This window comes from Myotis myotis, unplaced genomic scaffold, assembly GCF_014108235.1.
Source record: "Myotis myotis isolate mMyoMyo1 unplaced genomic scaffold, mMyoMyo1.p scaffold_m19_p_9, whole genome shotgun sequence".
Lineage (NCBI taxonomy): Eukaryota > Metazoa > Chordata > Mammalia > Chiroptera > Vespertilionidae > Myotis > Myotis myotis.
In genome coordinates, this window is record NW_023416401.1 from 13,277,638 (window position 1) to 13,854,353 (window position 576,716).

The 576,716-nt window shown below is 42.8% G+C and overlaps 1 protein-coding gene across 3 annotated transcripts; it reads right to left on the reverse strand.

Annotated features, from left to right (window-relative positions):
- Positions 1-16,102: 16,102 nt before the first annotated feature.
- On the reverse strand, positions 16,103-364,091 carry SETBP1 (SET binding protein 1). Of its 3 annotated transcripts, none has more exons than XM_036320948.1 (6): positions 363,439-364,091; positions 341,876-342,526; positions 186,843-186,896; positions 115,553-119,012; positions 45,100-45,270; positions 16,103-21,407 (listed from the first exon to the last, which is right to left on the reverse strand). In XM_036320948.1, exons 2-6 carry the CDS (start codon positions 342,356-342,358, stop codon positions 20,791-20,793), a joined length of 4,785 nt encoding a protein of 1,594 aa, XP_036176841.1. In that variant the 5' UTR covers positions 342,359-342,526; positions 363,439-364,091; the 3' UTR covers positions 16,103-20,790. The 3 variants fall into 3 exon arrangements, with proteins under 3 accessions (XP_036176841.1, XP_036176842.1, XP_036176843.1); XM_036320949.1 differs by lacking the exon at positions 363,439-364,091 and adding an exon at positions 347,376-347,494; XM_036320950.1 differs by lacking the exons at positions 341,876-342,526; positions 363,439-364,091 and adding an exon at positions 265,391-266,092.
- Positions 364,092-576,716: the final 212,625 nt, after the last annotated feature.

Here is a 576,716-nt window from a genome sequence, read left to right on the forward strand (position 1 = left end):
GGTGAGGTGTAGAGGGGGTATTAAGAGGATAAGAAGAGTTGTTGGGAGACTAGTTAGAAAAACTTTTCAGGAGTCTGTATGAAGATGCTAAGAGCCCAAATAGTAAATTGCAACAACGCACTTGAAAAAGCATTGATTTAGGAACTAGATGGACCTAGAATGCTATTTAGAAACAATACAACACATGTCAGGTCATTTAGCTAAACCATGCCTAAGTTTCCTCAGTTATAAAATATAAATAATGTTGTCTGTTTCCCAAGATTATTTCCCGAGATTATTATGAAGATAATGTAAAATAATTTTCCAAAAGACTTCAACACCATGACTCACATACAAAGGGATTCAATAAAGAAGATCTAGTATAAAGGCATAGCAATGGGGAAGGGGAAGAATGTGACAGATGCTAAAGAAGTAGAATTAACTGAATAGGACTTGGTCGCTGATTTCATGTTGAGAGTTAAAGAAAGGGAAATCAAGGATAACACCTCTCTTTTTACAAAAATGGATAGGTAGATAATTAAGGGAGGGGAAGGTTTAGGTTTTGGGGTAGGGAGGAAGGTATGACTTCAAGAGGAAATATCCAGTAGGTGGTTTGATAAAAAGCATCTGAAATTCATTTAGAAGCTTGTGTTTATAATAAAAGAAAAAGCATACTGATGACCATTGAGATTTCAGAACTAGCTGAGGTTGCCTAAGGAGAGAATATGAGGTGAAAAGAGAAGATGACCTCAAAAAGATCTCTGAAGAACTCTAGCATTTAAAGAATTGTGTGGATGAGAGAAGCCCAGGAGTGGCCAGAGGAATGGGAGAAATCTGAAAACAAGGTGGGGAAATGAGAACATTTTAAGAAGAGGGTGTCATGGATAACATTGTATTTATATATAAAGACATTACATAAGGTAATCATGAATTTGCATTCATTTGGGTTAGAAAGTTAGGAAGTCACTGATGACTTTGCTGAAGAAATTTCCTTGGCTTGCTGGGGACCAAAAGCCTTGTTATGGTAAACAGATGAACAATAGTAGAGATGAGTAAAAATGCTATTTGGAGAAGGATATGAAAAAAATGCAGAAGTCAAAGACTGAAAGGGGGTTTTAAAGATTGGGGAGACCAAGAAATACTTACAGAGTTTGAACTGTGGAAAAAAATTTATTTAAAACACACACAAAAGAATAAATACCTAATGGGGGACAGCAGGAAGGAAGAATCCAGATCACAACAGAGATGAGGGGATTAACTTCGAGCAGGTGATGAAATAGCTCTTCATGTTGAAAAATATGCCTATATGCGTGCCATCTATGGTAGGCAGAATGATCTCCCCAAAGATACCCATGTTCTAATCCCTGGAACATGTAAATATGTCATGTTACATGGCAAAGGGGATTTTTCAGATGCAATTAAGATTGCAGACCTTCAGATAGGGAGACTACCCTGGATTATCCAGGTGAGCACCACCTAATCACATGAGCCTTTAAAGGCAGAGAACTTTCTTTGGCTGAAGTGAGAGCAATGTGGCAGAAAAGGAAATTAGAGAAATTCAAAGCATGAGCAGGACTCAACCCGTTATTGTTGGAAGGGGCCACAGGAAAGCATAAGAAGAAATGCAGACAGGCTCTAATAGCAGAGACCAGCCTCTGGATGACAGCCAGCAAGGAAACAGACACCTCAGTGCCAAAACTGCAAGAAACTGAATTTGGCCAGGGCCTCAGAAAGGAGCACAGCCTCACTGACATTTTAATTTTAGTCTAGTGAAACTAAACAGAGGCCCTGAATGAGCCATACGGTACCCGGACTCTAACACACAGAATGACTGCTACGTCTGTGGCAATTTGTTATGGCAGCAATAGAAAACTAACACATCAGCTGATAGCCTGCAGGGGAGATGGCAAAGGTGGCAATGAATGTCCGAGGACAACCAGCAGACCCTTGTACCTGTTTTTCAGTTTCTCGCCCAGCAAGGCTTTGGACTGGCCCTGGTGGTCTAGGCTCTTGCTACAGATTTATGGCATGAAGGTGCAGGCAATGATTGTCCCAAAGTTATGCTAATGCTGGGAGAGGCAAGAGCAGAATGTAACCTTCCTTCCAAGTTTACCTCTCTGGGTAGTCAAACACCTCCCAATACACCAATCTCTCAAGGATTCCTCCCTTGTAGTTGTTTCTAGTTTCTGGAAACCATGTTAGCTTCTTGGTTCTACAGTTTTTCAAGAGTAGATCTCCGGGAGTCAGTCAAGGATTGCCATATTTCTCCATCTGGGCAGGATGAAGTCCTTGAATCTATTCTATGTGCTTGGACTTTGTGGTCTCATTTAATCAGTCATTACCTCCATATGATAGGTATTGTACTATTGTTTAACAAATAAGCAAACTAGATCAAAATATAAATAATTGCCCGAGGGCACACAGCTAGTAGGCGACATAGCCTGTTTTCCTGGGTGTTCCTAAATACAAAACCTGTTCCTTTAATCAGGGTAGCATACTGTCACACAAAATTTATATTCTTAGTCTTCTTACTTAATGAAGAAAGAGAGATGTTGACCTTGGGTGAAGATATGTCAAGTGTTGAAAGGTCCTGGAGGCCTGAGAAGGTACTCATATCCTGTACAGCTTCCTATTCTGTCAATTCATGGGGCTGGCTCAATGTGTGAAGAGAAAACACCAACAGTTATAACAGAAAAGCTAAGGGTGAATGAAATTTCTAGATCTTTCTCAAGCCCAAGTAAAAGAGTATTTCATTGTTCCACATAACAGTAGTCCTGAATGATCATGGATAAAAGTTAGAGACAACACTGTTCTTAGCGTGAAGCCTTGGGGTTGAACGTGTTGGCTACCATCTATCAGCTGTGTGATTGTACCTAACTTACTCACATTTCTGTGCCTTACTTGCCTCATCAGGAACTTGGGGATGATAATGTTTTTCCAGTGGCAGATGTCTGAAAAAAATCATTCCTTAGAGTCCCTCTAGCTCTAAAACATAGAATTCTGATTCTGAATTGAGCTTTGCCAAAGCTCTGTAGACAACAGAGTCTGGAATGATGATGCCACAAAAGATCTTCCCAACTAAAAAGTAAGCTAATATTTTTGCATTTGATATTTGAGTAAAATCTGACTTCAACATTTCCCCTTACTACAACTTGACAAGCATCAGTGAACTTCCATGTTACCTCCTTATGATTAATGTGCTATTGCATATCTGCATTGTTGCTGTATGTCACAGAGGAGCTCCATAAAGCTAACATATGACCCAGGTGTCAAAATACCATTTCAGGAAACAGCTCAGAAATGAATTTTGATCACCAGGACACAGTCCATCCATTCAGCCCAGGGAGCCTTAGTGCTTCCTGTGGCTTTCAGCTCTAAAAATAGCATCCTAAAGCAAATGTGGAGGAAGTAATTAAGTGTGTAAAATAACATAGAGATTTACCCCAAATTGCAGAATCACATTTATCCAAATCCTGTCGAGACTTTTATAAGAGCTATCTTATCCCATATTGAGGAAGTCTAAGCCAGTCATGAAACTGACCACTGGCCAAACTGCTCCTGGTCTAGAGAAGTGGAGGAGTGAGGCCCTAAGAAGATATTAAACACAGTGTTTCTTTCTTGCCCTGCCGCCTTCAATGAATTTCTAAGTCTGGGAGAATTCTCTTGTGCTCTTTCTTGGCCCCTCTATTTCTTTCATTTTCATCTTTTTCTTCTCTAGGTTTAGAATCCATGTTCTAGTGCATCTACCATTGGGTTTATGACTGATCATTTCTTAAGAGCAGGTTTGGATGGGGGAAACATAGAAGAGAATAGAAAGACATTAGTTATGCTTTGATGAATGCCCAGGGAAAACAGAATGGAAGAAGCATATAAAATAGTAATTATGATAATGAAGTTAATAGTTAATACAGTATTATAGAAATTGGTCCTCCCTGCCACCAAGACTCCAGGGTTCTATAAATGCTACTACTGCTGCTGCTACCAATACAAGTACAAATACTCATACCAATAATTGTAATGACGTCAACCCATCTAAACTGCAATAACCTTCCATTTGTCAAAGTGCCTTTTAAAATTTCATTTGACCCTCGCAAGTGTATAAGGCAAGGAGGGAAGCTTTGGTATGATTCTCTATCACTGTTGGCACTGGAAGCAGCTGGACCTCGGGGAAGGTATTGATGCCACTCAAATGCACAGTGGAAGACTCACGAGGGAACCTACACCTCTTCATTTATTGTTTCGGCTCATTTCATTATCCATCACTCCAAGGCTTAATTAACGAGAAGATACTCTTATGAAAACAAATTTTGAGGCCCCAAAAGGAGAGAGAACAATGGTTGAAGAGGTAGAAGAGACAAAAGGCATGGAAGGGCAAATCTGCAAGCAGTTGCGTTTGCCCCTCAAGAGGCTGTTTTTGCTGGGAGATGCTTATGCATCTGGGTGTGGGGAAGACCACAGGCCAAATTTTGCAAACATTTCTCCTGGCTCAGCAGTCCTTCTGTGTTCTGTCAAGAAATAAGGGAACAGACAGAGGTGATGTTTCAATTTGCCCAAAGCACATGGGATTGCTGCACCGTGGCACCTAATTGTGTTAATTCCCTCTGATTGTCTGCAGAATTACCCTCCACTTGCCTTCACAGTCAACTAAGCTTATCTCTTAGAAAAGACAGTCTGGGGTGGCTGGGTTGTCTGATGACAACTCTAAAATTTCCTAAGGTTCTGACAGCTTGCAAGACAAGAGGGAGACGCCCTGTGCCCCAGACTCAGAACAGCTGAAGTCTAGTGCCAGGCAGTGAAGAGGATGAGCATGCCAGGCTTGGATCAGGCCGACCATCAGTTTCCCAGGAGGAAGTTAAGACTTTGAGGAGAAAAGTAAAGCAAAACAGGCCCAAAACAACAAAATTCAGTTCTTCCTTAGAAAAAAAAGTATATAGTTTTAGGATGGTGCTGGCCCTGCGTCATATTCTGAAAACATAGATGCCCTGCTGTTGAGTTAAGATGGCGAACTTTGATGTCTGAATGGAGCTTTAAAGTCTATAAGGAACTTGTACCTACAGGATCTCATTTGGGCTCCACAGTAACCCTAGGAGCCAGTTCTAAGACCCTTTATCCCCAGCTTCTTGGTGAGTAAACTAAAAGATCAAGAGTCTAGGTGGTTTGGCCAAGGCCACACATGGATTGACTATGAAGTTAAGCCTTTACCCAGGCCTCTTGACAACTGTCCAGTGGCTTCTCCTTCCTGTTCATGCCCTATTTTGTGTCATGGGAACGAATTTTTTCTCAGTTGCTGAGAAAAGTTCTGGTAATATATGCAAGTCAGTGGTTTCTCAAAGGGCACTGAAAAGGCACTGGCAGGAAGCCACAGTTCAAGAAGTCACGGGTACTCATGGCCAGATTATAGTACGGGGGACATGGCACTGTTTTAAGAACATGTCCCGGCAGGAGTAGGGCCTATGACGTAGGAGACCAAACCATGGAGAGACAACTCAGTCGTCCACATTCACAGGCTCGTGTCCACCTCTCTCTGCTCCATTCTCAGGCCGAATGTCCTTCTGGTTTTCAGACTTAGGCACATTTCCGAATTCTGGAATCTTGAACTTGTGCTCTCTAAGACACAGAACAACCTCCTCTCAACTGAGAACTCAAACCAGTCTGATATTTCAATCTCCTTGTCACTACTTTTAAAATTTTACTGTTACTCCTATGAGTTCTGACTTTTTGACTTTGTCTAGGTGGCTTCCCTAGATCAATATTTTTTGGCCATACCCTAAATCTACCACACAGTTTCTCTACTCCTATTCTTTCTGGCTCTTAGCAAATGCCTGACATTTTTAACTGGCTAGACCCAGGGACTCTAATGCATTAAACAAATATCCCTGGGACACCTACAAGCCAGCTATCCTGTGGGGACCAGTCGTTATTCTTGGTGTAGTGTCAAAGCCACTGAGGCATTATAGCTTAACATCTTGTCCTATTTCAGCAGTTCTGAGGCAGAATAGATGGAGTTGGGTAGTGTTCCCCATTTGAAGGATGGTGGTATGACTGCTCAATAGATTTGGAAGGAACACTCTGCTGCAATTCTTCATTTTCTTTGTCTATTGTTGCAGGTTTTCATTAACCTTTGAGGTTGTTTTCATATTGTGGTTTGCATTTTAAGCATTTTCTGGTTTTCAAATTGCCTAGCAAATAATTTATTTTGATCCAACTGCTTCCCTCAATTATTATTATATTTAACTCTTTCATAAAATAGCAAACTCCATATCCCCTGGATATCTCAAAACCCATCCCACCCACCTGTGGCCCTTATGACTCAGGGTTTCATTTCAGAACTGAGCTCCATGCACTTGAAGAGATGATCCGCAAATGCTAAACTTTTGCTTCTCTCATCACTGAGCAGCCCTCTTGCTTCTTCTAGCCCTAACCGAAAGGAAGAAAACACAAAGAAAGTAAAAGGAAGATGGGAGGAAGGGAGGGAGGAAGGGAAGGACAGAGGAAGGGGTGGGGGCAGTGAGAGAGGGATGGAAAGAGGGAGGGAGGAAGGGAGGACAGATGAATGGGTAGATATTGTGGACATTTGCCATGTTGTATAAATTAATGGCATACATCTCAGCAGCATACGTACTTCTTCATCAATCCTGCCTCACATGCAAATTTTTGCATTGACTGTTCAGTTCAGGATGTTCTTTGATTCACCCAGTCATTCAAATACTAGTACTTTGTAAATTTTGCTCAAAGACAACGGACAAAAATATAAAGTAGGCAATTTTGTATTATAGTAATGATAAAATAGCTAACATATATGTAATACTAACTACATCTTAGTATTATTAGGAATTATTTTAAAACATTATCTCATTTAATTTTTACTGCAAGAGAATGAGGTAAATCTGTTATACCTAATTACAGAAGAGGAGTCTGTGATTTTGAGAGAGAACATGAAAGGCCTTCCCAAGGTAGCACCACTAGGAAATGGCAGAACAAGACTGAATCCAGGTTCTACTCGTTCCTGAGTCTTTCTTTTCTCTTAAATATTAAACCACTTCTACGCCTTGCCTCCATCTCACTTATTTTCTCCCCCTGCCATTCCCTCCAGCTGCCAGGACAGCCACTGCCTGAAACTCTCTAGGGGAGAGCAGGCCACTCTCAGCCAAGGAAAGTCACTCACTTATGGGAAGGGATTCCCAATTGAATTGGAGGCTCTTTCCATGACTCTCTCTACTGCCAGGTCCATTCCTGCCAGGCTGGAGGGAGATTCCCCAGGCAGGGCAAAAACAGGTTAATCATCCCCTTCTCCCCAATTAATTGCTTATCTGTGAAATCATAGTATTATAAGAGTCAGAATGAGAGAAGTAACAGGAAAAGGCTGGCGTGACAGCATTCAACCTCCCCACAATGCTCTAACCTAATGTAAGGTCCAGGAGAGCAGACGTTGGTCTGGTTCACTGTGGTAGTCCCTGTACCTAAAGCATAGCCTGGCAACAGACACCGAGGCATGAAGAATGATGGGTGTATAGATGCTCAACTCTCTCCATGTCAACATTTCCATGGAGACAATGTCTTCACTATGTTCCAAAATGACACTTTGCATTGTTTGATGATTATATTAGGAGTGTGTTCTTGTCCTGTAATAAAATACTTCTCCTTGTATTGGGACTCAGAACCAGCCTACCTCCTTTTCCACATGGCAAACTTTCAGATCTTTGAAGACAATGATTTTCCCATTGAGATTTCTGCTGGGCTGACTCCAGCTGGTTTATTTAATCTTCCCTCTCAGGTCTAATGTGGTTTCCAGATTTTTCACCTGGTCATATAGCCCTTTGATTGATATGAATGGTAGTATTAGCAGGCCCTATGGTTGTCATAGTAGTAAGTGTAACAGTAGCAGTTCACATAGTATTGGCAGGCATACTAATAATGTTTTCCACTCATATAGCGGTTAATAAAGTGCTTTCACAGCCACTGTCTCATGTCATTCTCACCGTAACCCTGGCAGGTAGATATCACAGTCTCTCATTTTACAGAACAGGGAAGTGAAGGTATTGCCTGCCCAAGTTCTCACATCCAGCGCTCTGCCTTCCAGCCAGTTTGTAATCCTCAGTCTGCTACATGTCTTTTTTAATGTGCTGCCAAACACTCAGTACTCCAGATGTGGCCAGAAACACTACATACAAGTCTTGATGGGAAAGGAAGCAGAAGAGAAGGCACAGAGCTGCCTGGGAGTGGGAGAGGGGGGCTGTGTCAAGGGCTACTGGTAAGCCATGGTTTACATACACACAAAACTGGGTGATTTTTCACTTCTCTCCCTCCTCCCTCCACCTCCAGGCTGGATACCAGACTTTCTTCCCCTTGGCAGGTAGGGAAGATCTCCCACAGAAGGGAGACGCTTGGCTGTGGCCAGCTACGGACTGCTCTCCGGGCACAGGTTTGCCTTGCTTCCCCTCTGCAACCATCACTTTGTATTAGCCCCTGGGGAACACTTTTCTGGGTCACATCCCGGAAAATTTAATTTAATAAATGCATAACAATACCTTTGCTCCCTCAAGCATATCACCGATCAGTGTCAGGCAATTGTGTTTTCCTGCACATTTCCGAAAGGCTGGAGCTTAGGAAGCAGAAAGCACGTCTGCTATCTGGGGGCCCAGCCTACCTGCACTGGGAGAAAGCAGGCCACAGCGGGGCTGGATGTGCAGAAACACAATGTTCTCTTTTGATGGGGGTTTCAAAGCGTCCGTCCATTTCCTGGAAGGGCGGCTGTCACGGCTGGAAAGGCCCTCAGGATTTATGAGCCTGCAGCAACTCGGCGCTGCTCATGGAACAAGAGGAAGACAGGACATTCTGTGACCGCGTCGGGTTCTCAGGCGCAGGGCTGGAAATGTTTTCCATTTGAGAATTGAAGGCAGATGGAGTTGAGTAGCCTTGGTTCACTTGCACCATCTTCTCTCCTTCTCACATGCTCTTCAAAACCAGCGAACCCACAAGAGAAAGAGTACAAAGAAAACAAACTCTGCCGGAGGCACTGCCCTCATATGAAGGCCTTTCTGAGCTGCCCCACGCTTCTACCTCATTGGCTCCGCTGCTCAGTCAATTAGTCAATCAACAAACTGATTATCTACATAGGGGCTGGACTGGCCTTGGGTAGGAGGGACAGAACAAAATGCTAAACAGAGGCTCTGCCACTAAGGTGCTTACCTTAGACTGGAGCAGACACTCAACCAACTGATAACAGTGGGAGATGGCTCATTATGAATTGGAAATAGATTATCTGGCTTCAGGGCCAAAATGCAGAGGGGCAAGCAAGTGCTTTCACCTGGTAGAGCTCAGGATGGAATTCCAGAGGCCAGGAGGGTTTAGCTGGGCCAAAAACCTGGACACAATGGAAACACTGAGGGGTTAGTAAAAAGAGTCCAAATAAGTACAGCTTAAGCTAGGAGCTTGAAGGCCCAAGTGACTGAGGGACACAGGATGGGATCAAAGTGACTGAGGTGAGAAGTTAGAAAAATGAGGTGCAGGAGCTGATTAAATGCTACAAGGCAAATATCCTGATGAACTGAATCATGTGCAAACAATCTGTGCTTTAACTTCCTGACAGTAACAGTTGAGTTGGTGTATTGTGGGGGCCAACAGGCTTCTTAAAGGGTCAGATAGCAAACATTGCAGGCTGTGCGGGCTGCATGTCCTCTGCTGTCACCACTCAACTCTGTGGTGGTGGGACTGCAGCCACAGACAGCATGCGTACGAATGAGTGAGCTGAGTTCAAATAAAACCAAATAGATGGACATTGATGTTTGCATTTCATATAACTTTCATGGGATGTGGAACATTAATTCTTTTACTTTCTTCTTTTCTTTTTTATTTTATCTTGAAAATATAAAACGATTCTTAGCTCATGGGCCATATCAATACAGGCAGCATAGCGTGTTTTGTGGCCACTTCTGGTCTAGTAGGAATGTATCCCACTTCTGGTGGGAAAGGAGAGAAGGAGAGAAAGACAGAGAAAAGAGCATTTATTAAGTACTGACATCTCCCTCTGAGTTTAAACTCAGTAGTTCTTGGAAATAACATATCTCAAACATATTAAAAAGTGGTGTGCCTTTTTTTTTCTTGAGCCACACTGATGGTCACTCATAGCCACCCTGGTTTGTGGATTTTTTATATCAACTGTGTTAGCCATCAATGGATGCTTTCCTGGAGTGCCAGCACCTGTTTTATGGCCACTGTATTTATATTGGCTCACATAGACTTTTTTTTTTTTTGGAGTAGGCTTACCATAATTTATTATTGTGTTGAATCAGCAAATTTGAGAGGGTTCTATGTGAATGGTACTAAGTATTAAAGGGAACCATATAATCAAAATACATGACTTGGCCCACAAACCATAAACCAATCTCTCAGGAATTTTGAATCCTGGTTTATTGTTTTTAAAATGCATCATAAATGCTCAGCAATTTCAGTCTCGATTTTCTGTCTTTTTTATATCATCATCCTGTCCTATTTATTCACTTCTATTCCCCACTGATTCTTTTTCCTTTTCTGTGATATGTCACCCCACCTTCCAGGTTGACCTCCTCTCTGTTCCATAATCACACCGTGTGCAGAACTCTTATAGCAGGTCTGCTTATATTTTCTTCCCTCCATTTGTGACCCACACCAGGGGAGGCTAATTCTTTGCCTTCTCAGGCTTTCTCCATCCATTCTTCTGGGTCAGGCTCAGGGCCTATGAGATCAGTGATTTTTCAACCTTTTTCACCTCAGAGCACAGATAAACTAATTACTAAAATTCTGTAGCACACCAAAAAATATATTTTGCTGATCTGACAAAATAAATAGGGATAATTTTGAGCCATCCAAACCAGATGGCTATTGTTGTGTTGGCTGTTGTCATTTTTTTAGTTAGCAATCTAAGGGGAAAGAGGTCCGTGCCCCTGACTAAGTAGTCAGGTAGTGCATGTTTTAAAAATTCTTGCTGTATACCAGTGAAAATCACTGATTAGATACATTCTTTCTCTCCTCAAATCCTGGTGGAAGCTGTGTTTTATATCCAACAGAATTTCAAGTTTAAGACACCAATTCCTAGTTACCTGCGAGAACTTGGGATATTGTATTCCCATGAGCCTTTGCATAAGAATTTACTTGATAGTGAGCTTCAGACACCAAAATGACTGAGGAGGCATTGACATAATAATGGTGGCAAGCATTCAATAGTCAATTATTTTTAAAACTAAGAGGATCTGTGTGTGAAAAGGGAGTAAGCACACACGCTATGTTTGTTCTGAAGATGTAGACATAGATCCACTATGGGAGCAGGAAAACACATATTATTTTCCCCATATTTTCAGAAATAATCCTGGTGATAATATTAAAGTTGTTTCACTGAGACTTAGACATACGATGTGGAGTAAAAAAAAATGAATAATTATGGATTCCTATTTCTTTTGTCCTTATGTTCTTAAGATTCTTGATATGAGAGAAGGAATTTACAAAGCATGTTTCAATCAATATTCTTCCAATTTAAATCCAGGAATTTGAAATACATTGAATTAAAAGTATCTATAGGAACACACATACCTAAAACAAGTTCATATTGATATTTTCAATTCAAATTTATTTGAGATTATCTATTTCTAGCTATCTATTATCTATCCATCCATCTATCAATCATCTGTCTATTCCTAGTGCCAAGATTGTGCTCTTGAAATAGTTTTCTACTTAAAAATAAAACTAGAGTGCTTAGAAAAATGGCTCCTTTAAGACCTGAACAGAATAATTGCAAGATGAGCTTAGAACAACTTGTCACACCAGATAGCCAAGAAGCTATTGAAGTCTACTAGGTTATGTAAAACTGCTAGGGTTATATAAAAAGAATTCAGGAGCCAGCTGGAAGAGATTCCAACTGGCCACAAATGGACCTATTTGAACTTCAGTAATGATACTAATTGCAATGGAGTGAAAGCCTTCAAATATGTTTCAGTTCATGAGTTCAGAATAATATGTATATTTTTTAAAAAAAGACAAATTGGTCACTTTTGGAGGGTGGTTGGGAACTAATTTATTATTCTTAACATAAAATAAAGAACCACAATTTTGTCTTGCTTTTCTTATATAAACTGTTCCATGAGAGGTAACCAAAGAAGGGATAAGGAAAAGCATCTCCATAAAAGCATGCCAACTAATCAGCAAAAAGTAATGCTAGTATAAAAACATCAACCACTTTTCAATCCTACTAAGTGAGTAGATCTAGGCATTAAGCATCAAGAGCTATTAACATTACAGAGAAACAACCAGGCATTATGTAACTCTTTGATGAATGAATACAATTCCACCCCCAAACTTTCCAAAGGGATCAAAGCTGAATCCAGCTACCTCAGCCTCCAGCTCTGACTCTAGCTGCCAATGTGCAGGGAATTCCTAGGACAGAGGAACACACTGAACTACACCAGGGATGAGTCTTCAGCAACATCCACATAGTGGGCAACTTTGCAGGTCAAACAGTCAAGGTTTTCCACCAGGTCCATGTACAGGAAAGTAAGGGAGGGAGGGGAGACAAGTAGATTCAAAGAGACCCATAAGCCATATCAAGTTTAAAAAGTGGATAAGACTTTGTTCATGTCTAGGGAAGTATACTTGACTGATAGATAAAACCATGAAGAAGTTCTCTGACGTGATCACTGTAAAAGTCGGGAGACTTTTGGAGGAAAGTTGGGCTGGGTTGGGATGAAAAACATGGAGCCAAGTCTAGGGTAGCTGGATAGGTTCTATTTTTTGACCTGGCTGGTGCTTATAGGTGATTTACCTTATAACAATGCACAAAGCCATATTTTGTGTGGTTTCTATATTGGTTTTTATTTTATATTATAAGGTTTTAAAAATAAAGTGAAATGTCCCCGGAGGTCCAGAGAGTTTAGAGAGCTTTTCTGGAACCTCATGGTTATTTATAAATATGGAGTACTACTCAGCAATAAAATGAAACCCACTACTGATACACAAACTGTTGGATGAGGTTCAAAGGAATTATGCTAAGTGAAAAAAAAGCCAATTTGAAAAGGATAGGTATAAGTCAACTACTCTGACGCCAGTATACCAAAATTAAGCAACTGAGAAAATGAATGGCAGATGGTGAGAACCAGTTTTCTCACTATTGGAGTGGAAGGTTACAGTTAGGAAGGAAGGTAAGTCCTCTTTGTTAAAGATGGCCCAGCAAACATTTGTTTACCAAACATTTGCTTCTCCATCTCCCTGTGAATTGCCTTCTTCCCCTTTGAAGTCCCAAATCATTATCTCCCCACCCCCCCTTGCTCCTTAACTCAAGGTTGCATATAAACCTCAACTGTCTAATTTGTCCTAGGGTCCCATATTCTTACTGAATTCCTGTATGTACGTATATAATTGAGTTTGGTTATTTTATCCTGTTAAAATGCATTAAAAGATTATTTATTTTGAAAAAAATAAGAGAGAAGGCTAGAATGACTCATGTGGTGATGTATTAGAGTTAGATATATCAAGATATCAGTTTAGACTCATGTTTAGCTTAATACAGATTCAGATGATTACATATCACAATATATATGTATATATAGTGTACATATAGAGATTGTGATACACACATACATTTCCTTGTTTTGCCAGCTGATAGGGCCAAGAAGTAATGATCCCCTAGCAATGAGCACACCTAGTGGAGAAACTGTACAAATGCTTCTTGAGCCAGGTGGTCAAGGTCAATATCAACAGCCGAAAGCAATGTTGATAGTGTGTACGCTTTACCTCTGTGATCATCTTCTTAAGAACTTGTGAAAAAAAGTTCTTAAACCCAACTGAGGGATATTCTACAGAATACCTGAGCAGTCCTCCTCAAAATCATCAAGGTTGTCACAAACAAGGAAAGTCTGAGAGACCATCCCACCGAGAGGAGCTTGCGGGGGCATGCTGACTAAATGTACTCTGTCCACTAAAAAGAGGATAATTACGTTTTAAAATATCTAGCTTAACCATGAGAGACTGTGCATGGTTTTAACTCTTCTCACTTGTATTTAACATTTCCACTTGTTACCTCCCGATTGTAGCCTATGTGAATACCAATAGCACTTTGGAGCCAAGTTTTTCTTTAATTAATCCTAGAAACAGGCCTGAGTGACACTTGAGGGAAGTTTATTGCCAAAGCCTTATAACAATTAACAACTAAAAACGTGGATATTGGCATATCTCACAAGAGTGAAAAGCACTACTAATCACAAATGATAGAACTGCACACTGTTCGGCTCCTTCCCAATGCCTTCCACACCCACTCATTATCTCATTTGACCTATAAAGAGGCTTCAGGACCTTGGGCACATCCTTTAGCTTTTCACGTTCCATTGTCCTCACTCCCTATCACGTGTGACAGTTTAAAATTTTTAAGAGGTAACTGATTTCCGTTTTGCCCACTCTTCTGTTAGTCTCCTCCCCACCATACAGGCAGCCAGGCTGGTTTGTGCTCATCCCCTCGGGGCATGTTCCTGACAGCACAAAGCACAGGGGAGAAATAAAAAAGGTTTTTTTTTCTTCTGGCTTTTCAGTTTCAAAAACCTAGAAACTAAGGAAATAGAACGGACTTGGGCACAGAGAGGCAATTTGGAAGTTGGAGCAAGGCTATATAAATGACCCCTCCTCCTGTCCCCTCCAAGTTAGAAAAATATTCCCCAGGCCTGAAACTAAGATTCTGCCATGCTGGTAAAATAGGCTCTTAAAAATTAATAAAAGTGAGCTGCAGAGAAATTGCAAAATATATATGCCTTTCACCTGTTTATTGGTAGGTTCATGCATGCCAGCCACACGTGCGAACACATCAGGCTGTCCTGAGAATCTTTATCTGCACCTTGCGACTCTCTGGACCAATTTAAAAACCCTAAAAGTTGAGCCAATCCATTTTAAGGTAACAGCTTTGTCCCCGAGTGAGAAGCTGGTAGAAAGAGATTAAAGGCACTCTCTGAAGTCATTGCTGATTTCAGAAATACCAGTGGTCTAATGAACCCGAGTTAGAAAGAGGATGCTCTAATGCTTTAAATTTGCCTGGTTCAATGCAATATAGTAAGCAGAGGAGAAGAAAAAGAGGGCAAATTCTACTTTCTAAGAGATTGCTGACTAAAGTCTCAATCTCAGAAGGCAACCTAAAGCACCAGTGCTCCGACCATCCTGAGGCTGCCCTCATAATCTACTAATCATCTACTCGGGAAGACTTGCATTCATTCCACCAGGCTCCCCTTATTCCGCTGCGGGTGCTGCAAATACCCGAAGTCCTAATAAATGTCATGGTGGGTCAGACTGATGGTTAGGGTGGGAAGCTGCTCAGAACATTTCCTACTGACCTTGCTGGCTTTTGGAAGAGGCACAGAAGATACGCTAAAGAAAGGAAATGAAGAATACATAAATGATTGTATGTTTACAGACACTTAAAAAAAAAGGGGCTTTTGAAATCCACTTATGAATATACAGTAAAACCTAGAACAAAAAGAGTAGAGAATAGTCCAGTCTGGGGGTTGGAGCCTTCTTCTGAGACCCCAGCACTCTTACCCCATGCCTCATTCTGCTTAGAAGTGCTGGTTCACTTTCCACAGGCCTACCTTGTATGTTCCTGCCTATTCCCTGCATTGCCCTTAGGGGATTGCAGATACTGGTCCACAATGGAGGGGCCCTCAGGAACTTCCTGTGGTTGATTAAATAGCCTTTCCTCTCACTCCAGTCAAACCTGAAGTCTAGCCAGGGATCCAACCTTCAGAAATTTGACATCGTGGGATATTAGTAAAAAGCTTAATCTTCATCCACAATGCTCTTCTAAAAGCTTAGGACAGGATGGGTCTCCAACACCTTACAAATATATTTTTAATGCTTTTAGCAGAAGACTCGCTGGTTCTTTGAATCAGTGTTGGCTTTATGTCCAGGTGTGATAGATTCTGAACAGTAACCCAGCAAATCAGACTCAAATCTTGCCCACAATGGACTTCACAGACTCATACAAAAAGGCAGAAGTTGGGTTAGAATTTTCTCAATGATTCTATATCCAGTTGGTGTGAGCAAAGACCCTCCAATGCTCTTAAACTGCTTAGTGATGTGAACCAGATGGAAAAGAAAACAAAAGAATTCACAACTCATGTTAGACTGAATTGAATGTCTTTAATTTCACACAATGAATAACATATGAATAGGATTAACTTTTTTTTTAATAGTTAAGTGCTCTATACTGTGCTAACCTGATCTGGTAGCGAAAAAGACTGAGCTTTCTTTTAGAAAAAATGTTTAAAACCCAACATCTAAGACCATGGAGGAGCATGACAGTAAAGCATGCCAGATGTATCTACGCCTCAAATAACAGCAAGTCCATGTTCATTTTAAATGTACAAAAATGCTTTATGAATAAAAACTGTTACAAAAAGAACATTTCAAACAATGTACAATTTTTCTTGCCTCTATATTCAATAAAATACAAATACATTTTTTTGTTCTAAAATATGTTTACATACAATCAAAGTAGAACATGCAAATTACACTTTAAAAAAGGCTTTTAAAAACCACTTATGAATACAAACTAAAAATTAGCCAGCACGACTTGTAAGACAATCTTGTGCCCCATTTTTTTCTTTTGAAATATATATATACATATTTAACACATCATGTGCATTTATTATTATTTAAGAAATAGATTTTTTTTAAAAAGGAAGAAAAAGAAAGATGCCAACCTAGGTTGGAACTGCCCTTTTGTGTTGACCAGTGGCAGCTTTTTTCAACGCCCCCCCTCCCCCCCCCCATTTAGTGTTTATTATACCTGGGCAAGTGGGCAATAGATTTCCAGGAAGTTTCTTCCTTGGTTGATATGTGCTTCTAAGACTGTTCCCCAAATGACTGAGCCCAACAAGGAAGGCAGACTCATCGTGGGGCAAACTCTCCAAGAAACAAGAAGCAGGGGGGAGCCTTGCATTGTGGAAAGAAACTTTAAAAAACACCAAGAAAATGCTACGATATATTACAGTTCGAGTTTCTAGGCACTGTGATGACATTATCTGTAAGCTCTGGCATTTGGACCATTGTGATACTACGGGGTAGTGTTGAGAGTAATGTCTATATTTATCTACTTTTACATAACGAGGACTGAAAATCCTGCAATGTAACACTTAAATGGCTTTTGAGGCATTTCGGCTTCTGCCACCCCCTCTCTCTCCATGCTACAGTTGGCATTTAAAGGCTTTGGAAATATATGTAGACTTTACACAGTTCCCAGGTAAATCTTCCTAGTGGTAGGGAAAAATATTCTCCAAAAGCTCCTTATCTGAATATTGTAAGAGTGGGATTTCTACTTAAGTCCTAAAACCAAATCCTTTATGATCTGCACGTACATCACCTTATACTATAATTGTCACCACTTGTTTATCATGTTTATAGACCCAGCAATGTGTAGAACACAAATCCTGATTGCCATCGAAGATGGCCCCCCACTCCAGACAGCAGCCAAGTTAACATGGGGACCCTCTGTCAGCCTTTAGTCACCTACTCTGGCCTGTTAGTGGCTGTTGAGTTCAGGTCCTGCCAAGTCACAAACCAGCCCATGACATTATCTCCTTTCCTTAGATCTATCTCCCGTGGGTGGGTTTTAGCCAGAGCCACGCCTTAGAGGAAGTTAAACTTCTGTTCCTTTCATTTGAGATGAGGGGTTGAAAACCACATGGCTCCCAGTCATCCAGAAAGGTGGATCAGAGACCCATAATCACCTCCGGGGAGCTTTGCTCACCCCTAGTTAAACTCCCTACATTGTAAGTAGGCTTACTCCTCCTGATTGATGAAGGCAAGTTTTCCAGAAAAGACAGAAAACTAAGTGATTTCTTTTATTATGAAATACTTTTTGGAGCTGTTTAAGGAGTCTGGGGCATTCCAAATGACATCTTTGCTACATAAAAATGTGGCCACAGAAGGCAGTGTTGGCTGGCTAGACACAGGCTAGAACCAGGTCAGGAGATCTGGTTCTCCAACCAACCAACCAACCAACAAGAAAATGAATCCAGACTGGGCCAGTGGTGAGCCAGGACAGGAAAGGGAGGCAAATGGAAAGGAGGTGGTTAGAACATAAGGAAATGTTGGTACAGGTGAGATATGTTCATGGAAAGCAAAGAAAAAAAAGTGATGTGCGACAGTGAGGGAGAATCTGTGTGGTGAAGGGTCAGCTGTGCAGGTGACTGGACCTCCAGTAGGTCTTAGTTTGGGTCCTCTGCAGTTTCCTAGTCTATTCTTTGGGCTGTAAAAGAGGATTTGCATTTAACTCACATGAAAACTGAAGAATTGAATTTATGTCTACATTGCAACTCTGTTGTATTTCTCCTGGAATACTTTTCATTGGCTTGAAAATTTCAAGCTTATTTAAAATTTCTCACCTTTCTAGAGGTTAATGCCAATTAAGCTTTGGGTCCTTCTTTAATCAGCTTAGTGTGTCAGCTCATTCTCTTCTGCAGGAAGGTTTAATCTGCTCCCAGACTATGGGGACAATACAACACCCGAAGGAGAAGGGCAAAAGAAAGAATGAAGGGAATGATTTTCAAAATCCAACAGGAGAGAACCCTCTTTGTGGCTTAATTGGAATGAAAATGGTTGCTCTTTCCCAGCAATGGTGGGGTGAGTGGGGCTAATTTAAAACTTCCTCTCTGGTGACTTTGGAACTACTCAGACATGGCTTGGGAATGACAAATTGAAAGTGGCTGGTTTGATTTTGCTGTTCAACTTGTGTGAAATGCCAAAGGTCAAGCAGGGTCACAAACGGAGTCTCTATGATACAAGCTTTAAAGTCCAGGAGAATGCATTCCTTTAAACTTACATATTGCTGGGATTAAATGCGACTGACCTACTGGGCAGCAAATGATGGGAAGCCCATGGCAACAGTGCAGAACAGATGGCTCCTTGGGTAATTTCAACCAACTGTTGGTACCATGACAGAGCAGTGATGCTTGTCAGCATATTAACTTGGAATTTTAAAATTCACTCCCGTAGATATCCTCTCTCTTATACTCTTATGTTTCCAACAAAAATCCATCTCTAAGGAAATAATGTTGTGTTCTGCAGTAATAATACAATTTCCAGCCAGTTCTACTTCCTGTAAAGAAGCTGAACGTAGAGGCAAATGAGATATTCTAATTCCCATTAGAAAACTTAACTCTGTCTCTCTTTTTATACTCTACCATGCCAGGTGTTCAATGTCTTGGGGACGGGAAGGGGAGGAGGGAAGAGGAAATTGAAAATACTCATTTGAAATTTCCACATCCGACTTTTAGAAAACATCTATTGCAATGGGATGACTTCATACTCATTCTGAGTCTTCTTAACATGTTTTACTTGGGCTGTGGAAATGGGTAATAAGAGATGGAATGTCTGTCCACGCTAAACCAATGACTAGAGTACAACTTGGATGAGAAATGTACAGTTGAAATTGACCATTTAAAAGACGATTTGTCACACACAGTTTGCATCCATGCAGACTGATAGATTTATAATTACATTATGTACAAAATTGTTTTAGTTTATTAAGGCAACCACAATTTGGATATTTTGTCCAAGGTGGCTCAATACAATTGGAGTGGTGATACCCTTGGCGCTTTTCCTTTTTTAAGATAAGAACACTTACTCCCCTTTGCTTTTAAGAAATAATTATCAAGAGATAATGGACTTCTCCTATTGTCTTCTTGTTTCCTTTTTTCCATGACCTATGATAGTTATTCGTATGGAAAAAAAAAATCACATACCAAGGCTAAACACTTGTCTTTCTGGTGTCTGGGGTTTCAGTTTTTGGTGATTTGTCAGTTATTCCATTTGCTGTGGGGTACTTAAAACCATCTTATTCTGCCTATTCTCTGATGATATGTTTTAAGTATAAAAATAACCTGGCGGACGCCTGGGTCAACAGATCCTCAGGTACTCTAAATCACTTATTCAAAAGGCTCTAGCAATACTATCTGTTTCACAAGGATTGGGATTCAAAGCCGGGTTCCCTGGGACAGCATGCCAAGGTGAACAGTACAACACAGCTAAGCTTTACATTATTCAGGTGTGTACCAAAGAAAAGAAGGCAGCAGGTAAGTTAATGAAAAGGCATATGGAAGTACCTAATGGGCAAAGGGAAAGGAGGAACAGACGATGCTAAATATCAGCGTATGTGCGACAGAGAGGCTCACAGAAGAATACGAATGCAAGTCTAAGGTTGCCTATCACTAGAATCCCACCTTCTGATGACATGAGTCCATCTGAGAAACTATCGTTACGGAAAGATTCAGGTCACTGAAGACCATGTTGGTGCCCAAAGCCTAGCCCAGCTTGAAAAACCCAAAGAAATTAAAAAAAAACAAAAAAAAAAAAACACAATTAAATGGAAGTGGGTTACAACAAAGCCAGTTGAGACATTTGCAGCTTTTCTGCCCTTGGAATGTTCCCTAATCGAGGGTGTTTCCCTTTCCATTTTCCTGGTCAGCAAATGCAGTGGCATCAAGGGCACATCTTGGACGTGGGAGGTCCGGTGGCCGTGGGCACCACCAGCTCTCTCCTCCTCCGTGGGTCTTCTGCTCGCTGGCCTGTCCAGGATCTAGCCATAGCCAAGTGCCGCTGGGGCGAGGACTGCTGTAAAGCACAAGCTTCTTTTGAAGGCGTCCCCCCTGCTTTGCTTTCCCAAGAGCTCCTGATGGCTCAACCCGGTCATCTGGCCCGGATTCTGCCCGCCCCGCTTCTGGGGAGAAGAGCAAGGATGTCCCTGCAGCGGGGGGCCTTCCCAGGCGTCCTTTCCTGGAGCCCCAGGTTCAGATGCCCAGCCCCGCCCTAGGGAAGGACATCACTCTCACTCCCTCGGGACTTCCTCTGCCTTTTGGCCTTGACCTCCTCTTCCTGGGGAAGGGGCTGCTGCGGGGGCGGCTGCGGTGGCTGAGCTGGAGGCTGCGGTTTGTGTTTCCTCTTCCCACCTCCTCTGGGGGTCTTGGGCAGAGGTGGGGGCGGCGGTGGGGGCGGGGGCGGGGGCGGGAGGGGAGGAGGCGGCGGTGGGGGCAGGGGCGGCGCCTCCCGGGCCATGTGGATGACCGCTTCGATGGTGGCCATGATGGTATCTTGGCTGGCGGCAGGCTCCAGCACCAGCGGGCTCAGGCTGGGCTTCTGACCCCTTTTGCTGGGCAGGTCGATGCATTTTTCCAGCACCGGCATTTGGTCTCTGGAGTCCTCATCGAATTGGGTGGGCTGCTTTCGGGGACGCCCCCTCCTCTTCTTGACGAAGTTGTTGCCTGTCTTTGATTGTCTCTGCAGCCGCTTGGCCTTCAGGATCTTGTTCACGTGGTCCAGGTTCTTCTTGGTGGACAGGATCTTGGTGTAGCTGCACATCTTCCGCACCTCGCACTGGATGGCCTCGATCTCCCGCCTCTTGAAGCGTTTCTTCAGGGAGGAGCTGGCTGCAGGAGGGGAGAGAGAAGAAATTGAGCACAGGATGCCAGCTGTCCTAAGGCTGCCTTTTCAGTGACACCTGGCATCATATTTGCCTGTGGAGTTCGGGGGCCATTAATGCCATGGACATGACTTAGTACCCAATATTTATTCTTCCCTTTTCCTTATTAAAATTAAAGACAATAAAAATAAGCATTGATTAAATATCTTACATCTACAAAGCATTTCTGTTTCTATTATTTCAATCTTCACAACAATCCACGAAGTAGTCCTGTTCCCATTTTTAAGATTTGGAAACTGAGGCTCATGCCACTAGGGAGATCCACTCAGAAGTCTAAGGTCAGAGTCACAATATGAATTTCCTAACACAGCTTTTATTATTTATGACCCTTTGACATTTGATCTGATTCAATCAGCCGTGGGCAAACTATGGCCCGCGGGCCGGATCTGGCCCGTTTGAAATGAATAAAACTAAAAAAAAAAAGACCGTACCCTTTTATGTAATGATGTTTACTTTGAATTTATATTAGTTCACACAAACACTCCATCCATGGTTTTGTTCCGGCCCTCCGGTCCAGTGTAAGAACCCATTGTGGCCCTCGAGTCAAAAAGTTTGCCCACCCCTGGATTCAATTTAGCATTAGGTTATACTTTCTCTTTTTGTAGAAAATGTTGAATGAATAGAATGACAAGCTGCCTTCCCTATCAAGCCATCTTGATAGGTACTTGAATGTGGGGATGATTCACATGTACTGTCAACCTCCAAAAAGAGATGTCTTGACCTAAACTGGAATATTTTACTCCTAACCTTCCTCCACTGTCCGAGGGAGGATTACTTTCTGGGACACTCTATTTAGGATAACACCATCTCTCTAATTCTCTTCCCCTAGCCCCCGCCCCAAATTTCTGGACTTGTTCAGTTGCCTGATGATGTCCACTTGAGCAGTTCACCCTCCGGGAACCTGAAGGGAAACATCAGCCAGGTGTTCCTGAATCCTTTACGCTCCCACTACTAGGCTATTGTCTGCAAAGAGCTATTTTCACGTCCTGTTGGCCAGATGCTCCTCTAGTTTATGAGCCAAACTTCTGGTCTCAGGAAGTCCTGTACTGCCGCCACTAAATAGCCTTCAGAACTGCTTCGTTTTGAAGTTCAGGCACAATAAAGTGTGAATAGCTTCAAGACGTAGCAGATCTTTCCTCCTTTAGTTGTTCTTTCTCTTGTGTTGTTCATGAGACACGTGTGTACATTCATATGCACACACACATACACATACACACACACAGGCACTCACACATACTCTGCTGCCCATCTCCACATGGGCCACTTATAAATTTAAGAAGTGTGTCTTCAATTAGTTCCTTACCTCTATAATTTACCCTACATGCTCAACCCCAAAGAAGCCCAGATGTAGAGTGGAAGATGCTGACCCTACTAAACGTTGCAGGCCTAAAAGGAAATGTTTCATTTTAGCATCATGGTCTGCTGTGTTAGCCCCAATTTTTTCAACTACTAGTGGAGAAGTAGGATAAATATCTTAAGGAAAATGAGGGGAAGAATATTAAAACATGGATACCACTCTCAGTTACTCCTGAGCACTCCCACTTTATTCTTTCCCCTGCTTTACCCCATTCCTCTCTCATGCTGTGCCCAACACAGATTTCCCGGAGGGGTTTCATTTGAAGTTTTTACAACACTGGCTTTGTGGAGTGGGAAGCTCTGAGTTCCACAGGACAGGTCAAAATGGTACTGCTTTAGGCTAAAGGTCATTTCAAGACTTACTGAGCAATGAATAACGACTGAACAATCTTAAATAAAGTAAGTTATAAAGATCAAAATAGAAAAAGGCAGAGTGAGCTTCTGACTACAAAAATAGCATTTTTTGTAGTTAGTGTTGTAAAAGGAAAAGGAGACCAACTGTAGGCCAGACACTGGGTGGATGAGATTTCAGTGTCTCTTCCCTCCAAAGCTACCACATGGGACTTTATTAAGCCTCTAGAGTAGTGTCGCCCAATAGAATCTTCTACACTGGTGGAAATGTTCCATATCTGTGCTTTCCCATAGGGTAGCCACTAGTCACATGTGGCTACTAATCACGGGAAATGTGGTCAGTGTGACTGAGAAACATAATTTTTCATTTAAGTTAAATAGCTACCTGTGGCCAGTAACAGCCATGTTGGGCAGCTCAGTTCTAGACCTAAGCACTGTGAATCTCAGAACACACATGGGATTCATTTAGTAAAACACAGACGGTGGGAATCTCCAGGCAAACAACTTGGTGCCTTTAATAAATAAGATGCAAAGAGAGACAGGTAGGGGAGAGGGTGGAGGTGTAAATTAATAGAGACTTAAGAGGTAAAATGATCATATTTGGATGCCAGTTTAAACAAACTGTCAAAAGAGATCTTATTTCATGCATTTGTGGATACTTGAATACTATATGGACATTGCATGGTATTATAGACTTACTAGAGGCCCGATGCATGAAATGCGTGCAAGAGTAGGCCTTCCTTCTCCTGCCTGCCAGCACTGGTTTCCCTCCAGCACCCGGGACCCAGGCTTCCCTCGCAGCCCCGGTTTCATCTGGAAGGATGTCCTGTCTTATTAGCATATTACCCTTTTATTATTATAGATAGTTAATTTTCTTAGGTGTCATAATTGCATTGGGATCATGCTCTTTTAAAGTGCATATCTTTAAGAAATACATACTAAAATATTTATAGATGAAATCATATGATACAATCTGGATTGCCTTCAAAAAAATGGAGAAGGGAGGAGGTAAGTAGAAGTATTGATGAAACAAGATTAACCACTGCCCCTGTGTGTGACCAGAAGCAGAGTGCAGTGTAGCAAGAAGGACTTCATGCAGGTGTGGCTGGACAACAAGCTGGACTAGGATGGGCCTCTTAGCCTCTCTGAATTTCTTTATCTTTATCTACTATATTGGATGGTTAGACTACATACTCTCAAAATTCTCTTCTAGATTTAAAGATTGCTATAGTTCTTTCCTATACTCATTATCAATTGCCTTGAGAAATGTGAGGTGGCTCTCTATAACATTTATTTCATCTAATAACTTCGAAATCCTAGTTGGGGGAAGGACTTTGGACTTGGCATGGTTTGATATTAACAAATTTTTCTCCTTATTGCTTATGATTGCACTGTCCCTCTAAATGTTTTCAGATTTTTCTCTCTTCAAATTGTTTCATTATTAGACAGTAATTTCTGGGCTTTTGCAGCAAGATTGATTCCATATTTGCCCTCCATCTTCTAATTGCCCTATATCTTGCCTGTTCTTTGTCAGTTCTAAAAAATAATTACGAGTGGCCAAGGCAAGATGCAAATTCATTTCTTAACTCTGCAATGCAAATCATTCTGGACCTTTCTCTGTATTTAAAATTGCCATGCAAATAAGTGGTTGAGGTGGTTTGGGTCTAAGTTTTCCTTCTCTTCGCCTCCATTATCAGAGGATCAGCTCATCGGCCTTCATTTATTTTGCCATGTCTTTTATGATAATCAAAGACAACTGAGCACTGTTCGTTGTGCACTGACTACAGATGTAGCACAGGTACTGTGAACAAGATAAGGGCTCACAAGTCTTAGTTTTATAGAAGGTTTTAAGAAATAGGGGCTAATAGTTTGAAGACTGTACCTTTCCCATGTGGAACTTACATCCTAGTTTTACAAGAACTTTATGGGTAGATGAGAGAGGGAGGCAAATTTATCTAGACTCATTAGAATTTTTCTTACTGCTTGAATTCCCTAAGGGCAGGTGGGGTCCTACTGGGGATTGTTGAACTGTCTTGAGTTGAACTGCCTTCCACGTTGACCAGGGCTGGAACACCATCTGCCTCAATCAAGGGCCAGTGGTGCAGTATGAATTGCACTGTATGCTGATCCAGGTTAGAAGGTTCTTAGATAGCAAGGGCCCGTCTTTTCTCCCTGGCAAAGGTCATTCACAAAGCCATACATGACCTGTTAAGTAGAACATAGTCAGCAAATACAAGCTCGGGGGGATTTAATTGTTTAATGTTCTCCCATGCACGTTGTGCATTTTTTTGTACTTTGTAATTATATTTAAATCAGTAGTGATCCTGTGTTTTCCTTGCTGCTTTTAATTTTTTAATAGGCTCTATGAAGCAACTTGCCTTGGCATGCAAACACTCTCCCTTCTTTCTTAGAATTTAAATTAACCTTCTAACATTCCTGGCCTTAAAAGCACTTCTGAAAGAGATGGCAAGTTGCCTCTGCTGGTGAGGTCTCTGCAAGGCAGGGCTGGTTGTCAGCCGAGTACTATAGATCTGCTTTCCAGTTCGGAAGCCATTGTTTAGAATTAGGGTTTGCAGGTGCGGGGGATTTGTCACAATATAAAGGTGCTTCCATTCTGTTCTTAAAGTCATCTTACTACAGGTTGGGGTTTCTCTGAAAATGTGACTAGCTCAGCGGTTCTCAACCTGTGGGTCGTGACCCCGTTGGCGGTCGAACGACCTTTTCACAGGGGTCGCCTAAGACCATCCTGCATATCAGATATTTACATTACGATTCATAACAGTAGCAACATTACAGTTAGGAAGAAGCAACGAAAATAATTTTATGGTTGGGTCACAACATGAGGAACTGTATTTAAAGGGCCAGAAGGTTGAGAACCACTGGACTAGCTTATTTAAAGCACAGTAACTACTGAAATGAAGTGACATATTCCTCTTAGGTTTATTGATGAAGAGCATCTTCTCTCTGATGCAATGGCTTGTAGGACCCTGGTCTTTGTTTTGCTCCCATCTCCCATTTCTTCCTGGGACAAGTGAAGCTAGGAAGTGAGGTAGGAAGCAGTGAGGTGTACCGGTGCACGTGTAGGTGTGCAAATGCTGACATGGCAAAGGCCACCAATAGTAAGCGCCCCAGAGAATCTGTCTCCCCCAGATCTTCTGGGATAGGGGTTCAGTAACTTGCCCTGCACTCTCCTGCCTCTGCAATCTTGTCCATACTGTTCACCTCTTCTCTGCCTCTCCAATCTGGTCCAGTTTTAAGTCAGTAGCCTCCTGTATGGGGTGCACACACCTCAAGAAAAACATATTAAGGTTTTTTATTTTATTATTTGTATTTTATTTAAAGAATAAAAAGTAAGTTAAATATTCTAATGCTTAATATATAGAGCAGCCGTGAGGCCCTTTGTTGGGGTGCATATCAGATGGTGTCACCTCTCAAGGGTGGGCAAGAGGTTCTGGGAAAGAAGAGGCATGTGATTGGAAGGGCTGACAGGCAATCCGTTGGGTTGTTATTTTCAGGGTGTTGTCAGGTCCTACACTCTAAATACTACAGCAGGTCAGCCTCCATGGTTCATTTTAGAAAATTAAGATCTTTAAGAAGAAAAAAAATTCAAAATATTTTGTAATAGGAGGAGGAATATCCATGAAATATGTCATATACCACACAGAGTTTTATTGGTTATCTCAGCAAACTGCATAAGAGTTGTCATTTTCAAAGATGAATTTGGCAATTTTCTTGTACAAAAAGACAGGGTTCTAAAAGTTCTCACCTTTTCTGTGCTGTCAAGGAGCTATCAGTAATGTTACCTAGCAGCTGTTAAAAAACAAACAGAAACTTAATGTCCTTTTGGGGTAAAATGGGCAAGAAAGTAATTGCTTTTAGAAAGAAACACACAAGGGAGGTAGCATTTTTGAAATGGATTGAAAATGTTTTCATTGTTTGTCAATTTTGCTGCCAAAAATGATATATTATAACCTGTAAAATCCTTTAAATCTGCAAATTAAAAAATCTTGTAAACAGAGTTAACTTCAAAATGATGTGTTTCAGAGAATTGAACTTACTAAAAAATATAATGCCTTTTGATATGCAAGAGCATTTGTTTATTGATAAGGAAATTAGTTAGGCAAATTTCATCAAAAATCTTTGCTTAATTGAGGGGAAGTATTAAAAATATAGTATTAAGCAAAATGATGCACTTTCTCCTTTTGTATCTATCTATAACTAAAATATCCTTTTAACTTACAATATCTGTATTGAAATAAACTAAATTCAGAATCAGATCTTCAAACTGCTTTATCAAAGCAGTCTGTGTCAAAGAAACGAGTTTTATAAAAAGAAGTATTCAAACTAAATCACTTGGCCCTCCCTAAAACATTATTAAAGTTAGTGCAACATGTGGATGACAGTAAAAATGTTTTTTGTTTTGTTAATAATAAAAAGTTCCATGAAATTAAAAATTATTTTAAAATATTATTTATTTCAGATTTATCTCAACCGTTTAAAGTTCATATTTTAAAAAATGAGTGCATATATTCTGAATATGTATTTACATGGGGTAAAGCTTCAAGATTATGTTACTGATATCACCACATGATCAAACTTTTTGACTACTTTAAAGTTTTCCTTTCTTTTTCTAAAGTCCTGAAGAGTTTATTCACTCAATATTTATCCCTAGATCTTCTTGAAGAGATAGTAGTGTTCCTCTTCATTCCCCTATAACAGAGAACACAGTTCCTTTCTCATAGTAGATACTGAATTAATATTTCCTGCTGCACTGCTTCAGGTTGTAAGCTCCTAAAGACCAAAGCCTACATATCATTAATCTTTATATTCCCCAGAGCACCTTTATTTGAATTGCATGCAATTCCAAGGCAGTCAAAGGAGTGTCCTATCCACCAAGAGCTTCTGGAGAGGGATTTAATTCTGACCTCCGCTACTTGGTTAGGCTGCTCTGAGGACCTGGTCCTTGTCCTTAGGTTTTTAGAATTCCTGACTTCTCTGACCATGAGAGAATAATACTAGTTATTTCATGAACTGGGTTTTGTACAAACCACTGGTGGCTTTGGACAGAGGAAGGTAGTGGTAACGTGTCTCCAGAGAGAACCTAAGCTGAGTAAGGACACTGTTAATTTGCTCGAGAAACCCCTAAGAAAGGTAACCTGGACTTTGGCAGGCTTGAGAAAGCTGGGTGAAAGGGAGAGTTCAGAGATCTGAGAACTAGCAACAGAGGTGATTACAGATGCCTATAAGGCACACTGTACACCTTCATTAATAGGAATTATGCAGGGTGCGTCCTCAGAAGAGTCTTTTAAGTCTGTGAGTTTTCAGGGGGGTGGGTGGGTGGGTGGGTGGGTGATATTTATTAGGATCAGAGTGTTGTTTTCCTAGGCTTTGGGTAAGGAGTGAATTCTGAGTGGCAGCACTCATAAACGAAGGAATACTAGGGCCATTTAGTCCTCGTCTGGTTCAAGCAACTTTGACTTCTGTAAGTTGCACGTGGCTCAAGCCCTGTAGACTGACTAGACAATGTGAAAGGCTGGATAGAAATGTAGTTGATGCCAGAAAGTTGAAAGCTCCATCTGTTGAGTCTCACAGTATGCCAGGTGGTCACATGGTGGGAAGGGGGGGTCTCACCCTGTCAATGGGCTCTTTGTATTTTTCTCTCTCTCAAATATGGCATAGCTATATCCTTAACCATAAATATAATCCCCTATATAATACTCCAAATATTATAGATGCATATTCCTACTTGATTGTGAGAGTATTTTCATTCTTTTTTGAATTTTGAAAACAAACAAACAAACAAGTAAACAAACACCCCCCAGAAAAACAGGGAAGAACAAAGAATAATGTAGCAAACAGGATCTTATAAATTTTTTTCACATTTTAAATATTTAGGCTCAGAAGAAACAAATCCTTGTTGGCCATCCTAGAACTCAAGAATTATATCAAATGGTAGCTATCCATGTTTTGTTTTCTTCCTAGTCTTAATAATTGTATTTGTTTACTTAAAAACTTAGTCTAGCTGTTTATGATCTGATAGAAAACATATCCACCAACACATTAGAAGAATGTTGTCTTGACTTTTCATTCTTTAGTTCTGTGCCTCCAAACAAATCTCTTAATTTCTTGACAGGGAAATTACCTCGAGATAAATATAATCCTATAAAAATAGCCAGATACCTTCAAGTATTCTTTGTTCTAGGTAAGACATCCTTTATTCCTTCATCTGTGTTTTATGAGATGAATTCTAGACTATATTCCATTTTGATCACTCTTCTCTAGAGGGTGTTTATCTGCCAAATCTCATCTTAAACTTTGGTGCCCAGAATTGAACTGATCTCTCAAGTATGAAGTAGTTAGTGCAGAAAAATTGGGTTGATTAATTTCTATGATCAAGGAACTATGCATCTATCAATAAGGGCTATATTAAAAAAAACAAAACTAAACTAAACTCAGGTGTTTTTTTGTAGCATCAACACACTGTTGGCTTGTATTAAATGGAAGCTCAATTAACTCCCTTAAATGTTTTCATATAAACTGCCACGAAACTGGACATTGCTATGTGAAATTGTTTTTTGAGTTTAACTACAAACCTTCTTTTTAAATCAGCAAAGTTTAATTTTACTGGTTTCAGTGCAGTGTTCTAGTCTGTTGTGAAAGTTTGGAATCTTAATTTTGCTTTGTCAAAGGGTGCCCAAATTTGTAGGGATTTCTATGGGGTTTAATACCCTCCAAGTTAACGACTGTCTCTTTAACTATTTCTGGGTATGATTCAAGTGTCTCAAATGAATGCCTTTGTTTCCCTCTTTATTAAACTTACTAGAGGCCCAGTGCACAAAATTCGTGCACTCATGGGGTGGGGGGATCCCTCAGCCCAGCCTGTGGACTCTCGCAGTCCGGGAGCCCTTGGGGGGATGTCCAACTGACGGCTTAGGCCCACTCCCTTAGCGCTGCTGCGGAGGTGGGAGAAGCTCCCGCCCTGCCACTGTGCTTGCCAGCCATGAGCCCAGCTCAGGGCTTCTGGCTGAGCAGTGCTCCCTCTATGGGAGCGCACTGACAACCAGGGGGCAGCTCCTGCATTAAGCGTCTGCACCCTGGTGGTCAATGCGCATCATAGCAACTGGTATTCTGCCGTTTGGTCAATTTGCATATTAGCCTTTTATTATATAGGATTGAAGAAAATATTTCAATTTATACCTCAAAATATTCCTGTATTCTTCATAAAAACAATAAGCAATTTATACCCATTGCTTTAGACGTTCACATATTTTTGTGTCTATCTAGTTAATAGATGATGGATGTACCACAGAAACAATAACTTTGCATAGCCTACAGGTGTCTGCCCAACTCTATTGTTTCAGTCAAAGAGGATATTGCATCTGATGTTGAACTGGGGAAAATATCTTGCATTTATCTTTCATCCAGAGGCAATTCTCCAGCTTTAGTGAGAAAGAACAAGACAAAAACAAAATGCAACAAAACAAAACAAAACTAGGTGTGGTTCCAGTGCTTTCCAATTTCCAGTGGAATTTAGTTTATGATTCAGATTTAAAGGTTCTCACTGATATTTTCATCTTGATACATTCTACCCATTCTTTAAAACTCCAATTAAGTCATCTTCCTAAAAGCCATCCGAGGACTCTCATTTCAACATTAATCTTTCTGGTCCCTTCTATCTTGCTTGCATCTCTCTGACATCACTTGACAGTCTGTCCTGTATTAAGGAGATGGGATTAATCTAGCTTTATCTCTCCACTTAAATTGTGTTTTCTTAAGGGACAGGACAATGTCTTAACCATTCTTACTCATCCTTGGAACAAATATATCTTGAGCCCCACTTTGTACCAGGCACTGTGCTGGGCACTCTATTCCAAGTCCTGCCCATAATGACCAGCACAGTGCTCAGCTGGCTTACTTGAAATCAATCTACGTAATATGACCTAAACTGAGGCTTAACATCTACTTTTGTAAGGTCTGTGTATAAAATATGAAAGGATTCACTGAAGGGAATCCAAGTCACTGTAAATTAAATCACATCCTCACCTATTTCAGTAGTTCCCTACTTTCCTTGGGGCCCCATTAACAATTTGGAGTATCTAAGCTAGGACCAAAAGCATGGAAGTACTGAGAAATAGATTCTGATATCCAAACCACTCCATAGGAGAAATGGTCTTTCAATGATAAAAACAAATTTGGAACTTACTGAGTTCCATTAAGCAAACCAGCTTGAGTATTTAAGGCCACAGATTGATTAAAACCATGGGTTCCCTTGAAAATGGAGACGAGTATATATACCTAAGTGACTGAATGACCGAACGACCAGTTGACCAGTCGCTATGATGCACACTGATCACCAGGGGGGCAGATACTCAATGCAGGAGCTGCCCCTGGTGGTCAGTGCGCTCCCATAGTGGGAGCGCTGCTCAACTGACCAATGTGCGCCAGATGCAGGGCTCACAGAAGGGGCTCTCCCAATCAGTACTGACTGGGCACGAGCCCATGGCAGGTGCAGCAGGGCCAGGATGAGTTGGGAGCGGCGGCAGGAATGGCAGGCAGTGTTGGACTGCTGGTTTCAGCCTGATCCCCACAGGCCGCCTGTGGGAATTGGGCCGAAAGCAGCAATCCAACATCCCCCAAGGGGTCCTGGATTGCGAGAGGGCACAGGCCAGCTGAGGGACCCCACTAGTGCACGAATCTGCGCACTGGGCCTCTAATCCTATTTAATAAAGAGGGAATATGCTAATTGACCCTCGCACCATTGCAAAGATGGCGGGGCCCACAGCCAATAAGGAGGGAATATGCTAATTGACTGCCACACCCTCAAAGATGGTGGTGCCCACAGCCACTAGATGGTGGCACCCAGTCCCCTCAGCCCCACCAAGGAGGCAGGTGGGCCCAGCCTTGCCACACTCCTGCCTCCGGAGTCCCCCAGCTACCCAGGGCCTGCCTGTGGCACAGGCAAGCCTCGGATGGCGGCTGCCCAGGCACCCAGGGCTGGCCCGAGGTGCAGGTAAGCCTCGGATGGCGGCTGCCAAGCCACCCAGGGCTGCCCGAGGCTTGCGCTGCTGGCAGTGCAGCAGCAGAGGTGTGATGGGGTGTCACCTTCCCCTGATTGACAGGTTGCCTCCAGCCCCTTTGGGCTCCTGGACTGTGAGAGGGGGCAGGCTGGGCTGAGGGACCCCCCCTCCCCCAGTGTATGAATTTTCATGCACCGGGCCTCTAGTATATATATAAAAGCCTAAGTGACCGAACGACCAGTCGACTGGTCACTATGATACACACTGACCACCAGGGGTCAGATGCTCAATGCAAGAGCTGCCTCTTGGTGGTCAGTGCGCTCCCACAGCAGGAGCATCGCTTAGCTGACCGATGGGCACCAGACACAGGGCTCATGGCTGACAAGCACTGCTGTGGTGGCATGAGCCTCTCCTGATAGGGACTGACTGGGCGCAAGCCCATGGCAGACACAGCAGGCCCAGGATAAGCAGGAGTGGCAGGCAGGAGTGGCAGGCAGCATTGGACTTCCGGTTTCAGCTCAATCTCTGCAGGCCACGCTGAGGGACCCCACTGGTGCACAAATCCGTGCACCAGGCCTCTAGTATATTACATATTAATTATCTAACACCAAAATGAAAGAGAGAGAGAGAGAGAGAGAGAGAGAGAGAGAGAGAGAGAGAGAGAAAGAGAGAGAAAGAGAGGGGAAGGGTAGAAAATATGAATGGTTTTTTCATTGCTGAACATTTGGATCAGAATTATAATGGTTTATTGTGGGGGAGTGTCCACATGCTCTCTTGGCAAATACGTATACATTCAAGTTCTGAGCAATATACCAGTACTTTTTTTGTGTTTTTTTAAGTTACTGCTTTTCTTTCCTTTTTTTTTCTTCTTCCTAATATAAGCTTGGACAGACTCAAGGCAGCAAATACTCCTTCCTCAATTTAAGACTTGACAATTTATGAGGAAAAAGCTCATTCATCATATTTCCCTTTTAGAGACCATAAATTATTGGCTCATATACCATGTGGCTTGGATTCTAGGAAAAGTTAGCATAAACAAACCCAAGTTACAATTCGTGGAGTAAGAGAGTGAGTCATAAACAAAACACAGACATATGCTCTCATATAAATAAGGGCCTGGATCATCAGCTTCCCAAAGTCTGCTTCCCATTAATTACACAACAGAATGAACTTTCCATATGTAAGCCCAAATCACTTAACTCTGGCAACTTGTGGGAGACAAAGACCAGGATTGTGGCTTTCATTTAGGCACCAACTAAACTGGATTTCAAAATAAGAAAAATCCTCAAAATACCTTCAGCTTTTGGAGGGCATGAAAGTGCCTTGGAGGAGGGTTTTGGAGCATTGAAACTCCAGCAACCCAGGGATTCTGCTCGAGGCTGGTCTAGATCCCCTGCTGAATTTAAAGCTAATATCGGGCTTACTCTTTTTTGTTCTGAGCTCTGTCATCTTTATGGGAAAGCCCTGGGTCCAGGCCACACAGGGTGTTCAGACATTGCTGGGATCATGGAACAGCTACAATTCCCTCTGTTAGGAGGTTTGCTCTGTCTTTTGAACCTGTCTATTGATAGCACAAACTCAAGTTTCTTCATGTTACATGAAAACTCTCTGGTCTCTCTTAAAGAGGAATCAAGGAAACATATAAGGACTCCTAGGGAAGAGGTAGGCGAGACGCTCTGAGAGTAGTGGGAGCAGTGGAGCTCTCTTCTTGTGTCCCTTTCAAAAGTGACCTCATAAAACAAACTAGCAGAGTTAGTTACAAACAACTGAAATAACAGATGTCACATTTCAGGAGTCCTGGGTTCAGGAGAGGAGAGAAAAAGGAAATTTATTCTTTGCTTGGGGAGGTACACATGGGTTTCCACCATTCATTTACTCAATGATTATGTAATGTCCACTTTCTGTATCACACTATCGACCATACAAGGTAAGTGCAATACATCATTCCTGCTTTCATATGAAATTAAGGGAAAGAAGACACGAACATTTTTGGAGAATCTACAGTGCAGTCTACAATATTTCACATATTTCCTCATTTAATTAGCAACCACATGAGGATATTATTGGTGTTATAGTACAGATAGGAAAACTGAGATCTCAGAGATTAAATAATTTTCCCAAGGGCACATATTTTATTTTATTTATTTATTTTTTAATCCTTATTCAAGGCTATTTTTTCCATTGTTTTTGAGAGAGTGGGAGGGAGGGGGAGAGACAGAGAGAGAGGGAAACATCAATGTGAGAGAGATACATCAATTGGTTGCCTCCTGCATGTGTCCTGGGGTGGGAATTGAGCCTGCAACTGAGGTATATGCCCTTGACTAGAATCAAACCCAGGACCAACACTCTATCCACTGAGACAAACCAGTTAGGCAAGGGCACACATTTTAGAGGTTATGGACTCAAGAATTCAAGCAAGGGCTGCCCCATTTCAAAGCCAGTTTCATACAATAGATATACCCTTACGGATGCAAAAATAAGACAGAGTTAGGTAGGAATGAGGCTGGGATTTCCCTGTTAATTTCCCACTGTTGACTGCACTGGAGTGCCAAATTTCTCAATCTCAAAGAACTCTTCCAATCCCCAAATTCCATAATTTAATAATACAAGAGATTACTACAGATTCCCCTGGTTGCTTCTGCTAGATTATGTGTTCCTACATAGTGCTTGGATTTTGTTACTCACTTCGGTTCCTTTGTTTCCTATAGGGAGGCAGACAGCTAATACAATGAGTGAAGTTGGACTGGATTATAAAGGAAGGTAGGGGGACTGGAGGGAGGACCTGGGAAACTAAAGAGAATGGGCCTGATGCCCAAACGTTACTCTGTGTCAATCAATTGCTGGCAGGTAGAAATCTGAACCCACAGTTATTAGATAGTCCGAGTTTCAAAAAGCCAGAAATCTTGATTATTATGTAAATTTGCTAACATTTCCCAGCTGCTAATTAATTTTTAAAGAAAGGTATAACCCTCTGGAGGCCAGTCAAAATACAATTGCAGGTGGCTACTGGCCCATGGCTACCATTTTGCTAATGGTGCCCTTCAGAATGGTCACCTGACCTCATTCGAGAATTTCAGGAACTCCAGTTCTGACCCCAAACCTCTTTTCCAGCTTCCTCCGTTATTTCCACATGCACCCCAATCTCAGAGATATAAACGACTCTCTCCTATTCTTTCTGCATATGAATTCCATTCATCCTTAGAAGGCCACCTCAACTCTTCTTTTTCCAGATCATCTCACTGTCTTCCGAACTCCCTTAGTACCACTCAGTTGGCAATCAATGATCTGTCAGTTGCTAAATGATAGCTCCATTACTGTCTGAGGTTATTCAATCTATTCATTTTTAAAATATTATTTGGTCATCTCATGTTTTGGAGTCAGGCCTTCCCAAACAGTATGAAAGTTCCTCTAGGGCAGGTCTAATCTTATCCTTACATGTATCAAAGTGACTGGTGCTTAAAAACTCTTGACGATTCATACCAAAGACTTATAGAAGTTTCAGTAAGATGAGCTACATATGGCAGTTAATACCCTCACTGGTGGTGGTGGTGTTGCGGGGGTGGAGGGGGGGGTTGTGCCCTAAGATAAGGGTATTTGGAGGGTGGAGTGAGGATAAAACTTCTAATGATAATTAATGGATGTTATGATCTGAGTCATAAAATGACTAAATTATGACTTAACATGATTAAATCATAACATGACATGACTTCATTTCTGACATGAGAGGGGTCATAAAAGTGATATATGGTTTTGACTATGTGATTGGTGTTTTGATCTGTCATTTCATTTCTTCCTCACCACTGCCTAAAAGGCATTGTTTTTCCCATTTCACTGATGAGGAAACTGAGACTTAGAAGTCTCAATTAGACTCAGTGACTTACCCGAGGGAACTAGTTAATCATTACTGCAGGCCACAAAATCCCTGACCCTTGAATTCCAAATCCAGCTTCCACTATGCATTTGTGTGGTAGCCAGAAGGATTCCAGGTTTCCTAATTCCTACTCAGGTAATATTTTGTAATTAATTTCTTCTTTCTGGGCTCAATTTTCTCATTTGCAACATGAAGGGGTTGGCAGCTGTGCCTTCTAGTCTATTCTAATGAGGTCTAGTCAATTCCAGTTTGAGTATCAGGAGGCCCAGACCCCCTGGGAGAATATCCTGGTATTACTCCGGTGGGTCTCAGAGCTAGAATGGAGAGGGCTTATGGGAGGGTGCTATGTCTGTCTGTCTGTCTGTCTCTTTGCCACGTCTGTCTACAATCCTTACTCTATTCTTTCTCACTGCCCCCTTTCTCCATGACTCTCTTTCTCTGTCTTTCCTTTCTCTGAGACTGACTCCTGCCTGCCCAGACCACTAAGGATCATTCTTAATGACAGTCATTACACAGTTCTTCCACATTGCCTGAGGCCATTTCCGCAGCAATGAGCAGGAAAGACCTTGCCCCCCTTCCCAACAGCTGAGCTCAGTATGCCAACTTCACTGGAACCAAGTTTTTCAAAAACTCTCCGTTAATTACAGGAAACGCACAGCACTGTCCCCACCCCCTCTCATTAACACAGTTGCTTTCAGTCGCCACTAAATTATCTCACCGCCATTAAAACAACAATCTAATTAGACTTGTGGAAATGGAAAGTGCCAGTGAACAAGGCAGGCACAGCACTATCTCAAAACTGATCATAAAATATTCCTGCCCTTGCCTTCTTGGCTGCATAAAATCTACCCCTGGATGAGCCTCCTTTCATTTTTTTTCCATTTATAAAGAAAATTTGATATAAAATGAGTATCTTAATAGAAATCGCTTCACGTATGGAGGGGTTTCTTTCTTGCATTTCTCTGAGAGCATGGAGTCCTCATTACAATAATCGCACCTGACTCCCCCTGAGCTGGGGCCTCACAGCCAAACCTCCCACTGGGCTTCAATGGAGGTGTGAATGATACTATCACTGGGAAGAAGATAAAATGTATTATTATCATTACTTTATTTTTAACAGGGTCTGACTGTGGCAAGAGGAGGTTGGGAGCGAAATCTGTAGGAAGCATTTCAAGAAGATAAATTGAGTTAAATTTCTCAGACAGACTTTCAAACCTGTCATTAAGCCTTTTGTCTTCTCTAAAATCTCAGCTCTGGAGAGAAAAAAAAATTAGTTCAATAAAGTCCAGACCTGTTCACTGAGTATCTACTATGCACCCGACACTGTGCGAGGGTATTCACGCCCAAATATGATTATGTTGTTTAAAAGCAATACTCCCAGCTTTTGCTTCTCTTATTTCATCCCATATAAATCAAGGGATTTATGGGATACGTAGTCCTTATTGAATGAGACAAAAACCTAAATAGGAAATGGTTGCTCCCCCTGGGAAAGCAATACTCCAGCCACAAGACTATCATATGTAAAATAAAGTACAACCTAGGCCAATGTCCAGCTTTCCATGGAGTGGCTCATCCTGAAAATCCCACAGAACTTTCAATTGAAGGGAGACATAGGATCCTCCTTCTCGGAATAAACCCATAGCCATGTACTGCACAGATCATGCCACATAGGCCGACTCTTGAACTTGACAATAACCTTCCCTCAGGATATCCTGGTGGATTTGCCAGGAGCTGGTCTGCCATAACTGAACAAAGGACTCTAGAGGCCCCAGAGGTCCCTCTCGGGTTGCTCTCTATGCTGAACATTCTTAGGATGGTTTGCTATTTCTGGTGCTGAAATGGAAAATAAAGGCACATCATTGCCTTTCAACTCTAAAGAATGTAATGCAAGAGTATGCTTTTTCATGCACCAGATGGTTCTGTACAGAAAACACTTGTTCAACACATTTTGACTAGTATTCAATGATTATCTATTATTTGTCCACTTCAGCGCTAGTTACTAAAAATAAGGGAGTGGATAGTCCAGCCTGGGACACAGGCATGAGAACACAGACACTGTTAAATATAGAGACCAATGATCAATGGGCTTAAAGGGAGCACTGGGGCACAGAAGATGTGGTATGCAAATTGGCCATGGGGTGGTTCTCAAACTGGGTGTAAGGGAAGTTCATCGTAGAGTTGAAGGCACTACGCTGAGTCTTAAAGAATAACCACAAATTAGTCATCTGGATGGCTTGAGGAGTGGGTGAGGGAATAGTCCAGAATGGAAAGCCCAAACATCAATAACCATAACAGCAACAGTAATAATAGCAACAATAGCGCTGGTTTGCTGAACTCTTCCTATGGGGCAGGCATGCGGCCAAGATTTTCACCAGCTCTATCTCATTTAGTCCTCCCCACAACCCTCTACGCTAGGTGGTATGCTTTCCATGTCCATTGAGGTCTGAGATCACCCGGCTGGTAAGTGCAGCCCTGAGATTCAGGGCAGGCCACTGTAAATAAGAACAAGTCTAGTCAACGAGAACACTGCATGGCCTGTGAGTGGTGATAAGAAAAAATGAGCCAAAACTTAGAAACAAGGCAAACAGAAGGGTGTTTGTTCTTTTGGAGTCCTAGAGTATTCTATAATTTTATGGGCCTGCCCAGGGATTATTAACTATCTAGGCTAGGGGAATGTACCTTTTTTTGGATTTGCTATCCACTACTGATAGCAAATGCCCAGGCTGTGCCTTGTAATATGATAACTTGCAGGTTTTTGCCTGGATGCAAATGATTTCTGTGAAGTAGAAAAGATAACTTTAGAGGTTATGGTTTTATTCCCCATTAGAACATTAACTGAGCAATCTTGCTTGATGTTCTTTCTCTGATGGCCACATTCCCATAATGCCCTGTTCCTCTAATTCTTCCTTGGACCAGTCCGGTCACCATGTTGGTTTCCTCAGCAAAGAGTTGCATGAATGTTTGACATGAGTTTATAGTTTTTGAAAACTATAGAGAGAAGACTCCAGAGAAGTTTGGTGCTGATGGCATCTCCAAGGAGATTCAGATTGGAGCAGAAGGCAGAAAGCCAGATTCCGGAGTTTTGATGCCTCTCTGAATGCTTACAGCCTCGGGCACAGGATCAGCTAAACTGCTTTAGGATGTCCAGATTAAATCAGACAAGAACTTATTTCATCCTTTTTGGGCAAAATTAAAACAAGTTTTTGGAGTTTTTTTTGTGTGATGGGGTCTTCAGGGAAGCACAGAGGCTTCCAATCCTTCAGGGCCCAGAGAAGAGGAGAGGGGGTGCTTTCCAGGAGCCGCACATTCTGCAGAGCTCTAGGCAAAGAGTCATTCTGTGCTGCTTCAAAATGGGTTCATGAGTAGCACTTTACAGACAACTTGAATGATTGGTTTCTAAAATAAAGCTTTATTTTTCTCTAGATCTTTTTGTTTTGGGGGTTTTCTACTGTATATTTTAAATGATTAGTCTGGACTTGCAGGAATTTATTTCATAATTTGAAGACTTCTTCAATGAATGTACTTATGGGCCTTGAATGTTCCAAAACCTGTTAACTCGAAGAATTATTTGCTCTATTTTGGTTCTTTTGGAAGACCAGACTTTTGGCTGCAGTGGCCTATTACTTTGGTTAGGAGTTCCAGATCATGATCCCACATAGGACAAAAAAACAAGTAGTATAAATAATTTTCTAATTCTCAAATTCCTGGGCATTGCTTTATACACCTGGATATTATTTCACTATTCTGGGCCTCTCTCCATAAACGGCAACTGGTCAAGAGAAAAATTAGGTATCACAAATTTGGGAGTTGGAAGCAATTTTCATGATCATTTTGCTCCAGCTACTAGACCACGGGATTTCACTCTGATGCCTCAGGATGAAGAATCATTCTTTTACTCTAAAGGTAATTTTTCAAGCTTAAAGTTTGCATCTTGATTATAGGCACCAGTCAGTTCTGGTTGGATTGATAGTTTGGTTAACAACTAAATGGTTTATCTAATGTATATAGTCTCTCCCTTCAGAAGCAAAATGTCTAAAAATTTAATAGACTTTGAAATTTAAATAGTTTCACTTACTCATAGGCTCTGGTAGTTTTAAATAAGGCAGATCCTTTAGTTTGAGAGAATAATGGCTTAGCCTTGATGCAAAACAGATATGAACTAAGCATCATCTTCACTCTGCTCCCCTCTGGTATCTTGAACTGGGCTACCCCTTGAACAGTTGAGATTTGATGAGAGCAACTCTGATGCATGTCTGGTTATCTCCTTGGATTTAAGATGTGAGACCATCAGTGTGTGTGTGTGTGTGTGTGTGTGTGTGTGTGTGTGTGTGTGAGAGAGAGAGAGAGAGAGAGAGAGAGAGAGAATGAGGAAGAGGAAGAGGAGAAACAGGGAAGAAGAAGGATATGTCTGCTTATTTTCCTATCATCCCTACACTAGACTTTCAGGCATAGAACCACAGAGATTATGTTTCTTTGGCATTTTACTTAGTTCCTGCAGAATTTGTAATCTACTTAATAATAGTCTTATCTTAAATACAAAGGTGGGGCAAGTTTCAGTAGGAAGATAATGAACTTCTACTCATTGCATGACCTCCCTGAAAAGTTAGCTCAATATGTAGAACAGAAAAATTAGCCTGACCCATTCAGGTTTGTGTTATCTGATATGGTTAGTAAATTATGATTGGGATTGTGCAATAGAAGTTATTTCAAATTATGCAGCCCTTTGAGCAAACTTTATTGAAGCTTTTACTGCATTGGCCCTAATTACTCACAGTAATGATGCACTGCTCCCTGGAATGAGACCTTCCTTGTGCCAGGGGACTGTGGCTGATCAATGGCTATCGAGCAGTTTGATCAGGAAGGCTGAGCTGCCTGAGAGCAGTTTGATCATGAAGGCAGCCACTGCCATCCCTTCCTCCCAGTAGCTCACAAACTCACATCTTCTCAGTCTGGCCACCCACTCCTGGAACCCCTCTTCTACACCCCACCGCCCCCACTTCCAAATCAATAACTTCATAATCAGCATGCCTCCCAGACTCTGAGAAGTGGAAAAATTGCCTTAATGCATGAACGCACACACACATACACACACTTGAGCTAGAAGATATATTTAAACCTCTGAACTGCCTTCATTTCTCCTATATTATAATGTTGATAAAACAAAGTGGAAAATGTTCCTTTTTTTCTTTATAAAATAAAATGGGAAATGTTCCTTCTTCTTTTTCCAAAGATCACCTGTTTGAAAAATTACTGGTGGAACCATAGACTAACTAATTACTTGGCAAGTATTTACCCAATAGCCCCTCTCATGTCTGCCACATGTTTTCCATGTGATTGTTTAGCAGTTCCAAGGCTGACCATCCTTTTCTCAGATGTCTCCCACCACACCAGGTGCTGGGTCAGCACGCAGCTGCTGACTCGCAACCATTCATTTCGGTCAGTGATTTACTGAGCAGCTACTATGTGCCAGGCACTGTACCAGAAATTTTAGCATCCATTAATGTTAAATGACAGACATTTCTAATTAATGCAATTATTTCGGTATTTTTTATCTCAATAAACTCAAGTTAATTTTGCTGAATAAGCCCCTGTTTTACTGTTCTTTTTTTTTATTTTTTATTATTTTTAAAATATATTTTATTGATTTTTTACAGAGAGGAAGGGAGAGGGATAGAGAGTTAGAAACATCGATGAGAGAGAAACATCGATCAGCTGCCTCCTGCACACTCCCTACTGGGGCTATGCCCGCCACCAAGGTACATGCCCTTAACCGGAATCGAACCTGGGACCCTTGAGTCTGCAGGCTGACACTCTATCCACTGAGCCAAACTGGTTAGGGCTACTGTTCTTTCTTTTATTGCCCTTTGCACTTGTCTGGATCTTCAAAACCATTCTCTAAAAAGGAAGACCTAGTGGAAAATAAGTGGATTTCTCTATACAGCCACAGGTAATTCTAAATGACCTTGCTTATAGTGAGAGATGAGTAAGGGGATTCTAAAGAAAATAAAAAAATAAGCGAGTTGTCTTATCAGAAATGTAGATGACCAATGCACAAACACCCAATCGAATGAAGTCAAACCCAGAAAAGATTTATCTCCTGCTGTGTGCCTGACACTGTTAGGCTCTCCACCCGATCAAATTATGAGTTTTGCTCACTGTTCTCTAAAAAAAGTAGGAGTCCACAGTTAGGGAGAAAGCAACCTGCCTTGGCTAATGTTGAGCCTACGACAGAAGTAGGATTCCATTGGAAACCAGGTGGTCAATCAAGAAGTTGGGTCCAGTCCCTTTGCATGACCTCATGCAATTGCAAACTGCAGAGATTCCGAGGTTTCTCTGAATCACACTGGACACGAGCCCCGCCTGTGGGACCTAACTGTCTCTGGTTTGTAGGAAGCGGCAAATCTGTGGAGAGCAGAATCTCAGGAAGGCCTGGCCACCAGCACCGGGTTGGATCTCTGGCTTCTTTCCCCTCAGAAGTTCTGCTCAGCCACCTGAGACCCAGAAGTGGACCAGATCTGTGAAATTCTCATGAGGGTCTCAGTTTAGCACTGCCTACAAATAAACAACAGCACATTCTTGCATCCTGAAACAGGAGAGCTGTGGCTCAGCTCTGATTACCAGACAGGCAGGTTGAAAAGTTCAAGACCCACCTGTTTCTATGCCCCTTTGGCATATTTGTAAACTACTGGATGCAAATAGAGTCCACAGGAGGCTGGGATCCCAAGAATGTGCTCTCGCACACTGACTGGAACAACTTCAGGGGGAAGAAAATAGGGGACCACCTGTCTGTCTTTTGCCCCTGGGAAATATCTGTGCTTGGCAAGCAAAGGCGGAAACATGCAGGCTAATTTCTAAATCCATAAAGGGAGGTCTCTGGAGCTTAACCGACAAGGGCGAGGAAGCAATTTTCTTGGTGGGCAGTGCAGACTGCGGCCTCAATCTTTTGCTTCAGCTGAATGATAGCTTCCCGGATTTCCAGGCAGGACATCAGCTCCCACTTCCGGGACTGTTACATTGCCCCCCACCCCCACCCCTTGCCTGCACTCCCCCCTTCCCCATCCCCCGCCCAAGGAGCTGCTGATCCATCAAGGCTCAGGATAGCTTCCTCCCATTCCACCCTGTGTTCCCTCCTCTGACCTCTTCCTGTACTCCTCGCTGACATTGTTTACCTGACATTTCCACCAAAAACTTTTCATTTCACATCTAGCATGTGAAAGATGTGAAGATTCATGATCATATTTGAGAGATGATCCCATGCTTTCAGAGCAAGATTTCCCAAATGGCTGGTGAGAACACCATTTCCAAAGAGATGCTGAGAGCTATTTAAGAGCTATTTCATGAAAAATAGGATTTTAAGAGGTATTTCATGAAAAATAGGTTTTGTGGTCAGATGAGACTGTGAAATTCTGAAATTCTGTGTCTCTCCGTCCAGGAGCCTCACAATGAGCTGGTCAATTAAAGGCTCTGAACAGCTCTGCAGGAAGAAATCAGATGTAATAATACAGCATTCCCCACATTCATTTAACTATGGAAACATCTTTTATCACAAAACACCTACTAATATTTTGCTGAACTCACTTTAGGAAGTGACTTCCAAATACCTTTTCCTATTATATCGGTTAGACTCATTTTCTAATTACCAATAATTTCCATGAAGGAGGCAGGTATGTAGACAAGTTGAGTTCTCAGCTAAAAAGAAAAAAAAAGCAACCTGCTGACTTAGAATAAGTTTGGTGTGAATATGAATAACCAGTCTCGCCCAGCTGGTCATGACCAGGAAGTCATGGTTCATTTCCAGATCAGGGCACATGCCCGGATTGCGGGCTCGATTCCCAATGGAGGCAGCTAATCAATGATTCTCTATCATCATTGATGTTTCTATCTCTCTCTCCATTTCCCTCTCTGAAGTCAATAAAAATATATTCAAAAAATAATAATCAGTCTCTTCTTGGGCTTCCAATCATAATAGTCATTTCTAAATACTGCTATATGCTTAACATTGACCAATGCATTAATTCAACAAACATTTATGAAATGGGCCATCATTTCATAAATGATGTGCTGTGAGATAGCAAGAACCTAAATCATGGATTCCACCTCAGAGTTATGTACAAGTCTTTTGAAGAAGAAGAGGTTAAATAGAAGACATTTTTCATGTGGAAGGTGAATGCATAGTACAGACACTGGATGCTGCAGGCATTTGAACGTGGTGTGGCCTCAAAAGTCTGTGGGGTGCATGTAGGAATTGAGTAAACCTGTCCTCAAAGAAAGGAGTTAAGCCAAGTCCTCAAAGAAAGGAGTTAAGCCAAGTCCAAGGCCTACCTTCCTCGCAAAGAAAGGAGGTAAGCCAAGTGTGGCAAAGTGGGGGCGGGTGCAGGGATTGGTGAGAGGGAGTAGAGGAAGGCAAAGCTTCACGGGTATTTGAATAAGGAATTTATATTTTATCACCTGCCTGTGAGGAGTCTGGTGACTATTGAGGGATCCATGACATCATGAGGGTAGAATGAATCAAGGCCTCAGGGAACTCTGATTACTGTCTCCTAATCCTGGAGAACAAGATTGGGAAATGCAGTGGTTGGGAGCATGGGACTAGGACCTGGGTTGGGATCCTGACTGTGCACAGGTTCTTGGGGCAAGTTCCTTTACTCTTAGCTTCCTCATCTGAAATGAAGACACAAGCATTTATTTTACAGAGTTTTTTACGAGTTACATGAGGTAGCATATATAAGGATGCTGAGATTTGTAATTACTAAAGCTTGACAAAGAGTAATTGCTATCATTATTTGCTGCTTATTAGATGGGCATGTGTTAGGATAAACTGGAAAGCTTCTTCAAGAGGACTTTGCCACTAGTTTCAAGGTGACCTCCATCCTTGTTAAACCTCCTCCCACTTGAAAAATCCAGGGCTGCAACAGCTCACCTGCTCAGTGGGGCAGGTTGGCTAAGCAACGGACTCTTACCTGTACTCCATAGCACACTCCCAGGAGGTCTTCTCCATGCCCACCTTCTCTGGGGTGAACCCAAAGCATCTGAAAAGTGCTCACCTGCATCTGAGGTTGCTGCAGACGCAGCGAGGAGAGATAACACTGGGGTGGGTGGAATTGCAACACTGTCAACCGCAGCTGGCTTCTTCCTGGTCATCATGGTGGACACGGAGCCCTCGTTCTTACTATGCGTTGCCGTCTGGTCCACTTTTAAGTGGGGACTTGGCATCCCTGAAAAACAAGAACCCCAAAGCCTGCAGTTATTTTGAAGAAACAGGAAGACAGACAACATAAAAGCTGAAAGTGATCTGAGAAAATTCTTAAATGATCTGACCTCCTTCTGGTATAAGAATAACATTTTAGAATGTTCAAAGAAAAAAAAATTAGCAGCATGACTGGTTTTGGTTTTGTGGCTAAAGTTAGTGGTGAGGACATTCCAGGTTGCTGCCTGGAAGTGGTGTCAGGGCACAGGCCTAAAGAAGCAGTATACTCCTCCACCAGGCATGCTGTTGCTTGCTGAGGATCACAAAGGCCATCTCTAACAGGAAGTTGTGCTGTGTGCAGCATGGCGAGGAGAAGTGGGACCCACCCTTGTGAGGCTGCTCCTCTCAGGCAGCAGGGGAGACAAGACTAAATGAGAAGAAGTTGTTGGGCAGCAAGTATGGGCAGGCTTGCGTCTCCTTCATCCTAGGTGCTTGGGGAGTTCTACGCAGGTAGGGACTCATGTGAAAAAAAGTAAGAAAAGGCTTTCCAGAGGTCGCTCTAGAACAGCCAGAATGAGGGATAGTCATATGATGCCATAGATGGAGAAAGGAAGAGGATCTAGATGAGGACCAGCCTGCTGGAGGCGGAAGACGCACTGTGGGGACTGCTGTGTAGCAACAGTCACTGGGCTAAGCAAGAGCAGACATGGGACTTTGGAGTGTCTGGCCACGACAACCATCATAAGTCATGCTTTTATGGTGCCGAGAAGCCTGGGAAAGCTCTCGCGAGGTGCCTCTGGAAGGGCCTGGATATTCACTATATGACAAATCTTGGAGCTATTCTGGAACCAGTTTCCTGGGCTGGAATCCAGGCTCTTGTACTTTCCAGCTGTGTGATCACGAGCAAGTTACTTAACCTCTCCAAGCTTTGAGCTTCCTTAACTGTACAAATGAGATGGAACGCTCTCCTAGGGGTGGTTGGGAGCATCCAGCAGTCAGTCTCCATAAAGTGCTTAGACCAGTGTCTGGCACACAGTCGATGCTATGTAACTGTTTCCCATTATTATTATTCCTATTATTGCAACTATCGCTAATATAACCCACTGCTTCCTCAGGCCCAGCTGAAACAAGGCAGCAAGGTGTCCTTTCTCTTCCCTGACAGGACCAAGAATCTCTGAGTACCTTCCACATCCCAGCTGCATAATAGTGACTCTCCGACTCACCCGAGCATAAGTGCAGAGGCATGGAAGTTCTGTATCCATGTCAAACAGTCTATAGCAACGGCTCTCAACCTGTGGGTTGCGACCCCTTTGGCGGTCGAACGACCCTTTCACAGGGGTCGCCTAAGACCATCCTGCATATCAGATATTTACATTACGATTCATAACAGTAGCAACATTACACTTATGAAGTAGCAACGAAAATAATTTTATGGTGGGGTCACAACATGAGGAACTGTATTTAAAGGGCCAGAAGGTTGAGAACCACTGGTCTATAGACTAGAAAATTGACTCAGAGTTTCTTCATTTGCAGGCTCTATGCCACTGGCAGCAACAAACAACAACACGTGGGGCTTTATCCTGTGATCCTTTTTGTCCCATCCCAAGTAACCTGAGTGATACAGTCCTCTCCCGGAGTAACATCTTCCACCACAGGGATCAGCTTCCTCAGGCCTAATGACAGTGGTGATCCATGTAGTGAGGAGGTTATATTTTCTTCATTTTACAGATGAGAGCAACAGATTTCTGAGGGGTTAAGAGAGAACTGACCAAACTCAGACAGCTCCTAATGTCAGAGCTGGAAGTTTCCAAGTAGCCAGATCATCCTGCTCCACCTGTCCACCTTCTAACACCTGTCCATGACCCCAATCTTCCAATGGCCTGCTTCTTGCCAGGATGCAGAGGTCCTTGTACTACACCTGGAAAAGGCACTCTTCCAGGAACCTAAGTTAGAACCATGTGTCCATGCTGACATTTTCATTTCCCTTCCACTCCCGTCCCCCAACTCTCCATCCCAGTCTCTGAACCTCCCGCATTAGATGCTGAAAATAATAGGTTCTTTTGGATTTTATATTTCACAGCATTTTGACAGTGAATGTGGACAAACATGAAATTCTATGATAGAAAGACTGCAAAGTGCTACCATCTCAGAGTCAAGAAAAGTGTGTAGAGTGTCCATGTTTCACATATGCAGGTGTGCCAGGGGAGTGCACATGTATAAACATGTAACATGACACAGAATCATCCACAAGGACACACACCCAAACAGTTCACACACACAAAACTGTTTATTCTAAGGACAGAAAGCACAGGGCAGATTGGTGGGGAAGGGGGAGTTTTTATTTTTACTCCTTAGCCTGTGTTATTGTTAATATATTTAGAATCACAAACATGTATTAAATTCTTGTTCCAATGAGAAATAAACATACTTTGAGAAAAATCTACAAGTCTATACCAGGGCATGGGTATTGGGCAGATGGATGCATCTGAACAATTGGCTGCTAACGGATTTGAAGTGGAAACAATAGCTCTGGGTCTGATACAAATTCCCCACTTTGATACAGGGCAGGTCCACAGCCATGTGTGTTCCCATCAGATGGACACAGGCGTACTGTCCACAGCTCACCTCTAAGCTCTCAGAAGGCTACTGGACAACAGCTCCTGTGGAAAACTCACTAATACGTCAAGTTTGTACCTGTGGACCCAGGTTGGGCAAGTCATTCTTTGCTCGCATTATGACATGCTCAGAGAATGAGCCATAAACAGGATTAGCAGGTGGATATTTAACTCTCACGTGGGAACAAACTGATTTCAAGTCATTTTGGTTGTACCCATTTTCATGCAAATGTTCCCAATCCAAATTAGTCTCAGTCCACATCATTTCATTAAAGTTGATCTGATCATATCTCTATTGGGCATACTTTGCTACTCCAGTGTTTATGTTAGAGAATATGTTAGGAGTAATAAAATGACACTTAAAAACACTCTATAATTCAGATTGTCACTATTTAGCTGTCTTGAAAACTCTAGATAATTTAGGGTTTTCTATTATAGTGCTGTTTGCTAGCTGCCATCCAATGAATTTGAAAACAAATTGGAAAAAAAAGGGGGGGGGGCACAGCAAAGCCCTGATGTTTTTTCAGACATTATTGGGTTTTGAAAGGATTATGGAAACATTCCAAGAAATACAGTAAGAATAAGAGGTAAGAATACTGGGTAAGTTTTAAACAAAGGCTAACCTAACAGCACTTGCAATCCACAAATTTTGCCTGAGAGTAGAGGTCTCAGGAGACCAGAATGAATGACTTCTTGGGAGAGAGCATGGGGCAGGCTGGCCCCTGCAAATCTTTGTTCCCCTTCATTCCAGGTGGCCGCTGACGCTCCATGGAGACATCCCCAAATGGCCAGGTGAATGTGAAACAGTCCAGAACCAAGTTCTCAAGACGAAAAGGCTTTCATCTGGGAAGGGACCACTATGACAAATTCAGGCCCCGACTGCATGGACCGCACACTCGGTAGATGTGTTCAGAGCATCCCCAAGCCCCAGTGCAGGACAAATTGTACTGCGGCTTTTGTTTGGAGGCCAGCGCGTTTGTAAAGGAGGAAATAACAATGCTAATAACTCTGTGGATCCAACATCTGTTCATAATTAAAGACAGAGCCAAGAGGAAATAAAAAAAAGCTAAGCCTATATGAAAACATTCTGTTATGACCTGTTGACCTCTATTGATACATTTTGTTCAAAGTCTTTGAAACTGTGCCGCAGCCTGCCAAGGGACAGGCACTCATTTTCAAAGGTAATTTCTCATAGACCACTTATCCCCTCAAACCTCTACCTGCACACCGTGTTTGCATTAGGGACTTGATTTATGGATTCCTACTCCTCCAACGCAGGAGCTGACTTCCTGTTGCCTTGGTTACCTGGAGCTCAGTTCAAGGTTAAAGTACTCCCAAATCAGAATCAGAGGCAGGCGCTGCATAGAGCGGCCAGGTTATTGACTGCCCCAGGATGCGAAAAGGTCAGAAACCAAAGCACTGCTTACTGCCTTCAGGGTGAGTCAATAGCTTCGATATTTTTATTCTGTTTCCTCCAAAGTAGTAGTTGCTGTTCAATTACCTCTTCCCCAGGTTGCTCAAGGTCACAGGGGTCACAGAGAAAAAGCAGGCTCTATGGGGGCTACCTTTCCCAGGATCCCTTTAATAACCTCTGTGACCTTGGCTAATAAAAACCAGCCTCACCCTAGAGTAATTATAAAGCTAGTTATCTTCTTTATCTCATTTTCTTTATGGGAAAAACAAACAGAAAACGTTTGTGGGATGGCTACTATTTACTCCCCTTTTCTAGATGAAAAAAAAAAAAAATGGAGGTTCAGAGAGGCTACTCAACTTATCTAAAATTACATAGCTCTTAAGAAGTGGTAAAAACTAGTTGGGTCCTCATCTCTTAAGTTTTTTTTAAATGAAGGGACTGATGGGACCATCATCCAGGGATCATCTGTAATTCATTTTGTAGCATCCACTGCAGATAGCGTATATCTGGAAAACAGCATGTGATTAATATTGGCTGTTGAACACCTTAAGTTTTTTAATTGTAAGATATGCAAGTGCAGATGTTTCCTGGTGACAAAGGCCAGGCAGGCACAGTGGGAGAGGCTGACACCTGCAGTCAACTCCCTGGCCACCTTTAGGTGGCAGAATGCAGGGCTGGGCATGGACTGGGAGGTATGCTATATTGAGCAGTCAGTGGCTTTTAATCTTGCAAAGAACTTGGACATGCATTGTGCAATTTGCCCCTTGCAACATCCTTGTGGGTAACAAGAGGCAGATGGTGAAAGTCCAAATTCACAAATGAGGAAACTGAGGCACAGAGGACTAGGTGGTTTGCCCAAGCTCACATGTCATGTGTGCGGAAGAAGTGTTAAAATCCATGCCTCTTGATTCAACGCAATGCTCTTTTCCTTTCCTAGAACACATTGACTTTTGGGTAAAGCAGTAAATAACCTTTTTCACAAGAGGAAACTGCTCTTAAAAACTTGATAATAATCCCCTTTCTCATATACTGGTTGTCTTTTCAGATTTTTTACATTGCACTTTTTTCTTTTGCAAATGAGTATCACTTATGGCAATAAGAGGGATATATGTTACAGAAGAAAGTGAATCAAGCCAATAGATACCCTTAGGATTTGGGAAATAATATTTTTCTGTGTCAAGGTCAATAAAAGTGTTATTTTTGTTGCATCGTCTTATTCCTTAATTCAACAAATACCATCCCAGGGACATGGCACCAGTTAAAACAGTTGAAGTCCCTGTTTCATAAGAATTACATTCTAATAATTTCTGTGTAGCATAAAGTGTCTATACCAGAAAGATCATAAAGTGCTTTTCTAATCATCAAAAGGCAGAGCCTCTGCTATTCATATAGTATCTGTCAGTGAATTAGAAAAAGGCATGTAGGTGGATAGAAACTAAGGACACAGATAGAAACCAAGGCAAAGAGAGGGCACCTATGTGACAATAGACTTGGCTTCCCATGTGCAAATGCATCCCCATTGCTCATGGTTTGGAGCGAGGAGAGACTGAATTTCAGCCCCACCATCCCCTTGAGCCAGGTACCTGTGGGCAGTGAACAACCTGCTGGATCATAGGTGGTGGCCCTATCAACATGTATTTTGTGGCCAATGACTTTTACTGCATTCTAGGACCTTGAAAGATGAAATTCAGGCAGGGTCACTCTTAAGTAAAATACTATTCAGTGAGCTTAGAATCAATCACTTAAAAATCAACCATTATTGCCCTAACCGGTTTGGCTTAGTGGATAGAGCGTCGGTCTGTGGACTGAAGAGTCCCAGGTTCGATTCCGGTCGAGGGCATGTGCCTTGGTTGCGGGCACATCCCCAGTCGGGGGCGTGTGGGAGGCAGCTGATCGATGTTTCTCTCTCATCATCGATGTTTCTGATGCTCTATCCCTCTCCCTTCCTCTCTGTAAAAAATCAATAAAATATTTTTTAAAAAAATCAACCATTATTTGAGTGCTGACTAGCAAAATTTGGAAGATGTTGATCTCTGTCTTTCCAGAGGAGGTATAGCAGTGGAAAGTGGGATAGGATAAATACGTACAAAGCTGTTAAACTAAATGAGACAGGAGGCCAAATGAGTCCTCCATGAATTTGGAGGAGAATGAGATCTCAGTGGGATCTGAGGTAGCCTTGTGGTCTTCCATTTATTAACTCAACATTCATTAATAGCCTGTAAGTGCCAGGCACCATTAGTCATGGGAAGGAAATATGAATGGGACCAACCAGACACTCAGAAAGACAGAGAGAGGTACAAAAATCCCAGTCTTGAACAATGGGTAGAATTCAATGGCTAGAAGTGGAGGGGACGACCTGCTAGGGCGGTGGTCTTCATTGTGTAAATGAGACAACAGTGCTTGGGATGGGTCCTACAAACCAAATACTGGGGGATCCGCTTGAAAAGACAGTTGGGAAAAATAAAAGCATATCTATTTGTTAAGTAGAGTTGACACATGTCAACTCCCTCCCACATGTCTTATCACCTTAAACAGACTACAGCAATATGAGTTAATGTTGTGTAATTACCTGTGCACTTCCCTGCCAGTTTTTGTAGGCAACTGCAAGATTCTAGAGGTTATGAACCATGTCTTGATTTCCCAATACTTAACTTGATAGATACCAGATTTTCTAAAGAGGATGGATGAATGGATACATGGAACACACCTATTGTTCTAGGCCCAAAACCTTTGGGGAAGATGCCCTAACTACTTCAGTCTGCACATGGTCTTCTATTCTAAAACTCCTTTTCCAGCATAGTATAAAGTAGAAGTGAAGAATATATTCTCTGGAGTAAGACTACCTGCTTTACTAGCTTTGTGATTGGGCCAAGCTATGTCAATTTTCCATGCCTCCGTTTATTTATCTGTTAAATGAGGTTTTTGTGAGGATTAGAATAATTTACATATTATGGTAGACAGAAAATAATGCCCCCTGCCCTTCACACCCCCTTTCCCACCAAAGATGTCTACATTCTAATGCCTACAACCTGTGAATATATTATGTGACATGTTAAGGGAGAATTAAGGTTGAAAATAGAATGAATGTTGCCAATAAGCTGAGCTAAACATAAGGAGAGTATCCATAATTCAATGTAATCAAAAGGGTCTGTTCAAGTAGAAGGAAGCAGAGTGAAGAATCAGAGAGATGTGGTGATGGAGTGGGGTCAGAAAGATGCTTTGCTGCTGGCTTTGAAGATGAAGCAGGGGATGGGAGTTAGGGAATGCAGATGACTTCTAGAAGATGGAAAAGGCTGGACATGAATTCCTTCCTGTAGTTCCCAGGAAGGAATGCTGATACTCTAATTTCAGCTCCCTGAGAGCCAGTCTGAACTTCTGACCTCTAATACTATAAAGTAATACATCTGTGTTGTTTAGGCCACCACAATTGTGGCAATTTGTTATAGCAGCAATACACAACTAATATGAAAGCACTAATTATGGAGCCTAGATATAGTCAGAACTCAATTGTGTTAACTATTATTATTTCTTCGCACTATATGGTCTTAGTACTAAGTGTCTGTAAGACTGAAATTCCTCAGGAAGCAGAGACTTTATATTCTCTTCTTGTATCTTCCTAGCATAAAGCTGACACCAACTATTCAGTGAGTACTAATAGTTCATAAATTGTATCAAAGACATATAATATGTTAATACGAAAGTTAAAAGACTGGAGTCCTGAGACACTAAGTTACTGCAGGTTCTGCCCCACACTTACTGGATGAACTTGAACAAGACTTGGAATCTCACCGAACTTTGGTTTCCTGCTGGTCAGAATCTATTCTAGCTCTACCATTCTGTTTTTAAGCTTTTACATTCAGAAAGGCCACTAAAACACCTGATTAAGTCTTGCCTCTTTTAATTTAGAACTTCAGAAATGGGCTGAGAAGATAATATTCCTGTCTATTGGAACGCCATTGAGATTTATATTAAAAAAATGCAGTAAATTCTAATGATGCAGGAAAAAGTCTCTCCTGATCATGCCAGGGTGAAGGGCGTTTTCTAGAGGTTCCCGAATGATATAATCCAAAATGGGAAGATATCAGATATCAAGACCACAAAGAGGAGACATACTGAGTAAGACGTTTTTAATATTTCTGCATCTCAGACATCAGAACCTTGTCTTAGGAAAAAAAAAAGCGCATCATACAGGGTGTCCAAAAACATGTATATACACTTTTAACCCATGATTAATTCCAATGGGTTAAATCTGAAAAGAAAGAATCATTAATTGAGCTATCAGTGTTAAAGTGTGCATAAATTTTTGGAACATCCTATATACATATATATGATGAAAACAGTTTCTATACAGTTTAAGATTCATAGATACTTGTAAGCTCATGTTAGAACCCTTACCTGCCCAAGTTAATTCCTATATACAAACACATGTGCTCACAGGACAAAGGGCAGACAGACAGAACCAAACAGAATGCTGATGTAACTGCTCTTGTACTTGAAAAAAAAGTTCACACAATAGAGTGGTACCTGTTCTCGGAGAAATATAACAAAGGGATTTTCAAGAGGTATTAAGGGAAGAAACAATGCATACATGTAATTAAAACCAATTTAATAGTACAATGCACCAAGTATGCTCTTGTTCCATCCTGGGCTCACAAGTAATTTAAGAATTTGCTACTGTAATGGACCTCAAGCCTATTACAGGCTTCATCACCAGATGAATACAAAGGAGCTTCAGTAAAGTCATATCAAGGCAGTTCAGAGTTAGGCCATTTCTTCCCGGGCAACCGAGCCCCAGAAAGAAGGTGTAACTTGTATCACATGAGGAGGATGGCAGAACCATGAGTCTGACCCTGGCCTTATTCTGGGACTATCTTAGGCCAGCATGTAAGCGTTGTGCTCTAAGGGTTACAATTTCAGACTTCACAGAAGCAGTCTTCCTGCTCTCCTGGTGCAGAGTTGTCATTCTACACTCACAGAGCAGCTCAGAAACAAACCAAGCCCAAACTCAGAGATCTGACCCAAGCTCTCAGACCACTGACTCTGGAACAGTCTTTTCTGGATTCTCCCCAACAAGAAGGGCTTGGTCAACGCTGGTTAATATGAGCATCTTTTGTAGTGTCTTCCTTGTTACCTTTGGAGCACAGAGTCGCAGAGCACATCTGCATGGTAATACAGATCTGGATGCTAACTGGGTCACCTTATTTGCATTTTGATTACTGCTTATTTAGAAGCCACATTGAGAAAAGAGCTTGCTATCTGGAGCTTTAGTGTATGTGTATCTATAAATATATGTAGAAATAGATAAATGCGTATTTACTAGTTTGTGACAGATCAGCCCAATATATACTCATCTCTCACGGACACATCTGTGGGAATCTGGCCATGCATGGGTGTTGGGATTATAAATGGTTATGAAATCTACTTATTCTTCTCAGCGCAACATCACCCACGGTATAGGCATATTGTGCCAACTAGAGAAGTCAACTCAGCATACACCCCCTGTTCACTCGTCATTTCTCCACGTATGGACAAGTTGCATTATTTTAAGAGCTTTACTGTGTCCTTTCTTCAAACCCATTACTTTGTCTCACTGTTTGAACTGGGAATGCATGCACATTGTAATTGTGTGAGGGCATCCACATACAGATACAGAATGTGTGCTAGGAAAGCTCTCTCCTTTGCAATAGAAGAAAAAAAAATCACAGAAACTCAGACCCATCATTAGATAGATCTCCTAATCTTTATCTCCAGTAGTTCAGTCAGACGAGCTAATACCATGATGATGGCTTTGAAATCTCTTAGGAATTGGACGAGGAGTAGTGAGAGTGATGAACTCCCAGCTAATAAACACAAAGTGCTTATTTCGGCAGAATGATCAATTTCTAGATGTCCTGAGGCTTGTCTGATACAGTTGATTTACTCATCCTCGCTTACCTCACTAATAAAGCCAAAGTCCACCATCAGATTACCGAGGTCCTTAGGATTTCTTAAAGAGGCAGAAGAAAGCCATGGTAGCATTCATCTCATCCCTCTGAGCTTCCCTCTCCGCCCACAGTCCTTGAAACCCCAGCTGCCTTCCTCACTGATACTCTCCACTCAAAAGACTGTGGGCTAGTACAGTAACACAGACAATTAATTTGTTATCTTGTTAGTGGAAATTTAATGCAATGATCTAAAAGAACTCTTACATATTGTGATAAACTTTAGTGCCTCCGGGCGGCTCCCCTTACATTGGGCTCATTTCACATCTCATCCATTATGTAAATGAGATTTGGAAATAGTTGAGTTTCACTAATGTAGCTCAACTCTGATGGATTGGGGAGAGCCAGTCCTACTGAAACTAATGAGGTTAAATGCATCTCAACATCTCTTTCTACTTGGTTGATTATGCAAGCCTCTGTTCAAGAAACAGGATGCCATACTTTTCTTTCTTTCTTTTCTTTTTTTTTTTTTTTTTTTATCAACCATCCTCGAAGGAAATTTCACTGATGCCAAACCCCAAAGTGGTCCCAAATAAGTCTGGTTTGGATGCCTGTGCTGGTTTCAAACATTTCATGGTACACAAACATAGCTAATGAACAATATGCCATTCAGGCAACAAGACTGATGATATGATTTAAGATAAAGGGGGAGTATTTTAATAGTTAAGCCCTATCTGTTAGGGCATCTGAAGAGGTCTCTCAGTCACTCAGAGGGGAGTGAGGATAAATGTTCAGAAATAGATAATAAAGAGTCCCTAGTGGGGCTTGAGATCAGAGAGGGAAACTTGGTGTTTGGGGAGGTTTGGAACTGGGAAAGAGATTATTGCATTTGATTCAAAGATTCATAGAGAGTCAATCCAGTTCACTAATGGCCTACTCTTGAGACAGACATAAAGAATAAGGACTTCTGTATTCTGGATTTCATTTGGAAAACCAAGAAATGGGAGTTCCAAAGAGGGGAGGCAGACTGCTATTTAACAAATGGGATAAGCATTTCAGGAGATGCAGCCTCAAACTATCAAGGGTCATGAGGATAGGATGCTAGTTCAGAATTATCCTATATAATAAAGAGCTAATATGCAAATGGTCATCACACCCTCACACTATCACGCAGTAACAGCTCAGACACTCAACACTGGGGAGAGAGGAATGGGGACCAGAGCCAGGCACAAATGAGTTTGCGAGAGAGGAATGGGGACCAGCCAGGCTGCGGCCTGGGAGAGGAACAAGCCGCCCGCCCTGTGGTCCCAGACGCCAGTGCCTGCAGCCTGGGAGAGGGACAAGCTGCCTGCCCCGTGGTCCCGGGCACCTGTAGCTGTGGCCAGCCCAGGCGAAGCCGGCCTGAGTCCTGGGTGCCTGTGGCCAGCCACAGGGAGGGAAGCCCGGGTCCCGGGTGCCTGCAACCAGTCCGAGGAGGGAATCCTGGGTCCTGGGTGCTGGGTGAGGCAGAGGTGGTTAGGGATGATCAGGCCAGCAGGGGAGCAGTTAGGGGCTATCAGGCAGGCAGGCAGGCAGAGGGGTTGGAGCAATCAGGCAGGCAGGCAGGTGAGTGGTTAGGAGCCAGCAGTCCCAGATTACGAAAAGCAGTTGGACATCCCCTGAGGGGTCCCAGATTGGAGAGGGAGCAGGCCGGGCTGAGGGGACCCCCCGACCCCCCTTCCCCCTTGCCCCCCACCATGCACAATTTTCATGCACTGGGCCTCTAGTAATTAATAAAACCCTGTAACATTTTTTAGTCCTTATTTTAAAAGAGTGGGGGTTAAAAAGAGGAAAGTAAAACAAAGATATGGAAACAGAAACATTCTGTGTAAAAGAGAATCAGAATTCAAAAGTATTAGCCAATAATTGAGACTACACTACTGAAAAGAAAAGGAGTTTTAAGTCTATGACTCTGGAACCAGAAGGTCCTATTTAAATCCAAGCTCTGTCGCTTTACCAGGTATTTGACCTTGTTCTAGTTATTTAACCTCTCAAAGCTTCAGTTTCCTTATGTTTAAAAAAGGGGTTTTATAAATCACCTATTTCAGAAGGCTATATAAGGATTAAGTGAGATAACACTTGTAAAATTATTAGCACAGGGGTTGGCCCAGAGAATGTGCTCCAAACTAGCCAGGCACAGGAATGAATACAGGAAACACTGGATATTTACAAGGTGATTGGGATGGAGGCTCCCAGATGCCTGATGAGGGCTAGAGGCTTAGAAGAGAGGCTGCCAACTGAGTGATCGCTCCCCAACCAACTCCTAACTCTCTGCGAGCTGGAAATTCAGTAAGAAAGTTTGTCAACTCTTAAATATTCAATTTGATGCTACATTCTCAATACACTGTTGGTGGTTGGCAATAAGGAAGCAGTTTTGCTCCTGTGTTAATTTACCCAGCAAAAGTTTCAGTGCCTACAGTGAACACAGCAACTCCAAGTCCTTTGGGGGACCCTTAAGGTATAAGAAATAGTCCAGTCTTCGGGTACTCAAATATTTAGTTGAAGAAGCAAGATGCAGGAACAAGACATTTAAATAAAAATAACAATCTCCCTTGAGCCGAAACCACCACACACATTCCCTTCCATTGCACTGGGGGCCATGCTAATGATTTTGGGGGTAGATTTTAAACTAGTAAATATTCTAGAACAATAGTTTAAAATGGAATTTATTAACTGTATAACTCACATACAAACATAATTGATCTGATTGGTAAAGAATAAGACTTATGTTACTATAGATACCATAGTAAAAGTAACAAGGTCACCAATATGATCATTTTTAAGGAAGAGTGACATGTCAAAGTGGTTAAAAAGGTGACCTCTGAGCCTACATTCCCTGTGTTCACGTTATAGTTCTACAAGGCTCTGGTTGTCTGAACCTGGGAAACTTTTTGGTTTGGTTTTCTCATCAATAATAAAATTAATATTAGTCCCTATCCCTCCCCCCCCCCCCCCCCGGCTTAAATGTGAGGATATAAAGATAAATCTCTATCCTTAGAGTGCTGTGGGCAAACATGTAAAAACTAGCTTTTAATACTGTGTGATAAGGACAACAGAGTCAAGCACAAGAGCCCTTACTCTGGGGAATGAGTGACTTCCCTGCTGGGTCAGGAAGGACTTCCCTGGGGAGGTGACCCTTGATTTGGGTCTCTAACAATGGGGAAGTGTTGGCGGAAAGGAGAGGAAAGGAATTCCAGGAAGAGAGAGCAGCAGGTGCAAAGGCAGGGAGCATAAAATAGAACTGAGTGTTTGGGGAAAGGCAAGAATTCCGTGTGCTGCAAAAGAGTTTCTAGGGTGGGTGGGTAAAGTGTCACAGAAGACAGTGCCCTAGGTCAGGCTGGGAGTGATGCCAGCAGTTTAGATTTTACACGTGAGTAACGGGGTCATAAAGGACTTCTATGTAGACACACAAATACCCAGCCATGGAGATGAGGTGGTTTGTTCTCAATGTGTGCAACTTTGTTAGAGGGGACAAAAGCTGCTCCTAAGGAGTTTCTGAGAAAATGGCCAAGAGAAGATAAGATGCTTTTAAGTCAAGGGTAGATGTTAACCCTCTGATCCCGAATGGTTAACTAGTGTGCCCTACTTGCACTCCCTCTTTCCATTTCCCTTCCTCAACCTTCATTGGGCAACTTTCACACTAGACATTCCCTCTGAAGCACTATGAGGAAGCTGATGAGTAAGTTAGGGCTGTTGACATGAAGACACCTAAAGCCATGTTCACATCATATTCTTGTAAATCCAATCTTGCTTGGTAACCCTGCACAGTTCACTGTTTAAAGGAAGTGGTAGACCTAGCTGGTCTGGCTCAGTGGATAAAGTGTTGGCCTGTGGACTGAGGGGTCCCAGGTTTGATTTCAGTCAAGAGCACATGCCCAGGTTGCAGGCTCGATCCCCAGTAGGGGGCATGCAGGAGGCAGCCGATCAATGATTCTCTCTCATCGTGGATGTTTCTATCTCTCTCTCCTTCTTCCTTCCTCTCTGAAAGCAATACAATTTAAAAACAAAAAAAGGAAATGGTAGGTGAGGGCTTTCAAAAAGGTATGTTTTCAAGAAGAGAAATCCCTACCTAATATGTATCCTACAAGTGTGGGTTTGTACACACCTCCATTGAGGTTTTCCCTTTTTGTTCCTGTCTTCATGGGCTGGGTGTTTGATATCATTTTGGGAGGACTTCATGCTCCATCTATAGGAGATTTTTCTCCTACTGATGCTCAATCTCAGATTATTAAACAAGCTTTGAACACAAAAATAGGAGGTATGGAGAAAGAAGAGGAAATAACTGAACAACAATGATGAGAGTGAACATTTTACCAGTACAAGAGGACAGATACGCAGACAGAAACCATGCATGTAGTTAACCAGAGGAGCAGAGATGGCCAGGCAAAGGCATGGGACCACCTTCCTAAAGAAGCAGGTGTATTACAGCTTTAAATACCAACATTGTAGCAACTAAAAAAATAGTCCAGATAGTTATTAGTTGGCATACAGGCCCCAAACTAAATTCTTTTACCAAATTGAAATTTCAAGGCTTGTTTAATTTATAAACTGAAGTCAGTCCAGCAAGTTATAGATACTACTGAATTGATATGTGCTGGGATTATTCATGTATTTATTCATTTATCAACTTGTTCATTCAATAAGCATCTATTGAGCATCTACAATGAAGAGAAACTTGGGCAGACACTGGTAACAAAGCCATTGGTACACCACATAAATGGCAAGAATGAGCATAATAACTGAGAAACGGCCATGGTGATTCTCACCCTAACTAAAACAAGCCATACAAATGGAATCTCTGACCACTGAAGAAGTAGGGACAGTGAACACTGGGATGAGTGACACAGAAACACCCCACATCAGTGGATGAATATGTAATAAGAAATGAACCATGTTGCACTTAAGTCATCTTGAATATTTTCCACTGGTCCAGTGATTCATTTAGGATCACGCTGGGCAGAAGCACCTCCACACAGAGATGACTTCATGGGTTCACTCAAGGTTTAAGATCCTGAAGGAGGGCGGGGGCACAGAGGCTCAGGAGATGGCATTCTCAGGCTCACTCATCTTTAGCTCTGTGACTTTGAGCATATCACTTCTTTTTGTCCTGAGATTCTTTATGGTCTCTAATTCTGTCTGATTCTACATCTTAACCAGGAGGGAAATCACCTGGCCATCATAAAGAAAGATCTGAGAGCCAAATGTGGGAGCACTTCTATGTTTGAGAAGACAGCAGAGATCTCATTTCTATTAGGCAGAACAAATAAGATGCAATAGTCACTGGACATGCAAAAGCCTGGGAAACTCAGGTCCACGCTTGCCTGGGTGTCTCTATCATGTGTCCAGGGTTATGGGAACCTCACAGTAACGGTGACTCAGGAGGGTACGTCTTACAGGGGAAGCCACTTTAAAAATAATTTTTAAAAATATGTGTTTATTGATATTGGAGAGAGCTAGAGACGGGGAGAGGGAGAGGGAGAGGGAGAGGGAGAGGGAGGGGGAGGGGGAGGGGGAGGGGGAGAGAAATATTGATGAGAGAGAAACATCTATTGGTTGCCTCCTGCATGCCCCCTACTGATGATCGAGCCTGCAACCCAGGCATGTGCCCTTGGCCTGAAATTGAACCAGCAACCTCTCACTGCACAGGATAACACCCAACCAACTGAGCCACACCATCCAGGGTGGGAAGCCACTTTTTAATGAAATCCCTTTGGTTAATTCAGGACTACTAGCTGTCTTTGGTTGAAGATCACATAATTACACAAACCACTTTTAATCCAAAGCTCCCCACAACCCAGGAGGAAGATAATATTAAGCACATTGTGTATGTGAAGAAAATGAGGCTCAGGGATGTTATGAAACATAGTCAGGTTCTCACAAATAAATCTGAGCAGGATTTTGAACCCAAGTCTTTTTTGGTTCAGGTGCCCCAGTCTTACATTCCAAGGACTATTAGAGATACAGATGAACACCGTGTCTGGACGCCAAAAAGTAACACAAAGTGTGAGAGGTTTGCTTTAGGCAAAGGCTTAAGAAAGAACTCTTGTCAGAAGATGGCTTGTTTCTTAATTTTATCTACTTGGCCCTGGAGACAAGCAGATAATGACCTGATGTGGGATTAAAAAGTTGCCGAACACGTTGAAAAAAAAAATTCTGACTGAATGTACAATTAGGCTGCAACACTGGAGAATCACATGAACTGAGAGCTAGAAATAACTTCCATGTTTGACGTGAACTTGAGAATTCACTTCCCTAAGAAAGGAGAGGAAGCTGGGACCAGGGTTCACGGAGCACAGGGAATGGCGGAGAAGTGCCATTAAAGCCAATGCAAGACTTTAAAAAAGGTGTGAAAAAAATCCCCCAACGGTAATTCTCAAAATTGGAAATTATTGCATTTCCTAATAAAAGTGATAGTAAAACATTGTTTTTCCAGCCTTGATTATGTAATGAGTGGAATGTGTTTGTTTCCATAAGCACCATTCTAAAAATAATCAAAATTACCTGAGGGCAGCCCTTTGTCACGCCAGGAGTTAGCTTGAAGGCCATCCGGTGTAAGGAGCTAACAGGGTCTAGGTTTGGTCAAATGGAAGCTCTCCCTTCCCATCGAAGGTTTCCCTTTCGTTAAAGAAGATGGGGGAGGCAACACAAAGTTCCTCTGGTGTTCCTTTATAAAAATTGAATTTATTGGGTTGACACTGGTTAATAAAATTATACAGGTTTCAGGTATATAAATTGTGTTTATAACCCCAAATCGAGTCTCCTTCCATCACTATTTACCCCCTTTCTCTTCTTCTACCTCCCCCACCTCCCTCCTCTCCTATCAGGAGTCCCTATGCTCCTTTTCACGTCTGAACAGGTGCCTCATCTCCATCCCCCAGGGTTAGCTCCTTCATATTCCTCTCAGTATAAACTCAAGCACCCTTACTCAGAACGTCCACATCCCTGACCTTGCAGAGCACTCCCACCTACACCACAGCTCTGTAGACCTTGCTTACACTCACTTTAACACATGGTTATATGACATTTCACACTCACGGAATCAGTCAGATGCATTTTCTTTTTTTTTTTTTAAATATATTTTATTGATTTTCTACAGAGAGGAAGGGAGAGAGATAGAGAGTTAGAAACATCGATGAGAGAGAAACATCGATCAGCTGCCTCCTGCACATCTACTACTGGGGATATGCCCGCAACCCAGGTACATGCCCTTGACCGGAATCGAACCTGGGACCTTTCAGTCCGCAGGCCGACGCTCTATCCACTGAGCCAAACCGGTTTCAGCCAGTCAGATGCATTTTCAATCACTGCTCAGCGTTGGGTAGATAAATTCATTTAAGACTGAACTTCCTTGTCGGTAAAATGGAAATAAAAAGAGATACTTTATGGAATCTGCCGAGGCTTAAGTGAAGTAAAGATCTATCAAGTATCTAACACAATGCCTGGTTCCTAATAGACACACTCTTATTAAGTACTAGAGGCCCGATGCAGGAATTCATGCACCAGTGGGGTCCCTAGGCCTGGCCTATGCCCTTTCGAAATCCGGCACCCCTCGGGGGATGTCGGATAGTCAGTTTCTGCCCAATCCAGACAGGAGAGAGCCTGATCCCTGCAGACCCGATCCAGACAGGAGGGAGCCCAATCGTGTGCATTGAGCATCTGTCCCCTGGTGGTCAGTGCACATCATAGAAACTAGTCAACTGGTCATTCGGTCGCTTAGGCTTTTATATATATAGATTACTGTTATGCAATTATTGTTATTGTATATTTCTCATATGTTATTGTATACTATTATTGTTATTGTATGTTTCTCATATGTTGAAAACATATCTTGACTTCCCAATAAGGAAGTTAAAAAGTTGAGAACAGAGTTTGTGTCCTCTATTTCTCATATGTTTTCAAGTGTCCACCTGGCAAAGGGCTAGCAAGAGATCATGTGATCATGCAACACGTGTTTAATGGATTTGTGTCAGTGTCTGTGAGGGCATGGAGAGACCCACTCCAACACACATCACTGACACTGCTACCTGACATGGAAAGAAGATGGTATTTTTAGACAGTCTCCATAAAAATCACTACAATTCTATGAATACTGTAAGTAAGAGGATGCAATTTTTATGATTTGAGCAATCATGGCAGAAATCAGAGCTATTTATTATTCCATTTCAAGAAAGTGAAACACAGAGAAGGAGATGTTTAACTGTAAAAGTGTCTTTAATTCTAAAATACTACGAGGGTAAAAGATGTTAAGGGAAAACTACCAGAGTCTGCAGCCCGGATGTCAGAATTACAGAACAATGGGGCTGGAAAGATCACTTGATGGGCCCCACTGATGAGAAGTGAAGGCTCCCGGGAGTCACACCAGGGGTTTTGGTGATGCCATCCCCACCTGAGCCTCTGGACTCTGGTCCTATTGCCCAGCATCAAGGGCAGCCAGGCCTTCATGTTATTTCCTTGCCCAGGTGGCTGACTTCCAAATTTCTTTGCTTATTTGTCCAATGATTGTGAAGGTGCCTTCAGAGGATGAGATGACATGAGATGGGGAAGGAGAGAGGTGGATAGACCCCTGAGGAATAATCCATAATTTGCTTCTATTAGTAACTCCCAGAAAAAAAAGGAAACAGGGGCATCTGACATCACCAAAAGGAATAATAAAAGAGATCAGACTATTATTTGTAAGAAGAGAAATAGATGGTAGTATCTGATACCAACAAGGCAGCATTTGGCCACCATCCCGATAGATGGGTTTTCTTTGTCACCAGTGGGAAGTCATGCCCCAGGCTCTATATTCACCCTCCCTGCTGCAATGATCTCTTCCTTTTAGAGAAGTTCCTAGATGCCAACCCATAATGGCCATAAGTGTTCCTTATGGGCTCCCAACTTTGGAGTTTCAGGTTCTTGAAGCTGGAGGGTGTCCTGATGACCATATTCCTGCAGAAAAAGGATGCTGGGGTCAAGAAGAGGGACCCCTCTTGCAGATTCCCCAGTTTTACCTTCTGTTGGCAGTATTTACTGGAGGGTGGGGCCTGGGAAATGGTGCCTCAGGTCTGCTGTCCGCATCTCTCATTCTCCTCCTCCCCTTTCTGAGAAAGGGTGTCGGGCTCAGGAGTACCTCTGTGTGTGTCTCTTCCTGCCTTCTCCCACCTCTCAGGAGCATGGGGTGCTGATTGTGGTGAAAGTCCATTCAGAGTCTTTTTATGCCCATATTATGCCCCCATGTCCAGTAGTTTCAATGTGGAAGTCCCCATACATTGGGCCTGGTCTAGTGACCCTTTGCGATAAAACAAAAGAAGAGAAAACGGCTGATGGCAGCTTTCGAAGGTGGGGATGGCAATTCCAACAGCGGGGGAAAATGAAAAGATGACATTTTCACGCAGCCGTGAAAGGAGACGGAGGAATCCTCTTCCCCTTGAACAATAAGGGCTCCTGCTAATTTTAACCAGAGTCGGCTCTGAAAAACCTGCCGTTGACTGTGATTCACTGGCCCTCCAGGGAATAGGAGGTGGGAGGTGCGCGTACGTGTACTTGTGTGTGTGTGTGTGTGTGTGTGTGTGTGTGTGTGTGTGTGCGCGCGCGCACCAGTGTGTATAATCTCACCGTGCCCAGAGCCCTGAGATCCTGGAACACTTCAGTAGCACTGGCCAGATTCATTAAAAACCCTGGCTACCGGCCAGCGGTTAAAATTGAAGCAGCATATTTATTGCATTTTGTTCAAATAAATCTGAAAACGTGTGAATCATATTCCTTGGAGAGATTGGGAAAAGAAGTAAACAACATCAGGCTAATACTTACAAGCCGTGGCAGAGAGAGAACAAAGATACAGGAGGTTCTGCTGCTGTGGGAACTGCATGCCCACCCTCCCTAGGTGGGGGCTGCGGGGCCACGCTCTCCCGCCACTGTCCCCACTGGCTGGATCCTGGCCTTGGCATCACTTTAGAGTGGGGGTTTGTCCTGTGCCCTGGGTTTCTCAGTGGCATCCCGCATACTCCACCCTGCTGCATTGGCCTCTGTTGTCCCCCAGATGCTGTGCTACCATCCTGCTTTCTCATGGCAGCTGCAGAAATTAGATCCAATTATGGGCTTTCCTATAATAGTGTATATAAGGGAAAATCTTCGCACCCCGCCAGCCCCGTGCATATGAAACTCGGCAAGAGCTCCAACTAATTATTTGCCTCTGCAAGGCAAAATAAGGAGCTGGTCAGCGTTATCACGTCTGGGCTGTATTTTCTTTTGTTGTTTGATAGCTTTCAGGGGGAACGGGGAGGGGCTGTCTGTTTCAGGAAGTAACCTCTAGTGAGTAGAGACTGCAGGTTGGACGTTGGGCCTCATTTTCCTTAAGTGTAAAATGGTAAGAATTTCTCTTATAAGGTCATTATGAGGACTGGATGAGTAACATGTCTTATAAAAAACATCTAACTCAAGAACAAAATATCCCCATGACCAAATGTCAAATCTCTTTTCTTTCTCTCTGGTATGGGCATAAGTATGTGTAGACAGGGATCTATTCTTCTCTGTTCAACCCAAGATTGTTTCAATAGCGAAATTTTGCCACTGACTCCCTCCTTCATTGCCTTTCATTATACAAGAGCTTGTCGGTGTGGAACAATGAGAAAGGTAGATTAACAGGTAGGAAGTGTGGACCAACACTTCACACAAACATAGCTGTTTGTGTATCTTCAGAAGCTTTCTGAATCTTCTGACAATTACAACAGGTCCAGGGCATGAGTGGGGAGGAGGGGAGTGGTGGTCAGAGGCCTGTCGATGGTCACCCCCAAAATACCAAGTGTATGACTGTTATATTTTAAGCCCTTGGGAAAGACGAGAGTGCTTCTAAGCCCTGTGTATGCATTGACTAAGGTTAGCTCTTAGGTAAAAGTTTCATGCTAATGGTGGTGAAGGGAGGTCAAACCCAGGCATTGGCTGATAATATATAGTGCTGGCTGAGGGGGCAGGTTTCTGAATTGGGGCAAAAATGTGAGATGATCTGATATACCCACTTGAATACCCTATCTCTCTCAGACCTTCAAGAAAGTAGAAATGACTCTTGAGAAGTTGGACTCATTCTAGCGCCTTAATAGCTTCTCCATCTGGATGTTGGAGCTCATCCAGCTCCTCCTCCTCAGGTCTGGCCAGGTTCAGAGCCATTCCTTTCTACTCTTTGTACCCCAAACCCTGAAAACCTATGGGGAGGGGAGCTGGCTTCAAGGATCTTCCTCCCCACATCCCAGAATGCTGGACACTGATCAGAGAACCCCTGATGGCAAGGTGGTGGGGCCGGAGAAGGCTCACCTGCTGGTTGTTTGAGGCACGAATTCCAGTTCCTGAAACTCTTTACCTCACAACCATGCTAGTCATAGTAACAACAAATAGTTAAATTGCACATAGATTATACTAGGACACACTCCAAACCCTTCACATGTATTAACTCATTTTATATTTACAACAGGGAGGGTTATGATATGTATTCCCATTTATAGAGGAGAAAACTGAGGCACGGTGAGGATAAGCAATTCACCCCTTGTTACCACAACTAGCAGGTGGTAGAGTCAGAATGTGAATGCATGCAAGTTGGCTTCAAAGCCTGAACCACTAAACAAGACCAGGCTTCTTGGCTTTTTGGCTCTCTCAAGAACTAGACACTGGGCTCTATTTATGTTTTGGCTTCCTGAGTATTGCCAGGAGAAAATTCAGTAAGTAACCACTAGACCAGAAGGTAACAGGAAGCTGGACCAAAACATATTAACGTATTCCCAATCCATATGAGCCATGTCTCTGACTGCATGGGCTCACATTGAAATGTGCTACCCTGGTCCAACAGCAGGAGGTCACACCCTGCATCATGTGTCCCATGATGGGGTGGGCAAGCCATGATGGGGTGGACGAGCACATCCCCTTCCTTTGTCCTCTCAGTGTAGGGTGGCAGGTCAGGGCCAGGGGAAGACTCTGTGGCCAGTGAAGCCAACCAGAGCTAACTGGGTGACATGGGAATGAAACCAATCCCTTGGAGCCCTTGAAATCTCCACTTCCTTGCCAAGGACTGCAGGAAGTCCAGTTGTTGCTAAATGGATAGCTGTAGCCTGCCTTCTCAAACTCCCTCAGCCCACATTCTGGCTGCTCATTTGTGCAGCAGATGCTGGCTTTCCCCCTGTCCCTCCCACTTTGGAGAACTGGAGTCCCAAAGCTCAATGATTCATTTTGCTGTGCTGCCTGGAATTCAGAAAAGAAAAAAAAAATCTGCCAAACATCATTTGCTTATTGAATGAAAGAATGAATGGATGATTGAATTTAGGCAGAACCTGAGAAGAAACCAAGTTGTTTAAACACATCTGTGTATTCCCAAGGGTCCTGGACACCACATGCCTTTCCCTGAAAGCAAATTGAAAAACAGAGCAGGGAGAAACCTTGCGGGTGAGTTTTGTCTGTGAAACATGACCACTACAGCTTCAGACTTCACAGCATGACTGGGGTTGCCTGGTGACAACACAAGGGCAAGGTCATTATGTGGCTGCTGCTCAAAAACCATCAGACACCGTTCTAACTAGTCTGTAACTAAGTGGATCCAGCTCTAGACAGAGGTTTTGCAAAATTCCCTTTGGGCTGAGGCAACCAGATTGTCATAGCACCGCTTATGAAATGTGTTATCAAAAGGAAAGCAGGTAGGTGGGGTTGAAGGCAAAGGAGTGAGCTGGTGGGTCTTCCTAAATCATCCTTCCCATTGGGAATGGTAGTACAGTGGGGGCATTGTAGCTGAACCAACCCAGCACACCATTCTCTCTACTATGGAGATCCCCATTGGACTCCTTCCCTAGAAGATGTCTGACTGAGTTGGCTGGGAGCGGGCTAGAAGCTCTCAGTGTTCCTTTCATCACCAACCCTACTCCTGCCACCCAGGATTGCAGTGCATGGGTATTAATTGTGGTTTTCATATTTTGTGATTTTCTGACATTTGAGGCCTTATTGTTCCTGGACAGACTGTCTCTCCCCAGGCTAGCTAATGCCTTGACTCCCCCAAGAGCATGCTTTACACGTGCAAGCCCATCAACCGAGGGCCCATGTCCACCAACTACCTCCTTTATGGAGCTCTCTCAGGTTGAGCCACTATCCTGCTTCCTTAACATCACCCCAGGGCCAGGTACCAGGCAATGGGGGGCAATCGCTACACTCTGGAGTCTGTCAAATGCTTCAGAGCAGCCAATCCCAAACCTGCCTGCCCTGCCTCACCTGTTTCCTCCCGCAAAAGCCGCAACAAGGCACTTTGCCTGGTGCTTCCTCACGTGGCCCTGCACACAACAGGCACACAGAGGTGTACGCCCTATTTCTAGGGACCTGTGAGTATAAACTTCTTCCTTCATGACCATTTTCTGCCTGCCAGTCTTACATACTCAATGAAAGCAAACCCTGAGTACATTTTAATACATCAAGATTCATGCCTGTCCTTAACCCCCCCGCCCCCCCTGGATTAGGCTAGAGAATGAAAAAGAGGTCACTCTCCTACCATTTCTCAATATCTTCATAGAAGCCAGGTTCTTTATTTTACTTTATTTTTTAATATATATTTTTATTAATTTCAGAGAGGAAGGGAGAGGGAGAGAGAAATAGAAATATCAATGATGAGAGAGAATCATTGATCGGCTGCCTCCTTCATGCCCCATACTGGGGATCGAGCCCGCAACTTGGGCATGTGCCCCGATGGGGGAATTGAATCTTGACCTCCTGGCTCATAGGTCGATGCTCAACCACTGATCCATGCTGGCTGGGTGGGATATTTATTTTTTATTTTATCCTAGAAGATTTATTTTACTGGGATCTTTATTTTTAAAAAGGACTTTACAAGGGTTTCTAACAACAACATTCTTAATAACCACAGCAACAAGGGCTAACAGGTAAAAAGCCTTACTATGTTAGACATTTTCCATATATTAGTTTTTTTAATTCATTCAATCCCCACCTGTGGTCTCCAGAAAAGGACCGAGTGCCAAGATTACACAGCTGGACAAAGGTGGCAGTCAGACCTTGGCCACTTGACTCTGAGGCAGCACAAGGGGCTGGTGCACACTGAGGGCACACATGCCTGGGAAGCAGAATTTTAGAAGAGTGCTGAGACCTACTGTGTGCAGCACTAGGGTATGGCTGCACAAGAATGGCCTGCAAACTGGCTACTGGCCAGCAGCCTGTTCCCTGGCCCCTGAGAGATAAAGGTTTCACCTGTGTGTAAATCAAGTATGACTGTTTAGTTCAGCTATTTTATTTATTTTATTTATTTATTTTATTTTATTTTATTATTTTATTTTATTTATTTTATTTTATTTTATTTTATTTTATTTATTTTATTTTTAGTAAGACTTTGTGGATGAAGGAAGCAGTATAGTGATTTCCACTCAGGCATCATTTCCTTGTCTTGCTCTCATGGGCCAGCACTTCGAATGCAATCCCTGGTATAGGCTATTATTTGCTGCCCCACACTCTCTGAGGCACTGGCTGCAGCCTGGAGAATTCCTGCACTACACCAGGAATAAGAAGGTCTTGCTGGCTTCTTTGTTCAATCATTGATCATAACTTTATTAGGTACCCGACGCTCTGGTGCCTGCTAGTGTCGCAACCTGTGTTCCTTCCTACCCGAAGTGCAAGTCTCTTCCACACCAGAAGTCTGTTACTTCTAGCAACACAGTCCTGCTTCAGTCAGCATCAGCATTTGTGATGGACTTTTTCATGTACATGTATCCTACCCCTAACGCACTGTGGGATCTCCCATCCTAGAGCTGGTGCACATTTCTGTGGGATCCCCACAGTGTCCACGTCGGGAGATTGATCAATTTGACCTGATCGCATGAATTATGATTTCTTACTGAATATCCTATGCAATTCTGTCAGCATCTAGTTATAAAAGTAACACTCACCTTTTAAAATTAGAGTTTTGTGGACAATTCTTTATTGTATAATTAAAATGTTCTAAAAGGCCCTGGTTGGTGTGGGTCAGTGGTTGGAACATCAGCTCCAAAGGGTCACAGGTTCGATTCCCAGTCAAGAGCATGTACCTGGGTTGCGGTTTCAATCCCCAGCCCTGGTTGGGGCGAATGCAGTAGGCAGCCAATGTATGTGTCTCTCTCATATCGATGTTTCCCTCTCTCTCCCTTTTCCCTCCCTCCCTCCCACCCTCTCTGCAATTAAATGGAAAAAATATTCTTGGATGAGGATTTAAAAAATTTTTTTTTTCTAAGAAGGTAGAGCTTAAGTTAAGTGTTCTTACAACAATAAAAAATAATAACAGAGGAGATGGGGGAAACTTTGGGAAGTGATGGGCAAATCCATGGCCTTGATGCTGGTGGTGATTTCATTGGTGTAAAGTCATTCTCAAACACAGAGTTGTATACATTAAATATGCACTACTCCCTACATATAAATTATGCCTGAATAAAGTGGCTAAAAAACAAATAAACAACTTGCTGTAAAGCTAAAATAAAATTAGAGTTTTGCCTTCCTTCAGATTCTAGCCTAAGTCCACATTAGTTGTTACCCATGACCTTGAGAAATGACTTAACCCCCTTAAGCCAGAATTTTCTCATCCGTCAATATCAGCAGTACCCAACTCCACGGGGTTGTGGTGAGGAATAAATCAGTAGTACACGCACCGTATTTAGCATAATGTCTGACACATGGTAAATGCTCCTTTGTTGCTTTTGTTGTTATTATTTTCAGGTAATTGTTAATTAAGTGAGGGGGCAGGAGTCCTGGAAACTGTTTTCTTGGTAAGGCCCGTGAGAACCATCAATGATACATGCCTTCTCAGCACTGTTTCCATAAACGTCTGGGCTGCCTTCTTGTGTACTTCGTTATTTGTTTTAGGAATGCAAACACATGATAAGATCTGCCTAAGCCAAAAAATGACATGCCACCTATCACCATATCACTGCCAAGTTCCTAAAAAGGTAGAGAGAAAAGTTATAGGAAGCGCGTGTGTGTGAGCCATCCACTAGGGTGTGAATTTACCCATATGCTGGGGTGAAAGCACCAGGTGATCTTTAACCAAAGTGCTTTGGGGCCCTGGTCAGGCCTCCCTTGGGGCCCCACTGAGCCCGACTCTCCAGGAGATACAGCTGTTTCTGACCAACAACCACCTTGGGGTGGACTAGGAGAAGGTAGAGATGGGCCGGAGTGCCGGGGTGCACAGGAGAAGGCAGGCTGGTGACAGGGATGAGATGCTGTTATGACTGAGGATGTTTCCTTTCCTGTTCCTCCCCCCGTGCTCAGTAACAGCCTCCGAGGCGGGTGCCTGTGGTTACAGGCATTGATCTGTGTACCAAAGGGAAGACCATCGCCGATTGGAAGAAAAGACAAGTGATTAAACAGTTCACTGGCAGCGGGAAACAACGACGCAGGGGCTCACACGAGGCGTGAGAGAGTGGCGGACGAGAGGATAAGGCGCTGGGACTCAGGAGACCTGAACTGTGGCCTTGCTCCACTGCACCCCGCCATGCACAACCATGCAAGTCACTGCCTTAGCCTTGGTTTACACACCAGACGGGCCAGGTTAGCAATTCCTAATCTGTCTCACTCATGATTTTACAGAGTGCCCCCAATAAGACTCTAGATGTGAACATTTCCTCAAAACATACAAATTCAAACTTGAATTATCATTCTATGCTCTCCTGGAGTCATAAACATATTAACCAAGGGCCTGAGCAAACCTGTGAATGATAATGAATTGGGCTGAAGGATCATTTTTAAAAAAAATTAAAAATCCCGCCAACAAGAGAGAACAAGTGTGTTATCATCTCCCATGCCCCCCAAAAGCCATAGCTATACTGAACCACCCACCGAGGTGAGATTATGTCCCATAATATAAAACCTGGCACAACCACTATCTTTCCCACCGTGGGGGAGACACAGCACCCCTCCATGCTCCAGGCCACACGCATCCGAGATGGAGGCCACTTCTCCAAGGCAGAGCTGCTAACCTGGCACGCACCTGGTTGCCACGGGGAACCTGGCAGAGGCACCTGCTGCTGCAGCTGCAGCTGAGCTTCCCCTTGGCAAACACCAGAAAGCATTTGCGAGGTTGGCTGCGGGGCCCGGTGCTGAGCGTGAAACTCCTCCTGGTGCCCTGCAGGCATGGTTGGCAGCGGGGAGGAAACACAGTTCTCCTCGCATCCTCCCTTCTGAGAACACGACTTCTGAGGGGCCCTCATTAAGAGGAGTGTTGCCACCGCAGCGCAAGGTGGCAATCGTCTCCCCAGTCCCCTTCATTCTTCATCCGTGCAAGCGGGCTCTGGGGAAGGCGCCACTCTGCCCCAGAGCCAACGAGACACACGCTCTTTCTGCTCTGTTGTCAGAGCCGCTGTGAACAAACTGGAGCCCCAAGCCAACCCAATCGGATGGCAAAGAGTGGAGGTGGGCCCGGCCCTCCTCCCCACCTGGCTGCTGCAGTGCTGACCCCCAGCACACGCCACGAGCTGGGTCTGCTCTTCTAGCTTGTAGAGCGGTCAGACCTTGGCATTAGTTGGAAGAAAGAGAGCCAGGGAGTTCGGGGACTTATTTTTGCTTCCCTTTTATACCTCAAGGTATTATTCCCATTTCTCTGAGGGGGAAATGGAGGCTTATAATCTCAAATATTTTACCTGAGGTCAGACCTGTTGGGCAGTTGGAGTCAGAAGGGGCAGCTGCTCTAGCAAATGGCATAGTCTCTGCTCTCTGAACCTTCTCAGGCTGCTCTTTTGGGAGAGGAACTGGATGTGATCTTCCGTATCATCACTTCCCTAGAAGCGGGTCCTGAGCTGTCCTTCTAATGTAAATGACAAGTGTCCTTAAGAAAAGGGAATCTTGGCTACGGTCACACACCCAGGGCACATGTCGTGCTAACATGAAGGCAGAGATTAGGGTGATGTGGGTACAAACTGCTCACTTGCCCTTTAACTGTTCTTTGTAAGTTTGTTCAGAGTCTCCACAGCTGCCTCGGTTTCCCAGGGCTGCCATGACAGGTCCCACAGACTGGGAGCTGAAGCCACAGAAATGCACTGTCTCCCAGTTCTGAAGGGCAGAAGTCCAAGGTTAAGGTGTGCAAGGATTGGATCCTTCTGAGAGCTGCCAGGGAGGAGCTGTCCCGTGCTCTCCTTGCTCCTGGTGGCTCCCTGGCAAACGCTGACATTATATATTCACTAGAGTGCTGAGTAAAGGGAGAAATGTGCTGGTTAAGAGATTACAACTTCATGAAGTGGGGGAGGGCTGGAGTCAGGACTCAAATAGGTGTTAGAGCTTATTCCTTGACTTGGTGAGTGTGCACGTGGCTTTGCGTTCTATCCCCTCCAACCACTGCTAGGACGTCAACATCTCTTTCCCTGAGTTTTATTTCACGCCTCCTCTTTATATCAAGTCCTGAGCCCTGATCCAGACTGCATTTTTCTGTAAGCTGGTCTGGGTAGCCAGGAAGTTCTTTCTCAATTTTAAAACTATGATCCAATCTCTATTAGAGGCCACATCTTAAACTAGGCCTACCTCCTGGTCCAAGGGCTGAATATTCTTCTCAGTCTTCCCGTTAGAAATACTGCCATTATACCTCCTTTCACTTAACTTAGGGTACGACTAAGATTGTTTTGAAAAGCACCTAAATTTTGAGAATTTTTAGAGGGTTGACCCTTAAGACTCTTAGTAAATTCCAAGGAAAACAAAATGTGACCATTTAGTACACTGAAGTGGGACATTCTCCCTGTAGAATTCTTCTTCGTGGAGTGATGATGGCTGGTGTCCATCTTCACTAAGATACTGTGGCAAAATGCTTACAGTACTTTGTAGATCACTGAGCTTCTCCTACTTATTTACTGTGAAAAATAGCAGTTGCAAACCATGAAATTCCTCTGTCCCGTGTCAGCTGTCTTTCTGGTGCATTCCCTGACTATGATGATGGAAAAGCTTATCAGGATGGCTCCCAATGTCAATTAATGTTTTAAGAATGACACGGGGCGTGAATTGGAGAAAGAGCACCATTCTCTAATCTCAGCAGGAAAGTCGGGGAATTGAGCTTCACAGCTCAGAGGCTCTGCAGGGCCCAGCCACAGAGAGAAATACGCTCTCACCCTTGAGTGGAGCCGGTTTCACTGCCTGGGCATGGAAGGAAGTCTGTTACAAGTGGGATACAATCAACCTGGGGCTGCTGCCTTCATACGGACAAGAAGAAAGTGTTGTACAAATAAGGTGGCAAGACCTGGCTCTCATCCTTGGCTCTGTTTTTATCTATCCGAAGAGTTATGTAAATTCTCGAAATGTCTGTTTCCTTATAGGTGAGAAAACCTAAATATCCTTTTCAGTTCTAATACTCTCTGATTCTATAGCAGGCAACTGGTTACAAAATAAAAACTGAAGATGACAAAAGCATGAGTAGTGGGGATGTTGGGTGTCTTCTGTGCAGTGTGTGTGACAGGAGGAGCCACGCCCAGGATAAAAGGAGGGCAGTGCTCACACCACACACTGGGGCAGGATGGGTGAATTCGGGATGCCAAGGGCAGCAGCAGGTTGGAGCATTCCTATATTCAAAGCATGACTGGAACCACAGGAAGTGGCCCCCACGCCAACTCTTGCTCAAAGGAGACAGGAGTGTACATGGTATTTGCCAGGATCATGCCACATGCTGCCCAGGTGAGACTTCTATAGGGTTCATCAAGTTCAGCACTCTAGACATTTGGGTGAGATCATCCTTTCTTTCTTTCTTTCTTTTTTTTTTTGGTGGGGGGAACATGAGCAGTTTTGTTCCTTGTAGGATGTGTAACAGTGTCCCTCACCTTTACTCACTAGATGTCAGTAGGACACCCCCACACCTGCACATGCGCGCGCGCACACACACACACACACACACACACACACAGTGTGAAAATGACAAATTGTCTCCAGACAGTGCCATTGTCTCCCGGGAGACCAATGGCCCCCAGGTGGGAATGACTGCCCCAGTGGGATATGATCTTACCAAAAGACTATGCACACCTAAGTCAAGTGCACAACTTTCTGAAAGGTTACTCTTCCTGAATTTGAAAAGAAAGCCACCACGTTAGACTCCTAGCATCAACAGACATTTGGGTCCTTGTGCAACTGAATGTCTTCTAAAGAGGTGAGAAATGTGACTTTCAGATTCCTGCTGTCCCTCTTCTTCATGACAACGCTGTTCCTTGTGCATCTAAGGGGGAAGGGGACGTAGGGTCTTCCATTGTGCTCACAGGAGGATGGTTTGATGGTGAGGATGTAGGTGGTCTTCATGTGTTTGCAGTAGGAAGCGCTTGCTCTGAAGCTGGGGCCAGAGAAGATCCTTTGTGCACACTGGGGTCATACTGGCGGTCGGATGCATAGACTACCAGTGTGATCCTGCTTCTTGAACAGGACGATGTCCACTGAGTAGGCCTGGACTCACATACATAAATGAGTCATAATAGAAGGGAGTCATCATGGAACACACATCATGAATCCCAGTGATGTTGCCATTGTCCAAATGTTGCTCCAAATTGGGAACCATTAGGACCAGACTGGGAGCCAACCCACAAAGTTAATCTTGGGATCCTGTAATGACCATGGGTTAGGAACGAAAAATACACAGATTGACTAGTGTGTGGACAGAGGAGGAAGATTTTCCCTGATTGAGACTATGTGACAGAAAATGCACCAAAGTCTCTGGGGCAATTCCAGAAATATTCCCCAAATTATTTGAGCTATGGCAGCTTTGTGGAATGTGACGTGTCCTTTGGAGATATTCATTTGGCTTGGTACCTATCAGTACATTTCTTAAATGGATATGAAATTCACATTTTCAAAGGACCCCTTAATACTGTCCCGAGAAGGTGAAAAGAACCAACTCCTTTGATGAAAAGGAAAGAAGCGCAATAATATCACTTCAGTGAGGTCATTGCTGAGGTCTGAGTGCTTTGGAGGAGGAACCATATCATCCAGTAAAAACTGGAGGCTACAGGTGCTAGGGAGAAGCCACCCACATGAGGTAACGACAAGCAGCACTTAAAACCTGGCACTGCCCTGGGGAACTCAGCAAGCTTAACAACATAATTATAAAAGACAGAGGGTACAGAGGGAGAGATGAAGGGAAGGGACGATGAATAGAAGGACTGTTCCATTCTTGGCCACCATTAATAACACTGAAGTATAGCAAATCCTAAGTGCACAGGGAGAACAGTACTGAGACAAACACTGAATTCCAGGGGCGACCAGACCTGTGTTTTAAAAACAGACTCATGTGCTTCCGAAGGAATGCTGTGTGCTTAGTCTTGTTTATAACATGGCAAAGGATTCGAGAATGTAATATGCTCCTCTTAACAAAAAAAGAAAACCCAAACACAACAACAAAAAAACCACCAAAAACCAAAACACAAAGATCTTCCTCAACCCTCACCCGCCACCACCCTTTGCCCCATTCTGATCCCAGATCTGAATGATGAGATTCTAGAGTGAATTTCTGGAATGCTCAGGTAGAGCCGGTCTTTCATCAGTGCAGCTAGGTGATGGGGTGCCTTTGTTTTTGTATAAAGAGATCAAGGTGCGGAAGGGGAGATTTTCTGAAGGGGCTTTTCAAATCGGAGGTATTTTTAGGCAGGTCTTTTTTCTTTTTCTTTTTTTGGCAGGGGCTTTGCCAAAAAAATGCATGAGATCTGGAGATGGGAAGAGGAGCATCTCGCTCTAACTCTGCAGGGACGGAATTCCGCCTGACTTCATTCTGTCTTGGACAACTTTCCCGAGGATCCTCGGAACGCATTCACACAAGTGAGAGAGAATGGGTTGAGGAGCCTCATGTCTCTTCTACCTTTTCCTGGTGGTGCCATCTTGGGGATGTTAGTTGGCCCTGCTAAACCTCACTTCCCTCACTGCAAAGGAGAAGAGCAATACCTTCATGGCAGGGATTTGCAAAGCTCAAATGAGAATGCATCTCTGAAAAGCAGCAGGGGCAGGCCCGCTGGGCGCAGTCAAAACATTGCTCCTTTGCTGCTGGAGTTCCCTTGGAGAACGACAGGACTGCAGTCTGGCAAAGCCCTGGATACACATCTGTCCCAGTCGCCTCCTCGAGGAGGAGTCCCTGCTACCCAACCCGATAGACGGAGCATCTGAGGTCTACGTGCTAAGGCAGCAGAGATGAGAGGAGCTGCCACCACCATCCTGTGTGGACGGCTCTCACTGTGAGCCAACATGTGTCTCCCTCTACTTTTACATTTAAAAGCAACAATAAAAACAACTAACACTTTTGGGCACTTACTTCGGACCATGCACTGGTCTAGGACTTCTTAGATTTAATCCTCATGACACTCAATGAGGTAGGAATTAATACTGTCCTCAATTTACAGATGGAAGATCAGACAAATTGAATCAACTAGTATAAAAGGGATTCACCGGGTAAGCTAATTTTCGCAATGGAAACTAATAACTATAGGTAAGAGGGATTATCGTCAGCTAGGCTGTTCTAACTTTCTATCACATTGTGCGTATGTGTAGACAAAGCCCCAAGTTCATGATCCATCAGTATAAGATAAAATGATGCAGGTGACATGGATGTACAATGCACATTGCAGAAGTCCCAGGGTTCTTTTCAGGTGTCATTTAGTGGGTAACATCAAGACTGCAGACTTTTCACCTTCCTACTCACTCATAGTACACATAACATTCAAAATACTAAGAGTACTAAAAAATAATTAATATTATATTTTTGTACTTGCAAAGTGTCATTCCTATGCTGAGTTCTGGATGCTCTGAAATGCTTAATTCATCAGAACTCATTGGAAATGTTTGGTTCTCAGCCACCATAGGGCTCAGAAGGAGTATGGCCCATGAGGACGCCCACTCCTGCATAACTGATCATCTGGTCCAGGAGACCAGACTTGCCTGTAAGATTCTCATCAAACAACTCAGAACTATGCATAAGAAAATCTCATTTTGATCACCAAAGCTATAGGAGAGAAAAAACAGAGAAAAGGAATGATTTTTAAGAGCTGGAATAAATAGTAAGAGCTGCTTTACTTACTGGTAAGAGTGAGGCCTTAGTTGCAGTTAGAAGGACGTTCAGAATTTCAGAATTATTAACTGCTTATTACATAGGAATCAGAAGATTCTATTCCCCAATATATAAGGTTAACATCAACAGCTTAAGACATCATTAGCTCTGATTCGGCTGGGTGCCTGGAAATCTCTTCTCATGCCTTTTTTCTCATCAAGCCATAGTGGTAGAGTAGCAAGTGTTTTCTGTTAGGGCTATTTTAGAACTACTTCTCATAAAACAGCAGTAAATAATACTGTTATGGAGTTCTAGGACTGCAGGTAGGTACACCATAAACACACATCCCCGTGGATTTACCTCCCTCTATCCGACCTTTCCCAGCATCAACCCCAGTGTTTGACCAGATTGCTCCATGGCGGGGAGAGGTGAGCGAAAGGCACATTGGAACGTGCCTGTATTTCTATGCATCTTCCAATCGAGGACCAGAGAGCTGTCTCCAGATCGAGCTGTCTATGGAGAAGGAGTGGCAGTCGTTTAGATCAGCGCTGGAAGCTGTGAATACAGTCAATATGTCTACTGAATGGTGCATATGTTTGGCTAGAAACAGACACATGGGTTTATGTGTATACAATTTTAGTCTGTGCAGGGCAAGGCTAGGGTCCTTCACGTTTACCACTCAACCTCGATGAGAAAAGCTCTATGACTGGTCCAAAGGGAGAGCAGCCATGGAGGAGTCAGGTATGGGGCGAGATACTGCAGTAACATGAGACTGTAATTGGGCCACTACCCCACTTCTGCATTTTCCACCCACAACTGGGACCGCTGGAAATGCCCTGGTCACGGCGTAGCTCAGCCCCAGGCCCCAAGTCCCCTCTCTGCCTCTGAAATGCCGCACAGGCTTTCTCATCACAAGTGCCCACCTACCACTGGCCTGGCATCTGAAAAGCCCTGAAGAACCATAAAGATTCCAATCTCCCCTTCCTTTAACTGGAGCCGGGGCTGCTAAACGGCCTCTCGCTGCCTTTTGCGTGTGGTGCTAATTAACATGATCCAAGTTACAATATGTGTTAAAGATTCCAGTTTTGTTACTTATTTAATGAGCTTCGTGGGATTTGAACACGAGGCTCAACGTAGCAGGGGAAACCTCATAATTAGTTTCAATTACAAGAAGTTCCTACACATTAAGACTATTTGATGAACTGCAGAGGGAAGGAACTACCGACCAGATACAAATCACTAATTTTGTTGCATTTATTATTACACTTATTTTCTTCCTAATTAGTACTGATTGGATTATGATCCTAATGAATGCAAAGGCATTTGGAATGGTATACAATGGTATGGCTTAGAAGATGCCAGCATGTACAACTGCTAAATTATTGCTAATTGTTATTTACACGAGGCCTGGAAGACTAAGTAATGCAATGCCTAATTAGCATTAAAGATATGGTATCCATTTCCAATTTACGCTAAAGCAACGGAGATCAAATCATTGGCTTAAAAAACTCAATCTTCAGATTCCAAGAATTGCACCATTGTGTAGTGACATCCACCTAACAGGGGATTGTTTTTTCTTGTCTTTGACTGCATCTTGCCAGGGTTTGGCCAGAACTTTGCAAAGGAATGCCACAGGAATACCCAGCATCCCACTGATAATGGGCTGCAGTACCTAACGATTAGAGCTGGGAGCCAACTGGCAAAGAGGCCAAGCATAAGGCCTGGGTGTGTTCCAGTAGTGGAAGGTGTATGTGCTTGCTGGGGAACAGGGTTCTGAGGTGGCAGGCTTCTGGGAAGACCTAAGCCCATCTTGATGTCATGGTGGCTATGAGTGAGGCCTGTCTGGAGAGCTGGATGATTGGCCGATGATACTTGCCCATGAGGGGTTGCAGTGAAGAAGATCACAAAGAGAAGGTTTCAGAATGGAGAGGCCTCAATTCTAACTCCAGGCCCAGCACGCTCAAGCAGGCCTTCTCATTCCTGATGGCACCACTTTCCTTACGGCAAATGGTACCCCTCCTTCTCACCTGCTCTCCTGGAGTAGTAAGGAGACAGCCTGGGATACACCCGTGGGTGGAGACCTGCCTCTGCTCAGTCTCCCGCTTCTGCATGGGAGAGCCTACCATCTTGCCTCTTTTTCTCCACCCTATTTCTACAACTAGCCCCTTATCTTTCCCCCTCTGTCTTCTTTGCTTCTGCCTTAGTGCAATGCTCCATGAGAGAGTATGGAGTAGAAGCCAGAAGACCTGAGCGACTTGACTTTCCACGAGTTGTTTCACCTCTCACAACTTGAGATTCTCCTTGTTATGAAGTGAATTTTTTCACCTGCTGGTCTCTCCATTCCTCCCAGCGATGCTTGGAAGCTCAACTGGGATACCACGTGCAGAAGCTCTTTGCAAATTAAAGTTGTATATAAATGGGAAGGATTCTTAGGTTCAGTTCAATTATTTTATCTTAATGGGTAGAAGCATCAGTGCCCAACAGAGTGAAGGTAGAGGCAATGGTGCTTCCTTCCTCAGTATGCTGCTGACACTGGCTCAGAGGCGCCCCCTAGAGTGGTCTGTAGAGCTAAATTCCACACAAGAAGGTTCTCTTCTCCACAAGTTCTGAGTAATTTGTATTCCAGAGCCCTGCTTCACCGGGAATCCGGACCACGGCGAGCAGACTCTAGTTTCTGCAACTCTCTGAGATTGTTATGAGAAGGCTTTTCATATTCCAGGCAAACATTCCTGGCCATCAGGCTTCATTTAGAGCTGCCATTCTCTGCATCTTATACATGCTTTATATATGTGTGTGTGTGTGTGTGTGTGTGTGTGTGTGTGTGTGTGTGTATGTGAGAGAGAGAGAGAGAGAGAGAGAGAGAGAGAGAGAGAGAGAGAGAGAGAGAGAGAGACTGAGAGACTAAAAAGGATAGTAGCTACCGGATGGTTAAAGTAACATAAGCTCTGTATTGGGTTTTTCAGGTAGCCTCATTCAAACTTGACTGTTGAGTTTTGAATTCTCAAAGTTGGGAAAAGACATTTTAACTGACAAAGATCAGTTAAAATTAATTGGAAAGTTTATATGTGTGATATAAATATATAACAAATATATACTAGTCCCTAAGAGAAATAGTGATTGGCCATAGGAAACTTCCTGATTTAATTTTAAATGATAAGATATATCACACTTCATATATACAAAGCATATAAACATATACAGTGCAGATATTCCATATATGTATTACAAATTCTCCAGCCCTTGGTATTATTAGATTTTAATTGTTGCCAGTCTTTTAGATGTGGCTTTAATTCGCCTTTTCCTGATTAAAAGGAGGTTAACAATTTTTCTTGTGTTCGCCAGCTTATGTGAAATGCCCTTTCAAGTCTTTTATCCAGGATTTCTCCTCCCCCTCCCCCTCCCCCTCCCCCTCCTCCTTCTTCTTTAATCTGGTTGCTTGTCTTTTTCTTATTAAATTGTAGTCCTTTCTTCAGAATCCTCCTCCATATTTGGTTATATAAAATGCACATATTTTCCCAGTTGATAGGTTATCGCTACCTTTATAATTTCTTTTGATAATCATCTTTTATTAAGACAGATTTATAAAATCTTTATCATTTGCACTTTTTGTCTTAAGAAGTACTCTCCTATATTGAGGTCAAAAAAGGTTTCCTAAATGCTTGAAGTTTCACCTCTCACACTGAATTATATAATCTATCTGAAATTGGGTTTTGTGTATCTTACTATCTGGTAGGGCAAGTCTCTCCATCTTTTCTCCTGGAGTGCTTGAGCTACTCCTGTGCCTGCCATACAGGCTTTCCTTGCAGTTTTAGGATTATTTTATAATGTTCAGAAAATCTGCTTCTGGAAACTTTTATTGGAATTTCATTAAATATATTGATACATTTGGAGAAAACTTCATACCTTTATGATAACAAGTCTTTTTACCCATCAATATGTACCTTTCCAAATTTTATTTTTAATACTAGTGGCCTGGTGCACAAAATTTGTGCACATTAAAAGGGAATTATTTAGAGGAAATATTTTAATATTGCTATTTGCACTTCCTCTGTAATAGAAGTGTCAGAGATGAAAGAAAATTAGTAAAATGTATATGAAAATCTCCTTTCTGTCAGAGTCTGGGGTGTTCCACAGGACCCAGAGTCAAGTCCCCACCCACCCACGCACACGCGTCTCAAATTCACGCGAGACCCAGTCCCAGTTAGCCCCACCATTGTCAAGCCCCACAGGGTGGGAGGCACAGCCTCAGGTCCCCCATCAAGCCCCGCTGGGTAAGGGCCGCGGCCTCAGGTCCCCCAGCACAGCCTCAGGTTCACCGGCACCGAGGTGGGGGGGGCATGGCTTCAGGTCCCCCAGCGTGGCCTCAGGTCCCCTGGTCCTGGTGCGAGGGCGCAAGGGCGTGACAACCATTGCATATTAGCTCTTTATTATATAGGATACTTCAATAAGTCTCATTTTTTAAAATATCGTACATATATTTTGTTGGATTTCTTTCTAGGTACCATATTATTTTTGTTATTGTAAATCTGCATTTCTATATGTCAGTGACAAATAGACATACATATCAGGAAGGTTTTCCCATATGCATCTCATAACTTTCATGTTTTATACTTTTATTAATTTGGATAACTTGTTCTCTCTGGATTTCAGTATAATTATATAATAAGAAAATAATGTCAGTTGTATGACTACTTGTCCAAACCTTATACATTTTATTTCTTTGACTTTCCTTATCTTGTTGGCTGAGGCCTTCAATGCAACTTTGAATAGCAGTGGTGAGCGGGAACATCCTTGCCTTATTCCTGATATTAAAGGAGAGGTTTGTACTGTTTCACTGTTGGATATGCTGCCTCCTGGAGGGTTTTTTCTTGATATCCTTTATCAGAATGAGGAGGTTTCTTTCTATTCTTAGTTTGCCCAGAAAGCTTTCATCATAAATGATTGACTTATCGAATTACTTCTGCATCAATTGAGATAATCATCTGACTTTTCTCCTTTGTTCTGTTAATATGGGGAATTACATTAATACATTTTCTAATGTCAAATCAAAACTGTATTCCTGAGTTACATCAAACATGGGCAGAAAGTATTCTTTTAAATACATTGCTAGATTAGGCTGGCTACTATTTTGTTTGGAATTTTAATATCTATGTTTATAGGTCAAATTGGCCTGTTATTGATGTACTGATTTATTTTTCATGCCCTGTGTTGGTCTCATAGTGAGCTGGGCTGCAACCAGGAGAGAGTGCCTCTTCTATGCTATCACCTAGTTTTTGTAAAGATGGACTTCTTGGTAGAACTAAGTGAAGATCTTTTGGACTGGGTTCTATTGCAAAGATTTTAAACTTGATAACGTGTTCTCTCTGGATTCTATTTAATTTATTCAATGATTAAAAAGAAATTTGGGTTTTGTATTTCTTCTTGAATTGATTTTTCTAAAACTGTGCTAGTTTCATCTAAGTTTTCAAATATATTGGCATCTAGTTGATCATAAGATATTATTAATCTTTTCATTTTCAAATGCATTTACAGTGTATGCCCTCCATAATACTGTTTTTTCATCTTTCCTTCTTCCTCTAATATCTTTCTTTGCCTTCTAGCCTTCCCTTCCCCCTTGATTATTCTTGCCATAAATTCATTCACTTCATCAGTCTTTTCAAATGCATGTCTGGCTTTGTTGACACTCTCTCTTGTATCTGTATATATGTTTTATGATTTAATTACTTTTTGCTTTATCTTTATGATTACAATTTTTTCTACTTTCTTTAGGTTTATTCATTTAAAAATAACTTCTAATTTTTTAAGTTGCACAGTAAAACTTTCATCTTTTAGCCTTTCTTCTTTTTAAATATAAATCTTTAAATTTAAAAATTTCTTGTCTGCAACCAACTTAGCCGCATCCTATAACTTTTGGTATGCAGTATTTTCACTAATACTTGATTCTAAATTTTTTGACCCATGAGTTCATTAGAAGTATACTTCCTAATTTTCAATAATTTGACGTTTTTAACATGCTTTTTGTTATTGAGTTTTAATTTAATAGTCATGTGTTAAAAAATATGAACTCTATAGCACTGATGCTTTGAAACTTTTAAAAAATATATTTTTATATTGATTTCAGAGAGGAAAGGAGAGGAAGAGAGAGCTAGAAACATTAATGATGAGAGAAAATCACTGATAGGCTGCCTCCTGCACACCCACTACTGGGGTTTGGGCCCACAACCAGGTCATGTGCCCTGACCTGGAATCCAACTGTGACCTAATGGTTCATAGATCTATGCTCAACCACTGAGCCATGTCCGCAGGCCCCGATGCTTTGAAATTTGTTAGACGTGCTCCGTGGTCCAATATGTCATCACTTTTCATTATTGTGGTAGGTGCACTTTGTTGTATTATCTATTAGTTGAATGTGGCATTTGAGTATGTTTATTAATATGAGATTTTCAAGTTGTTTTTCTTCAATTTTCTGTATCTTTATTCAATCTGTTTTTGTTTGCTTGATTAATCAGTGAGAAAGATTGGTGGAAGTGTTCCATTCTGAGATGGTGTCAGTTTCTCCTGTCCTCAGGGTTGCTTTAATATGTACTCTTCACTTATGTTACTATGAAAACACACGTGTGAGTTTTCTTGAATCTTCTTGGTTTTAACTGAACAATGTATCATTAAGGTTATGTTATGACCCTCTGACTGCTGATAACTTTTTTAAGGCAAAGTTAGTCAATAAGACTATTTTGGCTGGTGTTAATATATCAGTGACACTGGCTGACTATTTGTCTGGTATATTTATCTCATACCTTTCTTTTCGGTTATATGTTTTCATAGATTTTAGACATATGTTTCATAACCAGCATATTTCTAGATTATAAATTTGAATATTCAATGTGATCTTTTATGTTTTTATATTTGCTGTGATTACTGATTTATTTGGATTACTTTGAGCTTTATATTGTAAAGTTTTAAGTTTCTTCCTTTTTTGATTTTTTTCTCTTTTTCCCTCCCACCCTTCTACTTGTTTTAAGTTATACCTTTAACTCTTTTTATGCTACCCTAGACATTCTCAAATCCATGTTTAATGAAATAATATTGGAAGTTATTGTGATTAGCCTTTTCCAAAACAATAAAGTAAACTTTGAGTATTATAACCTTATTACTGCTAACCATTTTTACTATAACTAGAGGCCCAATGCATGAAAATTTGTGCACTAGGGGTGAGTTTAATTATAGTGTGTCTACATTGAGAGTTTTTCTTTAACAAATATCATGTTGGAATTTCTTGGGTTTTCTGATTTTGGGAATCCATACCTTTATCTATCCCAGAAATTCTTAAAGATGATTCTTTTCCCTATTACTTCTACTACGGCAGCTGTTTTCTGGATCTGTATGAGAAGCCTGTTCTTTATTCTATGATTCGCTTAACCTTTGTTTATTATTATCCTCTATTATCTGTTTACCTTATATATGATTTCTTTTGACCTATCTCCAGCTCAACCATTCTCTCTTTAGTTATGACTAATTTTTAAAAAAATATATTTTATTGATTTTTTTTACAGAGAGGAAGGGAGAGGGATAGAGAACTAGAAACATCGATGAGAGAGAAACATTGATCAGCTGCCTCCCGCACGCCCCCCACTAGGGATGTGCCCGCAACCAAGGTACATGCCCTTGACCGGAATTGAACCAGGGACCCTTCCATCCGCAGGCCAACGCTCCATCCACTGAGCCAAACCGGTCAGGGCGTTATGTCTAATTTGATATAGCACCTACCATTGTGTTTCTAATTAAAATTATGTTTTATTTTTAGAATTTCTATCTGTATAGTTTTCATATGTACTTCCTTGTCATATTTCATATTGTACTTATTCTTTTTATAACTGCCTTTATGTTATGTTTTCAAACATACTAAGCTTACTTAGTTCATATTTGAGAGTGATTCATATTTCTTCAGACTCAGTGGGTCTAATTCTAATCTTTGTTGTGTCTGCTGACTCTTATAAAAGCTTGTTCCTTCATGCATTTTGCATTATGATCTTTTATTATGATTCATGTTTTTGGTATTTTATCTGTGAGAATTTTTTGAGTCATGGTTTCAAAATGCATTCCACCAACCCAGTAGCACTTTAAACTTCAGGTCACAAAAAGCATCTATTTGGTCCTCATTCATGTGAGAATTGTCTTAGGATTAAGATTTCTCAGAGGTGACTGGTCCCCCCAAGCAGATCACAGACAGGCGAGATTCCTTTCTCTCTTTGGGGGATGAGTTAGACTCCAGCTATTCTTTCACTGATGGTTTTGCCTTATAAAACCCAGTGTTTATGAAGGGATTTTGGATCATACCTCCTGCATTGCATGGATATTACATTTATCTCCTATAAAATTATAAGTAGCCCAACAAACCAAAAAGTCTGGACATCCAGGGATAGGCAGATGCCCCAAAAAATTCATCAACTTTAAGATGACCTACATCAGTATATTAATGTTTTCTGATCATGGTTTAGCTTCTAAGAACCTCCCTTCACATCCACATATATACCTGGATATGCATTTCAAAATATGTATTTTATACTTTATTCAGCTTTCAAAGATTTTGTATAAAAGAGTTTTAAAGTATACCTTGTCTACTGTATCTTGAAAATAGAAATCTTTTTTTTTGTGTGTGTGATTTTAATTGCAAATGCCGCATAAAAAATAAACTGCAGATTCCTTTTGAAAAGTAATGTTTACCTTCTTTGTATAACTATATCTTATGAAGTGAAATTTTGAGCCACTTTGCTTTCTAAATCCTAAAACAAAACTTTTCAGTGTAACATCCATGTCCCCTCCTTTCCAAACCGGTCTACAATTTTTAGCAGATTCTAAAATAAGAACATAATCTTAAAAATAAGGTTAAGAATTGCTTATCTTAGAAGAATATCAACAATGAAAAAGGTTCACATTTATAGGAGAATTCTGGAAATTATGTCTGGGAAAAGGGAGCCATAAATATCCCACGAGAAGCAGTATATATAGCTATCTCTGTGTATACATGCCTGTTTATCTAAGTATAAATCGATTTGCCTGTTCACACAGCATACGCCCACAAATGCCAGTCTGCTGAAAGACACTAGTAAATGGGAACAGAAACAGGGGTTATCAATAATAAATTTGTTTTAATTATGTGTATTTTTCTACTCCAAGGATAACAAACTGTTTGATCTTCACTGAGAGAACCAAACCAGTCATTGCCAAGGAAACCCAGACAGCAAGCAGACCTCTCTAAATGGGTGATTATGAACTAACTTCACCCATCTTGACCTCCCCGCCAGACTTGGCTCCAAGCGATTCAACTCCTTCCATAAATCACATCTTCCTTCCAGTGACAAAGATATTTCAGATATTCAAAAGAATGTGGCAGGGCTTTGAAACAAATGCCGAGAGAACTCCAAAACATGCTGCACCAAGGCAGCTGCATGGGAAGCAGTGTTCTCTAGTCATGGGCAGGCAACAAGCCTCTTTGCGGGATTTGGGTACCAGTAGCTTCATGAGTCTCCATGTCTTACAGCCACCTTTCCTCCTGTGTGTCTTAAATATCATGCATGACTTCAGAGGGGTCAACAAAGTCACTCTGGGGGCTGCTCTTCAGGAGGACCTCTGAACATGTGTGTCTATGAACGTGTCTTTGGCACGAGGTGACGCAGTGACATCTTGAGGGGCAATGTCCACGGGGAAAAGATGTTTGGTTATGAGCAATAGAAGAAGCACTATCACTTTACAGTTGTTCCTTGGATACTCTGTAGCATAATGTATATTTTCTTCCTTGCTTTAAAACCTAACGCCTAGAAATCGCTTGTTCTTTTCCTCTGGCAAATGCAGAGGCTCTAATGGAGTGGTTTTTTTTTTTGGTGTGTTTTTTTACTCTAGTTCTTTGCTACAAGTATTGTTTTTAAAACAGAAAGTCTTATGTTAGTTTTCCCTGCAGGATCTCTCTGGCCACCGCTGTAATTCTGGGGGGAAATCATGGTACTTATGGCAGTAGCTGGTTCAAGGCTGAGCACTGAAAATGAACAATGGAGAATCAAAAGTCCTAAAAGCTGATTAAAAGTAACCCTGCAGATACTAAATGGTGGATTACCGAGTGATTACTGACAAATTGGTAGCCTGGCACCTCGACACTGTGAAAACAGAACTTTGTGCTGCAGATTTAAATTAATACCATTCATGAGAAGAAGAAGAAACATCACGTGAGTAACTATGGCCTTGTGTGAGATTCATACAAAATAAATACCACAGTGCTCCCTGATAGATTCCACAGCTTAAAACAGTCAACATTAACAAGGGCATTAAGCCAGATTATTATTGTTGCTGTTATATCATTACATGCAAGGTTGTGTGGGCCACATAAAAGAGAGACAGCAGAATAGCATAGCTCCAGAGAAGTAAAATATGGACCACCTAGGACTCTAAAAAAGTTACAAGGTATCTGAAAATAACAACACTAGTACCTACTACTTATCTCAGAGGCATTGAGCATTTTCTGAAAACTGAGCATGGACTGAGCCTCATATGTAAACTCTGTATCACTGCAGCATCTATTAGTAATGTGAATAATAATAATTAGCAATGTAATGGCCAGCATGTGCCTACTCTGTGTTAGGCACTATTAGAGCAAAGGACTTTGAATGTATGACCTCATTTAATTCACACCACATCTTTATGATGTATAATCCTAATCCCAACAACACCACCACCTCATCATTGTATGTCACTTTGTGGTTTTATCATATACTAGTGGCCCAGGGCACGAAATTCGTGCATGGGGGTGGGGGGTCCTCAGCCTGGTCTGCACCCTCTCCAATCTGGGACCCCTCGGGGGATGTCGGACAGTCAGACATCCCTCTCGCAATCTGGGACCGCTGGCTCCTAACTGCTCACCTGCCTGCCTGCCTGATTGCCCCTAACCACTCTGCCTGCCAGCCTGTTCGTCCCCAACTGCCCCCCCTTCTGGTCTAATCACCCCCAACTGTCCCCCCTGCCACCCTGTTTGCCCCCACTGACCCCCCACTAACCTGCTTGCCCCCAACTGCCCCCCTGCCAGCCTGCTTGCCCCCAACTTTCTCCCCCACAGCCTGACTGCCCCCAACTTCCTCCTCCACAGCCTGACTGCCCCCAACTGACCCCCTGCTGGCCTGATTGCCCCCCAACTGTCCTCCTGCCACCCTGTTTGCCCCCACTGCCCCCCGCCAACCTGCTTGCCCCCAACTGCCCCCCCGCCAGCCTGCTTGCCTGATCACCACCAACTGTTCCCCCCGCCACCCTGTTTGCCCCCACTGCCCCCCCTGCCAACCTACTCACCCCCAACTTCCCCTCCCCCGCCAGCCTGATCGCCCCCAACTGTCCCCCCCTGCTGCCCTGTTTGCCCCTACTGGCACCCCCGCCAACCTGCTCGCCCCCAACTGTCCCCCCTGTGGGCCTGCCTGCCCCCAACTTCTCCCCCCCACCAGCCTGATTGCCCCCAACTGCCTCCCCCTGCCTGCTTGCTTGCCCCCAACTGCCCTCCCTTGCTGGCCTGCTCATCCCCAACTGTACCCCTCCCCCCACCGGCCTGCTCACCCCTAACCACCTCTGCCTCAGCCCCGCAACCATGGCTTTGTCCTGAAGGGCATCCAGTCTCCCTGGAAGGTCTCCCGGTCTAATTAGCATATTATCCTTTTATTAGTATAGATGGTTTTTTGATTCTGTCCTTTTTTATAAGATAGGCAGGGCAGTAACAACCATCTTTTTTGAGGAATGACAAAACTGAAATTCCGAACAGACGGGTCACTTGTGCAAAGCCAGACAGTAAACAGGGATTTACTGTTGTGGTTCTTCTGTAACTCCATGCCACCATAATCCTTTGGAAAAGGTTACAAAACAGTGGGTCATTTAATCAGGCTGAGGGCTTAGAGTTGTCACCAAGCCCGGAAGAAGCCACTCAAGTTGGCATAGGCTAATGGCCATTTCTGATGTTACTTGGCAGGAGAAAGAAGGACTTCTGCTACAGTATGAGGGATTAAAATTAGACACACAGCCCTGCTCGGACCAGAAAGCCAGGGTAGAGTGGTGAAGAGCCCGGACTCTGAAATCAGGCTGGCTCAGGCCAATCCTGGTCTGCTCCCTGGAAGCTCCATGTCCTTGGAATTCTTTGTAACTTCTCTGGGCCTCATTCCCCTCATCTGTATAATGGGGATAACACTAGTACCTATTTCTTAGGGACTGTCTGCAGAAAAAAGGATTATGCACATAAAACACTTAGACTAGCCCTTAACACTTATTAAGTCCTTAACTATTACTCACTATTTAAAAAATGATTTCATACCTTTTCCCCCCAATGTTATTTTGATATGCATAAAAACATCCAACCCTATGATTTTATAAACTATAAAGGCTCCCTCCATGTTTTCCACTCTTCAGTGTTTCTAGGATTTACTCAAAAGGCCTGGATCCCACCCAGTAAGTTCCCTACAAGGCTGAGGGTCCACAGGAAATATCAGACAGGGGTTTTCAATAACTGTGCAAAAGGCTCACATACTCTAATTATAAGTACAATCATGGCTGAAATTAAACCATCCTGTGACCTTGGTCAAGTCCTTAAATTGTTTGACCTTGGAGTTCATCTATCAAATTAGGTACAGAAACACAGGTGACTTCAGGCCATGGACTTGGTTTGCACAGGCAACTGGCACTAGAGCCCCTGACTCCTCACTAAAGGTTGGAGTGCCCCCCACTATGCCATATTCACTTCTAAAGCCTTTAAAAGTAGAGGTCAACACGGCTGGCGCGGCTCAGTGGTTGAGCTTCAAACTATGAACCAGGAGGTCAGGGTTCAATGCTCGGTCAGGGCACATGCCCACGTTGTGGGCTGGATCCCCAGTGGGGGCCATGCAAGAGACAGCCTATCAATGATTCTCACTCATCATTGAAGGTTCTATCTCTCTACCCCTCTTCCTTCCTCTCTGAAATCAATTAAAATATATATATTTTAAAAGTAGAGGTCAAATAAGGTTTTCAAAATATAGCCTTCACAAGCCCGCAGGGAATTCTATGACCTTCTGAGAACAAGGATTAAATAAGAGGAAGAGCCCAATATTCAGCTATAGGGGAAATACATAAAACAGCACGTTCAGTCTCTAAAGTTAGCTGCATGGATAGTGATTTATCTTTTTTTTAATATATTTTATTGATTTTACAGAGAAGAAGGGAGAGGGATAGAGAGTTAGAAACATCGATGAGAGAGAAACATTGATCAGCTGCCTCTTGCACACCCCCTACTGGGGATGTGCCCGCAACCAAGGTACATGCCCTTGACCGGGATTCGAACCTGGGACCCTTTAGTCTGCAGGCTGACGCTCTATCCACTCAGCCAAACCGGTCAGGGCGATAATGATTTATCTTATGGCTCACCAAATTTATAGGACTGATATGGATCCAATCAAAAGTTGCACTGTTGCTTGGTTTAATAATCTTTTTAGCAATCCATGGCAAATTCAGAAGAGTTGAGAAAAAGAAAAAGAACAAGGCAAATCAGAGGCACGATAGATAAAATAAAAAAAGACTGTAGGCAGGGAATACCCTAAGTGATATAATAATCACAGAATTATCCAGATTAGATGTGAAAGGACAAAGTGTGTGCTCCAGCTCCCTGAGGCGACTGCTCTAGAAAGCCAAGGTGTGGGGATCCCCTAGCCAGCATTCCCTGCCTCCCCTGGCCAGGTCCTTGCCATATGCTTGCTTCCTCTGCATTTTGCTTTTGTGCATTTCACGATGCTACCCTTTTCCTTACCCAATCTGTATACTTTACATCTGTATAGAAGAATGTTATTGGGAGTGCCATTTATTCCAGAGTTTTTGTGTGTGTGTGTGTTTTTTTAATATATTTTATTGATTTTCCACAGAGAGGAAGGGAGAGGGATAGAGAGTTAGAAACATCGATGAGAAACATCGATCAGCTGCCTCCTGCATGCCCCCCCCCCCCGCCCCCACTGGGAATGTGCCCGCAACCATGGTACATGCCCTTGACCAGAATCGAACCTGGGACCTTTCAGTCCGCAGACCGACACTCTATCCACTGAGCTAAACCAGTCAGGGCTATTCCAGAGTTTTGAAACCACAAATGGCATCTCCTCCACCAGGAACTTCGAGGGGCTATTAATACCTTCAACTCTACCCCACCTTCTCCAAACTTTCACTTTGTGGGCAGCCTTTTTATGCTTCCTACAAGAGCCCACTCTAAATACAAATGCACAATTCCAATGTATACAGCACTTTTGAACAGTGTAAGCTGAAAATTTTGGAAAGATGCTATAGCGAAGCAACTACAGACTAATACCCAGTTGTTTTTATTGCTAATTAGAAACAAAACACAAGTTCGGGACCTTCTAGCAGGCTAGTTAGCTATTAAAACGAAGTGCTTCTTTAGAAAAATCAAATGAAATCTGGCTGCCTCCTTTAGATGTAGGAAAAGAAATAAAGCAGCCACGAGAGAGCCTGTGCATTTTCATTCTTTCCTTACTCTTCTCTGTGCTGGTGCAGTCACTGAGTGGTAGCTATGTGAGGTAAAATGTAAACACAGGCGAGGCAGGCGGAAGCCGCAGGGCAAAGGTATGGCTGCCAGAATAACCCCTGGATGCTCTTCCCTTGGAAAGGACTGTTATCGTCAGGAAGATGAATTCTAAAACAACTGTATATTGTGCAATCTGCAGATTTTATTGACAAAGGTGTCAAGTCCTGCAGAACTGAAAGTTGTTTCCCTTGTCATGAGATAAATAAGCAGGTTTGCTCGAGCTCCCAGCTTTATTGAATTTGCTTAGATACAAGGTGACTGTAAGCATTGATTCCATGTAAGACCGGATATGGATTTTTTAAGGGAGGTGCATGTCCTGGGAGTTGGAGTCAACTTTTGAAGCCGATGACTTTACAGCTTGCACCGAGCCTCCGGGGAGACGAGAGAGAGAGAGAGAGAGAGAGAGAGAGAGAGAGAGAGAGAGAGAGAGAGAGAGAGAGAGAGAGAAAGGGAAGCTACTGGGACCCGAGAGATTGTGGGGATCCTGGGGGCAGTGGGCTGGCCAGTTTTCATTGCTCTGCCTTGGAAATTCACAGCATGTAGCAGCTGGAATGGAGATACTTAAAAGCATCCAGAATAGTGGTTCTCAAACTTCGAGTAGGTTTGGAATGAGGCCTGAGAATTTGCATTGCAAACACATTCTTAATGAGGCCCACACTATGGGTCTGGGGACTGCAGTTTGAACCATTGGTCTAACACAATCCTCTTATTTTACAGGTGACTAAAAAAGGCACAGGGAGAAATACTGATTTGTGGAGGCATAGAAAAGCCGTGTTTCCCACTTTCATATCCAAGGTTCTTGCTGTTTCCCTAGAACCATGCTTTGTAGTGTTCCTGCCTTCTCCACATAAACATAACCTTAGTCTAGAGATGAAGAAGTTGTTCCTTAAGTAGGAGTAGACTGCTTGTCATCCTGCTGGAAGCTTCTAGCCATTCATTCCAGGTAAACAGGCAACAGCCCTGTGTAGGGAGGTTTCTCCCTGGACTCCTGGCTCCTCAGAGAAGATGAGAGAGCAGGGAGAGGCTTGGGCTGTTTCAAAGTGGACTTGGTTGTCTTATATAGTAGAATTTCTGGAGACAGCACTTTTTCTCCTTAGCAGGGAATGTGGCAGAAGGTATCTTCAAATCAGAAAATCCATTTGGGGTTGGGTGACTGCTCAGGCCCCCTAAATTTGAGATGCTGTGATCTATGAAATCGGCTTTTTAAATACATACTGTAGTGGAATCTCCTCATGTCAGCCTTACTACACCACTGTTTGTAACGGGATGTAAGTTGTAATCGAATATTGCTGAGCCCTGAAAACAGTTCACGGTGCAAACTACTATTTCCTGAGTCTTATTTTAGCAATCAGGTTACGAAACATGTGTCCAGATTGAGATCTGTGTTAAAATACACCCAGTCTACTTTCTATATCCTAGAGTCTACACTACATCCTCTGAACCTGCTTCATTCTCTTCTGAGAATTTATTGGTATCTGAGATTATCTTACAGACTCACTGCCTTGCTTGTTGTCTGGGCCCATGGAGACCGGGATATACACTCTGTGGGAAAACAACACAACGACCCCTCTCCTGGCTACTGCCCTAACCACAGCGTTTGTGCCAAGCACCCAGTGGCAGAGGATCTGCATCTCCTAGTGGATGAACTTGGAAGGTTCATTACTTCGAACTTTATACCTACAGAGGTTTTCAGAAAATATGAATTTAATAACCAGAAAAAACTCCTGTATTTTTAAAGTTATCAAATAAAGAACATGAACAAGAAAGAAGATTGTCACATACTTCCCTCCCTACTGGCCAAGATAGGTACAGGAGACAGTGTCAAGAAAAAAGAAGGAATATTAAATTGCGTCAAGAGAGTTTATTGAACCTAACCCACGTTTGTGTCTCAGAGCTCTATATAGCCATTTGTGAATTTCATATGAACATGGATCCTTTGCTAGCACTTAGACTTTGGAACACTTAGGTACCAACTTCTTAGAGGAAAAACAGCAGCTCTATTACTATGGCTCAAAATATCAGAGTCCTTCAACTCAGGCAAATATCACCACTACATGTAGTGGCATCCTATAGCTTTGTGATCATCTTCATAGACCAAACTTGACTGTATTGTCATCGAAACTATGGACAATAATTCTATTCAAAATGTTCACTGACTACCATTTCATTTCAAGATTGTGGACTGAACCACAAGCTGAGTCAGACTTCTAATGGACACCACCAAGAGCACAATGAATTTATGAAAGGAAGACAGCTCCTTTGAAGTCATCCTAGAACAAAGGGCCAAACAAATATGAAAGGCTTAGGGATAAAGTTAAAAATAGGCAGTTTCCAGGAATACAGTTCCAAGCAAAAAAAAAAAAAAAAAAAAAAAAAGCAGACTGGAGTTGATCTCTTGGATTACAATGGGAAGCAAATTCAGATTTGCATTGGTTTTGTTAAGGGCAGGAATGTCTATGTGAGATGTCTCACGGAATTGTTAAGGTAGCATCCACTAGATGGGAGCCCAACCCTGCTCTGTGGTCAACTTCCAGACCAGGACACCCGAGATGAGAGGAAGTGTATACCTGGGGGGAGCCTCACAAGCACTCCAATCAAAGACTGAGGAACAAATGAGTAGTTCAAATCAGCACCTTACTAAAGAGAAGAAAAAGCACCAACTCGGAAGTCAAATTTGGGTTCAAGTTCAGGTTCAGACACTTACATACATAATCTTATACAAATTATTCATTTCTTGAGGCTCAATATTCTTAAAATTGGACTAGTCCTGGGGTATGGGATGCACAGCACGGTGACAATTTTGTAGTGAATCTCTGAAAATTGCTAGGATCTTAAAAATTCTCATCATAAGAAAAAAAGCTGTAACTGTGAGATGACAGATGTTATCTAAACTTGTGGTAATCATTTTATAATATATACAGATATAAAATCATTGTGTGTATACCTTAAACATATACAAAGTTACAGGTCAATTGTATCTTGATAAAACTAGAAAATTGGGATAATAGTGCCTATTATCAAGAGATCTGGGATAATTAAATATATTTTATGAATAATGTCAAATAGCATCGCACCCTGGAGTTTTACACAAGTGTAGCTGACAACTCCGATTCACTGGGTGCCACCAGGGGCAGGGCCATCAGGCAAGCGCTGCTCACACATACCTCTCCACACCCACTGACAAAGGTTCACTATGCTTGGTGGTGTCCACTTTGCTAAGAATGACAGCTTTCTACTTGGACATTCAGTAATAGTCCTCCTGCGAAATTCTGCCTCCTCATCTGTTAAATGGGACTATTTCTATTCAGCCCTGCCCACCACATTGTAAAGATGGCAGCACAAGAGTGTAAATAAAGAGTGCCATTATGCTCTTATTAGATTCCTAATGCTCACCCTTTGGGGATTTGGCACTTTAGGGCTTCCTGATTGTTATCACTACAAGATGTAAGATAAACTGACATTGTTTACTCTGCCTAGGCAGACACCTTATTACAAATTCCAGCTTCTGGCTTCTCTTGGTCCCCCCTGCAGTGGGAACAGAAAAGAAGCTGGTTTGCAATAAAAGTGATGCGATGCCTCGAAATGAGGACCTTCGCAGGGTGAAGTTTGTATTGACACTCTTAAAATATGAGCCTGTCTCAGTGTTTGATGTCTTCAATTGTGACTGTCAGTTTTCTTTGCAAGTAGAGGAATAATGAAGCTCTTTTTCCCCTTGCTTTTTCCAAAGGAATGTTGGCCGGAGGGCTGGGAGTGGCCCTAGCTGTGGTGGGACTAAGGATCTTTTTTGGGCAGTTGCATGTTTTTACGATGGATGATGTGTACTTAATCCCAGAATCACAAATAGGAAGAGCACCTGGCCCTCCAGCTGAAAGGCGGACCAGGTCACGGGACCCTTTGGTACTCGAAGACTGTCCCCTAGGAAGCTGGGGAAGATTTTACTATCCACCAGCACTTTTTGTTTGCGGTGCCAATGAGTGGCTTTCTGGAACAGTCTACTTTTTTCTGGGCAGGCACTGGGCTAAAGCTTCAGGGACATGTGTTTACAGGCCTGATTGGCCTCTGTGCATTGAGCTTGGTTGTCCTGAGATCTGCCCCAGGTTACAGGATCTTTCTGGGAAGCAAGATTTAAACTTGTACCAGTGACACAGCCACCTTCTAATAAATCAGAAGACAATTAAGGTTAAAAAGTCAATGTTCAGGAAAACACCAAAGATCTGAATTAAATCAACATATCAGAGTAATTCAAAGGCTAGTGCCTGGAAGGCAGCGTTTTACTCACAATCCAATCCATCTATCAAGCAGCACCTCCCCACTTGTGGCCCCTTGATCTACAGAATGAGCAGGGACACTGGCCAGCAATGCCCGCTTTCCTGGCTGGTGCTAATTCTTAATTGAAAAACAGCCAAGGTTTATAACCCAACTTAGATTAAGCTTATCTGTCCTCCCCCCCTCCCCCCTTTGCTCCTTTTTCTTCTTCTTCTTTTCTTTCCACAGAATATCAGTGGTGCACACACACTTCCTCTATTTCTTTTACTATATTTGTCCAAAATAGACCAGAACATGTCTAAAACATTTCCGCGGGCTCTATCTACCTGGGATCAGAAAGAACACGTAAACAGTACGCCTTCTTTTCCCTTCTTGCTCATTCCTCTGGGAACAGTTTTAGAACTAGTTCTCTTGATCATTATGAGGAGCCTGTCAAGGCCATGGGGGTTGTCCTCACAGTAAAGGTAAAGGAATCTCTGAGATAGCAGAAACCTCAGAGATGATAAGAGCTTCCTGTATTAGTGATTTACCCCAGATTAGAAACTCTCATTCTTTATACACATCAGCTTTTTTAATCCTTATGGTAAGACCCAGAATAGACACCTCCCCCCGCCCCACCCCGCCATTTTACAGATAAGGAAACAGAGGCTCAGAGAAGTTATAAGGTCTCAGAGTTAGTAAGCTACAGAGTTGGGATTCAACTCTATAAACTGATACTGCAGGCATGTCTGATTCCCAAGGCCATATTGGGACCTTCTTCAAGGTCTGTGGCCTCAGAATAACAGCAACAAAATAAATACAGAAATGCTTTTACGCACTTCCAATATGTCAGGCTCTCTCTTTTAGCATCTTACATAAAGTCACTCCTCCCTTCATCATCACAGCACATCTCTGGTGTCATATGTGTTATTTAGGTATTATGCTGGGGTCCAGCCCCAGCAGGTCCAGGGGTTCCCAAAGGTGTGGACGGAGTCGGTGAAGAAGGAATGACACGGAGACAGCGTTCAGTTGATCAGCAGCCTAGCCAGGATCTCTAGCCAAGTTCTGGTCAGGATCTTCAGCGAAGTTCTGGTTAGGTTCTCCAGCCAGGGTCTGTAGCCATGTTCCCTCACTAGGTTCTCCAGCCAGGTTCTGTCCAGGTTCTCCAGCCAGGGTCAGTAGCCATGTTCCCTCGCTAGGTTCTTCAGCCAGGTTCTGTCCAGGTTCTCCAGCCAGGTTCTCCAGCCAGTTTCAGTCACCAGGTTCTAGTCAGGTTCTCTTGCCATGTTCTATAGTCAGGTTCAGTCCAGGATCTTTTGCCATGTTCTCTCGCTAGGTTCTGTCTCTAGGTTCTGTTGCCAGTTTCTGTCCAGGATCTTTTGCCATGTTCTCTCCAGTGAAGTTCTTCTGTCTCTAGGTTCTGTGTAGGTTCTGTCTTCTCAGTTCTGTCTTGTTACATCTGTATTTATACCAGTTGATTCCAATCCTATCAATCTCTATTCCAAATGTTAGGGCGTTTCTTATCTCCATTCCAGGGAGTAAAGATTATGTAGCTTAAGCATGATTGTTCATAGTTAAAGTGATTAATTACCCGCCTGGCACTTAGTTAAGAGGTTTTATTCCCTCCCTAACTTCAGGGGAAAATCCCTACCTGGGGAAACAACCTTTCTCAGAGACCTTGGTTAAAACACATAGTGCCAAGAAGGTGAGCAAACATATTAAGAACAGTATGCCATATATGCCAGGTCCCTTGAAACAGCAAGCATGGACCGGCTCCCGGCAGTATTACAGATGCAATAGACAGGAGATGGGTCACAGAGAAGCAACTGACTCACCCAGATCACCCCACTAGTGAGTAACAAAGCTGGGGTTCAAGTGTAAGCAGTTTGAAGCTCGTGCCCCTACCATCCACTAATCATATCCCCGATTGATGGATTATTCCTCTACTTGTCCTGGATTCTCACAGCCCTATGTATTTGTACCCGTCTCATCATTCTAAGGCCACAGGCCCAGGATGGCTCACTGGTATCTCCTGGACATGTTCTGGTGCCCAGATGTGGCACAGGGTGCAGGTAAAGGCCAGATGATTTCCCAGCCACCTGGCCGGCTGGAGTTAACACCAGAAGGCTAACACTTTTTTCAATACTGGCGTTTTCTTTGTGGTTTAATTATTTACTCACTCGGGTTCATTTGCTTTGGAGCTTCTTGAATGTCAGAGCTTCATATCTCTAATGCAAGCCAAGCTGTGGCCTTTGCAGCAGCCCCAGGTTAATGCGCAGTGCAAACAAGGGCCTCCGAATCCACTGCGATTGCAGGTCCGTTGTTCCCGCACCTGCTTTCTGCTCCACAGCATTCCTGGGTCTTGTGTGAAACTGGCCTTTGATGCCCTGTGGGACTCTGGTGTATATGTAAGTGTGAGTACACACACATACACACACACATTCACACATGCAGACTTGCTCCTACCCCAAAGCTTGTCTTAAGGCTGACTGAATACATACACCCCATTTGGCTGGGGGGATTCAAAAGAATAAACCCTCAAGGCAGAGGGAAAGTGGAAGGAGCCTGGCATGGTATTGGAGACCTAAGTTCTAGTCCTAGCTTGGCCACTACTGCTTGATCTCAGCCCGAACACTTAACTCTCTGAGCTTTGATGCTGTCCTTTCTAATTTCAGGGGATTAAACCAGATGAGTATGTCCCTAACCAACTTCTGCAGAATGCTAGAATTCCTTGATATGTTAATGGGTGGATGTGGAAAAGTAAGAGTGTGCAACCAGAGAAGTTGGGAAAAGTGACTTTTTCCAGTAGGGTTAGATTCGCACGGTGTTAAAGGCGATGAGATGTTTTGCTGTAGACAATTGCATATTTTTGTTTATTTCAATAGTTAATAAACTTCTTCAGTAACCCAACCCTTTTTTCACAGAACACCTATAGACAATGCTGAGAATTAGTTTTAGGATATCAACCATTCTCAACTCAGCATCTTCCACACTCAAACTTGATAACTTAAAATAGTTTACACATCCATTAAATGACTGGATTGCTAACACAAGAACAACTGTAAATGGTATTTAAAAGTGAAATTATTTTTGTGTAAGGCAACCAATAGTCGGGAACATAGAGCTGAAGTCCAAACTCCATTTCTATGGTAAATGGCCAATGAATGGCCCCACCAGTGAGGTGCTGACAGCGTCTAGCATCCAGCAGAAGCGAAGATGCAGACAGTGCCTATCATGCCATAGTCCAGGCTTCTTAGTGATGACTTTCTTTTTAAGTGCAGAGGGGCTCTTAAGGTCAGAGAAGTTCAAATATTTGAATGGGTAAGGGCTTCTTTCCGTGGATCAGAAGATTTCCAACACCGTCTTTGTACCCCTTATTGATCTTTATGTTTGTGGCATTGATAACAGGGCCACACACAGAGAAATTAATAAACAGGTACTGGTCAAAACCAGATTTCAAACAGTACCTTTGTAAAGTATACATGTTCACAAAGGGCAAAAAGATAGTTAACTCAATTTTTAAAGATAGCCGCTCACAGGTTAATTTAGTATTTCTAATTAGGTATCTCTGTTTCATTGCTTTTCTTTTTCTCTATGTAGCATATTTTATATTTGAATGGAAAATTAACTTTATAAAAGGTCTGCATTATTTAGGTGAATCTGGTCTGCTCTTGGAACAATTTTGCTCTTAATTGTGACGGTTTGGGATATTCTTATTTTAATTTTTAAAGTTCAGGTCCTACCCTTCTCCTCTTCCATGCATTTGCTGCTTGGTTGGGTTCTGTTTTCCAGGCTTTGGCAGAGCTGATTCCCTCACCTGTGCTGTGCTCAGGAGGCCTCATCAGTCACCAAGGGAGGTGAATGAATCAGCAGAGAACCCCTCTGGGCCTTAGTGTCAAACCTCAAAGCCTTTGATGAAGTGGAAGCACCATGGTCTGCAAAGCAAATTGTCCTCGACACCTCCCTCTCTCTACCCTGCTGCAGCCCCATAGTTCTAGACCACAGAGAGTCAGAAAAGCCTGCTCTAAGGCACAACTCAGAATATCAATCACCCACTCTCCACCCCTGCCAGCTTAGCATCTTTGAATGGTAGTCCAAGTGCAGGGTCAACAGTCCAAACCTCTCTGCCTGGTGGAGCAGGCCCTCCTCTTTGTCTCTCTCTCACCATCCCCTGCATCTCAAACCATGGGCTGACTCCTCTTCATCCTCCCATCCCTAACAGGGCAGGCTGTGTCATGGCTCCAGTCTTTATGCTAATGGCTGCCAATACTCACACCTGCTTTTTCACTCTCTACAGTCACCAGGCCCCCAGAGCTTCATTCAGATGCTGCCTTTCCTGGTCCTCTAGTAGCACTGAACTACTCACTCTCTGGACCTGAACACACACTGTCTCATTGATAACAGGGCCACACACACAGAAATTAATGCACAGGTATTGGTCAAAATCAGATTTCAAAAAGACATCCAATGTCTTGGCTCCATGTGCATCTCTGTCTTTCTTGGCATGGCAATCCCTGGAGAGCAGCGACTGGGTCTTGTGGGTCTTTGAGAACTTGACACAACATAGGTAGATGCTTAATACCTATTGGTTTAAAAACAATCTTATGCTTTTGAAACCATACATATTCCATGATTGAAAACCCACTGGAATTTTTGAGTATTAAATATGAAATAAAGGTTATCATACCACAGGTATACAATATGTTTAGTAATAACAATAATTATAACCATCAATATTTACTGCATGTTTCCAATGAGTCAGATATTATGCTACAACTTTATAAGCACACATACCCTATGAGGTGGAAACTATTATCCCTCTTTTGACCTGAGAAATCAGAGATGGATGTTGCTTACATCACCTGCCTGAGGCTGCCGGGTGTGATCTCTGTGGTTGGCCTCTACTCTCTCCCAGTTCCCTGCAGTGACAGCTCACTGCTCTAAACCAGAGGGTGCCCCGGACATTTTGGCTTGTTCCTAAGCAAATCCCCCGAGGCTGCTCCCTGAGGAAGTGATGGGTTCTCAGCTTATGGGGCTGTGATGATCAAAGGGAAGAATGCATGAATGTACTTTTCAAAATAGAAGTCACCATCCCACAGTGTGCTAAATAACCAGGTGGTGAATTTGGATTCTTTGCCTCAAAGACAGTAGCAGTATTAGGGCATCTGCTTGTCTACTTGACCCTGAGTGGACATTATTTGAGATTTGTCCATGTGCAGCGACACCTGAGGCCACACTGATGTGCCTGTTGCAAGAAAACCCACCAGATGCAGACCTAGGCGGCCAGGTACACACAGAACAGGGAGAAGTGCCAGGTGGCAGTGCAGTTCCCTTCAGAGTAACTTCATTTTTCCATCAGGAAGATGTTGTAAGGGGTTGGGTAAAACTTCCTCCTGTGGGCACAGAGCTATTCAATCACAGCTCAGAGTGGGCACTGGGTGGAGGAGGAAGAGCCGGATTTCACAAATGCAGCAAGCACAGGCCGGGCCAGCTAAGTGATGCCTGCTTGTCTTGGGACCAGCTCTCCAGCCCGAAGCCAGCAGAAGCGAGGCCAAGAGACCCAACCTCAACTCTAAAACTCTCTAAATGCTGAGATTTATAACTTCACAGGAAAGGTCTGGGAGGGGGAAATAGCTTAAAAGAACATTCTGTGTCGTGTTATGATGTTGCCAACCGTTTGTGGGTTGGACAGGGCACAGCGTTCCTAAAGATTAGACATAACTGAGGGTTTCTTCTTTGCGTTTATTAGCAAGGGAATACAAATCCTCCTCTCAGGTCACAGTCTCAAGTCTTTGGGTTTTTGGTACAATTTGCTCCATTCAGGAGTAACATTTAAGTGAAATCAGAAAAAAACTGTAGCTTTTTCTTTTAAACCAAAAGAATGTAAAGATATCAAGTTTAGCTTTCTGATTTAATTTCTGAACATTTTTTTTGTGTGTGTGAGAGTAAGGATTTTCATGGATAGAAGAAGAAAAGACATGTTTTTGTGATTACTAGAATTTTGGTGGTTGGTATTTTATGAAAATGCCACAGAGCTGTGCAAGGTACAGGAAGCCTTTAGTGTGAACCCCCCTCCTCCTGACCCCCACAAAAGAGAAATGTCAGCAAAAAATCCAAGCAAGGGTGTTATTTTCTTTTTCACATGGAATAAAACACAGAGTATGAACTGTGAAAAGAAAGTATGAGTGAGAAATATTTTGACTTAATACAGGTTCTGAGCCACCTCCTCCTAGCTTGCAAGCTACACCTGGGTTACAAACAGAGGTTTGGGGCTGGCCAGCTCAAAGGACACTCTGAAGGAGCAAGTCTCTATAATGCAATCACTCAGGCAGGGAGCAGAGGGAAAGGCCACTGCTGCCCACTTCCAAAGAAAGAGTTTGTCAAGCCATCTGGACATCTAACTGAATTGCAAGATGGTCTGGAACTGCTTTTAGTGGTTCTCAACCTTCTGGCCCTTTAAATACAGTTCCTCATGTTGTGACCCAACCATACAATTATTTTCGTTGCTACTTCATAACTGTAATGTTGCTACTGTTATGAATCGTAATGTAAATATCTGATATGCAGGATGGTCTTAGGTGACCCCTGTGAAAGGGTCGTTCGACCGCCAAAGGGGTCGCGACCCACAGGTTGAGAACTGCTGGCTTAAGTGATCAAGGTGAGTCATACCGTGGCCACAATAGTCTGCAGTGACCACCATCCCATTTCTTTGATCTTGACAGTCGCCTCTTGCTGGGAACACGAATCAAAACCCACCACTTGACAGTCAAAATGATCTGATAAGGACGTGCCTCACCGTGGCTGACTTCCTCCCTAGTCCTCCATGTGGACTTGCCATTGAAGTCAAGCAGACCATGCCCTACCAGAAATCTTATTTCTCCTCAAATTTGTTACATGTTATTAATTACTTTACTTGCATTTTTTTGCATCAACTAGTAGATTGTAAACACTCCACAAACACAGATTTCTTATTTATTCTTGTCTTCCCAGAAATTATATATATATACATATATACATATACATATAACTATATATAAATTTGTAATTCATATATAAATTCATATAAGTCTATATATGCATATGAATAAATAAATGCAGTATTTTTTTCAAAGAACACTTCATTTATAGACACATTTTTCCTATTTAACCAATTCAAGGCCCAGGATAGTACCATCTCCTTCAAGAAGCGTTCCCTATGCTACTTCAGTCTAAAAATGAACTGTCCTTCTTCTGAGTTCTTTATCTTCTGGTTTAACAAATCGTGGTTCCATGACTGACTTTTTTTTACTGCATCAAAAATCTCCATAAGGTAGACCTTTACCTATTAGAATGGAAGGAGGAACTTACAAAGAACACCGGTAAGACAGTCATGAGGAGAATGTCCCTCCGAAGGCTGCTCTGGGAGAAGAAAGAGCAGGTGAACAAGTTAGCAGGTATGGATGCAGGTGGGAAATAGGAAGAAGTCCAGGTGCAGGAATGCCAGGGTAGGGTGGGGAGAGGAGTGTCTAGGAGTTGGAGAGATGCAGGACAAGGGAAAGTCAGAGAGATTTGACCTCTGCTGCTGGAAAGCGTGAGAAGGACAGACAACCTCTAGAAGCAAAGAGCAGCCCCTGGCTAGCAGCCAGCAGGGGCCTCAGTCTTAACAGTGCGAGGCACTGAATGGGTCAGCCACAGGCATGAGCTTGGAAGCGGATCCTCCTCCTCCAGAAGCTCCAGCCAGGAACAGAGCCCTGCTGCACTCTGACATCAGCTTTCTGAGATCCCAAACAGAGGACCCAGTTGAGCCCCTGATCCTCTGACCTACAGAAACTAGGAGATAATATATTTGTGTTCTTTCAAGTTGTAAAATTTGTGATACATTTGTACAGCAGCAATAGAAAGTACATATAAATGTGGTGACTGCTCTTATCACTGCGTTTTAATGTCTGGGGTCAGTAGACAGGTTAGTCTACAACAGGTGCTACTGGACAGTGCCAACAAACTCCCCCTGTGACAGGCCAGGTGACAGGCGCCTGAAATTGCCACCCCTTCCAGGAGACCTCCACCCCTTGCAGATGATGCTTCCACAGTCAACTGTCAGTTATCTTTCGGTGCAATGTGTATGTCTGGTTACTTATCTATCACTGTACAATCCTGATACCTTATCTTTGCCATCAAATACAATTGTGGTCCAGCCGATGCCTGCCCCTGCGTGTGTGTTATGTGTGTTCACAGAAGGATTTAGCTTCACCCCAGTCAGAGAGTAATTAGGAAGGAAAGCCTGCTGCTATAGCAGGCTGCTGTTTTGTATTTTCTGCGCTTGAATATATTATCCAAGGTGGAAGTGAAAGGAAATGAACATTATTAACGACTATGTGTTAAGCAGCGTGCTGGATGCTCTCCTGTATATTCCACTTTTATTTGGCTCTCATAAAACTCTGCCAGGTAAGTATTAAAAGCCTCATTTTTCAGATGAGGAAAAGGAGGATCAAAGAGGCTAAGTTGCCCAAGGTCACACAAGTAGTAAGTGGGTATTTAGCATCTACATCTGAGAAACTTCAACTCCAGAGCTTTTTTTGCCTACTGGGCTGCCTTAGAAGTTGCTGAATTTATCCTTAAGCTAGTGTTTCTCAAAGCATGTGGCAGGAACCCCTGGTGGTCCAGGAGGATCAGCCTGATCCATCAGTCCCTCTGTAAGATCTGTGCTCAGCACCACCTTAATGCCGCAGAAGCTAGGGAAAGAGGATGATATGATTCTGACACCCCTCCCCCCAACTCAAATTTTATTTTATCTGAGTGAGTCAAGAATCATTACCTAAAATAAAGGTAAACAATACAAGGCCATGTATAAATACGCACTGAAATGAAAGTGACGCTATCCGAGTTCCATCAGAGAAGCAGGAGATGCCAGAATGGCTAAGAAAGAAAGCAGGTAAGACTGGAAAGCCAGTGGGAAGAAGAGGATGTTCCAGGTGAAGGAGGCAGTGTGGTTACTGGAGGGTCAGATGAGGGGCTAATTGTGCTATTTTCTGCAGGACAAGGAGGAGATTTAGCAGAACTCTCAGATGAAATGATCAGGAAACACGGTGAGACTGTGAGGGTAGATAAAGGAGGGCCTTCAAAGCCAGATAGAGCATTTTGGACTTGATGCAACAGGAATTGATATTTCTACCTCCGGCATCATTTATTCATTTACCTGTGGCTGTCTTTCTAGGTGTTCCATGAAAAATTATTCTATTCTTTTTCCATTTCAATAATTAATATACTTGTTTAGTTAGAGCTGTAAGGGGGTGGTGGATGCAATAGAGTTTTGCTCTGGGTTGATTATTGCCGAAAGGACCACTAGTTTTAGTGATGAAACAGAGAAGCACTACTCTGGACCAAGAAGGTCAGCCATGTGACTGGAGCATTTCTAGGGTTTGAGCGACATTGCAGGGGGAGCTGACATGCTGTGTCGGGGGCGGGATTCCTAGAGGCATTACTCAGAACCCTCACCAGTATTAGGAGAAGACACCCATAACAGACTCTTCTCTCTAAGACAGACCACTCAGACAGACTTTTCTAACAGAATTAATATCAATCGGAATGATAAAATGAATGGAGAAAAAAGTCGATGAGAAAAGCTACTTAAGTTTCATTTGCAGCATCCATGAAGACTTAAATCTCCTGAAAGATCTCATCTTTTCCTTCCCCTGATGCCCTGTGCAAATGCCCATCTTGAAGCATACAAACTTTCTGGTTGAGGAGGAATGGGGTAAAAACACAAACAGGAAAGCTATTTTTTGAAATAGGAACTGTTGGCTTCATAACCTCACCTTAGAACTATCTGTAGGTATGTCAGGAAGCAAGCAAGCAAGTACAAGGCAATCCACTGTGTCACAAACCTGAAGTCAATAGCTGGCTCCTTCCCTTTAAATGCTTTTAGTATGAGGGACAGCAACACTGATCAATTAGAGCAGCCATAACTTGACTTGTTCTGGGTGAGTATGTGCCATGTGTGCAAAATGGGAGTGGCATTTGTGACAGAGACTGGCTGGTTGCATGTTCCATTGTAGGGTGGAGCTGTGGATATCAAGCTTTGAAAAACTTATTGCATCCTCTCTTGTCAGACTCTGATCTGAGAAGAAACACTCAGCAATTCTTGGGGGAAATTTTTGGCAATCGTCTTTGGCCGTGACTAATTTGTCCCCTGGTTGCTGTCCTGGCTATTGAATTCTTGTGGAGATCTTAAAAAGGACAGTCTGGGAATCTGGATGGTTTTCGTCCCCAAACACTGCTGCATTTATTTTAAAAATATATTCCCTTGTCTGAGCAATGACACAAAATGCAGAAGGAAAGGTTATGGTGGTCAATTCTGGGAAGGTACTTGAGAGAAAATTGAAAAGATCAGGCAACCAAAGTGGTGATGGGGAGAAAGGGGAACGAGAGGGAGGGGAGTGTGGTTGGTGTTCTCTAGCTTTTCCCGAAAAGGGGGTGGAGGGAAGGCAGGAAAGAGAAAAAAAAAAAAGGTTAGCAGTCACCATCAGCTGAGGACCTGTGCATTTACATTCTCATAATGGTTATTTAGTAGGATTGTGAGGTGACTTTATTTTTTTCACACATTTTTCTAAATTTTCCAAACTTTCTTCACTTAAAGGCATCTTTTAAAATTTAGATGATAAAAAACAACACAGTAAGTATTTTTTGCTTTTTCAAATAATACTTTGCACTGTGATGTGCTTGGGGAAATCCATTTTTACTGTTGTTGGAACCTCAAAGAGAAAAATAGTATCTAGTGTGAAAGGGTTTGCTATTTTGCAGGAGCCAAACTGACACAGATTTCTAGGACCATGACAATTTTAGTAAAGGGTGACAAGGTGTTGCTTACATACTCATAGCTGTAATGTTGCCCAGGACTGTCTTACACATATTCAGCACTTGCTATTTTTTTTAACTGTATGATTAGAATAAATAAATTAAGTACAAACATGTCACTAACAGCACGGAGAAGCACATCCTATAAGAGAAACCTCTTTGTCCTACTGGTCTTACTTGAAATATAAGACATGAAAAACTGCTTCCGAACCACAGTCCCTTCAGCCCGCATCCCAATTCCTGGTAGATGTTCCAAAGATGAGGAAGTCTCCTCTTTCAATATACCAAACTTTTGGGAGAGAGCCCCAACCCAGTAGCTTCTTTAATGCCCCACACCATTTTTATTTTGAGCTACATCACTCTCAAGAGGCAAGTTTTTTGTGTGTTTACTAGTATATGTGTAAAGTGCCTCCAATTGTGTAAAATTTTCATTAAAAAATTACAAAGTTTTAAATATTAGCTGTAGTGTTTTGTGACTGAGTAAGAAATTTCTTGTTCTCCCTTTGTATCTCCTCTGTGGTTTTCAGGGAAGGCCAAATTCCCCATTAGCTAGTGCCTTATTCTGGGCTCCACTATTTAACCCACTGGCGGTTCTTTGGGGAGAATTCAGAAGCTGAGTCATCCTATTGAGCTTATCAAAGACTTCAAAAATCTAGTAGGAAAAAAAAAAGGTGCTCAGAAAAATCACCATACCTGGGACTCAGCACATTCTCTGTGCAAAACTGGGTCAGTGACTTTGGACACAGATGCTCACCCTCTGGGTTTTGATTCCCTTGCCTGTGACATGGGAGAGCAACACCTACCTGTAGAACTCAGTGGATTCTGAAGATCAAATAAAAATCAGGATATGTGCTTTGAAAACACAGTGCTCTGTTCAGATGTAAGGGATGCCTGGGAGATAGCCCTCGGGAAAGCTTTTTACCTCTGTCCTCAGACCCTCCATCACCCAGGGAGCCCACCTTCCTACAGTCCTCCCAGCCCCTTCCCTGGAGGGCACAAAACCACAGCACAGGCAGCTCTTAGGGCTTCCCTGCTCGCTTTACTCTGCCCAGCGCCCCCCTCTGAATGCCTCCTTTTTATTCAACTTGTTCTGAATCCTTATGTAATTAGACAAACACCAATGCTACCAACTTATTTTTACAACATGCAATTTATTACTCGGAAATTTATATTATGGGTCCTTTTTTTCATGTAGAATGAGTTTTTATTTCTAATCATTAGTGTGTAGACTCTCATCATTCTCTCTAATTGCTTTTTACATATGTATATATCCATTTCTTGTCTCCTAATAGCTTAACAAGTCTTGGAGGACAGGAACATTTTCTGATACTTCATCATTTCAGCCAGCACCTAACACCAGGCTCAACACCCTCCACCCCCTGCACTCTTTAGAATCAATGTGTCCTCCTTTCCTCTGGAGTGTAGTCCACATCCCCTGCATGGCAGCTACACCTCTTAAAAATTCATCTCCACTCACCTGCTACCTTCCATCTAGCCAGGTGCCTTCCTGTACCCCCGCATATGCCCATCTTCACTGCTCTTCTGCCACACTCATTCACTATGCATTCACTATCCAAGGTTCAGCTTCAGGATTTTCCCTTTTGAACATTAGTATCTTTTCTGATCCTGGATCCCTCTGGCTTCCATTGCTGGCCACTGAGTTCACATGGATTAAACTTGGTCTGTATGTTAACTTAGACTTTTTCCAGTATTTTATAAGGAACTTGAGGTCAGGAGTCCTTCCTTGCTTTTTCTTTTCTTCTAGTCTCTAGTTGGCCCTGGCATCGTGTTATATGTTAAGTAACTAAAGAGCTCTCAACCATTCTTGAAAATGGTAAGGTCTTTATGAACCACCATATTTATTTTATTCCACAGAACAGGACAGACCTCAGGAAGACCAACCACTGGGTTTTAGTCTATATTACCTTGAGCCTAGTAAACATTCAATAAATGATCCACTGACTAGAACTTGTGATAACCTGGACTGTTCCTCTAAACACTCACATGAGCACAGCTAACACCCGTGGTACCATAGACAGACAGGGGTTTTCAGAAGTTTTCAAAAAGCCATTGTCAGGATCAAAATCTAAGTGCCTATAGGTCTCTGAGACACAAAATGGGGAGCTGGCCTGGAATCTCTTATCTCTTTTCAAATACTGTAACCTTTATTTTTTTCAATACAAGGCCTTCAAGAGGAGACAGAATTCTGGCACTGTTCTTGCACTCCCAGAATTGGGGGTTTTTAGACTTTGGACCTGCTGAGAAGCGCGTGCCAGCTCCTACCAAAAGCTGACTACAGAAGAAGTCTCCTTAGAAGCTGGAGCAGGGCTAGAACCACAACGAAGTTTCGCTTTCTGTACCTGCAGCCCCCATTTTCTCAACATCCACTTATCCACTGACTCTTTGCCATCTGGATTGGGCATACACCCTGTCACACCTTAATCTTACGAGGCGCTAAACACATAATCTTTAATTTTTCGGTTGTCTTCAGAACCACCAATATGTTCATACATATTCTCATCTATTCTGAGCATCCATGCCTGCAGCTTCCAGCCCTACCGGCCACCGCATTCTTCTTAAATTTGTTCTTCCTTGACTCCTTCCCTCTCCTCCAGCATTTCTGTCATTCCTTCTCTGCTTCTTTCCTGATCCTCCTTTATTATGACTCTCTCTTTAAGACAGGCCACAGGGTCCTTCCTGGTGCCCTCGTGACTTCATTCCCTGTAACTCTCCCCTTTGATAAGTTTCTAGTTCTAAGCTCTGTACAGCACTGCCAACTGCTGCCTTAACAACTCATCTCCTCACACACCGAGCAGATTCTCTCTTTGATTCCTGTAATTCTGTTCACGTGCTCCCCACCCCTTCAGTTACCTGGGGCAAACATACTGGCACCATCTCTGACTTTAATTAGAGAGGAAAACAGATGAACCAATGGTTCCTTACTATTATTTTTTGCTTGAGCACCTGAGTAGACAATGATGCCTTTATGATGTTTATAATCTAGGGGGTGGAGTGGGGGAGGAATGGCAGGGTAGTGGGTACAATCCAAACAAGAAATGGATAATTATAATATCGTATGAAGAATGCAAAGATGGAGTAAGTTTGCCGAACCCATACTAGGGGATAGAAGTGGTCAGGGGAAAAAAGATAAAATATAATTTGGTCATTTTATGGCTTTTGCCAGCTTAAGAAATGGTTTCCCATTGCTTACTTAAGCACAAGCCCCAGAGTGCAGGAGGAAAACCCTCAAAATCACAATCACAATATTCTTTCACAAGCTTATCTGTCACGACCCCCCAACTTTGGATCCTAACCTCAATAGGACTAGAATAAACACCATTTCCCAAATGTTTCTTGGATATTTCCACTTAGATACATTTGTCTACATGGCTTCCTTTCTATGTTGTGTTTGGCCCGACCCCTCCCCACCATCTCGGCTCTCCCAAAGCTTCTTCCATCCTTCGAGACCCATCTCGAATGGTAACTACTCTAAATAAGCATTTCTTGGTCCCACCTGTTCACCCCCATGGAAACATGGAGGTGGCTCACCCTCATAGGGACAGCCTAGCACTCTCTCTCTGACTTTCTGGTGGGTCTTTTAGTCTGCCGTATACCATACTTTCAGTTGCACCTCATTATCTCCTCTTTATTATAGAGGAGACATTTCTGGATTATAACATTTTGAGGGCAAAAACACTGAGTTACTCATCCTTTATTTTCTACGCCAAGCTATGCATACACTAGATACTACTTTTACAGTTTTCTCTTGTCTTTATCACTTCCTCCTGAATTCAGCCCATTTGCATTAAGTGCTACATGGGCCCAAGCTTAGGCCACAAACCTAGCAAGTATTCAGCCCCATCACTTTTTTGTTTATAGAGTGAAGAGATGGTTTTCTGAAGAGTCCTTCCAAAGGTACCATCCTTATCTCTTCCCAGAGACAGGCCAGCCCTTGGAAGGCATGCTTTCCTGATTTCTCTAGCCAAGAAAGGCTCCATGTTGTATCAGAGCCAAGCCTGTCAAAACAGTGACTTCTCTGCATCCACACCTGAATCTGCCTAATTCTCCAAAGCCACAGAGGTATAAATAAAACTTCCACCGGGACAGGGGGAGGTTTGCCAACTGTGGGAAGATAAATGGCCTGGGGACTTCATGCTCCAAAGGCAGAAAGGCTGGATTTCTTATTTCAATGTAGCAAAAGGGATGCTGTGAGCCTAAGGTTTTTTTTCCCCCCATTGCCAGAAAGTTATGGGTCACAACATTTAATTTGATTAATTCCTGGTTTCCAAAAGGAAACCTTAGGAGGAACCTTGGGAGGCTCAATAAAATAAGTATGTGCAATTGTTAAGACAGGAAAGGAGAAAAAATGACTTCCATCAGAGCCCACAAAGATTGTTTCCAGTCCCAAACATGGATCCCCAGAGATAGCCTGGAAACCAAATTATTGTCAAAGAGATGCTTACCTTTTACAATAGCTCACAGCAAAAGAAAACATATAGCTTAACATCTCTCCCATGACTCACCCTTTTTTTTTCTTACATTTTATCTCTTTCTGCCTTTCCCTTTCCCTCTCCCAGATTCTACGCTCCCTGTCTTCTAAGTCTGAGCTCTTCTACCAAGTAGACGTATACCCCTCAATGAATCACTTAGCCTTCTTAAGCTTCAGTATGCTTAACAGCAAAATAAGGTATTTATACTACGTTATTAAGATTCTTTTACTTCTGAGTCTCAATGTAAATGCAAGCTTGTTCTAACTGCTCCCATACCGTTGGTCATTTTCGTGCTCTAATATGTTTGTTTTTAAGATGAAGACTACTTTCAACCCACACACGGAGCAAGCTAATTTGTTGGTGGGAGTCAGTTATGAGAAGGTCTACCTTTGGATAGCTGAGATCAAACAGCTAAGTGAAGTGGCTGGAGCCAAAAATAAATGGGTTGAGTCACGCAGATTAATACAGGGACCAGAGGGATGTGTTTAGATACTTCATTGAACAGCTAATTAATTGGCCAACATGGTCAATAACTTGGGCACTCTTCCTACCTGCCCAATCGGGCTGTGTATGTTTGTTCATATTCAAATTCCTTTGTAAAAATTCACAGAGATGTTTAGACTCCTACACTATCAGGTCTGGTCAGAACCTTTATTGTCATAGTTTCACTCGGGAAAAGAGAGAGTCAAAAAGATGAGGTCTTTCAGCTGGTTAGTGCAGGAGAGAAGACTGGGCAGGTACTTATAATCCTGCTAAAGCACATGGCAGCCATTGGCTAATTAATCTTTCATTTCCTCCCACAGGATGACCTAGAATTCCACTTGGATTAACAAACAGTCTACACTTCATTAGCTTTCCATTTTTTACCCTTTCTTTTTGCCTGGTCCTAACTTTCTCCTCCCATGAGACCTTTTATTCCTTCTATTTCATTTTTAGAAAAGTCTCCTCACACATGTTTCCTCTGTAGAGTTTTCATAGCATTTTATCTATGTGGTTAATTCCCTCATTTGAATGACTGCTTGGAAGAGGTTTTGTATTATTTTTGGCTTGGGCATCCACTTCCTACCGGTGAGTGACACCGAAGCTGCCTCCCAAAATGCCCCACAGTGCTGATAAGAGGAACTGGCAAAGGGCAAGACAGAAGCCACAAGAAGAAGTGGAGTCAGCCAGACTCAGGGGAATCCAACTACCTTCATGGCAGGACTCTGATATACAGGAGGTGAGCTAAAGATTAGTTCTCAGCATCCATTCATCATGAGTAGAGTACTTGACATTAGGGGATGCAGAATGGCCACCTGGCTAATAATGACATTGGCCTAAGACATAACACATCTAACTCAACTCTTCTCACTGTCTGTGGGAGCCTGGACAGCAGTGGTCAAGATGTTTGAAGTTCCTGGCATGAACTGAGGTCAAAGTATGCAAAGATTGTTTCCATGTGGTCTGAACAGAAAGAACATCACTCACACTAGTGACCTCTTTGACCACCTTATGATAACATGGCTTTGAGAGCACATTCTGACTACGCATTGTCAACCTTGGACAGGTTTGCTCTCTGGGAATCTGCTGCATATCAGCATGCCTAAGACAGTGATGCCTGGTGGAGAGAGGTGCGAATAAGGGCTGATAAAGTTTCTTTCAACTCTGAGAATCTGTGGGTTGCATCTTCCCACTATTGATCCATTATTTGGCCCCAGGCAAGCATTTTTATAAATGGAGATTCAGCAGATGGTATGCTTTTAGAAATTAGGTATAATTTCTCATGTGAAAGTTTGATCTAGCAACTCCTGCCCTACTGGGCTTAACTTGGGCTTTGCACAAAGAACACCAAGCACTGTCAACAGAGCCTGATGATGAGAAACGGGAATCCCAGATGAGCATATCCACTTTGGGCAGACACAAAGTTTAGGCCATTTATCACCTGAGCAAATTCAGGGGACCTGACTGCTAATTAGTCTCTTCATTAACCAAGGAGAACATCTACCACGGCAACTCACAAGCTAGGGGCAATTTGGGGTGACCTTTAAGTAGCTTCTAACTCATCTATTTCTTCCTGAAATCTGTTGGCCTAGAAAATGTCTAATTCTTTATGAATAGTCTGCTCTCACCTCCACCAATTATAGACTCCCCGGAAGGAAAAGGACAAGCAAGGGGTACACATAAACAGAGGTGAAACACTACACCCAAATCTTAAACAGGGATAATTAGTCTTTTAAAACAAACCTTTGGCCAGGGGTTATGTGCTATTTTGGGGTGAGGGGAACATGAAAAATCCTCTTAGCTTCTGCAACTCCTAGAGGAGTGCCTATGCTTTTCCTAGTAAATTACTACTCTGTTTTACAGCAGTCTTATCTATGTGATGTGTGAACAGGGATAAAGAGATACTTATGCAGAAGTGTGACTCTTCCATGGCAAGGAAAGTCTGTATGGGTGGGCAGTTTAGCAAGGAAATTCTGCCAGCAACTGCCACGGAATGAGCTTTTTGTAGTACCAACCAACACTTTAGAGATTAGTGGGCAAATCCCACCCCAGTGAACATGCCAAGAGATGCAGCAGTAAGGTTCCTTTGGGGGCACAAGGCTTGCAGCACCTCTCAGCCAAGTTCTCTCCCTTTTGTGCAGCAAAATGACAGTCAGGGTTCTATTTTGGGCAGCTTATCAAACACCTATAAACAAAGGGAGGACAGTATAGCCTGGGCCCATGGATCCCCTATCAGGAAGACTTCAGGATTTACTGGTCATCAGCTTCCAATGGCTCAGTAGACTTCTCAACCTAGGATGTGTGACCTCTGGAGAAAGCACATCAGAGAAACGAGTTGTTCATGCACATCCAACTTTGACAATCTTGGGATCCTGTTGGCATTCCTACTAAGTGTTAGAGTCTTTATCCAACTAGCAAACTGTACCATCTGATCAGATGAGAATGTCAGAAGAGTACCTTTAGTAAAAAGCATAAAGATGGTTGTAGTCTAGGAAGCTACTGGGGCTGCCTTCAGGCCCACAGTTCTCAGGCAATGGCCCAGAGAGAGTAAAGATAGTAACTACCGAGTAAACAATGTATAAAATGTACAGCAGACTCCAATGGACAAGATGTTCATGTGGTTCTTACCTCTTTGCAAACTAGTGAATACAACGTGCCAAAGGTGGCGGACCTCTAAAGAGCAAATCCCACCATTAAATAACAGGACAGTCCCAGTTTGAAGAAAAACTTGGCCTTACCTGGAGATATGGAGGAGTCGTAAGAACTTCTGTCCTTGCGGTTCATCTTGAAGGCTTGGATGTCCTTTTCCCTGTACGTCCCAAAGCCTTCGTAGCTCCTCCTTTTACTCCCGCTCATGTCACTGTCCCACTTGTCATTCGAAGGGTTCATTTCACTGAACACGTCCAGGCTCTCTGGTCTTGTGCTGCCACTGTCCCCGACACTGCCTGAGTACCTTTTTGTGCATGAGTCCACAGGCTCACTGCTCAAGTCACCTTTGTCCTTGGCCTGCGTCCAATGCTGGGCATCAGAAAGTGACAGCGTCGACAGGGTGTCCACCTCAAAGTTGTTCTTCGAAGCTTTGTGGCTGACTTCACTGTGCTGGTGCTTCTGCTTCTCCTTATGCTTGTTCTTCTCACTCAACAATGGGAGCTCTTTGTCTGCGCTACTCAGCCGCTCGCTCAGGATGTGGCTGGAGAAGCCCGTGGCTTTGCCTGCAAAGAGACCACTCAGGTTGTCGTGGGTCCCCAGGATCCGGTCTTCCTTGTGCTTATGCTTGTGTTTGTGTTTCCTCTTGTGGAGCCGACCACTGGACAGACTGGCACCGCCGACCTTGGGAGGATTCAGGGATGGTTGCATGTCACCAAGGCCCATGCCAACAGGTCCCTGCAGGTGTACTCCATGCTTTGCTTTATGCTTCACCGTACCGGACATCTTCATGTGGGAGCTTGTGTGGAACTGAGGTGGTGGCACTGTTGGCCTCATGAATGGGGAAGCTGCTCCGAGCGTGTGCGATAGGTATAAAGGAGCTGGGTACTGACTGTAATAACCAAGGTTCATCATAGGCATTGATGTGTAAGGCATTCCATAGGGTGCATAGTAACTTCCACTGGGAATAGGGTAGCTGAACCCTTGTAAAAAAGGCACCTTTGTCATGGTGTCATTGGTTTTTGCAGGCCTACCACGCTTCTTCTTTGACTTCAAGTCTGAAGTCCTACGAAGATAGAGCAACGGGTCATACTGGATATATGGCACCGGGTAATAGTGATCAAAATTTATCCGAAAAATGCTGGGATACGGATTCTCGTGGTAAAAGGTGTAACTCCGGTGGGAGATCCTGAACACCTGGAACTTGGTGATGAGCTCTTCTAGGTCTGCCAGAAACTGGAGATCATCACGGTTTTGCAGGCTTTTCCGTTTCCTCTTGTGCTTTGGCTTCTTGAGGCTTTCATGGGCCAGAAAGTTGTCCACAATGAGATGCTTCTGCCGGTGGCCATGCCGGTTCTTTGTGCTGGTGTCAGACGGAATGGCCTCCGGGTTGTCCAGGGAGCAGAAATCAAAAGAGTACCTCCGTCGGGATTCTGAACTCTTCTCTGCTTGGTCAGACGTGCTATTGTTGTCTGTCCCAATGCCACTGTCGCTTGGGATCGTCTCCTCACTGTGCGACTCACTCACAGGGGACAGTGTGATTTCCTTGAGTGACCCAATCTCGCAAAGATGTGAAGGTGAGTTGGCCATCAGCCTGGGTGGAGACAGCTTCCAGGTTCCACTATGTATTCCCTTTTGGGTTTTGGTTGGAAGAGCACTGATGGGCTGGAGATTTGGCATAGTTTTCAACTCTGAAAAATTGGTTTCAGTGCTGGCGGGGCTCAGGTTGCCATTTAACCCACCTAATTGTGTTGAAAGTGGGTGCATAGTTGCTGGTGAAGACGCCACAAGTGACTGAAAGTTGGAAGGCACGGCTGGAACATCCGGCTGGCTAGAAACAGGCCTTGGGTGCTTGATGGCTGTTTTGGGTTCTTCGGATGGGGGTGGCAGCTCTGCTCTTGGCTTCCTGCCCCTCTTCTTGCCAATGTAGATGGTTCCCCTTTTGCTGACATTAATCTGCTTGCCCAGTTTGCTCTCAATTGCTGTTGCCCCAGGGCTGGTCTCCGGGGGAGCTTTAGCCTTTAGAGCAATGTTGCTGGAGCAAGACAAGATCTGGTTCAAGATATTTTTCCTCTTGAGTGTTTTCATCTTATTGATCGTTTTGATGGTCTTCTTATCCAACACCCCAAGCTTTCCAACTTTTTTATGAAATTTCATCTCGCTCATGGGTTTGTCCTCTCCTGGCACTAGTTGAGCCAACTTAGCTAAACTGCGTCGTCTCTTTCTCTTCTTGGTGCCAGAAAACTCCCGGCTGATGGGACTGACCGGACTGGTGGAAGTCCCCTCATGAATTGTCTCAACCGTGAGTAAAGGCTGCTTCTTTGGTCGTCCCCGCTTCTTTTTGACTGGTGTGATCACAGTAAGACTGTCTGTGTTGGTGTAGAGAGGGCTGGATGGGGTGATGGGATAAGCAGATGGTGGTTCCACCATCAGTTTATCGGAGGTGGCCATGACTGCCTCCCGAAGCATACTGGTGGGTTTGGGTTTGCTGCACGTCCACCTCCGTTTGGCAGCAAATTTTGGATGTTGGATTTCTGGCAGCTTTCTTGATGGAGAGTGATCTTTGCATGTTGGAGGCGTCATGACCACGGTTGGCTTCCTTTGCTTAGACACAACTCCTGGGGCAACTTTCTCGACGTTTCCACCCGTTTCAAGGCCAATGGAGGGGGACTCGTTCTCTATAATTTTACCCAATTTAGGGACACGGGGATCTTTCTTATTTCCCTCAGAGTTGGAAAGTATCCTGTTAACTACTTCACTGCTCATAGTGATTCCAGAAGCCAGAGCTTTCTCTGGCATGATCTTTTCCACCACGGCCTTGATGGACTGTCTCTTTTTCCTTTTATGGCTGGTTGGGTCTAGACAGGGTGCCTTAATAGGGATGGTAATCCGGACATGACTCGAGTCATTCTCAGGATTACTGATGGAACTCCCATTCTGCCTGGCTGGTGATGCCTCCTGGGCATGATCTGCAGAGTAGCCTTCCCTTTTCCCTTCTGTATTGTCAAATGCTTTCTGGGCATTCTTGACCCAGTCCAGGTCTGGGTTTGGTATGGTTTGACTTATCACATCTTTTTTACTGGACTTTTTCTTGCTGCTTATAGTAGGTGGCTCTGGGGGGTCCTTTGCTCCTCCCCCATCTTGATCCACCAAGGGCTGAAGCCCATTGCACTCGGCAGAGCTGCTGGGTGGGGCTGGTGAGCTGTGGTTGCATGGGGATGGAACCACACCTCCCAAGAGCAGATCTTTGCTGCTGTTGGACAACTGACTCCATGTGTTCCCTGCACTGCCTTTCTTACCCTGGGCCTTTGCAAAGGAAGCCACGGGCTCAAGAGCTGGGATCTTGCTGGTGCTTGCAGTTTCTCGGCCAGATTCTGGACTGATGAAGCAATTCTGAGTGGCAGGTCCACTGTCAGAGTTGGTGGACCAGTCCATGTGATTCTGGCTGATGCTTTTTTGCTGGTGCTTTGGTTTTAAGGTGTCACTGGTGAAGTCTTGTGGGAGGCTTGGGTCATAATGGAGAGCTGAGTGTTTCTGTGGCCGCTCGTAAGCCTAAAGATGGACAGAGTGGAGGGGGAGAGAGAGAGAAACAAAGATGAGTATATTGGAGCTATTTAAAATTTAATGTCAAAAGGCTTAATGATATGAAAGTTGGAAACCGCCACCTTTAATTCCAGAATGCTTTATGGAGGTTTTTTTTCAGTTGAAGTAGTAAAAACATGACGCACTATTTTGAACATGAATAAGGATGCTTTAATCATGTCTGCCCCTCCCCGCCCCGCCTCCTAAAATACAGCAGGAATTGTAACCTATCTTGGTCAAATGCAATCTGAGAACATAAACTGTTTAGAGCGGCAGTCGCCAATCTTTTGGATCTCATGGACCATCAGTGGTCCGCGGACCACCTGTTGGCGACCGCTGGTTTAGAGAGGGGAGAGGACCTAAAGGTCATTAGTTCAATGCCTGTATTTTACAAATGAAGAAGCTGATATTTCAACAACAGAGAGTCCTGGCCAAGATGTCAGCGTCCAGGACAGAATCTGAGTTTCCTCACACCCTACGTTTTTTTGCCCAACTCGAGTTGCCTCTTACATCTACCCCGGCTTCTCCTCAAATGCACAGCTCCCTTGCTGCCTCCAATTGCGGTCCCTTTCTGTGTGTCCCTTTCTGTGTGTACTTTATACTGGACTTCAACAGCTCTGCAGTAGGAACTACTGTGAGGAGGCAGAGCAGCACACGCTGAGGAGTTCAGGGGGAAGTTTGATGACTATGGGGGAAGTGGGCCAGTCAAAGGCATGGAGAGAAAATGAAAGAGCCGTCCAACCTGGGCTGGTTCCAGCAGTGGTGCTGTGTTGGGGCGTCAGGCCTCTAAGGCATCCTTACGCCACATTAGGCAGTGACTGCTCTCCTGAGGAAACTCCTGGACTCTCTCAAAAGGAACCTTGAGTCTCCTGGACAAAGGTGCCAGGAAAAAATCATTATCATTCACGATCACACCTCTGAACCTGTCAGCTGTGGTTTCCCCTGCACCGATTCTAAATGAATGTCTTCAGACTCTGGAACCTTCCTCAGGGAAGGCAAACCCTGTGCTGGGGCCAACCATAACCAGCCTCTATAACATCATAAAGGGAATGGACAGTGAACACATCGTTCTGAGGTATTAAGCCTATTTTTAGTACAGAGATGCTTGCATGGTTCCAGGTAGATTTCAAGCCACGCTACCAATACAAAGAAGCATTCCTCAAAGCTTATTATTAGTCCCATTTTACACATGAAGTAGTAAACTTACAGCATATTACCTGAACATTTGTTTAGGAAGGGAAAATGCTAGTAAATTAAAGGAAACTTTGGACAATATCCTCACTGAGAAGTATATGATGATTGGCTTAGTGAAGTTTTAACCTATAATATCTATCTATCTATCTATCTATCATCTATCATCTACCTATATCTGCTTGCCATGGATGCTTTAGGATTTATGCTCTATTTGAAAACACTTCTTACAGTCCCTGTTAAGAGTCAAAGCACAAGGCATCAGGAAGCATCACAGGTAAAATGCAATGGAGTAAAATAACCAGAGTTTCCTCCATCCTAGTTCCTGGAAGACCTAGACTTATTTCCTGCCTCCTAGAATTTATGAAATCCTCTTTATATTTCCAATATTGGATTATATTTCTTAAGTAACATGAGAGTCTCCCCAAGCTAAGCCTGTAAGTACCCAGAAGAAAATTAAGAAAAAAATTACTGAACTATTTCTTCATCACGTGGTTCATAGTAGATACATCAAAACACCATCAACATCTAGAGAACTGAGCCTATCCTGAGTTCCTTCACTGGGTATCACTGCTGTGAACGGAGGCTGCTAACCCAGTTTTTGGAAATAAGTATAGAAATCCATGGTGATTGTGGGGTTAGAGAGCGATGGGTGGAGGTGGAAGAGGCATAGAGGGGGTAAATGGGAAAAATAAAATAAACATTTAAAAAAAGGAAATCTTATTTATGGCATAAAATATTAATTGGCACTTTATTATGTATTATGAATCCGGGCTTTGCTAACTCCTCACTTATGCTTTGCATTTTAGTTGCACTATATGTATACTATATGTTGGCAGGTCTACAGGAGGACTTAACAGTAAGTTTCTTACCCATAAGGGTAACAATACAGCTGATTCCTTATCCTACCACACTTTTGAGTTAGTGGTGGCACTTATTAAAAAATCATATTGGTATAAAAGGTGTAAGTTACTGTATTTGACTTGGGTAAAACAGGACTTAGAGTCACGCCCCTTCCCTTTCCTCTACCTCAGTGGATCTCAACCTTCCTAATGCCGTGACCCTTTAATACAGTTCCTCATGTTGTGGTGACCCCCAATTTCACTGTTACAAATTGAACATAATTAAAGCATACTGATGAATCACAAAAACAATATGTAATTATATATGTGTTTTCCGATGGTCTTAGGCGACCCCTGTGAAAGGGTCGTTCGACCCCCAAAGGGGTCGTGACCCACAGGTTGAGAACCATTGCTCTACCTCCTGCCACCAACCCCTCTCTGCTCTCATAGATCAGGACACTGAAGTCACAGAGGGGCTTCCTGGTGATGCTGGAATCTGGTCACCAATTCCTACCACCTTTTCTCTACTGCCTCACCTTCTTGGTTTCTAGTGGAGTCTTCAATTAACTCTTTCTTTATGTTTTAATCGCAGTCGAATCCCACGAGGCCCCCTACCTTATAGAAATACTCCTATTATAAGTTTTTATAATAAAATCATGGATCTCATCTTTGTTATACTTATCACAGTTTTCACTTTACAGTCGTTTTGTGGACTAATTGAATGAATGCCCGTCTCCCTTTCTATCCTATGTATACACCATCTCAGAGGTCCCAAGCACAGTGCCTGGCAAGTAGCAGGCACTCAATAAACATGCATTGAATAAATAATGGAGCATACATTTTAGTATGGGTATTTCATTTTGCAGACAGTGAGATTAATGACCTGTGCATTACGACATACTGTCTGCAAACATAATCACCCCCTCCAGCCTAATTTCTTAAGCCATTCCTTCTGCATGAACCATTGTCTCTCCTAAAAATTGTGACATCTGTCATAGTCCCTATATGTGCCATTTATTTGTGTACTTTTCCCTTTCCCTGTCCTAGACTGTAAGTACCTTGAGGTCAGAGACTCTCATTCATCTTTTTATCCCCAGTGCCTTCTACAAAGCAAACCACCCAGAAAGTTCCCAATACATGTTTGTTGAATGAATGAACAAAATAATATTTGAGCTGCCTACCATCATCACAAAATATATAGCTGCACACAAAAGACAATAAATCACCCATCAATTGTTTGGTCATGGCTCGCCATGAAACTTGGGGCTGCTCAAATATATTAGGTGTTGAACAACAAAAAAAAAATCTTTCTAAAATACTAAGCACTAAAGGAACTTGCAAGGTAGCTTCCCTTCAGTGCAATTTTTACTGTGAGTCCTCCTCCAACTCCTGTTAATTGTTTCGCTTTCCAATTAATTCTGCCTTTGGGGAAGGCCATGTGGCTGTCGGGAGGGGGGACTTCGCTCTGGCAGTTGAAAGGTGGGGCCTGCTCACTTACACCCAGGGCGGGCCAGCTGCAAGTAATGCAGTTAAGTGTGCCTGGTTCCTGGGCTTCCATCTGGAAGCTGCCTGATCCCATTGTTCCTGCAGATCAGCTGCAATCTGCCTGCTGGGAGAGTCAGGCAATCAAAGGGCAGGATGGACAAATGGGAAGCCCAACAAAGGATCAGGGGTAATGGGGGAAATGGTGCTTAAACCCTGCACTTGGATGGGCTGCAGTGACAAGGTAAAGAGGACCGAGGAGGGTGCTGTCCGAGGGGTCTGGCAGAACAAGGCTTTATTCTAGCGGTGGCTGATGGCTATATCTGTGCATTTCAAGAAATCCCATTTCTTCATCTGTCAGCCATGACATATTATACACACCATGGTGAGGCTGTCAGTTTCAATATGTCCTTCACTGAGAATTAAGCACTTACTCCATTGAGACTGAGACGGACGTGGCAAACCTGGCCCCAAGCACAATGCTGAGGTGAGTGAGAGAAGTACCAGCTCTGCCTCCCACCCTTCTCTACAGGTTTGGGGATGAGATTCCCTATGGGGGGGGGGGGGGCGGGTATGGGTCTTATATCCTTGACTGGGGACTTAGTAATTCATGCAACAAGGTTTCCATTTCCCCCTCAGATGATGAATTTTTCTGGGGGGGAAAAACCTGAATCTTTTAAGGCCTTTTGTACCACCCTCAGCAGGGCCATCTCCTAAAATGGTTCACAAATAAGGGAAGAAATGATGCTACTCTACATTGGGCCAGTTATTTGTGTGGAAAAATCTTTTTTAAAAAAATATTTTTTTTTATTGATTTCAGAGAGGAAGGGAGGGGAGAGAGAGATAGAAACATCAATGATGAGAGAGAGTCATTAATTGTCTGCCACCTGCATGTCCCACATTGGGGATGCAGCCTGCAACCGGGCATGTGCCCTGACCAGGAATTGAACCTTGACCTCCTAGTTCATAGGTCAATGCTCAACCACTGAGCCACCTGGCTGGGCTGGAAAACTCTTAGCACGTCTCTTTGGTTGCTCCTCCACCCCCATGAATTGACTGCTTGTGGAACTCACAGGCACTTTGAAGATGTGGGTCAGTTTTATAAGAACAGTGCTTTCTGCATATTGAGCCCAGACCAAATATTTGTTCACAGTAAAACACCATTTAGAACACATTGGACAGATTTCTCTCCTAACGGATGTGTCTATATGGAAGCAACAATCCCCTCCCCCATGACCAATGTATAAATCATATACATTTAAATTTTGTACAAGTCAGAATTCTTTTTTAAAAAGCACCTTATTTTCATTTACTTTTTAAAATGAGCATTAGCTCACTGCATAACAACTTCAAGATCCATAAAAGCGGGAAGAAAATCAATCTCTCGGCCTTCTCTCGGGCTTCTCTACAAAGCACGGGTTGTCTCAATGAGAGGGAAGATAGTAATTTGGGTCTGAGAAAAATCATATAACTCATCAGAAATTAAGCATGACTTTATGGGAGATGAACCACTCTTCTGGGTTAGCTGTCTTCACGCTGCTTTCTGCTGACTTCGATACTTTAAATTTACTATTTGTGAGATATTTTGCTTTGCATGAGCAGGAAAATATGTCTGGGTATGAAGAAAGGAGGGAGCTTTAGTTCCTCATTTGGCACTTGGTGCTTCTCAGGATGTGGGGCTGGATCACTGTACCAGAGCCACCTAAGGCACTGGTCATAAATACAGATTCCTGGGCCCCACTTCCTCTCCCCCCCCCCCCCCCCGCCCATACACACACCAATTTGCCATATTCCAGGGTTGGGCCAAGAATGTGCATTTTATATGCTCCCCCAGATAATTCTGATGCACAATAAAGTTTTAAAGCCACTGATCTAATGTTTTAACCCCCAAATTCCTCTGGGTGGGGCTCTTCTGTGGTTGCTATGACATTTGGGCACTTTTGGGTGGTAAATATGCAGAGCAAACACCCATAGACCTGTTAGGATATGCAGTTTGGCACCATGGAGCATTCCTGCTTTGCTCTTTGAACTTTGTAATTTAAATAGTGAGAAACTCTAACATGACCCCCTGTTTTGGTATTCTAAGTGCACTGCAAGGTAAGGTGGACAGAAGGGTCATAATATGGATGGATGAGGATACTGCTATCCCAGAAAGGACTAGGCACAGGTGTTCATGACCTCCAACTCTGGGGTCTCTATTTCCCCAACTCATCCTGGCCGATCCCTGGACCTCCAGGGAATCTTGACATTCCATCCCTGAGGCTTAAAGCAGATACTCGAGCAAGAGCTGAGAGTAGGGGACAAGGAAGGCAACCACACATGTCTGATTAAAGGCTCTCAACTCAGGCTGTACATTAGAATCATCCAGGAAACTTCATAAATAACACCATACCTGGGATCTGGCCCAGAGCGATTAAATCGACTTTCTAGAGGTGGGGCCCGAACAGTAGTACTTTGTTCCAACGTAGACAGAGTTGAGAACCACTGGATTATGTCAAAGACAGGGGTCTGGGTTAGGGACTAAAGAGGCTCTGATGTTATCAGGAGATGTTCCAGCTCAGTGGTTTTCAAACGTGTTCCACAGAGTCCTAGGATTTGGTAAAGGCATTTCTGAGCTGTAGCCAGTGGGTTGGGCAAGAGGGATGCTCCAGACCATTCTTTTAACCCCCATGTGAACAGAGTGGCCTTACACAGGATTCCATTTAACAGAAGGGAGGAGAGGAGAGATGCTTCTGTCACTCAAGAAAATATTTTGAAAATTACCATTTAGGCCAGGGGTGGGGAACCTTTTTTCTGCCAAGGGCCACTGGATATTTATAACATCAATCACAGGCCATCCAGAATTATCAGCTTAAAAGTTAGCCTGCTATATTTGGTCAAACATTTAATTAACTAACGCCTAATGCCTTGGCAGGGCCAGACCAAATGACTTCTCTGGCCTTATAAGGCCCACCCCTGATTTAGGCTCATGAATAGGAGGGATGTACACGCCGGCTTTCACTGAACTTCCCCCCAACATCTTTCAACCCAGTTCATTCCTGCATTTGCTAGTGGTATGTATAGAGGAATGCCAACAAGTGCCCTCTTTGAACCAAGGCTTTATGATGCTGAGTCCATAGAATCCTATGAATGTTTGTGTCCCTCCAAAACCCACATGTTGAAATCCTAAACACCAAAGGGATGGTCTTAGGAAGTGGGGTCTTTGGGAGCACAATGTGGTTAAGTCACGAGGGTAGAACCTTCATGAATGGCATCTCTGCTCATATAATAAGAGAGACCCTAGTGTTCTGTTCCTCACCATGTGAAGACACAGAGGAGATGGCCATCTATGAACCAGGATCTTCTGACACCTTGACCTTAGACTCCTCAGACTCCTGAACTGTAAGAAATAAATTGTTGTTTACTTAAGTCACACAGTCTATGGTATTTTGTCATAGTAGCCCAAATAGACTGAGGTGATGGGATACAGAAAAGCTACCCGGCTCCTAAATGGGCATGAAGTTTCCAATTACATATATACAGTGAATGTGTCCTCATTTCCTGTGACATGAATTGCCCTGGGAAGTCACCTTGATGTGGTTCCCACAGGAAACATTCCTTATTTTCTATTTGGGGCATGTGAGTATACTAAAGCACTCTTTTCACTGGAGGTAATAACAGGTCCTGCGAAGACAAAGGTCATTATCATATGCTTCCCTAAGTATACAGTGATTCTGCATAATAAAAATAATCACTAACTTGGGTCCAGTCATAATGGATTAATAGGCCTTAGACTTAACCTTTCTATGGAAATATAAAACTGGAAAGAAAATATATGGAGCAACTGTTTTCAGGCATTAGACAATAAAGACTGCATTTTAGAGAGAAGGGAAACTCATAAGGACTCACAGTATCCCTAGTTTTCTGCCTGGGAGAATGTTTTAAACTTGGGCAGAGGGAAGTGGAACCCAGAGAGCTGTGCTTTCACTGAATGAAAAACAAACAAAAACCGACATCAGAGTTGGGGGATCCTGAGGGGACTAGAATTTGGGGGAGAATGTACCTGAGAAGATGGAGCTATATAGAAAAGAAACCCTAGAAGTTTTAATAGGGATCCCCTATGTCTTTGGCCAAATTTCATTCTGTACTTGAGGGTAAGACTTCATGAAGTCTAGCATAAACTTGCTACTGAGGGGGACTTTAAGCTGAGCGAAGATGCTGAGGCCACATAATATCAGGCAACATTGGATTTCTGACTAACCAGAGTGGGGTGGCCTTAATGACTATCTCAGATATTACATTGATCTCCCATGAATAGTACTCATTAAGAGTAGAATGACTCTAGCTCTAGAATAAAGGCTACTCTAGTCCCTCCCTAACAAAGACTAAAAAGACTCCACCATAAGATAAAGCTAATCTGTCAGTAAATTAACTACTGACTAATTATTTCCTTTAACTAGCCAAACTATTTAAAGGAAAACAACAAAATCCAGAATGTCTACATTGTAGTATCCACAATGTCTGGGACACAATGAAAAATATATTTGATAAGCAGAAAAGAAGGCAAATATGACCTACAACCAGGAGAGTAGATACAGATTCAACAGCCATATGACGATGTTCAGGTATTTAAAGGAAAAGATGGGTGTAACTGAAGAACATATGGGGAATCTCAGCAGAGAGATAGCAACTACACCAAAATAGCAAAATGAAAATTTTAAATCGGAAAAATGCAATGTCTGAAATGAAACATCATTTGATATTATATATCACTCAATAATATTCCTGGATGTACTTTTAGGACACTGCAGAAGGGAAGTTCTGTGAACACAGAAGAAAATAGCATTATCCAAACTGAGAGAGGAGGAAGAAAGATTTAAAAAGCCCAGCGCTTCAGTGACTTATGGAAGAGTATCAAGCGTTCTAACATACATATAATTTGAATGCAAGAAGTAGAGGAGAGAGAAGAGTGCACACATAGATTCACATAGCTAAGCAGCTCAACAAATCCCAAGCAGAACAAACACTCTAAAACCCACATCTGGGCATACTGCAAACAAATTGATGAAAACCAAAGATAAATAAACAATTTTAAAAGCACCCAGAGAGATAGATACATTATTATGGAGCAATTGTTTTCAGGCAAAAGTAATGTCTAACTTTTCATAAGTCAAGCCAGAAGACAATGCAATAATACATTCAAAGTTCTAAAATAAAAATGTCAACTTAAATTTCTAAACCTATGAAAACATCCTTCAAAAATGAAGGCAAAATAAAGTTACTTTTAGATAAACAAAAACTTAGAGAACTCATTGCTGGCAGACCTGAATTACTAGAAATGTAAAATAAACTTCTTTAAACTAAAGGGAAATAATGCCAGATGGAAATTCAGTTCTACATGAACAAATGAAGAATGTAGAAATTGCAAATATGTGGGCATCTATACTACAACTTAATTCTTGGCCTTAAGATCTTCAGAAAAGCAGCTACTTAAAGCAGAAATAATAACAATGTTTCATGTAGCTTATGACATTTGTAGAAATAAAATATCCTCTATAATAAAGAGAGAATATGCAAATTGACTGTTACTCCACTGCGAAGATGGCAGCGCTCACAGTGGAGGCGGGGGGTGAGGGGTGGTGGTTTTCGTAGCACAAGATGGCTGCACCCACAGCAGAGGTTGAGTTCCGTAATGAGCCTTAACGAGCAATCAGCAGGGACCTGAGGCTGAGTCCCCTCAACCACCCCCCCATGGTGCTTGACAGGAGACCTCAGGCCACTCCCCTGGCCCTGGTGCCAGGACAGGGGACCTCAGACCATGCCCCCCACCTGGCAGGGCTTGACGGGGGACCTCAGGCCACACCCCACCGCCTGGCACGGCTTGATGGGGGACCTCAGGCTGCGCCCCCCCCACCCGATGCTGGGCCAGGGGACCTGAGGCTGCGACCACCCCCCCATCCCCAAGCGGGGCTTGACAAGGGTGGGACCGGCTGGGTCTGGATCTAGCCCAATGGGGGTGGGGCCAGCTGGGTTTGGGTCTCACACGATTTTCAGGCACACGTGGGTGGGCGGGGACTTGACTCTGGGTCCCGTGGTGCGCCCCAGACTCTGACAGAAGGAAGATTTTCATATACATTTTATTAATTTTCTTTCATCTGTGACACTTCTATTATAGAGAAAGGGCAAAGAGCAATATTAAAATATTTCCTCTAATTAATCCCCTTTTAATGTGCATGAATTTCGTGCACCAGGCCACTAGTATAATAATAAAAATGGTGCTTACACCTGAAAGGATGTAATATCAGTTCAAAGTAGGCTGTGATACTTTAAAGGTGGATATTGTAATTTCTAGTGCTGCCACTATAAGTAATAGTGGTAGCCCAGATGGTGTGGCTCAGTGGTTGAGCATCAACCTATGAACTAGGAGATCAGAATTTGATTCCCAGTAAGGGCATATGCCCAGATTGTGGGCTTGATTCCTAGTAGATGGCATGCAGGAGGTAGCTGATCAATGATTCTCTCTCATTGTTGATGTTTCTATCTCTCCCTTTCTCTCTGAAATCAATAAAAATATATTAAAAAATAAAAGTAATAGTAGTATATCTAAAATGTAAACAGAAGGAAACAAGGATACTATTTTTTTAAAAAATAAATCCAAAAGGAGGCAGAACATGAGAAAAATGAATGAAGATAGATGAGATAAATAGAAAATACATTGTATGATTATAGACTTAAACTCAACATCACTAATTACATTAAATACTATATATTAAACACTTTAATACAAAACAGCAGCCCCCAAAACAGAGAGTAGACTGTCTGACTGAATTAAGAACTAAGATCCACCTATATGCTGTTTATAAGAGATATACTTAAATATAAAGACACAGATGGATTAAAAGTAAAAGGATGGGACAAGGTATACCACACGAACACTAAGGGTAAGAACTCTGGGCTAAATCAGCATAATGCAAAACAGGCTTCAAAACAAACAGGCCTACCAGAGATAATTTAGTGACATTTAGAAATGATAAGAGTTAATTCAAGAAGAGACAATAATCCTAAATTTGCACCTCATAACAGAACTTCAAATATACGAAACAAAAATTAAGAGAATTAAAGGGAAAAAAACCCACAATTCCACATTGAAGGGATTTTAACACTCCTCTCCCAGCAACTGCTAGAACAAATCGACTAACAACAACAACAACAAATATTAGAAAAAATATACAAAAGATTTGAACAATACTCTCAACCAAATTAACTTCATCCAATTGAAAAATACCTTCACCAAAATACGTTGGGCCACAAAACAAGTAGAAATGGCCAGTGAGCACACATGCAGGTCCTCAAACATTATTTGTCATCAGGGAAATGCTGACTAAAACCACAATGAGGTACCACTCCATATCTAGTAGGATGGCTAATATTAAAAAGATTCAAAAACAAACAAGTGTTGACAAGGACATGGAGCAACTGATTCCCTTATCCATTGCTTGAGGGAATGCAAAATGGTACCACTTTGGCAAATGTTTTGGCCATGCCTTTTAAAGCTAAATATGCCCTCTAACCCGTCAATTCCATTCCTATGTGTTTATCCAAGACAGATGAAAACATGTATCCACAAATAGACTTTCCTAGAAACTTCATAGCAGCTTATTTTCAAGGAGATATCACCAGGAAACAGCCCAAATGTTCACCAGGGGTGGAATACACAAACACTTGACTAAAAAGAACAAAGTATGAATATATTCCACCACAGGGATATATCACACACAAAATTATGCTGCTTGAAAGAAACCAGACCTCTCAGAAGTACAGACCGTATGATTCAATTTAAATAAAGTTCTAGGACAGGAAAAACTAATCTATTAAGAGATAAATCAGAACAGTGGTGGCTTATAGGGGAAGGTGGGGGTGGGAAGGGTCCGAAAGGAAGTTTCTAGAGGTAATAAACACGTTTTTATCATGAGAGGAATCTGAGTTACATAGCTGTGTCCAGTTGTCAAAACTCTCTGAGCTGTAAACTTAAGATCTATACATTTCAGTATATGTAAATTTCACCTCAATTATGTAAAAAAGGAGAAAGTGCATCAAACAAGCATTACTAAAAACTCCCTAGACTCCCTCCCCCGCCCCCCGCCCCCACACACACACCCATCAAAGCCACTCTGTGAAACTTAGGGAGGTTTTCTTCCCAATGAACACCAAGGGCGGCCAGAGATCATTGTTTACCCTCCCCCAGTCTTCACTCAGCTCTCTGCACAGGAACAGCTGACTGAGCTGATCCCAAAACAATGGAGCCCAAATCAGGGAGGCAGGTGCTTGTGGCTTCGCAGGGCCCACCTCGCCTTTCCTGGTTCCTGGCGGCATCCCTGAGCTGGGACACCAGGTAGAAAGGTAAAGCTCACCTCCACGCCAGCCACACATCCACCTTATTGGAGGTAAGGAAGGAAGCTTGACAAGAACCTGCTCACAAATCAAAGCTAATGCTGCCCCGCCTCCTCTGTAAATCATGTGAGATCCATCTGGGTAATGACTCCTCCAGTGTAATTCCCTATTAAGAGGCTTTATCTGGAGAGATAAGCAGCTGGTTTCTGTGTCACTAATTGCTGTCTGCTGTGATTTTAAAACATCTGCACCATTGTGCTCTTCATTTTCATATTCTAATCACCCTGAAACTTGAAAAAGGTACATCATTGATTGTTTCTATGGGTTAATTAGTACACAGTCTCCTTGTAGAGACAATTTAGAGGCAGCCCGAACCTCAATCAGGAAGTTTGTTTTAAAAATTAATAACATCGGTAGTGGCTGGAGGGACTGTTATGCTCAGGAACATAGCAGGACTCTCCTGGTGGGAATGCCACCCTTTGTTATGCTGCACAGAAGAGGGACCCTAACAGCGCATGGGGCAGGAGCGTGGGGAGTGGTGGCAAGCTGGATGCAGGGATACAGGACCTGGCTCGGTACTGTGAACTTGACTGCTGTCTCTGCTGCCTTCCTCCCTTGCTGTCCCACTCCCCCTCTTCTAACTAGCCAGAGCCCCTTACCCAGTTAGCACAAATCAGGATTTGATGTGGATTATCCAAAATATCTGGAGGTGAGTGGAATTTGTCAAAGCTCTAAGAGCACGGGAGATCACTTCATACCTTTAAGTCCATTTGTTTGTGCTTGTCCTCACCTCAACTATGGGCGGGCGGGTGGGGGGGGGAGGAGTGAAGGGAGGGTGCTAGAGTATAAATGAAAGAGCTGGACCACATAGGACAGCAACACTGGAACCCAGATCTTCTCAAACTTAAATTGCATGTGCTTCACCTGAGGATCCTGTGAAAATGCAGATTCTGGTAAGGAGGTCTGGGGCAGGGCTGGCATTCTGCCTTTCTAACAATCTCCCCAGGGTGGTTCAAGGTCAATCATTGGAGATGTGTTGATCAGGGCCTCTTTTTCAAGCCCTTGACCCATGTCATTATTCCTCAGATCCAGGGGTTTGGAGGGAAGCTTGGGTTCTGTGTGGGGGTTTGAATCCCAGCTCCATAATTAAGGAGACAAGTCACATAGCCTCTCCTTTCTTTCTTTCTTTTTTTTAAAAAAATATATTTTATTGATTTTTTACAGAGAGGAAGGGAGAGGGATGGAGAGTTAGAAACATCAATGAGAGAGAAACATCCATCAGCTGCCTCCTGCACACCCCCTGCTGGGGATGTGCCCGCAACCAAGGTACATGCCCTTGACAGGAATCAAACCTGGGACCCTTCAGTCTGCAGGCTGACGCTCTATCCACTGAGCCAAACCAGTTAGGGCGCCTCTCCTTTCTTAGCTTCCTCATTGGGAATGTAACCGCAGTGCCCATGTCAAAGGGAAGTTGGAAGGATTAGAAGTTGATGAGTGTGAAGCATTTAACACAGTATCTGGCCCACATAGTCACTGTGTAAATATAGCTATTAAGCCTATGTATTCTTCAGTAAACTGCTTTTCTGAAAAACAACATCCACCAGAAATGGGGGGTGGGGTAGACTCATTAACCAGAGAGAGTCTCTAAGCTCAGATGGTGGTTTCTTGCCCATCAACCATTCCAGAGGGCCTGGTGGCCACAGTCTGTGGCCGCCCCCACCTTCAACCTAGCCCAACGTTCAGAGCTCAAGGTCTTTCTTCACAGCCTCCTGGGAGCTACTTGAGGATAGACAGTCCCAGGAGCTCACTTCTGCCCAAAATGCATTGTTCTTTCTATCAGAGAGCTTTCCTATTTTGCGCTGAAGTCTGTCTGTCCTTGGAGAGTTTTGGCAAGCAGAAAGACAAGCATCCTTGCATGTGTTGGCCTCGATCCGAGGACCAGGCTCTGCAAGAGAGGGAACGCACCCCAGGAAAGGGGCCCCCAGTCCCCGCCCACCCCCCACCCAGCAGTCTTTTGCCAACTCCAAGGTGCTTTTTCCAGGGGTCTGGAAATGTGCTATTGTGAGGGGAAAACATGACAAAAATGGGCTTTCAATTGTGTGACATAGAAATAAAAAAATTGCCTCTCAGCAGATCTGGAAGCCGACTAAAGGAAATGCAGAGTAAGAGAGAAAACGGTGTGGAGCTGCAGGACGGCCACTCCAGCAGCCGTGGGCAGGCTCACAGGGGCTAATTGGAGAGCAGCGATGTCACCGAATCCTTCCAGAGGGGACCAGGAAGGCTCCGATGGAGCTATTCAGGTGCTGGCACCTGCTAACTCAGAATCTCACCAACAGCACCACACCGCCTCATCCCAGCAGCAACTCTGCCCTCCCTGCCCAGGTTTCTCTAGGCCCCAACTGGGTGTTGAGAGCCCTGGGGGACAGAGCAGAAATGAGCACACAGCCCTGGCCTCCAACACATTCTGCAGGCAAGGCACTGAGCAACTCATCCTGACATGAAGAGCCATACGGAGCCATAGTCAGGATTCAAAACTTTGTTAGCTCTTCTCTGTGGATTGGTTCTTCATACCACACCCTCAAAAGGGGAAGAAGCAGAACATGCTCTTGCCTCTTTGAGAATCAATAGCCTAGAGGAAGTTGCAAAGGACTGGGGCCTGGGGTGGACCATACATTTACATCTGCATCTATAAGAGGTGTAACACCTTTAGCACATTGAGAGGCAGAGCAGACTGGCAGGGGATCTGGTGAGGCAAAACAAAGTAAGGGGAGCATGTAGTTTATCTGGCCAAGCACAGGGCATTTTCCAAACCTGCCTGAGAACAAGGATCAGCAGTGGCCTCCATAAACACAGCTCACCAGGCCTCTCCTGCAAGTTCAGAGTCATGGTTCTGGGCTGGGGTCCAGAGATCCCTACTTCAGTCGAGTCTGGTAAACACTTGGTAATGTAGGGGTTTCTCCACTGAAAGGGGCTTAGAATTGTTCAGCTCTGTTCCCACGTGTGTGTGTGTGTGTGTGGGGGGGAGTAGGGAGGTATGGGGGTGGCAGAGAGACCAGTGTGAGGTCAGTCAAGGTAGCATGAGCAGGAAAGGACTCAACAATCAAGCCCAAAGATTCCATCTAGCTTTTGCTTGTTAGAGGAAGGGGGGGGGGGGGGGGGGAGGGAGGAGATGGGAGAGGGTAGAGGAAAAAGTATTTTTTTCTTCTTTACCTCATGTTTCCTTTTTATAAATGATTTTTACTGCAAAACTGGTGCTTTTTGCCATTAGAGCTAAAATAACCGTTGATTATAAATGGAGTCTAAAATGTCATGAAGATGCTGAATTCGCCTGAAAATCCAGCTTGTAAAGCTTCCCATGAACACTGCAAACTGCAGGCATTTGGGGCTTCATTCATTTGGCATGAGTCTCATCTGGAAGGTGACGCCGACTCCCAAAGGTCTAGCAGACAGAGCGAGGACGGGGTTGCTGGCCATGTGGGTAGGGGCTAACCCTCGGATTCATAGCCGCCTCTATGGTGCTGCAGAACCAGTTCATGTCCTGGGTAGGTGTGAGTGGACACAATGATGTTCCAGGTGTGCAGTCCTGTGCCCCCATGTCAAGCTGTGCTGACTACCCCCAGAATCTCCTACTTAATCTGTGCTCCTTAACTTTCTCCAGGAGGCTCCCTGCTGAAGGCAGCATGGTGCCTGACACTTGTGGGCTGTCCTCTATCTTTTTCTGAGAGTCAGTGGAGCAGAAATGTGCAGCAGCTAGGATGACTGGAACCAGATCTTACTAGCTGTGTGACCTTAGGCAAGTTGCTTAACCTCTTAGTGCCCCAGGTTTCTTTCTTATAATACAAGGATAATAACATACTTACCTCCTAAGGTCAATGGGCAAACTGAGTATGTCAATCTATGTTAAAGCACTTGGACCAGTGTCTGATGCACAGTCAGAGCTATCCCAGTGCTCACTATGTAATGGGGAGCCTTGTTGGCATGCTCAGGCTCAGGAACTGGAAGGACCTAAGTTCAAATCCCAGCTTTGCCTCTTACTACCTATGTGACCTGGGACCTCTTCCTTATCTTCTTCACCCCAAAAATGGAATAAGTAACGCAGCCTGTCTAATAGCATTGTTTTAAGAATTAAACAAGACAACATGCGTAAACTGTATTCACAGAACACATCATAAGTGTTCAACAAATCTGTTATTACTAACATTAGAATTGTATGGCTATTCACTGTTGGTATCACCACCCAACAGAAACCCAGTTCCTTAATAAGTGGGACCAGGGAACATTGTACCTTCACCCTTAGTTATCCCACATGTATCTGCATCCCCTTGACACTCATTCTAGCTCAAATTCCTAGGTGTGATGCCAGGTCTGGAGAAGGTCTCTGATGACCAGAATCATACTAACTAATTTGTAGGAGAATCCAGCCCAAGCAAACTCACTGGCCATGATTCTGGGAAGTTATGCTGAGCCAAATGGCTTGGACTTAGTCTTCCCAGCTATACCTGGGGCCTTCCTGGAACACAAATATCTTACAGTGTTAATCGATTGTCTACAAGTTGTAAATTGGACACAGATTCTCCCCTTTGTCTTTGACTGTCATGAGTTAGCTTATTAGGGGTTTTAAGCTCTTTCTGCATCAAAGCAGCAAAAGCTGGACATTGTACAGAGTTCCTGTTGGGGTGCCTTGTGGTGGGGTGCTGCCATGCTATACAGTCATGGGAACAAGATGTACTGCAGATTACCTATAATGAATGCTGGCACCAGTCTGTGGGCGTCCTTGAATGGTGACAGGAAGTTTGGATGTGGGCTGAAATTCTATATCCACATTAGGTCGGAACCTGGCACATCTGATTCCATTCATCCTGGAATCATTCATTAAGCAAACATATATTTGGGCACACTACAGGAGAGGCACGGTGCTCTTACAAAGTTACAGAATCTTAGAGTTGGAGGGCTATTGGAGACTCTTCTCCCTTTGCTGATGAAGACACAGAGTCTTAGAAGACTAATGCTTATACCCATGCAGATAATCGGGGCTAGAGTTGGTCCACCGTCTCCCGACTCCACCTCCAGCTGGTCCTTCTACTTCCCTTGGGAGAGCCTCCTCTGTAAGGATTCAAGGTGTAAGGAAATGTAATGAAACCCTCTGACCTGACGATACTGTCTGGGTACCTGCAAGCCCATGCACTTTGCTGAGCCTTTGTGTACCTGCTGGACCTCGCCCATAGCTTTGATTTCTTGAACCCTCCTCCAAGGTGAAGCTGACCTGACGTCTCTGACTCAGGTTGGTTGCTGGACTATCTCATTCAGAACTTGCACCTGCTTTTCTCTTGGCTCCTTGTCAACTTTGGTTAGAGAGCATGGCCTTGATCATTCCACTTTCTCCTTAAGCAGGTCCCTTCTTGGACGCCTGCCTCACCAATTACTGCTGTGACAGCAGTAACCCCTACCTTGGCCCACTAGCTTAACCATGTTTCAGGCTGGGTAATTGTGAAATAGTTTTCAGCAATTCCCTGCATCCAACAGATAGGGACTGAGGGAGCCAGGAGAGCCCTTAGGGACCACCTTGTCATTCACTGAGGGCATTGCATCCCAGAAAGCAGAAATACCTCACTCTGAAATTTCCTGATGACATGGCATTAACCATCAGGTCAAAATCATACAGTGAAAAGCTTTCTTCATTGGCCTTGTGGATGCTTAGCTGTGTTGGGTCTTTTCTTCCTTCCTTTGCTTATTATGCACCAAGGCATAAGGTCATCACAAACAAAGACATCCCATTTGCAGCTCCAGGTAAACAGAAATCCACCGTCTATAACATCCACATCCAGAATGATGTCTTAGCCTTACCTCTTCCTCATTCTAATGCTCCAGCAACTCCCTACTTCCCAGGCCAGGATATTAATTTTATTTCGCCTTTATTTAATTAATCTAGGTTTCAGTTTTCACTCAACCCTTAAGTAGCTGTGTGACCTTGGGCAAGTAACTTAACCCTCTGGGCATCCACCTTTCTTTCTGTAACAAAGCAATGATCACCTCAGGCCTGCCTGCTTCTCCAGGTCACTTGGAGCATCTAATGGATGTGGAAACGTTTTGGAAACCATAAAGCACTATATAAATGCAGGTTATAGCAGTTGGTTGTTATTGCTTGGTTGAGAACTCTTCTAACGATTTCAAAAAGCCAAGAATGCTGAACACACTCCCTATAAAATCAGCATGAGATGCAGGCGTAAGTTGTGATAAGTTTTAAAATAATTTTTAAAAATCACATTATTTCTATACACTTTCTAAGGACTCCTAAAACCCTATCACCCCTCTTTCTCTATCTCAGCTGAAGGGGAGGGTAGAAAGAAGGGGAAGGGAAAGGAAGACAAAAACAACAGCCTTCCCCACTCTGGCAATAAACTCCTAGCTCTAAAGCAGGTTTTATTTAGTGTGCCATAAAAACAGCCATTTCTCCTATCATAAAAGGAGCCTGACTACCCAGCCTCGTTTTTCTGCAGTGAGTCTGCAGGTCGAGTGGGTCCCACTTCTGGAGCAATACTGCCCTATCCTGCTCAATCCTACTCACCCTCCCTCGCCGCCTGTATGTACCGGGAAATGAAAGGCAATTTTTAAGTATTTTATTATGTGTGAATTTACAGGGGGGAAAAAGTGTACATTTTTGGAGATGGAACTAAGATTTAATTGTCCCTCTGTTTTAAGGTTACTGCCTCATGGGAATGTACCAGACAGCTTGGGCACTTTGGTTAAAAAAAAAAAAAAAAAAAAAAAAAATCCAGGCAGGATTGTAGCAACTTTACTAACCATTAAAAAGGCCCTGGAAAATTTAGGTCATTTTGGTGAAATAAAAAACCCCTACAGAGGCTCAAGAAGGAAAAGAAGAATAGTGGGTTCCCTAAGCTGAGCCTACCTATCTGTCAAATTGAGTCGCGCTCTTCTCTTCTGGGCCTTGAGAGTGACCAAGTTCGTCTGAATTACCTGGAAAAACATTTGGTGCCATAACAAGGTAATTTACTAAAGGGGGACCTAGATGAGTCAATCCTCCTCAGGAGAAGTATTTGGAGAGTCTATTTCTCACTAAATAAATAGAGGAGTTGGCATTGAGGCATCCCTAGAGCTATGGCGTATTTCCAGGTTTCTTTTGAATGAACCAATGTCCAGGCATGCTGGCAAAGTTAGTTCTTGGAATGCAAGGCCAGTTCGAGACACAGTGGGCAGAAAGCATTAAGATGACCATTAGGAACCCTGAACACACTCCTCCTCTGAATCACAGTTTCCCCATCCATAATACAAAATTACTAGTGTGCTAGAGGATTGTCCCAGGCTCTTCTGAGCTCCAACACTGTAAACTGTAAAGTGCAAGTATTCTTAATTTGGGATTAAAGTTATAGAAGGAACCTCATTCTTGAAAGCCCTAAATACAGCTAAGGTAATTTTCTCTCTCTGGCCTTTTTTTTTTTTTTTTTTTCCTTACAGGGTTAGCTTAAGCTGATTCTGAAAACAACAACAACAACAACAGCAACAACACACACACACACACAAATGAACAAACAAACAAAAAATCATCCATAGGCTGTGGATGGCATTTGACTCCTCCATCCCAAAGCCTGTTTATCAGGGGGAAGAACGAAGTGAAAGTAGCCTGGGGAAATGGAAACTCAGAGGCGCCTAACCTACAACCTGGCATCATTTGTTAACTAGATGGCAGTTGTTCTCTTAGTACAAGTTGAAAGGAGGCCATAGTCTCAAGGGCTCCACATATACAACTAGGTCATCCTGAAGTTTTCCTGTCTGTGTCTATCTCCAAGCAAATAAAACGTAGGCTTGCAAGGATTTCCTGAAAAGCAGAAAGCTTGACAGAAGGATTTAAAGAGGTCTGGAAAAACATTTGGAGCCATACACAAGGTAATTTACTAAAGGGGGACCTAGATGAGTCAATCCTCCTCCAGAGAACTATTTGGAGAGTCTATTTCTCACTAAATAAACAGAGGAGTTGGCATTGAGGCATCCCTAGAACTATGGTGTATTTATACACTTAGTTTCTTAATCTTCAAACCACCACCATGCTGGCTTGTTTCCTTAAGGACATCAAAGATCCATCCTTGGAATAGTTCTTCCAGACAGCCACTAGAGCATGGTGAAGAGGCATATGGGTTTTAACTTATTAGATAACTCATCTTCAATAACAACACACGCTTAAAACTCTATGCAATCATAAGGGGAGCCTAAGGATTCCACCACGTCCATAGATGGAAGAAAAGCAAAGTGCATCAAGATAACGATGTAGTGTTCAATGCTAAGGCTCCAAGCTCAATTGTATAACAACCAGTTAACTTTACTAACTTCTGCCTCCAAATGTAGCAACTCTAACTTGTTAGCTGGCTCACAAATGCATACTTTTGGCCATAAGGATGATCAATTTAAAGGGCATGGCTGGCTCAGGATAAACTTATCCCAAGTAAATGGCCTAAAGGATTGTGAGTCAATGCTGTACAAAGACTCCACAGCAGCAGGAGGCCTGCCCGCTGCTACGGAGTGCAATGCTAGATCTCTGGTCTCCTGGGCACACATCTAAATAATCTGCGCTCAGTTTGTTCACCAGTTAATCGGAATACTGTCTCTGCCTGTCCAGTGCTCAGCCATATTGTGCAGAAGGAAAGGTGTTAATGCCACACAATGGCACTGAGCTGAAATCTACACTTTCTGTGCAGGGGAAGTCACATATCCTTCAGATGCCCAGAGGGTCTTACTCTTTGACCTTCAGTGACTCACTTCACTTCCTTGTGTGTTTTCTCCAACACAAAACCATGGGGTCAGATGAGATTATTTCTAAAGTTCTTCCCAGGACTGCCATCCTGGAAAACGATAAGATTGGGACACCATAGTTCCTTGCAATATATACTAACCAACATGGCAGCTGGCCTATGGTAATAAGGCAAGTGGTTGTTTTTTAAGATTGGGTTAATCTATGGATTGAAGATCAACCTGTGGAATCTCTGAACTTTGTGTTAATTACTTTCAAGAGGGATCCCTGACACTCTTCTCATCTTGTAGAGGATACTGTCTTCTCTGGAAAGTGCCTATCCTAATGTTTCTGCTTCACCAATATTTTATAACTGCCAGCATCTTAAGTTAGAACATGTGCCATATAATTAGATTTCCTTGCCTTACAGATGCTGTGCCCCTTCAGCTTGAAAGAAGAGAGACACTTCACCCAGGGATGAGAGCCGAACAGTGCTGTGTCTGCTCACTGGGGTTCACTTCAATGAGGCAGGGAAAACACTATCATTAAAGCAGAGCCTTTTTCCTTTGGACAGCTACTCAAAGAAATGTAGAAAAGAGATTTTTAACTGGGCCACACAAAGCTAAGATTTTTAACCCTAGTGACTTAGAGGAGGGTGAGAGGAGATAATTACTCTAGCTCTTTATAAAGGTAATCTGAAACATCAACAATTTACATTCCAACAATGACTGTAGCTCACATGGTAACACTCGATGGAGCAGGAAACATGTCTTTTCCTGGGATCTCAGTAAGGTCCAAGGGCACGCCTACTATACACTTTATTAGAAGGGCCATATGTAATTTGGGGCAAGTCAACTATCAGAAACTCTATTCTTTATTTGCCCATATATAAAATGGGGCATGAGAATGCCTTACACATGACTATAGTGAGAGGAAGAAATGAGATACTGAGAAAGAAAGCTTGTATTTCTTTTTTCACCTCTTCATGTGCATGTGCTCCTTACTGGAGTAATCTATGAGCACGTGGAGAACAGTGAGACACTGAAAGCCTCTTTATTTTATTTTTACAAAGCAAAGCCACTGAAATAAAATGGTTACATCTCTCAGGCTCATAAGTCTTTCTGGTTGCTCTTGGATGAATAGAGTTCAAATTCCTCCGTCTGGCCAATCAATCCCTCCTGCGACACATGTGCATTGGTAGACTGCTGAGCATCACAAAGGGCCCTCGAAGTGTGACACTGGTCACACACTCTAGCCTGGAAAGCCATTCTCTGTTACCCTTGCACGCCTTGTTCCCATCTAGCAAAAACCAACTGTAATGCCACATCCTTCCTAAAGCTTCACACTGCCATTTAGCCTTCCATCTGCAGGGCTCCCATGTTATTTGTTCAGTGTACCACATTTGACCATATTATATAGTATAGATATGTGTTATTGTTCTTCTTTCTGGACTGTAAATCTTTTGAGGGGATCCCTTACAACATTTAGCACCTGTATGGACCATGATGATAAAAATAATGCAGAGGCATTTCAGACGTTGCCAAGCACTACTGAAAGCACAGTATTTTTGTTCCTTTGTCGGCGGGCCTCACTCAGTGCACCAACCTTAGTTGGGAATGTGATATGTGTCCCTTCTTCTCTGCCTTTAGCCCCTCTGACATGGCTGCTCCAAGACCTGCTGCTCCCGGAACCCCCACCCAGTCCCATCAGACAGTGACTGGCCCCTGCTCAAAGCTCACAAAGCTTGGCATTGGAGGAGTTTAGCCCTTGGCGACCATCAACCAGTGATGCTGGAGACCCCTGGACTAGCAGTGGGACTGCAACTAGCTTCCCCTTCAAATAGCACGTGCAATTTTTGCTAGCTATGCCCTCAACCATTTATTACACTGTAGGTAAGTCCTTCACAACTGGCCTGCCAGTAGACTTTAGTAATTGCTTCTGTTTATAAATAGAGGATTGACTTTATTATGAGATAAAGAAAACTATAGATTTTGAGGATTAATTGGAGAATTAAAGTATCTTAAAATTCATGTAGGCCAATTACCTCCTTTTATGAATAAGGAAACTAAAAAACACAGAGGTCACCTAGCTAGTTAATGATGGAGTGAGGACTGAAACCCAGGTCTCAGACTGGTCAGTTTAGCTTAATTTCCTCTATACCATAGCCCTGTTATTATTAGTAATATTTTAGTAGACATATTTGACATATTTTAGCATGAGAACAAAGGGAAAAACTGAACACATATGGCTGGGTAAGCACATCATTTGCAAAAAGTTAAGATGACTATCGCAATGGTGGGCATTGTTTCTAGCTAATCCATTATATTCTCAAGGCATACTTTCTGGAGAAGCCTGAGCAGAGGATCCCTTCAGATTCCCAGTAAGTGACTGTTGCCTTTGAGGGCTCTAACACATGTGACAGGTACCTTCACGGTTGATCCTGGCAGAAGCTACAAACCATAGTGGGCAACACTGACGGCCACCAGCCACCCCTGTGATAAATCAGCCCAGAGATAATTATGAAACCACTGGGCTCTTGCTATGAGACTCTTTACCAATCTGCTTTAGATGCTGCCCCTCACCCACAGGACTCTTCCTCTCCTGTTGAGCTTAACCAAATTGTAATCAGTCTTCAAGACCCAACTCAAGTCCATTTACTCTCATAAACCTATATTCATTCATTCATTCATTCATTCAAGAGATATTTTTTGAGCAATTACTAGATTCCAGGCCCCATTCTAGAATCTAGTGGGGCGAAGGGATGTAGGAAAACAAACAACAAATTATATTTATACCTACATATATGCTTACACATACACACATACATGTACCTGATATATACATACATATATTTACATATAAGTACATGTAGTATATACTTATAGATGTATATTAATTAATCAAATAACATGGATTATTCAGAAGAAAATAAAACATGATATAAAGGAAGTGTATAAGGATGAGGGATTTGGCTGAGACAGGCTGGTCAGGGATGCTCTTTCTGAGAAGGTAACATGTAAGCAGAGATGTAACTGAAACAAACACTTCTCCAAACAACTAGTACATATAGAGTCAGAACCTGGAGTTAATCCCTCCATTTCCTTAGTGTGCCATTATTTTGATTCAATGAATATTTTCCAAGCACTAGCTCTATGTGAGATCCCATGGCTAGATGATGAGAACACAGAAATGAATGAAAAGGGCATGGCGCTGCCCTCATAGGCCTCATGGTCTAATCCAGGAGCAGGCGTCAAGGGCGTTGGACACTGTGCTGCCTATGCTACTTCTTTATCTAAATCCAAAATGGGGCTGGCCGGTATTAGGCTTTAGGAGGAGGGTTGGCCGAAAGATGCCATAACTTCAGCTAATTCCTCCAGGAAAAGTGAAGCTTCCCCTAAGATTGTGCTGAGCCCCTGTGTGAGGTCTAGTTCAGGTATCAAAGATATAAAGCTGATAGCTAGAATACAAATTCTTACATTTACATGCCATATTATAGTAGTCAACTATTTTTATATACATCCTTTGGTTCATTCTATAAATTCTGTAGAGTTGAGCAAAATGGTCAGAATTGGAAATGTTCAGTTGGATAGAATGTGGAGGCTATTACATCCATCCAACATTACCCACTGTGGGCTCTGATCGGCAGCATTTCTCTGCAATGGCCAACCCTCCCTGCTTCACTATTTCTAATGACAAGGCAGCCAGGACTTTCAAAGCAATGGCTTCCATATCTTGGCAGCCCAATGGCTTGCTAGTGGTCAGATGGGATAAATTCTGTGTCTCCTGACTCCCAGGTTAACTGTCCTTTACACCAGGGCCCTCTCCCTGAGGACTGGCCTCGAGGGGGGCCCATTCCTCAGGGGGAGGCTGCCACTCCACCCTGGCAGACCCGCTCACAAATGCACAAGCAGAGCAGGATGACTAGATCCAAATGCAAACACACATTATGCAGAGGTACAGGCTGTCCCGTTGATGATTACTTAGATATAGATCGGTGGCAGGGTTCATTGAATCAAAGTGTCTGGCAGCTGTTTATTGAGAGGAAAGTATGGATGGCTCAGCACTATTGGAAGGATTTGAGCTTTCAAATGTCTAATCTACTTTACTAAGCCCTCCAAAAATACAAACCAAAGGCACAGTGCTCCAGGCAGGCCTGGCAAACAAGTCCATGGAAGGGCCCGTGAGCACAATGGGGCCATCTAGGTGAGACAAGCCTGCCGCGGCAAAGGGCAAGGGTGGACATGCTCAGGGCTGCCTTTCCTCTCCTGCTTCTTTCTCTAGACCTGGCTCCTGGGAGTCCCAGAAGTCATGATGAAGGCTGCAGTCAGTCCTTGACATACAGCGCCCCAGAGCCCTCATGTGCAATGGCGTTGAAACCCACAGTACCCACAATCTCCACAGCAGGAGGCAAACATTGGCCACCTTGAGGGCAAGCTGGAGAGGGTGCGGAAGAGTGCTGGGCAACTCAGAAACCCCTGAAACTAGGAGGGGTGGAGGGAGTGAGAAGTCAGAGCACTGAACCCCTTGTCCCTACACATGAGTGGGCAAAGGGGATCGAAGATAACTCACGCATTAACTGGATTATAGAACCAGAAAGTCAAGCATTTAAATAGTACCTGGCCCTCTGCTTAAAGACATGTTTTAAAGCTTTGTAATCCCTGGTTTAAGTGAAATCTCAGCTGGAACATAAACAAATAAAGATGGTAAGAGCTGAGCCACCCTGGGATCAAAGGCTGGAAAGACTAAGTATAAGGCACCAAGCCACCCCTTCCCAGCCAGGCACCCAGTGTGGGCCCCACACAGCCCTTGGGCAAAATCATTCCAAATGCACTAGGTCAAGCACCCTTCCTTTTACCAATAAGAAAACTGAGGCCTAGGAGAAAAGAGCTGGTGCGAGGCCACTGTGCTGGCTCACAGGGCTTACAGCTACTCACACAGCATCCGGAGGTGAGGGGCTGTCTCCTGACATCCACTCAGAAGGACATTCGGTAGGTTCCCTGGGGAGTGGGGCTACCTCCAAGCCATTCTGTCTACTGATTTCTTCCTTTGATGGTATTCCCAGAGTCAATTGATAGAGTACAGTATAGTCAATGAATTGGCACATTGGCCAGTAGCCACGTGTTGGTGAGGATGGGCAACCAGGAGAGCATGGCATCTGGCAAGAACGTGTCACCAGACCCGGGTGAGTGACACTTTCTGGAGCAGTTTTCTCCCAATACCCTTGTATAGTTCATAAGGGAAGGAATTATCAGTCCCATTTTACACTTGAAGAAAGTACAGCAGAAAGGGGTTCAAATGATTCTTGGATGAGAGAAGTAATTTTTCTGAGCTTGAGTGCAAAGTTGAGAGTTCAATATAGACTATTTCTGGACAGAGTTTAGGAATCATTCAACCTCCTCATGCTGACTGCTCTGAAAGTATGCTCTTCATGCCGGGGCTGCCTCTTGGACACTTAGTCCCATATCCACCATACAGGGCAACGCCAACTCCTGCTTCCTCTGCAGGTATGGGGTGGTGTCTCAGTGTCAAAGTCTGCTGTGACCTGGACTGAAACAGTGTCTACACAAATTATGTCCAAGAAATTTGAATGCTTCAGAAGAACTTCATGAATATTTATGGAATGGAAGAAAGAAAGACAGAAGGAAGAAACGTTCTGGAGCAGCAATCTTCTTTATGAGAAAAATGTGAGGAACGTTTCATCATGGAGTCAGGATTCCTGGTCACACAAATTCCAGTCAGGCTGGAAACTGGGAATCATTGAAGTGTGCAACAGACTGAGGTATTTCAGAGGGAAAGGGGCGGGGGAGGCGGGCGGGCAGAAAGAGGTTAACCAGAGAACTTATATGCATAGATGCATAGCCCATGGACAGATAACAGTTTGGGGAAGGCCTGGGGAGGGAGCCGGAACTGGGTGGAGAGGATCAAGGGGTGGGGAACGAGACATCTGTCATACTTTCAACAATAAAGATGTTTTTTTAAAAGAAAAAGAACATGTGTTTGTTAGGCCTGAGAACAATATCAATAAGTGGGATGATTGGAAAAGAAGAGTGGTTGGGAGGAAACTTCTTGGAGCTGTCTAGTTGTAGATTTGGATCTTAACTCATGCTTACTAGCTGGGTAGTACAGACAAGTGTCTAGTCCAGGGGTGGGCAAACTTTTTGACTCGAGGGCCACAATGGGTTCTTAAACTGGACCGGAGGGCCGGAACAAAAGCATGGATGGAGTGTTTGTGTGAACTAATACATGTTAACACTGCTGCTGGTGAAGGAGCGGAAGGGAGAGCAAGAGAACCCTCCGCTCTTTCGGCTCCGCGGGCCGGATAGAACAGCCGAACGGGCCGGATACGGCCCGTGGGCCATAGTTTGCCCACGGCTGGTCTAGTCTCTGCCTCATTTCCTCATCGATAAAATGAGGATCATAACAGCTAGCGAGTAGATTTATCACAAGGATAGAGTGAGGTAAAAGGAGTGCAGTGTCTTGCCCAGGGCACTGGGTAAGTGACCTTTCCCAAGTTTCCCCTTTCCCTGCTTTAACCACATTCTGTTCAAGGAAAGCCCAGCTCTGGTGTTGGCCCAACTCCAGCTCGGGATTCTTTACTGTTCAACCACCTCTTATCTCATGTGTCTAACATGTGATTGCTACTAATAGTTAATACTGAGCACGTGAGCCCTGGGATGGCTAATTTGAACTGGACTAAGGGATGCCCAGAGCACCGGCAACACATATCCCTGGGTGTGTCTGTGAGAGAATCTCTGGAATGGTGAGCATTTGAAAGTGTGGGCTGAGTAAAGAAGACCACCCTCGCCAATGGGGGTAGGCATCATCCAATCTGTTGAGGCCCTGAGAAGAGTAGTCCCCTTCTTCCCCCAACCCTATCCCATTATCTGCAGTCTTGTTTTCCAGAGTTTCAGTTACCCACAGTCAACCATGGTCCAAAAATATTAAATGGAAAATTCCAGAAATAAACACTTCAAAAGTTTTAAACTGTGTGCCTTTCTGAGTGGTGTGATGAAATTCTACCCCGTTCCAGGCAGGACATGAGTCATCCCTTTGTCCAGCGCATCCACTTTGTATGCACCACCTACCCATTAGTCACCGAGTAGCCGTCTCGGTTATCAGATAGACTGTCATAGTATTGCAGAGCTTATGTTCAAGTCGCCCTTACTGTACTTCACAATGGCCCCAAAGCACAGGAGTAAGCGATGCTGGCAATTCAGATATGCCAAAGGAAGCCATAAAGTGCTTCCTTCAAGTGAAACGGTGAAAGTTCTCTCTTAATAAGGAAAGAAAAAAAATGTAAGCGGAGGTTGCTAAGATCTACGGTTAAGAACAAACTCCCATCTGTGAAATTGTGAAGAAAGAAAAAGAAATGCATGCTAGTTTTGCTATTGTACCTCGAACTGTGGAAGTTATGACCACAGTGTATGATAAGAGCTTAGTTAAAATGGAAAAGACATTTAATTCCTGGGCAGAAGACATAACAGAAAACATTCAGATTCATGGCAAAGGGCTGTGCCAGAAAGCATGTGCCAACACGAAGACTTCAGCAAGGGATCCATGGAAACGAGTGACCACATTCACATAACTTTTATTACAGTATGTTGTTATAATTGTTCTATTTTATTGGTAGTGATTATTGTTGATCTCTTACTGTGCCTAATTTAAAAATTAGCCTTTATCATAGGTAAGTATGCATAGGAAAAAATACAGTATAGATAAGAGTTTGGTACCATCCACAGTTACAGGCATCCGCTGGGGATGTTAAAATGTATCCCCCACAGCCGAAACCGGTTTGGCTCAGTGGATAGAGCGTCGGCCTGCGGACTGAGGGGTACCAGGTTCGATTCCGGTCAAGGGCATGTACCTGGGTTGCGGGCACATCCCCAGTGGGACATGTGCAGGAGGCGGCTGATCAATGTCTCTCTCCCATCAGTGTTTCTAAGTCTCTATCTCTCTCCCTTCCTCTCTGTAAAAAATCAATAAAATATATTTTAAAAAAAATGTATCCCCCACAGATAAGGGATGACTACTGTACAGGCTTCCCTTAGAGATACTGTGTGTTTGGTTCCAGACCACCACTATAAAGCGAGTATTGCAATAAAGAGAGACGTAATTCTTTTGCTGGTGGAAAGTCTTGCCTTCAATATTTTGGAACCAACGAAACCAAGGGAAACACAACCTCTGTGAAGCGCAATAAAGTGGGGCACAATAAAATGAGGTCTGCCTGTACAAGAAAAAGGCAGAGGAAGGGTGGATTTGCTCTCTGCTGGGCCTGGTTCTTGGGCCTTTAGATTCAAGCTGAAACTTACTACAGAGGCTCCCCTGGTTCCCAAGCCTTTGGGCTGAACTAGGACGCCACCACTGGCTTTCTTGGGCCTCCAGCTTGCAGATGGCAGATCATGGGACTTCTCAGCCTCCTCAACTACCATGTGAACAAACTGCTCATGAAAAATGTCTTTCTGAATACTGATCTATATCCTATTGGTTCTCCTCCTCTGGAGAGCCCTGATTAATACAAGCCCCTAATTACTTACTATTATGATTCTGTGTTTATGCGCTTTTTTTCTTCTAAACGATGCTCTAAGCCCCTTGGGAATGTGGGGCTCATGTTTCTCTTAGCATAGGGCTGGGTACACTAGTAAGTATCGTGTGTATACATTTTAACTCACTGGTTAACTGAATGACTTATACCCTCCACTTGATCGAAAAAAAAAAAAATGTGCAGTGCTTCCCTGAGTCACTAACTGAAACCCATACATCTTCGGGGGATTGATCCTTGAATATATTTCTGCAGTTCGGATAACTGCTTGGAGGCTCATTCTGGAGCACAGTGAAGTGAAGGGAAATACAGTGGACACATATCTCCCATGCTTTTCCCTGAGGACGCCCCATTACACCAGGGATCTCTGATCGCCATGTTGGGAATGAAGTGGACAATATTTCATCATCATGAATTTCCACAATTACATTCAAATGAATTTTAAGCACATATTTACAACGAAGTAATGACCTCAGCCACAACCTGAGCCATTTACTAAGTAAATTTCAGCATTTTTTAAGTGGACCATTTGCTTTCTATGATCTGAGAAGGAATTAAAATAGCCCTCAATTCAGGAAACCCAAGCTTACCCCAGAAGCCCCGGTGCTCGGCACCTGCTCTCAGAACCTGTGCCTGGGTCTCAGCATAAAAGCATTCAGAGAAAGCTTACTGCCAAGGGCACTGGTCTGGGAACTGAGTCCTGGGTTCAAGTCCCATTTCTGTTACTAAATTACTTTGTAACCTAAGAGGGTTGGTCATGATGAACTTAGGCTTCTTCCAGATCTTAATGTTTTTTAAAAAAACAACTCAAACTCACCCCAGTCCCAAGCCTGTCCTAATCAAAAACATCTGGTGGCATCCATCTTTAGGTCTCCTTATCACTTCCTGCCATCATTTGATTAGATCAGCCCCTGGACGAAATGTCTCTCCTTCTATTTGAATCTAGAAGGTGATGATCATTCAAAGAGCCAAGACAATACCAAATCCATGCATTTACCACCAGCTTTTGGCTGCCATGTAGAGAAACGGTGACCTTGATCCTGCCCAGCAAAAACAAACTAAACTGAACTAAAAACCAAACTGCAAACCTTGGTGTTGAAATGGCAAAGCAATATATGATGCATGATTTCTGCAATGACTCAAGAGTACTCTCCGTTGCCTAAGAGCAGAATATTTCCTAGAGGGCTGGGCCTCCCCTCATCAGTCAAATTCTGTCCTGGGCCAGTGTGCTCATAATCAACGGCTAATGGTGATCCTCAGGGTGTGATGACAAATAATCTCATCCCGGGTAATTCATGATACTGCAATCTACTTGGAGTTGACATCCCTGCAAAGCCTGTGCAGGCAGCTAAAGGAAACCACACACAGGGACCATGGCAGAAAGGCATGCCTGAGGCTGGGGTAGGGGAGATGAGGGTGGCTTCTGCAGCTCCAGACACTCTGTACTGACCTAGGGGTTTGTCCGCCATCTAAGGACAAAGGCAATAGACACTGAAAGGCCAGGTGTGGGCACTTGTCCTGAGTCCTGTACTATTTTGTTAAGCTTACCAGAATGGCATGCAAGTCCTGTATTGCAAAAGGCTGAGAAAGGAGTGGAGGGAGGGTGGAAACAGAAAAGAAACCAACAAAACCAAGCCCACTGAGTATCTAAAAATGGAATGGGCCCAGCCATAGTATGGTGTCACCCTGACCTTTTACACAGCCAGCTGTGGTCACCATGGGCCATTCAAAGACGTCAGAGACAGCTCGCTGAGAAGCCAACACACACAGAGATCGGAGCTGACAATGGCAGAGAAGCTCACTCTGCTTCCTGTTCTGGCAGCACTGAGGGGCTCTCGTTTGGACAGGTAGGGGCAGGTGTTGCAGCACTCTGCTTTCCAGGCTCTTCCTTCTCTGCATGTTCCAGTCTTCCCACCTCTGTGCTTGGTCTCTGTGAAGCTGTCCACACACTCTCCCTATTCCTCAGATTGCCCACAGCATGCAACAGTTTGAATGAGAGAATTCACACTTGAATCTAGCCATGAGGCAGCCTGAGGGCAAGACCCCTGCTCTAAGGATGGCAGAGCATAAAGACAGAAGACAATCCCGGGTATTATGGTGAAGCAGCATCGCAGGTCCTGGCCCTCTTATTTCTTGACTTTCTGAGACAAGAGAAAACTCAATTTCTGTCCTGTTTGGGACTTGTCCTGTGGGTTTTATAGGAAACTGAACTTAACCTTTATTGGTACAGGGGCCCATCGATTTGTATTTATGGAGGAATATGCCCCCGGTGACCTGGATTCAGACAAACCATTTCTTAGAGCTGAGCCAAAGTGGTTAAAGTCCAAGGAGCTTCTTGTTTTATGGCTGCTAAGGGTGAGGTGGAGGGCCAGAACCAGAACTACAAGGCACTGAGAAGGCAGGGTAGTGTACCTCCAGTCCTCCCTACACCCTTGGATATGCTGCAGTAACCAGAAGGGAAAAAGGAGGAAGGGAGGGAGGAAGGAAGTGGAAATGAGAGTGAGTGACCAAGGTCAGTGTCAATAATTATGTGTAGAGGAAGGGGGTGAGAATCCTCTGAACACAGAAGATATTATCTATAAAGAAAAGATGCTTAGAAATCTTTATCCAGATGTGCTCAGTGAGCATCAAGAAATAAATTAGGCTTCTGGAAGGAAGTAGCATCATTTCACAATATATATGCTCCCTAAAGATGCATCCAATTAAATTTCATCCTTAGTTGGATAACAGTACGACAGTTCTAGGGAAAGCAGGTAAAACTCAACACTTCCACAAACATTTATTAAGGTGTCACCGTGTGTCATTGATGTGGTCCCTGTCCTTGAAAACCTCCAATTTAGCAGGGAGTCAAGACTGATATTTATCAAACAATAAGGGTCTCATATAGGAAAGCAAAGATTTAATGAGCAAACCTGACATCTAATTCAAAGAGAAGTTAACACCCCTCCTTCAGACACAGATCCCCCTCTTTTCCACCCTGAGGGGATCACCTCCCCTCCCAAACCCCCAGCACATTTTTAATAATCTGTCATGTATCAATTGTCACCTATTATCTTTAAGTGTTTGTGTGTGTGTATGTCTTCTCTCCTCCATTATTGTTCAAGTTCCTTAGTGATAAGTATTAAATCTTACACACTGTGCCCCCTCCATGACATGTGTGAATATTCATAGAAGCATTATTTACAATAACCAAAAAGTAAAAACAACATAAACACCCATCAACTGATGAGTGGATGAATAAAATGTGGTACATCCATGCAATGGAATTTTATTCAGCCATAAAAAAGAATGAATACTGACACAAACTACAGTATGGATAAGACTTGAAAACATCATGCTAAGTGAAAGAAGCCAGACACAAAAGACCACATATTAGATGATTCCACTCATACAAATTGTCCAGAATAGGCAAATCTACAGAGGCAGAAAGTAGGCTAGTGGTTGCTAGGAACTGGAGAGAGTGGAGAATGGAGAGTGATTGCTTATGGACACAAGATGTACTAACTTGGCGAGGTGATAAAAGTGTTCTAAAATTAAATGGTGTTATTTACTACTCAAGTTTGCAAATATACTAAAATCACTGAGTTGTACACTTTGAAAGGGTGAATTTTATGGTGTGTAATTATACCTCAGTAAAGCTGTTATTAAAATCTAAAAAGGAGCCTAAAGTGTTACTAAGGTCACACAATCATCTGACAACTCAAATAGGATTAGTTAGACTGGTCTAGTCACTTTCCTAAATTTATTCATATCACACTTACTGTCTTCTTTTGTGCCTTTTTATTTTCCCCATCTTGTTGAGTTTTGTCTATCTTTAAAGCCATTTAAAATCAATTCTAGAATTAGGATTGCTATATATAAATAAACACATAAAATTAATCTACCAAAATCTTAGTACCTGACTCAATTTTAGTACCTGACAATTTCTATTATATTACATTTCTTCCCTCGTATAACAGAGAAGGACACTCCTTTCTGTGCCCTGGCAGTTTCTCTCTTGGTAAAAGTGAGATATAAAGAATGGTTGCCTAAAATTTTCTCTCTGTATATTCTCTGTATATTCTCTCTGAGTATATTCTCCCTCCAGGTCTCACCTGGTGATCTCGCTAGATGAAAATGTCCCTATGAATGTGAAGCACACTAACAAAGATGGCCGGGATGCTGGTTACTTAAGTTGTTACTACGGCCATTCTTAGAAAAGGGAGAGGTGGCCCCTGGTCACTTCCCCGGGACCTTCTCAGAAATGGTATGTGATACTATAATTCTGGTGCTTTCAGATCTCACATGAACTTTATCACTTAATGTCCGAGAATCACCACCAGTTTCCAAGCTCAGCAGGAAAGGCAAAGACTTCCAGTGCTCCCTGGAGTCTTGGTGCTAGTGACCCCACCCACACAAAGCCTGGCTCTATTAAGTAGGATTCAGAGGCTTCATCACCCAGCGACTGGCCTTTCTGGTCAGCGGGATTGCTGCTGGGGCACGTGCAAAGGAAATGTCCTATAGGGGATTCTAACCATTTACTGTGAAGCTCCTATAGTCAGGGGTGTGTAGATAAAACGCTGTAGAAATAAAATCCTAAACCATAGCCCATGGGAGACAAGGGGCCATGGGAACAGTTTTCCAAAAGTATCTTCCAATTCTGAGGAAACAACTCCTCCGAGAGATCACAGGTCAATTCATTTTTTGTGTGACTCCTGACAATGGTGGCTGGGATGCTGAAACCGGCTGTAACAGCCACCCCTTCAAAGCTTAATGCAGGATGATGAATTCTTGACTGAGAGGGAAGGGACCTTGGTGTAGAAGATACTGAATGGTCGGCTTGTTGCAACATTCTGTTGTATCACGGCTGCAACACTCCTAATGTGTTGAGCCAATTCCTCGGTGCCTTTGGCAGAGGAGCCCTTTACTTGTCAGGGGACTCTCCTAGGATCCAGCAATAAAACCTGGGTCCTGGTAATTAATTAATTAACAAATTAATTCCATTTGTACATATTTATTGAATGTCTAAGATGGATTAGGCCATATGCTAGGAGCTAGGAAATATATTTTTTTACCCTCTTAAATTCTACAGGAGACAAAATTCAGGCTTCTGGAATCCCCCAAAGTATGCCAACTTCTTCGAATAGCCCTTTAGCAACCACTGACACAGTCTCATACTTCTCCTGCCCAGGACAAGTCTCTCTCGTTTTGCTCATCCTTTTTTCCTAGACACATTTGGCCCTGAACTGTCACATATTTTATCACATACCTGTTAAGTCAGCCCAGCCTACTCTAACTAACACAGGTAACCAAGTCTTCCTTCAGATTAACTGCTATCAAGTCAGATCCATTACAACATGGGCTTGTGCGCTTGGTTAATTTCAAATAATTAAAGGATTTTGCTTTGCTAAATCTTTGCAAATGGGTTTAAATCTTGGTAGAACTAAAAAAATATATCAACCTCATTTATAATTTGTTTTGGCATCTCTGAACATGAGAAAAACATTATGAGGAGGGCAAAATCAGCAGTCGTAGGCCTGCAAGAGCAGAATATTGCAGGCACAATGGACAGAAGCTACATCCCCAGGCATGCAGAGACAGACATCTTTGTGTTTGTGTTGTGTTCTATGTATATGTGTTGTCAGAAGCCCAGAAATCTTATAGAAAAGAAAAAAAGTAGTCACAGAGGAGCCATTGATTTCACCCTTATCTTTTAAAAAATAGTGTCAAAGATTTTATAGCTTGAATCCACACTAAACCTAGTCTCCAAAGCAATTACATTTCCTGTTCGTAAAATTAGATTCTGCCTAATTCATTCATTTATTCATCTATCCGTTCATCCATTTAGCAAATATGTATGGATAGCCTGCCATAGCCTCAGTACTGTAGCAGGTTTTATGTAGGATAATAAGAATTAAAAGATACAGCTCCTGGCCCAACAGACCTTATAATTTAATGTGGAGACAAGCAATATATAAAGAAAAATAAATGAAATGTCAAGGATTAAATAACAACTTCAGATCATAAAATGAGCACTACAGATATTAAGTGTCAAAGAGTTTCCAGAGAGGAGATTGAGAAATCAATTCCATTTAAGTAATATGGTACTTATTGAGCACCTACTATGCGACATTAAATGAGTTTGTTCTGATAATTGTTCTGGGACTTTTTATCTTAACAAATAATAAGTTTAACCTAGTCTGTGCTAAGACTGTGGATAAAGATGCTGCAGGAAGCTGACTATAGAGAAAAAGAGACTACATGATATGTGTTAAAATCATAATGACGACGGCATTGTCCAATTCAAAAGCACCGACTGTTTTATGAAGTCTTTGAGGGCGAGGGATGCTCCTACTTCTTTGTTTCTCCTTATCATCATCAGAGTCGCCTTCATAAAGAATCCCTTGGGCTCCCTGTAGCTTGGTTTACAAGCTCTCACAGAATGGCTGGTAAGTGAAGGGGATCTTCAGTTGACAATGTCACATAATGAATTATTTCTACACTTTCTCCCTGATATCTCAGGGCAACCAAGGGAAGGTAAAATCCCCCAGGCTCCTTGCATTGGACAGCAGGTGTATACTGAGAGATAGGCACTGCCCAGAGTAGAAGGGAACCAAAATCCTCACTGTGTGCCTAAAATCCAATGTTCACAATGGAAGTGTTTGGTGTGAATGAGTGCTTAACTGATGTGTAATCAGTGTTCCTTTGGTGGTGGCAATGGCAATGTGGTATGTAAGGGAATGCCTCTGGTATTAGGAGATGCATGCAGAAGTAGGTAGCTGTAAATGGTCATGCTGCCTACAATCTACTTTTCAAATGGGTCCTCAAATTTGATAAATTTGACAAATGTCATCGATATTTGAATCTAAGAAGAGGATATATGGATTTTCATTATATTATTCTTTCAAATTTTTTGTATTTTCAACATTTTCATAGTGAAAAGTTGGTTAGAAAGTGCCTATTTAATTCATGTAGTTGGGGCAACTCAAAGGCCTGCTCCCACTCCCTCTGTCCCCTGCCCATTCTAGTTCAGCCTCCCTTTCTCTTTCACTAATTAATACTATCAAGAGCTTCAACCCAATTCAACTAAAGGGTTTTATTCATATTAAAATGTACATATACCAAATAGTGTTAGCAATTAGTCAGACTATATTATGTACAAATGAATATATGATACAGGAGCTGGTTAGAGATGAAGGGAGGGAAAAACATGAGAATTTACATGGGACTCCTGAGAGAAACAAACATAGATCGAGAGAGAGAGAGAGAGAGAGAGAGAGAGAGAGAGAGAGAGAACTTTCTGCAATGACAGAAATATGCATCCACATGATCCAATATGATAGCCGCTAGACAAATCTAACTATTGGTACTTTAAATGTCTAGTGTGACTACAGAACTAAACTAATTTTATTTAATGTTAATTCAGACTTAAATAGCCACGTGTGACTAGTGGCTCCTATGTTGAAGCATATAGCTCCAGGAAGACATGAGCCTAGAAAGGCAGAATAACTACTTTCTACAAGTGAGTGTTAAACTGGAGAGCTGACATTTCTTAAGGAGATTAAAAATATGTTAAAATATATAATTGGTGGGGAATGAATGAAAGGGGAGAAGTGGTGGTTCTCAATGGTACATAGTACTAAAAATGCTTGTCCTTGGGTAATATTTCTAGCTGATCAAGTTACAATTATTGCCGAGTAGATGTGCCCAGTGCCGATCTCTCCACAGAGCTTATCCTGCGCCATATGTACACCCGGAGGGGATAACAATGGGTTCTCATGACAAGAAAGTGGATTCTAGGAGGTGAAACACATCAAATCACCGGACCTTCCCAGACCCATGGAGCGCAGCAAATGCCACAGGAAGGGGTCATGTCACCTACTTCTCACTTTCCCTACTCCCATCTGACCCAAAGCAGCAGCCAAAAGGAAAAGGATGCCACCCTAGTGACCATGGCGAAAGTGCTGCCCTCCAGGGGACAGCAGTCACTCACTCGCAGACAAAGATAATGCTAGGGACACAAAGAATAAGAAAAATACTCAATTTATTAGGTGGCCTTCGAAGCTAGAATTTCAAAAGTCTGTTTTTTGCTGACTTTAATTTTTTTTTAACTTTTCAATGCATCGCTCCTGCCTGAACAAAGGACAGAAAGTCCAGTCTCATCACAGAATAGACAGAATAGCGCCAAATAGTGCTCCACACAACACAGAGGTAGAAACGAATCCTCATGCTGGCAGAGGGGGGTGGGGGGGAAGAAGGTAAGGTAAGAAGGAGGGGATCTATGAAAGTGAGAGGCTGCTAATCTCTCAAAATAAAGAGAATAGAACTAAAACAGAATTATTAGCTCAAGTGAGAAAGCTGAATCTTCTCAGAGTATTACATTGAGTAGTTTTCGCTCTGTTTTATGTATTAAAGACCCATGTGCAGTTTATTGTTTTAGTGAAGTGGATTCCTACGTTAAAATAAAATGGTGGGGGAAGAGGAGGTTGTTTCTAGTTTTACTTGGCAGAGTAGAAGCAGCCCTGGACTCAGAAGTGGAAGGCTTGGGCCCAAATCCACACCCTTCCTGGTACCTGCCAAGTGCCCTGGGCAGTCACTTTAATACCCACCCATCTCCTTCACTGGGTGTTTGTGGCAGCCCTTTGCAAGCACGAGCGAGAATTAAACCCTAATACCCTAACCCAGTGGTTCTCCAACTTGCGTGCGGTCAGAATCAGCTGGAGCGGCTGGTTAACCACCCCTTCCCTCAAGAGGCCTGGAGTGAAGCCTGGGAACTTGCATTCCTAACAAGTTCCCAAGTACTGCTGCTGGCCTGGGGACCGCTCCTGGACAATAAATGTCCCATGGAGTTGACTGTATGTAATGCATCTTTCTCTGCCACCTCTAGAATGGTACTAGCTAGGTATCATCTTTGGTAGTGTGGAAAAAAATTAGTCACTGAAATCATTTTCTGTAAGAGCCCAGGCTGACTGGGCGGGTCAATGGGAAGGAAAGATCGGAGGTGTGTTCACAAGTATGAAGCAGCATAAAGGTATAAGCCTTTGTAACGATCAACAATCTGTTGGTGGATCTTCTGAAGTTTGCTCTTTTGTTTTTTTTTTACTCTCCTGAATTTCTATGTTTTGGAAGAAGTGGCTTTGGAACATGAGCCATGAATCAGAATTACCTGCAAAGCTCCTTAAACAGATTACGGATGGCTGGGCCCCACTCCCAGGCGCAGCCTCTGGGTAAGGCCCAAGAACCAGCATTTCTACAGGTGGTATTGATGCTGCTTGTGCTGGAACCATATTTTCAAACAACGGGTCTACTTCTCTCAACTTCCTTTGTCTTCTCCTTCTGTAGCCTCTAGTCCAGAGGTCAGCAAGCTACGACCACCTGTTTTCTAAATGAGGTCTTATTGCATCACACTGTACCCACTCACTGATGTATTGTCTGTGGCTGCTTTCAAAGTACAATGTAGAGTTGAGTGGTTGCAACAGACACTAAATAGCCTGCAAAATCTGAAATATTTAGTCTGGTCCTTGTAGAAAAGGTTGGTCAACTCCAGCTCTAGTCTTCTTTCTCTCCATAAACAACATTTATTAGCCATTTTCTCTGAATAAGGCATAATATATATATTTTACCTTTACAATCATATGCATGGATTCTGGGTCCCTCTTAAATCATAGGGTCAAATAATTTGCCCAAAGGCACACAAAATCTAGATCAGGACTGGCTACATAGGTGGAGCCCAGAGCATCATGAAATTGTGAGGTCTCTTATTCAAAGATTATGAAGAACTGCAAGACGATGAGAGCAGAGCATTCAACCAGGTGTGGGGCCCTGTGTGGCTGCACAGGTCACATGCCCATGACCCAGGTGGAGCGCCCAGGCCTGACCCCGCTGGCTCCGAGACTTGGAACGTTCTCTGCCATGGCTGAACCACCAGTCTCATCCCCCATGGTTAACATGCATTGATGGTGACCTACTTCCATTTACCTTTGCAGATGGAATCTTCTTTCTTGGGAAACCACCCCAAGTCTATTTCCAGCATCACTGTACTATAACCGCCCCCCCCCCAACCCCAAATATAATCTCTTTGGAGAATAAATGCATCTCTGTATTCCTGAAAGAGCTTGGCATATGGAAGTCACTCAATAAATGTGATTATTTAAAGAAAAAAAATTGTTCCCCTTATACTAGAGAGGATTTAAAATAGCTTTTCCATAAATTATTGCTGGAACAGTAGATATCAATAAAGGCTCAAGTGAAGAAAGACATTGTAGGGATTACTGTTATAATGTTACAAAAAAGAAAACTGGGCAATAAAGACATTATGCCTTACTTTGCCACCATGAAGAATTTCATAGACATCCCAGAATAGGACCCAGTGTCTCCCAACATGAAACCCAGGGCTATTTTCCCAAAATCCCAGCAGAGAGCATTCCTGTTTGGGTATCCCCTCAGTACTGAGGTGTAAATGACAGCAGTTCAACAGCATGTGCAAAGCTGAGCCAGTAATCATTTTAAAGAATGCAGCATCTCATGTTACTTGATCACCATACCCTCTGAGCATTTAATCCTATCAAATATTTTGCAATCACTTCCTCTAATTACAGAGAAAACACATTGGAGTAATGTGCATGCTTGGGAGCACTCCTTTCTGTTTCCTTCTTTCTGTTTAATCGAAAATTTGAATCACCTTTTAGCCTCCTGATCCTAAGAGGAATTAACTCTGTTCTGAACTCCGCATGGTAAGACTCCTTGCGGTAGAACCTGGAGCACTTTCACGGAGACTGTGAGGCAGGCTTCCTTCCAGCAACTCAGGAAACTGGGCCCCTGGAGACAACCCTCTTCTAGCTAATATTCTGAAGACATGGACCTGAGAGCCCTGCATTAAGTTTACATGGAGGGCTGGTTAAAATTCTAACTTCCTGGGTCTCATTCTAGCCATACTAAATTGCAATTTGGAGACAGGAAATCCTTCTATCTGTTGGCCTATATCTCTCTTATCTTTCTATTATCTGTGCGCCTGTCTATCTATCTATCTATCTATCTATCTATCTATCTATCTACCTACATCTATCTATCTATCTATCTATCTATCTATCTATCTATCTATCTATCTATCTATCTATCTATCTTTAAGTTTTCCCAAGTGATCATCACGTGTACCAAGTGAGAACCAAGGGGCTAGCCATCCACATCCTCAATGTATCTTTATTATATTTCTGTGTTACCTCCAGGAAACTCACTAGGGGTTAACACAATACCTGAGTATAAAGATGATAACATAAATATATAGGACCCATTAATGGAGTAACTAAAAAGGCCCTTGATCACTATGGCTCATTGCTGTGGGATCCACAAAGAATGTGAAGGGCAATGAGGTAGGCATCTCTACACCTGTAGTCATTCCAGGTCACAGCCAAAGGTGCCCTGAATGAGTGGCTCATCTGAGTTTCCAGTTGGATATCTGCTCCTCAGTAGTCTCAGCTCTAGGACTACGCTGCACCCACCAGCTTTCTGCGACAGCCGTACTTCCAATATTCTGACTTACTGTGCTCCTGTAACACTGGTCTATATTACAAATCTCCATATTTTAATATCCAAATTACACTAATTCAATACACCCAGAAGTGTATTAAGATCCATTCTCAGGTCATGGGTCTATTTGTTGTTCAGTGAATATGGTCAGGATAACTCAGAGAAAAAGCCCTCAGCACAGGACAGACTTCTTCCCACATTCATCGAAAAAGGTGACCTCATTCTACTGCCTGCACGTGCTCTTGCTCATATGCTGCCGGTTACACGTCTGCTCGCTCTTTCCCTTTTACCTTGTCTCTGAGCGCCGGGACAGCGGTTCCTAGTCCTCCCTCCTCTCACAGACCCACCTGCAGTGTTTCTCACACGACTCAATTAATGCTAGAAACTGTAAGAGATGATGGCCCTGACTTGATTCAAGGAACTCATCAGTAAAATGAGCCCTGTGTCCCAGGCCACCTGCTGGGAGGAATGCGGATTTGTAACATACCTTCCATCAGTCCTGGGTCGCTAAATAGGGCAGACTCTTTTCTCAGAGCCTCCATATGTTCAACTTACAGGGCTCAATCGAAGCACCACATTGTCCTCACAGAAGCTTTAGATTCTCACCCTTTCTCATACACACAAAGTCCCAGACTGTTCTTTCTCAAACACAGTGATGCCCCAAGGCACCAGCTTACAGTTGTGATAGGGAGACAGCCCGAGGTGAGTTTCATGGCGACAGACTGGGACCGAACTCAACAGTTTGGGTTTTAAATGGCCCCAAATGGACCTTCTACAACTTGAAAGCAGAGGAATGCAGTGATTCTGCAGCTCACACACTATCGCAACCTCCACAGTGCTTTTCTGCAGCAAGGCAGGAAATCCCAAATTAGGAGTGCACAGCTGCCCAGCCAGAAGCGAAGGCCCAACAGGAGTGAGCCGCACGCTCTGGGCGACAGCTGGGTAAACATGTCTGATAAAGCCTCACAGTTTTGATAGAAGCTTCTATGCCTGTGATGGGACAGTGTGGTGGATTGATGGCTGCTTGAAATCTGTAACCACAGAGTGTTGAGTAAGGACATTGACAAACTGAAGCAGAAGAAGAGAAACACAAACAAGGACGGTACTGAAAGCAGTGTGATGTAACAGGAGGAAGAACATGGATACTTAGACTGGAGAATCAAAACTTGGATGTAGCCCTAACCGGTTTGGCTCAGTGGATAGAGCATCGGCCTGTGGACTCAAGGGTCCCAGGTTCGATTCCAGTCAAGGGCATGTACCTTGGTTGCGGGCACATCCCCAGTGGGGGGTGTGCAGGAGGCAGCTGATCAATGTTTCTCACTCTCTATTCCTCTCCCTTCCTCTCTGTAAAAAATCAATAAAATATATTTTTTGAAAAAAACAAAAAACTTGGATGCAGAATGGGAAGAAGCAGGGATGCCCATTTTCGTCATATACATCAAGGACCAAGCCCGATAAAGGATTAGACTCACACTGCACATGCAGTTCTAGCAGCAGAAATAGGCTAATGGGGGAAAGGTTCTAGGAGACAGGTTTCAGCTAAACAGAGTGGTTTTCTAAACATCAGATCTGTTCAGAAATGGAAGAAGCTACTGGAAATTTTAGAAGGGGTAGAATTTTGTCACACACCATTCTTCATTAGATGGAAAGTCAGGACAGTGGACTTCCCAGATATCTTTCAAGTCCAATTCCAAGATTTTCTGTGCTGAGAGCCTGCTCCCCACCATCTTCCCCGTTCTACCCTCCTTATCTCATCTGCCAGAAGCAAGGAGTAAAAATCTGCTACAGTAAGAGGATCAAATGTTACCGCTACGGAATACCCACAAAGCCCTGCTGTGGGGGTACGTTCCTTTCAAACCCTTTCACATATCATGGACTATGTGCAGGGAGGGTCGAGGGATAGAGAGGAATAGGAAATTGATTTTTACCTTGCCAATATATTAAATATTATACCAATACTCCTTAAAATAGATCTTTGGATTTGCCACTTGATATTATTAATAGCTTATAATGTATCTAAAGTGTTTTTTTCTCTTTGGCTGAAATAAATAAAACTAAATATTTTTCATTCCCATGGAGAGAAGTCATTTAGTTCCCAAATTATATGCCAAACCCTATGCTGTTAAGTTTATAAGCCATCCTAAAATTCTCAGCCACTTGTCCGGTTGGAAGAAAAGATAGTAATTTATGAAGAGATTACAACCTAATACCACTGCTACCTTCCCACTTGGAGGCAGCATGTGGTTGTGGAAAGAGCACGCATGTGAGTCCACCTACCTTTCCCAAAGACTTGCTGTGGCACCCTGGACAGCCATTTCACTTCCTCCACTGAAAGTTATTGCCATTTTATGACTCAACCATAAGTATCAAACAGAGAAGACTGGACACCATTTGAATTATATTTGAGGACCTAATTATAGCTATATGGTTAATCCTCACCCAATGATATTTTTACATTGATTTTTGGAGAGAGTGAGGGGAAGAGAGAGGAAAATCAAACCCATGGATGGCCCTTCGGTGTGTGAGCCAACACTCTAACGTCTAACCTCTGAATTTACTGAGGTGTCACTGGTTAACAAAATACAGGTTTCAGGTGGACAATTATACAACACATCATTGATACACTGTATTGTGTGTTCCACCACCCCAAGTGAAGTCTCTGTCCATCATCATTTATCTCCCGGAGAACCACACTCAGAGAAGAATAGATTCAAAATTCATGGTACTTTCTGCTGGTCTTAACGTTTTAAAAAATATTTTTATTGATTTCAGAGAGGAAGGGAGAGGGAGAGGTAGAAACATCAATGATGAGAGAGAATCATTGATTGGCTGCCTCCTGCACACTCTACATTGGGGATCCAGTCTGCAACCCGGGCATGTGCCCTGACTGGAAATTAAACTGTGAACTCCTGGTTCATAGGTCTAAGCTCAACCACCGAGCAACACTGGCTGAGCTGCTGGTCTTAATTTTTCAAAATTCTTAATAACTTTGTTAAAGACTTTTACCTAAAGCAACTGGTGTGAAATAATAGATTTTTAGTTATGTTTACAACAGTGAGCTGGGCCTCAATTGTCTTTGGTTCTCAATAGCTGAAATCTATTTAGATTCTCTTGATGGTCCTTTGCTGATTCCTGGAGATTTTTAGAGTGTACATGCCTCATTCTTAGACATAATTTAATTGAATAAAATGGGAGAATACATTTTTTTCAAAAGCCTAAGATGATTATGGAAATAACCATGGAAAGTTACTATTTTTTTCAGTCTACACATCATATGGACATAACTGACAGAAATTCTATATGCCTATAATTAATCAACATAATAATTTTCTTTCCCTCTTTATATAATGATTTTTAACTGAGCACCAAGGGGGCCTTTTCAGCATGCAAATGAAACTCCATGACAATTCAGCAAGCCCAATATTACTCCCTCAATTAAGGGCATTGCAACGTGGAGGGGTAAAAAGAAAAAACATGATCCTGGCAAGATCACCAGGAACACAAGTCTAGACATTCCCTGTTTCCTAGGAAGGCAAACTGTAAGTCTCCTCTGGGAGGAATATGTAAAACAAATTTCTATTTACAATTGCTTCCTGCATGGATGGCTAAATTGAAGTCATTTTGCCAAGCTTCACAAGAAAAAGAGAGCAGCATTTCCTGATTCCTCTGGCTGGTTCTGGCAAACAGCTGGGGAGAGAGGAAGTGACTTGCTTGAGGTGATACCTTAAGAATCTATGAGCCTGCTGAATGGAACCTCAATTGTAATTGGAACAGCTTTTTATTTTTTATGCTAACCCTCAATTACCTCTTTTTTTCTCTAAGGTTCTTTGCTTAAAATTTCTGCTTAGTTGCAAGTATGTTCTCACTGGCTGCAGATCAAGGGGGGGTTCTAAAACTTCAGTGTGCCCTACAAGCTCTTTAAAGAAAAGAACAAAGTCTGGCATACACAATACATAAGGCAGCGACTCTCAAACTGCTTTGATCATAAGGAATGGTAAGAATTTAAATTTTCATTGTAACTCTATACACACAAACAAGGGTGTATTTGTGTATTTCACATGCAATAAAATGAGTTTTATGAAACAAAATACTAAGTAGGATGAATTTTGACCTCCCTCTTTTTCCCCTTCTTTCTCCCTTTTCTCCTTCTCCCTCCCTCCCTTTTTCCTTTCCCCCTTATTCCATTCTTTCCTTCTTCCCTTCTTCCTTCCTTGCTTTAATAGTAACCTACTAAATTAAATTCATGCCCTAGCAGGTTTGGCTCAGTGGATAGATCATCGGCCTGTGGACTGAAGGGTCCTTGGTTTGATTCTGGCCAAGGGCACATGTACAGGTTGTGGGCTCAATCCCCGGGGGTGGGGGTGGGGGGGCAGGAGGCAGCCAATCAATGATTTTCTCACATCATTAATGTTTCTATCTCTTTCTCTCCCTTCCTCTCGGAAATAAAAATAAAATAAAATAAAAATTCACAATCTGCTAATGGATCATTAGTCTTAATTTGGGGGAAAACAAAACAAAACTAAACATCTTATATAAGGAACAAAAGAGAACAATTTTTTACCACTACAGGAAAGACAGTGGGTAAGGAGAGAACACTGATCTAGCAGCCAGGAGACTGACTGGGGGTCATTCCTATTGACCACGGATTGTGCACACTTAGAAAGCAGGATGAAGGCTCTGGGCCAGAGGGTCTGTTTGAATCTCACCTCTCCCAGTTATAGTTGTGTGAACTTGAACAAATTACTGAACCTCTCCATGCTTGAGTTTCCACATCTTTCAAATGGAACACTCATAGAACCTCCCCTTGAGGGTCATTATGAGAATTTGGTGAGTTAGTATAGGAAGAGTGCTTAGAACAGCGCCAACGCCTGGCCTCCAGGAAGTAGTCAGTAAATGTTATCTGATATATTTTTTAATTGAGGTAATTACCCAAACTTTTCACTTAGGTATTTTGTTTGTTTTTAAGGATATGAGAAGAAATGACTCAAAGTTGTTCTGGGAAAAGGACTGGTGATGTCCTTTGACCACAAGCTCTTGTTGAGCTAGCAATGGCTTCTAAAGTAGTCATCGCAATCCTAGATGGCAGAAGTTGAAGTAGAAAATGTCAGTGGATACTGCTAACACACCATACTGGTCAGTGCACAACTAGAATACTATGTCAAATTCTGAGGACCTTGCTTAGACTCATGGAGGTACCAGGAGTGTCTATTGTAAGAAAAGGTGAACAGAGCTGGGGAGGGGGTGGAGACTGTAACATTTAAGCCTTGACTGAGAAAACAAGAGGTATTTAGCTTGGAGGTAGGAAGACTTAGGGGAGCCTTGACGACTGCTTTCAAATGGCTGAATACTTATTGTGGATGGGGAAGAAAATTTGCGTAGGAGTTACCATAGAACCAGTAGATAGAGGTTTCAATGGAATCTATTTGAACTCCATATAAAGACTAATTTCCAAACAATAAAAGCTGTCTAGCCACAAAATCAGTTGTTTGGCCCCTTGGAAGTTCTCCATCATTGGAAACATTAAAGCAGAGATTAGATGAGCCAGTAGGTAAGCCTAAATGAATTCTTGAATTGGTAGCAGGATCAAGTCAGACACACAATACAATATACAGATGATGTATTATAGAATTGTACCCTTGCAACCTATATAATTTTATTAATCAATTTAGCCTCTTTTAGAGCTAAAATTCCCACATATAAATGGGCTTTAAAGGCCTAAAACTATGTACGTATGCAGTAACATTACTTCAATGCTGGCTGCACCTGTCTGACACCCTAGAACAGTGATGGCGAACCTTTTGAACTCGGCGTGTCAGCATTTTGGAAAAAACCTAACTTAACTCTGGTGCCATGTCACATATAGAAATTTTTTGATCTTTGCAACCATAGTAAAACAAAGATTTATATTTTTGATATTTATTTTATTTTTTAAATGCCATTTAACAAAGAAATATCAACCAAAAAAATGTCATAGGTTTGCCATCACTGCCCTAGAAGGTCTGTGTACATCCTCCAGGAACATTTTGCTTGCCATCCCTAACTCCTGAACATGACCAGTCCTAAAGTTCTTGATTGAAACCAAACGTGGGCAGGCAGCTAACTCCTACAGACAACACAGTACATCTTTGTGCAATACAACTTCTTGTCTAGAGTGAAAAGCCAGTGGGATTTTGCTTTTTTTTTTTTTATTATAGCCCTTTAAGAGCACACAAACAATTTAGAGATAATTTGGGCTCTGTGTAAACTCCTCACTCCCTCTCATGCCTAAAAACTGTCAAAATGTTTAAATGTAAAAGGATTACCCAGGATTCATTTTATGAGAGATTTGAGCTTAATTTCTGCTATTTCTTCTCACACTAGAGTACCCAGGGTTCCCTCTCCCCTCAGCTTTGAGTCTGGGATTTTCATCTCGTAGGTGGGTTTGATTAATATGTGTGTCGATCATGTGCAAACTCCTTTGAGAAAATGAAAAGCAATGTTCAAATGTTCAAAATAATGTCTTTTACAGTTCCCAACTCAAGACGTCCAGGATAAAAATCTCTGTGAAAAAACATGTGACCTAAAGAAAAAGAAAAAAAAGCCTCCATTATATAGAACCAACATGTGTTGGTATTTCTGAAGGAGGACTCTGAAACAGTCAGAAAAACAAGGAAGGAAAAAAGGAAAGAGATGTGACTTGGGGTGGTGAACACACAATACAATATACAGATGATGTATTATGGAACTGTACCCCTGCAACCTATATAATTTTATTAATCAATGTAACCCAATAAATTCAAAAAAGAAAAAAAGATGGAAGCCTAAGCTATAGTCCAAAAAATCTGATAAGCATTTATAGCCAATTGGGATTACTAAGGCCTCAAACACATCTTTTTTTCCCTCAGGAATAGGGCATTTGTAGCTGGCATTAACCGCACGATTACAATAACCTTGGCTCACTCCGGTGAACAGACCCACTCATGATTGTTTCAGAACCTTGGTGGAGCAAAGCCTCATTATAGGACTTCCCCTCAAGGCAAGGCTGGATTATAATGAGGCCTCATCTATTTCACTCTGGTTTTATGCTCACAGGTAGCTGGATGGGGAGGACGAAGACAGGTAGAGAAAGAGGATTAAGAGGAAAAAAGATAATGACGTGATGGCAAAAAGTAGCAAAATTAAGACTATATGCATGCTTACTTACTTAATGTCTTCCTCTGGCTTTGGTATTACTGCCTATCTCTGCTCCAGGGGACCAGGGGATATGTTTTAATATAAAAAGTCTACTATACTGTCTGGTCCAGAGTAGAAAATACATGTGTGTTTTAAATTCTCTCTTCCTCAGCTCACTTTGCCTTCTCCATCAAAATCCTCCTCCATCTTCAAGATCCAACTCATGCTACTCTGCTTCTGAACACCTGTGATCTGACAGGTCTCTGGGGATTCCCTATTATATAAAATTTTGTTCACATCTGTAAAGAAAATGCAAGGGTATTGAACTTTTCTACCCAATAACTAAATTCAAGGAAAGAAAAATAAATCAAGACTACATTCAACTGCAGGTCTGTTTCTCAAACTAGTTTCCTTGGTTGCCTGACAAACAGTAGGTACTTAATACAATTTTCTGACTGAATATTTGTAGTTAAAATGTAGATTAAACATAGATCATGAAATATATGACTGTGTACAGTGCTTTCGTTTTATTTCATTTGTGGTGATGTGCCTCTCTTTCTTGACAAATGTTTGGCATTTTGTATTTGCCACGAATCCTATACTTGAAATCAGAAGATCATGCAAATCCAAAATGTAAGATAAATTGGGTAAGTTATAGTTTGTAGGTCACCTTTTCACCTTCCTTCTGCCAACTGTATGCTTAACTACTTTGAGGACCCCTAAATAAATGAACTATAAAAATAAAGTCTATTCATTAAAAGAGAAGAATTGGCATATTATGCCCAATAATAATTTGATGATATATTATTTTAATAGGATCCACACAGATATCTCAGAATGCTCCATTTTTGACCTCTAAGAAGATTCCTATGGAAGTGGCTTCCCCATCTTAGATGAAGAAAACCCCAAATGCAGAAGAATCTAGGAACATATGGAATTAATAGCCCCTCTATGTTTTACGAAGGTCTTCCCATCCTACTTTTTACATAAAGACTTATTACAACTAAAATAAGAACACATAAAATGATGAATCCTCCATTAAATTTTGGGGAAAAGTAAACTATTCAATTAAAAGCGGGAATAATTTCAGAGAAATCAGAATTTCAGAAGAATTTCTAATGGCCAATTATTTGCCAAAGCTGTGGAATGGGGCTTCTCCACATAGATGGCAACGAATTATCAACATCTAAATTTACAAGGCCTTGCCTGTCCCTTCTATGCGTACAAAGACATGTAGATATGAAGTCTGTCCTGGGTTAACTGTATATCAAAAGGCCCCATCTCAACAGTTTAATTTAGCAATCTGATAGGATCCTCACTGCAGAATGTAACTCCTGAGAATCTCAGTGTCAGCTCTTTTAAGAGGGTGGTCAGTGCATTCACACGTGGGAGACACTGTAACTCCCCCTTAATGATGCTCAGAGATGGGTCTCTACAGCAGACAATGACGTAAGCAGCTACAAACAGTATTCCTAAGACTCCAATGTATACTCATCAAATGACTGGGGCCAAAATAGGCTCCACAGAAAACGAAAACAATCTAACTGATCCAGTGTTTTTGTGTGCAGTTGTTTTGGGGCAGGGGTGGTTGTTTATTGGTTTTAGGACAGGCTTGAATAGGGATGTAAGACTTTAGTGATAGCTCTTAATCTTTTAGACCGTGGTCGGCAAACCGCAGCTCGCGAGCCACATTCGGCTCTTTGGCCCTTCAGCGTGGCTCTTCCACAAAATACCACGTGCGGGCGCACACGTACAATGCGATTGAAACTTCGTGGCCCATGTGCAGAAGTTGGTATTCTGTGGAAGAGCCAGTATTTTGTGGAAGAGCCCACTGAAGGGGCCAAAGAGCCACATGTGGCTCGCGAGCCGCGGTTTGCCGAGCCGCAGTTTGCCGACCACTGTTTTAGAGGAAGAATGAACCTCTAAGTACAAAGTTAATCTTTTGATTCTTCTCCTTCTAGTTTGGCAAGAAAATGAAACTTTTTGTTGTTGTTGTTATAATCCTTACCGGAGGTTATTTTTTCCATTGATTTTTAGAGAGCGTGAAGGTGGGGGGGGGGGGGGGAAGAGATTTTGAGAGAGAGAGAGAGAGAGAGAGAGAGAGAGAGAGAGAAAGAGACATCGATGTGACAGAGAAACGTCTATCTATTGGCTGCCTCCTGCACATGCCCTGACCAGAGATGGAACCTGCAACCTGAATATGTGCCCTGACTGAGAATCGAACCTGCCACCTGCGCTGTACCAACTGAGCAACACTGGCCAGGGCAAAGAAAAAGAAAACAAAAACATTTTTAAAGCCACAGAGACTTACTGTTGTCCCTGAAGATTAATGAAAGAATTAATCTTTCATTTTATTTTGAAATGGTGAAGGGAAAAATGGTGGGAGGAGTGTGGTTTTAAAATAATGGAGAAATACAAAATTTGTTAGGGAACATAATCAACTTTCAGATCAATGAAGGCCTATTGGTAAATGAAATCAGTTCGCTGTTTTTCTTCCAAAATTAAAAAGTATGAGAGATAGAAGCTGCTGCTTGCTGGTGAGGGGTCAGGTGTGTTGACAGTACATCTCACACCTCTGGGAAGGAAGCAGTAGGCACTAATTGGGACACAGAACAAGTTATCTCTCTAGTCCTCAAGAAGAAGGTCTTAGAATGAAAGCAATTAGCTGACTTGACTCCCAGGAAGGATTGTTTGCCAACTATTTCTAGACCCTCTTTCTCTGCACCTTACTCTTGAACATCCAATTCACTCTCCATTAGTATCTATGCTGCAAACCTCTGGACAAGCCGTCAGTGGCATCAATGTTATTAATCTTCAGTGGCCATGTCAATGACAGTCACTGCTCATAAAAGTTCACACAAGGGATACACATAATAGAGGGGCATTAGGCCTTGAGTAGACAACGTAAGTCTGAGGAAATGAACAGGCTGACTGTCACTGCTTTAATAAAAGCACAAAGCTCCTTTATCTGCTATATAACTTTTTATTTTGCACCAATGGGAAGTCTATTGCTTTTGGTACCAATTACATTCATAAGACTTCAGGAAAGAGAAATCTTTAGCTAAAGAATAGAGAGAACAGAATCAACTTTGAAGTACTACTTCTTGAGGTCCTATAAAAAGGTTCCCTCAAGCACTGACCAGAACAAAGGGACCCATATGTGACATCTGATGAGCTGTTCAGACTGTACCTTCACACAGGTGGAGCTGACTGGCTCACAGGGGGGTGAAACCCTGGGTCAGAGTTGTATTCACTCTACTTCTCACCAACTAAAGTGCATGACTATAGGCTGGACCTGTACAACTTGACCCAGTGGCAGCTTGGTGTAGAAATTGATCCTCTTTCCTATCAAAATAGGACCAGTATCCTGAACTAGTCCAAGGAGGATTGGGTGGTTGGCCTGCCTTTCATCTGGAATGAAGACTAGATGCTCCTCTAATGTGTAGGTTCCTAATATGAGCCCAGAACATGATATTCCTTCCATGTTAGTCCACATCTCTTCTAGTTTGGCTCTATTGTCTTGCAACCTAGTACCTTTATCTTCCTCCTACTGAGCCCTTGTGTATTGGAGCCTGAGTTCCTGGTATTCATGTTTGGATGTCCTCTGCCACTCCTCTATGTGATCTTTGCTTGACCACTTCTGTTTAGACCTTTGACATCCTCCTGTTCTGCACCTGCCTGGGTAAGCTCTGGGCTTCCTGGATACTGTTGGCCCCGGGCTCATTGTATTTTCTGCCTGTGCTTTGTCCTGTTGTCAGTGGTCAGAAAATGTTACCCATTCTGGTTGCTCACCCTTAAATAACTGATCCTAGCCATTCCTTGTTCCTGTCTTCTTATCCTGAAGACCTGCCTCAGCCTTTGCACATTCCTCTCTGCTTTTGCACCACTTGAACACAGCTGAGAACAGGGAAAAGCCCTCTGCTCTGTCATCTCATTATCAGAGCAGCTTTTTCTGCCCTAAGGGTAGGCATGTCTAGTCAAGAAAAGAATTTCCAGGTAATCTTATTCACACTCAGAATAGCTAGAGAGAGCTGTACACACCTGGTAGGCTGGATGGGTTTGCCAACCAGGAGACTGGGGACTTCCCCAGCTGAGAACAGCAGCCCATTGGATGAAGGAGGTGTAATTTCTGTGTGTGAATGACTCAGATGAATGGTGCTGGGCTCTCTTCAGTCATCAAACACTTTCTAAAGGCCCACTGGGTGCCAGGCACTGCATGAGGTAAGAGACTTAAAAAGCCTTCTTTTAATGGGCACCTACCTTGTATCAGGCACTTTACATTGATCGTTTCTAACCCTTCCAGTAACACTCTAAGGGAATTTATTTCAGGTCCCCCCTTGACAAAGAAGAAAACTGGAGTTAAGTAATTTTCTCAAGATTGTACACCTACTAAAATAAAGAACAAAATTCACACTCAAATCTATCTCCCCACCAACTGCCCCCCGCCTCAAACTCCACATTCTTCCCAAATACCCCATGGTAACACTACTCACACATTCACCAATTTATTCATTCACTGGGCAAGCATTTCTGAGAGCACACTGCAAGTCTGGGTTTCTGCTAAGTTCAGAGTGAGCACATCCCTCACCAGAAATTAGAAGATCACTTTCGAGGAGCTCAGTGAGAAGCGCTTTGGGGCTTTAGAAACTGTCATTTATGTGAGACAGCTTTTAATTAATAATAAAAATAATAGTAAAAGGTTCAGTCCAGTCATCTTTCGAATGGAGAAGTGGTTGCCAAGTTTATGAAACTCTCAAAGATGAGTTTTTTTTCCATATTTCTCTTGGGCACTGAAGTGTATGGGGAACTGGATACACTTGAAAGGTGACAGGGCTCTTCCTGCAGAGGCACCTGTAGAGACCAGAGGACTACAAATTCTAACTATCCTCTTTTTATTTTAAATTAAAACCACTTCTACATGGAAGTATAAAAGTTCACTATCCAACTAGGAAAAATATGTAAGCATCAAAACAAGAAATGCAAAGGCTTTGATCCAAGTGGGTTGAGGAACATCCTAGACAGAGAAAAAAAATATATATATAAGTAGTCAATGCCCCAAGCAATGAGCTATGGAAGAGTTATGCCTATTCTTAAAAATCTTCATTTTTGTTCTTTACAGCCTCTGAGAGTCTGATCTCTACAGGAATGGGAAGGAATGGAATGGAAAAGGATACAACATCAGAGCTGGAAAGCTCCTTAGGCATTATGCAAGCACACCCCTCCATTTGGTACATAAAGGAGCTGAGACTCGACATGACTGGCACTGTATCTGTGGCTGCCGGAGGTTCAGATGAAAGGCTAATGGCTGATTTGATTGCACTTGCGCTGAACAGTCATCTGAGCCCATAAAGAAACTGAGACACACACCTAGGCACTGAACTCAGGCCCGGAGAGACTCAGATTCCCCAGGTCAGTTATTTTGGGAAAGACCTCTTCCAGATGCCAGCAGGGCCTAGTGTAAAGGGCTGGAAAAAGTTTTATATGAACAAGAGTATGTATCATCTTTTGGTAAACATAAACACTATTTCCTTAATGGCATACTTGTGAATTACTCAGAGTTGCTGAGGAGATTCCAGCTCCATTTTCCAATGACCTTTTTCTTTTCTTTTCTTTTTTAAATTGAATTTACTGGGGTGAGATTGGTTCGCAAAACCATACAGGTTTCAAGTGTACGACTCAATAAAACATAATCTGCCCACTGCATTGCCTCAAGCTAAGCCTATTTCCATCCCCATTTACCCCCCCTTTGCCCGCTTTTTCTGGTTTCTGAATCTACAGTGGGTTTTAAAGTTTCTTCACTGGGACCCACTGCTACCATTAGAAGGACCTGCTGGGTCCTTCACCTGCACAGAGAGTGTATGCTTACAAGAGGTCGCAGGGAAAGAGGAGACACATGGGGTGCAGTGACTTGGAGAAATGCCAAGCTGAAGAGTGTTTATAATTACATTTATTGAGAAACTACATGGTTCCAGGTAAAGCGCGAGGTCCCTTACATTTGTCCTTAATCATTCTTACACCCGGTAAGGTGAATATTGCTCCCTCCATGAGAAAACTGAGGCTCAGAGAGGTTATCTAACTTGAACAAGGTCACAGAGCCAGCAAGTACAGAAGCTGAGATTCATTTTCAGGTCTGGTACCTGCCTTCCTATCAGATGCCACTCAAAAGCACCCAGAGACTGGGTGCTAACAAAGCACCTGGGAACAGGTTTCCATTGCTGGGAGGCACTTCCCAAAGAAACTGGAGTGGCCTCCTCAACCAACTCCCATTGCTTCTAGGTTTCCTTCGGGAATAATTGGTTTAGGAGAAATTCTGAATCTCTTCTACAGGTAAAACCAAAATGCACAGCGATGCCACTGGTACACAGTACCACTACTCTGTGTCTTTCAATCTGCGGCCAAGAGAGCAAAGAACAAAGGGGAAAGGGGCTTTAGAGTCTGAAGGTCTCAGTGAATCCCTGTGGTCACTTTACCACTAAGCTGCTGGGGTCACTGAGCAAATCACTTAATCTGCTTCAGTCTCTACTTTTTCTTCTGTAAATGCAGGTAATTATCCTCCAGTACTTCACATGTTTCTGGTGCCATGAAGTATAAGAAGGTACACAAAACTGTTACATAAATATAAGCTGCTTTATTGCTTTGTATCCTGTCTATGGGTTTAGAGAAGGACCCTATTCATTCCACAAGTGCAAGGAATGAAACGCCTTCTTAAAAAGTCTCTGTGGCCATAACTTTTGGCAGATGGTCCTATAGCTTGTAGAGAGGCATTTAACGCACAGCATCCTGATTAGCTAATGTAAACTGATGCATATTCAAGGAAAGTGAAGTCACTAGGATTGGCACAAGGGCCAAGTATCTTAAAACCCTGAATTGTTTATGGCATAATAAAAAAAAAGGTATTATAGAGGAAGATGGGGAGGAGTATTTGCTGCAAGAGGAGAGTTTGTTCTCATGGCTGAGCTATGGTAGTGATTCTGAGCCCAGACTCCAGGGGCAGGCGCACAATCACAGCCACTGAGGCTGCTTTTGACCTTGGAACAGCTCCCCTGCTCATGGTGGAGCTGTATCACCAAGCCAGCACTGTTCTGTGGGTTCACATGTGAACACATGAATCACCTGCAATCAAGGAGGTCCCTGAATCCCTTCCAAGGCATGCTGAAGAGGAGGCCAGATGTGGCAGCTCCCTTTGCCACTGAGGGTGGAGTAACTGATGCTCAGTACACATGGCAGGATTTAACGCCTTCACCTCCACTGAATGCTTCCTAGTTATCTTGTGATTTCTGAGGGCCGTTTCTGTCCCTGGGGGTTTGCAGGAGACAAGCTCTGCCTCTTATCTGAGAGCCAGGAGTGTTATCTGAACAGCTGTCATCTGCAGAATGGCTGGTGTCAAACCAAATGCACTGGTTGAAGTACATCTTTTAGGGGAAACAAACACAGGTACAGGCATATCCACACACACACACACACACACACACACACACACACACACACACACTATGATCTTTACTGAAATGATTAGGTGCAAGGCTGCTTGAAGCCCAGAGCATGAGCCTGCCACACTAACCTGCTACTCTACAGACCTATCCCTTGTCCCTGCCTGATCTCACGTCTAACTTCTTGTCTGAAACAGGACCTGCCCCGATGCATAGTCTTGTGGACAGGGAGTCAGCAGCGGCTGGAAAACGGAGGGCATGTGAGTGATGAGCACTCACTTGGAGGCACTGGCAGCTGCCTTTGAATTGGGAAGAATTCTTTCTTCCTCAGGCAAAGGGGCTTTATCCTGGGCTTCAAGGAGGAAGAGGCAGGTTAAAAAAGGAAAGAAAAAAAGATGACACAAAGGTTGCTTGTCACAAAGCAGAGGGAAGAGAATAGCTTCCTATTGTCCTCCAGGCTCTGGCCTCAGATGACAGCTGAGCACAAGTGTAATCAAATCAGCTTTAACTCTTCTTCTGCATCCCCAGCAGCTTCCACCCCAGCTGTCAGTCAGGCCAGGCTCTCAGTAACGCCCATGATTAGCGCCTTCCTCAATTGAGAGAATCACAAACTGCTCAATGTAGCTGGAGCCACACACCCATTAATTTCCACAGGGCCAAATGCAAACAGAAAATGAATGTTCCTGTACACTCTCAAAATTTTCTATGCCCTGCTCAAATGTTAGGGGGAGGAGGGATCTCCTTGTCTCTTATGATCTCTTCCCATATTTGAACTGATATGTATGCTTGACTTACAACCAAATGGTTTGAAAAGGGAGACAATGAAAGCCCCTGCATGACACCCCCCCCCCCCCCGCCTTACCCCATTTGTCAGTATTTAAGGCTTAATGAACTCTTGGCGAGTTCTCTCCTCCCGGCTTCATGTTTGTTATTACTGTTTAATGGTGATCTGTCCAAGGCTCCAACATGCCAAGAAGACCTGCTCATAATCAGAAATATATATTTATTTACCAGTTGGATAATCTACGGAGAGTACATCTTTTACAGGAAGCAAGCACGGGTACTTTCTATAAGTTGCTAAATCACTAAGAACTACCACACCCAGCTGCGCCCTTTGTATTTACATCCTGGGCATTCTCCAGTGAGAGGGGACACGGCCCAGCCTGCCCAGCCTGCTCCTGCTCCAGGGTAATCTCCCTCAGCTGTGTATGAATCTGGACTGAGGGGAGGAGGCTCAGAGCTCTAAGCCTGTGGGTGCAGAAGATTCTCTACAAATGCACATGCGGAGTAAACAAAACCCATCAGGCCCCTGCAAGAGTTCGCTGCCTGATTGCACTAAACATCTCGATGGAATCTACAATTGGCAGAGTAATTGGCGTTATTACAGCTGATGGGGAATTTCTGATGCTGCCCAAGCTCTCCTTTGAAATAATACTCAGCCATTTAATTTGTCCAGCTCCCATGTAGCTGATTGCTCTTTTCTGCTGGCATTTATCAGGAATAAAACGCACTGTCTCTCCAGACGCCTGCTGGCTGAGATTTCACAGGCGTTTCTTTTTCGACACTCTCCCCACTTCTCTTAGGATCCCATACCTCAGTCACCTTTTCCAGGATGCCAATGAGTTAATAGGCTCGAGGCGGGTGAACCAAACTCCGGTTTAATTCTTAGCTGTGTATTTCTAGTGCCAGCTCCAGAGCTACTTGAATACTCCTGCTATAAGTACCATAAAGTATTAGTGAAAGATACGTAACCCTACAAAGATTTGGTTGCCCTAAAAAAGACTCACAAAACTTGATAGCTCCAAAAATAAGACAAGTAATAAAGACATCTTCATTATAACCACAAGACCAGAAAGCACCAGGGAAATAGTTTGGATACTTGCATTTTGGTTTGGGGGATCCATTTTCACCCCTGGTATACACACATCCCTGGAGTGGGCTCTACAAGTATTTATGGAGCATCTACTTTTTGCTAGAAGCACACAGATGCTTTTTTTACACAATGCTCAATCCCCATTCCTCCCTTTGCCATTCTGTTCCTACCCAGATGAAGGGTGAGAAAGCCCAAGTTCGCCAGCTGTGTTTTCTCATAGTAGAGTCAAGGCAGGCTTTTGAGCACAGACCTTTCATTCCCATCAGCAAGCTATCTGCCCTCTCCACACGTGGGGATGGACTGCTTGCCAGAGACAAGAGTCCTATGGCCAGGATGGGTCCTACCTATAGGTGCCATCTCAGTGCAAAATCCAGAACCCACACCCTCCTGAATCACCTCTTGTCTCATTTTTTTTTTTTAATACAGAAACAACTGAATTTATGAGTGTGAATGTCATTATGTAAAGTTGCTAAAGTCCCCAAGCCTGCACACAGTCTCCTGAACAGCACCCATACATATGCCCTTAGTTCATTCCTCACTAATTTCCCTGGGCAGTACATCACTGTGCCTATGCCTCTTCAACAGCTGGAGCCAAAGTGATGTACAGAATTAGGCTGAGATCAGTGAATCCAAGACAGTTGGTTCAATACTCTGGTGGCTGAGAAGCTCTTGATACATTTGTTTAAAATAATTTTAATACTTTCGAGCTAGTCCTCCTCCATGGGAAAGAGATAAAATGTTAATCCAGAAAGGGCCACAGATGGTAAGGGAAGGAAGCAATCAATGAAGGCAGTGGTGGGTGTTCTTATCTCCTGGTCAAACAGTCCCTCTCCATCCTTCATCCACTCTCGTCCATCTCTGTCCTCCTCATCCTCTTCAAGGGACACTCTCACAGGGTTGCAGTGTCTGCCATTGCTCACTTCGACTGGCAAATGTCATCAACAAACTGATGGAAAGATCAGGCAGGATCTAGATTTTTGTTTGTTTGTGGTTTGTTTCTTTTTCCTTCTTTGCTAATCCCCAATCTATTATACTATCTTGGGAAGCTGCCATTTGTGTTGTAACCCTGACTTCAGTGGTCCAGATTGAATTTCAATTACATACCTTTTAAGAACAACAAGAATTATAGTGTGTATTCATGAAGTGCTTACCATATGCCAGACACTGTCCTTTGAATCCTCCTCAAACCCCATCAGGTATGTATCCTTTCACTAATGAGCAACAAGGTCAATAACTTATGAAGGTCACATAGTACACAGCAGACCTGTGATTTGAACTTATCAGTTTAAGCCAAGAATCACTGCTCTTAACTCTTACATGATAAAGTAATGGGATATGGTCCCTGTGATAGTTAGTGGACACAGCAGAGTGGGAGAAATCTGTGTTATGTTACTAAATGAGCATCAATTTTTACTATATATAGTGATCTACGACATCATAGAGTTTTCTTGTCTTGTGTGTCATTGGCTTAGGACACCTGTTGGAAGCACAGTTCTGCCAGAGGATCTGACACACATTTTTAGGAAGGTGGGAGATGTAGAAGGAACATTATGTGCAGAGCTGGAGAGGGAGACAGGGGGCGGTCATTATCAGGGAAATAACAGAAAACCATGGTGGAGGCTGTTGGCAGACTTGCTACAGCCTCCAAACACAAGCAAGCAGATGGCTGGAAGGTGCCGTTGAGAGCTGCAAGCTGTTCCACCAGGAGGGGCCCCTCTCTTGTGAGGGTCTCCTGACACCTCTCAATCAATCCTTTTGTTTGGTAGGAAAGGGGTTGGGTAGATAGATGGGTGGGAGGACAAGAGGGCTGAAGTGTGAGCCAGGCAATGGAGTTGGAAAGAACTTAAAAGGCAAGCTTGCGTATTTGTTGGAGAGGTGGACCTTGTTTCTCAAGAGGTAAATTTGAAACTACCTTGCTAAAGCAATTATGAAAAAGGTACCTTCTTTCAAGTCCTAAAGGTGGTCTGTGAATTTGCATTTTCTGTATGTGAGTCATTCCTAGACCTAAAACGTATAGAACAAAGTTATATATCATATTAAAATGTAGACACGGGGAGAGCTGACACTATAACTCAATCTGCTAATAAACACTTATCTGAGATTCATCACAAAACATCAATGGCCTCAGGTCTAAAGGAGCAGAATTACAGGGTGGTTTTTAAGAAGCAAAGATTGATACCTCTTTACCGGAAGGATCGAAGGGAAAAACAAGAATAGAAACTAGAAACATGAAGATGGTGGAAGAAGTCACAGATTAATTAAACTTTGTGAATCTCGGGGGATCACAGAAATCATCTAATTCTGCACCCTTGAGGCTAAGTTTTTTGTTTTGTTTTTGTTTTAGATGAGAAAACTATAGTTGAAAATGAAGAGGATGATATTCAAAGTGAATCCCCACTGGTTGTCCTTGCTTCTATTCTGAAGAATTGAGCTTAAATCAGATTTTAAAAGGCTAAGTCATTTTTGAATACCCTAGGACAGATAACTTATGTTGATTCCTTTGATAAAGTAGAAAAATCTCTGCGCATGAATAACTCTCCCAACACCCGCCTATTAAGTTCTCAGGCATGAACTTCTACACATTCCTTTGTTTTTTTGTTGGGTCCACCTGCACTCAGCCCTCAGAGGGTCAGAACATCCTGGGAGGAACAAAATATTCACTAAATTCTAAAGAGACTTCATATCCCAAGAGAGCTTATTAAAACTTCAGAATATTCCATTGAAAGGCCAGACACTCTGGAAACACCTGGGGAACTTCTCTCTCTGGGACCATATACCAATGCTGGTTTTTAAGGAAAAAAAAAATCCACTAAAAACACTGTCAAAGCAGGCAGTGCAAAGAACATATACCTGCCGTATGAAGCTGTGGATTTTCTGTAAGAAGAATTAATAGAGTCAGTTTGGGTTTTAGTGCTGGCTATGTGTAGACATGTGAGCAAATTATTTTGTTAAAAATGGTCTACTATTGTCACAGATGTCCAAGTTCGGGAAAAAAAATAATTAAGTGGGTTGCCTTAGGAATTACGGGAAAAGATCCATGTTTTGTATAGGTTTCCTCCAAGTAGCCAGAAAGACACCTTTACAGGCGGAGCCATTTTTATTTTTATTTTTTGCAGGGGGAACACTATTCATAATGCAAATATATTGCCATGGACTCACAGAAGGCAGCAGAGAAAAACAAGAGTCCAGATCCTACCCTTTTAATAAAAATAGGAAATTGCATAATTAGAACAGAACATCTCAAATAGTTTTTGGTGAATGGCCAGATGTTATTTTTATCTTCAATTTACTTGGGTAAAATACTATAAGGATAAGTAAGTAGGAAAATGATCACATGCTTGGATATCATGGAAACAGCAAGTTGCTAGAAACGTTTCCAAACTCTGGTTCTAGATGTATCTCACTGTGAGCCAGTAACACACACTTGACAGGCTGCCACTGGTCTGAAATCCATGCTCTGAACAGTAGTGAATCAAAGAGCAAAGATGCGTGGCAGCAGATGGAAGGCAAGTCGAAATAAGGCCTTGAGAAAAAGGCATGGATTTACTACACAAGAAACTGAGCTGAGCAAGAAGGACTGTGGAGATCAATCCCTCTCCTGATGTCAAGGGAATTAGGTGCATAAAGCTGGATCTTTTTGGATATCTCTTAGAGTCCAGAAAGAATGCCCAGGTGTCCAACAGAGGAGGCCATGACCCCAAACACCAACACTAGCTTGTTTAAGATCCTGGGCAAATCTCAACAGTTGAGTGGGAATAGCAGGGAATGAGCCTGTAGGCTTTACTGCATCCATGCATGGCCACACTTGCTCAGCTTGGACCATGGTTTCCTCCTCTGTGCAAGGGGAGGAGTCAGATGTCTGAAAAGGGGGTTGGTGTGGGTTTTAGATGCTGGGGGCAGGTGAAGCACATACATATTCCTGACACAGGGGAGACACTATTTGAATGTGAGGCCCTTTACCTTCTCTCCCTTCAAGATTTCCTCTGTATTGCAGGGTGTTTGTTTGTTTGGTTGTTTTCTGTGTTGTTGTTTTTTGGTGTTTTGCTTTTTTTTAAAAAAAAAAAAAAGAAAGAAAGAAAATTATGAGGTTGATTTGGATCCTGGGGGCGGAGGGGGAGGGGACTTCTGAAAACACCAATATCTGGACTCCACCCGGACTCATTCAATGGGGTTAGGCTTGGACTCCTGTAATTTTCATAAGCTCCCCCAATAGTTCCCATCTGCAGTCCAGGTTGTGAACCACAGCTCTGGGTGCTCTCTCTCCTCTTCCAGTTTTGGAATGGAGGGAGGAGGTAAGCAAGCATCATCGGTAGTTAGCAGGACTTCCTTATACACTGTCTTGCTCTGGAATGGTTCTTCCCCAAATGGCAAAGTAGATATTATGTGATGAGTTCAAAATAAGCCAACCTGTTTTTTCACTGCTGTGTGTCTTAGATGAAAAACTACACGGCCGACCTCTGCCTCAACTCAGTTTCCTCCTGTGTAGAAGGGGCAACTGCCACCACGACTCTTCCATTGGGAGTTTGGGGAAGGAGGGAATGAGAGCAACAAAAATTCCTCACCAAGATGGAAGGATTCAAAATGCTCTGCATTAATCTCATCTATTACTCTGAAATGTATTAAATGCTTTTTTCTAGAACCAGACAAAGGTTAAGAAAATTTAGGATAATGTACACAAGTGAAGGTGAGGTTGTTTTCCTGGTCATATAAGTGGTAAGTCAGGGTTTAAATTATCATAACCATGGGGATACGCTCTAGTTCAAGGTGGTATTACTGAAGTGGTTAAGAACAAAGAGGTTGGAACCAGATTGCCTGGGTTCCAATCCCAATTCTGCCACTTAGGGGCCTTGTAACCGTAAGTTCCCTGTGCTTGCCTGTGATAGGGAGATAGTAGTATTGTTGATTTCACAAAGGCCTTGTAACAATTAGATGATGCATATAAAGTTCAAAGAATACTTTCTTGCATAAGCACAGTTTCCCTAAGTCCTCAGCATATGTACTCAGTCCAAGGCACTGTGAGCAAGTACTAACACCAACCCCTGAGCTCAGCAGGGCTGAGTGCTCTGGGAAATTCAGAGCTGCCATCTCAATCTTTACAACTGTTGGTGCTGAACTTGTAGGCAGCGGGTGCCCATGTGGAGTAGAGTCAGATAGTGGTGGTTCTGTTGAAAAGACATGATCAACCCTAGATGAACAAGCAACCTGGGAACTCAAGGGTTTCACACTAAAAAGACTCGAGCTGTCAGAAGCCCCAAACTATCCAACCTGCTTTGCTACTTCCCGGTGTAGGAGCACCCGTCTGTAGCAAGCCAAACCACACAACACCATCCAGCCCTAGGCTCTGTCATGGACCCTTCTCCGTTTCCCCCTGCCTTTTCTGTTGGGAGATGCGCACAGCTAGGATTTCTTTCTACTCAAATTCCACAGCCATATCTTCCTAAAAAGTAGCTTCTCTTCATGAAATGTTTGGGATTCTTGCATTAAAAACTTCTGGGTTAAGACCATGGAGCTCAAGATATTTTGCAGATAATTATATCCCCTGATGACCTATGAGTAGAACTGATTTCGAGGCTGAGGGGAAAAAAAAGTAAGGGTTTGTTGAGGGAGAAGAAAGCTCTCCTCCTTTGAACATGGTGCTGTTATCATACTTAACCCGGGGATGAACACAGCATCTACTCAGTCTGCGCGTCCTCTGGTCATCCACTGTGGCGGACAGCTATCCCTATTTCTCCAACCAGCCAAGCAGCTGCTGAGCCCAATGCTTCTGTCCTCATGTACTTTCTCTGGCATTTCTCCCCTCAGCAGCATCTCCACTGATTCTACCCCAGCATCATTCCCTGCTAATGCCCATAGGGACCCATGTTCAGAACTATTGCTGGATCCTCTCTTCATTTTATCACCCTACTACCTATGGCATAAGCTTCTTGCCTCACAATTCTGGCTCTTTCCCACCCTCAAATCTTCAATGGCTCCTACTGTCTTCTATTATGCCTACTTTTGTATAAGTTTGAAAACTTCAGTAAGAGTTATTTTTTAAAAGTATGACTCTTTTTCCAGAGTTTTAAAACCTCTGCAATTGACCCCAACATAATTTTCAAACTAAAATCCCATCATAGTTACACCTGAACCAGATTAATTAAACCACTGCAAGTCTCCAGAATACATTCAAGCATCTCACCCCTGTTTTGGCCTTCATTCAGGCTGCCCCTGCCCCAGTATAAATTCATTCATTACCTCACTTCCTTATCATCTGTCTTGGCCCAGGTACAATGACACCTCCATCTGGAAGTCTTCCCTGCTTGGTCTATAATATATTCATTTTCTCCTTGAATAATTCAACCTGCACATCTCTAACAGAAAGAAGAAATTAAATTCACTGCGTGTGGTGGGCCCCGTGGTAAGCTGTTTTCACACACATTATCTTATTTGATCCCTTGCAATAATCTGTGAGATAAGCTGCACAACTTTTTTCCTTAATAAGGAAATTGAGGATAAAGACATTAAGTAATGTTCCCAGAGTTACAAAGCTGACATTAGTGGCAGGACATGCCAGAACTGTCAACTTCTGGGGAAGAGTGTGCACAGCAGGACGCCCCACAGAAATGTCTCTCCGGAAGCCTCTGAATGAAATGGTAACTCTGACCAAAGCCCTGTTTTCTTCACTCTGGAAAATGTTTCCCTGTGCATTCTCAATTATTCCCTCCACTTTTACTGCAATGTCCCCTTGGCCATCATAGCCATGGACATTATAAAAATTTCTCATAAACTGCTACTCTTTATAGGATAACTATTACACTCACCCTCTAAGATCCTATCATGAGTCACACTTGAAGTACAACATAATGTTTTCCTGAAAGAAGTATTGGTTTGGAAAGTAGGAGAAGACCAAGTGCTTCAGCCAGTGGGGGATAGGTTTTTGCAAGGTAGCTTTCCCAGCATGGTGGCTGGGCATGTGAAACTTGCATCTGAGATTGGGCCCCACATGGTTATTTATTCACCACATTCCAACTGGGACCCTTGTAAACATGTGTACACATGCCCATGGGCACACCCACATGGACACCCTACTACAAAGTTTAAGCAACCATCGCATTCCTGTAGGAACTAAGAAACAAAGAAGAACTAAATGCCAAGAAGCTGGGATGCTATTTGTGTCCTAGTTGTGAGCCCCGATCTAGCATTTGCCTTGGATCACTCCTGCAGAGCTCAGCCTGCAAAAGGAATGGAATGTCTAACAAGAGGGGAGTGGTAAATAAATGACGGTACTAGCAAGCGGACAAAAATAGCCCGCTGCTAGAAGATTTTCCAGTGACATGGGAAGCACGCAAACAAACAAGAAAGAAGGTAACATAATAAAGTATATAAAAAATGATACCAATTTTCAACAACCCATCCATGTGTATGCCTATGTACATTAAAGACTGCAAGATCACACCCCTAAATGTCATTATCTACACTTGCATAAACAAGATATTTTTTCTTTCTTTTTTTTGTATTTCCCAAATTTCTTTAAAAATTCTTATAATTAACATCCATTACCACACAGTTACAAATCTTTTTTCTTGGGATGAGACTTTTAAGATTTATTTTCATAACAACTGTCAAATATATAATACAGTATTATTAACTCTATATATGACAATAGTCACCATGATGTACATGCCCAAGGCTTATTTATTTTGTAACTGGAACTTTGTACATTTGACCACCCTCACCCATTCCGAATTTCTCCAGGAAACATGGATAGCTTTTTTAAGGAGGGGAAAACAGGATAAAAAGAAACATGGAGAGGAAAGCATATGATTGTTAAGCTTCTATGAAATGGAAGGAGATGCCTTCTTTTACTCCTTTTGGGACTGGAGAGGGGTAGTCTGGCAAAGGGAGATGAGGGTAATCATTTCCAGTCATCCAAAGCCCTGTAAGGGGGGATTCAGGGGTGTCTGTTCCCTCAAAAGGCAAGAAGAACAGGGTCTTGATAAATGGAAGATGTGTTTGGGGGTGGGAACCATAAGGAAGAGAAGAGTCTGGGTGGTTTTGGTGTGAATTTCAGAAGCTCTTTCATCTGTGTCTTTAAACCTTGTTGAAATAGTAGCCACCTGTCAGTCCTAGGCCTGACTCTAAGACAGCCGTGGGCAAACTACTGCCCGCAGGCCGGATCCGCCCGTTTGAAATGAATAAAACTAAAAAAAAAAAAAGACCGTACCCTTTTATGTAATGATGTTTACTTTGAATTTATATTAGTTCACACAAACACTCCATGCTTTTGTTCCGGCCCTCCGGTCCAGTTTAAGAACCCATTGTGGCCCTCGAGTCAAAAAGTTTGCCCACCCCTGCTCTAAGAGATAGTCCTACCCTCTGTGGTCGAGAGGCCAAGCTCACCGAACTCCCACAGCAAACTACAACCTCAGGATCTTAGCATAAGCCATTAGCCTACCTGCAGAGCAATGGGTTTACTCCGCCAATGAGCAAGGTATCCTTGCAAACCAGCCATCCTGGGAAGAATGGCAGATAGTCTCTTCCTTACTTCCTCCTTTCTCTCTGGAAGCAGAAAGGAGGACAGAGACAAAGAGACAAGCGGGTCTAGCCTAATTGAGTTGCCCTTGTCCACATTTTCCAAGCTGAGAGTCATCCAAGATTAGCAAGGAAATCATGACAATTTTCCCTAAGAGGTCGCAGCAGGATCAGGCATCAAGGAAAAAAAAAAATAAGCCCTTTACAGGCAAGTGATTAGTGTGGACGGTGTGAAAGCTTACAAGCCTGATTACAGTTCCCCCAGAGAGGGGTCCTCAGTGGATTCCTCTCCCAAAAGCTACTGATGGTTCCTGGAAGGGAACAGACCCATGAATTATTGTGGACATCAGGATGCGTGGGACTCAGCATCATCTGAAACCCAAAGAGAGAAGGAAAAAATAACATCAGAAGCCAACAATTTGGTGCAGTGAGGCTGGGAGGTGGGGTTGGCCCAAGCACATGGGCAGTATGGTTTCTGTTTGGAAAAGCGCCCAAAGGGTGGGAGTGACTTGAGACACATCCGGGCCTTTCTGACGCAGGAATAACACTTTAGAATTAACTCTGATCTGGGCATTACGCACTGGCCACAACATTCCCAGGGCTTCCTGGCCTCAGGAACACACATCCTGAGGAGTGAAAAATGTGGATGTATGCTCCTAGCTTTGGGGGGCTGACACACAAATGGGATAATGTGGAAAGGTCAGACAGAACCAGGGGAGTGAGCCATCTGTACCAGCAACTGTGGGCTGGTGGGGGGAGCAGGGAAGCTGCCTTTCTTGGATCATGGCCTCGCATGTTATCGATGCACCCAATATATCTGACTTTCGCTTCTCTTAATAATTCAGTTTAAATAATCTAGAAATGTGGCATGACAAACATGGAGAGAATGTGATCATTTCAGAAAGCAACGATGCCTCCCCCTCCCCCCAACACACACACATATGCCTTCCATAAACTCAGTCTCCACTGGATACCCTTTTTAAGCCTCAACACAACATCACACAAAGCATTTCCCCTTTTGTAAATCTTCAGACAAAAATAAATCATTAGCTGGGATGCTACTGTGTGCGAGGTAGGTGTGGAGGTGGATGGGATGTGGGTAAATGTTGATTTTCTTTTGTTTTTGTTTGGCATTCCCTGAGCTCCCCTGGAAGTTTATGTGAATATGTGAATAAAGACTTTAATTAATGAGCAGTTTTCCATAGTTGACAATCAGGCTTCCTGATTACTTATTCCTAAGCCTCATCACATTCCTGACAGAAGGATCAACAAGCTATAATGGGAATACCCCAAAGGGTGCAAAAACTTACCTTTGATGCACCAATGGTGCTCGCTATTCTGTTCATTCTCTCTTTGCAGCCTCTCACTTCCCACTTGCTGATCCTGTATCTACAGAGCACACAGCTCTCACTACAGGATCTACTTCTCTTTACCTCCATGCTCTGTCTGCGCCGGGTCCATGGGGAACACACAGGCTGTGTGTCTGGTATGAATGAGTGTTGATGCTTATCTGTTTGTGTGTGGGCAGTAAGTCCCCTTCTAGAGACAGGGAGGGTGACTACCCATCTTCCATGCTGTTCAGGAGGTCCCCAGGGAGCCCTTGTCTGGGCCCTCTTGTGGTTTACTCATGGTGACTTCCAAACAGCATTCTGGCCAGAGAGGATTGTGACCCATTTTCTAACCAAGATCAGCAACACTAACCAAGATGGGCTGGAGTCGGAGATGAACTGAGTTGCCAGACCAATGACTGCAAGGCATGTGCACACAAAGATTAAACAAATGTGACTATTCTGTCCCCCCCAAAAAAGAGAAATACAGGGGAATACAGCAGCCCACCCCACCCTCTACCTCCTTGGATTAATCATTTTCTAAGTGAAGTCACCCACCACCATACATTCCAAGCATATTGGTCTATATTTTCCCCCAGTATAAAATATTAAGAGAGAGAGAAGAAAAAGATGTTTTGGTCACGATGAGATGAGAGAGGAGCTGGAGGGAGAAGGCAAGCTACCAGGTCACTGTCAAGGTTAGCACCTTGAGTCAGAGAAGCTGGAAATACAAGGGGGGCGGGGAGGGGTTTTGCCCCAGTGCCAAGTTTTTAAACTCATGAACAAACTGGAACATTTCACTCTCCCAAACGTCATGAAAGGATCAGTGGATCTTACCTGTGGCTGAAATCCTTTGAGGTCGCTGGCTGCAAGGTCACTGGCTGTGAGGAGCTGGAAAAGAACAAAGGAATTTTCCTTAGTAAGACTTCTCAAAGTTTGCATAGACTATCCTAAAGAGGACTGATCAGCAATGGACTTGCCACAGACTATCAGGGGTGGGCAAACTTTTTGACTCGAGGGCCACAATGGGTTCTTAAACTGGACCGGAGGGCCGGAACAAAAGCAGGGATGGAGTGTATGTGTGAACTAATACATGTTAACACTGCTGCTGGTGAAGGAGCGGAGGGGAGAGCAAGAGAACCCTCCGCTGTTTCGGCTCCGCGGGCCAGATAGAACAGCCAAATGGGCCGGATCCGGCCCGCAGGCCGTAGTTTGCCCACGCTGGACTAGATCCAGAGCTAAAGAAGCAGAATTGCTAAAGTAAGAGAGTTAGGGGCCAGGAACATCAACTCAAAGACCTTCTCACCTTGTGGCCACCATATCTCTGACTGCATTGTCCCTCTCTACTGCCTCCTACCTTTCTCACAAGTGTCCCCAATGCTTGAATTGGGGATCATGGTCTATGGAAGGACTTCAGCAGATCCAGCCTCCCTGAAATTGTCAGTTCAATTACAGGAGTCTAAAGATGTATACACTTCTTAGGAAGAGGGTACCTGACTTCCTTCTTACTATCAAAGTAGCCTGTGATACCACTAGCTAAAGGCCTCCTTCTCCTTCCCCTCCCCTGTTCCCTTCTCTTCCTTCTCTTCCTCCTTCCTCTTTTTTGTTAATCAGCCCAGTAAAAATGACCCTTTTCTCTTCCCAGCTACGTGTGACTCCGTGTCCCTTTATCATGTGTTTTTTTATCCTATCTACTGTTTACATATTCATAGCTCATGCCTCAAATTATCATGCACAATCTTTTGAGTCAAGAGTCAAGTTCATCTATTTTTCTGTATCTTTGTGTATAATCAATAGTACAGGATAGCCCAGACAACTTGGCTTAGTGATTGAACCAGGAGGTCACGGTTCAGTTCCTGGTCAGGGCACATGCCCGGTTGCAGGCTCCCCAATGTGGGGCAGCCAATCAATAATTTTCTCTCATGAATGATGTTTCTGTCTCTCTCACACTCTCCTTTCCTCTCTGAAATCAATAAAAAAAATTGTTTTTTTTAAATAGTAAAGGGTAAAGGTGAGTAAAGAGTAAAGGGTAATATTTTTGCATCCTCTCCAAAAAGCACCTAGTTGACTCATATGATTAAATAATAAAATAATAACATTCTGTATTTTTGTGCAAAAATGCTAAAAAAGTGTGGGGTAAAGAAAAAGGGCAGATGATTATTTTGATTCAAGAAATGTGACTGCTAGCTTTGTTAGGCCTGGCGAGCATTTGCGAAAAATAGGAAAGATTTCATGTTTGCTGTAACAATATTATGTTTGGTTTGAGAATGAGAGGGAGTTATGCTGGACTCCAGGTCTCCAGCCTTCAGAAAAGCTCAACTGGGCTTTTCTGGCTTCTCTAAATGACTTTGCCAAAAATAACAAGGAGAGGGGTGTTAACGCTGGGACAGAGCAGAGAGGAGGTGGAGAATGTCAAAGTTGTACCTTTCTCCCCACACCCAGGCTTGAGGATCAGCTCTCTCCAGGCACAAGGACCCATGAGAAGATAGCACCATCTGACAGAGAGCCAGTTTGGCCCCTCTCTTGGTAATGCAACAGCCCAACAACAAGACATGGGATGTCTGATTAGACACTAAGGGCCAAACATTATGGGACTTAGTCCCTGCCTTTAAGGAACCTACAAGTTGGCCAAAGGATAAGGCATGCATATCAGTGTGAGCAGAACATACGTAGTAGGGTGTAAGCATAAACATGTGGAGGTAAATTAAGAAAGGTCAGGGTGGGGTTGCTTAAATAAGACAGAGCTTGAACTGAGCCTTGAAAATGGAAAGGTGGCAGATCGAGGAACCTGAGGTGGGGCAGCTGCAAGAACAGAAACATGAAAAAGGGACTCCCCAGTCCCAGTATAGCACCCATTGCATTTGCATCTCCCTATGGCCAGCCATAGCACACATTAAGGGCACAGGGAGGAGGGCATTATAGTGCATTGAAGATCCACCCCCTGGGTGCCCAGCACAGTGACTGCTACTCTATACAATTTTTCTTTTTTAATCTCCACAACTCCATCAGGACATAGAAATTAGCTCCACTTTATGGGAGAAATTGAGACTTATGGAATTTAAATAACATTTTCAAGGTCACACGGGTAGTATAGGTATTGGGAATTTAAATCCAAAATTATATTGCCCCAAAGCTCATCCTCTTTCTTTTATTATGTGATGCCTCTGATTTATAGAGCATTGGAGATAACTCGCTGATGAGACATGGCATAGGGAAAAAAGATGAGTGCCAGACTATTAGTCAAGTGAGCTACAGGCAGTACCTAAAACATGTGTCCCCATGAATGACTTTTAACTGATCCTTCCTTCCAGACATTATTTTATTTAATTGGTAATGACCATCTACTCTTCAGATCTCATCAGTACAACCTAGGGTTCTAAATTGAGCAGAGCACAGGTTAGGATGGAGATGGGAAGGAGGAACAGAAAGGGTGGGGTGAGGTCTGGGTATGAGAGTGACCTTGTTAAGGACAAGACCACCAATATGTGTTAGCATATCGGAATCAAATCTCAAATTCTCCAGGCCCTTGCAATCCAGGGGGAAGGGACTCTTCTACCTCCTTTTAATGGGGCTCAGCAGGTAGACAGCAGGCATGAAATCAAAAGGTCTAGATCCTCCCAGTTCTGATGCTGCAACTGCAAATCAACCACAAGTGTGTTCAAAGCATCTTATCAGATGCACTATTTCCTCATGCCAGTGGTTTTGGACTTGAGAAATAACCAGATCCATTTGTTTGATTGGAAATAGAGATATGGCATTTTGGTTATTATTCATAGTGTCCCTAGCTCAACAAAGTCAGGATCTATCCCTGGGACTATTAGACCCTCTTTTCCTTCTCTTCAGAAGGACCCAGTTGCACGCAATTTAGTTCTTAGTTGTTTGAAGTTCTGTTTTGTGCTGTTATATGTATTTTTTATTTTCTTTTTCTTACCTAACAAGACTGTACCCAACAAGACCATGGTTACTATCTCATGTAATCTCTACATTTCTCAACGTACTGAGGAGTCTGGACATAAAATTAGTCAATAAATACCTATTGGTCAAATGACTTTAAGGGAAAGTGGTGAATACTGTCAATAGCAGGGACTAGAATGACTAAACTGCTGAGCCTGCAGAAGACACTTGTGAGAGACGGCTGGTGACACCCTTCAAGTCGACAAGAGGAAGTGGCACTCAGCATCTAGAGTATTTCCTGCCTGAAGTAGGCACTCAAACATGTGAATGAATTAATCAGCAGTGGGAACACACTCTTCTCTATCCGCTGTAGGTTTTATGAGAGAATATTGGCTTATACATCAGTGCAGGAGTCAAAGGTTCAACTGAAGAAAAGACAGCATGAAGTCGAAAGGGGATGGAGAAAGAGAGGGAGAGAGAGAGAGAGAGAGAGAGAGAGAGAGAGAGAGAGAGAGAGAGAGAGAGAGCTCCTCTTCCTGTGGATGAAACAATAAAATGTTCAATGGGCCCATTGCAGTTCTGATGTGTTAGGACCAATTTAATTGGTGGGTTGGGGGAGGCAGGGAGGTGGTATCAAGGATGGTTATCCAGTAACTTCTAAAACTTCTGAATTCCTTACCTTGTAGATCCTGAACTATTGATTCACAATCTAGAGTGCATCTCAGGTGTTATCTGACCTGGGAAATAACCAAAGGCAAGCCTGTGACCTCCTCTCTTAATAGTCCCCTAAAGAATAGCCTTTCCTCACCATCAGCCCCAAATCCCTGCCTCCTGGCTCCAGGATTTAACCATGCTCCACCCAAACACGAGCTCTTGAGTAAAACACAGTCTGCACCCAGGAAAGGAAGGGGCCGTCCTCTGCACTGAAGTCGGTGCCCAGATGTGCATTAGAAATATAGCTCAGGAAGTTCTCCTATATTCAAAACTGCAGACCACCTAGATCTATCTGGTCCTCAAAATAGACTTCCACTCTTACAGTGTCAGAACCTGAGGGAGACAGTGGAAGGTCCCAGGGTGGATGAGGAATTCACTGTGTCCCCAGAGGGCTCAGGAGCCCCCTCTGCTGGGGGACTGGACAGAGGGAAGGTGGTGTAGACAGAGATTTCCATGTGTTCTCCTCTCCCTCCCTCCCTTCAACCAGAGTGGCTCTGTTTTACCCTCTTTCATGTAAACAATTTCATTTTAGAATGAATGATCTGCCACTAAAACAAACTTTAAAGCTGCAGACTAAATTCTTCTGTTGTAGAAGTTGATAGTGAATTCAGGATCACACTGATAATTCACAACAGGCCGGGCCCCCTTACCCCCAGCCCCTCAGCAACCATCTCAGTCTATTCCCACCCTATCACCCTGACATAGCTGACTGCTGGCCTCCATCCTGGAGGTGGAACAAATGTGCTCAAAAATCCAGGGGAAACTGAGGCATTGGCAAGCAGAGATGAGCCTGTCCCTCCACAAAGCCACGGACCTAAAAAGCACAGGTCCAGACCTTCTGGGCCCCCAACCAGACCCCATTCTCATTCTTCCCATTGGAAAATAGCTCACTGCCTGGCTGTGTGGGGAGTGACCCAAGGCAGGGAGGCAGAGAGGGAGGGGAATGCAATCTGCTAGGCTCTGGGACTTCAATCAGGCTGAAGTTAATGAAAGGATCCTGCCTTTTCCCAGGATGGCTAAGTGTCTGCGAGGCTCCAGGGAGAGGCTTGAGCGGGTGTAGGAGAGAAGGGCAGACAGAATTACATCTCCTAGTAAATGGCAAAGGAAGGAGAAGATTCTTTCATCTCCCTGGTGGAGCCAGATTTGTTCCTTGGGCCCTGTCTCGGGCCATTCTCATTCCTGACACGATTTGCCGGTCTCTGAAACATCCCAAGTTCAAAATATTAGGAGGATGGCTCTGCTTTCCATCTTTGAGGAGCTGCAGTTTTCTCTCTTGGGAAGTGATTTTTGTGTGTGTGTGTGTGTGTTTTGGTCTCTCCTAGCCTGAGGGGCGGGCTGGGGAGCAGGGAGGATTGGAGGAAGAAAAAGAAAGTGGTGAGGTCCTAAGCAGGTGAGAGGAGGAATATCCTCAGCTCCCCAGGCAGAGGTTCTCTGCCCTCTCACTACTCACCAAGTCACCCCCACACAGCTGCAGCCAGTACGCCCTGGTGACTTCCCTGGGTCTAGGACTGCTCCCCCAATAGCTTCCCCTCTACCTGTGAACTTCTACAGCTTCCAGAACTTCCCTCACAGGAGGGAAGAAGGCTGCTCCATTTTCCTCCCTATGTCTTCCTCCCCTCTCCCAGAAACATCATTTTCCCTATGCTGGTCTCTTTCCAAAGGTGCACAGCACATCTGGGTAGGCTGTGGTCTCATATAACTCCATCTAACTCCCCAGGCTGACACGTGTGCCTGGAAGTGTATCACTGACACAAAAGGGGAGATGTGGGTCACACTGGACATCTGGCCAGAAGGATCTAGGCTTCACAGACATGCAGCTGGATGAACTGAACCTGGTTTCACTGGGGATCCTCTAGGACAGTGGCTGCCAACCTTTTGGACCTCACGGACCACCAGTGGTCCACGGACCACTGATTAGAGACCGCTGTTCTAGGTCATGTGCTTTCCCTGCTCTTTCCTCCCTTGTGGGTCAGAGAAATAGATGACAGCAGGTGAGAGGATGGATGGATAGATAGATGGATGGATGCATAGGTAGATGAAGGGTCAGAGCAAAGATGGTTTTGGGGAGCCAAAATGACCCATTTTCAAATTGCCTTAAAGACAACTTTTATTAAGTAAGGCTTCTACTTAATATGCACCCTCTTCCCTATTTTCAATCTGTTTTCATTTCTCTTTTTTATTTAGTAAGAATTAGATCTTTTTCTCCCTCTTTATTTTGTGAAGCATCATCTACTGCCCTCTTTGGCTATAAGATGGATCCTGAACCCCATCCCACCCCAATCCCTCAACCCACCAAAGAGTCCAGAACAGCCTATGTGGAAGGCAGTGTCCCAGAAAGCCAAGACAGGTTTTCAGAAAACAACTAGCCCCACCTTCTCTTTTGGCAAAAAGGAAACTGAGGCCCAGAAAGAGTAAGTGACTTATCCAATGGAAAATCAGGAACCACAAACCAATGATATGTATATAAACCAAAGGAAGTTTTAGGGGCCCTAACATCTGAGGACTGGGAGATTCTGAAAGGGGAGGGGAGTGTTACAAGGTAAGTCAGGGATAAGATAGGGAAAAGGAAAGAAGTTTAAGGTGATTTCCACCAAGCAACAGCCTCTGGTGCCACCATCAATGAAAAGCCACAAAATTACCAGGACCACAGGGGTAAATGTGGAAATTGTAATAAGGGACATAAAATGAAACCAACAGGGAACGTCTCCTTCACAGCGATGATAAATGGAACATTGCAGCACAAAGGGGAATTCATTGGGCTGGGAGTGGGAAAATGCATGTCCTATCCCTGGGTCTGCCTCCACTCACTAATTATGAGCTTACTTCATCTAGTCAGGTCTTATTTTAGCACCTATAAAAAATGATTCCCATATCCCCTCTGGCCCCATACCTCCAGCATCTGAAAGTGGCCTTCTCACTTCGGGGATGAAAAAGTTGAAACAGACTCTCTAGTTTCCTCTATTTCCTCTTTTCCAGCAACTCACCCTTCCCCAAAACACACCCCTCTAAGAGGCTGTCTATACTTTCTGGGAGATTCCCAATCAAAAGGACAGGAGGGAAGACGAGTCTTGTTCTGAGCCCCATTATTGGTGTGCAAGTAGGAGTTGAGATAGAAGGTCACCTGGACTGCTACACAGGTTCACTGTCTTAGTGAGGCTGCAGTCACATCCATATTGAAGCAAAGGGCAAGCAACCTTACAATTCCAAAGGCCTTGGTTCTGACTGCCCAGGCATTTGGGGTGGGTGGTGAGGAGGCCACACAGTCAGCTTCCCACCAACCTAAGGGGCAAGGTGCACACTTGAAGCTGCCATCCTAGCTGGACTGAGTCCTTTTGCTAAGTCTCCTCAGACTCATGGACTTTTAAAGGTTAAACCTGAAAGCACTGACAGTGGAGGCAGACTTAGCTTTGGGCTCCTTCCCAAAGAGTAACAAGCATGACTAATAATAATTGCGTATAACTCCTGGCAAGCCTGGTCTTGATGGCTTATATTTTTCTTTTGTTATTTGTTAAATGATGGGGTTCTAATGTGTACAGGTGAGAGCTGTAACAAATTCCCCTAGATATGCAGCCAAGAGAGCTTTTACCTTTTTTTTAATGTTTTTTAGTTCCATGAGTAACCTTGTACCTATAACCCATGCTCTTATGGTGGGGTGGGTATTTGGTGGTTGTCCAAGCTATTTCAACTTCTGGGTGGGAATGCCTTTCATCTTTCTTGCAGATTAGAGCTGCAACTATGAGAGCTGATGAAAGAAGAGGCCTCTGATTGCCCTAATCTAGAACTCACCGGGACAATGAGTCTTATTTTATGTTATTTGAACCTGGTGAACCTACAGAAATTTGCCCCGCCCTTCTGAAACTTCTCAGTAGAATTCTTTTTAAATGCCTTGTTCCCCAGACCAAGAAAACTGGATTTCATGGAGGGCACCTGGTATAGTGTTGAGTGGAACATTTACAAAGATAAACCTGATATAAGCTGATGACATGGGAGCTCATATCCCCATTTATTAAGTATTTTGGTAGAAAAGAGCTCAAAAGGGTTAAGTTGTTTCTGAGGCTACACAATTAGTAGGTGTTAGAATGGCACTGGAGCCTGGTGTGGCTGACTCATCACAGTCTATGAGCCGCCTGCTATTTTTGGAATGTGCATTATTAGAGCTTTTATCAGGTCCTCTATGATGCGCTGACCCTTCAAAATGAATCACGCGTAGTAAATTTATAGAACAGTGGTGTTCAAATTGTACACTATGGAGTCCTGCATTCCACGAAAGAGTCTTGGGAACTGTAAGGTGGGTGAGAGGGGCGAAGGTGGAGAGTTCCAGCCCAATCCCACTTAATCCAAAACAACTCAACTTTTATTGATGCTTTATATTGGATTTCCGGGTTGAGATCTATTTGATTTAAAGCTTTATAATAAAGAAATGTTGAAAACTCCTATCTAAAAAGAGAAGGCCCCTACAAAGGTGAGCAAGCCATTCGAAGTACTAACAGAATAAACCTGGGAAACAGAATTATCCAGCTCACTTCTTTAAAGATGCCAAGATGGGCCTTCTTACTAGTTAGCAGAATAGATACATAGGCAGGCCTCATTTTAAGAAAACTCCCTTTAAGACTTACCACATGTGAGTCCTCATCAAAAAAATGCTCTCTTCATCTGAAGTTCACCAAGCTACACGCTGAAGAAAGCATCACTAATTTACCAGGAAAGGACAGAGCTAAAGATATGTCACCGCTCAGGAGCCCAGTCTGGGCTATAGGTTCTTTCCTTCGAACAAAATGAAGAAATCACATGCAAGCATCTGCGGGCTGTTTTCAAAGTCTGGAAGAGGCCATTAAAGCAGGTTCCCTCATTGTACATATGCCAAGCAAAGCTGGGTGCTGGGGGGAAATCCAACGGCGTCTCTCTTCTCATCATTTACTGAATTTCCGCTTAGACTGCCCAGATGATCTGAGCAGTTGGCCCCAGCGCTAGTATTGAAGCTTTTCTGGGATCCTTGGCGAAACCCAGGAAACTGACTTAGACCCTTAGGCTCATAGGGCAGCAGAGAATGGAAAAGGCAGAAGGTGCTTGCTTCAGAGAGTGTCTGAGCGCGGAGTCAAGAGCTCTGCTCCTTAGCTCAGTATCGCCAATTTGGCTGAGAATCTGGGCCCCCTTGGCCAAATCTAGAGCAATTAATCCAAATTACAGGTGAATATCTAAAAGGGATAATGTCAAGCTGGACCTTGTGGTGGCTGAACCCTACACTGTAGGCAGCCACAGCATTTGTAGGCCTCAGGTGAAATGGAAGGGCCTCCTCCAGAAAGCGCATTGCTAATTATAAGATAAAAAATAATTGATTTTTCAGGGCCTACTTTTGCCTGTTATTATAGCAGGTAGATGCTTTTACTCCATTATCTCTCTTCATCTTTGCATTACCTATGTAGGATAGTATTATTTTTACCAGCTTATAATTGAGCAAACTGAGAGGCAAATTGATTAAATAATTCACCCAGGGTTACAGAGGCAGAAAGTGACAGAATCTGAACTCGAACCCAGCTTTGAATCATAACAAGTCCAGTCCTCTGTCTAAGGTGCCTGTGACCCCCTCAGGAATCCCTAAATTGTGTCTTGCTTCCTTCCTCCCTACTCTGCCAGGGAGTCAGCCCTAAGCCCAGGGACATTGTCACTGCCAGCTGTGCCCAGCTAACCTACCATGAAGGTGGGAGCCAGACTTCCCATTAGCCCCATGCAGCCTCACAGTGTAGGCATCTAAGGTAACATTCTATTACCTTGATCTTCCCTTCATATTTCTCTGAACTCAAATTGACTTTTTTCAAAGGATCTTTGTTCTTGAATCCTGGCTGACTAGGACTCACTAGAGTCTGTACTGTACACCGTACACTGCTTCCAACATTGCTAATTATTATGAGTATCTTCCCTTCCTAACCAAGTTTACCTCCTCTCCCTCCAGTCCTTCTTTCCTTCCAGCATTGAGAACATGCCAAGTTCAGGGCATCATCACAGGTGCTAGGAATCCCCACAAACTCCTAAATGTTTCCCAGAGAACAGCTCGTGCCATTCAATCATCTTAAGACTCTCATAATGCAGTACTATGATTACACCCATTTTATGAGTGAGAAAGCAGAAACTTAGCTCCATTAAGTGACATAGTCAAAGTGATAGGGTAGTAATTGACAGATCCAGAGAACATGCTCAATTCTATTTGAGTCCAAAGCCTTTGTTCACTCTTAACTACGCTGTATGGTGGCACTGCCAGTAACTTCATGCCACCTAGAGAAGATCTCTGCCTTCTAGAGACACAAGCTAAGACACGAGACAGGTATTTATTAAAAAGGGGGAACCAATGATGGGGAAGGCATAGCTGCATCCCAAGGAAGAGTAGTATCATTATGATCATATAAGTGGGCAGTTTTAATAATACCCAGAAATGGGAAATCTCCATTAATCCATATCTGTTACTACATGCATGAGACATGCTATGACATCCTCTTTGAATCCAACAGAGAATGAGAAGGAGAAGGAGCAAGCAGGAAGGGCAGTTTGCACCCACGATCAAGGAGCTGGACAGCAAGGCATGACCTTCAGGAAAGACAGACAACCATCTTCAGCAGAGATAAGGGAAGTGAAACCTGGAGTTCTTCCTCTCGTTTACAAGAAACCGCCTTCACAAAACTAAAATTTAAAAGGCAATCTTTGTTTATCAAATACCTCTGCTTATGGTTACCATCAGAAAGATGACCAGGTTTTTTAAAGATCAGGTCATTTGCTTATTCATTTTAATTAAGCAAGTGGAACTTGCTTGTTTCTATACTTTGCTATTGATTGAAATAAACATGTCTTTGAATTGCTATTTGAAAGCTGTTTGCACAACCAATGTGCAATCACTTTCATGAGTAGCCGTGCTCTGCCAATAGTGCTACTGGCATCGAAAGTGCTGAGTCCCTACTGGGTCCTGCTGCTCCCTAGGATGGGAGCTCTTTGAGGGCCAAGACATTTGATGTTTCCAGAATGATTCTTTACCATTCAAGATATTCTACAGCTTGTAACAATGTTCCAAAGAAAATACCCTCAGATAAACAAGATTAGCTTCCTTTCAAGATTTCTAGGGAATTTTGAAGGAGGCATAACTCTTTGAAATATATACATTCTGGTACTTTGCTTAAAATCTGCCACTCTGGAGAGCTTGTTTGGAGTTTGCAGCTACTCCTATAGCCTTGACCCAAGAATGGTCTTATCCTTTCAGGTAAGGCTGTCCTCTTTGACCAAGCACACAGCTTCAGGGGAATGCACATGGCCACTGCAGCATTATTTACAACAGCCAAAATATGGAAGCAACCCAAGTGCCCATCAATAGACAAGTGGAGCCTGGCCGATGTCAGTCAGTGGTTGAGCACCGACCCATGGACCAGAAGGTCATGGTTCGATTCCCTGTCAGGGCACATGCTGAGTTTCAGGCTCAATCCCTAGTAGGGGGCATGCAGGATGCAGTTGATCAATGATTCTCTCTCATCATTGATGTTTCTATCTCTCTCTCCCTCTCCCTTCCTCTCTCTGAAATCAACAGAAACATATTTTTTAAAATGAAGCTTAATATATGAGTGGTTAAAACAGTTTTGGTACATATATACAATGGAATATTACTTGGCCACAAAAAGAAATGAAATCTTACCATTTGTAACAGCATAGAGAGACTTAGAGAGTATTATGTTAAGTGAATTAAGCTATACGAGAGAGATAAATATCATATGATTTCACTCATATGTGGAACCTAAGGGACAAAATAAACAAATAAAACAAAAACAGACTCAGAGATACAGAGAGCAGACTGATAGTTGCCAAGGGGGTGGGGGGAGGAGGGTTGAGGGGTTTGTTGAAAAAGGTAAAGAGATTGAGAAGTACAAACTGGTAGTTAAAAAATAGTCAAGGGGATGTAAAGTACAGAATAGGAGTACAATTAATAAACCTATCTAATAAAAGAGAAACATGGTAATTAGCCGTACGTCCGCTACCCTTCCCATTGGCTAATCAGGGCGATATGCAAATTAACTGCCAGCCAAGATGGCGGCCAGCAGCCAGGCAGCTTGAAGCGAACATGAGGCTTGCTTGCTTCAGTGACGGAGGACTCCAACGTTCCCCGCCTGCCGCTGCCAGCCTCTGAGCTTGCAGTTTGAAACATTGTTACAAATATAGAAGCTAAACAAAACCCCAGAAACCTGCTTTCAGCCAGCTGGGATCTCAGAGCTGGAGTTGAAACAGTGTTTCGATTATAGAACCCAAACAAACCAGATACCTGCGATCAGCAGCAGAGGTCTCATAGCTGGAGCCAAGCCTCAGAGCTAAAGCTGGCCCAGAATAAAAAAAGAAAAAAAAAGAAAAAAAGGAGCGGTTGGGAGCTTCAGTTACCCGCAAGCCTGAAAACAGCCCTCAGCCCCTCACCCAGACTGGCCAGGCACCCCAGTGGGGACCCCCACCCTGAAGGGTGTGTGACCAACTGCAAACAGCCATCAGCCCCTCACCCAGGCTGGCCAGGCACCCCAGTGGGGACCCCCCACCTTGATCCAGGACACCCTTCAGGGCAAACCAGCTGGCCCCCACCAGTGCACCAGGCCTCTATCCTATACAGTAAAAGGGTAATATGCCTCCCAGCACCGGGATCAGCGGAGCCTCGTGGCCTCTCGGCACCGAGATCAGCATGACAGTGGGCAGCGCCCAAACCCCCGATCGCCCTGCGGCTCTGTGTGTGACAGGGGGCGGGGCCACAACCTCCCTATCCGCCCTGCTCTGTTCGTGACAGGGGAAGGCACCCCAACCCCCTGATCAGCCCTGCTCTGTGCCTGATAGGGGGGATCTCCCCAACCCCCTGATCGTCCTGCGGCTCTGTGTGTGACAGGCTGTGGTGCCCCAACCCCCTGATCGGCCCTGCTCTGTATGTGACAGGGTGCAGCGCCCCAACCCCTGATCAGACCTGCTCTGTGTGTGACAGAGTGCGGCACCCCCCACCCCATGGGCCCTGCTCTGTGTGTGACGGGGTAGAGCCATAACCTCCCCATCGGCCCTGCCCTGAGTGTGACAGTAGCGGCGCCCCAACACCCTGATCTGCCCTGCTGTGTGGGTGATAGAGGGCGATGCCCCAACCGCCCCCCACAGGCCCTGCTCTGTGTGTGATGGGGTAGAGCCATAACCTCCCCATCGGCCCTGCCCTGAGTGTGACAGGGTGCAGCACCCCAACCCCCTGATCGGCCCTGCTCTGTGTGTGACAGGGGGCGGTGCCCCAACTCCCCTATCGGCCCTACTCTGTGAGTGACAGGTGGGAGCTCCTCAACCCCCTGATAGGCCCTGCTCTGTGCATGACAGGGGGTGGCACCGCAACTTCCCCATCAACCCTGCCTTGAGTGTGACAGAGGGCGGTGCCCCAACCCCCCAATCGGCCCTACCCTGAGCATGACTGAGGGTGGCATCGCAACCTCCCGATCCGCCCTGCTCTGTGCATGACAGGGGGCGGCGTCCCAACTCCCCAATCGGCCCTGCTCTGAGCCTGACCAGGGGCGGCACCTAGGGATTGGGCCTGCCCTCGCCACCAGGGAGCAGGCCTAAGCCAGCAGGTCGTTATCTCCCAAGGGGTCCCAGACTGCAAGAGGGCACAGGCCAGGCTGAGGGACACCCCCTCTCCCTGCCGAGTGCACAAATTTTTGTGCACCAGGCCTCTAGTACTGTAATAACTATGTATCGTGTCAAGAGGGCACTTGAATTATTGGAGGGAACACTTGGTAACCTGTATGAATGTCTATCTACAGTGCTGTACACCTCAAACTAATACAAATAGCGTTAAATGTAAACTATAATAAAAAATAAAATTTACAAGACTGCCCCTCTTGTATTCTATACAAGGCTTCTGGAAACAGTTTGCTCACCAGTAATGTCTTTGTTGGGCTGTGTATGTATCTGTGTTTCACGCAGAACTGCCTTCACTAACTTTTGCTCAAAATGGTCTCTTGTGATGTCACTCTCAAAACCAAGAAGATCATCTCACAGAGGTATCTGGAAATGAGATTTCCTTCTCATCAAAATGGCTCAGTCAAATGTGGATAATACCTCCCTGGACCTCTTCTCCAAATAAGACAACAGTTACTTATTCTCATTCAGAATCCCATGTGTGCCTGACTCACAGTCCACCCATCTTTGGGGAAACCTGCCCAGAATTTCTGGCTGGCTCAGGTGGGGGCTTCCTTTCTATACCTTGCCCACTGAGACTGAGGAGAATGAATGCGACACAGATGCCACATCAGCAGGGCTGGAAGTAGCTGCTAACTGCATCTTAGGCCCCTTTAATAATTATGTGCCTAGCCCTTTATTTATAGCACAGACGAAGGGCCCACCATGGAGACTGATGACATTCACTTTTGTAGCCACATTTGGAAATTCACTGGTAGTGCGACCTTAGCAACTTATACCCCTGCCTGGCCCTTAAAATTGCCCACCTCTGACATGAGGAATTCTGAATGATCACCCCATGATCTGACAGCCTGTGAATCTTGGAAAGGCTATAGGAGGCCATATCACTCACCCAAGGCATGATCAGGCTTCACATAAAACATTTCTAAAGGTACTTGGGATGAGATATAATAGCAAAAATAGAGGAGTGGTAGGAGATAAGGAGAGAGAGGGCCCTGGGCAGAACTGGGTAATTGGCAAAGCCTAATGTGTTTTTAGGAGGATCTGTGCCCTCACCACCTCTCACTGGTCTTTCAGAGAGTAAGTGGTCTCTTGTTTCTCTGCACAACCCTTCCTACTAAACCTGGAAAGTGTACACTGTCGATCAATTGTACCATGATCACTGTGCAGATATCCTCAGAATAGCTATTTGTTGTGCTTCACTTCTAAACAGGCCATAAAAAAATTGAGTCCTGATATCTTTTGATAAAAAGAAATTCCAAATCTAAAGAATTATAGCTGAGAACAGAAGGGAGAGAGGCCCATAATTTGGAGGGCAGAGGGCCCATTGCTACATGGAGAGTCATCTGAAGCAAGCCTGATTCTGGGATAGAAGAGGGACAGGAGGGTAGGGAAGCCATGCCTAGCTGTGTACAGCCACTTGCCTTCTCCACATCTAAATGAGAAGCATGCAAGTGTCAACAGCAGTGACCCAATCTCTCCATGCACCTTAAGGCTGGTTCTGGACCACATGGGATATTAACAAGCATCCCAATTCTAAGACCAAAAAGCTTATTTCCACCTACAATTAAAAAGAGTTTGACTATTTGCTTTTAATTATTAACCATTTATCACCAATTGGGTACAAAATGGCAGATGTTCATAGCCAAGTCATAGGGAACACGGCCCTATTTCAAGGTATAGAGTATCTTTATTATAACAAGAATAGTGAAGTATGATATTGATCCAACACCCTTCCTTTCTAGACCTAAAAACATTTCAAATGATGAGCTCATGTAATCACCCCAACACCACCAGTGCCATGTAGCCTATATTCTGAGGCTACATGAACAAATAAAACACAGACCTGGACTTCTTGGAACCCAAAAGTCTAACTGGGGAAACAGCATTAATTTTGAATAACAAAAATAAATGTAATTTAGAGTCATGGTAAGTTCAAGGAAAATAAGAGTGAGGGAAAAAAAGTTTGGGCGTGACAAGAGAGTTAATGGAGAGAGGTCGGATTTAGAACATGGGCCTGCTAACATGAACACTGAAAAAAGGAAGGGAGAAAAACTCTCCTGCTTGTTTAACAGATGGAGGAAATGAGGCAAAAAATCGTTCAGTGACTTGCCCAGGGACATGCTCTGGGCTTCACAGGTCTTAGCATGGAAGGGATCTTGGGGTGTGATTTTCCAGACCCCGTCCCATGCAGGAATCCCCGTCTCTGACAGATGGACACCCAGTTTGAACACCTCTGAGGAAGTGGCACTTGCTAGGTTAGTGGCCAGCAACAATCTTTAGCAAATTCCACCTTTATTTGGTTGAAATGTGCCTCATTAAAACTCACCCCCTAGTTCTGAGGAACAAGAACTAGCTGTTGTTTTTTTTACTGTCCTGATCTTCCTGTCCAATGGGAAAGCCCATTTATCAGATGAAGAATAGACAGATGGACTAATCAACCTACTCCAGACCCCACACCTCAACTCAGAGCCGGGGGACTCCAGACTCATCCTCTCCTGAGTTCCCCAGTCCCGCCCATGCACACACGACAGCCTGCTCATTTCTCTGCCACTGGCCATCCTGAGACACTCGATGACAGGTGTCATAGCCACACATCTCCAAGTGGAATATCCCAAGTGCTTTCAGCTCTTCTTCCCTGAACACAGTTTTCTGTGTCATCACCATCTAGAGTATAAATACCTCCCTCACAATGTGGCTCTCAGGGTTGAGCCCACTATGCCAGTGGGAGGAGTAACTTACTAGCCAGTCCTATGCTGGCAAATCTTTAATAACTGACTCTCTGGGAGAAAATGGAAAAAAAAAAAAAAAAAAGCCCCGATGTAAGGCATTTGCCAATTTCCATAGTACACATACTCTCACCATTTCAAGATACCAACCTAAAGGCGCTGGTTGCAGAGTTAAGAATTAATGGGTGGAAAAGTGGATATCACAACAGATTTCATGGAGAAACACCTGACTGAGAATATGGGGTTGGTCAAAGAAGGTGTTCCCAAGGAAACAATAATGTGGCTGAGCCCCAAAGAACGAGCAGAAGGTGCTGAGCACAGAGCTGTGGAGAAGGCACTCAGAGAAATGGGACGGACATCGTGCCCAAGGGCCTCAAGCAGGAAAATTATCTGCAAATTGGAAAGGCCCCTGCACTACGCAATGTGAAGGAAGGCTAGAATGAGATAGGGCTCCTGAATTCTAATCCTTTGCTGCCACTACCTAGCACTAGTCCTTGTTCCAGTCACTTATCATTTCTAGAGCTCAATGTACTCACCTGGGAAGTGAGAAGACAGATGAAGCCATGTGCTCTGCCAGGTAACACATGTTTGACAGTCAACTAGACCCAAGTTCAGCTACTAGCTCTCTCCAGCAGCTTAATCTTGAGCCTCTGTTTGCTCATCCACAAAAAAGTGGTAGCACTGGCTCCCTACAGGGATGTTTGGATGATGAAATCCATGCCTGTAAGGAGCCCTAAGCCAGTGCTTCATAACCGTGACTAGCCTCCTCTTCCTTACATCTTTCAGGAGTGCAGTGAGGCTCACTCTGGACCACTGAATGGATAATGGGGAGACTGTGTGGTACCACATCAACAGCTGGGGTGACTGGCATTCAACTTTGCAGCCCTTCTTTTCCCTTACCTGCTTCTAAGCCCATGACTCTCTGGAATCCTTTAGCATGAGAGGCCTATGGGCAATGTGAAGGTGCTTCGGCCACGGCTCTGTTGTGGCTGGTTTTTAAGTGGCCACCTCAGCACAGGTTGACTACTTCCTGGGCTGAGGGCAATGGTGGGTAGGAGGTGGGTGGAAACTGACTCTTCTGTGGAAGCTTTGATTAGAAACAGGGGATTCCCCATTGCTCTTTCTAATGCTTTTGGCCAAACATGAAATGCCTCAAGGTCAAATTTAGTAGTGCATCTAAGGGCCTGAAGAACTCTTGGCTTTGGTGCTGAATCCCTCTTATCTCCTTCCCTCCCTTGAGCCTTGCAATTTAGCCAGGGCAGCTGCTCATACCCCACAACCCCAAATTGGTTCAATCTCTGTACAAAAATAGACACACACAGGCGGTCACTGCTTTCATGGAGCCATCATCAGAAACCAGATACTCGCAGGGCAGTCTGTGATGAGGGGAAAGAGGAGCTGGTGGATGATTCTATGGCAAGATGACTGAGTCTGGGCTGCTCTCCAAAGAGCTAGAGAGGCTACACAAAGACTCAGGGCAAAGCCTTCTAACTATCTGTATTCCATGTTCTTTTTCTGAATGAGGTCCAAAAATCCTAGCCAGCATGCAGAATTTGGGGGGGGGGGGGTGGAGAAGAAAGAAGGTCATGAATGTCTTTCACACTTGTTATACATGAAGGTTATACTGAGGACATTGTTTCTACTATCTCTGATAAACCGAATGAACAGATATGGGGCGCGGTTACAGGAAGAGGGGAGGGGTTGTGGATCAGGCTGCTCCTGAGTTACACTTGGGACTCATCTCAGAAGGGCAGCTGCTGTTTAACCTTTGCTCTGCACATTCCCTCCTGGGAATACCCAGGGAACAGGCTGCATTCCCTGCAGCAATGGGAAGAACAGGGCTATACCATTGGCAAAGAGCAGCTGTGCTGAATGGCTCTGGGGGATATCATGGATGAGGCTAGCTGAATGCAGGGCCTATGTGAGTTGCCTCAGTTTCTCTTATGTCTCAGAGCAGTGCCCCCTGCCCAAAGATGCCCCCAAAGGAATTGCGGTGGGGGCTGGGCAGGACTGGTGGCAGCTTCCCAGCCTGTGCCTATGCATCTCATTATTGAGCGGGCCTGAATCAAAGCATCCCTGTGCAGCTGCTGTCCTATTTAATCCATTTGTAATAAAAAGTGATTAGCATGGATGCCTCGGTGCTGAGGTTATTGTGTGTGTGATCAAAGCCACATCTCCTGCCCACTGCCCAGAGCCGCCTGCACCTGGGAGAGCATAGAAGGCCATGAGCTAGGGCATGGGACAGGCAGCCCATGGTGGTCCAAAGGGCAGACCCCAGGTGCAGCATGCAGCCTTGCCTGCCTGAGGCTCAGCAGCCATGGGGAGGTCCCAGGGAGAAGCTCATGGTCAAGTGTCCCCTTTAGAGGCTGGCATTCCCAGCCTGGAGACTTGAGGAGGCAGGTGGAGCCAGGAGTACACCAAGGGCAAGCAGGGCTCATTCAGTGTTAGGTTCACGAAGAATTCAAAATTACTCATTTTATAGGAGGACACCGATCCAGAAGCAGGAAGAGGCCCCTAGAGAGAATGGGATAAAGCAATTTGTCCCAACCGATGCAGAGCTGGGAAGAGGAACATGTGGCTGATGCTGAGAGGAGGAAGAACACTACTGTAAAAGCTGCAAAACCAGAAGAGCTAAGCAGTCAAAATTTTCTGGGTCTTTAAGAGTTTACCTATTCCTCCCTGCACACAAGCTCCAGTAACTTTCTGAGCTCCATTTCCCTAAAAATAGTGAAATTTCAGCCCAGATCTCTCCCTCTGTTTACAAGTTCTGTCTGAGTAAAGCTTGATACCCCACTTCTCTCAGGCCATCAGGATTATGACCATCACTAAAACCCAAGCAGACTCCACTTTCAAGAAGTGTTCCTGGACCTCTGTTCTCTGTACTGTCCCACCGTGTACTACTATCTGTGACAGTTAGCATGCATCGTCCTTCTGATGGCTGGAGTTGACAGCATAAATAATTCCTTTGACTTCGGAAAATGACAATGACAACATTGACAGCAATGATGCTGCTGCTGATGATTATGATGATGAGGGTATGAGCCCTGCTCCATCAGCCAGACCAAAGCCCCTAAGGGCAGCTGTCTGCAGTGAACTTCAGGACACCCCTCCCAGCTGCTCTTTCAGTCTTTGAGGTGGGCGCTGGGAGCTCCTTGAGGGCAGAGCTGGATGTTTATGAGTTGGCATCTATCTCCAAGGCCAAGCACGGTCACTGGCTATAGCACACCTGCAACAAGTGTCCGCTGAAGGTGAATTACTGACACAAAGAGTTTGGCATAAGCGTGTCCTGTGATTTCATTTTTACATGATCCATGAGGGTGCCTGGAGGTACTCCATTTCCACCTGAACTCTGCACCCTTTACAAGGGGCCAGAGAGAAGAAGGTCAGAGGGTATAAGGGTAGCACAAGTGGCAGAAGCAAGCCAAGAGCTTCTTCTTTACAAAAAGGTTTTCTAGAGCAAATATGTTAGGGGTGCCTTACTCTGATCCCAGATATGGGAAACCATCTGGGCCTAATTAATGGTATGTACACATAACTGGGGTGCATAGCAACATGGGTGGGGCTGGCCCCCTTGATGTAGGGCAGATTCTAACCTCCCTAAAAGGAGAAGAGTCCTTTGGGAGCTGCGTGCATTTTTTAATCCCAATGGGTGCCTGGGATGCCAATTCCATGCTCTGGCATGAGTTAATGCTACAATTCTCAATACATTGTACTACACAGCCCAGACAGAGCCCAGGGACCACACTGATTTAGAGGATAAAGAAAAGCCCAGATTCAGTTTGTATACAACATTGCAGGGTTCTTCAAAACCAAAAATGATCAAGTCTGAGAGATGAGCGCTAAATGGCAAGATTTAGGGGCAATCGAGAAACAGTCCGAATAAAAGCCAATGCTAAGAGAACTAATCTTTCTCTTGCTGAGTTCTACATCATGCTGGAAGATAACGGAATACTCCAAGGGCGTAAATAATTACCCAGCTCTGAGTGGGTAACAGTGATAATAGCTAGCCTGCATTTAATAGGCTCTCAGTGTTCTGGGTGCTTCATACAATCTCATTTACTTCTCAGCACTGAGTAGGCCTCAGCAATCCCATTTTGAAGATAAAGAATCTGGGGCCCACCCAGCTGGCATGGCTCAGTGGTTGAGTGTCCACCTATGAACCAGAAGGTCATGGTTTGATTGCCGGTCATGGTTTGATTGCCATTCAAGGCACATGCCCGAGTTGCAGGCTCAATCCCCAGTGTGGAGCATGCATGAGGCAGCCGATCAATGATTCTCTCTCATCATTCTCTCTGTCCCTCTCCCTTCCTCTCTGAAATCAATAAAAAAAAACCTATTTTTTTTTAAAAAAGAGTCTGAGGTTCAGTGATGGTAAGTCACTTGCCCAAGACCACATGGTTAGGAAGTGGCTGTGTGGAAAGCTGAACTCCTCTCCCAACTCCTCTCTGTCTGAACCCACAGCCTGTTTCCCATGACCCCCCTCACCATACCCACCTCACCCTCTGCTCACTCTCACACCAGCCCCTAGGCAAATAGGCAGCCCATCCCAGACTCATGGTGGTGGGAGGAACATACTCAATTGAGTGGTCTTCTTTAACGGATTGGGAACTGAAGCTCTACAAGGCTAACCACCTGCTCAATACCATGGTGCTAGTCTGGGAGGGGCCTAGGCTTAAGCCCTAAGCCTCCAATTCTCAGTCCAGGGCCATGTTTATTGAATCACGGTATCTGAGAACAGAACGGTGGCTGAGGAGCAAGAACACAGGGGTGCCTATCTTGTTGGCACTGGCATTGCAAGGTCAATGCTCTTTGTAAAATGCCCAGAGCTATTTTACGATACTAATACATTGCCAACAGAAGGGCACAGGCCCCATGCTAGTCTCCCCCTCCAGTGGCACAGCGAGGCAGCTATGGCACCCATTCCGGACTTCAGTGTTGTCTCCATGTTGCCCTCAACATTGCGGGACCAGAGACTCACAATGAACGTGGGAGAGCTGGGACAGCAGGTGGAGATTTCCCTCCCTGAATTTTGAGAATCTACAATTTCAGCTTAATTTGTAAGTAATAGTGATCATAAAGGAAGCGACAACAGGGCCATCAGCCATTCTGTCAGTAACACTCGAGGCCACGGCACTTCAGTATAACCAGAGCCAGCTGTCCAATGCACAGGATGACCACCGACCCTGTCCCTGAAGAAATGTAATTCTCTTCATGCTTCTTTCTGTCCACAGGAGTTAGAGCCAGAGCTGCCAGGGTAATCAGGAGGCTTCCTAATGACAAGGCTCGACCGAGCAGAGATTGCACACTGTCAGAAATGTAATCTTCAACGCTCCTCATCTGTTTTGTCGTGTTTGCATTTTTTAAAACACCTCCTCAGGAAGAAATGAGACAGTCGGAGGCCCTCCCTGTTATCAGAGAGGCATTTATCTTCCTCATCCTGAACGCCAGGGAGAATGTGGTGAGCTCACAAGCCTGCTAGTTTTGAGATTTCTAGCCTGCACTGTGTGTAAACATGTCTGTTCTGGACACATAAACAAACAGGGATTAACTATGTGTACAGTCTCTACAAGCAAAGACAGCTTCTCTGCCCGCCACTTCCAGGTTTTGTTGATACTTTGTGGAGAAGGCAGAGGCCACGTGTGCTGCTCTGGAATGGAGCTCTTACGATGCTTAGGGCCTCTTGCTCCAACACTCTGGTGGCCTTCCACCACGTCCAATGACATCTGAATCTGAACCACGGCCTTCAAGGCCCCCCACAACCTGGCTGAACTCTGCCTACTTCGCCACACTCATCCTCCCATTCCTGGACCGCTGGCTCACACAGCTCCAGCCACAATGCTCCCTGTGTTGTTCTTCTTATATAATATTTTGCAATCCTAGTTACCTGTGCAATAGAATCACCTGGTGAATTTTACACACACACACACGCACACACACACACACACACACACACACACATTCTCTATCCCTCCACAGATATTTTAATTTAACCTATCCAGGGTGAGGACTAGAGGTTTTTTTTTTCATTTCCCGGGTGATTATGCTGCCTGGAATTCTCTTTCCTGGGAGGACTGCCTGCTCTCTCCCTAACTCCATGCAGGTCATGCTGTGTATCAGACTAGTCTCTCCACCTTGCCACTTCTTCCTCTCCTCCATCACTCCCCATCCTCTAGACCTGCTTTATTTTTCTTTGTACACTTATCACTATCTGACATTGTACCACATGCTTGCTAACTCACTGCTGTCTCCCTTCTTCCACCCTCTGTCCCATCCTACTTCAGTGTAAATTCCCAACATGCAGGAACCTGCCATGTTTTATTCACTGCACCATCCCAACAGTGCCTGGCATGTCGCAGGCACTCCAAAAGGATTTGTTGAACAAAGCAAGGCATGAATGCCTCTCTGCTCCAACAGGGGGGATCTGCTTTGTGTCCCTAACACTGAGATGTGTCCCCAAACCATTCCCACTATGCCACCCAATGGCAGGCCAAATTTGGACATTCAGCAACAGCCCTGTGTACTTCCTGAGTGTTCATTCTCTGCAGGTGCCCAGGAGAGGTGACCCTGGGTTCCTCAGCTCAGTGTTCTCATCTGGAAGGCACAAAGCAGAAGATGAAGATGCTACTGTGATAAATGACCATGCAGGTGGCGCAAGGCACACAGGTATGGCCTGAGTGTCCTCTGGGTTGGCACCTCTGGAAAACAGGAGGCCTGAGAAATGGGGAAGTGGGAAGTGGACTGCTGAACAGACCCCACAGACATCACAAAGATGGAGACCCTGACCTGTGTCTTCTAATCACTGCAGTTTTATGCCTGATTGTAACCTCCCTCCCCACAGTGCTCCCAACCCGCACATTGGGTCCAGGCTGTTTCATCTCCTCTTTCTAATGTCAGTCAAGCTGTGGTTCTGATGCATCCAGAGCCAGGATGACCATTTCAGTTAAGTTCCTCTGAGTGACCAGGACTACCCTTGTCATTAGAGAGTTCCCTGGAAAGGACAGCGCCTTCCATGAGCTCCCAGCCACAGCCCCACGTGAAAAACTTCTATACAAGTTGGAGAAATGGTGACAATCATAAAGACTCATTCAGTTTATTGATTTGGGGAAACAGAGTCTACAGTGGATTTTGACTGAGATTTCCAAATAGTGATGATAAAACAGCTAACTGGAAAAGTTTGGACTAATCAATACCTTTGGGGGCAGGTAACCCAATCATATTAGGCTGTGAGAGCTTTCTCTAGAATGTGGACTTGGTCCTTCAACAAACATTTCCTAAGCACTTACTGTCTCCAGGGGCACGTGGGCACCCTTGGGCAGGGCACTTCACCTTTTTTGCCAGGATGCTCAATCCCTGGCTGTAACTAATCCCCTGAGACTTTTTCTGAAAACACATATAAGGCTTAGCTATTTCAATTCACAAGGTTTCAAATGGGGGGCTGGACACATATTGTATGATTTCGTTCATAGAAAATGTCCAGGATAGGCAAATCCATAGACACAGGAAGTAGATTAGTGGTGTCCTAATGCTGAGTTGGGGTGGGAGTGGGGTGGGAAGAGAGGTTGGGAAGAAGAGAAACAGAGGTGACGAGAATGTTCTGGAATTAGATGGTGGTGATGATTGACAACTCTGTAATACATTAAGAAACACAGAATTGTACATTTTAACGGTGAATTTTATAGTTATGTGAATTACATCTCAATTTTAAAAATATGTTGTGGGAACATTACATTTTTCGAAAAGTAAAGCAATAGGATTTGACACCTAAATTAAAAAAAAAAAAATTCTACAGGTGGTTGGTAAGTGAGGCCAAGGGTTAAGAACCACTGTGCTCACTTCCTGAATCATTTCAAAGGAGACTTTGGCAGCTTAAGGGTTAAACCGTCCAAGATCAATAGGAAAAAATGTGTGTCTATAAATCCTGAACCCCAGAAACTGTGTTTCCAGGTGAAGGTTCTTGTCTCAGGCCCCTCCAGGTGTCCCCTCTGCTGGGCAGCGGGACACAGCGAGAGGTGATTTCATAGGCAGCTTTGCACAAAGCTGGATGCTCTCATTCATTTACCCTGTGAAGTGTGGTTGCCAACACCAAGCCTTCCAACCTGAAGATCTTGACTGAATCCCTACGTCTATTCCCCCCACTCTCCCACTTGAAGGTCTCCCCCTTGAGTGCAGAGTGTAGATGGTAATTAATTAGAACTGGGCTCCCAGGTGAATACAGATAAATGAGAAAGCAGCAGTTGGGGGGCTGGCCTTGCATGGAATGAGCCTAGAGAGAGCAATGAGCCCGCTCCCCAGAGCGGTGGGCAGAGTGCGCCATCCCCCCAACACTACTGGGTGTGTGGAAATGGGCCATCCCTAGGGGAGCCTATGGCCCTAGAGGCCCCTAGCCTTCCTCCTCCACATTAAGTGCACAACAGGGAAGTTAATCATCCAAAGACCAGAGACTGGCTGCTAAAGAATATCAAGCAGAACATGTGGGTGCCTTGGGTGGGAATTCGGCTCACAGGTGCCCATGTAGGTTAATGAGATGAAGTGTGAAGCCTCCTGTTCCCTAGAAAGTTCTATGTGTTTAAATGACTGCAATCAGGCACCTCTGAAGGGGCCAAGGGCAATGAGGAGAGTAAAAGATACTGGATGTCTGTGTGGGACTCCTGGAGAGGTCCCAGGCCTCTGAGGAACCATGGTCCAGGGGGGATTTCACTGTGGATGGGAAAACTACACCATCCAGTGCAATAACCACACTCAACCAAACCTCTTCTGTTTAAAAATAGATGGGAAATGCATCTTTCCTCTAATCACTATAACTGACCTTTCTGACAACTGCCCAATCTAGACTCTAGAGCAGGGGTGGGCAAACTTTTTGACTCGAGGGCCACAATGGGTTCTTAAACTGGACCGGAGGGCCGGAACAAAAGCATGGATGGAGTGTTTGTGTGAACTAATATAAATTCAAAGTAAACATCATTACATAAAAGGGTACGGTCTTTTTTTTTTTAGTTTTATTCATTTCAAACGGGCCGAATCCGGCCCGCGGGCCGTAGTTTGCCCACGGCTGCTCTAGAGAATAGTCAGGTGTAACTCCTCTTTACCATTCAGAAAAAGACGTGCCCACAATATCAAACCTAAGTAGTCACTGATTCATTCCAAGGCCTTCTCTTTTTTCAGGTCCCAGGTGTAAGCATGAATATTACATCATGTTGGAAAGCAAACGTTTCCTAGGCTATGTCCACCAGCCCCCATGACAACCTCCTCACTCCACATAGCCACCCCTGTTTTGTTCTGGAAGCTTCCATGTACCTTGTATCATTTCCCCAACCATCAAGACCCTCCAGCAACCTCTTCTGGACTTCAAAACATCAATCAGCGAACATCCTTATGGAGACACTCAGCACACCTGCCTCATTGAATTGGACAACTGAGCCATGATTTTCCCTGCACCTGCAGCTAGATGGTAAGATGGGTGTCAGGGCTTTGGCCCCTGCTCTGGCACTACCCTCACTGGTGCCTCCTTGAATGAGCCACTGCATACCTTTGAGACTCAGTGGTCCCATCTGGAAAATGAGAGAGCCTGCAAATGCAACCCATAACGTGAGTGTGGTGGATCATCTGGGAAGCTGTGATGGACTGAAGGACCAAAGCCGGTCCCACTCCACTCCAGGCAATTGCTTCCAGAAGCCAAAAATCTGACTCAGGTGTAATGAATGTGGTTGCATTTGTAGGTGCATGAGAGAAATGTCCTTAATTTCAAATGCTAGCAAATTTTTGTAAAACATGAGTGGGTCAACAAAGAGATGTCTGTGGAATGAATTTGGCCCCTGTGCCCAACCTCTAGACAAGATGTTTAGAATCCCGTTCCATTTCTCACATCATGTGATTGCCTAGGGAGATGCCCTCCCTCCACTCTCCTTCCCCAGTTCCTGATACACAGATACCACTTCTGAGTAAAAAGAAAACTAGCTAAGCAAGGCTGAGCTCACCAGGGCCTCCCATGGTGTGGAAATAGCTCTGGGCTGAGTGACTGGCTGCTTGTCAGTCTCTTTGGCTGACCAGTAGGCAGAACCTGGTTTCATCATGTGTAGAATAAAGGGGTTGCCCTAGGTCTCCAGGGTCCCCACCAGCGACATCTTTAAAAGGGTCTGACTAAAGAGCCAATGGGAATCTACATGTGAGATCTGGGTCTACTCTACAGTATTCCCTTTATTCAGATGGGAAGAGGGTGATAAGTAAGCAGGACCGTCAGACCAAAATCCATGCACAGAACTGAAGAAATGTTTACTTTGTGGTCTCTCCCTTTAGCTTCTTTCCCCATGCCTCCCATCTCTGCCACTCAGGAGGCATCCCCACAACTGGGGGCCTAACCCTTACAATCCCTATGTCTATAGGTAAGCTGAAGATTTCCTTTAGGGAATTTGTAGCCTGTATAGGCCTCTCAACCCAAAAAGGTTGGTTCTTAAATGATGAGCTTTCAGGGTCCTTATGAGATAGTATTTGGGGAGGCCAAAGGCTGGTACCCTTCAGATCCTATGACCAGGGCAGTCACCTGCTCCATCTGTAGTAAAGCTGTCCCCAGAAAGCAGTGCTGTGAGGAGTGAAGCTAGAGGGCTTTCCTGTTTCAATAAAAATCGATGATTTACTGTAATTTGGTTGTGATTTAACAATGCTTTTAAAAGAAAAAGCAAATGGCTCATAAAGTCTGGTGACCTATTCATTCGTATGCTTCATCATGCCCTCCCTCTGAGCTGGTGCCCTTCACATATCTCAGGTCTTGCAGGAGGACCAGAGATGAGCATCCACAGTGCAAGGAGCCCAATTCCCATAGTCCCAGTGGCAACCACATGGCTCTTCATCTCTACCTCTGTCCTCTATCCCGCTCGCCCTGACTCTTTGACTCTTGCCTCTCCTCTTCCCCACTTCCTTGGCCTTTTCTTTCCTCTTCTTCTTCCTGGACAATGCAAGCTGAATGGAAATGCAAATCTCATTCTCTCCTCAAACACCTCAGCCAGGGAGGCAGCATGTCACCCATATTTATGAGCTTTAAATGGCTTTTATCAAAGTGAGGTCGCACTAAATCACACCCGAACTGTCATAAATACAAATGACTCGACATAGGCTGTAACAAGCCTTCGGGGAAAATTATATGATGTGCTGTTGCAGTTATGGTATATCACACTGGGAGCTCATATATTTCCACTGGCAAGGTAATCCGATCCTTCCGAGGGCTCTAATGGGTGAAGAGAGGGGGAAAGTCAGAGTGAATCACTGGAGGGGTGGGATGGTCTGACGCTTGATCTGTGGATGCTGATGTTTTAAAGAATCAGTCTGTTCATAGGAAGGAGGTAATTGATGGAATCTTAAATATTGTATGGGTATTTCCTTACTTAGAGTCAATCAGCTAATGATGAGATTAGTTGATGGGGGCACTGAACTAGCAGTCAAGAAACTTGTAACTCTGGCACTAAATGTTGGTACATGACTTTGGCCATGGATGGTTTTAAAATATGTCCACAAATTCTTTGATATGCTTCCTTTCAAAAAGTGGAGCCCACTCCCAGTGTGGGCTGGCTTTAGTGGCTCATTTCTAATGAACAGATTGTGGCAGAAGTGAGGTGTGTGATTTTGAAGGCTAGGTCATGAAAGGTGCTGTGGCTTCCACCTTGGATCACTCACTCTACGAAGAGCCAGCTGCCATGTTGTGACAACACTCAAGCATCCCCATGGAGCGATCCACATGGTGAAGAACTGAGGCCTCCTGCCAAGAGCCCATACTAACTTGCCAGGAGTGCAAATGAACTACCTTGGATGAAGATCCAAGACCCATCAAGCCATCAGATGACTATAGCCATGGCTGACATCTTTTTTTATGGAAAGCTCATGAGACCATGTACCAGAACAATGAAGCTGGGGTGTTCTTAGTGTCCTAACCCATAGAAACTTTGAGAGGTAATAAATGTTTATTATTTTAAGCTACTAGATTTTGGGGTGATTTTTATGTAGCAATAGACAGCTAATACAGGGCAATAAACTTAAAGTCTCTAGGTATTAGGTTCCTTATTGCTATATAAAGGATGGACTAATCAGAGGTTCTAAACTCTGGCTCAAAGTTAGATTCACCTGCACACTGTTTAAAAGCATTCTGTGCTTAGGACGTACACCAGACCATTTGAATCTGAGTCCCTGGGCATAATAAGGCCCAAACATTGGCATTTTGTAAAGCTCTCCAAGTGATTCTAAATGTACTTCCAGGATTGAGTATCGCTGAACTGGATGCATTTTGTGCTCTAAAATACTATTTACAATTTTATAAAACCCTTGGCAGACTTGGGAACCAGGCATGTGAGAGTTGTGCTATTTCTTCATTCCCACCTCTCTCATTCCTCCAGATGCCTGGACATTGTCCAGGAAAGCCACAGACAACTCCTTTATTCCAGCTGGTGCAACCTGGCCCCAAACAAAGAAGTATATTTTAAGATGTAAATGTCATTACAATATGGAATAGGAAATAGCCCAGATCTGAGGAGGGCTGGCATTAATCAATTCCATTAACCCGCTGCATGAAGAGTTAAAGCTGGGCCATGCTTAGTTTGGCAGAATTCTTTTGCAAAAGAGAATGCTATCAAGCATGGGCCTCTTGTAGAGGAGCACCATGTCACCGTTGGTCTAGCAAGGGTGGCTGAGGTCCTGGCCAGCACGAATGCACGGCAACTTGAGCCAAAAGACTTGCTCCCCAATGGCTGTGAACACTTGGGACAGGTCAGCTCATGTCTCTGAGTCAGGGTCTGTGTCTGTAAAAATGGAAATTATGTGTCTGCCCTATTGACCTTGTCATTTAGAGTAATGAGACAACAGAGGTGAAAAGGCTCAAAGATAGGAGTGCATGTCAGAGGGCATGTTTCCTAAACCATGGAAACTCAGGGAGAGAACTCAACTACCAGCATTGGTTCCTTTCTCTGAGGAAAAACAAATACATACTAAATATATAAATTCAATAAAATAAAGAGCAATATGTATGAGGAAGACTATTTGCCCCCAAACAGTCAGAGAGATCTTCTCATGGTCTCACTCCTACTGCTATCAAGTCACATGTTGTGCTCCTGGTTCTTTGGAATTTTGTGGTGACACCCTTTTCTCCCATCTTCCTCATCTGGATCATTAATGAGCAGAAGAGTTGCAGGGGTGGGGGGTAGGAACATGTTATCATAATTGTTCTTCTCCTACTCTTCATAAGGAGGTATAAACACAATCCTACCTGTCATTCCTGGACATCTAGAGAATGTCAAGTCTGTGCCCCTCCCTCATTTATTCCTCTATTCACTCACTTAGTGTTTACAGAGTGCTTACTATACACAGGTATCCATAGGAGGAATGCTTATCATATCTACCTTTTATCTCAAATCCCCACTTATCTAGAAACGCCACTTTAGTCCTCTACCCCTTGTCACAGCCTTAGACCATCTCTGCATCCCATAATACTACACATTTGCTATAGCCCTCCTGTTATCTCTAGGGCTGGCAACTTACTTTGCATAGCCTTGGATTCCTTAGGAAATGGAAGATCCATAAGGGCATGGCCCCTCCCACGAATCTCTGTGTCACCTGTAAGGGTAACTGAGAGCCAGGTAGACACTCAGAAGCCAGTGTGGGCTGATAAGCAATCCCACAGCAGCAACAACAGGCTTTGCCTGGCATCTTGAATCAGTCTCCTTCCTTCTGTATCTGCACATCAGCCTGCCCAATCCTGGGGGGTATGGGAAGGAGTAAGAAAGGATTAAACTTTCTGTTTAAGCTGATGCCTGCTACCTCCCCGGCGGCCCCCTTGCCCTGGATTCCCACATCAGGGAACACAATTGCTGCGCTTCATTCACATGCTTAGACTGCTTCAGACGCTGCCCCGGTGAGAATTGCAGGCTCCCAGGAGCAGTCCTTCCCAGGTCTCTCGTCTGTCTACTCTGTAATACTTCATTCTTTGGAAAGAAGCAGGAGAAGGCTGGCTTTTTTTTTAAGATATTAAAAAAATCATTCATTGCTGAGAAGTCACATCAAGGTCTCATCCTTCAAACCGACAGCGGAGTGTGTATCAGCCTGAGAGAGAGCCTGATTATTAGTTTTAAAGAGCTTATTTCATTCTCTTAAAAATGGGATCCGTTCATCTTCGTCACATCTGCCTGTGAGGCTCCTGCATGCCACACAACAGTCGGCTCCAGGCGTGGCGTCATTAGGTGAAGCAGGCGTATGGAGGGTCTGTCTGGGTATGTGTTCTCCAGAGGACCAGACAATGAGATGCAGAGCATGAGTCATCATGGGATTGCTCTGTTAATTTGCATTCAGGAAAGAGCTAGGAAGAGAGTTCCCATCCAGCCTATCCCACAACCCACTGGCCAGGGAAGAGGGAGGAACCACCATGAGGGCCCACTTATCTGAGCAGCAACAGTAAGGCCTTGGAATAAATCACTTGCCTAAGGAATACAGTGACAGGAATACAACTGCTATAAGCATGTGTCTCCCTCACACCCCAAGGGCTACCTCACTTCAGCCAGGTGCCCCAGCAAAACAGCAGTAGGGGTTCCAGATGTTCCCAATACCTATTTCAAAAGCTGTTTCATGGGGCCCAAATTCCTTCCTATTCTGAGCTAAAGTCTCAGATAAAAGAAAGAGTAGAATCTTTACTGTGTTGCTCTACATTGAAGCCTACCATTCCCATCAATGTGAAGACACAGCAGTGTCTGCAGTGAGGGTAGCACGGCACTCAATGTTATGACACAGAAGGAGTAGATAAGCCGGGAGAGGCTTGGGCATTGAAACACCTGACAGGTAATAAGGAATAGATAATGAGTTGCTAACATGAATGCAGGTGGGTGTTAAACGTGGTTCACAAGGTATGTTTTATGGATGACTGGGAAAGCCAAAGGGCAGCCCCAGGCATGACTGATTTTTGACAGAGGGGACCTTGAAGAACCCTGAGACTGGGAGCATCTTTGTTACAGAAAGGAGGAGAGAGGGTGGACCAAGCACATGCCAGCAGGACAGAACCAGCCAAAGCAGGGATGAGACTTGAGAATTATGCAAATGTGGTGCACATGACCATCACAGGGAAAGGTGGGCAATTCCACTGACAAGGGGTCCCACCTAAGAAAGAAGTGTGTTTGCATATGTCTCTGTGTATACCAATGACTTCAGGGCAGATAATCAGAAATGACAGATAATCAAAGCATCCTTTAGCCTGCATCAATGTCTTGGAATGGATATGGATGGGTATGGAAATGTAGAACTTACGACACTTTCCACAAAATAATGAAATGCCTCTAAAGACATGAATCAAGGAAAGCCAGGCAGCTGTCCTGCTGCTCCCATTAATGAATGTGGCCCTCCCATTCCAGCTGCAGCCCCTGCCAGCATCACCGCTCAGGCCGGGGCAAAGCATCACACGGTCCAGTGTGTGAAGGCCAGGCCCTCCCCACACCCTACCCTGAAGAGGCCAGGAAGACAGTTAAGTCAAATGATTACACATAAAAAAGGCAACACTCTTAGTTTCTGCAGGACTCCAGCACACAATAATCCCACATTCATGATCAAATAAGAGACATGCTATACTGAACCAATGGTATGCGATATTAATACATTATTTAAAGTAAAAAGGACTTGCTATGGTCACAATGCCGATAATCTACCAGCAGCTAATTGAGTTCCCAGGCAGGCAGGAAGGTCCCCCTCCTCCAGGGAATCTGGTTGACCCTCTTCCGGTGAGAACTCCTGCTCTGTACTCAGATCACACTCTCTGCATTCCTTGTACAGTCAGCATTAGTTGATGGAAGAAGTGCATATCAAAGACTGCCTGGGTTGAAAAGGGACCTATATCCAGGGCACTTGGCTGGTGACCTACCAGCAGGGCTGGTTTCCAAGACATCAAACAAGATTCTTAGCCTGCAGAGTAGAGCCTAGCATGCCCTCGGGCAGTCCTTTGTGTGAGCTGAAGAGTACAAACAACTCAGAAAATTAACATGGTAAGATTCTTAAAGAAGAGATGGAAATGAATGGTGAGAAAATCATGGCTACATACAGTTGCAGAAAAACAGGGATGTCAGTGACAGGGCCTGATAATTGCCATGGCTGAATAGGGATACAGCAAGAACTCAGGGTCCTCATAGGCTGGGTGTGAGTGGAGAAGCTGTTTGGGACAGATCCTAGCAAAAATCAAACCGGGCAGAAGCTGAAAGCACCGAGGACAGTGGTGCCTGTCACGTATTGCCCTGCATCTTGCTTGGTATCTTCAGGTCTTCCTTTTTCTTATCTGCCAAAGAGCCAATTACAAATCCCCAGACTAATATTAAGAAGCAACAAAAACTATGACAAGGAAAGAGTGGGCAAGCCATGGTTGTCAAGAGTCTTCAGAACACTGTTCTAAAGCAGGTAATGGGGGAGACAAAGGATCCTAAGGAAAGCGTGGGGTGGGGTGGGATGGAGTGGAGTAAAGTAGGGAGGAAATGCCCTGCACTCCACACCTGTGAGCTCCAGCAGGAGCCAGACCTGGTTGGGACTCAGCACCTTCAACTCTTCCATCCTCTGGATTTGGCAGCCTGATATCCTTTCTCAGACAGCAGAAAGGCCGAAGCAGATATACTACATAGGAACAAGCTGAGGAGCAGCTATGACCTTCTAAAAATAAAAGACTGGTGGGGAGGGAAGAAAAGAATGAAAACTTGACTACAGCGTGTTTATAAAAAGCTGATATATAATTCAGTATTCGTGGAAACTTTGCTCGTTTGTTTGGTGGCAGAAACCAAATTGGAAACCTGTAAGGTGTGTAAATATCATTTACAATTTTGAAAATACTTGTGAAGATTAAGTGAAACAGTGCCAGTGGATGTGCTCTGAAAAGCACAGGGTATTGTTACAATGGGAGGAAGTGTTGTTGCAGACCACATGCTTCACATAATTGTTTGTTGAGTTAGAGGGCCACATGGGCTCCCCTGGCTACCAGAACAGGCTGTGAGAGGCCCTCAATGAAACCAGGCAGCTCCAGGGCCAGAGTGCCTCCCCATGCACCTACTGCAGAGCACAGCTATGCAGTCTCAGAGACTCATCTGCAATATACGCTGAGCTTTTGCCCTCAGGCTTTCTTTTCAAATGCAAATACCTCTGGGAAGGCTGACACTTTAACTGATTCATTCTCAGGTGTGGAGCACAGGTTGTCAAGCAGACGAGCTGGTATGGAAACCACAGCTTTGCTCCAGCTTGACTGTGTGAACTTGGCAAATAACCCTCTTGACCTCAGCACCTTCATATGGAAAAGAGACCTTGGGCAGGTAGGTAAGATGGACCTGCAAACTCTAAAAGTCAGATGTAGGATTGCCAGATATTAAGAAGCAACAAAAACTGTGACAAGGAAAGAGTGGGCAAGCCATGGTTTTCAAGACAGTTACATCTGAATTTTGGATACACAACAAATACTTCTTTATTATAAGTCCATCCCACATAGACTTATACTAAAAAATGTATATGTGGGAGTCCTGTGTTTTTATATGCGAAACCTAGCAACCGTAATCAGATGGACTTTTCTCTCCAGAGGGAAGACTCCAGGGAGAGGACAGGCAGTAAGTGAGAAGGCAGAGAGCAAAGAGGAATGGAAGAGGGGCAGCTCCAGGCATTAGGCTGCCTCCTTCACAACTGAGGGCTGACCTAGTGTGATGGCATTCATAAAATGCACTTGACCTAAGGGTTTCAGCCAAATGCAAGATCTGTGGGGGGCCCTCCTCTGGAAGGGAAGGCGCTCTGGTGATTGCTTTCCTGAGCAATGAGGGGCCACTTCTCTGCCTGTGACCTGATCCTCCACTCTTCCTCCCAACCCCACAACGTTCTTTACCTCCCTCCCTCAATAGTGCTCTTTAATGGCTCCCTCCAGCTGCTCTGTGAAATCCAAGCTTCCTAGAAGCTCACAGAAGGCCCATTTGATGGATCTCCTTAGACCTCCCCAGCCTGGTATCTTCATCTCTCTTCATACCCTTCCCTTCTTCACATGCCTGGAAAAATCACTTCTCTTTCCAAACACCAAAGCCTGTACCCTTCCCAGAGAACTGGCCTCTCCCTCTTCCCTTTGGAGTCAGCTCATCTCCCTTCGTGGTCTTCACAGTATCCCCAGTGAGCCTCCGCTGGGCAGGGCATCACACACTGTATTCTAGTTTATACATTCCCACTGCCCACTGTTGGTCACTGCCCATACAACTCCTTGAGGGCAAGTACTTCAGTCTTAATTTATCGCTGACTCTCTGGTCCCTGCCACAGTTCCTGGTATTTGATGAGTATAGTAATTATTTGATTGATTAATTAATACATGGGCTGGTCTCTGTTGACAGAGGACATTTGTTGAGGGATTTATTGGTCCTTTCCTCTCCACCTCTGTGCTTCTTCATAACTCTCGGGGCTCACAAATCATCTCTAGAAATTGCTACTTTCTACCCATCCCAATACACCCTGCCTATACTCTTGCAAGCACTGAGCAAGCCTCCTTGAGACTCTCAACTTTGAGCTGGAATTTACTATTTTATAAACTCTACTCTAATTCATATTTATTTAGCAATTTAGCACACTGCCCACTTCCATTTCTCAGAACAGTATAGGAAATCCAACCTCTGCCAGGAGCTCTGTAGTTGCCCTTTCTTCGGAAATCTGTTCTAGCCTACACTCAGTTGTGGCTTAGGTTCCAATATTCCAGAAACAAACTACAGCGTGTACATGGGGAGAGCTGCACCCCAAGTTCTGAGGTGTGGCCCCTGATTTTGTATTGCTAACCAGCTCCCAGGTTATGCCTAAGTACTGGCCTAGACCCTTGGCTTCCATCCTGCCCGGCTTGTGCTCTCTTAGACAAACCACCCAGTGTCATGGGCCCCTAATCTGAGCAGACACCTCTCACCCATCCGAAATTCATCCTTAGGAACACACAGTCAGGCCTTGAATCCAGCAGTGACAGGCTGAAAACAAGGCTGCGTTCTAAGGGATGACCACAGCCCACTGGAGCCCTGAGTCTGATGTGATGAAAAACCAACAATGGCATGCTTCAGAGGCCTGGGAACAGGGAGCGCTGGGACCTGGCCTGCAGAACAGCGTGCTTTTCGTGTAACCAGCCTAAACAGATTGGGGGAGGGCGGGCACACAGCTGTTTCTCATTCAGGGCCCAGGGGGCCCAGGGAGTGGAAATCCAAGTACAGTGCTGACTGCCAGGCCCCTGCAATCAGGACACACAGGGCACATCCGCCTCTCCTCCGAGGGGCAGGGCAAGAGGAAATGCGTGGTGGAGGAGGACACGTGCCCAGCAAATGTCCTGATGCTTTAGGGACAGGTAACTACCGATATGTCACTCTGCCATGAATAATTTGCACCCTGGGATTCGGAGAAAACTCTACCTTAAGGGAGAAAGAGCTGGGAGGGGACCCCTCTGATGGGGTGTTTCTCAGAGAGTGGTCAGAACACCAAGGGCATTAGGATCTCCCCAGCTGAGCGCTTAGTGAGTGCAGATTCTCAGGCCCCAGTAGGTCTACAGAGTTAGAGCCTCTGGGGCAGCCTGGCCTGGGAATCTGCATGCCCCAAGGTCGCCTCAAGTTATGGTTGTTACGCTCACTGAAGTTTGAGCAGAGCAAGAGTGGCTCGAGGTCCTCTTGTGCTGGAAGCCAAAGCCCTTCTCAATAACCTTTCTTCAAATCTATAAATGCTGCACTGATTGGGCTGGTGATCAAGGACCCCTAGATCACAAAGAAGGGCTCCCTCCTCTACATTGTACCCCAAAGATTACACACTCTCCGAGTCAAGGGAAGCGCCTGGCTTCTCATTCTTGGCATTTTCTAGATAATCAATTTAGTAATCAACAAATATTTATTGAATACTAATTTGGTGCATATCACTCCACTAGGGGAACACAAAGAAGCATGAGCCATGATTCCTGACAGCAAGACGGGAAGTGCATGAGGAAAGGGCCACTCAATCCTAAGGGACACCCTGGGGCAGAAAGCACAGTGAGTGAGTGAGTGAATGAGACAGCGGGTGTTCTTTTAAAATCTGTTACAATCAGTGTTACAGTCATCACCTAAAAATCATTAGTTGTAATTGAGAAAATCCATATGCCTTGTATATTCCAAAACCAACAACAGCAATGACCTCCGTTTGTGGAATACTTGCACAGCACCATGTGGAGTGCAAATGAGTCTCTTTAAAATTCCCTCACTTAATCCTCTCTGAAACCCAATGAGGTAGATACAATTATTTTTCAATTATGAATGGGGATTCGGAGCCTGTGGTTGGTAACTATATGCCCAAGTTCACACAGCTAGACGAGTTGGGAGTCAGGAAGCAGTCTCGGTTGTGCCTGATTCCAATAACCTAGGTTGGCATTATGTGTGACAATCGTGAATAACCTAGACAGAATGCAACACAATGTCAGACATGCACAAGACAATTAAAAGGCATAATGGTACTCCAAAGGAAGAAGGAAATCAGAGAAGTTTGTAAGAGTTAGGACTCAACTTCACAGAAGAGATGAACCTTTGGAAAGGAGATTCTGAATCTTCCTGAGCTAACAGGTACCCCTTGACCACGTGTCTGGGAATCTCCGGAGAAGAGGTTAGGTCTAAGATGATCCATGAAAACAAGTTCAATGGAGCTCGCTCTCCACCCCATGCTCTTCTGCGCAGGTGCAGGCTGGGGTAAGAACAGTTCATCACTGGCAATGTTCACAAACCGGCCTCTGCTGGATTCACAAAACATGCAACTGGGCTTGTTCTTTTTTTATTTTTTTACAGAAGGGTTGGGAATAAAAACAAAAAAAGACAACTTGATACAAGGCCTTACCGATTAAACTCTGGGAAGTCACTAAGCAGAAAATTGAATTTAAGTTTCTCCAAAGGATACATATTCCCCATCCTCCCAATGCTTTGTGGAATGATCCACTCCCTCTATAAGGAAGTCATGAAACCAAGGCAACACTTCAAACTGCAGAAAACACAATGTACTGTTGTGTGAATCCAGACTCTTGGAACCAATTCAAATTCTCAATGTATAGGGTTTCGTCCCCTCCCTTCCCCTCCACGGTACATGTAACCTTCAATCTTCTCGCAACAGTATGTTTTAAAGCGTGTGTGTGGTTTTCTTGTATACACTGTTTATGGGGGATGAGAATGAAATTGTATTCTGGCCAAGGAAGCAGAGTGTCATCCCCAGTAACTCTGCTGTCTCGCTGCCCCACCCAGCTACCAACTGATCAGTCCCAGAAGTCTGCAGTGCACCCAGAAACACCCTTTTCACAGACAAGGACGGAAATTCTCAGTGTGATTGCAAAAGCTCCAAACATCTCTAGACATCTCCCCTTTGAGATGCTTCTAAGGTTTTAAAAATGTGAGAGGTATAAAATTACCATCTGGAACAAGCCTTTGAGATCATCCAGGCCAGTCCCCAAATTTTATGCTTGGCTAAAATCGTATCTACGTAAGGTCACTGCCTCGTATAAAAGAATTCAGCATTTTAACCTGCAGCATTATTTCCCAATATGAATGTATTCTGTATAATATGGATCCTTTCTGACCTCAATCAAAATAAGTGTCTCATGGTCAAATCACTTTGGGAAATGCCATACATATTATATCACTCACCTACCGAGTCACAATGTAGATTACAGGATTGCATTGAAGAGTCCACTTAACTGATAGATGTAATTGAAAAAAGGCTTTGTCTGAGTTAGTACCAGCTACCATATAAGATACTATACACTAGTTGTCCTAAACAACAGATACTTGTTTTCTCATAGTTCTGGAGGCTCAAAAGCCGGGGTTGGTTTCTAGTGAAAGTTCCCTTCCTGGCTTACACATGGCCACCCTCTCCCTGTGACCTCACATGAAAGGGAGAGGGAACCAGACCTTTGGTGTCTTGTAAAAATAAATAAATAAAATAAATAAATAAATAAATATATATATATATATATATATATATATATATATATATATATATTGATTTCAGAATAGGAGGGATAGAAAGATGAGAGAGATTCATTGATTGGCTGCTTCCTACTGGGGATTGAGCCCATAACCCAGGCATGTGCCTAGACACAGTATTGAACCATGACTTCCTGGTTTATATGTCAATACTCAACCACTGAGCCACAGCAGCTGGGCAGGTGTCTCTTCTTAACAAGGACATGAATCCTATAGGCTCAGGGCTTCACTCTTATGATCTCATTTGACTTCAATTACTTCTTTACTCAGTCTAACCAGAGTCCCATCAGGGGCTAGGACTTTAATATATGAGTTTTGTGGGACACAATTTAATTCATAGCAGGTCTGAAGATGCAAAGCACAAGTCAGTGGAAGCTTCCTCTCTTTCTTGCATTCCTCTCCTCCCCTCCTTTCCTCCAACCCCTTTCTGTCCAATCCTTTATATTACACAGAATAGGAAAACAGTCAATTCTCAAGAAATAATTTTCAAAATGATGGAAAACAAATCAGAATGGATGGGAAACACCTCATTGTCTGGGCTGCCCCTGAGACCCCCATATTCCAGGAGACTCCCAGTTCGACTGTATCTGAATTTTCACTCACTATATTGAGGATGACTGATGATACTTCAGGAACCATTTTCAGATTTGACAAGTCAGGACTTGTGGCAGCTCTCAGACTGGGAGACCCATTGTTTTCATTGCCGCATGACAAGGCCATGGGTAACCTGCTCCACCACATTTCAGCATAATGGAACTGCCTACCTATAGATCCCAGGGGCCCTGCTGGAAAAAGTCAGTTTCATAAGTGAGAAACTGCTGTGATGGTCTCCCTTTAAAAAAAAATAACAAAACAAAACAAAAAAAAAACAGTGACTTGGAGATAACAAAGTGATATTTCAAACAGATTTTGTACAATGGCAATATTTAGTGCATAGTCTCTCTAGAATACTTTGAGAGGTGACTGCTCTTAGTTGGAAGTACAAGAAGGTCCAGTTTGTGTTTTGAAAACTCAGTCTGTTACCCTTTCATGCTTTGAACAGCAGCATGCTCATATTTCGTCATTTGGGGCCATGGATAAAAAAAAAATTCCCAGCATGACAAGGGGTGAATTTACACAGCTCTGTTGAATTTTCACTGTTCTTCCTTCTCTCCATTTCCTGATAAACTGCAGAAAAAGTGTGTGCACTCACAGAGGAGCCAATTGGAGGATTAGAAGGTTAACAAATATGGTGCACAGAGTGTCTAATGCTTACTCAAGGAGGTGCCATTCACATGGACCATATTGTGACTATATTTAGCTCCCCCTATAAATTATGAAGTTTACTCTTGGTGGTATGAACTTACCACGGAAGGAAAAGTCTTGCTGCAAATGCTGGTCATCTAAGATTTCATTGGCCCAACATACCTACATCTGCCCAAGTCCCAGCACAGGCCCCTGCCAAATGCCTTCAATGGAGACACACTAGATAGCTGATATGTATATTGCAACAAAGAAATTAGTGACTAGCTCTAGATGGTTTGGCTCAGTGGATAGAGTGTCAGCCTGCGGACTGAAGGGTCCCAGGTTCAATTCAGTTCAAGGGCACATGACCGTGTTGCAGGCTAGGTCCCCAGTAGGGGGCGTGCTTGAGGCAGTCAATCAATGATTCTCTCTCATCATTGATCTCTCTCTCTCTCTCTCTCTCTCTCTCCCTTCCTCTCTGAAATCCATAAAGATATATTAAATAAAAAAAGAAATGAGTGAATAATTAATCCTGGGGCTCTCTGACTGCTGGATGCTCACACACTATTCTATTCTGATGTCTGGTCTTTTCAGTCTGGCAGCAACATAATTCCTATTAGGGAATTTCAGAGCAAACAGAATGAATAAAACAGTAAAAATTAAAAAAAAAATACAAGTGAATCTCTGTTGACCTTTCTATGGATGTTTCTAGTCCAGTGAAGGAGGGAATGTAGTTAAAATACAGCTGTCCCACCAGCATCACAAGGTCTTGTTTTGTTTTTCTCATTTCAGAAACTATATTTGAAGGGTCTTTAATTAGAAAGTCCCTGGTTTCTCACCATAGAATCCAGGAGAGCATTCTACAAGTTTCTTCTTTTTAAAAAGAAAAAGACATTTGGCACCAAACAGAACACGCCATCACCATTGGTGAGCCCCATGTTTATGTCTCCACTCTGATTACATCACTAACTGTGGCTCATCAGTAAGTATCTCTGAGCCAATAAATTGCAGGAGAGAACCTCTTCCCCCCCCCTCCCCCGCCCCCAAGCATCCTCAGTCTGCAGTGGCTAGAAAGAAGAAAGTTCAAGAAATTGCAGTTTCTCTCTGTGGCCCCTTTGTGGGCCCAAAGCAGCGATTAGGGAGCATTGGTGTCCCTAGATTATGTGCTAAACAAACCAACATCTGAACCACAGAAGGGCTGGGCCGGACTGGGCTGGTCTGCAGGGGCCTCCTTTGTCTGGGAGTTGGAATCATTCCTTGGTTTCTTTTCACTCCTCCTCCCCACCCCCAGCTCCTTCCCCTCTCCCAATTCATTCTTTAAGAATTTATCCTGCTGCTTCTTTAACTCAGCATGTGTCTGGGCAGATATCCAAGAAAGCTCCCTTCAGCCAGGACAACAACAAGAACAGGAGGAAAAAAAAAATCCTCCACTTCAATGCAGTCCTCCCCGCCTGCCCCAGCTCTCCTGGCTTTTCAGAGCTCATGATTGATAATGTCCTCCTCTCTCTCACCCCAGGACTCCACATGCCATTCTATTGGACAACAGGGCCTCTGTGAGGTGACCTGGGAGCCCAGCCACTGGGCACTGAGACCCCCTTGGGGTCTTTTAAAGAGAAGGGAAAAAAGGCCCAAAAGGGGCCCTGGATGGGGGCAGGCCAGCCAGGTACAAAGCAACCTAGAGCTGAATGCACAGAGCCTTTGTATAGGGCCAGGACTTGGCAGGGAGCTCAGGGAGAGAGTGAGGAGACAAGGAGGGGTGAGGACAGGTGAGAGGGTCTTTCCATACCTTCTTGCCACCCTTTCCTTTGCCCTAGTAAGGAAAGTGAAAGATTTCTACAATCTGAAGGGAAATCAGAGTTTGAAAGGCAACTACACTGAGACTTCAAAGGACCAAGGACATTTTGAATCAGTGACAATTACTCTGTGCAGAACTTTCCATTTGAACTCTATTGGCTTCCCTTTGAAAGCCCTTGAGAGAAGACATGATATCTTCAGTCACGTTTTGTTACAAAAAGACTCAACTAACAATTGCTGAGCACCTACTAAATTCCAGGGACCGTGCAACCTGTATGCTCATTCGTAATTCCATTGAATCCTTGAAACAACATGGTAGCCATTACTCCTTATTACCATATGGGGAAACTGAGGCACAGCACGATTGGTTCCCCTTGTCCTGGGATCATATAGCTAGTATGTAGCAGTGCCGTGAGCTGAGCTCAGGTCCTGTGAGACCAAGGGCCTTACTTTTTCTTGCCTTCCTCTGCTGCTTCAGTAAACATTGAAAGAATGATCGAATGAAAACTCCTGGCAAAGATGGGGACATAACTCTTGCTATTCATATTAGCCTTATTTGTACCATCCAGAAATCTGCATCATCTAGGCAATTATTTTTCTCCTTGTTTTTCATGACTATCTTTGGATACATGGGTCAGATGAGGGTTGCCCCAAAGTGGATGAGCCATATTTCCTCATGCTACCTTGGAAATGTTTTCTGGGATTTCTAATTTTACCTTGTAGCTCATACATTTCAAGGGGGTCAGGTTGAAAGCCATCGGCTTGATAGGTATTTCTATCTTTTCTAAAATAGGACTTGAAAATATTATCTGCCATGTAAGAGACAATTCTTGCTTATCAATACTTTCAGCAATATTCTGCAGATAAATCTGTGTCATTTGTTAAATGAAAATGGTCAAATGTTTCCCTTTTCCTTGTAGCTTCCAGCACACTGACAGCCCAAGTCAGTCCCCGATGTAGATAGGCAGAGCCCTGAGGATCCAGGGAGCTCCCACTCCTTTTAGATGATTTCTGCTTTGCTTCTCCTCTAACTGCTGAATTCTGTACTAAGCTTGTAAACCTGTGAAATTCCTTTGGAAACAGACAAAATATAACTCCTTGATAAATAAACAACCAGTATCTATCCCAGGCTGTTGCTATAATCTGAAACATCTTACCTAATGTCCCCACCTGGGGATAGAGCAAGTTCCTGAACGGAAGAGAGAAGAAAACTAACTCTATCTGACTTGGTGAGCAATGCAGAGAGTGGATGCCCTCTCTCCTGGGAGAGGAGCTGAGAAGCAGTCTCCCCAAGGAGTAGAGGAGAGGAACAGTATCCATGGAGGAGACTGCTGTCTCCATGGTAGCAGCAAGGTCAAGACTCTCTTTGCTCCTTCATCTCTAGCTCCTGTCACGAGGGATCCTAGCCCTTACCTGCTTTCTATGGTTATCCCCCCCTTTCTTCATCTGCTTTCCTGCCCACTGCCTTCCCTTCTCATTGCTCCTCTTCCTTCTTCCCCCTGCTTCTTCTTCTCCCCTCCCCTTCTTTTTCCCAATTGCCTCAAAAATGTGGGTGGGGGGAGGGGGGTAGAAGAAGGAGGAGATAGCCAAAAGTCATAACTTGTCATTCAGAAGAATAGTCTGCTAGTGTTAAATATTTAGTGGGTCCTTTAGAATAAAAGTTAAGGGTATATCCATTGAAATTTTATGTTAGGCCCTCAGAAACATAGAAGAGCAATAGAGAAACCCATCAACAAATACCTAACGAACATCTACTTTATGCAGGTACTGGGTTAGTGGGGCAACAGTGTTAAAATTAGAAATAACTATTAGTGGAGACATTTACCTTAGTAAATGTCTAGTGAGACACAGAGACACACCACATTAAATAGCCATGTGAGGAAATCATACAGAATTCTATCTGTGATATTACCTGCAGCAAATGAGCAGGTGCTGGGGCAGAGAGTACTAGGAGACGAGGTGTGCCCCAAGCAAATGGAGACAGGGTGCACCAAGAGGTGGGCTCAAAGAAGAGAAGTTTGAGATGGGCACTAAAGGATGGGTAGGCTTTGGAGAGGAGCCAAGAGGCAAGAGCAGAAGGGAGCGGCAGTCTTAAGACCTATCTTCAGCCACCTTCCCCTGCCTATCATCTTCCAAGTCACCCTAACTTGACTTAAGATTTCAGCAGGGGTGTAGAAGTGGAACCTGGGTGGAATTTGGGGTCACGGTGAGTAATCTGTCCTGTCAGGATTCTGGGGAGTCACCCTCTCAGCCATCTGGGATTATTGCCATGGCTGCTATTCAGTCAAGGTGCTTATTATACTCTGAGGATTCATAAGTATTGTTTTCTCTTAAATTCAACTAATCCCATACTTAACTGGTCTTAATGACATTGCTCACCACAAGGACTTACAACATCTATGTAGCATGACAAAGGGAGGAGTCAAATAATTTCTTATTTGTGAATCAAGGGGATTGATGTCAAAGATTTTTTGGCTCTCACATCTATGTTATCTTCCCTGCTACATCCTTGGCACCCGGGCTAATAAAGATTATTCCTATTTTGCTCTTGCACAAAAAGTCCCTGGTCTCAAAGAAAAGTCTGTTTGGCAGCAAAGTTTGAACTTCCTTGACCTGAGACTGACCCTCTGGCAGTGCTGCCTGGCTGCTCATGTCGTAGGGTGCCTTCCTGTCAACAGGTGGTACTTACATTCCCAACTCCTGGCTCCTAATAGGTGTGAGTCCTCATCACAGAGCACAAGTTTTCAGCACCAAATGACAGAACCAGGCAGAAAACAATAAGTGCCATCGATGTCCTGCTGAATAAAAACTGTTCCCCCTTTGTTTATTTTCTTTTTTAAATATATATATTTTTATTGATTTCAAAGAGGAAGGAAGAGGGAGGGCGAGAGATAGAAACATCAATGATGAAAGAGAATCATTGATCGGCTCTCCTGCATGCCCCTTATAGGGGATTGAGCCCACAACCAGGGCATGTGCCCTTGACTGGAATCTAACCCGGGACCCTACAGTCCACAGGCCGATGCTCTATCCACTGAGCCAAACCAGCAGGGCTGTTTATTTTCTTATAATACAACTGCACGGCTAGAACGGGGAAGGATAAGTTATCACTGGTTCTTGTTTTGTTATATATCCGCCCCCACATGGATAGAAATGTATATTTTTCATTAACGTCACTTGCAAGGAAACAAACCCAGAGATATCTATTTCTTTTTAGCCTATTAAATGCTAACAGCTTCCAAGTAACCAGTACCTACTCTAGGATTTAGAGTCTGCTTGATATTTTGTGTAGGTAGCAATCTAGTCTAATGAATATCTCATAAGGAGCTAGAAAAAGGTAAATTCTCTTTTTATGTCTAGAGCTAAACCGGAAAGAACTATACCATTGGACTCTGAGCTACACTGACACGTGTATCTCCAGGGAGAGGGCATTGGGGACTTCTCAATCAGAGACCTAGGCTTTCAATAGTGAGCCAGCACTTGCCCTGTGCTATATCTAAAGACTACAATTTTCAGATGTAGCTACTGCATGGAGCCGGTTGAAGATACCTATGATATCTTCAGTGGGTCAGATGGAGAGTAAGTCCAGTTACAGGGTAGGGTTAGGTAAGTGGGTTGCAAAGATCTGCCTCAACACCTACATACGCTGTCCATGGAATTTTTAAAAGGAATTTTGGAAGGAATAGCTAAAGAATTAAAAAACCCTTTACCACAGTTTGATTGGAAGTTGTTTGCTAAGCAGTGGTTAAATACCAACTGTCAATGATTTTAGAAGGCGATCTTAAATTGACAAATATTTACGTACAAGACACTGCTAGATATTATGAAGATATGTGAGAAGACAGAGGAAGGATTACTACATGATTATTGCTGCCTGAAAATTATAATCTGCCCAACACTACCTGGACTGCCTGGAGATGAAGGAGTTGAAGGTAGGTAGTCTGAGCTTAAGTCCCTCTCTTCTCACACTTCCTAAGAAAAGGATGGGGTGCCAGGTCCAATTAGAGGGCCACGGATGGAGAAAGCACACTTTCTTCCCAGATCAGCCATGCTCCAACATGGGTTATTCCATTCTGAAGAGCAGAGGTCACTGTTGTACTAATAGATGCAGTTAACCAACAACTAGTGGTTGAAGGCTTACACAGGAATCCAACAATAAGGGAGAAACACATGGGAATTTGATCAATAGAGAAGGATATATGCCTTGGAGAGTGGCTCCAGAAAACCACAGTCCCTCCCGCCTTTCTTTTCTACATGGAGCCACACCAGAAGCTGTGCTGCCACAGATGTGGGGTACGGCTCCCCAAGGCAGGTGTCCCCACTATGGGCAGCATCAAGTCCTCAGATATACCATGAGGGTCCATGCCCTTGCTGACCAGCTCCTATTCTGAGGAGATTCTTTTAATCACTCAACTGAAACCTGCTTCTTTGCCATTCCCACCCATGCTTCTCTGACCACTTCAGTGAGATAGTGAAGAATCAATTTATTCTGATTCCTTAAACAATGCTGTAAGCTCTTATTAAACACTCAGCCATGTACCAGGAATGGGGTATGAGTGAGGGAATAGTGCAGATCCAAAGCCTTTATGAAAGGTGCACAAACAGGAAAGTAAAATGGGACAGATGTTCTGTCAGAAGGATCCTAACGGGCATGGAAGCAGCCACAGGTGAGGGAACAAGGAATGACATGTGAGCTTGGGAAGTCTTGGACAGGCCAGCTCTGATAGAGCATCCCAGGCAGTGGGAGCATTGCACAGAGACGCTGAGGGCATGGAAAGACAAAGAGTGCTTGAGGAGATTCAGGAGAATGCAAAGGAAAGAGACTGGTCAGTTGATAAAGAGCTTGGATTCTGTCTTGCAGATTGGATTGCATTCTGTAGGTGATGTTGGGGCAGAGAGGCTTTTAAGCAAGGCCTTGCTGGGAGGTAGGCAGAGAAAGCATTAATGCCTTGTTTTATATATGAAAACAATTGTAGCACAAAGATACTATGCCTGAGGCCACTCAGCCAGTGAGGTCTGGGACACAGGTCTCCCTACCCCCAAACTTAGGGCTTCCCACCAATACCTGCTGTTTCCAGAGTCAATATATCTTGGTGGGAAGCAGTATATCTCATTGGACATCCTGTGGGAAGCAGCATCCTTACCTGCCAATAAGAAATTGTGACCCTCTCACTTCAATGAAAGGAAATGTCACTTTGATGGCTCCCAAGTTAGTGCGTACACATTTCTATCAAGTCACCACAATGTCATTGGGACTGTTTATCCTCTGCCTTTCTGCACTCAATTGTGAGCTCCTGTAAATCGAGGACTGTCTTCAGTTAGTCCTTGAGGCAAGTGTGTACTAAACAATCACCGTGTACCAGGCACTGTGCTAGACATGGCTATCCCTCGGTAAGTGAGCCAGACATGCCTCTGCCCATGGGGATGTCTGCAGTCTTTTCATCCCTGTACTCCCAGGACTTGGACATAGATTGACACTCCAAAAAGGTCTGTGAGCAATGAAGTGAGTAGATCTGCACTATTTCCCCCAACTGTTGGGGGAGTTTCCTGAAGTTGTGTCCTGTGTGTACACAGCTTATAAAGGGGCAAGGGAACCCAAGTCCCACCTCCTGCCCTGCACCTCACCCCCCATTCAAAAACATGGGGCTCAGGACGGAGGCACATAGCAGGCTGGACTTTACAGTCCAGGCCAAGTAGGGGAGGAGCAGGTGAGCAGGTATCCTAGTGTGGAGACCGGACAAGCACCCCATCAGAAGCTGTAAGAGCCAGGAAATTAGGGGGTAATGCCTTCACTGCCTCCTCAGGTCCTCACTTAGCACATTTATAATTCTCAACTCTGTGTGATCGGGGAAGAAACTAAAGTCAGAAAACAGGAAAGCCACTAGGCTGCAGGTTCAGCATTGGGGTCCAGAACCCAAGCTCCAGCCATGTCGCTGCCTGACTGCCACGTGGAGCTTGGCTGAGAGGCTCTGAGCCAGACTGCGATGGCCTAGTAAGGAATGTCCTGCTGCCAAGCAGTCCAGGAAGAGCAGCCAGAGACAGCTGCCCTGACCCATGACCCGCCAGCCTCTTTCAGCCCCTGGACAGGCAGGCTTCCAGCTCCCTGCTCTTCTACCACTAATGGGGAGACAAGTGTACCGCTTTCTGAAAAAATGACCCTGCATGTCCTGGGCTTACTGCTGCTTGGGGATCATGACAACCTGACTTTTTCTCAAGGGTGCACATTGAGGTTTCATGTAGTCCTGCTTCATTCTGGGAGACTCGTTCTCAATGGAAATTACAGTATCTACTTACTGCCTGCTGACGGTACTGTAACCCGAGGACAACATTATCATCTAAGCTAAGGCAGACCAAGGCAGAGCCTGTGTGGCCTCAGTGTGGACAGGAAAACATGCTTCAGTGTGGTGCCATGCAAAACACTGAGTTTCCAGGGCAAGGTTCCGGATGTGACTCACCCCTGCTGCCCAACGTGGCACCTTGAGCAGGCATGGACCTCTGGGGCCTCATGTCCCACTGTAATACAGGGGTGCTCTCTCCCCACTCAGGAGGTTGTACAGATCAAGTGAGAGAGCTTCCACTTATGTTTGCACCTACACCTACTTCCAAAATTATTTGTGTGACTGTGTGCAAAGAAGGAGGCATCTATAGTAAGACTTAACATAAACATAGAAGACCCAATGCCACAGAAGAGAAGAATGAGAAAGAATTATAGCCTCTCTCTCAGTAGATGAAGTAGCAGGTATGAATGAAAAGGGGCCACATGCTAACCTGACTAGCTCAGGAAAGGCCTGCATGGCGATTTTGCAAATGCAAAGACCTAGAGTACCCACAAAGGGTGGTCTGAAATTAAAACTTTAATGAAAAGCAGTTATGGTAGGTAGTCACGACCTAAGCCAGCATCTTCCCTGACAAAGGTCAATCTTTACCTTAACTGAGCCTATTGAATTTTTGCATCTAAGATAACATGTTGTTGGAATGTCAAAGTGATTTTCCCTTTTCCGGACCCCTCAAAGCACAGGCACTGTTCTTCAGAGACCAAAAATCCCTTCATTGTTATTGAGTTAATTGTTGACTGTTAGCTATCCTGCAGCCACCTAAGTAAAAGAAGTATGTCTATCATTTTACTTTTTATCCAATCCCAGAGGTTTCCCAGCTTTGCTTTCTCCCTAATCTATCACCAATGGAGTTCATGAAGTCCACTTACATCTCCTCTTTTGATTGTAATGTATAAAACAAGGTAAAAAAATCGCCATTCTCTGGAGCATTATGCCAATACGTTGACATTCTGCTTCTTGGCAACTGCCAACAATTTGGCTCAAATAAACTCATACAAATTCTTTACAGGTTTGAATTTCTTTTTTTACGTTAACACAGGTAAGATTAGAAGTCCTAATGGGGAGGAAGTGAGCCCTGGCGGGTCTATGTGGGGCTTGGCATCACTGATCAAAGGAGACCAGGTGCTGCCATCCCCAACTGAAGGTGACATTTCAATTCCTCTTTAGAAAACCAACATGACCGTCTATCAAGAGAAGAAGAGAAATCTATTTCCCCTCTCACTGTCCTAATAAAACAATCCCAGAGAATAAAAAACTACACAAAACACTGTTCAACTGCTTTCAAAAGGCCAATAATAGCAGACTATTAAAATAAATTTGTGTGTATTATACATATATATACTCAATGAAATATTATCTGGTCCTTAAAATCACTAAGAAAACATAGGGAAGTATTTGTGACAATGGTAAGTGAAAGCCAATACAAATGGATAGAAACAATGATTAGCACATTGTAACTTGTTTGTATGAAGATTGATGATAGAAGGGTGCACTCTACTAACTGAACCTATTCCTGTTAGGCTGGTGAGATGTGAGATATATGGTGTGTGTGTGTGTGTGTGTGTGTGTGTTTCTTTTCTTTTCATAAAAAGAAGTCTCAAACTGCTTTTATAATCATTTTTGTGAAAATAACAAATATCAAAGAAATAATTCATGCCTCAAGTTCTCTGTAGGCCATCTTTAACTTTGGCAGATATGATTTCGATCTTCTTAAGAGTGGTTAATTGACTGGGTGGTGAAAGCAGGAATTAAGACACTAAGCAAAGCCGACTAAGGTCACCTGGGACTTTGAGAACCTCTGGTCACTACCCCAATGGCCATGGTCACTCGTTTTCAACTGAAGGAGACCATGTGTCATAGTGGACAGCACACTCCACTGGGAGTCCTGGGCTCACTGTCACCTGACCTTGGCCAAAGTCATGCCTTGCTTCCTTACCTGCAAAACAAGGAAGCTAAGACCAATAAACTCCCAAGTCCTTCTCTTTCAGGTTCAATGATTTTATGATCCTCTGAATCTCCACCAGAATAAATTCCTTTTTATCTGAAAAACACTTTGTAATAAAATATCTCTGGAATAAAAATAATTTACCTCAATTTAAAAAAGAATTTTGTTTCTTAAAAGGCAGTGTAGACTAACAAAAGTTAGTGTGAAACGTGTAGGTAAGCAGACAAGGGCTTGATTCTGTCTTGCCACTTCCTAGACGTTTACACACTTTTAGAAATCACTTAATTTGGCTGTAAAAGAGGATTAAATGTCACAATTTATGAAATACAACACTGACGCAGAGTGACCAGAATACCTGGTTAAAATCACACTCAAGCCAGATGGCAAACATATCACAAAATGTATGTCTTATACAATAATCTGCCTATTCTTGGGAGATTCGAAGATACTCTGAAACATTGTGTATTTCTAAGAACCAAATTTTTCAAGATATTTCTAGTTTCTTAGTTCACATGATCTAGTTGCTCATTGTCCCCCAAAAGGACATACATGCCCCAATTTCTGTTTAGAGAGTATGACCAACCATAGAGCACCTGCTGGTTCCACTGAGACCCAGACCAAGAAGGCTCTGATTTTAAAAGGTATTCCATCACCTCACTCTCCCCACTCATTCAAATGCCTTGCTCAGTATTTGGCCAGATTCCTGCCTGAGTTCTGCCTTCAGGAGGTCACATGGACAAAGACTAGATGTTCTATTTCTGAGGTCCCAAATGGAACTGTGTGACCCTACGAAAGTCACCCATCTAGTTGGGACTGTGGTTGCCTGGTCAGGGGGCCGGTCTGGAGCATAATTCCGGCTGAGGTTTCAAACTACTGAGCTGGTGCCACAGTGCAGCTCTGCTTTCTGTCATTTAAGGAACACACTCCATAGGCCTGCGATTCCAGTGTGCTGTCTGGATTCCACCCAGGGGGCAGTATTATCAGCTGACCCCAAACAGAACAGACCCCAGAGATCGTCAATTTCCCTAAATCGGTGGCTGGATCAGTGTTTAATGTGTTCTTGTCAACTCAGAGCAAGACACAGAGTTTGCTGGGTCAGAAAAAGGCAAGAGAGCCCATGGGGGAGGAAGGGAGTGCAGAAAGTGGCACATTTGAAAGGATTTAAAAACAAACCCTAAGTGCTTCTGTTAAAACTGGGTCCTGGAGAATAAAAATGTAAAGGAGAAGACAATGTGGGGCAATGAGCTAAGGTGTCATTCCGCTGAACGTGGGCCTCTTGACAGGGAACAAAAGGAGGCAGCTGATGACTCATCCATGAGAGGCTGTACCTTCTCTTTCCAACACCCTGGTGTCCACAGAGGGGCTTGTGTCCAACCTTCAGGACTGGATGTCAATGGGGAAATTTCCCTTCTAGTAAAGGCAGGCACAGAGGTATCAATGAGGTGCAAAACTCACTACAGGCCTTTTCTAGCATCGGGCCAGCCCCTCCCTAGAGGGCCCGGCCCCTCTTTCCCCTCCTGCATCTGCTCCCCTCGGCCAGCTGCTGACCTCTCCATGTATTTTCCCAAGATATGCTTCACAACTGCCCCTCAGCCTGGCCCCTCCAGCCTTCCTGACTATTTGCATTGTAGCCTCTGCTTGCACCTGCCACTTTCCCCCCTCAGGGGTCTGCCCTCGCACCGCCCCCCCCCCTCCCTCCCATTAGCTGATTCCCAGGCAGATGATGCCCCTGAATGAAAGGCCAGTGAGACTGCAGTTCCCCTGCCTGCCTGCCTGCCTGACCACTTTCACAGGAAGCTCCTAGGGAGTCCCTCCCTCCCGCCTCTCCCTCCCCCAGGCCTTCTTCTTTTATCTGTTTTCCTTTGGTTCCCAGGCTCCCTCTTTACTTTTTCTCTAATTTGTTTATTGATTTGGGGAATCAAATCACTTTTGTTCAGTCAAAGAAACAGCCTGGTGTTACGAAGAGAGCATTCGCTGGGAATCAGAAAAGCTGTATCAGACAAAGGCTCGGAGGCTGGGCAGTGAGGATCCTCCGAAACCAGCTCTTTCAAGCTCCTCACTTCACAGATGTAGACACAGAAGGGCCTCCCCCCAGCATCTGTGTATCCTCAGGCTGTCATTTTGCCTGTCTCAGGCTCAGTTTCCTCATCTGCCTGGCAACATGGCAACAGAAATAATATGTTTCAACTTCAAAGAAAACCTTGGGGATGGTTATTGTGTGGGTTGACCGATGCAGTGAATGTGTAACCCTGGCTCCATCCTTATCCTGAACACTGGGTATCAACCTGCTGACTCCTTAGAGTTTCTGGAACAATGAAATGAGAACAAAGCACAACCCAGAAAGCACCATATGCACAGGGATACTAAAGACAGCACGGGTATTAGTAGTAACCAAAAGCAGTGTCAATCATAGCAACACCATCCCAAAGATGGTAATTATGGGATGTGAAGGATGTGTTTAACTAACTAATCCTTTTGTGCTAAACATTTCACAACGTATACGTATATCAAATCATCACACTGTACCTGAAACTTGCACAGTGTTTTATGTCAATTATATCTTGATAAAATTTTAATGTCAAAAGGCTGCAGATTTCTGGAACCCATGCCCCAAGAAAACGATCAAAGTACACAGCAGCAATACACGGTCCTAACAGAATAAGTCTTATTGGATAATTTAAGTGTCTATTGGCCATTTCTCTCTTCCTTGCCCCGAGGAAGTAGATACAGACCCACCCTATCATCTTCAGATCCAACTCAGTGTCAAGTTCCATTCAAAGACCCTGTTCATAGTTCCTATCTCTGAGCTCTGAAGCCCTGATGGGATTTACCACACAATTTAATGTCAGATTGCGTATTGTCTAATTTTGTTTCCTCATCAATAGAGAGAGATGGGTCCTTAAAGGTGGGAACTATATTGATTATCAGCCCTTCGTGGTTGACAAGCACTAGACCCACAGGAAGAACTTAGTAAATATCAGTTAGTTGCTTGCTTTCTGAACTGAGGAGAGATCAGGATTCCAAGTTTACACTGAGTTCCTGGCTCAGTATGTCTCAAGGCCAAGAACTCCACATCTTTGCACCCAGTCCTCCCTGCCCAACAGTGTGTTTAGAATACTAGAGACAGAGTGCATAGCCCAATTTGACACTAAATGCAGCTAAGCAGGATTCAGGGGCCCTGAATTCCAAATCCTTCATGTTCACATCCACCTCCACACACCTGTGCTCATGTTACTTCGTCCACCAGGAAAATCTCCTCTTCAAATCAGATTGTTAAGTGCAATACAATCTTTAAAAACTCTTGTTAGGATGCTGACCTCCTGGAATATCAGGTACCACTGCCCAATTTGTACCCTGCACAATCTCAGAGGCCAAAGTCCACAGTATAGCAAGTCTGCATCTAGCTCCTCCCTGAAGCCTTAAATACCTCAACTCACATGGATCTGACTTTAAGAACTTACCAAGGGGGTCCTCTAATCAAACTTCCAAAGTGGAAAGGAATGTCATTTAGTCTCTGCCTATTGCTGAAAGCTCTTACTTCCTAGGACACTTGAAATCTTCCATCATTTAAGCTCACAGTCAATTCTTCTGCTTCGCCAGTTCTGGATGTGTAAGAAGCCACAGATGATTTTTACACTATTCATTGAAATGAATTAAACTTTAATGAATCAGAGGCATTGTGCTTGGCCCTTGGACTTGACCTTCTGTTAAATTTGCTCCTGACTCCTTTGAGCCAAAGCTCCTCCCATCTCCACACACCAACTTGCACTGCCACCTTGAGCCTGCAGAGAGAGGCAATCTAATCCCCATCCTCCATTGCTCTGCCGCTCTTCCTCCCTACATCAGTCCAGAAGGACAAATGAAAGACTGAAACCTGAATAACAAACAAGAAGCCAGCTAGTGACTCAACGTAACCTCTTCTTCCAGAACCCAAACACATCAGGAGAGAACAGGAGTTTCTGTAAGAGAACTCTAGGAGGCCTCTGAGGTCTGCACCAAAGAGGGAGAGTGGAGTGGGATGGAGGACCAAGAAAGAAGAAAGAGAGGACAGGCAAGGCTTGGGATGGACTTCATGCCTGGGAAAGGCCCTAGCTCCAGAGAAGAATCATTCTACCTTCAAATCAGCACCTCCTTCTGGTAATTTTTCCCCCTTTATTCTGGGGACAAAGGAATGACACAGTCTAGAGAACCAGACCATCATCTCATATAGAGACAAGAGTTGTTCCTATGAGCCCCTCCACCTGCACATCCCCAGAACCCAGTTCACATGGCAACTGTAGGAGTCAGGGATGTCCTCCTTCACTTCACATATTAGGAAACGAAAGTTTGAAGGCTTTCTGTTCTCAGCTAAAGATGAAGTAGAACTAAACTCACATCTAGATGACTCTAAGTCATTTCCTTTTCTCCTCATTCTGTGGTCGAATGCTATATTTTTCTTACCACCTGGAGAATTTACTGCAAAGTCATCACTTTTCTCCTTGACTACACTTCACTCTTTTGAATGTTCACTATTTGGGATAAAAAACCTGCCTCCCCCAAGCAAAGGACAAAATTCTTGAGGGCAGGGAATAGGTCACAACCTCTATATTCTCAGAGGTGCTCAGGCAGCCTGTTAAATTTGCTGTCTTATTTCTATGGCCCAGAGCTCCTCACCCCACCCAGCACCCTCCATTTCCACAGCTATCTCATATCCGGTTTTATGAGTCTGGTTCTTGACATAGTATTAGAGAATGTTGCCTAAATCAAATAAGCTAGAGGCAGCTTCTAAAAGATCCTGTCCTTGGCTTCCAGATGAGATTCTCTGACTACCTGTTCTCTTCCACCTTGCTCCTCTGCCCCGCCCCTCCCACTGTGTTGGTACCTCTTCTCTGCTTCTTCAGCCTTTGCCTCAACTATAGGCCACATCCTCAGGTCCCGGAGGGCAATGGCCCTTGTCCTTACTCACTGTTCTATTTCCAGCCTATAGACTTGCTAACTTTAGCACTTGATCAATAATGTGAAGTCAATAATGGAACCAGACCAAAGGACTTATAAATCTGACCTGACAGACAGGCCCACTGGCACTATTAGAATACCCCAGCAGATTTGTGGGCTTAAGGTTACCTCTGAGCAGAAAACCCACTAGGATCCCCAAGTCCTTAAACAGAGGTGATCTGGTAGGGTGTCAGCTTTCAGGGGACCCTGAGTTTATGACTCATGTCTTGCATTCACAGATCCCAGCACAGTGTTTGGCACACTCTACAGAAGTACTATGTGTTTGCAGAATAAATTAATTACTGAATCCAGCTGGATCAATCCCCATATACTCTCTTTCCTAGGAAGGCAAAGAAAGCTGTGTAAGCTTCCCTTTTCAATGATTGGCAAAATCATAGAAATTTAGAGCCTGGTGGAGTTGGGAGGCTGATTCCAATTTCTCATTTACAGATGGGAACACTGAGGTCCAAGATCTCACAGAAGGCATCCTACTCTCAGTCTAGCACACGTTCAACTCTGTCACATTGTCACACTTTGCAGGAAATCTAAGAGCCTGTGAGGCCTATGGCTGAGCCACAGGCTCTTGGCTTCTTTCTTTCCATCTCTGTCCAGCACTTGTCTCTCAATAGTAAAGAAGAGTTTCCTCTAGGGAAGAGAGAAAAAAAAAATCCTTTCTCCTTCTCAGGCAGCAGCCAGAAGTCTTCATATCCTCTGACAATCTAGGAGACTAGCCATCATCATTCAGTATCTCGCAATGGTAATGCTTCAATTTCAAAGACAATCTGAAAAGCAGCCACATAATGGACTGGTTGAGTTTTGTTGATGTTTTTTTTTCTGTCTGTAGAATATCAGTGGAAAAGCATTCTCAGAAACAATTTAGTGGCTTTTTCCCCTTTACAGCCGATCTCCTCTCTATTCTATGGATAACTGTTGCTCAAAATGAACACCTCATTGACCTCTTAGAGTCACCCATTATCAGTGCCACCGAAGTGACACTCCTGGTAGCAGCCCTGGCCTGTGGGGCTTTCATATTAGGAAAACAACCTAGAAACAACTGAGAACCTTGGTCTGCTGGGGTGTAGCATTCCTTGCACTCTCAGGCTCTCCTCCAGTCATAAATGCTTAGAAATGCTGCCACACAACTTGTCAGTTCCAGCTCACTTGTTGGATTCATCCCAGTTCCCATCTAGAAACTTGATTTTCAAGGTGTTGGCCAGAGGTGATTCAAAATGCAACTGGGGAACAGACATCAATGTTGCCAGGGAAAAGGCAACCACTCTGAGTCAAGGAGAGGAGAAATTGTGCTAAGCCAGGGCACCAAGAGATCCTCTTGGGCACCACACAAGTGGCATCACACCATGCCAAGCTGATGTGCAAAAATATCCCAAACACAATGATAGGCAGAATACAAAGTAGTGTTTGTTTAATAAAATAATTCACCTTACAATGGTTTGAGAGCCTATTTCCTTTGGTTCAGCTGGTTTCTAGAGAAATCAAGAAGCACTAAAAATCATTCACCGTTCTAGCTAAATCATAGATGTCCAAAAGGATCTTGTGTATCAATAAAAAATGTTGGATTTGAAAGAAATGAATTTATTAAATCATTTTTAGGAATAAGACCACTATGGCCCTGGTACAGGGCATAACATCCACAGGTGTGTGTGAGTGTGTGCATACCATGGGGATGGAAGATTTGGAAAACAGAGGAAAAGAGCAATGTCCGCAGAGACTTACACATAAGTTTCCTCCAATGAGCCCCACACAGCACTGCCCTATACTTTTCTGAGCCTCCTCCGTCCTGACCTCTGTGAGCCCCGGAGATGTTGATGGGCAGCTGCTCAGGCTGCCCAGTCAGACACCCCTGGACCTCCCGGAGCTCATTTCTATTGGGAACCAGATCCAGCTATCATTCTCTGGTAAACTGGACAGCTGTCCTACTCAGAAAAGTTACCACACTAGGACTAAGGAGCATGAAAAACCAATGCCTGTGTCAGCACTTGGACCAGCCTCCTCAAGAATGCCCATCCCTGTCAGGAACCCCCATCAACAGGCCATGATTAAAGGCCTCTCAAAGATGCTGAGCCATAGCAGTTTATACTCTGATCTGGGGGCATGAGTTGCTGTGTTGCTTTAGTCTTCCTCAGGGTAGGGAGAAGAAATATTGAGGCTAACACTCAGTGCCAATGTGAAGGTTTAATGGCAACTTTAAGTAAAATTGTTTTCTGCCCCCATTATTTCTTAGGTCTAGCATCTTCAACAATTATGATGAACACTGTATTAAAAAAAAATACAAGTTCTAGGCCCAGCCGGTGTTGCTCAGTGGTTGAGCGTCGACCCATGAACCAGGAGGTCAATTCCTGGTAAGGGCATATGCCCAGGGTGGCAGATTCCATATCCAGTAGGGGGAAAGTAGGGGACAGCCAATAAATGATTCTCTCACATTGATGTGTCTCATCAATGTTGCTGATGTTTCTATCTCTCCCTCCCTCTCTTTTTCTCTCTGAAATCAATAAAAACATATTTTTTTTTAAAAAAAAAAATACAAGTTCCAGGTAGTAACATGTACTCCATACCCAGGCAGGTACAGGTCACAGTCTCAGTCAAGTGACTGCAATGTAGGAGGCAAAATGATGGTCAGCCTTTTGTCAGCCTTTTGCAACAAATGTATGGCAGAGCCACAGGAGCCCACATAACATAGTGCCTGTGAGAGTACACACATGTATGTGTGAGCACCTGTGTGTGCATGAGTGTGTGTATGCTCCATTAAACAGCTCAGCCTGGGTGAATGAACAGATAGATGGGTGATGGTCAAGATTGCAGGTTAGAAATGTTCTTGGCTAGACTGGTTTTGTCTTTTCATGTATAAATGAAGTATGTTGTACCCCTCCCCAAAGGAAAAAGCAAACTTTAAGGTCTGGTCTAAAATCTGACAGCAAGTTGCCTGCAAAAGACCCAAAAAGAATAAATAACAGGATGGTGGTCAAGAAATCTGTGTTCAAAACCAGGCTCTGAGAAGAACCATGAGTTTTCAGGCACTTCACCACTGGAGCCTCAACACTCTAGTCTGTAAAATGAGAATGGGGGAGGGTCTTTCCTGGGCCCTGGGTCCCTTTCAAAATCTTTGAAATGTACATGGCACTCCCCCAGAAAATGCACATTAATTCATATTTAAATACATTCTGCATGACATTTGAAGGGATTTATCACCTGTCTGAATTAGGTGCTGCCCCCTGTCCCCTCAGGCTTTAAACATCTCTGCTATGTTTCTGAGCACACACACACACACAAAACCAGTGCCTGTAGGTTTCCATTTCAACTTCTGTTTTTCTCACTCCTTCGACTCAAAATCTACATGCAAATTTACATCAAACTATAAAGTTCTATAGAACTGCTTCCCAAACCCCAAGTGGACATGACATGTTAGGAAGCAAAAGATATTATAATTAAGGTTTCCAATCACTAAATCCAATAGCATTCACTCAGCTGTGGCAGTGATGGTCTGGAAAGCCTTGGGAAGTGACATCTACATAACTCAGATTGTGGGAGGTCTCCTTTCCGAAATGTTGCTTGAATCTAATCATGAATGAACACCAGGAAACCATGAAGACAGTGGCACATTTCTTTCACCCCAATATTACAAGGTGACTCTTTCTCCATCTTTATAAAGAGGTCCTAGTACACTTCTTATTCTCTTCCTTAAAAATTACATAATTTTAGAACTTAGAAGGCAACTTTGACAGTATCTGGTGCAACATCTCCATTTCAGATGAATGCTTGGAGTGGAGGACATTCGACAGAGAGAACTGGGACTTAGACTCAGATTTAGTTGTATCGAGTCTCTAATATTGATTCTCCCCCCCCCCCCCACTTGTCCTTTGCTGTGTATTTCAGAGGCCTCACACAGAAGAAAATAAAGCAGGTTGAATATGTGTTGGGAGGATAGGAAAGATGGATAGGAAAGATGGGGAAATTTTGTGAATCAAAGAATAGGGTTCCCAGGATAAGCACTTTCCTTTCCAACTAAAGTAGTGATGAAATCCAATAAATCCATGGGGACCTGCACAAATGGGGGAGAAAATAACCCTTGAGGAGACTAAAGGGCAATTTCCATTTTGTAGGGCAGATGGAAGCCTGGAGGGCGAGGTCAGTTCAATGCTTCCTAGTCTGATAGGGTGTAGGGACTCTGGCTTTCTGCATTAGATTCCTTCCTGGGAAGGGTGATTCTGAGTGTTTCTATTTCATAACCGGCTAATTATACACTCATCCACAGGCTCCAGAGATTCTCATGACCTTCCATGAATCATGCCTTCTAATCGTTGGGTTTGCGTTTTCTCTGCTCCACCCACCCCTCAGCAAGCCCCCCTGTCCCTGCTTTTGAACACCTGGGTAATGAACTGTGGCCAATGAGAGAAAGCACTCTTATTTAAAGGAGCAATATTATCTGTAACATGAGACTTCATTAAGGACAAATTGCTTGACAGAGCCTCTTCCCTAAATCTAGCAAAATGCTATAGGCCGTGGGTAACTCCATGACCCAAGTTTTTATGGGCTGGTTCCCCTTATAACCATTTCCTTTACAGTTCCAAGGAGTCTTTCAGGATGGCAGACTAATGTTCCTTTTAAAGCCTGAGATCAGGAATCAAACATACACATTACTCTTCCCTGAGACCTGTAAGTCCAGACTGGGAGGATGAGGAGTCATAGGTATCTATGGAATTAACTTTTCAGTTTGTCCAAGAGCTGCCTTTGCATGATAATAAAGAGAAATCTTGTCTTTCTAGGGTTATCTAATTGCAGTTTTGAAAGTCTTATTACTCAGATTCAACCAAATGTTTCTTACATACTTCTTACTGCCTCTATATGAACCATCCTATACCTCAATAGGCAATCAACAGTCTAACTGGGACAAGTGGAAACATTTATGCTGGAAAATACTTTTCAGGATTCTACTGCCAACAACTAAAACACAGAAGCAACCATTGGATACTACATCCCACTGAAGACCTAATCCTATTTTGTATAGCATTTAAATCCTATGAGCCATTGGTTAGGATGGACAAATAAAGGATTTGTATCAACTCTGTTACTCAACAAAAAGCTGGTTGGTGGCATTTTTTTTTTCTTCTGTTTTTTCTTTGATCAGTTTCTGAAACATCCTTTCTGGACTTCCGAAAGCCAATGCTCAAAGGTCAGCAAAATTGTTGTTAAGATTAGCTTGGGTCAAATGTAATTAGAAACGGAAATAAACTCTAGAAGGGAAATAGGGTTTCACAAGTGTACTTCCTGCTGATTCTCCAAAGGACCCACTGTGTTCCAGGAGAGCAGATCTCCTCTGTAGCCCGTGTATGGGTTTCCTGCTTTCATGTTAACACACGCTCTTGTGTTCTTAGAATTACCTTGTTTCTCTCCACAGATCCCAACTAGCAGATCCCTTACCAGCTCACTTTAAGCCTCCCCTCCAAAGGCTTCCTGACCTACCCTAGTTGACCGTGACCTTCCCTGATATGAAACCATGGCTTCAAATGAAACTTAGCTGGCAAACAGTAACTTTCAGCTGAACTAGTGAAAACTTGAAAACATAAAGATGCCCTCCATGGCTAGTGGAGAGATGAACGTAGAAACAAATTATTATAAGGAAGTGTAAAGGAAGGTGCACCAGCCAGGGTCTTAACAGGAAAAAGATGGCACACCCAAATCACGATTGTTAAGGAGCGCTAATTTTCAACAGTGTGGATGTTGTAAGGAAAACACAAAGAGTGATTAACAAAGAAGTTCTGACTACCTCTTGAGAGGGAGCAGTTACTGGAAACACAAGAGCCACCAGAGGGTTGGTAGGCTTTCAATGTCTTCCACCTCCAATCTAGTCTCCATCCTGCCACTGGAAACACCTTTCTGATGGGCGGATCTGAGGATCCCACTGCCTTATTCCTAAACTCCGATGGCTTCTGTTTGCTCGAGAGTGAAATATGAAGTCCTTGGTTTGCTGGTCCAGGCTCTACAACATCAGGACCCACAGTTCAGAGCTTGTCACTTCCCCACTCCAAAGCTATGTCATTATGTGCCGGGAGCTGGTCCATGCTTGCTGTTTCAAAGGACCTGGCATATATGGCATACTGTTCTTAATATGTTTGCTCACCTTCTTGGCACTATGTGTTTTAACCAAGGTCTCCTCTCTGAGAAAGGTTGTTTCCCCAGGTAGGGATTTTCCCCTGAAGTTAGGGAGGGAATAAAACCTCTTACCTAGTGCCAGGTGGGTAACTAATCACTTTAACTACGAACAATCATGCTTAAGCTACATAATCTTTACTCCCTGGAATGGAGATAAGAAACGCCCTAACCTTTGTAATAGAGATTGATAGGATTGAATCAACTGGTATAAATACAGATGTAATAAGACAGCAAGACTCAGAACTTAGAATACAGACAGAACTTAGAACACAGAACTTAGAATACAGAACTCAGAACACAGAACGAAGAAGACAGAACTCAGAAGAAGGAACCTACACAGACAGAAGAACTTCGCTGGAGAGAACATGGCAAAAGATCCTGCACTGAACCTGACTACAGAAATTGGCAAGAGAACCTGACTAGAACCTGGTGACTGAACCTGGCTGGAGAACCTGGACAGAACCTGGCTGGAGAATCTAGCAAGGGAACATGGCTACAGAACCTGGCTGGAGAACCTAGCAAGAGAACATGGACACAGACCCTGGCAGGAGATCCTAACCAGAACTTCGCTGGAGATCCAGACCAGAACTTGGCTGGAGATCCTGGATGGAGATCCTGGCTAGCCTGCTGATCAACTGAACACTATCTCCGTGTCCTTCCTTCTTCGCCGACTCCGTCTACACCTTTGGGGACCCCTGGACCCGCTGGGGTTGGACCCCAGCATATGGCGCCCGAACAGGGACCCCTAGGTAAGCGCCCCGCACTCGGGACAGATCGGACTCCACCGTAGGAAGAGGGTGGATAGTCTTCACCGACTCCGTCCACACCTTTGGGAACTCCTGGAACAGGATTCCCATAGGTAAGCTCCCCCCATTGAGAACCCCACACTCGGGACGGATAGGACTCCACCAGGGTACTGCAGACCCCCCTATAGAGGATAAGTAGGGTAAGAAGGTGGATAGTACAGAACTTAGATTGAGAAGATGTGCCATACTGAGTCCAAAGAAAGAAGACTCTGTATTGATTCTTAGATTGAGAAGATGTGCCATACTGAGTCCAAAGAAAGAAGACTCTGTATTGATCTTTAGATTAAGAAGATGTGCCATACTGAGTCTAAAGAAATAAGACTCTGTATTGATCTTTTAACACATATGCTTGCTAGCAGAGGAATTAAGGTTACTCCCAGTCAGAACGTTTTATACAAGAAGTATGTCCATGCTTTTCTGAGGAAGGAAAGGTAAATGTAATGGCATGGGAGAAGGTAGGCCCAAGGAGCCTTATCCTTAACCCCACTGCAGCCTTTCCACCCCGGGAAAGTGCAGGATTGGCAAGCTCTCCCTGGGGTGATAGATCAGGATTCAGGTAATAGCGGAAAGCGCCAATCCTACTCTTAAAATGGATACAAGAGAGCATTTCGGGTTTTTCTTTTTAATGCCTGCTTTTAAAAAATAAAAAAGGGGGAATTTGCCGGGAGCCGGTCCATGCTTGCTGTTTCAAAGGACCTGGCATATATGGCATACTGTTCTTAATATGTTTGCTCACCTTCTTGGCACTATGTGTTTTAACCAAGGTCTCCTCTCTGAGAAAGGTTGTTTCCCCAGGTAGGGATTTTCCCCTGAAGTTAGGGAGGGAATAAAACCTCTTACCTAGTGCCAGGTGGGTAATTAATCACTTTAACTACGAACAATCATGCTTAAGCTACATAATCTTTACTCCCTGGAATGGAGATAAGAAACGCCCTAACCTTTGTAATAGAGATTGATAGGATTGAATCAACTGGTATAAATACAGATGTAATAAGACAGCAAGACTCAGAACTTAGAATACAGACAGAACTTAGAACACAGAACTTAGAATACAGAGCTTAGAACACAGAACTAAGAAGAAAGAACCTACACAGAACCTACAGACAGAAGAACTTCGCTGGAGAGAACATGGCAAAAGATCCTGGACTGAACCAGACTACAGAAATTGGCAAGAGAACCTGACTAGAACCTGGTGACTGAACCTGGCTGGAGAACCTGGACAGAACCTGGCTGGAGAACCTAGCGAGGGAACATGGCTACAGAACCTAGCTGGAGAACCTGGAGAACCTAGCAAGAGAACATGGACACAGAACCTGGCTGGAGATCCGAACCAGAACTTTGCTGGAGATCCAGACCAGAACTTGGCTGGAGATCCTGGCTGGAGATCCTGGCTAGGCTGTTGATCAACTGAACACTGTCTCCGTGTCCTTCCTTCTTCGCCGACTCCGTCTACGCCTTTGGGGACCCCTGGACCTGCTGGGGCCGGACCCCAGCAATTATGGCCTTGTGAATCCTTTAGTCTACCATGTCCTAACTGGAATGCCATCTTTAACCAGCTAAGGCCTACGTGTCCTTCAAGTACCAACCCAAACATCTCTTTCCCTCAGGCCTTGCCTAAAACTCTTGAATAGAATAATAGAATCATTTATTTCCTTCAGCCTCCATGGTGTCTATCACCTGTAGCTCATACGGGTGCCCAAAAGGTGAACGCTGAAGAGGCTCTGAGTTTAAGCAGAAGTAGAAGGACAGGGGGAAACTAGACATGTATTCTGTCTTAACATTGGACTTCTTTCATATTACCATGTGGTCACATCCCAAAGGACCCATATCTTCTTTTTATAATCTGAAGGTCAAGATAACTCAGAATATTCAGAAATAACATTTGTTACTGCCAAAACTGGTTACATCCACACTAAAAAAATATGGAAAACAATTTAATATTGTAAAGATAACGCAATGAAAAGAAATAATAACAACAGTGATGGTTATTTGGATCCCCTTCTGAGTGGCTGCCCTGAGCTCATACCCTTTGATACAAGGGGTCCCTGAGGCCACAGAGAGTGCTGGTTCCACTTCAGTGCTTAGGGAGCACTGAAGGACACCCTAAATTAGAAATATAAATCTCCTAGAAATGAGTGACCCCACTAGTTCCCCAGCATCAGGTTATAATTGAAAAATTAAACAAGGAGACATAAAGGGCTTTCAGCAAATAAATTCACAATGATAAAACATTGACTGGCCCAGGGGATTTTATGTTATTACCATGTGGGGGCTTTTTTGGCTCTCAAAGTTAAAGTGAAACTGCCAAGTACTCTTGGCTTGTAATGTCTCAAAGAAAAAAAAGTCACCAAATATGAATGAAAATGTCTCTGACGATGGTGCATGGGTAATTTAAGATAGGATGGAAAAGGTCCCGTGATTCTAAATTGAGTAAAACAAGTGTAAAATGCTTCTTAGTAGAATAGCAACTAACATCTTATGCAGAGAATACGACAAAAGAATAAATTCCTAAGATGGAAAAATGAAATCTGTGAATCAATGGACATAAACTTTAGATCTATGATGTAAAATATACAATCAAGAAAGAAATGCTATGTAGAAGTTATAAAATGTAATTTTAATACTTACTGTTCTTTGCGCCCTGAGCCTCGATCAGTCTCAATTCACATTATATTGCCAAGATCATGCTATGCAAAATGGTTGTCACAGCAAAAAAAAAAAAAAAAAGATTCCTAATCTTGCCTTACAGAGCTCACAGTGTGATTTGGGAGTAACAACTAACATACGTGAAACAATCTGGTGCCCAGTTCTATACTGGCTGCCCAGGGCTCACTGCCAGTGATCATGGAGTCCTAAGGTGAACGCTATCTGTCTGGGCTGGTAAAGCTGCAGGTGAGAGTTAGACATGAAAAGATGGGAAGACATGGCTAAGGTGGTGAGAAGGAGGGGAAATGAGTCTTCCCAACACTGCATTAAAGCACCACTGACAGAAAGAGAAGCTCCGTGTCATGAGTACAGTCCCACGGCAGAGACACAAAACTCGGTGGAAAGGTGTGGCTTGTGTTCAGCATTTTTAGGGTTTAGGTGTCACTAATAGTCACACCTAAACTCTAAATAGTGGGAAAATCCAAGCAAAATTGGACATAAATATCTTCAGATGAATATATACATATCTTTGTGATTAGGGAGAAAGATGGTGAGACAGACACATGAGGCGGGCAGGGGGAGAGGGAGACAGAGAGAACTTAGAATTAACTTTCCCTGAAAGCAGGAGATGGAAGACTGAAACATAATTCATTAGTAAGGACAAGCTCTTGTGATCATTTCTGCCAGAGTACGCTGGTGGCAGAAAACAGATTCACAGGCTTTGAGAAAAAATAAAAGCAGAATTTGAAAGGTGTACATAGCCCTAGCCCAGTGGTTCTCAACCTTCCTAATGCCGCGACCCTTTAATACAGTTCCTCATGTTGTGGTGACCCCCAACCATAAAATTATTTTCGTTGCTACTTCATAACTTTGCTATTGTTATGAATCGTAATGTAAATATCTGATATGCAGGATGTATTTTCATTGTTATAAATTGAACATAATTAAAGCATAGTGATTAATCACAAAAACAATATGTAATTATATATGTGTTTTCTGATGGTCTTAAGCGACCCCTGAGAAAGGGTCGTTCGACCCCCAAACGGGTCGTGACCCACAGGTTGAGAACTGCTGCCCTAGTCAGTCTGGCTCAGTGAAAAGAGCGCCAGCCTGCAGACTGAAGGGTCCTGAGTTGATTCCAGTCAAGGGCATGTACTTCAGTTGCAGGTTTGATCTCCGGACCTAGTTGGGGCATATGACTGGAAGGCAAAGGCAACCAATCAATGTGTCTCTCTCACATCAATGCTTCACTGTCTGTGTCTCTTTCTCTCCCTTCCACTCTAAAAATCAATGAAAAATATCCTCAGGTGAGGATTAACAACAAAAAAACAAAAAGAAAAAAAGAAAAGAAAGGTACCCATATGGAAAGACAATTTAAAAAGAAATGAAGTTCTGTAGCTTTTTTCATAAGTATATCAATTCTATTTTTTTCTTCTCATTTCCCTAATGTGGCATTTCCCTCATTTTAACATTCTGCATGTATGTATGTGTAGACAAACATGATACTCTAATATCATGGAAATCTTAAGAAGTGTGGAAGAGGGGCAAAAAGGAAAGGAAGGGCTAAAGCATGACTTTGAGGTTAACTAGCAGTTTCAGGCTAAGCATGGGGGATCCACCAGCCTTTTGCCCTAGGACCTAATTCAGACACTTGCATTTTAGTGTCGAGGAATGAAGCTGGGTGAACTGGTCCCCCTGCTAGCCCTATAACTGCCTTATCTGGTTGACCCTGGTGAGTGGAATAAGTGTTCAGTTAACTCATTTATGAATGAACAAGTTGGGCCAGCCAATCCTTTTTGGACTTCCAAACCCAAGATGCTTTAACCTTATAATTGTGGAGCTGAGCTCTTTGTCTTGATGAGGCTGTGGGAAAATAAAGAAGACAGCTCATACCTTCAAGGAATAAGTGATGTAGCTCAGAAGGAAAAGTAAATGCCTAGAATGAAGGACGAACAGTTCAATAGACCATGTACATACATACTAAGTTGTAAGGCCAACAGAACATAATGAAAGTTAAAGAGATGTCCAGGGCCAGGGCATCTCTGGGGAAGTCCAAAATGGCTTTGGAAAGTGGGTGTAGGATTTGAGCAAGAAACTGGCAGGTTGTAAGAAGATGAAGGAAGAAGAGGTGTGCATGTACACATATACCCCTACACTCATACATGCGCACACATGGACCACAGCCATCCCCATGAGTGCATGACAGCTGTTAGACACACAGAGCAAGTCAACCCCTCAGGCATGTGCCTGAGAGGCACTGGATAGGTTCCTCCACCCGTTTCCAATGTCAACTCATATATTTCAAATACTTCTATTAATTTATTATTGCATTACTTAAAGTCTTGAGGGATTTTTACCTTCAAAGTCTCTAATGCATTAACATCCCTGGCGAGAGGAAACTTCTCTATATCAGTTGTCTTCAAACTTTAGTTGTGTGGGCAGAGTGTGGGGACTGCAAAGTCCAGTAGTTAAAGCACACATAGTGCTTCCTCCAGGGGAGGCCAGGATTCCAGAGCAGTCTTATGCCAAAGACCCTCAAAGGGATTTCCAATCATTAGTGGTGCCTCACTGCGTCTTCCCAGGAAAAGCGAATCCTGCAGACTGGTAAGTGATAGGGCCTGGAAAAGCTCGGGTTTCTGCAAAGGCTACCTAAGAACATCCCATAATCAGACTGCAGTGAGAGGGTAAGAATGATGCTCACTATGTCAGAGGTCACTAGCCATGTTCAGCTGTTGTTGTTTTTCACTTATAAAGAAAATGATTGGATTTAATGGTCCCCCAGGTTCCTTCTGATACTCAGGCTCTGCCTTTGTGTGTTTGGGGCAAATTGAATCATATTTATGGGTTTTTGCTTCCCTCACATTGGACAGAACTTCAGAGTCTCCCATAGACCATGAGAGCTACAAAATTACTTTGAGATCCATTAGTAAAAACATCATTTTTTTAATGTACCCATTAAAGGGAGGGGGTGGGGGGGGGAGAGGATCTTAGACGCAAAAACCAGTCCTTACAAAATAAGTTTGCTACAGGATTGCTTTTAAACGGCATTCTCACCCCATTTTACATGTACAGAATGTTCTTCCCCAGGTTGTCCACTGGCTCTACAATTTATTTCATATATCTCTTTGGGAAAATATGTGCTTCTTGAAATAAGGTACATCTAATTTGAAGCAGAGTATAATAGCTCATGATGAACATTGCAGAACATTTTGGTTGGTATTATCCCATGGCCTAAGCCAACTTATTTATTCTCCCTCTTCTTACCCACAATACACTTCCTAATGGACTCACACTAATATATATATATATATATATTGCCCTACACTTTCAGACATGTGAGGTTTATCAATTCAATTGTGTACCACCTTGGTCTATTTTCTCAGTTTCAAGTGGCCCTATTTTTTCAAAGTGGTACATATTTGGGCAACTGGAGGTACAGATGGCTGAAGACAGTCTACTTATCTCAGATTCTATCCCTTTTCTTTCCTGAGTAACTGATTAGCCAGAGTGGCTCATCGAAAAGGAAACGTACAGAGAAAAATTCCAGTAATATGATGGCATTTTTCCACATACTTCCTTGTCATTTTCAAGCAAACCGTGAGAAGACAGTACTAATTAATGAAAAGAGGTATAATAGTCTAGATCTGTGACAACTTTTCTCCCTGAAGACAGTAATCCATACCTATGTTATGAGGAGGTTTCTTTTAATGAATGTACTCTGTTTAGATGTGGATAAAACGGAGGAGTTATAGAGAAAAGTGAAGGAATGTAAAGAATAGGACAAAAAGAATGGAGGAGGAGAGAATAAGGCAGAAGAAAGAAGTAAGGGGAACTTAAGACCATTAGTAAAAAGGTGTCCAACTCCTTGCTGTCAGTCATGAGTAAAATGAGACCCAAAGTCTGGGGAGGGTAGAAATCAGAGTCAAGAGGAAGGAGGAAGAGGAAGAGGAAGAGTCCTGAAAGTGAGGAGAGTGGAGGAGAGGGAAAGAGAACTGAGGCTGGACACAGCAGCTGTGGAGACATCTAAACAGTCCTCAGCTCCCAGGAGCACATTCCGCCCTAGAGCCCTGCAATCCTGTGTGTCTGAGCACACCTTCTATTTTCAGCTCCAATGTAACTCAATCACTAGTGTTCCACTGGGGAGCTGGGGGGCTCAGGCCTCAAGAGGTATTTTACTACCTGCCCTGGAACAGCCATGGCAAGGGCCTGGACTTCACAGGACAGAACTCTACTGCGTTTGCATACAAATGAGCAGTCTTTTCAACATAAATGATGTGACTGCTAACATATGTAGTTTATAGGACAACATTTTTAGAAGACCAAAGGCATTACTCCTGGTCTTCTAATGATGTTCCTTACCCTCAACCCCTGCAAGCTAATACAGGCCCTTACATTTCATGGTGTATTCCCTCCTGGGAATCTCCCTGACCTTCTGGTCTTCACTTCAACTCCTCACAGAGCTCCGTGCTTTGGAAGAATACTCTGGTCTCTACTCAAGCACCCTCAGACCCAACAGGCCGACAGAAATGCCTACAGGTTCCCTCTGAAGCCAGGGAAATAGGGTGGCCTTTTACTGAAAAAAAGTTTGGCAATTAGAGGGTTGGCAAATTACCATCTGCATACTCTATAACCAAGAAATGAAAACCCTGGCACCACACAGGAGAAGTGCTAAGACTGGGAATAGTTTAGAAAGTCAACAGAGCTTGACCTGAATATTAAGTAATGAGTCATTGTTCTGCGTTAGCCATCCGGTTTAGATTCTGTGGGTCAGAGCCACACCTAGTCCTTTCCTGCCCTCTCACAGAGATTTGGGTACAATTGTGCACAACAACAATCACAGAAGGTGGCACAGGGAATAGACAAATGAGCTCAGGATAAAGGTTGAGGAAGAAGAGGCAGTGAAAATCTGGGAAGCCCGGGACAATATTTTGGAGGAAGAGGCTCTTTTCTGGAAGAATGACTAGGATATTGATAAGCAGAAAACAGGGAAGAGAGAATCCCAGTGGGGAGAGATAAAACAAGCAAAGATTTCCCTTACTCTTTGGTTGTATATAGTCAGATGCTTTTGAAAAAGCAAAGTTCCCAATCCTGTGCCTTGACAAATATCAGTAGATTCTCCATAATTAATACCTGTAACAAAAGCCATCTGCACAAAGAATTTTGCCAAGAAGCAACCTTCTTATCTACAAACCAGAAGCTAAATGCCACTCTCCCCTGAAGCAAGGCAAGGAGAGGTAAGTGGAAACTAGCATAGAGAAAGTCTGAGTCCTTAGAAGATGGGTTATCTTTGCTGCAGTACAAAATACAAGGCCAGTGACACTGATGGGAAAAAATGATGGAAGAACCTGCCCTGGTCTAAATCTTTAAAAAAAAAATTCCTAGAGGACAAAATATATCAATCACTCCTGCCTGGCTGAGCAGAGGAGGTGGGGTGAGCAGCTTACTTTAGCAGAGTTCACCTATGAGCTGTCTAGTTCCTTTAACCTAGACTGGACTGAAGGGCCGAGAGAAGAAGAACGTTCTCTATAGGATATGAAATGGGTCATTTCTGGTTCACGTGGCTCCCCATAAATACGTTAATAATTGTATAGGCATGATTGCCTAGAAAGGTAACAGTTTAACAATCACACGGTGGGAAATGTTCCTTCTGGATTCTGTGTAAAGTGAAGAAAGGACCAAAGAACTATTAGAAAATATGTGTTACATTACCGCCTTCCCACATCTCACTCCTTTTAGATGGCAAGGTCAATAAATAAGCCTAATATTTTGCTTAAAAGAAAAATATAGAATATATACAAACTTCAGAATCATTTGAACATGGTCCCAATACTGAGAAAAACAGGGGTGTGTGTGCGCACACACACACATACATACACCCCTCACTGGTAACAAAATCAAGACTTCTACTGCTGAGCATGGCTGTGCAGGCATATATCTGTCAAAGAAGTCCTTTTCTTTTGCCTCCAAAACTGCTGCCAAATTTGCCTCATGCTTTCTATCTAATCCCCCACCCCCGTCCTTCACCTAAATACCACAATACCCTCATAATATATCTCTGGCTTCTTTCCATCTCTTCTCCATAGAACTTCTAAAAGGATCACTTTACAAGCAAATCTTATCTTGTCATGTCCCTAATTAACCCTTTAATGGCTCCCACTGCTTTTATGCTAGTGACCCCAGGAACCTTTCACCTGGTCAACAGAGACCTGGGCAGGTGCCCTCCCACTTCTGGTCCCATCTCCTTCCACTGACCTTCTCATTTCGTCTGCAGTGCACGTCCCTCACTGCACTGACCTTCTTCCACTTCCTCAACACTTTGTTCATATGTTGCTTTCAGTTTTATATCCCACATTGAGTGATATCATATGGCTCTTGCCTTCTTCTATCTGACTTATTTTACTTCGCATGATATTCTCAAGATCCATCCATGGTGTTGAAAATGGCAGTATTTCAGCTTTTCCTATGACTGAATTACTATCTATTAAAGGACACTTCGGTTGGCTCCATATCTTGGCCACCTTCCTAATGTTGAATGAACATGACCATACATATATCTTTACAAATAAATTGTTTCCAATTTTGGGGGTAGATATCCAGAAGAGGGGTTGCTGGGTCATGTGGTAACTCTATTCTTCTTCTTACTATTTTTTTTAGAAACCTCCATACTGTTTTCCATAGTGGCTGCACCAATTTACATTCCCACCAGCAGTGAATGAGGGTTCCTTTTTCTCCACAACCTCTCCAACACTTATTGCTTGTACTGTTGATAACAGCCATTCTAACAGGTATGAATGAGGTGGTATTGTAGTTTTTATTTGCATTTCCCTAACAACTAGTCAAGTTGAACATCCCCACATATCTGTTGGCCACTTGTATGTCTTCTTGGTAGAAGGGTATGTTCAGGTCCTCTGTCGATTTTTTAATTGGATTGTTTGCTTTTCCGTTGTTGAGTTGAATGGGTTCTTTATATATTTTGGATATTAACCCCTTATAGGAGGTGTTATTTGCAAATAACTTATCCCATTCTAGTGGTTACTTTTTTGTTTTGTTGATGGTTTCTTTTGCTGTGCAGAAGCTTTTTAGTTTTATATAGTCCCATTCATTTATTTTTGTTTTTATTTCCTTTGATTTTGAGGTCAAATTCATAAAATCTACTCTAAGACCAAGATCCATAAGTTTACTACTTATGTTTTCTTCTATGTAATTTATTGTTTCAGGTCTTACATTTAGGTTTTTGATCCATTTTGAGTTAATTTTTGTGTATGGTGACAAATAGCTGTGTAGTCATTCTTTTGCATATGGCTATCCAATTTTCCCAGCACCATTTGTTTAAGAGGCTTTCTTGTCTCCAATGTATGTTTTTGTCTCCTTTGTCGAAAACTATGCTCGTGTACTGACATATAAAGTGAAAGCTTTTCCTCTATTCACACTTGCATTGTTTAATCAATGCCTATCATCTCTAGGGGATGTTGTGAAGATCAAATCATAAACTGGGCATGGAAATCCTTAAAGAACTGCAAGCAGGGTCCCCGGGTAAATCATAGCTTTTCCATGGCTACTTTTAAAGAACTCCCTGCCCTCAAAACAAAATGTAAATAAAACAGCTGTAGCATCACTTTCTCCAAACATCAACAGGAAATGACTCCCAAAGCAGGTGTGTGCGTTTTTTGTGGGGATAAATGGTGATGGGAGGAGACTTGACTTGGAGTGGTGAACACATAATACAATATACAGATAATGTACTATAGAATTGAACAGCTGAAACCTATATAATTTCATTAACCAATGTCACACCCATAAATTCAATAAAAATGTAAATAAAGGAAAAAAAGGAAAGTAACAGGAACAACTTGATGAATGATTAGCCTTGATATCCCCTCACATTAAAAAAGAACCTACTTCGCTCTGGCCAGGGGAGCTACTGACAACATCTCCTTGGTGCTGGGGCGCATGCCCTGGACCTGACACACCTGGTTCCTAGGTGCAGTGGCCAAAGGACAGTAAACATTAACTGTGGTGGGGAATGATTAGTCAGCAGTGGACAGCCTTCCACAGCTTCTAAGGTACTGACCTGAAAAGGAGCTGAAAGGAAAGGAGGTTTGGGTAACTTGCCCACTGAACATCATGCATGTGCCTCTCCAGGTCTAACCCTGCTCTCCATCACGGACACTGACCTCTATGGACTAAAAGTTCAGGCTACGTCTCCCCTCTGGCTTCAGCCAAGGAGGGCACCATCAGAACAACACAGGGAGGGAAGTGAATGAGATCAGAAGCGTTCTTCTCCAAGCTTCCTTCCTGCTGGGTCACCTCAGGCTGGCATGCCCCTTAACCTACAGTATTCCTCCAACACGGCCTGCTTATGGTCTCTAGCTTGCCCCCTCTCCCCAACAAACCCCACACTTTGGGAAGCAATTCGTCCCATTTCCAGCCCAGGGTAATCACAGTTCTTCTGGGATAGGGCAGCCCTCTTGGTAGTCTCCCTATACCCAGCTGACATCTGGAGGTGGAGACATCATGGCCACATGATCAGAAGAGTGCAGCTGAGATGAATCTGAGCACGTGGGGAAGGTGATTCCATGAGAGCCTGCATTTCTGTGATTAAGGTGGCTGTGGGACCTGTCATCAGGAAAGGCTTCCCTGAGAAACCAATGTCTGAGCTGACATCAGATCCAGGGAGGCTGAGGGGGGGACATGGGTAGGAGGTCAGTGTGGGGAGCAGAAGACTCCCAGGAAGAGGCAACAACCTGTGCAAAGGCCCTGTCACACTTTATTTGCCTCTCACCTAGTGACTCTCACAAAGGGCCTTAGCCCTTCATGTTGCACTTGGTTATTTAAGCTTTTACACACTTTGATGTTGATGATAATAATGACCATGTTAATAAAAATCCTCAGGTTTCAGTTTTACTTCTCTAAAACATACAAGTCCTTGGCAGCCTGGACTTGGTCCACAGTGCCTAGTACCGTGACAAATCTACAGCTGAAACCCAGCAAACCTACTGTAATGGACTGAATGTTTGTGTCCCCCTCCCCTCCCCCCCCCAAAAAAAATTCATAGGTTCAAATCACCAACCCCCAAGTAATGGCATTAGGAAGTGTGACCTTTGAGAGGTGATTAGGTCCTGAGGGTGAAGTGCTCATGAATAGGATTAGTGCCCATATAAGAGAGACCCCAGAGAGCTCTCTTGCCTCTTCTGCCATATGGAGATATAAAAAAATGACAGTCTGCAACCTGGAAGAGGGCCCTCCCAGAACTGACCATGCTGGCACCCTGATCTCAGACTTCCAACTTCCTAGAAGAAGTTGCATTTCTGTTGTTTATAAGCCACCCATTTATGTTATTTTCAAGACACACATGCATCTGATTGGCCGACTGGCAGGGGAGGCCTGCAAGCGAAATGCAGGTGACTGACTTCCAGCTAAGCCTGAAGTTGACCTTGCAAATTAAACTTATCTCCAGATACTGTTCACTTGGGTCTCCGGCCCCAAGATAGGAGGTAAGCAAGAGTCTCAGAGAAGAGTTGGGACACAAGGGCTGACCTCCATTCCCAGGGCAACATGTTAAATTCAGCCTTGGGGGTGGGGTTTCATGCTGTCCCTACAAAGATGCACCTCATCCAAGAGGACTGGAGGTTTCCCAATAGCCCACAGGTACCTTTGCTGAAAGCTCCCCATGCCTGAAAAATGATGCATTTATTTGAAAGGGCAAGTGATATTTTAGATTCAGCTATTTTTTTCTATCTTTTTAACCCCAGGGTATGTAAGTTTGATTCCTGGCTATCTCCCTACACTTCAATGTGAGCAACAATCCACAGTGAGCAGAAAAGTCAAGTTCACTTTCAGGGAAGGTATTTTATTGTATTGATAGAAAAAGAGACCTTCTGGACAGGGACCCCACTTCAGTCCCAATTCTGTGATTAATCTTAGTGTGGCCTCAGGGAGGTCCGGCCCCTCTCTGGAGAGCAGACTTCCTATCAAGTTATTATATGAATGACTTGTATTAAGGGATCTATGAGATCTTTGGATTTTATGATTTTGAGTACCATTCCTTTTTTTAATTTCAAAAATATGTCTTAAAAGCCATCATGTTCTCGCCATTGTGTTATATTTTGGGAGGTTAACATAGCATCCATGTCCCCTTCCCCCAAGAGTTCTTATCTTGTGGTTAATGGACCTCTTAAGCATCTGGTCCATGAATCTCTTGAAATTGCACACAACATTTTGTGCCCGTGTGTATTTTTCTAGGAAAACAAAGGGGCTCCATAGCTTCTAGTTCCTATGTGGGTCCTCTATGCTTTTAGCAGACAAACATCGGTGTGAATGCTCATATGACGGATCCCAGATGAGATGTACCTGTCTCAGATGCGTTCCCCTTAGGCACACCCATCCAAACACAATGTGCTATGGGGTCAGAGGAAGAAAAATCCCTGGGACCTCATAGTGAGGCAATTTCAGAAACAAGGTGGCTCCTGATTTGGGATGGGATTGGGCAGGAAGAGGCTAAAGAGAAGGAGAGCTTGGGAATCCTGTGCAGAAGTGCAATTGTGGGTAAAATATGCCCTGCTCTCAGTTAACAGAAGGAAAAATCCCTGGCTGTTGTACTAACCTAGCTCTCTCTCCAGTGCACTTGAGGGTCACATATTCTTTCCTTTTCCCACCTGTGTCTGTTTGCACTCACCCCCAGAGTTCTGGGTTCAAAGGAAGAATGGGGTTTGGTTTCACAGCTGGGAGTTAGTCTCCGTCAGACTGCTCCTTTTGTCAAGAGAACAGGGAGATCCCCAGTCTGAATCTATTACTCAGCCTAGCTGGGAAGGCCCTCAGGAAGCCACATGGTGGGTGGGGCTTGGGGAGTGGTCTGGAGTTTCTCCTCAGGGTGACAGGGAACAAGTCATGACAGCTCTGAGCTTACTGCAAAATGGATCTCATTCACTGATTTTAAGGTAAATTTGAAATATATAAAGACAGAGTAGAAGTTCCACCATATACAGCTATACATGTGTGTGGGAAAACATAAACATGGACATGTATAAATTGAAGCCTAAAAATTATAACGTCTATAGTAAATACTATTATCCAAAAGTTTAAACATATGTGAGACAACTCGTAGCAAATATGCTGACATATGGCATTGAAATCAATATGTCAACACTTGAAAGTAAGAAAACAAAAATAAAGTCAACCACATTTCTTTCTTTACATTTAGGCCACAAAGGAGACCACTGCTGAGCATCTCTGGTAAAACATTAACACACACCAGGATCTGCCTGTAACCTGTTTGTTAAGGTGCAGTGCCCAGCTAATTAATACATCACCAGCAGATCAGTTCAGGGAATAAGCTTGAGCAAGTGCATTCCTGAGACCTCATTTACCCCCCTTCCTAGTAGGGTAAGAAAAGCACAGGGGAGGAGACAGAGAGAGATGGAAGGAATTATTATTTGCCATATTGTTTAAAGGGTGGTGTGGTTGGACAAATCCTGAGATCATGTCGCTCAAGGAAAAGCTGAAGGAGTAAGAGGTGTTTGGACAGGGAAAGGTTACAATGAAAGAAGGCTACGGTAACAGCATCCTGCCATTGGTAAGACTGCTGGCTGACTGTCAGCAGGGACAATGCTATTTTGATGGTCATTCCCCCTCCCTGGGCCTTAATATTCTTCATCTGTAGTAGGAGAGGGTTGTATGAGATCCCAGGTTCTCAATTCCTGCTGCAATGAGAATTACATGAAGAGCTTTTGAAAAATAGAGATCCCGTACTGCACCCCATGAAGGAAACAGGCACTGAGTTTGAACATCCTCCAGGCCATCCTCATGCACATGCAGTCCAGGGAGGGCAAGCAGGGGCCTAGGGTATCCCCAGTCCCCTGCAGTGTGACATCCCTGAGCCCTTCCAACTCTAAGACTTCGTTTAACTGCATCATGTGGAAGGTTCTTCCCGTTTCCTCTAGGAGGGATCACAATTCTGAGGGAAACCGAATACGTGAAATGTTGATGTTCACTGTTCCTCAGTGATTCATGAAGCCACCTGAACAGGACGATCCAGGGAGAGAAAGACTCTATTAAGGAAGAGCTGCTCGGGTCTCCGTTCAGAACCCATTTACTCTGACTTCAGCCGTTTCACCTCCTGCTTAGGTGGCTGCCCACCCACGGCAGAGCAGAAGCACAAATGGGAAGCCTGGTTGGATACACACGCTACTTGCGTTTACCAACAGCAGCAAAAAGAAAGTGAGAAAGAAAACTGAAACAGACAAAAACACAGTACAGGATCCATTGAAACACAGTCTAAGGACATTCCTGATAGGAGCAAACCTCTACTCATCTGAAAAGGCCCTGGTGATCTCTCCCTGTTACCGATAATTAGAAAGGTAAGAGATGATATGATGTTCAGAGGACTCTACTTAATGAGGCCAGTGCATGTGTATGTTTATATAGAGATTTGGTGATTTTCAAAGGAATGATTTCAGTCTTTCAAAATGTGGGCTCAGCATGAAATACTGTTGTCTTTTTTTCAGGCTTTTAAAATTAGACCTGCTGGCTACCTATGGCCTTTGCCACATCAAACTGCACTCCAGGTTTTCATCAGCTAATATCACCCTTGGACATAACCAATAAACAAATTCAGAAACCCCAGAGTCTGCAGGTGGGCAGACTGAGACACAGATAGGAAAAACCATTTCCCCTGCCACTCTTAGTCAGTGAACCCTATCTAAAATTACTCAACCACCCCCGTGCACTTCTAATCAAACCTATACTGAATACAAGGAACTCAGGCCAGGCTTTGAGGAAGAAGACTTGATATAAAGTGCACTGAGTAGCAATGCATGAAAATAGACCTTTCAAGGTCACTGACATCATGGGGAATCCAAGAGGAATCTAAGACTGGCCAGCTAAGAGACCACACACGTTCTTTTAGCGATAATCACAATTACTTGGGGCACTTTCATAACTCATGGTATTCCAATAAGGGAAAAAGAACTGAGAGGGCAGCAGCAATGGGACTGTTAGAAGCTTCCTAATATGTCAATAAAAATGCCATAGTAAGTGACAAAGTTATTCACAACCACATCTCCTGATAAGACACCGCTCTTTGTGCTCTACATCTATTGCGCTAAAGAAACAGCAGTCTCTAGTGTCTTGCTTTTCTGCAGCAAGGCAATCCTATTTTCCTTGAAACCAGAGGGCAGGGCTTCTGCCAAATCTGGGAAAGTCATAATCATCCACTGGATCTGAGTCCTGTCTGTAAAATCAGTTGGAAGATCTTGTGTCCATCAATTTCTTCTTGAAGAATTATGACACGTAAATCTCAGATCCTGAGAAGCATTTTGTCTCCCATGCTACATCCTTGAAAAAAATGGAAGCAGGATCCCAAGTCACACCCTGCCTCAACATCTACTCAAGAATAAGGCCTGAGGTGCAATGGGGAGGGAAGAGGACCAGCACATCTTCCGATGATTTATCTGACTTTAAAAAATGATGTGGAGCCCTAGACAGAGGGAGCACTGGGTAAGAATGACATCACAGAGACTGGGATCTGTTTCAGAACCTGTGACCTCCAGCAGCTTCTATAACAGAGATGTCCTGGGAAGTCTCTAAGGTTCCTTCATTAGCCATGCTGGCCAGTGTTTCCAATCGCATTGCCTCCAGTCACCTCCCCAACTGTGTGCAGGTTCATGTCTTCCGGAAGTCCCCTCTGTTCTTCCTGACTCCTGACACTTCAGCCTATATGTGAGGAGGCCACGGTGCTCGTCCCAGATCTGCCTCTGGGATGGTGAATACCAAGAGCAAGTCTTCATTCATCTCTGGGACAATCTGCTAAAATTATTTCTTAGCACATGACAAATTCACCCCGAAAACTCACCACAGACCCTGTGTAAGAACATCTTTTTAAAACTGCTGTAACCACTATAGACAGTGAATTGTACAAAATGCAATACAAGGACTGCAATCCTAGATAATTTTAATAAAACACTAAGAAAATTACAGTTGCATCCTGAAAAAAGTGTGTGCCTTGCCCACCCCCCTCTTTGCTCTCGGCAAGCTGCAAGCCTGATATTTACCTGCCAACCAACTTCAACACAAAAGGCTCAGTCACAGGACTTACCCAAACCAAGGAAGTGGCCAATAAACTCACAGATAATTCCCCCTGAGGCACATGCCTAACAATTAAAAAGTAACTTCTCTTTACAACATATCCTGCATTGCAAGTATGCCAGGAGCTAAAAACAACATTTTCTCTATAATCCTGTGGCCCACAAGCTAAACCCAGGGAGACAGAAACAGAGAGAAAAACATGTCATAAATCCTAAACATCTTCCTAATTGGACAATTAAACGAGCTCAGAACAGAGGTTCAAAGACCTGGGTCCCAGGAAGGGCTTCACCACCTATTTAGCCAGCTGCGTGGCCTTGGCTTTGTCTTGTACCCTATTGAGGTGGTTTACAGGATTATAGATTTTGAAACCTAGTAGGAACCCTTAAAAAGATCTCCAACCCACTGCTTTTTCAAACGTTTTCATGCATAAGAACTACCTGGAGAGCTTGACAGAGCGCGCCACTGGTCCCAAGCCTCAGTCTCAGCAGGTCTGGGGTGGGATCCAAGATTCTGCTTCTCTAAGGAGTTCCCACCGCTGCCTCCACTCCTGGTCCTGGGGCCAGACTCTGAGAAGCACTGATCTGGCCCAGTGATTGTCAACAGTAGCCGGGAACTGCAATCACTTGAGGCGGAGTGCTGACAAAGTGCCAGTGTCCGGTGTGTACCAGACCTTGTAAGTCAGCATCTCTGCTCATGCAGCCGTGACATCTATATTCAGACCTTCCCATACAATCTCCATGTGAGGTGGAGAGTGAGCATGTCTATTGGGTCCAGGGCCTCATTTTACAGATAAGACTAGAGTCCAGAGGGTCAAGCGAGGTCAAGTTCAACACGGTCAAGGTCAAAAGGGAGAATTTTGGACCTGAAGCAATTTTGAAGTCCCAGCCTTTAGTTCCGTGGTTGGGATATTCTACAGCTGCATTTCTCCTTCATCTCCTATCCCAGCACACCCAAATAACAGTCAGGTAAGTGGCACAAGGCTAAGGGGACACTTTCTTCATCTGGACATCCTCAGTTCTGGCCAACAAGGTATCAAAAAGAACCACTCCTTGGACGGCTCTGAGCATTCTTCAAGCTCGCCTCCTCGGTGTAGTTACTAAATATACCAGGCAGTCAGACACTCTGAATAACTCCTGGCTGATTTGGCTTTCCTAGGATAAACTTTTTTTTCTCCTTAGATTATGCTACCCCAGGAATAGAGCCCTAAGGGGAGAAATTCCTCTTCAAAGTCAGAGCAAGATAACACTGTGTGTGGCATTCAGCTCCTCTCCTTTGGAAGGGGGGGGGGGGGGGGGGGGGGGGGGCGTGGGAGGCGAACTTCTAACATGAGCCAACATCAAAAGCATATTCATATTTTGTAGGTGTAGCATGCTCAGAGGGGAGGGAAGGCAAGAGGGGGAAGTGGCCTGGTAAAAGGCAATTAACACACCCTGGTGCCAGGTCCGCAGGGAGAAGGAAGGAGGAACGTGGGCAACAGGTTCAGGTGGTCCAGTGGCAGTGGGCAAGGTGGAGGTCCATGTGCCAGCAGGCACTGGCAGCTGGCCCTGTGCTGGCTCCACTGGGAAAGGCTCAGAGAACAAGTGGACCACACTGCTCGCTCCCCGGGAGGTGGGCTCAGGTACAGCTCTGACTCCATTTCTTAGCCAGACAGACACCTGTGCCTGCCCCCTGCCTCCTTGCTGCTCCTTCCCATCACAGGGAAGTTGGTGTGAACTACAAATTGCCTAGGACATATGCAGACATTGAAATCTTCTCTTGGGCATGAATACAAAACCCTTCCTCCTTATTTTTTAGGGCAAGCCAAGCCTCCTATTGCCCAACATACCATGTATTTCAGTATTTGGGTTGCATGGGATGTTGGGATCACACAGTCCTATCCTCTCCATTTACATGACATTGTAAAGTCTACCATTTTATCACACATTCTATTTACATTAAATCTAATGCTCGCCAAGCTCCAACTGAGCAGTGCGTTTCCAGATTACAGAAGATGGGACACAGGCAGAGGAAGATGAAATGAGTTGCCCAAAATCGCACGGTTAAGAAAATCAGAGCTGGGATTCAAATGCAGGTTTCTGGCTCCACACCCGTGCCCTGTCTAGTCAGGAGAGGAGGGAGAAGCAATGTGAATGGCTGCCTGCCTCCTCTGAGGCACCACGTTAGGGCAGCTGACCAGCCTCCCTTGGTCTACATCACCCTGTGCTTTTCAAAACTTGAGCCACAACTTTATTTAGAAGTTCTGCCTGTCCAAGGAGATGTCTGTTCACTTCCTCTTGCCCCCAACAGGGAAAAATCAACCTTTCAGTTTCGGCATTAGACAGGAAAAAGCCCAGGTGCTATCAAAACTGAGGAAATTACATGGGCAACCCAAGGGCAATTCTTCTCTCCATGGGAAATTCTCCACGTGCTGATGCTCAGGAAAGAGTGTGGTTTGGGGGCGGTGTGGAGACCCTGAATACACCCGCCCCCCTGAAAGATGAAATCTCCCTTGAGGCTGGTGAGGGGACCACAAAGTACAGCTATGCATGTTTCCTGGTGCAAGTATATATAGGCATGGTGTATGTGTGTGTGTTTGGTGTGTGGTGAGAGGCATTCATACAGTAACAGGCATTATTACAGTAAGAGGAATCTCCCGAATGAAGCCTGTCCTCCATTTCTCTCTCTGATCTCTAGAACAGGGTTTCCCACCACCCCACTTCTGACATGTGAGACTGGATCTTTCTTTGTTGTGGGGCTGACTGTGCATTGCAGGGTATTCAGCAGCTTCCCTGACCTCTACTCATTAAATGCCAGGAACACTTCCCACCCAGTGCCAGGAGCACTTCCCAACCAGTGGTGACAACCAAAAAATGTCCCCAGATATTACCCAATATCCCCTGGGGGGAGGGGCAAAATCACCCCTGAATGAAAACCACTATTCTAGACTATCTCAACATGATCCATGCATTAATAGGAAAAGTTCACTCAGAGGGCATGTCTGAGATCCTCTTTAAAGGACATGAAGATTCATAATCTGCATATTTCAATCAAAATTCATGTACCTTCTACTGGGAAACTAATAAAAGAGCAAGGCCACACACAAGGCACCTCGGGAAAATCCAAAGCTCTCCAGTGGCATGATGGCTGATGGCCAAGTCTCCTTCTTTCCAGTCCCTGAAAGGCCTCTTCGATCTTGTTCTTCCCACCAATCCTTCCAGGCCTGCCTGGAGGGCAACCTGGTCCCCAGAGTCGCCCTAGTGCACCTCCACTCAGCTGTCCCTGAACTTCTGTCAGCTCCAGCTGGCAGAGTCCTCACCAGCTCCACCCCCTTTCTACCCTCTGGGCTCGCAACAGTGCTTGGCACATACTAGGTGTTCATTCAATATTCCTGAGTGAATACATGATGGAATACATAAATGTGCTTTAAGAAACAAATACTCTTACAGTTCATCTAGGTTTCTCATTTCTTCAGAGTGGTCTCTTTCAGGAATGCACATTTTACCTCACCAAACAAACTATTTCTGAGGCAAGAAGTTCTGGCCAAGAGATTCCGGAGCCCAGGACAGTGGTTCTACACTCAAGCTTCACACTTCTTCAAAACCCCAATGCCCAGACAGAACCCCTAACCCACTAAACAGAAACTTGGGGAGTCAGATCAGGCATCCTAGTTTTTTTTGTTGTTGTGTTTGTTTTTTAATTTTTTTCTGTTAAGCCTCACCCAAGATATTTTTCCATTGATTTTTAGAGAGACTGGAAGGGAGGCAGAAAGACAGAGAAAGAGACACATTGATGTGAGACAGAAGCACTGATGTGAGAGAGCCAAATTGATCGGTTGCCTCCCGCACACACCCTAACCAGGGCCAAGGATCCAGCCTGCAACCTAGGTACGTGCCCTTGACCAAAATCAAACCTGGAACCCTTCATTCTGCAAGTCAATGCTCTATCCACTGGCCTAAACTGGCTAGGGAGGGCATCCTAGTTCTTAAACACTCCCCAGGTGGTTCTGATAGGCAGCCAATGCTGAGAGGCCATGCCCTATGGCTCTGTGAATGAATCAGGGGAATCTGACGTGTACTGGGGGATGAGGCTGCCCACGTTCAGTAACACAGCCACGTTCTCAGCTTTGGTGTACATTTATAGCACCTCAGTGTAACTACACTGGCTGTCGTGGATCAGAAGTTCTGCTTGGCTTTGATTAATCAAAATGAGAAAATTAATGAAAGATTATCTAATAAATACCTTCTGCTCAGGAAACAAAATCTCTGTAAACACAAGTCCACGTGGGACTAATAGGCTGGAAGCAGTACCTCAGCCTTGCCTTTCATCTTTCAAAGCACCCAGCAGAAGGAAAGAACAGAGTAACACTTGTTGACGAGCTAATGGATTTGGTTGACGAGTTTTCTGTTTTATTAATATTGTTGTATAGTGTGTTTTTTAAGCTGAGCCAAAAGTACCCACGTTCCCTTTCTGGAGCAAAAGTAATCACCAGGAAGACTGGCAGTGGGATGTGTGGCTATTTCTTCTCCATAAAACACAGCCTGTTCTCCCTGCAGAGATCACAGAACTGTCATCTTGGCGGCAGCTCCCAGGATTCAAAGGAGAAGGGGGGGATATCTCAGATGGGGTGGGGATTTGGTTTGAAGAGTAGATCTGGGTAAATTACATCATCCCTGGGTTTGCCCAGTGAATTGGATCCCACCGTTGTCACACAATGACTTCTGGCTCTCCTGGGGCCGGCAAAGCAGCTCGGGCAGACCTTATCAGGAGGAATCAGTGTGGAAAAGTACTTTCTGAAATAAACCTAACATAAACCAGGCGTGTCGGGGTTGGTTTTGCTAAATATCAGGAATGTGGGAGGAGTGGGTTTACTATGCATACAAGATGGAACAGACCCAGCTTGCTCAAAGAACAGGATCCATCTTATTTCCTCCTTCCTGGTTAATAGATAAGAAGAGAGAATCATCAGAAAATAAAATCTGTTTGTTTTTTAAGCAGACAAGCGGAGAAAAACAGAAGACTGTGGCCCATTAGGAACATCATTGCTGGTGTGAGAGTGAAATGGACACAGCCGGAGATAAACTCGGCCGCGTGGCCCCCGCTTGCTGTCTGGACCAACACTCAGATCCTGTCCTATTTTTCCTACATTCTCCAATAAACTGAATAAAGTCCGATTCCAGCGAGTATGCTTATACTTGCTGAAACACACAGGAAGAAAACATTATTTAGATAACTGAATTATATGCAGATTTAAATTCTAGAACCTTAAAAACATTGACTGGAAAGTACACAAACACCATTTCTGTCCTTCCCTTAGCAGAGGGAGACATGGAGGAAAGGGTAGTTTAGCAATTTCTCTACGGTACAGAGTTCTTTCTGGTAAAGCAGAAACAAACTCCTCCTTACCTTCTGCATAATCCTGTGTCAGCTTAGCCACTGTCACTAGACAACATTTACCACTGGCTATATTTAGACCTGAGGGATAGAAGACTTTCTTATTTTTAAATTTGAAAATTTATTTTTAAAACATGGGGGAAATGTTTCTATATGAGCTGAAAGTGATTCATGTGTTTAAATGATCATTTTTATGACTGATCATTTTACTGATCACATTCATGCTGAGGGCTTGCCTTTTCCATAAACAGTGTTGCTCCCTTCTTAGGAGCGTATCCAGAAGAACAAATGACAACATAAGGGAGTGAGAATATTGCAAAAATAAGGCCATGAAGCTCCAAGGAATGCCCTCAGAGCAAGGGCAACTTCTGGGCACTTCTTCCCCCTCTCTCTGCCAATGGCTTCAGCCATCTAACATTACACCATGAGACCTTCAATAGGATCTTCACTAAGAACAGAGAAAGATATCACTTCACACCTGCCAGAATGGCTATCACCAATAAATCAACAAACAAGTGCTGGTGAGGATGTGGAGAAAAGGGAACCCTCGTGTACTGTTAGTGGGAATGCAGATGGTGCAGTCATTGTGGAAAACAGTATGGAATTTCCTCCAAAAAGTAAAAATAGAACTGCCTTATGACCCAGTGATTCCATTTCTGGGTATACATCTGAAGAAACCCCAAATACTGATTTGTAAGAATATATGCACCCCTAAATTGGCTGTGGTGCTATTTATAATAGCCAAGCTATGGAAACAACCCAAGTGCCCATCACAAGATGAATGGATAAAAAAGCTGTGAGATAGATAGATAGATAGATAGATTACAAAGCATGAATGGACCTAGAGAGTATTATGCTAAGTAAAATAAGTCAGTCAGAAAAAGACAAATACCATATGATTTCACTTATATGTGGAATCTAAAGAACAATATAAACAAACAAAAGAGAAACAGACTCATAGATACAAAGAACAGACTGATGGTTTCCAGAGAGGAAGAGGGTTGAGAGAGGGCGTGAACAAGGTGAATGAATTGAGAAGTACAGATTGGTGGTTACAAAACAGTCACAGGAATGCAAAGTATGGCATAGAAAATACAGTCAATAATATTGTAATTACTATGTATGGTGCCAGGCGGGTACTGGAAATATCGGGGGAAGCACTTTGTGAAGTATATGATTATCTAACCACTATGTTGTAAATTGACGACACTAATACAAAAAATATTGAAAGTAAACTGCAATTGAAAAAATAAAATATATTTTAAAAATTTAAAGAAGAGCCCAGCTGCCGTGGCTCAGTGGTTGAGCATCTAGCTATGAAGCAGGAGATGATGGTTCGACTCCCGGTCAAGGCACATGCCTCGGTTGTGGGCTCGATCCCCAGTGTGGGGCGTGCAGAAGGCAGCCAATCAATAATTTTCTCTCATTGATATTTCTATCTCTCTCTCTCTCTCTCCCTCTCCCTTCCTCTCTAAAATCAATAAAAAATATATATTTTTAAAAAATTAAAGAAGAGAAAACAGAAATGGCCTTAGGAAGTTGTGCAGACACTAAAGTTTCCATAGTCCACAAGTCGGCTGCCATCCAGCGACATCCTAACTTGCAAGTGCTTCAGAAATGATACAATGTCCCCTGGAGTCACTGGACCAGTCCCCAACGCCACACCTTTCCCACTACCTCTGCCTCCTGCTGCTGGGGAAAGAGGTTCTAGAGGAGGGAGCCTTTCCTCACATCTGCTCAAAAGAACTGATGTCATTTCTCTCCACTGTCAAGATGGGCTTCCCAGGAGCTGCCGGAAACTAGGATTCTACATTCCTAAGGGTGAGCTGCTTTCAATGGCTGATGGGTTTTTTCCACCCAACACATCATCTGGGAAATTATCCTCCAGGGCTGCATTTTATCTTTGGTCTTTAAAGCATAGCTCTGTTCCCATCTTGGAAAAAAAATGAAAACAACCCAAAACACTAATGTATACAAGTCCAAATGAATACAACAGACAAGTCAGAAGGCCCTTATTCACATTACAAGGAGCCTTTTGTTTCTTCTTTTATTTCTTTTCTTAAGCAAAAGATTTTCCCATACTTCTTAAAAATAGCACCTATTTTTTAAATGTATATTTTTATTGATTTCAGAGAGGAAAGGAGAGGGAGGGAGAAATAAAAACATCAATGATGAGAGGGAGTCATTGACCAACTGCCTCCTGCACACCCCACACTGGGGATCGAGCCTGAAACCCAGGCATATGCCCTGACCGGGAATCAAACTGTGACCTTCTGGTTCATAGGCCAACTCTCAGTCACTGAGCCACTCTGGCCAGGCAGCTAACACCTATTTTTTTACTGACTTCCAAAACACTTACTTCTACATCTCTTTTCATCATTAATCAGTTGTCTCCTAAGTGAGGGGTGCCTGTCCCCAGGCTGTCTGCCACCACAGTGCACTCGGCTATGTATCAGGTCAGAGTGTCTGAGGCTTGTGTCAGTTCCATCTTTGACTCAGAGGCATTGTTCTGGGAGGGAAGGCAGTACCTGTTTTCAGAGACTCGGAAAAGTACTTCACGCTGACAGGTGCAATATAAATGAAATATCCTTCCAATTACAGTGACTGCACTCTATTGAATTAAGCTATATCACCATAACTAAGGAAACTAGCCTGCCTACACAGCAGCACCCTTTCTCGTCCTGGTGCTCTTCATGCTCATCTCCTCATAAATAAAATCATTCCTAAAGAGAGAAATCTAAATTACCCACCAAAGCATTACTGCCCCTTGTACATTACTACCCACCATCAGGATTAAATTGACGGGGTTTCAAAGTCTGTAAACTGATTGCCAGGCAACGGCTCAAAATGCTTTCTCTGCTTGGTACCCAAAGCATCTTTCACCTGCTCTCCTAACCGACAGTGAACTTGAGAGAAGGATCAGAAAGTGAAAGCTATTGACAGCATGACAGAAGCATCCCGGCATGACGGCTGATGGAGACGATCACATTCTGCCCGACAAACTCAATTACTTCAGTAAATCAAGTGAAAGTCAATACAGCCCCTCCCTCCTCGGGTCCCATGTGGTTCTCCAACCCTGCACACCATTGAACTTGGTATTTATATGTGTGTGTGTGGTGGGGGGCGGGGGGTGAAGTGGGGGAGCAAAGCCAAAATAAATCTTCAGGGAATACCTGACTGATGCCAAAAACCTTCTCTTTCTCCTGTGGATAGCTTCTCTTTGCCAAACAGAGTTGATTAGAATGAAACACTTTCTCTCCTCTCCATAGGTCCTACGTGGGGTCTCCACCTTTACCATGAAGGCTCATCTGTCCATATATAAGATCATCAGGTTCCATATAGCATACCTGCCCCTGTATTTTAGCCAATGACTTCTGCTTATGACCATGTAACAGTGCACAACGATGCCAGAAAGGGTGGTGTAGAAAAACAAGCAGCTCTAAAAAAAAAAACACAATCAAAAAGCCTTAAAACTGGCTGCAATTTCTGTGAATGCTAGAATGTGGGTCTAATTCTGGGTTGATGTCAGTATCAACCCCAAAAGTCTAAGATGCTGTGTTCTTTATGTGAGTCAATGAGCATCTATTACAGGGAAAATCCAGGATGTCAACTCTGTAGATTTCAAACACTTTGAAAAGGATATCAACCAAGAACTATTAAAATATTGCATTTCCAAGGAATAGAGGAGACAAGAAATTGGCTTTAAGATAGGAAATGAAGGGTGGGACACGCGGACATATCTCTACCTGTCTCATCAGTGGCCTCTAAAAAATCAATGGTGGGGCTGATAGAAAGTATCTGGAGCAGTGGTTCTCAACCTTCCTAACGCCGCGACCCTTTAATACAGTTCCTCATGTTGTGGTGACCCCCAATTTCATTGTTACAAATTGAACATAATTAAAGCATAGTGATTAATCACAAAAACAATATGTAATTATATATATATGTGTTTTCCGATGGTCTTAGGCGACCCCTGTGAAAGGGTCGTTCGACCCCCAAAGGGGTCGCGACCCACAGGTTGAGAACCGCTGATCTAGAGGAAGAAGTTCCCCATGAAAAATCTATAGAAGGTCATATATAAAAACGGAAATAGGAAACACTTGGAAGACTGAAGAAAAGGAAAGAACTGAAAAAGTGCTCAGTTTGCAAAAATACAGGTAATACTTTGATTTAGGTTGGGGGTTATTACAGTACACTTATAGTATAATGTGGCTGTCTGTTCAATTAAGAGTGGGCCAAATGGACAAAATCCAAAGTGGCAAAAACTCTGGCATCTCACTAAAGACATAAGAGAAAAAGTCAGTGCTGACCTGTCATTTTCTGAAACCATACTTAGCCCTAACCTGACATGTCATGTGCTCTTGGGGATGTTATATCTCAGCAAGAAGACAACAGAGGGGAAGAATTGCACCTAAAATCAACAAGGACTTGAGGAATTGGTCTTTAAATGATAGATTGATACCATTGGTCTCTATAGGGAAGGATAAGGCTGAGTGAAGATACCAAAAGTTGGAGAGACTGGGAAGTCAGTAAATCCAGCCTTGTTCACCCTCAAAATTTTCATCCAGAAGGCATCTCCTTGGTACTCAGAAGAGAAAACATAGGGCAAATTAAAGGCAATTTGCTTTGCACAGCAGTAAATACTATGCAATTAAGAGATAATCTAGGTGATACCCAACTCCCACCGATCCCCAAAACAAGTGCCAATAAAGTCACAGATTCATAATGGGTGACTGAGGTCATGGAGGAAATACCTGTTATGTAACTTCTGAGGCTGGTTTCAGAGGGAACAGCCATGTCCTGGCAACTTCACATCTCACACCTACAGCCCTGTGGGCTTCTACCAGAGAGAAAACCTCTGCAGTCTGACCAGGATTCTAAACCATATGTCATTGTTTATGTTCTCTCATGACTGTGTAAGCACAGCGCTGGGTTTATGTAAGTTAACATCCAGCCGTCATCAATAAAAAATATTGAAAGTGCTCCCAAAATAAGCTTTCTTTAAAAATGAGTTAAACAAATATGGGATGATTGATGTTGACTATACAAAGTACATAGATTATAAAGTTCTGTTATCATCAACTGAAGGTATAAGCCTCAGGGATTTCCTCATTTCCCTTAACAAATGCATTCAGCTTCACACAGATGCCTCAGGATCCTTCTATGTTTTATCAGCAGTCATCAGGAACTCCCAGGTATAAATATGCATACATCTTGGTAGCATAATATCCAATAGAATGAATAGTAAACTAGGAGCAGAGAGATGGAATTCTAGTCCTTAATTGGTCACCCACTGACTATGTAATCTTGAACAAGGTGCTAAATTTCTCCTAAGATGTTTATTTCAGTCAACAGATATTAAGCTCCTATTATGTGCAAAGCACAGCTCTGGGTGTTTGGTAAACCATGCAGAACAAGGAAAACAGCCCTACTGGATTTAAATCCCGCCTGGAGTGACAATGATGTGAACAAATAAATACTATTCACAATTCAGGTGAAGGAAATAAAACAGGTCACTGTGATAGAGAATGGGGCCATGGGGACCTTAACTAGGAGCATGTGCGAAGGCCCCTCTAAAGAAGTGACATGTGAGCCAGACCCAGGTGACAACAAAGAGAAGATCAGAGAGATAAGACCAAGTACAAGGCCCCTGAGAAGGGTCTGGTCTACGCCTGTCTAAGGAACAGAAAGAAAAAAAATGGCCAGAAGAAGCCATACAAATCATCCATTGGCCAACCTCTCCAAAGAATATTGTCAGGATGAATGAAATAAGATGACACATCCTTAAAAATGTTTAAATACTCTACAAAATACAATGGGTTACTAGAGCCAGCATATTATGAAGAAAAACTCCTATCCTCTATTTTGTATCTTTCAGAAAGTTTAGAATTATAATATCTTTCATCCATGTATCTAGTCCAACCCTTTCATCTTCCAGAACAGAAAGCAACAGCACAAACTTACCCAAGACCATGACGTTGGCTTTCCAGGACCTAGCCTACCCCTACCGGGCCAGGGGCCCCACCCTCACCCCCACACTAGACTGCTTAGAACTAGGCTTCCCACTTCTTTTCTGGAAATCTACAGTAAGTCTGCAGTATCGGCAAATGGACCAATTGCCCCAATTTTAATGTAAACAACTGGGGGCATTAGCACCATGGAGATAAGAATTTAAAGTCTCAACACTCAGGTCTGATCCTAGACTCACCACTTATAGGTATTATGGCCGAGGATAAATTCTTTAAACTCCCCAAGATCTTAGGTTCTGCATTTAAAATTGACAAATAAAATGTCTTTCCTCCCTATATCACAGGATTCTGAAACGATCAAATAGTATTATAATCTACATGAAAGTCTCAGAAAACTACAGAATATTATTATCCATTACCCTGGTCTTTTCTTTCTTTCTTTTTTTTTTTTGTAAGTGACCTCTCCTTAGGTCATTGATGGGCTGCCATCATTCTGTGGTGTTGCAGGATCACTATTACCCTAAATAGGTCTTGGGAATATCTTTCTATTTGTGAGTTTAAAAAAATCGCATCTGAGGAGCTCCATGAACACTAATGATTTATGAACTTGGTCTCATAAATTTACTTCTCACTGGTTTCCTTTTCATCTGAATTCCCACAGTGGTTGAAACAACCACAGATTATACTGGAAATACCTCTTCCTGGATGAGGACCCGGGATTCTGCTACAGATGAGCCATGGGACCTTGAGCAAGTATCCAATCTTTCAGCTGCCATTAATATAGTGAGTCTTCACCCCAAAATGTGCATAACATGTATTATCTTTCTCCAACAATGTGCAAGATATCTCATATTTGTTGAGTTTCCCAGAGTTTATGGAGCAATTTCAAATCCATTATTTTATTTGACCCTTTTCATAACCCTGGGAGGAGCGAGAACCAGGATGAGGAAAGCACTTATAGAGGAGAAACAGTGGCTTTTTGTAGTTATTTGACTCATGGAAAATCCCAGATTCTGACTCCAATGCCAGCTGCTCTTTGAAGTTCAGTGGCCTCTTTCAGGTAAGGATCCAGTGAAGATCAAATGAGGTCATGGATATGGAAACTATTAGGGCTTCCCAGATATGAGACCTAATTATCATAAGGACAAGGTGACATGCCACCTTCCTTTGTCTGTCCTCATTACCTGATCCTCAATGGTGCCTGGCCCTCTAGAATATAAACTGGCAGAAGAGGAAGACCAGCCCAGGGTATTTCTGCCTCTCCCAGGACATCTGGAAAGTACACAGTATGCTTCTCAATCCTTGCTGATTGATTGAGTTTAGCCCAAAAGATTATCCAGCTCTCTGCACTGGAACCATCCCAGTGTTTTAAGACAGCTCCCCCACCCCTGGAGTCTCAGCAGGGGTAAAGCAACACACCCATCTAGGCAATATCCATGCAGCTAGGAAACTATTTGAGTTAACATTCTTGATAGGGTTTGCTCTCTGTTTCCTTTTAACTCTTCCTCCCTTCCTTTAAGAGGTAAATAAATATTCTATATTTGTCTTTATTGTTGAAAGTATTATATATGTCCCCTTCCCCATCCCCTATTGCCCCTTTCTCACTCCCCCCATCCTGCCCCCCGCAGGCCTTCCCCACACTATACTCTGTCCATGGGCTATGCACATATGCATATAAATTCATTGGTTAATCTCTTCTGACACCCCCCCCCCCCAGAATTAATCAGTCTGTTCCATGCTTTAATGTCTCTGGCTCTTTTTTATTCTTCAGTTTATTTTGTTCATTAGATTCCACATATAAGTGAGGCCAAGAGCAAATAATTTTACTCGTAAAAGAACGAACTTTATGTGGCTCTTTTGTTCAGTCTGATCTACATATTGAAAGCAAATATCCCCCACCTCTAATAGTCATTTTGGCCAAGAAGCAAAAATGCATTTCTTTGGGGGGGGGGGAGTTTATTTTACATGTTGTAAATACCAGGAAATTGTTATCAAGACGTGAAAGTTCAGGTCTTGTTTTTCTTTTATCCCCTTTCTTTCTCTTGAATGGAGAACAAACAAAAAACAAATCTCTCTCTCTTTATAATGGCATCCCTTCTTTCTGCCACAAACCATGCTGGGGATGAAAGTTCCAGTGAAGACTAGATCAGTCAATTCTCAAACTCAAGAACAAGTGGACCTGCTCTACAGTATGAAAAAGAGACCTTTGGAAAAAAACAAACATTGAAGATTCCTTATCCTAAAAAGTGATGAGGGCAATTTAAAATCTTAGGTACCCAAAGGATGAAAGGAATGCCGAAAGGAGTTCCAAAATGAGAAAGGCACAGTTCCACTGGGCAAGCACAGGATGTGGAGTCAGGGACCTGGGGCTCCTCACCACCCACCTGTATGTCCTCTTCCTCTGTAAGGTATTAGGGAGGTCACTGAGCAAAGGCAGGGGATGGGTGCCTATTTTCTGGAGCCTTCTGAGGACTACTGTCGTAGAGAACACTCGAATCTCCTGCAGCAGGTGCCTTCCTAAGAGAGCTGGCGGAGCCCAGCTGTCTGTTTCTCATTTCTGAATGAGATGACTGCACATTTGGGAGCAGGTCCTGCTGGAAGCAGACACACTGTGAGAACCCCACTCCCCAGCAGGGAGCGAGTGCTTCTCCATCATCCCAAAGCAATGGTAGGAAAGTGTGGTGTGTGTGTGTGTGTGTGTGTGTGTGTGTGTGTGTGTGTGTGTGTGAGACAGCGAGAGGGAAAGGAAGAGAGAGAGGGAGAGGGAGAAATGGTGGAAGTTGGTAGAATCTTTGGGGGCTATAATTTAAATTTTACTCTCTTAGACTATTTTTTAAAATATATTTTTATTGACTTCAGAGAGAAAGGGAGAGGGAGAGAGATATAAACGTCAATGAAGAGAGAGGATCATTATTGGCTGCCTCCTGCACGCCCCCTACTGGGGATCGAGCCCACAACCTGGGCACGTGCCCCTGACCAGAATCGAACCTGGGATCCTTCAGTCCAGTCCACAGGCCAACGCTCTATCTACTGAGCAAAACCAGCTAGGACCACTCTTGGATTATTCACTCAAGGTGAGAGAAGAAAGAATAAACTCAGAGAAGAATATAAGGTGGTAGGAGGGAAATGCAGTAACTTCAGAGCCTGCAGCAGAGCAGGGGGCAAAAAGCCTTAAGTCCAGGGTAATTAGGTGGTGCCCTTGCATGTTTTTAGATTTTTCCCTCAAAGCTTCCTCTTCACAAAGTTTTCCATGCCCAATAGCAGTGGTCAGCCTGGGTGAGCGATGAGCAATCTTTCTCTCCCTCCATCCTATCCTCTCTACCTCTCTTTCTCCCTTCTCCCTGTCCTTCCCTGCCAACTATATGATCCCAAAGTAAACAGTGAAAAAGAAACTCCAAGAAAAAGAAACAGCAAGACTCACCCAGTCACAAAAAAGGAACTAACACAAGCAGAGGCAGTTTATGTATTTTGACGTCCTTGGTGCAGGAGGTGTGTCCTGCACCTCTGGAACCTGTACTCCTGGTTTGGGGTATTTTCTATGCTCTGTCTTGAGGCGAGTCTTCCTCAGCCCCAACCATTCTGTGGGGATGTCATTTACTAGTATGTCTCCCAGCCTGCCAGGATGCCCACCAAGTGTGAGGCTCTGATGACAGTCACATGCTGCATATTTGGGGGACAGAAGCATTCCACAGTCCCTGACTCTGATGGGCTGTGACTTTCTCTTGGTGGAATTCTGGAACCCGCCTCCTCCAACCTGCCGAGTGACTCTGAAGTCACAAAAGCAACACTGTCCAGCCTGTCTTAAGGAAGATTAAACTGCATTTAACAACCCAACCAAGGTAATGATCTCACTACAAAATTAACACAGGGCTGTGGCTGGGAGGCTGCTCAGGCCACTGCTCAGTGGCCACCCAACACCTCAGATCTCAACCAGCCATTCATTCATCCTTTTCCTTCCACTCTGTTGCCCAGCTCCGGGACTCTGACCCAGTGACCCCACCCCCACCCCCCGACACACACACACACACACACACACACACACACACACACACACACACACAGCTGAACAGGATTAAATGCTCTGGGGCTAAGCAAATAGACCTCATCAGGCAGCTCAGGCCCTTCAGTGGTTCCAGCGGGGAGAGCCCTGGTTGTCCCAGGCTTTGGGCAAGAATTACAAATTCCACAATTCTGTCCCCCAAGGAGTCCTCACTGACTCCCCAGCCCTCCTGTGAGGCACCCAGATCACAGCGAGAGAAGGGGTGGGGGGTACACAAAACCTTCAGTAAAACTTTGGCTAATAAAAGAATGTGAGTCACTTAATGGAAAAGTATAGTATCTCACCACTGGCTTGGACAGCAGAAAATATAAAATATCTGCTTTTTGTTTGTTTGCATTCTTAGTAAAATTCGTGATGAGAAAAAGAAACTCACATGATCAAAAGAAAGAATACCTTGGCTACTGTGCCTGAAAATTCTTCCTAGATGTGCTGACCAAGGGACCCTAAATTCTCACTGGAAAATTCTGATGAACTTTTCAACAATGAGCCCAAGCTAACAAAATGCCCAGAATAAAACCTGGGGTGGGTTGGCGGGGGATGAGAGATCAGGGTCCCTCCCAGCTGTAACGGTGTGCTGAGTGGGTGTCCGGGGCGTCCGCCAAGAAGGAGAGAGGGGTGGGAACAAGGAACAGTGCTCTGTTCTCCAGAGGCCCTTACACTTTGGACTTTCAGACAAAAGGAGTCAGCAAGTGGACTTCATACAAGACCAGCTCAGTCTCCGTGCTTCCAAACTCAAGCCAAGCTAAACAAGTCCAGACTTGGCACTGACTCCTTGCGGGGAGGAATGGGGGGGCTGGCAGATAAAGACTCTTTAGGGCCTGCCAGCACTCCCCCCCTTCAGCCCATCCACACACAAGGCACTTGATTTCCATGCCCCAGGGAATCTGTCAGTGCAATTCCAGAAATGTGCTCAGACTGTAAATATACACTGAGGTTCAGGAACAGGGAGGCTGCTCCCCAACTTCTGCCTTTCCATGGAAAGTACTAACCGGTGCCATTCTGACCCAATAGACAAAGTGCTTGAAAAATCAGGTTTTTATCTTTGGGGCCCAAATCGGCTTACCTCAGCTTGTCACAAGTCCCTGCTTTCTAGTGTCCAGGAATCTCCCGTGTCCTCAGTTTAGCTGCTCAGAAGCCTGGGGGAATTGGGGGGGGCGGGGATGAGGGGTGGCGATGGCTGCTCTGAAGAAAACAGGTACAGCAGTGTCCACCCGAATCGACACAGGCTGGGCCAGGAAGCAGATTTGGGTCCACAGGGAACAGGGCGTAACCGTGAGGATGCCCAGAACGGCCACAACCTAACAGTGCATTTGATGGAATGACCGTGTCAGGTGCTGCACTTGAGTGTCAGAGAGTAAGCGCTGAGTATGTAACCCAGCTCTGCCACTTAGAAACTGGGAGATGCTGGGCGGGTTACTTCACATGTGGTCCCTGGCTTCTCCTTCTGTATTTGGGAGGAGAAGGCAGTGCGCCAGGCTGAGAAAGTTCCACATCATACATGAGGCTGGTGCTGGCCCTGCGGGATCATAATTAGTCATGACACTTTCAGTGCCCTTGTTTGACCTCTAGAGCATTTCTTCCCTCCTTGTCTAATTTTTATCCTCAGGGCCTCCTGGGAGATAGCCTAAGAAAGGAGTTTTCTCCCCTCTTTACCAGTGTAAAAACTGAAACACAAATGAACTGGAAGCAGAAAGCCCGGGACTAGCCCTCCAGTCCTCCAGATCCTACGTAAGTATCAATACCCCTCTTCCCCCTAGATGGCTATCTGTGGACACATGGCACAGGTTAGGGACATCCTGAGTGCTAGGGACAGCATTAGGCAGGGTGTTTCTATTTCTTTACTTTCTTTTCCTGGCGAACAGATTAAAATGCAGGGCTTCCTTGGGTGTAAAGGATAAGCCCAATGGCACAGCTCAAGTAATAAATGCGGAGAATTAGAGGGAAAGAGGAAAGCTCCTTAGCACGCAACCTTCCAATTGCCCTGGAGCCCAGGAGCTTAAATATTTGCTGTGAAATGTCCCGTCCCTCTGGCTTCGGGAGCTTCTAACTTACTAGATAGAGTCTTATCCTGACAGTTCCACCTCATAGTGCAGCTGAAGAAAATGAGAGTAGATTCCGTCTGGTTTGGAAATCATATTTTCTATGGCTTTTGAGGAAAAGTCAGTCTAGGCTGGGTCTGCAGGGCCAGCCACATGGAAAGCCTAGCCAGACTATGGAATGAAGAGCCGCGGCAGGCACCCTGCTGTCATCAGGAGCAGCTCATTATGAGTGCTGGGGGCTAGGGGCCACCTGAGGCAGGGAAGAGATGGGGGAAGAAAATGCTGTGGTGAAAGTGCCCTAAAAAGTACTTCTTCACTTAATATCCATCCTGGACTGCCCATCCACACTCCATCCTCAGAATGGAAGTGACTGTTCATAATACCCACCCCCCACTTACCTGCCAGGGCAGCTCCACAGAGATAATCATTCCTCACAACTTCATAAGAGAGAAAAGAGAGATGCAAGTAAACAACAATAAAATTAAAATGGCCTTGCCCTGGCTGGTTTGGCTCAGTGGATAGAGCATCAACCTGCAGACTGAAGGGTCCCAGGTTCTATTCCGGTCAAGGGGACATGCTCGGGTTGTGGGCTTGATCTCCAGCGGGGGACGTGCAGGGGGCAGCCGATCAATGATTCTCTCTCATCATTGATGTTTCTATCTCTCTCTCCTTCTCCCTTCCTCTCTGATATCAATAAAAACATATAAAAAAATTAAAATGGTCGTGTTCATTAAATGTTGGAGAGTAATTATGAGAAAGAAGCAGGGCGGGGTCATTCTAGAGGCAATGACCATTTAGGTAGAGATTAAAGTTCAGGTAGAGATCAAAGTGCAAAGAAAGTGGTCTGAGCAGAGATCTGCCCAAGCTACCTGGCTGTGTGACTGACACCTATCACTGGCTTACCTGGGCCAGAGAATCATCATGTAGAACACGCAGGCAATCGATAAGATGGCCTTTAGTGTCCCTTCCGAATCTGATAGTCTGTAATTGCATCATTCCAAATCGAAGCTCTATGACTCGCTATTTTTCAGTCTAAGATAGTAAAAGAAATGATTAAACATGGTACTTTGCAAGCTTGGGAATTCCTAAACTGACCTACATTTGAAAACTATGCTCTATCTTAATTACTTGGGTTGAGTGAAGAAATTAAGAGGTAAAATAAAACTACTAGAAAGAAAGAGGTCAGAAACAAAAGTGGGCAAAAGTTATATTTAATTCGTTTGTTGGAAACAAGGCTATGGAGATGATGGCCCGAAAAAAAAGTGTAACCAAAACTTAAGTAGTGAATTCTTGCAAGCACACAGTGAGAAACAGAGAGAACTCTGGATGTCACAACCTTATGTCATCTCCTCTGGAAACCTTTCTGACTCCGCTGGCTATGTTCCTATAGTACCGTCTGCATCCTGCTAAATGCATTTGTTACATAAACATGTCCATGTTAATTTAGTTGTCTGTCTCTCCCAGAAGATGGTGAGTTCTCTGAGGACAGGGAGAGCATCTTATTCAAACATGTGTAGGATCTCACACAGAGCCTGTATATAGTAATTGGTCAAACATTTTTTGAATGAATAAACATTGAAATTTCTTCTCCAATAGCAATTAAAAGAAAAAAGGCCCAGGCCACTGGCTAAAGGTTTTAATTTCTGGAGAGACTTTCACTAGCAAGGCAACGTGCCCTGATTAAATGTAGAAGCATTCTCATTTTCAAAAAAATAAAAATTCTAAATTCACCTCCAGGGACCTTGGCATTATCCTTTCTACAAAGCATGATATCAACTTTGAAGTAATCTGACTTAAAATAAAACCCAACTAAAAATATAGAACATCATGAATCTATTGTTAACTATCTTGAGACATGCAATTCATTCAAATTAAGAGATTACTGTCATTTGTCTGGGTGCCTAAGTATCAAGAGTGTGAGCTCTGGGATCAGAGGACCCAAGTTTAAATTCTGGCTTGGACCCGTTCAGACTATATAACATTTTAAAGCTGAAGATGACAAGTATCTCTCAGAATATCTATAGAGGAGTTAGATTAGGTGACCCTCAAAATTACCTCTCATTACAAATTTGCATAATCCTAGGTATTAATACCCTAAGCACAAACCAGCTACTGCCAAGTCACATTCTGCGTGACAACTTTTGCTAAGATCCTGCACATGTCATAGCTAGTGGTTCATCTACACGAGTGGCTCATCTACACCAGGGGTTCATCTATACCAGTGGTTCTCTAATGCTCAGGTTGGCACAGGGTAAATATCAGAAATGTGTCATCAAAATTTCTTTGGAGATCTTTTATAAGATGCATCATCTAGGAAACACACACATACATATTCTCTCTCTCTCTCTCTCTCTCTCTCTCTCTCTCTCTCACACACACACACACACACACACACACACACACACACTCACTCCTAGAAGATAAGTCCAAGGATATCACTCAGGAATGTATATTTCAATAAAGTACCCTGATAGAATGATTTCACATGCCTTTACCCTCACTCTGATTGACACAACCCTGACTCATGCCTACATGTAAAGACTATCATCCATTTAAGAGGAACATGTTCAAAGTCACAGCTGCAGCCCATAGCAAACCAAGCACATTTCTAGCACATTTCTAGCACAAATTAGTGCATAAATCTTCAGCCTCTCTTCCTCCTTCTCACATTACCCTTCAATAACTATGATATATCACTGGCTCAAACTTTTGTTTTCAATCTGAGGCAATGGCCATGTTGTCCCCAGACACCTATAAGTGGCTGCAGCAGCAGAACAGAAATATGTTAGGACGTCATCTAGGAGCTATGCCTTCCACCTTACCCAGCTATGCCAAGAAAGAAATGAATACACACACACACAGAAAGGGGGGCGGGGGGAGGAAAGACTAACACTTACGTGGAATCTGATGTATAAACCTAGATTAAGACCACATTCATTCTCTTCAGCCAGCCTGCAGGGCCCTAGTGGTTGGACTGGGTATTTGTTTACTTGTTTATTTTGGTTTTGGTTTCCATCAGTTGGGAATAAACACTTAAAAGTGAGGCTACAAACATCCCAACTACCACTTCTCTACATTCTGGGAGTAAGAAGAAAGGAAATTTCTGTTGGTGTAGCAAAGATGTATTAAAACAAAACTTCAGAGTGCTGCCTGCTGGGAAGGAGTGGGCAGGTCACCAGCAGGCCCTGCTGCCCTCCAGCCAGCACTGCAGAATCTGCTCAGGCTTCCTCCTGGGTCCTTCCTGTGTGTCTGGCTGTGAGCCAGCCTTTCCATGAGCCTTTAGCGGCATATCTGCAGCTAACTAGTGAGAGTTGAAGCCATCCAGGTCCCCCTCTATAGACATCCTTTCTCTGAAAGGTAGCATGAGAGGGAGATGGCTCACAGCACAGGTGACACGTGTGGTGGGAGAGCTAGGGTCACCCTCAGTGAGCGGCTTCCTCTACAGCCTGTTTCTACATTTACTTTTTCTAAATCACTATAGACCATCCATGGATAATGATGAACCCTAGTCAACAGGAGTAGGTGAGGAGGGAAGACCAGAGAGAGAAACAATGCATTCTGTGCTGCTATGAAGGAAGTGTCTCTGGTCTTCAACAGTGATCAAGAAAAGGAACTTAAAGAACAAAGGAACCTCTCCAGATAATCCCACCCCAAAGGGCAAAGTGCACACATTCAAAAGCCCAATGGTGTTCTGAAAATAGCAACAGAACTAAAGAGTCTTTCAGGTAGAAGACACCAAGGAGGAATCACAGCATCAAGGTCTAATGGCTTTGGGTGCCTATTTTATGCCAGGTATATTCTAGGCGTTTTTGTATGTATCATGGCACTTAATTCTAAATATGTCCCCATGAGTCCCATTAAACAGATGAAAAAAAGTAGGTAAAGAAAATTTGTTTTATTGAGTCAGTTTGAGTGCTAAGCCTGGAAGCTTCAGTACAACACACAGCAACTTGGGAGGATGACCAAGAACAGAAACATCGCACTGTGGAATTTTCCTTTAGCCCCGGGGTTACACCCTTATGAAAACACCCTCAGAACATGAAGAAGCTTCCTAACCAAGAATGTCCTTTTCCCGACAAGCACCTGCGTTCCTGGGGATGTGGCCCCCCCATTCCCGCTGGGTCCGGGCCACACTCCAGAGAAGCAGGCCTTCTCCAGCCAAGGCAGGAGGCCCAACCCTCGCTCCCCAGGCAGATGTGAATCCTGGAGGTGTTTTCTTTTCCTCTTCTTATTTAAAGAAAAAACAAAATGCTCCCCACTCCCAACATGTGAAATGCCGCTCGTGTTGCCACCAGACAATAATTTTACAGTCACACGATGACCCCTGCGCAGAAAAAAAAAAATAGGAAAAGCCTGTACCCCACCCAGTCCAAGCCCGCGAGAGGCAACCTCTGGAAAAGCCCGGGTCACAGAGGATCAAGCTCACTTGCTGAGGAACAACAGGAGGTGGGGGGCCAGCAGGGGAGAGGACAGGGAAGGAGGAAGCAGAAAGTTTAAAGGTCAAAACAAATGTCAACCTAACACCAGCGCTGTATGAACAGCACACAGCCTCCCTGCTAGACAAACAAATGCTGCCGGGGAGGCCAGGTATCAGGAGGTTTTATTAACTCTCTCCCTGGACTCGTGCGCTTAGGAAGTCTGTTCCATCCTATAAGCTGCAAAGCACAATATTTATCCCTTGGGGGGGAATCACAGAGCTGATATTGAATCCACAGCTCTTCCATTCCCTCTCAGCTGGGCTGGCCTCAGTTCTTGCTGCGCCTCAGGGCCTGTCAGCAGGAAATACCCAGGCAGATTCTGATAAGAGTGGAAAGGGTCACATGCTGATGATAACACGCCCTCCGATGACTCTTTCCCAGGCCTGACTGATCCTACTGAGCACAAGGGAGGCCTCAGATGAATGGGCTCCCTCCCTCCCCAGCACTGAAGATCCCCATTCTGTCCCTGTGTCCAGTTCTGTGGGGAGCCCACCTCTGTCTGGGGGCTCCACGTGAAAAATATCCCTTGTGAAGTCCAAGGCCATTAACGAGAAGCCACTATATGGCTGGTGTTGGCTTGGCTCACTTGCAAGGGACTGCCTATTTCTTCTGTGCTTCCCATGCTGGCTGTTCACCTGGGGCACTTAAAAGTGTGTGTGTGTGTGTGTGTGTGTGTGTGTGTCCTAATTCTGTTCCCCTGGAGTGGATCCTGAGCATCTGTATTTTGAAAGGGTCCCAGGTAACTACTTCAGTCAGGGACCTCAGTTGCAGTCTATAGGAAATCAGTGGCCCTGGTACAGGCCTCATTCCAAGTTGAAACCAGTGGTCTTGGACAGGCAGTCCAGTGCAGAGCAAGCCATTGTCATTGTCACCAGGAGACACACTAACTCAGAATCCCTACTCAAAGTGCCATGTAGTTCTCTACATTGCATTCAAGTGACAACCCCGGGGTCTGGAGGCACACCTCCGTCCTTGCTCCTCTGTCCTTAAGCCTCTCCCAAGTGAAGGAAATGCCTTCTCGAATCTACCTTTCCCCGTAATCACTCTAGGATTAGGGGAATGAAAGAAAACAGTCCTAACAGTGGCAAGGGGAAGGAAAAGAGGACTTGGTAAGGAAGACAATCTGGACTTCTGTCATCCCACATCCCACAAGGAGGAAGGCCCTTGCACAGGAACACACCCTTGGCCCCCCGCATGCAAGGAGGCGACTCCTTCCTGCATTCCTTTTGGACAGCCTCTTTTATTCCTCTTCTATTTTTAACATTTTTATTTTTCAATTGTGGCAAGTTTCACAAAATACAAAATTTAGCATGTCATCCATTTGCAACTATACAGTTCAGTGGCAACATTCACACTGTCGCACAGGCACCACCACCATCCTCCCATGGAACTCTCCGCTTTTCTGTCTTTTCTATTTTCCAAATGTTCTATATACCCACTGAGCGCTGGTTCTCCATCTGCCCCACTTCCTGGCAACCACCGTCCTACTTTACATCTCTGTGGATTTGACTCCTCTAGGCACCTCTTATGAGGAGAGCCATGCAGTATCTGTCCTGCTGTGACTAGCTTACTTCTCTGAGCATGATGTCCTCAAGGTTCATCCATGTTGTCGCATGGATCAAAATGTCCTTCCTTTTTCAGGCTAAGTAATATTCCACATCACCCTCCCATTTTACAGATGTGAAAAATTGAAGCCTTGGGAAGTTAAGAGCTTTCTATAACAAGAACTGGAGCCTGGTCCCCTGACTCCCTGTGCTCTGCCTGCCCATCTCACCCTTTTCTATTTTCCAAATGTTCTCTATTCCAATCTGAACTGAAGGTGAAAAGGGGCTCCTTTATAACTAGCCCCAGGCACAGAGCTTATCCTGTTGAAGCCAATCCACACACACCCCAGAACGGGAAGCACCTTTCAGACAGTAAGGACTTTGGAGGTTTGGAGACTGCTGCCCCTGAGACCCATGCATTGGCAGGGAAACCAGAAGAGGAGGCCTGTGGATACAGTCTTACTAAAAAAAAAACACCACAGGTTACCATTATAATAATTTATTTTGTCTTATTTGAGAGGGCAACATTCTGCTCCTTTCTTTTCTTGTCTATATTGGAACTTGAGTTCTGTGGTGAGTAGTCAGAAGAGAGAGAGAGAGGGAAAGAGAGAGAGATGTCTCAAGGGTAGTTTTATCTGTTTGTTTATGTTTGTTTGTTTGTTTTAGTCTGGATATATACTGTTATCTCTCTTGCCAAGATATGGGGAAAGCCACAGCACAGTGCAACCAGTGGAGCCCAGCCATTCCTCGCAGCTACTACTTCATAAAGAGGAGCGTGTCTGCGAGGGATGAGGTTACTATCAGAGGAGGCATGACTAATAATGATTAATTTGATCTGCACTAACATAAACTAGATCTGCCATTCACTAAATAATTATTCCGTAGCCTGGATACCATTTGCATAGAGTTCAGGGAAGTTGCTGGCCATTTATCAGATTAAAATGAAACAAAAAAACCTGCATAAACAAGAGAGAATAAGATAAGAAACCATCCCACAAATAAAGCCAAATGCTTTCACATCTACCCATAAAATACCTGCGTAAAGCAAGAAACAACAACAAAAACCCGATTTCGCTATCTTGGGCCAAAGGAAAAACTAAATTGACTGGACAGATACCCTTCTCCGGGAACATAAGCGAAGCCAAGTTGGATTCCTTTTGCGGACAGTGAAAAGGATCAACCATCTAACAGGCAGAAATACAGCTGATCTTGACTTCCATCTCGTAGGTAAGCGAGCAGCACCCATTGAAAATATGGGAAAACTGCCCGGCTGGCATGGCTCAGTGTTTGAGCATCGACCTATGAACCAGGAGGTCATGGTTCAATTCCTGGTCAGGGCATATGCCTCAGGTGCAGACTCGATCCCTAGTGGGGGCTGCAGGAGGCAGCCAATCAATGATTCTCTCTCATCATTGATGTTTCTCTTTCTCCCTCTCCCTTCCACTCTGAAACCAATAAAAATATATTTTTAAACAAAAGAAAATATGGGAAAACTGGTCTGTGAGATTTACTTCCCAATCTTAAAATGCTGTGTGCAGCAAAACGCGGTCATATCCAAGGCTTCCACCTTGAGGACCATCCTTTTAAGTGCTAGGTATAAACCTGAGACAGGTTAGGAGGATCAGGGAAAGTCAGAGAGGATGGATCTGTTAATATTTTTTTAATATATTTTTATTGATTTCAGAGAAGAAGAGAGAGGGAGAGATAGAAACATCAATGATGAGAGGGAATCATTGATTTACTGCCTCTTGCACGCCCCCCACTGGGGATCGAGCCCGCAACCCTAGGCATGTGCCCTTGACCGGAATCGAACCCAGGACCCTTTGGTCCACAGGCCGATGCTCCATCCACTGAGCCAAACCAGTTAGGGCTGGATCTGTTATTTTCTAGAGAGTGGTCGGGAAAGTCATAGTGGATAACTTCGATTTAAGCAGAGAGGTCAAGAGCAAGCATCACAAATGTCTGGGGAAGAGCCTTCAGGCAGAGGAATCAGCAGAGGCCAAGCCCCCAGGGTCCACCGATGCTAAGAGTATTCTAAGGTGCTGCAGAGTGAGATGAGGCAGGATGGTTCACAAGGCGGCTCACTGAGGATTCTGCAGGCCACTGCATAGAGTTGATTTTGGCATTGAAGGAAACAGGGAGCCATTGGAGGGTTTGGAGGAGAGGAGCATCTGAAACACGTCCTAAATTTCAGATTGGTATGCTTCCCTCCCTCCCTCTGCCTGTTTAAGATAACTTTTAGGCACAGGTAAGTTTATCAACTAAGATTTCTGTAAGCAAGGCTCTCCCCAAGTCTAAATTTTTCTCCCTCCCCTTTGGCCCATCTACATAGCACTTATCATAGATGTTATTGTTTGCATCCTACTAAACTGATATCTTTTTGATGACAGTCTCCATATCTTCATCATCTCTATTCTGTGTATCATTTGACACTATGCCTTATCCCAAATAAATACTCAATGATTATTTATAGGATGAATGAGTGACTCATACCACAGAAAGAAGGGGCTTGAGAGCTAAAAGCAAGTCAATACTTGAGTTCAGTTCAGGACTTGAAATTCTGACACCCAGATTCCCTCTTTAGAAATATCTGTGCCTTCTTCTGCCAATGTCAATTGTTCATGGTGACAGAACTTTTAAATCTACTCTGAAGTCCTTGGCTCGGCCACCCCAGAGATCAGCTTGCACAGCTTTCCTTCTCTGGGCAAAACTCCCACAATCGCAGGCTCAATGGGAAACTCTTGACCCTTCCTGTTTCTTAAATAATTGCTTTATTTTTCTATTTCACAGCATACCCTGGTAACCATTGAGATAATACTACAGAGTCAACCAGCAAAGAGCAAATGGTCAATGCATATCTGTTAGGGCCCACCATGTACTTGAAGGCACACTGAGCACCTCACTCCCACCTCTATCTCCATAGCTGGCACATAGAAAATAATAGACAAGTATCTGTAGCTTTGTATAGACTTGAGGATCTGAACAAAACTCAAAGCTCCTGGTGCTAAGTGCTAAGTGAATTGTACTGTCTGGATAGCATTACCTTGGGAACTCAGGGCCTGGGGAGATACCAAGATTGTCTGCAATCAAGAAAGGGTTCCTGAGGAGGTGGGCTCGAAAATGGAAGGATTGGCTTAGAGGGGTGATAGACCAACAGAGCAGCCAGAAGTGAGAAAAGAAGTTAGCAATTCCTGAATCAGGAAAAAAAAAAATGTGTTTAGAAACTTAGTAGAACTGTGGGTTGGCCAAGGTGAGAGGGAAAGCTGGTAAGACCAGTCTGGCCAGCTAGTCCAGTTCATTACCTAATGGACCTAATATAGCTAGCTCTTTGCCTTTGATGGCCTGGGTCAGTCAGGATACAGCAATGAGGCCAGGCTGGGCACAAACATCTACCATTAGTCACAAGGCACAGTGATGGAAAGAGCACTGGACCAGCAGGAGTTAGAAGGCCCTAGCTCGGCCACTGAAAAAAACTTGTAACTATACATAAGGCAATCAATTTCTCCTTGTGTTGGGAGGGTCGGGTACAATAATGATTATCAAAGCTCTATTCGAAGGTGATGTGTATATGAAATAAATATCTAACAAAAACATGGTAGGTGGTCTTAAAAATTATATTGGTCTAACTTCACACAGACCCAGTGAGAGCACTGTGACCCACTGCTGCCCCCACTCTGAAGGTACGTTCTCTGGTTGCGGGAATCTACTCAGTTCTTTAGAATTAGTGGGGTGCTGGCAAGGACATGGGGAACAGACTGACTTAGACTGATTCATACCTCTGTTATTTGCTATCTGTGTGACCATGAACAAGTTTTGTAAACTTGCTAAGCCTCAGTTTTTGTTTTGTTTTATTTATCAGTAAAATTAAAACAGCACTGCCTACTTTGTGGTGAGGAATCAAGACAATTTTGGGTAAAGTTTCTAAGCCAGTTCCCTGCACACAGTAGATAATCTCAAATGTAGCCTTTTTTATCATAAGCTTCATTTAAAAGACCTCATGTACCATAGATACTCTATCAAATTCATCAACCATTGGCAAAGGACTGAAATGGTTTTGGTATCATAAATATATTTTAAATCCTATTTGAGACTCCTCTCTTTTCTTTGTGTTATGTCCTTTATTTTTCAAACTGGAGAGCACAGGGTAGAAATCAACATGCAATGCTATTTAAAACACTGTGTGTTGGAAAATATTCTATAGACTTCTCCCTATCTCCCCACCTACTGACGAAAACAAAACAATGTCCAGGTCTGCTGACTGGGAAATGACTAAAAAATATATTGTTATCCCATAGCACACTTGTAATTTGGATAAAATTTTATGCTTCTATCATGCTTGGATTGGCAGGGACTGGAGAGGAGGGACAAGAAAGGGAGAAAGGAGGTGAGTAAACCAGAATGGCTCAGAATAAGCATTTAAGCATTTAAAGTTAAATAATTCCACTGGGTTTCAGTCAAAGCCCTACCCCTTTCTTAGGTGGTGGAAATGAGGTCAGTTGACTGAGATTTAGGATTTGGCTCTGCTGGTCATTGCTGCACTGAGAGCTTGGGTTACCAGGGCAGAGCAGGGCTGCGGGGCAGGCCCCGGGAGACCATTGGGAGGTCAGGCTGAGCTTCCTAGAGCCTTGGCACACCTGTGGCTCTGAAGTGGGTGCCCCCACACAGACCAGCTTCCTGCCCTCCTGTCCAGGGCGAAGTGTGTGAGGCCTCGGGAGGGAGAGGCCCCCCTCCCTCTATGGCAACAAGGAAGTTGTGAGAAGGTTAAGCTGAAAATATTCTACATGATCACCTATAAAACAAAGACCATTTCAGAAACAGTATTTACCAAGCGAGGAGAGGGTTTTTTTAACCATCAGGCCAGGAGCACATTACACTGGCTCTGTCAACTGCAGTCACAGGCACCACCGGCACGATAATCCTGAAGGTGCTCAGCCAAGAAGGAGCTGAGGTCCTCAACCAGCATCCAGGCCAGGGTTCCCACTGGACTGCACATAAACGCACCCAGGAGCTTAAAAAAATACACGTGCCTGGGGCCCATTTCTAGATTTCCTAGTTAATTGGTATGGGATAATGCACAGTCATCTGGCTTTTCTTTTTAAGTTCCCAGTGATTCCAACATGAAGCCCAAGGTGAGTAGTATGATCTCCGTAGTAACCGTATTATGTATAGATGAGGAATGAGGGTCAAAGATTTCCAATAGGTGATTTGTTCTGAAATCAAATTGCCTTCCCCTTATTGCCCTCCAGTTTGGTCATATTTCAGGAAAATCTTCCTATTTTAGAATTAATGATAACGACCCCCTTCACCCCATCACACGGTGTGGGGAAATGAAACTCTGTAAGGCTGAGGTACCAGAAGGGAACTGAGAGGTGAAACTGACTTTAAAAAGGAACGAAACTGTCGAGAGAGAGCTCAAAGGCCAAAAGCGGAGAAATGAAGCAAATGAAAACAAACCACCTCACTGAGAAAAGCCAGTTAAACCCGGAAAGTTCTTTCAGTTTGGATAATTTAAGGTTTCAGTGAGGGATTATGTTTTACATGTTGAAAGCATCCCCCACGCGGTAAAGCTTAGCAAACCTGGCATTTCTTAGGGGCGACTGCAGAGCCTCACAGTCGCTGATTGAAAACACACCTCCTGAAATAAAACAGAGGGGCCGTGATCCCTGCCCATGGACCTCCACAGACAGGACTGAGAAGCCGACACCTTCCCTGGCCGCCATGACAGCATCCCTGTGCCTAATCCCAACACGAGTTCATCATATAAAGACCCAAAGACCTAATCCACCAACTGCATACCAAGTGGAAGAAGGATGATGTTCTCCAGTTTGGAAAGGCCTAAGTTCAGATTTTCTGAGGAAGAAAAGTGTTACTTCGAGAGAAACTGGTTATGGAGAGAGTTTGAGTTTAGAACATAAACCAACATCACATAAATATAGCATCTATGGGGGTTCCTGCAGGTACCCGAGGAACCCACATGGCACCTTTTCATCAGTAGACAATGGAACACATGGCCCTAAACCCAAGTCTGTATTTTCTTTTATGGAAAGCATTGGTGGGAACCCAGGCCCATAGTTTCCTATGAAACCATCATAATGGCCAAACAAGAAAGAGAAAGAGTTGGTCAGAAAGGTCAGATCGTCAAGGATATGCAATGGTTCACTGATGCAAGTTATTAAATAAACAGCAAAATCTTTATAAAGAGCTATTTTAGTCCTGTGACTTTTGACTTTCGGAGTCTTAAGATTTAAGTCCTGAGATCTCTTCTCAGCTACAGTTTGCTTTTTTGCTGCAAGGAAAGTGCTGAAAATCAGACAAGGGAATGACCCAAGGACTGAATTATTTGATCATCTCCTTAACTTGGCTAAAGCTTAGGAGTGTGTCCTACTGGTCCCTGCACTTTGTGGTGTCCTGATATAATTCAATACCTCAGTCTCTTAGTCCCCAGGCTACCCCCTCCTGGCTCAGATACCAAATTCCAACAGGACTCTCTTTGGGTGACAGATGAGAGAGATGGGATCTGAAACTTCCTAGCCCTCTCTCTTGGTAATGCGGAGTTACATTGTGGTTCCTCTACTCCTTCCATCTCCTCAACCTTAGGACCCTCAGAGAAACGTGTAACAACTCCATCTCCAGACAGAAATGGAGCGACCAGACACATATTTCCCTAACGAACACCAATGACATGGAGGGGATGCCTTGGGACTCTGAATCTTCTCATTATCCTTTTGGCGCATTTCAAATTACAAGAGGCTTAGCAGCCACAGGAATGGTCCCTGACCGGCAGAGCACTTGATGGTTTATAAGTTGATTCCCTATACTTTAGAACAGGGTGGTTCAGAGCCTGGACTCTGGACTGGCATGGCCTCAGACAAGCTGTGGAACCTCTCTCTGTCTCTCTGTCATCCTCTGGTACAGACTGCCTTCAGAATTGTTGAGAAGATTGAGTGAGATGTTGCAAATAGAGTACAAAGTAGGTGTGGAATAGATGTTAGCTATTATTATTAGCATAATGTTTTTTCAACCTCATAATAACCATCCCATTAAGCATAGTGGAGACTGTTAGGAGACACAGAGCACGTGGGTTCATGCATACCTGTGCGGACGCATGCATGAATCCGTGCACCCAGAGCTAGTTGGTGTGTCTAGAGAGCTGGCATTAGCTGTGAGGCAGGCTCCACATAATGCCTGCTGATATGTCCCAGCAAGAGTGTGACTGTATCAGAGGCCACAGATAGTTGGAAAACCACTAACGGAGACTAAGAGTAATTCCCATCACACTTCACTGATGGAAATGATCAGAGATTGAGTACCTAACCCCAGAATCACTCACCCTGTTAGTAAATTGCAAAACTGAGATGTCAACCCAACCTGCCTGGCCCTAAAGACAAACTCAGGGCAGAGTGGAGGGGCAAAGGAGTTAAGGCATTGGAGAACTGAAGACATGAACTCAAATCCTCTTCCTCAACTGCCCTCTATCTACTGAACCAAATCAAAGGGGCTCATGAGAATAACTATGTCTATGGCTCAGGAGTCAGGTGTGTGAACCCACTTTCCTCCCAAAAAGAATAAAAAATGCCATATCTTCCTTTCATCAAATGGATTTAGAGTACTTCGTCAATCGGCAGGGCACCAAAACGTCCCGTTTGTGAATCAGTACAGTCATTCTGAAAATTCAAGAAATCTTCACAACTGTCCCCTGGTGCTCCCCCAAGCATGCCCCCGCACCAGAGACAGAGTGCCAATCATTCTCCCAGCACAGAGGGACAAGTTCCAATTCATAGAGCAACCCATGAGTGAAAGTGCTCCTCCTGGGAAGCGCTGAAAGTGGCAAATTTCCAGGACAGAAGCTTATATGGAAAAGGATATTGCATCATTAAGAGGTTAATGAGCTTCACAAGGCAGATGCCCCAAATGCCGGGGAGGGACAGCAGTAGAGGGAGCGAATGGTGGAAGAGACACGGACAGGGAATTGCTCCCATTCTTCAATGTCAGGAGTGGTCAGGAGATGCCCTCCGCATGGTAATAACTGCAGCAGAAGGACACGCTCTCCCGGTGTGCAGTAGAGCCTGGCTGACGACTGGGCAGCGACCTGCCCTTCACATCCAGCCCCGGGCTCTCTGGGCGAAGAATGCACTTGTCAGCATGGAGATCCTTAAAGATTCTGCCGAAACCAGCTGGCTCAGTGTTTCTCAAAAGGGGTGCCACAGACTATTTGTTCCAACCAATGGTGCTCCGCAAATACATTTTGGGGAAACTGCACACTGTAGCTCACTCTTGGCTATTCATGAAGCTCATTAGCACGTGGAAGGCACTAGGAAATGCTTTATAAAGTGACATGTTTAAATTTTTATCAAGCACTTAGAAAGCTTAACCACTGGATTTTCCTCCTGTCCTATTTTTTAACTTAACACCTAGCAACATCTCATTTTGGAAAACATTTTCAGAAAACCTATTCTAGTCAAAATCCTTCATTTTACAAAATATAAAGGTACACTGAGATCTTGTAACCTCAGTCACAAATCAGGTAGTACTTCTTATTTTTCAGTGAATTAAAGGCTTATGACAATGGTGGATAGTTTCAAGAAAGTCAGCAAAGATATCAAGGGACACACTACTGTTGATTACACTCTCCAATCAATAGTAGTTGTGTCCCAAACCCCAACCTGTAGGTTGGTGTTCTGGTCATAGTAAATTCCAGAATCATACCTGAGGGAGGATTCTAAGTTTGAACAGGAAAACCATATCCCAAATTGCTCATCAAGGCCAGCAACAGCTGCATGAAGCTCACATGCATAGTCCAACAGGGGACAGAAAGCCAAGGAGAACCACAGTGACAAAGTTCACAATAATGTGGGTGACTGGATCTACAAAGATTTTTGAGTTATCTAGATCAATTCTAGATGGAGTCCCATTCCCTGGGATTAGTGTGGGTTACTATGTCATATGTGGTTTACTAGGGATATGTGGTGCTCATTTTAAGAAGTCAAGATCAGAGACATACAGGGACTTCTCTATCAGAATGGCCAGACTCCTTAACCTGCTCTATTCAGTATCTCCATCAACTACGTAAATGAATTCATAAAAGACTGCTTTTTAATTCAACTCCACTGATTACATAAAATGGAAAGGAATAATCAAAATAATGGGCAAAAGGTAACAAATTTGAAACTATCTCCATAAGGCTGGGATGCTGATCCAAAACCGACTTAGCATGAATGAAGCTGGTCAGGTTTAAGTTATAAGCACCTGGTAAGGTAACTAAAGTACCCTACACAAATCCCACTGTGCTCTACATTGATTAGACTATACCTGGAGGAATGGATCCCACTTTATTCATATTTGAGTTGTATTTAAATAAGATATTCATAGAAGTAGTATCTCTCACTCAAGAAGCATTACAAAGGATGACCTTCAGAGGGACAGGAAACTGAAGAAATAAAGGTCGTTGAACAAAGAGACGACTAAGGCATGGCTGCCTTCATACACAGGAGAAGTCCTGTGGGGTGGGGTGGAAAGACCTAGTGTATATGGTTTAAAGAAACTGCACAGAGGCAATCTATAGGGAATGCAAGAAGAAAACATTTCAGTGCAATGAAAGAAATAACTTTTAAAAGTTTGAGCTGCCGAGGGATGGGAGGCAGATAGCAGACGTCCAGCATCCTTTCAATAGCTACCTGTAACCAGATTTGTCTGCCATAATTAAGGGGATGACCTCAAATTTTCTCCAGGAGTTCTGCCATGCTTCTTCACCCTGTCTCTCTAAGACTCCTGACTGCCTTCCCATTCATGACTGTGACTTGGCTCTCTTCCCTTCCTTCCTCACCATGCTCTCCCTGGTCCATCACCCACCACCATCACCCACTATTTTGCACCAGACACTTGACCCTGACTTCCACCCAGGACATGTGTCTTGCTGCACCACCTGCCTTGCCTCCAATACCAGCTCATGCTCACCTAAAATTTTTGTCTGGGTCATTCATGTTCACATTGGTCATGGGATAGGGAAGCCAATGCCCATCTTTCAGGGACATGAGGAAGGGATTTCCTAGGTGTGGAAGACTGAAACAAAGGCCTGGGAGGGCTCTTTTATAGTGTGTTCCTATTATTTTGGGAGTAGCACTAGGTTTAATACTACTACCATATCCCACTGATTCTAAGATTTACAATTTTTTTTCATTTCTAACACCTCTGAGATTGTCTCACAGTCTGTGGCATCTTAGATTTAATGATACATGATATTTCACTTTTCATATGTATATCTTTCATCTCTTAACAAACTGCAAGCTCCTTTAGGAAAGGACCCACACATTATATACTGGTTTTTCTTTACTTGCCTAGCAAAGGTCAGCCTAGATCCTCCATACTTTCTTGGTAAAAGAATAAATTGTTTTCCTGGAATCTAATGAGAGGCTTGGATTCCCAGGGTTTACATTCCCCAATTATTCCTTCTCTCCTGAAAAGGGATGGGGTAAACAGAGAGCAGCCAGTGATTTGGGTATGTTGGATATAGAGAGGGCTTAATCCTCGGTCATTCCCTTCTGACATCACAGAATTTTAGAATTGGAAGCACACACTGGCTCCAACGTGATTTCTTTCTCTGAATCCAGCAGTGACACTTGTTTCTCTGTGCCTTACTTTCTCTTTTGTAAAGTGAGTCCAATTACACTCACCTCCTCAGAGAGGGGTAATGACAAGAATAGAACTAACTGGTGATAACCTTATAAATGCTGCAGAGGGGTCATGAGTATTATCAAGTGCCGGCCCTGGGGGAGTGTTGTTTCCAGTGATGGAGAGGGGGAAGAAGGCCTGGAGATCCTAAGTTTTCTGCTTGGTGTATACATAGTGCATCACCACGACAACTCCCCTGAAGCACACCCCCTTTCTCTCCATAATAACTATTCTGCTGACCACCAGGGGAGCCTCAGTGGTCAAGGTGAAAACAAGGGAATGTGGATGGTGTGAAGAGAGCTAGCAAGGGTTCCAGGGCAGCCAAGGGAGAACTTGTTCACCACCTTGCTTCATCAGCCTGTGTCATCTTGTGTGTCCTCCCACATGCCCAGGCAGTGAGTACAAATGTGTCTTGTTACATGATCCATCCTGCATTGCCCAGCAAGTAACAGACACCATATACATTGCCAAAAGCAGCTTATCAGAAGCTGATCTGTACGTCTGGATCTGAGGTCCAGGAATGCCAACCCAATTAGGTAGGGGCTAAATAAACTCTGAACACTTTCCTTTACCTGCATTATGCCTTCGAGGTGCACGCATAAACACGCATATGATGCCCACACATAGACTATTTTTCTTCTGAGAAGCATCTTGTATAGTCTCAGGTTGAGCTTGTGCTATCAATCAACGTTTTGCAAAACCATGTGCTCTTGAGCTACTTGAGGCTTGACCAAGATCAAGAACCATCCTGATGTTTGTTTACTCAATAAAAGCAATGAGGCCAAAGCTGATGAAACCATAATGTTCTGATATCCCCTTGCTTGCCCTCCTCCCCTTCCTCCTCTAAAAAAGTAAACACGTGATCTTGTTTGCTCCCCTCTTTCCTAGACCTACATTTCCAAACTTCATTCTTCCTGATCAATAAGGAAACAAAGAGATAGCTTTTGATCATCCTAACTCAGGGGAAGATATCCATGTCCCCCTCTCCAAAGTTAGCAGAATGGCCCTCCCTTCCTTCTTTCCTTGCTCTCTCTTGGTGAAGGGGAGGGAGGGAGGGAGGTGACACTTAATGGAATCTGTGCTTCACAAAGTTTTCTCTTTCTCCTGTATCTGAACCCCATCCAGCCTCAGAGGCCAGAAGAATCAGTGCAACATCTTTTCAAAGTCCCACCAACCCAGAGATCTAAGCCTCTGCCAGGGAGGCTGTTTCTACACTGGATCAGTCTTGGGAGTGGTCCAGAAAGAGCTGGTCTAGTAGGCATCAGCTTGTGCTATAATGGATTTGTGAAACACCATAAATTCGACCACACTTGGAGATCTATGATGCTCATTAACATATTAAAGGCTTTGAGACATCTTACTGCAAAGACATCTGTTTAGCTTTGCTTAACCAGGTGTTTCCCAATCCTTTTTGCTCATGGAATCCTTTTTGGCCCTACCACCTCTTAATGTTCTGAATAAGTGTGTTCCACAGACCGTCTATTGTAAAATGTTGATCTAACCTAGTCCAATATCTTCATGTTTCTCATGGGAAAAGTAAGAGACAGGGAGGGGCATTAATTTACTTAATCTCGCCCATGAACAGCGGTATGAAACAGTATGTAAAAAGCAGAGCACACAGGTCTGGGAGCCCCAGCTGCCTGGGTTGAATTTTCTCCGGGCTATTCTCTAGCCCTGTGGCTTGAGCCAGCACCTCTCCTTTGTGGAATAATTTTCTTTCTTTCTTTTTTCTTTCTTTCCCTCTTTTTTTAAGAGTGATTTTCATTCTCAGCAAAAGGAGGATAATTATTTTTTTTCTTTTCCAATGATTTCTAAGGCTCTTTTTGGTTCCCTTTTTCTGGAATACTGAGAGATTCTAGTATTTGCTGTAACACCTCCTGGAGCAGGTCCCAGAAGTGGGAGCCTACAGTTGTTCTAAATTTAAACTTTAAAAAGCTCATGAGATTTGTCAACCCATACAAAGTAGAAACCAATAGCAACCCACCCTCCCAAGTCATGAAGGTACCCCTGAAAAGAGGCTTGGGGGAGAAGCAGACCCCTGGAGTCCAGGGCATGCCCTGCATGTAGAGGCAGTCAGAGTCAATAGGGCTGAAGCAGAGTCATGGGGAACTGGGAAGCCCCGCCCACCTGCTATCTCAGGAAGCACTAGGAGCAGAGCTTTGCACAGCAGTTAAAGCTGGGCTGACTTGTACTGACCATTGTACCAAGATCTGTCTCTGCCCACCAGGCACTAGATAAAAACATGAGGAGACTTCAGTACAACTTAGACGCCTTATGCATCCAAGGCATGCTGGACCTGTCCTTCACCCCGCCCCCAAGGCAAAGCTCAGACACACAGGAACAACCTTTAGGATCCTCCTCGATCCCTTGAGCATGTAGCTTTTCTGTCATCTTCACAGAGACACCAGACCACAATCCCCTTTTGGCACATATCCCCCCTGCTTATTCTTCACTGGGCCTCCTATACATGTCACTAACTGGTGCTCTTTAAAATCTGCAGGATAAGAGATTATTTCTGAGCTGATTGTTAAGATTCAGAATATATATGAATCTATAGTGTATCAAACATGTGTTAAGTGGTTTGAATGTTGTGAGCACTGAGCCAGGCATTATGGGGGGACCTAGAGATAGTTCTAACACAGACCTTGCTCCCAATGACATGACATTAGATAACTCCTGTGAAGACCTAACTATGCCCAAGTTTATCATCCCACCCTTCCTACCATGCCCTCTCCCCTCCAAAAATAACTGTGCCTTTTCCCGTATTCTCCATTTTGGGACATCATGGCCTAGAGGCAACCACTTCGTAACCTAAAAGAGCAATATCAATGATCATTATTAGAGATGGCATATATTGTTTATGATGTGTCAGGTTAGCAATGCTATGATGTTGTACCATTACTTGTCCTATATTACCGAAATGTGGATATCATTGCAGACCCACACCTTTCTCCCCACCCCCGATATCTAGCCGGTCCTGAGGTCAGGTGCACATGGCAAATGTCTTCCCTCCCACATGGTCTTCGCTCCTGTGACCCACCAAACCTTAGGCGCTATTCTTGCTTGAACTATTAGAGCGACCTTCTAAATGGTCCTCTGGCTGACTGACAACCCGTCCACCCCTCGACCTTTGCACAAACGACCATGTCCTCAATCCCCACTCAAGCCTACTCTTAGCTCCTTGGTTCAAGGAGCCTTTGAGATCAGGAAAGGCTGCCCACAGAGGGATGACCATGACCCGTCAAACTTGGAATAACTTCCCCAGCCCTTTCTCTTCAAAAGTTCTATCCTGAATTTCAAAACAATCCTGCATCCCCTCCTCCGAGGGTCTTCCCTGACCTCCTTCCTCACCCCAGGCCGCCTCCTGAGCCCTTCCTAGATGTTCACTTAGCCCTAGCACTCGGCAGAACATGGCTCAGTTTACTAGGGGGCCCTTGAGTCTGGGAAGCTGGAGCAGATGAGCCTGGATGCCGCCCCTGAGCCCTGCACATCGCCTGGCAAGGCTAAGAGGCCTCCTTTCCCACAGCCTGCTGCTCCCGTACCTTGTGGCTTCATTTATCACCGAATAATGCTTCACAAAAATATCAGGGTCACATGACACCCTCTTTCCTTCTTTCTCATAGCTTTAAAGTACATGAATATTTCAAGCAATACAATGGACTTTCTTCCTATCAAAAAGAATGCTCTTTTTTTTTCTTTTCTGATGAAGACACTGAGGTTTTGAGAGGTCAAGTGACTTGCCCAAGGCCACACAACTAGTGAGGGACAGAGCTGGGCTGAAACCCTGGTCACAAGGCTTCCAGCTCAGCTGCTTTATCGCCCGCCCCTGCCTTGGCTCAGAGCCCATTAAAAAACAAACCAAAAAAGTATGTACATATATACATTTGTGTGCTTATACACATACGTAGGTATATAAGATGGATCTATATACATATACGTGGTATGAATATATCACAAGTTTAAAGGAAGGAGAGCTTCAGAAGGAGACGAGATCCCCCTGAGAGGGCCGGGCCTCAGCACAACAGACAGCTGGTGTTTGGGTGGTAGTAAATCACCCTGAAATGAGCCTCTTCCGTGGACTCAATGAGGCCCCCACAACAAAGGGAGGCCCAGCTTGCAGCCGGACAGCCTGCCCGCCAGCCCAGACGCGCATAACAGCTTCATTCAGGAGCCCCGCGTCCACACAAAGGCCCCGAAATCAATCCGACATCCCGCCACCCCGGACAATGCCCCGAATCTTCTCAGAATCCAAAGCGCAAACAAGGGGACAGCATTCAGGGGAGATCAAACCGCCAGCCTGCCCCTGAAAGCCAGCACGAAAAAAAAACATTTCTTTTTTAAGAGGAGGCTTGGACCAGGCGGGCGGCCGCGCTGCGCCTGGATGCCCAGCGGTTGGTGGCTCTGCTGGGCTTGCACCGCCCGGCCACACTCGGGCAGAGGCTGCTTTAGCCCAGCAATGAGCAGTGGTCCCTCCTGGGCTTCTTGTGAGGGCCCCGTGCCCGACATCTGACAGCCAGGGACACCGTGTTGCGTGGCCTTGGGCTGCGAGCGGCAGTGGCCCGTGTGAACCTCCCCCACCAGCATTTCCCACTGGCTCCTGCATACAGTGGGGCGCACACACATGCAAATGCCCCGCCAAAGGCACTGGTTTAGGGTGTTGACAGTGGCAGTCCTCTCACCAGGCCAGGGTGCCCCTGTTCCCAAGCAGGGCCCCTCAGGGTGCTTATCTGCCCCATTCTGCCACCTAATCCAGTTATCAGCTGCAGAAGTGCTGCCTGGTGAGCCTGGGAGGCTCCTGCAGGGTAAGGGGGCGGCTCTGTTTCCCCCGGCTAGGGTGATGAAGCTTAAGGCTCCTTGGTCTCTCCCAGTCCCCTGTCCTGGTGCTACACAGCCTTCCCTGGGGGACAGGAATCCACCTGCTAACGGCCCCCAGCAACGGCAGAGCGGAAAGATGCAGGGGGAGCAGAGTGGACCTGGCACATCTGTGAGAGTGCGTACACTGGAGTGTCCAAGCCATGGGCCATCTTCTGTGCTGTGGCCAGAAGCTCCACAAACTCTAGCTACCGCTGCCTTAAACTGGATGTTCTAGGCGGCCATCATGAATACATTTTGATTGAAAACAAAGGGCTTCGGCTGGGGGGCCATTCGCTGAGGTCCCTACACTGTTCCTCGTGATCTGCCTGGACTTTTCCATGTAAGCACAGGAGGGGACGGGGTCAGCAGGATGAGGTGGTTGTGTGGGCAGCTGCCGTGGAGAGAGCTGGCTCACGCTGAATAGACACAGGAGACGGAGCCAGAAGGCTCAGAGTAGAGAGCAAGCCAGGTTAACTGGGGGCTAGTCTTCCCTCAACCTCTTATTTTAGCCAGACACCTCTATTTTTTCTCTCCCTAAATTACTGGCCAAACTTCCTCCTGGAATTGATACACAAACAGACAGCCATTTACCGTGTTACTGCCCGCCTCCCACTGCCCCTCTGAGCCCAGCCTCCCTGAGCCAGACTCCTGGGCAGTGGGCAAGAGTGGGTGCGAGACAGGCTGACTGGGGAGCAGGGCTGAACCCTGGAGAGGCAGAAAGAGCACTTTCTGCTTTGGAGTCACTTGGTTCTCAACTGCTTCCACTGGCCAACAAAGCAAATTGAATCCAATTGCCCCCATGGAGGGGTCAGTTGCTGTGTTGTGCTGTTGTTGGTTTTTGTGTGGGGTTTTTTTTTTACCCTTCCCCTTTCCATTTTCTGCTTTTGTAGCTCACCTCCTCCAATCTACTTCCCCACAGGAGCCGAAATTAAACAAGCTCCCCATATGCCATGCTCACTTGTTGTCTGTTCCCCTCACTGCCATCTGGCCTATTTGCTCAGCCAAAGAGAGAAAGAGAGAGAGAGAGAAAGAGCAAAAGGGGGGGGGGGGGAGGCAAGGAAGGGGGAGGGGAGGAGGGGGGAGGAAAATAAGGGAAGGGGGATACAGGCAAATGAAGAGAGAGAGAGAGAGAGAGAGAGAGAGAGAGAGAGAGAGAGAGAGAGAGAAAAAGAAGGGGGAGAGAGGGAGAGCCAGACACAATGAGGAGGCAGGGGTGATGATGCAGCCTCTCCCATCTGCTCGTTGGCCAGAGTCCCGGATGGAGCAGTAATGGAGAGCAACAGAACCAGTGATAATTAACCCAAACACAGACCTGTTTATTTAACCTGCTCAGAAAGATCAACTCCGAGGCAGCACTCTAGCAGAGGGCCCTGGGATGCACTTGGGAAGACACCCTGGAGGCTGCTAAGGACACAGGCAGGCTGGCCCTCCCCATGGACATCCTGGGCTGTGAGTGTGCCTGGTGAGCAGGAAAGAGGAGGAGAAAGGAGTTGCTGGAAAAGGTCACTAACACCACTCAAATCTTCTGCTAAGGGATTCTTTTGTCGTCTTGCCCTTTCCCCTGCCCATTATCCCATTTCATGGCAATAGCTGCTTCTGGATGGCCAAATGCTGCAAATCAAAGCTAGCCAGTGAGATGCACGTGTCTCCTACCTCTTCCTGTCCCAGAGCCCTCAGGAAGCGTCAGGGGTAGGTGAGGAGTTGGCAGGCGCCGCTCCCCATTTTGGCATAAGGACCCGGGGTCAGGAGACAAATAGCAAGCTAACTAGAGGACACAGAGACTGCAGGTAAATCACCTGAAGACCTCAGACTAAGATGGTAGCCAAGGACAAAGCCAAGGGCACTGATTAAGACATAGGGTGAAGGAGACAGCAGCCTGGGGTCGAGGCCTAGCTCAGCAGCTTCTGCTGCATCCCTGAGCCTGCAGGCCTTCTTCTCTGTTTATCTATTTAATGGGGGCACACCGCTAACCTCCCAAGATGTTCCAATCTTTAAAAATAAAAATGGAAAATGTCATTGTCATAGGCCCAAACTTTCTTCCCCAAATTAGGAAGGAGACTGTAAGCCTTGAGCAAGATCACCAGGGACTCATCGGTTTGAAGTGGGCGACGTGCAGGGGGTTCTTTTGCGCTGCACCCCACTCCCTCTCCATCCTTGCAGGCCCCAGAAATAAAGGGCAAGAACATGTTCAGGGCTGAATAGCAGCAGACAAAAGCTGCGAGTCTGGGAACCGGAACCCGGGGAGGCTCTTGGCTGAGCACTGAGGGTGAGTGGAAGAGTGCAGGAGCTGGGTTGAAAATAGGAAGCATCAGGGGTGGGTGAGGAGTTGGCAGGCGCCGGATTCCAAGTGGCTTCACGCTCCTCGGTGGCAGAAATGCAGAGATAATTTGAACATGGCTATTTTCAAGCTCCACAGCTGAGCTCCCTTGCTCTCCCACCCCACACCTCCCACCCAGCCCTGCAATTTGGCAAAATCTTTCTGCTGGCTGCTCTTATACCCAATATGTTGGGTTGCCTTAGCAACTAAGGCAATTATCTCCTTGGAGCAGTTAAAACAATGACCGTCATAAATAATAACAATAAGAAGAAGGATGGTGAAAAATAGATCTGAGGCTTCCAGGGTCATAGGTTGGCACGGAACTGAAAAGAAAAAGAGGTCCTCCTGGGGCAGACAGTGAAAACGGGTCTCTTGTGGACCTAGTCCTGTTTTATTTACCTGGAGGAGGAGATAGGAAATGCACAGCCTTTCCTTAATGCCCCACCCCCAGGCAATCTTTGGGACAGTTCCTGTGGCCCTTCATCCTGCAGATCCTCCTATCAGCCAGACCCAGCAGGAGCATACTGAACACTAATTGTTTAATACCCTTCCCCTCTCTGGACCATGAACTCCTTACAGACAGGCACAGGGTCTGTCATCTTAGTGTCTTTAGCACTTAGCTCAAGGCCTGGCACAGAGCAGGTATTCAAATATTCACTGATCAAATGAAAATATTATATTATACCGAATGAACACCAATTTGTGCCATAATTATTTTTCCCTTTTATTTTTAAGTATTTTTTATTGTTGGTAGTATTACAGATCTCTCCCATTCCCTCCCCCTGCCCATTTTACCCCTTCCTCCCAGCCCCTACCCACCCACCCCCAGGTCTTCACTACCCTATTGCCCATGTCCATGGGTTATGTATTTTTTCCTCTTTAAAAACCTCAGATAACGTTGAAGTCACTCCAATCTTCAGTATTCAATGATTAGAGTCTCCTAGCTACAGTCCCAGATACAGTAGAGCTCCATGTTTACAAGAACACAGAGAAATTGAGACATAATTCAAATTTAGTCAACAGGTTTGCTTTCCCTAGAGAGCCATCCCATAAAGTTTTGTGAATATAGGATGTCACTGGAGATAAAACACCAAATTGAAAACAAACATTTGAAGAGATTAACCAAAGAACTTATATATCCATATATGCCTAAGTCATGGACAGTCAATAGTGTGGTGAAAGCCTGGGGAGTGGGTGGGAACAGGGTTGAGGGAGTCAATGGAAGGGGGTGGGGGGGAGGATGGAATGGGAGAGATCTGTAATACTATCAACAATAAAGATACATTTTAAAAAATAAGAATTAAACTAATAGTGGATCACATGAATTGTGCTCACCTTACCCCAAAAATATATGCCTTCTGACCCTGGCTGGGTAGCTAAGTTGGTTAGAACAACATTCCCATAGGTCAAGGTTGTGGGTTTGATCCCTAATCAGGGCACATACAAGAAACAATAAATGAATGCATATATAGGTGCAATAATAAATCAATGTTTCTCTCTTTTCTCTCTTTTCTTCCCTGCCTCTCTTTTTTTCTCTCTTTCTAAAATGAGAAGAAAACAACAACACAAAAATACACATATGCCTTCCATCCTACACACCACAGATTTCATCCCATGCAGGATGGTCCACTAGTTAATGAAGCATTAAAGTGCAGGATTTGTGACTCAAAACAAAAGACAACCTACCCTTCCCCAGCATCCATAGGAGATGTAGTAATAAACACAGGGTCAGAAAGCTGGTTTAAATCACTCACCTCTACCCTTCCCTTTCTGTTCCACTTTCTTCATGAAGTATTAGAAACTCAACCCGAGCACTCTCACAGTACATCCACGTCACATCATATGCGGCATCCTATATAATAAAAGGCTAATATGCAAATCAACCAAACAGCAAACAACTGGTCGTTATGACATGCACTGACCACCAGAGGGCAGACGCTCAACACAGGAGCTGCCCCCTGGTGGTCAGTGTGCTCCCATAGGGGGAGCGCCGCTCAGCTCAGCCAGAAGCCGGGTTCACAGCTGGTAAGCACAGCAGCAGTGTTGGGAGCCTCTCCCGCCTCCGCAGCAGTGCTAAGGATATCCGACTGTGGGGAGCAGGCCTAAGCCATCAGTCGGACATCCCCTGAGGGCTCCTGGACTGTGAGAGGGCGCAGGCCCGGCTGAGGGACCCCCTCTGTCCCCGAGTACACAAATTTCATGCACCGGGCCTCTAGTTTCTAATAATTCTTGAGATAAATTGGACAGGAATCATTTTTCCCATTCCCAAACATGAGAAAATAAAGTCCTTGATCGCAAGTGTCAAAGAGTGGCAGTCCTCAGCTCTCCTGACTCCAGCTTTCATGCTCTTTCCTTTCCTGGTGTAATGGCCACAGAGTATAATGTGTAATGTGGTCATTCATGTAACAGTCAAATGGACAACCTTTCTAAGCAGAGCATTCAGCATATGCCTATTCTCTCTTCGAAATGCCAAAAGGAGTTGATGTAATTCTACCGCTGGATCCTTGGAGCCCTATGGGATGCAGTTTCCGCTCTAGAATAATAATAACCAAAACTTCAGCACCTCCAGACTCAAGACCAGCAAAACCTGTAAGGTCTCTTGGGAGGGTTCCTTGCTAGCAAGTGGGGAGCAGAGGTCCAGGGAATTTTGACAACTCTCAGGAAACAGGAGTACCTCATCCCCTGACCCTCCAGAGCAACTTTAGGCAGACTTCCTATTTTTCTGCCCAAAGCATCTCTTCCTTAGACTCTCCATTCTTCTGATGGTCACGGAAGGACACAGAGCCACAGAGCCACACCTCCACCCCCCAGGTTACAACTCCATCAGAGTCAAGTTTTTTGTCCAGTAACCAGAATCTCTCCTATCTGGGATTCAGACACCTGTCAAGATATAGTGGGCTGGACTAACATAGCCCATTATGCTGGTTTTGCAAATTCAATGAAAACACTGTACCTTTACCAATTCCATTAAAGTAGCATAACCAAAGTATCCATTATACTGCAAATGTGAAGGACCTGAATCCAAAATCAAGCATCACTGACAAAGAAAAGCAGGTTTTCCAGAACCTCTGATGAATGAAAATATTTATGCGGACTCTTTTACAAACATACAAATGTCTTATTATTAAAATATAGCTTGAAGGTGTTATCATCTCAACAGTTCTACAAATTATGGCAAACTGGATTAAACAAAAAGCAATTCTTTTCATTTCCCAGTATAAAGGACTGTGCTAAGGGAAGTATTCATAGATCAAGGAGTTGCAAAGAGTCAGTGAAGAGGGTATCAACAAAGGACACATATGACTCTTGGAATGAATGTCACTCTCTAAACAATAACAATTGGACCATTAAGCACCCCTGGAGACCCCAGTGACCCAGCCTCTGAAGAGAAACATGGCTGGTACAAGGCAACCCAGGCCCCAACTTCAACAACAAGTTACACAGCAAGTCTTCTAAGACTTCAGGTGCCAGCTTCTACCTTCGAATCCAGTGAATTTTACCTTCTAGCATGTGGCCTCTCACAATGTAACCTGGCCATCCATGCATACAAAATAAAATAAGCACAGTATACTCCAAACCAAATCAGTAGTTGTGTGTGTGTGTGTGTGTGTGTGTGTGTGTGTGTGTGTGTAGCCTGTGAGTCTACATTTGGAGAAAACACACTCACTGCCAGTGTCCCCTCCCCTAGAACGGTAACAATGTACTGACCACCTGGGTTCAAGGGGGCTATATACACCTCAGTCACCAGTCCATTCGCACGTCACCCTGCTGTGCTAGGCAGTAAACCAAGAAGGCTTATAGTGTAGTGAAAGCTATTTCTGCTGGGTCACAAAAGTGGGCTTGACCCAGACAAACAACATGATATTCTCACAAACTAGGCCTGTTGGCCTGTACCCACCAAGAAACTTCCCAGACCTGCAGCTGAATCTGCCTCTCCTTCCTACCTGATCCATTAGATCTGGGCTCCTGGAGCTCCACATCCATTCATCAATTCATTAATCATTCATTCATTTACAAAGATTTACTAAGTGCCCACTGTGTGCCAAGCTCCATGCTCAACACTGGAGATATTAATTAAGGAGACAAGCAACTGAAGAGGCAGGGAAACCAAGTATGCAGGAGGGAAGGCGGGAGTGGAGAGAACAGAGTGGCCAAGGGTGCCTGGCAGCAAGCAGGATTCATCTCGTTAAATGATGGAATCAAAGAATTTAGATATGTAAAGGAAATTTAATAGATTTAATAAAGGTCCCGACCTCTAACCTCAGGTAGTTAATACAACTCCAGCTGTAGGAAAGAAACAACTGAGCCCAGGAAATTACATGGCTTGCCTGAGGCTGAACTGCTAGTAAGTGGAAAAAGAATTAGGATGCAGCTCTCCTGCCTCCCGATGCAGGTCTCCTGCCTCCTGCATCCTTGCTGTGTAACAGTGCACCATTCAGATGGGACTGCTCTTCTCTTACAAAGTGGTCCATCATCCCATATTTCAGAAATCGTACTTCAGAAATAGGTTAAATCATAAGTAGTCTCCAGATGAAAATGTATATCCACCAAACCCCAGACTGTGAGCCTAAAACAAGCATTATTATTCCAGCCCTCTGGTTCAAGGCTTGGAAAAGACTTTGATGCTATTTAAAATGTGGGGGTAGGAGGGACACTTTCAAAGATTTTTCAAGTATAACCCTCTGCTGCTGGGAAACCATCCACCTGAATCCATTGTCAACTACAGTCATGCTTAATAGCCTAAAATGGATGCCTGAAATCAGTCACCAGCATGCATTTCTGGTTCCTCCAAGGCCCCTTCGGTGCTCTGGTTGGCACTGATGATTTCACCAGAACCACTTGGCCCCGCCCGGTTCCCTTCAGCCTGACCAGTCCACTTCCAAGTAGTTGCTGAAACTTATTTTTGTTCTAGCTGAACATCTGTGTGGCTGAGAGCTGTCACTATTGGGTCATGCTTTTGAATTTCAACATTGTCTCTTCCAATTAATTAACCTCTCCATGTTCCACAATTGGGAGAATAGTTTCCAAGAGGAACTACCGAATGCTCGGGAGGGACATGACTGAATTCAGCTCTCCCCAGGCCAGATCACCTAGATGTGCAAATTCAACCTGTAACCTCTTGACTTGAGTACTTACAACAACAGGCTTCCACAGGACAATCTCTGAGCACATTTCAACAGCATTTAGCAACATATGCTAAATCCTTTGCACCTCTACCAAATCCCCTTTCTCTGGGTGCTCTTCTCCAATAAATAGTGAGAATTTAGCCTGGCTCTCCAACTCCACAATGTTAAGTTATTGAGCATCTCTTCTTACTTATTGGACAGCAAAACTCCTTAGAGGCAGAAGTGGAATATAGTACATTTCTTTATTGTCTAGAAATTAATCATGTACAGTCAATTAGTATGTATTGAGTACTTGCTCTGTACAAGGTGCTATCCTAAGTTCTGTGGGAAATGCCAATAAATTACATCCATTATCCCCGAAAGAGATATCCTAATCAAAATGGGAGGAAGCAGCATAAAAAAGTAAACAAATAAAATGTAAAAAGTCAAAAGGAGAAATGTAACAATGGGGGCACGTTTTGCCACTACATTACTGATCTGGTGATAGGCGCTCTAGAAATTTGGGGAAAGGACGGTGCATGCTGGGCGATCAGGAAAGGAGGGGAGTTTTCATGGAGAGGTGACTATTGGCTAGATGGGGGAGGAGGAGGAAGGCATTTAAGGTCAGAGTAATGTGAACAAAAGTATGGACATGGGAAAATGGAAGCTTGGTAAGGGAATGAACAGACCACTCAGAAAGTGGTGACAGATAAGTCTTTAAATAGCAGTGGGGTGACACTGGAAGCATCTTTGACTTTTTATATCTTGTAAGAGCAATGGCATTTCCAAGAGCATAAGCTCTTCTGCATACATTCCTCAGGTATACAGGAGAGCTCAAATAGCAGACAGTCCATAGCATATACATGCAGTTTTCGGGAAGGCCAAGGGAAGATGCTAAAACTTGCACAGAGACGGTATTTAATTATTAGTTTATGAGTGACAGATCCAGGCGCACAAAAGGGTAAGGGAATTCGCTCAAGCAATAAGCATCATATCTCACCCTCATCTCACGTTTATAGTTTACAAATTCTTATACCATCTGTGTCTGATTTTGTTCTGTTATCTCCTTCTGGAAATGATGTCAGCCTAGCGTGCTAGAAAACTCCCCAAAGCAGGCCTCCAGAGGCCCTCAGATTTTAGTACCTGCTCTAATCCCCGCTTGCTGCCATCTGAGACTGGTGGCCCCGTCATCACTCACTACTTCCCCCACCTCTACGGAGACCCTGATTTGTGGTGGGGGTGAGGGAACCGCATGGCCCAGCTGATCCTGCGGTGGGGTGCCCTCAGGGCCTCTCAGCCACACATCTGTGGATTCGCAAATCATTCATAGGGCGATCAATTTCCTCATCCACACATGAAGTTGCCAGCGAGGTCAGAAGGACTGAAGTGGAGATGCGTCATTTCCCAAAGGACATGGGGCGGGAGCTCTCCCAGCCACTCCTTCCCAAAAGTCCATTAATCTTTAAAATTCCTCCAGGATACCTTGCAATTCAAAGGCCGCAGTCCAGTTGATAGGGCACTAAAAGAGGGTTTTGTTTTCCACAAAAAGGGAAATTGAGGTTTTTGTGGCGAAAGAGGGATGTAGAATCAGCCATGTAATGGTTTATTCAGGGTCTGACCCCTCCCCAAACCCACAGAGGTATTGGAACAGAGACTCATCTCTGATGAGTCACGCAGACATGCACGGGCCTGGTGAACTTAGGAAAGGAAACTCCAGCCCGCCCTGTGTGCACAGGCGTTTGGGGACAGAGACGGGATTGCAAGATGGAGAGATACAGTTCCCTGACTTTAATGTGGAGAGACAGACCGGAAGACAGGCCTGCCAAGGTCTAAGAGAACTGACAGGTCTTTGCTCAGAGGGCCAGAGAGTGGCTATCACATTTGGGGCTTGTTATTTGAGTCTGTCATAGCTGACTTTTCCACTAACATCCCCAACTTCCAAATTAATTATTTACTTACCAGAGATTCAGCTTGGCTGTGTCGGGTGGAAATAGTAGGGGGTGCGGGGTGGCTTATAGGGGCTGGCGTCGTCATGGTGTGAGAGAGCGCCATTCAGACCACATGCCTATCTCTACTCAAGAGGAAGCTACCTGCCAGTCTTAATAGCTGCTATTACCTCTGCATCTTTTTTCTTTATCAAGATCTGGAGATAGAAATGGAAGGATGTGCTGGTCCCAAGACTTCCCTGGGAGTTGCTATTCTGATTAATTTTTTCTTGGCCTCAAATTGGAATCCTGGGGAGAACCTTCTCTGGTTCTGGTTTATCAGGGTTAGACCTCCTACGTTTAAAGGGTGCTGAGCTGCTGGTAGGGTAGGGGCAGGTGAGGGCTCGGCCATCACTGGGAGCTCTGTTTGCAGCTAGAGGGACAGGTGTTGAGTTACATGCTGGGGGAATGTGAGCACCAGGAAGGGACCTGGTGGGTACCAGCCAAAGTAACGAGGTCAATACCTCCTTCTGTCTGGGCTCTTCCTGGAGAACAAAAAAACAAACCATCTCTTGGCTTCAGGTTCCTGAAAAGACCTGAACTGTTCTTGTTTACTGTTCTAAGAGGCTGCACAGCACTTCTTTTTAAAGTCATCTATTTCACTGACTTAAAGACCTCAGAAAGCCAGCAATGTATGCAGGGAGGGCTCAATAGGGCACGTGTACAGAGCACTTATCCTTAGCTGAAAGGGTCTAAATGAATGCAGCCTGCAACACGGTTGCTCCTGTCAAAGGTGCAAGGGTGAGAAATAGCACTCAATGCATTTTGACAAACATCTTTACTTATTTATCCGCCAGGATGCAGCGTTGGGTTTCCTCTGTCACTGGGTGCCTGCACAGCACACCACGTTCCACAGAGAAGCTCATGACTGCCCGCAAGGGGACAGCAGGGGCTTTAGGGCGGGCGCATCTGTGGTCAAACTGCCGCACATTAATGAAAACGTAATTGCATGGCCCTGCTCATCCTCGCGGAACAGTAAGATAAATTCTAATATCATACTCAGATATAAACTGAGACCAATTCAATCCTCTTAATGAGGATACCTGGTCATCTAGTCGAGTGATAATGAAGGCTTATAGGTCAGTTTCGAATCTAAATCCTTCAAGCACACAGGCACATCATTCATCAAATAGGTCTGGACAGCACCAACACAAAACCTGAGAAACCACTTTAAAACACACACTCCGGCCACTGGTATTCTATAATAAGGAAAATATGTCAAAATGGGGTCAGGCATGGCATAAGGAGTCCAGCCAGATGTCATGGAAGCTCTGCCTCTCATTAGGGAAAGTAATCAGAACAACAAGGATGATTCTGATGGAGAGTGTACCCTCAGCAGACATGGAACACTTTAAATCATATAGGCTACATGATGACCAGGTACGTAGTTTTATCCCCATTTGACAGATGAGAAAAATGAGGTTGGGGGACCAAGTGTCTATTAAGAGGCAAAGGCAGGAACTTGAGCAAGATTGACTGCAGTCTGCCATTCAACCTTTTCTGCAGTTCAAAGAGAATATAAGGATTTGTGTGTGCCTGGTGTATGTGTGTGTGTGGGGGGGGGGGGGGGGGAGGGAGGGAGGGAGGGAGGGAGAGAGAGAGAGAGAGAGAGAGAGAGAGAGAGAGAGAGAGAGAGAGAGAGAGAATGAATCATTCTCTATCTTATACAACCAGTCTAATTCCATTCAACCAAGAGTCTTGGTCTAGTCAAGTAAAATATAAAAACAATATGACTAGGATTTTAATTCAAAGGTAAAGCCATTCTAAAGTTGGTTAGATGGAGATAAAACCACAGCCAGGACCGAGGTCCCTTGGCTCCTAGTTTGGGGCCCTTTAGCCATGTGGATCTTCCCCATGAGGATCATGACAGTCTCATAAACTTCCCTGTGGACCTCATTTTTGGTTAGGAGCCCATCAGTTAAAGTGGTACCTAGTCCTCGCCTGTGGCCATGCAGAGAAAACTGGAGCATAATAGTGTGGGCTGGCCTTAGTCACTTGCTTGACCCACAGAATCTGGTGGAAGTGACATTAGGAAATTCTGAGGCTAGTCCAGCCGTGGGCAAACTATGGCCCGTGGGCCGGATCTGGCCCGTTTGAAATGAATAAAACTAAAAAAAAAAAAAAAAAAGACCGTACCCTTTTATGTAATGATGTTTACTTTGAATTTATATTAGTTCACACAAACACTCCATCCATGCTTTTGTTCCGGCCCTCTGATCCAGTTTAAGAACCCATTGTGGCCCTCGAGTCAAAAAGTTTGCCCAGCCCTGGGCTAGTCCATAAGAAGCCTCATAGCTCCCACCCAATTCTCTTGGAAGGATGTGAGGGAAGAAATCCAACTATGCTGAGACGGCCATGCAGTGAGGGAAGTCAAGGCAGCCCTATGTTGTGAGGTTGTGTAGACAGCAAAGTTCCCAGGCAGCCCCCCTCTGTTCCAGCCATCCTAGCCCAGCACCTACAGGGCATGGAGAAGAGCAGAGAGGCCCAGCCAATAGGTAGAGGCAGGCACAAGTCTGGCAAACTCACTCTGTCCCACTCACCCCAACTGAACTCCCAGGCATCGAGGAGAAGAGATGAGCCCTCCCAGCAGGCTCCTGCACAACATGGAGCCACCGAGTTTTTTTTTTGGGGGGGGGGGGGTTGTTATACAGTAATTAGAATAACTTCAGTGTCCTTTATAAAAGGGCTCCCATCATGATCCAATCACCCAAAGCTCCCCTCCCTCCTCCAGCTTTTCTCATTGCTCCCTCGATGTCCCTCTGAAACCATGGGGAATGCTGAAGGAAAGAAGAATCCATTGACAGCCTAAGAAAGAGCACAGGCATAACAGGTAGCAGAAGTCCATAACAGGTATGAGATCCATGGATGCAGAGACCAAGCCACACAGGTTGCGGGCACGTGGAAAGTTCCTAGAAAAGGGGCTGGGAAAAAGCACACCATCAAGGAAGGAGACAACTGGGGAGGAGAAAACCCTTAAGTCTGAGAGGTGTGAGGTGAGCTCCTCACTGCTCCCCTTGCCCACCTGCCCCCACAGACCACCCCATGCATGTCCGCTGGATCCTCCCGAATGCCATCTTTCAGGATAGAGTTTTCACTGCCTGAAGCCCCAAGGACTCCGGCAAACTCAGACAGCCAATTGATTGACAACTCAGCTCACCTTTTGTCTTAGTTTCCCATGTTCATCTTATTCCTGTAACTGAAGTAAAAATTTGCTTGAGAGCAAAACCTATAGCATATAATTCTCCTTCATACTGCACAGTACCAGGCTCAGATAAAGCAAGTTCTATTCAACATGTGTCTAGAGACCGAAATTTAGTACTACCCATACACCAGGGGCAGAAAATGCCCCTGCCTCACTACTCTAGGCTTCTGCAAATGTTCCATGATGTGTTTTTGAGAAGTTGACTCACATGCATGCATAGCTACACAGGCAGACTTCTGAAAGAGCTGTCTACACTACAGTTTCTGCAACCCATTCTTCACAGGCTTCTGGTCCCACAACTCCACTGAAAACCCTCTCCCAAAAGTCAGCGTGATCAGTGTTGCCAAAGCCTGTGCCATGGACAGCACACACTCCTGGGGACTTCTAGGGGTTTCTCCTGCTTGGACAGGAAACCTTACTTAGCAAAGATTTTTGTTTCCTCTGCTTAACTTGTAAGTGTCTGTAATCCCCAAGGCTCTCTCCACAGCCCACAGACTCTCTAAACTGCCCCAGGCAAATGAAGCCACACCCATGGCTTCCCAGGAAGCTCGGTGGAAATCACACTGAATTGTTTTAGCCTCCTTTCCCCAAGCCTGAGCCTCTTTATGAATGGCGATATCCATTTACTTCAGAGATAACTTAAATTCCACCTTTCATTCAACAACTAAATCCCATTACCAGAGTCCTGCAGACTCTACCTGCTTAATGCCTTTTGAATCAATTCACTTCTGATGATGTCTTCTGTCACCAGTGTGCTCCAGGCTTTTATCACTTCCACCTACATCATATCAAAGGCCTCCAGCTGGCCTCTCTTCCTCCAGCCTCTCCCCATGGCTCTCCCTGTGACCTTTCCAGATGGTAATTCTGTCCATGCCATTCCTGTGTCTAAAACAAATCAGTTTCCAGGACAATGTTCACCTTCCTTATACACAAGACTCAAAGAACGGTGATTCAAAGAATGAACACCATGGGTTCAAATCCAAACTCCTCCTCTTAGTAGCTCTGTGATAGATAAATGGCTTACAGATTTTGTGCCTCAGTTTCCTCATTGGTAAGGTGGGGATAATAATAATCGCTATCTCCTAAGATTTTATTGGGATTACATGAGACATATATGTGAAGGGCTTAGAACAGCCGTGGGCAAACTACGGCCCGTGGGCCGGATCCGGCCCATTTGAAATGAATAAAACGAAAAAAAAAAAGACCGTACCCTTTTATGTAATGATGTTTACTCTGAATTTATATTAGTTCACACAAACACTCCATCCATGCTTTTGTTCCGGCCCTCCGGTCCAGTTTAAGAACCCATTGTGGCCCTCGAGTCAAAAAGTTTGCCCACCCCTGGCTTAGAACTTTACCTGGCACATAGTAATAAATATTAGGTGGCTCTTATCTGCTTTCTCCCACTGCTCAATCCTCCCATCTGCTCCCAACACACTGTGCCATTAATTCAATCATTAATCCATGCTTTTGCATATGCTGTTCTTTCTGCCTAGAATGTCCATTCTCATTCTCAGTCCAATTGATCCCTTATTTCCCTCAAAACTGGTTCCAAGGGCTTGCTTTCTCCATGAAGCTCTCCTTCCCTGACCCAATATGACTCAGAGGGTGGTCATTTACGTTTATTGGGTTTAGGACATTCTTTTATAATTTCCACTTTATTTGTCTATCTCACTCAAGTTTGTGGGACTCTTAAGGGAACACAATGTGTCTCATTTGATTTCACATTCTTAACACTGAGTACGATGACGCCTCAGAATCTCAAATGCCAGTGGAACAAGTAAATGATCACTATGGGACTTTAATAAATAGGTACCCAGATGCAACTTAAACTTGATTACTTGCATTTGACTTTTTCCCAAACTTTTTCCCATGCAGGCCTTCTTTAATTTTTAATAGATGGCCAATAAATTTAGCAGACAAATGTGACGATATCCAGGAACATGGCCATTTCTGAGACCCACCCATTTCTAATCCGAATAGATACTGAACACCCGGAAGGTGTCTCCTCTCTATCTCCTGGTTGCCCTGCTATGGGAAATAAATCAGTCAGGAAAACACAGGAATTTGAATAAGGCAGCCAAGCTGTGCTAAAGCAATTTCAATAGACAAGACATGCATTACTCAGCCTTTCAGAATTAGTGTATTTCTCAGTAATGAGTCTTAAATGAGAAAAGACTGCTTTTCTCCCTGAGATAGCCTTCATTGATTCTTTAGAGTGAACCTACTAAGTGACAGCAGAACAAACAAGGGGATCCATGAATGGTACCTCTAAGGACCTCCCTCAAATCAAGTCTCTTTTTCATGAGACACAATTAATCTGGGCTTCAGTTTGGGGCCTTAAAAATGTCATCAACTCTCTAGATTAAAAAGTAAGCTTACAAAAAGGAATGCCTTGATTCAACAGGGAAATAGCAGTTGAGCCCAGAATTATTCAACAACCAAAAAAAAACATTCAAAAAGCACAGAGGAGCCCTGACTGGTTTGGCTCGGTGGATAGGGCGTCTGCCTGCGGACTGAAGGGTTCCGAGTTCGATTCCGGTCAGGGGCATGTGCCTTGGTTGTGGGCACATCCCCAGTGGGGGGCGGGGGGGCGGTGCAGGAGGCGGCTGGTCGATGTTTCTCTCTCATCGATGTTTCTAACTCTCTGTCCCTCTCTGTAAAAAATCAATAAAATATATTTTTAAAAAAAAAAGCACAGAGGATTGGTTTAATGTCTATTGGGGAAACCAGTATGGTCCCCTTCACCTGCAAGAATCTAATTTTATGAAGGTGGCAAAGATTTCACTTTAAGGTGTTTTGAGAGCTTGATGAAGACATAATAGAGATTGCTTTAATTATGTTTGTTCTTGTTGTTAGAGGGGACATTCTTGGTACCTCAAATCATCTAGTTGGCAACTGCCAACAGTGCTCACACAAAGAATTCTACCTGCTTCCCACTCGCCTGGACTGGCGCCTCTAGAACAGGAAGCTTAAACCAGGTAGCTCAGCTGTTGGAGCATCGTCCTGATATGCCAAGGTTGCAGGTTCAATCCCTGGTCAGGGCACATACAAAAATTAACCAATGAATGCATTAAAAAAATGGAACAACATATAAATCAATTTCTCTCTCTCTCTCTCTCTCTCTCTCTCTCTCTCTCTCTCTCTCTCTCATCAATCAATAAATGAAAAAGATTTTTAAATACAATGTCATCTGAATGCATCATGATAACCCACACAAGTCATTCAGCAACAAATCTGTAAAATGTTTCACATGAAAAGGAAAGGATGAGAAGACCCTGAAGACAGAACCCTCCACAGATATCATTCACCACTATCTCTTACCCCCAAATGGGTAACAAGCATAAGGATAGTGACAGTAAAACCTTAAATGTTTCTGTGTGGGTAGGAAAATACACACACATGGGAACACACATTCTTATACACATCCTGACCAAGTATTTCAGTCAAAGGTATATAATTCCTCCTGAGAGCTAAAATATTGAATTATTCACACATTGGGGCTTCATTCTAGTTGCTCAAAGGAACATCTAGAAAAGGATCTCCAAGAGAAGGACCTGGAAAGTAAGACTGAAGCATGTTTATACTGCTAAAAATAAAAAAGGAAAAATAAAGCTGCTAACACATTCTCTTCTTGCACTTGGGTAATGCTTTCAACTTTCCGAGGTCCTTTGATAGCCACCATCTCCACAGTCCTCCCCTCCCCCACTCTAGGATCAATGGCAATGGGATGTATCTCCCTGGCTGACCCCAGAGGTGAAAGCAGAAACCAGAGTGGGAACATGGCTGACACACAACAATTCAGCTGGGTCCTTTCATCCTGGGCTCTCCACGTATTTTTCTGAAAACAAATTACGTAACGGAGCACACAGCTGCGTGGTTTGAAGCATTTGTGGAAACAGCACCTTCACGAAGTCTTTGTATCTTAAACATTTAATACATAAAAATTTAATAAGGATTCAAGTGGGCCATTTAGAATCAAATACTTGATGACATTTAAAAGTGATATTATTACAGTTTATGACCTCTAAACTGCAAATGGGATACACCTTTGTGATTCAGAGCATGAGCTTTAAAATCAAATTGACCGACTTCAAAGATGGACCCTCTTACACATTAGCTCTGTGTAAGCCATTTTGTAAGCTATCTAACCTCCCAATGTCACAGTTTGCTCATCAGCAAAATGGGAATAATGAGGCCTCTTAGAGTTGTTGGGGAAATTACATATACATTTGTATGTAAAAGGATTAGCTTGGTGTCTAATATACAGAATTTAAGAGATAGCAATTATTATTCATAATCTCTTGCAATGATTTCCAATTTTAGGTCCTGCAACAAAGCAATGTTTGCACATTCATCAAAACAAATGTAATATGGCCGTAGCTAAGTTGGTTGGTGTGTCTTCCCGGGCAACAAGAGTTTGGAGAGGCAGCCGATTGATGTTTCTCTCTCTCTCTCTCTCTCTCTCTCTCTCTCTCTCTCTCTCTCTCAGTAAAAAACATATCCTTGGGTGAAAATGAAAAAAAAATAAAGTAATATGTAGGATTACTGAAACTAAACATCAGAAGCCTGAAATGTCACTTACAAATGATCTGTTACAACTCATGAGTTAATTGTCGAAGTTTAAAACTTACCTAAGAATTTTATGAAGCTTTGAGGATGGTCCCTGAATTGGCAGGGGAAGGAAGAGTCCCTTCTGAACTGAAAAACCCAAGACTGTCAGAGTGGGGGTACCTTTCGGGGGGCTCCATGAGGTTCCATGGAGTTACTTCCTCCTGGCACAGAGAACCAGGGGAAACCCAGGCTCTCTGAAGGCTCCCATGCCTCCCTCCCCACCCCCAGCCTCCACCCCCACCCTAGCACCCTTTAGCAACCATTGATTTCTAAGTAGAAAAGGAAATTGCCTAAACTTGAAACTACTTTGGTCTATTTTGGACCCCGGTGGCTGTGGGAAGAAAATGGAGGAGGGGTGGGGTGAGAGATGTTGATGAAAATAATCTGAGTCATCACTTACAGGAAGAGTGGCAGTGCACCCACAGCTGGCTGGAGGAGGGGGCTGGGACAGGGCCCCAGCTAGGCCAGCGCTTCACAGAGCACTACAGGGATGTCACCTGAATTGTGTGGGCTCCCCTGTGAGACATGCCTCCACCCCCACCTCCGAGCTCCTGCAATGCAGAGTTTGCAGTGAATGAACCATCAGTGCTGCCCGCTGCCCGCGGTCCGCCTGGAGACCTAGAGGAACTTGCACTCAATAATAGTAAGAGCAGGCAGGGCTGCACAAGGAGGAGAAGCAGCTGGCGAAGGCTAAGTCAAGAAACAACTGCTTTTCTTCCTCACTACTTCTCCACACCCAGACTCCCCTCTCCACACAACCAGCCTCCCAGCCCTGCCACACAATTCCTGGGGCCATGCAGGGCAACCCCCTAGAAACCAATGCCCTGGGATAGCGACCTTTATATTCCCTCTCAGATACAAGGTGACATCAAATGATTCACTAAACGGTGGAGAGGCACAGATGACAACAAAATTTAGATATCGAAAGAAAGAAATGGTAACAGCATTGAATCAACGGTCTTACATTGTGTTGGAAATACCTGCTTGGTACTTGCCCACCTTTGAGAGGAAGAACTGGCCTCTTTTTCCTGTGCCTGATGCTAACTCCTATGGGCAGAGCTACTGACCCCTCCATCCATAGCAGCTCCTCAATGACCATGTGCTGAGTGGGTGAGTGAGTGAGTGAAGAAATGAATGCTGTGCCACCAAGGGGTGAGGCCAGAGAGGATGGCACCTTTACACAGTGCCCTGAACCCTGGAGTCATTCTGGCATCCCGGGGAAGTTTAATAATATTCTCTCATTCATATTCTCTCTCTCCATCTCCAGCCCCACGCCCTCTCATTATGCAGTCTGACTGAATACCACTCAAAATATTTTCTCAATTAGAGGAGAAAATAGGAATTTGCCACTTGTCTGCCTCTATTCTGTTGCCTGTCAGCCTTCAGCAAATATTTCAATCCTGGGCCTTTGCCTGCTGCTAACCTTTCTCTTTTAACCTTTGGCCCTGCACTCTTCAAATCCTCCAGCCTTCCCTTCTCATCTTTCCCGCTCAGACACTCCACCCGAGCTGACTTCGCCGGCTACTATGTGTAAGCAAAAGGAACTATGGTGACGCCCCTAACGCAGATAAAGTTAACAGCACTGCTGGGATTTGCCTGCAGGGTCAAAGATGACTAGAAAAATGTGCACATCACAGTGGACGGGAAGCTGCCTGTAACTGAGCTCCATTCTCACCAGCCTAAACGTGGCCTCCAGCCTCTGGCTTCGGAGCCTTCTCTAAACTCCAGCCTGCTCCCCAGCCCCACGTCCCAAATAGGTCAAGTGGGCATGTCATTGAGATTAGAGGCCCAGGGTAGCTGTCAGATGCACAGACATGATGGGAATCATGTCCAGCAAGGCGGTGGGGATGCAGGGCTCCTGGCTGACTTCACCCTCAGCCAAGTCCTTGCAAACCCCTGTCCCTCCCTCTCCCAACCACTGCCACTCCCTCCCGGAGTCCGTGAATCACCCCTTGGGACCACTAGCAGGTACCACTTCCCGGTCCTTGCCTGTGCCCTGTGTGTGAGCTGCGCTGTGTCTGTGGGTTTCGGTGAGCACCGGGAGAAGATAGTTAAGGGCATTCTCTTTGCAGTGACTAGTTTGCGGTCTGATAGCACTCCTTCCCAGGTCATTAATTGTGCTGTCTCTTGGCTCGTTAGAAACGAGACCCCAGGTCCCCGCCAGCTTTATGCAGGGTAAATCATGTTTAAGTAACCACGTAACTAGTGGGTCAGTTTTCTCTTTTGTCTCCGTTGCGACCACTATTTAGCTGGGTTCTCAAAGTGCCCCTCGGTGCGGCTTTCATGTCAGGCCAGGACTGCAAGACAAATGTTCTCTCCTTTCCCACCCCCACACCCAGCCCCTCTTTTCTGAAAGCGGCACGCACAGGGCAGCTGGGAAATAAAGGCTCCTTTATTCAATTCTCCTGGGCAAAGCCATGGTGGGTTCAGGAGGGTTCAAGAGAGAAGTGCCAAACTGCAATAAGATGGGCCAAGCAAAGAGACTGTGGCGATGCCTAGCCAAGGCGATGGACTGTCCTGTCTCTTTTTTTTTAGCTCGCAGCATTGTGACAACTCGAAAGGGCAGTTGGTTTTTTTGTGTGTGTGTTTTTTTTCCAGACTGTCCCTGATTGGCTCTGTGATCAGGAAAATCATGAGACATCCCTGATCTGAGCACTGTCTCTTCATCTGCAAAGGGGAGATCTCTCTGATGAACTTCAAGGTCTTTTTCAACTCTCAGAGTCTTTGTGTGTGCCCATCAAGCAAGGGGGGAGGGCAGTTGGACCCTCTCAGAGAGCTATGGAGGATGCCACCCTGGGTATAAAAAGATGTCTTCTAAAGAGATGAAAGCACCAACTTTCTTTCTAGCCGAGGTTTGACTGGAGTAAAGCAAGCAAGAGGAAGAGAAGGAGGAAAAAGTACAATGTCCCTTTTTTCAAAGGGGAAATTAGGACCCAGCATGGCCAAGTAAGCTGTCAGTGTCATCTAGAGAATAAATTATTAGTGCTCTCAGAAATAATACAGAAGGACTCCAGTGTCTGTCCCAGACTGTATCCTATTACACACCTTCTCATTGGGTGCTATGATGATATGCAGAAGGAGCATCTCTACTGTTTAACTGTTGCGGCTTTGTATTCGCCGTTTTCTTTAGCCACCTGGACACACTAGAAGTCTAGCACACAAGCCCCTCCTGATTACACGTCCTACTCAGTCTTCTGTCTTTCACATGCCCTCAGACAGAGAGCCTTCAGGGGCCACCAGACCACAGTGAGCATCCTTCACTCATGACCTCCAGAACTTTGTTCATCCCATCCACAGGGCATGCACAGTTCATCAGACACTTCTACTCCATGGAAACCCCATGAAGACAGGGGTAATGGAGGTCATGCAGCCCTCACACCCCCTATAGCACCCGAAACACCACATGCTGCAGTGGGCCCTCCGTAAGCATTCGTAGAATGAATGGAGGAGAAACAGCAGTATCTTTGACACAGCGTGATTTAGTCCTGCTGGTGGCACACACTACCCCCAGACACCCCTCTTAGTTTATGACTAGGATATAAGCTACTCCAAGCAGGTTTGCTTCTTACAGAGCACACACCTCCAATTAAGAACTTAGAAGATGAGGCAAAGATGGAAGAGAAATCAAGGCTGCAGGGGACTCTGGGGAGTAGTAAGAGTAGCACAAGAAGCCAAATGGAGATGTCACCTAGGAATGTCTAAAAATAATATAAATAGGATCTCCCACGATCTTTCCCTCCCCTTCTAAGCCCAGAGCCCAGACAAGCTGGCCCCCCAGGTATCTCTTTCAATGGCATACCAACGCTGGGCTCTCTCAGCACACATACATGTCCACACAGATGCCCTCTCACATACACATGTCCAGACACCCTCCAGTTGGCAAACAAGTGACAGTATGTAAATTATCAGAAGCCACAAAGATTTGCTTCGGTGGGGAGCCTGAACAAACAAGGAACCATTTTGCAAGTGGCCACAGATGGCTTAGCTTCTCTGTGCACAATGGACACTAACAAGATTTGCCATAACTAATTCGTTCTTTCACACCACAGCTCAGTTCCCCCACCTCCTGAGCCTGGGGGAAACTCCCCATCAGGGCCATATGCATTTTTTGTTCCTTCCTAACACCAAAGATGTGCAACTTGTTCCTCCACCTAGCATATGAATGGTTCATCCTTAAAGTGGTTAAGAAAGATTTGAGAGATAATGGTGGAAGCAAAGGGATGCTTTTTTCCCCCCTTTTCCTGAAAGACTTGTTTGGAGAAGGGGAGAAAAAGAAGAGAAGTACTGAGACCCCTGCAGAACTGGAGAACACAGCAGTACAGAAGAATGAGTGGGCAGAGGGAAGGGAGTGAGGGAAAATGGAAGACAGTAGAGGCAGGAAAAACGGTGATGGAAGGAGACTTGACTTGGGGCGGTGAACACATAATACAATATAAAGATGATGTGTTATAGAATTGTACACCTGAAACCTATATAATTTAATCAACCAATATCACCCCAATAAATTCAATAACAAATTTTAAAAAGAGAGAAGAAAGCAAGAATGGGTACCAAAGCAGAGTGCAAAACCAAATAGACTGGAAACAGAGAGTGAACACACAGGATGAAATCCAACTCGCCATATCATGGGCAACAATCCTGCAGGAACTAATCCTTGGGTTTTTGTTTTATGGGAAAGGGGCAAATTTGATGGCTCTGCATTCTTTCACCCACCTCAGTGCTCCCAGGATTTCCCCCCTTTTATTCCCAGTCATCGTTCATATTAGGTGTGGCTGAATATGTCTACTTTTTCATAGAATACTTATTTTATACTTACAGGCAGCTATTCAAAATTATATGCACGATTATACTGATGACCAGATACAATCATGTCTATGCATTACTATGTCTCTACATTCACATATGTGTAAAAGCTAGTCATATGAATCAGTATTTATATGATTTCCTGGAATATCAGAACCAGACAAGACTTAGAGATCTTCTCCTTCATTGGCTTCGTTTTAAGATGGGGCCTCAAGAACAAGGGGCAGGTGGTCGGGGCAGAGGCCCCATTTCTCAACTCTATTATGTCACATACAATACCTGCCTCTGCAGAGGTTGTACACGCACCACACATGCATATGTGCACACAACAACGCTCCGCCTTCTTAAAACTTCTCAGAGAAACATGACGACAAAAGAACCTGTGCTGGGGTCCCTCTCGGGTGCTCCAGAGACTTGACCTGGATCACATCCCCCAATATTCGTCCTCCCCTCCAGCTCTTGGCTTCTATTCCCTGCAGGCTGAACCCCACCGCTGGGCTGTCCTCTTCTGAAAGAGAAGCCCCGTGGACCAGCAATCATCTCCCTGCAGTAAACGCAATGAGCAGAAGCAGCCATCCAGCTCCCGCAATCAAGCCACGAAAGAGAGGAATCCGCTGCAGGCCTAACACTGGGGGCAAAGGGCAGCGGTCATTTAGGGTTGAAGCCAGAAGGAAAGCCAGGCTCCTGAAGTCCAGCACCTGCTCCTCCCTGGAGGTAGAGAGGGCCCAGCTGGTCCAGCCTGTAACGCAGTGGTTCTCAGCCTTGGCTGCACATTAGAATCACCTGGGAATCTTTTTAAAAATCCTGATTTCTGGGCCTCATCCTCCGGAAATTCTGTTTCTTTGTTACTAATGTTGTGGCCCCACGCCCATACAAAGAAACAGAATTTCTGGAGGATGAGGCTCAGAAATCAGGATTTTAAAAAGATTCCCAGGTGATTCTAATGTGCAGCCAAGGTTGGGAACCACTGCTGTAGTGGACCCTCCCTAAGCACACCTGTCCAGCGAGCTGCTTCTCAAAGGGATCAGCAGCAGTTGCCATTCTAGCTGAAAGCCACCAGGAGCTTGAGTGGAGCAGTAAGCACTTTTAAGAGGGTCCAGGAACACAGGCCAAGCTTCTCCAGGACCCCCTGTCTCACCAGTTGCTCCATCACCTGGGCTGATGGAGCCTTTTGAGGGGGCTCCTTTCCCCAGACATCAACATGCTGACTCAGCTGTAAGCATACGGGTAGGTGATTTCCCTGCTTCCGCTCTCTTACCCACTTGCAGAACTTTCTCTCAGATGCTGCCCCTCCCTCTGCCCCTGGGTATAAGTGACTGCATTTCTTTCTTGTGGCGCTTAAGAAAATAACTAAGTTGTCCAGCTCTCGCATGGTCGTCCCCCTTGCACCTGATTTGCCCCAATACACTCGGCCTTTCCACTTCCATCTCCCCCACTGCTTCCCTGGATTCTGCTCCCTCTGCCAAAATGTGAGACATGATTTTTCAGGTTTCCAGCCAACCTTGCTAGTCTCTCTTCCTCTTTCTACGATGAAATCCCAAGATCATCCCATCGATTAAAGCCACAAGTGTCTACCAGAATGCACACCTTCAAGTCACATCTCATTCTGTGCTGCTGTAAGGTGCTTCATGTCTTTCTTTTTAAGTCTCCACGGACTGTCCCTATCACTCAATCAAGTCAACCAGTCAACTGTAAAGTATTTTTTTAGAATTCTGACATCCTTCTTCCTAGTTGAGGTGCTAAGAAGTTGTTTTTCTGTATCAGTTCCTATTTTGACGGAGCTTGTATGTCAGACAGACCACATTACCCCATGTGGAACCTTTAAGGAACAATGCCCAGCTATATCTCCACAACAGTGCCTGGCATGCACTATTACATAGTTACTGAAGAAAACACCTTTGGTTAAATGATTGCATAAATTAATGAATGAGTTTGCGAGGAATGATTAGAAGAAAAGAACACTATCGATGGGGCAATTAGCATCTGCAGAGGCACCTATGTTCCGCTCACCTTCGCTCTGTGACTCCCTCTGTGAGGGCATCTTTCTCAGGTCCAGCAGAGTCCACTGTTCTGAAGTAAACATTTCATTTCCCCTTTCCTACTCCTCCTGCTCCCCCATTTCTGCAGTGTTAGTTGAAATCAAGTTCTACAGAGGAACCCTGGGGAGCCCACGGTGCACCTGAGTCAGCTGGCAGAGATGAGCATAGGGATAATTCTTCTTGACCCAGGCCACTGTCTGCGCCTGCCCAGCTACCACCAGCCTATGGACTTACAGCATCCCTCACCTATTCTAATGCATTTATAGGCTGTCTTCTCTCGCTCTGCAATTGCTTCAGGTGAGACCCGTTTTCACACCTGCACTGTATTAGAAAAAGGAGAGACTATTTAGTAAAAATTACCTCACTCAGAGGAAGGTGCTGAGCAAGGACTCTATCAGGTGGTTTCAGGAGCAAAGCTGAGTACACTGCCCAGTAACGTCACTTTCCCACATTTATTGGAACCTACAATATATTTTAAAACATTACAATCAGCCCTTGCTGGTTTGGCTCAGTAGATAGAGCGTCGGCCTGTGGACTGAAGGGTCTCGGGTTCGATTCCGGTCAAGGGCACATGCTGGGTTTGAGGGCTCAGTCCCTAGTGGAGGGGCATGCAGGAGGCAGCCAATCAATGATTCTCTCTTATCATTGATGTTTCTCTCTGTCCCCTCTCTCTCTCCCTTCCTCTCTGAAATAAAAATATATTTAAAAAAAAAAAAACATTACAATCAACATACACTTATTTTAAGTTATCCAAGAAAATTCTGTATCCTCAAGAGGAAGCAAAAGAAAAACTATTCACGCCTTTATCTTTCTGTTGTGTGTGTTTACTTTATTTTCCATTCTAGGGGAGTCCTCAGGTTCCCCCATGCCCTGGGTCACAGTCCCAGCCCAACAGTGAGAAGAGGGAGAAGGTGGCATGTTTAAAAACAGCTTTACAGATTTTCAACATTTTATGGAATTCGTCATGTGTTCATTGCTGACCCTCCTTCTCATCACCATCAAGGAGCCAAACACACCTTTCCTGCTCCCTCACGTAGGAAGGCCCAAGTGAAGACAGGAGTGTGTGCAGGGAGGGCGGAGCTCGAAGGCCTGAGGCCAGCTGGCTACTCTGCTCTCAAAGTTGAGGATAACTCAAGAGTCTGTCAGAGACCGACTGAACCTGCCGATATTTTGTGGAATATGACAGAAAAAGAGGGCAAAGGCACTCACCTCAGAGACAGAAGTCTTACCAGGCTTTCATGAGACTTGACCAACTGTCTGTCTGGATCCCCTGGCATCCAGCTATTGTGGTTCCAGTTTTACAGACAGAAAAATGGAAGTACTGACAAAGCACCTTGGCCGCAAGCCTTCTAGAAGGTAGGCTCTGAGGGTGAGGATCACTGGCTCCCATTCTTAGTTCTAAGCCAGCTGCCTCAGAGTTGGATAGGCATGCTGGGACCATAGCTTCCTGACTCTGAGACCCCAGGCAAGCAACTGGAGGTCTCTGTGCCTCATTTTACACATCTGTAAAATGGGGGTGATAGCCTGGCTAGAGCGGCTCAGTTGGTTGAGCATCGTCCTGTGCACCAAAAAGTCCCCAGTTGGATTCCCAATCAGGGCCCATACCTAGGTTTCCAGTTTGATCCCCCAGTTGGATTGCATACAGAAGGCAACTGATCAATGTTTCTCTCTCACATCAATGTTTTTCTCTCGCTCGCTTCTCTCTAAGCATGTCCTGAGGTGAGGATTTTTTTAAAAAATGGGGATGATAACATCTCCACTGTGGTTGAGGGAAGGATATAGTAGACAATGTATGTCCAGTGCTTGGCAAGGCTCTCAGCTATTCTAAGTACCAAAATGATGGCCGTCCTTATGCTCAGGAAAGCAGCCTGACAGCCAATTGCCGTCCTCTGTCATTTACATTTTCCATAAGAGAATGACTCTCCCTTGTTTCTGATATGCAAGTCATGTTCTTCAGCAGAAATCAGAAAACGTAAGAGGCCAGGCAGTCAGACTCTTCCAACAAAGCTACAAGGACAGCAAGGCCTGAGCTGAAGCAAACCATCGGATCTGTGTGACTTACAGGATGAGACGGGAGCAGGAAGGAAGACTTTGGTTAGAGATGGTTTTCATTTTTTTCTGTTTTGTTTTTGTTTTGTTTTTCTTCTCCCTCTGGCAGAGGATTAACATGTAGGTTCTTAAGCAAGGGGGTCCCCCGTTTGCAGCTGACAGTGGCAGCTGCAACCTCTGACTCCCCTGCAGAATGGCAAGGAATCGAATCAAAAGGAAAAGCAAGTGGACAACCTTTCCTCAGGGAGCACGAAACACAATACCAGCCTTTCGCCAAACCCCGCAGACCCCCGCTCTGATTGGAGGTTGCCTCGGAACAAAGGGAAATTGGTATTTAAAAAAAAAAACCTTCTGAAAGCCAACTCAGCAGATGGTTTTTTCCTGGGCTCCAGGAGAAGCGGGGGGCGCGGTGGGGGCAGGGGAGGGACGCCGGGATAACACACTGCCACCAGGACGCAGACGGCTGAGAAGTGACAAAGATGGGCACAGAGGGCTGACCTCTCACCCCAGAATTTCACAAAGGGCAAGCACACCATGTGGCGGGTGTCTGGACCAGGCTGCTGACCGCTCCAACCGCAGCTGCTGTTCGTCACAGCCAAGTCTGGGGGCTTTATTCAAAGGAGGTGATGGCAGAGGCCAGAGACTGAGGGGATGGTGGAGAAGCGAGGGAAAAGTTTAATCAGAGACTACAGCTTGTCAGGAATCGACGGTAGGTGGTTCTATAGAACAGATCCTTGTATTTCCATGGCTCTCCTAACATTTCAGAAGCACTTTACAACCGTTTGCACCCATCATCTTCAGGGTAACATGGAAGGAAGAGAGACAGTACTAACCCCTCGTTAAATATGTGAAAACAGCCATTCACTTGCTAAAGGGAGAACAGGTCAGGCCCAGAGCCTGGCACCAGGTGACCAGCCTTCCTTCAAATCTCAGGCCAGGCAGTGTTCCTGGGATGTGGTTTGGGGGGGCCCTTTGCTGAATACCACCTTTTCGGTCTGATTAAGTCACAGGGAGCCTATTTATCCTGCTGCCCCAGCCGGCCGTCACTGCTCGCCACACCTCACTGCCACTGTGGCCTGCTGAGTGCTGGCCAGCAGGGAGAGCACTGTGGGCAGTCCCAGAATGGAGCTCTGGGTCTCGGGGATGAAGCTGCAGGTTCACCCACAGCCTAGGCCAGGGGCACGCGGCCAGGACCACCAGGCGAGCTGCACAGGACTCGCCTGAGCACCTACAAGACCAGCTAGAGCAGAGCACACTTGTCAGGGATCGCTTCCTGCTGCAGGAAACCAGGAGACGTGAAGGTGTGATAGGTGTTGAGCCACCTCCTACCACAATTAGTTGTAACCTTGGGGCAAGCCACCTACAAACCTCAATGTCCCTTCCTCAGTCTATAAAACAGGGAGGAATAACAGCTACTTCACTGGACTGTCCTAAGAACAAACCAGAAAGAGCCAGCAGTTGGGCGCCTGTGAATGTTCTGTAAAGGTGCCGGGCAGATGTGAGGGTTGCTACCAATTCTCCACGCTCTGCACTGTCTGGAACTCTTGAAGTTTATTTACTGCCCTGGGTTTTCTGTAAATGCCCTGAGATTAATTCCTCCTCATAAGATCTTTCTAGACTCCACCCAGCACTTATGCTGAACACACCGTACGACTGTCGATTCGTGCAGAATGCAGACCCGCCAGCGCTGCTGCTGCATGGGAGCCAAGCAGGCTGCAGGATGAAAGGTCTCTGATGTTTCTAAGGAACCAATGTGAATACGCAGGGCTGATGGGCAGAAGCCGTTCTGACAGAGGGTTTTCCCATAGAACCATCTGCATTGGCACGGAGCTAACAAGGACTTATTTAACAGGCTCGGGAAATAACGTAGGTGCATCTGACACTAAAAGACATAACTCCGGTCCTCAGAGAGCTTCCTCCATAACTGAGAAGAGCAAACTTTATTTACCTTTGACCACACACTTTTAACAGCCCTTCAGGTAGATCTGAGAGGCCAATATGTGAATGAGAAGACAGGTTCCCAGACAGTGATCATCTAGGGAGGGTCCAAAAAGAGGAAGCACAGAAGAGGAACTGCGAGATCCAAAGCTGCCTTATTTCTGTGCCTCCTGTGTCATCTGCAGACCCAAACCAGACCCTCTGACCAAAGTGTGCACAGATGGTAATGAGGATAACGCAGACACCTGCATCTTGCCCCAAAGAATCCAATGCAGGCAGGATGTGATGATTAGGATCAGCAAAAGAACCATGAGGCAATATTAAATTGTCGAGTTTTCTTGACCTTGAGTTCAGTATACACCAACAAGGAGAAAGTTGCCAGAGAATAGCCTGTGATCATGTTAATAAAGACACGCTGCTTAGAGCAGAGGAGGTGACAATCTACTGAGGCTCTGCAGGGCCAGAACACCTCCTGGTATTATACTCTGCTCTGGGAGCCCTTCCCGCCTATGCCTGTAGGAGGGACACTCACAAACAAGTATTCCTAGCACAGGAACCAGGGTGTTTTGGCACTAGGAAACCATGGAGTCAAAGGAATGGTTTCAGGAGCTGGAAATATTTAGGCTTTCAGAGGCTTTTAGTACAACAGAAGGAGGAGTTTTACTAAAACCAGGGCTTCCTCAAGAGATGGCCAGTCCCCTCCCCAAGGGCCATGGAGCAGCAGCCAAATAACTGTCCACGGGAGGTTTGGGAAGGTGTCTTCTGTTTGTGTAAAAGGGATGCTGACATGGAAATATTCAGAGGCTCTCCTGGCCTGCAGCAAAGTCCAGGGTTCTGGACCCACAGCTTCTGTGGTCAGCCTCCCCTGACTTCTGACCCAGTGCCAGATCCTAGCCTGTGTCCCCAATGGATTTAATCCTAGATCTCAGACCCTTTCTGTACCCAAAATCTCATTTTGTCCTCCTTCGTGACCCAATAGCACCTAAAGCCCAGCAGGACACTGACCTGCCACTTATTCAGTGGCAGCAATCCAATAGGACGTTCAGGAAGCTGACGATTCAGGGAAGAGCCACACCCCCAATAAGTCAGGTTCCACCTTCTTGCTCCTCCAAAAGGACAGGGCCGGAGAAATCATGGAGATTCCCATTACTCACTACAAACAGATTCCCTTTCGCTACACCCATGATTCCCCGTGAGAAGCAACTCTTTTACCTGGTTCTCCAGCTAAAATGGCTCAGCTCCTGAGCTGGGTTCTCTTTGACAGCACTCAGCCAATGAACTACCTGGCCCAGCACAAAAGGCTGCCCACACTCCTGGGCAAGTTCATCTTTGCAAATGATTACTTCTTGCGGGCAAAGCCTGGTAGGCCACCCCCTCCCCCACCTCTGAGTCCCTGGGCTGCGGAACTGGCTAGAAACGTGTGGGAGGCACAGAAGAAGATCTGGGGGAAAACACAATAAACAAGGTCTAGCAAACACACTGAAGCCACCTACATTTGATACTAATGATGATTATCACATGGCCTCACGGGCCAGGCACCAAGGTGGGAACTGCCTGGACTTTTCAGAGGAAAGAAAGGCCTCCATTGTTCCCCTGCTGAGGTCATAGGCTGATGGGGAGCTGAGGGAAGTGGGGCTGGGGAAGGGGGGGCAGGCAGGGGAAAGGAAGCCAACCCGGGCTGTCAGAGAAACACACACCCCAGGTGTACAGAGAGGCCCCTGGCCTTCACGGGCAGGACCACTGTGAAAGTGTGGAAAGTGGAGGGCCTGGAAGTGATGAGGTCCCAGCCTGCCCTTCGCACAGAGCTCTGGTGGACCGCGTTCCCACACACGCAGACAGCGGCCTCAGCTCCACCACCAGCCCATCATTCAGACTCCTGAATGCACTGGGTACCGCTGCAAGTCCAAGCGGATGTTGCATGCTCCTGTCTGTACGCCTCCAGGACCTGGCTCTCCCGAACTCCAGCCCTCTGGCAGTCTCTCCTTCCGGTCACTGGTTCCTCCTCGGCGGGGGTACGCAGGGCCTTTACAGTGCCTTCCAAATCAAGTTCCACCCCAAGGACCATCCAAGATTAAGCCCTCTCCCCAAAGCTGTTGGGTGTGTGCAAATTATAACATGAATGCTTAGCTCATTGTGGATAAACAATGCCCCCTCCATGCTGTGCTGTTCATTTCCTCTCTGTGAGCAGTCAGGAGCCTGAACCACGGCCTGGGCCCAGGCTCCAGGACTGCCCTCCACATCCCTGTGCTCTCTGCCTTGGTGTCCAGGCCCCACGACTTCCAGACCAAAAAGCCACCAGCGTCTTCATGAACATGTGAGGCAGGCGGGGCATCCTGGGAGATCCTGCCCCACAGCGCTTTGAAGGTGAGATGTTTTGAACTTAAAGTTCTAGGAATCAGAAGAATCAAAGCACGGGGTACAGAAGGGCAAGGAGGATTGTTTTTCTTGCCTTTTTATTAAAAATGGAAAAGGAAGTAATGGCAGGCCAGCCGGTGATGCCGCTTTCAGCAGACTCTCTGTGGATGCAGTGTGATGGTGCAGGAGGGGTGGACTCTGCAGAGGCCGGAAACATGGCAGGGTGGAAGGCGCGCCACCTGAACCCCACTTGATGGTTCTTATGACACTGGTTTCAAACTTTCAGTTTGAGTCATGCTTTGAGCTCAGCAGCCACCCTGGTTTGGCAGATAAGTGACCACAGAGATGAAAGACCTTTGAACTATCTCTAAATAAATCCCCACAGCGATCCCCACCCCAACACAGCAAAGCATTAGTGACATACTCTCTCCATAGATGCTTGTGCAGGCATCAGAGATAAGATGCTGGCACTGCCACCCGGCTAAAACAATTCAGCATGGCCAGGAGCAAGATTAACGCAGGACTGGCCCAGAGAAATACGCACCTTCGTCCCCTGGAGACCCCCAACAGGGAGGTGCTGCTGTGATTGCTGGTTTTCATATGATCAGGAAACGGTTTGGCGAGGTTCAGTGACCTACTTAGGGTTACAGGAAGCCCAGCATCCCGTGTAGGTTCTCTGCCTCTGAAGAGGGAGAGCCGGTCCTGGGCTCACGGGAGCTGAGCTCAGGTCCAGTCTCAGCAGGTCTCTCTCTAACACATCCCTTACGCCTCACCGGGAATCTGAACACACTGGGCATGAAAGACTCTCTATCAGAGCAGAACAGTTTTCCTGCTTGGTTCCTCTGCCAGACTGATCTTCAAAAGCATGGAGTTCACCCCAAATTGTTCCTTGGGGAAGTCCAAGAAGCTGACCACCAAGGGAATATCAAACAAAGAAGAAAAGAGCCAGCACATGGCTGTACATCCCAGAGTATTCCCAACACGGGAGGACAAGAAGCATGCATGGAGGGAGGGGGACGAACACCCCCAGAACGTCCTAATGGAAAGCAAGTTTGGTCAATTTCATGTCTGTTTAAGCTCAACACTGAAACTTCCGACCCATGATTCACGATCTTTGACGTTGGGTCAAAAAGGAAACCATCTGACGATGGAACAGTGGGTCCAAAGAGAGGTCAAACATGCTACTGAGAGCAACTGGTTTTCTTAAAGAGAAAGACTTGCCCCATGTACTTAAAGTTCCTATTTTTTAGAATAGAAATAAGGCTTCAGAGGTCAAAAGCTGTTTTTGTTGTCATTCCTTAAAAAAAAAAAAAAAAAAAAAAGGCGGAGACTGAGACCTAGGAAAGTGAGGCATTCTTGCTGAAGTGGTTACTAACAGAGACAGGGCTGGTGCCCAGGGCTCCTCTTCCCAAGCTGCGTGTTCTATTCCCCACACCTCCAGGTCAAACATCACTTGTTGCCCTGTGGAGACAAATTCTTTGTGGAAAATGTCATCCACCATCCTCCACCTGGCTTTAGCCATAACATCACTATAGAGAAACCTATCAGAGAGCAAAGGCTCCAGGCATTCTGAGGAATCAAAAGGAATGTGCTGCTTTAAAAACAAAAACGCAAACAAAAAACTGTAAAGAGAAAATAAAAATTAAACAAGAGGGGAAATGTGGCCTCTTGAGAAGAAACGCTGGTGGGGCCTGTCTTTCCTCGTCAGGTGGAGGATGCCATGGAGGAAGAAGCTCATGCTCCCAGAGTTTAAAACACCACATGTGCACCCCCAGAAGAAAGAGGGCAGCCCTCAACTAGGCAGTGCCCCGAGGTGTGACCAGAGGAGATGCAGAGCAAAATGTGGGGAGGGAAGGGCACCTGAACTATGCCAGATGAATATAAGGAGGGTAGAGGCTTTCTGTGGGGTGCCCAGCGCCACCTGCCAGAGTAAAGGAGATGATGTCAGGCAATCTGAGCTACCCTTCAACCCTGCCTGACCCCCACTCCCATGCCCCCTCACCGACCTGATATGCCAATCACAGAGGATCAAGAGAGAAAGGTACCTCTCAGCATCCTACAGGAAAGAGGGGGAACCTCCTCGCTGACACCTGCATTATCTAAGGCTCCCCTTCTAATTTTCTCTGCCCTGCATCACTTTCCTGTTCCCCAGACCCCCAGTCCTTCCCTTTCCCCAGTTCAAAGCCTGCTGAGCATTCTCATTACTTAGAGAATTAAAGGCAAACCCATATATTTATTTGATATTCACCACTCTCAGCAACCTGATGCCAACCCAGAGTCCCATCGACTTCACCATAAAAGGCTTCTTTTCTGCCCATACTTGGTGTGTTTGACACAAAGAGGGTGCTATTTAAAGAAAGAGTAAATGCATGTATGATCCATGAGACTTCCTAAGAGAGGTTATGACAGCTCAGAACATAATACAAGCGTCTTGCCATAGACATATGATGATGGTCTAGGTGGGGGTGCTAGGAATGCAGCCCAGCATGTTTCTGAGACCATGGTAGACGCCCGATGAATGTAAGGCAGAAGTCCTTGCTGCTGAGGAAATAGGTTCTCTGATGATGCTGGGGAAGAGGGAAAATTAAGTCTAAAGAAACAAAAGATGTTGTGTTTTGGTCAGAAGCAAGTAAATATTGATAAGTACAATAAAAAAGGAAAAAGACTAAGTCATGAGGCTTTGAAATTCCTCTCACGCATCCTAGACACTCGGAAGTAAGGACAGAGTGCCAGGTTATGATCCTGCCACTCTCACCAATGTGAGAAAGTGTGGAGGAAATGCCCTCTTGCTAGGCCCTCGCCTTCCAGCTTCCTTCAGTGTGTGGTAACGTAAGGACTGGGAAGCAGTATTAGCTTGGAGTCCATGGGAACTGGCTTCAAAAGCCAACCCTGGCTGCTCCTGCTCTTTGGAAGCAACTGAGCCTCCATTTCCTCATCTGTAAGTAAATAATATCTGCCTGGCAGGATTGTTACATGACAAATGAAACAGGTGAATCCACATAAAACAGCCAGCAGAAGGTCTGCGGCTTAGCTCAGCAAATCAAACTATCGATTATGATGTGTGCTTTACAAACTGCCCATTCCCCCCCTAACCTCTCCCACTGAGTTACATTATGTGGGAATTATCATCTCTATTTTGCAGATGAGGAAAGTGGGGATTCAGCCAGGTCATACTCTAGCTCCAAAGTGACAAAGCAGTGCGGCATTGTCACATCCCATCTCCTACCCTGGGCCACTGTATGGAGCTGCCTGAGGACTCTCCTCTCTTTCTCATGCTGTTGACCCGGGATAGATGTCCCTGACTCCACTGACAGTCCTCAGGAAAGAGGAACGTGTTTAAGCTCTGCCTAGTGGAGTGTCTCATAAAAACCTGTCGCTGTTAACAACATTGTCTGTTCATGTGTTGTACCTGAACTGCTTCTAGAGACACCTTCTCATGCTCCCTGTTGTTCTCGCTGAGTGAGCTGGAAGGGAACCTGAGGAAGCTGAAGTTATTACATCACTTTCCTGAGTGAGTCTAAGAGGCAACATTGCTGGTGCCGTGACAAAGAGCAGGTGCAGGTATGGAATCCAACTGCAAAGCAGGACTGGTCCAAAGGACAGTCCTGAGGCCCTGAAGCATGCTCTGAGCCTTCTTCTCATCCAATACCTCTTACCAAACACTGCCGTTCCGCCTCACATAAGCCCATTCATCATAAAGCCTCTTCCAGGCAGCATCGCAGTTGCCATCCTAATTTTACGTGGAAGGAAAGTGAACATTCCCTGATTAGAAAAGTCCAGGCATTGCTGGGCCAACGAGGTGGTACTTTCATGGGGCCCACCTTGCATCCTACCAGTGGCCATGTTGCCTGAACATCCATAAAGCCGCTTACATTTGGAAGATTGGTCCTAGGTCTGAAATTCGGAATAAAGCTCTTGAGGATGCCACGCATGCATCTCTTCACCCCAAAGCAGTAGAGCACGTAGAAATAGAGGTAAGCTAGCAGAGGTACCCTTAGAGTAATATGTAAGGGATGCTATCATTATCCTCCGGAGCATCCTTTTTACAAAAACCAATGAAAAAGAAAATCATTGGGATCTGCTAGAAGCTGTCTTAGCCTAAGGCTGTCGCACAGTGACTTGAACAAAATTAATTGGTCTGCAGAAGAGAAAAGGAAAAAAGAATTAGAGGCCAAATCACTAACAACCAAACAAAATGAAAGAAAATCCGGTTACTCTGAAATTCTATTTCCTTTCCCCAAGCCAAGGGTCAACAAACACTTTTTTTTGGTCTGGTTAGGGCCAGACAGCAAATCGCTTCCGCTCTGTGGGCCACGCAGTCTCTGTCACAACCACCCAACTCTACTGTTCTGGTGCAAAAGCGATCACAGACGAAATGTAAACAAACGGATGTGGCTCTTTTCCAAAAAAAAGTTTATTTATGGACACTGAAATTTGAATTCCACAAAATGTTCACGTTGCGAAAGATTTTTCTTCTTTTGTTGATATCCCCCCGACCATTCTTTGCTTGTGGGCTGTACACAACAGGCAGGGGGCTGGACTTGGCCATGGACTTCAGTTGGCTGATCTGGCTCTAAGTCAGCACAGATAGTCAGGGGACTCCTGAGTAGGCATCTCCACCAGCTCAAGGATCAAGTCAACAGGGCCTCCTTCCTAGCTCCCTGTGAAGGACTGCGTCTCAGGGCCACCCCATGTGTCTTTCTTTAATCAGGGGCTTGCCTCATTCAAAAGTTCCAGAAGACTGGATTTTAGAGTTAGACATTGACCTGTTGCTTAGAAAACGCCATTCTCATCCTTTTCCCTACCCTAATTTACTGATCACATACTTCCTATTCATACAAATAAGTAAATTCTGCATGTCCATGACACTGAACGTTTCTATACAAATGGTAGGCTGAGTGTCCGCCTCTCCATCTCAACCTTAGCTTCAGTTTACTCTCTGTTTGCAAAACAACAAGAACTTGAAGAGTAACCAAGTTGACATTCTAACCCAACCGAGATCAGAGAAGTTTCCGATCATCTATCAAGTGATTAAGACTCAGTACAAGTAACTTTATTCATTCATTTCTGGAAAGTAATAGCTCTCAGCATCAATAAATGCAAGAAGGATAGAGAAGTACAGCATGAAACAAGCTTCTAACAATTTAAAATTTTTTCAGATATTCCCATTAGAGCATAATGCATGGAATTCCAGCCCCTCCCCCTTCTTTCTGCCCTTTCCAAATGATGGGCTTAGAAACACTGACCTGGTGAGTTGTATATTTAAGTAAATGATTTCATTTCTTTTTCCAAGAAAGCACACAAAGAACACCCAGCTTTCTGGGTGAGAATGACCAGCCTGAGAATTTCAGATATGAGAACAGAGTTCCATTGCACATTTCAACTTTGTAATCATCCCCACATCACAAATTCCAGAGTTTTATTCTAGGGCATTCCAATAGGCAGAAGGCTATATTTGGGGACAATCTTGTGGTTTTAGGGAAGACAATACCTGCATAAAGTATCTATTTGTAGAATAGTACATTTGAATTTGCACACCCAAAACTGCTGAAATCCTGGCCATGATGGGAATGGAGGGAAAATAAGTTACCACAGTTTTCAAGACTGCCCGCCCAAACAAAAATCCAACAACGCTCAAAGAACTGGCCATCACAATGAGCAGAGGCAAAGATACTCATGTTCAAAGCTGAAGAGGCCCAACTCCAAAAATAAGCCTCACTTTCTACATGGAGCCTGGTGTAGCTGTTGTATTTGCTTGTAAGATTTCTCAGAAGTTTCCATGTGCATCTCGATAATTGTTGCTTTTATAATAGAGAAGCAGAAAGCACAGCAAAGGTGCTATGGAGAAGGGAAGGGGAGAACACTACCTCCATGCTGTGTAAACACAAGATAATTTAAAAGATTCCTTTGTGTTCTGAATGTTAAAGTAAGGTGATCAACTGTCCCAGTTTGCCTAGGACAGCAGGGGATTCCTGGATGCAGAATTTTCAGTTTTCAAACTATGAGAGTCTGAGCCAACTGGGAGGCATTGGTCACCCTAGAAAGTCTCTTCTAGTCCAAGTCTTTAGATGTTAAATGCAATAAATCAGGCAAAACAACTAGGTGAAGAAGGATGCAAGCCCTACACTAATCGAAGACCATGACTCCTAGTAGTTTTACTGAAAATGATGCCTCCAAAGCTAAAAAGAAACACACACACACACACACACACACACACACACACACACAACCACACACACACACACACACACACACACACACACACACAACCACACACACACACACACACACACAAATACTGGCAAGAGAAACTCTACAAATTATCTGTGGGCTACAAAGGAGAGAGGTTCCTTTATATGTGCCATTTTTAGCTAGTCCATCAAGGCTAGCGCTCAGATAAATAAGATGCAGGGAAAAGAGTTACCAAGACTGATTAATACCTACAACCTAGAACCCCAAAACTCTGTCAGCAGGAGGACTCCTTGCCACGCTATGCACAAGTCCCAAAGACTGTTTGAATCAGAAACTTCTGGACTAGGGCAGTCTGCTGTCAGGGCTGAGTGCCACACCCCTCCCAGGGAGAGAGGTCACAGCAAACCCCTGTGATGCAAAATAATACAATGAATCCTGGACCCAGTCTTCTCCAACCAAATGACACCACCAATCGCCTAGAGAGCTGCTTTCTACATCCTGTTTGTCTTCTAGGAGGAAAATGACAACCAACCAAGTTCATTCAAGACCCAACCTTAAAAGTCTATGATGTGTTGGACAAAGATTCAGGTCAGCTGGCTGCTCCTTTTCTTTCTCCAGTTCTAATGCTCACCTCCAGCTTTGGAATAATGATCTCTCAGCCCTCTGAGAGCCTCAAGTTACCACAAAGACAGGGCTTCCTTAGTCAGGTGGAAGGCTCGCCTATGTTAGAAAGATGTATAGCAGTGATTGAAACCAAAAGGTTACAATGGTTCTTGATTGTTCCGATTGACCAGCATTTTTCAACATCCCCCTCTCTGACTATGAGAACAGATACAAATAGTAAAGCTAAAGAAAAACCTCAAAATGTTGTCATAGCTATGCCGGATCTGACCCAGCCAATTGTCTGCTGTGCAATAAATAGAACTGCTCCAGACTTCTAATTCTAGTAGCTATTGTCTTTCAGGTGGGTAAGAGATATAATAATAAATAATAGTAATTGGACACTACACCCAGGTATCAGGGGCATTTCTTCCAGAGGCCCTAAATATTCCATCAAGGAAACTGGTAATTCAGAAACCTAGCAGGTCCCGGAGTGGAGACATTTAGTTCAACACTGTTGCATTATAACTGGATGAGATGCCATAGGAACCTAACTCTTCCATATATCAATTAGTCTATAGTAACATTTGTTTTATCAGATCACGTAGTTTCACTTAAAGTTGCAGAACCTGTTGATGACGTTAAATAAGGACTTCATGCAAATTAGTAATAAGCAAACAGACTCTAAAAGTTGAGGATAAAATGGCAAAAATGGAAATCCTACAAAACAGGGCTCCCTACCTTCTTCTTGGAGTGGCTTCTGTCCTCCTCTTTCGTGGCTTTGCTGTTTTTCCCCGCACGAGACACCTTCTGGTCCCCAGACTGCTTGATGGTGATCTTGATCTCAGGGGGGCATATGTAGTTCTCCAGGTTCTTTGGGGGTTTCTTCGCCCGCTTTGTGGTCTGAATCTTCAGCTTCAGACTCCCCTCCGTGAAGTTCGCCTCCTTGATGGAGAACTCCTGTTCTTCCAGGCCATCTCCTGCCACCCACTTCTCGCTGTCCGCATTGGAGTTGGAATCCACGTCCCGCCCTGAGCCCAGTTCATCCTCCTCCTCCGGCTCCATGCGCTCTCCAGCCCCTGGGATGCCCTTCCCAGTCCCTGGCGCAGACAGCAGAGGTTCTGCACAGCCTGGCGCAGTTGGAGGCTTGGCCGAAGGGACTGGCAGGAAATCCGACTCGCCCCCCCTTTGCCGGGAGCTGCTCAAAATTTCCCTGGACTCCATGACAATCCTACAGTCTTCAGGAGTTCTCAGCAGGGGAAAGGGAGAAGGGGGAGAGGGAAGGTCAACAGAGAGGACACCCAAAATTCCAAGGACAAAGTGGTCCAGCTGCTGGGCTCAGAGCCCCAAGGATGGAGACAAGATGAAGTGCTCAGGAGATCAGATCTGCAACTGAGAAGAAGCAGAGATAATTAGCCATGGCAGGAAGAAAATGACCTAAACAGTAACTTAATCTACGTCCCCAAAGCCCCTTCCCACTTATCATCAGCATCAGAAAAAAATGATGGACAGAAATCAAATCAGAGTGTGCATCCCCGCAATGGACTAAATTGGAGCAAAGGGACAGACAAACTCACACACATCCCTTCATTGAATTGTTATGAATTTTTATGGCTGTGGACCCAACAGAGACAAAAAGAGGCGAGTCTTCCAGTCCCGTAACCAGCTAGAAGTTTCTGAAACTGAAACCACAGCTGGCTGAGTCACCATCAGAATGGGCCATGACGAAAGGGAAGTCTGAAGTGCTGATGCTCAGGTCTGTGGGAACTGTGTCTGGTCGGCTTCTTGGACCACTTCCCTCACATACAGTTTGCAAAGCTGATCGCAACCCCTGAGGTGCCTGGGCAAAGCTCTCCACGCCCTTAGAGGAAGGACAGTTAGCCAAGGTCTTGACCATTCGTTCCTTATCACTGTTCATTATGAATTATTTCAATTATGCAAGTATTTTCTATTTCTTTTAGATTTTTTAATATATATTTTTTATTGATTTCAGAGAGGAAGGGAGAGGGAAGGAGATAGAAACATCAATGATGAGAGAGAATCATTGATTGGCTGTCTACTGGGGATCAGGCCTGCAACCCGGGCATGTACCCTGACCAGGAATCGAACAGTGACCTCCTAGTTCATAGGTTGATGTTCAACCACTGAACCACACTGGCCAGGCAAGTGTTTTCTATTTCTTAAAGCAAATGTAAAGCTTAGGCACAGGCTTGAAAACAAAAAAAAAGAAAAACCAACCCTAAAAAACATTTCCATTGATACAAAAGACACTTCATCATAAAGTATTTAGATAAAAATAGCCATTAGGGACAGTTTTAAGTCCCTTTCTGGTCCTTACATAAAGTGGCATTATGTCTACATGACAACAACAACAACAACAAAGGGGAGAGAGGGGAGCATTTCACAGGCCTTTGGAAGTATCAGGAACCACTCCCCTTGCATCCCTGAGATCTTGGATTCTGCCTTCCTCACAAGGAAAAGAGAAAAATCAGTCAGGCTTTCTCCAGATCATAGAAGGATCAGCTAAACTACCTTTCAACCTTATTCACCCCACGTCCCATTATTCCCAATTTCATACTCATCATTTTCAAAGCCACAAAGATGTCCAAATGCTCGTCCTCAAGAGAAAACCCAGAGCCCTGGGGCTGCACCAAACTTCAAGACATCATCTCCTTGCGCCCTGAGCTACAGGCAAGGTCACCCGAGCTTTCTTAAATGGCTGAATACTCTCTAAGCTCCCAGCAGAAGACGTCACACCTTCGGTTTCTACCACTGAGCCCACCAATATAAGGAGTTAGTTAGTCAGCAATGTGCCCACCATAAAACCCCAATAAAGTCTGCAAACACACACTCAGAGCAGCCCAGAACCAGAGCCTGACGACGGGGCTGTATGTTCTCCCTGTGGAGTCAGTGCGTTTCCAGCTGCTGCCCTGGGAGGAAGCCAGCCAGTGCTCCAACAGGGACCTGTTCCCCAGAGATGCCCAGGAACACACTCAGCTCCTGGGAGCTGCTCAGCCTGCAGGAAGACGCATGTACACCTGCTTCCACTTTGGGGAAAGCCCAATGAACAAAGCATTTCTGGACGAGAAGAAGTTGCCTGGTGGGAACATGAGCATCTTTGCTGAAGCTGTCAATCACACACTGAACAGCCACCCATACCCCATGCTACAAAAGGGACAAAGTCCCCACTTAGGAGCAAGGAGAAGGCAGTCAGACAATATGACATTTAATGTTTTGGGGGTTTTTTTTGTAAGATTCTTTGTCTCATCTAGATGGACCTGCTTACCTGCCGAAAACCTTACATACTGAAGTCAACCTTCATTGAGGCCCCTTTTCCTAGTGTCAGGTACCACACTAGCTGCTGGAGACAAGATGCCCCAGAACAAGCACGTCAAACTCAAAGGCTATCACGGGCCAAATAAACGAGGCATGCGGCCTGCAGGCCACAAGTTTGATATACTTGCCCTAGAACACATGTCCCAGTAGGTCTTTCTCAACTTGTATCGAAGGTGACACAAATTGCTAGCCATGTTTGCTTATGACTGTAGTCCTTCAGTCGTTTACTCTCTCTGGCAAGAACCTGCAATGTTACATTTTAATTCCCTGGTACCTACCTATGAAGCTATCCTTGGGTAAGGGCCAAAGGTGAGGCATATTCCTCATAAGACGTTCCTACTCTAAACCTATTTGGACCTGTGAACCACAGATAGGACAATGTATATTGCAGGTTCAGTGATGAGAGAAAAGAAGGTGGAATCTAAACTTTAGAGCAGTGGTTCTCAACCTTCCTAATGCCGCGACCCTTTAATACAGTTCCTCATGTTGTGGTGACCCCCAAATTTCATTGTTACAAATTGAACATAATTAAAGCATAGTGATTAATCACAAAAACAATATGTAATTATATATGTGTTTTCCGATGGTCTTAGGCGACCCCTGTGAAAGGGTCGTTCGACCTCCAAAGGGGTCGCAACCCACAGGTTGAGAACCGCTGCTTTAGAGGAATGATTAGCTATATAAAGTGGAGTAAAGCATCTTCCATTAAAAATGACTCAGTTTTGCCCTAACCGGTTTGGCTCTGTGGATAGAGCATCGGCCTGCGGACTCAAGGGTCCCGGGTTCGATTCCGGTCAAGGGCATGTACCTTGGTTGCGGTCACATCCCCAGTAGGGGGTTTGCAGGAGGCAGCTGATCGATGCTTCTCTCTCATTGATGTTTCTAACTCTCTATCCCTCTCCCTTCCTCTCTGTAAAAAATCAATAAAATATATTTTTTTAAAAAAATGACTGTTGCCCTAACCGGTTTGGCTCAGTAGATGGAGCGTCGGCCTGCGGACTGAAAGGTCCCGGGTTTGATTCCGGTCAAGGGCATGTACCTTGGTTGCGGGCACATCCCCAGTAGGGGGTGTGCAGGAGGCAGCTGGTCGATGTTTCTCTCTCATCGATGTTTCTAACTCTCTATCCCTCTCCCTTCCTCTCTGTAAAAAATCAATAAAATATATTTAAAAAAAAATGACTGTTTAGAGTTTCTTATATTTAATGGTATAAATACTTAATTGATATAGAAGACAAAGTTCCGAAAGTTAAAACTCAAGTAGTAAGAGAGACACAAAAAGGGAAAACTCAACAATTTTTTTTTTTTTTTTCAGTTCTCCACAGAAGAGATTTTAAGACACAATTAACACATTAAGCGCCCAGCCTGTTTTGTCTGCCGGATGGAAAGTATAGTGGCTGTCAGTCACCAGTGACTTACTGGGCGCTTAACGTGTTAAAATACAATCTCTTTCCTCAAAGAAGCTATACTCTAAAGAGTTGCTTGAAAATAAAACAACAGATTTATATATGCCCTATAATAAAGGATAGAAACAAAGGGAAGAGAAAGTGGTTTCCACCTGGGCAAGGTGTAGACAGAATGGAAACTACCCCAGAGGGCTTCAAGGAGAGCTTAGGATATGGCTTTGACCTTGAGGGGCTTCAATAGTAGAATGGGAAGAAGGAAGGCATGGCAGAAAGAAGGAAGAGCACGAGTGAGGCGAGGCCTGGGGCAGAAGCATGCAAGGTTCGAGAGAGAGAAAGGTGAGGTTTGGCTGACAGGTACAAAATGGGGGCTGGAGATAAAAGGTGACAGCCAGATCCTAGGTACCCTTGAATGCCACACTAATTAGATGGATTTTATCATACAGGTAATGGGGGAAGCCATTTAAGGGATGACAATGGGGAAGGGATGCTATTAAGGCTATGCTTCAAGAAGATAATTCTGACATGTGATGTGAGGGAGGAATTAATAGAACCTGGTATTAGACGGAGGGGGACCATAAGGAGGGTTGGCTGGAATTCCACTCTTATAATGTGAGGGCTTGAACCAGAGCAGTGTGAGTATGCCAGAAAAATACTAGAGAGGAACCAGCAATCCCGTCTCAGATAATCCCAGTCTTCAGGAACACATCAATTCCAGACTTTTCATACTGGGTTCACCTTAAGAAGGTAATCTTAGGGGCTCGTTGGCCACCAACTTGCATTCCCTATTCAAGTCACACCAGTCTCCACAGTAGCATTGTACACACAGAATTATTTCTGCCTTGGCATTTCTTATAGAATCTTTCTTTATATCCCTTTCCATCAATCCATGCAATGCCTCTCATAAAACTGGTACTCTCCAAATGTCTGCTGCATGGAGGAATGACTGAACAGATGAACAAACAGATCCCAGTCCTTCCCATATTTTGAGGTCATGCCCAAGTCTTCACTTCCTCATGACCGTATTTTGTAAGCTCTGGACCACAGCATTCACTCCCTGGCCTGACTTGCTGTGCACCCAGCTGCATAGCTGGCCACTAAACACTAGTCTTGCCTTGCCTTCTCATTGTTTTGAGTACACAAATCTTATTTCCCTCCCTGGACTGCATTTCATTGCAGGCTGAGACGGACCCAGTGCAGGACCGGGCACTTGGAGGACTTCAAGAAGTTCTTTCTCAATGAAAATGAATCAGCCCCGTGACAGTTCTTCAAAGTCCTGTGGTTCAAACTACTCTAACGGCAGCTCCACCCACCCAGGCGGCCCCTGCAAAATTCACTATCTATGCCGGGGATTATAATTCAGTTCCTCATGTCCACACGCACCCCTCACCTTGGGAAAATAAAAAGAAGCTTTCAAAAGCAAAGGGCAGAGAAACCTAACCTGTCTGTTTACTTCACCAGCACACAAAGCTGTCGTTCTCCTTTTGCCTTTTCCCAGCACGTACCTGCCACCCCAAAGTCACAGCTGGATTTGTTGGTGAGTCTGGGAGACAACTGCGCGTGGTCTTGGGTGCGCCCCTGCCAAGGTGGTGTGTGCAGAGGCGCTCAGTGACTCACACTCACGGGAAGGGGAAGCTGAAGCAAGGTGAAAACGTTTTGCCTTGTCACATTCCAGCAGTCAGCAACTCCTCCAGAGGGGGCGGGTGCACAATGGACACTCTGTACTTGGCTCAGGCCTCCAGTCCTACCCAAGTTAACCCTCCCATGGCTGCCTGCAGGACTTGGCCTGGCAGGGCATAGAACAATGAAATTGCTTAGGAAATAACTGCCCAGGAGGTCCCAGGGGAACAGAGGGGCTAGAAGGAGAAGGTGGTGATGTACTTGGAAAGAACACTGGGATAGGAGTCCAGAAACTTCGCCTCTACTCCTGGCTCTCCCATTCACAGCCACTTGGAGTCCCATCCTTCATACTTATCTCAGCAATGAATGGAGTGGGACCAAGGAATCCTCCATACTCAAAATTTTGTAGTTTTACCCACAGACCTATTCACACTCCAAATTGGATAGTGTAACCTACATAATTATTTTTCTGAGGGACAGGGGAACCATAACCCAAATGACTCCCTAAAAGTACACCCTGTCCCCACTTCAAATCTGAAGGATGGAATAATTTACCTAGTCTACAAACCATTCTCCACCTGCAGCCCTGGGAACTCTTAACTAATTCCAGAGTTTAGAGGAAATGCAAATTCTTGAGCCCTGCATTCCTACCTATCAGGGCTCCAGGATGGGGCCCAGCTCTGTGGCTTTTACCAAACCCTCCTGGTGGTTATGATGCTTAGGCTTTACCTAGCCTGCGCACCAATGCCATCAACTGCCTTGACCATAGAGCACTATTATTCTGTGTTTAAAGGTATTTGCCCCTTACAGTTTTACTCTTAGTCTCTTAAGAATAGGCATCAGTTGCATTGTATTCATCCATGCAATTCCAGTGAACACTCAAGAAATGTTGGCTGACTGAACTAATAAATGAATAAACCAACCCAGTCTGGGCTTCCTAGCACCATCCACCTCTTCCATCCGCTTCTTTCCCAGGGTGCACATGGGCTGTCCTCAACCTGACTGCTGCTTTCCATGGTGGAACTGAGAGAGCCCTTGACATAGGTAACAAGAGTCCAAAGATTTGGATTCTGGACCTAGGTCAGGCACTTAGGAGCCCTCACTCAGCCTCAGGGTCTCATCAACAAAATGGAAAAGAAACATCTTCATGATCTTCTTCATTAGGTTAAGGTTTTTACCTTCTTTTTTAATGGAACTATATGCTCCTTATAAAAAATGTTATTTTATTTTATATATTTATTTTATATATATATATATTTTTTTTTTTTTATTGATTTTTTTACAGAGAGGAAGGAAGAGGGATAGAGAGTGAGAAACATCCATGATGAGAGAGAAACATCGATCAGCTGCCTCCTGCACACCCCCTACTGGGGATGTGCCCGCAACCAAGGTACATGCCCTTGACTGGAATCGAACCCGGGACCCTTCAGTCCGCAGGCCGACGCTCTATCCACTGAGCCACACCAGTTAGGGCAAGAAATTTTAAATAATGCATGTACGTCATAAGGTCTTAAAGGCAAATAGTCACAAATATAGGAAGGCCCACAGCCTCAATCTTGGCCTTTCCCAAACTCCTCCAGAGCTCTTCATCCTGAGCCGAACCTCAGCTCCATATTCTGCAAATCCCCATAAGGTCAGGCACTTCTTTCATCTTTACATGTAGAAGACACTGGCTGACTGCATAATCCTCAGGTCAGAACCTTTCCTCTCAAAACTCTGAAGAATGTCTTCTAGTATCTGAAGTAATAGAGAAAAGGGAGGCCAGCCTGGTTTTGTTTCCTTTGTAGGCAACTTGTTTTAACTTTATCCTTGAAGATATTTTTCATTATAATAGAATTTTATTAATGGCAAAGTGAGTGTAGTGTGGCTCTTGATCCTTTTATTTTTGCTGAAACACAAGCTTTTTGGATCTATAGATGCAGGTTCTTTCTAGTTTAGGAATGTTCCCTTCAATTTATTCTTTTCATTATTCAATGGACCTCACTAAATTTGTCCTATACTCTTAGTTTAGAACTCTCAACACTGTTCTCCTTTTCTCTCATTCTCTCTTTCACTATGTTTATTTCTTTATTTTTCATTGTGGGAGAGTTTACCCTAATCTAGCCTCCATAATATCAATTTAATTCAATTTCACACCTCCCTTTGCCTTTATTGACTACAGATTTTTAATTCTGCTATTGCACACTTTTGTATCCCTGCAATCTTTCTTTCCTTTCTCATCCTCTTTTCAGCTGATTTTGATACCTTTCCACCTCAGAACACTCCTTTTTCATTACTTTATGCTTTTATTCCACCAGTGTCATGCTTCTTCCCATTGTGGATGTCTGGTAGCTTTCTAAAATTCTTATTTTGTTCTTGCAGTAAATAATTATCCTGATACATTTTCTCTTACCATATTTTGAGTGTTTTCCCCCCTAGGGTCTCAAGTTGGATTCTTTATTTTTACTCATGCTTTAATAAGGAGAGAGTCATGCAGGGTAGTCTTGGTCTACAGGAATAGCACAGGTCTGCTTTTGATTCTTCCTTCCATCTTGAAGCCAGTCAAGTCCTCCTCCCAGAGCTGTTACTGTTATCAGTCTTCCAATCACTTCAGTTCCTACTGAACAGTGACAGTGGTATGTGGAAGACCCGGGAGTTCCTGAGAGCCTACTATGTGAGACTCTTCCTAACTTCACATCAGAGGTGTCGAGATGGTAGCTTGAAAACTGTCCATGGTAAGAATGTTTACACCATAGAAATCACAAAACTTAAACCAGGGCTTTAAAAAAATCTAGAGAATAGGGTGTTGAGCATATGGACAGTAGACATCTATCTACTATTGTTCTGCTAGACTAAGAGGGGATCCTTCTGCCATATTCTTTAAACTCTGAAAGGCTGAAATCTACAAATACTCTTTATGTCTGTGTCTCGGAGCTTTATTCCAGGAAACTTCTCTGCTCAGAAGTCAATGTCCCTCTTCTCCTTGCAAATCTCTGTCCTCTAATCTTGCCCATTTGTGTTCTGAGAGCTGTAGACTCTGAGAATACATATAATGATGTTAGGGAAGAGACCATCTTCAGTTGTTTTATTAATGTTGCCCATGCAGTAGACCCGATGACTACCTATTTTTCTGGCTGACACAAATTGTGAGTTTCGGCTCCTAAGGGGCAAAGGGTACAAAAGGATGGAGTGTGAGCCTACCTGACTACAGACAGGGAAGCAATTGTATTTCCAACCTAGGCTCATCGCCCTATAGTTAGAAGAATCCCACCTCAGATTCTGGCAATAGATTGTCTGACTTTGGCTTAGGGGGTGATTGAGCATTCACCTTTTGGCATGTCTTCTAAGGTATTTCAGTGGGGAGTCAGAAGTGGCTTCCCCACTTGGGGTACTTTGCGTGTATCTGAAATCCTCTTCCTATTCCCTTGAGTTAATGCCTCTTCATTGCTCAGGCTCAGGTCAAACTGCACTTCCCTGGGCTTCATAATGCAGATCAGGACTCCCTGCTTTGTGCCTTTATTACATAGGATTTTCTTTCCTAGCACTTACTACATTTTTTAATGAATGCATGTGCCACTCTTGGTTTCAACTCTGCCTACCCCATTAAAAGGTAAGTGCTAAGGGTAGAAGCTGTGTCTGTTTGGCTCATCACAGAAATCTCCGAGCCTGGCACAGCTCCTGCCCCATGGAGCAACACTCCGAATTATTCGCTGAGTGAATGTTGAATGAGAGGCTGTGTCAAAGGCCAGCCAGGTGCCATTTGACTCAGGTTCCCATGCTCTGAATGATGGGCCTCTGAAACCCTTCCTGCTGCAAAACACCCAGAGGAAATGCTCCATAAACACTGATAAATCGATCTAGTGACCCAACTCTTCCCTAGCTCTCAATCAGCAAGGGCAAAAGCAGCTCTGCAGCACAGTTCTCTGACCCTGCAAACACACCAATGGCCTACAGCAAAGAATGAGGCTCAGACTCCTGGTTTTTTTCATATTCCACACCTGGGTGGCACCTTCCTGATCACAGTTCACCTCCTCCAGGCTATGATCCCTGATGACTGCACTCCCTACATTCCCCTAGCAGCTTCTCCTGAGCCTGGGCTCCCCCAAGTCCCACTGACTGGCATCACTTCATCAACCCTACTACTTCCTCTGGCTGGTCTGCCCTTTCTCCTTTCTCCACTTGGTTACCTCCAAGTCATCCTTCAAGAACTGGGTCAAGTTTCACTTCCTTCATGAAGACTGGCTGGATCTTCCTTTTCTATTCCTTTCCCCTTGTGTGTACACATGTGCATACGTGCACTCACCCATGCTCATGTGCGCACACACACACACACACACACTCACTCATACTCACAGATGGTCTTAACCAAGCTTCCCTGGGCATTCTGCTATGAAAGCATTTGGCAAACTGTATTGCAATATTCCATTTACTTCTTTATCTCTCCCACCAGATCAGGACTTCCATGAAGGAAGGGGCTGGGTTTTACAAAAGCCTCAAGCAGTTAAGAGCACAATGAACACAACTGAAAGTGTCCAAGCCATGAATCTCCTTGAAAAGAAGAACGGAAGGAGCACTACTTTGATGTCATAGGTTTGGATGACTTAGCCTTTCTTTTTTATTTGGTAATTGTGTTCTTGGAAAATATATTTAAACTATTCAATTTCATCTGGAAATTGGGTAATAATCCTACCTCAAGGCTGTTTTGAAAAGTAATTGAAGATTAAATAAGATATTTATGAAAGAACCTGTTGAGAATCACCTTATTGCATCATCAAAATGTGGGGGAAGTTTGATTTACTACCATAGTCTGTATCATCCATGCTAGCATTTGGCTAAATGCTGCCTTCTCTTTGTAGATCCCAAGTAAAGCCTGAGGGACGGGGCTAGAGATCAGCCTTCTCCATTTCCCTCTACAATAGGAAGTACATACAGTAGATTAATATGTACCTGATAACTTCAGTATTTTGACATTGCTGGAGTATTGCTTTCCCCTAGTTCCCAGTTTGTTTCATAGAGGAAATAAGACTTGAGTTCAGTCATTGAATTCAGACTCAATTCCCTGCCCTGCCACTTGGAGCTGGGTGGCCTTGGGCAGGTTCCTTTTTCTCCCTGGGTCTCACCATCTTCATGTGTAGAATGTGGGGTATGATGCAGTGGATTCTGGGGTTTCCTCTAGCTCTGTCAGTCTCTGGTTCTGAGCTTCACCTCCTCAACAGAACCCCCTCAAGGAGGGTCAGTACCTTCCACCTCTTTATAGATTTTACAGGCTCTGCAGCTCTTCCTGGCTGAGTGTCACACAAAACCAAGAATCAGACCCTGTGCTCGGGTTCTCCACAATAGGGAGCAAAACAGAATCAAGCTTCTGAAGCCTGAGGCTGGGCACACTATCTATTCCCCAACAGTTCCAGCAATAGCTGCAAAAACAATGCCTCCTAGGGAACCAATAACACAACAGAACGAGCCTTGGTCTTGGGCACTTGGGGAATCATCTCTGAAGACCGGGCTGGGCCAATCCTCAAGTCTACAGGTCTGAGCTATTCAAGGCCGCCATTTCTCCGTGCAGTCAATGGAGGTACTCAGCTGCAGTGCGAGGTGGGGTTAGACACAACCAATGGCCTTTAAAGACATCATCTGTGTCATCGGGATAGCAACCCTGTGATGAAGAAGACCTGAGACCTGTGCTCATTCCACAGATGTGAAAATGATGGTCCAGGGAGGTTAACAGTTTGCTCACGGACACACACAACCTATGCCAGATCCACAATCAAATCCAAGTCTACATACCCCAAAGCCTGTGCTTTTACTGACATCTGATGTCTCTAAAACACAGTGATGCCAGCTTTTAACCCAACACTCTCAACTGCACCTGCAGAAGGGAGCTCCAAAACCAGTTTGCCACTGACTTGCCACATCACTAAACCCTCTGGGCAACAGGTTTCTTCTCTGCCCTCCTAATGTCTTCCCAGAATCTTATAAGGAAAAAGCAAATAACATATACAGAATGGCACCTAGGTAGGTTAAATATCTCAGGGTAGACCTGTAAGAAGAAACTGTGATCATAGTGTGTCCTGTGCAAGCAGAGTGGAGAGATCCACAAGGTAAAGAAATGATTCTAACATTTAACAGGCACCTAGTATACAAGGGCTTTAAGTTTATTATTTGAACTAACCCTGAGGTGGACCTACCTTACAGATAGGAAAAATTAAGGTGAGAAATTTATTGAAATGACAGAGGTAGTTCTGTCTGACTCCAAATGTCATTTGCTTTCCTTTGAACCCACAATGGCATCTGTCTTTAAATACCCAGAATTAGCAGTCATTTAAGTTCCAGTCTTCCACCGTGCCTTTAGTCCAGTGGGGATGAAAATGACAGGCTTCCCTGAAGGCAGTGACTAAACTGAATAATTAAACCGATAATAAATTCTATAGTCTTTCTTTCTGGGCCTCCTAATTTTTGACTCCATGCCCTGTTCAGTCTTAATTCAAATTTCTCAATTTCTCAACCATCTGATTCAGTAACTGCTTTGCTCGTTGTCAACTGAACATAAAGATTAATCTGACAAGTTTGTGCTTCTGCCACAGAAGAGATGTTAGGCATCCCAGAGAGCTAAACAAATAGTAGCTCCATCTCCATCCTCTTACATTTCTTATTCAGCACCTTTAACTGCCATTTCAGTATTGCGTTTACTGAAACTTGTGCATGTCTTTCTTCAATTATACACTAAGCTCCCGGAGAGGAGTATCACTCATTCTGAATGCTTATATGTATTTTTGGGTTTTGATCTAAAGAGAACTCTTTTGAACCCAGACTGAAGAGTTGGTGGCTGACAAGAGTAGGGGTGGGCAGGACAGTCAGATGTTAAGGTTCTCTCAGGTTTGGTAGGGATGGAAATTCTCTGACCAGAGCACCCTTGTGCTCCATACACTCTGAAAACATCAGCCATGGTTCCCGTCTCAGGTCAGGGAGATGTAGCCTTGGCCTGTTCCCCACAGGATCCCATCCCATTGGTCTTGCTGCCCGACATTCCACAAAGCCCTGGTCTCTGGGAAGTGGTGTCCTTTCTGCCTCTACCTTCTCAACATGAACATCTCCCCTGCTGCTCTCCTCACAGTTCCATTATTCAAGACTTCAGCCCAAGCCCACCTCCCCCCCTCCGCCTTGAAGCTTTCCTAATATGTCCAGTTGCTGGAGGTGCTGGCCTTCCCTATGCTCTCACTGGAGTTGTTACTTAGCCCCAGACGGCTGCCGCTGCTGTTCCCCCACTGGTTTCCCTGGGTTCTTATGGTGTCTTCTGCTAGATTAAGAGCAGAGACAAGGTTCTCTCCATTCTTGGGATCCACACAGCACCCAGCAGGGTCTGGTCATACTCATGCTTAAATGCCAATGAGCAAACAAAGTTTGCTAAACCAGAGGGTTGAAGAGTTGGTGAGTTTGAACGACAACTCTGAACAGCTAGATTGGGTCCAATTTAAAGGGCCCTGGGTTTTGTCCTTCACACTGTAGCCAGAAGACCTCAGACCACCAAGTTGCCTCCTATGGGTGGCCAGCCCGTCAATGTCAGCCAGCGGGACCTTCATCCTCAGGCTGCCTTGCTCCTGCCAGCTGCAGTGCATGCTGGTGATCAGCATTCCTTTCGTGGGGCAATTCCAAATTCACATTCAAACTTTGTCCTATCCCTGCTCCAGTGTGAAAGCTACTCTGCCACCAAGAATGTCCCTGTGTTCCAGTTCCACCATCAAACCACAAATGACATCCTCCTCAAAGCTTTCCTGGACTGCGCCTTGGCCCTGATCACACAAATAGCATAATTCCACTCTAATCATGCTCGCACTCGGCTGCGGGCTGCTTTCCATCTGAGTTAAGCATGTATCTCCAGACACTCTGTCCACTCTCCAGGGACAAAAGCCCCCTCTCATACCAGACCTTCCCCGCCAACAGCGCCAGAAGCAATGGCTCACATGGGCTGCAATGCTGAGACTTTAATAAATATTTGAGGATCAAAAAACCGACTGTAATCGAGCTCTAGAGTACAAAATAATGAGCAGAAAGGAGGCCCACAGGGCTTTCACATCAAATCATCCTTTTTAGCCACCATTATTAATCAATACTTGTAAAAAAATCAAAGCTCTCATTGTTCAAATAACAATAGGTCACAGACACAGCCACCAACAACTGCAAGGGGACTTGCCACCCAGATTTCATTATTTTGCTACAAGCTGAACAACAGTGCCAACACTTCTGATGAGCGTGTTGGGTGGGGCTGCTGTGCTGGACTCATCAAATTCAGCCTCTCCCGTCTCCACATCTTTCCAGCTCCAGGTTCAAACCCCAAGCAGTTCTTTCCATGGTAGAGCTGCACATCTTTGGCCGAGGGGAGAAATAATAAAGACACTGCTTCTCACTCAGTTAGGCTAATAGTGTCACATGCTATTGTTTCCCTACCCCAGTCCTAGGGTAAAAGCAACTGCAACATCTCAGTAGCTTGCAGAACTTCCATCTTCCTCAGTATCCCACCAGTGTGCTCCTATGTGGGTCAGGACTCTGGCTGAATGTTCACAGGGCCTCAGGTCAGAGCCCAACTTTCCTGATCCCAGCTCAACCCAAAGCACAGAGGCTTCTCTCTGGCACTGGACAAACTGTGGGTCACTATCTTTGATCTCAAAATGCATGCAATCTAACTCAATAGTAGTGACTGAACACAGGCCATGGCAGGGCAGGCTCTGCTGTGGGGATCGAGAAGACACCTCAGGGAGCACAGGCATGGCCCCAGTCTTCGTGCCCAATGAACTCTAAATAATAATAATAATAAGAAGAAGAATACCCAGCTTCTTAGATCCATGAGGTCAAGAAGTAACCACAGCAGAGATTCCAGATGCCTCGTGGGCACCAGAAGCAGGAGCAAAGCCCAGAGAAAGAAGATATTTTAGATTTTCCAGAAGCTCCTTTGTCTGCCTCATCTCCCTTGTCTCAACTAAGTTATTTCACCGAAGAGGACCAGTTTACAAGAGACGCAGAGAGTCAATTTTTGTCTTCCTTCCACACTATTCACTATGGTGTTTCTTCCCATGGCTCACCATCCCTCCTCTCCCAACCCACCCTCCCCATCTGGCTCTCTAGTTTTAACTGGTCCCATTCCCCCTTCTATAACCTACTTCAACACAATAAACACTTAGCAAAGTGTGCCAACCCTTTGGATTGGTCTGCATGGGAGTTGGGCTGCCATCACAGGGGACTGAGGAACTCTGAGCTTTAAGAAAGCTTTAACTTTCCTGGGACACGTCTAGCTGCAGAACTGCAGAAATTCAGAGTAAGCCCAACTCTTTCACTCTACTGTGATAGGAGTGACAAGGCAATGTAACTTGTCCCACATCAAATGCCAGTGGCCAGCCAGCCCAGCCTGTGGCCTGCCTCTCAGGAGCCGTTCCCTGGAACTTTCCGCTCCGAGTGCTTCTCTGCTCGGTCTCCTTTTCCCTTGCGGCCAGCCTCGCGCCGTCACCCAGGAGCGGGGAAGCACTTGGACTTGAGTAACAGACAAGATTGCATAGTTAAGTGCCAAAATGAGTGTGGTGGACAAGAAATGCAATTGGCATTTTCAGAGAAAGTCAAGAGCCCTATGTGCTATTGTGACGATGAGACTCTAGTAGGTACTTAATAAATATTTGATGATTCGATGAATGAGTGACCGGTAGGATGCACATGTGGTAAAACATCATCAACTCTTAGGCTTTGAGGGAGAAACTAAGCGTGGGCGATGGGCCCTGAAAGACTGCCAGAAGTACAAAAGCCATTGACGCAAGTGGCTATTACTCACTTTGTCTAAGAGGTCCTCAATGTGCGCCTTCTCAGGGAGCACAAGCCAAGCTCACCTTAAACAGCATTCACTTTGAACACTCTACCTTCACATCAGTTCTGTGACTCACTCGTGCACCAGGAGTCACTGGTTCATTCGCAGGGGCAGCGCGTCCTAGGGGAGACTCCATCCCTCTCTTCAGGGACCCACAGCCTGGGAGGTAGTGACAATAACCAGAAGCAGCAGCACAACCCACTGCGAGGCTAGAGCTTCAGACCAGAAGTGCTCTGCAGCCTGGGGGAGGAGCTGAGAACTGGTCTGCTGTCCTAAGAGGTAGCAGTGCTAGCCAGATGGGCCCAAACAGGACCCCTTCCCAGAGGAGGTGGCGAAGCAGAACCAGCTGAGGTGTGGAGGAGACCTGTGCACACCCTGCCCCGGGACAGCAAGGAAGCCAGTCTGATGGGAGCAAAGGCCTGCCTGTGTTGTGTAAAATGGGGTTCACTCGAGAACAACGCCAGGTGCCTGGGGCTGCGCCAGGAATCACAGGAAAGAGAAAGAGGGTTAAGAGTTAGGGAACAGCCCTTGGCCAGCTTGGCTCAGTTGGTTGGAGCATCATCCTGTACACCAAAAGGTGGCGGGTTCAATTCCCTGGTCAGGAAGTGAGAGGGAGGCAAAGATCTATGTTTCTCCCTCACCTCAGTGTTTCTCTCTCTCCCCCTTTCCTCTCCCTAAAAATCAATTTGGAAAAAAAAAAAAAAAGAGGGAACAACTGGACTGTGAAGCCCTTTTCCAATTCTAGAGAAATCACTGGGTTTGCTGGGACACAGGAAATCCTGTTATAAGTTCCTTTCTTTACAGAGGCTAAAACTTCTGTCCTGAATGTCACTGCTCAGCCACTGTAGCCCCCTGCACTGTAGCCTCCCCCTCATACCCTCTTCTCTTTGAGCATAGGAAGCATTCAAAAACTCAACTGAGTCAACTCAAGAGCAGAAAACAACTATTCCCTGACTGTCTTAGAACATGAGGGGCCCGTGTAGGCATTTTGGCCATACCAAGGGGTTATTAATCTCTGCGCTATGGTGACAATGATCTCAGGACAGTATCCAGGAGGCAGCATGGAAATCCTCTCAGAGTCCAATTACAGAAATTAGCTGGCATTGTTTAATCCTCACAACCCCTGTGAAGCAGACAGGGTAAGCATCTTATCCCTATTTTACTGATTAGGTTACTGAGGCACAAAGAGGTTCAATAACTTGTGTGGGAGGGGGACTCATTTAGCTGGGAAGTAAGAGGATAGGATCCAAAGCAAATGTGTCATAGCAGGTGGGATGTTCTTCACACTTGATCACACAGTCGTCTGGTCCCAGGTCGGCCACCAACCTGTGTCATTTACGCAAGTCACTATCAACTGCCTCATCTGAATGAGGATAAAATGCTTATCTGGTCTCCCTCCTTCGGAGAATCAAGAGGGAATTAGGATGTGAAGACATCTTTGAAAAGGGCAAAGTGCCATGTATATGAAAGGGAGTTTTTTTTTAGAGAAAACAATAAGTTGGGTTAGGGAAACAGTTTTCCAAGCTGGCAAAGTTCCGAAACACTTATCTGCTCACCATTCATTCCTGTTCCTCCCTAGCAAGGGAACAGGCATACCTGGGGACAGCTCACTGGCTCATCATGCATCTGCCAATCAGAACCCTTCCTCCCAGGGGTCCTGTGGACTTTGGGCCTGGTCACCTTCTTGACCCCTGGCATCATTTGCTCTGAACTGGATGGGAAGTCAAGTGTGGGTTTCTAAACAAAAGGCCATTAAAAATATAACATTTCCTCAACCTTAGAAGGCACCCTCTAAGGATGGGGGGGGCGGGGAGGACCAACTCTGAAAAAAGACACAGATTCCCTCTGGACTTTTAAAACTGTAAGGACCACTGACTTAGGCTCAGTCATCTAACTAAGGTTATCAGTTCCCCCCAAGCTTTATACTGCCCCCAAACTTGCTATGTCCAAGGAGGCCTCAGAATCGAATAGAAGGCTAAGTGAACATGGAAATGAAAACAGAACCAAACAAGAATGGAGGAAGGTACTTTCTATGAAGTACTCTGTGGCTATCTGGGTGTTTAATTTTCTGCACCAATCAAGCGTTTGGCTGCCCAAAGTGTCCACCATGTTATGAAGAGTGTGTGGAACACCACGTCGCCTTTAGAAATTGCTCTAAAAGAGGCCCAAACCTAAGGCAATATGCACGATGATAATGCTCCTTGCCTAATTCTGGCCCAAAACATTTGGGAAGTTTACTCAGTTTCTTAATATGCCACTGCACAGGAACGGAAGTGAACTGTTTTGTTCCATTCTTCACAGGAGCCCAAGGACCAAACATGGTGACCTATGGCAAGAACTCTATGAGGTTTCGGGTATTTTTTTTTCCAGGGCAGCTCTCTGGGACAAGAGCAGCCTCCTAAACCCCCACCCCACCCCACCCGAACTGTCCCACACAGTGGGTCTCTGAGCAAACTCAATGACATCATACGATTTTTAAGGCACTGCAACTCCTGACAATGCTAATGTGTTAATAATAATTTACTCCGTTCTTCTGGCAGGAGCAGAACTGAAGCAACTTGAAATGCCATCAGCAAAACATTATTTATTTCCCATTCCTGAGCAGCAGAGAAAACAAGGTTTCATTGGCTGGGTCTGCCTTCAATAGCTTTCTGGTTTCAATTAAAACTTCGAGTCTCCAAGGGGAAAAACTGGCATTCTGGGAGGCTGAGGCCCGGCCAAGTTTCTGTGTCTCCTCGGAAATCCAGAAGGGATGTCCCATCCATCTCGCTACTTCTCATCTTCCTCCTGTTGCATGGGATAAAGACGCTTCAGAGTGAGGCTGAAGTACAACTGCAAACAATGACCAGTCCGAAAATCTCGCTTCCTCTGGAGGTGCATTTTTGTGCCAGACAGGTATTGATTCAGCCCCAGATGGAATTGAAGGTCGAGAGAACAGCAGAGACAGAATTGGGAATCCAAGGAGAAGTGCCTGCCTATGTATTTCTTCTTCAGCAAACTCCTGCCTCCTGCCTCTCCCCACTGACCATTTTCAACTAAATTCTACAAAGATTCCACGCACTTATTTTCTCTTTCCCTCCAACCGTCTTTGAGGTCAAGTAATTTACTAAGTAGCTTGCCATGAATAATACAAGTAGAGGACCAGAAGCCCTCGTGGCACCACGGGCTCTGGGCTCCGTGGTTCACTCAGGGATACCCCTAGGCTTCCTCTGTGTGAAGTTCAACCAAGTCTGCCAACAGCGCCTTCCTATGTAACATTCTGATGTTAACACACAAAAGATCGGATTACACCCCTCACTTGTCTAGCCCATTCATGAACATATAAGGCAGTCGATATTTTCTCCCAAGCTAGACGTGGCCCCTTCCTAACCCACGCCCCTGCCTCTCAGCCACTGGGCCTTCTGTTCACTCCAAGCCTTCCCCTACCCCACTTCCAGTTTGTTTATTCCAGTGACACATCTATTTTCCCTGCTAAGAGAGACAAGTCAGTTGGTTTCCCTCCTCTGGCCTAGGATTGCATTCACTCACCACCTCCTCCCCCCAGCCCAGCTCAGGTTACTAGAGAGGCAAGCAGCTCTTGCAGCCCAGCTCTAACACCAATTCAACTTCCCAAGACTAAGACATTTTTTTATAAATGGGGGGAGGGGAGATGGTGTGCAACAAAGCACTTTCAGAGGACCTGGTCTTCATAAACTCTCAGCCTATATTCCCTGAGATTTGTGAAGACTCTGGATCAGGCACACTCTTTTGATCTGTCATAATGCCCTTCTCTCCTAGCAGGCAACTCCTTTAAGTAGGGAGGAAGAAAACACAGCATCTTAGAATGGTCCTGAAACTTGGGATTGCCAGGGCAGAGCCAAAGAGAGTCTGCCTCCCTCAGGGAGTCTTGGGATGGTGGAAGCCACAGAAAGCAGAAGGGGGAAACAGTGACCCGGGATTGTAAACTGGCTACATGCAAAGTGCCACAACTTTCTCCTCCCTTACAAGCCTCCTGGCCAGTTGGCCCCGCCTCCCCATCCCTGCCAGACAACATCTAACTGGGGTGTGCAAAGGAAACTCTCCCAGACTATCCAGGTCTGGCCCGGAGGTGCAGATGTGGCCTGCATAGACACCACCTTTCCTCTCCACATCTCCCTTCTGGACCCCACTCCTGCCCCCAACTCACTCTCTCTCTCTCTCTCTCTCTCTCTCTCTCTCTCTCTCTCTCTCTCTCTCACACACACACACACACACACACACACGTTTGCAGATGAAGATGAGTTCAGATGGGGCACATCCGATTTACTGGCGTGAACTAAAGGAAGGTCAGAAATGGGGCTGAACTGCCAGATAGTTTTGATGACAGCTACTTTATGAAGTTTAGTTTTGGGGTGGTTTTTTATTGTTTTGTTTTTGTTTGTACAAATCTACAAGAAAAGGAGAAAAACAGGATGAAGAGTAAAGGAAAAGAATGAAAAATCATGTAAGAGAAAAAATAAGTAATATTAGTATTTCCTTAAAGACCATGGACTCCAACCAAACTTGAGGGGGTTAAAAGGTGATGGATTGGGGGACAGGGGAGGGGGGAGTAGGTAGAGTTACAAAGTAAAAATAGCTGCTGTAGAATTCCAGAATAAATTGCCCTTCTGGAGGAGAGCGTCTGCAGGGATAAAGACACACACAAATTGGCCTTTTAGTATTAGGCATCAACCATGAGATTATCAGGACAGTTGATTTGAAGCGGAAACAAATCGGAAATCCTTCCCTCAACAGTCCTTTTAGACCAACATACACACCCTCAGAACCCACACAGACAACACATAAAGAATAAACGCAGCGTCAGGGGGGCAATAAGAACCCCCTCCCCACACTTCCAGGACCTCTAGCCTCATCTCCCACTTCCAATTGCACAACTTTCTGACCTCCAAAGAAAATATTTCCAGTTGGATCCGATTTCAGAATTGTTGTAATCAGTATGGGTCAGGAGAGAAGGGGTGCTTGTAGTGAGTGTGTGGGGAGGAGAACTGGAAAGCAGCATTTGGGCAGTTACTTATTTTTTTAGAAGCAGCATGCTCTACCGATCACAAATTGCTATTACCCAACAATGCTTCCAACACAAACGGACACCAAAAACAGCATCCCCGTTATCACCATCTTGCTAAAGACCTGCCCGGTCCAGTTCACCTGACTTTGTCTCTGTGGAACTTCTCAGGCAGTATCTTAATCAAAGAGATAATGGTTTGAAAGACAAAAACAATAAATCGATATTGAAGGGATCCCTTTCCGGAGTGATTTCCCACTGGAAACCACCGAACGGGGGAAGCCTGCCCTTAATTCCCAAGCCCACGGTTCCTCCAGAAACACACACAATGCGTGCTTTCAAAAAAGGCATTCCATTCCTCTGCTTTTAAGGGAATTCCTGTCTTTTCGAAGTCCCCAAAGCGGAGAGCACAAGAAAGAGACTGGGATCCATTGATTAAGATTTTAGGAGACAGACTAACACAGAGCCACAACACAAGCACACACCAACCTTCGCTGGCTGGACCACTTCTTCCCTGATCTTCTTTCTATTAAGGACTCGTTAGATTCTGATACATTTCCCCCCCCAAAAATCCAACTAGGTTACAACGTAGCTCTCTAGCTCCACTTAACCTGCAAGTTACAAAGAGAGAGAGAGGGGGGAAAAAATCCTGCCGCCTTCCCACCCCTTTCCCTCCTCCCTCCTCCTCCAAGTCCACTCCACCAACACCAAACCAGCCAGCCCTGGCAGGACTGAGGGAGGGTGCAAACGGCGGGGGAGGGGATCAGATTAGGCGAAACTCAATAAGCTCGCAGCCCTCCAGCCCAATGCTTCCACCATCGCCACCACCAACGGGGCCACTCCAAAGGAGCCGGCATCGCTGCCCACCCGCGAGCGGGCCGGCATCGCGCTCATCCTCGGCAGCCTCGCCGGGACCCGCCACCCGCCCCCTCGGCCCCCTTTTCCCCTTCCCGCCCCGGTGCGAAGTCAAAGCCTGGGCGAGGCGACGTTAAGTTTTGCATGCAGGGCACACACACCGCCCCGGCCCCCGACGTGCGGGGCCCCACGGCGCGGCGGGAGCCGGGGCGCGGGGCTCCCGGGCCGAGGTCGCCGCGCGCGTGCTCACCCATGTCCCGGCGGCTCCGGCTCCGCTGGCCACCGCGCTCGCTCAGATCCCGGCTCCGGTCGCTCGCCCGAGCCCCCAAAGGTGCAGCTGAGGTAACTCCATGGCGACAAGCATCTGTCAAACGGCGAGCCGCGGGCCGGCCGCCCTCGCTCGGGGGGCGCGGGAGCCCCCGGGCGCGCGGAGGCGGCGGCAGGCGGGGGCCCCGGCCGGCCCCGCGCTTCCCGCCCGGCGCGGCCGCCTCCGCCGCTCGCCGGTGTACGGAGAGAGCTATCAAGGGGGAAAATGGCGTCTCCGGAGCCCGAGGAGTCCTGGAGTAATCACATTCACACACAGCCGCACGCACACACTCGCACACACTCGCCACGGGCGCGTGGCGAGCTGGCGAATTTTAGCAGAAGCCAAAAAAAAAAAAAAAAAAATTACAGCGATGTATAATCCCGTCTCTCCGATCAATGCTAATGCTTTTCCTTTTCTTCAAAGGCGGATTGGAGCTTTAAAAAAAAAATGTTCCCGGCTTCGGGCTCGCAGGAGGAGGCGCGCGGAGGGCGAGGGCGCTTTTGCTGAGCTGTGCAGTCCGGTCCGCGGGGCCGATCGGCCCTGCCCGCCCGCCCGCCGGTCCGCCCGCGGTCGCTAGTGCTGCCGCCGCCGCCGCCGCCGCCGCTCCATGGCCGCGCCCGCCCCGCGCCCCCGCCGCGTCCCCTCGCCGCCCGCCCGCGCCCCCGGCGAGCGCTGGAGTGGGGTCGGGCCCGTGTGCCGCCTCCTGCGCCCTCTCCCGAGTCCCGGAGTCCTAGTGAAAGGAAGGGGGAGGGTGCGGGCGGGGGAGGGGGAGGATCGCGGCGGCCGCGCGGCGGAGCCCAGCGGGGACCGCCACCCTGCGATCTGCCGGGAGGGGGGCGCGGGAGACCCAACACAGTTCGCCCCGCCAACCGGGGGCCGCTTCCCCCGCTCCAGCCCCAGGAGGCGCAGCCAGTAATGAGAGACCTCTCCCTCGCCCTCCCTCTCTCTGGTTTTCGGTGAATTTCGATCAATTGGAGGGAATGGGGCTCTGGCCGGGGGAGGAGGAAAACAGTTCGCGGAGGCCGCTTGGGGACCCCTGGCCGCCCCTCGAGCCCCTCCCGCTCCCCAGCGCCCGCGCGGCCCAGCGGCTGCTGCGCTCCGGAGTCAGCCGCGGAGACGGGGAGGCCGCGGGGACCGCCGCGGGCTCGGCGTCCGTTCCCGGGCTCAACACTGCCACTATCTGACACAACAGGGGCAGTGTTTGGGGGGAGGCGCGAGATGTGATAGGCTCTGAAACCTGGGTGCATTTTTTTTTTGTAACCTGGTAATTACATTTCACTTTCAGGGGTTTATTTTTTGTTAAGCTACATGTATGCATTTAGATGCTTATGTGCATTTTCTCGTTATTCACAAAAACTGGATACTTGATTAGGGGAGAGACACAGAGAGATGACAAATGCTAACTGGCAAGCAGATCCCTGTTCGGGTGGTGGAAAGGATGAAGCAGAATGTCTTCAGTTCATAAAAACCCTAGTGATTCTTTAATCTCTTTGGGCATCTGTATTTGGGTATCTGTATCCACAACTGAGGAACGGAACTCCTCAGGGACATGTCTACATTATAGGACATTATAGGACAATATAGGACGGGTGTGGATTCCACAAGGTGTGCAGGCGGTTTTGCCGAAAGACTTTGGGTAGAGTTTTCTCAGCACTTTGATTCGAAGAGGACTCCTGACTGCCACGTTTTATAGGAGAGTTTCTGGACATCTGGATTGGGGAATGACTTGGTAGGGATGGGGGAGGGCCCCTCACAGCCACATCAGCCCCTGGCTGCCTGGGTTGGCTGCTCCTTTGAGTTCTGCCATTGAGCTTGTTCACTCCTCACACTTTTCACAGAAATGCTGCAGTGAAGTAGGGCAAGGGAGGCTGGGTTGGAAGACCCCTCAACTCCCATCCTGGCCCATGTTCTGGATGGGGTTCAGTATGACTCTGAATAGGCAATTCACTCCCCTCTGACCCAAGTAACCTCCCTTCCACCCCCACCCCCCCAAGAGGAATGTTCTGATTGGTCACAAACATTTCTTCTGTTATTCATCATTGCAAGACCTCTGTTAAAGCCGCATTTCATTAAGTCTTCTGCTACCCTTTATATCGGATTATTGTTATTAGCAGGAAAGTGATCCTGAAATGGAAATATTACCAGGGCATATGCGTTGATGATAGAAGTAGAGACCAATTGTTTTGACACAGTGTCAAAACAATCATTCTCTGTAATTAGCTGGCCTTTGCCCATGTCCCTGTGCACCTAGATTTCTATACCAAAGCCCACAGAGGCCTAAGATGGCATGTGGGCTACTTCCTACACTTTCCAAATTGAAAAAGTGAGCCTCGGAAATCAGAAGGCTTTGCCCAGGAGCATGTGACTGCCTATTGCTCAAGTCCTTTCCTTTCCATAACCTCGGCATATGCCCTAGGTCTTCCTGTATTGTGTTTCTTTGAAGAGCAACTCAGAGAAGCACATGCCTTATTTAAATGTTGCTATAGTCCTCAGGGATGGCTCAGTTAGTTGGAGTACTGTCCCATACATCAAAAGGTTGAGGGTTTGATCCCTGGTCAGTGTGCCTTTGGGAGGCAACCCATTGATGTCTCTCTCTCTCTCTCTCTCTCTTTCTCTCTCTCTCTCTCTCAAAATCAATAAGAACATGTCCTCAGGTGAGGATATTTTTAAGTTACTATAATAGATGGTAAATCTACAGAATAATAGAGCAGCGAAAGTTTATCTGAGATACCACCTAGTCAAACCCATAACCCTAAGGCTGAGGAAAGAGATGCAATAAACTGCCCAGAGTCACAAAGTTAAGGCAAAGCCATGAAAAGACTCCATGTCTTTGATGTCTCATCCAATGTTCTTTCCTTACACATAGACCATCTTTAAATGATGGGAGGAAAGTGAAGGGGAAGAAAAGCGAGAACCCTTTCACTCTTAGTTTTATATATCTATAGATAAAATATATACATATATACATACATGCATATACATCTACATATATGTTACATATAATGTATTACATGCATTTTCATTTAAATATATGACCCTATGTAATAAAAGGCTAATATGCAAATTGTCCCCTTGACCTGGAGTTCACCCAGGAATTCAACTGGGAGTTCAACCAGGGGGCGGGGCCAGCTGGCCAACTGCCCAGGGTCCCTCTCCCTAGCCCCACCCCCGATCGGCCCCCCCATCCTGATCGAGGCGTGCTGGCTGGACCCCACCCATGCACAAATTAATGCACCAGGCCTCTAGACTATAATAATAAAAGGGTAATATTCTAATTAGACCAGACATATTCTGGACATCCTTCCGGATGTCCTTCCTGATGAAGCTGGGACCAGAGGGAAGCCAATGCCGGCAGCTGGGGAGCTGGGGGAAGGAAGGCCTACTCTTGCACAAATTTCGTGCATTGGGCCTCTAGTAATATAATAAAGGATTCCTGAAAATTGAAGCCCCATCCCTGAATGAAATGTCTACTTAAAGAACTGGACCTGTTTTCAAATCCTGGCTGATGGGCACAGGAATTGTTACCTTCTTTCCCAAGTAGGCCACTCTCTGGTTATCTGAGAACTAGATCCTGATACACAGAAACTCTGAAACTAGTTAAGAAGTTGCCTAAAAATCAGTACCATGCAAGTTTAAGATACCTTTTCCTAGGGCCCCAGGGACCTTGAGAAAATAAAAGGACCATTTGAGCCGCTGATGGGCATGCACACAACATACATCCTGCACAATCTCCAAAATCAGCATTTTGCATTCACTCAACAAATCATTATCTAGCATGGACTATGGTAGCAACTAGAGATACAAACTCAGAATTCACAACCAAGTGGGGTAGACTGGCATGAAACTTCGAAATACAGCTAATGCACGGAAATGCCAGAAAGGAGGTATTTACAAAGTGTATGGAGCACAGATGCAGAAATGGCAGGAGGAGGGTGAGGTCAGAAATCTTATCTCTTTAGACTTTCGGCACATTTATCACCTTTTTAACATACACATTTCCTTTCCCCTTTGTACACATATACATTATTTTTCCCCTATAAGATGTTTTCTCCAACCAAAATTAAAACTATTAAGAATTGGGTTGTGTCTGCATAGAAAATATCAATAAATGTGGGCACAAATAAAGCTTCCTCTGATATTACCAAATAACTGACTTTCTGCCAGTTGGGCTATGGCTCTGTGTTCTAGACATCCCTGTGTCTAACCCAGGGGTGGGCAAACTTTTTGACTGGAGGGCCACAATGGGTTCTTAAACTGGACCGGAGGGCCGGAACAAAAGCATGGATGGAGTGTTTGTGTGAACTAATATAAATTCAAAGTAAACATCATTACATAAAAGGGTACGGTCTTTTTTTTTTTTTTTTTTTAGTTTTATTCATTTCAAATGGGCTGGATCCGGCACGTGGGCCGTAGTTTGCCCACAGCTGGTCTAACCTGTAAAATTGTCATCAACCCCTCCCCAACTTATACCAGACCTCATACCAGATACTGCAAAGCTCTGTAAGATCATTCATTCCCTACATAACCTAAGGGCCAGATAAAGGGCATATATGCAAGCAAGATATGGTTCCAAGTGCAAGGGTAGGTCATGTCATTTTCACATATCTGAGCTACAGAGCTGAAAGAAATGAGTCGAACCCACACATTTTTCCTTTATAGAAGTTGAGGTCAACTAATATAATCAATTACTCAGAGCCAGTCACCCCACCATCCCATATACATACACACATACACATTTTTTGGGTTTAAATACAATATTGATTCTCCCTTTTTTGGAAAATGAGGTAGTGTTATCTAATGTCGTGCTTCTCAGCACACCTTGTAAATCAGAAATTACTGTTGCTTGGGACCTATCTTGATTTTATTGGTCTTAATAATAAATGCCCTCGCCCTGGCCGGTGATCTCAGTGGTTAGAGCATCGGCCCACATATCTAAGGCTGGTGGGTTAAATTACCAGTCAAGGGCATGTACCTGGGTTGCAGATTCAATCCCTGGCCCTGTTGGGTGGGGGGTTGGGGGAGGAGTGTGGGAGGCAATCAATTAATGTGTCTCTCTCACATGGATGTTTTTCTCTCCCCCCTCCACCCTCCCTTCCTTTCACTCTCAAAAAAAAAAAAAAAAAAAAAAAAAAAAAGGAAAAAATGTCCTCTGGTGAGGATTAACAAACAAAACAAAATGCCCTGGGTGCTTCTGATAGGCAAATGATTGAGAATCACTGATTCAATAAAAAGAGTGTGCCCTGACAATGGATCAAGATACTTGGAAATCTCCTACAATCTTAGATAAGGTAGCATTAATAGAAGGTGTAGCTAACCAAAGGAGGTGATAACTACAGTGAACTGCAAAGTGATACTGGGCCAGACTTGGAGTTTGGGGGTAATTCTGGAAATGTTGATGTTGGGAGTATGCTCCAATGACGCAATGAAAAGATCACATACCAGTCTGTTAAGGAGACTTGATTTTAAGCTTATTTGGCAAGTATCCTCATCTCTCTGACCCTCAGACCCCTCTTCTGAAAAAGGAAGGGTATTCTAAAGTCATCTAATGAGCAAGCCAGCTATAGAATTCTCTCCATTTTTTTTTTTTAAATTCTAGGACAGAAGAGAGTCCCAATAGAACAGTAAGAGCATACTGTGGGAAAAAACTAAGATGGCGGCATAGGTAAACACCGGGAAATTGTCGCCTCACACAACAATCGAAAATTACCGCAAAGGACTGAGCAAACATCATCCAGAACAACAGGAAGGCTGGCTGAGTGTAAATTCTACAACTAGAAGGAAAGAAAAGCACGCTGAGAGCCAGAGGCGCTGCGGAGGTTAAGTGCAGAGGTACAAGTGCAGAGGTACGGGGGCTCGCGCGCGCGAGGAAAGGGGGTGGCGCCTGAGGACGCAGCTGTCTTTTTGAATCACAAGCTCCCGACTGCTCTGAACTCCGGTTCCGGGAAGTCTCTGGGGACCCAGGACTCATACGGGGAGAGGCTGGTCTGTCCGGCAGCGGGCGAACTTGAGGGCGGCTTTCCCTCAGAGGTGCTTGCAGCCGTTACTGGGACACTGAGACGCGCGACTCCGGGTGGAGAATCGGCCATAGCTGCTTTCTCCGCCCTTTGATTCCCTGAGATCCCGCCCCACCCAGGCTGCGGCAGAAGCTTTTGCATGTGAATGTACCTAACTGCAGCCGAACCAGGCAGACCCGGAACTTCCAAGAGAAGGCCCAAGGCCCCGCAGCGGCTTGCATTGCTTCACAGCTGAGCCTCTTCGTGGCTCCTGCTGTGTGGCCTCAGGCAGAGGCTGAATTAGCACCTCCTTAGATCCAGGAGCCACTGTACCCAGTGGTCAGAGGGGGACCATCCAGACTGCAACTCCTCAGATCCATAAGGGACACACTCAGGGAGCAGACTCAGTGAGCACCAAAGCCCCACTGAAGCAAGTCTTGCCCCAGAAGGGTGTCTTCAGCACAGAAGTTCTCCCACTTTAGACACAGCTGATTCTCGCAGCCAATTGGCCTGGAGGTCAATTCCTCCCAGTGATTCTACAACAACCAAGGCACCAAGAGTGCACCAAGAGTGTCCACCCCAGGTAACTGGGGAGGCTGAGCTACTGGGCCCTACAGGACACCTGGCGCACAGGGCCACTCTATCAACACAGGGAAGCTGCCAAAATGCGGAGACAAAGACACAGGTCACAAATGGCAGAAATGGAGGAAAGCAAACGATTGGATATAGAGTTCAAGGCCACGTTTATAAGGTTTTTCAAGAATTTTATGGAAACCGCCGATAAATTTAATGAATCCCTCAATAAGTATAGTGAGACCATGGAGGACATAAAAAAGGACCAACTAGAAATTAAGCATACACTGACTGAAATAAAGAATAATTTACAGAGATCCAGCAGCAGACAAGAGGATCCCAAGAATCAAGTCAAAGATTTGAAATACAAAGAAACAAAAAATACCCAACCGAAAAAGAAAAAAGAAAAGAGATTCCAAAAATATGAAGATAGTGTAAGGAACCTCTGGGACAACTTCAAGCGTACCAACATCAGAATTATAGGGGTACCAGAAGGAGAGAGAGGGCAAGATATTGAAAACCTTTTTGAAGAAATAATGACAGAAAACTTCCCCTACCTGGTGAAAGAAATGGACTTACAAGTCCAGGAAGCACAGAGAACCCCAAACAAAAGGAATCCAAGGAGGACCACACCAAGACACATCATAATTAAAATGCCAAGAGCAAAAGATAAAGAGAGAATCTTAAAAGCAGCAAGAGAAAGACAGTCAGTTACCTACAAGGGAGTACCCATACGACTGTCAGCTGATTTCTCAACAGAAACCATGCAGGCCAGAAGAGACTGGCAAGAAATATTCAAAGTGATGAATAGCAAGAACCTGCAACCAAGATTACTTTATCCAGCAAAGCTATCATTCAGAATAGAAGGTCAGATAAAGAGCTTCACGGATAAGAAAAAGCTAAAGGAGTTCATCACCACCAAACCAGCATTATATGAAATGCTGAAAGGTATTCTTTAAGAAGAGGAAGAAGAAAAAGGAACCCTTACCATTTGCCACAGCATGGATGGAACTGGAGAGCGGATAAATACCACATGATCTCACTCATTTGTGGAATATAATGAACAACATAAGCTGATGAACAAGGACTGATCCAGAGACGGAGAGGCATTGATTGGACTGTCGGGACTTGGAGGGAAGGTAGGGGAGGGTGGGGGTAAGGGGGAAAGATCAACCAAAGGACTTATATGCAAGCATATAGGCCTAATCAATGGTCATGGACAACGGGGGGGTGAGGGCATGAGCGGGGGGGGGGGTAGAGGGTAACGTGGGGACAAGGACACATATGTAATATCTTAATCAATAAAAAATAAATAAAATAAAAAAAATAAAAAATAAAATAAAAAAGAGCATACTGTGAACAATTGGAGTGGGATGTGAAAACTGTCTTTAGATGTAAGAAAGACATCAGGAAAAACAGGGATTAGTTCGCTTGCCTCTGCTCTGGAGGGCATGACCAGCCCCAGTCAGCTGAGGTTTTGGGGATGGAGATGAGTTTGGAGCAGTGGTTAATTTTAAACTTTAGCATTTTGACACCACCATGCCTATCTATGCATAGTATATGAACATTGATCCTATATCATGAATAAATGAATGAATGATAAACCAACCAATCAATAGACAATGGAGCGATAGACAATGATAGACTTGGATTCTAGTCCTTCTCTGCCATTAACGTTATTAGCCCCCCTCTACCTCAATTTCCTCCTCAATAAACTGAGAATCATCATCATGACCCAAGGAATCCCTCAGAGTGAAACTTGTAGGAAATATTAGATCTTAATTTACATTGCAAAGTAAACTAAGTCTGTTTGAATACTGGTTTTTATGATTAAATATGATGTGGACATTTAAATGACTCTCTCCAGATGCATCCTAATTCTACCACCTTTATCTTATCTCTTAGGTACACGCGGTGTCATCCTCTCTCTAGGAAGTGAGAAGGTAATTTCCACTCCTGATGATTCCCATCCCAGCCCCACTTTGGAAAGGGCTCTTCTCTCTGGTGGCTTCCCCTGATGCTACTGTGGTTGCTAAGCAACAAGGAGCTAAGCAGGAGCAAAATGTAATCGTCCCAGGAAGGGAATTCCAGGTTTGACAATGACTGAATTGTAGTTTTGGAACCTTTGCCTTCCTGGCTGAAAGAAATTCACTAAAGGAAGCTTTCTTGGCACATGGTTCCTGGTACAGATGCTCTAAGACAGCAGCTTTCCGTACCTGAAAGGCAGCAAGGTGTGGAGAGGAGCATTCTTCTGGGTTTTCATTTCCTGGCTTCCTGGCAGATATTTTTGTCACTGTAGCTCCAAGCCCCAAATCCCCAGAAAGATCTGGACTGCTTCCAATTCTTAACTGAGCTTTAGGTACCCAGGTATTGGAGTTTATGTTTATATCACTATGCATGGCACAGGATCCAGAAGGAGATTGCAGAGGAATACCAGGAGGAGTTAAAGGCTCATTTCCCCAGGAACCTACCTACCTGGGCTTTGACAGGCAGAGGTATGCGAAGAAAGGTGTTGTAGGGATGGCTTATTTAAACAAGCGGGGGGGGGGGGGGGGCGCGGTATTGAAAAAGAACAGGGGAGCCTCATGGAAGGCAGATATGGGAAGCATAACCATGCCTCAGGGGAACGGGAAGTGCCAGGCAGCTCCTGGTCCTTCTCCCTCTCCAGTCTCCCTGACTCTTGCCTACGCTTCTGTCTGTCTGTTCCATTTCCTCAGGGACAGATTTTTCCTCCCCAAGATGCTTGGGTTCGCTCCTTCCCAACTTTGGCATGCATCTGACTTTTGTTTTCCCTACCCTCCATGACAGCCTCAGCTGCAATTTCTTTGTGATTCCATTTTCTTATCCAAAATCTTTGTTGCCTTCCAGTACATCAAGGGGAGCACTCATGGCAGCCAGGACTGAGGTTAAGAGGCTGGTACACACATGACCCTTGGGCCTTAATCCTTTGTCCAGGAGGATTACAGGAATGTGTCTATGATGGGGCAGGGGCTGGACTGGCACTCCAGGGGTGTGTAGGATGAAGAGCTAAACTGTCAGCAAACTTACACATTTCTAACACTGAGGACATCTTGCGACGTGGGAAGAACTCAGGCTTTGACGCTGGACAGTTTTGGGTTTGACTCACTCTGAGGAAGACGTGGCAAGCTTCTTCTGTGAGCTTGGCTTCTTCCTCTGAAAAATGACAAAGGCAGCATCAACTCTTTAGGGCTTAAGTGAGGATTGGGTGTTTTTAGACAATGAAATGTATTAAAAGCATCTATGTGGGCAAGATTATGTTAGATGCTATAAGAATATAGGAAATACACAGCATATATATAGGTGTGTGTGTGTGTGTGTGTGTGTTATGGTCATGGGAAAATATTAATTCGAACCCTACTTCTTGGTCAATGGGTTTATTCCAGACTCTGGGATTGGAATCCACAGAGGCATCCTTTGTCTCTTAATAGTTAAGCTATCCGTGTCAAGGCACCTATCACATATAGCCTGACACTATGTAGATCTTCAAAAGTGTCATTTGGTTTAACCCAGTGGCAAGTGATCCAGCATAAGGGACATGAAACGGAACCAGCTGAGGAAGCTGAGACAAATTATTCAATATACACAGCCAGTAGGTTGTAGAACTGGGGTTAAAAGCCTGACTCCAGAGCCCCCCGCCCAGCCTCTCAAAGGCAGCACTGCCTCCCTCAGGGAGCAGCACAGAGGCACCTGGATGCTCCTTATATCAGGGGTTTAGGATGTACTGAATGAGCTTGTTGACTTCTGCCTTCTTAACTAAATGAATCACAGCAACTTTGAAACTTCAAATTATAGAGCTGGCATGTTTGTGAGAGATCATTTGGACCAAGCAATTCGTTTTGAAGATGAGAGAAAACTGAGAACCAGAAAGATCAACTCACTTCCCCACATTTTTATGCAGCTGACAAAGCCAGGTTTAGAAACCAACACAATGAATTGCAGTTTCCAGAGCCTTTCCCTTCCTACCCAGAGGCTGGGCCTTAGTGCCCTTGCAGAACAGCTCAGATTAGGATAATGAGAACTGAAAACCAGGAAGTTCATCAAATGGACACCCCAATGGGCTTTCAAAACAGGGATATCTGGACATGTTCTCTTTGATAAAACAATCTGGTGTATATTTTTGTTTGTCAATTTTTATACCGAATCGTGATTCAAAGGAAAGAAAATGGGGTTGAATGCTTCACAGACCAATATTCTCTCAGCAATTGTTTTATTGTTGAATAATCAATAGTAAAAAACGTATTAGAGAAAAAAGTAAGAGAAAAATATTTTGAGAGGTTAACAGTAGCTGTAAGTATAAACTTATGTATGGAATATTATTAAAATCATCGACAAAAAATTTTTGTAAGACAAAATCAATTATGCAATGTCATATATTTATAGTGAAAAATGTAGAATCCATCCATACCTCCATATATTGTAAGCCACTGGGTACAGGGCACGACAGGCATTATGGAAAGTATAAAGAAGAGTAAGATACTCTCCTAGCCTGGGAGACACCCTCAATCCAGACAGGAGCTCACAATCACTAGTTCCAGGCCTGTAGGGAAATTGATTGAACATGATTCTCCACTCAATCAGAAATGATGACCAATCCAATAATTTGCATCTTTGCTTATCCATATCCTCAGTTAAATTTACCAAGCTCATCAGCTTCTGGATCTCACATAGTATTGTAAGTAAAGGAGCTCCCTTACAGACAACAGTATGGGTACCCATAATTAATTATGTTACCTGCAGTCAATCTCCACTGTTTAAAATTAGAAGAAATTAATGTGCAGCAAAAATGTCTAAAGGCTCTGAAATTTTCTTCAATCAATTAAATTAGATGTGTGTGTGTGTAAGCATTTCCACTCTAGTCCTCAATTTCTTAACAGTCAAATTCTTCTCTCAAAAAATGAGATGGCATGGGTAAATTACTGAGGACAGTGGCTGACACATAGGATGGCAAATAAGCAACAGGGACTGGTTTCCATCTCAGCTTGCTTACCTCGACTATCTTTCTCTCTTTTCTATATGAACTCTCATTTCTTTAGGTCACTCAAAATTCTGCTTTTGGTGATACATCATCATTGAAGATTATTACTATCCTAGAGGCCCGGCGCACGAAATTCATGCACTCGGACGGGGGTCCCCTCAGCCCCACCTGCACCCTCTTGCAGTCTGGGAGCCCTTGGGGGATGTCTGACTGACAGCTTATGTCCCTTCCCATGGGCCTAAGCTGTCAGTTGGACATCCTTAGTGTTTCCACAGAGGAGGGAAAGGCTCCTGCCACCACAGCTGCACTCCCTAGCCGTGAGCCCAGCTTTTGGCTGAGCAGAGCTCCCCCTGTGGGAGCACACTGACCACCAGGGGGCAGTTCCTGCATTGAGCATCTGTCCCCTGGTGGTCAGTGCATGTAATAGGGGCCAGTCATTCCACCGTTTGGTCAATTTGCATATTAACCTTTTATTATATGGATTGCATCTAATGCTTTAACCACTGGGGTGACCTGATACATACTTCAATGATCTCAAACCAATATGCCCACATTTGAAAGAACAAAGGAGAAATAAAATGAACAAATTAATGAGATTTAATTTTGTTTAACCTTAGTGCATAAAATAAAATGTTGGCTTGTTTATATAATTCTGTTCTTCAAATAAGGGCACCTCCCTATGGAAATGATGACTAAGCCTTTTCTGCAGTGTAGAACACAAGACTATAAAAGGCAATTATATCTATCTAAGGATTCATATATTTACAAGTTATGCAGGGCAGGTGTGAAAAGGGTCAGAGCTCAGTACTATATCTGTTCAGAGGGTGTGGCAGATTCTGGGGGTAAAGCCCCCTGAGAGCAGTGGATCAGCCATATAGACAAGGCAAGCTTCCAACAGTGATATCATTGTTTAGTCACCACTGCGATAAAGGGTCAAAGATAAGTTCGTGAGTGTGCTGAAGGTAGGCAGAGCATAGTGATAGTAAAGCCAAGACAGTTAAAACTGCAGGTAGCATCTGAGAGACTTGTTCATGACCCAGGAGAAGGAAGAGATTGTCAGAGTAAGGCAAGAACCCAGACCTGGCAAAGGGATACAGAGCAAGTCCAGCCATTAGAAATTATGGTCACAATAGTGATTAAAGCAGAAGTGGAGACCTCTGATCACACTATAGAGTAGTGGGGTCCAAGAAGGTATCTGAGACTCTGAAATTCAGGTGAAGGGACCTGGTGGTCAGAATGAAGGCCCTAGGGAGCAATGAGTTAGTCCAATGGTTAGAACAAAAAAATAAACTAACCTGCCAGGAAACCAAATATTCAGCATGTCAGGCTGCTCCAGTATTACTTGCACAAAGACCAGGTTCTAAGCATCATCCTGTTGGTTCAAAGGGAGAATAAAGAGACCTACTTAAGTTTTTCCTTAAATCAGATTGCTTTGATGCCTGGAGTAGGGTTGAACTTTTATGTGGAAATCAATGTGTATTGTAGAGAAGCAAAGACACCAGCAGAAGAATTGCAGAGGCAGAGTGAGAGACGTTGTTAAAAAGGTCTTTATACATTGTACGGACAATTTTATTTATATTAGGAACCAGTTTCTACTCAAGGTCAAGCTTTTAACAACTAGCTTGAACAGTAAATAAAAGAAAATCCATTAACTGGGAAAATTCAAAATTGTTGCATCACTTATACAGATACAAGTATTTTCTCCTACTGGGTAGATTTGAAGTGAATCAGAAAGCAAAATAAGCACGTTGCTTTAACAATTTCAAAATATTTATTGGATACTAACTACTGAAAGAGATTTTTCTTGCCACAGATTTTTATCTTGCTACAACTCTTCCCAACAACTGATACCGCCACCAGACAACCTTCTGCATATTGCTTTCTGTATTTATCACTAATCCCTTTCTAAAGCGCTTAGATCGAATGCTTGTCTCCTACCCCTTATCACCCTAAAGAAAGGCTGTGAGAAACAGGGTTGTACCTAGCCACATGCTAAGAGTCAGGAGACTCTGCACTTGATGGGAAGAAGCAGCCCAGAGAATGAGGGCAGGCCAGTTCAGCACATTCAAGAGTTTTGTCCAGAGGAGGCCACAGGTAGTTTAATTGCCTTCTACAGTGGTAGAGTTTGGATTATTTGCTACCTCCAGCCATGCCCTCCCCATCCTTACCCACTTCTACTCTTATTGATGTTCCCAACCACTCTCTACACTTCTACATGCCTCCGTTGGCTATGCAGAACTTAAGGTTAAAATTTGGGATGACTTCCAGTAGCCTTTTAATTACATGGAGGAAGTAGAAAGGCTTCCAATTCTGGTTATAATGGACTGACTTGTATCACACTTGCCTACCTGCTGAAAACAAAGCACATTTGTTTAAAGGCATTTGACAGCACAGGAGGAAGACTGATGTTCTGCACTGTTTCTTCTCTCAAGACATATGTTAATTCAGAAGCCTCTCATGGAACAAGAGTATGAGAAACCAGGTAGAATGTAGTAGCTAAAAGGCAGAAAACCTGTGTATGGTCTCACCATATTATGAGGCCAGGAAGACAAGAAAATGTTGTGTTGTTTGGAGCTTCCAAGGCAGCCAGGACTTGAAGGGCCAGAGTCACAGAGAGAAGTACAACACAGAGAAGTAAGTTCTTATACTGACTTTCCTTTTGAAGAAGGCGATGATTCCTAAGTAACATGCAACAAGATGTTGACAGGTTGAGAAGAAAACAAATTAAGAAGATAAGAAGATAAGCAGAGCTTTCTGCAACCAAAATTATAGGAAGAAAAATATTAGAGTTCAGGCCCCACTAAGAAGGAGGTGTTCTTGTAAATATTTTCAGGCTTTTATTTGGATGGTTGCAGGCCCTCACCTTAGGAGTAAAGATAAACTGGAAACAGACTACACCTTACAATGACAGAGGCCCAGCTTTGAGCTAATTCAGCATCTGATTAAAATTAGATGAGCTCTCTGTAGGAATCAGAAGTACATTCTTTCTGGAGGGAAGTAACATCAATCAGAACTTCCGTAATTCTTATACACAATGTCTGGAATTCAATAAAAAGTTACTATGCATTCAAACAGATAGATGAAATGGGAAAAAGACAATAAAAAACTAGGTAAAAGTTGGTCCAGATTTTGAAGTTCTCAGACATGGATTCTAAAATAATTGCAATTAATATATTTAAGGGGAAAAAGTTACAGAATTCAACTAGATCCATCTTTTTCATAAAAAAAAAAAAAAGAAATAGAAATAGAAGAAAAAAATTCAGTGACAGAGAAAGTTCTCTATAAATGGGCTTAATGGCATATTAGACACAATTGAAGGGAGGATTAATAAAATGGAATTTAGGTCAATAAAAGATCAACAGATTAAAGCACAGACCAAAAGAAAATACAGAAAAGATATACCCTAAGTGTAAACTATAAAGCATGATTCAATATATTCTGAAGGATTAAAACATTTTCAAGGTCAGACAATAATAAGTGACAAAATTGAATTAACTAGAAATCAGTAACAAAGAGATAAACCAGAAATAACAAAATCCTATTTATTTGGAAATTAAACAATATACTTCTAAGTAACTCATGAGACAAAGAAAAAACATACAACGATAGAGTTAAATAATAACTAAAATATAAGGTATTGCAACTTTTGGAATGCAGCTAAAGTCATGTTTGAAATGAAATTTACGATCTTAAATGTATGTAATAGAAAAGAGTAGAGCCTAAAAGAGCACTGATAGCATTATCCATCTGTAGAAAGGAAAAACAAAGCAAAATAAACCTATACAAGTAGAAAAAAGGGAAGTAATATAAAAATGATCATAGCAGAAACTAATAAAAAGATAACAAATATAAATTAACAAGCCCAAAGATTGTGTTTTGAAAAAGGGTTGAGTAGCCTTTTATATGTAGGCTCATAAATCATAAGTTTGAAGTAATTTTGACAGGTAAAATATATATAGATTTTCTCTCTACTGACCAGAATGTATGCATGCATTTCTGAGATGCTTCGGGTCATTGTTAAAATGGGGGGGGGGGGGGGGGGAATAGCTTTGGGCTTTGCAAAAAAAAATTGTTGATGTGATTATTTTTAATTATGTATATTTGTATATATGTGTTACATAAGTAATATACTTTAAAATATATTTTTTTTATTGATTTCAGAGAGAAAGGGAGAAGGGGAGAGAGAGAGAGAAACATCAATGATGAGAGAGAATCGATTGTCTGCCTCTTGCATGCCCTCCACAGGGGATTGAACCCAAAAACCCAGGCATTTGCCCTGACTGGGAAGGGGGTCTGGTGTGAGACTGGGACCCCTTGCTCTTCACTGGAGGCTCCACAGCCCAGATATCCATCCCAATTATAAAAACAAAACAAAACAAAACAAAAGAAAAGAAAAACAAACACATGTGGGTGTTGGACCAGCCTGTACTGCATCTCTGTCCCTCCTCTGGTCTCAATGTGATTTCTTCTTTCTCTAGTTGTAGGACTTCCATTCAGGCAGCTCTGAATGATGAGCTGTATTTTAGTTGTAATTTTGATGTGGTTGTGGGAGGCAGTGAGTAATGGCATTTACCTACACCCAATTTTGGTTGTCTATCTCTGTTGCCTAATTCTTAATAGGACTTGCGGTAGATATCAGTTGTGCCCTGATATAAATTCACTTATTTTCCATATGCATATTTTTTAGGAACACTGGGAATAAAGATTGCATTTCCAGTCTCCTTTGCAGCCAGGTGTAGAGAGGTGGTTCTGGTCAATGCGATGGCAGTAAAAGTGGTATATGAAATTTAAGGAAATGTCTTTCTTGACATTTTTTGAGAGAAAGAGGCTTCTAATATTCTGCCACCTAAAATGAAGGTGCTGCCATCTTGAACATGAGGTTGGTATCACACACTATAAATTAACCAGATCGAAGGAGCCCACCACTTGGATTACTATTCCCATCCAGAATCTTCTACCAGATTTTACATGAGAAACAACTCCCCTGCAGTTCTGTTATTTTAGGGTTTTCTTTACTCATTGCCTAGCTTACTTCTAACTAATCAGGGCTCATCATCAGAATGTCACGCCAATATTCCTGCACCTCAATAAGCTCATAGTGAAGTCATAACGACTTCTCAGTATTTTAATGACCACATTAGACAAAGGTAAAATTTTATTGTGCTTGAATTCCAAAGTCAGTACACATTTCAAACTTTTGCTGGGTTAACTAGGAAGAATTTATCTATTATAGGACCCTTCCTAGCCTACGTTATCTGCCTCATCAAATGAAATGACTATCCATCGGCTGGTTTCATTGTGTTAAGATACTGACACCAGAGGTTTCCTGTTAAAATATTAGTTTGTACTTGAAATGAATATTCAACAGTTAACACTTTAATGTCCCCAAAATCTAAAATTGGCAAATAGGAAATCCAATTTTAGTTTTACTTCTAGAATGCAGTTTTAGTTCTAGAGTACAGATAATCAGTAGTTAGTTGAAGACTTATCTCTGACAAAGTTTCTATGGTACAAAGCATGGATTACTCTTTAGGGTTCTGGGTAAAACTGAAAAGAGGATGATTTTTTGGGCAATCTAAGGCCTGCCCCTGAAAATTCCAAGAACTGCCAGGTGGTTCCCATTGCAGCTTCCCATGCTTTGCCCCTTTCCCCAGCCTCTTTCTTCAGCTAATATTTATATATATTTTTTACTTTCTCTTATGTTCCCTGAGATCTAAGTACTCTGTTTTTCAAGTAATAATTGTATTAATTAACCCATCCTATACTGTTGATGACTGTCCTGCATACATGCAAGGGTGATCATTTCTTCTCTTGATGGTATGGCTCCTAGAGTGGAAGTGAAGGGCACCATCCCTGGTCTACTCTGGTCAGTAGGGAAGGTGATTGCATGGGAGTATTTTTTGGAACCATCTCTAGAGTTCCAACTCAGAAGCACCTCTCTCATGCCTTATAATATTCTCCTTAGGAAAACTTCTTGGGAAAAATCAACATTGGGAGAGGAAGGGAAGGGATAAAACTGGGGCAAACTAAAACCTGGGTATCTGACCTCACCATTCAAGAAACACATTGGTTTGTAGCCACCTGTAGATAGAGAAACAATAATTGGAAGTGACCCTGCCATAGTCCTGAACAGGGCATAAAGGCCTCTGGAGACCCTTCCTGACTTGGGTTTGTTACCTAACAGAAAAACTCAGGAGGATTTAGGCGAAGACTAAGTAGTTATTGAAATTGATGGGAAAATGGAAGCTTATGTTACAAATTTACAAGTATTTTAAAGAATAATGTAAAAGGAGGTGAGGTATTCTGCTAGTGAATTGAAGAATGGAAGGGAATGTTGAATTGCTATTCTATCCATGTGTTATTTTAGCCTTTGGGTGAATACCATTTGTATAATATATCTTTATAAAGATCAGCCTAAAGAAATTAATCTGTAATGTTCCTCATATTTATTTGCATCTCAGGGATAAGTTGGCATAATAGAAAGAAGCTCTGCAGGGCTACCGAGATCCAAATTTCAATTTTGTCTCAGACCCTTTACTAGTTGCATAATCACAGGCCCATTACTTAACATTTTGAAATTCAATTTTCCTTTCTGTAAATAATATGTCTTCATCATGGCTATGAAGTTTAGATAATGAAGTATAGGCAAAACATGTCTAACCCATGCTCCTTTCCAACCCCACATCTCAACCAGAAGCCATTTGGAGCAGGTGTAATACTATCCTATCATGAACCTACCAACCAGGAACATGCCAAGGCACTGGCGATGATATCAGGAATTTTCACTACAGTACTGGGGCTGGAACAGCCGACATCATCTTAAAACCCAGCATTATGGTGAAAGCAGACATCTCTTCGGGCACATCTAAGTCTCAGCTTGCTGAGGGATGGAGTACACAGTCTCATGAGGTTTCGTGTGTCCTATAATTCTTTGCACAGCAAGCTTTTGCCTTTGTTATTTTGTTCAAGCCACTGCAGCAGGCCTGACCCAATTTAGCTGTTACTATTTCCTTCTTGCAAAAATAAAGCTCAGAGAAGGCCAGGGCTTTTGTGCTACTTCCATAACTTACCTAGTGTTTGCCTGCCTTCCCCCAGCTCCTGAGCACCTTAGGGCCCAGCTTACTCAGGCCCTCTCAGGAGCAAGTTTGGGTTAGATCTCGGGGATCTCTTATTTCTGCTACTCACTGTCCAGCCAATGAGCCGATTCAATGTTAGTTGTAACAGCTGCTTGCCTATTCTGTGTGAAATGCAGGTCCTCTGCAAAGAGTTCCCACCTGGTCTCCATAGTGACCTGTATCTCCATTTGAGTCAACCTCAGAGCCTCCAGAAGGCATCTCATAGCTGCAATATACAGATCACCCAGGAAAGACTAAAGGGCAGGGCCATTTACACAGTAGCATCCATTAATCAGCACATTGGCACAAACTGGTCTTCAGATTAGTTGTCTGTATCCTTAAAAATCTGAAAGTCAAACATGGAGGGAAGGGTCAGGATACAAGGATGGCATGGTTAGATGAGGGAGAGAGGGAAAAAGGCATCTGGATTTGGACTCAGTCCTAGTGAGTCTCTGCAGTGGAACAGGAGGAGGACCAGTGTCAGCCTGAGGCCGCTGGTTCCTGGAAAAAAGGACCCTCAAGATGCCATGTTAGTGTTAATTATGGGGGTAGGAAGATGGACAAATACTCCTTTCTTCTTCGTGTTTTAAAAATTCTCTAAAAACTTCTAATGTGACAAATGTCATAAGAAAGGTATTCAGTGCACTTTCCAATAATTTTAAAGGTGGAATTTCTATGATGCTCTGCCTGACCTTTTGCGGTTGAAAGGAGGACCTGAGTGACTGTCACGGGTATGGCTGCAGCCTCTGTAGCCTTTACTGCCTGCTCCATGCTCTTCTTGTATTGTAGTCACCTTTACTTGTGTGCCTTTGTGACACGCATTTATCAATCATTCTACTTTCACCTCTTGAGCCCACTTTTCACCCCTTGAGAAGCCGCCACTTTAGGATGGCACCTCATTCTACCTTCTCTAGAAGCATCCATAATACAATCCTGGATATTTAATTAAAAGGCTCTTCACAGAACATTTCTTTTTCCTGGGAGAATATCCCTGCATCCATAGATTGAAGTTGAGACTTAGCCAAGTTTTAGTGATTCAATGCAAGTAGGACTCTCAGCCAGAAGTCCATGGTTAACTGATTCAGTTCCTCATTTTCTTCTTCTTTGAGAAGACATACATTGTCTGAACCACCTTGATCAGATAATCCTGGTTAAAAAAAAAACACATTTAAGTAAACAGGACTAGTGTAGCTGTCTAGGTGGATGCAAAGCCCCTTTGTCCTTTCTGCAGCAATTGCCTGAGGCGATGCATTTCTGATTGGCAGTGTTTTGGTCAACCATGTTATTTTAGCCAGTTTCAGGATGAATCCAGGTAGCCCAACCCCAAATAATCAATTAAGCTAGGATGCCAAAGACATGAACTGGAGGTCAAGCTTGGATACCAGATATCTCAACCTTTCTACAGTTTTCTCATCAGTAGAATGAAGATAAAAGTTCTTGGCTACTTAATTACTCAACTTCTGGTCAAGAACAAATTAGGCTGTGAATATTGCAGTCCTCTGAAATTTAAAGTGCTGTATACATGAATGGTACATTTACCAACAGACTGGTCATTGCACAGTCTAAGCCAGCCGTGGGCAAACTACGGCCCTCGGGCCGGATCCGGCCCGTTTGAAATGAATAAAACTATTGGAAAAAAAAGACCGTACCCTTTTATGTAATGATGTTTACTTTGAATTTATATTAGTTCACACAAACACTCCATCCATGCTTTTGTTCTGGCCCTCCCGTCCAGTTTAAGAACCCATTGTGGCCCTCGAGTCAAAAAGTTTGCCCACCCCTGATAAGCGAATGATTTTCAACAGGTGTGCTGTGGCACACTGGTATGCTGCAAGAATTTTTAAAGCATGCAATACCTGACTATTTAGTCAGAGGAACTAACCTCTTTTCTCTTAGATTGCCAAATAAAAGAATGACAACAGCCAACACAACAATAGCCACCTGGTGTGAGTCAAAATCATACCTACTTTTTTTTGTCAGATAGGCAAAAAATATACATTTTTTGTGTGCTGTAGAATTTTAATAATTAGTTTATGTGTGCCATGGGATGAAAAAGGTTGAAAATCTCTGGTCTAAAATGATCAATTAGAATCAATCAGATCAACCAAGGGTTAGAAAGAGAGAGCTGGTTACCATGTAAAAACAGCCCACGTAAGAGCCCTCCCTGGTGTCCAATTTTCCACTTTCCCCCATTTTTACTCCTATTTAGATCTGGAAACATTGCAAGTGATTTCCATCTGATTTAAGAAAGTAATGGAGCAAAGAGACTATCTGTAAACATAAAGAATACAATGGGAAACATTATGTGCGTATATAAAGAAAAAGAAATAAAACCAGACGAAAAACTTTACAGCTTGTCTCAATAGAATTATAAAATTAGTGGATGAAGAGTATGTTGTTACATTTTTATATTTGCATTTTGCCAATGGAAGGCCTCGTAATATTTTTACTGTACCTGTAGATTTGGCTCTTCTGCCTGTCACATGGATTGAAAGCTGAGCCTTTGGCATTGGGGACTGCTGGGACGTGAGCTGATTCCAGGGATGAGCAGAAGTCTGAAGTGGTAATGGGCCCGCCTTCTTTGACATCTTGGCTGGCACAGAGCTGGGCAGGTGCATAGCATCAGGTCTGATTGAACTGCTCATGCACAGGCTTCAGTCAGACTCTCTTAAAGATGCTTCTCTTGGGAACAAATTCTCCACTCTCCATCCTCCTCATTTGTACCCCATCTTTAAAAAGGAAACCTAAAAAAAACATACAAATATGTTAATTAAAATTAACATCATGGTTCTAACCTTGGTGCCTATTGTTTATTGCTCTGATATTGTCATTCTAATGCTTTTGGATGATTACCCTCTCAATGCTTGATCTAGATCTGAAGGAAATTGCTTCTGCATTGCAAATTGGTTAATTTGTTTATCCAGTTTGCTAGGGATTGAATCCTCTATTCCCAACCTGCATATGTTGAAGCTCTAACCCCCAATGTGCCTGTGTTTGGAGATAGGCCTTTTCAGATATATTTAAGTTAAATGAGGTCATAATGGTAGGCCCTAATCTGCCAAGATTTGTGGCCTTATAAAAAGAAGAAGAGAGCCTGGCCGGTGTGGTTCAGTGGTTGAATGTTGACCCATGAACCAAAGGTTACCAGTTTGATTCCCAGTAGGGGTGGGCAGGAGGCAGCTGATGGATGGTTCTCTCTAATCAATATTTCTATTCTCCCTCCCTTTCTCTCTAAAATAAATAAAAATATATTTAAAAAGAAAAGAGGAAGAGAGAGAGAGAGATCTCCTTCTCTGCCATGTGAAAACTCATCGAGAAGGTAGCTGTCTCCAAGCCAAGAAGAGAATTCTCACCAGGAACCAAATCAGCTTGTACCTTGATCTTGGACTTTCCAGCTTCCAGAACTGTATGTAAATAGACTTCTATTGTTTAAACCACTCCAGTTTATGGCATTGTGTTTTGTAGTCTGAGTTGTCTAGTGCACAGATAAATTGCTTGAGTTTATTTGTTTTCAATTAATTAAGAAGGATCAATTTGGCTATTCAATTATAAAGTCATTCTGTTTCCCAAATAAGCGAACTGCTTACACTACTCAGAAAACAAAAGGGTGGGTGATAGTAGATTCTGTAGCTTGATATCCAAATATGTCACCTAAGTTGACAATGTTTACAGTGATGAGTGTCAAGTTAGGCCTAGCTGAGTCCTATTCTAGTGTGCTTGTCACCATGCCATAAGCTTAGACACCATCAAATCCAGACCCCAGTCAAAAGTGCCAAAATAATCTATCTAACCATGACTCAAAATCCAGAAACCGTAAAGAGCGGATTGATAAATATCACTATGTTAAAAAAAATTTCTGCACAACAAAACAAAGCAAAACAAAACAATACCAAAAGGCAAATGACAAACCAGAAAAAATTATTAGGCAACTCATGTAACAGACCAATAATATAATAAAAAAAAAAGTGATAAAGACAAATGAACAGACAGTTCAGAGTTAAAGAAATGTAAACATATTTTACATCTATGAAATGATCATTTCTACATTCCTCATAATAAGAGAAATACAAATTTAAATTTTACCGAGATGTTATTATTCATCTATCACATTGGCAAAAATCCAAAAGTTTAATTACATATTATATTTCAAGGCATTGGGGCAACAGGAAATTGCATTCATGATGAAAAGACAAATTAGCAAAAGCCTTTTGAAGAGTAAGTAAAAATATCCAAAATTATAAGTAACTAGAGGCCCAGTGCACGAAAATTCGTGCACTTGGGGGAGTCCCTCAGCCCGGCCTGTGTCCTCTGGCAGTCTGGTTCCCCTCGGGTGATGTCCAACTGACAGCTTAGTCCAGCCCCCCGGGGGATTGGACCTAAGCCGGCAGTCAGACATCCCTCTAACAGCCTAGAGCCCTTGGGGGATGTCCAACTGACGGCTTAGGCCCACTCACCTCAGCCATTAGTTGGACATCCTTAGCACTTCTGCAGAGGCGGGAGAGGGTCCCGCCACCGCTGCTGCACTGGCCAGCCATGAGCCAGCTTCTGGCTGAGTGATGCTCCCCCTGTGGAAGCACACTGACCACCAGGGGGCAGCTCCTGCATTGAGCGTCTGCCCCCTGGTGGTCAGCGTGTGTAATAGCGACCAGTCATTCCTGGGTGTTCTACTGTTAGGGTCAATTTGCATATTACCATTTTATTAGATATCCTTCTTGATTCTGATGTTCATCTATGAGAATTAATACTGTAGCTTTCACAAGTGCAAAATGACTGTTGTCCAAAGTTACACATTTTAGTATTGTTTGTAAGAGTAAACAAATGGAAATAGCCACTGGGTCCACAAATGGGAAAGTGCTCAAATATATTGTGGTATCATTAAACAACAGAATACACTGAAACTAGAAAGAGACGATTGAAGACCTTCCCAATGTAGTGATATGAGAAGATCTCCAAGGTATATTGTTGGCTGAAAAAAGCAAAGGATAAATATTCTTCTAGCTTCCAAAAAATGAAATTACATGGAACTAAATAAATCCTGAAGACATGTCAGTGGCTTATTGGGATGGGTGGGGTATGGGACCAAAGGAAGATAAGAAAGGGATTGAGACTTTTGACTGTGTACATTTTCTTTAAATAATTTTTTGAAAACAATTGAAAAAAATGAATAAAACCACAAAGGTGGGGGACGGGGGGGCGATCCATGAGGGGAATCCAGCATTTCCCTCAGTAACTTGTTCTACTTTGTTCTATTTTCTGATGTGAAGTTCTTCATTACAGCTATTTTCAATAGTTTGAGGGTAATAACTTTATTTGGCAGTTTTAAAAAATACATATAGAACAGTTAGTCACCACATATCCTAAAAATATAATATTTAAAAGAAGTTTGGCCAAGAAACTGGAAAATACAATTCCAGGATAATCTTGCCGCAGCTTAAAATGTTTTTAGTTGCTGAGTTTCTATGGCATGATATAATGGAAATGATGCAGGCCTCAGAGACAAACCACACTGGGGTTCAAATCTGCCACAAACAAGCCTGTGTTACTGGGTGAATACCTTCACTTCTAATACGTCAGTTCCTGCTTTTAGAGATGGTCACAGTAGTACTACCCATAGTAGTGGTATTGAGTATCCATGGGAATCATTCAGGTTAAAGATCTCACATTGGCAGACTTATCATATATAAGCTATCATTAGATGATTTCTATATTGATTGTCTTTGTGAAAATTCTATAAAGTCAATAGGTATTAGCAATATAAAGGCGGTCTACAGAGGTCAGCAGCATCTCGCCTACCTGGAATTTTGTTATCATGGATCTCACTCACTCTCAAGAACACAGAAATAGAAAGAAGCACACAATGGCTCTCAGTAGCAAAATAGATTCCACAAATATCTGTATGAAAGTCTGAGCTTTTGACTCTTAGAGGAGCCCCTTGCAAACCCCGCATGGATCATGGAGCTGATCTGACTTAGATTTCATGGCAGTGGGAAGAATAGAATTAGAGAAGGGACTGACACAGTGACAGGCTGCCCAGTGCAAGTGACAGATCATGGCCTGAGAGAAGAGCTATCTATAATAAAGCAAATACAAGAACTTAAAAGAGTAGCAGGTGAATGCTTTTATCCAGGCACACATATGTACATACCCAAATAAGTTGTGAAGATGTTGTTTCAGGCCAGGTCCACAGCAAGTATTTATGCATTAGGCTTGGAAAGGTAGAGAATAATAAAAACTTTTATTTAAAATGGTTAAAATAAAATAAAAATAAATGTTGATGCTTAAATACCTACTTATGGAGATAACTCAACTCTCTTAAATTACTCATTCCCTCTGTGTTTTCACCAATAACTAGCATTTCTCTGCAGTCAATACCTAAAGGCTTATTAAAAATAGGAACTCTAACGGAAAAGTCTGGGCTGAGATGAATACAAGCATTTAAATATAATTCAAAATAAGAAAGCTGCACAGTAAATGGGATATTGTTCTTATGTGCACATGGAAACCCCAGTAAATAAACAGAACCAAGTTACCTGTCCTGCCTTTGATTTAAGGCTTATGCATATGCTTTTCACCAGGAAAATATCACACTGTAATATTTTCCACCAGGCTCTCTACTCGAGTTATTCCTTCTTGTTTAGAGTTTTGGAAAATCCAAGAGCTGAACAATGACTTTTGCAAGTTGCAAATTGCTTTAAGGGCAAACACTTCAGTTGTTGTGTGTGTAACTTGGTAAATGATACTCTTTTTTGAAGCCATGAAACAGAGGTTTTAATTCCTGTTGAGCTTTTGTTTATGGAGACATCAGCATAATGAGGAAACTTGCCCCCTAAACTTTGCTGCCACCCACTTGGGATAACTACAACTCTCTCGGCAAAAGAACCACAAGAAACTCTGCCACATTTTCCAAATAAGCAGCAAACTGTCACTGCACCCTCCGAGTCACATATTTTGTGGATGACACATGTGGCTACTCTCTTTTGGGTCAACATTCCTCCTGTATTATGTGGAGTTCCCAGTTACTCTGCAAACAGTCATGCCTCTCTCGTGGCTGCTAACCAGAGGAATGGAAGCACCAGATCCAGGAAGTGTGCATATCATGAAAAGGGAGAAGCTGCTTTCATTATGAGTACCATCACTGTACAAACAAAATAATAACGGAGACTCATCTCATACTTGTTCATTGAATTCCACTCCAAGAATTGAGTACTGATCCATATTCTGGGAGCTCCTTGAATTGATGGGTGGCAGTTGTGTGTGTATGGGGGAAGAGGTTGGGTCGGGGGCAGGCAGGGGACATGCCACCAGAATCATTTAGGGACTCTTTTCAAATGCTCTTGCATATCTCTACGCCTTTACCCTCAACCCAACTCTATTTGAATGAACTCTTGCAAGAACGTGGATTTAGGAAAAAGAACACCTTTTCAAATAATTCCGAAATAGTAGTAATAAGTGTGTAAAGCAGTATCAGTAACAATCCATACCGTATACTAGCAAACATTTATTGAATGCGTTTGACACTCTCCTAACTTTACCCTTTCCTCTGGTTTCAACCTTTCTTCTGTGATTAGTAAAATGAGTTGATGTTATAGTTTGGAGATTAACTCCAAGAGGCCATCTACATTCTTTTCCTTGTCCCCTGGGATAATGTTTTATATTTTCATGAGAAAACATAGTGCGCTGAAAGAACACTTTCTTGTGTGCTGTGTGTGGCTTTGGAGCCTCGCTTTTCTTCCTTATGGTACCTAGAAATAATACAAGCTTCTTTTTCGAAATAGATATAATATAGTTACTATTATCATAGGGAAATGGTTAATCAGGTTCAGAGTGTGATTAAAAAAGCGGAAAAGTTAGGGCTCCAACCAGAAATCAAATTTTACAAACCAAGAGGGTTTGGCTGAACCTTGTCTGGGTTAAATATCAGGAAGTACAAGGAAATGTACACTCCTTCTTTCCTCTTATAGGTTTCCAGGGATAAGCTACGTGAAATAATCAGTGAACAGGGCATGGTTGTGTCACCAAGATCGTGCTAACATTCTGGATCAAAACTTAGGGACTAGCCAGCCGTGGGCAAACTACGGCCCGCGGGCCGGATCCGGCCCGTTTGAAATGAAATGAATAAAAACTAAAAACTAAAAAAAAAAAAAGACCGTACCCTTTTATGTAATGATGTTTACTTTGAATTTATATTAGTTCACACAAACACTCCATCTATGCTTTTGTTCCGGCCCTCCGGTCCAGTTTAAGAACCCATTGTGGCCCTCCAGTCAAAAAGTTTGCCCACCCCTGGACTAGACTATGCTGGAACACTGGGAGCAAGTGTGGAGGAAGGCAGAGGAAACCTGGAGTGGGTTCGTGGAGGTATGAATGAGTTAGGTCTGGAGAGCAGCAGGTGGAAGGGAAGGGATACACTTTCAGGAACAGTATTGGTGGAGGTGGGAGGGCACACTGGTGGTGCTAAGTAATCCTCAGATTACTCCCAGAGCTAACCCTTTATACAGATATAGAGAAAATGTATTCCGTTACATTATACAGAGAGAGTATCTTCATGCAAGCTTACCGTGCCAGTAAAGTATATGCTTCTGTGTAAGTTGTATCTAGAGGAAGTATTACCTGAGGCCAAGGGACAGGGTTCTGTGTTCTAATTCCTGTGCCCTTTAATATCCAGCATCATTTCAAGTGTAGTGGGAAGAACTCAGTTCACATGTACACATGAATTGGAAACATCAGGAGGTTGGATAGGCTTGTAGGTGGGATGTGGTGATAGACCTGGAACTTGGGGCTTTGCAGGTGCTGGGCAGAGGCAGATCTATGGGCCAAAGGAGATGGAGGAGCAGTGCTGTGCGGAAGGGGATTGGGGGGCCATCGTAGAAAACCAGTTCTCAACCTATTTTCCTAAGGCATGACCCCACTGCAGTTTCACAGCTCTGAGCCACCCACCTTGGATGCTGGGAAATGTGTATCTTTCCCACACACTCATCCCCCAACCCTAAATGCCTCTCATTAAAAGTAGACCAAAGTTGAAGCCGGTTGGTGTGATTAATATCATCCTGTCTGGAGGGCACCTCCATCACCCCACAGTCTTCCCATTTTTCTTCGATGCTGAGAAAATGCTTTTCACAGCTATGATGACACAGCCAGAAATATCACCTTTTGAAGACATCGTAACTGTGAGATATGACACTCTTTCGGCTGTTAGAAGGTTATTTGCTGTAGCCATTAAATACAGCCCTGTCACTCCCACTCACCTGAGCCATATTTCCTCCCTCAATAGATTATCCATAAATATAGGTTCAGGTACAAATAGGAATAATGAACATTCACAGCTAAAGAAGACATGCACAGCCAAATCCTGCCATAGAGTAAGCTTTCCCCCTAGGAAGGGAGCGATGCTTCCCTGGTGTTGGCTCAGCAGAGCCCAGAGGCCAGGTTTCCGGGAGGGTCTCAGAGGCTGAGGCCAATGTGACTTCTCCAATATCTCAGCAATGCAGAGCCCATGTCTCCAAAATTCCAAGGGTGTACCAGGCTGCCCACTTGGTGGTCCAACCTACTGTGCTGCCATTTGGTTAATTAGAATGACTTAGTAATAATAGCTTATTTAGTATTGAACTCAGGTTAATAATAATATTGGTAATAATGCATTACATCTGTGCAGATTCTACAGTTTCCAAAGCACTTCACAGGCCGGTAGTATATTAATTTAATCAAATATGTACAGGCATACCTTGTTTTATTGTGCTTCACAGATGTGGTTTTTACAAATTGAACGCAAGACCTCCCACCAGTAAAAAGATTAGGACTCACTTTGTTGAGATATTTTATTATGGTGTTCTGGAACTGAACCCACGATGTCTCCAAGGTATGCTTGCATAATCTATATAATAAAAAGCCTGTGGCCCTAACGCTGTAACGACCAAAGACTGGCGTGGGTGGGAGGGGCCACACAAATTTGCACACTGGGCTTTTAGTTTATATATAAATACAATGATATGTATAATTATTTAATATGTTAATATACAAATCATATATATATATATATATACACACACATATATATAATCGTTATTGTTTTTCTAATCCAGATGGTTTATTAAGTATCTTATGTGTGCTTAGCACTTTCTTAGGAAGCTGGTGAAATACAGAAAAATGAAGAAAATATGTAGCAGTTTAGCATCAAACTGGGGCCAAAACTTTGTTAAGAAGTAGATCTTAATGTTCTCACCACACACATATAAAATTATAATTATTTGAAAGATGGATGTGTTAATTAATCTTATTGTGGGAATCATTAAACAATATATATGTGCATCAAATCATCATGTTGTACATCTTAAACCTACACAATGTTGTATGTCAATTATCTCTCAGTAAAGCTGGAAAAAATAGAGCAAAGGATAAAACAGTAAAACAAAGTATGTGTAAGTGTGCACACATTCATTATATATGTATATATACAGACATATATAATTTATATTCATTCATTATAGAAATGTGAATTAACATAAAATACCACTTCTTTTTTTCCCCTCAAATGGATGGACAAAGATTTTGAAAATAAAAGTAAGTTTAATATTTTTGTGACCAAGGTTTGTGTGATACAATTCTGGAAAATTTTCATTGTCATTCAAAATTATGGAAGCCACTTTAGTCTATCAAATGCCTATGAGAAATGCATTATTTCTTTAATAAAAGACTATAGGAAACAAGGATGTGGATTCCAATGAGAAAATGGTGCAGAGTTTCTGGTGGGTAATGTTTTATTTATAAGAAAAACAAGATTTAAAAAAAAATAGTTTATATATTAGAGTGTTCATAAATCTACATGAAATCTTTCAATTAATTAAATGCTAATAAATCCACTAATTCTAAAAATTAAACATCAAATTAAATTAAAATCAAATGAGACTAATAGAAACATAGAGAGATAGTTGTGTGTTCAAGAGTACCTCTCCTTCCCTCCCTCCCTCCCTCCCTCACCACCCTGTCTCTCCAAAAGCACTGGAGTATTGCTCATGATGAAAGAGAAACACTCCCATAGGAATGTAAATTTTAAAAGCTTGTGGCAGAATTTGGCAACATGGAAAGTACTTAAAATTGTAAACATGCTTTTGACAGAGAAGTCTCATTGTAAGGAATTTATACTAAAGAAATAATCAGACAAATGCTCAAAGATGTTTGTGCAAGGGTGTTCATTGAAGTGTTGTTAATAGTATTGAGGAATTGGAAATAAACTAAATCTTCAACAGTGGAGAATTAGTTTAAAATTTATGCTATGTGGAGTAGAAAATGCTATGTACAATGAACCTGTGTTTGAATTTATAAGTACATTCACTGAGTTTACTGAAAAATAAGATAATCATAACATATTAAATGAATATTAAAATGCAAGATAGTATGTTTAGTATGATTCTTTTATCATCAAAATTGTACAAATGTACCAATATATCCAAGCAGAATCAACTGTCAGGGATAATATATATCAAAAAGCTAACACTTTTTTTCACTGTTATTATATTTCTATAGCACATGCATATTACTCCACATCTCCTGTGATCTCCTGCCCTTGTTTAAGCTACTGTCACCTCTTACCTGACATGTTCACTTGGAACCTCCAGAATGTAGATGTGGGGACAAGAACTGGGGAGCAAGTACAGGCATCCCCAACTTTTCAAAAGTTCTCTTTAGGATGCTACACTTCTAAGACCTACATCAGTACAGTAAAACCTTCTTATAATGGACTAATTTGGGTGAGCGGGTGTCCGTTCAAGACAAAAGTCCGTTACATAGTAAAGTAGGTTTTCTGAATGTGTATGTTAAAAACTTGACAAGTTAGTTTACCTGTTTTTACTGAGGCAGACATATTTGTGAAATTAAAATGATGTATGAAAAGTTTAATTTCACTGAAAAGTTTCCTATATGTATTGTAAATGCATGCATTCGCCAGTCACTACAAATAAAAAAATGCACACAGCTGGGGCTTGGCTTAGCTCCCTGCTGGGAAGGAGGGCCACGTGCTGGGAACACCTGCCTTAAAACTGGGACCACGGACCACGTGCTGGGAACACCGGCCTCGTGCCTTAAAGCCACAGAAAGTCACGCCCCGCAATAAAAGAACCAATCACTGCAGGCCATTTGGTGTGATCACGTGCTAATCATTCGCCAAAAATTGTTTACCAGCGGTGACTCTTGTACTTACATATGTAGACTCTAGTCGTAGATATGCACTATTTACGTCTGCGGAATTACTGCAGCGTTTTTCCAACATATGGCCTATTTGCTAAAATTTGTTAAAAAAAAATAAGTGAATTAATAACAAAAAAAATCCTGTTAATTTAATTATAAGCAAATCTCGATAAAAGCGTTTTAAAATGAACAAGGTGCTCATTTTCACCTATGACATACGGACCGGAAATTTTGCCTGTTAAATCCGAAGTCCATGAAGTCCACGTCCTCCAAACCCACGGCTTACTGTACTTGTTCTCACCGCAGGCAGTCTGAGGAGGACGCTCACCTTTACGATAAAAGACGTGAAAGCCGGGAGGCGCCGACAGCGCTGGGGTGTGCTTTGCAGCACGTCCCATAACAGCGGGCACCTGGTGCAGTGGGCACGGTCCTCCAGGCCCTGCGGAAACCGCCCGCAACGCGCGGCGTCAGCCCCCAGAGCTCTGGGCTGTGTCTGTGAGCGTCTGCTCTGCCTCCACCCACTGTGTGCATCGGGTAGCAAGATGCGCTCTAAGGTAATTGCTTCTTCGCTTTGTATCAGTTTGGCTTATGAAAGATGTCATAGAAACCCTATACTTTCCGGTGGGATTGGGAGGGGCGTGATCTGGGAGGCAGAAAGGCCATAAAGCAGAAAAGGCAATGAGGTGTGTTAATACTTTGGGTGACGCTGTGTGCCACTTGGGTGCAGTCCCACTGTGGGCTTGTGAATGAGCCCCCGCTGCCCGCTGAGGGCCAGGAAAGCCACGGAGGGCCGGGAGGGTGAGGCATGTACCCGTCAGTTTGCATCCCTGCTCGGCTGAGGGTTGCTCCTGGTGTCAGACTTCTGGTGGTTGGTACTTTTAAAGCTGCCAAGTGTGTGGAGGAAAATCCTCAGTCAGAGCACCTGACCCGGGGTGGGCTGGAGGAGCGCTGTGGGAACTTTCCATCTTAGTTGTAGCTGAATCCCCATGTAGGTCCCAGGGATGTGACACAGAGCATCATCTGCCTGGTCTCCCTAGATTCCTGTCATGGGGTCTCCAAAGGTCTGCCTGCGTCCACCCTTACCCCCAGAGACTCAGCACAGCCGCCCAAGTGATTATTTTAAAACTCAAGCTATAACTATTATGTCACACCTTTGCTGGAAACCCTCCAACAGCCTCTCATATCACTCACCAAAACAAACTAACAAAAACAAAAAGCTTAAATAGTCTACTAGGCAGTACCTGATCCATCGAACCGTATCTGTCTTCTCACTGGCCTCACAATTAGCCACAGTCGCCCGCAGATGATTATTCCTCCAGGAATGCACCTACCCCAGGGCCTTTGCACCAGCTTCCTCACCTCCTGGAAGGCTTCTCTCTCACTTCCTTCCGTTCCTGCACACATGCCTCCTTCTCCAGCAGCCCTCCCTTGCTTATTCTATGTAAAAGAGCAGCTCTCTCCCTCTGCTGCCCTCTGTTCCTTTATTTTCCCGATAGCCCTAATCATCATCTGACAAACATCCTTTTCTTTCATTTAAAAAAATGTAGTTCCCTGTGTCTGCCCACCAACAGTAGACTGTAAGCTCTGTTAGGACAGAGCTGTGCCTATCTTTGCTCTTTGACTTGTTTTGTTTTCATTATGATTTCCCCCCAGTGCCTGGACTATTACAGTCACTTAATAAGTGCTTAATATTGAGTGATAAATGAACGGATGGATGAATGAACCAGCCAAAGACTAATAACTTCCAAGGGAGGATAGCCGGAGAGAGAGAACATTCCTCCAGGTGTTTTCTGCTTAGCAGGGCCACTTGTACTAACCCTCTGTGACCTTGACAATTCTGCCGAGTCCTGCTGGTTGCTTTGCAGCAGACATTCTGAAATGCAGGTTTCTAGGTTGCCTAGGTATATGATATCTGCCAGTGTTCATTTCAGTTCCCGCGTTCTCCATGCTATCTGCTCCCAGGGCCCTCCAAACCCTGGAATCACAGGTGGACTTCAGCTCCTGTCAAGATGACCTGTCCTAGGTCACCAGTTCCCAGTGGGCTGGGCAAGTGTTCTCAGTACAATCTTGGCACAAGTTCTCAGCAACCCTGTGCTTGGCTTCCCGTCAGGAGAAAGAACCGGTATGCTTCACTAGCCTTGTAGTCTAGACCTGACAACACGCCCTTCCATAAGCCAGTGCAAAATCATTCTTTCATCATCACCTTTTCCAGAATTGCTGGTCCTGGATCCCTGCCCCAACCTCCACCTTGCACCACTCACTGCCGTGGCTGCTTAGGAAACAGGAGATCCACCCACAACCCTCTTCCTCCAGGATTCACCTAAATTAATAACAAGGCTGCACACTGAGAAGTGATAATATCTTCTCTCAGAAGAATGTGGATTGTTTGGGAATGTGCTTGGTTAACCCATCCCCGGCACCCGTAGACCCAGGTTATGCATTTACCCAGGAGAGGAAAGAGGTTGGGGTTGGAAGTCCCCAGGATGCCTCATTGTAGGGAGATGCAGAGTTGAAATTTCTGTTTAAATCAGTGGCATTTAAGCATAGTTGGTGATGTGTACTTCTGTTTCAGCAATTTTCAATCAGTACACCACAGCACACTGGTGTGCCGCAAGAATTTTTAAAACATCCAGTACCTGACTATTTAGTCAGGGGCACTGATCTCTTTTCCCTTAGACCAGCGGTTCTCAACCTGTGGGTCGCGACCCCTTTGGGGGTTGAATGATCCTTTCACAGTGGTCGCCTAAGACCATCGGAAAACACATATATAATTACATATTGTTTTTGTGATTAATCACTATGCTTTAATTATGTTCAATTTGTAACAATGAAAATACAACCTGCATATCAGATATTTACATGACGATTCATAACAGTAGCAAAATGACAGTTATGAAGTAGCAACGAAAATAATTTTATGGTTGGGGGTCACCACAACATGAGGAACTATATTCAAGGGTCGCGGCATTAGGAAGGTTGAGAACCACTGCCTTAGACTGTCAAATAAAAAAATGACAGCAGCCAACACAACAATAGCCATTCGGTGTGAAGGGATCAAAATTATACTTTCGTTTTCAAGAGTGGCAAAAAATAGATTTTTTTTGTTGTGCCTCAGAATTTTAGTAATTAGTTTATGTGTACCACGAAATGGAAAAGGTTGAAAATCGTTGTTCTATTTGGGTTTATTCCATGTATTCCACCCCATTCTTTAGGCAGTAAATGAATGCAGATGCCAAAATCCATTTTTGATACATTATATTATGCTTTAGTTTTAGTTTCAAGTTGTGACTGAATTTTCAACAAATTGCTAGTATAATTTTTTTCTTTCTCTACCTCTCATAACTGAATTCTGTTATTAATATGAATCATATGAAAACATTAGAAAAAAATAAATATTTCTGTATACTTTTAACTCTGCCTAAGTGCCTGTAAAAAACTCTCTTAGGGGCTGAGTGTTCAGACATTTTCCTAATGTTCCAAGTAGGAAATGATCAATGGATTTCTCTGTAGGCTTATTCTCAAATAATTTGGGGTGTGTATAAAAGTCACTCCATGAATTTTTATTATATCCTGACCCTTACACAGATTTCATTTGAGCAATATTCTGACCTTTTGCAATTCTGGGCTGTTTGTGACAATTAGCTATACAATGTGAATTTAAATGTGAGAATAAACACTTTTTTCAATGTAGATTCAAAACCACAAACACTAAATTTTACAGAAATAATAAATCACCCATAGAATAATTTATTAGCACTATCTACATGCTCACTTTTGTGTTTCTTCTTAATACCATTCAAATAATTTTTCCTCTCCCTGCCCTTCTACATAATACAATTCAACCTCACCTCCAACTCTGTATGTAAGACTGTGCTTGAGCCTTTCAGATATACAGCATAAATCAAACACAGGTTTTAATTTCAAGAAAACTAGTTCCTCTCTGTTCTCAGAGACATGGTTTGTTTTATCTAAGAAAACACTTTGTGTAGAGTTCACAGCTAATAATAAAACATCCTGCTAATTATTAAATGCTCATTTCATGCTAAGTACTTTGCATGTATTATATAATTTCCTTCTCATGCCTATAAAGTAGGCACTAAACTCCCCCCCCCCCCCCTTTAGCAGATGAAACAACCAAAGAATCTTCCCTATTGGATTTGATAGAGAGAATCTGACTTCTTTCCCTGGCCATTCTGATGAAGCTGTCTTCACTAAGTTGTTTGTATATTTATTGAAAAATGTTTTTCATCGCCTGTTCTCTGCAGAAGGTACCTCGGGAGCTATGTCAGGAGCTGCAGGAAACACAGGGATGAATAAGATTCAAACCGTTTCCCCGGGATTCAAAATATAGTCGTGTGTATTATGAGGTGACACAAACTTCCAAAACAGTGACATCCTAAAGTCTTAATGGCATAACGTAATAGGAAGCCCATGCCTTCTCGCCGCAGTGCCTGGTGGGCTCTTCCATGTGATGCTCCCAGATTGCAGACTCCTTTCACCTGGTGGTTTTGCCATTCTTTGTGCTTTAGAGTTATTCCCTTCTAGCTGGTGGATGGGGAAAAGACAGAGGAGGTGGGCCAGGCCATGGTTACACATCACTGCCTTCTACTGACCAGAACCAGAGTGTGGCCCTATGAGATTTCAAGGGTGGCTGGAATATGAAGTCTCACTGTGTGCACAGAAGGAACAGGAAATGGGCTGTAATGAGCACCTAGTGATCTCTCAATTGGCCCACTCCTTTGAGCATCGAATGTTCTTTCAGTCCTCCACAGAACACTTGTTCCAGCCCCATGGAGTCACCCAGAGATCCAGCTCATTGCTCAGGAACTCTGGGTGATGCACACCCTACCCACGAGGTCCCGGGCTCACTCCCTGTGATCTGGTGACTTATGAACTCTGAGAACAAGTGTTCTGCCTTCTCACCACCACTCCACCCTCCACCCCCAATGTACATTGTAAAGTAGGGACAAGATGACAGCTATTAAAAACTCCCATCTGCACAGTTCCCCAGCAATTGTGAAATCCTGTTGGGCAGCCCTTGCAAAGGGTCCTCTCCTGGGTGATGAGACTTGATTATGTCTCTGGGAGTAATCCCCTGGGGCACTGGTTTTGGTCAGCCCCTCTTTGAACATTTTTCCTAGGACCCCTTCTGAAGTTGGTGTTGGGGGGTTTGCCCTCCCTGAGGGCTGCAGAGCATTTGTTGCCTATTTTCTGCTGGTGCCAGTTTGGGGGCTCAAAGTTTATTTTATGCTAAAGGAGTCACAGTTTTCTTTCACAATACAGGACCCTTAAACGTGGCAAGGTCTGGTCTATTTGCTTCCAGTAACTTAAGTCTGTGTTAGTAGCCAATCCTCAGTCTCTTTGCTAGGGATGATTCTCAAGCCCAGATTCTTTCTCCCCCCTCCCATGTGACTTTATAAACTAAATGGACAGTAAACCTGAGGGTGTGGTGTGGGAGGACCTAACATCCTTAATCTGATCTTTAGAAGTTGTCTGAGTTTCTTTGAGTTAAAAATAAAAGGCACAAGCTTTTCTTCAAAAAACAACAGAACAGAAGAAAACTCAAACCAACAAACAGAAAAAGATACTGGCAAAGTTTAAAACTGGGCCGTTTTCTAGTACATGGTAACCACTCCACAGCCAGTGCCTCTTGCCTGCAGCGGGAAGGGTGAGACCCACCTTGTCTCAGGTTCAAAAAGCCACATAAAATAGATGAGTCTTTGGAGAGAAGGAAGACATTCATTAAATAATTTTTAAAAATTATTCATTCTTATATATTTTCATATTGCAGCATCTTGCAAGCCCCTGCATAAAGAGTTAAGCACTCATAATTATAGGAAGGTGTGAATGAACAAATTCTTACTGAAAACGTCGGGAAATTTATTCCTTTGTGTTGGTAATTCACAAACATAGAATTGCTATGCCTCAGTCTTGCCTCCCTGCCCCTAAATTACTTCTCTGTTACATTCCCTAAATTCCTTCATTAGGCTTTTTTTTTTTTTTTTTTTTTTTTTTTTGGCAGGCAGCAGGCTTTGGGAAGGTAGCACTTGAAGACATTGTCATCTAAAATGCATTATAAAGAGAAAGGATCTTACTAGATGAGCTCTAAGTCCCATACCCCTGCACTTGCCACTCAGCTGAGGCCTTGGTTGGGAAATGGAGGGTGACTGGGTGGTAGCTTGTGGGTACAAGGAGGAATAGGCAGAGGTGATGAAGGTGATGGGGAATTTGACATTTTTCTGGAAATGGTCCTAGAGATGAGCCTCCCATTTTTGGAAGACAGCACAATGCAGTAGAAGGAGTGCTGACTTCGAAGATGCTACGTTTTGTTTGCAGACCAGGTCTGTTTATGCGCTGTCTAACCCCAGCCAGGTTTCCTAGCCTCCCTCCTGCTCGTTGTCCTCATCTGTAAGATGTGGGATAATGATGACACAGTCTCCGTAGCATTATTAGAAGGATCAAATAGACTAATGGGTGGGAAAGTGCTTTTCAAATGGCAAAGCAGTTTCAAATGGGAGTAGTTATTATAATTGGCCCTCAATAAATGCTCTCTGATAATAATGGTCAGTTTTTAATCACATTTTTCTTCCCTGAAGGATTGTGGATATAGGACATCAATCCCACGGAAACGGGGCTTGTGGGCACCCTCTCTACTTACCCAGTTCAGTATTGAAAGGTGGAAGCAGAAATCTTTCTCTAGCATTTTATCAGGTTAGAACTTTGTTCTGATACAGCATACGGTATCTGTGTGACAAAATGCAAAGAGCACTGGGTTGGGAGTTCCAAGAGGCACCTTTTTCTCTTCATAATTGTGTTCATTCATGCATCAATTCAGCAAATGTTGTTGAAGATCTCTAATATATCAGTTGCTGGCTAGCATGCTGTAAATGCACACTTGAATATTTTAATCCCACTCTGATATTAATAGCAACTTGAGTCACTTAAACTCTTACTGTGTTGGTGATCAGCCCTGCCCTGTCTTTCTCAGACAGATTTTATGGGAGAAGAGCTTGGAGAGTACTTTGTAGAAATAAAAGGGCTAGACAATTATGAGGTGCTAGGGTATTATTAGCATTTGTTGAATAGCCATTGGCCTATGGCATGGCTTCTGTGCTCAGGTAGGACAGTCATAAAGAAAAGCTGATCCTAAAGAAAGAGGGACACTGGTTATGTTTTAATGGCATTTTGTGGAATGCCAAAAAACGAGCCCAAGATTCTTTCCTGATTGGGTAAGGTGTGAAGTTACAGCCTTGAAAGTAGATGAGAAGGTGCAGCTCAGGAGTAGGCCCGGGAAAATGGGTATGGTGACTGGTTAGTTTTTAACATGCTGCCTCCCATGAGTGGGCAGGCAGTGCAAGGTGAGCCGGGTGAGCATTCTGGGAACTTGGCTATAGCACGGCAACATGAAATTAGCTTTGGTAGTAATATTAGTTAGCACTTAGACCGCACTTTGTTTTCAAAGTACTTTACAATGGTTCGTTAGGTAATTACATTCCTGTGAATTAGGTCAGCATGGCTATTTCTTTCTCCCCATTAATCCCCTCTCCTCCTCAGCTACCTGAGGCCCTTAGCAAGTCAGACTTTCAGCCTTCAATTAGGTGTGTCCCCCTGAAACAATGCATTGGCCTTAAAGGGCAGAGTTAAGAAATGGGTCAGTGATACTCAAGTATCATCTCATTTTTAATTCTAAATGCATCTTATTTAACCTTAGCCTATGGAGAACTAGTTGTAATATCTTTAAAGAGTCACTTTCACGCCTCACCTTTGCTTCCAATAAGAGGTAAACCTGTACCACAGATTTTTTATTCACGTCAGCTGATAGGCACTTGGGCTGTTTCCCTATCTTGGCTATTGTTAATAATGCTGCAGTGAACCGAGGGGTGCATGTATTCTTTCAAATTATTGTTTCCCAGAAGAGGGATCACTGTGATACATTTACACAATGTAATACTACTTGGCCAAAAAAAGAGAAGGAACTCTTACCTTTTGAGACAGCATGGATGGACCTGGAGATTACTATGCTAAGTGAAATAAGTCAGTCAGAGAAAGAGAAATACCATATTATCTCAATTATATGTGGAATCTAATGAATAAAATAAACTGACAAATGAATAGAAATAGAGGCATGGATGCATGGAAGAGACTGACAGCTGTCAGAGGGATGTTTGTTGTGGGGCTGGGTAAAAGAAGGTGAAGGGATTAAGCAAAAAAATACATACATGTGCGCGTGTGCACACACACACACACACACACACATAACACATAGACACAGACAACAGTGTCGTGATAGCCAGAGATAAAGGAGGGTAGGGCCTAGGTGGAAGTTGGCAAAGGTGGGGAAAATGATGGAAAGAGACTTTGCTTGGGGTGATGGGAGCAAGATATAGTGTGCAGATGATGTTTCGTTGAGTTCTACACTTGAAACCTGTATGGTTTTGTGAACCAATGTCACCACAATAAATTCAATGACAAAAAAAGGGCAGCAAACCTGTTGCTCTCATACTACATGGACTATTAGGAAAACTCTTGGATGCGTGACCTCAGAAAGTGTGCCCTGGTTGGTGTGACTTCTGCCATTTACTAGTTTATCAGATGTGATGAGCTCAACAAGTCAGTCACAGTTCAACAAGCTTTGGAGATTTCTAAGCTTCAGAGTTCACCTTTATAAAATGTGAATAATAATACCTTGGCTTGCTTTTCTCCCCCGTGATTCTTGAGGATAGCACAAAATATACTTTATGGTAGTATATTTGGCCAAGTGAGATATGCCAATCTGATTGGTTAGTAAGGTGTTCATGACATTAATCCAAAGAAGGAAACTGCACAGCGCTACCATCTCTCCTTGAGCATAAGGACTGACATTACTGATTATGGCACTTTTTACTTTTCCCCTGAGCTAGACTTTAGCCCCAGAATCCTTCTGAACACAGCACTCTTACTCACCACTACTGACTGGCTGGAATTGGTGTAGATAAGAAAAATATTTGTCAAACCCAAATGTAAATCTCTTCTGCTGTTTATTTTATGTTATTTTGAATAGGTTATATATACACATGGTTCTAAAACAAAATATTTTCAAACAGTGAACAGTCTTCCCCTAGTCCTCTGGTCTTCTGCTTTTTCTAGAGTGAAACCTTCTTATCTGGTTTATTTACATGCTCTGATAAATGTTCTCTCAGGGAAAAGAAAATGAAAGGACACCTCAAAGTAATGTCAGACAGATTAGGAAGTATGAAGTTCTGAATTAAGACAGTTTATTTTGTTGTAACTCTTGGCAACACCTTGGCTGGAAAATCTTAGATGTAAAAATCTAATCCTTTAGCCTGCATCCGAAGCTGAGTTGGTACCCTTGGATGACTGTATTGTCTTCATTTGTTCATTCATTCTTTCAGCGACTCAAATTGTACTGGGCACTGTGCTTACTACTGTGAACACAACTTTGAGTAAATCACAGTGCCTGTTTCACCCTCTGTCAGGGGAAAGTGAAGAGGGACACTTGCACTAGAAAAGCACCTGCAGTGAATGTATGTGCAGGGTTCAGAGTGCCTCAGAGGAGCTCTCATTCCTCCTGCTGTGTGGGTGGGCGAGGAGCCGCAGGTGTGAGCATTTGTCAACAGAGGTGCCCATGCAGCCCCCAGGTGTTCATGCTCCTGCTTAAGGTCGGGGCCAAGGCAAGGCCTTCTGGTATTTTCATTTGGTAAGTAATTAATATATATTTCAAGTTAAATGCCAAGAGCATGAAAAGACCTTGCAGGTGCTAAGTGTTATTATAACATTAAAATAATGAGAGCTTTACTCATCTTGCTCTGCCTTGCTTAGTGGTTATTCTCAACACTCCTCACAGATTAGAATCAACTTGGGAACGTTGAAAAAAAAAATGCCAGTGCCCAAGACTCAGCCCTAGAGATTGGATTTAATTGATTTAGGGTGAAGCCTAAGCAGAGGGGAAAGCAAAACACCTCCCAAAGTGATTCGAATATACAGCCAGGTTGACATGCATTGCCAGCAGATCAAAGCACTCTTTTCTCTTTGTCCTTATCCTAATAGTTTTCTGAGGCTCAGCTTAATTCCCATCTCCTCTGTGAAGTCTTCCCTGCTTTGTCTGTCTGTCGTTGAACTCCTGAACTTTGTCATCTGCAAACCCAAGCGCTTCCTGACCAACACACTAAGCTACTTAGAAGAGCAGACGCCGCTGTGCCTTTTATTGCCTCCATCCTGGAGACTCAACTCTCAGATTCAGCCTTAATTACTCAGACTGTGAATCAGAAGTATAATTGCTATTAATGTTTGCTGATGTTTTATATAGAAATTGGCATATTTCATGGACTGTTAGTGCTTCAAGGGACCCTAATGAACCCTAATCAGATCCCCTTCACTTTTTAAATGAGAATATTCAAAGGCAAAGTCAGTGCTCTAAGTTCACATCATCTGTGGCTGGTCTAAAATCTCTGAGCACAGTTCCTCTGACACCTCAGAAACTCTCGGGTTGCACTTTATGGCATTTAAAGGAAGACTGGTAAACATTTATAATTTTCCTGGAGTCCTAACAATGACACAGAGTGGGAATTAGGCTTTTTTGCTTAAGATTGAAGTCAGATGGATCCTCACTTCCCTAGAAATGAGGGTAAAATGAAGAAGCTAATGTTTTGATTCAGGAGTTTTCAACTACAATCAATTTTACCTCCAAAAGGGCATTTGGCAGTCCATAGACATTTGTTGTTGTTGACATAATTGGGGCGGGGATGTTACCTGCTAGTAGTTATAGGTCAGGGACATCCTACGGACATCCTACAATGTATAGGGTAGCCCCCCCAACAACAAAGAATTTCCAATCCCAATGTAAATAGTGCCAAAGGCTGAGAAACCCTATAGTAGATGTTCTTGTCAGCTCAGGAGAGAGGGCAAGGTCAAGAACAAAAGACAGAGAACCACCAGTTATAAAAGATGTACCTCAAAAAAAGAATGTCTGAAAAATTCCTTCTGTGAGTGATAAGGTGGTGAGATGCCTGAGAATTATTCCATTATAAGATGAAGGTCTTGATGGAGGTGGTGATATACATATAATGTTAATCAGTATTCTTACAAGGAGGCTCTAAATTTTATTAGATTAGTGCATTGTTTGGCTTGTGCAGTGTTATTTAGATTAGTGCATTGTTTGGCTTGTGTCCAAAGGTTATCTGAAGATAACCTGTGTCCTTTTGAGTCTGAGTGCCACACATCTTGTCTGTAGGCCCAGCACTATGGAGTGAATGTTTCTGCCTCCCTCAAATTCAAATGTTGAACCCATAACCACCCATGTGACTGTATTTGGAGATGGGGTTCCTAACAGAAGTATTAAGGTTAAATGAATTCATAAGGGTGGGGCCCTGATCCTATAGGATTAGCATCCTTATAGGAAAAGACAGAGTTTCATCTCTCTCTCTGTGTCTTCGGAGGAAAATCCCTATGAGATTGCAGTGAGAAGATCTGCTGTCTACAAGCCAGGAGGAGAGGCTTTATCAGAAACTGAACCTGGCAGACCTTGATCTGAGACTTGCTGACTCCAGAATTGTGAGAAAGAAATTTCTGTTTTTCCAGCCCCTCCAGCTGTGGTATTTTTTTTTTTTTTTAATGGCGGCCTAAGATACTCAGGAAGCTTAAACAATTAGAAAAAAAAGAGAAAGTAATAAAGATTTCTAAGATGGCAGAGAATATTTTACAGAGGAAAGAGCAAGAGAGTGAAGCTTGCTAGTAAGCCTTTTTCCACTGCAGACTATACATGTGGGATGCCCTCCCCCACCCCAGCACTACCTCCTAACAAGTTTTTTCCAGTGGCAACCAGTTACCAACAGACTGTGGTCTTTGGAAGCTCGTCCTCTTGGTTGCTGAAGACTGTTTTCAACAAAAACAAAACATGTTGAATAATATAATTAGGAGATTAAATAACAGGGTAAACAATATTTTGATGGCATAAGGATTATGTATCAGGGGCTAACCAGTAATAACATAAACTTGTTTCCTTAAAGCCTTTAGTGTAGTGCTTTTAAAAACTGGGTTTGCATAAGCATTATTTAGAATGCTTGGTAAAAATTCAGATTTCTGGGCCCACCACCATAGATTCTGATTTAGTGGGTTTGAAGTGAGGGATCTAGAGTCTGTTTATAAAACCATGGGCATTTCTGAAACAGGTGATCCACTGGCCACCATGAGAAACACTATGTCCGTACTTCACAGTGGACTTTTCAAGGGCTGTAGATTTGGGGAAATGGAGAAGAAAAAGATGAGGGGGTAGGAGAGAAGGAGAGAGAGTAGGAAATAAAGGCAAGGACAATTGAGATGTAGGAGTAAGGAGTAAGGCAGCCAGCAGGCAGAATTGCATTTTAGGGCGAATCACAGTGATTAGGGACGGAGCCTGCCAGAACGGTGTGGCAAGAAAGTCCAGTTTATTTGGTCCTGTCAGAACTCGCTCCTGAATTCTGGCCTTGGTATTGGCAATTGCTGTCCCTGCATTTAGTTGTCCCTTGTTTCAAAACTTGAAGCCAGCTAAGAGTCCTCAATAGATCCTCTCCTTGGTTCAGTATGGGGATTCAAAAGAAAAAGATCAGGAAATTTAGCTGAAGATATATTGGCAGACATATTGATAGGCATATCCCATAGGGTATCCTAGGGGTACGTCCTGTAGACATCTGCTACCACACTGTACCAAGAGAATGAACCTCTCAGGAACACATATACCCACATATTCTGTGCTCCTTAATGTTTACTTAACCTAGGGGAAATCAGGTTTAAAAAAATGTCAGTTACAAAAGGAAATGGTATGTTTAGATCTGGGAGGGCTATGGAGCTATGAAGTGATGGAGCCTCAGGGAAGGTGATGATGAAACAATAGAGAAGGGCTACAGTGTGTGTGTGTGTGTGTGTGTGTGTGTGTGTATTTCTATTGCCAGTTTTGTTTCATAGGCAACTAGATTTCTCAGAATCTTGGGGGAATGCCTGAGATTTTCTTGGTTTGGGCTGTCCAGAGTGAAGTTGCATGAGATTTGGGAGGTGGATGTGAAGCAAAAGAAGATGATCATTGTCAGTTGAGAGGTGGTGAGAGATAGACACAAAGGTGCAGGTGGGTTTCCATTTGTTCTTGACCATCTCAACAGATAGCCTTGCTGACCAATAGCATCCACGATCTGCCATCTGACCCTTCCCTGCAAACTCATAGAGGCAGCAGTAACAAAGAGCCAAACACTTCCAGACTTGTACAGCCCTCTTCACAGAGTACAGCAGCGGAGTGCTTCTAACTTCCAGATGTTCCTGCAAGCTCCAATTCATGAAGTCACGCCTTGGCGTGTTAATGATCTTTCGTTGATTCTTCCACTCCAAAACTTTACTTCCCCAATGACTCTTAATTACATAAGGTCTAGTTCTTATAATAAATGCCTTATTCTATGATACTTGTGATGACACTGCTTCCCTGCCTAACCCCTGATTAAAACCACCCATGTCACTGTTTCTCTAACCCTCCGGTGTTCACCAGCCTCACAGGCCTTCAAAGACCATTGAGGAAGAGACAGTTGTCCATGTATCCTAGAACTCTTCCCCTAATTATTACTGTGCAGATCCAAGAACAGTCTCTCAGTGAGCGCTGGGAAACAGTGGGATGAGTAGAACTATCGCTTTGCAACATGAGAAATCAGAGGCATCCCTCAGTTTATAAGGAACTTGGATAGAGACACACGGCCTTCGGGGATAATTGTCAAAGCTGTCAAGCCCACAGCACTGTCAGTGACCCTAAGCCTGGATGTAAGCCTGGAGCACTAGGTGAAGAAGCCAAGTGGCAGGCAAGTAGGTGTGCTCCAGATAAGCCGCCCATACAGAGAAAATTGCTTTAGAGGAGTGAGTGCAAGTGCAAAAAGAAAAAAGGTGGCAAAAATAAAAAAGGTGTGAAAGATGCTCTAAAACCAAATGGAGACCCTCCACAAGATAACACATTGCTTACCTTTTCCAAGGGACTGGAGATTTTAGGTGAAGCCTGCTCACAGTCAGAAGAGACTGGGGAATTTACCTGTGGTCAGTACCACCACTGATTGAGGTTCTGGGAGGGTCTGGGTGTCACCATTCTCAGAGGTAATGCCATCCAAACTCTGCTTTGGATTGGTGATTGGTGGAGCCTGGGTGATTCAGCATCTTTCCCACATAGAACTACATGAGCAGAGACTAGGGACATCCACTAGTTGGTAAAATACATCTTTGTTTTCTTAAGAAAGCTGTTTGTATGCTTTTTTTCCCCATTTGTTTTCTAAGAAATGTTCTGTGTGAAGATTTTTTTAACCTTATGGAGGCTAAACTAACAAGGACATTAATTTTTCCAACTTTAGACCAATGGGTAAATGGGGATCTGGTTCCTTCCTGGAGTTCAATGTCAACAGCATTAGCTGCTGCTCCTGAGTGCTGGTGGCTGCAGGGACATGCAGACTCAGCCAAGGGTGGTGGGAGTTCCTGCTCCTTCCCACCTCGTGTGAACTCCATGGCTTTCCTTTCTCCATTCTTCTTTGGAAACTCTCTCTAGAGGGAAAACACTCTCTGTTCCCTGAGTAAAAGGAAAAATCAGTCAGTTCAAAGGATCTGAGGGATTAGCCTGAGGTCCAACATTACTTGCTCACCCCTGCCTGTGACTGCAATAGCCGTTCACCCTGATGCTTCACTAAATTACCCCAAACCTGAAAATGTCTCCCACCCTCTCCCCCCAATGAGATGGTCCCCTGATGGCAGCAGCTGGGTGAGCCTCACTCTGGAGGGTAAGATTACTTTGTGATAATCACACTTTCCTCTCCCAGAGGCCCTGGGACTTAGAACTGCTGTGCTTCTTCTGTTTTAGGTGTAAATAGAGGGAGGGAAATACTTGGATTCCCTTAAACCATCAGTTGAAATCACCTTTTCACTGGGAGGTTGAAGTGAAGTGCTAATGATGTGCAAAGGCAGGAGCTTCTGAGGTGGGCTCTGCTGGTGCCCAAGGCTGCTGTGGGTGGCCCAGAGATCTGTAGCTACGTTTCTAAGTCTTCCTCTCTTGCCCTTTCAATGTATTTTGAGGACCATGGAACTGTTTCTCTTTATCAGACATCCCGGTGTCACCACCAGCACAGGCTGCCAGGCCAACAACATCCCAGATCGTCCCATAGAATTTGTGGAGGCAGAAAACCGTAGGGCAAGCAAGGCTGGTCTCCAGTGAAATACCTGCCCAGAAGATGGACCAGCCAAGGCAAAAATAGGAAGTGATCAACATTGGAAGTGGAATCTGGGCAAGATGCAAAAATGTAGCCTACGGAAAGAAAGCAGGAGTGGGAGCTCAGTGAAGATCTGACCCCAGTTGGTGCTGTGGGAGACCCTGTTCCAGTGAGAACTGGCATTTCTGGAGTCACGGGTCAGCAGTAGATGGGAGCTTGCAAGGAGAGAGTTATAGGAATTTGTGTTGGTGGTCTCCTTCTGAAACAGTTCTCATGGCGATTTTTCCCTAGGGCAGTGCTTCTCTGCAGGGCCTAGTTCTCTGTAACCTCAGGATGAAATGCCATCAGTCTCCAAGGGTCAGTCCTCAGAATTCTTCACAGTTTTTTTCTCATTGGTTTTTTGCTGCTGTTGTTCCATACTCTTAATTGTTTTCTGTCCCCAAAGCTAAGTTCTAAGTACTAAGCTGAGTACTAAGACTGGAGTATTAAGCCTTTTCTTTGCTTCACATAGGCCTGCTCTTCTTGGATGATTTTTACAAGTTCTCTCCCCTTTTCACAGTGATAACCTTGGGCTCCTCACTTAGTGCTGGGTGTACTTGCTAAGATTCAGAGCTGACTAACTCACCAAAGGATGCTAAAGGCAGGCAAGGAGTTGTTATTGTCTTTTTATTTGCATTTTAATAGAGAATTTAGTTTCCTCAGAACACCCTCCCAGGAAGGAGAGAAGAACCTGCCCATTTGCCACCTCTCAAATACTGTCCAATGGGTATTACCTGTCCCATCCAGTGGCCCTAGGACAAAGCACAGAGCAGCACTCAGAATAAGGAACGCTTCCCTGGCCAGTGGAATCAGGCACTTGGCAACCCCCAAATCTGTTTGCAGACGGTGCTGAAAGTTGAGATTAGTCTAGCTGCAGGATTGGATGCAGCTTTTGGATTGCTTTGCCAAATATGGGGTAAAATGACTTTGGCTGCTGTAAACTCCAGCTTCAGTGGAGACAGAAGAAGCCCCCCTCTCTCTTCTTCTCTGACCTCCTGGGGCCTAACAGTCAGGGTTTGGCTTAGAAAGAGATTCTGTATCTTTTTATTATAGTTTTGATGTCAACCCCAATGCCACATGGGAAGGCTTCTTATGTTCAAGGAGCAGCCACAAGCAGAGAACAGCAATCTGTGTGTTTTTCTATTTTTTTTTTCTCTCCCTGAGATAATTTTGAAGGAGGCAGTGTTTGTCTTTCCAACTCACCCCTCCACTTTTCAATTTCTGTATTCCCTTGTAAGGGCCCACATATCATTTTCAGTGCCTTGTGGTCTTAGGCAATCTGATAATTAAGCCTATACACATTAGATATTCGGAACTGAGCATGTTATTCCTTTAAAGGCTGTTTATATTTTAAAGGAGGTAACAGAAAGAGGGCAATACTTAAACCATATTAATCTTACATACTAAAACGTTCTTTGACCCGAACAGAATGTAAGTATCAGTTTCCACAAGCCAAGAAAAGTTAGACCTCTGTAAAAATTCAGCCCTCTCTTGGCTGAAGCGTTTAGTTCACTGCTGCCTCCATTCATATTGTTGGTATTACTAATAAAGTAACTGCTTCTGTGGATTTTTTAAAATATAGACCTTTGGTGGGAAGTTGGGATGGGAAGAGGGAGAGGAGATAGAACAGTAAATCCGAATACTGAGAGGCCCGTAGATGAGTATGTTTATGTGATCATTGGTCATCACTGCGATTGTTGTCAAGGCACAATCAGCTCTAATTTTCCTTAACCCCCTGAAATCTTTATTTCTTTTTAGACAGCGGTGCTATTTAAAAGATAAACTTGCAAAGATAACTGCCATGACACTCTGTAAAGTATAATACTTTTGTTGGAAGATTAATATTAGTATGGACATTTGTGTCAATATCATAAAGTAGATCTGTTTTAGCTATTTGTGACATAGCATATTGGTGGGACACATGGACCCCAGATGAAATATACATTATGTTCAATGTTAAAAAGCAAAAACATTTCTACTGCAAACATTTATTCCTGGCACAGAAAAGTCTGTTGAGAAAATCTTTTCTGTCAATAACACATATCACAATGGTGGTTGACGTTTTGAGCTGTAAGACAGAACCCCAGGGATGTGTGTGGCATGGGAGATAAACGCATGAATACTAAGAATGCAGCTTGTTTGCTCAGTTGATGTTAGAAAAACTTGATTCATACATATACAATTTTTTGGATTTTTTTGGTGATCATGTACTAAAGCAGCAAAGTTGTAATAATGCGTTAAAATAAAATGTCATTTAAAAATATGAATTGAGTTATTTAAGAACTAGTTTTGTGTCCCCCTGCCCCCCCCCCAAAAAAAAAAACCTACATGTATATGTCTAGCTCGAGCAGATAGAGTGTATTAATAATTTATACTCCTATCAGTGGGGTATGAGCTCCAGTTTTAGTATTTTATTTTGATTTCAAATCGCATCACCCTGCTACCTAATGAACTTGTGCTAATTTGTCATTTGGATATTTGAATTTTAAGAAGGTTCTTTGCAAGTCTTTGGCTGATTTTCCTGCTATCATTTTTATTGATTCAAAGGAGTTCTTTATATATGCTGGCTGTGCATCTCTTTGGGATTCATGTATTGCAGATATTTTCTCACCCTCTGTGGCTTTCTTTTGAACACTTACTGGCTCCTTTTCTTAAAGAGAGGCTCTTAAGTTTAATAAAGCCCAGTTTATCAGCTCTCTTCTGTGTTTAGCACTTTTTGTAGCATGTTTAATAATCTTTGCCTACTTCAAAGTCATAAAGATAAAGTTCTGTTCTGCTTTTCGGAGGCTTCTGATTATCTTTTAACTTTCCATTTTGTGTGGCCGAAGACTATCTTAAAGGGAGAAATCAGATGTGTAGGAATTTTCTCAAGTCAGTTCTATGAGACCACCAGATCCGTGGTTACCTGGTTCCCAGGAGCGGTCTTCTGAGCTGGCAAAGCTGCCTCTGATGTTCCTCATTCTTTCCTGTTTCCACACTCGGCCAGTGCTCCTAGGGAGAGAGTGGCTGTGGATCAGCTCATCTCTGCAGTTCTCACTCTCTGTAATCTTGGTTCGTCTAATTTTCATGCAATCAGCACCTTTATGATGGCTTTAAATATATGCTTTGACTATTTTATAGGCTTTTAAAGTTATTCTTGGGGAAATTCCACAAATGACTCCACCCTGCTTAGAGGAAATCTCTCTACTTGTTCTTCACTGAACATTTTTATTCATGTTGCTCACTCAGCAAATATTACCATCTCACCATCTTTCATTCCTTACCTCCCTCTTTTATTGTCTCACGATTTTCCTTTATCTCAGCAGTCATTCTGAGTACCCCGCTCATAAACCTTTTTATGAACTTTAAAAAATTTGTTTTTATACATAATATCACTCTTGAGTCTCCTGATCTATTCTTTAAATTACAGTTTAATTTATGTGAGTAAGCTTCCTGAATGCCAAAATATGCTGGACGCATTTGAGGTACAGTTTTTAGAAAATACATTTTACATCATCTACCATGATTCTGGGAAGCATCCTTGATTTGTATGTTACAAGAAGGAATTTTGTATTTTTGTGACCTTCTAGATCTGTTACTCTTTTCTTCATCTGTATGTGGAAAAGCAAGTTCAGGACAAAATTTTCTCCCTTGAAAGAGTGAGTTTAGAATGAAAAATAGGGTAAGTTTGAGAGAGCTGAAGATTTTTGTGTGTGTATGTGTGTTAGAAATAAGTGAGAAGAGACAGTTTATTATTCATTACTTCTATGATGTTGTCATACTTGTGTTTTCACTGAGCACAAAATGACCTCTCTGCTTGTCTTTGAACAAATATATCAGTTTTTTCCCCTCTAAAATGAAATACAAGCTCAGGAAAGGGCTCTGTAGATGATTCAATATAGCTTACCGCCCAGTTTACAGATGATAAAACTTAATGAGCTATTTCTTCTGTTGTGTTTAACATTCCTGTACTTTGTAATGTCTTCACCTTTTCAGTTACTTTCACCTTCGTATCAGGATTTCTAGCGCTCTGTTCAAGCCTGAAGATTTCCTAGTTATTTTTTCTTTTAAGATTGAGGCCACACAGTAGGGCACTGTAGGAGGTTCCCCAAAGAAATGCTGGTGATGGGCCTGTGCAAGTCTGCAAGGTCTCTTTTGGAGTTGTTGCTGGAAGTTCCCTGGTGAGTGAAAACATGTTGGAGGGAAGACAGATAACATAAGCATCTAAAAATTGCATAGGAGAGAAGGAAATATGTCATTTTTCAGACTCCTGTTAGCAGTTGTCATTTTTCTTGGTTAAAGTCATGAAAATCTGAGGCCAATCAAGAAAAATTATACATTGGTTGCTTGGCAGATATTCTTTTTTTGTTGTTGTGTTTATTCCATCTTTATTGAGAAGGGAAAAATATATTTGCAGCATGGTGAGACGCTGTGGAGAACACATACGAATAAGGAGCCATCTTAATATAGAGGAATTTACATTATGTTTAAGGGAAGAAATTCACAATTCTAAAATAATTATGATGTAATAATGCATCATTCATTCATTGATTCACTCATTGAACTATTTATTACTGTATCCATTAAGCAAATAAATATGGAGAATAACAGATGGTATTTAAAGTTTTTAAAACATAAAATTGATAATAACAGTAATTCCTAATGCTAACATTTATGAGATGCTTGAATGTGAAGAATAACTCTATTTATAAAGTATTTTATAAGAATTAGCTCACTAAATTCTCAGTGTCTCAGTTTCCTCTTCCTGTTAGCAAGGAGGAATTTGAAGCCAAAAAGGCCAGGTAGATTACCCAAGGCCAACACTGAGGTTGGTAGTAGAACTATGAGGTGGATCTAGACCATCTTGTCCCTAAACCTGTGCCCCAAACCTTCTACACTATGCTGTTATCCCTTGTTCTCTATAGAACTTATCATTGAGGAAATGAGGAGAACCATATAGTTGCCCATGCCTGTTAAGAGTTTGGGGATATTGATGAAAGAGAAGAGCCTGGCTTGCTCTAAACTTCGCTTTGTGTGTGTGTGTGTCTTGGATATTATCATGTGGCACTCAGAATCCACAAAACTATAAAGAGGCAACTAAGACTCTTGGCAGAAGGAGATTGGGAGTCCTGCCATTTCCCTTTGAGTTCATAGTTACTAAAATATGTCTGTTGGTATAGGGTGGTCTTGATCAGAGCTGAAGGAAAGATGATATACAAGGTTTCAAAAGAGAAATGTTATCAGAGCTAAGGAGCAGTGGTGGCGGTGGCAAGATACTGGAATTTTGACATAATGAAGAACAGGACAATCACCGGAGAGAAATTATGGTTCTAGGCTTTCCTGAGGCCTTCTGACCTTGCTGCTCTGGACTCATGTGGAGAAAATATGCATGTCAATTGAATGTGTCTTACCATTAAAATGCTGCAATATTTGAGGCCTGGCAGATTTTCTACAGGAAATTTGTGGCTGAGATCTACACAGGGGGCACTGGTGATGTGTATGGGAGCACTAGATTTGAGCTGGCAGGTTTGAGTTGCCCAATTAGCAGTGTCTCTGTGGGACACCAGAGATTTAGCCCTCCCACCAGTACCAGAACCACTTCACCAGTGAGTTGTCCAAAGGCTCATGATGAGGAAATCAGGTCTCCAACACAGTAGTGTTTAAATTATGCCATTGTGCATCTCTACTGGTAAAATGAAACAAACAAAGAGCATCCATAACATATAAATATTTATTTATTTATAAGTTAGAAAAGACACTATAATACTGATAAATTATAAACATTGGAAATATACTCAAAATACAATTTTCAAATGATGTAAGATAAAATACACAATATTATAAACTGTCTTCCCAAGTATGATGATATCATAGTTATATTAGACTGAGGTTAAAAATCTAAATTGCAAGTGGGTCTAATTATATAATACATTGTTTTGTTTCATAATATTCTTGATGAAGAGCTTATACTACACATAGGTATTTTAGTTCTCCCATTTTCTTTTCTTTTTTAAATTAAATCTTTATTGTTCAGATTATTACAGTTCTTCCTCTTTTTTCCTCCCATAGCTCCCCTCCACCCGGTTCCCACCCCACCCTCCGCCCTCACCCCCTGCCCCCACTGTCCTCATCCCTAGGTGCACGATTATTGTCCAGTCTCTTCCCGCATCCCCCACACCCCTTTCCCCCTGCAAGAATAGACAGTCCACTCCCTTTCTATGCCTCCGATTCTATTATAATCACCAGTTTATTCTGTTCATCAGGTTATTTATTCACTTGATTTTTTGATTCACTTGTTGCTAGATGTGTATTTGTTGTTCATAATTTGTATCTTTACCTTTTTCTTCTTCTTCCTCTTCTTAAAGGATACCTTTCAGCATTTCATATAATACTGGTTTAGTGGTGATGAACCCCTTTAGCTTTTCCTTATTTGTGAAGCTCTTTATCTGACCTTCAATTCTGAATGATAACTTTGCTGGATAAAGTAGTCTTGGTTGTAGGTTCTTGCTATTTATCACTTTGAATATTTCTTGCCATTCCCTTCTGGCCTGCAAAGTTTCTGTTGAGAAATCAGCTGACAGTCGTATGGGTACTCCCTTGTAGGTAATTGACTGTTTTTCTCTTGCTGCTTTTAAGATTCTCACTTTGTCTTTTGCTCTTGGCATTTTAATTATGATGTGTCTTGGTGTGGTCCTCTTTGGATTCCTTTTGTTTGGGGTTCTCTGTGCTTCCTGGACTTGTAAGTCTATTTCTTCCACCAGGTAGGGGAAGTTTTCTGTCATTATTTCTTCAAATAGGTTTTCAATATCTTGCTCTATCTCTTCTTCTGGCACCCCTATAATTCAGATGTTGGTACGCTTGATGCTGCCCCAGAGGCTCCTTACACTCTCTTCACATTTTTGGATTCTTTTTTCATTTTGCTTTTCTGGTTGGGTGCTTTTTGCCTCTTCGTATTTCAAATCTTTGACTTGATTCTTGCGATTCTCTGGTCTGCTGTTGGGAGTCTGTATAATATTCTTTATTTCAGTCAGTGTATTCTTAATTTCTAGTTGGTCCTTTATCACAACATCAAGGGGCTCACTAGATTTCTTGAGGGTCTCATTAAGTTTATCGGCGGTTTCTAGAAAAATTCTTGAAAAACCTTAAAAGTGTGGTTTTGAACTCTATATCCAGTAGTTTGCTTTCCTCCATTTTTGTCATTTGTTTTCTGTTTCTTTGTCTCCGCATTTTTTATGCTTCGCTGTGTCGATAGAGTGGCTTTCTGTGCTAGGTGTCCTACAGGGCCCAGTGGCTCAGCTTCCCCAATTACCTGAGGTAGACACTCTTGGTGCACCCCCTTGTGGGCTTTGTGCACAGTCTTATTGTAGATAAGCCTTGATTGTTGTAGGTAACACTGGGAGGAATTGACCTCCAGGCCAATTGGCTGTGAGAATCAGCTGTGTTTACGGTGGGAGAACTTCTGTGCTGAAGACACCCTTATGGGGCAAGGCTTGCTTCAGTGGGGCTTTGGTGCTCACTGAGTCTGCCCCCTGAGTGTGTCCCTTATGGATCTGAGGAGCTGTAATTGGATGGTCCCAATCTGACAACTGGGTACACTGGCTCTTGGATCTAAGGAGGTGCTAATCTAGCCTCCGCCTGAGGCTCCCCAGCAGAAGCCAGCTGTAAAGCAATGCAAGTTGCCATGGGGCCTTGGGCCAGCTGCAGTTTGTTAAGTAATTTTCAGATGACAAAGGGCTGGGCCTTTCATATGCAAAAGCCTCTGTGCACGGCTTGGGCGGGGTGGGGCCCCAGGGGATCAACAGGGCAGGCGGAGCGAGCAGTATGGCTGCTCTCAGTCCTGCCCTCAGAGGCCATGGCAATCGCTGTGAGCACCTCCAAGAGAAAGCTGCCTTCGAGTTCTGACCGATGCCAGACAGTCCCGTTTCTCCTGTATGAGTCTGGGTCCCCAGAGACTCGCCTGGAACTGGAGCTCAGAGCTAGAGACTCTCTCCCAATTGAAAAAGACAGTCTGTCCTCAGCCACCAGCCCTCTCCGCATGCACCTCTGCACCTTTGTATTTTACTTCCGCACTGCACCTCTGAGTCTTGGTATGCTTTTCTCTTTCCTTCTAGTTGTAGAATTTCCACTCAGCCAGCCTTCCTGTGGTTCTGGATGATGTCCGTTCCATCTTTTAGTTGTATTTTTGAAGTGGTTGTGCAAGGCAACAATCTCCGGTGTTTACCTATGCTGCCGTCTTGGTTTCTCTCTCTCATTTTCTTATTATTCCTTTGTGCTTACATTATTTCTATTAATGTCAACTAATTTCTTCCAAATAACTTTGGAAGCAATATTTTAAGCAGGCTTGCCTTATTATGGAGGTAATGTAGTTAGCAATAGACAACATTACTCATAAATCCACTTAATTAGGTACAAATGAACTGCAACACATGGCCTTTCTTAGCAAGCAAATGGAAGAGTGATGCTCCCACTGTCCATCCTTTGGCTTTGAGAAATTTCTGCTCTTTCCTGAGGATTCCTGTGTGTTGCATGGAGCATGGGACTTAGTATAGGAAATTGTATGTTAAATATACAATTATATTTCACACAAGGTTCAACATAGGCAATTATATTTAAAATATAGATGAAATTATTTTCTTAATTTTAAGATAGACTTAGAAATTTTAATGTTTCCTTCTGCATCTCACGAGGTCGTGTTCCACAACTCACTTTGGATGCAGCTCCTTTTACCTCCTTTTTAATCTATGATACTGAAGCAGAGATATCTCAAAGGAGGCATGTCTGTTAACATACAGCTTACTAGTTTAAGATACTTGGGTAACAATTAGGTAACATTTAGAATTGCAATAGGTTTTAGAAGTTCAAAAGAGAGTGAGCTTATTCTTATCTGTTGGAACCATGAATTAGCATTGAAATGGGAATCAAGCCTATCATTGGAAAATGGAAGGGCTATTGATAGAAATGTAGTTATTCCAGGTGGAGGACTTGAAATGAATAAAGCAAGTACTGTTAGAGAACATAAGGAAGGTGAGTTTAGGGCACATAATCATAAATTTAATTTTAGTTATAACGAGTTTGCATTGCTGGTAAGATATACTGCTGTCAATGTCTCTCAAATAGATGGCTCTTTGTGGATGGAGTTTTGGAGCAATCTTGGGGCTTGATATATTGATTTAAGAAGGCAAGGGTGGATGGGTAGATGGGGAGAGATAAACCAAAGAAGTTTTATGCATAACACATGGCAACAGACAATAGTGAAGATGAAGGGCTGGGGGAAAGGGAGAGGGAACAGGTGTGGGGTGGGAGATGACCAATGGGAAATACTTTCAACAATATAGATAACATTTTAAAAAAATAATTAACTCCAGAAGGATATTTTTCTAAAGTCATAGAAGTGATTCATCAAGAGAGAGTGGTGAGAATATAAGTATTCTTTTAAATGTATAATGAACATATTGAATTAGATTCCCTTTGGAAAGGAAGCCATTTTATTTCTGGTGTTCCCTTCTCTTTCTGAAACATTGAGATTATTGGAAGAGTGACTACCAGATTTGAGAATCTTTGGAGCAAAATGATGGTTGTCAAAATTCCAGTGCTGGATGTGGACATCACAGATGGAATATTCCCCCTTCTCGTTGGAAAGAACAAGCTCTTAAGACTAGCTGCATGTAAGGTATCTACTCATTAAACAGTATGTGGGTAATAGAGCTAGGACCAGATTGGACCTTTAATTTGAGAAGAGGGGTTGAGTGATAAATAATTAAAGCTATGCAATCCTGAAAGGAATAGCTTATATAGTAATATTGAAGTATGAATTCAAGAGGACATGACTTGAACATTAAAGAAGTAATTAAAACAATTAAAGCAAGTCCTACTTAATCGACCAATCAAATACTGACAGCATTTCCAACATTAGCTACAGTAAAAACAGATGACGACACAGTCCCATCTCTAAAATACCTTACACTATTTGTAGAGAAAGAGAAATAGAACAATCTCTTGTTAAAATAAACATAGGATTGGATAATTAATTGTCTTTTTAATGGCTACAGTTATTTTTGGAATGCTTTGCTCTCAAATGTGATTCTCGAGCAATGTGTCAAGGAAGGACTTAGGCTAAACCTTGTTGAATTGCATTTTCTGTGTCAAATTAAATGTAATTTATCCCATACTGACATTTCAATATCAACGTGCAAGGTAACTTTACATTGTTCATTTTTAATATTTAGGGAATTGAAATACATAATATTAGGGTTTCCTCATTATACTTTCCAAAAATGTTCTTCATGAGACTTTAAAAATGTATATACATGGTATAGAACAGGGGTCCTCAAACTTTTTAAACAGGGGGCCAGTTCACTGTCCCTCAGACCATTGGAGGGCCGGACTATAGTTTAAAAACAAAAACAACTATGAACAAATTCCTATGCACACTGCACATATCTTATTTTGAAGTAAAAAAACAAAGCGGGCCGTAGTTTGAGGACCCCTGGTATAGAATAACATGCACAGATAAACTCTTAGAGAAATGGTACTATGATATAGTGGAGTGAGCATTGGATTTAGAATCAGACTTCTATTTATGTCCATTTCCAGTGTTTGCACAAGTAATCTAACATCTTGAAAAAAAATCTTCATCTTCAAACTAGAGATCATATCTGCCCCGAGTGCCTCTCAAGGTTCTTAAGAAGATCCCACAAGAGCAAGCATGAACCACTATGAAAACTGAAAGGTGCTAACCCAATACCAGGCAAGGTACCAATTTATATGCATCTTCCCTTACATATGCCTATTTTTCTCCTAAGGAATTTTTTTCATTAAACTAAATATTGTTTCTAGCAAGGGAAGCCTTTCAAGTAAGGATGATATTATTATTCCTTACAAGTTTCATCTTGATTCATAAACATTTTATGCCAAGAATAATGCTGTTTTAAAGACAATAAGTGCCTGTTTTTGCCTGGGGCGACTGGAAGCCCTGTGAAAGAGGCAGGAGGAATTAAAGGCTCTTAATCATATTTCCCCATTTTTAACTGTTAGTTTTTACACTCTTGAGCCATTTCTCTCTCTTGCTGGGCCCTACCGAGGCCCATAAATCTTAATTAAAGATGCAATTTTTTTTTCTTATGAAATCTGAGCTGCAAGAAATCATTCTTATTTTTTATTTTTAAGACTAGCTCCATGTGCCGGCTCATAAAACAAGTAAGACTTTTACACTCAAAGGATTTTGAAAGCTGTTATTGCTGCTGTCATGTGGCGCTGGTCCCATAATTATTATTATTGTTATTTTATTTTATTTTTTTACACATGAGCTTCCAATTTTCTTGTATACAGCATGATGGAAAAACATGGAACTTACAACAGTCTGGTCTTGGTTTATAAAGCGGAGAGAATGGTTTATAAAACATGAAAGAACATGAATCCCAGATTCCAGTGGTAAAGGAAGACTCTCTCAGTACTGCTGGTCTGGAGGCTGCTTGAAGAGGTCCCCACCAAGAACCCTTTATTTAAAGGGAATACTCTTTTGACTGGAGTCTGGGAGGTGAGATTAACAGGGTGTCTGCAAATGCATCTCTTACCCTCCTTAAACTGGGAGGATGGACATGACACCTTTAGACCTCTAGACCTAATATCCTGATGACAGACCCTAAAGGAGTTTAATCACAGATAGCAGAGGTAGCCTGGAAAGACCTGAACTTATTCTGGATGATGATATTTCTCAAGAAAAACAAGATCTGATACAATTATGAAAACACCTAGTGAGTCATGAGGTAGTGCTGTGCTCTATGCACAGACACCTGACTAATTAGCTGTCTACTTGTCTGTCTGCTGCTATCCCTTCCAAACTTCAGTGGTCTCCTATTGTCCTCAAGATTGCATTACAACTCTCAAGACCACTTCTGATCTGGCCTCAAGCTGACTTGTGGGCCACCTGTCATGCCCATCTAACTGTACTGTGCTTGCAGAGAAAGCATACGTAGTGCTTCCCAAATAAAACCTTATTCTTTTTCAACTCTGTGCCTCTGTATGTGTTGAGAGGTGCAGTGGGAAAAGAGAACTTGCAAAATGAACTTAGTATAGGTTTTAAAGTTAGGAGGTTTTTCAGTTAGGAGCAGGTAACCATGGGTAAATTCCTTAGCCTCTCAGAGCCTCTTCTTTCTCATTGTAAGATGGGGGCAATGATTGCCTCCTGGTGGTGGTGTATGGTTTAAAAAAATTGTTTTTGAAATTTATTGCTGAGAGTGAGAAACAAACATTGCTTTATTGTTCCACTTATTTATTCATTCATGAGTTGATTCCTGTATGTGCCATGACCTGAAATTGAACCCACAAGTTGATGCATTGAGACCACACTGTAACCAACTGAGCAACCTGGCCAGAGCCTGTTGTGTGGTTTTATATGAGATGCCGGCAATGCACCTAACAACATCTGCAACCCTAGCACAACATCTGCAACACAAGAGCTGCTTCATAAAATAGATGCTCTCTTTCTTCCTTTTGCTTGGAGTTCAGCAGCCCACCTCTATGAGTTCCTGCTCATCTCCTAAGTCTCCATCAAATTATACCTCATTTACAAAGCCTTTTATAAGATCCTCCAGGCATATTAGGGTGAATTAGGAAGAATAATTTGGCAATGAATGACAAGATGGTTGGGAGGAAGGAGGGATCTTGAATAAGCAGGCAGCCAAAACCTTTCTCTCCTTGTGGCCAAAGCACATTTTTTTCCCTCGGAAGGGGCTTCCTGGCCCCTTGCCTGGTTTTGTTTCCTCAGGCAACTCTCAAATTTCTTGGAAGGTTTGCTTACTTCTGCCTCCCTCTCCCACACTCCTCTCTTGACTCCCTCTTTCTAATCTTCTCATCTCATCTAGGGCTTCTCCCAATGCTCTTGTTGGCTGGTTGTCAAGTCTTTCAGGCACTGGTTCACACCTTGACAAATGACAGATGTTACTGAAGCTTTTACCACCTAGATTTCCCATGATGTTTTTGTTCCTTTATTGAATTTTGGGTGATTTTGTTCCTTGACATCCTTGGGACCCAAAGTGCAAGGTCCCTTTGCATCATAGAGTCACAGGACTATAACAATGGATCTAATACTCCTAGTTATGTGCACAAAAACTAGAAAGCTCTTAGAAGTTGGTTGGTTGGCCTTGTTGAGTCAACACTTAGAAGTTGGTTGTGGCTCTGACCCATGGCTCTGACCCATGTCTCCCTTGTCCTGGCCAGTGCTTGTCTGCTGTACACTGACTCCTCTGATGATGTGATACCCTCAAAACCTCAGAGAACGCGAGCATAATATGTGGGGTCCAGCCCAAAGTCAAGTGCTCCCCTTCCCAGACTGCTTAGTTCAGTGATGGCGAACCTATGACATGTGTGTCAGAGGTGACACGCGAACTCATTTTTTTGGTTGATTTTTCTTTGTTAAATGGCATTTAAATATATAAAAAAATATCAAAAATATAAGTCTTTGTTTTACTATGGTTGCAAATATCAAAAAAAATTCTATTTGTGACACGACACCAGAGTTAAGTTAGGGTTTTTCAAAATGCTGACACGCTGAGCTCAAAAGGTTCGCCATCACTGACTTAGCCACAGGGTCTTTTTAATCTAGCCAACTAGGATGAGGTATACCAAGAGCATCTGTGACCAGGTAGATTGAAGCAGGTAGATCCCTCAGACAGGCTGCCCCTGTAGAGACCTGTGGATGAAAGCGAGCTGTTTCACAGAGCTGGGCAGGACAGAGCTCAGAGAAGTGTCTGAACCTCCCAGCAGATGAAACCCCTCCATTGAGTTTCCTACCCAATATCATTTCACAACATAATCTCTTCCTAGTTCCAGATAAATCCTGAATGTGGTTTTTCAGAGATTCATACTCAAGGGCACTGTGATGGTATGACTGGAGCTTTCTGGAAATAATCAAAGGAGGAGGAAAATAATATTTATTGAGGACTTACACAAGAGTGGCATTTTTACATAACACGTTCTGCTGTACATCTTCACAAAAATTAATGTTTTTGTAATGTTGGTGTAAGAAACTTTCCTATCTATACTAATAAAAGCGTAATATGCTAATTAGGTAGGATGCCCTTCCAGATGTCTTTTTGGATGACCTTCCGAATGAAGCCTGGGCTGCAAGGGAAGCCCCGGTCCCAGGTGCCAGAAGGAAGCCGGTGCCTGCAGCCGGGGGAAGGAAGGCTTACTCTTGCATGAATTTCGTGCATCAGGCCTCTTGTGTTATATAGGGGGAAACTGAGGCTTGGGAATGATGACTAATTTGCCAAAGTTTACTCAGGAAGTGTGAGCCACATTCAAATCTTGGATCTCTGGCCTAGAGAAGGTGAGGAGAACAAAGACTTTGAGATTTTGTAGGACTGATTTCTAGACTCTATTTTTCTGTTTTTCTTGATTTCAACAAGCCTCCCAACTCCTGCCTGCACTTCTTTTCCCTTATTTTAAAACTCAATATTAGTTCTGCTTTACTTCTTTTTACAGGGACGTTGGAAAGGCAGGTTAAACAATTTATATGAGCGTGCTTTGAATATTAGGAAGCTTTATACAAGTCATTAGTATCATTTTATTACAAAGTAAATATTGCATAGATGAAGAAAACCAAAAGAGTATAACATTTCTACATTATTTTTTATATTATTTTAGAAGTTAACTAAAACCCAGTATTCGGGTAACATACAATGTATTCTTTATTCCACTGGGTCATCCAATGCCCCAACACCATTAACTGTTTTTTCAACTCTGAATTAAAATGAGATTATTAAATCTAGAAGCTATATTTCTTAGTATTCAAAATCATCTGACCCCTAATGTTCTATACATAATGGTATATGAAGTGTGTGTGGTGTGAGATGAATGAAATTCTAACATTTTCTGACAATTGCTTTATGTATATTTTTTATATAGCATTAATAATCACTTGTATTTTCATGCCATGTTCAAATCTTTCAGACATTGAAAAATAAAACTAGTACTATCAGTAGGGTCAATTCAGAAATTAACTGTTTATATGGACAAAGCAAAGGATTGGTGGTTAGAATTTCATAGTGTTGTAGATAAAGCTAGTTTTCTGTTTATCAAGATGGAATAAAAATACACTCTTAACAATGAACAAGCTTGGAAAAAAACCTTTTATTTCTGACTTCTGTTTCCACTTGGGTAATGATTTCTTCTTCAGCATATGGAGACTAAGTGATCTTTTTTTCTAAACAAATTTAAGTTGATTTTAGAGAGAGAGGCAGGGAGGGGGAGAGAGAACCATTGAACTGCTATTCCATCTATTTATGTATTCATTAGTTGATTCTTTTATGTGCCCTGACTGGGGATTGATCCAGAAACCTTGGTGTATCGGGATGACGCTCCAACTAACTGAGCTACCTGGCCAGAGCTAAGTGAATTTCTTAAGCACAGGCACATACATAAATGAGTATGCATAATTAAATATAAAGGGTGATTAAACAAATTAAAGCAATTTGCGTGAGCATCCTAAAGAAATCTCATTATTGCACCAGTTTATGTCTATTATTGACTACATAAGTGTGTGATGAGTACCAGTTTACCCTGACTGCACCAATGCTGGGGCTCAGGTGCAGCCAAGCTAATGAAATCCAAGTGACATTCCTCTCCCATGAGTTCATGTTCATGTGTGAGTGCACACAGGGATTGAGGACCCACTGTGAAGACGTCTCAGGAAGCTGAATACTGCATGGCATAGAAAGCTGGGACTTGGTCTGACCCAGCTCTTCTGGGAGAAGGTGACGGTGTGTGTAAATGAGTTGAGAGTTGGTTGTATCACTACAAATTTTTACACTTCTGGGCTTATGACTCTTGCTTTTGTAACTATTGCTTCTTAGTCCCAACCTCCAGAAGTGCTACACAATAGAACAATGGGTCATCTTTCAGAGTAGCTGCCATTTCAGGCTGAAAGGGGCAGCAGGTCTGGTCTAGGTCCAGTGGGGTTGGGCACATTATCACCTCCTCTGGCAGCATCTGGCATTGACACCTAATTGGGCTCAGAGAGGCCACTCTGGCGAGCTAAAGGGGCCTGGAAGCTGTAGATGATCCTGATGTGTCTGGCTGATCCTTGATGTATATAAGCCTCTCTGGTGATTCCAGGAACTATGTGAGGGAGAGGGAATTTGGGAAAACCTGGGCTTCTAGCCATCACGGTTTAGTTATGACTGTAGGTCATGCCACATCGTGATTGCTGGTTAAGAAAGCTGCTTAGATTACTGGCAAATAATGAAATAATTCACAGAGAGGCAGGTATACAAGTAAAGATGTACACATTTATTTCTGTAAGTCATTTAAATAAAATTATACGTTGGGAAAATTTCAAAATCATGTCCTACAAATTTCTTTTAAAAATGCAGCCAAATTAGATAATTGGTACTAATACTGTGTTTCCTAACATGTACCAGTGATTAACCTGGGGGACCTAGGGGAACAAGGGAAGTGGCAACACAGGCATTGATTGTATTACAAGGTGAGGGAAGGTAAGGGTGGGGAGAGTGAAATTACGGGTGGGTATGGTATAGCCAGCATCAAGGCTATACACAGCAATGTTAGTGGTGGAATGTGTTTGCTTTTTAGCTGCTTCTCAATATTAGACACTACTTCATAGGGTCTGGGAACATAAAAGGGGGATGGTTAGGTTACAATGGTCAGCAAACTGCAGCTCGCGAGCCACATGCGGCTCTTTGAGTGTGACTCTTCCACAAAATACCAACTTATGCTCATGGGCCACGAAGTTTCAGTCACACTGTATGTGCACGCCCGCACGTGGTATTTTGTGGAAGAGCCACACTCAAGGGGCCAAAGAGCCGCATGTGGCTCGTGAGCCGCAGTGTGCCAACCACTGGGTTAGCATATTAAAAATGATGTTTTATTTGCACTGTTGAAACTAGAAAATCTGTTCAGCTAAGCTCAGTCAGTTTCTCCAGGTGGGAAGGAGAAAGTTCCTGCATTGGACCCCATGGATACCTAGGACCATTGCCTGCCATGCTTTGCTCATCTGTCCTTTTGGGAAATAGAGACCAAATGATAATATGGATTTCACATTATTTGGGCCATGATGAGAAGGAAACTACTAAATCTGTCAAATAAAAATTATTCAAAATAAAGGCTGTGATGGTGGAAGAATTTCAGAGCAGCACTGGGGATAGGTAGGACCCTGTGTTGGCACTAGCTACAGGATTTCTCTCAGCAAAGTGTCATCTGCATACCAGCTTTTGTATATATGGACATACCTGTATTGTTCTGTTAAGAGGGAACATGTCTTTCATCATATTTTGAAAGGAATCTGTATTTAGTCAGTCTTTCTAGCTGCTCTAACAAACAACTCTAAAAATGTTTGTGGCATAAACTTTTATTTCTCATTTATGAGTAGCTCAGTTCAGTTGGGGGGCTGGGAGAGAATGTTCTACTCCACACAGATAATTCATGACTTAGTTTTTTCCTCCCTCCCTCCCTTCCTTGCTTCTTCCTTCTTTGTCTGGGGTTCTGAGTTTTGGGAGGAAGATCACAGAGGCGATGTGCGTTTTCATTGCAGCATATCAAGTGTACGTTTTAGCAACATGACATCATTGGCGATCCCCTTAATCAATTGGCTGAGGTAGTGTCTGTTGTATGTCTCCGCTGTAAAGTTTCTCTTCCCTCACCACCCCCTTTCTATAAGCATTTTTTTTTTTTTTTTTTTGGAAGGAAGTTACTACTTGCAGCCCAAATGCTGCATTAGTGGAACGTTATGTTCCACCTCTTTTCAGGGTGCAGTGTATAGGTAAATTATTTATAATTCTTTTGAAGAGAGATTTGTCTCTTTCCCCACTTTTATTTATTCTTACTCCTATTAACTGCGATATTTAAAGCACTTCCTTACTGGTACTTCAAGATGCTCTAAGTGCATATTGTTTAATCGCTGCCCGAGTCCTAGAATCAGCCATTTTTCCAAGGGACTCTAGTTTCTTTTACTAGACAATATTAGAAAAGAACATCTGGGCACTAGGTATGCTATTGGTACAGGATCAGCTGACAGCAAAGCAATGTATGTTTATATGAATAAGTTTTTATATATCACCGTCTGTATCTATATTATATAAGCATAAGTTCATATTGATGTCTCCAACTCTAATTCATTGCCACATGGATCATTCTAGTCTCTTCCTCTTGTTTGTAATCTTCCACTCCCAAAATGAAAAACCTGGCCCCACCCAACTGGCATTTATTTTCTTAATTGTACCATTATGTGTAGTGGCATCAGAATAGTTAACTGCCTGGGGTGACAACTTTATCAGTACTTACATCAGGTATTTTTATTACTTTTTATTTTTACTTTATTCTTACAAATTGTACTCATTGCCAGTTATTCAGGTCAGCAACTTTTGCCTTTGTTCCCATCTGTGAGGTTGGTTCAGATATTTGTAATATAGTTAGATTGTTTTGCCACATTCCATTCTGAGATTTCTTGACCTCCTGAATTAAGTTTTTAAAATTTGCATACTTTGAGGTTTATTCTTTGTGCTGTATAAGACTACAAGTTTTGACAAATTCATGGTGTCATGTATCCACATCTACAGTAACGTAGGATTGTCTCAGTGGCTCAAAATATTCCTGGTGTTTCACTTATTAAAAACTTTCTCCCTTCATAACCATGATCTCCCTATCATCCCACCCATTCTGCATTTTCCAGAATATGATACAATTGGAATCAAAGAGTAAGGAGCACCCCCCGACCAGTGATTTCTTTCACCTAGTAACATGTATCCAAGATTCACACATCTCCTCCTAGTTCTATAGATGACTTTTTTTTTTTTTATCACCAATTACCATTCCATTGTATGAGTATATCATAGTTCACTTATCCATTCATCTACTGGAGAATTTCCTCCAGTGTTTGGTGATAATGAATATTGCTATAGACATTTATGTGCAGGTTTTTTGGTGGACAGAAGTTTTCAGTGAGGTAAATACCAAGAAGTGCAATTATTAGATGATATGGTAAAATTGGGTTTAGTTTTGCAAGAAGCTACCAAAATATCTTCCAAAGTAGCTGTAACCACCAGAAATGAATGAAAGTATCTATTATTTTACATTCTTTTTAGCAACTAGTATTGTCAGTGTATTTGGATTTTTAACAATTTTAAATCTTTATTGTTGAAAGTATTATATATGTCCGCCTTTTCCCCATTGACCCCTTCTAGCCTGCCCCCCCTTCCCCCCGGCCTTCACCACCCCGTTGTCTGTATGGGTTATGCATATATACATATAAGTTCTTTGGTTGATCTCCTACTACCCACCCACTCTCCCAACTGCCCAAACATAGGAGCAAACAAGATGTCCCTGAACAGATGAAAAGATACATAAAATGAGGTACATCCAGGCAATGAAATGCCACTCAATGATGAGAAGAAATGAGCTGCTGAGGCATGAGAAGACATGTGAGAAGCCCAAAACACACATTTATCAACTGAAAGGAACCATCCAGAAAGGTCAAATGCCGTATGACCATAGCCATATAGAACACTCCAGAGAAGACAAAACTGTGGCCATGGCACGATCAGTGGGTTGCCAGGGGTCAGGGTGGAGCAAAGGAAGAACCTAGGTGTTTCTCATCCCTACATTCCTAGCTGGTTCCTGTAGACCTGTGAGATCCCTCCAGGGTCCCCACCACTCAGGCTTCCTCTGGGAGCATGGTCTGGGCCACAGCTTTCCAGGCCTGACTCTGTCATTCCCTGAGCCACCCTTGACTGAAATTCCCAGCAAGTTTTTGGATTTTAACCATTTAAGAGGTATGTAGAAGTATTTACTTTTTGTTTTAATTTGCATTTCCCTAATGCTATCTTTCGGTCTATTCTTTAGTTAAGCCATTTGTTATCCTGTTGTTGATTTTAAGGGTTCCTTATATATTTTTGACATAAGTCCTTAATTAGAGAAATATTTTGCAAATATTTTCTCCCAGTCTGTGGCTTGACTCTTCATTCTCTGTCTTTTGCAGAGCAGAGAAATTTCTAATTTTAATGAAGTCCAGTGTAATCAATTTCTTCTTTCATGAGTTGTGACTCAGTTTCTTTTCTTCAGTGCTCTGCCCTTCTGCAGGGCCTCCTTGGACTCTTCCACCAGCTACTTTGCAGCCAGTCGGCTAATGAAAAAGAAAGAGTAGGGTGATTCTGAAGGACACTTTAGGTGCTGGCCTGAATTGGCCTGTGTGACTTCCTTGCACATTCTATTGAGCAGAACTCACCACATAGCCCTATTTAGATTTTTAAAAGGTGAGGAATATAGTTTTCTTGGTGCCCAGAAGGGAAGTAAAATGTTTTGGTGAACATTCAGAAGGATTGCTGCTGCAGGGTTTATGACTCACAAATGGTTGGGAAGCACTACCTTGGGTATCCATTTGTGAAAGGGTATGCTTTGCAGCGCACCATGATGTAGACTGCCAGGCCTTCCGGGTCACAGGGAAATTGTGAGAATGGAGTCAGGGTGGTAGCATATTTCTCCATTGTAACCTTGAGAGATTCTGGTATCCCTAGGTGTCTTCGCAGAGATTTGTGGGACTTAAATCACCATGTCTACTGTCTTCATCCATTTGGTTACTGTAACAAAAATACCATAGACTAAGGGGTATAAACAACAAATATTTATTTCTCACAGTCCTTGAGGCTGGGAAGAGAAAGGACCTCAGTGGCTTTGACATGGGGCCAGAGCCCACTTCCTGCTCATAGATGACCATCTCCTCCCTGTGTCCTCACGTGGTGGGAGGGGCAAGGGTGCTCTTGGGGCCTCTTTTCTAAGGGCTCTAATCCCGCCCATGAGGGCTTCATTTTCATGAGCTAATCACTCCCCAAAGACTCCACCTTCTAATACCATCACATTTGGGGTTGGGTTTCAACTTATGAATTTTTGGGGGGGACATAAACATTTTGTCTAGAACCTTTCATCACTACCACCAAGGGAGGACAAAAACTGCCAATGGGAAAGAAAATTTCCTGAAATATTTCTAAATACCTGTCAGTTTCTGGGAGAGAGAAATTGCACCGAGGAGCATGGAGAAGACATCTTTCACAGCTCGTTTCTCTGTTGTTGGAGGGTAGGCACGAATCTAGAATGGTCTCAGACATGAAAGTGAGAATTGAGCCACACTCATGACAGCATTGCCTGAGGTGTTAACTCGGTTACGTGGCATTTGGTGTTTGTCTCAGTTCACTCCATGGGAACCTGTGCAGGTGTTGGCTGGTGGAGCTGAGATTGGGCCACTGCTATAAAGGAGGACAAGCTCTTCAGTTGGGCTTATGGTTTGGTTTTCTGTTCGCCTTTAGGAGTATTTGCTTTGAATATTGGTAGCATTTTTCCACCCTTTCTTTATACAGAGATCATAGTACATAGGAGGTAGGTTTTATGTAGAGAGGTAAAAAGTAGAGATTTAGAGAAATGAACCAATTTTATTAAATTTCAAATCCATATAGGAACAGAACAGTAAAATGATAACATTAGTTTATAAAGGAGCATATCTTGTCTATTTTTTTTCATGGGGAATGGTGAAGAAGATTACATAATAACTTTTTAAACTTACTAATCTCAGGATTTGTATAAACTATTGGTTTAAAAAATGTATGCCTTACCTATAAAAATATGATCATAGACCCAAAACATATATACATTCACTAATAAACTTTGTACATGAGAAACTGTAGGAATAGATTATGGACATTAAAAACCTACTAAAAATAAAATTCAAACAGAAAAGATTACTTTAATGTAAAAGCTGAAATTCCTATAGTTTCTTTCTATATTGCAATGTATGGTCCTGCTCACATACTGAGACATGCTCACATAAAGAGATTGTTAACATAAAAAAGGCATTTTATGTAGTATGCTTTTAGTCAGAGTTTTCTAAGCAATAAGCTAGTCTGAATGGTAAAACTAGATTGTACAAGAATTTTGTCAACATTTTTAGGGTGCTAGATGCCACACCATCATGCTATTTAAATGGCAAGTTGCCAAAGAGGCTCCTTTCAGATTCTGGAAAAAATAATCTAGTTTCCTCAGAATGCTTTGTCTTTGATTCAGCTGGTAAGAATTCATCCCTTGGCTAAGTCTCTATGATGCAAACATATTAAGATCAATAATTGACACTCCACAGAGGATGCCTTAGAGAAATCATGAAAATAGAATTTCCCAATTCACCCAAAACAGTGAATGAATCTGTGCAAGAGGCTGGAGAGAATCCAGAAAAAAACCCAATACACATGAAAAACCAGAAACAAACAAAAAAAAGTGGACTAATGAAAATTATAGTAATAAGAACTAACATTTACTGAATATTTGCTATATGCCAGGGATTGTCCTTGCTAAGTACTTTATCCACGTTATCTGTTTTCATCTTTATAAAAACCTGGGAAATATGTGTTAATCATTATCTCTTATACAATGAGTAAACTGGCTCTGAGACAAAATTTTCCTGGGTAAGGGTTTTGTTTCTGGAAAATAAAATATGTTTAAGTCACTTGTCAGTTATTGGTGTATCCTTTGTCAGGGATCTGCTGCATATGTAGGAAGGTGGACTTGCTTACCTCTTTGATCCTTTCCAGCAATATATTTCTATAAAAAAAAAATTAAACGTGTGTGGGTGCGCGCGCGCGCGTGCATGTGTGTGTGTGTGTGTGTGTGTGTGTGTGTTTAATTCTCACCTGAGGAGTGAGGATATTTTTTCCACTGATTTCCAGAGCGAGTGGGAGGGAGGGGAGATATAGAGAGGAGAGAGGCAGAAACATCAGAGTGGCTGACTTTCTAACCACTGAGATGTGCAGGCCAGGGCTCTGTAAATATTTTTGAACTTGTGCTTAGCATTCTTTTATATGCTTACCGAAGTTTACAATATTGAGCAGGTCACTTCACCTCAGTGAGTCTCAGTTTGACCATCTGTAAATTGGGCCTATCCTGACTGGCCTTTCTGTAGAAGGGCTCATAAAAATTCAACCTGAGTGTGTTTTGAGGACTCTTCCTGACATTATATTTGCTTAAGGCATCCTTATCATTGTTATTAAAATATGATATAATCTCTGTGTTTCTGGAGTGTTTAGTTCATGAAGAAAGTTTACTTACAACATAAAGGCTTGTTCCTAAATAGGGAGCAGACAATTCTTTTTTGATTTTTCCTACATGAATCATAAGACTTCAGGTTTGGAAGGAGAAAGGAGCTCTGAATTAATGAGAGGAAATAGTTCTAATTCTTTCCTACTAGTGATTGAGAGGTTAATAATCCTTTGCATTCACAGGACTCTTTAAACTTTCAAAATACTCCTGCAGTAACGATCTCAACTGGTCCTCTTAAGGCTTACAGGTGAGGATGCTGAAACTTCACACAGGTTGTCTGGCCCTGCGGTAGGCAGTTGCAGGGTGGAGTCGAAATTAAAACCGAGACCTTTTGTTTCTTAGTCCCAGGGTTAGTTTTTTCCTGATTATACTGACTGATCAGACACAAGATTCTGCTGTTAGTACTGCTTTGGAGGATTTTGTTGACTAGCTTGGCTGTACCATTTTATTCCTCAGTGACCCACTTTCATCAAAGTAGTCAACCTCTGCCTGCCTATCCCCCTCCTTCCTATCTCTCTTTGCTTCCCTCCAGAAGCCTTTCAAGATTTGAGTGCTTCATATGCTAGGCGCTCTGCTATGTGCTAGAGATGGATAAATAGAAGCTCTGAGTCTCATATGAGTCGTATTGAGAAGGTGATCAAGAGGCCATTACAATATGCTGTGATGGTGATACAATAGTGAGTGAGCAAGGTTTCAAGGAGGGTTCGGTAAGGGCTTGATCCCAAAAGGGAGAAAGGGGGAAGCCAGGGAAAGCTTCCTGGAGGAGGCACACCCTGGAATAGGTAGGAGTCAGCCCAGCACAGATCGAGAGGTTACGCAGAGTAGACAGTGAGCAAAGCCCTGCAAACCTGCTCCCAGCTGCTCTTGGTTTACCTGAGGGTGAAGGAAGGAGTGTGGTGCTCTGAAGTAGAGTGTTCCAGACCCTAAGATCAGGGTTGACTTAGAGCCTTTGTGCCTGTGACTTCTCAGGGACTGGCACCCTGAGCTTTCTAGACCACCTTTCTTCCAGCAGCCCTGGGGGTGCTGAGTGAGCCACTGGCCCCCTCTCCATTCCAGGTTTTGCCAGTGATTAAGGACATTTTTGTCTGAGTGCCTAAGTACCAGGGCAAACTGCCCAGCTCAAATGAATCGATGGGCTAAAAATTGTCTTCCCAGCAGCCACTGCCAAGCAGCCTCCAGCCAAGGCTCTGGGCAACTGAGAAAAGATCCATTGAGCTCAGCAGGAGGCTGCTTCGACTGACTTAGCGCTTTGGATGCACATGTCCAGTCATTTATATCTTTTCTCTTCCTCTCTGAGCGCTGCTCGAGTCTCTGCTCTTGATGAGGTCTGCGTTTTGCCAAAGCGGAGGTGCTGAGGTTTCCAATGACAGCTCCTGATCAACCACCTGCTGTGCTTCTGACATGCCTGCAAAGTGGACGCAGGTCAATAGTCCATTTTCACTATTAGTTCACATTTGGGTTCCGCCCAAGTAATAAAGATTTTAGTTCAAGAAAAACATTTTAAGAAATGATGAATGAGATTAGTCTTGCAAAGATCATGGGAAATAAAACCATATTTTCATTTGAAACCGGAGAACATAGGAAATGTATAGCTCGTGGAGAAACTAGGCCTAGAACCCACAACTTTAGGCTGATTCCAGTGTTCTAAAAAGGACTGTTTTTCCTTATTTTTGGAGAACATTTAAAAATGTTTTATTCTATTGTAACTGCAACCCGATGAAGTAAGATACATACTGTTACTGTAGCTGCATAGATGAGGGAAATTGGGAAGATTTGCTAAAGGTCACCCAAAGATAAGCAATAGACCTAGGAATATAATTGTTTCTCTCTCAGGACTTTTTCTAGCATTTCGTGTTGTATGATGTCCTCATTCCTTAAATCCCAAAGGAGATCTGGTTGAGAGATTGTAGGTTAGGGCCATTTCTGCCTCTAATAAGCAAGAGGTTTTGAGGGAGTCTCTCTTGTCACTCTGGGTTCCAGGTTGCTTCTCATCTGTACAGTGTGCAGGTGGCACTGTAGTAGGCTTGAAAACCAGAATACCTACAGGAGCCAGGCCTGTGGTGCCAATGTGTCATCAGGCCAAGCTTGGCCTTCTTTAAGGGGCAACTATGAGGCAGCTGCAGCTGATTGCGGTCAGGCCCATGTGCCAGTGCATGACAGAGACACCTGACTATGTAAGAGAGGTTAGCAATAACGATGTAAAGGTAAAACCTTAATTGTTGGTGAAAGGTTCAAAATAAAACTTTAAAAAATTAATAATGTTTGAGCCAAAAATCAATGGCTATAATCTAAAAGTAGCTCATAGCTATCAGTTTGCAATGTCTGGATGGCAAGATTTTCAGAGAACCTGGTGAGTGTTAACACCCCAAGACTCCATAAAATCTCTTATAACTCGATTGCAGAAGTCTATGGTGAGTTTCCACAGAGCTCAGCATCATCAAAATACATATCTTAAACACCTTGTAAATAGCTTCAAAGGAGCTCAAGCTGTTGGCCTCAGGGCATGTAGAACAAAACAGAAACCTTACCTTCCTCTTTTGCATTCTCTTCTGTTGGCCCCAGTGAACAGTGCTTTGCCTTTAAGGTGACATTGCTTCTGTATTACTCTTAAATTGTCCTGTGAATGCGTTCTGTCCTGAACTGGATGGAAGTGTTTTTGGAGACCAGAAATTCTATTTCTATATCTTTTCCTTTTCTCCTGGACAACCATAATGGGTGAGCACAGATTGTGCTTGATAGTTCTTTCCTGCCTGCCCTCCTTCATCCTTGAGTGGCTCTGACCCTGAACTAAGCTTATGGGGCCCTGTACAAACTCTCAGACTTTGGAATCAGATTGAATGCTATCATCTTCTTTTCACATAGACTTTTGTCGAGTACTTGCTTTTAATCACAGAGACAGATGAAAACCCAGCTTTACAAAGATATGTTGTCATCAAATGGAAAGCAATGGGATCTAATTTTGGAACTGTGAACTCCCTTCAGCTATTAGTTTGTGTGGTTTCTGACAGATGTCAACTATTGCTCTTTTTCTTAAAAATTTAAGATATCTACCCTGGCCAGGTAGCTCAGTTGGTTAGAGCATTGTCCTAATAAGCCAAGGTTGTGGGTTTGAACCTTGGCCAGGGCACATACAATAGTAAACCAGTGAATGTATAAGTAAGTGGAACAACAAATTGATGTCTCCCTCCCTTCTTACCTTTCTCACTCCCTCCCTTCCGTTCTCTCTCTCTCTCTCTCTCTCTCTCTCTCTCTCTCTCTCTCTCTCTCTCTCTCTCTCTCTCTCTCAAAAATAAAAAAGTAGCCAAAACCGGTTTGGCTCAGTGGGTAGAGCATCGGCCTGCGGACTGAAAGGTCTCAGGTTCGATTCCGGTCAAGGGCATGTACCTGGGTTGCGGGCACATCCCCAGTAGGAGATGTGCCGGAGGCGGCTGATCGATGTTTCTCTCTCATCGATGTTTCTAACTCTCTCTCTCTCTCCCTTCCTCTCTGTAAAAAATCAATAAAATATATTTAAAAAAAAAAGTATATGACAGCAACCCTGAGAGATTTGAGCAACCCTCACACTAATACTTTGAGATATCTTTGCTAATATAGTTAGGGAATCATGAGAACAGGGCAAGGAGTTAACGCTGTGTCATGGCCCTAGCTCTGACAACTAGTTTTATGAAACTGGGCACATCATCCAATCACTCTTCGTCACAGTTTCCTTGTTGCAATGGAGGATGTCTGGATGTGTTAATCCTTGTGGTTCCTTCTAGCTTTCAATGCCTATGATTGAATGCTTTCTTATTTTACCAGTGCTGCTAATAAAGCTTGGAAACAATTTGCTACCTTAAATAGCAAATAGTTTTATTTCTGGGTCCTTGTTTTAAAAATGAGGACAAAACTGGTCTTGACTTCAGCCATCTCTTTGCTGCCACCAACCCTCCCAACCTCTGCTAGTTCTGCAAGCTCAGAATTCTTTCTCAGGAACTATCTGAGGAATTTCATGCATGCTTAGTATCAGGCCTGGGACAGAAGGGCAAGAAATGAGTTTACATGTTCTGATGCTTTGAAATAAGTGAAATATCTCTGTGCACACATTCTTGCTTAATCAGGAAACTCTCCAAGACTGCTTTTCCCTTTTGGGGCTTCCAGTTTGGGCAAGATTGAAAAGATAAAGTGCTTCCAGTCAATATCTATAAAACCATGCTGAGCTTGGAGAGAATGAAGGCTGAGTTGTTCATCAATTTTGAAGAAGAAAGGATGAATGCATCTTCTTTGGGATTTGGAGCAGGTCAAATGAAAAGAAGCAATAACAATTTCTTACTCACTACCAAGTAGTAAATACAAAAAATAAATTACTTTGTCACTTGGTGGTTTTTATTGAACAGAAATACTTAATTATAAATTATCACCTTTGTCTTATATTTTCATTTTTGAGATTTTCTTTTAAAACCTAGATATTGCTAGGTTTCAAAGTTACATATATTCCCTTATTATAACTTGATCGTTTTTACTTTAATTCATCTATAGGTCCATCATTACATGTGGTGTTAGATTCCCAGTTATTTCTACATATATGGTGAGGCAGTTTTCCCACACCCTCCTAAGAACCATCTCCCCTCCCCCCATTTTTTAAGGCATTCTCCTTAGTATATTCTGTCTTTTTAAGAGCAGAATCTGCCTCTTGGCTCTCTACTGATCTATTTGTCTGTTCTTGACCTCTGAATGTACTGTTTTTATTATTATGGCATTATACTATGCCTTAATATATATCACAGGGCACACCTCCATTCTTTGGTTTTCCTTTGAAAGGTTGATTTAGTCATTCCTGGACTTGGGGAGGGGGAAGTAATATAGAGCATTGGAGACATAAGAAGTGGTAGATGAACACAATAGAGGCAGTAAGTTAGATTCACCCAAAGCTTCATGAATAGATCTTAAAAATATAATGAAAAACAAGAAACAGAATTAAATATTTAATAACTTTTATAAAAATTTTAAAACTTCTATTTATATAAAATATACCCAATTTTAAGAATACATTAAAAAATAAAAAGCAATTCATTAAATGCATTAGAATAGTTAGCGTTATTGGAAAGAATAATGGTTGTGGATTTTGAAAAGGAAATAGTATAAAATTTTCATAAAATAAAAATGAAGATATGATTGAGAAAGCCACAATTGAAATACTAGTGTAATGATATTTTTTTTTGGGGGGGGGGAGGGTGGAGGGGAGCCATACATTACCGAACTCTTTAGACTGGATTTTGGGAGAAAGCCAATTTTCATTATAGCATGTTTCTCTGGTGGGTGGTTAAAAACAAAATGTGGGGTCAGATGTGGGTTCAGCTCTATAAGTCAATTCTTATAATCCCACACATCAGGGAAGAGAAGTTAGATTCTCACTCGGAGGAGCTGGAATCATTTGGTCTCATGTTTTAGGAGATGTTCATATTCTTTGGGACCAGTTGGTAGGAAGCTCTGTCCCAGAAAGCTCCAGCCCTGGATGCTGGTAGGCCCTAAGTATAAACATGCACAGATCCTTGCCTGAGTCACTCAGCACTCCACCCTGCTTCAAAGCAAAGAGCACTTTGTCCAGGAGCGCTGTGCCGGGACCAAGAGCTAAAAGCGTCTTCTTTTCTAATTGTCAATTATCTCTACACTCCAAGATAAACATTTCCCTTTTAACATCAGGCCAGTCTGCAGGGTCCATTTAGGACAGGACTATTTGAAGGGCTGGAGGAGGGGGGGAGGTTGGGGGAGGTTTTAAAAGGCAAAGAGACAAAGTTGAAAAACAAGGCATGCACTCTGCTTCTTCTAATATTTCTCAGCTATACTTGTAGTAATTGGAGAAGGGCTCTGTGGTCCCCTGAGCCTTCAGGGAAGTAGGAGGTGGGCAACACAAGGAATTAGGCCTCCATTTTCAAGAACTGCCATGTGGATGGGAAGTTACTTCCAGGAGGGAATTCTCTCTCCCCCCCCCCCCCCAAGAAAGCCCCCTGTTTTTGTTGGTAGAACTTCTATATCTGCCTTTCTTTCTATTTGTCTATCTACCTACCTGTGCATAAGAATTAATATGCATAATATGTATATGTGTCTGTTTATATCTCTCTATATACACACATACACACAAGTGTGTGTACACACACGTATACTTTAAAAGATGATAATTTACCATTTTTGCTATGAGAGCAAGACTTAGCTCAGAAACTTTTCAAATAAAGACCTATTTTTCTAGTTCATTTATATAACGGATAGGATTTCAATGGGCTTGACTGCGGTTGCCAGCAAGGCCAGAGAGAATTTAATTCAGTACCTCCCCAAACCTGTTGTGTTTCCATGACTCAAAAGAAGTGGAAAAGAGGATCTAGGAAGAAAGAACAGGGACATTTATTCTTGAATAACAACAAAGTAAGGCTAATAATACTTAAGGACTTTTCCTGAAGTTAGTCCTGCAGTAGGTATCTGCTTAGAAGAATAAAACAAGGTCACTCAGATTCCTTTTGTCCATGCTTTTTCCCTTCTATCTTCTCCCCTGAACGACCCTGTCCTCTCCCTTCCCCTACCATACCTCTCCCTTAGCCTGGGACACTTAGAATCCAGAAATCCATGTGCTAATTAGTGTGGTTATAATTTGCAATCTGTCCAAGGATACCAGAAAGTGAGACACAACCTTTTCAAGTTCAGTAGCAACCATCTAACTTGAATCAAAACAGAGAGATGTATTCAGCTAATTTGGGGGAAGGGATGATTGGATTTGTATAGTCAAAGTTCAGTGATGACAGGTCACATTCAAACGGGACAGTCTCTCTGTTAAAATGCACCAATAAGGTCAGAAACCCCCTAGGCCATGCGGAGAGAAGAGAGGTTGTTTTTGTGGAATGAGCTGTTAAACGTGGAAGCCCAAGAGAATCAGGAAACATGTTTTCAATCAGACGCAAAAATTATTTCAGTTTCTTTCCAGCTCTGTCAATGAGACTTTTTAAAAGGATTTGGGGGAATAGTGAATACTTGGTTGTCCAATTATTAGCCTAGATAGACTGTTAGTTTTGGGATGATTTTTTATTGGTAAAGGAAGAAAGAAAATATGTGGATTTTGTTCTTGGAGCCACTGGGTGAATTTCATTTCCAGTCCTCTGGCCCTTTTGGCATGATTCTTGGTCCACCAATGCCCAACAGGCATTCCATATGACTGTTTGGAGTTTGGACTATCATTTTACCCAACACATGGGTGTAAATAAGGGGAAAGTTCTTTGCTTATTTTGGCTTACTGAAGAGAGAAGAACAGATTTACGTGGCTGGCATGGACTAATTCTAGCCTTAACACCCAAATGACTGTGCCATCTCAGGAAGCAGAATCTTGACCTTGAAACTTCAGTGACTATTAAGTTTCTGGGCTGTCACAGAGAAACTTATTGGGCTTAATGCATTTTAATGAAAATATTCCTTTAATGAATGTTTGAACTTTGATTATAATCAGAAAGATATGTGTGGAAATATTTTCTGTATATTGTGATGTTTCTGAACAGTCCATTTATTACTAAAAATGAGGTAGTCAAATATTATTAGCTCTGATATTAGGTAAGCTGTCACACGTGTCTCATAATATCTGCGATATAGGATTGTTAAGATTAAATAAGATATCATGTATAATGTAGCTAGCATTGAGTACATGTCCTTAATTATCATTCTTTTTAGATTTCTTTGTCGAAAGTTTTTCAACGGGATGGGCTATGTCTTAATAGATTTTTATCTCAATTTGAAATAGAACATCTGGAGCTGAAGAAATGTTTATAAAATTTGCCATATAATTCTGCAGGGTTTGAGTTCAGATTTTTCCAAGGGTTTTGCATCTCTTGCATGCCTCATTTAGTTTTTATGTTTTCTGTTGTTTTATCGGGTGGACATCCAGCTCCCTACTCCCTTTTTTTTCCTTAAGAGGCTTTGATTCTACTCATGTTCTCTGTTAAAGTAACAACCAACTTCTGGACTGGTCTTAATTTTGTCTTTACTAACTTTTCTTGGTTCAAAGAGTCCATAATGACCACATCTTCTGGTGTTTTCTTAATAGGTCCATCAATGACCACTGGCCAAGCTACTAATGTGATTGATGTTAACATAACAAGAGCAGAAGACTAAAGGGATCCTCCACTTTAAGAGCAGCCTTCTGTAGGTAATTCACTGCTTGATCCCACTGTGGTCTCATTGTTGAGGAGGTATAGCTCATGCCAATCAGAAAAGAAAATATTAGAAGCAGGCAAGATATTTTAAAATGTTTTTCCTTCTTCCTCTCTCAACAGACACACATATGCATGTGCACACACACATGAAGCTAACTAAGGCATAGTTTTGGTCTGGTGGAACAAAAAATGCCAGCCAGGTGAGTCATATTTTGATTTATTGAGTAAACATTTTCCATGTGTGAAGCAGTGAAAAGAATGAAACTATTGCCTGTTTGAGCTGGAAAAGGCTAGTGTTTCCAAGACACTGGACGCAGTTCTGAGCTGGGCTGGCTGCCACTGGATCACCTGGGGAACTTTATAAAGAAACTTGCTTCCAGGTCTACCCTGGAGATTTTCAGCCAAAGCTCTCTTGATGATTGATGCTGAGGTTTGACCAGTTTCAGCAATCACTGCTTATTCCCAATCCCTTAGTTTTACAGTGGAGAGCATGAAAGCCCAGGAAGATGTGATTTGTGCAAGTTTCTTTGGGGGACATGAAGAAGAGCTGAGAGGGAGAGGGAAAAACATGAATATTTAGTGAATGTGAGAGTTTGATGAGAGCTATATTCAGTGCTCTACCCTCTTGGTCTCATGACCTTGGAAGAGAGACATTAGCCTCTCCATTTATAGAAGAGGGAATTTAGGCTCAGAGAGGTTAAATAATTTGCCCAAGCTCACATAGGTAAAAAGTCACAGATGGGCTATAGATTCAAATTTGTCTTACTCAAAGCCTCTCATTTTGGATCTTCTGAATTCTAATCCATGATAAACACAGTAGGAACTTACTTATTGTAAGATAAATGACCTACTCAAACTGAGTAGATTATTATTATTTTTATTTGAAAATGCCACTATTCATTTGTCTGAGCCTGAGTTCTGTTCTGTTCAAAACCTGTGCTGGTTCTGTTTGACCTAATGATTCCATGTTCTAAGTCTAATCTTTTCCTTAACAGGCTTTGTACCAATACAGCCCCCTGTATTTAGATTCATGTCAACAAGTATTTGTTGAGAAACTACTATATGCATAATGCAATGTTAGGCACTTAGAGAAAAATGTAAAGGACAGAATTTTGGTATTTATGGAGTCTACAATCTTGAGGGGCTGTAAGAAAAGAAATTATGCAAATAAAATTTGCACTTGGAGGCAGGGGAAGTAGAAGGAGCTTTGAGTATGCAGCAGGGAAATTTAACCCAGACTCAGGGCCCAGGGCAGCCTTTCTGAACCTGACGGCTAGAGGATGGACAGGTGACATTTGGCGTAGCGGGAGAGTGGGAGAGGGGGGTGCTTCAGAAGAGGAAAGAGCATGTGTGGATTCTAAGAGTTTAGACGTGTGTGAGGAGTTTGCATTTGAAGACTTGAAGGAACCAGAGAAGCTTATTATTTCTGGAAAGAGAGGGAGAGAAAGGTGGGTGCTAGGAGGGGGAAGGTAGGAGGCCTACAGATGGAGAAAAACCACAAAACCCCATTAAGGTCTTTGGATTTTATCCTAAAGCATGGCTAAGCCACTGAAATGTCCCAATCCTGTAAAAATGAGCCGGGGATTAAAACCAGGATATCATATAAATATAAACAGGTTTATACTTTGGAGGCTACTTTGATGGCAGTGTTAGTGATGGATTGGGGGGGATCGCACTTGGAGGCAGGGAGGCTAGTTAGGAGGTTATTTCATCTTCAGACCAAAACTGTGTTTTATTCATCCTTGTAATTTCAGCACCTAGCACACTGCCAGGTGCTTAATGTGTACCAAGTAAATACTGCTTGAATGAATGGATGTGGAAATGAATGTTTGTTAGGACAAACCACCCCCCAAATATTTCTGGCTCATTTTCTGGCTTCTTATATTTATCTGAGTTTTCCTCCTGCCCAGATATGCATGCTTTTTGTATCTGACTGAACAAACATTAATCATGCTTTTAGGTTCAACTGATGACTAGCTACTTCCTGAAGCCTTCCTTGACTATTCTGAGTTTCATTGATTTCCTACCTGCCTCAGTTCCAGTGTGACTTAGAATTTGTTTAAAGCTTTATGACATTTTGCATGCACCATGTTGTTCCAGGTGGATTAATCTTCAACTATTTCTAAATTTAGCTAAGATTTTTTAAAATATACGTAGGCTACAAATATATAGCTATACCTCCCTACCTGCCTACCTTCCGACCCACCTGTCATTCAGGCTAGGAGGCTTGGAAGAGCAAGACTCTTTCACATGCATGTGAGGAAGTGTAACATTCCTTCCTGAAAAAGAAATATGGAAATATGTACATACCTTAAAATACTCATACAATATAACTCAGAAATATTTCTGCTAGGAATCTTTGCTGAACAAATAGGTGGGAATGATGAAACATATTTATGTTCAAAGTTATTTATCTCTGCTATTGCAATTCTAAGCAATTAGAGGCAATGCAACTATTCAAATATGGGGCAGAGGTTAAATAAATGATGGTATAATCATATGATATGTAGAATTATTATATTGGGGAAAAATAAGATGGAATAGCAATTGAAAGAGTGACATTATAAGTCAGGAATATGGATATTTTTATTTTTTTATATATTTAAATTTCTTCACAATGATATTTAAACTGACAACATAAATATCATGTCAAAGCACTGCATAAGCATTTCATGTTCTTTCCTATGGCAAGTTGACCAAATCAGCCAACAGGGCTTCCATTCAGCATTTAGAGGACCCCTACCCCTTCCTGGCGGAGAGTGCTGGAGGAGGAAGGGGCGATGGTTTCTCTTCTTCTCCCCCTCTTCAGGCTGCCTTTGGAAGGCTGCCATCCCCATGTTTGTATGCATCAAGTCTGTAACCCACCTGACCAAGCGGGGCTGCTCACTTCTGGCTTATTTCCTGCAGATGTTCTGAGAAATGAATCATGGACAAGCTATGGCCACGTAGTTGGATGACACAGCAGCCTGGGAATATCTGCTAACAGGATTCCAAAGCCCAGACCTGTTACTTGGTCTGTCTTTTCCATCCCGACTATTGCTTATGTTCTAAAAGCAATTATTGCAGGTCAGACCCGTATCCTCTCTCCTTCCCTGGAGAATCATACTGGGCCTGGTTCGTGTCCTGTTTAACAGCGGGGGGACATTCCCATAAAGCTCTACTCAGGGATGGCCTGGCATACTTTGGTGGGAAACGAAAGCTAAGAGAGTTGTTATCACATCCCATAAATGTCCGAGATGAAAAGCCCTGAACTGCCAAGTGTATTATGGTTATCTCTTGAGTGAGAGAAAAAAATAAAAACCCTCTAATGTGAAACAGCAGCAGCAGTAATAATCCAGGCAGCAGGAACTTCTGTCAGGAACTGATGCCTTCATCTGGATAGGAGCCAATGGCCGATCCCTGATAGGTCTCCCTGGACCTAGTACTAAGAGCTGTGATCTGTGATGTTTGCCTTTGTGTCTTCTCTCTGCAACCTTCTTTAGGTCCTGAATGTCTATTCTGACTGGCTTCCTGTAATGAAACAGCTAGCACATGCTGAGCTTACACTATGTGCTAGAGAGTGTTTTAAGATTTTGGCATGTGTTGCTTCCTTTAAGTCTCACAGCAATGCTGTGAGGTAGGTACTCTAATGGTTATCACCTCATATATATGAAAACTGAGGTGCAGATAGGTTGTCTGCCCAAGGTCACATGGGTAGTAATTACAGATCAAGGACAGGAGTTTAGTCAGACTGACCCAGGCATCCAACCTAACCACCAGGTTCACATGCAAAATGCTTATAGAGGTACATAGCACACTGAAAATACGAAGTAACTATCAACTACTGTCAGATCTTTTCAGTAATTCTGGGCAATGACTAAATTTCTATTTCAATCTTATATGCCCATGGAAGGGATTCGATTCCTTGTGGGGAATTGAAACACGCACACATAAATCCAAAAATAAATGCTTGTTAAGCATCTTTGGGCTGGACACATGGGAATTATATAACAGAAGGAAGTTGCCATAATCTTGAGCTTCACAGATGATAGGAGTGTGAGAAGTGGTAAGGCAGGGTCCACCACAGTTTAATGAGTCTTACAAAACTCTTGGTTTCTGTCTTGAGTCAAGGAGCTTATAGACAGGGGAGGGTGAATGAGTAAATAACTACAAGTAGTCTTTGAGACACTCTTCTTTTCACACCCATGTATACTTAATTCTTAGTGAAAATTTTTCACTTTATTTTTATAAAATTACTTTTTCAACTTTCTTGATACTAATTTAACAAAATTTCATCTGGACAAGTATATTGAGGTTAGGGGGACTGGGAAAGAAGCACAGAGTGCAATACCCTCTCCACCCTGAGACCTATGAGGGGATGTTCAAGTTGAAGAGGTTATGATTTATATGGGAGATACTTATGCACATACATAGATAGCTTAACGTGGGGCAGCCTATTGATATAAATACCAAATGAGTACAAGTAATTACATTGTTTTTTGTAGTTCTATGGAGGGGATACTTGATATGCCACTGATTTTCTCTGAGAAACATTTTTCTTTGGTGAAAGTAGGGAAATAGTAACATATACATAACATATGAGATAATATCCTTCCTATATAATAAAGAGGTAATATGCAAATTGACCATCACTCCAACACACAAGATGGCTGCCCCCATGTGGACACAAGATGGCCGGCAGGGGAGGGCAGTTGGGGGTGATCAGACCAGCAGAGGAGGGCAGTTGGGGTGGCCAGGCCTGCAGGGGAGGGCAGTTAGGTGCAACCAGGCTGGCAAGGGAGGGCAGTTGGGGGCGATTGGGCTGGCAGTGGAGCAGTTAGGCATCGATCAGGCTGGCAGGGGAGTTGTTAGGGGGTGATCAGGTTGGCAGGCAGAAGCAGTTAGGGACAATTAGGCAGGCAGGCAGGTGAGTGGTTGGGAGCCAGCAGTCTGGATTATGAGAGGGATGTCCAACTGGGATCGGGCCTAAACGGGCAGTCAGACATTCCTCAAGGGGTCCCAGATTAGAGAGGGTGCAGGCTGGGCTGAGGGACACTCCCCCCCAGCCCTCTTCCCCATGCACGAATTTCGTGCACCAGGCCTCTAGTATACATAATAAAATTGTTTAGTCAAAAAATTACCTTGTAAAGGATTTTATTTTAGCCCATCACTTAGGAAATATCACAGCAACACAACACAATCTCAAAATCTTAGCTGCTTAAGGCAACAGATCTTTAGTCCTCATCCATTCTGAATTGTTGGGGAATCTGCTCAATCTCATCTTTACTCTGGGATCCAGACTGATGGTGCAACCATGCTCAGAGTAGCCAGTTGCAGTATCAGAGAGAAGGGCAGATGTTTGGTGGGTGTGGGGGTATATGTGTCTAAAATGGCAATTAATGCTCTGCTCTGTAAGTGACACAAATAACTTAGCCTCAAATGCCATGGCCAGAACTATACACACAATCCTAAGAAAAGCAATTCTGTCTTGCATTGGGAAAGTAGAGAAGTAGAAATACTTGGTTGGTAGTAGCACTTATGACTACGACAGAAGGAGAGCAGTTAGGTACGGGGGATGAGAAGGAAAGGTGGGAGCTGCTAAGATCCATTGAGACAGTCAGTGAGATAAGCCACTTGAAGAGAAATAAAATGAGCTATTATTGCAAAAGTGTGAGGGGCTAGATTGGAAGAGTCTTAAATGGCAGGTTAAGGAGTTTTGCCTGTTATACCTGAGCTATTGATTTACAAACTTGTTTTTTGCCAATAGAGATCACTTTAAACTGATATGGATCCCAACCTGTAAAATAGAAAAAAAATAAAAAGAATTCTCTCTGGTGGAAGAGGGAATGAGAGGACCCTGGAAGCCTTTCCATTTGTCTTCCCACACCTTCCCACTATTGAACTCCTATGGCTCTTTGCAGAGTTTGAAAACCACAAGTGCAGGATTTGAAAGCACTCTCCAGGACTTTTAGGGATGGTTTGGCAACTATAGATTAAAAAGATAGATTAAAGATAGATTAGTGTGGGGAGAAACTGAGAAGAGAGTTCAAGAGAGAGGCATAAAATACTAAGATCTCTGAATCTGGGTGTTGACAAATGTAGATGTGTCTCAAAGAAATATTGGACAAACTGGTGACTGATCAGACTTGAGGGTTCATGGAAAGGGCAGAGTCAAAGAAAATGACTTCTTAATGCTTGTGAACTGGAGCAATGATGGAAAAATGACTGAATATCAGGGTCTACAGGAAGAGTTTTATGAATTTAGCCAACAAGTATTTATTTAGGGCCTATTACAAGATATGAAGTCCTTTGGAGAAAATATACATTTAATATTAAATATATTACTTTTAGGCAATAGCAGGTTATCCTCAAATGGCTAATACAAACTTCGAAGAGGAACATTGGTGTTCAAGGGAACCCAGGGCTGAAGGTATGGTTCATGAGATATTCATGTAGAGATGAAATGTGGCTCTTTGGATTGATTATTGTAAGCACAGGCTCATATATATGTCTGATTTTGAAAGAGATGCCATGAAATTGTGTGAATGTGTGAATCTTATCTTTAGAGTCACTGATAATGACTAATCTCCTTAAAATTTGGTGTTAATGGGGACAGTGAATAGGACTTCTCAAACTTACAAACTAAGATATACTGGAAACTGCATATTTTTCTCTTGGTAGTTTGGATGGCGAGTTGATCTTTATGGCGCCGAGTAAGTGTTCCAGAATTCAAATGGCTGAATTTTCCTTATTCCTTAAGACCCAAAAGAATTCCCCACAATGGAGCAAAGGGTCCTATCTTGAAGCTCGAGACAGAAGACATAGTTCTCATTATATAGACTGGATATAGATCTAAAACTTCAGTGGGCTAAGAAGTTGGCAAACAATTGGGTCTCAAACTCCATTTATATGTTCCAAAGCATGAAATTATTACAGACCCTCAGGAACGTGAACCTTTTCCTCCTCTAAGAATAGTAGAGTACTCTCTTTCCTCTCCCTGTGTAGCTCTCCAGCTGGGCTTAGGGAAAGAGTTCTTGGCATCTCAGTCATCTGGATTCATAAAGACAGAGATTAGAGGTACTGGGAACCAACATCCTTGGACATCCCTCCCGTTTAAAATTTCTAACTCTTTGAATTCCAACTCAAGAATTTCTGTTGACCCACTACAGATCACTAATTGATCGATCTATTGCTCTTGGGTGTGTGATAGGGAGTGTGTAGGGCTATCTTCATCTGGTTATATAATTTATGGTGACAAGTCTGATGGGGCTAGAGATTAAAAGGCCTCATTATTAATATTATAAAAGATGATAGAGCAATAAATACTACTCCATAGTACATATCAAATAATTCACTGACAGCAGTACTCAATGACCATTTATTGGCTAGTAGAAATAAAGAAAAGCTTAAGCTAGAACTCACACGTTGACTCTTAGGGGTCAAATGATGAAACAGTTAAGAGTCAGATCATAGGATATTGGAGAATGAGAACTCTCCTCAGAAAAGAATTGGGGAACTTGTTTCCTTGCGTAAGGAGCAAGCTATGGGAATAGATTTACAGGGAAATTAGGGGTGTATGTAATATACAGATAACCCCAATGTATGTGAACATGGTGCCAAAGAAGAACACTGGCCTGAAGTCAGAAGATTTGTCCTGCCTCTGAGACATCTTAGCTATCATCTTGAGAAAGTTGTTCCTTCTTTGAATTATGGTTTATTCATATATAAAGGGTTTGAATTAAATATGATTAATTATATTCTAGATTAGCATTATTCTAAATTAATGTAACTTTTAGATCTGTGTTTATAATATTAAATACTTGCATTTATGCTGAATTCTGCATGTTATCTCATGTACTCTTACATTCTGAAGAATGTATTGGTAGCACATCCTATCTAATAAAAGAGAAACATGGTAATTGGCATACGACCGCTACCCTTCCCATTGGCTAATCAGGGTGATACGCAAATTAGCTGCCAGCCAAGATGGCGGCCGGCAGCCAGGCAGCTGGAAGCGAACATGAGGCTTGCTTGCTTCAGTGACGGAGGACTCCAACGTTCCCCGCCTGCGCTGCCGGCCTCTGAGCCTGCAGTTTAAGAAACATTGTAACAAATATAGAAGCTAAACAAAACCCCAGAAACCTGCTTTCAGCAAGCCGGGATCTCAGAGCTGGAGTTATACATTGTTTCAATTATAGAACCGAAACAAACCAGATACCTGCTTTCAGGAGCAGAGGCCTAAGAGCTGGAGCCTCAGAGCTAAAGCTGGCCCAGAATAAAAAAGTAAAAAAGAAAAAAATGAGCGGTTGGGAGCTTCCGTCACCCGCCAGCCTGAAAACAGCCCTGAGCCCCTCACCCAGACTGGCCAGGCACCCCAGTGGGGACCCCCACCCTGAAGGGTGTGTGACCAGCTGCAAAGAGCCATCATCCCCTCACCCAGGCTGGCCAGGCACCCCATTGGGGACCCCCACCCAGAAGGGTGTGTGACCAGCTGCAAACAGCCATCATCCCCTCACCCAGGCTGGCCAGGCACCCCAGTGGGGACCCCCACCCTGAAGGGTGTGTGACCAGCTGCAAACAGCCATCATCCCCTCATCCAGGGTAGCCAGGCACCCCAGTGGGGACCCCCACCCTGATCCAGGACACCCTTCAGGGCAAACCAGCCAGCCCCACCCATGCACCAGGCCTCTATCCTATATAGTAAAAGGGTAATATGCCTCCCAGCACTGGGATCAGTGGAGCCTCAAGGCCTCCTGGCACCGGGATCAGTGTGACAGGGGGCAGCGCCCAAACCCCCTGATCGCCCTGCGGCTCTGTGTGTGACAGGGGGCGGGGCCACAACCTCCCTATTGGCCCTGCTCTGTTCGTGACAGGGGAAGGCGCCCCAACCCCCTGATCAGCCCTGCTCTGTGCCTGATAGGGGGGAGCTCCCCAACCCCCTGATCGCCCTGTGGCTCTGTGGGTGACAGGCTGCGGCGCCCCAACCCCCCACCCCCACGGGCCCTGCTCTGTGTGTGACAGGGTAGAACCATAACCTCCCCATCGGCCCTGCCCTGAGTGTGACAGTGGCGGCGCCTCAACCCCCTGATCGGCCCTGCTCTGTGTGTGACAGGGGGCGGTGCCCCAACTCCCCTATCAGCCCTACTCTGTGAGTGATGGGGGGGGGGGGTGGTGGGGGAGCTCCTCAACCCCCTGATGGGCCCTGCTCTGTGCATGACAGGGTAAGGAGCCCCAACCACCCTGATGGCCCCTGCTCTGTGCGTGACAGGGGGTGGCGCCGCAACCTCCCTATCGACCCTGCCTTGAGTGTCACAGGGGGCGGTGCCCCAACCCCCCAATCAGCCCTACCCTGAGCATGACTGAGGGTGGCATCGAAATCTCCCAATCCGCCCTGCTCTGTGCATGACAGGGGGCAGCGCCCCAACTCCCCAATCCGCCCTGCTCTGAGCCCGACCAGGGGCTGCACCTAGGGATTGGGCCTGCCCTCTGTCACCTGGGAGCAGGCCTAAGCCAGCGGGGCGTTATCTCCCGAGGGGTCCCAGACTGCGAGAGGGCACAGGCTGGGCTGAGGGACACCCCCCTTCCCCCCCGAGTGCACAAATTTTTGCGCACCGGGCCTCTAGTAATAAATATAAGAAAACTTAAGCCTCAGAGAGGTTAGTGACTTACACAAGGTCACACAGATAATATGGGGTACATATGGGATTTAAACTCAGTTTTTACTCCAAGTCCCATGCCCCAACCTTCATGTAATATAGATTCCCCTCTGAGATCCTATACATTTTTAAAAACACAACCATAGCAGCATAGTTCTTGATTCTTGTCCCGGTCAGAGATTAGTTGGAAAGATATTGTTCTTTTAAATCAGAATATTCTCAATGGTGGCAAGGATGTCCTTTGAATTTATGCCTATTATTTGGATTATCAGAATTTAGAATCCCTCTTGACAACTAGGCCCTTAGATTCCTATGCCACTATGCTCCCAAATACCCCACCCCTTTTTCTTTTTTTTCAAAAAGGTTTCCTCCAGGGAACAGTCTAGGCACTTAAAGACTATCCAGTCAGCTTTAAAATTGTTCCAAGTCTTTTATTCATTCTTTGTCGAGGGCCCAAAGTGAAGGTCATGGAAGACTGTTGCTGCCTCTCCCTCTACCATGACCCCAAATCAGAAGGCAGCAGTATCCCTGTGGGCCCACTCTTCTCTCAAGGGCTTGTTTTGAGCTTTCCAGCTGTGGCTGCCCCTCTATCCTTTGTGGATGTCTATCTGTAATCCTCTACGCTGAGGCTTATAGGAGGCTTTGTAGGTTTGTGTAAAATGGTTTGCTAGCCTGCATATTTGTTTGCCCTGTAAACAGTTTCCCTTATTTCAGAGACAGCATTGTTTTATTTCTTGAGCTCTAGACCAGACCCATCATAGCCTGCTTTACAAAATGATGAGTTGGAAATTAGAACACCTGGCTTCCATTCAGAGCCTGTATAGGGTGTCCATCGCATTTCATGAGCCAAAACTCTCTCAGAGTGATGGAATCTGGACTTGGAAAGAGCCTTAAAGTTCTCCTCCTCCAACTTTCTGTCTGTTGATTGAATTTCTTCTACTTTGGAGATGCTCTTTCTCAGGATTGCTATAAATGGAGCCTTACCTCCAGGCCCTCCCAGGGGAGCCATTGGGCTTTGGGCTGGGCTGCTGCTGGGCAACGGTGGCTATGCCCACTAATATCCGATTTGGAAGGAAATGGATGTGATTCAGCTGTGAAAATTACAAATTAGATTTTGGCTTTCAGTGAGCTGTGTATTTTTAGAGCCAGAGGAGAATAAAATAAACATTATTTTATGTCTAGTAAAGATTATTAATATTACCTTCAGGAGAAAAATGCCTTCCTGGTGATTGGTTGGAATAACTTCTCCTAAATATAAATTTTTTCAATAATGTTAATTTTCTCCAAAATAATACTACATATCATTTTTACTCCTGACCCCCCTCTTTTTTTTAATATTTTTTCAGTGATTAGGGGCCAGGAATTCGATGAGGTCACTCTATTTATAGCTACAGGACCCAGCTCTGAAAGCTGCTTAGAGAACAGGGACATTTTTCTTCACTGTTACGTCACTTCTTCTGTAGCACAGTAGTTGGCACCTAGTAGGAACCCAACACATGGTGTAGAGTGAATGGAGAATCAGAAAATATATGTCCTGATAACAGACGTTAATGCCAGCTCCTTCTGGCTGTGTGCTTAAAAGGCCTTTCCTTGGTGTGTTTGCTTGGAGAACTTTGAGACAAAGCTGTGGCGTCTCTTTCTCTTCTTGCTAGGGCACTAATCCCATCATGAGGGGTCCACTCCCATGACCTCATCTAAACCTAATCATATCCCACCCTAGCTGGTTTTGCTCAGTGGGTAGAGTGTCAGTCTGCAGGCTGAAGAGTCCTGGGTTCGATTCTGGTCAAGGGCATGTCCCTCGGTTGTAGGCTCCTTCCTGGCCCAGGCCCTGGTCAGGGCACCTGCGGGAGGCAACCAATAGATGTGTTTCTTTTGCATTGATATTTCTCTGTCTTTCTTTCTCTCTAAAAAATCAATGGAAAAATATCCTCGAGTGAGGATTAAAAAATAATAATAATAAAAATAAACCTAATCACCTCTCAAAGACACCACCTCCAAATACCATCACATTGGAGCTTAAGGCTTCACCATATGAATTTTGGGGGACATAAACATTATCCCGTAACAGTAATAGCTTCCCTAAAGCCACTCAGGTAGTGCTTAGATGAGTGAAGGCTGAAGTCCAGGGCTTCCTCTCACCACGACCCACACTCCTGACAAGTATTTCAGGGCCTCCCAAGGGGCCGTGGCTTCCTCTCTGATGCCTTCTTTTCTGGCTAATGGACATCCACGCAGAGGATTGGGGCTTAGGGAAGATCCCTTCCCTGTTTCCCGGAAAACTGTCACCTGTCCACCCCCTTCCCATCGTCCCAGTTATTTCTCCATATTCTGGAGTTTCAGTGAAAACAAAAACTTAGGGTGATTCTTAAGTCATTCAACATTTATATCCAGAAAATAGACTTCTTATTACAAAATTCCTCAATTAACATGATTGGATAATTCCAATCAGGAGGCCATTTCCCCCTTTACAAAAAATTCAGGGAAACTAGTTGACATCTATTACACTATGACACTAATGGCTTAGCTGGGGAAAGAGAATGATTGGTGTTCCTCAGGACAGTCATTTATCATTAAGCTGCCTGTCCATTACCTGCCAACAGGGTAAAAAACAGATGTTTTGCTAGTTTATTCTGTGAAAATCACCTCCTGAATTTCATCCCATGTTGCCTCAAGGGTTTTGCCTCAGACCCCCAGACGGGGCTCCCAGGAACGTCTTCTCAACTAAAACAAGTCCTCTCTGTCTCCTCATATTCTTAGCAGAGTAATTTGTGGTGAAAAAACATAGCAGGAGTTGAGTTTATTCAGTTGTTTTGCCTTGGTCTGGTATGCCATGGTCCCTGAGTAGTCTGAGCTAGAAGAAATATGGGAATTAGGAGGATGCTTATCTTTCTCACAAAGTATATCTTTATTAAATTTAAATTGATAGAAACAGATCGTACACACCATCTAATGTATGTCTAGCATATGGATAACAGAAAGATGAAAGGAAAAGCGATACTATGATGTTACCAAAAGTGCACAAAATCTCACCCTGGCCAGGTGGCTCAGTTGGTTGGAGCATTGTTCCATATACTGAAAGGTTGCAGGTTCAATTCTTGGTCAGGGCAAATACCTAGGCAGCTGGTTCGATCCCCAGCTGTTGGAGTGCAAATGGCAGGCAATTGACTGATGTTTCTCACATTGATGTTTCTCTCTTTCTGTGTCTTTGTCTGTCTGTCTCTCTCTCCTTCACCCTTCCTCTTTCTCTAAAAAATAAATGAAAACAGATTCTCGGTGAGAATTAAAAAATAAGTACACAAAATCGCTAAAAGTCTTCAGGAAGTAATGTTAATCACAGGCGTGCCGATCTGATAGCTCCTTCAGGACAGGTACAAAAAGGTAGTAATGATTTTGGTCAGTGACCTTTGGGTGACCCTCTAATCTTATCATACAGACTGACAGCTAAATCACCACTCATACACCATCTGCTGAGCTGGCAGTGCTGGTGATGTTGAGTGAGTTTTGTCAAAATGTTCCTCACACTGTTGGCAATGAGGAGGCAGGCAGGAGGGAAGCATGAGGCAATGAAGTCAATGTCAGAATTAATGTCAGCACTCGAAGGGAACCCCTAGTGGGCTAAGCCAGTTAATGCATTTTCCTGACTTGTTATTAGTAAAACCTAATTAAATCAGAAGCTACTAATTTGAAACTCTAGCTCATTTGGACGGGCCTGAGCTAAATGTTGCTTCTACTCTAGCTATGAAAGAGAGGGTTTTCTTAGCCAATTCCTGGGGTAAACAAGATTGCAGGGAATTAAAACACTTAATAGAATAGGAGAGAATCAATTTACAAGAAAACAGTCATTGTGCTAATTTTAAACTGTTTCTACCTGTTCATTAAAGCAGCTCATTAAGGATCTCTGCCTCAACACTTCGTTATGCTAGTTTGAGTGGTGATGTTCACTAGGTAGTAGAGAGAAAATTTAATTCGGATTTCTCTAATTCATACTGGCCTCTTCGTAGCCCAGTTAGTTTCAATTAATGAAATTTGTTTATGGTTAGGGCAACCTCAGAGAGCCATTTTGGGGAGATTATTAAACTCCATCTCTTTCTTCCTGAAGGTTAAATTGTGAGTTTGCAGAAGCCACACTATACTTTTAGTTGTGCATAAAGTTACCTAAAGGGAACATTCCTGACCATGATCTCTTTCTGAATAGAGATAAATAGTTAAGATTTGTGATTAGCCATCATCTTCATGTATATTTATGCCTTCTTGGTCCCTAGGAAGAGAATGAAAGGAAAGAATAAGGTAGAGCTCTTTCAAAGGAGGTTTAGGCTCACATAAGAGAACCACAAGAATCTATAGTTAACACTTTTAAAATGGACTGTAAGGAATTGAAATCTACAAATCTCTGATGTGTGCAGTTCTTTTTGATATTTGTTTACACTGTTTGTATATGTATGTGTATATTTTATGTGTATGTGTATGTACATATATATGTGTGTATTGTATGCGTGTATATTTATGTATATATGTATATGTATCCTATATAATAAAAGGCTAATATGCAAATGAACCAAACAGCAGAATGACTGGTCGCTATGACACACACTGACCACCAGGGGGCAGACGCTCAACCAGAAGCTGTCCTGACAGCTGGTGAGTGCAGTGGTGGTGGTGGAAGTCCCAAGGGGAGCAGACCAAAGCTGGCAGTCAGACATCCCCCAAGGGCTCTCAGACTGTGAGAAGGTGCAGGCCAGGCTGAGGGACCCCCCCTCTACACACACACACACACACACACACACACCAAGTGCACGAATGTCATGCACCGGGCCTCTAGTGTGTATATGTGTATGTGTGTATATGTGTATGTGTGTATATTTGTGTGTGGGGGGGGCGGAGGGGGGTCCCTCAGCCCAGTGCATGAAATTCATGCACTTGGGGGGTCCCTCAGCCCAGCCTGCGCCCTCTTGCAATCTGGGACCACTGGCTTCTAACTGCTCGCCTGCCTGCCTGCTTCATTGCCCCTAACCCCTCTGCCTGCCTGCCTGATCGCCCCTAACCACTTGCCTGCCAGCCTGATTGCCCCTAACTGTTCACCTGCCTGCCTGATTGCCCCTAACCACTCTGCATGCATGCCTGATCGCCCCTAACTGCTTGCCTGCCTGCCTGATCACCCCTAACTGCTTGCCTGCCTGTCTGATTGCTCCTAACCACCTCTGTCTCAGTCCCCTGCTCTTCACGGCAGCTGCCTCTGCCTCGGCCCCCTCCGCCGTGGCTTCATCTGGAAGGTCATCTGGAAGGACATCTGGAAGGTCATTTGGCTGTCTGGTCCAATTAGCATATTACACTTTTATTATTATAGGTAAGAGTAAGAAGCATAAGGGATTTATAGGTAGTTTTATGTTCTTATTTAAGTAACATAATATATATAATTTAAATCAAGACTGGGAATTGAAGGGGACTTTATTCTTTAAAAGGAAGTTGGAGAGCTAATGATTGGTAGAAGCAAATGATTGGAAATTGAGGATTCCCTGGAAGTTCAGTGTTTCTGAGCTTGGGTTTCAGAGATTCAGATTGGGAGGTGTTCATAGGTACACCAAGTAAAATGGAGGGGAGTTTCTGTGATCAAGTGAGCACTGGAAGAGCAGAGCTGTGTGTTCTTTCCTAAGAACTCATAGTGCTTATCTGTGAATCAAAGCCTCATCAACAGCCAGTAGTAAAGAAACCTGTCCAGTTTTGTTCAAAGCAGCATTTCTGGCCTTTATGAGCACCCAGAACTCCTTTCCATGGAGAACCTGCCTCCAGCCTCCAGAAGAACTGTAATGTGGAAAGCACCAGTCAGGGTCCAGGACCTTGTTTCTCAGATTGGGACATGGAGAGGGTGTAGTGTGCTGAATAGTGACCCCTGAACATGTCCACCTGCAACCTCAGAATGTGATCTTATTTAGATACTAGAGACCCGGTGCATGACATTCGTGCACTTGGTGTGTGTGTGTGTGTGTGTGTGTGTGTGTGTGTGTGTGTGTGTGGGGGGAGGGGGGTCCCTCAGCCTGGCCTACACCCTCTCACAGTCTGAGAGCCCTTGGGCGATGTCTGACTGCCAGCTTTGGTCTGCTCCCCTTGGGACTTCCGCCACCACTGCTGTGCTCTCCAGCTGTCGGCCCAGCTTCTGGTTGAGCGTCTGCCCCCTGGTGGTCAGTGTGCGTCATAGTGACCGGTCGTTCTGCTGTTTGGTTCATTTGCATATTAGCCTTTTATTATATAGGATAGGGTCTTTGCAGATGTAATTAGTTAAGATGAGGCTGTGATGGTTAAGTTTAGGTGTCAATGCGACTGGGTGACACAGTGCCCAGATATTTGATAACCATTATTTTGAGAGTTTCAATGAGACTGTGTTTGGATGAGTTTAACATTTGAATTGATAGGCTGAGTAAAGCAGACTGCCCTTCCCAATGTGGGTGTGGACCTCATCCATTTAGACTAGAACAAGGCTGCTCTCCCTGGAAAAAGGGGAATTCCTACATGATTACCTGCCACCTTGGGCATTGATTTTTCCCATCTTCAGACTAGAACATGGGCTTTTCCTGGCCTTACGCTGGAACCCCAGCATCAGCTCTCCTAGGTCCCCAGCTTACACCCATGGATCTCAGAACTGGTCTGCCTCCATAATCATGTTAGCTAATTCCTCATAACAAATCCTCCTGGTTCTGTTTCTCTGGAGAACCCTGATTAGTACAGAGGTCACAGTGGCTGGATCAAGGTGGGCTCTAAATCTAATAACTGGTATCTTTATAAGAAGGGAAAACAGACACACAGAGGTAACAAACGGGAAAGGCCATGTGATGACAGAGGAAGAAATTGGAATGACACCAACAAGCAAAGAATGCCAAAGGTTACTGGCAGCCATCAGAGACCAGGAAGAAGCCTGGGTCAGATTCTCCGTCCAAGGTTCCAGAAGGAGCTAATGTTGATGATGCCTGGATTCTGGACTCCTGGACTGCACAAGAATGCATTGTTTGAAGCCACCCTGTTTGTGGTAATTTATTATGGTTGCCATAGAAACTAATCAGAAAGGGATGGAGGGGGTGAAGTGGCTCTACTCTAGCAAAGGCAGGACTAGAGACCAACTTTCTGAATTTAAAGCCAATACTCTTTTCATTGCAGTTCTTCATTTATTTCTATCCCTGAAAATATTTATTTATTTCTAAAATATTAATTTTTATTTATATATTAATATTTATTTATTTCTAAAATATTAATTAATCAAAATATTTATTTCTATCTCGTTCCAGAAAAAAACATAAACGCACAGTGTTTTTTCTTACACACACACACACACACACACACACACACACACAAATGCAGCAGAAACTAAAACCAAAACAGAGACAACGTGAAACAAAGAAATAAACATCCAATTCTAGAGGCAGCATAGCACTATCTATGTAACTGCTCACTACACTGCTCTAAGGAAAACTGGGTTTTCCCAAGGATAAGACAGTGTCTGTCTATAAGCTGTCAGAACTGAAAGGCACCTTTGAGAACATCTAAAATATGATTTTGTTGAGATATAAACATTTTTCTAAAGCTGGTATGTTAGTTTCCTATTGCTGCCTTAGCAGAGTACCACAAACTGAGTGGCTTACAAGCGACATACATGTATTTCGTTTATAGTTCTGCAGGTCAGAAATCCAAGATTAGGCTCAGTGTGCTAAGTTCAAGATGTCAGCAGAACTGGCTGTGTTTCTTCTGGAAATTGTAGAGGAGAATCTGTTGCTTTGTGTTTGTTAGCTTCTAGAGGTTTTCCACACTCTTTGACTCATAGCCCCCTCACTCTGACCTTGGCTTCTGCCATCCTCTCCTTCACACTGCTGACCTCCTGCCTCCCTCTTATAAGACCCTGATGGTTACCTTGGGCCCCCTAGATAATCCAGAATAAAATCCCTATCTCAAAATCCTTAATGCAATCACATCAACAAAATCCTACTTGCATATTTGGTAACATAATTACAGATTCTGGGGACTAGGATGTGAATGTGTTTAGGGCGTCATTATTCAGTTTATTATAGATTATTTCAGAGTGGCATGGACCTCCATGCCATTGCTGCATCCATAATTCCACAATGCACGGTGTCATAAAAGTGACCTTATAATACAGGGTCTTCCCCAGATTTCTAAGGTGTATGAAGCAAATATTAACAAATTATAGAATAAATATTAATGAATTATAGAAAAATATTAACAGATTATATACTTAAAACTGTGCATAGTTTTTTATATCAAAATATAGAAAGCAGAAGTTTATGAAACATATTATTGCAAACTGGAAATGGCTTCAGCCCATAAATGCACAAATGACTATTGACTTATTTATAGAAGTAAATAAGTCACCATGGTGGAGCTTGTTCCGTTGCCATCTCTCTGCGATGCTCCTGGTTGGTCAGTGGTCGCAGCAGTGATTACCTCTTTAGGGCCCTTCTGAGTCTGGGGAGGAACCCATCGCCAGGCTGCTTTTTGAAAATGGAATAAGGATGGTTTTTTTTTGCTCATATAGTTGTGCCAGGATAATGATGCCTTATGCTTATTTAGAAATATTTACAGGTCCCTATGCATGTTAATGTCAGATAGCTCAGATAATTTCGCAGTAAGCTAGAAAGATAGGCATGGATAACAATTTTATCCCGTTTTTAGATATGAGAAAACCAGCTCAGAGGAGCTGTGTGAATTGCCCAAGGTCACACCTTTATAAGTCAGTGGATCTGTGACTCAAATCCAGATGTTGTGGCTCCAACTGTCAGGTTACTGATTTAACTAAAGAACAGATAAGGCAAGCAAAAATCAGCTAACCAATCAGTAGAGTCCATGAAGAAGGGGTAATGGACAATAAAGTGTGTTACCTTCTAGGTTGAATTAAGAGACTCTTATAGAATGGCAACATTGTGTTTTGAGTGTTAAAATCTAAAAAACTGCCCAGCTAGTGTGGCTCTGTGGTTGAGTGTAGACCTATGAACCAGGAGGTCAAGGTTCAATTCCTGGTCAGGGCACATGCCTAGGTTGTAGGCCCAATCCCCAGTAGGGGGAGTGCAGGAGGCAGGCTATCAATGATTCTCTCTCATCATTGATGTTTCTATCTGTCTCTCCCTCTCCCTTCCTCTCTGAAATCAAGAAAAATACCTTAAAAAAGAAGAAGAAATTCTGTTCAATTTAGAGTCCAAAGACCTGGCTCCAGCTGCCAGCTGAGAGAACAACTGTCTCCCTCCTTTTCTCCCTCCCTCCCTCCCTCCCTCCCTCCCTTTTTCTCTGCATTTCTCCCTCTTTTCCTCCCTCTCTCTCCTTTCCTTCCTTCCTCCCTTCTTTTCTTCTTCCGTCTATCATGTGCCAAGAACAATGCTAAACCTTAAAATTGCAGAAATAAGTCATTTCTTCATGAACCACACCGTTCCATTTTTTTAAAGAATGACATGATCCCAAGTGGTATTTACTTCAAACTACTGAATATGTCCACTTTTTTATAGTTCTACCTCTTAGAAAGTTCTTTATTTGCAGCAATATGGGTGTGTCTACAATTTCTAACAAGTGAATTTAGCTATGTCCTTTGAAATCACAGGCAACATCTCTTTTTTTTTTTCTCTTCCTTATAAGAGCCCTTTAATTATTTGTCTCTTCCATTAACCTTCTATCTTTCAAGATAGAAATCCTTGTTTGTGTAAAGTAAGTGGCAGAGATTAGGCCTATTGACCAAGTCCTCTCCCTCCTTATCCCTTTCTGCTCTCCTACAAAACTGAAATTCAGTATGTGCATTTCTTGAAAGATGCATTATAATTGATGTAGAAAAAGATGGAACTGCCCTGTTAGGTGTGGTTGAGCATCATACTGTGCTCCAAAAGGTCACTGGTTCAATTCCAGGTTAGGGCACATGCCCAGGTTTCAAGTTTGGTCCCTGGTTGGCATATGTATAGGAGGCAATCCATCAATATTTCTCTCTCACATCCATTTTCTCCTCACTCCATCTTCTTCCTTTCTCTCTCAAATCAATAAAAACATTTAAAAAATTGGGACTGACACATTATTAATAACATGTTTTGTCAGGGACTGGGTACCTTTTTAAATTATCTGATTATTAAGCTTTCTATTTCAGTTCACGTCCAAGAGTATGACTCAGACTTAGAAATTGGCTAACAGTGTAGCCTGGGAGTGGGGATTTTGGAGAGGTGAGGTTGATCTAATGATAAATACCTTCCGGAGGGGAAATTTCATTAAATTTAATTTTATCCTGTCCAAGTTGGAGAAATATTCGCATCACCTCTATGTGTGAGAGTGGCCAACATTGTGGCTAACACCAGAATGTCAGCAAGGTGCAAAAAATTGATTTGTCTCCAAAATGACTCAAGCAGAGAGTGGTTTAATCATTTGCTTATTTATTTTTCATGCAATTAATGTGCACACTAAGCTAAATAAACTGAGGCTATCAAACAGGATAAACTGAGAACAATATTCTCAGATGACTTGCAGTTTAATAAAGAAGCCACGAAAAAGCATTAATGCTATTCAGAATATTATAAATGTCTCTGCAGCCAGCCTCAAGTTCTCCTCCAGGCTTTCTGGGCTCTTCATGATTTGACCCTACACTGCTCATTTATCCTAATACCCACTGTTCAACACAGATGCACATTTTTCTCATTAGTCTGGTCTCCTCACCATGCCACAAAGATGCCTAGACTACTCTTTCTTCCTTCCTTTTACCCTCTCTCCCTTCCTCTACCTGCTCTTCTTTTGCCTTCCTCTGATAAATGTTTTTGAGCATCTATAGCAGCGGTTCTCAACCTGTGAGTCGCGACCCCTTTGGCGGTTGAACGACGCTTTCCCAGGGGTCGCCTAAGACCATCCTGCATATCAGATATTTACATTATGATTCATAACAGTAGCAACATTACAGTTATGAAGTAGCAACGAAAATAATTTTATGGTTGGGTCACAACATGAGGAACTGTATTTAAAGGGCCAGAAGGTTGAGAACCACTGATCTATAGTGTGCCAACCTCCATGCTAACTATCTGAGTTCCATCAGAAGAGCAGACATCCGTATTCCCCATCCTCCCGGTCTGACAGCGTTTTAGTTTTTAGCTCAGGCCACACTTTCCTTTCTGATGTCTTTTCTTGCTTATCCTTGTTCTGAGTGGTCACTGACTTCTGCAATTGGGTGGCTCCTGTAATATCTCCTTGCAACCAGGAATGCATGAACGGTCAGAGCAGGGAGTGCTGCAGGAGTTTAAGGAGTGGAGAGTGCTGAGGCCTGGAATAGCCTGGGGCAGCCCAGAGAAGCTCTGTGGAGGAGGTGGGACTGTAGTGGGTTCATGAGGAAGGGACAGTTGAATTTGGTAACTGGAATCAAGAAAGATTTCAGACAAGGAAAAGAATGTTGGCTCTAAAAGAGAGTGGGCCCAAGAAAGAAAGCTGATTCCTCAAGTCACAAGAACTAGTTTTGTTTTTAAACTATTGTTATAGGATAATTGGTTAAGTCACAATATGTGTGCAACCACATGGAAGGCCATGCTTGCCTTTACTCAGATCTGTTGGTCATCAAATTATGAAATGACTGCATTGCCACAATTTTAGGGACATCATGACAGAAAGCCCCTTCCCCAGGGCAGTAATGCCTGACAGATGGTCCCTCACAACCTCTGTTTGAATAATAACTTCCGCTTGCCATACTGGCAAAATAGCTGGTTGCATATTAAGCTGAAATGTTGTTCAGCCATTGAGCCTAGGTTTTCCTTCTAAAGCCATATAAAGTAAGCTTGATTTTTCATCAGCACTGGAGTTTCTTAAATGTTTGTAAAAATAATATTGTGCCACTGGAATGCAACTTGAGAGATTCATTTCCTGGACAGGTGGCTTGAAACGGTAGCTTAAAACAATGAAATAATCCAGTAGAACACAGGCAGGCAGATGGCAGGGTGTTAAAAGTGCACATGCTCATTTCTACTGTCTTGGTTTCAACTCTTGCTCCTGCACTTATTGGCTCTTCCCTGGACCCCAAGCTTTGCACCTGTTAAATGAGGATTACAGTAGCATCTACTTCATCAGGCTAAATGAAGTAATACGCAAACAGCACTGGGCACAGTCTTTGGCATTGAATGAAAGCTTAGAGAAAAGTGCCGATGAAGTAAATAAGACCATTTGTGCAAATCCCACTATTATTTAAAACTTGTCCAACTGAAGCCCTGAGGGATGACCAGTCCCTGCAAGGACACATATCCATGCTTAAGAGCGGAACCAGACAAACCAGCAGACAACACCCAACTTGGACACTTTGCATACTCACCTTGCTAATGGTCGATCACCCCACCTGGTGCATTTCTGAATGCTCTATCTGGTGTGGGCTTAACTGAGGCAGTGAAGTGGTAAATCTGTGCCCCTGGAGAATGCTCTGTGGTTTACCAAGTGGATTTTTAAAGTTTCCCGCCCCCCCCCCCACCATCTACTTAAAATTCCCTGTACTTATATTTTATCCTTTTTAGTTCTAACTCATTGATTGACCTTAAATGATGCATATCTCACTTAAAACGCCAGGTCTGTTTCTGAACCCTACAGGCATTTTTGCTGAAGATTGTGGAGATGGTGACCCCATGAGAAGGGAAAAGTTACATCCCCAAACCTTCAGAGCTGTGGCATTTCCACGGTCTATACTTTTAAAAACACTTCCATATATCATCTCATTTGATGTTCTCAAATTATTTGTAGTAGGTAGTTTTAGCACCAAGGTTATTTCCATTCTGCTCAGAATGTTGGAAGGGCTGAACCCACAATGGGTGCAGTGTGGACAGCTGGAGTATCTGGGGACTCAGGGCGGTGGAGCTCTGCTTTGGCTATACTTCTTTGGGCCTCCATATTCTCATCTGTAACCTGATGATGATTTTTTAGTCCCAATATTTTGTGATGATGGCAAGTTCAATGTGAACAGCAGTTCAAAGTGAAGGCAGGACTAGAGTGAGTGTCACAGGCTCATGCCAATGCTTTCCTAAGATGCCAAGCTGTTCTGGGATGCCTTATAACCCCCAGCCTTCCCACCCACCTGTCATCCTGTTTCTGCTTTGGCAATCATTATGAAGTAGTCTCCCGGAATGATTAGGGGTGTTGATAGGAAATTATTTCTCTTCCTCTCCCGTGTGCTCTGGCACATGGATATGTTTGGGCAAGTTGTCCCTGTTGTGATCATTATGCACTTAGTTATTTTTGTTCTTGTGCCCAGAAGCCTGTGGGGCATGGCTGCCTGGTAAAAGAATTTACAGCCAAATTAGTCCACCTGAGTTAAGTTACACAATCAGAACAATTGCAGAAAACTGGTTTTTCTTTCCCTAAAATTGGTCTTTCTGGGGGATCAGCCTGGGTCATTGTGAGATCACATAGCAAACTTGGAAAGGAAAACCACTGACGTTGAAATGGACTTAGTGGCATAACAGTATGGCTTTACAACCCTGGACTGTTACTTATTAGATTTTGAAGCTTGGGTGGATTATTCACATCTCTGTTTTAGTTGACTAATCTGAAAGATGCGTTTAATAATATAACCCATTTCATAAGAGGATTGGATGAGATAAGACATGTTAAGTCTTTAAAAAAGTGTCTGGAACATTGCAGATGCTCCATTTATGCTTCCTCTTATTATGATATTAAATCATATTGTTATTCTCATTTTAAAATTACAAAAGCTAAGATCCCAAGAGATGTCTCTTGCCCATGATTATGCCAGATTCAGTAGCATAGTCACAGTTAAAACTCAGTTATCCTTGCTAATGCCTTTCCACTCGCATTTTCTTACACCTTTCTTAAATATTTCTTCCCATTTGGGTCTCAGGAAGTGCTGATATGCACTGTCAGATAAAGATAAAGCACTGCGAGGGTAAGCTGTCCATCTATTCCTAAGAATAGCATCATCAGTTAGTCACCTGTAACAATCCCCCAGAGACTATTTGTGCCACATTCTGGGTATCACTCTTTTTGCTGCCCACAGACCCTGCCTTTCTCAAATCCCATCATTCCAACTGAAATTAGAGAGCCCATGTCAATGGCAAGACCTCCCACCATCATCCCTGGCCTATAGAGGACAGACATCACAGACCTTTTCCAAAGTGGGAATTTCCTCACCCTTACACATTTCTCTGTGTCTGCTCTGGATCCTCCTGAGCACATGGTTGGTGGAGGATGGGTGTTCAGATAGTGTATGATATAAAACCTTTACTCCCTGGGCCTATAACTTTGGATCCTATTGATGTAGAAGCCTTTGGTCTCACTAGGGGAAACAAAAATGATTTGAACTGGTGGTAGAGGTGACATCTGGCGTTTATGCCCCAGAACCAACAGGCACAGAAATATGTTTATTTTACTGGTGAATTTGATTGATTCGGATTACTGAGGGAAAAAATACAGTTGACCCTTGAACAACATGGGAGTTAAGGATGTGGGCCCCCTGCACAGTCAGGAATTTAGGTATACAAACTATAGTTGGCCCTTTGCATTTGTGCCGAACAACCTCTGGTACAAACTGGGTACTCAATGAAGATCTGGTGAATAAGTTACTAAACTTATAATTAATAATTTTCCTTTCCTCCAATTTCCTTTTCTCGAGGTTAAATAACTTCAGATCTTCCAGAGGGTGAGCAAGGCACAAATGATCATCTCTTTTGTTATAGGATTCAAAAAATAAACAAACACTTCTATTTCTGCCTGTGATGGTATTGCTGATACCACACATTATAGTCCACAAAAAACTTTGAGTTAGATCTGAGGATGGGGAGAAACAAAGCAATTCTTTGAAAGCATTAGAAAACAACTAAGGCAACCAGGCACTGAGGTCCAACATCCTGAAGAGTGAGCTGCCCTGAAGTGAGTTTGGATTTATGGCTGCTTTTAATTCTAAGGGCCTTTGCTGATTCACAGATCATGGCACCAAAGCCAAACAGAAAGTTGGCGGCCGAGCGCTTCTGGCAGACTCACAGGTTAGGGAGATAAGACTTGGAGTTCAGATATACCACAACAGCCATGATTTGAAGGGGTAAGATACCGTGGGGGCGGGGGGAAAACACAGGAGAGGTGAACCTGAAACTTTTTGGAAACTTTTTCCTCAAGACATTTGTTAATTCGGAAGTAGTACGTGTGTGGGGGGGTGGGGGTTGCGGGGGTGGGGGGGGTGAGGGGAAATCCTCTCAAAAATCATGCAAAAGCTGCTGCTTGAAGGCCAAAAATTTAGCAGAGATTTGGCATTCTCATGTGATAAGTGTCAAGGTAGCAGTTAGAGCCCACCAAGGAGGAGACACCCTGGTGAACATCCCAGGCTTCATGATGATATACCAGAAGGCTATACCCAAAAAGTAGACTAATCTGAAATAGGTGAGCCCCAATTGGATCAAGTTTATACACCAATATTCTATCTGAAGAAAGGTGACATCATATAGAGTTAGTAGAATTTTTATAAGACATATTTACCATTCAGTCAGAAGTTACCAGGTAAACCAAAAACAAGACTGAATGACTGAAACCTCACCCCCAAGCAAATACTAGACAATAGGAAGAGAATCAAAGGTTAGAATGATAAGATACAGACTTTAAAATAATTATGACCAGTATATGTATGATAAAAATATAGATAAGGTAACCAAAGAACTGGGATCTATAAAACAGAATGAAATAGAAGTACTAAAACTAAGAAATATCTATACTAATAAAAGGGTAATATGCTAATTAGACTGGACATCTCCCGGATGTCCTTCCAGACAAAGACATGGTGGCAGGGGCCGAGGCAGAGGCGGTTAGGGGTGATCAGGCCAGCAGGGGAGGGCAGTTAGGGGGTGATCATGTTGGCAGGGAAGGGCAGTTAGGGGGCGATCAGGCCAGCAGGGGAGGGCAGTTAGGGGCAATCAGGCCAGCAGAAGAGGGCAGTTAGGGGGCGATCAGGCCTGCAGGGGAGCGCAGTTACAGGGCAATCAGGCTGGCAGGGGAGCAGTAAGGGGGCGATCAGGTCGATAGGCAGAGGTGGTTAAGGGTAATCAGGCAGGCAGGCAGGCGAGTGGTTAGGAGCCAGCATTCCTAGATTGCGAGAGAGATGTCTGACTGCCGGTTTAGGCCCATAGGGATCTGGCCTAAACCAGCAGTTGGACATCCCCCGAGGGGTCCTGGATTGGAGAGGGTGCAGGCCTGGCTGAGGGACCCCTCCCCCTGTGCATGAATTTCATGCACCAGGCCTCTAGTAATAAATAAAATAAAGAATTTAATAAATTGATGTATTTTACCAGCAGGCAAATAGACTAGAGAATTAGGGAACTGGAAATAGATATTAGAAAATTCCCAGACTGAAGCACACAGAGAGAAAAAGAGAATATACAAAATATAGAAGAGATATATGGGTCATAGTAAAGATTTCTAACATATACTGGCATCTCAGAAGGAAAAAATAGGGGGAGTAGAGTAGAAGGAATATGTAAAGAGATAACGTGTAAACATTTCCCCAAATTTGGTAGAGACATCAAATCTTACATCCTTCCTTCAGTATTGTAGTCCCTAAGTAGGATAACTACTTTGCACTATGGGTGGACTGACAGTTCTGCCAAAATAAACCAGAAAGACAGTTATGAAGAAAACCGTGTCTTGGTGTATTAGTTCCCAAGGGCTGCTGTAACGGGGTATTGTATTCTGGGTGGTTTAAGACAATGGAAATTTATTGTCTGATCATTGTGAGAGCTGTATGTCTGAAATCATATTGGCAGGGAAGGATCTGTTTCATGCCTTTTTTCTTTATTCTGGTAGCTTCAGGTACTCCCAGGTAGGTAGAGGCATCATTCCAGTCCTCTGTCTCCCCATCATGTACCCTCTTGGTGTGTTGTCTCTGTGTCCCAATTGCACTCTAGTTATATTGGATTAGAGCCACCCTCATGATCTCATTCCAACTTAATTACCTCAGTGAAGATCCCATTTCCCAATGTGGTCACATTCTGAGGTACGAGGGATAAGGGCTTCAGCATGTTTTCTTTCTTCCTTTTATTTTCTTTTTTTTGGGGTGGGGGGGAGGGGACATCATTCAATCCGTAACACTTGGTATATCACAGTAAAATTGCAGAAAACTGAAAATAAGATAAAGTTTTCAAAGCATCCAGAGATTAAACACAGATTACCTTCAAAGTAGGAGTATTAAGACAGAAGCCGACCTTTAAAAGTCAGTGGAATGATACCTGAAAGTAACTCGTAGTCTAGAATTCTAAATCCACCAAAACTCCTTCAAGAATAAATGTGAAATAAAAATACTTTGACAAAAAAAACAACAAAAGAAAACACAAAAACTGAGACTTTGTTACAGAAAGACCTGTACTGAAAGAAATACTAATAAACATTTTTGAGACAGAGAAAATGCTTGTAGAGAGAAATAAAGAACATTGACAAGGGTAAATATAATAATAGTATTGTGAGGTTTGAAATATATGTAAACTAAAAAGTCATGAAAACAGTTAACACAAGAAAGGGAGAGAAGTATTTTTAGTTAATGTCTGATGAGGTTTTAAATTTTATACACTTTCTAATTTTATACACTCATTAGGGAATAATGTATATTTTAATTTCTGGGATAACCAGTAAAATAATAAAATAATAATAAAATAATGCATATATGACAAGGTAAGAGATGGAAATGTGTAATAATAAAAATATACAAAAAAGGAGTATAATAAAGGACAAAAATCTGATGGGACAGATTGACATGTCGGTAGTTATAATTTAATACAAGAATAATTTTTTCAACAAAAGACTAGGATTGTCAGACTAAATTAAAAACAAATTATCAAAAAAACTATGTAACAATAGCCACACCTAGCACTAGATGTTGGTTTCTAATTCCATCCTCTACTAAAGGGAGCTCAGACTCCTAAAAAAAAATGGCTGATTCCAAGACTGGGGAAGGAAAGGATAAGATAGCCTGAAATACCTTGTGTAAGAAAGTAAAGAAGTGCTCAAAGAATGATGATGACATAGCAAATGGATACAGGAGCCAGCTTGAAGGGGCTCCCCCTGGTCAAATCTGGGACATTTTAAGCTCTAAATAATGGTGATAAATAATTATAACCAATGAAATGAAATAAGAATATGAAAATCCACATTGCTATAAAATACACGAATGCATGGTAAAGCTCTTTACAGTAAAAACAGATTATTAAATGTAGAAGAAAATGTAGAATTCAAAAATCACTGTTTGACAACCATTATCATAAAATTGATTGAGGCCAGATCATCAATGAATAACTAAGATAGTGGCTTAAACATTGAGGATTAACAGGATTTATATATAGTCTCAAAATCCCATAAAAATTAATTACAAATGGAAAGATGATGTTACAGTGGAAAAACCTGTCAGACAAAAACTTAACCAAGTGATTGAAATTGACATCACTACTAGCAACTTGTGCCTCACAATATGATGTGCTGAAAAGTACATAATACCATGTCTGGGGTATTCCTGCCAAAACATAATCCAAGTTGAATGAAGAAGAAACCCCAGATAACCCAAATTGAGTGGTGTTTTGTTCTGAAATCTTCAAATATGTTATGAAAAAACAAGGACTAATGAAATATCAGGAGGTAAAGATGTCTTCCCTTAACATTTTAATTTAGCATTTTGCTCAAAGTCCTAGCCAATGTGATAAGGGAAGAAAAATAAAAGAATAAATATTGGGACAGAGGGTATAGAACTGTCCTTATTTGCAGATGCCATGATGTTGTATGTAAAGAGAAAAATCTATCATCTGCTCTGTAGGAACTTGGCTAGTGCAGTAGCCCCCTGGCTTTTGGCAGCTGTGATTAAAAACCCCTCCCAACTTAGACCTAGAATGAAAACATGTACGTTTATTGACATACTACATAAGATGCTCACAGCTTGTTGAATTTGATAGAGTCTATCTTCACTGATTACTATAGATAGCATGAATAAAGAAGCAGCATTTTAGTGGAAGTACCTGACTATGACTAATTTAAATACATTTTATTCACCAGGAAGTTCTTCCATGTCATCTTATTTGCTTCATGTAGGACCCAACCAAATCTTGTCTATGGGGAATGAAGGCCTAGATATAAAATTCAAAATTATAAGTCACCCAAAGAATGTTTAGTCTTTTTGTATATCTAAGACTCATTTCCCTTTTTCTTTAAAAAAATTCAATTATAGTTGACATACAATATTATATGAGTTTTAGGTGTACAACCTAGTGATTTGACTTTTCTATAACTTACAAAGTGGTCACCTCAGTCAGTCTAGTACCCACCTGACAGCACACATAGGTATTATAATATTGACTATATTTCCTAAGCTGTACTCTACATCCCCATGACTCTTCATTCTGTTTAAAAATTATTTGTTTCCTAAAGTGATCTGGGAGCCTTTGTGTCATTCACTATACAAACATTGAGAATTTTATAAGTATTTTAAATATTGTATAATCCATTTTACCCTCCTAAGCTGACCAACTGACTTTATATCTAGAAGATATATAAAAATAAAAAGTTTTTTTTTCTTCACAGCTTTTAAGTTTTAAAATTTTATTTCCTTCACATCCTTGAAAAATTTCCAAAATTTTATACATATAGGCATGTTTTGTATATAAGATGCTTAGCAACTGCTTCCATATGCTCTTTGAGCACAAGTCCAGCTGGGAGAATTGCACTCAAGGGAGAAATATTATGACATGTTATGAGTACGTAGTGGTCCAACTCTAGACCAAACCTCACATCCCCACGGAGTCTGCTGCTGTCAGACACACATGTGAAGAAGTCTTGTTGAGTGTTGGGGGCAGGAAGGCTCTTCCCTTGTGGAATGAGATGGGAGACTGGATTCCCAAAGGAATGACTGAGCCACCTCAGAGCAAAGAGGCCAAGGTACCCAGGAGGGACCCAGAGGCTACCACCTCCCCCGTGTTAGATCCCTGTGTCAGATTCTGATCTTGGTTTCTAACTGACTGGTCTTGGAGTTTGTGTGATCTGACTTCAATTTTCTATGTATTTGAGTAATTTTCAGTGAGTGAGGATTTTTAATGCCCATGCCGATAAACGTCAAACCACTTTGCATATTTTACTACAAATGACTTAAATACTCTTGAATATTTAAACAATGAGAATTGAAGTGTAATCACAAGGTTGTGTGCGATTAGTAAATCTGTGACCAGGTTTGACCTGTATCAAGCATGATGGTTATTGTAATGGGAGACGGCGCAGCTGGAGTGAGGAGGCTGACATTGAGTTGAGCAGAATATTATTTTGTCTGTTATAGCTCCTGGAGAAAGGGCAAAATATTTCAAAGATTATCCTATTTGCACATTGGCTGTGAGATAAAGTTATATTTTCTGGCATCAATGCATGCTGTTAAGGCTGAGCTGTAATAAAGAGATGGATTTAGTGGCAAAGGAAATACTAAATTGGGATTCAGTGAATCTCCGGCTTATTGTAAACTCTGGGGACATGCATGAGTCCAATAAAGAACGTTTGGCAAAAGAGCGAGGAACTGACTTGATGGGGAGATTCCTGTTCTCAATTACTTCAGGAAGGAAGAGAATGAGGAGCCAAGATGTAGAGACAAGGTGAATGAATGCGAGAGAAACTTGGGAGAATATCAAGAAGACTTTTGCTGGCAACGTGAACTGACAGAATGATACTGATTATTATTCTGTGTTTGTGATAGAAAGCTTTATGAACAACACCTTAATTGTATACACAGCCTAGCGTGGCTAATATTTATGGCTGAGATAAGATTAAAATGAGGAGACTGAAAAGGTACTATGTCAGACTCTGGGAAGAACACATATTTTGGAACAAAATATACCAGGAGGAAATGTGAAGACCAGCCAGAAGCCTGACTCACTCTTCTTTCCTTGTACACATGGATAAACTGCTTTCAACAAGGAACATAAAAGAACAGATTGCCTTCTCTGACATGTGAAGGAGATGATTTAGAACAGTGGTTCTCAACCTTCCTAATGCCACGACCCTTTAATACAGTTCCTCATGTTGTGGTGACCCCTAATTTCATTGTTACAAATTGAACATAATTAAAGCATAGTTAATTAATCACAAAAACAATATGTAATTATATATGTGTTCTCCAATGGTCTTAGGTGACCCCTGTGAAAAGGTCGTTTGACCCCCAAAGGGGTCGCGACTCACAGGTTGAGAACCGCTGATTTAGAACAAAGTAAAGGGAGGTCCTCAGTAGGAGGAAACATCCTTTGTATGCAAAGGACATTCATTGGGACTCCTACTTCCTTCTTCCTTCAGTAAGAGTGTGACATGGAGCCATTTACTGGCAGGTACTTATTGGTTCAGTGGGGTTAGGTGTTTCATCTTCAAGACAAGATCATCGTTTCTACTTGCATTCACTGAACTCCTGATTTTGCCTCATGGGGTCATGGCCTCATGGCCTCATGAGGTGACAGTTAGGGTAAGGAGACATCAACAACACATCCGTAATACATTGGAGGAATTGTGTTGGCTGCTGAGGAGAGTACAAGGCAAGACATTGCCCTCCAGGATCTCAGAAAGGATGGTGAAATGATAAATGTACCAGCAATGAGCAGTGCACAGCACTAATTTAAACACTGTGTAGGCACTGCGGTTACAGATCAAGCAAACTTCCTCCCTTCATGCTGCCTAGAATCTGCTGAAGAATACAACAAAAACCTGGAAATGTATGGTGATGTGGGGAAAAAACACAAGTCTGGGCTTTGGAATCAGATGAACCTTGGACTGATTTCCTGTTCTGTTCTTGGTTTTAAAGTTGGCCAAGGGATTTAACTGTCCCTAGCCTCATTTATCTCATCTACTCACTTGAGTGTGTGAGTTTGAAAATCAAAGATGATCCTATGACTTACTTAAAAAAGTGGATCTTCAAAAAATTTTTTAAAAAGGTGACTCTGAGGTTAAGCAAGGTAAGGTTTCGGGTGTGTGTGAAGACACTCCAGTGGTGGGGATCCCATAGGAGTCTGCAGAGGGTGGTGGGCCCCTCTCTATCTCATGTGACAGGTAGGGTGTGGATAGGTGATATGGCAGGATGTTTGAGTCTCCGCAATACCCCCACCCATTCATTTCACATGAGAACTGCTTCAGAAGGAAAAAGAATTCTTGTAGGTTGAATAGGCATTGCCACTAATGAGAAAGAAAAACTTTGCAGGATCAACTCAACATTAGTAAACACCAACACATGTGTAGTGAGAACAGAAATGCCAAGTAAAAGCTCTGGAAACAAGGGAAATAGGAAAGAGACAAGGTTCTGGCTCCAAAGACTCCCTGAGGGCTCCTTCAACAAGAAGGATGTGGATTCATCTCCCAGAACTGATAAGAGCACCACCAAAGCAAGGAAAATAGGAGTAAAAAGAAATTTCATATAAAACAATAATTGGCCCTACACAGAAGCACTATTAACACTATTATTAAAAAAGAAGGAACTCCTACCATTTGCAACGGCATGGATGGAACTGGAGAGCATTATGCTAAGTGAAATAAGCCAGTCAATGAAGGAAAAATACCACATGATCTCACTCATTCATGGATAATAGAGACCATTATAAACTTTTGAACAGTAATAGATACAGAGGCAGAGCTGCCTCAAACATATTGTCAAACTGCAGCGGGAAGGCCGGGGAAAGTTGGGGGGCAGGAGGGAGGGGTATAAGAGATCAACCGAAGGACTTGTATGCATGCATATATGCATAACCAATGGACAAGGGATGCTGGGGGGTGGGGGAGGCCAGGGAATAGTCAAGGGCGGGGAAAAAAAAAAGACACATATGTAATACCCTTTGTAATACTTTAAGCAATTAAAAAAAAAAGTTGAAAAAAAAAGAAATTATAGCAATAAAATGTAACTTTGAATAGCTATCATTTTATGCTTTTTATTTTTTAATTTATCTTTATTGTTGAAAGTATTACAGATGTCGCCCATCCTCCCCTTTTCCCCCCATTGATCCCCTCCACCCTGCATCCACCCCTTCCAGGCCTTCTCCACACTATTATCTGTGTCCATGGGCTATGCTTTTTAGAACATTCCCACTTTCTTGATTGCTTTGGTTTCTCACAGATCTCTGTTGAGGGATCACCAAACTAACACTCAGAAGATCTGAGTCCCTACTAAGGGATACTCACCACCTGGTACCATGTGGTCTTGGAAAGCACATGTAACACTGCAGAACATTAGTTCTCTTATCTGTCCATATGGAAATAAGATAATCTTCTAAATGAAGAATGAAGATCCTGTGATTGTTAAGGAATAGCTGTGATTAGCTGTGTATTAACTGGCCTCCCTTGAATCCCAGCTGCCTTGTATTCACACTCTTCTATAATATCCTTCCCTGTATGTGAGCTGGACCTAGTACCTTGCTTCTAACAAATAGAATATGGAAAACGTGATAGGTAGGGTGCCATTTCTGAGATTAGGCTACAGCTACTGTGACTTCCCTCTGGCTTGTTCTTTCTTTGGCTCTTCTCGTGTGCTTCCTATGATGCAGAGGCCCACCTGGCAAAGACTGTGGGGCAGCTGCTGGCCAACAGCCAGTGAGAAACAGGCTTTCAGTCCTACAACCCTAAGGGAATGAATCCTGCCAGTGATCATGTGAGTCAGTGTGGAAGCGGGTTCTTCCCCAGTTGAGCCTTGAGATGACTGTAACTCTGACCAACATCTTGATTGCAGCTCATGAGAGACCTTGAGCCAGAGCCTTGACCTTCTGATTCTTACAAAAACTGTGATGATAAATATTGATTTAGGTCCCTAAGTATTGAAGTAATTTATTACACAAAAATAGATAACTGAAGTCAAATACTGAGTAAGTGTTAGAGCCAGAACTGATCACAGAATTTCTTTTCCATGATGCTTATTTTAGCATTTCCCAAACTATTCATAACATGAGCCAAAGGCAATGCTCTGTGTCAGGAGCATTGGATGGCCAAAATGCAGTTGAGAAATGCTTCATGGCATATCTTTTTCTTGGGAATACTGAATGTATGTTGTATATTAAAGACTTAGTGATAAAGGCACTTATTTAATTTTGTTAAGCCCAGCATTTCCCAATCTTGTTTGACCACACAACACGTTTAACATAAACACCTATTATTAGTTCATAGAAGTTATAAATCATAGAGCTCAATCCTTTGGGAAACACTCACCTGGCTATTTTATTATCTCTCGAGCATCTAAGATCGATCCCTACTACCAAGAAAATAGAATGGATTAGTTTCTAGTGGTATGTACAATGTGTGTCCTATTAGGAGAAAAATATGTCTAGAGGATACCCTGTTGGTATGAATATGAATACTTTTAATTCCCTCCTCTATACCTTCCTATATATTGCATAATGGGCATATATTACTCAGCTATGGCAAATGTTATGCAATAGGCTTAGTAGCATTTTATTTTCTACCTGTTTGCTTTGGTAAGGTTTGAAACTGTATGTTGATGTACATGTGTGGATGGCGGGGAGGTGTGGAGGCATTGGAGTGAGGCAGAGGGCCAATGTAAATCCAGCAGCATGCATCACTTCTGGTTATATGGGTGGGTGCCTGATTACCTGTGCTAGACAAGTTGTAATCTCTTCTGGAGTTTACTCTTTACACCTGCCCAGAGGATCCAATAAACAATAACAAGCAAGGGAATGTTTACTGTAAGTGAGGTGGCCTTACTGCTGCCATTTCTTTAGGAGAGGTTGGATTTTAGGTTTGAGTCATCTGTCCAGCCTCTTCTGGTCCCCTCTGGGCCACAGCTGAACTCTAAGTCAGTGTGTTTATGAGCTTTCCCAGGGCTTTGCCTTCTCCCTGTAGCAGTGACAAAGCTTTGCCATACCCTCAATCCTCAGGCCACAGGGAGGAAGGCAAAGGTGATCAATGAAGTGGTTTCTCTCCCCAAGTGCCTAGTGCAGCCCTTTCATGAGAGACTTTGGGGAGACCAGTTATGGCCAAGTTGAGTGGCAAGGTATCCCAAGAACAGGTGCCCAAAGTGTCTCTTCTGGTGTGGGGGTTCCAGGTGACTGGAGGAACTTCTGCAGTGGTTGGGACATAACATGGACCACTACTGAACAAGAATCAGGAAGATCTGCCTCTGTTGAGTCTGAGATGAAGTGTGACTTGCAGGACAGTTAGTCTCAAGGACTCTGCCATCTTGTTCAGACTTGCTTCCCTCCCTCAACCCCACCAATCACCGCCAAACTGCTGTGTACCCTTATCCAATCCTATATCCCCTTATAATTTTAAACCTGTTTGTATCAAGAGCCTGATTGGGAACGTGATGACAGCCTTTTCTCCAAAAGAGGCCTTTTCTCCAAAAAAGCGCACTTGTATGAATTTAAACCTTTCCTGTCACTCTCACAGAGACAGGAAGGAGGAATCTGCTGTTGAGAGGGAAGTTTTGCTTGTATGTCCAAGGTCCACAGGTCCATGGAAGTTCCTTATCAGTTTACTAAAAGTCCATGAGCTCCTGAGTTATAAGCTCTGCTCAGCTGCAGTTTTGGCTAGAACATGACCTATTGAAGGTGTGGCTCAGAACCAGCTTTAGATTGCTCCTGGTTCTGTTTGGTAGAGAAATGGTGAATTGAAAATTCAAGGGAATGGATTTTGAGTGGTGGAGTTATAGGCTTTGGGGCATGCCATTGGGGGGAAAAGTCGTAGGAAAAGGGAAAAGCCAAGTGGCCCATTGGCACCCCCCACGTCACCCCCTGAACTCCCTGCATGGATAAGGTGGTTGGCTCTTAGGAATTTTTATTCTTACCTGGAGAGCTAATATGTACCCAAACCTGTAGCAAAGAATCCTGAGTCAGACTTAAATTGTGGGGCTTTGGGTTTGAGATTAGTGGCCCTTCATCCAGAGCGTTGAAGTCTTAGCTGAGTTTTCATTATAATGGGTTGACTGGTATCAATATTAAAAGTAAAACTTTTTCGCCTTTGCAAAAAAAAAAAAAGAGTTTTTTATACAAGATGTTGGTTTTTGTTTTGTTTTGTTTTGATTTTGCATAGGAATCAAACACCATTAAAAAAGTAGTCATTCCCTTCTTGTGCTTCAGAAGCACAAGTCACAGTTCATGGGGTCTTCCTCTGAAATATCTCCCTCCCATTTACAATGGTGTCCCGGTCTCTCTTCCTGTCATTCTTTGATTTAAAGGTGTGAGGGCTACTAAGAAAAATGCACATGCTCTTGGCGAAGGACAGCTTTCCGAAGTCTTCATTCAGCAAAGTCTTCATCTAGATTAGTTTATTAGATTAGCCATAGACAGGAAGAGAATACACAGGCTGTAAACCCAGGCAGCTAGAAGGGAAAGGACAATGAAATTCACACACCATATTATTTTGGGAGGTTTTGAAGTGGGAGCCCTAACCTTTGCAAGATTTTGAAAGGGCTTGGGGAGGTATCTGAATTTAGTCAGAAGTTCCCATCAACAGTAGATATGCATGGAAGGATTGGAGGGAGGAGGCGGGGGGGGGGGGGGGGGGGCGGGGGCGGGGGTCGCGGGGTGGAGAGAAAGTTTTCAGTGAATGGAGAGAGTAGGCTTAGGGGAGACACCAGTAATAACTCTGACAGCATTTGAGAACCAGCTTAGCTCTTGTCTTATGGGCATGGCACAGGGCTGGTGAGTGAGCAGGCAGGGTTTCAAAAGTTGCCTCCCTTCAGATCTGCTCTTTCCCTTATACTGTGTTGTGTACATCATACGTTTTCCCCTGAGAATATGCATGGGTGGCTGGTAAAAGCCAGGGTAACAACCTCAGACCTAAGAGTTCTCAGACAACACAACTGTGAGCGAGCTGATTGTGGAGTAAGGAAAACAGTTTTGCCATGGACTTAGGCCACTGAGGGATCCACTGTGAGCTTAGAAGCCTCCCGTTGGCTGCCATGCCAACAGATCTCCTACCGCCTCTAATAAAACCTCAGCCCGGCCTGCAGGGGCTCATTAATTGGTGTGCAGCTTTGACATGTTTTTGTAACTGCTGGTTTAAAAAATAAATAAAGTAAAATATACCCCTACTTACCGCGGTCCTAAATTAGCACGAGAGAACTGAGCTGCCCTTCAAAGCTCTTGCCCGTGATTGCTCAGGTAATGGCCTTGCCAAGTAAAATAATTTCTTTTGCATACCCACCTCACTGCCTTTTGGTGTAGGTCCTCCTCATTTCTCACCTAGATTGCTGTGACAGCTGCCTGACCGGCATTCCTGCACTAACACCAACCCCGTTTCCCTTCCAGCCACATGGCACATGGCACATGGCAACAGCTTCCTGTCCCTGAGTCATCTGGGATTTCTAGGCTTATGGAAGTAGGCTTTATTGTGAGGGTCTTTGCCGTGACTCAAAACAAGTCGTGAGAACAGCATAACTTACCATTCATTGAACAAGTATGAGCCATCACACCATAGGCACTGCCTACTTATCCAGGGCTAACTCTCGCCACCTCTCCCAGTTCACACTTAAGGTAAATTGAGCCGAATCCATGCTTTTGCTCATACTCTGGTGTGGAAACCCCCCACCCCTTTACTCTCTAGTTTTTTTTTTTACCAATCTAAAACTTACCCATAGTCCAATATGTAGCTTAGGTGTCAACTCCATTGGGAAGCCTGGTCTGCACTCTTCATGTCTCTAAGATAGAATCTGTCTCATAATAGATTATGAGTCCATCTAAAATAGAGATGAGAAACAAGTTCTTAGATCCTTGAAGCCTATTTAAGCAATAATCTTATATATATATATATACATAAAAGGATAAGCGACACTTCTATTATAGAGAAAGGGTGAATAGCGATATTAAAATATTTCTTCTAATTAATTTCCTTCCATTGTGCACAAATCTGTACACAAGGCCACTAGTTCTATAATAAGGAGGCTAGTATGGGTATAGCAACAGAAGTTCATAAAATCTAAATTTGATATCTGGTTCAAATGTTTCATTTATAAATGATAAAATTGAGGCTGGAAGTGATAGGTGAGAAGGAATGTGGTGATGGAGAGAGGAGGAGGAATATGGGGTTGAAAAAGATTTTCTAAGGTCAAATAGGTAATGAGAGAGGTAGGACTAGATTAGAGTACAGATCTCTTAGCTCCCAAACCAATATTTTTTATATTACCCTTGGCTGCATAAAGGTTATTAAAACTAATCATTGCTCTTTTCAAGAAAGAAATATATATTTTTTATGAAAAAATAATAAAGAATCTGTCTCCCTAGCATTATTGGGTCAACCAACCAAAGTTCATTAACCATTCAGTTGCATTAGACAACCAGAAATTCAGTGAAACAATGGATACATGCTACTGAATCAATGATTTGTTTGGCTAGACATCCTAAATAGTCCAGTCTTGTGGATGTTGTGTAGACAGATACAACCTGGCTTTCTCTGAGGTGGTAATCTAGCAAACAAACAACCCAAAGGAACTATGTACACACAGGCTGGTTCTCCCACGTTGCCCACGAACTGAAGCAGATTCAATGAATAACTTTGCTCTGTTTATGAACATGCTGGTTAAATGCAGTGTAGGCGTCTCGACTGACAATCAGCCAGGCAGAGAAACCAATTAACTAGTGGATCTAAATCACAAGAAAGAGGAGCTATTTCCTAAAGGACCTGTATACGTTTTTGGTATAAATTGCTAAATTATTAATGAACAAATTCCAAGTCTTCATTGGTTTGCAACTTCATTTATTCATCAGATTGTATTCAACAACCCCTCTTTCTGTCTAAACGTTGAGAAACAGTGAAGAGCAAAATGTGTCATTCAACATAAAAGAGATACAGAGTAGCTCTAAGTAGATACAGTATTTTCAAGTTGAGTCTTCTGACCATTCGACCATTCCTTAGATCCAAAATCCTGGAAGACGAAAGAGAAAGGAGAAGAGAACCATCTTTTTGTCAAGCCTAATTGTACCTGCCTGGTGATTTCATATATAGAAGCTTTGGCCCTGGGTGAAAGAGGGTTCAAAATAAATGACTCACATGGATGTCACACTCATCTTCAGATAGCTGCATTCTCTCCCAATGTAGCAGATGAGTTAGATATCAATGACTTAACATCTACCCCAGTGCTTTTCACATGTATCATCTCACCTGACTTTCATCTTCATCCCAAGAGAGACAGGACAACAACCATTATTTGTATTTTAAAGGCAAGGAAGTCAAGGCCTACAAACTAAAACTGGTTTTCCAAAGCCACATAGCTTAGTATCATTTTCAGCAGACCTTTCAAAGATGTAATGCTTTCTTTGTAACTCTTTTTCCAAATGGAGACAATTTCTTGGTTTAATGATATTCATAGACATTACCTAGGATTTATTAGGATAGTGATGGTGAAATAGGCCTCAACCTCTTTGTTGATGCCTAATAGATATATCAACATCTTTGGTTGTGTGGTCCTCTGTGATGGCCTCCCCCCTCCTTCTCATATCTTTTACTCACCTGTTGTAGCAGGTCCCCTTGTGGACCATGAGGCATTATCTGGCTTCTCAGATCCACATTGTTCAGTACCTTCTCTCAAATCGTTTAGCATTGCAAATGGGAACAGTTTTTTAATAGTTAATTAATTAATTTTTGGATTGATTAATTAAGATGCTATGCTAGGTCTTGAGGCAAAGAAAGAAAAATAATGCCTGTTTAGTGCTTAACCAGAGCTCACTATTTGGGCAGGTGGGAGAGTCAGGCTAGCTCACTTCTGCAAGGTTAAGACTTGCTATCCTGGAATTCCCAGTATGATGGAGGCTTTATAGCGGGGAGACCTATTCTGCACAGGGAATGAAGAACGTAAATACATTCAGTGACTTGGTTATGTACAACTTTGGGCCACTCACGAATATTTAATTTTTCATACCTTTATAATCCCAACTAAAATGCTTTACGCTAGAAAAAAAAAGTGTGTCTGGTCTACTGGTTAGTGGCAAGCATAGGAGTGGGCAAACTCCAAATAAAGTGATCATCAGCTATCTCCTCATAGATGATGAGCCAATCTGGGAGAGAAGCAATCATCAAAGGCAGTAATGTGCAGAACTTTCCAAGAAAACTGCTTTACTGGGGACAGTATGTGTTTGGATGGATAAGTCCCAACATATTTAGAAGAATCATTCCCATTGGCATATTTCATCTGACTTCAATCCTGTGCCTGATGCTTATCTTCCTTGGGGGTGAGAGTGGGATAAGGAGGGGATCGGAGTGGGGGAAGAAACACTCCCCCAAGTCCCCTGGGGACCTGGCCCAGAAGCAAGGCAGGTACTGTATTGAATGGCTTAATCCCATGTTTTTTCTTTGTGACAATGTTCAAAACATGTACACAGACCATTTGAATTCATCTAACCCAGCCGCGGGCAAACTATGAATAAAACTAAAAAAAATGAAATGAATAAAACTAAAAAAAAAAAAAAAAAAAAAAGACCGTACCCTTTTATGTAATGATGTTTACTTTGAATTTATATTAGTTCACACAAACACTCCATCCATGCTTTTGTTCCGGCCCTCCGGTCCAGTTTAAGAACCCATTGTGGCCCTCGAGTCAAAATGTTTGCCTTCTAACCAGTTATGGGATGCTTTCCACTGAGTCTTCTGTTTTCAGAGACCTCCTGGCAGGATGCTCCCTGCCTCCAGAGCCCTCCTTGGTGGTGCTTACTCAGTGCTTCTGTGCTCAGCTCCCAGATTGCATTTGGCCCATTAGGGATCAGGGAAAGCTGTTAAGGGTCATCCACACTCACCCATCTGCCCTTGTAAACAGGTACCCTGAGCAGTTTCCAGTTTAGCAGAGATGGTTTTCCCTCTCTGTGACCCTAAATGACACCCTTGTGCTCATTAGCACCACTTGAGACAATCAGTCCAGTTATCTGGGACATCGAAGACCCTGTCCCTGCCCTCACAGGATTAACCATGTAATTAGTCAGACTAAAAGGAGAGAAATGCTTCTAAGGAAAACATGAGTTGAGGGGTTTTGGGAGAATGCCTGTCTACAGCGGCTAACATCATAGGTAATTACCCAACCCCTTCTTCTATTGGTCACAGCACATGCAGGCCTGGCCTCAGTTATAAATTGCCTGAAAGATGCTTCCCATTGTCAGTTCTCTGTGGGTTGTGCTCACTCCTCTTTAAGGTTAAGAGCAGCTACTCACTACCCATCCTTGGACTTGGAAAACAGCTGCAATTAATGTGGATAACTTTAATTGAGAAAAATGTTAGTGCAGCCTCAGAGACTGCCTGCTTCAGGAGAAAGGAGATGGATGGGCAGTTTATCCAGAGCCTGGATTTGCCAATACCCAGGTGTGTGATTTTAGGCCAAGACCTTGAACTTGGAACTTATCTGTGCACCATGGGGATAGTAATCCCTGCCTACTCATCTCCTGGGGCTATTATAAGGGCAAACTGTGGTCACAGATAAGAAAACATATAGGCACATATAAAGCTCTGTACATGCTTAAGGGAAATTTAACCTCATTTGGACAAGGCCTGGAACAACTAGAATCATTTATTTTCCTCCTTGGCCATGCACTTAAGGCAGAAGCCTGGGCTACAGTGTGGATAGGGATAAAATACTAAGATGTTTATCTTCCTTTTTTAACTACACAATTGAGAATCTATGAAGTGTGTTTTTGTTTTCAACCATACAATGACTATTTTGACATTTTCCATTTGCAAAGTGAGAGTTGTAACTGACCCTTCTTGAGGAAGAAGGAATAGCATATTTATAAATTGAAGGAAGTAATCTCCAAAAGAAACAGTCATGAGCATTTATTAAGCATTTACTAGGTGCCCAGATTTGTGCTACAAACTGAAATGTATTAAAAAAAGTTTAAAAAAAAGATAAAGAGCAATAATGACCTACAATTTAGTCTGTAAACTTGCAATCACTTTTGCAAAACAACAATAGAGACAGAAATAATAATCTTACAAACTCTGTGCAATGCCTATAATTCTTTTTGTTCCCTGTACTAAATTATATGTACTCAAATTTTGTTACTTAAATTTGCTAATTAAACAGTCCATGAATATTCAATTAGAAAATAAAAATACAATGATTCTTTTACTCTTGGTAGTGGCAAATTATTGTTTGAGGAGGTTGCATGAGATATTTATAGACAATTATCATTTGGAAACATATGGCAAAATTAGGTTTGTTAAGAATAGAAGGAATATTACTAAAATAGTAGTTATCGGAAAATTACTCTAGGATGTATAGTAAATAAAGAGAGAAGAGGCTCCATTGTACTCGCTTTGGCTTTTACCCATAAATGACAACACCCCATTTTATAGTATCAAAGAATTAAAAACTTGCAAATATTTTTAGCTAGACTTGTACTCTCACACTCGAACAGCAATCCTTACATACATGTCTTTGAAACATTAATGATAATAAGTCTTACCTTTCTGCCTCTACTTCCATGACTTTAGATACTATTTAAGCTCTCTGAGTTTCAAGTTCTCTACCAATCACATCAAGATAATTATTAGCTTTTTGCAAGAATTAACATGAAATTTTGTATATAAAGTTTCTAGCCATCTCTGGTATATCATAAGCATATGATAGGTATTCAAATTTACCTGCTACCTTTAACTATCCTTAATACACACATTATTGAAAGAACCTCTCACTGCTTGGTCTGGTTTCAGAGCCTCATCATGAGCGCATCCCGGACCCTCTCACCAGATGAACACTTCTAAGTTAATACTTGGCTCACATGACTTGCCTGTTTAGAAAACTTTTCATTATTGCTTTTAGGATGAAGATCAATATTTTTGAAGCCATTCAGAATCCATCCTCAGCATACTTAGCCAACCTTACCTTCTATGAATCTTTTATACAAAACATCACCTTTAACAAGTCTGAATTCCCGGCTTCCACATGAAGCATATGGTTATTTTGCCACATTACCAACAAAAATAATTCAGCACTTAGCCTTTGTGTGTGGAAGGGTGGTAATAGATACTCAAAAAGTACTTGCCGAATTGAATAGTTGACACATCAATATTGCTTTCTCACTATTAATTACTTTGAAATTTTTCAAATTAAAATGAAAAATATGTGTCAAATAGTTCATCAAGTCCTGTCAAGACCCCCTACTGAAAGCTCTATACATAAAACAAGGAACTTATTATTATTTTAAAGGCATTATAATAAAATGACCAAAATTTCAGGCTCAGAAGTCCAAAAGGCCAGGGTTTAAATTTTGAATTTTGTTGCTACTATTGAAGACGGCCAGTAATACAAGTTACATAACCTCTATAAGGCTTAGTCACCTAGTCTTTTATGTGGAGAAAAAAAAGCATATCTTCTACATAGAGTGGTTGAAGAAATACAATTAAAAAGTGCATGTGAGTATTTGGCATAGATTCCAAAACACTTAGTAAGTGTTCAATGAACGATAACTATTCTAATTATTTTTATATGATGCAACAATATTAGGTCGCCTACTTTGGTAGCTGGGTTACAGAGGAAAGTATTTGAGCAAAGAGCACTGGGAATATCGTTTAGAACTCTCGGCATGGAGTTGCCTGGGGCGGGGGGCAAGTGAGGGCCAGAAGGGGTCAATGGGGAAAAAAGGGGACATCTGTAATTATTTCAACAATAAAGATAATTTTTAAAAAATGTTTACTGATATGTTGGATATTGAAAATGAGAGATAAATGATGAAACTCAGAGATAGCATGAAGCTAGGAGCAATTGATCAGGATTCCAATTAAAATTTGAAAACCTGACAGTGATACCATTGACTAAAATAGAAAATTTGAGGATGTTCTTTGACTATAAATTTCATAAAAGTGTTATTTATCATTATGTTGGCTAGTAAATTCTGACCTTCTGGAATGATGCATACCTGACTCTGGTATGCATCACCCATTTACAGGTAAGGGTATAAGCTAAAAAATATTGTCAGAGTCTTATTTCATGGATTATTCTGTTATGAAGAACTGAGAAGCAATTCCTTCTCCTTTGTCAAAATAGAGGCTATAAGGAATGGTGACAATTCCTTGAAGCTCACACAAACTTTTTGATTAGATCTTTGAGGTCTAGTTATTTCTTTTGGCTAAGAATTATAGTAGCCAATCAGAATGAAGCTTGGAGAAATCGTTTATATAATTAGGCTTCAAATCTGATTTATTCCTGAACTCTTAAAAAAATTGAAGAATATTTTTTGTATTACATAATAACTTTTAGATTAAAATTTTATTCCTATTTATTAGTATAAGGAATTGTTTTACAGTAATATCAATATAGAAATATATTGGTACCTTTTAAAAAAAACATGCAAAGTCAGGGTTAAAGGACAATTTACTTATATGTAATTTTGACAAATTATCTCCCCTTTGAATTGAATTATATTTTCCTATAATTTATAAAGTAAATTTGTACTTCACAGCAATCTTATGACATGAAAATTATTTTTTATTGGTTAGAATAAGTTACAGTAATAAATAGCCCACAAATTTCAGTGGAAATGAATAATAATAACAGCTGTCTAGGGCTCATGTTTAGGTTGGCAGGGTGGCTCTTTTTGGCACAGTCATTCAGGGGTTTAGGTAAATGGCAAATCTGCCATCTTCAACCTGTGGCTTCTAAGGTTGTTCTGGTGTTGATGTCACTTGAAAGAGAGAAGAGCATAGAGGAGACCATGTAAAGCAGTTTTTAATAATTAGACCTTAGGGTGCAGGTAACACAGATTATTTTCATTCCTATTCCATTGGTTAGATCTTAGTCAGATGATCCTGTGACTAACAGCTGGGGGTTTCAAAACTGTAATTTATTTTCATCACAGGAGGAGAGAAAATAGATCGTGGTGAATTGCCAAAAGGCACAGCTACAGTCTTTTCAGCATTTATCAGAAACATAATACTACTGCTCAGATGATTATAAGACTACCCATCCAACCAGTTTTTCATGGAGCTGGGTTTAGGATTTTGGCAACCTGTCTTATTATTTAGCACTTTTTCCATGAGACAATATCTGTTTATGGGCACAAGTCCTCCTATGTTTCTTATGACACTTTCTTCCAGGGAATAGATGGTTAGATGATATGGGCAGTAGAATTTTTTGAGGGTTTCTTTCTCATTTTATAAAATGACCCCCGTTTTTCTTTACTACTACTTTTTGTTTTTCCAGATTCTTAACACAATACTTTTGTCACATTTTGCAGAAGAATTAGTGAATGGAAATTGTTTCCCGGGAGAACTATTTTTTCTGAGTGGTTGTTGATTTGATGTAGCTTGCAAGACATGTAATAACAACCCAGATGGTTTTGTTGATTTAAGACAAATCATCAGAAATCTGTGGTGACTTAAACTTTTCATTAAACATGAAACAAAGAGAAACTCAATAACTTTTTTTTTATTATCCAAGGTTGCTTTCACACTGTTCTATAGTCTAAAGCTAAAAGTTTTACATCAGAGAACAAATATGCCATTTAACAATATTGATAAAATATAGGATAGAATCTGCCCTGTGAGTGTGGAAGGATCAACACTTCATAAGCCTTTAAGGCAGAGGTTCTCAATCTGTGGGTCGCGACCCCTTTGGCAGTCGAACGACCCTTTCACAGGGGTCGCCTAAGACTATCCTGCATATCAGATATTTACATTACGATTCATAACAGTAGCAACATTACAGTTATGAAGTAGCAACGAAAATAATTTTATGGTTGGGTCACAGCATGAGGAACTGTATTTAAAGGGCCAGAAAGTTGAGAACCACTGGTTTAGAAGAATGCCTGATGCTGATGAATGAAATACAGAATCCTTCCCATGGGAGGTGAGACCCTGATCCCTCAGATGTGAAGGCCTCTTTTGGGAGTGCGTTTGGCTGGGGAGGGGGCGTGGGACTCTGGGGGTGAAGGGATGGGACAGATCATCACATTCTGGGAAGCAGAGCAGGAAAGGGGCAGCATGGAAAGCAGTTCTCTTAAAGTTTAAGGAGTAACAGGCTTCTGGTGCAGATGGGACCAAGTTATACCTATAGTTGGGGTTGTGCAAAAACCCCAGCTTGGTTGAGATGTACTATTATAAATTTGGATAAGTGATATTTTTCTATTTAGCTTCAGAATTTTTCATAAAAATGTGGTTGATCCATCTAACAATTCTTGAATATCTAACATTTTCAAAGTCAAAAGTTAAATAGAGACATGGGTTCTTGTAGCATAATTGGACTTTGATGAAAAGAGGTCAAAATAGTCAAGAATACCCTAGAAAAATATTCCAGGAGGGGTCAGGGTTTAAGCAGGGCCTTAAGGATTAGGTAAATAAGTGCATTAGAGAAAAAGAATATCATTTTAAAGCAAAATCACACAAGCATATCATTTTATTGTTTCAATTGATATTTCCTAAACACCAGGTACTGTCCTAAGTGCTAGGACTGTGAGAGTTATCAAAGCAAGACGAACGTTGTTTCTGCCTCTATGGAGATTATAGTCCAGCGAATGGTGAGATGAGACAGTGAGCATCATGGGTATTAACAGTGAGACATTTTGCTTCTTTAGTCACTGTTAATATGGAGATAATAAGAGCTGGAGTTGCTGTAGAGAGGTGCCTATTTGATAATGAAACTTGAGAGCGCCGAATCCTAACCACTAGACCACCAGGGATGATAATGAAACTTGAATCCCAGATTAGGTAAAGTTTGGTCTTTTAGTATAGCTTGCAAAAGAGGATTTCTGAATTGAAATGAGGTATGGTAACAGTAAAATTGAGGGAAAAGCAATATGTGGTACAGATAAAACATATTTTCCTTGAATTTTTATTTAACATACCCGCTAGTATGGAACTTACATGTTCAGGGTTAGTCAGAGATATATGCAGTGACTCCAATGGTCACAAACCTCCTCTCATTTTCTTGCTTTATCCATCATCACTTAACCACCAAGCCATAGTTGATAATTTACAACTTGGTCAGTATTAGGCCTGCTGTTTGCAATCTACAGACATGGCCCAGTAGGCCATTGCAATTGGCTAACACACGCAGATTGATCCGTTTCACTGAGTGGGACCGCGCATGTTTCATGGCAAAGATTAGAGAGTGATTCAGCATTCATGAGAAAATGTAGCAACAAAAGGTTAGTGGGACAGTCCTAGGAGTGGAGCCATATTGGGAGCAATTGCGGGAGGAAATGGTCTGGATTTATTATCTACATTAAAGATATTGTGGGTCCCATGGATACCGGGAGTGTCATGGAGACCCAGCTAATAGGGTTTTTATTGGATTATTGTCAGGCTGCTGCACCTGCTTTGAAAGAGGGAACGTTTGCTTCATTTCCTGGCAGAAGCTACAAGCTGTGAAGCCGGGAACAAGCGCTGGGGTTGGAAATGGAACTGATTACGTTTTAAAACTTGTGCGAGGATTAGAGGGCTGATCTCCCAACTGTGGACAAATATGAGAAACTTAAAAATCCAGAAAATAGAAAGTGCAGTTTAGAAGCTTGCATTATGTTTGGATTCATAATATTCACATAGAAGAAGGTTGTTTGGAAAAGGCCCTGAAGCATTAAGTTCAGTCTGCCAGCCCATTGATTATTGAGCTTGTATGATTTTACTCCATCCATCTTCTCGCTCACCCAAACATTGAAGGTTTTTCTTTTTCTCTGACTGAATCTGGTCTCTCTTGTGTTTTGTGGATAGTCAATGTGCAATGTAGACATAAGCCGTTCTTAAAATATTGGTGTTAATATGGATAGAGATTTGATACAACTTAATTGGGAGACCGGAACTTGTTCATCATTGCTCTGGAAAAAGTACAAAAGTGATTCTAGCCTTTGATCTAGTTTAGTACAGGCATACCTCAAAGATACTGTGAGATCAGTGCTAGGCCCCCACAATGAAATGGATATCACAATAAAGCAAGTCACACAATTTTTTTGGTTTCCCAGCTTATAGGAAAGTCATGTGTACACTATACTGTAGTGCATTGAATGTGCAATAGCATTCTGTCTAATAAATCCTAATTAAAGATATAGCCAAAAAAAATGCTAACGATCATCTGAGCCTTCAGTGAATCAGGCTTTTTGCTGGTGGAGGGTCTTACGTCTGTGTTGATGACTGCTGACTGATGAGGATGGTAGTTGCTGAAGGCTAGGGTGTCTATGGCTACTTCTTAAAATAAGACAACAATGAAGTTTGCCATCAACTGACTCTTCCTTTCAGGAACGATTTCTCTGTAACATGTCATGCTGTTTGACAGCATTTCATCCACAGAACTTCTTTCAAAACTAGAGTCCATCCTCTCAAACTCTACTGCTGCTTTTGCAACTAAGTTTATGTGATATTCTAAATCTTGTGTCATTTTCACAATCTTCACAGCATCTTCACTAGACGTAGACAGGCAACTCTTCCTTTCACGTGAACACATAGAGGCCTTTGTAGTTATTAATTGGCTTAATTTCGGTATTGTTGTGTCTCAAGAAATACGGAGGCCCAAGGAGACAGAAAGAAATGGAAAAGGACAGGAGAACCACCAGTGGGTGAAGCAGTGAGGACACCACATTTAGCAATTATTAATTTTGCCATTTTATATTGACATGATTCGTGGCACCATAGAACAATTCCAATACACTGACCACAGATCATTGCAACAAATATAATCATATTGAAAAGGTTTGAAATATTGCAAGCATTGCCAAAATGTGACACAGAGAGGTAGTGACCACATGCTGTTGGAGAATGGTGCAGATAGACTTGCTGATGCAACATTGCCACCTTTCCGATTGTAGAGAGCGCAATCTCTTCAAAGCCTGGAAAAGTGAAGTGTGATAAAACCAGGGATGGCTGAAATTCTGTGCGATGATCACCTAAGTCACCCAGCCATCTGAGTGAATGAGATCTCAGGTACCCCCGTCATTCCTTCCCTCTTTGCTAATTAACAAGTGTATTAGTACAATCTGTTGGTTCAGTGGATGAATGAATAAATAAATGAGGAAGTCTGTGCCAAGCCACAGTGCCACTGAGATTCACAGCTCCAGGTTATTACAAGTTAATATACATCTAAATGGTCATGACCAACAGGGACTGATGGTTTTTAAAATCATTTTGATGCCGAGCCACAAACCAGTCCCCGGAGGAGGCTAATTTTGAATGGGGCACTAATGAAATCACAGTCATGGCCAACATGGGTTGCCATGTTTCGGTGGATGGTCACTCAGATTTCTACCTCCTATGGGTTCTTTTTGCTCCAGGGAAAAGCTTCAGGGGACCTATGCAGATTTGCATGCACAGGATGATTGTTCTGTGGAATACTCTGTCGTTTAGGTAGGTGATTCTTCCTACCTTGGCTCCTTTGGGCCATTTGGAATGATGGAGTTTTGATTTGAGCAATATCAGAGCTCCTGTGCCACAGTACAGATTAGAAAACTGATTCCAGAAAGGCTTCTAGTATGATCTCAGGGCTTCTAGCTCCTCAGTCAGTGCTCCTTCTGTGCAATTTGCTTTACTACGAGAAGGATGCCTCCAAATGTAAGCATCCTTCTCGTGACCATCTCTACGATGACCAGCTCAATCTGGTTTACCTGGGTCTTTCCTGATGTTAGCACTGTAGTCTTATGCTCCGGGACGTCCCTCATTCCAGAGCAAACTCAGATGTTTTGACACCTTAACAATAGATGTCTGTGATGGTCACTATTATACTTATTCAGAATTGCTTGCCATTCTTGAAGATAAAGTATCTATTTTACCCCTGTGCCGTCGTGCATGTTATTCCTTCAGCCTCAAATTCCCTCTTTGTCTTGTTTCATGGTGAGCTCCTCATCTATAAAAACTCAGTCTGAACATCCCTACCTTGGCAGTGCAAACAGTCCTTTGGACCTTGATGGTGGCCTTCCTCTGTTTCCTCAGAGTAGCACTGTGAGCATAGAACCATTATAACACTTTATTGCAGTGTTATGACTCTTCACACTTCTTTCCTTGGACTTAAGAACAGAGGCCATGGCTTCTTTGTTTCTGTTTTCCCTTACCTAGCTGGGTGCCTGGGATATATTAAGTGCTTAACAAAAGTTAATGACAGATGAAGCATGTGAATGTGGTTTCTGGTAGTTCCCTATGTCTCCTTCCACTTCTATCTATCCTTTTTCCCAGTAACCTTTGCGCTCCAGGCTGTGTCTCATTTTCCTTTTCAGAGAATTTACAGTTTATCAGGTAGTTCTTAAAGACAAAGGCCTTTTATGAATCAAAGGCACCATATATCTTATTTGAAATTGTACACACCTTGATTTGACACTAGTGGAGATGTTTTGGGGGCAAGAATACCTATTCCTTGAGCCATGTCCTGATAGGGAATTACCTACTTTAACTTTTTCTAAGGCAAGCACAGGTGTGGAAGGGACAGATTTATATATATATTAACACGTTAAGCGCCAGCCTGTTTTGTCCTCCGGACGGAAAGTATAGTGTCAGTCACCGGTGACTGACTGGGTGCTTAACGTGTTAATCAGCCAGGAGAGGCAAATGCTCTCAAAGGCCCCAAACGAGAGTCAGAAACAGGCTTTCTGGTTTATGGTTTGCACTGAGCCCATCTCTCTGTTTGTTTGGCGTGGCTCCTAAAAATAGGGTCAGCATTGACACGTGACTCATTGAAATGGATTTGACTGAGAACTCATGGTCTCAGGACCCTGGGTGCTCAGAGCAGCTTTGGGGTGGTGCCTGGAGGGCTGTTTCTAATCTGTGAAACCTAAGTTTACCTGCTGACTTGATTAGTGAGAAATATGCAGTTACTCAGTTACTGTGATATATCCTTTGCAGCCTTATGCTGTACAATGTGAGGAAATACCATTAGATGGGCAGTTAAGAGGCTTGCATTCTACTACAAAGCTGCCTCCGGTCAGCTCTGTGGCTTATGGCAAATGACTTCGTTTTTCTAAGGCCAAGTTTCCCTTGTTTATAAATTGAAATGATTGCCTTCCTTTTTTCTTTCTCTCCCTGGTATCTTCTAATGCAATTCCATGACTTGCCATATCTCTAGGTCACAGATACTTCTAAAAGATGAGTATCATGAACACAAAGCTACAGTCCTCTAAGAGGTCAACGCTCACCCTTGAACATGTTACCCTGATCAAATGGTAAAGTTCTAAGAGGAAGGAAAGAGGCTGCACCTGATTATCACTCTGCAAAGCTCTCCAGGCACGTGTTGCCTACTGACCAGCGTAATCAGTGCTGCCCCGGCTTCTCAGTGTACAGTGATCTCTGGATGATTGAGCAGGTGGGTGTGGAGAGCCTCCTCACTGATTGCACTACCTGTTAGCATGGGGTGCGCTCTGATGAGCGTCTGCCTTTGAGAAGGAAAGGCTCCAACCAAACACGTGGGGGGGGGGAGTGGCGGGGGGGGGGAGGGGGGAGCCATGGGAAGGAGCCTGCACTTGGAGTCAAGAGCCCCAGTGTCTCATTCCTTCCAACCTGTGCCAGCATCTCACATCCTTGGGCAAGTCACCAGCCTCTGTGATATCTAGTTTCCAATGAAGAAGATAAAACATATGCCACCAGGCTATTAGGAAATTAAAGAGATGTAAAATTAGTCAGGAAGAAAGTTAGAATGCACAGGGAAACATCAGTTACTATTATAAGGAATCAGGAAATCTTTTAACCAGAAAAAAATAAATTTTCTCCAGTTGAAATTTCAACAAGCAGATGTTGAAATCATAAGTAAGAAAATAAATTAGTCCTTGGACTTAATAACTGTTCCAATTTGACTCCCCTTCATTCTTTATTCCATCATTGTGTGTCCAGTGCTGAGATTGGACGTGGCTCTGTAGGACACAGAAAGAATCAGGTTCTCCTGACTTGTTCTAAGACACTTGGAAACTACTTATATCCCAGAGACCCTATCCATGGTTGGCAAACCGCGGCTCGTGAGCCACATGCGGTTCTTTGGCCCCGAGCCACAAAATGCCATGTGCGGGCATGCACGTACAGTGTGATTGAAACTTCATGGCCCATGCGCAGAAGTCAGTATTTTGTGGAAGAGCCACACTCAAGGGGCCAAAGAGCCACATGTGGCTCGCGAGCTGCGGTTTGCCGAGCCACAATTTGCCGAACACTGCGTAGGTGTTCAGGGGGAATAGCAGTCTGGATGAGGTGTCTGTAAAGTGATCTGGTCTCCCTAGGAAAGAGGTGGGCTCCAAACAGAGGTTCAGTAAACAAGACTCTCTCTGTTTGGTATCCGTGTCTTAAAGTAGGATGATGAAAGGACAAGGGATGATTAGAGCTGGTTATTCTGATAATTCCTGCTCCTCAGGTCTCAGGAGTGGACTTTGCTTCTAGTTTTCTGATGCTGTTTTGATCTCCTGAGGTTTCTAAAAGCCACTTAAATCTAACCCCTCTGGCCTTATGCTGAAGGAGCCAGAAATCACCTCCGCTATTTGCAAAGAACTCTGATCAACACAGGGCCTTCTTTTGAAACCAGGGAGTCCTGCTTGCTCTCCGATAGCCCAAGTCACATCCTGAGGGGCTGAACTCTGTCCCACTCACCCTTCCTTTCTATTATCATTTTGCCCTAGATAGTGCACTACTTGAGGAGGCGATGGGAACAGTGTTTTATTTAGTTTTGTGCCACCTGTGCCTGACCAGGGACTTGCGTAGGGAAAGTGCTCTATACCTGTTAGGTGAGTTAATAAGCTCACCGAAAAGAGAATCCACATGACTGCAGGACTGATTGGTAGTGTGACAGAGCAATCAGACTCATGCAGAGGATGGAGAAGGGAGACTCCCACCACATCTGGGATCTGAGAGTCAGAGGAATGCTTTGAGATGGTGAGTCCAAAAGAGGCAAGTTTAGGATAAGTCAGTGGTCATTCCACTTAAAATAGTGGGGGAAAAATTTACTCTACTTATTATTCCCAAAGAGGACATGCAAGCAAAATACAAACTGTTTTTGAAAGATTAGGTAAACATCTGGGTGACAGAACAATGAGGGTTTTCCAAGGAAGACTGGAATGGCTGGAGTGTTCTCTGATAATGTAGGTGGTGGTGCCATCACTCCCTCGTCAACCTTTAGCTCTGGCCTGCTGTCCTCCATAGTCAGGATGAGCCCTGTGTGAGAGGCATTGCTGCAGAGCCCAGGAGTGCTCCTGGGGAGACCAAAGACAGCAGGTGATGTCACCCTCTCCCCGTTTATTCACAGAGCCAGTGTGGGGAGTCCTGGATTCCTCAGTGGTCTCTCAGGTTGCTCACTTCATTCTCCCTTCCTAGAACACATTCCTAGATGTACTTACATAGGTCATGATGCAGGGGTTCAGAACCCTAGGAAACATAGTGAAATCTGAGGGCTACCTATTTATGTTTGTAACTGTATTTTTATATGTAAACTGAAGAAAATGGAAAACATTTTCTTTAACCACAGTTTCTTCAAGGTCCTGACCTAGCTCTGGCCCCATCGGATGAGATGATTTCTTTACACTTCTTGGAGTCCCAGTTTTCCTATCTGCAAACAGGGATAATAATCACCATTGTTAGTAACGTACACAATTGGGGATGAAAGTCTGATAAGATAACAGATGGAAAAACTTTTTGGAAGCTAAGATGTTGTTATTATTGTCACTATTAGTTCAAAAATTTTTGCCCTACCTTTTTCTTGGAGAAAAAACCTTAAGAGGGCTCTACATTACAGGCTATTGTTATTAGATACTTATGGTTATAATTAGCATATTTTTAAAAATATATATATATATATATATATTTGTTGATTTCAGAGAGTAAGGGAGAGGGAGGGAGAGATAGAAACATCAATGATGAGATAGAATTATTGATTGGCTGCCTCCTTTGCACCCCGTACTGGGGATCGAGCCTGCAACCCGGGCATGTATCCTTGACTGGAATCAAACCTGGGACTCTTCAGTCCTCAGGCTGATGCTCTATCCATTGAGCCAAACCAACTAGGGCTATAATTAACAGCTTTACCTGAACTAGTTTCCTAACAAAGGTTATCCTAACAAAAACAGAAATGGAGTGTTGCACAGTTCTGGAGGCTGGAAGTCCAAGATGGAGATGCCAGAAGGACTGGTTCCTTCTGAGGCTGTGAGGGAGAGTTTTCTCCATTTCTCTGCATTAGCTTTTGCTGGTAATTTTTAGTGGTCTTGTCTTATAGATCTCTGCCTCCTTCTTCTTCACATGGCATCCTCTCTCTGTGTGAGCATGTCTGTTCAAATTTGCCTTTTTTATAAGGATATCAGTCATATTGGATGAGGAGCCCACCCTTCTTTAGCATGACCTCATCTTAACTAATTATGTCAAGAACAACTCTATCTCCAAACAAGGTTACATACTGAGGTTCTAGGGGTTAGGACTTTAACATGTAAATTTTGGGGGAACACAATTCAACCCATAACAATACTGTCATCATCACTATCTTTGCAAGAAGTAGATTTGCAGAGATGTTTAAACTCCCAAAGTCTAGCTGTGTCAGCCTCTATAGTTCAAGGGGGAGAGTATCACAGACTCTTTCTTGAGATGTGAACTCTCCATTGAGACATGGACCAGCCAACTCACAATGTACTCCCTTTGTCATCACTGGTTGTTTTGAAAGATAAGAGCCACTTCTTGAACATGTTGATAGTAGGCAAACCATACAAATAGAAAATGCAGAGACCTGTATTATTAACACCTTGTCACTTCTATGATAAGAAAGGTAACCAGTACTGTGTGCTGGGGTTCACATAAAGCTTATGTTTAGGCTGATTCTCATAACTCTCAAATTGAAAATATAATTAGAACTGTTAGGTGTTATGCTAACATGCATCTGAAAGCTGTATGAGTTGAGTTCTCCTTTTCCCCTACTTTAAAAAAATATATTTTCATTGATTTCAGAGAAGAAGGGAGAGGGAGAGAGAGATAGAAACATCAACGAAGAGAGAAAATCGTTGATTGTTGTCTCCTACACGCCTCACACTGGGTACTGGGCCTGCAAACCATGCATGTATCCTGATCAGGAATTGAACCATGACCTCCTGGTTCATAGGTTGAAGCTCAACTACTGAGCCAGGCCAGCTGGGCTGCCCCTACTTTTTAGAGCATTGTAGTGATCCCCTACTTAGAAGTCCCTGTGGCCCCCTAGATGCCAGAGAGTAAAGCTTTAGAAAGGGCAAGGGAAATCAATGTGACCACTGGGTTCAGAACCTGAAAGCCTGACAGCAAATTGTATCTGGTAGATTTTGCGTATGAGTCCTTGAAAGTGAGAACATTTACTAGAAGGGGGTGTGTTTTCTCTTTACAATACAATCTATGGAGGTGGTATGGTTGCCGCAGTGAGCTTGTTTGAATGGATAACTTAAATAATTTTCCTTGTGAGAATGATGCCTGAGTGTTAGGCACTTCAATATTTTTAGATTTTGTTTCCTGTTATTGAAAATTATTTACAAATCAGTAAAGAGCGAGAATGGACAAGCATGCAGAATAGGAGACACAAATTGTATACATTATCAAGATAATGATCACCAAAACAGACTTTTAAATGTAAAGTATAAAAAGCTCTGAATATGTCACACATAACACTGAAGTGCATTGCTAAGTGGATCTGGGTAAAAATACAGGAGAAGGACAAATGCATGAACAAATGAATAAAATGGAAATTTGTAAACACTTTCAGAACACATCTACAGATTCATAGCCATGTCCATCTCTTCCTTCCCTCTCCAGTGGCTCTCAACCTCCCTAATGCCGCGACCCTTTAATACAGTTCCTCACGTTGTGGTGACCCCCAACCATAAAATTATTTTTGTTGCTACTTCATAACTGTAATTTTGCTACTGTTATGAATCCTAATGTAAATATCTGATATGCAGGATGTATTTTCATTGTTCGCGACCCATAGGTTGAGAACCGCTGCGAGTCTATTCCATCATACTCTTCCCTGTCTAACCCTTGGTCTGACATTGGTAAGTGCTTTTGGAGCCCAAGATATTGCCTCACCAGAATAACTGCAAATCATTCTGATGTTCCACTAAAAGAACCATTTCCAGTAGCTCACTCTATGGATTTTTTCCTTAGACCATTCACATTCTGTCTAACAGCAGCCTCTGAGATGCCGTGTGTTTTGTTGGTTCCTAGTGTGTGTTTCCATGTATTTCTGCTACATTAGGCTGGCACCGGCCCCTGGGGAACTGGCCCAGAAGCAAGGCAGGCACTGTATTGAATGGCTTAATCCCATGTTTCCTCTTTGTGACAATGTTCAAAACATGTACACAGACCATTTGAATTCATTTCTAACCAGTTATGGGGATGCTTTCCAGTGAGTCTTCTGTTTTCAGAGACCTGTTGGGAGCTCTCACCTCCTGGAAGGATGCTCCCTGCCTTTAGAGCCCTCCTTGGTGGTGCATACTCAGTGATTCTGTGCTCAGTTCCCAGGATGCTTATTTACGTATACTTGCCTGCTACTTTGTGGATGTGCTGCAGGTCTTCTGTCATGTCTTGGCTCTGCTTCCCTCTTGTCATGCTGCCTATTTTAGCTCCTCTAAGGCAAAGATGTCTTGTCCTTCTCTTTCCGTCTCTACCCTTTTCTTATCTTCCTGACTTTTCCTTTCTTCTTGTATTTCTTCCATTGTCTTACTCCTTCAGGTTCAGATCCAGAAATAGTCACTATATCTCTCACAGTTCATTTACAGAAAACAGAATCCTTTCTAGCTAATTTATGCAATAGGGACTTATTATTTTTTACAAGGGTAGTACATAACTTATAGAATCACTCAGAGGGCTGAAAAGACAAAATATATGGCAAGTTTCAGCAATAGCCTCCAAGGCCACCATATTGTATCTGCCTACCAAGGAAGTTGCTGATTCTCTATGGTAGCTGATTCTACTATAATCCAGAATGTGACATGACTTGAAAGTGAAATGATCAGTAAATAGCTGTAATTCAGAAGCCAAACTGCACTTAGCCTAGGGCAGGGGTGGGCAAACTTTTTGACTCGAGGGCCACATGGGTTCTTAAACTGGACCGGAGGGCCGGAACAAAAGCATGGATGGAATGTTTGTGTGAACTAATATAAATTCTAAGTAAACATCATTACATAAAAGAGTACGGTCTTTTTTTTTTTTTTTAGTTTTATTCATTTCAAACGGGCGGATCCGGCCCGTGGGCCGTTGTTTGCCCACGGCTGGCCTAGGGCCACAATGGAACCTGCTATAATCTGCATCAGCAAAGTGGGAACCTGCTCCCTGATGGTAGACACCCATGAAGCAATTGGTCACTAGACCCTGAGTCCTCTGCTAAATGTTAACATAAAAATGCAAATGCCTCCATGGCTCTGCTTCCCACAAAATAGCAAAAGCAGGCAGTATGGCCTCCACTTCAATTCTGCTTTCAAATACCATGAAATGCTTAGAATTGGCCAAATCTATATCACATCCAGAACCCAAAGGCCCCTGGGAAATCTGCCATATCCATTGTGGTCATCTTTTACTTCTTCAGTTTTATCCTTTATGATCAATGGGCCAGCACTATCTCCAAGTTCTATTGGTTCTTTTCAAATATAGACTGTTTTCTTCTTTATTTCATTTCTTATTTCCTTAGTTTCATCTCTTAACTCTTCAAATCTTATTATTGTAGCAGCCTCACTGCCGGTCATACTTCTAATACTTTCTGTTAAACCCCATTTGTTTCATTCAATATAGTGTTCTTTCATTATTCATTGCGCTCATTAATCACTGATTGAGAGCCTGTTATTCACTAATAACTATGTGTTCCAAGTCACACTAGCATGTTTGCCTTGAAGTTGTGGTGATGGTGATGGGGTCCTGGAGAATAAGACAAAGTTCCTTAGTAAGTTTATGTTTTAGTGGAGAGAAGTAGGTCATAAAAAAGCAAGCAAATAAATTACTGTCACCAACCTGTGACCAGGGACCTCAGTGTTCTCCTTAAGAATTGAATTTGTTCCCAAAGCCGACGTTGAAAATCCTGTTTCTTGGCCCCTCTTATTTATCTGCCAGAGCATTTGTGTGGGAACTCATCACTGTCCAAGTACAACTTCAGTCTCCTGTCGGATGTACTCCATCTACCTGTAGGAGATCTGTCTACTTCTATTATTTGTCTTTAAAGTCAACTTCCCATATAGCAGTAACTGCCAGTGTAATCTTTTAAAAGTATTGTTCATGTTACATCATTTTTATTGTTTTTCAAAATCCTTTATTTCTTTCAATTTCAGTTTATATTCAATTTTATTTTGTATTCGTTTCAGGTGTACAGCATAGTGGTTAGACAGTTATTTTCATATCACCTTTATGCCTAATGTTCTCTAATGGCTCCTCATTAAAAATAGAACAAAACCCAAATTCTTACTATGCATCTAGATGCTGCAGGAGCCTCCTCCATTATCTCTCTGATCTCTATCCTTCTTTCACTTCCTTTTTGGAACAAACTAAGGTAATTTCCTCCTTATACTTATTGTTCTTTCTTCCTGAGATGATTTCCCCCGAGACCTTTACCTGCCTGGCTCCCTTCCATCACTTCAGTCCAAATGCCTAACGGCCAATACCATACCAGCTCCTTATATATTACCATCCTCTTTGATTTTCTTTGTGGTAGTAATAACTACCTGAAATTATTTGTCAACTTGCTCATTATTTATTGTTTACACTGTAATTGAAACTCTGTTATATCTAGAATTATGTCTAGAATAATTTCCAGCGTTCCATAAACAGTTGTTGAATCAGTGCATCAATGAAGACTGTATCAATCCTTTATTTATCTCAAATCCTGTCTCTTTGGGAAATCTTCTCTGATTACATGTAGCTGCTTTCCTCCTCTCTGAGTTTGTGAACTTCCTCACTGTTGAAGAACATGCCTGTCTTCGGATTTGCTTCAGATACTCTTTAGTATTATTCTCTAATTGTGTTAAGTATCTATGTTTTGTATCCCCAGTGCTCTGAGGATGTCACCCAGAAATGTGCTTTTGTACCTGCCTCAGTAGGGACATTTTTTCTGTGACTCATATTTCCACTCAGTCCTCTGAAAAGATGGACACTGTTCTGAGAATTTGGTTAACAGTATGTTCTTAATTTTCCTGAGTTATTTTGTCTCTCTGAATGTGAATATTGAAGATGAAGTTGAGTGATTAGAATCCAGGTATGTTAAGTCCTGAAGTGAGGGCATGGCAAGGCAACCTCATTAGGTTGGCTTGTTGCTGTAGAAAGTTACTGAAGAATCTATAGCTCAATGGACCTTTCTTGGCTACTGTGACATACTGCAGGTCCTGTGAACTCTCCAGCCTTAATTTTTTTGTCCTCAGCCCTGCTGCTACTCTGTAGGCTTCCCAGATAGAAGTGTGGCCCTTTGACGTGGCCATTTGCTTTACACAACACTGATTACATATCCTACACTTTAACCCCTTTGCCAGTAATCATGAGATAAAGTTAACACTGATTGTAGACTGGCCCAGGTCCTGTAGCAGAGGCGGCAAATTGGCAGTTAGTCCACAGTAATATCATGCAGATACATTTTGATTGGCATAAATTGTATTTTATAACTTTGGTCCAACATTTGAAATTAGATTTCACTTGAAAATCAAATATCCAGTTTGTGTTGAAAAAAACTAGAAGTTCTAGCAAATATGGGTTCACATTTCCACATGTCAAACAGGCTGAAGGTAAGGAGCAGCACTCTTTAAATTTGTCAGACACACTCTAATTCTGAGAGGTCCAACCAATCTCATAACACATATTTATTTGATACTTACAATTTGGTCCTTCTAGGCTTTTGAGTTGAGACTTCTGCACCTCAATAATCACAGAGCTATGCCTTAGGAAGCCATTGGGAGTTTTTTTGTGTTTTTTTTTTTTTTTTTACCAAAAGTGATACAATCTGAATTGAATTTTAAAAATACCACTATGCATATTTTGTGCATAATAGAATTTGCTGTGGCAAGAATGGAAGACAAAAAAAAAATCAATATTTAATACCTATTAACATGAATTAAGATAGTCCAGATGACTGCCTGAAAGCCTGTCTCACACTTGATCTGTGGTGCTTGCCTGCTCCGCACTGGGCCCTGTGTGGTGACTGAGGCAAAAAGAGAATGGGTTTCCCTACTTTCATACTTTCTCCTCTTGTGCTTATGAGAAAGTTTTAAGTGTTCTCACCTCTGCTCCTGTGTCCTCCTCTCTCCCTTCCTAATCCCCTACCTTCTCTTCAACCTCTGCTCCACTATCTGGCTTAGATCATGGTTGGGTACAATGCCACCTCCTCTGCATGAAAGTTTACTGTTCTCTAGGCTTCTGCTGGCTTGAGTCATAAAATGCTTTTACGTCTTGCTTAGCTGAAATGAAACTGGCCTTTCACAACCTGAGGTAGTCTGGTCATTGACATTGTGGCTGACAGTGATGCTTAGACATTCAGGTCTGTTTCTCTTCTTCACCTTGGTCTGGAGCAGCGGTTGCCAACCGCGGACCACCAGTTGGTGACTACTGGTCTGGAGCACATTCACCAGTTGTTATGCTCTCTAAAGGGTCTGCTCCCTGGAAACCACCATGGAGCCTGGAGCCCAGCTACTTCTTGCCACATTATCGGGAGACGTTCTTCTTGTTTTATTTCAGTCTCACCATGTGAAAAACTGCTCCCCCGATTCCTGATTCCTGCCGGTATTCCCTACATTTCCCAATCTCATGATTCTTCTCCAGCACCTATTCAGGAGCTGTCTCTCAGTAAGTGCTCTTCCACATTTAACTGCTTCCGTTTTATATGGGCAGTGCCACAGAATTGTTCACCAGCAGTGAGAAGTGGGGTATTCCCTAATACCACTATTTATGTTAGGGCTACAAACTCAGGTGGACTATGTATTTAACAGTGAACTAAATTTCTGTCTAAGAAATACTATTTAATGATGATTAAAGCAATAGTAATTAAAGCAAAAAGAGGGCTCTACCCATGCATATGGAATATGAATACTCTTAATTAATCAATTCATTACTATTAAATATTTATTGAACACCCACTGTGCAGGAATTCTGAGAGAACACACCAAAGACATGGTCCTTACCCTTTGGGAACGTGTGATCTAAAGCAATTTAGACTTCAACTCGTGACAGTATGCTCTGGCTGTGATTCTCTGCAGATAAAACAAAGACTGAAATGCAAAGCGTGTTTGAGCTGTAATTTCATCTACTGTTCACTACATTACTCACCTTTTAAATACTCTGCTTTACTCTCTGCTAGCCAACCAGGGAGGGCTCCTCCTCCCCTTTGGACTCAGCAACAAGCTGTCCTCCTCTGTGGAGCCTACTTTCACCTCCCAGCAGTGCTGATGCCTCCTTTTATACTTTCCACAGCACCATGTGTATCTATTAAACTCTGCATAGCATCACCTTATAATTCATGATATGCATATATTTCCCCTTCACCACCATACTCTTGAGTTCTAGAGGACTTTAAAACATATATATATTTTTTCATCTTTATATGTGTAACTAGAGGCCCAGTGCATGAATCCCTGCCAGTGGGGTCCTCGGCATGGCCTGCGGGGATCAGGCCAAAACTGGCAGTCCAACATCTCTGGAGGGATGTAGTAGTGTGCAAAGTGGCAGGCGGTTGGGGAGGAGCCTGAGCCAGGCCAGGTGTGCTGTGCAGCTCCCGCTCATCCCAGCCCCGCTGTGCCTGCTGCCGCTGCCACTGCTCGGTAGGCTCAGTGCTACTCTGCTGCAGTCTCGGTGTGCCCATGACCAAGAAGTGGCCCGCAGGCTCGGGCCCAGTCAGTCCCGATGTTGTCCAGATCCCGGCCCGGTCCCAGTGGGGGAAGGGCGTGCAGGGGGAGTGTCTGCGGGAGAGGCTCACCAGCTGTGAGCCTGGTGTCTGGTGCCTGTTGGTCAGTTGAGCAGCACTCCTGCTGTGGGAGCGCACTGACTACCAGAGGGCAGCTCCTGTGTTGAGCGTCTGCCCCCTGGTGGTCAGTGTGCATCATAGTGACTGGTGGAATGGTAAAACAGTCGCTTAGGCTTTTATATACATAGATGCCACTTCTTTCAGACTAGATCTCATTCTTGAGAATCTGATAATCATCTGCTTATTCATTCAATAAATTGGAAGCAGTCTGTGCTAGACTCTTGGTTATACACCTGTGGATGTGACAGACCCTTCACCTGCTAACACTTAAGATGTAGTAAATAGGGAAAATAATAAGCATATATTGGAAGAGTCTATGGTGACTCTTTCTAAGAGAAGGTATATACCCCATTTTGTTCGGACAAATGCTTGGGGTCCCCTGGCTCAGATTTTTTTTTTTTTTTTGAGAGAGGGGCAGTTCTTATCTGTGTCTGTCTTCACAGTAGGGAGAGCTAAAGAGACTTAAGCATTTTAAGTGACTGTTCTGAGGAGTTTTATTTCTGTGTCTAATTACAGAATACCTGATAATAGAGGAAACATTAACCTTTAAATTGAGAAAGCCAAGGCTCAGAAAGGTTAAATGGTTTGCTTGAAGCCACACAGAAACGTGTGGTCTGGCCATCAACACTCCCCAGGTTTTATCAATCCTCTGCATGGATGTGATAAACAAAATGGACCTGTGCTCTCCGGAGGACTCCGGGAATGAACTTCCCTCTTGGCTGGGTCAGGCCTGAGGTTTCACTCATTGTTCCCTCTTGCCCTGGAAGGTGGTTGTTACTGCAGCCCCTTCCAAACTCTCTCTGTAATAATTTCCATCCTGAATCCCAGAAAAATTGAGCACATGGGGTGGGTCTGTATCCCTCTTGCAAACTCCTGGCTTGTTGCTATTTACTTAGTGATTAATCCTTCAGCACTGCCTTGTTAAATAGAAGGGTAATATTTTCCTTCTGTCTGAACTGGACAGGCTCCCAGTTCCAGTCAGGTACCTTCGGGCCATGGAGCTGAAGACATATAATATGCCTTTTATGTTGGCCTTTGGAAACTCAGCTTTTGTGGAGGAGAGTGAAGGATGCTCCTGGCAGTGGATTTCCTTCTGTTTCTCAGCTCTGGGGTCACGTGGAGGATTAGTGTAAATTTTAATCTTTTAAGACAGAGTGAACCAAGAGAGGATAGAGTATCAATAGCCTTGTATACATGTGTGTCTATTCCCCATAAGTACCTTAAATCACCAAAAAAATAAAACCTCCTTGCTTATTACTTTAGGGCTGCTGAATTTGCAAATAATGATTTTTAATGTGGCAGTTCTAGAATGATTATCAATACCTATAGTATGGTTGCATTTGTTAAAAATAATTCCAGCCTAGGTACATAAATATTCCTTTCTAACTTAGAGTTAATTGATTGCTAACAAGAAGGTAGAAGAAGAATAAGGAAAAATAAATTGATGCGATAACAATTTGGGAAATGTTTTTTAATCAAGACCCTTCATGACCTAGGAGAAAGGAAACTTAAATCAGACCCAGGTGAGGAAAGATATTTGCTAATCAGGAACATTAGCTTTTTAGTGGATATTATTGTTTTCCACCTCCCATGCAAGTGGAAAACTGAAGTTGACTTAGGAGTAATTATATGCATGCATTGGTTTGACAGTGGGAGTTTGTGTGTCTGGACAATGAAAGTTTGTGGGATTTCCGTCTGAGTGTGTAATGGGTTTGCTTGGACATTCTGTCACTGTGGCCTCCCTAATCATGGTGGTCCCTGTGACAGGTGTGAGTGCTGTGAAGAATCAAACCTTCCTAACTCTTTTCCTTTTCTATCTTGATTATGGATTCAGCTGGTATTGTTCTTGGAGGAATTCCATAAAGTCAAAATGCAAACAAAACCCTAAATTTGCCATCTAAAAAAGAAATCAGGCTATGGAGCTCTGTTTGCAAAACTATTTCATCAGGCTGGGCTTCTCACCTCCACCAGGTCATGTGCACCTCCAGGATGAGGAGGGCTAATAAGGAATGTGAGATGATGGCCCAACTTGAGGTAGCAGCCTGTTGATGAGTCCCAAGTACCATCTTTTCAATGATGCGCTGACCACTGCACCATGTGACTTGCTTTCCTGGACTCCTGTAACTTTATAAGCTATATCTATACCTTTTTATTTCTTATGTTTTATATATATATAAACTAGAGGCCTGGTGCACAAAAATTTGTGCACTCGGGGGGAAGCGGGTTCCCTCAGCCCAGCCTGTGCCCTCTTGCAGTCTGGGCCCCCTCGAGAGATAACGACCTGCTGGCTTAGGCCTGCTCCCGGGTGGCAGAGGGCAGGCCCAATCCCTAGGTGCAGCCCCTGGTTGGGCTCAGAGCAGGGCTGATTGGGGAGTTGGGGCACCGCCCCCTGTCATGCACAGAGCAGGGCAGATTGGGAGGTTGTGATGCCACCCTCAGTCACGCTTAGGGTAGGGCCAATTGGGGGGTTGGGGCACTGCCCCCTGTCACACTCAAGGCAGGGTCGATGGGGAGGTTGTGGCGCCACCCCCTGTCATGCACAGAGCAGGGCCCATCAGGGGGTTGGGGCGCTCCCCCCTGTCACTCACAGAGCAGGGCCGATCAGGAGGTTGAGAAGCTCCCCCCTGTCACTCACAGAGTAGGGCCGATAGGGGAGTTGGGGCACAGCCCCTGTCACACACAGAGCAGGGCCGATCAGGAGGTTATGGCTCTACCCCGTCACACACAGAGCAGGGCCTGTAGGGGGGCGGTTGGGGAGCCTTCCCCTGTCACACACACACAGCAGGGCCGATGAGGGGGTTTTGGGCGCCGCACCCTGTCACACACAGAGCCGCAGGGCGATCAGGGGGTTTGGGTGCTGCTCCCTGTCACGCTGATCCCGGTGCTGGGAGGCATATTACCCTTTTACTATATAGGATAGAGGCCTGGTGCACGGGTGGGGGCCGGCTGGTTTGCCCTGAAGGGTGTCCTGGATCAGGGTGGGGGTCCCCACTGGGGTGCCTGGCCAGCCTGGATGAGGGGATGATGGCTGTTTGCAGCTGGTCACACACCCTTCAGGGTGGGGGTCCCCACTGGGGGTGCCTGGCCAGTCTGGGTGAGGGGCTGAGGGCTGTTTTCAGGCTGGCGTGTGACTGAAGATCTCAACCGCTCCTTTTTTTCTTTCTTTCTTTCTTTTTTTTTTTTTTATTCTGGGCCAGCGTTAGCTCTGAGGCTTGGCTCCAGCTATGAGACCTCCGCTGCTGAAAGCAGATATCTGGTTTGTTTGGGTTCTGTAATCGAAACACTGTTTCTACTCCAGCTCTGAGATCCCGGCTGGCTGAAAGCAGGTTTCTGGGGTTTTGTTTAGCTTCTATATTTGTAACAATGTTTCAAACTGCAAGCTCAGAGGCCGGCAGCAGCTGGCGGGGAACGTTGGAGTCCTCCGTTACTGAAGTAAGCAAGCCTCATGTTCACTTTAAGCTGCCTGGCTGCCGGCCGCCATCTTGGCTGGCAGTTAATTTGCATATCGCCCTGATTAGCCAATGGGAAGGGTAGCGGATGTACGGCTAATTACCATGTTTCTCTTTTATTAGATAGGATGTTATGTCTTTAACAAGTAAGCATAATGAGAGGAAATGCTTTGTCTGAAATTCTTATATCTTCTACAGTACATGGCCTTTACCTAGAAATTATTTATTATGGTTGATGATTTGGTTGAGTTCTATGGCATGAAAGGAGTAGTGTTCAGAACTCAAAATAGTGTAGTCAGAACTTATTTTGTCCCAAATTTTTTAGAAGTTTGTGTAATGTGTGGGGATCCAGAGAAAAGTAGATGACATGATTCCTTTTCTTGGGGAAATCTGTACAGGGGAATATATTCTGTGTATTTTACCCGTCTTTAGAGAAATAGCTGTAGACTTAGGCAGGGAATGAATACATTTTTGAAATAAAGTTACCTATTATTACTGTTGGGTCAATATTTCTCTTGGTAGCCCTTGGGTTTATAGAATACAGTGAAATCAAGTCTGTTCATTTCAGCAGAGGTGAGGATAACAAGGACATCCCAAAGAAGAAAAAAAAAATAAAGCACTTCATTCTGTTTGGTTTTGATATACTTAAATATTTGATATTTAATTGAGTGAGTATCCCATGCCAGGTACTAGGTTAGGTGCTGAAAATACAAAGACAATTAAGTTACAATCCCTGCCTCCATAGTTATCAAGGTATTTTAGTCGGTAGTGAATTTCCCTGCTTAGTTATGCTTTGTAGAGTCAAAAGTAAACTCAGTTCACAGAGGCTGTCATAAAGCATGATGGGTACCATAGGATGACTTTGTTAAGTGTACTTGGGTCTCAGTTACCTCATTTATAAAATGGGACTTATAGTACCTATCTCAGCCAGCTGGATTATTGTTTGAAGGGAATGAAATAGACAGATGCCAAGGCTTTCTAAGAGGTTATCACTTTTCTCACTCCTAAGGCATTGTTTTTAATGCTCTCTAATTTCTACTGAGCACCACCACCATTTCAGGAACCACTCTAGAGAGGAATGGGTGGTGGCTGTTGGCCTCAGAGACACTGATATTTTGAGTTGAATGGATCCCAGGACCTACATTTGGCTTGAGTCTAATTTGTGGGCTTGGAACAAGTGAGAGGGGAGCAGTACTCTTTTAAGGCCCATGGCCTGTCTGCTTCTGAGAAGTTCCCTGGTGGGAAGGGTAAAGTCAGAGGCAGCCCCAGAGAAGACAGAATGTACATCTGTGTGTAATGTGATCTAATTCTCCAATTGACATATCTATCTGGGATGCGTAAATGTTTCCGAGCCCCCTAGGGAAGGCTCATAGGTTTTAAACAAAAATCTTAGGAGGCCTCCTTTAGAAAGCAAAGCTTTGTAAATGCATGTCCAGAATGCACCTCTTGCTCCTGCCGTCTATTACCTACTTCCTGTATACTACACATTTGACTAAAAGGGGAAGTTTCAAAGCATGGAAAGTCATTTAGCAGGTAAGCCTGGTGAGTTGGTACACCTATTGCTTCAGGGACAGGGGGATATCTAATGCTGAAAAAATGGGCAATCCAGAAGTGAGATCACCAGCTATGTTTCTTCTGCTTGGATTGAGACCACGTGGTTATTAAGAATCCCAGGGGAGACTATAAAAATTCTTCTATCTCCTTTTCAGGCCCTAGACTGTCCCACACTCTCTCTGCCAGTGCAGAATAATATATGAATTCCTCAATCCAACCTGTTCATCACATTCTCCTCTTCACCCTAGGGTTATGAATGTATTCTCTGAGCTGATCTTCTCTCCCTCTGAGTCTTACCTAGAAGGTGCCACCTCCATGTGTAAGGCAACCTTGTAAATCTGGGCTGTTCTGTCATCTCCTTACCTCACAGATCTAGCTCTGCCCAGTTTTTTTCTTTTCTCTTCTTCATTTTTTAAATCTTACCTTCTTATTTATGTCTCTTAAAATGTGCCTTTGGCCTTCATTATATGAAAAAAAAAGGAAATTTCCCTTTAGAACTAATGTTTACTGATATCTTACTATTTTACTGACCCTCTTGGAAGTGCTTTATAAGTTCAAATTCATTTAATCCTAACAATAACCCTTGAGCTATGTATATACCAGTATCTCTGTTTTAGAGATGGAGAAAATGAGGGATAGAGAAGTCATCTCTGTGTGCCTAAGGTCGGGAAGCTGTGTGGACAACTGTGCTGGGATTTGAGTCTGGGCAATACTGGCAGAGATACTCATCTTTTATAATCACTATATGTGTATAGCTTTCCTCTACTGCTGCCTCTTCCTAGTGTTGCTTCTTTTCATACTCTCAATAAACTGTCTGCATGTTCAGCCCCAACTTTCATACCATCTCGTTATAGTACTTTATCATCCTGTATTCACTACCATCATTATTTCTTAAAGTGATCTGTGAAGTTTAAGTCATCTGTTCTTATGGTCTTGATCCTTCAATATATATCTGTAACATCCTAGTTTTCTTTCTAGTTATTTTTTCCCATCATCACTATAGGGATCCTCTTAGGATGGCATAAAGAGATTGATCCCCAGAACAGCATAGTAAGAACTGGCAAGGCAAATATCGTTTCCATGGACTTGCTGATGGGTCAGGAGGAGAAAAAGAAGTTAAAGGTGACTCTCAGGCTTTGGACCTGAGTCACAAAGAAAAGTGTCATAAAGTTAGGAAAACTAGTAAAGTGGAAAAAAATAAAGAGCTAATTTTGGATATGTTCAATTTTTTTATTTATAAGCTTGAAGTGCTGACAGTGTACCCAGATGAAAATGTCCATTTGAACAATTGAAAATATGAAGTGAAAACTTATGAGAAAGAGTTAAGTGGCCACGGTGGCTCAATGGTTGAGCATCAACATATGAACCAAGAGGTCATGGTTTAATTCCGGGTCAGGGTCAGGGCACATTCCCAGGTGTCAGGCTCGATCCCCAGTAGGCGGGTTTGCAGGAGGCAGCTGATCAATGATTCCCTCTCATCATTGGTGTTTCTATCTCTCTCTCCCTCTCCCATCCTCTCTGAAATCAATAAATATATATATATTTAAAAAAGAGTTAAGTAGAGATAGAGATTATGGTATTATTTGTATGGAGATGTTTGCTGATGCCTTGAAAATAGGTAAAATTTGTAGATGAAAAGGGGCTACATGCTAACCTGAGTAACTCAGGGAAGGCCTGCAAGCTCACAAACCTAAAGTAACCACAAAGGATGTCTGAAATTAAAACCTTGTAATTAAAAAGCAGTTTAAAGTGGGTAGTCACGTCCTAGGCTGGTGTCTTCCTTGACAATGATCAAGTTGGATCTTTACTGAGCCTATTGTCTTTTTGCAACTGAGATAACATACCTGTGGAATGTTAAGGTAAGTTGTTACTTCCTTTTTCCAGACACCCCAGGGCACGACAAATGGCTCCAGGGTGCAGACTACAAATTCCCTCATGGCCATTGTTATCATGTTAATTGTTGACTGTTAACTGGCCTATGCCCAACTAAGAAAAAAGAAGCATGTGCCTATCATTTTACTTTTTATTCAATCCTAGAGGTCTCCCCCCCCCCCCCCAACGCCCTTTGCTTTCTCCCACCTTCCTAATCTATCACCAAAGGATTTCATGTAAACCCATTATGTCTCCTCCTTTGATGGTATTTATAAAAATAGGTGAAAAACTACCATTCTCTGGAGCATTATCCCAAAACATTGAGATTCTGATTCCCTAGTAATTGTCGACAGTTTGGCTCAAATAAACTCACAAAATTTCTTTATAGGTTTGAATGCTTTCTTACATTAACAAATTGTAAAAGAAGAAATATTTAGAGCAATAAAAAAAAAAGTCCTACTGGTCCATTACATAAAAAATAAGGTATAAAGGAGTCAACTTACAACTTAGACCCTTCAGAATCTGGCAGTAGACCTTTCAATTTAATTCAGCTCAGCAACCAAGTACTTCTTTTGTCATCAAGAGAGAAAAAGAAATAGAGACACATTCATTAGTCAAGGTCTTTGGTTGCAAATAACAGAGACAAAGCTTGGGTAAATTAGGCAGAAAGGGAATTTTATTGCAAGGATAGTGGATAATTCCACGAATAATTGGGAAGGCTCAAGAACAAACCTCAGAGATTGAGCAGAAACTGAAGAAGGCAGATCTGCCAGAATTGCATCCAAGAAGATGCCACAGAAGGAATCTGATCTCCAGTACCAAGTCTGGGCAATAGAAGTTGCCACTGACAGTGTTGACAGGAGATGTACACTGTCACTGATTATGGAAGGCTCTCCAATTTGCTTCCTGTGTCTTTGCTTTATTTGCTCCCAATTAAAATCTCAGGGAAAATATCCAATGGATTGAGTTTCAGTGAAGTGTCTGTAGTTAAGTGCCAGGAGCTAGGGAGGACATGTCTATCTTTCTCCAAGGGAGTGAGTTCTAATACTGGGTCACTGGCAAGAACATGTGTCTACTTGCTACAGTTGCTCTCTTCTTAGAACTTACAGACTTAGGTAATTATATAGGCATATAGTAGAATGTGCTAAACACACCAAGGTAAAGAAAATACTATTTTTCACTAATATATCTGTTTTTTTACACTTTGACTATCTGATTACAGTTACATTCTGTTCAGTAGTTGTGAAGCCATTTCCCCTTCACTTCATCCTGTTAGAAATTAGTCTGTCCTTTAAGTCATAACACATTGACTATGCTCTCTATGAAACTTTCCCTAAATATTTCAGTAATCTCCTCCTCTTGTGAGTTTTTGTGCCAACTTGATGATACTCATCCCAAAGAGAATAAGAACTGTGCCTCGTGTCTCTTATCTACTTTGTTTGGGCTAATAGTGCATGCATAACACAACTGTTTAGTAGACATTAGTTAGGTGATTGAGGGAGGCAGTATTGTCAAATAAATTAGCAAATAAAAATCAATTAATTGGACGATTTAAAAAAATATATTTTATTGATTTTTTACAGAGAGGAAGGAAGAGGGATAGAGAGTTAGAAACATTGATGAGAGAGAAACATTGATCAGCTGCCTCCTGCACACCCCCTACTGGGGATGTGCCCACAACCAAGGTACATGTGCTTGACCGGAATTGGACCTGGGACCCTTCAGTCCGCAGGCCGATGCTCTATCCACTGAGCCAAACTGGTTAAAGCTAATTGGACAATTTTTAATTCTCCCCCTGTAAGATTATAGAAGAGTTGATATTTACGGGTACGTTTTTTGAAAGAGCCTGTCTTTCACTTTTGGCCAGGAAGGAAGGACTTTAAGGAGACTCCTTTGGAAAGGTTAAGGCACTGAACATACCTGCTTCCCCATCTGCAGGCTTCTTGTCTGATATGGAAGAGGAGAAGATTGTATTATAAAGCCAGTTTGGAGTTTCATTGGACTGGACATTTTAAATAGTAGATGGCGACTTGTGTTCCTAAAAGGGACTAGTAAACAGTTTATGTAACATAAGTGTGATTAGTATGATTAAGTAAAGTCCCTGTTCTGGGCCAGATTTAAAGGAACTGGGTGGCAGTTGTAGGGAAAGGGAAGTGGAGAAAATAAGGGAAATTGACTTAATTTTCCTTGATAAGCCCGATTTCCTTAATGTAATGGTTACTTTTCTCATTAATAATTTAATATTCATGGTTACAGAAGTTTGTATTTGGAATTTGGGTAGAATAAAGCCCTTTTGGGATTATATATCTCATGATTCTTTTCTATTACCAACTGTATCTATTGCAGCTCTCATTGTCACCATCATCTTGTTCAGAGGTGACACCATAGCTCAGCCCTTTGTCTACAAGCTATTGCATCACTTTTTTGAGGTTTGCCATATTGGACAAAGAGACTGAACTGAAGCTGGGGTCCCTCATTTCATTGAGCTATGATTCTAGCTCTAGAGGTCCTCTCCACCAAAGGCAACTTCCAGGATTCTGACACAACCTTTTTGTTTTCTCTATTAATACTGATTTCCAGTTCTCATTTTGCTACCCAAAACTTTTCTACTTCCAAATTCCACTATTCAATTCTGAAAAGTGCATTCGATTTTAGTTATTCCCTACATAAACTACTTCCCGTGGCATGTTCAGATAGACAGTCATCTAATCAATGTTTGATCAAGAACTTAGGGAGTGCTCAAAGTGGAAGAATGGTTAGAGGTCATTAGGCCACCTGCTTTGACCATACTGTTGAGCCACATGAAAGAAATGTGAGGTGTGTCACAGACTTAAAGAGTTAAATACTTAAGTATATGGATTTAATATAATAAAGCATTTCAGTGTTATTTATCCAAAAACAACTCATATTTTCTTACAATTCATTGTGTGCTTTCTTGACTGGAAAAAAAAAAAAAAAGGAATGCATGGCAGCCCAACTTTCTGGAATACATATGGGTTACACCTTATCTTATCTATGCTTTCAGTATAATGATGACTTCTAATGGTGAGCTGTTAAACACCATGGTGTCATTTGTTTTGTGAAGCCTTCCCAGACCCCCATAGGCCACACTGCACCTGCCTTGTCTTCATTTCTAACTATCCCTGCTTATGTAATACACTCAACTTTCTGCATACTGACTGCTGAGTGATAACTTTTACCTTGTTAACCTAGTTGCTTTAATCTCAGTGAACATTTCATATTTTTCTATCGTCTTCATTGAACTGAAAGCCTCTTAGTAGTAAGATCTATAATTTATAATATTTGTGACCCAACAACTATATAATTGATTCTTGAATAAAATTAAGATTTCACTGAGTTCTTTGGAAATATATTTTTGCCCTCTTCAATTATCTTAATAATCTACCCAGCATCAATCCTTGGAGCTAATTATAGAAGCAAATATCTAAGGAGTGATAGGAATAGAAAGTAGTCCTGTGCTTCTTGATATGCATGGCCTTCCCCAGTAGAGAAGCCAAGGGTCTCATTATGTTTTTTTGAAATTTATCCTTCAAGAGACTGATCTGCTTGAAATAATTGAATTTATATGCATAACTTAAATCCTTCACTTTTCTGATTCTTTCCTTCAGATATATCTCTCCCTGCGTCTTCTTTTTGTCATAACAAATACACTCAAGTCCTATCTGAACATAGATGGATTGTCCAGGCAGATACTTGCTGGGTAACCTGGAACCAATTAACTGGATACATTAATAACATAATGCTTGTCCTTCCGACCTTAAGTTTTAGAAGAAAGTGGTATAGTTCCAGTAAACCAGCTAAAACTTCCATTTTCAGGTTTACATTCATGGTCAGAGAGGCCTAAATTTTATATACTGATTTTGCTATTTAGATGTATATACCAAGACATTACCAATTCTCTAAGCCTCAGATTTCTCATTTGTCAAATTATTATAACAGCGTTTATCTTATTGGATTACTATAAGGACTAAATAAGAGAGTCATATATCAAACACTTATACACCAAAATGACAAGTGCATGGGGAGTATACTCAGTACAGGACGACTACAAATAGTGATAAAAACACATTGTAGAAAAATAAAATTAATTTTTTATCATTTTATAGCACTACCAAGTTACCTCTGAATTCTGTTATATATTCCATTTATATATTTTAATGTGTGTTCCATTTCATCTATTCTATTTGATCTCCTCCAGGAGTCATTCTAGACCAAGAGAATTAAGGCTTAAAATGATAATTGCACAGTGCAATACACAGATTAATTCTCATAGAATTGGAGACTTGAAATGTATATAATTTTATTACCAATGTCACCCAATAAGTTTAATAAAAATAACTGAAAAAAATGTTAATTTAGGGTTCTGTTTTTTGTGACAGAGGAATAGCTTGTATTGGATTAATTCTTGAGCAGATGATGATTAGAGACTTGGGAAAAGTATTTTAAAAGCATAGTAATAATTGACTCTGACAAGAATTATCAATAATGCTAAAATAAGGTATGAAAATTTGATGAGTTAAAGAATCCTATATAAGAAAACCCTAATATGCAAACTGACCAAATAGTGGAAAGACCAGCAGAATGACTGGTCACTATGACCAGACGCTCAATGTAGGAGCTGCCCCCTGGTGGTCAGTGCGCTCCCACAGGGGCAGCGCCACTCAGTCAGAAGCCAGGCTCATGGCTGGTGAGTGCAATGGTGGTGGCAGGAGCCTCTCCTGGCTCCACTGCAAGTGGGTGGTAAGGAGCGAGGGATCCTGGACTGCAAGAACCCTGGACTGTGAGAGGGATGTCTGCCTGCCAGCTTAGGCCCAATCCCCAGAGGGGTCCCAGACTGTGAGGGCACAGGCCAGACTGAGGAACCCTCCCCCCCATCCAGTGCATGCATTTTGTGCACCGGGTCTCTAGTACTTATATAATCTCATATCTCCCCACAAGATACTTTTTAATTACAAAGGGAAATCTATTCACATTGGAGAAACCTGGGGCAAGGAACCTTGTCAACTAAGCAATCATCATAGTGAGTTCCATTAGTCAGCTTTGTTCTAGATTGAAAGAGACTAAGGAGAAGCAACAACTGAACAAAATATTTGACCCAGAATTTGATTTTATTATAAAGGATATTATTGGAAAAATTAGCAATATTTGAATAATATATTATTATTAATTTCATGATGTTGGTGATAATGTTGGTTATGTATACTTAGGAAATGTACTCTGAATTAAGCATTTATTGGTAAAGGAGTATCATGTTGGCAAAATACTCTCAAAATGTTTGGAAAAATTCTATATATGTATATATGTATTTACATATATGGAATATTTATAAATAAATACATGGTTAGGATCAAATTTAATTACAAAAGCCCAAAACATCTAAAACCTATGAGACATGCCTAAGAAGAATTAAAGAAGGGCCCATCAGGGGGGTTGGGGCTCCGTACCCTGTCATGCACAGAGCAGGGTCGATCAGGGGGTTGGGGAGCTCCCCCCTGTCATGCACAGAGCAGGGCCCATCAGGGGGTTGGGGAGCTCCCCCCTGTCACACACAGAGAAGGGCCCATCAGGGGGTTGGGGAGCTCCCCCCTGTCACTCACAGAGCAGGGCCGATGGGGAGGTTATGGCTCTACCCCGTCACACACGGAGCAGGGCCTGTGGGGGGCGGTTGGGGTGTTGCCCTCTATCACTCACAGAGCAGGGCCGATCAGGGGGTTGGGGCGCCGCCACTGTCACACTCAGGGCAGGGCGGATGGGGAGGTTATGGCTCTACCCCGTCACACACAGAGCAGGGCCCATGGGGTGGTGGGGGGTGTTGGGGCTCCGCACCCTGTCACACACAGAGCAGGGCCGATCAGGGGGTTGGGGTGCCGCACCCTGTCACACACAGAGCCGCAGGGCAATCAGGGGGTTGGGGAGCTCCCCCCTATCAGGCACAGAGCAGGGCTGATCAGGGGGTTGGGGCTCCTTCCCCTGTCACAAACAGAGCAGGGCTGATAGGGAGGTTGTGGCCCCGCCCCCTGTCACACACAGAGCCGCAGGGCGATCAGGGGGTTTGGGCGCTGCCCCCTGTCACGCTGATCCCGGTGCTGGGAGGCCTCGCAGCTCCGCTGATCCCGGTGCTTGGAGGCATATTACCCTTTTACTATATAGGATAGAGGCCTGGTGCACAGGTAGGGGCTGGCTGGTTTGCCCTGAAGGGTGTCCTGGATCAGGGTGGGGGTCCCCACTGGGGTGCCTGGCCAGTCTGGGTGAGGGGCTGAGGGCTGTTTTCAGGCTGGTGGGTGACTGAAGCTCCCAACCACTCCTTTTTTTCTCTTTTTTTTTTTTATTCTGGGCCAGCTTTAGCTCTGAGGCTCCAGCTCTTAGGCCTCCACTGCTGAAAGCAGGTTTCTGGCCGTTGTTTACCTTCTGTATTTGAAATAATGTTGCGATCCTGCTGGTTTCTGGGGTTTTGTTTAGCTTCTATATTTGTAACATAGTTGCTTAGAGTTGCAGCTCAGAGGCCGGCAGCGGCAGGCGGGGAACGTTGGAGTCCTCCGTTACTGAAGCAAGCAAGCCTCATGTTCGCTTTAAGCTGCCTGGCTGCCGGCCGCCATCTTGGCTGGCAGTTAATTTGCATATCGCCCTGATCCAATGGGAAGGATAGTGGTCATACGCTAATTACCATGTTTCTCTTTTATTAGATAGGATGGGAATTGAGATTTAGGTTAATTTCAGTTATTATGGAATAAAGTTGTACTTTTACATGCGACTTTTGAATTACTTTGATTACAAACATATTATTTGAGCTGCCAGAATCTGAGAAGTAAACATTTTGAGGAAAATGTGTTCAAGGAATACTATTTTGGGGCTCAGAATGTATAATCTGTTTTAGGAGAAAAATCTATTCTTACTCAGTATTCTGGATGTATGTGATTGGTTTGCCTAAATCCTGTTCCTTTCTTAATTAATATGAATGAGTCCCAGTTCTACCATTCACCTGGCAGTGAGTATGTGTTCAGAAGGCCTGGGAAATCTATTTTGATAGCTAACATTTCCATTTCTTAGGTGTTTGGCAGAATATAGCCAATCCATCATTTTTTTTAGCATAATTTTCATAGCTGCGTTTTTAAGTATTTGTGTTTTTGTAGCAGAGCAATAATCTAAATTTAAGCCATTCCCATTGAGCTCAGCTGAAGTCTTGGTCATAAGAATTATTGTTTAAAATGTTCCCTCTATTTTACGGCTGAGTACTATTCCATTGGTCAACTTTTTTACCTATCACTTATTGTTGGGCACTTGGGCTGCTTCCAAATCTTGGCTCTTGTAAATAAAGCTTCAATAAACATAGAAATGCATATATTCTTTTAAATTAGTGTTTCTGGTTTCTTTAGATATATTCCTAGACATGGAATCTTTGGTAATAAGGCAGTTCCATTGTTCATTTTTTTTTTAAGGTAACTCCATACCGCTTCCCATTGTGACCGCACCAATCTGCATTCCCACAAGCTGTGCAAAAGGGTTCCCTCTTCTCCACATCCTCGACAACACTTGTTTGTTGATTTATTGATAGCCATTCTGACAGGTATGAGGTAATATTGTGGTTTTAATTTGCATTTCTCTGATGATTAATGATGTTGAGCATCTTTTCATGTCAACTGGCCATCTGTATGTCCTTTTTGGAGAAGTTTCTATTCAGGTTTTTTGCCCATTTTTAATTGGATTGTTTGTTTTTTGGGTGTTGAGTTTTATAAGTTCTTTATAAATTTTGGCTATTAACCCCTTGTTAGATATATCATTGGTGGATATATTCTCCCATTCATTGGGTTGTCTTTTCATTTTGCTTATGGCCATCAAAAAGAAGAAAATCTTACCCTTTGCAACAGCATGGATGGACCTGGAGATTATTATGCTAAGGGAAATAAGCCAGTCAGAGAAAGACCAATACCATATGATTTCACTTATATGTGGAATCTAATGAACAAAATAAACTTACAAACAAAATAGTAACAGACTCATAGACACAGAGAACAGACTGACATGTCTCTGAGGGAAGGGGTTTGGGGGACTCGGTGAGAAAGATGAAGGGCTTTAGAAAAAAGAACTCATAGATACAACAGTATGGGGGGTACCAGAGGGAAAGGGGCTTGGAGGAGAATGAAAAGGGTAAAGGGGGGATAAATGTAATGGACAGAGACTTGACTTGGTGTGGTGAACACACAATACAATATGTAGATGATGTATTATAGGATTGTACTCCTGAAATCTATATGATTTTATTAACCAATGTTGCCCCAATAAATTTGATTAACAAAAGAGAAAAAAATCCCCTTTGTAATGTCCTTGTGACCTTAGACAAATTAAACTTGTTGAAATGTTCTTTACTCATTCATAAAATGGTATTTTTATTCCCTAGGCCCGTGGCCAGCAAACCGCAGCTCGCGAGCCACATGCGGCTCTTTGGCCCCTTCAGTGTGGCTCTTCCACAAAACACCACATGCGGGCGCGCATGTACAGTGCGATTGAAACTTTGTGGCCCGTGCGCAGAAGTCGGTACTTTGTGGAAGAGCCGATATTTTGTGAAAGAGCCACACTGAAGGGGCCAAAGAGCAGCATGTGGCTCGCGAGCTGCGGTTTGCTGAGCCGCAGTTTGCCGACCACTGCCCTAGGCTAACATATTATCAGGGTTGATGCTCCCCGCCCATTCTTTCAGACCCTGGTCCTTGGACCTGGTTCTTTAGATTTGGGTTCTGGCCTCACTTACCTCCTTCTGCCAGTTGATAAGGATTGACCAGTTCTTAACTCTCATTACCATTATTCTGTCCAGAATTGGGTAGTGCTTATCTCATATTCACTGTCCTCCATTATTTGGTCATTTTGTGAGAGGCCATTTCTTCCTCTCAGGAATCTGAAATGCCATCTTTTGGGTACATGAAGCTTCCTCTGAGCCTCTACTTTCGATTATACCCTTTCAGCTTATTTTTCAGATCTAAACGGTTCTTTGATGAGTATAATTACTTAGTAAAACTGAATATCATACTGGCTTGTGAGACAATTAATTGAGGCAATTATGTGAATCGTTTATCTTTATTTTACATTTTATATGATGTAAGTACAGCTCATGTAGCCACAAGCCTTGGACTGTAGAGCAAACGATTTTGCCTTTTTTAGTGGAAAAAGAAAATTTACGTGCCATTTCTGAAAGAATCTACAGCTTTCCTACATTCCTTCCTCCCCCTTATCTCCTCTCCCCTGCCAGGTATCAACATAATTTCAATAGCCTGGTGCTTACGGAGACACAGCCTTGTGAAGGCCAGATCCTATGCTTCCATGTGCTTTCTCATCAGTTCTCCCACTAGTATTCACAGCCCTCTGTGGGGTTGTCACATCGATAGTATCATTCTTCCTATTTTCACATGAGGAAACTGAGGCTTCAAGGGATGAACTAATTTATTAAATGGAAACAAACTAGTCAGGAGAACATATGCACTTGAATCTGGATTTTTTAAAATCCTCACTCAAAGATATGTTTTCATTGATTTTGGAGAGAGAGGAAAAGTGGGGAGGAGAAAAAGAGAGAGAGAGAGAGAGAGAGAGAGAGAGAGAGAGAGAGAGAGAGAAAGAGAGAGACATGCATCAGTTGCCTCTCATACACACCCAAACCAAGTATGGAAACTACAACCTAGGTATGTGCCCTGAAACCATTTGGTGTACAGGACAATTCTCTAACCAACCTGATCAGGGCTAGAACCTGGGTTTTTTGATTCTTGGTCTAGGACCAATTTTTTCATAATCAATGAATGTTAAGCAGATAGCAAAACAACAAATATAAGTAACTTTAAGAAAACCTCAAATAGTAACATCTTTTTTTGAATGCAAAGGCAAACAATAATTCCAACAATAAAGTTAAGCTCCTAGAGCCCTTTTAGTAAATTGCCTGGTTATACTTGATAACTTCTTTCAGATAAATACATCTTATTTTTACCCTTTTATGTAAGTTCCTTTTTCACTTAGTCTTGCAAATAACATATTCTGTTCATACAAATAGAGTTAGAAACACTTGTGATTTTCTCCCTTCTCTCTCATGGTTCATTTTTTTTTTTTTTATGATTATGGCAACATTGACAGCTATGTTCATTGCGATCTATGGCTGGCTATACCTTTAAGTACCTAGCTCTGAAATCCTTTTGTCCCTCTAGATTTGAAAAATTACACCCCCATCTCCCAATTCAAGACACTCTGCGACAGAGCTCTGCTGTCTGCAAGAATATTAGTTTTGAGAATAGGATGGCTGTTTGCACCGTACTCTCTGCTCTCTTGCCAGCAATAATCAAAGCGAGCTTGTATTTCTTTAATGACAAAGCCTCCTGGTGTGTTAATTTGGTTCTCTGTGACACTACATCTTGTCAGAGTAGTGAGAGAAATGGGAAAACATACATTAATAACACTGTCAGCCAAGTGGTACATTTTTCTGTGTAATTCATATTTGGAAGGTGAGGGTCTTTGGCTCTCTCATTCTTGGGTTCTGAGAAAGCTGTGGACTATCACTTTCTGTTGTGGCCAACGGGAGACCTTTTCCACATGACTGCTCACTCTGGCCCCAAATAAATTGTTTCTCTGCAATGAATAATCAGTCTACCATTAAGCATCACATCTCCACAGTCCTCTAAATACGCATTCCCTATTCACAGAGGGAAGATGAAAGGATTTCCCATCAGATAGACCTGTCTCTGACTGGCTCTGTGACGGTGGGACAGTCACTCCAAACTCAGAACTCTCACTTGTCAAATAATGACCCTGATAGTCCAGTAAACTATTGGGAGGATTATGACAAATACCCAAATCGCTTTGTGATTATAAAATTCACCCCTGCTCTTCTCAGACTTGCAGCTGATTTGTGAAGCATCACAATAACAGCTTAGGGTGACCAACCATGAACTATAGTTTTGGGTTGTTTCAGAATGCGGCTAAAGTGAAACCTGAGCCTGAGTGTGTCATCCCATAATAGTTCCTGAAATGTCTGTCCACTCATAGCAGGTATCTCACACCTGGGGGCTCTTTCAAGTTCCAGTGACGATGGTTTTATTGACATTAAAGTCATGTGTGTTGCCAATTGATTTTAAGGCTTGACCATTTCCCAGGGTTTTCCAGGCAACCTCCTTTTGCCTCTTATTCTTAGGCAATTCCGATATTCTCAAGCTTGTATTTTAGTGTTGGGCTTCTTTAGGAGATGGTAGTGCTTAGCCCCATGGTGGTTGGTTCTAGAAATCATGATTCCTTTGAATGAGCAACTGCCTCCCAATGAGCCTGCTGAAGAGGAACTAGCACTTTCCTTTCCTCTTTTGTTCTCATCAAGGAGGCTCTGCGCTCACAGCAACCACTGGAGCCTGTCAGCGCGCCCATCATGGCTGCAGCCCAGCCCCGCTGAGGGGAGCTCTTGCGGGAAGTTCTCAGGGCCTGGGTGTTTGGTTTGCCTCTTCCTGTTTGCCTTGCAGCTTTAAATAATGCGGTTGCTTCACAGCCACTTGTTTTTTGAGTAGAGAACAGGGCATATTTTTCTAGCAGATAAAATGACTTCCCACCATTCACTCTTTGTTATTTCCCCTTTCTGAAGGGCGGGCTGATGAATGCAGGGCTATGTGTAATGCAGGCTTTCCTGTTTTCTGCTCTTTCTCCAGTGGGCTTGTCAGTCAGTCCTGGGCTTGGTTCTGGGGAGGATGTGGCATTCATGAGAAGGAGGTTGAGGAGAAGTTGTGTGCATTATCCTTCTCATAGGGCACACATTCTATTTCTGTACTGGTATCTAGCTCCAGTTCATACTACCCAAGATGCTATGTTTCCAAGTTATGCATTGAGAAGCCAGTCATTAATAAATGAAGAATAATAGAAATCCAGCTTCATGAAATGTCATATCATACACCTCTGTAGGAACTCATTGATGAATTGTGATGCAGTGTGGTGGATGAGACACTAATCAAGTGTGAAACTGACTATGGGAGAGAAAAGTGTGTTTAGGATCTAGACTGTTTTGAACATTCATCTCTCCTGGTCTCACATTCTATACCTGAAATTTCTCTCTATATCACTGCTCTCATGTTCTTTGTTGAAGGCTCAGGATTTAGCCAGCTTTCTATCTTAACTTAGCTTTATACTGTCAAATCTTTACCCTCTTTCCACCTCTAGAGACCTGATAATATCTAGTGGTTTTGGGGGGACAAAGGGGAGAAGTTTGATGTTGGCCATCTGTCCCATGGCCAGTGGCATTGGGTGAAAGTAATTGTTCAAGTAGCACATAGAGCCATGAATTTTTTTTCAGTGGTGTATTTATAATGACACTTTTTCAGAAATCTTAAAATTATATCAAAGAGAATTTCTACTTAGTTTTAATTTATTAATCCTGAATGAACTAGAAATTAAGTATGGACAGGTAATTGATTCAGGCCATGGTTTATTTGTTCTGTTCTGTATGATACCATTCAGAGACACATTGCATAAAAGAAACTTTGTTTATATGGTGAGAACTTAGAAGGTCCCCTGACTTAATATGTTAAACTTAGCCTACCTAGTTTTCCATCATAGCCATCATATAATTAATTTTGAAACCTATGTGCAAATATTTTATTACAAATCAGCACCTACAGGGTGCTCCAAAAATGTATATATACTTTAACATCTGATAACTCAATTTTGAAAATGAAATGTACTTTAATGAACACTGCCTTTATAATTATTTGAAGTGTGTGTATACATTTTTGGACACTATATTTCCGGACACAGATGGCAATGGAACTTGATACATATTGGGGAGTGACTAGGAGAAGGACACTGGCTGTAATGATGGTGTGTATTGGATGTACAGATTTTGCTTTACTACATATGTTTCCCAAGGACCTGTCCCCTTGACATAATATTAGCAAGATAAATGCAAAGCCATAGTCAAATCAGGCCCTGGGCTTCAAGACCCCAGCTGGAGGATCATGAATCAGCTGCTGACTGCGTCATGAGTCAACCACTGACTGTGCACCTTGCATCAGTTCTTGACTGCAGTGAAAAGCAAAAACTAAATCCCAGACCTCTTCAGAGGCAACAACTGCTTCTCCTTTTATCGCCCCTTGTGTAAAGAAGTTACAATAACCAAGTAGGATCATCTCCTCTTGCTTCCCTCTCTTCAGCTAGAAGGAAAATAGTTTGGGCCATTGGATCTGCCAGTAGATCCTGGGCTTTGAGAACCAGAAGTCCACAATGTTACAGAGGAGTCACTCTTTAGAGCCTCAGGTAGTGTCAGGAGAAAGGGAGAGGTGTATAGGAAAGAGAGTGAGAGAGGTAGCATCTCTGAGACCCAATGCTCAATAGCTTCCTAAGTCCCACTTCTTGCCTGACGGGACAAAACTATGCATTAGGGAGAATGATCCCTCCCATTTCCCACTGAGAATTTCACAAAAGCCACAGGAGGTGGTACAAGGAAGCCATATAGGAGTTTATCCACAACTGGAGGAACATGGATTTCAGAAAAGACACTTATTGTGAATTCAATCCTCCTCCTCATGTGACAACAGCATGGGATGTAGACTTTCACATATGGGGGTGGGGTAGAACTGTGACAGTATTTCAGGAAAACTCATCACCAGAGAATAAAACAACAACAATATTTGCTTACTAACCCAAATCTATCTTTTGGGCATAGTCTGCATTGTTTTGTGGTACTGGGCATGGGGAGAGTTGATGAGTAAATTGAAGATGCCCTTCTTCCTTCGTTACTTAGAGCCTAACTGGGGATTTGAAACCTATATGTATGAAAAAGCTCATGGGATAGGAACGAGCAAACAATTAAAAAGAAAGATTGTTAATACTTTGAATAATGTGAGAAGGCAAACATGGTTTTATTTAAAATTTTTTTTTTGGCATATCCCAAAACAACAAAGAAAGCAGGAAGTAGGGAAGGAGTAAAAGAATATAAGAATGAATAAGAAGAAGGCAAAATTTAACTTACCTTTATTTCTCTCTTGAATTGAAATTTTGACCATTGAAAGGAAACTCTCTAACTTCACCGAGCCCAGTTTGCCCTTTCTTCTCTTCTGCAGTCATAAAAAAGTCGCTGATCCTATCTTTTCTAGGAAGCCTGAGTTTATCATCCCAACTCACAGAGGTTTCTTCCTTTTCTGAAGTCCTTCCTCATTTACCATTTTTTCCTATTCTGACTTTATCCCCACTTTATTTTTTTTTAATCCTCACCCAAGTATATCTTTTCCATTGATCCTTAGACTAAGAGTGGGAGGGGAGGGGAAGAGAAACATCAATTTGAGAGAGACACATAATTAGTTGCCTCCTGCCTGCACACGCCCCGACCAGGGCTGAGATGGAATATGCAATTGAGGTACATGTCCTTGACCCGGTATCAAACCCATGACCCTTCCTTTCGTGGGCCATCTCTTGAACCAATGAGCAAAACCGGCCAGGGCCTCCCTTTTTTTTTTTTTAAGTGCTATTGTTTTGGTGGTGTTTTTTAAAATGTGTTTTTATTGATTTCAGAGACAGAAAGGGAAAGGGAGAGATAGATACATCAATGAGAGAAACATAGAATGCTGTCTCCTACACTCCCCCTACTGGGATCCAGCTTCAGCCATGGCAAGTGCCCTGACCTGGAGTCTAACCAGTGACCTCCTGGTGCATGGGACAATGCTCAACCAACTGAACTACACCAACCAGGCTTGATCCTCACTTTTTAATTGTATATATCAAACCTCATACAGTGGAGAAATATGAAGTGGAGAAAGAAACTCAAAACTGTATGAGCCAATAATAAACCCATGGGGTTTGATATTTTTATGAAAATAAGACCAAGAGGGAACATAATTGTTTCATTCAAAATCAATGGGTTGTCATGTAGAAAAAAGAGGTCAGTTTCTTCTCTATTTTCTAGGAACTAGGGCTAATAAGTAGAAACTATTGGGGAATTATTTCAGTTTGACAAGAGAAGAAAATAATTAATAGCTAGAAGATCCCAAAGTAGAATCAACCATAGAGTAGTGGTCTCCTTTTCAATAGCAATACTCAGGATAAGCACAGGTATTATCCATTAAGGATACTTTTTACAGAGGACTCTTAAACTTGTCTCCAGGATGCACTAGATTAAATTATTGTAATGATTCTTTTGAAATTTAAGATTCTATTTTAAACCAATAGCTAAAATATATATGTATGTGTGTGTGTGTGTGTGTGTGTGTGTATATATATATATACATATATATATATTCAACACCTATGTTAAAATTTAAAGTACTGAACCCAATGTAGCTCAGTGGTTGAGCATTGACCTATGAACCAGAAGGTCACGTTTGATTCCTGGTCAGGGCACATGCCCAGGTTGAGGGCTCGATCTCCAGTAGAGGGTGTCAGGAGGTAGCCAATTAATGATTCTCTCTCCCTCTCCCGTCCTCTCTGTAATCAATAAGAATATATTTAAAAAATTTAAAAAAAGTATTGGGAAGAAAAAATAATCACTTGTATGAATCATTCAGACTTAAACCATTTACATATTTATAAATCTTTCGAGAATTTTATTTATAGATAAGTTTCTTCAAAAATGGATTCATAGTTCAGATATTAGTACCCAGTCTGCTTTTCTACCTCCTCAGAGAATTATGAACATCTTCCTATTTCAAAAGATATAGATCTAAGTCATTTTAATAGTTGTATCATATATTAATCAACTTCTTATTGTTAAACATGAACACGTTAAGTGCCACACCTGTTTTGTCTTCCTTTCTGTTTAGCCCGTGATATCCAATTACACTGATATGCTGGCGGCTGGAGACTGACAAGGTCCAAATGGAAAGTATAGTGTCAGTCACTGGTGACTGACATGGTGCTTAACGTGTTAAGGTTATCTCCAATTTTTCACTAACGTAGACAATGGAACAATGGAAGTCCTTATACATACATCTTTTTAAATTTATCTTTTTATTTATTTAGAATATATATTTTTTAAGTAAAGCTATTAGACCAGCTTTATGCACATTCTTAATACTTGCCCTCCTGAAAAGTAGGAAAAGATTCACCTCTCAGCAGCTCTATATGACAGAGCCTGTTTACTCAAACCCTGAGCAAAACTAAACACTATCCTTCTTTCTGATCTTTGCCAATTTGACAGGTAAAAACGTTTTTTGGTTTTAATTTGTTTCCTTTATTACTACTGAGATTGATAATTTTTATGCATTTATAAGTCATTTATAATTACTATTCTGTATATTGCCTATTTATATCCTTTGCTGTTTTTTCTCTTAGAGCATTCTTATTTATGACAACTGTTTGTATGTTAATTATATTAGTCCTTTTTATTAATGTTGTTAGTATTTCCATTTTTATTTGTATTTTATTTAGATACTTTTTTTTAACTTAAAGAAGTTTTACATTTTTATTTGGTTGATTTATTTCTCAGTATTTTCTTTTATAATTTCTGATTTAGCACCATGATTAGAAAGTTCTTTTTACCTGAAGTTGTGAATATTAACTTTTAAAGGCAGAATCTGTATAATTTACTTCATTGTATGCCCTGAAATTCCCCATGTAGTTCTAGTGGTATGTTCATTGATTGAGGAGAGGCATACTGATAAACATACACATATAGTTCAGGCAGACGAGTAGACCCCATTCTTTGTTCTTTCTGATGAGAGTTCTCTTTATTATATATATTCTTTGTTTATCTTCTAAGCTATGACTATAGGTAGGCTTATTAAATAAATTCTCCTAAGAATTGTTGCACTGTTTGAAGAAAAGGGTTAGTGCAGAGTTGTTTTATTATTATAAGATGGATTGTTTCATATTTGTGCGCATGTGTGTGTGTGTGTGTGCGTGTGTACCTATATAAGCACATGCACACAAATATATACACTCACCCACCCTTAAACTTATACTTTTTTCCTCAATGTTAACTCGAATGTTTTTGTATTTTTAAGAATGTTGAAAATTCATTTGTGTTAATCACCTTCATTGATTCCCGTATTAAATGTAGGCTTTATGTGGATAGTCATTTGTATTATTTAATAAATATTTGTAATTATCAATAACGTAGTAATTTATTAAGCACCTTTACTCTGTAAGGCACGATATAGGAAGTAATAGAGATAAACTATATATAACTGTCTGGATGCAAGGATGAAATATATTGAAGAAGGAAGGGACTAGGGTTTTGAAGCCACTGCAGTGGTCAGGGTAAGAGGCGATGAAGGCCTGGGCCATTCCATTGGCCATACCCAAGTGAAAGTGGAGGGGAGGCAAGCAGGACCTGTACTGCAGAGAGAAGAGTGGCAGGACCATTAGGAGATCCATTCTAAGGCAGAGGGAATCAGGCCCATATGGTAGGGAAAGAAAAATCATTCCATCAACAGGTAATAAGGGTCATAAAAAGAAAGGTGTAGTGAAAAGATGAGTTTATTTTTTGATCTGTTCAATTGAATGAAAATAATGCACATTTGCGTAAAGGGTGGTATGTGTTTGTCTTCCCAATGGTGAGTCTGGCTTTTAGCATTCAGTGTCACACAAGAGGAAGCAAATTCCCTACAGTCCTTGAACATGTATACAACATTAAAAGGAAATCTTCACAAAAGTATTGCCTGTGAGAGTAAAAGAGGAATTTTCTGAGAGGAATAAAAGAAAAAATCACTTTCAGATTAAAGGCATAGCGTGTGTGAAGAAAAGGATGAATGAAATAGTGTAACTATTCAAAGAGCTACGAGTAATTCAGTGTTTATAAAATCAAAAGTAGGACCAAGAGGGTTTTGAGAGATGCAACTTGGCAGTCATATGCTTCAGATGTCTGCACCACATGGTGGACCTTGAGTCATCAAATGGCAGAAAGCAGTAATAAACAGCTTCTCAACCCTTCAGTGAAGTATAACTATTTCTTGTGTCACACTACAAAAATTGGAGTTTATTAGTTTTAACAGCTAATATTAGATAACAAGTACCCACTTCATAAAGTTCTTTTAAGTTTAAAACTGATAACACATGCTAAATATTTAGTATATTGCCTAGCACCAGCACACAATAACTGCCTAGCAGTTAACGACAATTATATATTTAAATAAATTATATAGAGAGATACTTGTATATAAACCTGGCTGTCAATTATCCCTTCTTGGACAACTGAGAGATGGACAATCCAGTGCTCACTACTCACCTTCTCCCCATAGTCTGAGTTGGAAATCCTTCCTTTGTTATCACACTTCACTGGAATCTTGCTCATAACACTCACCATCCTGTATTGCATCCATTATTGACTCATATGGGATCCACTCCAAGTAGAATGGAATGCTCTGTGGATGGACATTGTATTTTATCTATCTTTATATCCTTAGGGTTCAGCGTAAAATATGGTATGAAGAGCAGGCAATAAATATGTGTCAGGTTAGTAAATGACTTATAAACATACGGTGGTCGACTTAGACGAAAGCATAAAGATCCGTAGTCAATTCAACTCCTTTTTCTTTAAGATAAAAAAACTGAGTAGAGATGTTAAATAATTTTCCCAGTGTCATCTAGCTAGTTAGTGAAAGAGCTTAGAATTGAACCCATTTTTTTGAAATGTAGTTCCCACTATATTACACACTTCCTCCATTGAATTGGATAACAAAGGATATTTCAACAAAATAATCAGTGAGATTTTGCTCACTCTGAAGTTTTCTGTGAGGCACAGTAATAACTCTTAAAGTTCACAAATTTCCAGGAAGAGGAAGGGGCAGCTTACAGAAAACCACAGACAGGAATTGAGCAGGGAACTTATCATGAAGCTCGGCAGCCTAGTGTGTGCACCTGCAGTGGGGCATCAAAGAGACTCATAAAACCACAATAGGACTCTTTTTTCTTTTTTTTCTGAGTTAGTTTCTGCTGGGGGTTATGAGGAATGAAATAGCTTCCAGGAGAGACTGCTCAGGCTAATGAAACTGTAGAACCCAAGCCGAATTTGCCACAGAGGGAGGGGCTGTGACAGTTTTGTCAGTGCACAGCTGTGGCAGGAGGCTTTGAAGGGAAGAAACAAAATTAAGAAACAACAACATTCTCTCTTTACCACCAAGCCCCACTGATTTCAAATCTGCTCAATGAGAGTGCAATTTGAGAAACATCTGGCACACTGGGGAGATATGAGAACCAGAACAGAGAGAAGTGAACCTGGGAACACACCTGGTGGGGCCCACATGTGATTAGGTCATGATGCGTTATGTGTCCAAATAGACGGCCTCAAAGACAGACATACACTCTCAAGGTCTCTCTTAATCTCAAAGCCAGAATCCTAGAGGTGGAAGTAAGAAACCTATCTTTTCTCCTCCACACACACATACACACATGTGCATGCATGCATAAGTACACACGTACATATGCACTGGCCAACAATGCAAGGAAAAGAGAAAAAGGATAAGAAAATAAGATGGTCCTATTATGCTAAAGATAGGAAAGACCTTTTAATTGAGTGACTTATATGGCAAATAAAAGTGAATAGTGGAATTTTGAGAGAAAAGAAAATGGTGACATACATACTACTAATGCATTGTGAATTTTGTTTTTTAAGATGTCCAAGTAGAAAAACTTATAGTATACTGTTGTGGTAGAAGTTATAAAAGGCAGGACAAACCAGTGAATAAAAGCTCATGATTTTGATTTAGAGCTCACACTCTTTATCTCTGCTTCTGCTTTAAATTTAACTTAATTCCCCGAGAATGGAAACTCCCTTTGAAAGTCAGATTCCATTGAGGTATGTGCCCAAACCTATAGAAATAGATCTTTCATGTTTTCTAGACTGCCATGTTCCTTTCTTTCACCAAAGGCTAATAATTTGTTTATGTTTTTTACTACCATTAGTTACTACTATGTAATACTAGAGGCCTGGTGCACGAATTCGTGCACCCATGGGGTCTCTCGGCCTGACCTGTGGGATTGGGCTGAAACCTGCTCTCCAACATCCCCCAAGGGGTCCTGGATTGCGAGAGGGCTCAGTCCAAGCTGAGGGACCCCACTGGTGCACGATCAGGGCCAGGGAGGGATGCCAGAGGTTGGCCAGCCAGGGAGGGACTGCTGGAGGGCTCCAGGGCATGTTTGGCCCGTCTCAGTCCTGATTGGCCGGACCCCAGCAGTAAGCTAACCTACTGGTTGGAGCGTCTGTCCCCTGGTGGTCAGTGCACATCATAGCGAGTGGTTGAGCAGCCTTAGCATATCATTAGCATATTACCCTTTGATTGATTGAACAGATGACAGGACAACTGGACACTTAGCATATTAGGCTTTTATTATATAGGATAGAGACAAACTGAAGTAGATCATGGTTCCTAACTCCTTTAAAATTAGAGAACTCTCATCTAAAATTTAGTACCACCTGCAGACTTTTGAACCTAGGAAGGCTAAAATCTGAGGCCTTCAAGGAAATAATAATTTTAGAATGTCTTCTTGGCCTTGGCATGTGTGTGTGTGTGTGTGTGTGTGTGTGTGTGTGTGTGTGTGTGTGTGTGAGAGAGAGAGAGAGAGAGAGAGAGAGAGAGAGAGAGAGAGAGAGACCACAGAAATGTTTGGATTCCTTTATGATGCTTACTATGTATGTTTGAATCTACTGCTATCTCAAAACTGAATTCATTGTTTTATTCTGCTTCGTTCTTTGCTTCAGTTGTTGGCTCTGCTGACCTCCAACTCTGAGTTCTTGGTTTTGCTTAAATTTATGACATAAGCTGTTCATTGGAACCCATTGTTTTCTCTCTGGTACAGATTATTCTTAGTTGTTTTCATAAGGAGGGAAGAAATAAGTAGAAACTTAATACTAAAGGTCTAAAATCCAAACACTCAACCTTTTCTAGTCACATGGCATGACCACAGGAAGGTTTATGGGAGATAATGTCTAAAGCAAACAGGGGACAAATCCATGGCTTATTATTATACAGCTGTAGCCCAGACTTCATCAGCTGGGTTGGGCCATGTCTTAGGCCTCAGTAGTAAGGATGAAAAACAACCATTCTGGTCCCCTTCCCTGAACCTTGATAATTTAATGCTCCAACAAAGAGAAGCTGCAGCAGACAAAGTGCAGTGAAAAGCTCCCAAGACATGTAAGTGTTTCTTCCCAAAGTATCAGCAGTTGGTGTAGCCATCCACTGCCTGCCCTTTTCACCTCAGTCCTCATCCTGATATGGTTAGATATTTTAAGTGCCAGAAGACATCACTTCTAGGAGACATCACAGACCAGTTTTATGTCAATCCCCAACATATTTCTAAAAAGCAGATTTCAAAAGAAAAAAAGAAAAAGAAAAAGACTAAATGGCAGATTCCACAAAGAACACCACACCTAGTAAGGCAAGAGGTTTCTCTGCTTTGTTTGTTTTGTTTTTACCTTTCATGATGTCATAAGCTCTGGGGCTTGGCTGGCACCTAGGTGGAAAGATGTTGGACTTAAAACTATGTTAGCATTTCTCCTTTCCAGAGCTGCGTCTGGTATGGGTCTTGAACTCCTGCTGATGAGTGGATTGCACTAGTGCTATGAACTAAGACCAGATTCATACAACAGCGGTAGTTTGAAGATGCTATAAACTGAAGACTTTGTACCATATTACTCATGTTCTCCTTTATGTTGCTGGCCATGTATTGGGAACATATTTGAGTTTGACCCGAGAGCAAGGGGAATTTCAGATGAGGAGAAAGTGTCAAAAAAGTCAATATATAAATTAATGTTTTTGCAATCTGTAAAAAAAAAAATTCTTTTGGAAAAAGAAACAAGTAACTAAACCTCAGAATGTGCAAGTGGGTGATTCATATATTCCATAGAGCGAAAACGTTAAATTCTGAAAGCCTTTAGGCTGTGATTTTCTTGTCTCTCCCCTGTAACTTAAAATAGATGGAGGGAAAAGACAGCCGAGAGGAGGGGGATTAAATGAATCAGGAGGGGGACTGTCAGAGCTGCTATAAAGTCCTCAGGAAGGCGGTAGCAGTAAGGAAGAGGAAAAAGGCTACAGTCGTAAAGATGATGGCATTTGTGCAGCAGTGGAAAGAAATGTCAGGAGGGGTGCTTTCTAAATGTGAATAATATAGGACTTAGACATTTCACATTCTAGATTACTTTATTGGTTCAACCAATCCACCTGGTACTAAATTTTGCATGTGCAAATAATTGGGTGCTTCAATGCAAAGCCCTTAAAAGCTCAGGTAACCCATTTATGCTATTATTCTCTATCCATCAAGAAGTATTATTATTATTATTTTTAGAATGGGCTAAGTATGTTTTATAACATTAGCTTCAGAGTTTATCAACATTTTATAATCCTCTAAGACAGTGGTTTCCTAGCCTAGTTGAGTATTTGGATTGTTTAGGATTTTTTAATTTTTTAATATAAGTTCCCAGGGGCTATCCAAAATCTACTGCATCTAGAATTCAGAATTTTAGAGGTGATATATCTGGGAATATATGACATGAAGATCTGATACATTTGGGAACCATAATTCTGAAGCAATGTAAATAAATTAATTTATTAATCAATAATTTTCTAATCTAAAAAGACAAAATTGTATTCAATAATTACCACTTAAATATGGAAAAATTAAAAAATAAACATGATATATATATTATATATATATATATATATATATATATATATATGCACATTTAATTTATTGTTTGCCTGATGATAAGGTGCATATTATCATAAGACCAGTTTTGGTTAAAATAGGTTTCAAAATAATATCCTTTGAAAAAAGGCAATTGGGTTTGAATAAAAGAGATAAAAATAGAATCTGTAAATTGAAATGAAAAGGGAAAAGCAGAACCACTGGACTAGAAATGAGAAGAAATGTGCTCCATGTCATTATTAAACTGGGAAATTACTTTACAGCTCTTCTGTAAAATAAGTCAATTGGATTTAAAAAATCTCTAAGTCTCTTCAAATTCTGATTTTTGATAATTACACGAATCTAGAGTTGATTGCATTTTAGAGACAGCATATAGTGGAACAATTTGATATCTGAGTATACAGTAAGTGCCTTTTTGTCTTAACTTTTATCACTAAGCATGGAGGGACCTGGAGAGTATTGTGCTAAGCAAAATAAGCCATTCAGAGAAAGATAAGTATTTCATGATCTCACTCATATGTAAAATCTAATGAACAAAATAAACTGATGAATAAAATAGGTCCAGAGACATAGAAGTATGGAAACAATCTGTTGAATCTTAGAGGGAAGGCAGGGCTAGGTGGGAAGAGATTAACCAAATAATTTATATGCATATATGCATAACCCATGTACACAGACAATAGTGTGGTAAAGGCCTAGGGCAAGGGGCAAGCTAGAAGGAGACAATGGGGAGAAAAAGAGGACATATGTAATACTTTCAACAATAAAGATTTAAAAAAAGAAAGGACAAGACATTTTGCCTCAGAGCTTCCAAATCCTTAAAAAAAGAATTAACATCCCCTTTCTTTGTTATAAAAGGTGGTGATTCTTTACATTCCATTAAGCTTGGAACTAAAAGCCCATCAGGAAAGCTAATCTATTTATTAGTTAAAAGTCCTTTAAAGATTCTGTTTTCAGTTTTATGGATTTTCACATTTAATTTACATGTGAACTTTTAACTGTTAGACTACAGTAATAAATATAATGGACCACACAGTTTTTTAATATATTCTTCTTATTTTGATTTCAGAGAGAAAGGGAGAGGGAGAGAGAGATAGAAACATCAATGATGAGAGAGAATTATTAATTGGCTGCCTCATACACGCCCCTCCCCCGCCCCCCCACCCCCACCCCATTGAGCCCACAACCTGGGCATGTGCCCTTGACTGAATCGAACCCAGGACCCTTCAGTCTGCAGGCCGATGCTCTCTCAACGGAGCCAAACCAGCTAGGATGAAAACTTCTTTTTAATAAATGGTTTTAAAAGTACAGAATAGCCATAAAAATTTTGTTACATACTTTGCACCCATATATGAAAAAATTTCAAGTAGAATCGGATAAAATATAAAAAATTAAGGCCAAAGAGGTGCAATATGAAAAGTGAATTATTTTATAATCTTTAGGTATGCAAACCTCTCTCACTTGATTCGAACCTAGAAGCAATAAAAGAAAAACTCTAATAGAAAAAGTAATAAGGAATTACATGGTAAAAGCACCAGGAGCAAAGTCAAAATACAAATGACAAATGAGAGAATATTTCAAAATTGCATTAAAGAAAATCTCCCTAAAATATAAAATGTTCTAAAAGAACAGAGATGGAGAAAACCCCAAACCCAGTAGGAAAAAAATAGAGAATGGGTATAAACATGAAGTCCAGAGGAAAAATAGAAGTGTTCTTAAACACATAAAAAATACATTTTTATTTGAATTAATAAGAGAAATGCAGAAGACTACTTGGAAGTACTACTTCTATTAAATTAGCAAAACCATTATTGGGTGGAATTTCACAATATAAAACAAAAATTATATGTGTACTTCTCTTTTTACTCATAAAACCCACTTCTTTAGGAATCTGTCCTGAAGATACACATCAACAAGCACGAAAGTACATATGCACAAATTTGTTCTCTGTTGAGCAGTAGGGGATGTTTAAATGAACTCAATACTGCTGCACAATAGAGTACCATGAGATCTTAGAACATGAGGAGGATTATCTCTGTGCTGATTTGCAGTGATCTTCAGTATATTATTAAAGGAACAAAGCAAGGCTCAGAAGAGTGTTCATACAGTAATTCCATCATGTAAGCCATTGGTTCTCAGTTGGGATGATTTTGCCCTCCAGGGGATATTGGACAATGTCTGGAGATATTTTTGGTTGTCATAACTGGGAAGGTGCTACTGGTCTTTAGTGGGTACACATCAGGGATGTTGACAACAAACCAATACAACAAAAGAATTAAAAATGTAGCAATCAGATCTTGGTTTTGTTGCCAAAGGAATCAAGGATTTTTTTGGAAAGTGGATGATACTAGGTCTAAGATAGGACAAATATAAATAGAGTCTGGAATTTCTTCCTGTGCTAGAAAGCAGAGGTGCACCCAGAATCTAGTAAGCATGCCAAGAGGAGCTTCCATTGACCTATATGGTAAAATGTGACCATAAAGAGTTGCATGAAAAGAATGTTTACGATTGACTGTATAACATTTAATATGTATTTTCATTTAGTATTACCGAGTCAGAGATAGAGTCGAGAGAGAAATGAGGAAGGGAAAAAAGCAAATTTTATCACCATTAGCAGGGATAATTATACTAAATCCTTGTTCAGGAAAAGAAGAAGAGGAAGAAAGAGGAGGAGGAGGGGAGAAGGAGAAAATCCTTTAAAAGAAGACAAACATTTATCTAGTCATTTAAGAGAAATAGGAATTCATCCTTAGTTGATATATTACTCAGCTCAGGCTGCTATAACAAAATGCCATAGACTAGTGAGCTTAAACAGCAGAAATTTATTTTCTCCCAGTTCTGGAAGCTGGAAGGTAAAGATCAGAGTTCCCACACGGACAGTTTCTGGGGAGTGATTTCCCCTTAGGTTGCTGTGCATTCAAGCAGTGTGTCCTTTAACAAAAACATCTTTATAAAAAAAGGGGGGGGGACCTATGTAATACTTTCAACAATAAAGAATTATTTATTAAAAATGATCTTTATTCTTGAAAGTATTACAGATGTCCCCCATTTATTCCTCCATTTATCCCCTCCACCCAGATCCCTCCCCCCAGACCTTCACCACCTTATTGTTTGGGTCCATGGGTTATGCATATATGCACACAGGTTCATTGGTTAATCACTTCCCACACCCCCTACCCCCTTCTCTCTGAGATTCCTCATCTGTTCCATGGCTAGTATGGTTCAGTGGATAGAGTGTCAGCCTGCACAGCAAGGGGTCATGGGTTTGATTCCTGGTCAAGTGGGGCACAGCCATGTTTCTCTCTCTCTACCCCTCACCCTCTGTCCCCTCCCTTCCACTCTCTCTAAAAATCAATGGGAAAAAATATCCTCGGGTAATGATTTAACAACAACAACAAACACCCCAAGAACAAGCAGTTTATCTTCTGATGAAAACACTAATCCCATCATGAGGGCCCACTCCCATGACTGAATTTAACCTTAAAACCTCTCAAAGGCCCATATCCAAAGAGCATAACATTGGTGAGCTAGGTCTTGACATATAAGTTTTGGGGACATGCATTCAATATAAAACAGTTGATAAGGGAAGGTTTTCTTTGCAGAAGAATACCATTTAATGCAGTTGAAGAAATAATAGAATGAGAAAAATCGCCTTTCAGCAAACTCCAAAGAAATAATTGATTTAGCAAGTATCATCAATGGTTGCTAAAATGATTAGGTGGAAGTTTTTGGGAAACAGGAAATTTGCAAAGGTCAAAGTTTCACCCCAATAATTATTAGGTGCAAAAAAATATTAAGATAAAGACATTGGTGTTTGTGATTAAGGAAATGATCAAACTTGTATTGCTAATAATTGGCAGTCTTATATATGCATCTTGATATGATATAATATGTTGTTCACACCTAAAGTATTATTGTAAAAAATATTTAATCAAGCTTTTAGACCTAACTGCAATTTTAAAGAAATGTAGATGATATAATAATAAATTAACAACAAAACAATGAAGTAACTCTGGGATGTGGAGCTGATTATAAGAAAATGACCTACTATCTTGGTAAGGAAAAATGATTTTATGCATTCTGGTTTAAAAAGAATTAATAATCACATTGGGAAACTATTTGAAAACATCGAATATGGAAAAACATTAGATCACTGAGAAATATTTTTTATTTCTTTAAATGTGGTATTGCTATTGCAGTGATATAAAATGATGTACTTAATTTTAGGGAAGTGCTTAGTAAGTATTTAAGAGAGTAAGTATCACAATATCTGCAATTTCTTTAGCTTAATCTTTAGCGATGCACACATAGGTAAAGCAAATATGGTCAAATGTTAACTTTTATTTAATTTTTAAGTTATATCATCACTTTAAAATGTCTATATGTTTAAAATTTGGGGGGAAAAATACCAGAAAGAATAATACAGTGATGGTCTAGTAGGGCACACTGGGGACTTCCGATCAAGATAAGAGTGGTATACACCTGTATAATCTTCCTGTCACTTAACCACAGACACATAGGAAGTGTGTGTGTGTGTGTGTGTGTGTGTGTGTGTGTGTGTGTAAAATCCATAAAGATAAAATCCCTTATAACTGTCATGGGTATGGTCATAAAAGAATATGTGGCTTAGAAAGAAAGAGCTGCATCTAAAACAAACAAGTAATAACAAACAGAAATAACAAAATATGTATACAACAACAAAAGGGAAATAAAATATGCAGAAGAACACTACCATAAAATCCTCTCTAAGACCAAGGTCCATAAGTTAAGTACCTTTGTTTTCTTCTATGTAATTTATTGTTTCAGGTTTTATATTTAGGTCTTCGATCCATTTTGATTTAATTTTGCAACAACATGGATGGATCTTGAGAATATCATGCTAAGTGAAATAAGTCAGAAGGAAAAAATCAAATACCATATGATTTCATTCATATGTAATGAAATATAAAATGGAAAGCAAGAAATAAACAAGACAGACAATAAAAATTCATAGACACAGACAACAGTATGGATTCCAGTGGGAGGGGTCATGGGGGGAGTCAAAGAAAAAGGTAAAGAAGGTCAAATATATGGCAATGGAAGATTTGACTTTGGGTGGTAAGCACACAATACAATATACAAGTGATGTGTTATAAAATTGTACACTTGAAACCTATATAATTTTATTAACCAATATCATCCCCATAAAATTAATAAAAATTTTGAAAAAGAGTTATAGAACAGCTTATGAGAGACTCAACATGCAGAACATAGTAAAGGAGACATTAAACCTGTTGTAACCCAGAAAGGAGGGATTATAAAGGATAAATTTTAAAACATTTATAATCTTAGTTTTTGTATAAAAAGTACCAAAGTACTGAATTTAATTAGAGGCATTTTCTGAGTTTATTTAGCTGATCACATGGATTTTCTCGTATATATTAAAGTGATGGATTACACTCATGAATTTTTTATACTCTTGAAAAAAACTTATTTTGTCATTACACATCTTTTATATTTTATTTAGCATTTTTGTTTCTTTATCCTTAAAAGAAATACCTTACATTTCCCATGTTTATTTCTTTTTTTCTGTAGCTTAAATATCAAATTGGTATAAGCATCATAAAATAATGTGGCAGCTTTTCATTTTTTCTTTCCTCTAAAGAAATCTGTAAGAAATAGAGAATATTTGTGTATTGGAAGTTTGGTAAGAACACTCTATAAAACCATCTGAGCCTACCCAATGTCTCTTTATAGAAGAGAAGTATAAACTTATGAGTCACAAGCAGACTCAGGTATATATGGGAAGTAAGTTTACTAAATTTTTATGATGTATAACGCATAGATGGAGGGGTTTATATTATCATGAATGTAAATATCAATGAATCATCACACACCAGTATAACTGCCACTTGGGTCAGGAAATTTAACTTTATATTTGAAATCCGTGTCCTTCTGCCTTGACAACAATTTTAATAATTTCTTTACTATGTGTTTCCTGGTGATGTATTCTCTTAGAATACTTTTTGTTTGTTTGAAGTAATATTAGCTCATGTTTAAAGATATTGTTGTTGGTGAATTACAGTTTTGCAGCCATTTCCTTCCTGTATTTTAAGACTGTAACTCAATTGTCATTTTGCTTCCATTGTTTTGGGTTCAAAGTTGGCTGTAAGTTTTATTATTGGTACTTTTAAGAAGCTACTCTGGATGCTTTCAAAATCTCTTTTTGTTTTTGTGTTTCAGCCAAATGTCTATTCCTTTATGTTTATTAGTCTTGGGGTTTATAAGGCCTCTTGAATTTGTCGTATGGTGTCTTACTAATGAGTTTTGATAATTTCTCAGGGGATGGCTCTTCATGTATTGCTTACGCCCTATTCTTTTTCTCCGTTCCTTCTGGAACTCTACCCATTTATTGGGCCCTTTCACTATATGAATTTTCTCTTCATTTTCTGTTCCTTTGTCTTTCTGAACTTTATTCTTCATATATTATTTGACTCACCTTTCAGATTATGAATTTTCTTGTGAGCTTGGACTATGTGCTTTCAAACACATCTACTGAGTTCTTGGTTGTTACTGTATTTTTAGTTCTAGGATAGTAATTTTTAGTAGTTTTATTGTTTTGGCTAAAGGTCTTAATCTTGCTTTTATCCTCTTGAATATATTAAGCATATTCTTTCCTTATCCTTTTTTAAAGCTTCAATGAGGTACAGTAGATATAAAAAAACAACAACTGTGTATGTTTAAAGTATAAAATTTATGAGCTTGGACATATGCATACTCCCATAATATTACCACCAACATCAAGGTAATCTGTATATTCTTCTTATGTTTCTTAGAAAGTTAATAGAGATTGTGCTTTAGCAAAATAAAGGATTGAACCAAGTGATGAAGATATTGGATGCAGGAAGTGAGAGATTCAGCACAGAAGATAAAGGAAAGTCCTAGGAAGACAACTATACCACACACACCTATGGTAACAGGATAAATAGAAGAAGTGAATTGTAGACTGACAGAGGGGTCTGTAGGACAGAAACATCTATCTGGTAAATATTCTGTTGCCTTTGGGAACTTGGAATTTATTTACTGTTCAATCAGTTATGACTTTTTCAAGATCTCTAAATATTTAGGAAAAGTCGTGTTAGTACCATACATAGAAAATGAAGCAGATAAAACAATTGGGGCAGTGGCTTTATGATTTATTAAATGGCTTTTCAATTTGATGGTCATCTGATATTTTGGTAGCTGTACCCTCAATTTCCTAATCCATTAGCTTTCTGATCACAACAGAGATAGAATCAATCTTGGGTGCTTGTTTTGAAGTGAGATTTTGAGTTTTTTTCTGGATGCTCAGCCTGTGGTCTATTACTTCATTCCTCCTCACAGTGGTGTAAGCATGTTAGTCAACTTCTTTTGGCCTAAATCATTTAGTTGCCACTGTTTACTATTGAACCCTGACTGGTTCAGAAAGGAAATTCTAGCATACAGATGTCTGGAAACCTGTGGAGAGAGTCAGTTTGGCAGCACATTGTGAATAGGGGAACAGATACGTGCACACTGATCCTTGCTCTCTTAAGGATGAGAAAATGGCCTTAGAAGGGGGAATAGCTATAGCTCTGAGGATGGATATATATATATATATATATATACACTTGACTTTATCTACTTTTTTAAAAATTAGATGCCAAAATATTGTATTTGTTATGCAGTGCCACTAAAGCAGTGCTAAAATAATACACTATATGTTATATTGCCAAATTAAGCACTCATCACAATATTCCCAAGACACAGGAAATCAATGGTCAGAAAGTTAGAAAAATTTGAAATAGGATATCTAACTGTAGCAGAATTTCTTCACAACAATGAAAAATGAACATAAAGCTGAAACGAAAGTAAATTTTCAAGTGGCTCATCTGTTAGGTAAAGAAGGAAAAGTATGTAGTGATTTAGAGCTCATTAAATCAGCCAATGAACTGTTTCCAGAGAAAACAAACTTGTTTAAGACATTTGCTTTTAATGAGAATAGTTGTTCAAGGAGTTGAAGACATTTGGAATAACATCTATAGTCAATTAAGAAAACAAAATACAACATTTAAGTGGTTTTCCTTGGCTCTTGGAGAGTTGAGAGATGTTACTGATACTGCTCAGTTGTTTAGTTGAGAAGTCAATGCTGAGTTTGAAGTGACTGGGGAATTAGTCTCTGGAAATTCTGTGTGAAAGATTTACATGCAATAACTTAAAGAATTTGAGAAAACAAATTCAGTAAAATCTGAAGTGGAATCTGCTAAGAGGTGCTACAGCTGATGGTGGCAATAATATGTATTGAGCAGGAAAAGGCATAGTTCTTTTTTAAAATATAAGATATTTAAAGCTTATGGTTATTCATTGTATTATTAATCAGCAGATAATCTTTCAGGAGCTATTCAAATCTATTACATGCTCTTGAACTGGTACTGTCCATGATGAATTTCATTGTCTTTGTGTGAATTTAACCTTGTGAATTTTTGTTGGAAGCTAAATATCCTGAACTGCCCTATGTTACTAAAGTTCTATGGCTTATGAGTGGTTTTATTGCAATTCTTTAAACTCAGATTTGAGATTGATTTTTTTTTTCTGAATGAAAAGAACTATCTTCAACTATTATTGTAAAATACTACATGTCTTTGGAAATCAGCTCTGCTGAAGAATTTATAACATATTTTAAAAATTAATCCTAAAATTACAAGGCAAAACAACAATTATATGTGAAATGTATACTAGGGTAAAGTCATTTCCATAACTACTGTTGCTTGAATCATAAATAATTCCAAGCTGCTTTATAAGTTACTTATTCTATTGAAAGTTAAAATAAGCAGTGATATATGTGATCACATCCAAATTTGCATTAGATATATTTTCTGAGCTTAAACTACATTTTTAGCTTTTTCATACCTCAATGCAAGAGCAAATAAAAGTTACATATTTCTAAATACATTTAATGGTACAGTTTTGAAGTTTATACATAACCTTCCTTTAAAGTGATCAACTTATTGTGTAATGATAGGCTAAAAGGCAAATATCAAGAGAAGAATATAATAGAATTTTATAACTTTTTTCTAAATATGCTCAAGTCATGGATTGATATCAGTATTTGGCAGTACCTGTCTGGAATAAGACATTTCCAAAGTTAAAATACATAAAATCTCATTACAGATCATATTAAGAGATGAACTTTTGTAATTGATTTGATTAGATGTAACACTAACTTAAAACCCAATTTAAATGCAGTGGTATCCCTCACAAAATACAATTATATTCTTATTAGTAAACCTGCATTACAAAATATATACTAAATTGTTATATTTTGTATCTCCATCACGCCAATCTCTGTTTCTGTCTTTACATGGCATTTTCCTCTTCTCCCTCATCTAACCTTTAAGAAGAAGGTCCCCATATCTTCTGGGATGGGTCTATCTGAAGTCTCTAGGGAATCAGGCAGCTGAAGTACCTCTGGAGCAGAGCAGCACCAGAGGGGACCCTGTCACATGGATGGAAGGTTTAGAATTGCTTACTACAGCAATGAGTGACCTCAAATCTTGAGTCATAGAACTCAGAAAATTTATTGCCTATTATTTGGAAAGAAGTCAGTTTGGGCTAAAAATGTGGATAAAACTGATTTATTATCAGCTCCAGTCTTTACTTCTCATTTCACATAGTCAAGATGTTTGTAGTGAAGCTGGCAAGATCACATCTGCAATAAGTCATCTTCCTTCAGGATTGCAGGGCTGTTCTACATGCATGAATTTAATCTCTCTTCTTACATTCTAGAATGTAATTTCTGTTCCTTCTTTCAACCCATGTTTTGTCTTTTCTCTTTCTTCAACATTTACACAGTTGTTGATCAGTAAATATTTGAAGATGGGGGAATGAATAAGCCACAAAAGCTAACTCTGGCTCCTCTTGTGAGCTCCTCTCTATCTTCTCATGGCTTCTCAGAAACACCCACCATAGACCATTGCCGTGTTCAGGACACAAAGCACTGGGGTTGGCAGATGGTGGAGATATTTCTAGGGTAGGAGATTGCCATTTCCTTAAAAGGCCGGGGCTGCCTGGGCTGATGTGCTCCTCTGCAGGGCTGGCCTGACTGTCCTGCTTTAATTGCATTTCATGCAATACAATCTCTGCTAAGCAGTCACGGTTCAAAGGCCTCTTGACAACAAATGAAATCAGAAGAAGGTAGTGATTTGTCATCCTCCCTCTAACCTGACCCTCATGAAGGCAGCTCATTAATACAAGAAACCACAAAGGAGCCAAAGTCCATGGCCAGCCCTGAGACAGACAGTCAAGGGGCATTAGTAAGTAACCCTCTGGTTCTCTTTATCTCAAAATTCCCCCACTGGCTGGGTGCTGCCTAAAATTCTGCCAGTGAAGGATTAGTCAGTCCTCTGTCCCTAGCTAAGTAGCTCCTTAAAAAGAAGCTGCTGGTGGGAAGTTAGTAACCACTGTCATTTACATTTTCCTCTGAATTATGTTGTCAGTATTTTCTGAGGTGACAATTGAACATCACGGAGGTAAACAAGGAGAATGAAAGTACGGAGCTGTTACCTTCTCAGTCGGGGCAAGAATGAGTGGTATGCCACACAAGTTTTGGGGACATAGGAAGGCAGTGGGGAAGGGACCCTGGGAGTAACACACAAGGCAAGGGGCAAAGAAGATATGCATTTTGGAAGGGTAAGGGGAGAAAATACAATGAAAGAAAGACAAGGGCATGTAGAGGACACAAGAAGAGATGAGATTGGAGCAGCACGGTAAGTGCCTTCTATGTATCCCTTTTCATGTACATTTTATTTCATTTAACCTTCACAACTGCACTGTCGGGCTTCATCATCTTTCTATTATATGGATAAGAGACCTAGACTGATAGGAGACTAGCGACTTGGGAAAAGTGGGGCAGGGTAAAAGGTCAAAAAGAGCTGCTTCCATAATAGGCACAAGAGGCCCTGTTTTTAGGCTATACCTTGGGAAAAATTTAAAAACATCTTTCCTAAAAAATAGATTATTTTGTTTTTAGATTAATATGTAAATATTCCTCTGAACGTAAATATAAATATTAATAGGTAGGGGTAACATCTTGGCTTATTATTTGGTCACTTTAGTATAAAAGACTTTGTGATACAAGAGCTGGGAATAATAAGAAACGTGAGGTTTGATAGAGGAGGGGAAATGGTATGGTCTGGCAAAGCAAGTGTGTGGTTGAGACTGGCTCAGGAAGGGGGTGGCACAGAACTGGGAAGGGGACCACTGCAAACTGCCTTTGTCTGCATAGTGCCATCTTCTAGATCAGGGCTTTTCAAGTTGTGAGTTGTGACTTAGAATAAATAAAAAAGAAAGACTATAAAATAGACTATAAAACTAAATTACACAAAGTAAGGATAAGTATTATTTCATGAAACCTCAGTTTCACTTAAGGATACTTGTTTCGGACACATATACTGGATCATAATGCCACACACATTTCATGGTCAAATTTTAGTGCATATGATTTTGGGTGGAGTTTATTATGTCAGACTGAGCCACACTTTGGATGAATGAGGAGTTGTGGGATGCATTCCAGGAATTTGCATATATGATGAGCCCCACAAGAACCACACTTGAAGTTCTGGTTCTTGGCCCACCTTTGGAGGGAGGCATCTGCTTAAGGACCCACTGCAACTCAGACCTACAGCGTGAAAATAACTAGATATATGCCTACCTGGTGGTTTTAAGAAATTTGAGTGTTAACTATTAACACATGCATTTTACTAAATACCCTCATGGACCTGAGCTTGGCAAAGCTTTTTCACAGGTGTGATGATGGGTAATTTGAGGGTCACCAGAAGATTCTCTCTTAACCAAAATTATCTTTTCTTACTTTACATGTTGCGGGCTCAAAGTACTGACCACACTTCAGATCATTAAAGTCAAGGATCAGCCTTAGCCGGTTTGGCTCAGAGGATAGAGCATTGGCCTGCGGACTGAAGGGTCCCAGGTTCAATTCTGATCAAGGGCACATGCCTGGGTGGGATCTCCATCCCCAGTAGGGGGCGTGCAGGAGACAGCCAATCAATGATTCTCTTTCATCATTGATGTTTCTATCTCTCTCTCCCTCTCCCTTCCTCTTTGAAATCAATAAAAATACATGAAGAAAAAAAGTCTAGGATCAAAGTTGGGGACCAGAGGACTAAAATCTAGTGTAAGGTCTGGATAAAACTAAGAGGTAGGGAGCTAAATAAATGCAGACATGGAGGGGGAATAATGAACAGAGGCAGGAAAGAATGGAGAGAAATGACTATGCTATCTGAAGAACCCGTTTCCTCTTCATCCATCTTCACAATTTACCTGTGTTAAGTGCATTCATTTATGTATCAATTTTGAATGCTATTAATAGTAAGGAATGTGGACTCTGGACTCATCCATCCTAGGTTGCAATCCAAATGCTGTTCCTAAGAAACTCTAGATTTAAATTAACCTTTCTCGATCTGCAAAGAAATGCAATTGGAGATAGTATTAGTACCTTCCTCATGAGGTAGTGAGAAGATGAGGTGAAATCATATGTGTAATATGCATATGGGGGAGTTAGTGTAGCATCCGGGCATATGGTTTGAGCAGACCTTCATGACCACCTTATTAGGGTTAGCATCCCAGCTCCTAAGCCTGTCATACTACTTTTCAGAGTCTAGTGACACCTCCTTTCTGGTGTCATCTCTAGCCACATAGACACTCACTTCTGCCTTTATCCTTCTACCCACCCTCTTCCTGCACCCCCTCCCCCCCCTCTCTCCATCTCTCTCTCCTCTCATTGCCACTTCTTTCATCACAGGGCTTTTTAAAAATCCAGATGAGGCTTTTGGCAGCAGGAAAAGCAAGAATTGTGGTTTATGCAAGCAATTTCAACTTAATTCTGGATCCCCAGCAAGGAGGACACAGATGGTGGCTGGATCTCCCTTTGTCCACACCAGCTTGGTGATTGCTTTACTTCCTCTGCTTTGGCTAGCCTCTGTGCCCCTTCCCCTGGGTTATATAAACCAGACTAATCTTCCTCAAACCTGCCCAGGATCTATGGGGAATTGGTGTGTGGATATCCCACGCTTTCAAGCCTCTCCAGCCTCATCTTCTCCATCCTAGCAAATAGACCGCAGTTTCTTCATGCTCCACTGGCATGAGCTTCACACTCTCAGAAACTTCCAGGAAAGAGGAAGTGCTGGTTACTCAGCTCATGGACACCCCCTGACTTCAAGGGAAATGCCCAGCACTCAATCCCATTGAGGACTGAAATAGGTCTCTCATACTTGCCAAAACTTACCATCCTGGTTGCAAAATTTACTAAACCAATTTCTATTTCTTGGAACTTTTAAGCAAATTAAGATTTGGTATGCCCATTTCCTAAAAAACTTCCCCTGGGAGTTGGTCATGTGGAATTGGGCATCTGTTTCTCTAACTACAAGGTCCCATCATGGTGATCCATGTATCATCTGCTTAGTCCTCAGATGTGGCCAACAGAGAACGGAGGTTAAGAAAAAAGGGGTATTAGTTAATATATTATGTGGAATTCCAAGTTTATATAAGACAAAAACATAGCATATTCATATTTGAATATAGCTCTAGTTTGGCCAGAATACCTGGCAAACAATGGGAAGACCATGATCATTTCTGGAAAGAAGAAATACCCTGAAAACCTTATAAGTGATTTGAGGAGAGAAACTGTCCAGACTTTAAGAGCATCTCAGTCAGCTCTAGGAACTTTGCCATCAGTGGTTGAAGCCAGAGGCTCATGCAAAAGAGCTGATCCCAGAGTTGGTGGTTTTGGAATAATAATGTCAGACTAGGAGCTGCAAGTACTGTAGCCACTGATTAATTAGGGAATGTAGGAAAAATACTTCTAGTGTTTCTTGTTCTCAGTTTCCTTTGTCAAATTAACAGTGACAGAGGATAATTGTACATGTCCCTTCAACTTTAAATATTTTACGAGTATCCTGCCCCCCCCCCCTTTTTTTACTAGTTCTCTGAATTTGAATGAGTTACTAATAACCCACAACCTCAGGAACTCAGATCAATCATGAAGAAGCTGAACTGTATGTTCAAAGCTCTAGTCCTCCATTTCTTTATTCAACGACAATATTTTGTGGGTCTAGTAGAACATTGAAAAAAAAATCTGGGTAGAGATGGTGAATTTTAAGGAATGTAATTCCAAGTTCAGCACTTATTCACCACTTGGATGGGTACAACCTTTGTGCTTTTGTTTCAAATGAGGCTTTCTGATGAAGGAAATGTGTGTGCCACCCCTCAGTTGTTCCAGCGACCTAGAGGCCAGTGGGATTGTTTCAGAGGCCAAGCTGTTATGAGAGTCTAGGTCTAGACTCTAAATTCTGTGCCACCATCCAGTCAGAACTACTTCACTTTCTGTTGGCAGACCCTCATTCTTGGAGTCATACCAGAAACAACATAGTTGGCAAGTTAGAGAGGGGCTCTCAGAGGCATAGACGTTAGCTCAGGGCCTTCAAGGTACAGCTCCCCGGATTAATGAGTCGATGTATCCTCCAGGCACCGCGGTCTCTAGGAGCTGTTTTTCTGGAACTTCTCCTTTGGGTGCATGAGGAAGTGTGCCCACTTCTTCCAGGCACTGAGAGACACTCTCCTCATGCCACCTTCTCACAGGCATTTGTTATTAGCTCTTTTGGAGCTGGGTCCATTGGGACCTGTCTTGATCAGATACTTATTGATCTCTGTTATGTGCCAGTGATGGCATACTATGGTGACAGTGATAGAAATTAAGATTTTAAAAGGATTTATTTACTTATTTATTTATTTATTTACTTACTTACTTTTGTTAATCTTCACTCGAGAGTATTTTCCCATTGATTTCTAGAGAGAGTGGAAGGGAGGGAGACACACAGATAGAAACATGAATGTGAGAGAGACACATCGATTGATTGCCTCCCACATGAACCTTAACCAGAACCAGGGATCAGTTGAGCCTGTAACTGAGGTATGTGACCTTGACGAGAATTGAAACCAGGACCTTTCAGTTGAGGGCCAACGCTCTGTCTACTGAGGCAAACTTGCTAGGGCTAAAAAAGCATAATTTATTTATTTATTTAAGAAACCCTCAACCAGACACAGGGAGACATGTGAACAAACGACTATATTACCATAGGAGAGATGCTGTAGTAGAAATCTGAACAGAGAGTTTTGGTGATGCAAAGGGCAGGCTTGACTAAAAGGTGACAGCTGTGTGCTAGGTTTTGTATAAGTAGGAGCTTTCCAGGAAGAAGAGGTTGAGTGCACATTCTGGATTAGGGGTGACAGCAGGAGCTGAGCAGCTGGGCCAGGTGATCCCGGCATATGATAGTTGATGTCAGGACCTAGACCCAGGTCTACAGTTCTCAGTCCATTACTCTTAATAGTAATAATAATGCCCCATTAATATCCCCAATCCACTACATGAATGAATTGTAGTTTTACATGCAGAATTTTATTTTTAAAATGTTTTTCCTTTTTATTGAATTTATTGGGTGACACTGATGTTTGTGTCCATGAGTTTTTTCTCTCTCTCTCTCTTATTTCCCCTCAATTCTTCCACCATGCCCCACCCCCACCCCCCAGTCCCACCTTCCCTGACAGCTGTCAGCCTGCTCTCTCTCTGTGAGTCTGTCTCTACACCAGCGGTTCTCAACCTGTCGGTCGCAACCCCTTTGGCGGTCGAATGACCCTTTCGCAGGGGTTGCCTAAGACCATCCTGCATATCAGATATTTACATTACGATTCATAACAGTAGCAACACTACAGTTATGACGTAGCAACGAAAATAATTTTATGGTTGGGTCACAACATGAGGAACTGTATTTAAAGGGCCAGAAGGTTGAGAACCCTGCTCTACACAGTCATAATTTTAATAGAAACCTGTGGCAATTGCTAATCAGGAGAGGTATCAATAGACATATTTTATTATTTTATTTATACAAAATAAGACTTGGAAAAACATACCAGATTAAAATTCTAGGTAATAATAAAAGATTACTGATAAAGGAGGCTTTAAAGACAGTCTTCATGAACTACTTATGTTAGATAGGGGCCCTAAAAATAGGTCAAGTTACATTTAAGAAACAGGACTCACATCAAATTTTCAAGGTCACCCTGTGGACCGGGTGCATAGAATTCAGGCCACCTGATCCTAAGATTTGAGAGATTTTTACCAAACAACCTGCCTCCTTAGGCACAGGGCTAAACTGCTTCTATTCTGAGACTGACACTTCAAGGACACATGACAGCAGGTGAACAAATTAAATGCTGCAAAGTATCTTAGCACAGGTCCTGATTTGGAAACAAGAAGAGGGCCGAGCACAGGGGAAGAGGAGCAGAGAGAGCCAGCTTGGGCAGCACTTCTGCACAGCCATGCCTGTTGCTATCCCAGCTTTCAAAATCTGCTCTCTGCATCTTCCACCTTGGCCAATAGCACAGCCAGACAGTAAACTACTTAATTTAAATTATGTTCTCATCTTACTGAGTATGGGGCACAATTCTCTTGTATTTTCTGATAAGGCTGATAATGAAGCGATCAGTCTATAGGATTCCCGAATGGCAGTGAACCTTCATTTGCATAATGATATTATAGCGTCTGTCGAAGCCTCTAGTGATGATCCATCCATATGCGAGAAATATAGGTCAGCGAAGATGCAGCAGCAATGAGAGAGGCAGGGCTATTCACTTATTAGAGTAAGAAAGGTCTTCTCTATCCTTTAGCTCAGCATGAGAGAAATAAATGGAATGGAATGGATCAGGGGATTCTATTGGCTTTTGAACAATCAAAGGAGATGCATCAATTCTGTCTCATGGTTTAAATTCAGTTCAGAGTCTGCTTAACCTGTTCATTTCCGTTGGCAGAGTATGTCCCTGCACTTCTTCCCCTGACTCAGAAAAGGGAGTTTACTCTAATAGTATGAGAGATCAGGAGTCATAACAGCCCCATTTGGGGATGAGGAGAGATCAGAAAATTAGCCACTGTGGTTCTCCCTTGTGTTTCCTGGTCTCAAAGATCTGTGAGATTTCCAGCCCACACATGTCATGCATGGGATTTTTATTATTCTATTATTGTCTTTATTTTTATTTTGGCACCTCATTTATTTATCATACTTTCCCTGTGCTCCTCTTCCCACTGTGTCTCTAAATCTTGCATGCAAGATAATAAATCTTGCTTCCCTTATAAGAATTGTACATTTGCCAGTGGCAAATATCTTGCTTTATATTTCTCCATGGAAAACTCTTAGCACAGCACCTACTAAGGCTGGACACAAACATGGAAGGCCTTCTAAGACTCCCCTGAATTGAACTGAAGTCCCAGTACCACCACAGAATTAATTTTAAGGAGGCAAAGGGACCTTAAGAAAACATTTAAGGTCATCTTGAGGCAAGCAGCAATGGAGCCAAAACATTTGGAGAAAATGGAAATGTTCTTATAGTTCTACCATGATATGCACATGATCTCAACTAAAAATTAACTCTTCTAGCACTTATTTAAACCCATCTGACCATAATTTATTGTTGTTATTTAAAAACATGTGCTTCATCAATATGCCAGGAAACTATAATTATCCTCTAATGGCTTAATGCTTACTAACAAATGGAGATTGGTTTTATATCACTGTATATATATGTAAAGAGATAGAAAGGGTAGTATATATAAGAAAAGATATATTTATTGTCTAATTCTCTATGTGGCTATTATATTAGATTGATATTAAATTACTCTGAAGGAAAATACACATGCAACATACACATGTGGAGTGTACACACACACGCTCATATACATACTAATACATCACTCACCCTAATTAGACTGGAGTCACCTTGATTGTGAGGACAGATTTTGGGATAACTGGAAGGGAAAACTTCTTATTGCTTAAGAGTGACTCCAATGTCATGATTTTGTAGACAGATGATTTTTGGATATGTTAATTAGCACAGGGTTGATTTCAAAGGTAAAATCTTAACCGGAAAAAATAAAAATAAAAAAACAAGCAACCCTAATTCTTGGCTCAAATCAACGGGGCTGTTCAACTTTAGTTAGCTCGACTTGTGGCCAGGGAAGGAACTTGAGGTTTGAGCTGTTCCCAGGAACTCTGGAAGCTGTGTTACCCGAAATGAAAGTGTTGGACTAGGATGGAATACAAAAGTTTATTTCTCTTCTGGTCGAGACCTCAGTCATCTTTGTTCTTGATCTCTGCTCTCTGGGCTGCCTTCCATCCTTTCCAGGCTCTGCAGCTCTTGCCTGTTTGGATCTCGGTCACAGACTGGAGTCAATAAAGAAAATGCCTGAATCGAAGAACATCCAAAGCCAAAATGCAGTGTCATTGCCACCAAAGGAGAAACAAGTGGTATTTTCCCTTAACTATGAGTGAAAATTTTGGGTTGCCTGCCGATCACACTGAGCTATGAGATCATGCCTTGGAGTTAGGCATTTTGGCACGTCCCACAGTCATTGTTTCCAGGGTGGTAGGCAAAGCATTTCTGCTGACCTCCATTCACCCGCTGACCCAGGGTCTGGCGTCACTATCTGCCGATAAGGAAGCGTTTTGTGAGGCACTTGGTCAAAACCATTTTGAATGTGATGTTTTTGTTTGCAATAAGAAACATGCCATTTCTTCACTTTTCTATCCCCAGATCTTTAAAAACAATATATGTCAGATTCTCATGCACACTACAAACTGGAATGACTGTTCTCTTAATCTGATTGCCTTGTTTGAAAGAGCAAATGGGGGAGGGGGATGGGATTTCAACACTAGTGAATGCTAGTGAAACTGTCTGTTCACTGATTGCCTGAAAGACTTAAGCCCTTACCCCAGAATCTTAGACAAAAATGAATTTTGGAACTTCCTTGTTATAATCTATTGTGTGTCTGAATTTTTGTAGCAACTGAAATGCCACTGTTTATCTTGGAACCATGTTCTACTGGCATCACTTGGTGTCTTTATTTTAACTGATTATTTTCATTTTCTCAGTTTGTATCCAACTGCTTCTGACATTGTTTCTTATCTATCTGATAAGAACTTTGTGGGAAATTATTTGGCTTATGGGACTCTTTCTTATATAATATGTTTAGTTTATTTTGAGCTAGTGGAATGTGGGAGAAAAGGATGGAAGGTTGGCCTGTTCTTACAAATCATTGCCTTGTATTTTGCAAGATTGATGGCTTTCTTTCTTCAAAGACATTGCTGGCCCACTTTCCACAAAGGCAGTTGAAGTCTTACTCAAGACTTAAAAACATCTCTGTGACCTCATGATTCATGCCACCTTCTTGATCTTTTTGCTGTTATGTTGATGTGGGTGTGACACACTAACATCAGACAAGAATGCTGTTACTGTTGTCAGTTTAATCCAAGCTAACTTCATAATTTATTTCCTCATGATGCAACATTGCCCCACATTGGATATTTTCATTCTCCATCTTTACTTTGATTTGACATTAGATAAAATGTTTAAAATATTTTCAAAGTCAACTTCTGGATCAGAAGATGCACATTTTACATTTGATACTAAAACATATTCTTTTTTGGTGGTGATCGGGGGAGGGAGTGGGAAAAACCTATTAAATTTGAACTAACATAAGTTTGAGGACAGCCTACAATAATATTTATTATAGCATTCAATTGAGTAATTTGCTTACATTTAACCAATTTCCAAACTAATTTGCATTTATAGACACTGCTGTGATTTTTTGTGGTGTTTTTGCCATGTATTTTTATGAAAAAAAGCCTGTAACCAAGATAGTATGATGGGTAAGTTCTTATAAGGACCATCCTTTGCAAAACAAAGAACAATTCATCTGTGGCACCACCCTTATCCGTGCCTACAACACTCACGGAGCAGTTTAGGAATGGATTTGTGCTGAGAAGGAGCAACCTGGGCTTCCAGGGAGAAAATGCATTTCCTGGGAATTGGAATGTGAGAAGGAAGACACTGCAAAGAGAACTGTTGCCTGAAGTTAGACCTATCCGTGCCCCAGACAACTGTGGCCCAGAAGTTTGGTGTGTTGACTGACCTCCACTTTACCTTCATATGGTTTTCCTCTTTCCTCAACTTTGGAAATTCCTGCTGGTTTCTCAGGGGGAGCTTTCTTGCCAAGAAACACCTGAGCTGAAATAGCTTCAGAAAAATCTTTCTTGTTAGTGAGTGTGGGAAACAGTGATTTGTGGGAGCTCACTTAATGCCTAATACCGTTGTTGTTGAGACTATTCTGTCTTGAAACCTAACACAGTTCCCTTTACCCTCAATTTATTCCAATACATTATCTGCTAATTGCTCTCTGAATAGCACAGAGAGCTAGTTTTCAGGTGGTTTGTAAAATTCACTGAGTTTGTTTGACATATATTTTGTTAAGTTTTTTAAAAATATATTTTTATTGATTTCAGGGAGGAAAGGAGAGGGAGAGAGAGAGAGATAGAAACATCAATGAAGAGAGAGAATCATTGATTGGCTGCCTCTTACACCCCCCTGACTGGGGATCAAGCCTGCAACCTGGGCATGTGCCTTGACCAGGAATTAAACCCTAACCTCCTGTTCATAGGTAGATGATCAACCACTGGGCCACACCGGTCAGACTATTTTTAAAATTTCGCTTTATGTTGAAAGTGTTACCGATGTCCTCCTTCCCTCTTTCCCATTAAATCCTTTTACCTCGCTCCCCCTCCTGAGGCCTTCACTGCACTATTGTCTGTGTCCATGGGTTATGCATATATGCATATAAATTCTTTGGTAAATCTCCCCTTTCCCTCCCCCTATAACCCCTGCTTCCCTCTTCCCTCTGAGATTCATCAGTCTGTTCCATGCTTCCCTGTCTCTGGGTCTATTTTGTTAGTCAGTTTGACATATTTTAATTGATCATCCCACTCTCTTCCCTCCCTTTTTTAAGGGATCTGTTTGCCTCAGTTGTTTATTAATTATCCCTAATAAAGCAAAGTTGTCAAGGCACTTTCAAAACCCCAAACAGATCATGGTGGCCATTTATTTGGAACAGGGTAGACAGTGTCTGGGAAGCTGAAATGTAAAGAACGCTAGGGGTTATTCCAAGAGGAAGCCATTATTTAATCTTGGAGTTTAATGCCAGAGAAAAATAAAATATTAGGGGAAGGGTATCAGGGAAATTAATTTTTTAGCTAAGAGAAAGTGCAGAAGTATATTAGGAAGATTTGCTAGCATACAGCTTTGATCATGGGATAGTGCCAGCAGTTAAATTTTAATCCCTAGGTTAAGGCTCCCGGATTTGCTCTTTTAGGGAGACAATATAGGAATGGATGTTAGAAGAGACCAGGTGATAGGCCTATAAAGCAAGGCTGCACTACTGAGTCACTGGGCAGAGGAGGGGGAGGTGGGTTAGCAGCACCCCACCAATGTGGGCTGAAAGACAGGCTTCACTGCTCTCTAGTACAGAATCCCTATGTGCCTCAGGTTTCTAATGTATTATCTTGTTCATGGAATCTACATATAACTTCATTATCTAGGTAGTTTGTATACTTAATAAGATAAAAATGAAATAGGTGAGAATATTTCAATAGAGATTCAGATTAATGATTGCAAGGACACAATTTGAAGGTATCACTTGCACCTGATATTTATGTCTTTAGTTCCCCTGAATCAAATGCCTGAACAAAGGTATGGTGCACCCTTATTCACCGTCTGACCCCTTCTATCAGCCTTGCCTCTCCTCCATCTTCGCTCTTCACTGAGATCAGAGGCAATTAATGCAGGAGAAGAGTCTGCCCATCAGGATGGGTGAGGGAACAGTGGCTGAACAACATCAGTATCAAACCATGGTCTTGTGCAGAGATGTTGTCAGTTGTGATTTATGGCATCTAGCGCTTCTCTGTCATTTATTAAATGCTTTCAAACTATTTTTGGATTAACATAAAAAGAAATTGAATTTAGATATCGTGTTCATTTTTTATTTAGGAGTCAGGAATTTGGGATGAGGCAAGGCAGATTGACTTTTCTAAGCCACTGGAAGCCCAGCCAATTATAAGCAAAACTGCACATTGAGATTCTGCATTTAATTATTTCAAGTGATGTTTTTTAGAATATTTTATTTTTATGGACCCATTCTTAAGTGGTTACAAGTGACATTAATTCTAGGGAACTACTTGCTAACTCATCAAACAGTTTTAATTATCAACCCATATAGGGTCTAATATCTTCATTATTCAGATGAGGCAACTGAGGCCAAAGAATTGAAATGACTTCTCAGACACAGTTTTGGCCACTCCAAGAGCAGAATTCAGGGACTCTGACTTCCTGGCTTATACTTTGTCCCACAGTTAGTGTGTTTGCCTTGGGCTTTAGACACAGGCAGAGGTCCCACAGCCCATGCCCTTCACCACCATCTTCTACTACAGCTTCTCTGAATCCAGCCTGTCTCTCTTGACTCCCCTGGCTCCTGTCACCTCATTACAGATTATCATCCTTTTAGTTGTGGAGTAGACTTTCAGCTCATCTTGATAAAACCATCAACAAACAGAACACAAATGTGAATTGCCAGTAGATAGATAAATTAAATCTACCATCAGAAATAGACACAGCTTCTTTAAGATATAGGACAAAAACCCTAGATCCGCTCTGCTCTCTTGTTTGAAATTAAATTTTTGGATGGTCTAATGAGCCCTTACACCAGTGCATGGAGAAGATTCCAAAGTGCATGACACATGTCATTAAAACAAATGACTCTGGCTCAGACACTGAACACATTCAGTGGCTTCAATAAATCGTAACATTTCTCATCTTTCACCTGAATGGGGTACATGTCGCCCCAGTATTCATGGGAGAAAGGTGATTGACATCTCAGAATAAGACTTATTTTAAGTCGAATAGGTCTCTTCTCCTTTCACAAAGAATACAGATTAATTTTTCATTAGATACATATGGAGCTATCTTGCAATGATACTTTAGGAAGCCCCATAGACATAGAATAATTTGCCTTCCACTCCATCATCAAATGAAAATGAAATGCTAGTTTGGGGACCAAGAAAGATAGACCAAGACAGTTGAATTATTCACTTTTGAAGGTTTCCAGTTCAAATGTTTTGCAAGCTCATTTGCAGCTGGGTTGCAGCAGGCTCCATCCACGTCTGTCTAATGAAACTCATGCTGAAAATCTCAGTTGGAAGTTCAGGGAATCAGGGTCATTCATCAAACCTCGTCATAATTATTTAATAAGCAACATTAAATGTTCAGTCAAGTCTTTAACTCATCAGTTCAGTTATCACAGTTTAGTGCATGCAAACATCATTTACAAGGTTTCCTGCTGAACAATAGAGGATACAAATAAACCCCATAAATTAGGCCAGCCCTCAAAATAACCTTCTCATGCTAGCCTGCCCCCTGCCTCACCTTTTCTATGCTTGCAAAGAGCTCCTCAAATGGCTTCCCTCACCAGAAATGTGTGTGTATGGGCTGCGGGGGGGGGGGGGGTGGCATTTGGTTAGCTGGGGTCCTTTTCAGTGCATGTGTGTACGTGTGTGTGTGTGTGTGTGTGCGCGCGCGCTTGCATGCATGTGTATTGTTTGGCCAGCAAAGATTCCCATTTTCACAAGGCTTCGGGTGGCTTGCTCCTTTCAGTCTGTCTGGTACCCATATACCCAACTTGAAGAGAGAAAATAAGCATTTTCGTAAACACTTGGTTTTTCCTTATTTTTATAGTTATGATCAGGATCAAAAGGGGAACATAACCTAAAAGATGGAATCATCTGCAGAGGTATGGCATGAAAGGGAAGAAAACAAGGAAATTGAGGAAGAGTTTAGGGGAAGAAGAAGTGAGAAGCATTCTTTAGATGTTTTAACTGTGCTCTTAGGACACACTGATGTGCTTTATACATTATATGTCGTGTCATAGGTAACTTGCTACTAATAATAGGGAACATATTTTATAATTTACTCTTAAAATATTTTAAAGTTGATTCAAGATTATTTCTACTATAACATCATTCATTCACATAGATTCTGCTATGATTTCTTAGGCGAGAGAGAGAGAAGAGTTTTGATCATATTATTGGAGGAATTTTCATAAAACTCCATCTCTTTATCTAGACTACAACCCTTGGAATGCTGGATGTATTGATATCTTATTTCTGTGTGTGTGTGTATGTGTGTGTAGAGGATAGTATAGAGGACTGTGTGTATAGAGGATAGTGTAGAGGACTGTATAGAGGAGTGTGTGTATGTGTGTGTGTGTGTGTGTGTGTGTGTGTGTGTGTGTGTGTGTGTGTAGGGGAGAAGTGTTGCCTTGGGAGACTTATAAAGAAGAAGTTAGGTGCTCAAAGCTTTGCTTGGTTTTCTGCACTCCAGTATTCCAATGGTTTCAGTAAAGTGACTGCAGCATTGCTGTTTCCTCCCCTGTTCTGAACTCTCTTTTTGATCCAACACACATCTGGTCACCTTGCAGTTATGTTTCAGATCTCAGACTCATTGACCTCCCTTAACAAGTGTCATTCAATAACCCCCCTTCTGTTTTCTGCTGTTACAACACAGTGTTTTCTCCTTTCTTGTACTTATCACATTAGTAAACTTAGATTTGTTTTACTGCAAATATTATCTGCCCTACTTGTCTATTATAACTGCCATGAGGTCAGAGAATAAGTGCTTTTCTCTGCTATATTCCCAGAGCCTTACTAAGTGCTTAGTACATGGTAGGATATCAGTAAGTGTTTGTGGAAATCATGGCTTGCTTTTGCTCCCCCACTGGCTCAACTGGGGTTATTCAAAGCTCCAAAACACTGCAATGATTAAGGGGATATTCATCATTCAGCTCATTCAGGGAACACAAATCTATTATGTTCCCATTCTAGGTCAGACTATGAGATCTCTTTAGTGAGAGACAGATAATTGTGGGGAAATTGAGATGACTAAGATATGTCAGTTTCATGCAGGTGTAACTCCTTGGGGCCTTCCTTCCCTGGGGCTTCACTTACACTAGAATGTGCTTGCCGGACCTTGTCTGGCACTCCTCATGCACAACCTGGAAGTCCCCTTTTATCCCCTGAAGGACAGTTCTGAATGCAATTCATGAGGCTCCCCTAAGGCTCCTGCAGAACTGAGAGGGAGTGGGTGGCCCTGTGTTAGGCAGTCATATTCATTTACCTCCTTCCATGGTCAGTATCTCTCCCGCTTTCCCCATACACTACCATCATGCAATCCTTTGTCTTTGTCTCTGGTTTGAGGGTCACATAGGCCCCTTACACAATCAGGGTGTTGATTCTGTGACCTAGCAGGAGTTACTCAGTGAACCTCTTCCTGGTGGTACTAACATGACTAGATAAATTCCTGAGAACCTTTTAGACTTTCCAGTTAAACCTTTGAAAGGTGCTAAAATAATTACTGTATAGCCTTTTAACAAGACTTACATTTTTAGGGAAGTCTGAAAGGATAAAAAATAAAGGATTATTTTAATAACTGTCAGCAAGCAATGTCATTTTCTAAAATCATTTAGAGCCTGAACTGAATTACCCTCTTTCCAAGAGTTTGTTATCTTTAGTATAACTTTTCAAAATATCTAACAATTTGTATATTCATATTATTTTTCTTGAATATAATTTCCCAAGAAATGTATATTAATGTGAAATTTCAGAAGGAAATATTCAAAATCTGGTGACAGATTTGATGAGGTGGTGATGAAGTTAAAGTGGAGAACATGTGGAGAGGGAAGGAAATGAGGGGGGCAAAGGAGAAGGGGGGAAGAAGACAGAAGAGGTATGATGCCATTCTGGGTTCTGGGTCTCTTTAAGAAAAATCTCTTTATTGAAGTTTTCATTGATGTCATTAAATTACTATTATTTCCAAATACCAGATAAAAACATCTTCCCCAGTAATTCTTCAACAGTCCACAGCAAAGCTGAGAACTGGAAGGAGATATTATTAAGTTCATAGACCTCTGTTCACTCATCCATAAAATGAAGGGGTTGATTGCTACCAATTCTGACTCTCCAATTGAAGAACCCAATGCTAAAGAATAAGTCTATGAGCTCAAATATCACTGCTCTCTCTGCTGCTGGTGTTTTCAATAACAGATCTTTCTTGCATAGCCTTTGACTACTAGATTAGCCAAGTATTATGCTAAGCAAAATAAATCAGTCAGAGAAAGACAAGTATCACAGGGTCTCACTCATATATGGAGCCTAAGGAACAAAATAAACTGATGAACAAAATAGATCCAGAGTCATAGAAGCATAGAACAGACTATGAAATCTCAGAGGGAAGATGAGGGAGGGTGGGTGGGTGGGAAATGATCAACCAAAAAACTTGTATGGATATATACATAACCCCATGGCCACAGACAATAGGGTGGTGAAGGCTCATGATGGGGGTTGGGATGGAGTAGAAGGGGTCAATGAGGGAAAAAGCGGGACATATGTAGTGCTTCAACAAAAAAAATTGAAAAGAAAAATGACCAATAAAACCCCCCCAAAAAATTTGATTGCACATTCTTGTAGTTGTGAGGTTGTTTTGAAGATCACATGAAACACATAATGAACAATGACACACAGGGAACGTTTGTGAATTTTAGCTTTAAACACCCATTGTAAGATATATGCATGGCTGTTGTCTGGATTATTCTTTTATAATAAAGATGGGCAATAAAGTAGAATCACCTAATTATCAGACTTATTGGCTCAATAAACAAAGATGCTGCTGCAAGTTATTTGAAAAAGTGAAGAATATTTTAGTTGACAATAAAATTAGTAAGACTTATGAGTATGATATGTAGTGGCCATTTCATCCCAAATTTTCTCTGCATGGCACAGAATTAATGATATTAACAAAATTTTCAAGGGCCCACAATGTGTCAGGTATTGCTATAGATATACTACTATAGATACATTGCATGTAATCCCCACAACCACTTTACAAGATCACCCTTACTGTTATCCTATTCTTAAAGATAGTGAGCTGAGAAACAGAGGTTATGTAATTTGCCCAAAGCAACTCAGCCACAAAGTGTGAGAGATTGTATTTGAATCTGCCCATCTTCATTATACAAGACATCACAGTCACCACCCTACCCCATTCTCTTAAAATATAAAACCCCAAAGAAAGTCCATTGAAGAATATATTACTTATTAGTCAGATGCCTATAGGGAATGATTTGATAGGGACTGTAAAACTCTTCAGGTCCCAAATACCTCCTCCTCCTTGAAAACTGTTGTGTTTTACACTGGAGCATGAAGGCTTTAGGGATTCTACGAGTCTCTTCTGCCTCTGGAAATACCTCTGGGAGGGAGAGCATATTAAACTCTAATGAGCTGGGGGATTGATTTCATCTCTCTAAGGGCAAATTCCTGTGGGAAAGAATCTTGAAGTGAGGGATGTTTGCAATGGGATACAATTGGTTGATCATTTTCCCAAGATCTGGATGTCCCTGCATTGGGGTCCCCTTCTGAGGTGTCCACTTCTTTCCCTGCCCCACCTATTTACTGTCTGCAGGCTGTACCTCATGGCCATTACCTGCAGCACTTATGCATCCACATCCATCAGGAAGCATCACTTTCCTTTCTCTCGTTTGCCCTAATTCTGTCCTTTTGGCTTGCCTTCTTTCTGCTCCATTTAGAAATGTTGACAAGGCACTGTTCGCTGCTGACTAGTTTGGTTTTTAAGTTTAGTTATTAAGGTGCTCTTTGTTGTTACTGTTGTTTTCTGCAGCATTGGATCTTAAAGTATAACCCCCCCCCCCAAAAAAAAAAAGTCCAACTGAACTGCAAATAATGGAAAAAGCACACAGTTCGAAAAAGAAAATGTTGAGAAGTAATATTTCCTGAGTAATGACACCTGAGCTGGCCAAGCAGAAGGCATTTCAGTAACGTGGATAGCAGAGGAGATAACTGTTAAAATCTCCAAGGCTGGAATTCCATTAGTGGAGATGGGGAATTGTGAGTTTATGATCTGCTATTTTTAGTGGAGCAAACTGAGGGATTGTAATGGCACTGGCTTGCTACATACTTGAAACATTCACCGGGCTCAGTAGAGAGAAGTGTTTAAGTGAAGAATGGAATTGGAAAAAGAGGGTAGTGTATGGTTGTGTGCAGTGTGAGGGTGTTTGGGTTCTGTGGAGAAAAGCACTAATAAGGATGTTTATAAAGACGATAATGATGGTAGTACCTCGCATATTATACATGTTCCCATTAGACTGTGGTTAAAGACAAATAGGTGAACATGAAGAATGAAAATAGGCCTTAGTCAATTTTAGAATGATGCATCTATTTAGCCGCTTTCCCCACAAGTTTGTTTTTATGATGAGAAATTTAAAAACTGGGGGTGAGTTTATGAGGTATATATTTTGTATTAAGGAGGAAGGCCCATTATTTAAATGTCTGATCAGGGTAGACTAATTCAAGCTAGCAGGAGGAGGCTTTGTACACATATGCTTACTATGCTAATTGCTCTTACCTCAACTTCAGGGAGTGACCAGCTTTCTTTAGCCTGGCATGGGATTTTAGATTTTGAATTGTTCCAAGTCTGGGATTTGGTAAGCCCTGCTATGATTTTCAGGCTAGGGACAATTGGGAGGCACCCTGTAGGTGTATAGAGTTGTTGTAAGATAGTTACTCTGGGAGCCACAGCTAAAAATAGATCTGCTCCCCCAGTTTGACTTGGGAAAAAGAAAAGACACTTGGTGGTTCTGGAATTGGGTGGCTAAGCCTTAATGCTGCTTCCAGGTATCCACAGAGACAAGTCAGAGAACTACAGAACGACACTAACTCCTCCGTCTGTGAGTCTCGGGTCTGCTATAGGATGTATTTGCACAGGAACTTATGCAAATTAAACACAGTGCTGCCTTAGAACATCTGGCTGCAATGGAGAACCTTGAGACAGCAGATTCTGTTAGACAGATTGTGATGGGGCTTAGCAGTGAAAAGAATAAATGTTGAGCCAGTTGCAGAGCACATTTATGTGACAGACACGGTGGTAGGTGCTTTACATACGTTTTGTCATTTAATTCTTACAGTTACTATATGAGATAGGCATTATGACTCCCAGTTTCAGTTTCAAGGACACTGGTGTTCTGAGATGTTGAGCAAGAACACAGTTGCTAAGCAGTCATACCAGAACTCAAACCCAGGCCTGTCTGATACAAAAGGCCATATTACTGACCAGAAAGTTTAGTTTTTATCAGACAAAAAATAATCTCAACACTTATTTTAGTTATTCACCCAAGACCAACAATTTGGGAAATATTTTGCGCTGTGAAATGGCATGCTGCCTTGTGTGAGTTAATGCTGGACATTTATGCAATTTTAGCCTATTATATTCCAATTCATCCATCGCAATATTTCCTGGAGGAAAGAGGGAGGAGTTAGGGGGAAAATTTCTCATTTATCATGAATTTGTGTAGAAGAATTCAATTGGAAATATATAACAAATTGAATAAAATTGAGAAAGGTCGTAAGAGTTTATCAGTTGAGGTTGTCAGGACAGCAGTAAAGAAAGTAGTTAGGAGGCTGATTTTATATTAGCCTCTAAGCTAGCCAGGTCACTCTCTTAAAATTCTAAGAAAGCCCAGTGCTGCTCAATGTGACAATTAAATGCAATATGTAATTTCTTCCACTACCTATTACACTGATTGCCAAGGTGGCCACTCAAAATGAAAGCTATAGGAACGATTAATGCAGCTTGTGTGTGGTGGTGGGGGCCATGTAGCCTGTTTCATTACAACATATTAATCCCTGCTATTTTCCTCTCCTTGGTGGCCAAGTCTTAACTTTCAGCTGTGAGCTCAGTCCTAATGCATTTACCTAGTGTTGTTTATCATTAACGTGGAATTAGCAATTATGCATGGCTCCCCTGTTTCCTAACATTGATATATGCCATCCATTCATTCACATCTCAGGAGCATCATGCATAGGGTTATGTTATTTGGCAGTTGAAAGTTACATATGCATTTATTTTTTATCTTGAGCAAGCACATAAGCAGGCTCATTGCACGTCTTTTATTTGAGTAGTCCACTGGATTGACTTGGAGTCAAGAATATTTTCATTCATTTTCAGCTACATGGCTCACTGGCTGTAACATGTAGAAACAGCAACACCCACCCACTCCCCTGATTTAGCTTGCTGCCTATAAGAAGGGATGTTTCCATGGCTAATCCCAAAAGTCTCTTTTATGAGCAACCAATGGTCCTTGAGTCCAATAAGTGAAGACAGTATCCATGCATGTCATTCAGTTCCAGGTAATAGGAGTATATATGGAAGCTAAACTGGTGCTTTTTAAACTAATGAACTAGCAAAAATTCAAACTTCTAAATTGGACGTGGCAATGAAAGATATCGGACTATTTAAAAGGAAACACAATTATATTCATGAACTTTTTGTTGCTAACAGTAAACAGGAAGAAATTATTTCCTACACATTTTCTAAATGAAACATTTTTCAAGGTACACAAAGAGTATTAAAATCATTGTAAAAAGCATCACCTTAATTGAAAAGGACTCATAAATATAGTCATTAGGTGTAAAAGAAAATTTTACTTCCTTACCAAATTTTCAGCTTAAAAATAATTTTAAATGTGAAATACATTATACCTTATGCATAATAATAATTATTAGTATTCAGTAACCCCATTTATTTTAAGAGAGAAACCAGTGTATTTGAAATCCTCAGCATAACCTTTCTCTTAACTTCCTTCTTTCTTTGCCAAAATAACCAGTATTTTCATGTGAATAATTTTCTTGCTTTTGTTAATGATATATATATATATATATATATATATATATATATATATATATATATATGGCTTAACAATGTGTTATATAGGTTTGCCTGTGTTTAAATTTTATATTAATAGAAACATACTGTGTGTTTCTTGAGTCACTTGCTTCTTTCACTTGCCATTGTTTTCTAAACCATGTTTACCTCACGTTGTGGGTAAAGATGTACTCCTTTGTTTTTCTTTCTATGTCATATCCCAGCATTAAAAACATTCCCCACTTTTTTCTTCATTACACTATGGGAAGAGAGTATAGTTTGATTTCAGATGTTGTTATCACAAATAATGCCTCCGAAAGCATTCTCATAGTTTTTCTGGTGTACAGGAACGATAATTTTGCTCAGGTAAATATATCTAGGAGTAGAATTGTTGGGTCATAGTAAAATGATCACTTTGTATGTTGTTCAAGTTAGAACATTTTGAAAAATTCAAGGGAGTACTTTTAATGACTAAGAAAACAGGGATAAACCAACACAACTCATGTATAGCTACTCCCATTATAGTATATGAGCATGTTCAGATTTGGTGGCTAATGCCCAACAGTTTTCCTCAGTTGTACACATTTAAAGCCCTGATAGCTATGTCTGAGAGTTCCCTTGCTCTCCATTTTACCAAATATATTAAACGGCTTACTTCTCTGCTAATTAATTAAGCAGCCGGGGAGAGGTCAATGAGGAGAAAAAGAGACATATGTAATACTTTCAACAATAAAGAATTAAAAAAAAAAGTATCTCTGAACCTCAAACAAAGTGACTTCGGAATACTGGTATAAGAAAATAAATCACTGTCAAGAAATAACCAAGGAAGCATTAAAAGTTAACAAAGAAATTAATATAGAAAATAAAGACATTTAAGAAATGCAAGAATTGGTTTATTTAAAAGAATAAATTGGTGAATTTCTGTGGAGATTGACAATAAAAGAGAAAGTACAAATACTCAATATTAATTGAAATGGTAACATTGTTTAGATCCTACATATATTTGGATGATAACAAAATATTATCAACATCTTTATATAATCTGAGCATTTAGATGAACTAAGAATATTCGCTGAGGAGAGAAAAGAATAGACTATTATGCAAGAGGAAAACCCAAATCAAAACACACTTAGAAATTTTAAAGGAAGTTCATCCATAAAAAAATTTGCAATATCACATGGCATCTTTAGTGAATTATTCCAAAATTAAAAAATTCCAATGTTATATATAAATTTTCAGATAAAATAAAATGAAAAAATCTTCTTTTAAATGAGAATAGTTTAACTCTAAAAATCATACAGTAATCAAGATAATGTGGTATTGGTAAAATATTAGGCAAATAGATCAATGGAACATAATAGAAAACCCCCAAATAGCCCTAAATAATTATAGTTAACTGATTATTAACAATGGAACAACCCAGCTGGCATGGGTCAGTGGTTGAGCATTGACCTATGAACCAGGACAGGAGGTCACAATTTGATTCCCAGTCAGGGCACATGCCTGGGTTGTGGGTTTGATCACCAGTAGGGGGCGTGCTGGAGGCAGCTGATCAATGATTCTCTTTCATCATTAATGTTTCAATCTCTCCATCTTCCTTCATCTCTGAAATATATATCTATATATCTATATATCTATATAATCTATATATATATATATATAGTAACGAATGCAAATATAGTCTTTTTAGCAAATGGCACTGAAACAATTGGATATCTGCTTGTAAAAAAGTTAATCTACACACATAGAAACAGACCTTACATCTTTCACAAAAAATAACTCAAAGAGAACTATATGTTTAAATATAAGCCATGAAAAGGCACAGAGGAATTTTAAATGCAAATTACTAAGTGAAAGAAGCCAATCTGAAATAGCTACTACTGTATGATTCCAAATATATGACCTTCTGGAAAAGGCAAAGCTGTAGAGAGAGTGAAAGCATCAGTGATTGTCAGGGGTACAGGGAAAGAGGCAGGGAAGAGAATATTTTTAGGGCAGTATGATATTGCATGATATTGTAATGGTGGATAGATACATGTCATTTGTCACAGTATCAAGAGTGAATCCTAATATAAACTATAAACTTTGGATGGCAATAATGTGGCAGTGTAGGTTCATTGATTGTAGTGAATGAACCACTTTAGTACAGGATCTCAATAGGGAGGCTATAAATTTATGAGGGCGGAGGATATGTAGGAAGTCTTTGTACCTCTCTTTTAATTTTGCTGGGAACCTAAAACTGCTGTAAAAATTAAGTATTAAAAATTCATAGGACAAACAGAGGAGGTATAAGAATTAAGACAATGCCCTAACCGGTTTGGCTCAGTGGATAGAGCATCTGCCTGTGGACTGGAGGGTCCCAGGTTCGATTCCAGTCAAGGGCATGTACCTTGGTTGCAGGCACATCCCCAGTAGGAGGTGTGTAGGAGGCAACTGATCGATGTTTCTCTCTCATCGATGTTTCTAACTCTCTATTCCTCTCCCTTCCTCTCTGTAAAAAATCAATAAAATATATTTAAAAAAAAAAGAATTAAGACAATGTTGAAGAAGAAAAAATAAAGTTAATAAAATAAACTTAAGACAAACTCATTAATAGAGAGTAGAAAGACAGCTTGGGTGTGGGGTAGAGTTGGGTGGGATGGAGGAGGGATTGAGCAAAAAGAAAAAAGAGAGAATTCATGGACATGGACAACAGTGTGGTGGTTGTGGGGGGAGGGGATGGATGGATGATGAAGAGGTCATAGAGAGAAAAAATGGTGATGGAAAAATAACATAAAATAAAAAATAAAATAAATCCCCCACCTAAATCTTATCATTTCCAAATTCCCCTTTGTAGAAAAGTCTACAGGTTATAGCCCAGTGCTACATCTCTGACAAATGTTCTCATCATTCTTTCCCTTGTTCACTCCTCTACAGTAACACTGGCCTTCCAGCTGTCCCTCCAATGTTCCTTGTTTTTCTTTCCATCTAGAATGCACTTAACTCAGATATCCCAATGCCTGGTTCTTCCACTTTATTCATATTTCTCTTCCAATATCATCTTAATTTTTTTTTGTCTGTCCATCCAAATAAATGCTCCTGGTTTCTGATTTCATAGCCCATTTTCCTTTTCATCACAACACTTGCTGCTACATAAAATTGTATTATATATTTATTTGCTATTGTTTATAATCCCTTTCAAATGTAAACTCCATGGGGGAAGGAACTTGCTTTTGTTCATTGCTACATCTTTAGCATCCAGAATGGTTTTCAGTACATAGCAGGTACTCAGTTATTTAAATGAATGAATGAATAAATGGTTCATTTGCAGTAAGGGCCAATGACATGCCACACAGACAAATTATGTTGTTCATTGCTGTTAATTTATTTGAACTAACAACACTAGACTCTGAACAACTTGGTGCTCACCTACCTTTGGTTTATTTGGGCAGTCTTAAAACTCCAAACCTAGACTTGACCATCCTCCTCCTCCATCCTGCTGTGCATATGCTATTGAATTGCACAGTCCCTGGCGGGGAGACATTAAACAAACAGAAACCAGTGGTTGCTATGCTGTTAAAGCCAGAAGTACATCATTCATTATGTGAATAAAATACAGAGAGAATAAAATAGCCACAGAGTAATGGGAGTTTTATTCTCTATTCCATTTCACTCCCTCTCTATTTTACTTACGTTATGAAATGATGCTCCCGCCGCTGGCTGATAAATGTTGATTAATCTGATAGAGAGTTGGATTTGTTAGCGGGCAAAAGCAATGTAAATAAATCGAGCAGGTGAACTGGAGTTCACAGTGTCATTTCTGAGATTAAAGAGCCTGTCTAGCCCTCCAAGCTCAGTTATTACAATCAGGATGCATGCTCTTCTTGTACAGAGGCTGACGAGGCCCCTTCAAGCAGCTCGAAGACCTCCTTTTGTGCTGTCTACTGCCTGTCCCTTTAGCAAGTTCCATCTCTTGGGAATTGCCTATTCTGCCAGTTTTTGTTTCTCCTCCAGGGGCCAGAATTTGGGGGAAGGGAAGCTAGAAAGAATAGATAATTCAGTTTTTCATTTTTGAAATCATTTAGTCAGCCAGTCATCACTGAGACAGAAACCTTCATTGAAAACTGTATAGCCATGAGGGAAGTGTACCTTTTAGTAATGAAATACGAGGGAACTTTTTAAAATTTAAACAAGGTAATACACCTACTGTTAGTTGTCCCGAGGGTAACCTTCAACAAGTGATTGAACCTCTCTGTGCCTTAGTTTCCTCATTTATAAAACGGGATTGTTGTAAGGACTAAATGAATTAAGGTTTATAGATGCTTAAAACTGCCTAAAACGGAAGCATCTTATGTTGGATGGCTGATTCAACAGCTCTCTTTCAGCTCCCACTATGCCTCAGCCAACTTTTGCTAGCAGTAGCCTGTTGACACAGTTTTCCCCAGTGGACCATAAGGATTCTTGAGCATGCTCTTTAAAATGGATAGGCTTGCCTGGCCGGTGTTGCTCAGTGGTTGAGTGTCAACCTATGAACCAGCAGGTCACAGTTCAATCCGATCAGGGCACATGTCCAGTTTGCTGGCTCAATCCTAGTTTGTGTGTGTGTGTGGGCGGGGGGTGGGGGGGTGGGGTGGGGGGGGGTGGGGGCGGGGAGAGGCGGGCGTGCAGGAGTCAGCTGATCAATGATTCTCATCATTGAGTTTCTTTCTCTCTCTCCCTCTTCCTTCCTCTGAAATCAACAAAAAATATTTAAAAAATAAAATAAAATGGACAGGCTTGTCTGACATGCCCCTCCCTTTATCCTTCTCCTTGCTGCCCAGGATGGAGGTGTGATGCCTGGAGCTGCAGCATGTATCTTGCAGTTTAGCAGATGAAAACCACATGCTGGGGTTGGCAGATGAGAAAATGAAAGAAATCCGTGTATCAGTGTCATGACTGAGACACAGAACCATCTCTGGGCGGCCTGATCTGGAATTCTTACTCTGTGAAACAGATATGCTGATGCCTCATGTTTCACCCATGTTAGTGAGGTTTTCTGTTATTTGCTGCTGAGTGTATTCATGACAGTTCAGCGATACTGGTAAATATTATTACTGTTATTATTTTCTATGATGAGAAGGGAAGCAATATCCTGTGTAAACAACCTCCAGAAATTGAGGGAGAAGGTGATTTGCTTTTCTGGTTACACCTATATTACGGGTGAAGAAATGGAATAGATTATAATGCCAAGATTTTAAAACTGGTAACCAAAAAACACACAATCTACACCCATACACCTATCAGCGGATTTGTTGATTTTCTACTATTGCATGCTGTTGCCAAGTTTCCATCTTATGGTTGCGCTTTGAAAATATCATCTAATCCCCTTAAATTTAAACCATTTGTTTTATGTCAGCCAGTCTGTTGAGAACCAGTTGAACCTTGTAGGTATCATGTAATATATTCAGTATATGTTATAGTTATGTAGCATCTCTATGCTTTAAATTAGTATCATTCTTATGCTTTATGCAATAATTTAAAATTATTAAACAGTACAGAGCCAAACTGATTCTTGAGACATACGATCAGATGATCACATAATTAAATTGTAATTCACATTAAGAGATTTCTGCCATTCCATACCAGATATCAACTGATTATCACTTGTTAACCACTGATATTAGAATAATAATAGGTAAGGTTTTCTTTGTATAATTCCAATGGCCAATGCACTTTTTAAAGTGTTTTGTATGTATTATTTAATTGAAATTTTCCATAAACCCTTGAAGTAGACCCAGTCATCATTTTCATCTGAGAAACAGAGGGATGAAAACAGTAGGTGTACTTCCTTAGGGAAGCAGTGGACTAGATTATAGTGTAGGGATTCCCGAATAGTTCTTAATATCTATATAGGGAGACATATAATACTGGAAGAGAGCACAAGACTACATCCTCTGATTGACTTCTTATAGAACAGTGGTTCTCAACCTTGGCTGCACATTAGAATCACCTGGGAATCTTTTGAAAATCCTGATTTCTGGGCCTCATCCTCCGGAAATTCTGTTTCTTTGTTATGGGGTGGGGCCACAACATTAGTAACAAAGAAACAGAATTTCCGGAGGATGAGGCACGGAAATCAGGAGTTTAAAAAGATTCCCAGGGGATTCTAATGTGCAGCCAAGGTTGAGAACCACTGTAATAGAAGGAAGCAATGATACTAATATGCAGTCCCTGGAGGTTGCACCAGGGGTTTCTTTTGTACATGTAGGGCATATGGTGCCAAAGTTCTGGTATGAGATATGGGGAGGCCTTAGGACAGGCATGTCCAAAACAGATCTATAAAAGGAGCTTTACACAGCTTCACATATTATCAGCAGCATATGCAGGGAGCTTCTGGGGATCTGATTCACACGCCCCTGCCACCACATCTGCACACTCCCTGGTCTCTGCCTTCCTTCCTATTTCTATGGATGTCATGTGCTTCTAACAGGGGCATCAATCCAGCTTCCTTTCCTTCTCCTCTCCTCTCATTCCTTTTCTTCTCCTCCTCCTCCTCCTCCTCCTCCTCCTCCTCCTCCTCCTCCTCCTCCTCCTCCTCCTCCTCCTCCTCCTCCTCCTCCTTCTTTCTTCCTCTCTCTTTCTCTCTTAGCAGCTTTATTGAATAATAAGTTATACCATATAAGTATCTATTTAAAGTATATAATCCAGTGGCTCTTGTTATGTTTACAGATACATGCAAACATCATCACAGCCAGTTTTAGAACACCAAATCTAGAACATCACCTCAAAAAGAAACTCCGTACCCTATGGCTACTATCCCCCTATCTTTCCAGCCTCCTAACCCATAGCAATCACTAAAGTACTTTCTGGCTCTCTGTGCCTCTTCTGGCCATTTCATATGATACGTCTTCTTATTTTGATATCAGGGCATTACTGGCTCAGAATGATTTGGGAAGTATTCCTTCCTTTTCTACTATTTTGGAAGAATTTTTTAAAAATTGTTACTAATTGTTCTCTGGACATTATAATTTACTAGTGAAGTCATCTGGGCCTGAACTTTTCCTAGTTGGTAGTGTTTTTTTAAAAAATATATTTTTATTGATTTCAGAAAGGAAAGGCAAAGAAGAGAGAGAAAGAATCATCAATGATGAGAGAGAATCATTGATCGGCTGCCTCCTGCATGCCCCCTACTGAGGATAGAGCCAGCAACCCGGGCACGTGCCCTTGACAGGAATCGAACGAGGGACCCTTTAGTCCACAGGCTGATGCTCTATCCACTGAGCCAAACCATCTAGTGCTAGTTGGTAGTGTTTTTTTGATAGTTAATTTTATGTGTCAACTTGACTGGATCATGGGATACTCAAATATTTGGTCAAACATTATTCTGGGTTTTTCTATGAGGGAGAATGTTAATATTTAAATAGGTCAACTAAGTAAAATAGATTACCCTTCCTAATGTGAGTGGGCCTCATCCAATCATATGAATGCCTGAACAGAACAAATAAGCTGACCCCTCTCCTTCCCCCCCCCCCCCCCGCTTCCTCTGAGTAAGAGAGAATTCTGCCTGAGAGCTATTGAACTGGAACTTTTTTATTTCTTGCCTTCAACCTATATTGAAACATTGACTTTTCCTAGGGCACTAGTCTGCCAGCATTTGGACTGGAACTATATCGACTGTTCACGTAGACTGAAATGAAACCATCAGCTCTCCTGATTCTACAACTTGCCAGCTCACTCTTCAGATTTTGGGACCTGCCAGCCTCCATAATCATGTGAGCCAATTTCTTATTATAAATTTATTTCCACATATATATATATGTATTAAATGTCTTTATTTCACCATATTTAAAAGATAGTTTTGCTGGGTATAGGATTTATGTATTTGCTGTAGCTGTTGTTATAGCACTTTGAATATGTTATCCCACTGCCTTCTAGTGTTGGTTTTGTTTTTGATGGGATGTCAGGTGCTAATCTTACTAGAGCTCCCTTGTGAGTGACGAGTCATTTTACTCTTGATGCTTTCAAGATTTTATCCTTGCCTTTGGTTTTAACATTTTTATGATGATGTGTCTGTTTATGTATCTCTTTGTGTTTGTGCTACTTGGAGTTATTGGGTTTATCAGACGAGGTAAGTGTTTTTCTTAAAATTTAAGAACACTTTAGTATTGCCTCATTGATATTTCTTTGTGCTACTTTTTCTTTTTTTCTTCTGGTAGTTCCAATAGGTATGTTGTGGTAATTGGTATTCCACATTTCTCTGAAATTGTTTATTTGCTTCATTCTTTCTTTCTCTGTTCTGTGGATTGACTAGTCCCATTCTATCTTCAAATTGTTGAAATGGAAGGGGAGAAGAACCAAAAAGAGCGTCTTCTAACTGCACTGTTCCAATAAGAACCACCACTGATCTGTTCGTCCTCTTACAAATAAGCTTTTCCACAAAACCCAAGGGGCCATTGGGAAGTCAGGCTTAAATCACGTAATCATAATTTTTTAATTCTCTTATGCCAGTGCAAATATGTAACTAATCCACTCTTGTTTTATACTTTTAAAATCCAGGATTTCCATTTGCTTCTTTCTAATAGTTTCTATCTCTTTATTGATATTCTTGATTTGCTATGACATTGTCATCATACTTCCCTTCTTTAACCATGATTTTCTTTAGTTCTATAAACATATTTATAATGACTACTTTGAAGTCTTTTCCTATTAAAACCAACATCTGATAATTTTTACAGGCAGTTTCCGTTCCCTGTTTGTTTGTTTCTTTTAGTGTATGGGCCATAATTTCCTCTTTCTTTGTATATTTTGCAAATTTTTGTTGGGAAATGAAAATTTTAGATAATATATTGTAGCAACTCTGCATACTGGACTGCCCTACAGGGCTTGTTGCTTGCTTGCTTGTTTATTTAATGACTGTCTGGGAAATATTTTATTTCTTTATCTTAGTTATTAATTTTTTTCTCTCACTAGCATACATGCTCTCTGAGGGCAAGGATTTCTGTCTTATTTTTCTTGATTGCTGTTGACCCAGTGCTCAAAGGAATGCTTGGCATATTGTAGTTACCACATTGAGTTTGGCTGGATGACTACTAAATACTATGGAAGTTATAACATGTGACTCATAGAAAATAGATGCAGTTATCATAACTGAGATTCAAACTATCATAGATTTCACTTTTTGAAGGGATTTGGACCATTTAAGTAGGTTATACCTAATTATACATCTACTGAGAATTTTCTTTTCCTTTTTGACTTTGCTTCTCCTTCCTCATCATTTTATTTTATTTCTTTATTTTTATCTGTGTTACATGCTATTTTTAGTACATATTTTTAGAATTTTACCTAGAAAAATTTCCTACTATTTTTTGTTGAGTTTTATGTTAAAAAATTTCGAAAAGTTTCTTTTCATGATTTCTCCAGAAATTTTAAAGAAAATTTCCATCCTTTGTCAAGAACTCTAGAAAAGAAAATACAACTTTTAATATTATATATTTATATATTATATTATATATTATATCATTTATTATATATCATATACCTAATATTATATATATATATTTCATGTTTTATCTATTTTCCTATTTTTATTTGGAAAAGTAAATGAAAACTCTATCTGGGATGGCATAGTTTTAAAGATCCGTATCTAGATCTTCCAAGACCCCAGAAATTCTGCTTTCTTCTAATGGATAGTATGATTTTCGAGAGACATCAGAAATGGGTAGGTTATGTAGATTAATGAAATGTGGCAGGCTCTTTGTCACATTTCAGTTCGACTTCTTAGAAAAAAATAATTTTCAATTAGCTAGGTTAGTAGAAAGTTACTGGCCATCATGATAATGGTTTTAGTTTGACTTATTTGAATCAGAGTGATTTCTCCCTAAAGGCTAACACAATAGGACAGGGAGAGAGAATAAGATTTAAACTGATGGAAAGAAGAAAATGGGTATATTTTGAATAGGCAGCCTCAGTTGTGTAGGATCCCTGGTGCAATCCCAGCAGTCAGGGCTTTGAGCTGGACTGGTGGTTGTTCAGATAAATGGCCCTGGGGCATCCAGGACATCAACTGTGAGAAACAAGTTGAAATGGAAGAGGAGAAAAACCAAAAAGAGCGTCTGCTAACTGCATTGTTCCAGTAAGAGCCATCACTGATCTGTTCATTCTCTTACAAACAGGCTTTTCCACAAAACCCAAGGGGCCATTGAGAAGTCAGGCTTAAATCACTTAATCATAATTTTTTACTTGTCATGCAGTTTGCACATTCACGCAGTGATTGGGTGACTGTGCCTATGACATCTTCACAAATGGCGAAATAATAGGCAGTCAAATAATAAGCTATAAGCGCCCTCTTTGTCACGTTTGTTGCATTGTTTATCGCATCTGTTTTTTTTGTGTGTGTTTTTTATGAACAGTGTGATGATCAATTATTCATGACAGAATGATAGCAGTTTCATAATAATCTCACTCGGAGATGAAATCACCCTGCCCACTGAGGTGCCCGTCGTCTGCATCACTAGCGTCATAAGTCACTGTTAAGCATTTGTCTGCTCTGGGCATTTCTCTTCATCTTATTTGACCAGACTTTTAAAAATTACTGCAGAAGAATTCTGTAATAGTCACTAAAGCAGATTATAGCTCTAGTCACTGTACCATGCTTAATAAATGAGCCTACTGCGATGTTTCAGAAAATAAATATAAAATAATGGATTCTGGGAAGAGAGAGAAACTGAAACTGGAAACACTTAAAATTATTATTATTATTTTTAAATAGGATATATAAATGCCACTTAATTGCCCCATTTTCGATTGTTTGATCTGGGATAGGTGGTGGTAGGGGAGAGGTCAGAACTTCATTTCTGAAGAAGCAGTGACTGGCTCAAGTTCACAGTTGATGGATATCTAATGTGCTAGTGGAAATAAAGCTGATTTAAGGGAAGACAATGAGGTCTGGTAGAGTTCAGGGTAATTCTTAAGGGATCAGAAGAATCATCCTCACTGCTAAATTAAATTGAGGTCAGAAGCAACCCTGGTGATGAGGGGTAAAGAACAACACCTTATTCTGAGGAAATAAGCTTGAGGCATTTAAAAATGTCTAGTTGGTCTTTATGTTTCCCTTAATCACTTGGTATCAAATCTGCCATCTCCAATAATCACGATAGTAATTATTTAAGCCTTTCTTTCCTGACATTTTTTTTTTTATTGATCACAGTTGTTTTTAAGCAAGATTTTTTTTTAAAATCAAAGTTGGGAGACTAAACTTCTTCTTATTGCTAACATGTTATGGCCTGATTACTGGGATTTATGGTATTTGAACTGTTCAATACATTTGGGGAGGGCTGGTTTAGGTAAAATGTAAAGTTGATTTTACAGTCAAAAATTGTTCTCACGCATGTTTGTTTCTACGCAGTGGTTCTCAACCTTCCTAATGCTGCGACCCTTTAATACAGTTCCTCATGTTGTGGTGACCCCCAACCATAAAATTGTTTTCGTTGCTACTTCATAACTGTAATTTTGCTACTGTTATGAATCATAATGTAAATATCTGATATGCAGGATGTATTTTCATTGTTTGCGACCCACAGGTTGAGAACCACTGAAAGTCTAGTAATATAATTACAGAATTTCAAACTATACGATAGCATAAGGTCCATCATTTCATCGAAGTCATCTATATATATAAAAGCCTAAGTGACTGGCCGACTGGCTGGTAGCTATGATGTACTCAACACAGGAGCAGAAACCACAGGTATGGAAACATGGAACAGACTGATGAATCTCAGAGGGAAGGAGGGAGAGGGAGATGGTGGGAAGAGAGTAACCAAAGATCTTATATGCATACTAGAGGCCCATGCACCGGTGGGGTCCCTTGGCCTGGCCTGTGGGGATCGGCCCAAAACCAGCTCTCTGACATCCCCTGAGGGGTCCCGGGTTGCAGGGTTGCAGGCCAGGGTGAGGGACCCCATCAGTGCATGAATCCGTGCACCCAGGCCTCTAGTAATTAATAACAACATATAGTCACTTTTCCTTCTAGCAGCATTTGTATTTGAGTCCCTAAATGATAAAAAGTATCACCATGGCATTTTAAGTTTGTGAAAATGGGAGTTATTTTTTACATGGGGCCTCCAGAAGCCTTAGCAATAATACCACAGAAAAAAAATCACCTGCTGACAAATAGGATTGGTGAGAGTTTGGAATTATAGAACTCTTGTTTTTGAATTAAAAAAAAAAAAAAGACTGAGATCCTTTTTCTGGATTTTGTTTTTCACTAATTGAAAATCATTCCTCCAGGAATTTTTTCCCTGAGGTCTCAGAAAAATATTCATACCAGTTCCTGTCTTGCCTTATCTCATAAATCCAATGATACACCTTGAAGAAAGCTTATTTCCAGGAATGTAAATAGGTTTTACCGGACAAAGCAATTGAAGTCCACTGGTATTGGCTGCCTTCAGTTATGTGCTGGAATACAGTGTCATGACATACAGGGCAGACAAAGGGGTAGATGGAGACAGAGGGCAAATTATGGATCTTTTGCATTTTGTTCATAGGATGTTTTTGGTCTGAAAGAGTGGAAATGTGAACAACTTGAAGTTCAGTTTCTTATAAGATCAGAAGAATCTTGATAGCTTCTTGATTCATCACAGAAGTGTGCCATCAGTTCATAAAATAGAGAGGTTTGAATACAACAGTGGAAAATAAAGAAGTTTTAGGCAACATAGATTAAGTTTTATGGTTGATTCACATCATCTTCAGCATCTAGTTCAAGGCAAATAACATCATAATAACAATAATCTTGCTTGAATAAATAGCACAAGGTAATATGTTCTAAATTGATGGTTTGGTATTACTCTTCAGTGTGGTAAGGAAGTTAAAATAATTTGAAGTACTATTTTATTTCCAATCTTTAGCATTGGATACTATTGTCTTTAAAAAGCTCACAGTCACAAATAATTGGCAAATGATGAAAATGTTATCACTGTGGGTTTATTAACATCTGGGTATATTAACATTATATAAATAAAATTTATATATCATCTATATCATATTGAAAATGTCTTGGTTACTTAGTGTCTGGGGACAGAAACCAAAGTTAGATTATACAGTGATCATACACGCTTAAAAATTAAATGAGGCCCTGACCGGTTTGGCTCAGTGGATAGAGCGTTGGCCTGTGGACTGAAGGGTCCCAGGTTCGATTCCGGTCAAGGGCATGTACCTGGGTTGCAGGCACATCCCCAGTAGGGGGGTGCAGGAGGCAACTGATCAATGTTTCTCTCTCATCGATGTTTCTAGCTCTCTATCACTCTCCTTTCCTCTCTGTAAAAAAACCAATAAAATATATTTTAAAAAAAATTAAATGAGAAAGGATATTTAAAAAATTTTTAAAAATAGTTTTTATTGATTTCAGAAAAAGGGAGAGGGAAAGAGGGATAGAAACATCAATGATTAGAAACATCAATGATGAGAGAGAATTATTGATCGGCTGCCTCCTGCTTGTTCCGTACTGTGTTCGATCCCACAACCCAGGCATGTGCCCTCACCGGGAATCAAACCATGACCTCCTGGTTCATGTGTCACCACGGAGCCACACCGGCTGGGCTAAATGAGAAAGAATCTTAATTGCATTCTCATATCTTTAAAGTTGAAACTATGTGGATTTCCTTGCACAAAAATATTTTCTGACCATACTACATATTTTAAGAAAATTTTAAAAAATACTATTAAATTGCAGGATGTGATAAACTCTCTTTTGTAGATTGACTTTTCAAACCATTTGCCAAGGTATCAGTGCTCATTTAGAGGTCATGTGGGACTTGGAAACCTAAATATGCAAAACAATAATTATAATGTCCAATCAGAATTCACTACAAAACTCAGTGAAATGCATAAAAACACTGGCAATTAAAATATACAATTAATTTAATCTTTTTGATCTACAGCACAATTATTAAGTCTTCTAATTAGGGAAATTAAAATATTCCATTAAAAGAGGATTGAAGGAGAATGGAGTTGCAAGGAGAGTGAGTTCTGGAAAATATAGAGTGAAATATCATAAAACAAAGGGTTGGGCTACTATGGAAGATTATGGCATCTGTATCTGTAGAGAAAGCCTTAAGAAAAATTAGATTTACAAACATTGATCTGGAGACAGATACAGATTTTTTGATAGTTCTTCCATCCTAAGTATTCATTAATCTCAGAATTTTAAGAGAGATTATTTTGGAAAAAGAAATGCATTTCAGAGTAATGTTATGGTCGTACTTAGGAACTCAATTTACAATATACAATAGTTCATTAAATTGAGTCTCATAATCTCATTGGGTTTCATACACAGATTAATTTGCATATTTTTACAAATAAACTTTCAGAGTT

Bases quoted from the DNA above. Each gene is read 5' to 3' on its own strand.
- SETBP1 (XM_036320948.1), bottom strand. From the start codon at position 342,358: ATGGAGTCCAGGGAAATTTTGAGCAGCTCCCGGCAAAGGGGGGGCGAG. The intron at 186,897-341,875 runs GTAGGGAGCCCT...GTTCTTTTCCAG, and splicing joins GAAGCCACTCCAAGAAGAAG to CTCCTCACAGCCAGTGACCT. The intron at 45,271-115,552 runs GTAAGGCCAAGT...CTTGTTTTTCAG, and splicing joins CGACTCCTCCATATCTCCAG to GGATGCCAAGTCCCCACTTA.